Source organism: Rattus norvegicus, chromosome 2, assembly GCF_021556685.1.
Source record: "Rattus norvegicus strain SHRSP/BbbUtx chromosome 2, alternate assembly SHRSP_T2T, whole genome shotgun sequence".
Classification (NCBI taxonomy): Eukaryota; Metazoa; Chordata; class Mammalia; order Rodentia; family Muridae; genus Rattus; species Rattus norvegicus.
Window position 1 is genome coordinate 220,850,287 of NC_141535.1, and position 552,214 is coordinate 221,402,500.

Below are 552,214 nucleotides of genomic sequence, written 5' to 3' on the forward strand. Positions count from 1 at the left end.
ACATGCGCACACACACCTGCACACACATACACGCACACATAAACACACGCACATGTGCACATGAACACATGCACATGCAGACACACATATGCACATGTTCACACACACACGCACATATGCACACACACACGCACACACACATGCACACATGCACACACACGCACACATGCATGCATATACACACGCACACATGCGTGCATGTACACACACATATACACATGCGCAGGACACCCTAATACTACAATCAAACAACAATAATAAAGCAGAGTCTCTTGATTGAGAGCAAAATATGCAGTTTCAACTGGGGGTTTTCCTTAAGTAGAGCAGCGATAGATTCTGGATTTGTAATGGTCCTGTGTCAGAGCTCCTTCCCCGACTTGTAACTATGCTCTTGTTAGGAGGAAAGGAAAATCCTACATGCAGAACCCTCTCAGAGAAGGGGGGTGCAGAGGGTGGCTCACAGCCAGTGTGGCTTGACGCCAGCCAATCCCATACTCTCGGTTGTACTACTGCTCCTGTGAGTGAGAAGAAGCCCTTTTCTCTAACAACAATCTGGTGGAGGGCTGTTTGGCACCAAGCTAGTATAAACCAGTATTGGAAGGGTCCAGCCTGCTTCCTGACAAAGTTATGAAAGGAGGTGTTTTCAGTGCCACTTCATAAGTTCACTACAATGTTAGGGCTTTTTTTTTTTTAAGATTTGTTTTATTAACGTGTGTATGGATTGTGTGTGTGGATGCTCTCAGATGCCAGAGGCATAAGGTCCCCCTGCCTGGAGTCACTGGAAGTTGTGAGCTGCCTGACTTGGGTGCTGGGAACCAAACTGGAGTTCCCTGTAAGAATAGTGCATGTTCTTAAGCACTGAACCATGTCCCCCGCTCCCAAATCAGATTTAGTACATTACCAAGTCAGATTTAATACATTATAATCACTTTTCATTGGGTGGGCAGCTCTTAATTATTTATTCGTTTTGTTCTTGCTATGTGACCTAGGCTGGCGAGGAACTTACCGTGTAGCCCAGGCTGGCCTCAAACTCATAATCCACATCCCTCTATCTCCCGAGTGCTGGGACTACAGATGGACGAACACCTAGCTGACTTTGGTACAGCACGCATTCAATGAGTGCTTACTCTGCGCGGTGCTCAGTCTTTGCCAAGTGAACGACTGCAAGGACTATTAGTGCATCAGAATTTGAGAAAGGAAATGACAAAAAAAATACTCATTTCCATGACAAAACCATGATCATCAGAGTCTTGGGACCAAGAAAAGTGAGTGTTTATTCAGGTTTCTCAACACTGTACTTAGAAATATTTTAAACTTTATTATTTAAAAAGTTGCAAAAAAAATTAGGTCACACCTGAAATTAACCAGACTCTGCCCCTGCTGATCTCCATTCAGGTAGAGAACCTTTGGGGTAGACGATGTGGAGCTTCCCATTGGGTTTTATAATTTTGTTAATGAATATATTTTATGTACTTTTCAACTACCAACCCCCTCAAAATCTACGACAGTGGTAGAACTAGAGACACAGTTAGCTTATTTCTTCTTACATAACTTGTGTTCTTCGGGTACATCTGGTCCTTCTCCATCCCCTGGTATTCAGCCATTTAAAAAAATTTTTTTTTTTGGTTCTTTTTTTCGGAGCTGGGGACCGAACCCAGGGCCTTGAGCTTCCTAGGTAAGCGCTCTACCACTGAGCTAAATCCCCAGCCCCTAAAAAATTTTTTTAAAATCTATATGGGTGCTTTATAGGTCCTGGGTCCCTAACTTGGGTCCTCTGCAAGAGCAACAGCTCCAGAGTGACCATTTCAGTATTAAATCTAATCTTGTTATCTTTTTTTAAAAAAGATTTATTTATTTATTATATATAAGTACACTGTAGCTGTCTTCAGACACACCAGAAGAGGGCATCGGATCTCTTTACAGATGGTTGTGAGCCACCATGTGGTTACTGGGATTTGAACTCATGACCTCTGGAAGAGCAGTCGGGTGCTCTTAACCGCTGAGCCATCTCTCCAGCCCCCTAATCTTGTTATCCTTAACTTTAAAATAACATTTAGCTGAGCACATTGGCATAGGCTAGAGTAATTCCAGCCCTCAGAGGCAGAGGCAGGAATCAGAGGCCAGTCTGGGAGACACAGTGAACTCCAGGCCATCTTGAGCTACTGTTGAGCACCTGTTTTCTCTGAGATGAAGCACTCCTTCCTAAGGAGTGGAGGGCTTCCACAAGATTCAAGAAATAAAGGAAACTTACAAGGTTCAGGAAACTCCTAAAGTTACAAGATTCACAAGGACTCTCAAGGTTATATAAACAGTAGCAATGGCTGGGAAGAGGAGACCCTCCCACTGACCCACTAGCCATGTAGGTCATGCTGGGAGCACTGCTTACACTGGAGTGGGTTGTTCTGTAACAAAGCTGTATGGAATCACCCATGCATCTGTGAGGAATGTAAATAAACCAATGTGGTTCACTAAACTAGACTCGGCTGCAGTCATTTCTTTGGTTTGTCACCTGTGCCTAATCTTGGGTGAATAGATACATATTTACAGTGTTTCTCCAGTTCATAGATAAGGGGAAAGGAAAGCCTTTCCTACAGACGCGTTCAGTCTTCATTAATGGTCATTGGTGATGGCTACCTGGATAATGTGCCTTTCATAAAAGGCTGTGGCTTTTTGGTTCACAACTGTCCCCATTTCCAGAGGCAAATCTTTTTTTTTCTTTTTTCTTTTTTCTTTTTTCTTTTTCTTTTCTTTTCGGAGCTGGGGACTGAACCCAGGGCCTTGCACTTGCTAGGCAAGCGCTCTACCATTGAGCTAAATCCCTAACCCCACAAATCTTTATACATACAAGGAGGTCAACAATTGCTCATTAAATGAAATGATTGCTTTCTCTTTGTAAATTAGAAATATGTGCTGATTTTAATTTCCTTTGTAGCATTGGAAGGAAACATACTACCCACTCTTTTTCCCTACAAACTCGCAAAGCTTCCTGAGTCTTTTATCAAAATATTCCCCCTATTCTTTAAAAATTGTACTTCCCTTCTATTTATTTACTAATTCGCAGGGCTGAGAATTGAACCCAGGGCTTCATGCTTGCTGGTCAAACACTCTAGCCTGCCCTGGTCCCTCTGAAGTAGTGATTGAATAGATACACATGGCTTTAGCATCCGCCTTCTACTCCTCTTTTTCCTCTTCCTCTTTCTTCTCTTCCTTCCCTTTCTTCTATATGGAGCTCAAACCAGGGCCTCACACACGCCACCCAGTGCCCTGCTGCATAGCCACACACCTTACCTGTCTGCTTCTCTCTCTTCATGTCTGCTCAGCTGTGGCCTCTCGTCTCTCTCACTGTTATAGTCTTCCTGGAAACCCCCAACCCCTTCCCTTTGGGGGCTAGTTTCACGGTGTTTTCAACATCTGTTATGGTTTAGAGGAACCCTTGTCTGGAATAGAAGTTCCTTCCAGACCGCACTATAACATTCCAGTACAAGCAAATGAACGGATATACCAGCAAGGAAACACATTTCATAAGGACACTTCCCTGTAAGTGGGCCGCCGCAGCAAAAAGGAGGCATCTGCCTGTCGTTTAGTCCCGGCAGCCGGATGGATTGTTCCAGCCGGGTCAGGACCCTTTCCACCGCACTGTGTGGTTTGCTCTCCATGCTTGGCAGACTGTGGGTTCCAGTGTGTGTATTGGCACTGGCTACACAGCAAGTGCAAACAGCTGACTTTCTTGCTGTCCGTCCCGTGCCAAAAATATCCCTTGGCTGATGTTTTCAACTGCTTTTGCAGCTCATAACATCAGTGAGTGGGAAATCAAATATTTTATCTCGCGGTTCGTTTTAATGCTCTTTTCCAGATGTTTTCTGGCCTGTTCCTCAGATGTTGATTTGTGGTGGTGTTGATATTTTCTTTCTATAGTATCTTATTATTTTGGAACGGTGAGATTTAATTTAGTTGGGGGAAATGTTCTTCTTCTTCTTCTCTTTCTTTCTTCCAAACGCTTTGACTTCTGATGACACACAATTATTCTGTGTCTTGTGGTGATCCTACAAACTACAAACCTCGGGACTTGGCCGGATGATAGACTGGACTAGACAAAAGCAGCTTTAGAAGAGCTTTAGAAGGCTACCAGATACACCCTGATCACAGGCCCGTGGTAATGTTAGCATCTGAGATATGCCTTATCCAGCTTTCCTCTCTCTGCACAGCAAAATAAGGGACTCACAGACACAAAGTAACATGGCCACCCAGCTAGTTATCAATAAGATCAGAACCGCGATCAGGCCTAGTTTGGTGGAGAGGAAGTCTTTCTCTTCATGCTTCTTACCTGGATGGGTATGTGAAGTTACTTTCCCCAACTCCTAGGAGCCTATCATCAGTTGACAATGGTACCTTTGATGACAGCATTCTGAAGAAACAGGACAAGCTCTGTTGCTGTGTCAATGAGTCGCTGATCCATCTCTGTGGACAGTTCTGCCTGCTGCACACCGCTAGACATGCCTGCAGTCTTGTTCTGAGGATGTGTCCCTGGTGTGGAATGGCTCATTGTGAAGCTGCGTTGCAAGAAACCGATCCCAAATATCCACTCTCCAACCCATTCTTTTTTTTCGACCCAGAATATCTCCCCTAGAGAGCAAACCTACCCAGGGCCCCTTAGAGCTCTGTATGCGCATGACAGGGATGTGGTGGGGACTGAGTTCAGTATGGTAGGCAGGGATGTGGTGGGGACTGAGTTCAGTATGGTAGGCAGGGATGCGGTGGGGAGTAAGTACAGCATGGTGAGGCAGGTTGGTGTGAGCTCCACAGCAGCTTATAAATAAGTCAGGGTAGATGATGCTTGATGATGGGAAGCGTATGTGGGAAAGGCCAGCAGAACAAAAAATGTGCTCGCTGGGGATGAAGAATGATGGCACACAGGCAGAGCCCCCCCAAAAGCTGAAATTCTCATAAAACTGTAGGTAAGCTTACATTATGTCTTACAAATTTTAAACTCTGGACTGAGGCCGAAAACATCACCTGCCTTAGGTCTTTGCACAGATACTTATGAGCTACAGGCTAACAAAACAGACCAGCAAAGCACTTCAAAAATTTGGTTATAATCTATAGACTGTCAGCTTGGGGGTAACTGGTAAAGTAATTTGCAGTCTCTTTTTGTCTATTTTAATTGATGGCTTTTCTCTGCGGCTAGCTTTACAGGAGAAATCGAAACACAACTGCTGCATTATAAATCCACGGAAGCAAAATAAGTGGTGTTCAGAGAGTAATGGAGAAGGGTCCAGAAGGGTTCGTCTAACAGCCCTGCTTGCTTCCTTTACTGGAACATTCCGTGTGGGCTCGGTACTGTCTCCTGCCTTCAGGGCAGTGGGGTTTGGAACTCAGAGGCAATCTTGGGATAGAAAGGAGCCCATATACTATTGAAATTGGCCAGAACCAACAGTCAAGAAAGCCTGGAAGAAGAGCGTAGGAGTCTCCAGCAAGGCTCGCCCCGGTGGAAACTAGCCTGCCTCACTTTACTCGACTGGACAAACTCTTGTCATTTGTCATTCTTTCAGCACGGGGGCACTTAGATCTGTTGGCGTCCTTATTCTGTAACACCTACCAGTCTTGAACACATTCCTGATGGGTAGGCTGTGACTGTCTACCATCACGCTGAGGATGTCCCCTCCCCTGGCCCCAGGGCAGATCTACTGCTGGAGGAGCCTCTGCTGTTAGCGCCTGCCCTGCAGCTGCACCGGGCATGCGCCGGCCATTCCACGCCTACCTTCCCCACTGCCAGTGTGGATGCTTGTCTGTGGTTTGTGCCTACTCTGTTTCAGCCCTGTGCTCTTCCTTGGGTGTGAGCAGCCCTGCAGTATTTGTACACCGAGCGTGACAGCTCCATTGTATACTTGACTTTGATAACAGGTAGAAGATTTAGGTGATCTAAAAAGAAGGTAAAAGATTTAATCTGTGTTTATGTATCGTTCTGGAGCTTGGACCCAGGACCTTGTGCAAGATAGGCAAGCATTCGTCTATGGAGCCATGCCCTGTGTTCTGGCTTTGATATCTTGACTTAAAGATGACCTCAGCACCTGTCTGACCAGTGAGACACAGATTATGCTTAAGAGATAAAATACATATATATATTCATATATATGTATGCAAAATATATACATGTATATGAAAATGTCATAACAAACCCCATAATTTTGTGCACTAATTAGTAGTAATAATAATAACAACAATAATAAATACATAAAAATGATCACAGCAGATAGCATTTCTTTTTAGATAGAGTCCCATATAGCCCAAGTTAGCTTCAGATTCACTATGTAGCCCAGGCTGGCCTTGAACACCTGATCTTTCTTTGGCCACCTGAACATGGGATTAAAGATTTTAGCCACCAGGCTGAAAGGACTGTTTGTATAGTAGGCATGCTCTTTAGCACTGAAGTATATCCCCAGTTCATGAGTAGCACTAAAAATATTTTTATTAGTGTATTTATTGTATAAAGCAGTGGGTCCTATAGTGACACTATGGTGAAGTATGCATTTTGACTTACTCATTCCCCATTGCCCCTCTGCCCCCCCATTTGTCTCCTCTCTCTTCCTACATAGAACCTTCTGTTTGCATGTTACATCCAAACACATATGTAAAGATATATGACCCAGGTTCCATATATGAGAGAAAACACATGATGTTTGTCTTTCTGGTCTGGTTTATTCCACCTAATCTGGTCATCTTCAACTCTATCAATACTCCAGAAAATGACATAATTTCACTTTTCTCTATGGCTGAGTAAAACCTGAGTCATTTTTTGCTGAGTAAAACCTGAGTCATTTTTTCTAGAGAAGTTTCTACTCAGGAACGGGAGTTGGAATAAGGAGAGTTGGGTGTATAAAAGCTCACTTCTTCAGAATATTTAACCTTCACCATGGACTCCAAGAGTAGTTTTGCTTTGCCATTATATCATTTTATTAGCATTTCCTGTCATCACTTGATTCAATGATCTTATCTGCATCTTAAACTTTAAAGGTTTATTTATTATGTATATAGTGTTCTGCCTGAATATACTCCAGAAGAGGGCATCAGATCCCATTACAGATGGTCGTGAGCCACCATGTGGTTGCTGGGATTTGAACTCAGGACCTCTGGAAGAGCAGTCGGTGCTCTTAACCACTGAGCCATCTCTCCAGCCTCATCTTAAACTTTAAACAGGTGAAGGGGAAGCTGAATTCCATCACCTCTCTTATTTCCCTGTGAATGGACACTTGAGCCTTTGAAGCAACAAACCTACCAAGCTACCCAACGAAGACCTGCATGTTGGGACCTGAGAGCTGTTGGTTAGGCCACAGATCACAACTCCTAGGGGACTCTGCCTGTAATGTGAATTACACAGTGTGGCCCTGTCCCCTCTGCCTCCCCACTCAACCTCAAGGTCTTGGTATCTTACTTAGACGAAATCCTAAAATGACCTAGGTTCCATATATGAGAGAAAACACGTGGCGTCCCTAAAATAAATATTAAGTGATGATTTTCTCCAGAGCATCACCATGGGACTTCAAGTTAGTAAAACTCACGTATGCACATGTGCACACATATGTGCTCATGGTGCTGTCAGGGGTCAAAAGCCAGAGGGACAGAATGGGTATTGTCAGGCTAGTTACCTCTTTCCTTTTCTTCCAGCAGACGATTTTGCAGTTGGCATCTTGGTGACACACCGTTCTCTCCCCCTCCCCCTCCCCCTGCTCTATGGTACTTCCGGTTTCCATCGTCTCTGCTCCCCTGCTCTATAGTATTTCCGGTTTCCATGGTCTCCGTTCCCCTGCTCTATGGTACTTCCGGTTTTTATAGCCTCCTCTCTGGATTATTGCCAGCCACATTCTAAACTACTCAGGAGAGTAGTTCCCTGTTCATTCACTGTATCTTGTGAGGCTCATTTCCCCAGAGCACAGGGCTGGCTGTGACAACCGTCTAGTTGCAAATGTTCAGTCACTCTCATGTGTTCAATCTCTTTTTTTTTCTTAAATTCTTGTTGGAGCCATCTTTGTATTCGTCCCTATGTAGCCTCTTTGTGAACATTCGGTCCTATTTCCTGGGTCCACTCACTATTCTCACAAGGTGCTTGAAGGTTCTTTTTCGAGGCTGATCCCAGCTTGGCTGCTGTGCTCTTTAGGGTCAACCGTCGAGACTATTCCTATCTTTCAGGTTTCAGGGCCCAATTTGGTCCAAGGGTCTTTCCTGAATGTCCCTAAGAGACCCCTATTTTCCCTTAGCACATTGTGCTTGGGTTTCACTGTGTAATAGCCCTGGCTGTCCTGGGCTTGCTTTGTAGACCAGGCTGGCACTGGACTTACTGAGATCCACCTGCCTGTGTCTCCCAGTGCTGGGATTAACGTCGTTCACCACTACGCGCAGCATGTTGCCCTCTTTCATTTCTCAGGACACTTACCTCTCTCTGCCTTTCACATTCTCGGGCACGTGCCTGGACGGAGTGGGCCAGGCACCTGCTTTTCAACCACAGATCCGATTATTTGGATGATCTGGGTAGCCAGCTTTTTCAGTTGACAACGAACTGCTGACAACAAACTGCTGACAACAACTGTCTCCTGGGATTCTTTATTGTGGTCATTAAATGAGACAATATCATGTAATGTAACCCAGTTGCAGGCTGTCATTATGTGGTCAAAATGTAGGAATTGTTGTCATTCTTCCTATTCTTGCTTTAGTTCTTTTCTAGGCTATGACTTCATCGAGTGTTGGATCTTTTCCAACAGCGGGTGCAGCAAACACCTCTGATCAAGGACTAGATAGAATTTTAGACTTGGCCATTGACAAATCTGTCACATATTCTTCCTTTATGATTTTCTTTCTTTCTTCCTTTCTTTCTTCCTTCCTTCCTTTCTTTCTTTCTTTCTTTCTTTTTTTTTTTTTTTTGTCTTACAACTATAAATTTACCCTAGCTCACCAAACGGGGCCCGAGACCAGCTGCAGCTTGCTGATCTGTTATGTAGTCCAGACCAGTGTTTCACTGATCAATGTGTCTGATTAAGTGAGGGATTACTTGATTAGGCCCTATTAGACCTTTCCCATTGCTTCAAAGCTTTTACAAGTGACCTCTGTTGTAGTTCAAATATGAAACGTCTCCCGTAGGCTTGTATGTTTCAACACTTGGCCCCCACTGGTGGTGAAGTTTGGGAAGGTTGCAGAACCCTTTGGAGAGGGAGACTGTCTGGGATAAGTCACTGGGGAGGGCTGTGAGGTTTATTTTAATGCAATAATTAAATGTATTCTTTGAGAGTTTCATACATGCATACAATGTATTTTGAGTATATTCACTTCTCCCTAGTACTCCCTAATACTCCCTGGTACTCCCTAGTACTCCCTAGTACTCTCTAGTACCTCCCTAGCCTTCCCTGTGTCTACCAATTCCATGCCTCCTCTGCCTCCTCTCCTTCCTCCACCACCTCCTCCTCCTGAATGTCACCCACAGAATCTTAGTGGTGCTGCACAGACATGGGATGATCCACTGGAGCACAGGAAGCCTACCAGGGGCCACACACCCAGGGAAAATCATTCTCCTGCAGCAGCCTTTACATGTTGATAGCTCCTCGGCTAGGGGTAGGGCCTCTTCAGCTCCTCTCCCACCAATGCTGCACCATTGTTTGATGTGGTCTTGGGCAGGAGATCACAGCTACTGTGAGTCCACCTAGGCAATGGCTCTGTTACATTCAGGAGACATGGTTACACAGCAATCCTCCCTGAACTCTGGCTCTTACAGACTTTCTGTTATCTCTTCTGCACTGCTCTGTGAGGCTCATGGGAAGGGAGTATGATACCGCTGTTCCTTTTAGGGCTAATTCTAGCCACTTATTCTCTGCACCTTGAGCATGTGTGAGTCTTTGAATTAACTGCCGTGCCTTGCAAATAGAAGCTTCTCTACCGAGAGCTACATTAATCTGTGGATATAGAGGTAATCATTTAGAAGGTTGTTTGATAATATATGTCTGTTCATTGACATAATAGTAATAGGTTCTTCCTTAAGATTTATGACCTCCACCAACCTGGGTTCTTGGCCAGGTTTGCAGTACTAGGCATGGGTTCCCTCCAATGGAGCAGGCCTTAAATCCAACAGTGATTGGTTATCTCCGTCGCCATGATGCTATTGCACCACTGGACATATACTACACATGTTGCCAGGTCCGTTGCTAATGTAGCTCACAGGGTTCATAACTGTGTGAAACTGTTGATTGTGTTTCTCCCTCAGCAGCCTGCACAGCATCTTCTGGCACTACACTAATCAGCCCCAGAAAGATCACAAGGTTCATGTCCTGTGATCAAGTGTGTCATATCAGCAATAGGGTCTTACTTAAGCCAAGTTCTGGTGGGCAAGAGCAATGCCAGAGCTTGTATTGTTTTATTTTTTTGGGGGGGGTCCTTTGGGACCTTCTTTGACTGACACCTTGAAGGAAAGTAGCCTACCCCAGATTTTTTTACCCTAAATGGCTTTGAGAGGTGTCTTAGTTAGGGTTTTACTGCTATGAACAGACACCATGACCAAGGCAACTCTGATAAGGACATTTAATTGGTGCTGGCTTACAGGTTCAGAGGTTCAGTTCATTATCATCAAGGTGGGAGCATGGCAGCATCCAGGCAAGCATGGTGCAGGAGGAGCTGAGAGTTCCAGATCTTCATCTGAAGGCTGCTAGCAGAATACTGACTTCCAGGCAGCTAGGAAAAGAGTTTAAAGCCCATGCTCACAGTGATACACCTACTCCAACAAGGCCACTCCCACTCCAACAAGGCCACACCTTCTAATGCTGCCACTCCCTGGGCTAGGCAAATATAAACCCTCACAGGAAGGGTATTATCCTTGCCATGCAGAGTAACTTGATGTTAGCTCTTTTTATCTTTCAATGCAACTTTTGGAAAGATGATGACTTAGTAAATTTCCAGGCTAGAGAGATGGCTTAGCGGTTAAGAGCACTGGCTGCGTTTCCAGAGGTCCTGAGTTCAAATACCACATAGTGGCTCACAACCATCTGTAATGGGTTTGGTGTGTCTGAAGACAGCAACAGTATATATATATATATATATATATATATATATATATATATATATATATATATCTTTAAAAAATAGTAAATTTCCATACCTACTTAGTGTTTGCACTCTGCATCCTGGGTGCAGATGTGATATGGCCATCCAGCCTTGCTCCTGACCCTAGGAGCATCCTGTTTCACCAGGATGCACTGTATCCCTCTGCAACTGTAAATGGAAATAAGCCCTAGCTCTCCAATAAGTTGCTTTTTTGTGTGGGCCATGGTATTTTATCACATCAACTGGAAAAGAAATGAAGACAGCTTCTTTTTTTATTTTTTTTGAGATTTATTAATTTTATTTATATGAATACACTGTAGCTGTCTTCAGACACACCAGAAAAAGGCATTGGATTCCCATTACAGATGGTTGGGAGCCATCACGTGGTAGCTGGGATTTGAACTAATGACCTCTGGAAGAGTAGTCAGTGTCCTTAACCTCTGAGCCATTTCTCCAGAGCAGAAGACAGCCTTTTTTTTTTTTTTTTTTTTTTTCGGAGCTGGGGACCGAACCCAGGGCCTTGCGCTTCCTAGGCAAGCGCTCTACCACTGAGCTAAATCTCCAACCCCCAGAAGACAGCTTCTTAAGTTTATTTCCCACACCATTTTAAGTTCTGATGTCTGTAGCAGATTTGCATCTAGAAGTAACCAGCGCGAGTCCTTGAAGCGTGGAGCCATTTCTGCACAGTGGTGTCTTTTCACATTGCGGGCTTTTCTAGTCCAGTCAAGCAGGGGAGCCCTGTGTGGAGCTAGCAATTGCAAATTAGTTTGGGAGGAACAATTATGAGACTATTCAGACAACAACAAGCTGGTTCTACCCTGCACCTATGTGTGTCTTTCCTCTAATGTCTGAAGCCCTTGCTCCCATGCTGGTTTTAATCAAACATCTGGCAAACCCAGTGTCACTGTGGCAAAGGGGAAATGAGAACATTGGGATTAGCATAGCTTTTTAATTTCCTCTCTGCCTACCGCATTTGCATATAAACTCCCGGGGGGCCATATTATCTTTTCCACTGTGCTTTACCACAACAATTATTATTACTTCCATCGAGAACCTTTCATAGGATCAGGATCAGGAGGAGGAGTGTTGGCTTTCTCTGAGAATTTTCGTCTCTGGTGGTTCAAATATCCACTCTGCCTCCCTTATAAACTCTTATCAAAGCAAACAAGAGGAGCGGGAGCTACACCTGTGTCCCAACACACTTCCAAATGCTTGTCTGTTACCATTAATCCAAGATGGCGATACCGGGTATTGTTTTTCCCCGCCATTGTTAATTTAAAAAATATATTTATGTGTGTATGTGCACACCCTTACCAAAGTGTGCTTGGGGAGGTCAGAGGACAACTCGCAGGAGGAGAAGTTTCTATTGTTCTATTGTGTGGGTCCTAGAGATTGAACTCCAAGGGTCAGGCTTGGTGACAGGCACCTTTACCCGCTGAGCCATCTCGCCAGCCCCTCACTCTTTCTGTTCTGAGAACTCTGGTAAGTTCATTCATTTGCTTATCAGACAAACATTAAGCATCAGGGTAGTCAACAAGGTCCTCGCTCATTTCTTCTCTTTATACAGTTTAGCTGGGTGTGGTGGCCCATACCTGTAATCACAGGACTCCAGAAGGTAAGGCAGAAGGATCCAGCATTTGAAGCCAGCTTGAACTGAGTTCTATGTTAACCTGAGCTTCACAGTGAGACCTTTTCTCAACTAAACCAAACCAAACCAAGTCAAACCAACAAAACCCTAAATCAAATCCAACAAAACCCTAACCAAGCCAGACATCAAACCAAGCAAAGACTGTAGATTTCAGACTTTCATAGTGAACTGATTCTTTATGGAAAATTATCCAAATTTCCACTAGGTGTCACTGCTGTACCCCGAATTAGCTAAATATAGGCATAGACTAAGAGAAATCTACCCACAAATTCACTTTCATAATTGTTAAAACCATGAGTTTGTTATTGGGAAAACACAGAGGAAAAGGCTACTGACTTCTGTATAATTCTGTATAAGTTTTCGCTTGCAACTTTTGTTCAGATATGGCAAAATATCTTATTAGAGAAGTTAATACTAATGTTTATTTTTTAGAAAAACAACTGTGGTGGTTTGAGTATGCCTAGCCCAGGGAGTGGCACTATTGGGAGGTTTGGCCTTGTTGGAGTAGGTGTGTCACTGTGGGTGTGGGCTTTAAGACCCTCATTCTAGCTGCCTGGAAAATCAGTATCTGCTAGCAGCCTTCAGATGAAGATGTAGAGCTCTCAGCTCTTCCTGCACCATGCCTGCCTGAATGTTCCTGCCTTGATGATAATGGACTGAACCTCTGAACCAGCCCCAATTAATGCTGTCCTTACAAGAGTCGCCTTGGTCATGGTGTCTCTTCACAGCAGTAAAACCCAAACTAAGACAACAACCATAAAAATATACAATGATAAAAACTTAAAGAATGCAAAAAGTTTAAGGAAATGATATAGTCTTTAGGCAATGCAACATTTGACAATATTTTTTAAAACGAAGATAACTATTATTGATGGACGTGATGGTTCACTCCTATATTCCCAGCAATCTACAGACTCAGTCTGGGCTACATAACAAGTTCCCGGTTAACTTGGGCTATAGAATGAGATCCCCCCCCCCCATTTTTTTAAAAAGGTAATTACTTTAACAATAAGGCAAACTTCTGTCTTGAAAGAAAAGGAAGACTTTAATTTTGGTCATGACTCAAAATCCAAGCCTGGTCTACCTCATTGCCATGACGAGGGATGGAGGAGCTGCCGAAATCTCAAGGGCACAGCCCGTGCTTTGGGGAACTATTCACAAGAGTTCTATGATGTTGACAGAAAAAACATACACGATGTAAGCCGGAGAAGGCGCAGCGGCAGCGAGACCGTGACGGTATGTCGGTCTTCACGGGGATCAGATCAGTTAGGTGAAGGAAAGCGACGCCGAGTGTTCCTCCCTAAACACTGCGGTCCGTTGGTCCGTTTTAGGCAGCCGTGGGAGTCACACTGTGGGCAGCACACTTCGTCCCTGTGAGCGGGAAGCCACAAGCAGGGCCCTACGGAGCTGCAGGGTCCGAGGCGATGACTCATCGTCAGGAAGGACACACCTTCCAGAAGCGAGGATGAAGAAAGAAGGGTATTATATGTCCAGTCTACTATTTTTACCCTTCTGGTTTGCAGTTAAATGGTGACTTCAATCATTTGGTTATGGTAACAGAAGTTCCGTTGGAGTTAAAGACTCTTTAAAAAAAAACAAAAACCCACAAGATAAACAAGCCTATGCATTCTCGGATTTTCCCTGTAATTCTGCATTTTGCTAATCCAAATAGTCCATTAGGGCTGGATGAACTATAAATAGAACTCTAAAATTCCTCATGAGTAAGTAAAGAGTGGCTAGTATCTTCGTGAAAAATGAGTCAATGCAAAATTATGTTGAATTTTTTCTGCAGTTAGAGTATGCATTAAAAGCACTGCTGTACTCAAGTGCTTTCTAAAATTCTTATATTTTTAATTAGTGTGTGTGTGTGTGTGTGTGTGTGTGTGTGTGTGTGTGTGTGTGCGCGCGCGTGCGCCTATGTATGTATACAGGTGTGCATGCAGGCCAGAACAACCTTGGGTGTCATTCCTCAGTCACTAGCCACTATTTTTTTTGAAATGATAAGGTCTGTTGCTGACCCGGAACTCATCAAGAAGAGATCTGCCTGCCTTTGCTTTCCCAATGCTGGCATTACGAATTCGCCATATTGTGCTCAGATATGATTTTTTTTAATATGAACTTTGAGGATCGAGCTCTGGTCCTCATACTTGAGTGGCAAGGCCTTTACCAACAGAGCCACTTCCCAGTCAGTCCCCTTAGGAAGTGTTTTAAGAAGGAAGTTGAACTTAATAGTACTGAAACATTGACGTTACATAGTAGAGACCTCATGAATATATGAATATCATTTGCATATTTTATGTTTATGCATTACTTTAGTTTGGATCTCTAACACCACCAACGTGGCTTCACATTGACAGTGTCTGTACAAGGAGATGCTTAAATGTTTTGTCTTTTTGGATATGAACTACCAATGAACAAAGGAGTGTGAAGGTAAAGTCATTGCTAAATTTAATGAATGTAGTAATCTAATTACTTTATTTAATTACTAAGGATGATTTCAGTCTTAGTGATTGAATACAAAATAATTTGTGAACTCGACTCACTCAGAGTAAGGCTGAGTTCAAAAGTCCTTCAGTAGGAGAGATGCTCAGTTTAAGACACTGAGAACTTTGTCACCTTGACATTCCGCCATTTTCCTCTGTCGGTAATTTACCCCCCAAGATAGTTTCCAGCACCAGCTTCTCTTCTTTGAACAGCCTTAGTCGTTGATCCCCTCCTTGCACCGTGCTTGAGACAGAGCTCAAACAGCTGTTTGCTGTTACGTACACTGGTCTAAGAGCTTCTGGGGTTCCTCCCATCTCTGCCTCCCATCTCCCTATAGGAACACCGAGATAACACATGTCCGTTTCCACATCTGACTTCATGAATGTTCTTGTCACTCAAAGCTAGATCCTCATCCTCATGCAGAAAGCCGGCTTCCCAGCACCATATTTCTTTTCCTTTTTTAAAAAAATGAGTTTATTTTCATTTAATTTCTTTCATATAGTATATTTTGATCATGTTTCCTCTTCCTGAATATCTCTCGGATCTTATATACCTCTCTCCCTACCCACCCACCTTGATATTCTGTGTCTCTTTCTTTCTTTGTCTCTCCCTGAAAACAAATCACGCCCCCCAAACAAAAACCAAAAGAGAACACCAGTAAGACAAAAACAAACAAACAAACAAACAAACAAGCAAACACCCATGAAAGTGCATAGCATGCACTTGGTGTTATCAACCTCCCAGGTTGGGTCTGTCCTGGAGTGTGGTGTGCACACAGTGGCACGCCATTGGACCATTGGAGAAACTGACTTTCCTGTTGCCAGCACAGATCAACTGCAAATAGCTTCTTGGAAGCTTCATGCCCCCTTCCCCTTCTCAGTGCTGGGCTTGAACCTCTGTGGGGCCTATGTGTGCTGTCACAGTCTGTTAGGTCCCATGTGTGTCAGTCCTGTTGTGTCTGAAGGACTCTTTTTCCTTAGAGTGGTCCACCCTCTCTGGCTCTTATAAACTTTCTACATTCTCTTCTGCATAGATCCCTGAGCCTAGAGGGGAAGGATTTGATGAAGACATCACATTTAAGACTCAATGTTTCAAAGCCCTCACTTCCCTAGGACTGTATTTCTTGGCTGTGGTATTTTTGTCCCAACAATATTAACACTTGAATAAGAAATGGTTGTGTAATGACCATTCATTTAGACATGCCAGGCCTATGAGGACACCAGGTCATTTAAATAATGCCAACTTGCGTTGCTGTGTGGCCTTTGTGCTTGATTCTGGAGTGCTAGTGGAGAGTTAGTGTTCTCCACACACCATGCTGGTTTGTAGCAATCTTTGTAGTTTGGTAATATTGAGTTCTCTACCTCAAATTCATATTCCCTCTTTCTTCATTTGTGACACTGCTAATCACCTTTAAGAATTATTTTAGACACAAGGGGTTGGGGATTTAGCTCAGTGGTAGAGCGCTTGCCTAGGAAGCGCAAGGCCCTGGGTTCAGTCCCCAGATCCAGGGGGGGGGGGTTATTTTAGGCATCACAGGGCCTCCACAAATCCTAAGTCAAAACCAAAAGGATCTCACAGGCCACCACCCATGCTCCACTGGATGACGTTATAAGGGGTTTTGTTTGTTTTGTTTTTGGTGCACACCCATAGCATCTATGTAGCTACATTCCGTACTGAATTATGGACCCCCCACCCCCCAGAGGAAGCAGTAAAAGGAAGAGGAACTAGAGAGATGGTTCAGCTGCTAAGGGCTCTTGTTGCTTTTGCAGAAGACCCAGGTTTGATTTCCAGGACACGCATGACAGCTCACAACAACCTGTTACACCAGATGACATGTATGTTGGCACAATATTTACACATTTAAAAAGGAATAAATAGTATTTTAAAATAAAAAAAATATTTGAAGACCTCTGACTCCTGTTTCTCAGGCAAAAGTCCCCAAATACTCTGTCCCAGTCACCAGAATGGACAGCCATTGATTAACCAAGGTCATTCCTGTTTCCTCCATTGCTTGCCAAGGTACAGAACTCTGCTTTGGAAGCTACTGACTTTCAGAATCTGTGCACCATTTTGGAAAAATACCTTGCTTACCATGTTGCTGAGAAATCAAATCATTCCTAGAATCCTCTTTCTTCTAACACTTTCTATTACAGAGAAAATTAAAGATGTTCAAAGAAGGGCTAAGATGAGTCTCCATGAGTCCCTCATCCTGTCTCTACAGATACCCACTCAGCCTGCAACTTTCTGCACATTTTTCAGTTACTTCGAATCAAAATCCAGAACTGGTTGGTGGTAAATGTCCATTAGGAGTCATACTTCTGCTCTTCTGTTGGCTGTTTGTTGTAGTCTATAAATGTCTACATTTTAACAGTATGCCCTCTATCCCCATTTCTGTAGCTTTTCTATGTGCAAACTCATTTTCTCTGGTTCTAAAAAATACTCCTGAATGTTTGCATTGATGCTGTCTTTTCCTCATTGCTTAGACTCCCGACCTCTCCGGTGGGTTTCCATCTGCTTCTGAAGACATTGGTTTCCTTTTTTTTTTTTTTTCTTGGCTTAGAAAATCATTTAAAACTTTATGATGTGAGTGTGTGTGTGTGTGTGTGTGTGTGTGTGTGTGTGTGTCGTGTGTGTGTGTGTGGGGGGGGGGGTGGGGTGTGCAGTTAATCATGGGAGCCAGAAGAGGGCGTAAGAACTTCCTGAAATTGGAGTTAGAAAACTGCCTGAAGTGGGTGCTGGGAATTGAACTCAGATCTTCTGTCAGAGCCGTGCCTGTGTTTAATTTCTGAGCTGTCTTTCCAGCCACCCCAATCAATGTTTCTAAAGAACTTGCTCAGTTTTATTTCTTGACTCAAAGGCTTCCAATTATCTCTGTATAGTTTTGTTTTTCTTTTGATGCTTTAACTAAAACAACAACACCACAAAACCAAACCAACCCTTTGTCTCTATGAAAGCGTTGTCTGCTCCCGTGTGTCACCTTTGTGTGCGAGGAGCTGGTGAAGACTGGGAGGGGGCATCAGAGCCCTTGGAACTGAGTTACACATTGTCGTGAGCTGCCGCATGGCTGCCGGAAATTGAACCCAGCCCCTTTGTCTCTCCAGCTTGTTCGGTCTTTGGAAACAGTGTTTCAAAACTCAGCCAGCCTCAAACACTGTACATGCCTGCCTCCGCCTCAGTGGTGGAACAGCTATGCATCCCCAAATCCTTATTTTTCTTGCTTTCTTCCCCAGTTCTCTACTATATATATACTTTTAAAGTCTTAGCACTTTTTTTTTTTTTTTTTTGAGCTGAGGACCGAACCCAGGGCCTTGCGCTCGCTAGCCAAGCGCTCTACCACTGACTAAATCCCCAACTCTAGCACTTTTTACATTCTTTGAATGTTTCTTTTTCTTTCTTTTTTTTTTTTTTGGTATCTTGCTTTTGTTTCATGGTGGAATATGGCTTTTCTTTGTCATCTTGATCATATGATACTTTTTGAGGTTTTCCTCTCCTTCAAAATTGTCCTTTCTCAACTTGCTTGCTATTTGGGGGTTCTATCTTCTGTGATGGGGATGTCATGATTGGATTTCTAATTCCTCTACTGTCTCCTCGTGAATGAGAAAATGTGAAATTGAAAAGGGATTGGCCAGGCTGGAGAGATGGCTATCAGTTCGGAGCAATCTTTCCTCTTCCACAGGTCCGGAGCTCAGTTCCCAGCGCCCATGCCCAGCAGTTCTCTATCGCCTGTAACTCTAGCGCTGTGGGGACCCAACATCTCTAGTCTCGAAGGGCGCTTGCACTCACGTGCACATACCTATAATCAAAAATAAAACAGAAGAAACGAGGAAAAAAAGCGATTGCCCCACCCCCACCCCTGAGCTTCACGGAAGTGGGAGGCTCTTGCCCGGGACAGTCTGAGGGTTGGTGTTCTAGTTTCGCTCCTGGGCAGGTCAGAGGTTCGGAAAAGAGGTTTTCAATCTGCTGTTTGCAGGGCTAGCATCTGGCTGCCAGGTCCCTGTGGCTGTGCTGCCACGAGAGAAGGCTCAGAGCATTTGCATTAAACACTGGCCTTCTGATCAGTAGATGTCTGTCTGGTCTCACAGCACACCTCCCCTTGGCCCCACCCGTCTGTTTTATGTGGGTCATCATAAGGGATCTGAGACAGCTGTCTGCCCACACTTCCTTATTTGGAACCCTTTCACACTCAGTTTCGGATTTTCCTGGTGTTGCCGATGTCTGATTTTGAGTTTGGAGGACTGTGGTATAAATTACGCTGGTTGTGAATTCCCCTGCAGCCAACTAGGGATTTCAGGTTTTTGGGATGCTAAATCAGTGATCGGACATTCTTCTGCTTTCCGACTTCAAAAGGTGTCATCGCTGCTGTTTCCTCTCCTGTTTTCCTCACGATTATAGGCTTCCGGGACCACACAGAGGATTTATTTTACTGCTGCAGGGTTAGGAAGAGAGAACTAGGTTTATGTTCATTGTTTAACTTAACTAAGAAGAATGTCCCCTCCCTGCCTCCCCTGCCTCCCCTGCCTCCCCTGCCTCCCCTGCCTCCCCTGCCTCCCCTGCCTCCCCTGCCTCCCCTGCCTCCCCTGCCTCCCCTGCCTCCCCTGCCTCCCCTGCCTGTTTTTTTTTTTTTTTAATCAGGGTCTCACTATGTAACCCATGCTGGTCTCAAACCTAATATCCTCATGCCTTAGCTTCCTGAGAGGTGGGTTACAACTGTGCGTTATCACGAGCCTGGCTGGAGTGTGTGTTTGTCAGATGAACCAAACTCACACCTCTTTTGCAAGTAGAACGCAGCACCTTGGACTGCTGGGTTCTCCATTACCCTTTCGAGCCTTAGACCGCCACGGCCACAGTTTTATATAGACCTGACCTCTGCTCCTCCAGGTGAGTTTGATGGGAGGACTTCTGGTAACCAGCATGGCACCAGAGCCTCTGAACCTGTAGTAAGGAGTCAGCCATCAACAGGGTCTGGCCATGCATGGTGAGGATGTCATTGTTCTCCTTAGAAGGCTCAGGCACAGGTTTCCAGTCACCGAGCATCAAGCTGTGGAAATGGACTGGTTGATTTCTTTAATCTGGACCACATGAGCACCATGCTTTACAAAGGCGTAGCATCTATGCTAGGAATCCACCATTAGTATGGATTTAGCAGCTTGTGGTCCAGCTTGCCAGGTTCCATTACTTTTGGAAGGATCTGCTCCCCTTGTTGAAGCTGTGAGTTCGTGTGCAGTGCACCGATCTCCTCGTGCTCAGCACTTGCAGGGACTGTGGTGGGTGGACAACAGGGCTGTGGGCACTGACAAGAACTTCTCACTTTGTAGAACTGCGCCAGGAAGAGGAACAGCCCCAGTGTATATTTAATCATTCATTTCTTGAACTTTTTCTTGTTTCATTTCTGTTGCCATAATGAAACACTGACAAAAAGCAACGTAGAGAAGAAGGGGTTTACTTGGCTTTACAGTTCCAGGTTTGTTATTGTAGGGAAGTCAAGACAGAAACTTAAAGCATCACACCCATAGTCCAGAGCAGAGAGAGGATAAATTCATGGGTTCTTGCTTGCTTCTGCTTAGTTTGATTTCTTGATACTGTTCAAGATTGTTTAGGGAATGACGCTGCCCACAGTGAACCAGGCCTTTCTACATCAATTAACAAATAAGATAATTTCCACAGGCTTATTTCATCTAAACAGTTCCTTTTGATACACTCTTATGAAGTTTGGAGAGATGGCTCAGTGATTAAGTAGCAGCTCTTCCTTTATGGAAGGGTCAACACTGTCTTCTGCCCCCTGCCTGCCCTTAGAAACTGCATGCACATGCGCGCGCGCGCGCGCACACACACACACACACACACACACACACACTCAAAACTCCAAAAAAACACTCTTCCCTGTGGTGATTCTAGGTTGTGTTTGGAGGATGCAGATTTGAGTCCCAGCACAAGGTGGCTCACAACCATTTAGAACTCCAGTTCCAGGGCATCTGATGCTTTCTTCTGGTCTCTGAAGATACCAGATAGACACACACCTGGTGTACAGACATACATGCAGACAAAACACTCATATACATAAAATAAAAGTAAATAAATATAAAAGTGTGCAGAAAGATTGGAAAGATCTTATGCTTGTGGGTTGGATGATTCTGTATAGTAAGAATTCCAATATTACCTAAGACAAATTGTAGATTTTACCTACTAGTCATGATAATATCAATGGCATTCTTTTTTTTTCTTCTTTTTGAGACAGAGTCTCGTGTAGCCAAGGCCCACCTTGAACCTGAGTATATAGTAAGTACGATCTTGAGCTCCTGATCCTCCTGCTTCTACCTCCCAAGTTTGAAACCACACCCAGCTTCCCAGTATCAGTCCTTATAGAACTAGAATAAATGGCACTAGAAATCATATGGAGGTAAACGCACAAGGACAAAGTAATCTTGAACAAAAAGAACAAGAGGAGTTGATGAGATGACACCTAAACTCAAGATACACAGCAGGTACAAAGCACAGTACTGGGGGAAAAAGGTGACACGCAGACAAATGAAGGAGAATGAAGAGCCCATTCACAAATTCAGGCATATCCAACCAACTGATTCCTGAGAAAAGCAGTAAAATAAATTAAAGAAAGAGCAGAAGTTGGGGAGAGGGCTCATCAGTTAAGAGCACTCAATACCCTTGCAGAGACTTGATTCCCAGTACCACATCTCGCAACTGTAGGCGTAATTGCCTACAGTTCTAGCTCCAGGGAATCCAACCATTTCTGGTCTCCATAGGTATCTGCGTGTGCAGACACAGTACACAGAGACCCCCACAGGTACTGTTCTAGTTTGCTCTCTACTGGTGTACTACAGTCTGTGACCAACAGCACCTTGGAGAGGAAAGGGTTCATTTAGCCCACATACTTTGAGTCATAGTAGATTGGGGGAAGCCAAGGCAAGAACTCAAGCAGGGCAGGCACCTGGAGGCAGGAACTGATGTAGAAGCTATGCAGGAACACTGTAGATTGGATTGTTCTCCGTGGCGTGCCCAGTCTGCTTTCTTGTAGCATCCAGCATCATCTGCCCAGAGATGGCACTGCCCAAACTGGTCTTGTACCTCCCACATCAATCATTAACCAAGAAAATGTCCCATGGGCTTACTTACAGGATAATCTGATGAGAACATTTCTCTATTAAAGTTTCCTCTTCCCGGAAGGAGTCTAGTTAGTGTCAAGTTGAGAAAATACAGTAAACAAACAAACAAAAAGTAAACAGCCTGTATAGGCACACAGAAATAAAAACGATAAATACATCTTACAAAAAGGAGAGAAAAACTCTGATAAACAATGCTGGGAAAACTGGAAACCCACATGCAGAATGAAACTTGATTGTCTCTCTTCTCACACAAAAATCAATTGAAATAATTCAAAGATCTAAATGTTAAGTTCTGAAATGGAGAAATTCCTACAAAGAAACAGGAGACACTTGAAGACATTAATATAAGCAGAGATGATTTTCGAGTCTTTTGTTTTTGTATAACTCCCACTCCCGTCCCTGCTATAGCACAGGTGACACAATGGAGCTCTGATAGTCAGGATCATAGCAAGAAGCATCCACATAGCAAAAGGAAGCAGCCACGGAGGGAAGAGACAACTTACAAACAGGAGAAACTATCTGTAAATTATCTGACCAAAGACTAATATTCAGGATACACTAAGAACACAAGAAACCAGTTCCATCCGTAAGAAAAGCAAATAATCTGGTTGAAAAGTGCTTTGGAGACCTTGACATTTCTTCCCCATCAGAGTGGCTGTTATCAAAAAACAGATCATCAACAGACACCAGTGAGTACTGAAGAGTAGGGAGCCCTTCTGCAACTTTATGAAGAGCAGCTCCGAGGTTCCTTTAAGAAACTAAAATTAGATGCTGACTGCAGCCATCACATCTCACATGGGAGTTTATATCTAAAGGAAGGAAATTCAGAGACCAAAGCCAGGCTGCATCCCCCACGGTCTATGAAGCACCATTCACAGGAACCAAGATACAATATGGACCTTGGTGTCCATCGAGAGATGCAGGAATGAAAATGTGATATTTATACTTAATGGAGCATTTATCATTCCCTGTAAAAAGATGAAATCCTGTCATTTGCAGCAAGAGGAATGGAACTGGAGGATTTTAAGCAAATTAAGCCAGAACCTCGAAAACAAAATTCTGTGTGCTCTCTCTCATGTGGAGAACCGTAATATGTTGATATAAAAATAGGATGTTAATGACTCGTGGTTAGAAAGGCAAAGGCTGGAAGAGGAAAAAACCACATTAGTAGTTTCACTGTGTCTGGGACAAATATCAGAGAGGAACATTTTAAAATATGTTATAGAGATGTGAGCTGGGTGGTGATGGCACACACCTTTAATTCCCAGCACTTTGGAAGCAGAGGCCAGCCTGGTCTACTAAGTTCCCTAGTCTACAGAGTGAGTTACAGGATAGCCTGGGCTACCAGAGAAACCTTGTTTAAAAACCCAAAAGATTTATAGAAACATGTAAATAAAAATAATCATTCACTGAGGTTAACCAGACTCAAAGTCAGTCTATATATTTCAATGAACTTATATAGTTAGGATATAAGCATAGAATATTTTAAAAATACAGATTTATTGTAGTGTGTGTTTGTGTGTGTGTGACGATTCGTGTTGAGTGGAGGTCCGAGGACAACTTGTGGAAGTTGGTTCTCTTCTTCTATTGTATGGGTCTCAGGGATGCCTGTCAGGTTTGGTCCCAAACACCTTTATCCACCGAGCCATCTTACCAGTCTGATAAACCATTTAAAAAGAGGGAATATGTACATTGGCTCGTGATTCGGAGCTGTCAGTGCTGCTGGGCTGGCCCCATGACCATGGGCTATGAGGCTGTCATGGTGGGAGAGGGGTGGAAAGGCTGCTTCCCTTATGGCAGGAAGCAGAGAGCAGGACGGAGGATACTAAAGCAGGAGCCGTTCCACAAGGACTCACCCTAGCTCATGCTTCCCTGGCAGCAGGCTCCACCTTCTGAAGCTTTCAGAGCCTTTCAAGTAGCACTTCCAGCTGCAACCCAGTCAACACACCGGCACTCGGGGCCATTTCACATTCAGGCCATAAGGGAAGGTGAGCAGAAGGCTCAATGATACGCTCCCAAACGTGAATTCCAGTGTTCTGTAGTCCATTAGTGTGGCTGTTATCCCACGGACATAGCACACATTTTATTAAAAAGTAGAAGAGAGGAGATTAAGTTCAGACTTTCCAGACTTAATAAAAAGAGGGAGCCATCAGCCAAGCAGATTTCCTCACGACACACTGTACACACATATTGGAATGCCATCCTGCAGCCCATAGGTATATGGAGTTATTACTAGATTAAACATAAGGGGAGCAGGAGAGATGATTCAGTGGTTGAGAGCATTTGCTGCTCTTTCAGAGGACCTGGGTTAGGCTTCCAGCACTAACATGGTGGCTCACAAAAGTCTGTAACTCCAGCTCCAGGGAGCCTGTGCCTTCTTCCCACCTCTGTGGGCACCAGGCATGCAAGTGGTTCATATGCAAATACGTAAAACACTTACAAAATAAATAAAGAAAAAAGTGAAACAATAACCCACGGCCTGGGGGGAAATATGACAGACCGTGTATCTTACAAAGGACTTAGTCCAGAATATTTGTAAAGTGCTCTCACATCTCACTCACAAAAGGCAAATAGCATAATTTTGAAAAGATCAATAGATTTGAATGTAGATTATAACTGGCAGCTTCTAGGCCTTCTGAACGCATCCACACCCTAACTCCTGGGGCACGTGAGCAGGGAGTGTCACTACTGTGCACATTTGGATGGTGAGCTCTGTGGTGCAAGGGTTGAGTTTCAGAGAAGCTGACTTAAGAACAGTATAAGGCACTGCCTTCTGTTCCCCACCCACCCCGCAAGTTATTTTCACTTAACTCCCTTGCTTTTCAGCTCTCTCCTTGAATACAGGTTTCTATAGCCTTTGAACCCATGTAAAAATCATTTGGGAACATTGTAGACTACTGTTGACCAGTACTGACCCACGCCAGAAGGAACTATTGATACATAACAATTACATGTTGAAAAAAACCTCAAACATACACACACACACACACACACACAAACTAAATAAATGTAAAAAGATAAATAAATGTAAGAATCTAAGAGTTGAATTATAATTTTTCAAACAATATCTTGTAGACAAACACATTGATTGTTGACACTGTTTAAAGTTTCAATCAAACTTTATTGAACATGACAAGTTTTATTTATATATTTTTCCTCAAAAAATCCAAAAAACATTTGTCTGCATCTTTCTTACAACTGAAAAAGTACCCCAAACACCCATACTATTGATTGAAATGTAAATTAGCACATTTCTGTACTATATTATGTAGTATATCTGAAGTGGTATAAAAGTTCCTCGAAAAGTAAAAATATGAATTCTATATGACCCAGCAATCCCATTATTGGATCTACAGCCAATGAAACAAAGTCAATGTGCATTCACAGCGGCCAACGTGTGAAGCCAGGGGTCCATCGGTGGATGAGCAGAAGTGTCAAATATGTCACATGCTCACAACTGAGCTTTACTCAGCGAGCGAGCGAGCAAGCAAGAGAGAGAGAGAGACAGAGAGAGACAGAGAGACAGAGACAGAGAGACAGAGAGAGAGGAGAGAGAGAGACAGAGAGAGACACAGAAAGACAGAGAGAGACAGAGAGAGGACAGAAAGAAGAGAGAGATAGAGACAGAGAGAGGAGACAGAGAGACAGAGAGAGACAGAGACACAGAGAGACAGAGACAGAGAAAGGAGAGAGACAGAGAGAGACAGAGAGAGGAGAGAGAGAGACTTCGTTGCAGCAGCATGGATGAGCTATGAGAAACCCTTTTTTTTTTTTTTTTTTTTTTTTGGTTCTTTTTTTCAGAGCTGGGGACCGAACCCAGGGCCTTGCGCTTCCTAGGCAAGCGCTGAGAAACTCTTTTAAGTGAAGTGAGGCACAGAAGGAAGACTAACACATGTGATCACATGTATGTGAAACCAAAAATGGCTGATTCCAGACATTACGGCTGTCAGGAGCTGGAAAGGGTGTGGAGGAAGGAGGGAGGAAGAGGTTAGTTAACCACTATAGAGCATCCAGTTAGATCTGGAGTATCTTAATTCCATAGCACAACAGGGAAAACATGGTTTCTTATTTTCATATTAGCCATTAGAATGATTTAGGGGGGGTTGGGGATTTAGCTCAGTGGTAGAGCGCTTGCCTAGCAAGTTCAAGGCCCTGGGTTCGGTCCCCAGCTCCGGAAAAAAAAAAAAAGAATGATTTAGGGTAGTCCCAACATAAGAATCAGTTCATGTCTGAAGTGACAGGTACATCAGTGACATTCACTTATCTGATCCTAGACAGTGTTCACACACATTTGAAACATCGGACTGAACTTCATAATTGAGCGCAATTGCCATGGTAGCAAAAATTTTGAATGTATTTTTAAAAAGCTCCATGACTTAATTCCTCTCAGAAACATATTTTTTGTTTTCCAGTTTTCTTTCCCTTCCTTCCTCCTTCTTTCCCCAAGCATTAATTTTAATAGAACGTTTCCATGAATTTTGCAGAAGGAAGACTTCTAGGTTGCATAATTAAACTATTTCTGAATGTCAAAGTCTTTGTTATTACTTTTTTTCTTTCATTAGTTTTCCAGACTTCTGTACAATGTGGTTTGACTCTATTCGTCCTCTCTTCCATATCCATTTCCCTTCCCTACCCATTCAGCTTCCTGTCCTTCCCACACCTCCGTCAAGTCCAATTTGTGGAGTCCACATGCTCTGGTTGTGTGGCCTTCTCTACTGGAGCTTGGTCAACCTACGGAGGGACACACCCTGGAAACTGTTCCCAGCTGCTGCAGTTGCCAAGTGCAGCTCACCCCAGAGTAGGACTTTATGTCCGTACACGCCTCCTTGCTGAGATATTTTTTAAATAATAATCTTATGTATTTATTTATTTTTAATTTTACGTGTACCAGTGTTTGCTTGCATATATGCCTGTTCACCACCACAAGGGTGCAACACTCGAAGAACGTTGAAGGTGGCATTGGAGTTCCTGGAACTGGACTGACAGACGGTTGTGATCACCCACACTGTTGCTTGGAACTGAACCTGGCTCTCTGTAACAGCATCGTCTGCTGTTAACCGATGCGTCGTCTCTCCAGTCCATATGCTGGGGTTCTGACAGCGTGCACAAGACCTGCACACTCTCATGACTTCCTGAGCAGACTTCTAAAAGTACAAGGCTCTGAACTTTTGTGAGCATTTGGCTAATTGCTTGTTAGGCGATGACAGCATCCTGCACTCTCGCCTGCAGCTCCAGAAAGGCCTCTGGCCTTGACCTCTCACTGGCGTTTATGCTGCCGATTCTTAGAGCTAAAGTCATACTTCATTATCTTCATTTGCAATTTAAATGGGAATCATTTCAACATTCTCAAAGTTATGTTGGCTATTTGATTTCTTATCTTTAAAGATAACTTTGCCACCAAGCATGGCAGCTCACCCTTAGAATTCCAGCACTTATAACTGTAGCTGAGGCCAGTCAGTAGGGGCTAAATCTACCCTTTCTCTGTGGAGAAGAGAAGCAACCGGGGCGCTTGTGTCTTCTTATTGGTCTCTCTTCTTCCTACTCTGTGGAGAGTTTTGGGTGGCCTACTGTCAACCTAGAAGCTGGATTTATACAAGTCTTCTTCACTGGGCAGGGCTGCTAACAGGTTAGCAGCTAGCCCTTACACTAGCCTTTACACTAGCCTTTACAGTACCACTCCACAGGAAGAAGACCACTTGTGCATGGTCTCTGTTTGGACATGAGGTTTCAGGCACTTTCTCCCAGAGCTTGTCCCCATCCCAGGGTCCCTGAACGACCCGGAAAACAACCACGGTGTCATTCACTTTGAACCCAGACACTCACTCCTGTACTTATTAAATATCTATGTTATCAGAGAATAAAAGCCTGGTTTTCCCCGAAAATTTCAAATAGAAAGAAAAAAATAATACCTTTCTATTGAGACTCTGTACATCATAAGTGCATTTGTTTTTAAAGATAAAATATTTAGTTTCTTGACTTTCATTGTTGTAAAATGAATGTATACTTATACCCCTACTATTTTAAGTATTAATTTCAGGGAATGAAAGATGAAAAGATACTCATTAGACTGTTGATTCAAGGTGAGAAGCAGGCATTGATTTTTGCTACACGCCATCTTCAGTGAAGAGTGCAGCCAGAATTATGCTCATGGAGCTGGAGAGTGGCTCTGTGGTTGACAGTGCCAGTGCCTGCCGCTCTTCCAGAAGCCTGGGATTCAATTCCCAGCACCAACATTGGAGGGGTCATAACCAGTTACAGGTGTCTACATCCTTCTTCTGTCCTCTGTCTCTCTCTTTCACACACACACACACACACACACACACACACACACACACACCACCTTCTAAACAACAAGAATTAATTTATGCTTTCAAAAATAAAATTTACTCTGACAATCGCTTTGGTGTGGTCAGATGACAAGCCTATCTTATGTTTTCAAAATTCATCACAATCTGGATTTCCTGTTTGTTTGATTGCTATCAGAATAAGATGGGAGGAAAATGCAAACAGGAAATAGTGTGGTCCCGGAGAGCCTCGAGACAGACACGGGGCTCCTTGTCTAAACCATTTTATTACGTCACTCTTAAGATATTTCTTATACATGAAAACAGACTGTATAGTAGAAGTATTAGTCTAGGGAAGAAAAATGAGGCTGAACACTGGAGTCGCCACAGTTTAGCAGCCAGTGAGGGGTGAGGGACATGGGCGAAGGCCGTCACCCCGTGGTCGGCATTCCCGCACTGCATTGCCTTCGCTGTGTCTTAACTAGCATCTACTCCTATGCTTTTGCTGTACCTATCCCCAATTCTCTGGAGAAATGTAAAAAATGCATTCTGGGAACTGATTTTCAGTGGGTCATCTATGAAGTAAGTGTGCTGCATTTATCTTGACTTTTTTTTCTCATTTTTTTCCCAACTTACCTGGCACAGTGAAATCATCCATCTTCCTTCCGTCTCAGAACACGGCTGTGATTTTCAGAATCAGGAAAGAAATACATTTGTTTCTTGCCTTCCAAAATAAAAGTATTGGGATTGTTTCTCCTCAATTCTATCTTGCCTCCTTTTAGATTTTTTTTTTTACACACATTTTCTTTTTCTGTTAGTGCAAGATTTATACCCAACAAACGCATTTCATTCAAAACACGAATCATCGCTAGAAACAACAAGGCCAAGCCTGGTAAATGTTAAGTAGACAGATTCATTTAAATAATACACATTTAAAAAAAATCCTTGCCTTCTCCCAGAAATGGGTCCCTATCTGGCATCTGGGACCTATTGTGGTTTGGTAACAGCTTGGGCATCCCCACATCTATGGCTTTGGTAGGGTTAGTTAGCGTGACCTTTTCCTCTTGGCCGATCTCTGTTCACTGCCTGCAACTTATCTTGGCAGGCATTCCATGTTCCTCACATCTCTAACTCCTCGGGCATTCCCTTCTCACAGATTTGCACACAAGCACACATGTACACACACTCGGTTATAGAAAGGGATTTAGTAAGTTTCCTCATATAATTAGAGGCTAAATCCCACAGAAATCTAGGAAATCTCTTCTGCTTCAGGCTCTTAGGGTGGAGAATCTAGTAGTCATTCAATCCAAGAACCTGGATACCTCCAAACGAGGGATGTAGATGATTCCGTGTCAGCCCTAGGCTTAGATCCCAAAGCTTCCTGACAGCTATTTGAGTCTACAGAGAAAGCCAGAGTATGGAGAGTGACGTTCTCGGGTGCTGGTTGCAGCAGTATCCGTGCTGGCTTGGGGAAGAAGGGTGTGGCTCACCTGGATGACTCTCTTCTCCATCTACTGATATTTAGCCCAGACCCCAGCCTGCCAGACAGTACAGCACACACTGAGGGCAGGCCTCTCACCTCAGTTGTTCTTCCATTTGCCAACGGTCTCTAAAAACACCCTCGCAGACACACGGAAGTGTGCTTTACCATTTGTTTATATTTCCAAGCCAATTAAGTCCCCAATCAAAGTGAACCACCACGCTACTTCCTTGTGGTTTTTATTTGGATTCCCCTGATAAGATAATTAATGATACTGAACATTTTGTCACGTAGCTCTTGCCTATTTGCATATCTTCTTTGGTTCCATGTCTATTCAGAGCTTTTAAATTGAACTTTTAAAATGGAGGCATTTGAGCCTCCCATATACTCTGCATATTAGTCCATTTCCAGTCCATCTCATCTGCTGTCTCTTCACTCTGTTGCTTGTGTCCTATGCCAGGGAGAAGATTTTAATTTGAGACGATCTCGGTTGTCAGGGTTTTGCTTTCTCTGTCTGAGGTTTTAGAACCACAGGAGGCAAAAGACCCTTCCCTAGATCAATGGCTGACTGACTTTAGTATTTGATAAAAAGGAAGGATATCACTTCATTTGGTTTGCATAGAGATGACCTATCTTCCCAGAATGGCTTGTTGATGACCCTGTAATTTCTCTAGTCTATGTTCTTGGTGTTCTCATCAAAACTCAGTTGGCCGTGCACATGTGGATTACTCCTGGGCTCTTCATTGTGTAGCAGAAATTTAGATTTGGGTCCATTTTTATAACTTTCGTTTCTGCAGATTTGTTCCCATACACTGATGTCTCTATATTTATGTCCAAATCTGTATATACACATGGAATGCAAATATCTTCATGTATATGAATATAGATAAATGTTATATATCTATAGTTTTGGAATCTTTCTAAACTATGTTAGGGAAGCCATATGTCTTTGTTCCTAAATTCTTCAGTGTATATTTGCCAAGCACAAGGAATTCCCTTATATAAATTAAAGGCAGTAATACACTCAGAATGCCCATTGAGCTTTTGTATCATCATCATCATCATCATCATCATCATCATCATCATCATCATCATCATCTGTAATCCATATTTAAAAGTTATCATATCTCTCAATGAATGCTATCTATAGCCCATTGCTTCCAGTGCAGGACTCAACCTGGTAGCATTGCATTTGATCACCAAGTCTCTTTATTCTCCCTCAACGTGCAATAGTTCAACCAACCTTTCTTTGATAGTAGTATTTTTGAAGTGTGGAGGCCTGATATTTTACAAATGTTCTCCAGCTTTGAAACCAGTGTATTTTTGCAAATCATTATTTGCATGTGTTTGTTCATGTGTGTGGGTTGCATGTGCTTGTGTGTGTTGTGCATGTGTGTGCATGTATGTGTAGCTCTGAGATTAACATCGGAAGTCTCCTCAAGTGCTCCCACCTTGTTGAACCTGGAGCTGACCCGTACAGCCAGCCTTGCATTGCATGTTGGTTGTATTGGTTACCGACTTGCTCTGGGGAATTCCTTGTCTCTGCTCTCTGAGTGCTGGAATTGCTATCGGCCATCACACCATCATTTATGTGGGTCCTGGAGATCTGAACTCTGGTCCTCACGCTTGTGTGACAAGGACATTAACCCCTAAACCATTTCCCCAGCCCTTCTCCCAATATGTTTTGGGACAGTTAGTGGTCACGTGAGAAGTAGTAAGAGAGGTAGCAGTGAGCAGGGACCCACAGACAGTTCTGACCAGCAGTTCATTAACTTTGAGGTACTTTGTCTACTTTCTGTATTTTTGTCTAGTGCTGTGTGGACTGAAAGACAGGGAGGAAGTTTGCCGGTTTAAGTTAGACTGTGCGGTATTATTGGAACATGTTGGAACATGTGGATATAATCAAAGTGTCAGTGATGGATTCTCCAAATCATTACGGATTTTTAAAAAAACTATTCAATGGTGGTCTTGAACCAAAAGTTTGATACAGTAAGAAGCTATGATGTGTACATCATAGAAATTTATAGCTAAGCAGAGTTAGAGGTTACTTAGTGTTTCATGGAGTAGGAACTTTAGATTTATTGAGCTTAAGAAATTTGACTATGGTGGTCACTGGAAATCCAAGACTAAATCCCTTGCCAACCTGATTCTCTGTGCAGGGCTCTTTTCTACTATCCACCATGACTAAAAACTACATGATGGACTGCTGTTGTCATCGTGTGTGTGCGCGTGCGAGTGTGTGCAGGTGAGCATGTGATGTGTTCAAGTGTGTGTGTGTGTGTGTGTGTGTGTGTGTGTGTGTGTGCATGGCTGTACGTGAGGGCAGGAAGTTAAGTCAGATGTCTCCCTTAATCAGTCACCACCTTATTTTTTGAGACAGAGTCTCTCACTGAATTCAGAGCTCATCAATTAGCTAGACTGGCTAGCCAGCAAACCCCAGGGCTCTTCCGGTCTTTGCTTCCCTAGTGCTGGGATTACAGACATATATCACTGCACTCAGTTATTAAAAAAGTGTGGGTTCCAGAAAACCAAGCAGTCAAAATACAGATTTGTGGAGCCCACTTATAACGGATACATCTAGGAAACACTCCAGCACACAAGGCTCAGGGACCATTTCAAAGGAGGGGGTGGAATGATTGTAAGAGCCAGGGTCGGGGGCCTTGCTGTGAGAGTGTGTTTCCAAGTAACACCAGAAGCTACACATGTACAGTCTCACCAACATCACCACCCAAAGTGAGCTGAGCAATGAGGGGGCAAAGGTCACAGGCTTCAGCTCTACACAAAGGACCGCAGGTGACCAAGTGAAGCTGGGAGCTGGAGAGATGGCCCATCCCAGGGAAGAGCAAGCCAACTGGTTGGCTAGTACCAGAGCCAGCCCTGAAAACACACATGTAAGTAACACTGTATGGATGCAGTAGGTTATATTTAGGAATATATATATAAATACATGCGTGTATGTAATAACAATCAATGAAGAGGCCATGTATTTGAAGGGCGGGGAGGGGTATGTGAGAGGATTTTAGAGGGAGAAAAGGGAAAAGAGATTTTTGTAATTAAAATATAATCTCAAAATTAAACAACAAAAACTAAGGATAGGGTTGCGGAGTTAGATCCGTGGTTAAGAGCACTTGTTCCTGCAAAGGATCCAGGTTCAATTCTCAGGACTTATAGGGAGGCTCATCATGTCCTTAGGCACCACGCATGCCTGTGGTGCACACGTGTACATGCAGACACAAGTCTTATACACATAAAATAATAAAAACTAAAAACTAACAAAAATTAAGAATAGTCACCAAAATACATGTGTGTGATATAATTGAAATCATTGCAGTAAATGCACACCACACACATATGTACACACACCCACACACACATGCAAACACATGCACACACACATGCACACACACGGGTTCTGAGAGACTGACCTCAAGTCTTCATGTTGTACAGCAAAGTCGTTACCAACTGGCCTATCCCCCAGTCTCTGTGTATTTTTTTGAGATAAGGTCTTAGTATGAAGCCCATGTTGGCTTCAAGCCCATATCTTCTTGCTTCAGGCTCCCAAATCCTGGGATTACAGGCGGGTGTCACTATGCTTGGAAATTACTGTACTAGATTCTCCTTTGTAATGTGGTGACAGTGTTTTGATACATTGGATTGATATCATTATGAGTCAGGTTTCACAAGGAGAGTCCTTACTGGGATGGCTACTACAGAGGAGGAACGAATACAGCCATCCAGCAATTCTTTTCCTTGAGGCAGCCATCTTGCCGATGGAAACACACCTGTGGCCAAGGCAATAACTGCTTTAACACATTCATTTTGGACGCTTAAGATTTTACATTCTCGTTGTTGCTCTTAATTAAAGAAGGGGGGTCTAGTTTCTAACATTGTATTTATTTTGTGGGTGTATGCAGGTGAATGTGTGTGGGTGCCACACCTCCTGTGTGAGAGCCAGTTCTCTTCTTCCTCCAGGACAGTTCTCTTCTTCCACCAGTGGGTTCCAGGGATTGAACATGGGTTGTCAGGCTTGGTGGCCAGCGCCTTCACCTGATGAGCCCTCTTGATGACTCCTGTAATGAATTTGGAATAATGAGTTCCTATGGGCTGTGGTCCTTCTCGAGTTAACTGTGAAGTTTATACTGAGCTCTCCTTCTATGGGGCAAAGTGATTGACAGCTTGTGGGCAGCACAGGTACTTTGAAATATTTCCAATGGAGTTGAACGTTCTTTATGAGCCAGGGCTGAGGATGTGAATGGCTAGGGACAGCTAAGAGATCCTCCGGCAGATGCCTCCTCTGTGTAATAATAGCAGTAATCACCAGTTTCGCCAGTGACTTGTCTTCCAGTTCCTGGAGGCGCTTCTTTTTTAGGGTGAAGAAAAAGTCTACAATGTCTGTGAATGGTGCACACTCTGTCCTTTTAGGAGTCATGGTCAGCTGGGTGACTGTCCTACTCCTTGACTATGAGGAAGTAGAAAGAGGGATCACTGCAGGGCAAGGCAGCTGATCCCACCAACTCCTGCTAAAAATACCTCATGGCGATCATGAACACCCATGCAGCTAGCTTTGCATTCCTTTTGCTCCAGGTTTGGGGTCAGCAGCACACTGTCCCTCTTCACGGTCCTCTTCTATGGTTGACTAGCTGTATTTCTTACTTGTTTGACTTTAAACAGGACCAAATAGGACTTTAGCTTTATGAAGCTGCTCAAGATTTTGTTTTTCAAGACAGGGTTTCTCTGGTAGCCCTGGCTGTCATGGAACTCACTCTGTAGACCAGGCTGGCCTGGAACTCACAGAGATCCACCTGCCTCTGCCTCCTGAGCGCCGGCATTAAAGGCGTGCTCCAGATTTTTAATTCATAGGTTCCACCAGCATAAACACTATCGGGTTAGTGATCGCTGTAGGAGGACATACTCTAGAATTGCCTTGGATGGGCTCTGTTGTATTTATGGTTCTTTCTTAATTGAAAATGGGACCCCAGCATCCATGGAGCTGAAGAGTTAAGAGATTTCTTGAACTACAAAATCATCTCTAGGCTTTTCATTTTCCTACCAGTTTTCTCACCTGTAGAACACATTGGTAAGATACGTTTCATAGTCTTTTATGGGAGAGCAATATTTCTTCCTGAGTGGAAGTCAGTCATGTCGAGTTTGGCATAAGTTTACCAAAGTTTATAAGTCTATCTCTGAAAATGGGACTTCCAAGGGAAACTGTAACTCAAGCAGGCAGTGACAGTGTTGGAGAGGTGAAGTCAGTCCGGATACAGATGCCATAGCTACCGCTGGGAACCTTCTCACCATGGTCATAGCACTGTGGCCCACACGCTTGCTCTCCTCTTCGTGTTAGAACACAAAGGATGTCAATCACTTTGGTCCTACACATTAGGGGAGGGATCAGTTGCTTTGAGTGTGATGGGCTTGTTTGGAAGAACGTTTAAAAAGCAAGTTAGGGAGCATGAAAGGGTCACAGGACGGATAATCTTGGAGCAACAGGAGAAGGTTTGACTTCCCCAGTGCAGCAGGCATTCTCTGAGAGATGGCCAACTGGACTTCTTATCATCTGAAATGCTACCACTAGCCAGGTTTGGTGGCCCACATATATCTGTAATCTTAGCCATGAGAGATGGAAGTAGGGGGATTGCAAGTTTGAGGCCAGGGTGGTTTACATAGAAAAACACCATGCCAGACCAAAAAAAAAAATTGGGAAAAGATGATTTTCTGTAGTTTGGATTTAAAACCTCACTGCTTCATTTTAATCATGTCCTCTATAATCAAACAATATAGAATTAAAGCAAACTAGAATGACACCCCCACACCCATACCCACGCCACTTAAAATATTAGGTGGGTAACTATGAGGGTCTGAGCATGCCCAGCCTGGTGACAAGGCCTGGATATTTTATACAAATGATTGTGTACAAGCCGAAAGGACACTGGGGAGCCAGGTGGGGTTTGTGCACCTCAGCCGGATGCTCTCATCAGAAGCCGCACTGTGGTTTGTTCTGCTGGTGTCTTTATTTCCGAAAGAGCCCAGCGGGTGAAGGAAAAATGCTAACAGCTGAAAAGGGGACCCTCTATGATAAAAAGTACAAGCCAGTATTTTGGGGGGCTGGGATGGGGCAGTGTACAAATAAGTTGTGTTTCGTGGTAGTCCTACTGTAGCAGGGACTTTTCTTTTTTGGCCTGCATTTTTATCTGTCCCTTGGGAGAGCCTGGAATGATCAGTTCTGTCCCGACACTGAGTCTTCCAGTCACAGACTGCTGCTACTGCGGGCTACAGTCTCTGCTGTGCCTAATTTCACACCAAGGCGGTGGGTGTATGCAGTGTAGGAATGGCCGGGGAACATTCTGAGGGAACAGCTGTCTGTCACATAGTAAACAGCGCCGGCTGCAGATCAAGGCCAAGCCTGAACACATGGTGGGCTGCAGGGCCCCTGAAAATTAAATCCTTCCTCATAGCTCCCGGCATGATTAAGTTACATCGCAGGAGTTGCTAAGGACCTCTGGCCTCATCTTTATTTTACTTGGTGCATTTGCTCCTGATCTTAGTTGTGATAACCAAGGACAGAAAGCTTCAGGAGCAAGAATATGCATAGTTCATATACTCACTATTCATATAGTAAGTACAAATATTCAGATTTTAAGTACAAATATCTCCACTGAAACCTTGCTTAGGATAGACAGCCCCTGGGCTCCTGCAGGATTTAGTTTTTCGCCATAACTTGAGGCCCGTGATGCTCAGAATGAATGCTCTTACCCAGGCATTAATGAGCCCTGGGCCTCCCTTATGTCTCTTATATCCCCAATGGACTGAACAAATGAAGGATTAAGGCCGCTCCGTGTTTACTGGCTGGTGGAAATGACTGTACAAGAAAACAGACTCCATGCCCGTGGAAATGAAATGTTTAGTCATTCCCCAGCGCCAATGTGGCCAGAGCAGCCTGCGTACCAGGATTTTCACACTGGCTGCTTTCAGGACTAGGAATCCTGGCAATCAGTGCTAGCTTAGGGTTGGTCCACGCACTTAGCAGGGAGATCCTTTCCGTCAGCTACGGTGATTGACCATGGTTTTCGGGTCGAGCAGTCTCCTACGTTCTTTGGAGAGTTCTGAAGAAGTGGAAGCTCTCAATAAGCTGTCAGTTCACGGCAGCACGACGCAGTCGAGTGAGAGAAGCAACAATGAACCAGTGCACAGACCTGTAGGTGCCACAGTCAGAATGCAGAGCAGGTCCCCTCTCTAGAGCGCCTTATCCTTCTCGTCAGACACTCTCCCCCATCAGGGGGCCAGATGGCAGGATACTCAGGAGCTAAATCTTCTTAGTAATTTTAAAACTTTATTACTTCAGGTCCTAAAAAGTAGTCATGGTAGCTTCTAACTAGCATGGCAAACACCACAGCTATGACTGATGAATAGCAATGTTCTCAGACGTCTGAAATAAAACTCGGACCTGGCAAAGCAGCCATCCCAGTACACAGAGGAAAGGCTTGGCTTTGCAGCTAAGTGACCGGAATTGTATGTGTGGGGCTCTGGAGAGAGACTGTGATTCTATGACTCAACATTGCCCTATTAATCCATTTAAGAGCCACATATTCAGTATCTCATCTTGGCCCAAACGTTGGAGGTTGAAAGAGTGATTAGTAGGGGTTTGGGAGATGGCTCAGTGGGTAAAGTGCTGGTTATGGATGTGTGAGGATGTGAGTTCAAATCCACAGAACTCACAGTGCTGGACACTGTCTTGTGTGACTGTAATTTCAGAGGTGAGATGAGAGGCAGGAATAGGAGAGGCCCAGGAAGCTTGTGGGCCAGATAGCTTGGAGCACCCAGGGGTGAACAGCAAAGAGACCCTACTTCAAACAAGGTGGAAAGCAAGGACAGACACTCTAGGGTGTCTTTTGACTCCGCCAGTCTTTTACACACACGCACGCGTGCGCGCGCGCGCGCGCGCACACACACACACACACACACACACACGCACAGAGGTACTAAAAAAATGATTGGCAAAGAGGTATTTTAATGAGCGTATAGTGGGGGAGTGAAGCCTGATGGTCGGGAGCAGCACAATGACTTCGAACTCCAAACCCCTGAGTGCCGAGATTACAGCTGTGTAAGCTCACACACCCTGTATGTATGTGTGCTGTCAGGGCTTGAACTCAGGGCTCCTGTGTGCTTGTCAGGCACTCTCCCAACTGAGCTATGCAGTCAGTCCTGCACTTTTGGACTTTATAGCAGAGTATAAACCATTGACCCTTCTACTGCTCCTTAGACTTCTGGGGCATGTGGATTTTGAGGGGTCATTCTGCTGGAGATCTGAGTGTCGAGGGTCACAGAGCTGAGGAAAAGGCTGCTAGTCCCTGAAATTCTGGAATTTGAGGGAGATTCTCAGGCATGACCACAAGAGGGCGGAGCATCTGCCACAAACGGCGTTGCTGATGTATCTGGCTCACCTCCTGTTGCCCCTGGAAGCAGAAACGCGGGCGTTAAAGCATCACGGTTTGTTTCGATGGGCTCTCAGGGTCACTGCTGTAGGCTAAGAAATTATCTAGACCTATCTGCAACAAATATTTACGTTATTTCTGTAGATTGTCATGCCATTTTTAAAAACGTATGTGCATGGTTTGCCTGAGTGTAGTCTGTGAGCCGCTACAGCATTACATCATGCATCGTAAAGTGATTCGTGATGCGTGTAGCTTTGATCTGCAGGACGGCCACCCTGTCTACGAGCACACACCGCAGAGCGCATTTCTGGTGCTCGTACAGGTCAGAAGAGGGCATTTCAGCTCACCGAGACTAGAGTTAGGAGATAGTTGTGAGTCACCGAGTGGGTGCTGGGACTTGAACATGGGCCCCCTGCAAAAGCAGCCAGAGCTCTTAACTTCCGAGTCATCTCCCCAGTTGTACTTTCTTTTAAAGAAAAATAGGTATAGTAGTTTTAAAAAATTTTCCATTTAATGCTTACTGGGCTTAGGATTTTTTCCCCCTGTTACTATGTGCTTGTAGCTAAGCATTTTTTGATGTTAAGTTCACTATATCTTATGGCAAATGTGTAATAACTTGCTCTCCAGAAGAGTAAGTTTTTCCAGGTTTGCTCGTTTCTGTGGTATAAATAGCCTCACTATAGTTAACTTCATGTTACCAGCACAGCATCATTGAAGATGAAGCTGGGAAGAGATGTGGGTCCTCGAAGAGACAAGCATGATTTTCACCTAAGTCATTAACAGGCTCCTGTTCTTAATTTCCTTTCTACACATTTAAGCTCCGAGTCTTGTCATATTTCAAGGTTAGCTAAATGAATCGTAGAGTGAGATGGAGTGTTAACTTGGGGGTAAGAGAGAAGTTACCTTGAATGAAGGCTTTATTATCTCGGACCATCTTCCTAAATCTTAGGGACTTTGATAAAAGAAGAAAACCACATAGGGACGTTCCATTGAGTCTGCGTTTGCTCGTTATGCACGATCTCACCACGATCTCACCACGATCTCACCACGATCTCACCACGATCTCACCATCATCCTGCATCATACACCGTAACGGATCAGACTATTTAAAAACAGACCACCTCAACATAGCACTTTATAACAATAAAGCACATTGCAAATCAACGTTATTGCTCCTCTTTTAACCTCAAGAGGAAATAGACACGAATTCCTTGTTTTCGCAGACGAAGAAAATAAAGCACAAAGAGGTCTTGCAGCTTCCACGGAGCGTGTTAATGGAGAAACTGGGACCACACCTCGCGTCCTGGAATTTCCACCCACGGTTGATCAAGTTATGGTTTCTGAAACGTGAGTGATTTAAAGTGATTTATGATTTACGTGGCTTTGGTCTGCTGGATGGCTACACTGTCTATGAGCACACACTGCCAGGCCTGAGGATCACTGTGATGCTTACCGTGTCCCTTATTGTAGGCTCTGGTCTGCCCATAGTCTCTGCTGAAAACTCCCTTGGAGGGCGGTTGTCAGCTTTGTTCCTGAAGCAAACCATTCTTACAGAACATAGCTGACCGGGTTGGCAGGAGATGCCAGGTGCTGGCACGGCCTGTTACCTTAAACAAGGTGCTGCTCCCTAGGATTGGGAGTGATCAGAAAATTAGCGGAGGAGGGGAAAGCTAAAAGTCATATGACACAGCGGTGGAAAGGCATAGCGAACTGTGTACAAAATTACAAGCGCAGAAACTCCTAGCTAGCAGATCGCTTGGCTTGAAAACCAGGGATGGTAATTAGATAAGAAGGCACTGAAAGGGGAATAAATCAGTGTTCATGAAAAAAATAAACAAACACCGTGGGAGACAGGCCGAGGAGCAAGTGGGCCTGAAGAGAGCGGCAGTTTCTTCAGCCGCTCTGGGGACTGGCAGTTTTCCAGCTCCCACCCATGAATGCGTGGACCGGCTCAGCTGCAGGCGACAGGAACTCTGCATTAGTGGTTTTGCCCAAAGGGAGTCTGTAGTCTTTACATGAGAAGTCTGCAGGCAGCTGAGGCCCTCAGCAGAGATCCGCTGCTCCAAGAATTCATCCAGTGCCTCTTGCTTCCTCCTGCACCAGACTCGACAAGTAGCTTTTTGTCCCTGCATTTGTCCAGTCGTGGCCACCAATATCTTATTTGCTTTTATGCCAGGAGAAAAAAAAGAAAACGGCATAGAAAGAAGCAGTTTTTATGTATAAGAATTGGGAGTGCAGACATTTTTTTATTAGCCTAAATGATGACAGGGTCTCCAAGAGGCAAGAGGGTTAACAAATACTGTGTTCCCTTTTGTTTTTAGCTTAACTCTTTCCCCCTACAAGGCTGAGATTGGGCACTGGGTTAAGAAGTAAAGGGAGAGATTAGTTAGCAACTGGCAGTGGTTCCCTGTAGCCTGAGCCCTGCCCCTTTATTTTCTGGGTAACTTGAAGTCTTGGGCTAAATTCGAGCCAGCCTCAGGTGATCAGTACAGAGTTGCCCTAGGGAAAGTGATTTCAGTTACTGGCCATCTCAGTTGTCACGTGTCTTTGAGCAGATATAGCTGATCACTTAAATCAGTGCTGTCTTCCATAAATAAATAAATAAATAAATAAATAAATAAATAAATAAACCGACATCCATTTCTGATAGAAAAATATGGAAATCTAACTTAAGACAAATATTATTGTTTTGAACAAATAGGCTAAAATGTGACAGGGCCTTGTTTTAGTGGACGTTTATTTAATAAACTCTATTAATGTCCTTGTGAAAAGATTATGGAGTTCAAACTGGTGGGGGTTGGGGTAGGCAATATTCGTGGGTGGAGACTAGAAAGAAGGGTGATTCAATATCTTTAGCTGGTTCAATATGTTTACCGAGTGTACTGACAAATCGGTGAATGGTTACTCAGTGAAGGAAAGGACTTGAGAAGGGACCAGTGGGCTAACAGGCTAACTGCCCTTGGCTTTGTCCTGATCCGTGTTTCCGGGGGCGATTAGGAAGAAGATCCGGAAGTTCACTGGCACAAAGATGGCGGCTGGAGATGGACGATAGAATAAAATATTCAGGCAGAGTGGCCTTAGGTAGAAAAGAACCAACTGCACCACGTGATGCATGGCGGGAGAGCATCTGGCTACAGAGGAACTCAGAGGAGAAGACGCAGGAAGCGAGGTGTTCATCCAAGGAAGCTGCTATGGTGATGGCTGCTGGCCCCTCTCCGTTGCTTAGTAAACTCCTAACTTACACAGAAGCTAGCCTTTAAATGCTTAAACCTGTACAGGTATAGCTGCATGTGAATGGAGAAACATTACTAAAGGGGGAAACCTTACTTAAAACTCATGACCAAGTGGGCTGTCAAAGCTGACACTCCCAGAACCGTCTTAGAGCTCATGGTGGCCGGCACCTTTCCCTGTTACACCCCTGGATGCGTCTGTCCTACATCTTTCCCCCTCTCCAGGCCTCAGAATCTTCCCCTTTACTCTCCTCGACTGATGCTGTATGTTAAGTGATAAAATCTCAAGCGACCAGAAAAGGCCCTGTGCTGCCTCCTTCCATATTTCCCCACCTCCCACACCTCTTCCCACAAACGCCGGTCTCTTCCTTATTACAAGTTACCTCAGGCCCCTACATCTACCTGTGGCCCAGAATTCATCCATTTTTTTTCTGGTTGTTTGTTGAACAACCCTCCCCGCTTCTCCCATACTCGAAGTCGTTACCCCTCTGCATCTTTAGTATGTGGTTTCCATTTGCACAGAGACAAGCTTTTCGTATTTTGTGAGCTCATTCCAACCATGGAAGCGGTCTTCTTGTCTGTCGGCTGTGGTGTTTCCTCTGCACAGGTCTGTGTTCCTAGGTGCTCTGCAGAAGGCCCGCTATAGAACCTTGGCAGCTTTAGCCCTGGTGCTCCCTTCTTCCACTCTGGGGATCCCTCCCTTCATTGAGCTGTGGCCTGGGAGCTCTCCAGTGTGCTCCTGGCCACGGTAGGAGGCTCTCACTTGTTCCTCTCTCCTTGGGGCTCACATTGCCTGCTTTCTAGTGTCTGAACTCTCGTTCATGTACTCGTGTTAGGCATTGAAGCTGGAAGAGAAAACTGATCCTAATGCTTCATCATGGCCAAAAGTAGAGATGAGCACCTTGCCTAGCACATCATCTAGTCCTTCACCCCTGTCCTTAGGTCTTGAAGTTCAGTTCTTAGACTGCCATTGACTGGCTTCCCAGCAAGAGTGTCAGCGGTGCTTTTCACTAGGTGCCTTTGACTGCTTGCTGTGCAGGGGTTTGAAGACTAGTACGGTGCTTTCAATTAATTAGTTAATTAATTAATTAAGTCATTCACAAATACTATTTCCTTTTCATTACAATTTTTATTTGTCCTTTGACAGTTTCTTACATGTCTGTGATCCATTCTGGTCAATCTCACCCCCACCCCCTTTCTCTCCCTCCACCTCCGTCAGCCTCTGCTTTCCTACAAGTCACTTTCCCATGTTCTTGTCTTCTCATTTTGTGTCCTGGCTCTCTGAGTTGAGTCAGGGCCACCCATGGACCATGGATTTAGAACTATCTGTTTGAGTCTGTCTGGCTTGCCCATAGCACAGAACTGAAGACATTAGTTGTCAGCAGTTTTTACTTCCTCTGTCTCTCTGATTTCGTCCTCATCCACCAGAAAACCTTTGCGTTACCCACAGATGGGATCAGGATCAGGAGTGGTGATGCATGGCTTTGTTTTTTCTTTTTCCAGGACTGAGTTTCTCTGTGCAGCCCTGGCTGTCCTGGGACTTGCTTTGTAGACCAGGCTGGCCTCAAACTCAGAGATCTGCCCGTCTCTACCCAACAAGAGTTGGACCGTTGATGCATGCTTTTAACACCAGGACTCAGGAGGCATAAGAAGGTGTATACTGTGAGTTTGAGGCCAGACAGAGACCCTTTCTTAAAAGCAAAAGAAAAAAAAGAAAAGGAGATGAAAAAGAAATTACTTAGAGTCTGGCCTTCACGTCCCCATGACCGCCATGATTCTGCTCATCTTTCTTCTTTAGTATGGCAACATTTTCCCAACTTGCCCACTCAGCAGTCTGCAGGATTAACAAGAGGGAATCTTTTCTCAAAGCAGCACTCAGAACCAGCCTTTGAAGATTCAAATCAGGTCATTCGCTATGCTTCAAAAGTCAGCACAGGTGCTCCAGAGGATCTGGGTCTCCCTGAACTCTCTCACCTCTCCTCCACCTCACTCTGCTCTAGTCACATGCTCTAGTCACAGCCGGCTCTCTCTATTCCCAGACCTTGCCGTGCTAGGCCAGCCCTAGCATCTGCACATGGATGGGACATTCTTTTGAAGTACCCACTGTCAGCTCCTTTGTTTTAAAACCTTGCTTAAATATCACCTTCTCAGTGATTCCTACCCCGATGTGTTGTTTCTAGAGTTCAATCTCCTTCTTCTTTCACAAGTCTCTTCCCACCCCAGTCTCCGACAGGGACATGATAAACATTTGTGGAGTGAGAGGACGGATAATGTCTGGTAAGAAAGCTTATTGAATTTCGGATGGTGTTAGCAGAATCTCAAGTGACAAACAAGGGACGTGGAGTCACTGTGGACACGTAGTGACAGGATCTAAAATGTTTAACACTTACTGTGTACTTTATACATATTAAATAAAAAAATGTTTTTTCTTTTGAGACAAAGTCCTGCTCTTTGGCTATGGCTGGTCTGGTATTCACTGTGTCGAATAGGTTGGTCTTGAATTCTTGGCAATTCTCATGCCTTGGCTTTCCACACCCAGCTACATAAACATTTCATTGGCTCTTCCCAATGATATTATAAGGCAGGTACTCTGTTTTGCCAATGGGAAAAAAACCCAGGAAGGGTAAACACACATTCTCTGTTCATTTCCTAGTTAATAACTGTAGAACCAGGATTCAAACCAAGCATCAGATCACAAGACTCATAGCCATCTTGGCAGGGCTGGTGATCTGGAACAAAGTGAATGGTTCCAGAAGCCATTCTGCATGACCACGTACGTGCTGGAGGAAACAGCATTCTCCTCAGGGAGGAGAACACCCACAGTGACTGACAATTTTCCAGTGTGTTAAGGGAAGATGTGGAAGGTGGGTAAGATTTTACCACCACCATGCGTTGGTTTGGACCTAAGGATCCACAGAAGCTCCAGAGCAGTGATGTCCAGAGGTGGGCCCTCTGGGCAATATCTAGAATCTGAGGACTTGGACCACACATGTCCAACCTGTTTCCCACAGGCCCCATGTATCCCTATCAGCATGGCTCAAAACAAAATCTTAAATTTACTTAAGACATTAGAGATTCTCATTTTTATTTTTTGGCAACCCCTTTGGTAATTCTTGAGTGTGAACTTTTTAGATGAAAAAGTTATGTTTCAAGTATCAAAAGATTGATCACCTCTGCTGTGATGGATTCATAGTTTAGTGGGCTACGGCAACACTATCTCATACCACCATGAGGTTACCTCTCTCGTGCCACGAGGTAAAGGGCTTCTGCACTAATGTGCTACATTGTCATTGCCTCAAATACAACCCTGACTATGCACTGAAGACCCAGAAACAATGACGCAAAGTAAATGTTCCCTCAGATATTTTGTGATAGAACCAGAGAGCTGAAAACAGAGAGAGGATAAAAAGCCAGAGTTTATAGCACAAACAACACAGAGAAGTGAATTGCAGTCTAATATGGATAAGATATTTTAAAACTATTACAGATATACAAAATTAATATCATCTACTATTCACAGTGACACTTATTTTAGTCATGAATTTGCTACGTAGTTGGTCTGAACTGATCCTCCTGGCTATACCTCCTGAGTATTAGGATTATAGGCGGTACCACCATGCTGTATAGGGTCATGGGAATCAACACAAGAGCCCTGTGAATTTTAGGCAAGCATTCTACAAACTGAGCTACATCCCTAGTTTCCAAAGTGACCATTTCCCTATCAGTGAAAGTGTATATGAAATTCAGGTAGTTGTTTCTTGGGCATAGCATTCTTCAGGCAGAAGTTTATTCTTGACACACCACCTTGTAGATTTTGCAATTCATCTCTCCCATATCTGGTAGCTGCCTCAGGTGTTGAGGGCAGAGCCAAGATAGCACAGTGTGAGACCCAAGCTGCTCAGTCACTGGGAGAGAGAATCGGATTCTTCCTACTCATGCCCTCCATTCTATAGGTACAAAGGGATGGGAAGAAGGGCCATTTTTATTTCCCAAATACAAAGCTGTCTTGCCTAAGTGGACACAGTGAGATTAAACTGCACTGTGTATGTATTTTGCCTCGATCTAATAAAGACATAGATTAATTGTACTTACAGGAAAATGTTCCATTGTTCAGTTTGCTGGAAGTCTGGTTAGACAACTCATGTAGGTTAATTTGAAAAGAACTCAGAGATATATTTCATTTGAATCACCAGCATTGTAAATCTTTGGATGGTGACTGGATGAGAAAGAGGCAGAGGGGATCGGCCTTCTTCACCAATTTTCTGGAACTTGAGAACTGTTCTGTTTCTTGTCCTTAGTCCAGCCAGTGGGAGACAGCGTGATTATACAGCCTGCTGTCTGCTTGGGCACCAATCTGATCTCTGCTCCTCTTCTAAGTACCCCTCTTGCTAGATGTGAGGCTGGACCAGACATTCCCTTAACTGAAGAGTCCAGTTGGTCCAGTAGGTCTTACTAAAAGGGGTGGCTTTCAGGGTCCTGTGGGGATGATACTGACATAGGTGAGAATGATGTCATCCAGGAAAGTGTTAGTTCTCTTCCTTCTCCTGGATCTAGGGAAGATCTGCCACTCAAAGGGAGACTCACAAAAGGAGTGTGGCTCCTTGGTGAGCTGCTTGTTTTCCCACAAAGAAGAGATAGATGCTTGAGACAGAATGTAGATCAAGTAGAATCCTCTCTCCCTCCCTCCCTCTCTCCGTCCCTCCTTACCTCCCTCCCTCTCTCCGTCCCTCCTTACCTCTGTTCTTCCTTCCTTTCTGGTTTTATTGAGACAGAGTCTCGCTCTGTCACCAAGGTTGGCCTTAGATTCTGAGCTTTCTGCTTCCCCTGACCCAACCTCAAGTTCGGGGATTGTAGGCATGTGCCACCACGCCTAGTTCAGTGCACTCCTGTCATGTAGAAATCTGCTGGGACAGCAAGAGGCTAGCTACAGCCGACAGTATGTTTAATGACGTGGCTGTTACACTCTAGTGTAGGCACTTTGTATCACTGTGGATAAGTAACCCACATGAGCTGGTAGTTTGGGTGGCATTGTCTCCAAACTTATGATAAAATTTAAGGACCCAGCAATAGGGCTGCTATGATTATTAGCCATTCGTGGTGTTGCTGGGTTAGTAACATATATGAAACCTTTACGACAGAACTGGCACCAAGTGAGTGCCCTTAAGATTTTGCTATGACTTTTGGCTTGCAGACTCCATGACAGATCCCATGTTCTTTATGGAGGCTTAATTCTCTTATGTACTGCTTCTTTCCCCTCTCCATCTTTTCTCATCCTTTTCTTCTCCCTTCTCCCCTCTCATGGCATCGTGACCCTTCCTGCTGTTCTGCTAGGACTAACAAATTAAGTCCTTGGAGAATTCACTCATCAATGCTGAAACTTGAAACTCGACTAATGGTGGGCTGAGACTCAAAAGTCTAAGTCTTTAGAGGAACTTCACATTATTTTTTCTGAGGGAAGACAGAGATTCCATCAAAGAGGACACTCTGTGACACTCCCCCTTCCTCCCTAAATCCCTGTTGGCCAGGCAGCCCCTTCTGCTCACTTGGATGCTTACACGAGCTACCCACAAAGTGCCCACATCCTCTCTGAGCTGGTCCCCAGAGAGGGTAGCACATAGCCGCATCCGTAAAGCAGCATTTTGTGTCTGTATACATTTATAACAACTTGATTCTATATTATGTTCCTAAATTCAAAGTCAGCTTTGAGAACTATCTGTCCTTGTAATAGATTTCTTTAAAAAGCAGTCTCTTGATATCATTGCTTTTCTTTCTTCTTTTAAAAAACATTTATTTATTTATTTATTTATTTATTTATTTATTTATAAATGTATGAGTGCTCTGTCTGCATGTATGCCCATATGCCAGAAGAGGGCATCAGATCTCATTACAGATGGTTGTGAGCCACCATGTGGTTGCTGGGAATTGAACTTGGGACCTCTGGAAGACCAGTCATTGCTCTTAACCACTGAGCCATCTCTCCAGCTCTTTATTTTTTTCCATTTGTGAATTTTGCTCTCTGACATTTTCTTCCATGTATACAACAGATCCTAATTATTATCTTCACTCAGTATCTCTTATCTCCTTCCCATCCTCATAGAGTCCCTACTCCTTCATCTCTACAAGTTTCTCTCACAGACCTTTGGGCTTGTTTCGTGAACCGATTAGTTTAAACAGGGCTAGCTGTGTGAGTAGTGCAATGGAATTATTGATTAGAGCCTAGTAGGGTCATCGCTCTGTATCAACTGAAGGCACCCCGTCCATCTATCAGAAGGAAATTAGTTCATCACTGAGCAATGTAGGGCCTCCTGAGCCAATCTACTATCTACATCTGGCTACTGACAAACCTATCCTATGTAGACCAGTGCAGGCATCCCCAGCTGTTGTGAGTTTGTGGTTTCACTGGCTGTGTCTTGCTTTAGAGACTGTCTCTGTCGTTCTCCCTGTGTTCTCTCTTATGTTCCACCTACTCTTTCCACAATATTCCTTAGAGGGGAGCTATAAGTGTCTTCTTTGGGACAGAGCACCCAGCAGTCACGTATTCTCAGTCCCTAGTGAAGCCAAGAGCTTTTGTGTTCACCACCATTCACCGGAGAAAAGATAAAAGTTGAGAGTAGCATTTGTCTGTGGGAATGAACATAAATATTCATAGGGCAGTTTGATGCCACAACAGTTTATCTAAACAACAGTGTTCTATCCCTCGGGCCTCTGACCTCCCTTATGAGTTTTTAAGTAGGGTTATAGTTCTGGGACAAGGATTCCTGCCCATGAGATGGTCTTCAAATCCAACAGGAAGCATCTGGTTACCTAGGACAGTATTCGCAAGTGGCACAGCTTGCCTTGTCTCCATTCACAGAGCTCACAGCTGGGTAAGACAGTTGATACCTTTCCTTCCCTGCAGTTTGGGGACTATGGAATCTAGCTGACACACAGGATGCTTCCAGCTCAGTTACAATTGGAAGAAAATCCACTTTCTTTATGATATTTTTTAAAAGATGGGTTTCTCTATGTGATCCTGGCTGTCCTAGAACTCATTATATAGACCAGGTTAGACTCCAACTCATAGATATCTGTCTGCCTCTACCTCTCGAGTACTCAAATTAAAGGCTTGGGCCACTGTGCATGCAAGAAAATCTGTTTTTTTTCTTTTTTAGTATGTTTTCTTACAATAGCTTCTTACTTGGTTTGCTTGATTTGTGGGACATTTGGAAGATATCGCCCTGATTTTTTTATTATTATCTTTTATTGAATAAGTAACTCTAAATAGCATTGTCTGTGGGATTTATGTGTAGAATGAGGAATATGCCCGCTAGATGCCCTGAATTCACGTGCATCTTTTTCTCTAAAAGAAGGTAGGTAGATTTTGTTCTGGGAAGTCTCTACAAGTGACCAGGTTCATATAGCCATATAACATCATTAGAGTTGGTCATAGATGCTATCAGGCCTTTTTCACAGTTAATCTGTGTTTATCATTGGAGACATATAGTTGTCGGTACAGGGGCTACTATATGTCTCACCTCACCTATGGCTGATCTATAGGCTTAGATGATGTATAGAGGGTGTAAGCCATGCTCAACTCAGTCAGCGTTCTCATCTTAATAAGTGTGCTTGGTGGTGTCGGGTCTACTTTCCCCTTTCACACTGACCTCTACCCACTTCTGTAGGGTTAATATTTTGATACAGGCTCTGATGGCCTCTCGTTAATCTGAGCCTTATGATGTGCTGTTCAGGATCACTTAGCAACCAAAAGAATTTCTAGAGTCTGCTCTGCAGACTCTACAATCTCGTATTTCTTTGGCTCTTAGAAATAAATGCAAACCTACAGAATCCAGTAAGTCTCAGGAGCAAAACAAGACGATTTCAGTGATAGAGTAGCATGTTTACAAAGCATCATGTTCGTAGATTGGGTCTGAGTTTCTGTTCACTAGAAACAGAAAACGTCCAGATGATGTGAAGGAAAGAGGCACAAATAGGCGTTTCCTATCAACCGTGCTTCCTTCCATGCATGAAATGAAGACGGCTCTTGGTCACTGGCTGAAAACAGCTTAGATTCTTTCTGTGTCATCCTGATGGAGAGCTTGGCAGTGTCCCGGGAAGAGCCCCTCCCTGTGTGGCTGTCTTAGTTAAGGTTTTACTGCTGTAAACAGACACTGTGACCAAGGCAACTCTTATAAAGGATGACATTTAATTGGGGCTGGCTTACAGGTTCTGAGGTTCAGTCCAATATTATCAAGGCAGGAACATGGCAGCATCTAGGCAGGCATGGTGCAGGAGGAGCTGAGTTCTACATCTTCATCTGAAGGCTGCTTGGAGAAGACTGCCTTCCAGGCAACCAGGATGAGGGTCTTAAACATCCACACCCACAATGACAAGGACTCACCAACAAATATACACCTACGTCAACAGGGCCACACCCTCTAATAGTGCCACTCCCCGGGCCAGCATATACAGTGGCTGTGAGGACCTTCACCTTACAGACATTGCTGAGGCCTGGTTTCCTTCCTCTCCTATGTCACCTTACTTTCAGTCAAAGCTGAATCCTGATGTCAGCACCATATTCCCACCTTCTCTTTCTGTGTAACACTTACATACCTTGTGTCTGGGACAGCCAGAAGAGGGCATCAGGTCCTTTGAAACTGCAGTTACAGATGGCTGTGAGACACCATGTGGTGCTGGGAATTGAATTCAGAACCTCTGGGAGAGCTCTTAACCAATGAGCTCTCCAGCCCGATGGTTTTATTTTAAATTAATATTTTTGGTTAGCATAAGGAGAAATGAGTTAAGTTATGGTATGTCTACACATACACATCATTATGTTGTCTTCTCATCCATGTCCACTTCCCTGTGACTATGATGTGTGTGTGTGTGTATATATATATGTAAAATATGTGTGCATATAAATATACATATATATATAGTGCGTGTGTGTGAGTGTGTGTGTGTGTGTGTGTGTGTGTGCTACTAATGTCACTGGCCCCTTACCAATCATGTTAGAGGCTACCTAACCCTTCTAGAAGATTCCCCAGCCCTGCATGAAAGGGGGCCTGCGAACCCCTCCAGTCCTCACTGTTTTGACGAATGGCTGCCCCCTGCATGCCGATTCTCTCCGAGGAGTAAGGGCTCTTTGCTTTTGCAAGCTGTTGGAGTCTGGGATCTTCCTTCAGCAATTCTTGGGCCGTAACAACGTGTGTGTGTGCATATATATAAACACATATGCATACATATATATATATATTTACATGTAGATTATTAATCTGAGAGGAAAACATATTTGTTTTTCTGGGTCTAGCTTATTTCACTTAGCACAATGAGCTCTGGTTCTATCCATTTTCCTGTGAGTGCCATATTTGTACTCTTCTTTACAGATGAATCAATGTGTACATGCACTGGGTTAGTTTTTAACCACTCATCTGTTGATGGACTAGATTGTCTCTGTATCCTGACTACTGCAGTTGGCATGGTAGTAAACATTTTCCTGAAGACTCTGTTATTCTGCCCCCCCCCCCACTTTGTGACAAAATACTTCAAAATACTTAACTGGAAGAATTAGGGTTAATTTTGGTTTACGGGCTCAGCCCATCGATTGCCAGCTGGCTCGATTGTTAATGGGTCTATGGTGAGTTTGAGCATTGAGGCAGAGAAGGTGAGGGTGTGTGGAGATCTTAGAAACAAAATAAGTCCCTAGCAACTCGACTCCTTTTCCCGACATGCCCTATCGCCTCAGCTAATTCAGCTGCAGGCTGGTCAGTGTATTAGTCTCTTGAAGAAGTTACTGCTCTAGTGATCTAAGCAGTCTTCAACAGTGCCATAGCTAGGGAGACTCTAAAATGAGTCTCTGGGTAACATTCCAGGTCCAAATCACAGAAATCTCTATTTTTTTCCTCCCCATATCGGCACGTTAGAACAGATCATTACTTCTCCAGCCCAGTTTGGCTTGGGATTTGGTCTCTTATACCCAACGCTCATTTCAGACAGAAACAAGAATGGCCTCACGAAATGCAGTGCTGTCGCTGAGAACACGTTTGGGCTGTTTTGATTTCTGGATAGAATTTTAAGAAAATGTCTGTCTTCTGTCTGAGCTGGTACACTTCAAGAGGATAAGGTCCGCGCTTGCCTTTTTGACTCCTATATATCTAGTGCCCAGTCCAGTGCCTGACACACAGCAGTTGCAGTGTGACTTTTCCAGGGGAGAAGTGAACAGACATCTATTCTCCTCAGATAAGGCTCTGACGATAGATACAAGAAAGAGCTGGTTCTACTCAAGTTTAGTTTCGTGGACTGTCAGCTTATTGGGGTTAGTTACAGGCAGACGGGTGATTCAAAGGCAGTGTACCGCCTCAAGCTCCTCCCACTTCAGCGTGGTGGGCGAGGAAAGCTCCAACTTTGGAGCTTCCTGTTCAATCTAGAGTCAGCTCTCCCAAAGAGAGTCACCTCTCCCCCCAATAGCTGAGGCTTTTATGACTGTGGTGCGTGGGGGTGGGGTCCTCGTGACTCTTGTAACTTTCTGAGCCTTCCCAGCCTCCTTCGCTTTGGGAGCGTCCTGGGTCTTGGGAAACCTATTTTTATCCTTCCAGGAAGGAATGTTTCGACTTGGAGGAAGTAGCTGCATGAAACACAGGTGTCGAACATATTTCGTTGTTGTTGTTAAACAGATGAGTAGGGAGATTAATCCCATGGTCTGGTATACAGCAAGCGTTTAATGTCTGCAGTTACCTGCCTCTTATGTTCATATCTGTATGAATTTGCTCGTACGCAGACATGTGGCACAGTCAGCAGGAATGATGATGGCTTATCTGAATATAAAATGGTAATTAATAAGTAATACTATGAATTAAAGGAAGGGTACAGTCTAGCTATGTCTCGAAATTATTGAAAGTGTGTGAATTGGCTCTCCACCCAAGCTAGAAATTAATCTTATAAATAAACATGTTCTAGTGCACGGAGTCCTACGTTTGAATGAGCTTTCTGTTCAGTGGAGGTGGCAGAAAAGTAGACGTGTGCTGGTGTTTTAGTAGCCTGTATGATTTGAACACATCGAAAGGTTACGGTAAGCAAATGTATAAGCTGTTACTATATTAACGGTCCGTGTGGTCTGAGCGCTCCCAGCATACGTGGCTTGAATGTGGATGTTAAAAGGAAATCTGGTGTCTTGCCAGGTGGAGCCGCAGTTCTGATCTAGATAGGGCTGTGGGTGGTTTAGGTTTTGTTAAATCCAAGCTTTATTTCAGAGCCCTCCCCGGATCTCTGGCTCCCTGGCATGTGCGGGGGGGTGGGGTGGGGGGGGTGATTTTGGTGTTGATGGTGAAGGAGATGATGAAAAGTGGGGGAGGGGCTGAAAGGCACTGAGCTTCAGCCTCTGGCCTCCCTCTGCTGCCTCCTCTCCAAAGGAAACACGGGTGTGCCTGAAGGGAAACAAAGTTCAGGATCTAGAAAATCACAGCCTGTGACATTTGGGTCACACAACTGTGACTGAAAAGTTGAGAAGTGGCTCTCATAGGCACTCAGTGATCAATGCTGTCTCAGGATCTGCTTGGCTAGATTCAGATAAAGGAGTTGACTTGCCTTACTCCGTGCTGTGCTCACGGCAGAACAAAAGGTCCATGTTTGGAGACAATGCATCTACACTGTGATTTCCCTGAGGCACATTCTCCTCTAACTTCTTTTTTGTTGTTGTTGTTGTTATTATATTTTTATTGGATATTTTCTTTATTTACATTTCAAGTGTTATCTCCTTTCCCCATTTCTCTTTCAAAAACCCCAATCCCATCCCCACCCCCTCCCTCCATGAGGGTGCTCCTCAACCCACCCACCCACTCCCTCTCACCTCCCCACCCTGGTATTCCCCTACACTGGAGCATTTAACCTTCACAGGACCAAGGGCCTCTCCTCCCATTGATGCCTGACAAGACCATCCTCTGCTACATATGCAGCTGGAGCCATGGGTTCCTCCATGTGCACTCTTTGGATGGTGGTTTAGTCCCTGGGAGCTCTGGGGTGTCTGGTTGGTTGGTCGATATTGTTGTTCTTGGGCTGCAAGACAAGGTTTATGTGTTGCAAGCCCCCTCAGTTACCTCAGTCCTTTCTCTAACTCCTCCATTGGGTTCTCAGTCCAGTGGTTGGCTGCAAGCATCTGTCTCTGTATTTGTCAGGCTCTGGCAGAATCGCTCAGGAAACAGCTATAGCAGACTCCTGTCATCATGCACCTCTTGGCATCTGCAATAGTGACTGGGTTTGGTGACTGCATGTGGGGTGGATCCCCATGTGTGGCAGTCTCTGGAAGCCCTTTCCTTCAGTCACTGCTCCACATTTTGTCTCCATGTTTCCTCCTGTGAGTATTTTTGCTCCCCCTTCTAAGAAGGACTGAAGCATCCACACTTTTGTCTTCCTTCTTCTTGAGCTTCATGCACTCTGTGAACTCTATCTTGGGTATTCTGAGCTTTTGGGCTAAGATCCACTTATCAGTTATGTGATCATACCATGTGTGTTCTTGTGTTTGGGTTACCTCACTCAAGATAATATTTTCTAGTTCATTCCATTTGCCTATGAATTTCATGAAGTCATTGTTTTTAATAGCTGAGTAGTACTCCATTGTGTAGCTGTACCACATTTTCTGTATCCATTCCTCTGTTGAAGGACATCCAGGTTCTTTCCAGCTTCTGGCTATTATAAATAAGGCTGCTATGAACATAGTGGAGCATGTGTCTTTGTTGTATGTTGGAGCATCTTTTGGGTATATGCCCAGGAGGGGTATAGCTGGATCCTCAGGCAGTTCAATGTCTAATTTTCTGAGGAACCTCCAGACTGATTTCCAGAATGGTTGTAACAGTCTGCAATCCCACCAACAATGGAGGAGTGTTCCTCTTTCTCCACATCCTTGCTAGCATCTGCTGTCATCTGAGTTTTTGATCGTAACTTTTGACTGGTGTGAGGTAGAATCTCAGGGTTGTTTTGATTTGCATTTCCCTGATGACTAAGGATGTTGAACATTTCTTTAGGTACTTCCAGGCCATTCAATATTCCTCAGTTGAGAATTCTTTGTTTAGCTCTGTCTCACATTTTTAAATAGGGTTATTTGATTCTCTGGAGTCTAATTTCTTGAGTTCTTTATATATATTGGATATTATCCCTCTATCAGATATAGGATTGGTAAAGATCTTTTCCCAATCTGTTAGGTGCTGTTTTGTCCTAATGACAGTGTCCTTTGCTTTTTAGAAACTTTGCAGTTTTATGAGATCCCATTTGTTGATTCTTGACCTTAGAGCATACGCCATTGGTGTTCTGTTCAGGAAATTTTCTCCAGTGCCCATGTGCTTGAGATGCTTCCCCACTTTTTCTTCTTCTTCTAGTTTGAGTGTATCTGGTTTTATGTGGAGGTCCTTGATCCACTTGGACTTGAGCTTTGTATAGGGCACTAAGAATGGATTGATTTGCATTCTTCTACATGCTGACCTCCAGTTGAACCAGCACCTTAGACATAGACATACATGTTTTCTCAGCTTTAAAGCTAGTAAGGTATTTAAAGATGAATATATGAACAAAATGGGTAAATAGTTCTATCTGTCACTTTCTTTAGCTTAGTCAGACTCTGTCGGACGCCATCTTTGAAGTGTTCACTCTGAAGGGAGAGTCTGACTGTGCTAGGTGAGCTGTTTGCGCCTCATCACTGGGTAGCATCAGGTCCCTACTGGGGTGTAGCTCTGTCAAGCTGTCGGCACTTACTCTCTTCTCCTACAGTTTGATAATCCAACAGCTTGGTGCATAATACTGGCCAAGTGTGGATTAAATGTTGTTAATACCTGTACAAAGGATGTTTGTCAGGGAATCCATTTTTATAAAGTTAGAATCTATGATGCTAATCTCAATGCCTTTCTCTTCCTAAATAAGAGCCCTGTGGCCCAGAGAAGGAGAGAAGGCAGCGTCCTTCCTCATCTCGCTGGCTCCCCCTCATGTCTGTCTTTCTCACTGAAGACAATTGGGCAGAAATTGTTTTGAAAAGAAAGTTGTCAAAAACAGTCAAATAAGAAAGTTGCTTTTGTTTGTGAGGCAGGAAGATAAAGAACGGTGACCATGTGACTGATTCATGGCACCATCCCCTGACCTAGCTGAAAGTGGGGATCCCCTTTTCACACCTGTCTTAGTGTGCACTGTCTGCTCAGCCTTAGCTGGAACCACGTCAGTTTTCTGTGGGGTGAATTATGTGTGCACCTTAAGATTTCTTCTGAAGGTTTAAGGTTGTGTAGTGTCTTTATAATACATTTTCGCAGTTAAAGTGTTTTGTTTGATATATGTCATAACCATTTCTTCCTATTCATGATCTTGATGAAAAGACAGACAGTTTGTAGGTTTCAGAGTTGAAGCAAACCCAATAATATGTATATTTAAAAAACAGATATTGGAACCGTGATGCATATCACACAGCAGTGTTCGCTCTCCCTATATAAAAGGTTAGACACACGATGTATGAAAATACATGTAAATACACACATTAACTTTCATTTATGGGGAATAGACTTCATTTATTGGTATAATTTTGCATAAATTATAAGAATCTCTCTTTCTAAAAATCACTTTCTCTGTTTTATGTTTCATTGGAAAATAAAACCTAGGCCAGAAGGATGTTTCAGGAGTTAAGAGCACTGGCTGCTCTCACAAGGGATCTAGGTTAGGTACCCAGAACCTATATGGTGGCTCACAACTCTTATGGGAGTAACAGGGAATTTGATGTCTCCTCTGATCTCTGTGGCTCTTGAATTAATATGGTACGCGCGTGTGCTCATGCACACACACACACACACACACACACACACACACACACACAACACCCCCACATACCATAAAACAACACAAATAAAATAAAATAAGCAGATACTTAAAAAGAAAATTAGAATCTACATGCAATTTAACACGAGCACACAATTCCTGGGAATATTTGCAATGGCTGGTGATAGCTGTGTCCACCTGTTATTTCATTTAATCACAATTTTAAAGAGGCGGCGGCATCATCCCGAGATATACAATGCTCGGGTGTATCTAGCTCTTCTAGAAAGAGTAAAGGCAAATCCCATTTTTATGGCTTAAGTGCTTAAGTCCCGAGAAGATTTTTTTTGCAGAAGGAGACTGACAAGAGGGACAGGTGGATATTGGCTCCAACGTGGTGACAAGCTTTCAACCTCAGCTGCATTCTTACCGCAGGGGAGTGGGGAGCAGCTGGCAGCCCGGGAGCCACTGTTCTGCAGATGGAATTCTTGTGGCAAAGAGAAGAATGTCCTTTCCGGCTCCTTATGCCTTCTGAACAAAGGGCACAACTTAAGAGATTGAAGCTGTGGTTTGATCTTAATGGTAGAGCTCTGTCCCCACTCCCTGCCGCGTCTGCCGTGTTACAGCTCAAATGATTTATGTTTAGAGCAGAATATAAAGTTTCTCCACTCACCGTTAGTGGCTGATGTCCCTGGATTCGATGTTCTCTAATGTCTCACCCTTTGCGATCCTGAGATTGGGGGCCAAGTCTATGAATAGGGATCTGTCTAGGTAGGATGTACGTCAAGAGAACGAACTTTTCGATAAAACATGTTTTTCCTCTGAATGTGGAGCCTCCTGTGAGGCCACGGGGAGGTGTGTGTGTGTGTGTGTGTGTGTGTGTGTGTGTGTGTGTGTGTCCCATGGATATTTGTGAATACTCCAATCGCTGTACTCCTTGGTCATCCATAGCTCTAGAAACTCTAATCCGGGCAAAGGACTCTGATACTCAAGATTTAGAAAGTTGTCCAGAAGAGACCAGACAAGCTCACACGAGGAAGGGTCCCAGCCTTTAAACTGTGGGCCGTGTACCAGGACGCAGAGATTGCGAAGTGTAAACCACTAACAATAAACCCACAGTCAGTTGCACAGTGAACCCCAGTGTCTCCCCAGAGCTGGCCGATGCCGAGTCACCGGACTTCACTGTGGCCTTGGCTCTGGCACACAGCGTGCACACTCTTCGTGTGCCTTCGTGCCACACACCGACCAGCAAGTGCTCCTGGCACACCTCAACTCACACTCAAAAGTATCCCATGAGTTAGTGTTTTTGCTGTCCGTGCAGAGTTTTCTGCTCTTATAAAAATATGACAGGGCTTGCTCAGTGGTTCCGAGCTCTTGCTCTTGCAGGGAACCTAGGTCTGATTCCCAGCGCCCACGTGACTGCTTCCAAACATATATAACTACAGTTTCAGGGGACCTGACATACTTTTCTGGCACCCACCTAAGCACCAGACATGAACACTTGGTGCACAGGCAAAATACCCATACATACAAACTAAACTAAAATAAACACCAAAACAACATCAAACGTTTCATAATGGTTTAATTATGGAGAACTGTTTGGCAGGACCCTCTGCTCATCCCCAGCACAAGTTGAAAATCCCATTTGCTCCTCTTCCCCCAGAACCAAAAAACCCAAAAACAAGAACCAAAAACCAAAACTCAGCCAAACAAACCTCAAAACATATTGTGTTGCTGCATAACCAGATAGGGAGGAGGAATTTGTGGTGAGCTTACAGGCTGTCCATTTAATTAAGAATAACAAAAGCTGGTAATGACTTAACCTGGTGCCTGGAGCTCAGTTGCTCTCAAAGGAAACACAACATCCCTAAGGAACAGATGAATTCCTCACTGCCGCTTGTAACATGTAAAACCCAGCATTTCAACATGGAAGCCATCCCTCTGCAGCGTTTGGAAGGATAACTAAAACATGGAGTAACCTGTTAGGGACCAAACCACCAACCATAGTGTGCACATGCAGCGATGCATGGCTCCAGCCGCACATGTAGCGGAGGATGGCCTTGTTGCGCACCAATGGGAGGAGAGGCCCTTGGTCCTCTGAAGGCTCGATGCCCCAGTGTAGGGGAATGTCAGGGCGGGGAGGTGGGAGGGAGTGGGTGGGTTGGGGTGCTCCCTCATAGAAGCAGGGGAAGGGAGGATGGGATGGGGGGGTTTCTGGAGGGGAAACCAGGAAAGGGGATAGCATTTGAGATGTAAATAAATAAAATATCCAATAAAAAATGAGAAAGTTATATTTGGCAGAACTTTAGTCTGAAAAATCCCCCGAAAAAGAGTTCACTCCATGGTTACTTCACATACACAGGAAACCAGGAGAGGATGCTGCTGTAAGATGAGGTGAGGTGCCAGAGCTCTACCTGTGTCTGCAGAAGAAGCTCGCCTTGCTGTATCTGTCAGGAAGCCAAAAGAGAGAGCAGAGGCAAAGTCTCCATCTGTAGGACCACCCCTAAATTAGTGGCTTGCTGTAGTTGACCCCTAAAATGCTAGTAGGAAGGCTAATGTTGTGTAGACCTTTATTTTAAGGTCCAGGGGGACCTAACTGAGTAGAAACAGCTTAGTTATTGTGGCAACCAGTCACCTTATTACAACTGGATAACCAGGTGTTTAGGGAGAGAGTGGCCTGAGAGACCAGTTTCTCTTGCCCTGCTGAACTGTCACTCTCCATGAACTCACAGAGAAAGAATCTGGCACTGGGGAAGATAAGAACGCATGCATCTGAATATTTGAATACTAACCTGTATTGAGAATCCTACTGGGGATTCTTTGGAAGTATAACTGTGCTGTATTCTGTCGAGCGAATTATTTTTAATACAAATGCAATCAGTGAATTAAACAGGCAGCTGTATTTCTTTCCCTTCACTAGTCCCCAATAACCACACCGAGAAATCAAGATTTATTTCAAGCTGCGCCACAGTATCTGGGCAGTTAAATGATTCGCCTTAAGCCCCTATGCTAATCTGGCCACCTCCCAGCCCCATGGCTCTTGCAGTTTAAAATTGTTCTAGCTCTCTTTGCCTCAGATGTTACTTCCCACGGTGTCTTCTCAGACCTCCTCCTTGCTGGTCTGACTCTCCACCCCACCCCCACCCCCACCCCCAGTCCCTCTCCCTGGCTGGTGGAAGCTTCTGCCCCATTCTCTCTTCTGCCCAGCCATCTGGTGAAGATCTGGTGATCTCTTGCTCACAGATTGTTTCTCTGGGTGGTGTGGGTTCCCTGGTGTGAGTCCCCAGGGAGTCCTGCGTTCTCATTTGGTCTTAAGAATGTTTGTTTACTTCTGTTATTTTTTAAAATTTTTTTATTAGATATATTTCTTTACTTACATTTCAAAGGTTATTCCCCTTCCTGGTTTCCTGTCCATAAGCCCCCATTCCTTACCTCCCCCTCCCCCATATGGGTATTCCCCCTATACATCCCCCTTATTGTCCCCCCATTTCCCTGCATTGGGGGTCCAACCTTGGCAGGACCAAGGGCTTCCCCTTCCACTGGTGCCCTTACTAGGCTATTCTCTGCTACACATGCAGTTGGAGCCCTGGGTCAGTCCATGTACAGTCTTTCAGTAGTGGTTTAGTCCCTGGAAGCTCTGGTTGGTTGGCATTGTTGTTCTTATGGGGTTGCAAGCTCCTTCAACTCTTTCAATCCTTCCTCTAATTCCCCCCAAGGGGGTCCTGTTCTCAGTTCAGTGGTTTGCTGCTAGCATTGACCTCTGTATTGTACATGCTCTGGATGTGTCTCTCAGGAGAGATCTATATCCCATCCCTTTCAGCATGCATTTTCTACCTTCATCAATCTTATCTAGTTTTGGTAGCTGTATGTATATGTTCCACATGTGGGTCAGGCTCTGAATGGCCGTTCCTTGAGTCACTGCTCTAAACTTTGCTTCCATATCCCCTCCTATGGATATTTCCCCCCTTTTAATAAGGAGTGGGAGCAGCCACATTTTGGTCATCCTTTTTCTTGAACTTCCTGTGGTCTGTGGATTGCATCTTGGGTAATTTGAGCTTTTTGGCTAATATCCACTTATCAATGAGTACATACCATGTGTGTTTTTCTGTGATTGGGTTACCTCACTCAGGATGATATTTTCTAGTTCCATCCATTTGCCTACGAATTTCATAAAGTCATTGTTTTTGATAGCTGAGTAATATTCCATTGTGTAGATGTACCACATTTTCTGTATCCATTCCTCTGTTGAAGGGCATCTGGGTTCTTTCCAGCTTCTGGCTATTATAAATAAGGCTGATATGAACATAGTGGAGCACGTGTCTTTTTTATATGTTGGGGCATCTTTTGGGTATATGCCCAAGAGAGGTGTAGCTGGGTCCTCAGGTAGTGGAATGTCCAATTTTCTGAGGAACCTCCAGACTGATTTCCAGAGTGGTTGTAACAGTTTGCAATCCCACCAACAATGGAGGAGTGTTCCTCTTTCTCCATATCCTCGCCAGCATCTGCTGTCACCTGAGTTTTTTATCTTAGCCATTCTCACTGGTGTGAGGTGAAATCTCAGGGTTGTTTTGATTTGCATTTCCCTGATGACTAAGGATGTTGAACATTCCTTTAGGTGCTTTTTGACCATTTGATAATCCTCAGCTAAGAATGTTTTGTTTAGCTCTGTACTCCATTTTTTAATAGGGTTATTTGGTTATCTGGAGTCTAACTTCTTGAGTTCTTTGTATATTAGCTCTCTATCAGATGTATGATTGGTAAAGATCTTTTCCCAATCTGTTGGTTGCTGTTTTGTCCTAATGACAGTATCTTTTGCTTTACAAAAGCTTTGCAGTTTTGAGGTCCCATTTGTCAATTCTTGATCTTAGAACATAAGCCATTGGCATTTTGTTCAGGAAATTTTCCCCAGTGCCCATGTGTTTGAGACTCTTCCCCACTTTTTCTTCTATTAGTTTGAGTGTATCTGGTTTGATGTGAGGTCCTTGATCCGCTTGGACTTAAACTTTGTACGTGGTGATAAGAATGGATTGATTTGCATTCTTCTACATGCTAACTGCCAGTTGAACCAGCAACATTTATTGAAAATGCTATTTTTCTTCCACTGGATGGTTTTAGCTCCTTTGTCAAAGATTAAGTGGCTATAGGTGTGTGGGTTAATTTCTGGGTCTTCAATTCTGTTTCATTGATCTATCTGTCTGTCTCTGTACCAATACCATACAGTTTTTATCACTATTGCTCTTTAATACTGCTTGAAGTCAGGGATGGTGATTCCCCCAGAAGTTCTTTTATTGTTGAGTATAGTTTTCACTATTCTGGGTTTTTCATTATTCCAAATGAATTTGCAAATTGCTCTTTCTATCTCTATTAAGAATTGAGTAGGAATTTTGATGTGGATTGCATTGAATTTGTAGATTGCTTTTGGCAAAATGGCCATCTTTACTATATTAATCCTGCCAATCCATGAGCATGGGAGATCTTTCCATTTTCTGAGAACTTCCTCAATTTCCTCAGAAAATTGAAGTTCTTGTCATACAGATCTTTCACTTGCTTGGTTAAAGTCACACCAAGGTATTTTATATTATTTGGGACTATTGTGAAGGGTGTCATTTCCTTAATTTCTTTCTCAGCCTGTTTATCCTTTGAGTAGAGGAAGGCTACTGATTTGTTTTATACCCCGACACTTTGCTGAAGTTGTTTATCAGGTTAAGTAGTTCTCTGGTGGAACTTTTGGGGTCTCTTAAGTACACTATCATATCATTTGCAAATAGTGATATTTTGATTTCTTCCCTTTCAAATTGTATCCCTTTGACCTCCTTTCGCTGTCTGATTGCTCTGGCTAGGACTTCAAGTACTATATTGAATAAGAAGGAAGAGAGTGGGCAGCCTTGTTTAGTCCTTAATTTTAGTGGGATTGCTTCAAGTTTCTCTCCATTTAGTTTGAGTTAGCTACTGGTTTGCTGTATGTTGCTCTGTTATTTCTTTTATATCTCTGTTACACTTATTCATCATTCAATAAATAGGGTGTTGTTTAATCTCCATGGGTTTGTATGTTCTAGAAGCTTTCTTGTTGCTGACTTGAAGTCTTCTTGCACTGGGGTCAGATAGAATGAAAGGGATTATTGCAATTTGTTTTAGAGAACATTCCTTGAGCTGTTTGGAAAATATATCTATATTCTGCAGTGCTTAGAGGAGATGCTCTCTAGATATTTGTTAAGTCCATTTAGTCAATGAAATTTTTGAATTAACATGGCTCTTTATGCTTTGTCAGGATGAACCAACTGGAGAACATAGGATATTGAAGTCACTTACTACCCACTGTGTTAAGCTTACTCTGTGACTTTGTATCAAATATAAAATTTGATATTAAAAGTCCAATTTATGAAATCAGGTGCCCATGTCTGGGAAGTATATATTTAGAATCCTACTGTCTTTTTGATGAACTGTAGTAAGAAGAAACTTTATCTGTTCTCACTGGTTTTGGTCTTAAGTCTGTTTTGTCAAATATTAGAACTGGGACACCTGGGACTGGGCATTTAGCTCAGTGGTAGAGCACTTACCTAGGAAGCGCAAGGCCCTGGGTTCGGTCCCCAGCTCCGAAAAAAGAACCAAAAAAAAAAAAAAAAAAAAAAAAAAAGAACTGGGACACCTGCTTGTTTTCTAGGTCCATTTGCCTGAAATACTTTTTCTGTCTTTTTATTTCATCCTGTGTGTGCGTGTATAGTGATGCACATTTCTTGGAAACAGTAAACAGATGGTTCCTACTTTTTAATCCAGTCTACTAGTCTGTGTCTTTTGGTGAGGGAATTGGGACTATTAATATTCAGAGTTATAATGGAAAGATGCATATTAAGTTCTGTCATTTTGTTGATTTTATAATGTTTACATTTTCCCCCTCTCTTGCTCAGTATTATTCTACTATGGATTATTCTTTCCCATTAGATGAATTTGTTTGTCTTTCTTCAGTCTGGGGATCTCGTAAAGAATTTTCAGTAGAGGCAGCTTAGTGTGGTCATGAGTTCATTTAATGTTCAGGGGAAGATTTTATTTTTCTTTCAATTATGACAGATAGCTTTGCTTGGGTATAGTGGTCTGAGTTGACAGTTGTCTTTTGGAACTTGAGATCCAGCCATTGAAGCTCTCTGGCCTTGAAAGTTTCAGTCGAATAATCTGCTGTTACTTTGAATACGGATTGGTGTATTTCTATGGGACTTGACGTTTTTCTCCTGTTGATTTCGATGTACTTTATCTGCTCTGCATATTTAGGGTTTTATTTATACGTCGAGGACAATGGTTCTCTTTTGTTTGTTTGGGAATCCAATGCCTCCTATATCTGGGTTGGTATCTCTTTCCCTGTCTCTTGGGAAATTGCTGCTCTAAATCTTTTGAAAATATTTTATGCTGTTAGAATGGGATTCTTCTCTTCCTTTATGTCTATTGTCTGTAGATTTATGTCATTTTAAAGCATCAGGTATATCTTAGATTTCCAGCTAATATCTCCATACTTTTTCCCATGCTTGATGACTGCAGTTCCTCTGCCTTGTGATCAAGACAATAGTTTGCTTTTTCTCCTTAAGCCATTCTATTGGTGAGATTTCCTACAGATTCATTTGACTTATGTTTTTTGTTTCTAACATTCAGATTATTTATCTCTGTGTTGAATTTTTGTCATATTGTGTATTACCTTATTACATTTTACCATATTACATTTGGCTGTTACTCAGCTTGTTATATACAGGTTATTCAGCTGTCTCAGAAGGAGCTGATTTCCCTCTTTGATTTCTTTGGCTACACTGCTTTTTTGTCTTTAGTAACTTGAGTATTTCTTATTTACATTTCGATTGTTATTCCCTTTCCCAGTTTCCGGGCCAACATCCCCCTAACCACTTCCCCTCCCCTTCTATATGGGTGTTCCCTTCCCCATCTTCCCCCCACTACTGCCCTCCCCCCAAGAATCCTGTTCACTAGGGGTCCAGCCTAGGCAGGACCAAGGGCTTCCCCTTCCACTGGTGCCCTTACTAGGCTATTCATTGCTACCTATGAGGTCAGAGTCCAGGGTCAGTCCATGTATAGTCTTTGGGTAGTGGCTTAGTCCCTGGAAGCTCTGGTTGGTTGGCATTGTTGTTCATATGGGGTCTCAAGCCCCTTCAGCTCTTTCAGTCCTTTCTCTGATTCCTTCAACGGGGGTTCTGTTCTCAGTTCAGTGGTTTGCTGTTGGCATTCGCCTATGTATTTGCTGTATTCTGGCTGTGTCTCTCAGGAGACATCTACATCCGGTTCCTGTCGGCCTGCACTTCTTTGCTTCATCCATCTTATCTAATTGGGTGGCTGTATACGTATGGTTGGCTACATTGTTAACCATTAGTCTGAGCCCCTATCTGTGTTTGTGTTTAGTTCATCCACACTAGGTGCAGCTACTGCAGATTAGCAATTTCTGGAGGACTCATGACACTTTGGTTTTTCACATTCCTTACGTTACTGTATTGGGATTTATGAATCTGAAGTTTTTCCCCCATTGGTGATAGTTTTAAATCAGCTAGATTCTCTCAGTTGAAGTATTTTCAGTGATCAAGTGAAGCTTAGATGTGGTAGCTGGACCCAAGTCCAGCAGCTCAGGGGGCCTGGTGTTAACTCTACATCATCCCATGAGTGGAATCTTAACGGTAAGGACGACCTTGACTGCTGCATATTCCCACTATGCAAATGTTGTGCCAGGAAACTGACAGCGGTGACCTCCTTAACTTCAATAACTGTGGGAGATGACAACCATCAAGGAGAGTCCTCACCTCAGGTTTCAGTCCCTAAGATTAGGATTGAGGGGTAAGTAGGCTGGAGGAGGTTAGGGACAAGAGCAACTTCAAAAAGCAAAAAAATCAACGTGGATAAAAGCAGCTGGAATACTGCTAGGGTTCTCGGACTTTTAGAGATTGTTAAAGCTGTGGGAAATGATTTGAAGGGGAGGATGAGATGGGGAGAGACATGGCAATACAAGAGGAAGTATTATAAAAGATATGGGTAAATGTCTAGTAAAGAATGCCTCGTAGGGGCTACAGAGATGGCTCAGGGGTTAAAAGCACTGATTGATCTCGAGGACCTGGGTTCAGTTCCCATCATTCAACACAGCAACTCACAACATCTGCCAATGCAGTTCCAGGGCCTCTGCTTGCTTCCACGGCACTACACACACGTGGTGCAGATATATATGCAGACAGAACACACATGTTTAAATACAAGTCCGTAGCAAACAGTGCGAACAAATACAAACAATAGGACAGGCAAATGCAAAAATGATCGTGAGTCACAGTGAGGGTCACGTCCATGACCAAAAGCAAGCTGGGGAAGAAAGGGTTTATCTGGCTTACACTTCCTCTTCTTAGTCAGGGCAGGAACCTGGAGGCAGGAACCGATGCAGAGGCTACAGAGGAACGTGACTTAATGACTTGCTTGGCCTGCTTTCTTATAGAACTTGGAACCACCAGCCTGGGGTGGTGCTACCTGTAATGGGGTGGACCCTCCCCCATTGATTGGTAATTAAGAAAATGCTCCACAGACTTGTCTACAGCCCAATCTTGTTTAGATGGATCGTCTCAGTTGAGGCTCCCTCCTCTCAGTGTGGGAGGAAGAGCCTCCAGTTTCACTCTTTCTAGAATGTGGGGAAGAGGAGGTTTTAAGTCCTTTCCTGGTAGTTCTATTTGGCCCTGCATTCCACTATCGCCTCTCTGGTCCTCTGGGTCTGGGTCCCGTGTAGGTGAGTAGTGGTATTTCCCTTGCATTTTCTTTTACCCACACTCACACAACTTTAACAGCCTAGAAAGAAACCCATGGCTGAACTAGAGACCGTGAAACTCTACTTTTTCCCATTAGCCAAGGCTCGTGTTTCTGTTCATAGTTCTTGGTTTTCGTTTGGGATACAGGAGGAAACCAATGATAGATAATCTTGGACAGGCAAGTTTAATGCTTAGGATGGGGAAAACAATCATGCAGCCAGGCCAAGACGAGTTGGCAGCATGGCTGTCCTAGAGGGCTAGAAGAAGGAAGCATCAGTCGAGGGTTCTTGCACGTGTTATCAAACTTGCCTTACACAGCCCTCATCACTCAAAAGCACAGCAAGACAATAAAAACTCCTATCTCTTAAAAAAAGGGAGAGAGGTAGAGAGGTGGGAGAGGGAGGGGAAGAGGGAAGGAGGGGGATGGAAAGAGGGAGAGGGAGAGGGAGAGGGAGAGGGAGAGATAGAGGGAGAAGGAGAGAGAGAGAAACTCTGGCCCAAACTTACCAAGAAAAATGGCTTGGTGGGGCTAAGCCAAGACCAAGAAACAGTAGATTCCCCCTATAATTGCTGTGTGGCTTAGACTGGGTCACTTTTCCGTTCATGGATCATTTCCCTCTTGTGGTACAAAGGAGTTTTTGGAAAGTATACAGTGAAATGTTCTAGAACTCGCCCCCCCCTTTAAAATTTGCATAAAACACCTATCCAGCTTTCCAGTCCTTTGCCTTGAGATTCACCTGGTGCTTTTAAATTTTTTTCTTCAATGTAGGCAGAAGCAAGGAGAAAGACCAGAAGGATCTAGGAGAGAATGGTGAAGCAGACAATGGGGGCTTGAGCTTGGTGTTCGGACGCAGCCCCTCTCTCTGAAGAATGCCATTTCTTCCGATGCCTGGACCACATCTGTCGGGGTCCCCAGAAAACCAGTCAATAGAATATGCATAGATGCAGATGATTCTTACATCACAGTGACCTGTAGCCTGCTCAGCAGATCATAAATCAAAAATATAAAGCTGAAAATACATTCAGTACACACAGTGCATGGAGCATCATAGCTTAGCTGCATGTTGTACTGTACAGTCTTGGTTGTTACGCAATGAATGTGGGACTGACTGGGAGATGCTTTACCTCAGCATCATAACAGAGAGCGGAACCACATATTGCTAGCAGGGAAAAAGATCAAAGGTTCAAAATCTGGAATACAGCATCTGCTGAGTGTGAATTCTGCACCATCCTCAAGTTACAAAATTGTAAGTGGAGGCATCGTAAGTCAAGAAATATCTGTTGGGATATTAATAACTTTTAATCATAGCCCTTGGAAGGGAGAGGCAGACATATCTCTGTGAATTGGAGGCTAGCCTGGTCTTTACATAGTGAGTTCTGGGAATCAAGACCCTATCTCAAAACTCAAAGAAGAAAAGAAGAAAGATATAAATCAATCAATCATCCAATCACTGACTTAACTTTTTGAAATTGGCTTACAGAGATTAAGAATTCCCACAGCCTGCAGTAGATATCCAGGAAAGCCAGAGTGTAGAGTGGGCTGAGTGAGAACCAGAACAGCCAATAAAGTCACTTGCAGTCCGAGACCTGGAGTGGGTGCTGGTGTGAGTCCTCAAGAACCATAGCTGTGATGTGTGAGGCCACAAGACAGAGGTCTTAGCTCAGGAGGAGAAAGAAAATTCATCTACCTTCTATTCTATTGAATTGTTTAGGCTGCCAGTGGATTGGATGATGCCCAGGTCTACGTCCATGGGTAAGAAAGGGCCATCTTTTGTTCCCCTTTTAAAGAAGGAGTGAAGCATCCGCGTTTTGGTCATCCTTCTTGAGTTTCAGGTGGCCCTTGCATTGCATCTTGGGCAATTCAAGCATTTGGGCTAATATCCACTTATCAATGAGTGTATATATATGTGTTTTCCTGTGATTGGGTTACCTCAATCAGGATGGTATTTTCTAGTTCCATTCATTTGCCTATGAATTTCATGAAGTCATTGCTTTTTGATAGCTGAGTAGTACTCCATTGTATAGATGTACCACATTTTTTGAATCCATTCTTCTGTTGAAGGGCATCTGGGTTCTTTCCAGCTTCTGGCTATTATAAATAAGGCTGCTATGAACATAGTGGAACATGTGTCTTTGTTATATGTTGGGGCATCTTTTGGGTGTATGCCCAGGGGAGGTATAGCTGGGTCCTCAGGTAGTGCAATGTCCAATTTTCTGAGGAACTTCCAGACTGATTTCCAGAGTGGTTGTACCAGTCTGCATTCCCACCAACAATGGAGGAATGTTCCTCTTTCTCCACATCCTCGCCAGCATCTGTTGTTGCAGGAAAGCAGGAAAGGGAATAACTTTTGAAATGTAAATAAAAATACCCCCATTTAATAAAAATGGAAAAAAAAAGAAAGCACCATCTTTATTTAGTTTACTGACTCAAATGTTAATTTCTTACAGAAAACTTTACAAACTCATCTGGAAATACTTTGCCAGGTGTCTGGACCTTCTTCAGATTATTCAAGCTGAAATCAAATATTGTCCTTGTTTCATTTCTAGTGCTGTGTTGAAATGCTTTGACCAAAAGCAAAGTATGGGAGAAAAAGGTTTATTTCAGGTTACCCTCAACTGTCCATCACTGAAGGATAGACAGAGAAGGAACTTGAGGAAAGCTGCTTGCTACTCTTTTGTAAGATCCTGACTAGGAAGCCTTCTTATAAAGTCTAGGATTACCTTCCATGGGAATGGTGCTGCCCACAGTGGTCAATTCCAATCAGAACAATACCCCGAGACACGCCCACAAGCCAATCTGATCCCTCAACTAAGACTCCTTTTCAGGTGACTCTGGACTGTGTCCAGTTGACAGTTAATGCTGACTCGGATAAATGTTAAGCACCACACTTGGCTCTGTAAATGGGAAAACCAATTGGTTTGGTTTGTGTGGGATTAAGGAATCTCCCAGGATATAGACATCTTAATGGTAAGACAAGGAAAGCCGGGGGCAAACCAGAATGTGTTTGTTAACCTGTTTTCTTTTTACACTCTTCTGTTGTATAAGCTATTTCAATCGCCCAAGCTCTTTCTTAAAAAAAAAAAAATCAGTGTTTCTCCATTAGGAACTACGTGCACACTTGAACTTAAGGGCCATTTGCATCTAGGCCGCAGACGTGTAAATAATAGACTCATACTAAGTGAAGTGAGATCCACATAGTGTGAAAGCATACGTTAAAAACTAGAATATGACTACAGAATATGACTGCAGATCCTGGGCAGATCCTCAGGAGTGCCTGTGCCAGCCTGCAAGCATGATGGCCTGGGTTCAGTCTCTAGGACACACATGGTGGAAGAAGAGACGAGTCCTGCAAGTTGTCTTCTGAACTGCACACACACACACACACACACACACACACACACACACACACACACACGCGCACACACACACAGGGAGGGGAGGAGGGGAGAGGAGGAGGAGGGAGAGGAGGGAGAGGAGGAGGAGGGAGAGGAGGAGGAGGGAGAGGAGGAGGAGATTGTATATCAGTTAGAGACTATACACAGTTGTAATTCAGTAACAGGAATAATGATAGAATTGAAGCCCTTCTTCAAATTGGTAATTTTTCTTTTACTACCTACACCCTTTGTTCTACAGTTATGTATGATTAAATTTGTACAAATCTACTCACAGGAATAGACTTCCAGTAGAAGAAGACTGGTCTATCCATCAAGGACCCCAGTAAGTGTAAAGAGCAGCCTGGAAGTGAGTAATCATTAAAAATATGTGTCAGAAAGATAAGGAGGGACATGTTAGTGAGTTTTCTGTTACTGTAACAAAATACCAGTGGCGGTCAGCTTACACAGAGGAAAGGATATCTGGGTGTGGTGGCATATACCTGACATTCTTGGGAAGCAGAAGCAGGAAAGCTCTCAAGTTCCAGGGTAGCTTGGGTACTTAGAGAGACACTATCTCAAAAGACAACAAAAAACAAATCAAACAATGGAAGTGGTGTTGGTGGTGGTGGTAGTGGAGGAGGAAGAAGAGGAGGAGGAGGAGGATGCAGTGGAGAAGCAGTAACTATTTTAATCCATACTTTTGGAGATTTTGGTAGATGGTCAGTTTGCTCCTATGGTGAGGTGATACAACATGGTGTGAATACATAGAAGAAGAGGCAGGTCATCTAGTAACAGCCAGGAATACAAAGAAGAAGGGATCAGGTCTCCAACACAGTTCAAGGGCAGGCCCTGGAGTTCTAACTTCATCCTGCTAGACCTCACTTCTCTACCTTCCAGCAGTAACATGAGTATGGGGGAAAAAAAGTCTTCAACACAGCACTTAGACTATACCAACTTCTGATCATACTTCTGGTTGAATTGCCAAAATTGCTCATAAAACAATGCGTGGCAAATCACACCCCGTGCCACAGAAGGTGTTGTGTGTGCCTGTTTAGAGAATACTACAAGGAAGAGGTCAACGAGATCTGGAGAGAAGATCATTTGCGGAGACTCTTTCAGAGGATGCGTGTTTAGGTGGTGAACATTCACGCTGCATCGTGGTCACATGGGGGAGACTTCAGGGGGCCTTGTGGGAAGCTTGACACATGACCCTTGGAACTGAAGATGCATGAGTAAATATACCAGCCTCAGCAGAAAAAACTGACGAGGAGAGAGACGTGTTGTTCTTCCACAGGCTGCAAGGCAAGAACACAGGACTTACCAATCAGCGCTTAGGCTGAGGGAGCAGACTCACCATGGAGCCTCCTCAAAGTTATCCTGCCTAAAGCACTGTGAGGATGGTCACAGGCTCCAACCAAGAGAGTCTGGGACAAGTACCCACAAGATTAGAATTAAGATAATTTGCAAATAGCCTTTTACTTATAAAACACAAAAGAAGAAAGTCCATTACGATTTGATGAAAGTCCTAGCTTTAATCCACTACCAAGTCAGAGTAGTCCGCAACTGTACTAGCCATGGTCAACATTGTTGTGGATTTAGCATAACGGGTTATTTCCACAGATGGCCAAGGAACACTGACGGGGATGCTGGGAGAGAGTATGTAAAGGTAGGCAACAAACAGGCCCTTCATGTCCTACCCACTAACTCTCTTCTCAAAAACGCCAGGTCTTCAATCTGGGATAGATAAAGTTCTATGTTAGATAAAAGTTAGATATTCTGTTGACGTGTATGCTCAATATTTTAATGACTCAAATTAATTTCTTGGAACAGAGAGTAATGAGAATCACCAGGTGATTATGCAAATGCTATTAGGTTTGGTTTAAAATTTCATGCAAGGGTGGAAAAAGAAGTAACATTCTTAGATTGGATTTGAAGGCACTCTGTGTGTGTGTATGTGTGTGTATGAGAGGGATAGGGAGAAGGATAGGAAGAGGGATAGGGAGAGGGAGAGGAAAGGAGGGGGGAAGGGAGGAGAGAGAGAGAGAGAGAGAGAGAGAGAGAGAGAGAGAGAGAGAGCAGGTGTGTGCTTGGGGAGGGGCAGTGTGAGGAATTGAGCCCACTCAGTAAGAGCTGCACTTGCAAACTTCCTTCCACATGTCTGATACCTATTCTGTTACCCGGACTATGCCTGTTAGTGTCTACAGAAATATTATGAACTAGGTATTATTATTATTGTCATTTACCAGGTGAGGACACAGAAACTCAAAGAGGTTAAATAGTTGGCCAAGGTCGCACACCCAGTGGAGAAGGTGAATTGAAGGTCAGTAGTGTCACCGAGGAGTTCATGCTCCTATCCACACAAGGGCTGACATGTCAGCTGAGAGAGGCTTACAGAAAGATGTTTTGAGACTCCAGGAGAAGAGTTTTGACCAAGTAGATGAAGCTTCGTCAAGGTTCTAGAAGCTTCTCTAATTTGGAATGAGAGTACTAAGCCCAGCACGTTGGAATTCCCACTACACCGGAGGCAAGGTTTTATGGGACGGATCTAGGTTCTCACCCGAGGAGAATCTCATGTGAGGAGGGTAGTGGCCCACCACTTCTAACAGGAGATGCCAGGAGAGGGTCCACAGCTGGCACTCTGCTTCCACACTACCTAATCTTTCCTTTGCTCTACTGCAAGCTGTTGCTTCTGCTGTGGCTCCCGTTACCTGGGTGTTTTCTTTCCTGAGCCATCAAGAAGTTAATGTTGAAAGCCATTATTTCATTATCGCCCCTTTCAGCCCTAAGAGAAGACTGCACCGTCCAGCCTAAGGTGTCCTGACTGAGTGCTCAGCAAACATCAGACTTCACCCCTAACGCTCACTCCCGAGTGCTGGCACACTAGTTATTACAGCACCGCAATGTTCCCCTGCTTATTAGATCTGACTAATTATCCCAATAAAGGCTTATTTCCTAATAAATTAGACATAATGGAAAATACATTAATGAAAGAAGTGCATAAGTGCATTTTTTTTTGCAGAGTTAAAATTTTCCAACCTTGAAAGTCAGAGAACATAAAGTCAGTCTTCGTGAACTCTATTGCTCTCTGACTTTTCTTTTTCATATCACTGTAGTATATGGAGAGCCATTTTATTGCATTAGCTCAGAATTTAATGTCAAAATAATGGGGTTGCACAATAGCTTGACGTTAAAAAAAAAAACCCAACCAAACAAAAACCCAAAAACCAAAGAACCAAAGAGTATTTTGTCTTTTCTCGCTCACAGTGGCTATAAGGTACGCGTACTCATGCCTGCGAGCTGTAAGAAAAAGATGGCTGGAAAGAATGAGGAGTCAGAGAGGGGAAGGCAAGAGTGGGAAACTGAGTCAAGGTTACCCAGGAGGGGCTGGGTCTCTCCTTATTGCTGCCCTCACCTGCCAACTTGTATTCAAATGCAGACATATTCGACACAAATTCAGGTTTTTATAAGTTAATTTCTCCATATTATTATATGCACGCAGCTAAGTATAAATGTTGAAATTCCATTCGGGGATGGTTAGGTCCCATCCTGTACTGAGTAGAGCAACTCACCTCAGTGGAGTGTGGATTTGCAGGCTCCAGCGGTTGAAACACTCGGGGTGAGTGGAGGCCAGAGCAAGGGAACCCTTGAGCAATCCATTCAGTTACTCTGGAATCCACGCGATAGTGGGGTGTGTCATCCGGGTTCCCCCAAGTTCTAAACGTCCTAATCGAAAGCAGCCACCCAACTCTCGCCTCTCACGTTATGTCTCATGCCCTCAGCCTCAGAGCTGCACCTGCGGGTACAGCCGTTTACATGACATCTAAGTACGATTTGAGAGAGAGTAAGCGTTCTCTTACTGCGGAACTGGAAGATTGAGGTGGACCGTTAGATTCTGGGCAATGGTTCCCACATTGCATGATTTTTATAAAAAAGTGAAACTGGAGTTGCAGTGTTACTCATTTCTTTCCCTAGTCAGTTCTCTCATTCATCCTCCAGTCCATCAGAATGTCACAATGCAGCTGGACGCCTACCCTCAGAGGTGTAACTAATCAAGGCCGGATTGGCTATATTCTGTTATTTAATTATGGGGCTAAAACACTTGGCAGTTTAAGGTTTAAATTCCATTGACCAATTGGGAAAAATCCATTGCTTACTGTTATAGATTCATATTCTCTCTCTCTCTCTCTCTCTCTCTCTCTCTCTCTCTCTCTCTCTCTCTCTCTCTCTCTCTGAGTCCTAGTCTCACTACATAGCCCTGGCTGTCTGGAACTCACTACACAGGCCAGGTTGGTCCCAAACTCACAGAGATTCGCCTCTCCAGTGCTGGGATTAAAGGTTTGTGTGCCACCATTCCTGCTTAGAGTACTCTTTAAAAAGTTTTATAGTAGAATAAAAATTAAGTTATAGAATTGGATTTCATCGGTTTAATTTTCCCTCATGCCCTAATCATTCATTCTTAAGTAAATGTTTCCAACACCCATTCAGTGGTTATTGAAATTACCCGAAACAGTGACTTCATGTGACTGAAAATGCTAGAAAACATTGAGTACTCTGCTAGACACTTGGGCACAGACTCGGCAAGCCCCGCCCCCCTTACAAAGCAGAAAAGCAAACAAGACTGGATTGTGGCTCCATCCATCAAGCTGTAGCAAGAACAATAAAGGGTAATGCACTGCTGAGAGCTAAACAAAAATATGATTGTTCTCATGTGCACGGGGAGTCTACATGTCAGGGATTTATGGTTCCAAAGGTACTGTCTGCTCTACCGCTCTCCCGGTCTAAATTTGGACATTTCGCTGAAGTCCTGTGCAATAGGCACTTAAAATGAAAACAAAATACCCCCCTTAACATATAAACAAAAGCACTATAAAGTGAGGGTTTAAAAACATGCCTATTTATTCCCACGTTAATGTGAGGAAATAGAGATCTTAGCCTCTAAAGTAAGTATGTATTCATTACTTAATTAGTGTCTGGCTAGAAGGGCTTCAGGAGGATAAAAATTTGTCTGTGCATTAAACACACTTGTCGCAAAGTAAAGGACTGGGACAGAGGCAGCTTGGGCTTCACTCTGAGAGCCAGTAGTAATGACTTAGTCATGCTGCCTTTTCCAGGAATGGCCAATTAAAGAGGGGAAGCCGAGTCCACTTTCGGCACCAGCGTTTAATAAAGAATAAAGCGTAAGAGCTGAAAAAGAAATCAGAACGTCATTGTTTGGGAGCACAGGTCGGTAAGAAAAAGTCCAGCGTGAGGAATGTGAAAGGGGACAGAGAGACGAAACTGTTCCATTAAAAAGGTGTTTAAGGGGCTCCTGCTCCCCTAGTGCACACACACATAAACTCCATCAGTGTTAATAGGACCGAAATGTATGACTCAGGGGGGAGAATAGAGGGTCTCGTGTACGTATGGCTGAGGGAAGTCTAGGAAAAGTCAATTAAAGACCACAAAGGGCAGCTTAGGAGGTGGGCAGACATGTAGGTGTCTGCAAGAAAGGCATTTAATGTTAATGAAGTGGCACAGTGTGTTTTTCCTTTTTCAAAGGGCCAAATAAATTCATACTGACCCCTTTGTACAAGGTTTATAATTTGTATTTAAATTAGATATGAGGTGTATAAGGAATTCAATATGCCATTCAGGTAGTTTTCCTGTGGAGGAGGGAGAGAGAGAAGGGAGGATGGAAGGAGGGAAGGAAGGAAGGAGGGGAGGACAGAAGCACAGGATGAGGGAAGAGAGATACTCATGTAAACAGAAACACACACACATACATAAACACGTATATACACACATGTACATACACAAGTATACACACATGTACATACACATGTATTTACACACATATTTTTCAGATCTGGGGATTGAACTTAGGACCTTGCACACAGAGAATATGTTCTCCAATTCTGAGTGCTGTCTCTGGTCCATGATTTCTTTTGTGCATGGATAATCATGCAAAAAAAAGGGGGGGGATGGGAATCTCTCAACTGAGGTAGAAGTCTGTCTGGAAGAATATTTTAATATTTCATTGCTGCACTTTGAAAAGAACAATGAGGTTCTTTATCCAAGAGAGATATAAAATTAAGGACATTTTTCTTTATACAAGTTGGAAGTTACAAATGCGGGTTTACTTATGAGTCTGTATTACCCACTTCTCATAAGCCCTGGGTTATTTGGAGCAGACATGCTGTAATCCCCCACTTTCCTCCCCACAACTCCTCATGAATTAAATAGGGGCCCAAACATTTAAGTGAAGAAGATCATGTGATCACGGAGGTGGATTTGAAAAAGTGAAGTGTCTCATCCGTCCTCTACTTTTAGTTTTAAAAAAAAAGTGAATTTAGCACTGGGAAATGCTTTAGTAAGGGAATTGAATACCTAAGAATTTACGTGATCTCTTTTCTAGTAAAGGAGACTGCGTTTAGAAGGAGGCTGTGGGTGGGTTTCTGTCGGATGGATTTAATTAGAATCAGACCTTAGAAGGTCTTGGTATCATACACTGGCAATAAGCTTTAATCTTCGCTTCTCGATGTTTCCAATACTCTGGCGCTGAAGTCATAGTTCTTATTGAAAAGAAAAAAAAAGCCCCTAAAAAGCTGTATGATTCCCATTCGAGGAAGTTTGGATCATTTCAAAGGGTTTTTTAATATTTCAAAGTAGGATATGGCTAGTTTTGTTTTTCAAAATGGAAGGCTTATAAAATTTGCATGTACATTGAGTAGTACCGGGTACAGAGACCTGCATGCCGTGACTACATGCCTGTGCCAACCTTATCCACATTGTGCCAGGGAAAGGTTGGGATGGGAAGCCTAAGGGAAATTAATCATGTCAAGTGCAGTCCATCTCTTTATAGACTGTTTCTAGAAGGCAATATTCAATTTTCACATAAACACTTCTCAGTTTAGAAGGTGGAGGTGAGGGAGCTGCAGACTCTGATCGTGGCTGGGGACAAGTGAGCTGTGAATCCTGAACAAGGGAATTAAGGCTCCGTCTGACTTCATTTTGCTTTTCTTCTCTTTAAATTAATTTTCGGTTATTGTACAAAATATTTGGTTACGTTACATTTTCATGCATATGCTTGGCTCCTACATCCAGCTGTTTATTGCTCCTCTCGTCCTGTCCTGCCCTACTTGTGTGCCCTCCTCCTTTCCAAAGGCCCCTGCAATACTCGATGTGGGTGAGAATGTAGGGGGAACTCAACAGGCAGCAGTGAGCATGGTCGCCCATACAGTGTAACATTCTGTGGCGATACTACATTTGAATGCACATTCTGTCTCATGAAGATGAAAGGTTCTGTCAGTGTAGTGGGGTTTGGTGATGGGTCTTTCAAAAGAGATTGGATTGATTTTTCAAGGAACCGAGTTAGTTCTTGAGAGCAGGCTGCTTTAAAGCAGGTCATCTGGTCTTCCCCTTGGGCATTGTGTGCTCACTGCTCTTGTATGCACCCTCACCGTATGACGTCACCTGCCTCTACTGTGAGGTACCTAGGGGCCCTCATCAGATATATTGGTGCTGAGCTTCCCTGCATCAGAATTGTGAGCTCAGATAAGCCTACTCTCTTTAAAGCTAACCAGTCTCCATTATTCTGTTATAGTAACAGGAGATGGGCTAAAACAAGATGTATATGTTAAAAAACGAACACATTAAAGCAAGCCAGATGGGTCAGCTGTCTCATTCCTAGGTACCCTAGCCACAAAAATACATAGTTACTAAACGTCTAGAGCAAGCGTGCTATGGTAACAACATCTCTAATAGCCAAAAGAAACAAGCAAGCAAGCAAGCAAGCAAAAATCCTGAATCGAACTCACATGGCCAATAATAGCAAAACGAACAAACAAATTATGTTAGCGAGTAAATAACTGTGCATATTAATAATGCAAAGCACGAGTGAATCGTACAAATATTGTTTGAGCAGAGACATCAGAAACGAGACCTCAGTACGAGGAAGTACAAGACCAGACTAAACTCCCCAGTGGCAAAGGGTGAGAGGATGTGTTTCCTAGTCTTGGTATGGGTTGTGTGGATCTGTTCCTTGTGTCAAACTTACGGAATTGCACACTATGATCCTCCTTCCCCTTACACTGAATGTGGAACTCGAGCATCACACACTGGGCACACAGCCTACCACTGACCTACATCCTTAAACCAGTTCGCTGTGAAACAAAACTTACCCTCCTCCACAAACAGGTATAATCCCGAGGAATCAGGGAACCCAATCCATAGAGGAATAAGACTGGAAAAGAGTCTTAGGCAGAAGAGAAGGCAGGTGTGGGATGTGGGCAGTGCATCCGGTCTGAATCATTTGGGGATAGACGAAACCCTGGCTTATGATAAATAGCCACATAGGCCAATAGGAAGACCCGAGCCTGAATCATATAACAACCATTGACGCAAAGTCAAAATCAGAGGTGGAGGAGGCTGGGATGCCCACATGAGCTGGGGGGTCACAAAGTATCGAGATGGGTCTCCTAAGCTCTGCCTGAGTTTAGAGGACTCTGATCCGGGAGTAAAACCTTAGAGGCACGGTGAGCTCTTTATAAAAGGCTAAAGAAGAAAATGGTGCTCCTTGCCCTTATGTCCAGGTCATTTCCTGAGATGTAACCGTGCATTCATTCCCAGTGTTCTAATCCGGTCTGACTTCTACATGGAGAACAACTGTAACTGTGTCTGCCCACTCATTCTTTATGTCTCATTAATACAGGGATATAAAAAGCACGAACGAAATCTCAGTCTGAGATACTTAGTGATTTGTGGATTGTAAGCAGCAGAACTGACTTCCTTCTGTTCTAGAGGCTGTGAGCCCAAGGTTAAATTTCTGGAACATTCACTGCCTGGCTATGGCTGGCTCTATGGTCTTGGTGTGTTCTCTGTGGAGCAAGAGGGAAGGCTCAGAGGCTTCTTCTGGAGGCTCTATTCCCATTGCCCCTGTAAGACCCCAGCCCAATATCATCAAACTGAGGGTTGTGGTTTCCACAGATGAACTTTGAAGGAGTGCCGACACTCGGCCCATAGCACTACATAAAGTACAGTGGTAATACAAGCTAACCATTAGCAAGTACTGGATATAGATCAGGTGATAGTCTTGGAACTTCACATTTATTATCTGAATTGGTCTTCATATCTGCCTTGAAACTCAGAAGGAGAGGCACTGAGCGGTGAGCCATGGTCACAAGTCAAAGCCAGTTTAGTCTGACTTTTTTTTTTTTTTTTTTTTTTTTGAGACAGAATCTTACTATGTATATCCAGGCTAGTCTTGAACTCACAACCTTCTTGGCTCTGCCTCTGGAGTACAGGACTATAGACATCCGTACCACCATGGCCAGACGGATTATCATATTTTCTAACTGTCTGCTGTAAAGGCCATCTCCTAGAGATGGATCTAACCTTCCTGACGAGAGGCCTGTGGCAGAGAAAATGGTATTTTATCGCTAGAACTGAAGATGTCATGCTACCAACACGGAGTGGAGTTATTCTTAAACACGTCCATATATGCAATGCCTATCTTAACCATGATCGTAAATGACCAGTCTTGACTTCCATAGTTCCAGACGCTCTTCCTCCTGCGATCCGCTAGTTAACTGGAGTTCCAGGACCCTTCACAGCCCTATGATCCTAGTGGGAAGCTCCAGTCAAGCCAGTGTGTCTCGTATATCTTAGCTCTTACTCCTGTGCCTTGGGGCTGATCTGCGAAATTTCCTTTAAGATGATTGGTCAGATTCAGAGGACTGAATATACCCTGAGGGCTGGAGGAGCAATATGAGAATCCAGTACTCTAAACCCAGCGTATACCATCACAGCTGGGATGCGATGCCTGACCTAGAACTCTTGGTGATGGCTTCTCTCTAGAGTCTCTAGAAGGAAGACTGATGGGGAGGTGTTCTATGGGACAGCCCTCCTCATGGTCTCTTCTACAGGGACAGAGCAAATACACAGGGGCTGTAAGCTTGAATGGCCATAAGAAGGATTCTCAAATGAACGAAGGTGGTGGTGAGACCTCATGTGGGGGCTAACTGTGTATGTAAGGTTGTGCGCATGTCAAAGTCCGTACCTAATGCCCTGGTTCCAGGGAGAAGGGCTCAAAAGCTGCATTCACACAGTGCTTTTCATTAGGTTTGGAAAGCGATCCATGCTGGGTGTGAGGGGTGTGGGGAGGTTGAGGGAGGACTGATGGGAAATGTGGTGACTTGAAAAAAAAAAAGCCATCCCCGCGGAGACTGTTCAGCTCAGCTCCGTCTGAGGCTTGCCAGTCGGCAAGGAGGATGCTTGCCAGGACTTTTGACTTACAGAAGATGGAAATCCGGATTTTTTTTTTTTAAGTGGGAAATCTCCTATTTTTAAAAATGCCGTGTGGGCCAAACCAAACACGTTTGTGGGTTGAATCCAGTCTGTGGCCTGCCATTTTGAGACCTTTGATTTACAGTCCTCGCAAAACATGACATCTCTGTTTTCGGCTTGTAACTGCTCCAGGCTGGTTACTTACAGGCTCAGTTCATCGTCTGTCCTCCATCTCCCCTGGCACCTTTCTTCCTGTAGATTAGTTTTTCAGGACTGGGGTTCTCAATGAAGCACTGGCTGTCCTTGTACTCAGAGATTCGTCTCTCTCTGCCTCCTGAGTGCTGGGATTACAGGCATGTGCTACTACACCCGGCCCTTACCATTTTTAATTTACACTCATTACTTCATTCTTAGAATCAGATGGTCTTAATGGCGCAGCTTGGGTCTTTCTCCTGCTTGCACCCTCTCTGTGGCGTATTGACAATTGACAGGATGCAGCGTGCTAGAGAGATAATGTTTGTCAAAGAATGCGTTTTCAAAGCTCAACAAAGGAAACTCAATGCTTCACTGGGGGTCCATTCCCCAGACTTGATTTGCCAAACCCCACACATCTCCAGGCAAATTTTGAGATTTCTATGTTCAGTGAAGGCTGATTGCAATTCAGCCCAACTTTCTTGTTTTATAAGAAAAAGCCTGAAATGGCTGGGCAAAATATAGAAGATGCTTTGTTAATAACACTCAATCTAATAAGACGGTAAAGAATTGTCTTGAAAGACCACGGAGAGGATTCTAGCATCCACTGACATTATAGTAAGCTTCCTTTTGGAGGCCTTGGTCACCTCAGAGGTCAGGCAGGTGAGGACAGAAAGATCGTATGGCACAAGCCTTCCTCCACTGCAGCAAGCTGGTGACCTTTCTTGTTCAGCTCTCTTGTCTTCATGAATCATTCTTTTTTTTTTTTCTTTTCTTTTTTTTTCTTTTTCTTTTTTTTTTGGAGCTGGGGACCGAACCCAGGGCCTTGCGCTTGCTAGGCAAGCGCTCTACCACTGAGCTAAATCCCCAACCCCCTTCATGAATCATTCTAATAAAGGGGATTCCAAGTGACATGATTCTCCCACCATGGTTATTAGATCTATTTAAAGCTGTGGAAGGACCATTGGACATCAACCTGAGTGGATTAGACTTGCTTTGGGCCCGACCTTGCCAGGGTTCTGTTTGGATCCCTCCCTAGCTATTCTACTCCACTAGGCCAAGAACATAAACCCACCCAGTTCCTCTGCTGTGCTTCTCTATTTCAACCACACCAAGGATTCTGGGAACTGGAAATCCTACAAATGGAACCAAAGCCCATTTCCCAGGCAGGCCTTCATAGGCCTTTCCTCAGGCCTATTCTATAAAGGGCACATTTTACCACTGCTGTGCGCTTTTCTAGGTTTCAGAGAGGCACGTGTGTGTGTGCACGTGTGTGCGTGCATGTGTGTATGTGTGTGTGTTTGTGTGTGTGCATGTGTGTATGTGTGCGTGTGTGTGCATGTGTGTGCGTGCGTGTGTATGTGTGTGTGTTTGTGTGTGTGTGTGCATGTGTGTATGTGTGCGTGTGTGTGCATGTGTGTGCGTGTGTGCGTGTGTATGTGTGTGTGTTTGTGTGTGTTTGGCCTCGAGGTTGGTTGGGTTCTGTAAGACTCCACAGGATGCTTGGGCTTAGGCCTCTGAGGTTATTGAAAAGTAGCAAATATTAGTCATTTTAGAAACTTTGTGAAATCAACTGTGGGAAGCTCTCTAAATTGGATTTGTTACTATGACAACAGGAGAGTAGCCAGGTCATGATGACAAAATTGTACCTACCACAAGTCTTATACATCTTGGAATTTCCAAGTCAGAGAGAGATTCCTATACAGGTGCCAGACATGTGATACGTGTGTATAAGGTGGGTGGCCTGGAAGATGTAACACGAGGGGTCACAGTATATATAGTCTGCCTGGGTGTTTGTCTGCAGTCTACTGCCAGAGTCTGTCAGAGTGATGTTCCATCCATTTGCAAAGGTTTCTGTCCAACATTAACTTGCTTTGAGGAGCTTTTTTTTTTAATTGACTATTTTATGTATTCACATTTCAAATGTTATCCCCTTTCCCGGTTCCCCCCTTTCCGATTCCCCCTCCCCCTGCTTCTATGAGAACGCTCTCTCTCCCACCCACCCACTCTGACAGTCCCCTACACTGGAGCATCAAGCCTTCACAGGACTAAGGGCTTCTCCTCCTACCGATGCCAGACAAGGCCATCTTCTGCTACATATGCAAGGAGCCATGGGTTCCTCCATGTGTACTCTTTGGATGGTGTTAGTCCCTGGGAGCTCTAGGGTCTGGTTGGCTGGTATTGTTGTTCTTCCTATGTGGTTGCAAACCCCTTCAGCTCCTTCAGTTCTTTCTCTAACTCCTCCACTGGGGTCCCCATGCTCAGTCTGATGGGAGGAGTTTTCTTAATGATATTTTAGATCCAGACAAAAGGAGAAGAGTAAGAACATAGACAACACGGCAACAGTTAGCTAAAGACCCCAATAGTTATAGAAAAGAACTAAAGTGAAACCTCAGTCAACCCACATTAACATGCTCCAAAAAGGTTATATGCTCCTCACAGAAAACATTGCTGTATTTATTAATTGTTTTTGTCAAATTAGCACATTGGAAGAATTGAGTAAAATTTGTTCAAACAAAAAATCCCCTAAGAAGCTACATACTGGATGATGTATTATGTATCTAACAGAATGAAGGCAATTTTAAAGTCTCCATGACTTAGCCTCTTACCTTATGTCATTGGCTAACTAGTATAGAGAGTCTATTGTCTGAAATTTTGAATTGAGGCAGATTTCCACGACATACAATTAACAGGTATAAAGGATGTAATTCAGAGTTCTATATACTTTATATTGAGAGTGTGCTATCAACTTTGGACAATTGTCACCTCTTTCTAGTTTCAAAATTTTTCATCAACCCAGAGGAGTGGCCTTGTGCCCATAGATCACCATTCTGTTTGTCCTGCCTCTACACCTGGTAACCAATAATCTGATTTCTGTCTCTATAGATCTGTCCATTCTAAATACATGGAGAGACACAGTCCTATAACAGTGTGACCATTTGGGCTTGGGCTTTTCACTTGTCACTATGTTTTTTAGCTTCATCTAGCTTGTAACATTAGTCAGAATTTCTGTGCTTGAACAGTATTACACCATATGGAGATAGAGCATTTTCTTCATCCACCGATGGGCCTTTGGTTTAGTTTTTTATTTTTTACATGCGATAATGCTGAGATAAATGTTCATGGACACCTTTCTGTACAGAACCCATATATTTCCATGTCTCTTAAGAGTACGTCTAGGAGTAGAATTGCTGGGTTCTAGGAAAATTTAACATTTAACTTTTTAAGGAACTGACAAAATATATTCAAGTTTTGTTTACTCTAGTTAGCCTTGAATTATAAATAATATACTATATATTTTCTTGGAATAGTTTCACTGAGATATAACCCATATTCTATAAAATTATTAAATTGCACTACTCAATGTTTCCAGTATATTCATAGAGTTGTGCAACCATTACTATACTTAATTTTGAAATATTTGAAAAGTAAAAATTGCCCAAAGAAACATTATATTCCATATTAGCCATCTCACATTCTTTCTATGCCTCCACACCCAGGTGACGGCTGCTTGCTTGAAATATTTCATAGAGAATTCTTCCTCGTTGGCTTTTTGCAATTAGCATAGTATTTTCAAGGTTCACCCATGCCGTGCCATATATATAAAGTATTTCATTCCCTGTTATTGGCTTAATAATGCCCTATTAAATGAACATCCTATATCTTATTCATTTGTTACTTGATGGCTATTTGGGTTGTTTCCACTGATTGTTCACTATGCACATTGCTAGTGCTCGTATCTGTGTAGACATGAGTTTTGTATTCTTTTGGATATACATCTGGGAATGGGAATAGCAGTATATAGAGGAATTTTAATCCAGCAACATGACTGGATATGACTACTATATGTCTTCATTGGGGTAATGTCTGTTCAGATTATGTACCTATTAAAAATTAAAACAATATTTTATATGTATGAATGTTTTGTTTGCATGTATGACTGTAGACCACTGGCATGCCTGGGGCCAATAGAGCCCACAAAGGGACATCAGGTCCCCTGGAAGAAATTATAAACAGCCATAAGCTGCCAAGTCAGTGCTGGAAATCAAACTCTGGTTTTCTGGGAGAACAGCCAGTGCTGCTAACATTCTCTCTATATGTGAATATTCTGTTTGTCTCTGTACCACATAGATGCAGCTTCTCTAAAATCTAGAAGAGTGTGTCCGATCTTCCAGAACTTGGGTTGTAGATGATTGTAAGACCACACATGGGTGCTGGGAATTGAATCTTGGACCTCTGGTAGAACAGCATGTGCTCTTAACCTCTGATCCACCTAGTCCCTCTGTGCCCATTTTAAAGTTGGTTTGTGTTTCTGTGTTCTTCTAGATGCAAGTCCCTTACTAGACATGTGCTTTAAAAGCTCACCCACACTCTGTGGGTTATTTCAGATGATGGTCACTGAAACATAAAAGTTCTTGGTTTTGATAAAGGTCAACTTATCCATTTTTCCTTTCATTCTTGTTTGGTTGGTGTTGAATCTAAGAAACCGCTGGCTAAAATAAAGTTTTGAAAATATCCTGTTTCTTCCCCAGCCACCCTCATTTTCCAATTTCTTCCTAAATTTTTTTTTTTTTTGTGGTTCTTTTTTTCGGAGCTGGGGACCGAACCCAGGGCCTTGCGCTTCCTAGGTAAGCGCTCTACCACTGAGCTAAATCCCCAGCCCCCCTAAATTTTAATTCTTGATTATTTTGGGTTAAATTTTCATTTGGTGTGAAACAGGATCCAAGTTCATCCTTTTGTATATAAATATCTATCTGTCCCATCCATGGTCTCTTTATGTTATTTTCACTAAAATTCTGAAAGCTTCCTCACCGATATGTTCTTTTGCAATATTCCCATATATCTCCCCATTGGCTCTTGCACAAACCGGAAGCTTGGGGTTGGTCATCTCGGCTTTGAATCTTTGAGCTCTGTATTTGTGATTTCAGTGTTCATAGAGATGGTTATTGTAGTTTGGTGCATTTTTCGTTATTTCTGTTCTCAACAATTATGACTTCTTGCTCGTTTCAACCATTCATTTCACATGGCATTTATAAAGTAGTGGGTCTCACTTAACACTAGAATTAGCGCCCAATCAGAATTACCCAGGGAACTTTTAAGTATGGCCAATGACAGACCCCTTCCAGCCTCATTATGTGAAAATCTCAGAGACTGCGGAGTATGCGTCGAATATGCAAGGGGCTGAGGAGCACTCCCGTAGGTATTGCTGTCAGCAATCATTTGAGTCATATTTTACAAAGCATTCTGTTCTGTACCTGCAGCCTCCCATCTTGCATCCCACTGCCTCGACGGTCTTACCCACAGCGCATCTCCTGGGATCTACCATCCATTTGTCTGAGCATTGCTTTATTGTCTCGCATAGCTCTGACTATACTTCCTTTCTGTGGTTGTTTGTCATCTCGATGGTCCCCAGTGAACTCCAGCTCCGGCGTCTGTGTCGGTCTAGTCCTCTTCCTTTGAAATGGGGTAGCCATGTGACTTGCGTCCATCACTGGCATTTGCTGGAAACGGCACTGTTCCGTGACACGTGACAGAGAAACCGATGTGTGAAAAGGCTATCCGAAGGAGAGGCCCCAAAGCAGGAACCCAAATGAGCAAATGTTTTAAGTACTTTGGTTAGCACTGAGGTCTATTCTTCCCTGGGAATGGTTTTCTGTAGCTCTTGGCTCTGCCGTCTGACCTTCCCTTTCCCCTGTGTGCCAAGCTTTCTTTCTTCCCATGAAAGATAGCTTGTGTTTGCAGCGCCCCAGTTCTTTTTTTTTTTTTTTCCAGATGCTTCCTCGATGTAGAGGTTTAGCACTGGAAAAGTCTCTGCACCCCCACAGCCCCCATCAGACCTTTCAGCAGTAGAACTTTTGTTAATAGATTTTTCTTAGGGAGCTATGGCCTCACATGTCTTATTGGCATTTGCTTTCCTCAGATAAGCTGTATACGCTGGGCTTCGGCTGAGTTGGTGGGGGATCGTAGCTAAAGTGTTCGGAAGTTCTGGGAACTGTGCACTTTTCTGAAGCATCAAGTAAGACTTTTCTTGGGTCTTAAGAAGGGTTCCCCTACACCCATAAAGGAGGGGAGGGGGAGGGATTAGGGGAAACCGGGAAAGGGAATAACACTCGAAATGTAAATAAGAAATACTCAAGTTAATAAAAAAAAATTTAAAAAAAAGAAGGGTTCCCCTAATCCCGTTTTCTCAGTTTTTCTGATTTTAGAAGGATTCTGGATTTTTATTTTGTTCATAATTTTTTTTTCTGTGTTTTTCCTTTTTCATTTTAAGTCATGATCTCACCAAGTTGTCCATGCTAGTCTCAAATTTGCGATCTTTCTGCCTCAGCCTCTGGAGTAAATTCAGGCACCATGGCTAGCTTCAAAAGCCCAGATACATCACCTCCCGTGTGTGTGTGTGTGTGTGTGTGTGTGTGTGTGTGTGTGTTTGAGACATGGTTTCTTTATGTGTAGCCCTGGCTGTCTTAGAACTCACTGTATAGACCAGGGTGGCCAGGTCTACCTATGTCTGCCTCCAAATTATATGTCTGCTGGGATTAAAGACATGTACCACCACCTCCCAGCAAAAAGTCACTTTTTATTGTTAATACTAGTTGTCACCTGTAGAACCTGGGGACTTTAATCCCATCAATCCTTGGCTTCCTCCTGTTTATCAGCCATCGTTTTCCTCGTTGATTTCCGTATACATACACTGTACACAAGCCATAAAAACCTTTTGGCACCTCCAGTACTCTGGATGAACATCTTAGGTCTCATTTCCTTTCCTTGTTACTACGGACTGCAGAGTTACAGTGTCCACCTCTACACAGTGACATCTTCCTCACTAGCCCTCAACTAAGCTCTCAATTAAGACTTCGAGGCATCTGTTTCTTTTGTCGGATCTCAGACTTTTGCTACTCCTTCTAAACCTCCTCCCACAATGCTTTGCATGTTGGTCTTGGAGACTGAGTTGGATAGTTTTTTTTTTAAAAGGATCTGCAAATTCACATTTAACACAGGTGAGAGTTCTAGTTGCCCCAAACTGTCCCTGTGTCTCTTCGTTGTCAACTCGTCACGTCTGGGAAGAAGATGCCTCTCAGGTGAGGAGTTACTGCCATCAGATTGGCCTGCTGCTGGGTCTGTGGACAATTTCTTGCTGGCTGACTGATATAGAAGATCACAGCCCACTGTGAGGAGTGCCACCTCTGGGCTGGAGATTCTGAGGGAGCCAATAAACAGCATTCTGCAGTTGTATCTGCTTCCTTTCCTGGCCCTACTTTCCTGTCTTGACTTCTCTCAGTGAAGAACTGTTACATGTAACCTTTTTCTCCCCAAATTACTTTTGGTCATGTTTATCACAGTAACAGAGAGCAAACGGAACATTTTGGACATTGGTTAACTTCTTTTATTTTAAGCCATCTTGGGGCAAGAATAGTGGTATCCTGTTGTGAATTTTTCTGATTATTTCTGGGCTTGGGCATATTTTAATATGGTTACCGACTATTTTAGTTTCTGGGTTGTAAAAGTACTCTTTGAGCTCTATTTCACTTTTCTGGTTTGTTTTCTCTCTCAGGAATGTTCTGGATGAGAGGTATTTTTTCACTTCTACATTTTATAACTCACCTTCTCTAATGTCCTAGCCTATCTTTTCACTCATTTTTCTCTGCTTTTATAAAATCCCTAAAAGTAGGAGTCTTAAAATTAATGTATTTCAGTTTATCAGTCATTCCTTTAGTGGCTACCTGCTCATGTGTCTTGTTTAGGAACCCTGCTTTAAACAAGTTCACAGAGATATTTGTCTATTATTTTCCCAATGTTTTTATCATTTATGTTTATAAACTTTTCCTGCTTAATATTTGTATGTTCTTTGAAGAAAAGATTCAGTTTCATTTTCTTCCTGTATGAATATTCCACATAATGCACATAATGAATGGAAACCCCACCCCTACCCCAGCCAGTCTGTAGAGTACTTCCTTTGCCATTGCAAAGGCTGTTTGTGTGCAGGCCTGTCTTCAAGGTTTTTTGGTTTTTTTTTTTTTATTTCTGTTTTCTGGTTAATTTCTGACCCTGAGGAGTAGCAAACTGTGTTGATTAGTATGCACTGTAAAATATTTTGCTGTCTGAAAGAGCTATATTCCCAGTCTGTTCTTCACAAAGTCTTAATGAATGTGTCCTTTATAAATGAGATGATCCTTTATACTTTAAAAACATACACAATATATATATATATATTCATAGAATAACCACATAGCAAAATATTAGAAATAATCCAAGTGTTTACTGAAAAGTTAACAGGAAAGGTGTAAAAATAACAGTTGAAAAGAAAAAGGCTACAATGTATAATATACTATGGATAAATCCCAAAACCATATTGGGCAAAAGATGCCAGATATAGTAGAATATATAATGCATGATTTTATTTCTATGAGGTTCTAGAAGAGGTGAAACAAATAAAAAATGATATAAGATACAGCAAGAATTGTTTGGCATAGGGAATTTCTCATATCATCCAACAGCTGGAAGGTGGCCCTGAGACTACTCTGTTCATATACACTGACACAGGACTAAAATCATGGTATGTGAATGAAAACTCAGTGTGAAAATGGGTGTTGCTCTTACCTTTCAGTGTCTATGGTCAGTAAATGGACACTTTTAGAGTAATAATAGTAGTAGTAGTAGGATCAGTAATATTTACTCTTTCCCCGTACTTAATACTAACCGCCATGTATTGACTACATGCAATCCCAATTTCTCCAAGCAAAGTGTCCTAATGGTTAGCCACATATTACTATCCTCATTGTGTGGATGGGGAAAACCCAAGCACAGGAAAGCTGAGTCATTTATTCAAACTCTCCCGACTGGTAAGTGACAAAACTGAACAATGACCTTGGCATCTGGGTTCTTAACCGTGGGTTCTCAACCACGCAGAGATGTTCTCTCTATACATCATCACATGAAAAGGTCGATTTTCTGTTTGACAAGCCATGGCCCCTCGCTTCAGTCAGCAGGGCTTTGGAGAAAAATCTTTTGGTGGGTTTAATACTTTGCAATTTAAGCTTTGAGAAGAAAATTTCTTACTCCCTCCAAATATAACAGAACGACAGACTGACAGAACGACAGACAGACCACGGACTGCACAGAGGCCAGGGTGCTGGGAGGGTGTGCGATGTCCAGATTATTGGGTTCATTCAGCTGTAAGCCCCTGGCTTAACCAGGCTTGGGCGAATGGGATCAGTTCCTTGATCTGTCTGAAAGGGAATTTTTCAGCTGTCACTTGGAGCCAAATACTTCTTTTCTGCTCGTCTGCTCTGAAAGATATTTATAATTTGTTTGTGATTTATTAAAATTTGCCTGGCTGTAGAGGAACGGTGTCTTGTAAGCTTCAGTTCTCTCAACCCTCTCTAGCTTCCCTCGTTCTCTTTGTGGCGCTGCCTTCCTACGAGATGGTCCTACGAGCACTCGCGCTCTTCTCTGAAGTTTATTAAGTGACATGTGATGCTGCACCGTCTATACTATCATTTGCTTCATTAAGACACTCAGAGTTTACAACAGGTGGCGTGGGCGTACAAAGAAAGGCAGAAAGCCCTGCATATGTGGGCCTCTGTTGGATACATTTGCTGTGTTGGATACAGTGGCTGAAGCCAGGTCTCTAGAAATTTAGCTTCGAAAGTTAATGACATAGAACAGTATTTATAACCCAAATTGAAGTTTCTTTCTTTCTTTTTTTTAAAAAGGTGATTCACACCCTCATAAAACAATATGTAATTGTTGAAGCAACTCTCACCTGTCAGTAATCTTTCCTAATACATACGCACAGTCCAAATTTGAAATATGTGTAAAATTCTAACATCTACATGACATACCCATTATGGATCAGCTTCTAGAGGCATTAGGTTCATGCCTTCTTACATTTAAAAGTACCTCCCACCCATTCGGGCCCTTTTCCACCTCATTGGTTTTGTTCCTAGTCACCTCCTTTCTTACTTTATTTTTCTGCCACACCCGCCTGTCGAATGTTCTGTTTGTTCCTCATATTTGATGACCTAGAGATCGGTGGCAGTGGCGGTAATTTCATCAGTGAGGAGTCCTGGGTCAGAGCCTTGGCTCTGTCAGTAGGAGTAAGGAGGAGAATGCTGTCCACCTGCATGGTTAGCTGGTTGGTTGTTCTTGAGTTGCTAGGTTAGAAGGCAACAAGACCATAGAACACAGTTTTCAGTGTACTGTGCTTCTGTAAAGGGCATCTTGGCTTTGTGTGAAATGACAGATGTTCTTGCTCTCCAGTCTTTCCTAGGCAATAGACCAATGTGTAGACAATATACAAATCCCTGAGATGTAAGGCCTCAGTACTGCATGGCCTGCTTGTACCAGCTAAGATGAAACAAACTTAGTAATTACAGTTCTGGTGGTCAGGATTCCTAAATTCCTGGTGTTGATTGAGCGGGCTGCTTTTCTTCTGGACATTCTAGGGGAGAAGAACCCTTTGGACTCCTTCTTCCTGCTTCTAGAATAAAGGCTTTAGACACTCTTCTATCTTCCGAGACAGTATTTATGCCCAGCACTACTGCTTCCATTGACACAGCTCCTCTCCCTCTGAAATTCTGCTTCTGTTTTATAAGGATCCTTGGGCTTACATATAAAATCTTTCCATCTTAAGATCCTTAACTTCATCTACAAATGTGTTGCCACTTAGATGTTTTGGAGCTTGGGGCATGCATCTCTCTCTCTCTCTCTCTCTCTCTCTCTCTCTGTGTGTGTGTGTGTGTGTTGCATGTACACAGTATTATTCTTTCCTTCATGGTTCTGTTCATTGACCTGCTGTTTGCCTTTTACTACAATTGATACAAACCATAGGCAAATTGGAGTCAGCTGGAACATAGAATTTTTAGAACTATTTTAACTTTTTTTTTGCTATCTTGTCTCCATCTACAAATTAAAGTAATGATGTTCTGTTGACTATATAGAACAAAGTGGGTTCAGACCCCAAAGCCTTGCTAATCCATGCATTCTTTGAGCTTGATATGCAGAGAATTTTCTGGGTCTTGAAATCTTAGTGCTAGTGGCTGGCACATTTCTGAGATATCATGCCCCCTAAAGGCATAAAGCAAATCTAATCCTCTGGATAAAGGTCTCAAATCCATAAAATTCCAACTCTTATCTCTCCACTGAGCTCTGATCATTCTAAGAGCTTATGAGAGAAGCTGAAGGACCCTTTCATGGCCAACTCCCACAGAGCACGGCATCATGCACACGGTTTGTGTGCCCTATCGTTGGCACCAGAATGCAAAGTGGCTTTTGTGTTTGTGTGAACTGTTTAAAGGTCTTTGTTCTTTGTTCATATTTCTAGAAAATGGTATGTAGAGGGACACCATAAGTTAGGTGAGATGGCAGGTGTCTGGTGGGGACATCTGAGACATTAAGGTTTACAACCTGAGGATGACAGGGTGTGTTGAAGGAATTTAGGGGAACATGAAGAGGAGGGTGAGGAGAAGTCAGGGCAGCTCCATACTGAGAAGGAAAACAGGGAAGGAGCCCAGCTCGGAGGAACAATGTAAGTTAAGTTGTAACTGCTAGTGAGGAACGAATGTCAAATGATTCTGAGGCTCAGGGGCTTTGGGCTTGGTATTTGATTCATTGCTCAACAGCTAAAAGATGGTGATTAGGAATTCCACTGAGGAGAGTATGGTTAGACAAAAAGATGGCGTAAAGCAGGTGCCCAAGGAGCAAACACTGAGAGAACTGGCAAAGAGAAAATTTGCAACCTACACACACCATCACCACCATCTACCAAACACTCACACTAAGCAACTGAGGTTAAGTGGAGTGTGAAAAGAATTGACATATGAAAAAAATTTTGGCTTGAGGTATAGTTCAATGGTAGAGAGCATACTTAGCCTGGATCAATCCCGAACACACACACACACACACACACACACACACACACACACACACACCCTTCTTGAGTCCATTTAGTGTTTCCCATATGTATATGTATTTAGAGATGACAGTCGGTGGACTGGTCCGGGAAGAAAACAGAGTCTCCTCCAGCAGTATTGATTGTTGGTAGCTCTTTTTCTAGGCACGGGGTCTCATGCAAGCTCCCCGATCCAGGTTGGCATGTGAGGACTGTAGTTATTCAGGTCTTGAGGTCTTGTTTATGCAACCACTTGTTAAGATTTCATGGGTCCAAGCTTCCTGATATGTCTAGAAGACAGTCTTTCAACTAATGTCTCCCGTCTTTATTCCGTTTCTCCCTTGGCACTACAGTTTACACATGAGATGCAACTGCTCAGTGTGGTATTTTGTTCATTGATTTTTAGTAGTGAGTAACTGGTTGCCGTTAGCGGTTAAAGGGGGAAAGAAACATATGTGGCATTTCTTAAGAGAGAAGGCAAAAAGGAAGGTCTTTCGGAGGAAGAGTTAGGTTTTTTTTTTTCCCCCTCTAAAGTCAATTGCATGCAAAATGCTACTTGTTATCAATTTAGAAAAAAAAAAAAATCCCAGTAGAGACTTTGTAATTTGATCCGGAGGGGATAGCAAGCTGAGAGTCAAGGAAGAGGAAAAATTGACTTCATTCTTCAGTTCTTTCTCAAATCCTGAGAAATGTGTATGCCTCAAACACACAGAAAACAGCGAATCAGGAAAACACATTAGCACCCTAGTACAGAGTAGGAGCCCAGAGCTTGGGGGTGGGGGTGGGGGTGGGGGTGGAACAGCATCAAGACAAGAGGAAACGGGGGAGGGGCGAGAAAACTTCCCCAGTCGGTTGGAGAATCTGCTGCAAGGCGTGGGAAGGAAGGGAAGTAGGGAAGGTACCCTGCAGACGTCAGCCAGACACTTCGCCTCTGGGCATGTGGGAACGAACTGAGGGAGGAGGGAAACGTCGCACAAGGGAGAGACGGAGGAGCTTCTGCGGCTGCCTTTGAGAGAGGATCGGAGAGTTGGAGCATTCTGCTTCCGTTCTTCCCTTCAGGAGGCCATTTCTCCATTTTTTTTTTAACCCAAATAGAGAGGGGGCGCTGGGCTAAGCCAGTATAAGTCACTCCACACAGCAGACCTCAATTCGGCCCTTAGTAAGGCCAGAGAGGTGGCCTTAGGGGGACGCTGAAGTTACTCGGTGGTGGGAGGGAGAAGGGTCTCCAAGCTCCTCTCCAATCACAGCCGCTGCTGTAGCTATTTGCATATATTATGCTAATAAACCTCCCGCTCCGCTCCCACCCGCGCTCCCGCCCCTTCGTGGGTCCAGGCGGGCTGGGCGAAGGTGAATATATTATGCTAATAAGGAGGCTCCTGCGGGAGGGGGCGGTCCGCGCTTCAGGCGCGCGCGCACTGTCTCACTCGAGAGCATCCCGGGGTATTTAAGGCTCACACGCGCGGGTCTGCGGAGATACTTTCGGGGCCTCGCAGCTCGCGGTCGCTGCTTGGGTCACTCGGTTCCCCTCTTTTCTCTATTCCTTTACCACCTACGGGGGCCGCGCTCTCGCTGGGTCTCTGCTTTTCCTTTTCTTTTCGGCCTTGAACTGATCCAGGTGGGAGACAGGTCCGCGGGTGGAAAGAGGTAGAGATAGGCAGGCAGGCTCAACAGGTCGGAGCAGGGAGAGGGGCTCTCGGACCCTGCGCCTCCGCGCGGGGGACCACTAAGGAGGTGTCGGATTTTGGAAGGTTAGAAGAGCTGCCCTGGTGGGTTTCATTTCAGCTGTGACCCCCACACTCCCGGCGCCACACAGTCCCCTGCCGGAGGGTGCTTTTCACTCCTAGCTGGAAGGGGAGAAGGAATCTGGAGGACGGTCCACGCCGCTGATCCGGACGCCGAGCCACGCGCAGGTCCATCTCCAACCAACTAGTTGTGCAGCTGCAGGGACTGAACTTTGCAGGAACCAGCCCTTCCCCTCATTCTAAGATTATTGGAGGAGGTAGAGAGTGGAAGGCGTAGCGGAGGCCGGCGACTCTGCCACAATGTTGGTGAAGAAGCTTGCAGGGAAGGGAGGGGGACGAGAGTCTGGATCTGAAGATCCGCGCCCCTTGGGACAGCGTTGTGCCGGCACCATGCCCTCGTGCGCGGCCCTGGCGACCCTCCTGTCAGTGGTTGCTGTGGTTTTCTGTTTGTATCTTGGGGTGAAAACCAACGACCTCCAGGCGAGGATTGCTGCTCTTGAATCTGCTAAAGGGACCCCTTCCTTCCATCCGCTGCCTGACACCATGGATGAGCTGAAGGCAATGGTTCAGGAGAAAGTGGAGCGGCTCTTGGCTCAGGTGTGAAAGGCTGGTTATTTTGCACGTGAATTCTGTTTTGCACAGGTGTGGGTACTGTGTGCGGGGCTAGCTTCGACCCTTACTGCCTGCATTGGCTTGACTGTGTGTTAAATACCTTGGGTATGGATTAGTACCAAGTCGGTAGTCTTCCATAGTGCTCGCATGCTAAACTATATGGGGGTCTAAAAGAGGAAAAGGTGACCTGAATAACAGGAGTGTGTGGAGGAGAATTTTCTTTCTTTGTAGTTTTCTGGAGTCTCTTGTGATCTCTCACTTCAACAGAGGCTATCCATTGTTGATATAAGATCTCATATCTCCTTTCCCCGGTAAGGTTAGGAAAACAGGTGTTATTAATATACAAAGGTAATCACTTTCAAGTGAAACAATCCTATCGCGATTCAGAATCATAAATTCCACCCTTCGAATCTTTTTTTATGTTCAAACACTTTGAAAAAGTTTTATATTTGGTAAAGGACGCAGTGCAGATATTAAGGAAGGTAGGCCGAGAGTTATCTTCAAGGTTGCTTTCAATTCAGGTCAGGGGGCTTTAATTTAATTTTTTTTTTGGTTCTTTTTTTTTTTTTTTTTTTCGGAGCTGGGGACTGAACCCAGGGCCTTGCGCTTCCTAGGCAAGCGCTCTACCACCGAGCTAAATCCCCAACCCCTTAATTTAATTTTTTATTGACTTCCAATTGGAGAGGCTGTGTAGAGTTAACATTCACACTTGTGCTCTTGGCCAGTGTCTTCAGACCTGCCATGTATCACTGCTTGGCGTTTGCACTGACCGCCTATGCTTGGGCTGAAGGAGGGGGTGGTGATAATTGAGGACTGGAGAAAGATGTTAGCCAAAAGCCTGCAATCCTGCTACCATGTTAGTGGTCATTGTCTTATTTTAGGACTTGGATTCTGTTACTTTTTGACAAGAGTCCAAGTACGTATGTAAATACTCCTTATGCAAGCTATCAGATGCTGGCAAAGCAGGCATGTGGCCAGAGAGCCCCTGAGAGTCCAGTTCTCCTCAGAGCTACTGATACTGTGTCAATCCCTCTGCTTTCCCCACAGAAATCCTATGAACATATGGCTAAAATAAGAATCGCCAGGGAGGCACCTTCAGAGTGCAACTGCCCAGCAGGTAAAATGGACCTCATTTAACAATGTTTCCTTCACAGCAGAACACTGGAAAAAAGGAAAAAAAAAAGGGTGTGTGTGTGTGTGTCTTGTGCTGTCAAGTCTACTTGTAATAACAGTGAAGAAAGACTGCAGACCCAACCTGCTTTAATAGAACCAACATGTCTCAGTCCAAAAGATGGCAGAAAAGCCCTAAATATTGCTTTATGCAGCATGCTAAGGTCTGCTATGGGAAAGCGAGGATGTTAGGGATGATATAATATAATAGGCACGATGGTATATATAAAGAGAGTTCTTAGGATCTCACATTGAAAGCCTTTCACGGGCTTATTAAACACTGTCATTTTGTTGTTGTTGGTGGTGGTAAAAATGGCTGTTGAACTCTTGATTCTGAATTCCCCGGTGTCTAATGCTTTACCAGTACAGTTTGTCGTGTGCCTCTGGTAAACAGATGTGTGAATAACCTTTACCTCCTTGCCGGCTTGTATTCTCTCTCTCCAACGAGGCTCTCTCCCCTGTCCTGAAGCAGAAGATGAAGATTCTTCTTTATCTTGAACTCCCAATATGAACTACTACAATCCCAATGCAGGACAGGTTCTTATGTTTTTACCGGATTTCTGTGAAGTTTCAGGGAGCAGTTTTAATGACAATACCTAAGAGAATAGGAAAGAGAGACATTAATGAATATCACTCCTCCCCAACCCCCACCCAGCCAGGGTAATTGTAACTCTCCATTCACAGACCTCTGAGACTTGGTATTTATCTGTAGATTTAACAACTTGAAAGTTCTTGGATGATGGCCATTGGAAACATTGGGTGGATTCAAGATTGTACGTCATAAAACCCCACAAGTGTTAGTGTCTTTTTCAGATAAACACTGTAATTCATTTATTATGAACGTTTTAGTTTCACTTATCAGGCATGTAGAGTGATTCTTTTACACTTTATTTAATGTTTAAGAATATTATACTCTGGTGTTGCATAGTACAAGGACAGATCACGCTATGCAGGATGGAGATCTCACGAGATTCCATCATTTTTTGGTGATGTAGCCATTTCTTTTTTTTTTTTTTTTTTTTTTTTGGTTCTTTTTTTCGGAGCTGGGACCGAACCCAGGGCCTTGCGCTTCCTAGGTAAGCGCTCTACCACTGAGCTAAATCCCCAGCCCCGATGTAGCCATTTCAATATGGATAAGCACAGTGTCGGAAATTGTCAAACAACACAATTCTCTCTGTTAAGTGGTGAATGGTTGTATAAGGAAAGGCTAGTTCCTGTATTTTTAAAACATATCCTAGATTATTTTTTTGTCACAGCCAACACAGCTGCCACCTTACACAGTTTAAAATATGAACGTCAGGTTGTACAGCATATACACTTAGAAAGCTTTTCTAAGAATTCAATTTAGCGTGTCTGTCTGTGTTCACATTGTGCGTTCACAGTAGCACTTGTATGGAGATCAGAGAGCAACTTGCAGGAGTTCTCTTAGTAATTCCACCAAGTGGACCCCAGGGATTAAAGTCAGGCCCTGTGACAAGTGCCTTTATCCACTGGGCCACCTCACTGGCCCTGTGGCTCAATTATATATCCAGTTATATTCCTCACCATACTGGAAATATATACTTTTCAAATAAAGGCTTTTGACTGAGAAGACAGTGCTGGAATGATAGTTAAAAAAACAAAAACAAAAAACACCCCCCCAATAAAAAACCAAAATACCCTCTTATCCCAGCTATGCAGTAGGCTGAGGCAGGAGGATTGCAAGTTCATTGCCTGCCTAGGTTACAACTTAGTAAGATTCAGTCTTAAAATCAAAACGTTAAAAAAAAAAGTTTGGAGATCTTGACATAGCTCAGTTTTAGAGCACTAGTCCATCATGTATAAGACTCTGGGTTTAACCTCCAACACACAGGGGAAATTTTATATATATGTATATTACATATATAATACATATATGTATATACACATTCACATACAAAGTTATATGTGAACGTTTAAAATTTTAAGTTACCTCTTATGTTAGAAGAAAAATCAAGGAGTTAAGATTTGAAAATGCGGCTTTCGTCCCTAGTCATTTTAAGCTGGGGCAGACCTCAGGAGTCAGATATTTAAGGAAGTCACATTTCCAGCAGAGGATTAAATACATAATCACCTCATCGCTGCTTGGGATTATTTAAATTCTGCAGACACCTGGTGCGGAGAGTCAGCGACCACACCCTTTGGAGTCCGGGACTTTTGGTATATACTGTTTCCGCTAACTGTGTTTAAAGCGGTTCCTGTTTAATCTGCTGGATTCTTAACTGAGTTTGGTAAAAAGCTGGAAAGTGACCTCTGCCGCTCTGAGTTCTGTTCTCTGTAAAGATATGGTTCATGATGTTAAATGTAACCTAATTATCACCAGATCTGGAAGAAAGCTGGTATGTTTAGAGTTGGCCTTATGTTATCTTGGACAATTACTGTGGAGTGTTTCTCATCATGACAGGACAGTTTAAATGGGATTTCCTTGGCTGCTTTTTGGGGGGGAGAAGGGGTTGGCTCTAAGTAACAGATGCTTTACCTCCTCACCACCACTAGAGACCCACATCACATCAGAATTTACCTGGCTTCTTAAGCAGTAACTCTTGGAAGGAGTGTACCTGCCAGCTCATGAACCAAAATAATCACTGTTCTGGAAACACTTCCTTCTGCTTGCATAACAATCAGGCATTACACAAATAAAGGCACTGTATCCTGGAGAAAACCATTTTGAAATACAGTCAGTAGTGAAATATTGTCTTAGGGAATGAGCGGGCCAGCCAAGGATTAGAAAGGAGATACAACGCTTCCCACCTGGTTTGACTCTAGCTGTGGCCCACTGTGACTAAGAGTTGTCCCAAAGACATCTGTTTGTAGGACAGAGCTAGACAGGCCTGTGACCTCAGCTCAGTTCCTGTGGACAGATGCCCACCCCTTGAAGTTGACACTCTTGTTGACAGTCTCAGGAATAAAGCCAGAGGCCCATAGGGGGGAAAAATAAAAAAGGAACGCTATGTTGTTTGTGTTTGCTTTAATAGCTCTTGATAGACTCAAGTTCCTGAAGAGGATCTCCAGGTAGGATGTAAGGAAATAATAAAATTTGTAATTTGTTGTTGTTCCCCCCCCCCCACAGGAAGGAACTTCTGTGAGAGAAGGATGAGCTGTTTATTGAATAGTTTCTTAATGTAAGAGATGTCCTTTCTAATTTTCATAATAACCCGGAAAATTAACTTCTAGTGATCTAGGTGAGGAGACCAAGACTCAGGGAAAATAGAACACACTAAAGTCAAGGTGAGGAGTATTCACACCCACATCTGAGGGGAAGGAAGTCGAAGACTTAATGAGGAATGGAGAATGAACATTTAGAGCAGGTTACCCCCGGGGTGGGATTCTGGACCTGCTACTGATGATGTGTGACTTGGTTGAACCAGAGAACCAAAGTGTGTTCCTTTTACTCATCTGAAAAATAAAAAACCCACCAAAAAAAAAAATCAGAAAAGGCTTTCCTGGAGAGTGATGGTTCTTGTGAACACTCTGATGTTTTAGTGGGTGTGGGTTAAGTTATGTAGCTGCCTTTTATCTTTTTGCCTCTTCAACGTTCTTTCTGCATTTCACTGCAAAGCTACACGACTGAGCCCAACCCTTAAATCAGTTATTTTCCTTGCTACTTAACTCTAAGGCACAGAGTTACAGGTTATAGGTGAGAAAAGACTCCTTGAGACGCTTGCCCAGAACCGAGTGTCTAATTAACAAGCTTTGAACTAAAACCACGCTCAACTGAGCAGCTCTGCATGTATGTATCCACACACACAATCACACTAATGTTTCACTTTTTGCTGCATGTGTCATGTCTGGTTCTTTGCGGATATTGCTATCGGTCTCTTAAGTTATGCTATCAATGTTACAGGGAGGTCTTTTGACATTTCTGGTGAAGTCTGACTAAAGTTCATAGAACTTGGGCTACCTGAGCGTGGGGTAGCCAAAGGTATCTTTGTAGCTTTGAATCGGATATTTACAGACAGCTTAGCTATCGGACTCATGTTCAGACTTAGTTTTAGTAGCTTTCCTGAGGTATAATTTATATCTCACCCACTTTAAGGATTGTAATAAATTTGTAGTTGGGCAGTTATCCACTGCAGTCTAGTTTTAGATCATCTGGGTCTCCCTGACAACTTACATTTACTTCACTGGTGAACTCAAGAGGAGCTTTATTCTAGAAAGGTTTTGCTTTGGGGAAACTCCAGAAAAATGAACAACAACAAAAATGTTATCCATCAAAGCTCTGTTTAGCAGAGACTTTGAGGTAGCTGGACCTTGGAGGTACAATGGGCACTGGGGGCTTGACCTCTACAAAGTCTGACCCTTAGATGAGAGACTATGTTGGCTCATTGTGGATAGGATTCTGTCTTGGGCTTTCACTTGGTGTCTTACCTAAAAGCATATATAAATCAGGCGTGTTCATGGAAGAGCATCTATGTCGAAGCTGACGGAGAAGGTAGGAGCCATGCAGCCGAACAGAAGAGGTTTAGATCATTAGATCTTTCCTGAGGCTCCTGAACACCTTCCACATCTTTGAAAACGGTTATACATGAAGTGAGAGCAAGTGTAGGTAAATTGAAAAACCTCACATTCATAACTGGGAGTGACACAGGCACAGGTGTCTGGCTGGAGGACAAATTTTCCACGGTTTCAGAAGACCCCATAAATACCTTCCTTATATAAAGCGTAGAAAACTGTTTCTTACTATCTTTTCGTGTAGGCCACACCTTTTTGTCTTCCAAAGAGACTGAGCAGATTGAGTGCAGCAAGCAGTTGAGTCATAACGTGTAGATCTTAGTTGTATAACGGAGCATTGGAAGCAGCTTGTAGACCATGAATGCAATTGCTTGAATGTTATTTAGTGATAGTGTCAGGCATTCTCTTGTAAGACTAAACGACACAGTGTGACAAGCCAGGGCCGCCAAGCATTCGTGTTAAATTGTTTTGCTTCTAACGAGAACAACAGTTTGGGCGTGGCCCTTTCAGTTGGTCTTGTAGTGACAGCTGGCAAAGTGCCCTAGTCCAAGGGCCAAGGACAAATCGCGTCTTGAAGCAGCGTTCCGTGTTTAACTTGCTTGCTATGCTTGTCTGTAAACTAAGGAGCTGTTTCTTTAAACGTCCCTTTTGCTACTAATTTCATGTTTTGATGAGCTGGGAGTTATCGAACAGAGAGAGAGGATTAATCTTTCATGGACTTCAGTCCCCTCTTGCTCATTCTAACACGAATGTGTAGGAACAAGCCCTCCTGTAGGGCGGTGGTAGCCTACTTTGCTTCCCGTTGTTCTGTCATCGTGCAGAGCGAAGCACATGGTGTTGATGAGAGCATTGTCTGACTGGCAGGTTTAGGGAATGGAGAAGGAATGTTCAATCATCCCGGGGATTAGGTAGACGGGAGCAGGCGAGGAGACTTGCCAGAATCAGGACTATTCTGTAGCCGGGGGGCATTTTTCTGACATAAGGGGATCCCCAGTAGACACTTATCCAAATAGCATCAGTCTGTTATCTTGAGTGGAAGCCATCCAAGACCTATCAAGAAAAAGTGCTTTAGTTCCCTCCTACGCCTTGATAAACAATACTTGGTAGTTTAATGGAAGCTGAGAATGTGGAAACAAGGCATGAATCAGTCTGGGCTGCAGGCTGAAGCTCGGGATGGGCTAAACACAGAAGCATCCCCACCCTCCTTGTTCTGCCAAAATGGGTGAAATTTCATTCTGTGGTTTTTATGTAGCAGGATCCTTAACACTTTTCATTCGCCCCCACTCCCCCCCCCCCCCGTTTTTGGTTTGTTTTGCTTAAAAAAGACTGTGGTAGCCCAGATGCCTGATTTCCAAACATGGATATTTGTTGGTATCTTTTGGGATTTGTTCTACAAGTCTTTATAGGAAAAAAAAACCTACTTAAAACTCAATGATGTCAAGGAATAAATACATCTGAGTGGGATGCTGAAGTAAGTGGAGACTCACACTTACTTTTCACTGGTGTCCTGTATTCCTTCATGGCCATTCTATAGGTCCCTGGATGACAGAATTCCTTGAGGAGGAGGCACGAGGTGACCAGCACCTCCTCCTTGAGGCCACGAGGAGGAGGAACTGAGCTGAATCACAGGACGCCCCTCCCTCTTCTATAGTCTCCTTTCCAGTTATACCCACAGCTGACCTCATTCTTGACCTGTGTTTGCAATAGAAAAGATTGGTGGAGGAAGCAAGGGATTTCTTTAAGGTTTGAAGGCTACAGTCTCTTATATTCAAGATATCTAAAACCCATCACATTTTACATTATTTACACAAAGTCTTAAGTAGTTTCAGGCTGTCCTTGGAATGAAAATGAGGTAGGGGATGACCCTGAACTTGATCTGATCCTCCTGTCTCACTGTGTAGGGGCCATGGCAGCTGGTGTGCACCATTAAGCCTGGTTTTATGTAACTCGCTTTAGGAAGCCCTCTGTTAACTGGGCTTTAGCTCTAGCTCCCTGATTTCACATTTACGTTGGGCACATTTGCTGTTTGGCTGGTAAATAGATGGGTTCACGGCTCTCAATTTGGGGCTAGCATTCGGTATCTAGGAAAACAAAGAACTAAATGCAATTGAATTTGTGAAATGGGCAACTTTTTTTTTTTGCTTCAAATTTCAAATTTCATAGACTCCAGAATAATGTGAGGTTGTTGTCTTGCTTCTGATATCCAGAGACACATCCAGGTAAGTCTTTGGAGTGTCTACAACAACTTCAGTTGAACTCGTGAAAACTGAAACATTCCCGATTTTACCTCATACACACAGCACAGAACTCCTCTCCAGAATTCTACCCTAGGAACACTTCTAATTATATAGGGGCTGGAGAGATGGCTCTGCAAGTTAAGGGCCCAAGTTCAATTCCCAGCACCCACAGGGCAGTACACAACTGTCTGTAACTCTAGTTTCAGGGAACCTGACACCTTCACACATACACACATGCAGCAAAATGCCAATCATGAATGCATCATTAAGCGTGTTTATAGAGAAAGTGATGAAACAGATATGACTACTTATTTGAATTTGCGTATTAGCATGGGTTGCAGGTTCTAGCAGTTATAGAAAGAGTCTCCAGAAATTAACACTATTGTATACAATAATGGGTGAGGTATGCAGTGTGCTTTGCAGAGAAAGTATAAATCTGTTCCAGCCCCCACTGTAGAAAGCGCTGCAGAAGGGAAATTGAAAGACAATCCTCTCCATGCCACTGATGTCCACTGCCATCAGCACCGTTGGTTGCTGTATGAACAGCAGGCTGGGGACAGTTGTTTGAGTGATTACAGCACCTGCTGCCCTGGTCATCTTGAAGGATGTGCAGTAGAACACCCTGCAACTGTAAAAGTCAGTGGTGAGCAATTTTCTCTTGATTACAGAAGTCTCAATCTATGGACTTGAAGGACGTCTAGACGAAAAAGCATGTTTTATTTATTATTATTTTTTTTTTTAGCTAGCTGCTTTACTTTATGGGAGAAGTCAGTTATCTAGAAAGCAGCAAAGATAGGGCTGATCAAGTAAGGAAGGCAAGAAGGATCATATGCCAAATAAAGGCATTGTAACCTACGAGCAAAGAAATGTCACCGAAGCAACCCTGTCTCCTAATGCCGTTTCCTCCTGCTGCACTGCTGTGGATCCCCAGCCCACAGTTTCAACAGTAAAGCCTGGAAGCCTAACCCACTTCTCCTATTCATGATGCATCTGGAAGTTTTTAATAAAAGAAACCTCTAGCATTGAGAAATGGCATCCGTAAAGAAACTGAGGCTTTTATGTTCTTGTATTCAGTTTCCTTCTGTGCAGAGTTATTTAAGGCTCTAAATTCCAGCTACTTCTAGGGATGGTTTCCTGAATATCAGGCTTGTTCTTGCAATCAAGTTCTGAATGAGGAATGCAATGTATACTGGAAAAATTTATGCTGCCATTTTTTGAATATAAAAATGGCTAATTTACTTTTATAACAGAGGATATACTTGGATTGAGAGACCTGGGGTATATTTTGTAATTTTTATGTAAACCCACAATGCATCAGACTCAGAGTATGTTTTACTTTAAACCTTCATATTTTTTTTCCAGCAGAAAAAATCCCCCATGTTTTCATCATCAATCGTCAGGAAGAAAGCCTAGACAGAGGAATTTTATAATCAGCTGCATAGCGCCCTACATGTATCATATATCACTCCCTCATCATTTTCAATTTATTACCAGTCTGCACTTTTGTTTAACTGTACTCACGTGCTACTAGCATTTTAAGGAGTTATACTGGCTTCACGCTTAAAAGACGTGATGAATAATGTCAGTTGGATTTCTGAAATCTGAGTGAGCACAACAAACACGGGATGCTCCATCACAGTCAGTGGACCAGCCTTGTCCTAATAGGCTCTGCTGTAGGAACGGCCGTGTGTCCATGAAACTACAGACAGAGGACAGTACTCCCTTTCTGGTCAGGTCACTGCTGCTTCTCTCTCTTTCATTGATAGCGTGAAATAAACGTTCTTCTCCATTCTTTATTTTTTGAGAGAGAGAGAGAGAAGAGAAGAGAAGAGAAGAGGACAGAGACAGAGACAGAGAGAAAGAGACACAGAGAGAGTCTGTACCTGAGTACAAATGCCTGCAGAGACCAGAAGAGCATGTTGGGTCTCCCAGAGCTGGTATTGAAAGATGTGGGTGCTGGGAACTGAATCCTGGTCCTCTCTACAAGAGCACTGTGTACTCTTAACCATTAACCCATCTCTCCAGCTCCTTCCCTTCTATTCCTTGGCTGCCTTGGTCTCCCTCTGGTCCCAAGGCTTCTGGCTTTTCCTGGGAACATCTGTATTTATAATTCCATTCAACAGTGCTAACCAGGAACATCAACATCACATAGCAACATTGTCCCCAAATTTCAAAACAATTTTCCAGATGGTAGGAAATGATTCTTTTCACGCTGATATAAAGGGAACATGGGCTTAAGGACCCTAACTTGTTATAAGATGTTCTACCCAGTTCAAAGGAGAGCTTAAAGACGCTATAGCTTAGGAGTGGGAAGTGGATAAACAAACAGAGGCGAAATGGACTTGTCCACCATGAAAGCGGGAAGCCAATGGCGTTGGCTAATCACCTATCAATAGATGAGAGTTCATTTTACATTGGCATCATTAAGCTACAACTTACCAAGTTATACGATGCCTCCCAGAGAATCAGTGTCAGATAACTGGGAAGGGTGTGGTACAGACAGACTCTTCTGGAGGGCAGTTTTTCCCCTGCATTTCTAAAGCAACTGGAGAGGGAGTTGTACTTCAAAGTGGGTAGGCCAGTGAAGCAGAGCCAAATCCCACGGTACTGTTCACAGCAGCAAGGATTCTTTAGCCCACGTCCTTCTATGTTAGAAGCTTATTGACTTAGACGCTGGTCAACTTCCTCGTGGTTGCTAAAATCAGTTCCTCCTTTTAGCTTAGCTTACACACCAAGTCCTTGTAGGTGCTCAGTGCTGGGCCTGCACCAGTGGGCGTGGCTTACATAAGTGGCTCTTAAAATCCTAACAGTTTGTTTCAAGCAGAAACCATACTGGAAGACCAGCTTCTTGTGTTCGGGGACCAACAAGTGTTTCTAACAGCGTGACTGGAAGGGCTGCCTCTGCCCTGGGCTTTGGAGCTTATGGCTGAGCAATTCCCTTCTCCCTTCTCCATTTCCACACTTCCAGGGAATCAGCTGGACTCCTAACAATGGTCAGTGTGAATGTCTATTATAAAGTAACAAGAAAGGCAGAGTGTAATGACACAGTCCTCAGTCATAGTAGAGTCTGCACGGAACTACATTACGGTTTGCAGGGTGCTTGTCAGCGACTCAGGTCCATGCACCTGACGCATATTCTCCACTGATTACACTCGGCAACAGAGTCAAAGCAATGTGTTTTATTAACCCTGTTACTAAATTGAAATGTTGGCTCATTAATGGTATTTGTCCCATAATCTACAAAAAATTCTGTTTCTTCCTTTAGTCAGTGTTAATGGAGAAGGAAATTCCAGTTCTTCCTGCGTAAGGTTGGTGAGCGTCTTGCTGGTGGGTGATTCTGTCAGCGGTAGAGAGTATCCCTAATGGGAATGTCCCACTATTTTAGCAAATGCTGCTTAATCGTGTCCGCTGTACTTTATTTCGAATAAGTTTCTGGAGGCAGGGAGGGCATATAAAGAGAATTTTATTTTTCATCTGAAATTCCATTTATTTATAAAACCCAACTCTAGCCTTGTCAGGATATATTGGAATAATAATCATTCAGTAAACTTCTAGCTGCTTTAAGTTTCACACGACTTGAGAACTTGCTAAAAGTCCATCGAGTGCTTTTGTCTTATGCTGTGATAAAATGCCAGGGCAGTGGCTCTCAGTCTTCCTCATGCTGCAACCCTTTAACACAGTTCCTTGTATTGTGGTGACCCCAACCATAGAATTATTTTCATTGCTACGTCATAACTGTAATTTTGCTGCTTCTATGAATTGCAGCGTAAATACCTGACATGTAGGGTATCTGATATGTGACCCCTAAAGGGGTTTGTGACCTGCAAGTTGAGAGATGCTATGGTAGAGCCAGAGGTGGGAGGTGGAGGTGGGGGTAGGGGAGGAGGTGGGAAGGGGTGGGGGCGGGGGAGAGGGAGATAGACAGAACTCACTGGGTTTCTAATTGCCTTCTTATCATCACGAATCTATTCATTAGACCTCTGGGCTGGTCTGTATACCTATGATTTTTTTTTGCATGTTATCTCAACTCTTCTTCCAAGACCCTTAGTTTTTCATAGCAACCCATTTTTATGAAGAAAAAGTCCTTCAAGGCGATACAATTGTGTGGGGGCGGGGCACACGGAAATCAACAAGATGAACAATTCGTTTATCGTGAATCTGTAAAATGGGAAACACAGTGTCTTCGGGGCACATGCTTTCTTCCTTTCACATAAAATAACGTGGTTAAGGTTAAGGAGTTGCCTGGGCTGATAATGTTGTCTACCACTTAACTACACCAAGAGCCCATTAAGGGGAAGGGGGCGGCGTAGGACTTGGGTTGAAATTGTTGGAGGGTAGTCAGGTGTTCCCCAGATAGAGTACGACTTGAAGATGGAGACGGACACACACGGAGCGTAGAGTGGCTGGGGTTGCTCTTCCAGCTGAAATGAAGGCAACAGGCAGACCTGAAAGGCCAGGCTGTGCTGCGGGGAGTATTAGATTAGGGTGTCCTGCTGTCAGGGTAAGTGTAAAATCAACTCACATGCATTCAGGTAACTGGTCTAGGAACTCTGCCAAAGAAAGCAAGTCTTGATTCATATTTAGTCTGGTTTAGAGGCCGAACTTTAACCCTCAGTTCAGTGTGTAGCTTAGCCACAGAGGCTGCCCACACCAACTGTACACCTAGGGTGCACTTTTGAGGAACAACAAACTAACACACTTCATACAACTTTCCTTGGCTGCAACACGATTGCCCTCCTGAGTTAATGCATTTAATTTACCTTGAGATACATCAGAGAAGATGGCCTAGTATGTTAAGTATACTACATATTTTCTCCTTAAAATTGTACTCTTCATCCTGTCTCCTCAGTGCTGTCACGGGCGGAGCAACGGAGAGAGAATTTAAGTAGTAAGCAGAATCATTTGATAGAGTAAGTAGTTTACATGAAAGCCTTTTACATGGAGTCTGAATCAAGTAAAGTAAAGTGAATTTGCTTAGTGCTTCAAAGAAATACGTAGAACGCATCAAACAACATTTTTAATGGAAGCATAAAGGATGAGAATATACTTTCTTATAAAGGAAATTATACTTACTGCACAAACTTCACTGTATCTGTAAGATAAGAATATAATCATGGGAATTAAACAGTGTAATTATTTCTTTTTCTTTCTTTTTTAAAAACACGTTTATAGTTTTTTGTTTTTTGAGGGTTTCAGATATAGCCCAGATACAGCTTCTATGTAGCTTCAGATAGCCCAGAACTCACCTGATTGGTAAGAGTGGCCTGGATCTCATAGAGATCCTCATGCCTCTGCCTCCTGAGTGCTGGTTTTAAAGGCCTGAGCTACCTACCCCACACTTGACTATTTCATACTTCATAAGTAACTTTGCAATAATCATTAGATGCCTAGGTCTGTGGTGTTATGGCTATGGTTGTCTGTGAGTGCAACTACTGACTAAAAGCTGATATTTTCATTCCATAACATATGGGGATAAACCATACTTAGTGAGTGAATGAAAGTTCTAGGTTCACAGCACCCACCATGTAGTGAGCTCTCCAAGGATGAGAGTAAAAATAAAATGCCAGGCAGGGATGATGACCTGCATTTGACTTCTGGAAAGGGAGAACTGAATCTTGACTGTTGTCCTCTGGCCTCATGTACACTTATATTGTGACTCATACACACATGCAAGTACATGCACATGTGCAAGTACATGCACACATGTACCTGTGTGTGTGCATGTGTGCACACACTCTCGCACAAAATTCTAATAAAAATTTGAAAGAGTGCTGCGGCTACGATGGGAAAGACTCTATAAGTTACAAAGATACAAGTTTATTGCTGCACAATTTACATCAGAACTGGCCTAGAACCATTTTCCTTAACAGACAGAAATGTATACAGGCACAGTGGAGTAAAATTAAAGTAATTTGATACAAAGTGAATGGAACGGAGGGTCATGTGCTGAGTGAAGTAAGCCAAATTAGATAAATACTCATGTTGTCCCTTATGTACAGAGTCTAGATATAAACTACACACACACACACACACACACACACACACACACACACACACACACCATACTTACAGAATGGCGACTTTGGAAAAATGAAGGGGTCCTGCCTGAGTACATGCTGGGGGAGGAGAAACATGAGTAAAGTCCGTGATACACATATGTGATGGTGTCTTAGAATATGACGGTGTCTTAGTGAAACCCATAATTTTGAATAATGAGTATACATTAATACAATTCCCCATCAGCCCATTCCTGTGACCTTTACGTCAAGTCAGTAGTGTTTTGGTGGGAATAGTGTCTGTCCCTCTTCCTCCTTTATTTATAGCAATCTAAGGTATTTTCATCTCCTGCCTTCTGATTACTTGCTTTTTGTTCCCTAGGAGAAAACATAGCTGGTTATGTGCTAAAGTGCATGTTAATTTCGATAATCATTCTGGAGGTTTGGCCTTGAAGGCTTTGTAGGACCTTTGGTTCTGTCTTTTCCTTACGTTTAGGGAGTTGGACTTGAAACTGAGCATAAATCCATCAGCATCCTGCCGAGGGTTCTAGAGGAACTGAAGGGTTGCTCAGTGAGAACTTTATTGTTCACATTAAAAAAACGATGATTTCACTGAGGGGTGAACTCGCTTTCAAAACAAACTTGAAGCAAAAATACGGTTTGAATCATCATGTTCCCTGGAAAGTAGGCTTTTCTGCCGCTTCTGGGTTGGAGAGCCTGTGGTTTCAGTAACTGCTGTATATGTGACTGTGACCTAAGGGGACTGTTGCGTTCTCAGGGTATTTTAAAGGAAGAATGTCTAGCAGTAAACTATCAAAGTTCTACCCTACAGAGCCTTCAAGACTAAACCTCAGGAATGATCATTAAAATTAAAATGCAGTTTTGCACATAACCAGCTATATTTTCTCCTAGAGAACAAATAAAAGTCACAAAGTCACAGCCTCGAAACGTCCATGTGTAGGATCGTTCCTTAGTGTTGCTTCCTCCTAACTGGCTGCTTATGACCTCTAAATTGGTTTTCCCAGAAATAATTATTAAGTACACATTTAAGATAGTAAAGGGAATAACCACGTAATTGAAGGTTTAATATCACATTCAGCTTTTATAAACTTTATGTTTCAGAAATTTAAATTTTCTTCTGGTTAAGTGAAAGGCACATTAGAAAAAATTTAATGTGTCTTTTTTTAACTGCACAGATATGAAATCTCATGCACTTCCTGGTCCTTGGATCTAAGAATCTTACTCTAAGTTTGTATAAGTAAGGCCCATAGACACTGAGTTGGAATAGAACTGTAAATCAGTTATAACAAGAGTAGCATTTGCCTTACTTTCTGTTATGGTCTGAGTGCTTCTACCACGCTGCAATCATAGAGTTGACCCCCAGTCTCCAGGGCATTGGTATTAAGAGCTGGGGATCTTAGACGTGGCTGAGCAAGAAGGCAGAATTCTGACTGAGGCTCCGGGCCCTCATGGAAGAGGCCTGAGGGAGATACCTCAGACAAGAGCACTTACAAGGCAGGATGTAAGCGTCTGGAATCTTTGAAATTTTAATTCTATAAACAGCATAGTTTATGGTATTTTTGTTGTATCAGGAAAATGTACGATGCTTAATGTTTTTGTCAAGATTAGTTCTCATTTAATAATAAAATTATTGTCATGTTTGAGTCCTTAAATTCTTCATAAATTATAAGGGAAACTAGACAGCTCTATGGGAATAATATTCTTATTTTAAGTACATTCTTAATGGAAGGCAGTTTCTCCCAACTGGTCAGCCCTAAAATCTCAGTAGCATATTATACATTTTCAAAAGAAATATATTTCTCATATACTTAGCAGTGTTACTTAGTTCTTCGGACTAGGGTAGAGATTGGTAAAATGCGCCTGAACTCTAGGGATAAGCGTTTAACAGGAAAAAGCATAGAAGACATTTCCCTAGGAAATATAGGACTCCACTCAGTGAAATTAATAGCTTAGGGCTAGAAACTCCGAGGCCGCCAAGGTTACCTTATTTTGGTGTACGATTTCTTCCTATAGGAAATGCAGATGGTAGACAGGATGCAGTCATTGGGTGTTTTCAAAGTTGTGTGCGTGCTGGCAGTTTGGCTGGTAGTCAGACTGGGTCTGGAGTGATGGAGATCAGAGTCTGTGACTGGGCCACTGCATCGGGGTGGCCCAGACAGCTGTGTTCCTTTAGCTCATCTGTTAAAATAACAGTGCATACATAAAATGACTTCTAAAGGTGAAAAGTAGTGTTCACAGAAAGTCATAGTGTGACAGTAATGAGATGCCAGGCCAAAAAATTCACCTAGTGGGCTAGGAAGGCAGAGGCAGACAGATAGGAATGCTGTTCGTCCTGTCCTCTGAATGATTCCCAAGGTGTTACCTAGTGTGACATTTTTCTCATGGCCTTTACCAAAGAACATTGTTTGTTGAGGTGAATGGTAACACAAGTTTCCCTGGGGCCTTGTTGTGCCAGTTATGTAGCACAAATCCAAATGGGTCACTAGATGTTTTCAGAAGAGGACATTTAAAAAAACTGCTTTCATATCTAAAGATTTGGTAAAGGTCGTCACCGACTTCCACCCCTGCCTTGGTTTAGCCGGGCATTCTGTTCTTCAGCCAGATTATTTCCTTGAAGCGACTACTCATTAGTTTAGTCTTTTAAGACAATCTTGTTATGAATGCGGGCGATGATGCCCTTTACCGGTGAGTTCCTGTCTAGTTAAATACATTGTTCACTGAGAAAACAGATCGCCCACCCATCCCCTGTATCCTTTTCTGAAGCGCGGTTGGAAAGAGAAAAGTCTTAACGAATGCAGAGTGAGTACAGCATCATTCCTGGAACACAGTAGCTACTATTTCTATTGTGTTCCAAAAGTCTGAATCATAAATTTGGTATTTTGTTTGGTGTTAAAAGAGAGATTGGCAAACTAGAGTAGTGCTAGAGGAGGAATCAAGAGGATCATTTTTTTCCAGCCTTGTTTATAAAAACCAACCTGTGTTTTAGACCTAACCGAAGGGAAGTTCTCCAGCCAACACCGCTGGGCCTTATTTGTGAGAATTTATAACCGTGGTTTCGGCTGTGCTAACACATGCTGAAAATGTATTAGATCAGAAGAGTTTTCAGCACACAACTATGTTTTGGGCCAATCTATTTAAGTATTAATTATACTTAATTTATCATACTGAAGTTAGCAATTATTTTCAGGTTAGATATACATTGGTTTCCCATTAGTCTTTTCCAGAATGTTACATATATAGTTGAACTTTATTTTTTATAATTGTTTGCTCTTTGACTTTAACTGATATCTAAAACTACAGAATTATGTATATTAGTGGGATATCATACAATATTTAGGGAAATGCATATGTTGTAAGATTTTTAAATCAATTTAAATGTGGTTATCTCCTCTATTATTTTTGCAAGCTTTCCAAACATTTTCTCTTAGGTTTTTAAAAGTACAGCGATTTACTGTGGTCTGTAGTTACTCTACTATGCAACAACATAATTCTGACTTTGTATTCTAACAGTAATGATCTGTCTAGCTTCACCTATACTTTCCCTCATTGCCACTAGCCTCTGGCAACTAACATCCTGGTCTCAACTTCCTTTTTTCCACATGTATGTATGTATGTATGTATGTATGTATGTATGTATGTATGTATATATTTATTTTATACCCCAATCCCAGCCCCTCCCTCCTCTCCTTGTCCCACCCTCAGAAGCCCCTCCTCCTTTACTCCTTTCCCTTCTCCTCAGACAAAGGGACGCCCCTCATGGTTACCAATCCACCTTGGTACATGTAGCAGTAGGACTAAGCACATCCTCTTCCACCGAAGCCAGATCAGGCATCCCAGCTAGGGGAAGGAGATCCAGAGGCAGGCAACAGAGTCAGAGATGGTCCCCACTCCACTTGTTAGGAGACCCTCATGAAGACCAAGCTGCACATCTGCTACAAAGTTGTAGGGGGCCTAGGGTCCAGTTCCTGCATGTTCTGTGGTTGGTGGTTCAGTCTCTGTGAGCCCCCATCAACCCAGGTTAACTGACTCCGTAGGTCTTCTTGTAGTGTCCTTGACTCCCCCAGCTCCTGCTCTCAACTTCTATGGATAATTTCAATTTAACTTTAGAAAGAGTGTTGCTATATGTTTCTCTGAGTCCTTGTACTAGTTACCTTTTGGTATTGTTGTTATTTAGACAAGTGACAAGGTATTTAGCAGTTTTGAATGGATCTGTCCTTTCTCTTTGTCTTAGTATATTTTCTAGATAGTTAACAATATTAATATAAAATATTTGATGGAAGAGTATTGTGCATTCATTATACGAAAGGCAGCACTCTGGCTCCTGTAATGAAGTTAATTTGTAAAAATGCTTTTTCTTATTTTAACCAGTTTAAAGTTAAAATAGTAGCTGTTGACTTATTAGAATTATATTAGATCATGTGTTTTTATGCTCAGGTTAATGCATTTGGGTTGGACATTTGAGACCAAAGTAATCTGTGTACAGCAAAGTGTGGAACATTCCTAACCGAAGAGTTAGAAAATTAGATTTAGAACTTTTGAATAGGAGTATGTTTTAAATCAAAGATAAACAGAACATTTGGCAGGAAAGTAAAAGATACTGTGAAAAATTTAGGATGGTACAGATGAAGGAATACTCCGTGATACAGTCTTCAAGTGGGCGCTCCTGCCTTTATGTGCAATGAAGGTGGAGTCGTGTCGTGTAATTCTGCTTTGTGATGATTAAAAAGAAATGCCCCTTAAAGGGGTTGGGGATTTAGCTCAGCGGTAGAGCGCTTGCCTAGCAAGCGCAAGGCCCTGGGTTCGGTCCCCAGCTCCGGAAAAAAAAAAAAAAGAAAGAAAAAAGAAATGCCCCTTAAAACGTTTCCTTACCCTATATCTTTTAATGGTGCCTAATTGATCTCGCATGAATTATCCCATTTAAATCCCGTAGCAATCCAAGCCCCAGATCTGGCTTATATTGTTATAGACAGGCAAGAAATCAAGTCTTAGTGCTAACACAGTTTGACTAAGGTGTAGGTAATGGTTTCTTCTTTGTTCAACAATATAAGGATGGGTTTTCTGCTGATACATAACGATTATTAGCCTTAAAATAAACAGTTGATCGACTGAGATGGCTGGTCTTTGGCCCTTGGGTTACTGTTGGAAATGACACAGTCAAGTCCAGTTGCTTCTAAGCGATACAGTGTACATATTTCGACGTGATAACAATGGAGAAGACACCATTTTAATAACTTGTATCTTCTCTTGTGGCGGAGAAATGCTAAGGCTGCATAAATTATCCGCCTTTTATCGATGACTTGGCAACTCAATTTGCTCATAGTTTAGTGCCAGTCTGGTCCCTTACAGTAGGGCCATAGAAGTCTCTGTTTGCCCCTTTAGCTCATCTGAACTCAATTTAAATGTTCAATTATCAGGATCCAACTTAATAAAATTCAGGATGTGTTCATCGCACAATTGATTTTTAATTTAAAGGTCTCATTATCGCTTATTGGAAAACTTCTACTCAGTAACTCAGACAGTTATTTTAATTTTCTTTAAATGTAAATTGAGAGCTTAGCAAGCACAAGGTAGATCGGAGAGCCTGTAGCCCAGGGGATTACAAAGTAATACTGTATGCAGTTGTATGCAATAGACTGTCTTCATCCCCTTGGTCATGGACTTCTTGCAGACATGCGGTCTGCCCCTTCCCAGCCTTCTGTCCCCGATGAGCCTTTACAGGACATACACCAGGACATTTCTAACATGCAGATCTTGTGTTCTGCTTCCTATGCCTTTTGGAAGGAGGCCAAATGGACCCCAACCTGCTTTTTCTGTTCCGCTGGACACAGTGCTTAGCAGTGTTCCGCCACAGGAAGTCTTGATTTCCTGAGACTTGCCCCCTTCCTGCTTTTTATCTTTGTTTCCTCTGTCTGGAGCGTTCTGCACTCTCTTTCTCTGGCTTGCAGATGCCTCTCCATTCTTTATGACCTGCTCAAATGTCAAGTTCAAATGATAAGCTTTCTTTCCCTCTGATCTTTCAGGTGTAGCTAGAAGATCTGTGAGGACATGATATAGGGCTCTCCGTAGAAAGTACTATAGAAATAATTTATATCTCAATAGTTAATATTTATTTCTGGGAGTGTCTAGCTTCCAGAGTGTCTCATCTGTAGTATTGCTCAGAATTCACTTAATTAAAAACGCTGCTTTCAAAGGTCCTTGTGGAATGTTGGAGAACATAACCAGTGTTAATGACAACATTTTACCATGGAAAGTTTTGGGCTAACCCAGCTACTGTTCTTATAATAATTTCTCTTTTATGACCATTAAATAATAGAGTTGGGTCACATGATTTCTTAAGTATGTGCTAACCATAAAGTTTGTCCTTGTAAAGCCATTTGATCAATTTCAACAGTGGCTCCTAGCAAGTATGTACATTAGTTAATCTGAAAGTTGATGCCTTGATTCTTGTTTTGAGTTTTTGAGGCATATACCTCAGGTTGGTCCCTACCTTGCTATGTAGCTGAGGCTGGCTCTGAACTCTTGAATCTTCCTGCCTCCACCTCCCAAGACTAGTATGATGGGAGTGTGCTCCTATGCCTAATGTTTGTTTACAACTTACAAAAGTTCACAAAAAAAATTCCAAATGCCAAGTTGAAAAAAAAGAAGATGAAAACACATTTACAATAAAAGTACTGCCAGAAGTTTTGAAAGACTGGGGGGGGGGTGTTCTTCAACTTCTTTGAGAAAGTGAGAATGAATACTGTAAAAATCATTCTCTGTCCAGTTCTTAAGCTCCACATTAGAACTTGAAGTTAAGCGGAAATCATCAGGATGAAAAACAAGCGTGGTGTTGAAAGTGGAAGATTTTTATCTGAAGGACTCCATGAAGGATGCTGGTTTAATTTCTCTGACTAGTTCACCGCACATGACTGGCAGCAGTGATATTTAATGTAACAAATTACAGAGGCCTCAGAAACCCAAAGAGCAAATCAAAGACGGTAGATGGGGTTTTCACATTACTGTGTGGACAATAATAGACATAGAAGTCGACATAGTTGATCTCTTGGGGGTGAGTCATCCAGTGCTATATCCACCTAATTTATTTTAGTGAGGGAAAAAGCTTCTTTTTAATAAATGATAATATAGGTTGAAGAGAAAGAGGACCGAAGGAATTTGTATGATGTCGAACTTGGTAAAGTAGAATTTAGTGCATTATATAGTTGGGTGTTTTGGGCCAGCCTGGTTTTATCTGAAATTCACTCCATTTCCATTTTGGTATTTAAATGTTTTAAAAAAGTTTTCCCCTCCTCCAGCTGTTATCAGTTGCTTATAGATTCTTGCTCAGGGGGAGACTTTGTGCCTGATTCTCTCATCTCTGTACTGGGATTCTGGTGGGCTCGACCTTGGAGATGCTATAACAGTCTGTGGCTTCATATGTGCAGCGGCCCTATTGGGTGTGAAAAAAATGCAATCTCCTTGAGAGCTGCCTACTGCTTCTGGGTCTTAGTCTTCTCTTCCCCGGGGTCCCTAACCTTGGAAGGAGAAAGGTGTGATAAAGACATCTGTCCATTCAGGTCTGAGTATTCCAATCTCACCTCTGGGAACCGCTTCAGTGCGTTGTGTGCCTCTGTGGTAGTTTACATTCTACTTCAAGCAGCCTCTGTATTGAGGATTGAACGATGTGCTAATTTGCACAGGATATCCAAGTTAATTGAAAATGAGAAAAAAAAGTCAAAGAAGCCTTTTCCTTGCTCCACTCCCATCTGAACTGTTTTACCTACTCCGATGACAGCCCAGTCACTGATACCTAGAGTGACTTAGGGGAAGGTGCTCTATGCATGCTGTGTGACGTTGTTTGCAGGCAGGGATGAAAAACTTGGCCATGTGCTGGGATTTCCTGGTTCTTGAGTCTCGGAACAGGGATTGTTGACAGGGGTACATATGGATGGCAACAGAAGAGGGCTTAAGGGAGAAAGTGGCTTAAAGAATATAAGTAGGCCAGATCTGGGAAAAGGGCAAAAGCTCAAGGGCAATTCACTTTCATTTGGAATGTTTATATCCCAGACATGGGGCTATTGGGGGGGCGTCATTCTCAACGCACGTGATATTCTGAGCATGCGCTGTACTTGTCTGCACCGGAGAGGCAGACTCTCTAGTCTGTGCCAAATGAAGCTTTTCATATATAGATTTTGCCCTCTCCTGTTCTCTCCTGCAACACCAAGGTGTTTGATAAGATTGGATAATGATTGCCACTTTCCAACCACACAGTACAGTAATATACAACATAAACTACGTGTAAGAACTGTGATAAAGTGGCCATAAATACTTTCTCTAACAATATCCTGAAGGGAAAACAAAAAAGAAAAATGCTTAAATTATCACAGAATTATTGTAGTCAATCCACGTCTTTCCACTTAGGATGTTCCCTGCCGTGAAAATAACATTGCTCAGTACCATGTTCTGTCTTACACATTGCAGATATGCATAATTTTCTTCCAGAAGTAGATTTTCAAAAGTGATTTTATTGTAGTCTAAATTTTGTGGTAACCTAAATTCAATACTTTTAAGTTGTATATTTCCTCCCAAATAATTTCTCCTAAAGTGCAAATTTAACCCCTACTAGGAAAGTGATCTTGAGCATGGGGCCACCTCGCCACTCTACTTCTCTTGGTGTCAAGGGCACACTTATCCATGCAACAGTAACGTTGTCGTGTTACCCTGTAGCTATGCAATCCTGAGGCTCACTACTCCTGAAGAGAAGGCCCTGTTACAATCTATCTGAAAAAAGATGTTTGGAGGCCGTGTTGATGCTGGGCAGGCTGAGTGGCAATAGGCAGAGTGCTGGGGAGAGACTAGCATTATATCTGTGAGAGGAGCTGACCAAGGCTGTGTGGTAGGGCTGGGTGGCAGTGTCTGTTGTTTTAGAAGTATGTGCCAGAGCTTGCTGGTACAGGACTTGACTAACATGCATGATTACTTCCAGTAAAATTTGCTACATTCTTTTTTAGGTTGAATCTTTCCAGTGTGCACATTCTCTCATTTTTTTCTGCCTCCCTTTTCTTTTCTTCTTTTTCCTTCCTTCCTCCCTCCCTCCCTCCCTCCCTCCCTCCCTCCCTCCCTCCCTCCCTTCTTTCCTTCTTTCCTTTCTCTCTTTTTTGAGGCAGGGTCTCTCTCTTATGTAGGTCTGGTCATTCTGGAACTCACTAAATAGACCAGGCTGGCCTTGACCTCACAGATATCCACCTGCTTCTGCCTCCCTGCTGCTGGGATTAAGCACCATCAGGCCCTAACTTGCCTGTCTTAAGCATTCATTTAGCAGACAAATTAAGATAAAAAGCAAATTAACACTCTGAAAGTGAGATTAGGAAATTCTACAGATAATGTAGCATAGGGCAACACCAGCACCCCTTTCTCAGAATCTGGACTGTGTTCCAGAGTTGCTATGTATTTTAAATGTTCGATACAGTGCCAGTGATGTAAACACACAGACATGTTTGATGTCTATTGTTATCAAAGCAAAAGTACACGTAGAATAAGTATTTTCTTGTCTTAATTATACATTTATTTTAGAGGGAAAATTGCGAGGAAAATAGCACTGTTGGTTATCCAGTGTTAATGAGAACACACTGTTGACTCACTTGAAACCATCTGCTGTTGAGATTGTAGTTGTGCGCAGGATGACAGGCACAGAGCTTTAGCCTATGCCGAGCATTCTGCATTGCTTCAGTTCTGTTAGCAGAGGGGTTAATAGATTAGGTTGGGGAAGATGAACAGATACAGTGCACCTCGGCCCTGAGAACTTCAGCGCTCTCTAATTAAATGCTGAACGGTCAGCGAGCTTGGCTCAGCTTAGTAAATCACAATGCTCTCCGTCTTGGTGACATGCTTAAAATTGGAAATGTCAGCTCTGTCTGAACAAGAACATGAGCCATGGACTTGGACCTGAACTTCAGTTTTCTTTCTTGCAAGAGGACATTATGAGTAGATTAACTAGAAATGATGAGGTCTACGCCTTGACCCTTATTTAGCAAGACTGGGTGCACATTGGAAAATGTTTGCTTTCCAGGTGATCTTGGGCTCTATAAAAATCCAATAAAGTTTAATAATTATCCATGATCAGAAGTAGAACCATATGGTCCAAAAGAGCAGAAGCCAGGGCCCGTTAGTGTGAGTTGTGAACCTGTGGAAGAGGCTTGTGGACCTGGTAATGGTTATGTCACCGTTTGGCTTGAAGTCTGGTGAGAGATTTCTCGTCTCTGATCAGCAGCTCTGATGTCTTCTGATGGGCATCTCAAATTCAAATTCAAAAGGGCTCAGACTGAGAGTATTATTGCCCACCTAATCTTCTCTTCTCCCTTCTGTAAGCAAATGGTGGTCATGGCCCCAACAAGCTTCTTCAACTCTGTTCTTGACCCCTCCCATTTCATCTACCCATTCCTGTGCATTCTCTTCAACTAACCATTGTCCACTGTTCCTGGGTTAGCCTTCCAGCCCATGTAAGTGCCTTGGTTGCGGTAACACCCATGGCATTCTCCTTCCCATTGCTTTCCTTCAGTCCTCTCAGCACATCACAGCCAGAGTGTCCCTTCCAAAATGAAGTTGAGACTGGAGTGAAACCCAGACAGATGAGGGTGACTGTGAAGACCTTTGCCTCCAAGACTCTGCTGGCCCTTCAGGGGCTGACTTTCTCTCACTCCTTTTCTTTCTACCATGCCTTGGCCACGAGGCATGGCTTCGTTTCTTTTCTCATTGCTGTAAGAACATACCATGACAAAGCAACTTAAAAGAGAAAGGATAACAACATTTTATTTTCTGTAAACAACTCCCACATCAGACATCAGCTCACTATCCTTGTCTTTACCATGAGTTGTATAACTACCATCCATTTTATAAACCTGTCTCCCTTAAAATCAGACCTTTTAGCACCACACCAATCAACTGATCTAACTGGCCAGACAGTATAACCAAGACAAGACTTTCCATAGGAAGAGGAGAATAAGATTTATTGAAAGCAATGTTAGTTGTTCCTGTATGGATTATTTTCTTCCTAAGTTTCAAAACCTTTACTCCTTTCCCTCCATACCCAGTGACTAAAATTTGGCTCTTTGTTCCCTCTCTTCATTTTGCCACATAGCTTTCTCTAAATTAAGGAATTAACCGATGAAATCATTTTCCTCCTGCCTGCTTTTGTCTGCTACTCACAGAATCATGTCTTAAAAGCTTTAGCAGGCAGCAAGCAGTTTAAAGACTATGTCCACAAAAATGCTGGTGCAGAGAACAGAGGCACCTTTGACTAAGGAGCTCAGTTAAACACGAGAATGGATCTCTCACCTCTCCTACTTTGTACCTGATCAAAATGGGCCAGGGAGTGGGAATTCTGGCTTACTAAGTACAGTTTTGGGGAGAGTTTGTTCGTCTCCTCTTAGCCATTACGTCTTTATTTTTAGGACTCCGTGGCGTGTATGGTGAATGGATGAGGACACGGCCTCCGGCTGTCTTGCCCTTTCTTTTCCCATCTATTATTCTTTTGCTCCTTTAAAACTAAGCATTGTCTGAATGGGATTAAATGGAGAAAGATGCCCCAGGTAGCTATGAAAACTGGACATAGTGACTATTTGTCTTTGTGTATGTAAGTATTGTTTATGTACATATAAATACTTAGAAGTATAACATGAGCACATGTCACATGTCTGAGTTCATTCTTGGGGGAATCTGGACTCCAGCTTTGGAATCTGTGTGTGAGCCTCTTCTGTTGTAATGTAATGTGATCTACTTATTGCCCCAGAACTAAGGACTTGCCTTCTGCAATGAAAATGAATCAACCTGACCTTTGTGCTTTATTATTTAAATCAAACTAAAGCTATGAGAGAGGGAAAAGCCTCTAGTCACCATGATAGAATTCTAGCTCTCATGTACAGACTTGATTTGCTGCCATGGCAACGGAAACCCCATTTTTCTAGTAACGAAGAAGTATTGATAGTCTATTTGCAAGACACAGGTGTAGCTTTGCAGCCACAGACATTTAAAGTGAAATCTCCTGAAGTTTGTGACATGTATTTTAGGGAAGATGGCTTTGGCACTTGTAAACCTCTTACCTGAAAAGTAGTTTGGTTTCTTTTTTCATACACGAATGCCATGTGTGCACATGGGTAATCAATAACCTCTACTTCGAAATCTGCATCTGCACTGTGGAAGATCCTGCTAGAACAGGGAGAAGGTACATGGGGGTGGGGAGGAGTGAGTTCTTGACCACAAGGCATTATCCTGGAAAATGAAGCATAAGTAGCTTAGGCATTTGAAAGAGATTTGTAGAGGGTAGGGAGTGGGTCAGTCAGTAGAGTGCTGGCCATGCAAGCATTAGGACCTGAGTTTGATCCCTAAAATTTGTGTGAAAAGACAGGTATGGTGAGACCTGCACATGTAACCCTAATACAAGGGAGGTGGAGGCAGAAGGAACCTCGGGGCTCACTGACCAGCCAGCCAACCTAGTCTATCTGACTAGCCCTGTGCCATGGTCCAAAACTAGCTCAGAAAACAAAGCAGTGAGGCCTGAGGAGGAACGACACCTGAGGTTATCCTCTAGTCCTCATGATGCATGATGTGCACCTGTACATACAGACATAATTATACCTGCACACATATGAACATGCATCCCGTGTCCCCTAGGAGTGCGTAGACGTTAATATGATGTGAGAATACAGGGTGTTAAAGCTTTACTCACCATAAACCATAAGTACCGCATAAAAAGGGGAGATAAAAGTATAAACGGAGTCAGAACCAGGAGCCCATAATCAGTTTTGGCTGGACAGCTCAGAAGAGATACCTTGGAAAGGTTAGTAATTGGGCTGGGTTGTGAAGGAGCCTACTTAATAAGCCAGTGGCTGGAAAAATGAAAGGATCTTTGAAACAGAGGAAGGAGCAAATGTTTGATGTGCTCGAGAGGCAGAAATTGAGTCTGTGTTACGGTCATAGCGTAGTGGTTCAAAGGGTAGCTCTAGAGTGGTATCGATTGGATTCTAGTCTTGGTGCCGACACTGCTATTGTACTGTTTCTGCGAGCATTGCATTTAGAGCGTTGTACAGTAGTTGTCTGACAGGTCGTAACTAATGGTGCTTTTCTGTAAACTTGGTAACATGATAGCTGATGTTACTGGACACATGTTTAACAGTGCAGGCATTATTTTCTTCTAAAGTGTTTTACATATTTTCTTAAAATAATAGATTAGTACTATTTGTATCCTTTTTTTGGGGGGGGGATGGTAAGCTGAGGTTCAGATAGAATAACTACCTCCTGAAGTTGACCTTGGGCTACACTAGGGAAGAGGAGACTATAAAAAGACTGTGGTATGGCTAGCGAGAAACCACTTTCAATTTTGCCACTACAATAACATGGTCAGGGCTCTTTGGGAGGTTAAGATGTGAAGTGTGGTTTGTCTGGGGTACAAAGTAGAGACCGAAAGCTCAGCTACTGTCGCTGCTCAGCTGTGAAACATGAGCCCCCGGCAGGATGTGGGGAAGGAAGAGGGAACAGGAGGAAGAAAGGGAAAGGGACCGAGTTCTGTTGCTGATTGGTGGGGGGAGAATAATGCATTGGTGGTGATTTAAAGTTGTTTTCCGTGGTAAATGGTGAGCTCATAACAGGTGGTCAGTCTGTCCTCTTGGTAAACCCTTGACATCTCCCAGCATCCTTACTCTGAAATTCCTTTTCCTTTCTTACTGTCGCATCTTGGTTTTGTTCTTTTTAAGTTCCCCCTTCAGTGTTTTTAAACATATACTCTTCAACCACGGTTGCATTTTCTTCTTCTGCTACACAGTCCTATCTTTATTCCCCTGGCCCCCATTTTTGAGACAGGATCTCACTGTGTAGCCCAGGCTGGCTTTGAACACATGACAATCCTAATCCGACTGCCTTGGTCTCCCGAGTGCCTGAGATACAGGCATAGACTGTGGCCATGTACGAATCCCTCCATAGGCTGGCAAAACTATGCAAACCGCTTTAATCCAGAGGCTGCAAAGCCTCATGGAGGGAGACAGAGCTGTCCACTGACACCAGCGAGACTGCGATATATTGTGGAATAACAGTGTGTTTGATGTTATTTTGTGTATAATGAGAATAATACCTACTTAATGGAGTTATTAGGTCTACTGAATGAGTCTAAGGAAAAGCTCCAAACATAACTCCTGAGTAAATATTTCTCTTTCAGTTCAAGTTGCTTTCCTAACGGAGACGATCTTCCTTTATTAATAGACGTGGTTACCATTTTCTTTCCCTTACCAGATGTGAAATGGCACATTATCATCCTTCACAGATAACTTGCATAGTGGTTGTCTTTGATGTTTTAAATATGGGATGAATTAATACTCTACAAAATAAGGCATGAACCATAAAGAGATGAAACAATAAACTGGTTTTATGTGCAGTGATCTTCAGATTGGGGTTGACCATTTATCTTCAGGCTGGGTTCTAAAGTGCAGTGTGAAGACAAGTCATTGGGAACATGATCTATGAAATGTAAATCTTCCAACCCCTTTACATATCTAGGAATTTTATTTGTACAGATGTTAGGAATGATAGAGTGCTTCATCTTTTTATGTAGCAATTTGAGCAGGAACTTAATTTGATTACACAGATGCTATTGAGAGAAACAGTGTCAGCAAAACACTGACTCATACAGAATGACATGAGCTATTTGTGTGTGTGTGTGTGTGTGTGTGTGTGTATGTGTGTGTATGTGAGTGTGTGTGTGAATGTGTGTGTATATGTGTGTGTATGTGTGTATATGTATGTGTGTATGTGTATGTCTGTATGTGTGTGCATATGTATGTGTGTGTATGTATGTGTGTGTGTGAGTGTGTGTGTGGTGTGAGTGTGTGTGTGTGTGTGTGTGTGAGTGTGTGTGTGTGTGTGTGTGTGTGTGTGTGTTTGGTAAGTGAGGTAAGATTGCACTGTGTGGTAGATAGGTGAGACACATTAACTTGCTAAAGGAGACTTAGCCAGTGTGGTCAAGTTAGCTGTGTTCTCATACAGATTTGGCAATTACCCTGTAAAACTTCCTCCTCCTTCAGGTTAATTTGTTGAACTCTGGCCAGTATAATTTTTTCAAGTTCATTCATCTATTTTAAGACTGATAGGTAAATTTTACATATTTCTCATGTGCAGCATGATGTTTTGATGTGTATTCGTATATGTGTATGTATTTGTGTATGCGTAATATATATATCCCATAAATAAAATGATTTAAGCTGATTAGACATGTATTATTTCCCACAGTCATCATCTTTGTGGTGGGAACAGTTAACATTCATTTCTAGTATGATAATGTAGAGTGAGAGGAGAAACTGAGGCCTGGAGACTTACAGGCTTCTGGGTAACTGGAAAGGTAACAGAAATAGGACTAAACTCGACAGTATCCACAACTGCCCTTTCTACTCCATATTTCTTATAAAATAAATAGAAAATCATATAAGCTGACAAAAATTCAACTGTTGTTCAGATATCCCAGTGAAATGAATACTTCTGGAGTGTGCACTGTGTTGACATCCCATAAGCTGCCATCCTACTGGGGAGCATCTCCGTTGGTGTGCCTCCAATGAACATCTTACAGATACAATATCTCTGGGGTCATTTTTGACCAAGTCAGCTCCAATGGACATAGTCGCCCCAGGTAAATGCTATTTGACCATCTTATACATTTTCTAAATGGAGAAAAAAGAACCCTCACTGTTCAGTAACCAATCAAGTTTGATTTTGCAAACGATTGGAAATCTTCCTCTCTTCACCTTAGCATGGGTCCAGCTAGGCTTTCGAAAAGTTCACCTGAGATCTGAAAAATACTCATTTGACTTAACTCAGTCAGATAACAGAGCAGAAGAGATTTGAGACTATAGTGTGTTCCAGAACCAGAGGAAGTTGTTTCAGGGTGTATAACAGTGTGTTCATGATGAGGGAAACGTGACTGAGAAAGTATAACGCTTTCAACACCCTGAGCACTTTAAGGAGATGAACTTATTTGTTGCAATTTGTCAGTGTTCTCTTGCCTTGAAATGGCCACACCTCCTGATCCTTCTCAAGTGGTGCTACTCTCTGATGGCTAACCATCCAAATGTATGAGCCAGTGGAGGCCATTTTTTAAAATCAATCTCAATCTCTCTCTCTCTCTCTCTCTCTCTCTTTGGTGTGCATATTTTATGTATCTACATTTCAAATGTTATCCCCTTTCCCAGTTTCCCCTCTGGAACCCCCTTTCTCATCCCCCTTTCCTCTGCTTCTATGAGAGTGCTCCCCTTCCCACCTACCAACTCCTACCTCCCCGCCCTGACATTCCCCTATACTGGGGCTTCAAGCTTCTACAGGACCAAGGGCTTCCCCTCCCATTGATGTCAGACAAAGCCATTCCTCTGCTACACATGCAGCTGGAGCCATGGGTCCCTCCCTGTGTACTCTTTAGTTGGTGGTTTAGTCCCTGGGAGCTCTGGGGGATCTGGTTGGTTGATATAATTGATCTTCCTATGGGGTCGCAAACCCTTCAGCTGTGGAAGCCATTCTTACTCAGGCCTTCACAGCTTCTTTGACTTTTCATCAGATTCTTATCTTTTTTCTAATTTAAGGGAAAAAAAGCGTTATAAAAGAGTCTTGTAATGGATACTTGCCCATGGGGGAGCCATGGTTCTCTTCTGGGAGTTCTTGTGTAGAGAGGAGGGGTTGCACCTGAGAGTTCTCCATGTTCCTTCCAACCACCAAGGTTCATCCTTCTTCCTTCCAGGAGTTCCTCCACTTAGGGATGAGCCACAGCTTTGGGGCCACAGTTCATGCATTCAGAAAAATATCTAGCCAATAAGAACTGTGAGCTTTGCATCAAACTTTCAACTTCAGGAGTGTCTGGGTTTGCTTTAGTCATGTGACAGACTTCAAGATTTAAGCTTTATTTTAATGAGAAAAGTCAGGCAAAGTTATCCTCAAGGCATAGGCGTTTAAATATTCTAAGGGGATAATTTATGAACAGAATTATTTTTCATTGTGGTTAGGCCGAATTTTTGTGAAATCGTAGAAGATTTTTTTTTTCTTATTGTTCCCAGTGGCAAATTTCCTCAATTAAATGAAAATTCTGAGAAGAGACATTTTCCTACCCAAACAAGCTTTTATTTGTTATAAGTATTCAGCTGTCAGAGCCCACAGTACAATACTTTTCCCCCCCTCTTTTTCTTTGGTCTAGCATCTCCAGTTCGTTCACAATGGCTGACATCTTACTAACCTTGCATTTGCCGGTATGATTTATTTTTGAACCATAATAATTCTCCCTCAGCACAGCTCTCATGGTCCTTAGAATATGGAACATTCTTACACGCGCTATTGCTCCTGTTTTACTTTTCTTTGTCCTCGAGAGATATGGAAGCCCTCTGTTTCCAGTGCTGAGGAAACAGAAATGGAGAGCCCTGAGCATTCTAGACAAATGTTCTAGCCCAAACCTGTGTCTTCGGCCCTAGGGAGCTTTACATAATTATCAGCCGAAAGGCTTTGTCAGAACTGAAAGTGTATCTTTTCGTAAGGCACTGTAGCATTTTCAGTAAGATTGATAATGAATGGATAGTCTTATTAGACATATTTCATTGAATTTAGCTCAATTTAAGCAAAAAAATTATATAGACATTGAAAAGGATGTTGGAAAAGTGTTCCTGTATCCATGAAGTGTGTGTGTGTGTGTGTGTGTGTGTGTGTGTGTGTGTATATATATATATATATATGTATATATATATACTATATATATATTTCAGAGTTAGTGGGAATGAGGGACATGTGCAATATATGTGTGTACACACATGCATATAAACTCCGGCACATGCATCCAGAACACCCTGTTACTGCCGTGATGCCAAGGCAGACCTCGGGAGGCTTCTGAAGAGCTTTGCTGGCATTATAATTTTGCATGAGGTGTTTAATCCCCCTTCAGCTTTTCTTTTCAGCAAATGAAAGAGACAACAGTAACAACAAGGATGACATTCTACCTTCCTTATAGTGCGGTTTTGAGGACCAAGGTAAGAATTGAGAATGAAAGTGCATTTGAGCTGTCCTATCCCCTGTAACTATTAGACATGGGAATGAAGAAGTGTACCACTCAGTCCTCCTCAGCTCTGTCAGCCCCCAAATTCAGCACACACGACTTGCTGGTGAAATTCATCAGGAGCTTTCTTTAAACAAATTATATTTTAAAATATTCCCACAAATATAAATCTTTGTTGGGTATGGTAGTGCATGCCCATAATTCTGGTCCTCAGAAGAAGGCTGAGGTAAGAGAATTGGTGCAGTGCAAGGCCAGCTTGGGTTAGTCAGGACCACACAGTAAGACCCTGTCTCAGAAAACTTAGGAAATCGAAACCAATCCAAACCAAGGCCCCCAGCTGCCTTTTCTTCAGTGAAGTTATTTGGTGCTCTCCAAAGAGCACCTTCTCTCTTAGGAAAGAAGGGCCCAACTATTTTGAAGGGAAGTTGGTTTACACTATGATGTTCAGTGGTTACTTTTGTGTATTGGCTGGAGTGGGCCACGAGGTATTCAAGTAGTTAAAGATGGCTCTGGATGTGTCTCTAAGAATGCAGATGAGGATATTTTTAAGTTGACTGTGTAACATTTTAAGCTGACTATGTAAAACAGTTCACATTGCCCCATGCATCTGGGTCTCAACATCTCATTGAAAAGGATTGTCTCAGTTCAAACATCTAGAACGAGGAAGAAAGCATTCTTCCTGCCTGATCTCTTCAAGCTGGGACGAGAGTCTTCTGTCTTTAGGCTCAGCCTGTAATTTCTACCATTAGTTCTTCTGATTCAGTGTCCTTAGGGCAAATTCAAATGATGCTGCCACTCTCTTGGAGCTTCCTCTTGCTCTGGATCTTGGGAGTTCATTGACTCCAATCCTATGACTGTATCCTTGAATTATACGTTTTCTTGTGTCATATCCATTATACCTAATATTGCTTTGATATTAAGAGTGATCTGGAGAAACAGAATGTTAAGGAGGATGGTCTGTACTGGACTACTTTTGGGTTTGTAGAATTGTCTCATCTGACTATTCTTATCAACACTGTAGATTTATCTCTCAATATTAAAAAGACAGATTTGCAAGAGACATGAAGTGTTTCAGATGCCCCAACCCCTGCTACACTCCTCTTCCTCCTGCTTGGCACTCAAGACTTCAGAATGACTTTCTTGTGATCAGCTGAGAAAGGAAGAGAAGACTCTGGTATAGTTGACATTATCTGAAAGTGCAAGGCTGTATAGCATGGCAGACCTCTCTTGGGACATCCATGAAGAATATTGGTGAAGGGAGGTCGACTACTGGAAAAGTAGTCATGGGGAAATTGGGAGCCAGGTGCGCATGTGGATAGGCCTCTTAGAATGGGCAAAACATACCAAGATATTTGTTCCTGATGTGAATGTTTACAGAGTGGTCTTAGCAGAGGATGATTTATGTAAACAAGCGATGGGCGGTTTTGTTGTTGTGGAAACTAGTTGATCGGTTTTGCTAGCACACCTCTTCTTGCCTAGTGAGCTTATGAATGAAGTAGCTGTTGTGGCATGGGTGAGAGTTAAGCATGGGTCTCAGTAACAGACTTCTAACTAAACTATTGCATTTTTCCCAACCAGTTGACAGCAGAGATCAGTCCTGAGTCCCTGCAATAACTCCATTCCCCAGCTATTAGGTGGCAGAGTGCTTCCTTTGAATCCCTTCTGCCATGGAGGAACAGCATCATGTTCTGGAGTTGACATTTACCCTAGATAGAGGTTTTCTGTGCCTCAGTACATGCATCTGTCCTGATAAACTACTCTTCGCAGACCTACAGAATGCCTCATCTTCCACTGTGGTATTCAGACAGCATTGCTTTGGGTGAAGGGACTCACATCACACATGAAGCTGGGCAAATGGTCCATGCTCCTACTACTCTTTTTGCTATGTATTCCACTGCCTAGAAGCTACTGGTATGATAGAATGGGCTTTTGAAGACTCAGCTATAATGTGAGCTGGGTGGCAATATTTTGTAATGCTGGGCATTGTTTCCCAGAAGTCTGTGGTATGCTCAGTCATTCACTATATGGCTTCATCTCTCCTACAAACAGAATAAATGGATGGAAGCATGAAGGGTGGAGTGACAGCTAATGCTGCCCTCTGTCACTGCTGTGACTGCCAGGGACCCGCTAACAACATTTTTGCTTCCTTTTCTCATGCCCTTGTGTTCTGCTGACCTAGAGGCCATTGTGCTCTACCAAGAGACACAGCACAGCAGTGATTCTATTTAATGAGGTGGGGTTAGGGGATAGGTGAGGGAGGGAGTAGGGGGATAGGTTAGGGTGGAGGTGGGAGTGTTAACTGCTGCCTGCCTGCTTGGATTCGCCACATCACTGGATCAGTGGTCAAAGGCAGTTACTGTGATGCTTGTGGCGGCTGGATCATGGCTACCATGTGGAAATCAGATGGCTACTTTTCAATGTCTCAGGTGGAGGAGGTCTTCTGGGGTATCTTTTGATGTTAGCATGTCTTGTGATTAAGGACAGTGTAAAACTACTACGACCTGACTCAGCTGGGATTCCTTCCTTCCCTTCAGACGTGGAAGCTTGGCTCACCTTATTGGGTCAAATTCCTGCAGCTAGCTAACACAGCTATTGGAGTGTTGGGGTGAAGGGAACACAGAATGGACAGTGGAAGAAAAGAATGACCAATGCCCAGCTGTGAGAAACAGGGACTAGAGTTGCTATTAGCATTTTCTTTTTATTTCTTTAAAATATTTTTAAATCTACGATCATTTTACGTGGGTAGGTGTTTGGCCTGCATGTATGTCTATGCACCGTGTGTGTATAATGCCCGAGGAGGCCAGAAGAGAGAGAAGAGGCCCCTTAGAATTAGGGATAAAGACGGTAGTTATTCACTGTGTGGATGCTGGGAGTTGAACCCAAGTCCTTGGGAAGAACAGTCAGTGTTCTTCAGCCCTACCATTTTATTTATGAATATAATTTGCACAATATATTCAGTACTTTTAAACTCTCTGATCATATAACATGAAACATATTAATTTTGTTTTTACAGTATTAAATATTGTTAATTTTACATATAGCATTTGAATAATGAGATGTCAATAAGATGAAAACAATACTCAAGGACTGTATCCTCCCTTGAAGATACAGCTTTGCCTTTTGGCTTTTGTTTTGTCTGTAGCACAGATAGCATATTAGCTAGAATTTTCTTGCTGTTATCTGTCTTTGCAGACTAAGAATGGCTTCTTAGAGGGTGCAGGAGTTGATTGATGTTTAATTTGACACATCAGTTCGACTCAACTTGACTACAGGGTACCCTGATACTTGACTGAATATTATTTAAGGTATGTTTGTCAAGGTAGATGATTAACATTTGAATTGATAGACTGATTACAGATCACAGTTTGGATGAACCACTTCCTACCCATTACAAGATCCAAGCAATGCAAAATAGCAGAGAAAGGGAGGGTTCATTTTCCTTGCTTCTTTCAAGGGCCACATATTTTTTTTTTGTTTGTTTTTTGTTTTTTTCTGCTTTCAGGCTGAAACTCAGGCTACAATTTCTAGGATCAGTTGTTCTAGCTGTCAAGCCTTAGGACTCATAACTGGCGTCTTCGCTTCCCAAGTTTTCTGTGTATGGATCTAGAGATCCGAGGCTTCTTAACCTCCATAATTATATGTATTATTCCTTATACTGAATCCTTCTTTATTTTCACATTTGTGTGTATATGTACATATACATGTGTGTGTTTCTATGTGTATGCATAGCATACTTCCTTTGTTTTTCTTTGTCTGGTAAACCTTAAATAATACACGTGACAAGTCGTTTTACCTTCCCCCAAATAACTGTGTCTTGGGGATTTTATGTTGCTTCAACTATCCTGACTTTCTAAAATTCATACGGATGAATATTGTGACTATTGTTATCTCATTCTAGAGTAAAACTGTCAGAAGGCATTATGTGAATTTACAGAAGAGAGAGAAGTTTATATTATTTGCTCTGGGCACAGAGCAATATGTGCACAGGGCCCAGAATTGGGTCTCCAAGGCTTTTTGTTCATTATTCTTCACACTCCTCCTCCTCCTTCCTTTCTCTTCCTCACCCTCTTGCTCTCACTCCTTTCCCTCCCCCTTCCTTCTTCTACTTCTTTTTATTTTCTTCTTTTCTTCGTTATCATTGGTAATCATCATCATTAACAACAACAGCAAAGGGATTTAAAGCCTGACTTCCAATGTACCTAGTTCATGTAATCCAGATAGGTCCAGAGTATTTGCAAAGCCATCACATTTTAATGATTAAACCAGAGCAGCAAAGCGAGTAGAGGCAAATAAGCAAATTTCATGAATTATAGATTATAAGTAAGCATAACTTTAAATATTGTCAAAAGTACAATAACCCAGTTTCCCTGCTCAGAGCTGTTTTGTTGATACAGAAAAAGTTGAAATCTCACTGGGTCTGTTTTAATTAATGCATAAGACTTAGTAGTAATTAATGTTCTAAAGTATTTCAAAAACAGTTCACCTGGAAGTTTAAGTAGGTCAGGAATATTTACTGTAATAATTTTTTCTCTTAGAGGAGTCTTTAATACATGCAAGGATGGAGTTTTATCGAAACATGAAATATTCAGTACTACTGCTATAGGAGATGTAATCTTCACCAGGGTGCCCTCATATATGCCAGTGCTTATTTTCTTTGTCCTTTTATGTGCTTAAATAGGTTATAGCTGAGAGGCTGAGACAGTATGCTTGCCATCAAGGATCTGAGCTGGATTGGCCACCGTGCACGGGAGCTAGTCTGTTACTGTGCTCATTTTACAAGGAGCTTGTTAAACTCTGGGCAGTGTGCAGATAAGGGGGTGCTGTAACAGTATGAACCTTGGTTTTTAGTTACTCATCCTCTGTTACAAGTTAATTACAGTGTGTGATCGGTTTTGTTCTACAAAGGAACTAGGGACAGAGTGCCTGCCTTTTGAGAGAAAGGAGAGTTGTTACATTTACCTAGGGAGACTTGGGAAGCCTCGCCGGGGGGCTTGGCATTGGAGCTGGCCTCTCTCATAAAGGTCAGGCTCTATATGAAGAAAGATATACTATTAAGGTTTCTACCATGCCATAAGAATGAGTAAAGAAGGCTGGTCCTTATACAATGTCTGGCATTTAGTAGGTGTTTAGTAGATACACGCAGAATATCACATAGTGGTCTGTATGGCTCCTAGCTGACTCTGTTTCTTATGGATGATGTCCTAAAAGTACTAGAAGAAAATTTCTCCAGGTGCTAGCTTGACCAGCGATTGCCCACTTCTCGAGGCTTTAACTGCTAAGTCTCTTTGCCTGTGTCTTCTCATAAACACTGACTCGTCCCCGAGAGACGGTGCAGCTGCTGGTTGGCCGATTCACTCGCCTCTCACTTCTCAGCTGTCCACCAGACAGTGGGGGGCTGTTGCCTGTCTGGCAGATGATCCTTTGCAGGGAATGAGACGGGGGTCGCTTGGCAGCTGGAAGCAGGACCTTTACATTGGCTTGGTCTGGCTCTATTGCTTTGGTAGTGATGGAGAAATGCAGGATGCTGATAACTTGTGGGAGTGGGGTAGTTGTGAAATCCTTCACCCAGGGAGGCAAGCAGTACAGTACTACTGTGGATGAGTTACCTCACTGTTGCTAACTGAGTGATGGGTCAGAGACCTTGCCCGACACAACTGTCCATATAGGCGGTGAATATTTCAACCTTCACGGAGGACCAAGATGTGTTTTAGACACATTTGCTGTAGTGGAAGATACGTGTGTTTACTGGTGGAAATGATGAGGGAGTTTGAAAGAGGGAATCTTTATCCCGTGTGACTCCTAGCTTTCAACAGAGTTGGTGAAGGATTAAAAAGTTCCAAATTATTCTGATAAAGAAAGAATAATGTTAGTTACAACCAAGGTAGTACAAGAACATAGGGATGTGTTAGAAGGCAAAGAAACCCTGCCAATGTCATGACTCTGGGTTAATGTGACATTTTGTCAGACCCTTTTCATTTCCTCCAACTCTGTCAACTGTACCTTCTTTTGCAATATTTCTTTCTCTTTGATGACAGTCAACTTTCTTGGTTTTCTTTCTCTGATTTCTTCCCCTCAACCCCCTTTTTTCTTCTGCTTAATAAAATTCCCATAGTTTCCCCAATTCCTCTCTGTTCAGATGAGTTTTGAGTTGAGCCCTATATTCTCAGCCACCTGGTGCTTACCCCGCAGAGTGCCTTAGTGACACCTTCACACAGTAGCTTCAAGATCATCTCCTCTGCTCTGATCGGTCTGCTGGCTTTTGGTGTGAACATCACTAGGCCGTCTTTTCCTGTTCTCACATTCCTTGTCTGTAAAGCCCCCACAGTTGTGTCTGAGAGGATTTTATGTGCAGTAATGTAAGTGCTCAAATGGCTACGTAGAGACTGGTTTTCAGATGGCTTTAGGCGCTCTCTTTCATTGCTTTAAAATGCTGACGACTTTCATCTTTCTTTCCTTGGCATTCGGAGGCTTCTGTGTCGGGGGGCTGTTGTCTGCATTTCTACGCTTCCTTTCTTCAGTCCTCTTGTTCTTGACTCTTCTCTGTGTCCTATGCTCCGACTCTTCTGGAAAACACGAAGACCAGGATCTCCTTATTTCAGGATTTCAGTGATTTTCTTCACCTCTATTCTGCCACTTAGAATCAAGCTCTGATCTCGACACTCCTATCTAGAAATACTTTTCCAAGAGCTGAGCCTGTGTCTTCTAATATAGTCATCACACCCGCCCTGCGTCCCAGGGTTGGCTTACATATGTTTCCCAGGTGTCTTTCTTGAAGGTTTCCTCTAGTTTTTGTTTATTTGTTTGTTTCCTGTAGTTTTGATTTCTATTTTCTTTCCCTTGCAAATTGGATCTGCATTTTGATGATTTAATAAGTTTATAAGACAAATAACTAACAAGTGAAGATGTTGAGAAGAGAAAGAATACCTCAGCAGTGTCAATTCTGTGTAAGATTAATTTGGAATATAATCCAAAAACATGAGATTTTGAAGTTTAGTATTGAGAACTATTTTGATGCATTTATGAAATATAGATATGCTAACTGGCATAAACTCGGTAGGGAAGTCCACAAGTTCTAAATCATCCCCGAAAGACAGGAATACCGTGAGATCTATGGCATGGTAGTACCCATCGCTGACTACAGCAGTATTTGACCTTGCATGAATATCTAGCCACCAGAATCTCCCCAGGGAATGTGAAAACCGTTTCCTGTTTAGAGCTTACCTTTGCTTGGTTTGCCCAGTGCTGGCGTCTACTCTCTAGAGCTACCACAATCAACACTGTACAGATTACTGTTTGAGCTTCTTATCTGTTTAATTTTCCGTTTTGATATTGGCACATGCATATAGACCTTGAAAAGGTCTTTAGAACCATTGTTTTATTTTTAATATCTTTATTTTGTTTTTATGCTGTGAGAGTTTGTGTGTGTGTGTGTGTGCATGCCTGCGTACATACGCACATGTGTGTGTTGATGTGTATCGATAGTGAATTTTTGTTCTTTCATCCTGATTACCCTCCTTGATTTTCCCCAATCTCCTACTGAAATACTTCTTCCCAGCGAATCTCCACCCCACTTTCATGTAGTGTGGGGTTGCTTTGTCACTGTCACCTGTCAGTAGACCCTTAGGGAGGGGTAGGGTCTCTTTGTCCATCTGCCCTTTCATCATTGTTTGCAAATGTTAGTTAGGAACCTTATGGAATTTGAAACATATGCTATGATAGTGTCTGTTTTCATGTTTGGGTGTCGGTATTAGTTAATCTCTCCTTTGGGGGGGTATTGGTGCTTTTCTAGCAAAATAATTTCTATTTAATAAACATAAAAAGAGCACTAACAGATCAAATACTAACAAAATAAGAGCTGTCGGTTTTCCCTCGACTTCTGCATACCTTTCTTGGCCCTCTGACCCTCCCCTCAGCAAACCTAAACCCGCCCCTGACCCTCAGGATTAGCCTTGATCATTTCGTAGGAACATGTGCTTGTCTCTCGTCATCGTGCTAATCTAGTGGAAGCCAAAGCCATCTTAGCTGATGTTCTGTCTACTTCTGTGCCATGATTCTTATCATAATGCGCCTATCTTTTCTTTCTTTAAGAGTTTATCATACCACATGCTGGAGTTTAGGTAAATTATGGGCTTATCTGAGACTTTATAACTACCAACGTTCTTTTACATAAATGGAGGCTAGTTGACAATTCACTTCCTGTAGTAAGTTCATAAAATGGCCATGAGTTGGTCTCTGGCTATTCCAGCCCTTCCATCCAGTGAAAGCTCTCTGGCTAGTTGCATCTCCCATGCGTCTGAATCTGTTTCCCGTATCCCTTCTCCCGTGGCTGTGCTCCATGAATGTCATGGAGTGTTCTCGATTGTTACTTCAGGTTAGGTCTCCGCCACTGCTAGCTTTCTAGGTTGTTCCTCTCCGTAGACATTTGTACCTCTAAAGTAGACTGTCTGTTTGTACCTTCATCCCAGTTAATTAGCTTCTCAATCCTAAATCCTAACCTGGAGGCCCACCTTTCTGAAGACCTTGTAGAAGTCTGTGTTTAGCTGTAACCAAACTAACCATGCATACTTCCCGTTTTGGCTTGAAGAGTTCAGGTTTTCATCCTCAGTGTTGATGTCATTAATAATGGGGCAGCCTTCACTCTTAATACGACCTTGATTTGGGTAACAAATGTTATAATATGGTCCCCTGGCCTCTTCCTAAAATATGATAGCTGTTCAATAGCCGTTTTAAAAATATATATTGTATTATTATTATTATATATTATATTGTATGGGATATCATGCAATACAGAGAAAGTTGGGGTTTAGTGTTTTAAAATTCTGATCAAATAAAGTAATCAAACCTATTTAAGTGACTTTTGAGTTCCTGGCTCTTTAAATAGAGACAGCGCAGACATTGAGATCTGAAACTGGTAGATCAGGACTGAAGTATTTTTCTTAAGGCCCACAGGCTGGGTGTTACATTGTCACAGGCCTAAGGATTCCCGGGAAGCCCATTTTCAGGTTTGTTGTGGCCTTCATCGAATCCCACAGGGCAGCGCATGGCTTATACACTTAGCTTTGAGTGTCTGTGATTCACACACTCAGTTATAGAGGCCCTTCTAGTGACCACATTGCTAATGCAGCTATAATCGAATCATTCAAATAGAGAAAGACGACTGTTCTGAGACTAGTGCATCTCGGGATACCATGTAAGCAGGTGATCCGGTGTGGGCACATGCAGCAGAGCCAGAAGTGAACAGGTCTGGACAAGGACTTTTGGGGCTGATGTCTGTGAACCAGGGTGTAAATGATGTGCACTGTAGAAGCTACAATTCCTTTAATCTTCACTTTGCTGAGTTCCTTAAAATTGTCGGTTAACTGCGGTGGGAGAGGGAAGGGTGGACTTTTGTTAGTAACTGTGAACACAATCGGTCAGTGAAAGTGCCACCATGGGACTCAGACCCAGTAATCAGCTGATAACGTCCTGGGACTCGGTGCATATTATTATGTACCCATTGTGCTCCTGTGAATACCATTCAGTAATATTTAAAAAAAGGAAAAAAAAAGACAATCCACAGTGGAGAATCAGTGTTTTTCTAACGTGCATTTTCAATATACCTGTATCTATTTTGGGTCTGTTTTTCAGGATCAGGAAAGTTTTGTATTGTTTCTCTCTTCCTATAGCCCATGACTTATTCCCGAACAGGTGGACTGCGGTGCTAGTAAGGTACTGTGAGATCAACATGGTGTGGGGTGGTTAGTGGAGCCAAAGGTGGTTCTGTGTAAGGCCCAAGAATCCTTTATGTAGGAAAGCGACCCATTTGCCAGATCGTTTAAATTGTTGCTGTTTAATTTCATTGCCCCTGGTAATTTCTTACACATGGAAATAGAAGCCAACACAAAATGTTAGGTTTCCCTTTGCCTATTTTCATTTCTTAAACAATTTTCAACAATTGTAGGCTTTATAGGTAATAGATAATTGAGATGACTTATCCCCCTCCCCACTACCCTGTCTTTCTTCTAGACCAACTGCTCCAGTGACGGGAAGATGGTAATCTCTGTCAGATTTAAGGACTTTAGAGTGAATATTCCATTTCAGCATTAAACAGCTTCACTTTCAAAGAGGTCTTTTTTAGATCTAACTTAAGTTCTTCCTCTTGGAATTTAAGGCTACTTCCTTTGCTCCTGCCCCCGTCACAGACACCATATGGTCACTAGAACAACTGACCAAATACCTTAAGAATGCTAACTCCACCACCAGCCTTCCTCTACCAGGCAGAATAATCCCAGGTCCTTTCATCTTTCCTGGTAGCTATCACTTTCCAGTCCTTTAATCATCTTTGTGGCTCTCTGCTTTACTGGAGTAAAATCTGAGGTTTCTACATTGGCTTCGGGTTTCAAAACTGATCTCTTTAGGGTATGGCGCAGCGATCTGGGCCTACCTAAGCCCTTGTCATAGCTGTATGAGAAGCCCTTCTCATCCCAAGAGCTGAGCTGGCTGATATCCCGGCCTTTCCATGTTCACAGGGAAGTTTCTTCTAGACGTCCCGATGGCATGAAGAATCACGGACTCAGAGAGGAGGGTTCCACGTTTCAGAGCTAGCTGTTCTGCTAGCTTCTAGTTTCTCTTCTTATCATGTTGACCACGTTGACCCTTTTTGTTGAGTTTATCAGCAGGAGTGCTTTACATTTGATAGTTTTATCAGGAGAGATTTTGAGAAGTTTCTTTTTAGAATACAGTAAAAAGAAGTACAAGGAAGGTACAGGTTAGAGGGCCAAAAGCTGTGGATGTGTTAGAGCAGTGGTTCTCAACCTTCCTAACACTGTGACTCTTATATTTAGTTCATCATGTTGTCCTGATTCCCCCAATTATAAAATTATTTTGTTGCTACTGCATAAGTGTAGTTTTGCTACTGTGATGAGTTGTAATGTAAATGTCTTTCTGATGGGCATCGATTAGCCCTACAGGAATTAGACATAGGTGGACCTGATAAGTTACAGCAAATACTTATTATGCTGGGTGGTTTGTTCTCAACAAGCTTTGGGCCATCTGAACAGACGGAAATTCACCCAGGAGAACGCTTACATCACATTGGCCTGTAAGCATGCAAGCAAGCTTATGGACCGTTTGCTTGACTGGTGATTAATGGTGAAGGGTCCAGCCCATTGCACCTGGTTCTGAGGTGTATAAGAACGCAACTCTGGGAGGAGCAAGCCATTACGGTGCTCCTCCATGGCCTCTGCTTTAGTTTCTGTCTTTGGGTTCCCACCTTGAGCTCCTGCTCTGATTTCCCTTCATGATGATTAGAATGTGGAAGTAGAAGTTAACTCTTTCCTTCCCATGTTGGTTTTGGTCAGGGTTTTCTCATAGCAATAGAAAGCATCTTAGGAAACCCATTATGCAGGAAGGACCTCTAAGATTCTAGAAGTGAATTAACTTTTTTTTTTTTCTGATTTCATAGTTACTGCTGCTTGTCTTCATGAAAGGCATTGGTATCTAAATGCAAATTATAACTACATCAAGTTCCTTTTAACAAAGAATGTGAGGTTTATGTAAGAGAAGAGAGACATCTAAGGTAGTTTGTAGTGTCTGTCTACTGGAATTGTCCAGTTGAATCTCCATCATCATCAGAAAATTAACATTGGTTAGTCTCTCAGACCATAAAACCACCCTCATAACTTAACCTTCAAGCTCACCCACTAAGTTCTTGAAGGCATGCGTGTTTATTGGAAGGTGAGTGTGTATATGTTAAAATCATAATTCTAATGTCACTGTCTGAATGTTTGAAAAAACAAGGCTGGATACTTCCAAGCAGGCTAGGCTGCTAGAAGAATGGTTGGTGGCGCTGACTTCTTGTCAAAGCCATGGAGTACAGGAAGTGTGGCCGTGAAACACAGCGGGTTCTGGAGTGTTTGTCAAGATGCTGGATGACAAAGCGTGTACCAGGAAAGCAATCTTACAAGTTATGGAGATTGGGGATGCTGATGTCACAGCTAGACAATGTGGTGGATGTGAGAGCCAAAGCTCACCAGCTATTTATATCCCATTGTCAGAGCTCCCGACCTTTCCCTTCAGCTCTTACTACAAACCTGAGCAAACATAAGTTGAGAAAGGTGAAGCTGTGCTATGGTGCCTTGAGGTCAACCCTTGTGTCCCCATTTAAAATGCACAACAGAAGGGTATTATACTTGTAATAAAAAAGACGTATGAACACATCAGGAATCTGTATGGACGAATTAAAGTCACGGAGGTAGCTGACCGGGGTGAGATTGGGGTTACTGGGTTCCACTAACTTGACTTCAACAACATATTCTAAATGTTTCCTGCGCTATAAATTAGAAACCACTTGCTTTTAATTGAGACCATCTGTACTGCCAAGCATTCTTGGGGATGAAAAGAGTGTCACGGTGAGAACTGTGGTATCTACTTGACTCATTTATTTTCTTGTTTGGGGGTGGGGATAAGTGTTTCATAGATTTGAGCTAGTGCATGATTGGAGCCACCATGTCCATTGAGTAGCCAACACAGTGAAGGGTTGATGAAGTATTCAGTAGCCATCTAGAAAAGACTACCATCTTCCACATATATAAATGACTCACGAAATTTCACAGTCATTTTTGATTATTAAAGCGAGGTGTCCATTGTTAGTTTAGGAATTGGACAAAGAAGGTGACAGTAAGGGGTCACAGAACAATGCAGAATATAAGGCTTGTATGTGACACTTTGGAAAGAAAGGAAGGGTTTACAGGAGAAAGCAAGATGTATTGGCTGAGCTACAAAGGAGTTTCTTCACAGTCCCACAAGGATGGCATGAGTTTGCAGTGAGCTCAGTGTATGCGTTAGTATTGCAGTATTTAAGTTCTCAGGTAAAAATCAAAACAAAACAAATTATAGAAAACAATCCAAATGAACCAAAACCTTGGGTCCCAGAAAGGCCTTTTTTTCTTTTGTCTATTTTTGTTGTTGTTGTTGTTGTTGATAGGCCAGTGGGTGGGCCATCAAGGCAATGAGCTATCATTTGACAAGGTAAGAGGCACTGTGTAGTGTTCTGGAAGAATTAATCTTGACTCAAATGAATAAGCAGTAACAAGGTAACTTCAGGAAAAGGAGGGGAGAACTGACAAGGAGCTATTTGTTTGCGGTTCATTGCTTTAGACAGATTTTTGCTCTTACTAAAGAGACAAAGGGATGTTTAGCAGTGGTTGAGCTGAATGGATGCCCAACCCCTGAGAAGACAACTGGGCCATCTCATTCTATCCTTTCTGCGATCTGTCACATATTGGTATTGTCCTCTGTTTCACAGTTTTAAGGACTGAAGTAAAGAAAGATGAAATCACTAGGTTATGTGGCAACATCAGAGTTTGAAGGTAGAATTCAGTCACCTCCTGAACATCTTTGCCTGTGACCGTAGAAAGCAGCAACATGTTGATCTTGCTGACTAACAACTGTATGCAGACTCTGACGTAGAATCTGCAGAACTGGGAAAAAGCCCTGTCCAAAGAGAAGGGCAGCTTTGGAGGTCAATGTCCTTGAGACGAGGAGGGCACGTTTGATCAGGTATTAATGAGATGACTGCTCCTGAGAGTTGAAGAACGCTACATTGTTCTTTTAGCAACAGAACACCCTCCACATATGTAGGCATCCACATGTTCTCGTTCATGTGTGTATACCTGCCCTTGCCACGAGACAACGTAATCACTAGAGGCAAGACTGAATCGAAGAACTTTCTCAAAACCCTGTAAAATTATTTCAGTATATTGTAGGACAGCGAATAACAAGACTAGAGAAATTAGTAAACTAGGGGAGCCTTTGAACAAAATGCCTCTTTACAGACTTAAGTGACTCGAGTTCAAGCCGCCAGCTGCATTGTGCTAGGCTTGTCCGCTGGGCATGATTTATTCATTTCCGACGTACTCCATGGAGGATGTGACTACTTGTGGTTGTGCCCACAAGCTCTATGAGCGCTTTTAAGAATGAAGTGGAGAATTCACAAGTGTTTAGGGACTGCTTAAGGCAAACCCCAAGACTAACAAAACAAAACAAAACAGAAAACCAGTTTTCATTTAGAGAATATCAATCTTAGCTTCTTATAAATACTTCAGGGTTTATTCAGTGTATACAGTGCTGAACATTTCTATGTAGCATTAAGTTTTATGAATCTATAATGGCAGTTCTACTACATTGCTGAAATACTTTATTTTAAATTTATTTTTGTACAATGATGTTTTTGTAAAACTATAAAAAATCAAAAAAAGTATCGGTGTCTTTTATCCTGTTAGGTCCGCACCACAGTGCCCCAAGGTATCTGCAAGATATCCCCACACTTTCCTACACTCAAACCCTCACATAAAAGAACACACAATACAATAAATAATCTTTGACCCAATTGATAAGATATAATTGCCCACCTAAACATACAAAGCCCAGTACCATCCATCCCTTACGAACATTTGTAATAACCTGTAAAGGTACAATGTGGAATCTTAACATCACCCACCATATTGTCCTGCCACTGCTTCTCTCTCTCTCCTCTCTCTCCTCTCCTCCTTTCCGTTCCAGTCTCCTCCTCTTCCTTCAAACTTCTCTCCCACCCATCCTTCCTTCTCCTCCTAATGACAGGCCTCCTTCTATCCTGTACCTGCCCCTCACCTGTATTTTACAAATTCAATGGGGAGAAGGTTCTGGTGAAGTCACCTGATTCCTGAGTACCTGACTAGGCAGCTGTCCTTGGGGCAGTGGAATTAGCATCAAAATACAGATAATTCCAGGGCAAACCACAACACAATGAATTGATTCTCCCAAGTTCTATTGTAAAAAAAAATTCAAGTGATTTTGCTTTTAGGATTAGAACTGTTTTTTCTTTCTTTGTTTTGAATGTGTATGTGTGGGAATGATGCATGCATTCGAGTAGGCAGTGTGTGCTCTTGTGGGCCCATGCAGAGGGCAGGGAAAGATGTCTAATATTTTCCACTGTCACTCTCTGCCTTATTCCCTTGAGACAGGGCCTCTCACTGAACTGAAAGCTAGCCAGTGAGCTCCCAGGATCTACTTGTCTCCATCCTCCCATGCTGGGTGACAGGCCTCACTTTTTATGTGGGCACTGGGAACTTGAATTCAGATACTTAATGTATGAACCACCCAAGCTTTTAGTCACCGAGCCGTCTCTCCAGCCCCTGTCATGTAACTTTTGAGCTGTCGTTATTTCACAAGGCTGCAACTTCAGTGTTATGATTGGAAGTGGTCAAGTCATTTTAATTAAAAACCACACGCGATAGCTTCACCGTATAAACGACACACAGGCAGTCGATGTAACATGTTAACTAACTCGTTAACCCACCATTGTTTCTTGTCACTGGGGGATACAGGGCAGTATGAAGCACCCCCTATCATGAAATAGTTATACCTTGTGCTAAGTGCTAATACATACCATTACTGGTTATGCTTGGACATAACTTTGTATCCATAAGTAATAAATATCATCACTGTAGAAGATGTTATAACTGGACCCACCTACACAATCCGTGTCAGGCAGTTGCACTTGAACCTTGTTGCCCAATGTGCACCACAGATAGGTTTCACTATTGTTTTGCTGCGAGTTTGTGGTAACTGTGATAAGTTATGTGCTCTGTTATGTACTGCCTTGGAGGCTGATCATTTAGTTTAATGCTCAGCTAACGATTGGACAGATCTTCTTAAATGCCTTGAACCAATATGTCTCCCATTCTTGTTGATTGGCTTTGTGTATGAGCAGCTCTGTCAGGATGTGCCTTGAGTGCTCTGGGTCTATTCACTTCTATACTAGCTCTCACTTTTACCTCATGCATTAATTCACGAAAGTGAGAGAGTAGGCATCCTTAGGTCTTTTCCTGGATAGTTACACTGGCCTCCATACCCAGTCATCTATACCTGCAGAAATGTTTTTATAGGAAAAGATATTACATTAATCATAGTTTTCATTAACATTTTTCTGTAAGCCTCTTGTCGGCCACAACTGGCATCACTGCCCTCGGTGGCTGTGGCATTAAACAGTTGCTGCTGATTTGTTCCCAACAATTGTCCTTGGATGCGGCTTCTTACATAGTGGCTTCTGAGTCAAGTCAGAGAAAGATAGCCCAGTAAACAAAGTTCCTCAGGATGCCGCCAGGTCAGATAGGAACCGGATGGTGAACACTGGAGCTCGTCGGGATCTATCTGGTGACTGCCCTATTTCTGGGCTTCACGTCTTTGGTTCCAAGGCTGGAAACAACGCCATGACCGAGGTGGGAAGGAGATGAGCAAAAATGGAAATGAGATGAGCAGAAACTCGAAACTTCTTTTCCTCAAGCACTTACCGTTTCACTTGTTATGGCCTTTGACCGAGTATCAGATTTCTGAAGAAGTTAACTTGGACTAACTTTTCCAATTTTCTTATTTCCTATTGTGGAGGAGTGAAATTTATAGAGGTAATTTTGTAATTCATTATGAAGTCTCTGCTATGTTTATTTTAAAGTGAGGGTTTTTTTTTCCCTGCTGTAGTTAATGAGGTGGCTGCCAGAAGCAACTTTGGCGATGCTTCCTGGTTTCTTTCAAGATGGCAAGGGAGGGAGAGATATAAATGAGTAGGAGAATAAATGCGAGCGAATGATTTAGCTGCAAAGCCCCATGCAAACCAAACTGACCCCAGACTTACTCTTCCCGACATTCATATTAGTTAATCAACGGCAAAGAGTAGAAAATTCCATAGTTTAGTTTAAACATCTGGAGATAGATGAGGACTGGGGAGTAAAGCCCCTGCTGTCTTCCCTAGAGGAGGAGGGCTATCAGCCCTGAAGGAGAAAACCTGCTGAACAATGGAGGTAGCAATTGTGACTCTCACCCAAGGCGTGGCTTTTGTTCTCCCTCTCCTTTTTATTTACGTGAAGATGCTTTTCAGCGAGGGAAGAGTATTCCGGCGTCACACCATGAGATAATTCATAGCAGTTTCTTTCATCCCTTAGCGTAATGTAGTCATCTTAGAATGGGGTGCCTCAAAAAGTAGTGTGGGCGGCGGGTCGATGGCTGGGGGCAAGTGTGTAGGTAGGAAAGCAGTGTGCATCTGAGGATGAGAAGCCTTCTATTGTGTCTTTCTGTCCATGCTGGAGACCTTGTTGAGTTCGCTGTTGAATTTGGAAGCAGTGGCTGTGATCTGCAAAGCTTCAGTTATCCCATTGCTGGAAAACAGTGACAGGTATGTGCCTATCAAGTGCTATTAAGTACAGTATATCCCACACTCTGGCCCCTGGAAACCTACAGTGATTACTACCGACTGCAGGCTGTCCCTTTGTGAGCAGTTGAGCTTCACCAATGTCATTTCCTGTCAGGGGGCTCACCTGTCCCTTATTCTTCACCGGCTCTCCATGCAGTGAATCAGGCTTGTAGTCATGACCCCCTAGTTCTCATGATGAGTAAGTCTCAAGTCTCAGGGATATGAGTCATATGACAAGTGTTCCACACTTAGCCCATGTTAAGACTGGGCTTTGGGATTGATCCAGTGCTCTTGCAATGAGCTTTTCCAAGCAAGCAGACATAAGTACAGTTTTTCCCAGAGTCATGAACAAGAAAGAAGCCAGTTACTGTTGTCAGCGTTGCTGTTTCCTGATGCTCATTAGGTGAGACGGTTTTGCACCTCTCCTCTGGGAGATGATGAGACACAGAGACACCCAATCATAACTGATGTGGAAGGAGGAAGCAGCAGCAAGAAAGAGGAAGCATGCATATATTCACTTAGCAGCCTTGGAATAAGATGGGTACAGTGGCACACACTTTCTATCCCAGAACTCAGGAAGCAGAGACGGATGGATAGATCTCTATGAGGTCAGGGCCAGCCTGGTCTACTTTCCAGGCCAGCCAGAGTGAGATAGTGAGACCCTGTATCAAAAAGAAAAAAAATGGCCGCCGTAATCAGAGCATTTATTAGGTAATGGATTGTAAGATTGAGTGCATTTTCATTAGCAGCACATTCTTTGATCTTGCTAAGTGAATTGAAATGCTTTCTGGAACAGATTGTAGCCTGCCAATCAACTAAACCACGACCTCAGGTCCTTGAATCATAATGTGCAGGTAACAGTCATACGTGGGGAGCAGCAAGGCTCCCTGATGTGTTCAACATTTGGTCTCATTCCAGTATTCCAGACTTCCTCCTTTCCAGCACAGATAGCAATTATCACTTTTTGATGTGGCTTTGAAACTTTAGAGCAGAACCCTTGTGAAGTGCATCAGACATTCTTGGATTGTTCTCAGGACATTCTTCTCCTCGGTCTCTGGAGCCAGCTGCTCTTCTGCCTTCGTCAGTCAGTGTTTTGGGATGCTTGTAAGAATGAGAGCATAATAAAACACAATCTCAGACATTGATCCAGTTGCAGCTATTTTAAGGAGGCGATTATAGCAAAATGAGACACTGATTTATAACACATTGTTCCTTCTGGCCCAGGGCAAATTGCATGGTTTGCCCCAGAGGTGACTTCAGTGTGTCGCTGAGAGAAGAGCATGCTCTGATTATTGCTTCGGAACAGTCAATCGGGCATTCTCTCCACATGCGTATTAACAGAGAACGCCGACTTCTATCGCAAAGTAATTATCGCTTAAAGTTACTGATGTCTTTCTGGGAGCTGCCCAAGCACATTGAAAGGATGACACAGCTATTAGCACAGTCGATGTAAAAGTCCTCCCACCGAAGACAGCTTTATTGACACCACACAACCCAAGCTGCAATCAGAATTCCGGTCAGAACTCACCGGAAGCGTGGCTTGGCACGGACACTTTGTGATTCGCTATCTAACGCCATCTTGTAGTATTTAGCCCTGTAGCATATAACCCTGTCACTTAAAAATAAAAGCCTATCACATTAGAAAAATTGGCCTCTTCAATAAGTTGAGTGCACGGTACCACAGCTCCAAGGGAAAGTGTTAGCACAGGCCGGACTATGTTCTCCTGTTCATGGTGGATTTTGTTTCCTTGTACCGAGGAAGTCAGGGCACACTTTTCTTTGCATATCCACTCACTCTGCTTTTACCTAAAACTAGGTGACTTCTGAATTTAACAGAAATCACATTTAGATACTTCAATGATGTCTAGGTCACTGGAAGGAGTAAGACCATGACTGTGGAATTCCTTGACGTCCTCTACTGCCAAAGAAATATCATGCATTGAATATAAGTCAGGTTAGTGTCAGATAAAGTGAGCAGTTAGGTTTGCTTAGCTTTGGTAAATGACTTGACTTCACACAAAGGGAAACAAACTCAGCTACTTTCTGATCACATCTTCAGTGACCAGGAAAGCTAAGGTTTGACCACAAACCCTGGCTTTTCCATTATGCCCTGTCACCCGTCAGCAACCCAGAGTCGTTTATCCCAAGAAACACCAAGAAACCAGTGTAGAGCCTCCCCTGTGGTTTGGCTGATCCGACTGTTTGCAGGAGTTTCAGCTGAAACGTTTGTCCTGATAGGCTCCTTTCATTGTACCTCTGGCCACATGCTTCATGCCATGCAGAAAGCCGCTGTCTTACTGCAGTTGTCTTTCCTGGATTTCTCTGTGGACTTTGGTCTTCTTTGATATACAATAGCACACATGAGAAGCAGGAGTGTGGTGAAGATTAGTGTAAAGTGAGCTGGTGAGGGCTGAAAGTCTCACTTGCAAAAATGAGAAGACTAAGCTAAAGAATTAAAGGTAGGGCTTCTGTTTTATTCCCATTCTAAAGTACAGAGAACAGTTTCCCCACATAGGAGGGGGTTGAAGTGTGTACATGCCATGGTTTTAGAGTACTGGAAGGCTACTAATACTTATGAGCTACAGTTTAAGGACGGCTACCCAGGAGCCTCATCTTCAAAAGTCAGTGCTTTTAAGTTTGTATTTTAGATAACAGATTTTTAAATTTATTTTTTTTTAATTTAAAAATTTTATTTTATATGTGTGAGGATTCGGCTTGACCATCTGTGCACCATGTTTGTACATTTCCATGGGGGGCAGAAGAGAGTACCAGACCCTGTGGAACGGGAGTCACAGATGGTTGTGAGATATTCGTGTGTGCTGGGAATTGAACCTGGGTCCTTCAGGAGAGACACCGGTGCTCTTATTTGATGAAGCTTCTCTTCTGACCCACAGATACCCCCTTTTTAGAACTTCTACCGCAGTTTTTGGTGCTATACCTTGGAATGTACTTTTCTCATTGTTTAATTTTTCATTAATTTCATTAATTTCTCATTGTTTTCATTTTTTTGATTGAAGTCTTTTAATATAGGGTCGTTTGAAGAGATAAACCTTTATGTGGCCCACTGTCGTGTCATTGATGAATTTTATAGCATCTTTTCTGTACTTAAAACACTCCCGTTCCTAAACATACATGGGCGTTGCTATGGTGACATTAGAAACATCTGCTGAAATATGACAACTGGCGATTGTCATGAGACAGGAGAAATGGCTCCTCACTGGGGTGATACAGACTACACTACGTGTAGCACAGTCCTTAGTCTAGAGCAGCATCATTCGGATGCTTAGAGAGCGCAGGGGGCCTGTGGCAAACGTGTAAGGTAGGGATTTGTCCCTGTTGGCATAGCATTGTGGATCACCTCTGTACTCGTCGTTTACCTACTTAGAAGACTTTATCTCTAACCTCAAGTCAATACTTGAGACACTTCTACAGTGATGATCAGACATATAAAGTAGCAAAAAAAAAAAAAATCAAATTGTGTATTAACGCTTCAGCAAGACCACACTCTGCCTTCGAGGCTCAGGCTTATGTCAACAGTGTCCCTTCTCTAACCTAGTTAGTGCTGTGGCTTTCTAATGTTTTGTGCTTGTTGTCTGTGGTTGGGCTGCTGAAACAACTCCCAGACTCAGCGCTGGTAAGACGTGCCGTGTGTTTTAAGTGCGGGCAGTTTCACGGATTGCACCTTACAGAGACGATCCATATGTGAGATAAGCACTCTTGGGGCCTAGTTAAGCCATGTTGCTGGTGGTGAGTTTGACGTTAGCAAATCAAACCAAACATAGGAATGTGAGGTGTCTTTAAGTAAGAGAGACACACACAGGACAAAGTTATGTATGGAGCAGTTGATGACCAGGTGGCCAGAGGCCTATGGGAGGCTTCCCTTCAGCTTCCCCTTGGCACAGTGACTCCATCTGCAGTCTATTGAGATTGTGTTACTTTGAAAACTATTGTTCTGAAAATAACAACAGTAAATTTCCATAGGAGCCATAACTTACCTCCCAAATCAGGACTGTTCTAATCCAGCTATTTAGGGACTCATTTTTTTTCATGGGCAGGGAATGTGCCCCACAGGTTAAAGATCCTTTCCTTTTTCATTAGATGTCTTTTCTAGAATTTCTTTTGAGTACTTTGCTTCATCTGCACTTCCGAATCTCCGTATGTCTTTAGGCCTCTACAGTAAAGTACTGTGTAACTGCTCAGAAGTGAACACTGCAGTCTGCTGGGCCGTTGGGTTTCTACAGAAATGCTTGTTTCTGTATAAAGGATAACACAGCTAATGCAAGGGAAAAACAATTCATAAGCCGACACGACACAGATGAAAGACGTGTTTCTGCATCTTACCTACTGGTCTATCAAGAATTCCATAGCAGCACAGAGAACTTTTATGGACCTGTGAACAATGGTGGTCCTTGCATGTTTGGCCTCTGATGGAGGAGGGGCTCTGTGGAATGATTGGACAGTTCTCACACATAAGAAAGGCCTCTGTGAAGGTCATTTTCCCCTTGTTCCAGTGGCAGAAGAAGGAAGAGTATCTTTTCTGTTGATGTTGACAGAAGCCAAGACGTGATTAATAATTGAGCGTTGCTATTACATCTGGGGATCCAATGGCACACTGGTTACTTTTTGTCATTTTGGCACAGACCGAGGTCACACGGGCAGAGGGAGCTGCAGTTGAGGAATGGCCTCCATCAGCTTGACCTGTAGGCATGTCAGTGGGCCAATTTCCTGTTCAAAGATTGATGTAGGCGATTCTGGCCCATTGTAGGCAGTGCTACCACTAGGCAGGTGGCCCTGGGCTACATAACAAATCAAGCTGATTAAGTAAAGGAAAAGAAGCCAGAAAAGAGCCTTTTTCTTTGAGGTTTTTTGCCTCAACACCTGTTTAAGTTCTTACCCTGATTTCCTTCAGTTTTAAAATATTTTAAATCTGATCGTGTAGGCCAAATAACCCCCTTTCCTCACACATTGACTTTGCTCCGTGTTTTGTCACAGCAACAGAAAAGCAATCGAGCACAAATGGACCTTTTCATAAAGCAATACAAATGTAGCTTACCGAGAGCAGTTCTTTGTGGATTATTTTTAGTAGCAGTTGTCATGGTATGTACTGATGTGGATATTTAACTAGAGAGTCCATGCAAGCGGATCGTTCTGTCCCTCAGAGTGTGGTTCCAAGGCCGCTTGCCTCGTCATCAGCTGAGGCTGTGAGTATGGTGGACTCCACAGGGACGCAGTTCAGAATGACTCAGAGTTTGAGTGAGCTACCCAGGTGTCTGAGTTTTAAAAAGACACCCTCTGTATACTACAGATTGAGACTCGGTCTTCTGAATAAGTAGAACGAGAGCATCTATGGTTTAGTTAAGTAAATTATATTTTTTTAGACAAAGGAGATTTCATAGTTTTATCTGTGCACCTCATGTGTGCCTGGTGTCCTCAGAGGCCAGAAGATGGCACCAGATATCCCCTGGGACTGGAGTCACACATGGTTGTGAACTGCCATTTGGTGCTAGGAATTGAAGTTAGGTCCTCTGGGAGAACAGTTGGTGCTCTTAACCACTGAGCCATCTCTCTAGACTACTATAAATTTAAAACTTTTATTCATTAACATTTTATATGTTGCATGAAATATATATATATATATATATATATATACATATGTATGTATGTATGTATGTATGTATGTATGTATGTATATCATCCCACACTATCGCTGGCTACTCTCTGGCCCTGGCGGTCTCACTGCCCCATCTCATGGTTCTCTTGCTGTGGATTCTGCTCACATTCCCAGCCGTTCACCTCCTGCGTTTTGCTATCACAAATGCCCATAACGAGGTAAAATATCAAAACTCTAGAGGCTTGTTCTTTATCAGTCAGATTTATATCAGTAAATTCTCACCCCACAAAACTTCCACACAGTGAGCTCAGAGCCCGTTGATATTGATATAAACTGCCCACATAGAGAAGACAAATTGTACTGTAATTATCCATCCCTTATAAGATATTCATAGCTTCCTGTGACTATTTAAAGTTACATTGAATCTGGATCATCTTTCTCTTCCTTCATCCTCTTCGTTCTTGTCTTTCCTCTCTCCCTTCTCTAAAACCCCCGGCCTACCTTCTTCATCCACTGCTCATTGATTGGTCCCTTGAAATGCTGTTCATTAAGGGAAGGTTCTGCCACATTGATACATACAGACAACATGCCTTGATCAACTATACCTCCACCTTCCAATGCTCCTCTTCCTCCCTCCCTCCTTCTCTTCTTCCTTTCTTCCTTTATCCCTTCTTCCTCCTTCCTTCCTCCCTCCTTCCCTCCCTCCCTCCCTTCCTTCCTTCCTTCCTTCCAATAACCCACTGAGTTTGAACAGTGCTACATGCATGATCCTAGCCAACCTATCAGAGGTTTCACCAATAGAGAAAGATGACTTCCTCTTACCCAGAGGTTGCTAACTGCTGCTCAGTTGGGGCAGACCCTTATGACTCCCTGTCCCATCCATGCTGAAATTACTGACTGACTTACTCTTTTGCAGCTGTTGTGCAGGTAATGGAAGCCAGTCTGAGCTCATGAGTGCAGCGCTCACGTCATGTCCACAAGGTAGCATTTCACAGCACCTCTCCCCAACCTCTGTCTCTTACATAATTCCTCTTCCCTCCTTAAAGATAGTCCTTGAGCCGTGAAGGGGCTGAAGAAGATGTTAGGGTTACGGTTAAGCACTCAACAAATACTTTCTCCATGCACTTTAACTGGCCGTGAGTTTCTGCACTGATTGTCGCTCACTGCAAAAGGAAGATTCTCTGACAGACTGAGAACATCAGTAACCAGTGGGGATAAACATTAAATATTTAGAAGACATTTTGACAACATGTCTGATTGGCAAAAGAACAGTTAAATTATCCCTCTAGGGGCCAGGAACTGGTGAGCCAGGGTCTTTTGAGCGGGTTTGTAGTAATGGGCATGAATTCCTTCCTGTAGAACAAGCCGTGATTCCAACGGAAAGCAGTTGGTGGCCCCTCTAGCAGTCATGCCATCATTGCTTCTGTGGGTCTGTCTTTCCTGGCAGGTCAGCATTGCAGCATGCAGGCTCTACAACTGGATGTATCAGTTGGCTCTTCTCCCCCAGTGTTGTGCGTAATACCTTTCAGTATGACAAAAGTTAGCTAATGGAAAGTTTCCAGTTCTTTCCAGCTTGACTTCTTTATGTGCTTGCAACCAAAATGTATTGTATCTTTTGCAATGGGGCCTTTATGGTAAGCAGAAAGGAGCAATTCAGAATGCTATAAAACTTAAATAACTTCTCCGTTTCTTTGCATCGATTTACATATGATACAGCTGAAGACAAGATTAGCTTCATGATGCAGTCAGGTCTTTGAATACCTTTTTAACACGTGAAAACACTCACAGTTGTTGCTAGGAAGTCAATTTGATTCGAGTGATTGTTTAAAGCTAATGAAAGTAACTCCATTTCTTTCCAGATCCATACAGTACATCTATTGAAACCACAAGGTAGACTTGTAGCAAAGAGTTATTTAAAACAACACAGGTTTGCATTCAGCTCTGTAGATTTATTTAATCTTGAGCCTAGGACTGACAGCCTCCTTAGGGAATATGTCTGGTTTATAGCTGTGAAGACAACATGACCTTCTCAAACTCTTGGGTCACTGAGGAAATAGTTGACTAGGAATATGAAGCAAGGATTTTAAATCCCACCTTTAGCACTAAAGTGAAGAGAGATGACATTTTTAACTTGAGCAATTAAAATGTTCTATTAATGATTGAGTCAGTTATTAAATAGCAAAATAGTAATTTCAAACATAAATTCTTATAAATACCTTATAGGTGTCCAAAATATTTTGCAGATTTGAATATGTTGGTTGTTAAATTCCCTTAGAAATCAGCTTTTTATAAATAAAATTGTTTGGTTGGAGAGATGGCTCAGGAGTTGAGAACAGTTGTTGCTTTGTCAGAGATTCTGTGTTTGATTACTGTCACCCACAGTGTGGCTCACAATAATCTGTTCCAGGGGATCCCACCTCTTCTTCTGACCTCCAACGACATCAAGGTGTATATACAGAAATGCAGGCAAAGCATTCATGCATATAAAACATAAAAAAAAAAAACTAAAAAAGAAATACCTCTTTGCCGGGCAGTGGTGGTGCAGCCTTTAATCCTAGCACTTGGGAGGCAGGCACAGGCAGATCTCCAGGAGTTTGAGGCCAGCCTGGCCTACATGGTGAATTCCAGGACAGTTAAAAAAAAAGTTTAAATGTTACTATCAGAATTTAGGCTAAAGAATAACAGTCAGGCTAGGTGTGTTTGTGTGTGCCTTTAATGCCAGCTTTGGGAGGTAGAAGATGGCAAATTTCTGAATTTGAGGCCAACTTGAACTACAGTGAAAGTGCCAGGCTAGTCAAGACTACAGAGTTTCTTAATACCTCACCCCACCACAAAGGAAAAAAAAGGAATAAAGTTATTGGTAGCATTATGCATTGTATCTGAAAATAAATCATGGCAATAAATAGTAATTTAATGTTTGGTTATCTTTGAAGGTTGTGTTCGATTCTCTTGAAGTATTTGTGGCCATTATACAGAAAGTCACACCCACTTAAAGTTGACCACCTCTTTCATAGGTTAAAATCACCAACAACATTGGCATTATAACACCCAGGAAAACTAACATGACATAACATATTGAAGGATGAAGGATTTATATTTTCAATATGAATTGAGCTCATAGTAACTAGGAGAGGTGGGTTTTAGTAGCACTGGCTTCAATTCTTGAACAGGGAGAGTGAAAACTTGGTCCATTAATCACTCTGCACTCAGTACAGTGTTACAAGTAGCATTGGTTGATAATAGAGACATTAACAGAGTTAGTTTGTATCAATACCTCTTTATAACTCCCTTCTCTTGTTACAACATGAGTGAGCATTGCTCTTAAATAGTAAAGACAAAGCAATTCCACAGTGTATTTTAAAAGCCGCAAAGGCCTGCTAGGTTCATGCGTCTTTGAATGCCTTTGCAAGCATTCACTGTGATGGTACCCATTGCTGCATCCATTCTGTTTAAGCACATGAAGTGATTGCTAGAGGCATGGGTTTTCAAAGCCGAGCCAACATCAGTAGAATTCATTGGAGAAACTGAATGAACTTTCATTCTATTCAGACAGGTAGTTAGGCAGACTTGAAAAGTTTTGAAGCTGCCTCATTTTCAGTGAAAATTTGTTCCTACGAGGGCACTCAGGCTTTAAGTTTTGCCATCGAGTTTTCATCAACACACTCCAAATTATTTAGTGCTTGCTCTGCACGAGGCATTGGCTGGGCTGGGAGCCTACTTCCGGAGAAGTTTCTGCTCTGGTCATTTGCTCTCAGAGCTGAGTTACACAATACTCAGGCCTACATTGTGGCTGTAAAACCTTGAGGAAAATTGTCTCTATCCGCCAGGAAGATGTTAGTCTACTACACTCCCTTCAGAGGAATTATAAAGCAGAAACCTCATAAACAACCTGACTCTGAGGGCAGGAAAAGATCGATATTAGAGAGACTAAATCATGTTTTGCTTGATAACTAAAGAGAAGGAAAATGGCTTCCATCTGTTCCGAAGGAATTCAGATTTAGCTTCTAGAATTTAAATTTCAATAAAGTTTTGGAGCCTTGGTCTCTTATCTGGTTATAGTGAAGTTATCCTTTTGAGGTTGAGTTTGATTGCAATACTGAAACACATTTCTGTGTGTTCCTGGCATCCTACTCAGTGCAGAGAGCAAAGTGTCTGGTAGTAAGGATATTTCGGTATTTGATGCATGGTAGAATTAATGTAACCTTCAAATCTTCATTTAAAATGCCATTAAAATTCCTGGCATTCCGTAGGGTGAACCACAGAGTGTCTGTCGGAGAATCCTTTAGATCGTCGTCGTGTCTGCTCTGAACTGCATTTGTTCATAGGACTTGGCACCACAGGGCTGTTTCTGAATATCTCATCAGCTGAGATAAACCACAAGTACCTAAAGTGAACTGGATGTCTGCTTAATCTCAGGAAATCTTCAGGTTCAGAAATACGGGTTCACCAACAAGCAAAATCAGTTAATCTTTGAAATAAAATGTAATGAACCAATAAAAAGAGCCACAGTTCCCATGGCTGACATCATACTAAATGTCTTCCAGAAATCAGGGGTTTTTCTCATAGTGGGCCCTCTCTCTCTTTTGTTGTCCCTCTGTGTGGATTTTTTTTCCCTTATAGAATACACAAAGATCCAATTGATGAGAACTCAAAGCCATCAGTGGTGATAATATGGGCTCATTGCCTTTATTAGATTAAAAGTATGACTGTGACATTTTACATCTTCTATCCTGAAGTCATATTATTGAATCCAGATACAAATAAATGTAACAGTTTTTTAGATAATGGTAGGTAGAGAAACAAATATGCAACTGTTTTAGCAAAGTTCTTTTATTGTGTGTGTGTCTATCAGGGTACCCAAGACGTTGATTTATCGGATTCTAAATTGGCCTTTTATAACTGCGTACTGACGCACAGAATGTGATCTAGGAAGACATCACAATGACAGCTGTAGCTTGAACATCCATTTCTCCTTGGGCAATAGTTATAGGAGTGCTTGTCTGAGGAAGTCTGAGTTCCTCAGCTCATGAGAAATGTCAGAAGTCAATGAAAGTAAGAGTGTGGCTATGCCACACACAGGGAGTAAAACAGGCCATCAAGGCCTTACATTGACTTTGTGTTTCTTTTTGGTGGAGTGGCACAGAGAGCCTTGATCTGTGTGTGTGTGTGTGTGTGTGTGTGTGTGTGTGTGTGTGTGTGGAGGGGGGCTAATTAAGTTTGGAGGTGGGAGCTCAAACTTCAAGCAAGAAAGCTGATGTCATTTTCTCTCTACTCTTCTTTGTATCAAAACAAAAAAACCAACAAAACAAAACAAAAAAAAACCCTCCTTATTCCCTATGTGAATGCTGACAGTAACCACCTTCAAACACGGGCTCTTGAGAAGGAATTAACAATGAGAACTGTTGCTAAGAATACTTGAGGAGAAAGAAACCTAGCCATGTGTCACTACATGCCAGAGACTTCTGTGGTCTCTGTTTTATCACCCGTAAAACGGAGGATTTAGAGATTCTCTGGACTGTTTGCTTCTATTCTGCTCTGTTATGATTTGGTGATTCTACAAATCCTCCCAGCCTGGTGGACTTGTGTTCAGACTTACAGAATCCCAGGTGAGGCCCAGAGTAACGCTCCCAGGGAGTTTGTGTAACTCCTCTGAGTAACTCCTACAAGGTTGGTGATCTACGAATAACCAGGCCGACATCCTTGAAGCACACTAGATCACATGACTCTGGTACAGTAAACCAGGATTTTTATGAGACACTTGCCATTGGGTTTAGGCATTGTACCTAGGGCCTTCCTTTGTCAGAGAAGATAATGCAGGAGGAATTATCACTACGGTAGTAACCCAAAGATTATTTTAGGCTTGAAATACAGACTTCAATATGATCCTATTAAATTGTAAACTTTCATAGAAGTGGTGGACGTTGACTTAGCCATTTTCCCCCTATTAGAGGAGTATAGCACTTACATTTTAGTGAATACTTATTCAGAGGGACAGATTTTATATTTATTTATTTATTTGCAAAGAAATAAATGGAAGTTCAAAAGTAAGCAGATGTTTTCAGCACGTTCCTGAAGTTAGGATGTATATGTGGTTTCTGGTATGGGAACTGGGAAAATAGACTGCATTATTTGAACAAGGACATGGCAGGATGACAAATTATATCAGTGTCTAAACAGTGGTTGGATTGTCCTGACTCTGTATAGAACTGACAGCTTAAAATCTTCCTGGGGCGATTCTTTAACCGCTGTCTGAGTCAAGTTGGATCAGTTGAAAAGAAAAGAAAAAAAAAAACAAAAAAACAAAACAAACAAACAAACAAAAACCCCAAACCCCAACAACAACAAAACAACCCCCCAATAAAAACAACCCCCAAAAAACCAACCAAACCAAAAAAAGATCTAGGACAATTGACTGTGTAGATTTTTAATATTTAGTAATACTCTGTACCAGCAGTAAATACTCTATATTATCAGTAAAACATTTCTCTTAAATCAAAAACCTATTGAGGTGTCTCAAATGACTTCCTGTTAGACATAATAAACCAGATGACAGGATTGGTCCTAAATGTGAACGCCCATCTTCTGGTGACTGGCAGCAAAGCTTTCACTGTGCATTGTGTGTTGTGTAGTTGACACACAGACTGCTGACTGGAATAGTACATCCCTCCCAAGGAAGAGATGGATACAGGCTAGGCTAGGTGTGTAGGCTCTGAAGCCAAATGACTAATACAGAGCTGGCTCACCATGAATTAGCTATGGGAATTAGACGGTTCCTTGTGATCTGCATGTAACCAGAACCATGGAGTGTGGCAGCCACTTGATGTTACAGTGTCACTTGATGTTACAGTGTCACTTGATGTTACAGTCACTTGATGTTACAGTCACTTGATGTTACAGCCACTTGATGTTACAGCCACTTGATGTTACAGCCACTTGGTGTTACAGCCACTTGATGTTACAGTCACTTGATGCTACAGTCACTTGATGTTACAGCCACTTGATGTTACAGCCACTTGGTGTTACAGTCACTTGATGTTACAGTCACTTGGTGTTACAGCCACTTGGTGCTACAGTCACTTGATGTTACAGTCACTTGATGTTAAAGTCACTTGATGTTACAGCCACTTGATGTTACAGCCACTTGATGCTACAGCCACTTGTGCTACAGCCACTTGATGTTACAGTCACTTGATGTTACAGTCACTTGCTGCTTAATACCTTTCAAACCTGCAGTGCTTCTGGAAGGTAAATTAGCATATTAATAATATATTTTCCTTAGCCTTCTTTATACTTAAAAGACTAATCTACAAAACTGGATTTGCACACATCTATACACAGTCCTTAAAACACCTGTTGTTGTTATATTTCATGTTTCAAAAAACATTACTATAGAATCAAAGGAACGAATAAGATTAGCATTCAAATATGTCAAAATGAAATCCAAATCTTGTTTCAATGAGATATGAAGGAGACAGCTTACTACGATCTCTTTGTATGCACCCACCCTAGACACCGCATCTCATCATCACCATCATTGTTAATTCTGTGTCAGTGTAAGCAAGAAGGCTGTTTCCAGGAACAGGAGAGCATGTGGATCCTGCACCCAGCTAGCGTCCTTAGGGTACTAAGGTTTGAATGGTTTTTCAAATACTCACTGACCTGTTTACATAATTGTTAGAGAAATGTCTACTTGAACACTTTGCCCACAGTTCGTTGGGTTACTCATAATTTTAGTGTAGACCTTTAAGAGTTCTGTATAGTTCTATAGATTTTCTGGTAGTGCCCTTTGAAGCACCAGTGTTTTTAAGTTTTGGCAATGCATGGCTTCGTGCTTTGTACGATGTCCTTGTGGTTTTGCAGTCATGTCTAAGATGTTTCCTACTCCAGGTTTGCTCCTGGCTTCCATCCTTAGAGTGTTAATAGTTGTGGCTCTTTGGTCCTTTGCAACTGGTCCGCTGCTCTGTGAGCCATTTGCAAATCCGTCTGTATCTTTCAGGTATGGATTTGACTTCACTTCTTTCCCTGTAAATCTTTTTCTCAACACCATTTGATGCTCCTCATTTTAATGTTCTCCGTGTTCTTTCCTACATTTGTTGACTATAAATATAAGTTCAGTGTTTCCAAGCCTCGAGTTTATCTAACGCAACTCCATTTATACAAGAATGACTTTTCAGACATTTCATCACTTGTCTTTTTCTTTAACTAATGTCTCAGCTGAAACTAATTTTAAAAAATTTAAATTTATTTTTATTAATTTTAATTATGTATGTATGTGAGTCTGTTTGTGGGCATCGATGCAGCTGCCCTTGGGGGAAGTAGATTCACCTGTGAGCTGCCAGCATGGGTGCTGGGATTTGAACTCCAGTCCTTTTTAAGATCAGCACATGCTCTTGACTACCAAGTCATCTCTCCAGCCCCTGAAACTAATTGTCTATCATTTCAGTAAACCTTGTCCCCCTTCCAGAACATTCATAGATTAGCCATCTAGCGAGAGGTCAACTATTTACGTTCAGAGGGGAAATATTAATGTGAATCAGAGTTGTTCGTGGCTAGCGTAAAGTTTGTAGCCCTTTGTGTTTCTAGTAAAGCAGAGACCTAGTAGGAATATACATTTGATTTTACAGTGTAGGACTGACAGCTTTGAAGATGATTTTTTTGTTGTATTAATTTAAATAATACATACAGGTGTGATTCAATGTCCTAGGAGCTGTGCTTAGTCATATGATGCAATGTTGATCAAGAGAACGGCCACTTCTGCTCTTGTAGGACCACATTTTACAGGGCTGCTTTGAAAGTCCTGATGAGAAATAGAAACTCGGATAACAAAGCCAGTAGGTGACTCTAAGATACATGAGAATGGTTAAGTTAGGATATAACTTTATGTGGATCTTTCCTCTTGGTCTTAAGGTAGAGAATGAAATATAACTTACTAGTTGTTTAATTCTATATGCATATACTAATGGTCACTTATCAAAGTAATAGAGATGTTAAAAGTTTTTCCTCTAAGCAGGCACCATCCTGCATAGATACTGTCTTACTCTTGGGTTTAAGATGCTCCAAGGGGGGAAAAAAGATGCTCCAAGGTTTCTTCTGCAGAACTGTCTTTCTGGAAAACAGTATTGTGGTCGGCACAACCCAGATGTGAATTGAGAGAGTAAGTATAAACTCGACTTTGCTTGATGATTTGTTCATTAGTGTTGAGGATAAAATGTAAAAGAAATCATGTGCTTTAAGAAAACAAGTGTTTGTTTTGTAGAAGACAAATCGAGCTTGCTAAGTGGCTCCCTCAGTTGCCACCATGACTTCCCCTAGGCTGTATCTCCTAAGCCTTTGTTTGACTAAGGTGTATGAATCTCTCTCTGCTAAAGAATTTACAAGCTCGTCTAGAACTATAAAGTTCCTCAAAACTGTAAAGAATTTGCTGAGCTAAATGTTGATCGAAAAGCAGTGCACCAGGCTGAGGGAAGAGACTCCAGATGCAGGCAGATTATGGTGTAGTTAGGTTTTCTTGAGTATTGTATTAAAGCAAAAATTATAGACGGCATGTGTTTCTAATCTGAAAACCAGATTTAACCAGAAAGAGTGGCAAGGTCTTTCCTCTCTGATGTGCCAGCCATGGATGGAGGGTCCCAAGACACTCACTGAACACTTATTTAGTACCCTGTCTGCCATCTCTGACTCCAAAATCAAGTAGTTCTGATGGCCTCTGGCTTCCTGGAGGAAAAGATGGGGGACTTCTTGCTACCTTTGTATTGTTCATTCTTCTCTCTCTCTCTCTCTCTCTCTCTCTCCCTCCCTCCCTCCCTCCCTCCCTCCCTCCCTTCCTCTCTCTCTTCCTGCTTCCCTCCTTTAAGATACCACTTTTCAGTCAGATTTTATTTTACAATATTTTAAAATATTTTATTTTTATTATGTGTTTGTGTGTATCTGTGTTGTGGGTTTGTGCATTTGAGCACAGTACCTGTGGAGGCCAGAAGAAGGCTTTGGATTTCCTGAAACTGGAATTATAGTTGTGATAGATTTTATTTCAATATTCTATTGTTAGGTTTATATATATATATATATATATATATATATATATATATATAAACAGTTGTAAAATACTGTTTATAAGATTTCCTAAAAAGATATAATCTAGGATGTTGCTTAGTCTTATAAATTTTGCATAAAACAGTATAGATCGCTTTGGTCTCTATTTCTCATTTCCTATAATGATCATGCATATAACAATCCCGTTAGCTTCTCTTTTCTCTCTTCTCTATATAATCTCTTTCGTTCCTTTATGATTCCCTTTCTAGTTTGATGGCCTATCCCCCCAGACATACATGATTTTAATCTACATTCCACTTATGAGAGAAAACATTCAGTGCTTTCTCCCTGAGTCTGGCTCATTTCACTTAACACAGTGACTTCCAGCTCTACCTATTTTCCTGTAAATGCTATGCTTTTGTTGGCTTTATGCTGGAGTAAAATTCCAGTATGTGTATGTACCACATGTGGCTACATATTGCATACCTAGGCTGGCTCCATTTCCAGGTTACTGTGAATAGTGGTTCAATAAACATGGATGTGTAGATAGTTCTGTTGTATGTTGACTACATGTAAACTCTGTATGTAGCTGGCAGGATTTTCTGCCATTCTGTAGGCGGCCTCTTCAAGCTGAGGGTAATTTCCTTCCTTCCCTTCCTCCCTCCCTCCTTTCTTTTTTTCTTTCATTGTTTTATTTTGTTGTTTCTTTGTTTTTGAGACAGGATTTCTCTGTAAGCTTTTCTGCCCTGAAACTTGTTCTGTAAACTAGACTGGCCTGGAACTCAGAAACCCGCCTGCCTCTGTCTTCCAACTCTTGGGATTAAGGGTGTGTTCTCCTGCCACTCGGTTTATTTCTTCTTTACGGAAGCTTTTTGTCTTTCTGTATTCTCATCTGCCAAGTTTTGGAACTGTGTATTGTAACATTAGACTCATTTCCAAATACCCTTTGCCTGTGTCTCTATCTTAAGGTGTGTGTATCCTCACCCCTACCCCCTCTCCCCTAAGCAGCAGCGAAGTCCTTGGTCTTCAGTTAAGGTCTTTGTTTCATTTGGAACTAACTTTTGTGCAGGGTGGAAATATGGGTCTAGTTTCAGTCTTTTATGTATTTTCCATTTCCCAGCACCATTTGTTAAGGAGGCTTTTCCCCCCTCTAATTTTTTTTTTTGACTCTTGAATGATTTAGTGGCTGTAGTTGTATAGCTTTATTTGGGTCTTTTATTCTACTCCATTGTCTGGGTTTGCCATATATATTTTTGCACCGTAGAATAACAAAAATGACATATGTCATACCTCTACTATTGTTCCTTTTGCTCAGAGTTGCTTTGGCTATACAGGGTCTCTTGTACTTCTGTGTGAACTTTTTACATTACTTAAAAACCAACCCATTTATTTTTATTTTATGGGTATGGATGTTACCTGGTGTCCACAGAGGTGGGTGTCAGGTCCCCTGGAGATGTAGTTACAGATGGCTGGGATCCTGGACTTGGATCTGGGACCTTGACGAGAGCAGAAAGTGCTTTATAACTTTGAACCACCTCTCTAGCTCCAAGGATAACTTTTCCTAAATCTATAAAGAGTGTCATCAAGAGTTGAGGAGGGAGTATGTTAAAAATTAATTTTTACAGTGTTGGTTCTCCCTGTCCATGGGTATTAGATGTCTCACTATCATTTGTTGTTTTCTTCAACATATTGCAGTTTTCATTGTAAAGATTTTTCACCTCACTGGTTATATATATATATATATATATATATATATATATATATATATATATATATATACACACATACATATTTGAAGCTAATATGAATGAAACTTTCTCCCTGGCTTCTTTCTGAGCAAGTGTGTTATCTTTACATAGAGAAACTACTGACTCTATAATGTTGGTATCCTGTTTCTTTGCTGTGGTATTTATCAGGTCTAAAAGTTTTCTGGTGAAGGATATAGGGTCTTCAAGGTATAGGATTATGCTACCTGCAAATAAAAATAATTATACTCTCTTCATTGCTGTTTGTACCCTTTAATTTCTTTCTCTTACTGCTAGCATTTCTAGTACTATACTGAATAAGAGTGGAGAAGGTTAGCATTTTTGTTTCTTTCCCAAGTTTAAAGGAAATTAAAGTCAAAAATAAAGAGCTATAATATTTCAGTATTATATACCATGGTCTGCAGCTCTCTAAGAGAACGCTAGAGTATTGCTTTTTTTCCTCCAATCTTCCAGCTTTCTTCTCTGTGCATTCTGTGGTCTATAAACAATTCATTCTCTTCTGACAGGGACATATGTAGTGGTTTGAATGAGGAATGTCCCCCATAGGCTCACGGATTTGAACACTGGCTCTCCAGTAGGTGGCGCTGTTTGGGAAATTTACAGAACTTTAGGAGGTATAGCCTTTCTGGAGGAAGTCCATCCCTGGAGTAGGGTGGGAGCAGACTTTGAGGTTTTATAGTCTCATACCACTTCTTCCTTTCTCCTTGCCTTCTGTGTGTGAATACAAATGTAACCATCCAGCTTAGTGTTTCTGCCAGGCTGTCCCTGCCAGGATGGGCTTGATAGTGCTCTGGTAATGTAAGCCAAACAAGACAAAATAAAACAAAACAAACAAACAAACAAACAACAATAAAAAACCTTCTGTTGCTTTTGTCATGGTGTTTTAGCACAACAGAAGATTAACTGTTACATGCCATTCTTCATATCAAAAAATGAAATCTATTTTCTTCCTTTACTCTGGCCTGTCCTGTCCTTGATTTCTCATACCTCAGAGGATGTGGCTGACTTGATCTTATTGTATTTTTGAGGCTATTTTCTGTTAACACTGTACGCTTCCCCTTACAAATGTTTGATTATTGGGGGTGCTTAATTCTGAAACTCAGCATGTGTGTTTTGAGACTGTCACCCTCGTTGAGAGTTAGGAAGCAGTTGATAGTGCTGGGGAACACTCAGCAGATAGTCACCATCTGCGGGGAACCAAGAGAGCGAGCCTCCTTGGACGTCCAGCCAAAGCAAGCCTTCAAATGCTGAGGTCTACCGTCGTTTGTCACTGTGTAGAAGAATAGCCAGGTAAGGCTGCAGTGTCGTTAGAGAGAGCAATGCATCGTCCTCCTAAACCACTCACCAACTTGACAGGTGGTTTGTGAGAGCCACAACACATCCTGGTTATTACTCCTCTTTATTCTAATACGGCTCCCTGATAGTAATGTCTCTTTGTATGAAATGACTAGAAATTTCCCATTAAAATATTAAAACAGCTGATACTTTCTAGATGAGGAAACCAAGGCCCAGGATGACTCTCTCCAAGGGCAAGTCAGCAGCAAGTAAACGATCCATATGAAAACCTATGCTTTTCTGCCTGTTCATTTTTTTGTTTTGTTTTGTTTTTTAAGACAGGGTTTCTCTGTGTAGCCCTAGCTGCCCTGGAACTAGCTCTGTAGATCAGGCTGGCCTTGAACTCATAGAGAGCCCCCTTCCTCCGCCTCCCCAGTCCTGGGATTAAAGGCATGTGTCCTACTGCCCAGCGACCTATGTTCTTTTTACCTCTATGGTATTCTTCATGTTCAGCCATGGCAAAAGAGAACCACTTATCTTTAGTGTTACCTGAACTGCTGAAGAGACCACAGCATGTGGAAGCCTGCTGGATGCTCTGGAACCAGGAGGAGATTCAAAAAGTCCACACTGAAGTGATTGGCATAATCAGAAGATCTGCATCAATGGGCATGTCTCTAGAAGTCAGCACTATAAAAAAAGAGCCGTTTTTGTTATTCTTAATATCTTTTAAGTTGTATTATATAGATTTTTGGATCTGGCTTATTTTTGTACATGGTATTTTTATTTCTCTGCAAGGGTTTTTAAATCATAAAGGTTACACAAGTTTAAAAAAGTCTTTTAAAATTAAATATCTAAAATATTTTTAAAAAACGTTATCGCAAGTTCATAGAATGGGATGCCCATGACAGCAGTGCTGGCTTAGGCAGAACGTCCATACGTCCTATCAATCCTCCGCACTAATTACCACCTCTTACTGTAAGCACCAGTCCAGTGATCCTGAATGAACATGCGGTAGATAGAACAGGAGGTGATTTGAAAGGAATTTCCTTCCCCCACGGTGGGCTTTGCCCAGGGCTGGTTGAAATAGTTGGAGCCAGCCGTGGCACTGATAGCCTTGAGTGCAATAGGACAACCATCTCACTAGGTATAGAGTTAGGGGCAGTACATGCATTTTTATTACCAATGGGCGATGAGGAAGTTTGATTCATCTAGGGCAGTGGAAGAACTCGCTAGGTCTACTGTGTAAAATGTAGAGATAGCGGAAATTTGCATTAGTTGAGGCTGGCCAGAAGGAAGAGTGTGGCGGAGGGAGGGCGATAGAATCTAGTTTACTATGGAAGGGAAGGAGGCTGCGGGATGGTGGGGAGGATCAGGAGAGCCTGATGCTGTGTATGCTGCTACAATTAGAAATATAAACAGGAAGAGAGATGTGCAGAGTGATGTCACTACCATATTAAAGTCTGACCATGGTCTCTTTTGGAATAGAAGTAAAATTTTGAGAACTGGGGCATAAAGAAAGAGCATGTCAAGACTTTTAGAGGTTCTAGAGCATTTCACACAATTGTGAGCATCTTGGTGCAAATTATTACAGTTTGTCGACACAAGGTAGAACTTTAAATCTCTCACCTGTAAATTGCATTTTGTTCCTTTAGTTGTGCCGTTAGCAGAAACTTAGCTTTTAAGATGCCTTCTTTCCTTTATGCTGGAATTCATTTTTTCTGCTAAATTGGCTCACCACTGAGCTGTAACAAAACTGAAATTAATGTCAGAAAAGCGCCATACATTGTCTCCCAGGATATTCACGAGAACAAGAGTTTCTATTGAGAGCACAGCACGCTTTGAGCCCGGTATTCAGTACATTGTGTGGGAATTCTGCAGTTTTCACTGTAAGGATAATGATTTTCCTTTATAAAGACTTCTGAAAGAAAACAAAAGTGACTTAATGATGTCATTCCCAATAACACTTTGAATTTCATCAACCCTGCATTTTTTCTGAAAGACAGTAAATCCCATTGACAGGTATCAGAGGGAGACAGAGAGAGAGAGAGAGAGAGAGAGAGAGAGAGAGAGAGAGAGAGAGAGAGAGAATACATATTGGTAGGTAAGCTTTTTGTTTTATTTTACATTTTAATGTCTTTATTTTTTGAAAAAGACAGTATGCCTTGGATGAGATAGTCCTCCTTCCGCCATGGTTTTACTAGCTACAATCAAACCCAGCATGTCAGGAACTCTCATTACCTTCTGGGATGCTCTCCTATCAGCTGTTCGGTACAATAAAAATAAAGCCTTTGCCATGCACCATTGTTATATGATTAGTCTCACCTGCTTTTGGAAACCGAAATAGACGCCCGCATATTCTGAGTATGTGCAGGGCGGTATGCACCCGTTGCTTTGGAACTGTCCCTTGTCACATCGGATCATCATTTAGGTAGTTAAACACAGTTGTCAGTGTTCATTCAAAGTCATCTTGCCTTTAACAACAGGTACCTGCTGGAAGACCTGTGCAGAGCTCTGTCCACAAAGTTCTTTCAGAGAAGCGGGAGGAAGGGTGGGTGCTGACAGCCGCTGTAATGAAGTATAATGTCTGCTTCTCAGGGCATTGCTGGAGGTCCCTATTTTCTCAGCCCAGTGCTCACAGCGCTGTATACCATCCTAAGCAGTAGCCTGGTTTATGTTTGTCAGTGAAAATGGAGAAAACAGAGGAGGAAGCAGTGTGCTTGAGTCACTTCTGTTCTCTGTGTGATATCTCTTGTTTTCTGCCTCTTAGTCTTCAGGTAATCCAGTTTGGTGTGACAGAGAAGGCTGTGAGGACACGGGCGCCTTTTTTCCCTGCAAGGAAAATGAAGTATTTACTGCTGTTCTTTGTATCTTGGGAGGGCTTATTTTTACTTTATGTGGAAATGATACTGGATAATTTGGGGAAAGTGCCAAGTTTCCAGTTATCTAGATGACATCAAAATACACATAACATTTTCCTGTCTGTGAAAAAGATAGATTTTTGGTTTTCTTGGGAAAACTGTCTTTCTTCCTGGGTCTTGGGGTTTTGATGGAGAAACTCAGAGTGATGGCTGTAACCTGTAGCACACGGTCTAGCATCTCCTGAGAGGATACATCTCAGTTTGTGTTTGGTGAATGACTGCATGTAAGCAGAAATGGCAGAGTGCGTGACGTGGCTTTATTGGTTGTGGTGTCCTGGGTTTCCTGTATTTGAAAGCATAAGTGTTAGCCACACTGTGAGACCTGCTCTTCTTGTGGGTGCAGTGTTTTGCCTGGACTGATATGGGAGATGAGGTGCAGGTCCCACAGCAGTTGACTGTTCCCCTGGACGAGTTCTCCCAGCAATGTGCAGTATAGTCTAATCGGCAGAGGGGGCACAGAATGAATCCATGTGTGTCACCTTCTGTACTGGTGTTAAACTACAGGACTGTACATTTCCCGTCGCTAGGAAAGTGCGGTTCGCTCAGGTAGACAGGCTTTCCAGTGGTTTTGGGTGGGATGTAGATAAAGGAGTTCACTAGCAAACCCACTTAATCCCAACACTTGTGAGGAAAGAGTGCTGGTGGCCACTGTGACCATGTCACTTGAACAGTTCTGCAACAAGGTATGCTTCAGTACAGTTATGGTAGCATATGTGGCTCAGAATGACTTCCAGCATAACTCTAGATGCATGTTTAGATGTATCATAAAGTGTGCAAACATTCCTGGGGGTTTATGACTTCTCCTAAAATGTCCTGGTGATTTCTCAATGAACAATAACAAGGATTGTCACGAGTCACTGACTTCACAGAAATAGGATTAGCAAAGATTTTAGAGTTGTGGCAAAATGATTAATGATCACATTGGCACAGTGGTTCACTCGTCAGTTCTATTTCCTTCAACATTAGCTAAACAAATAATTAGCTGTCTCCAAATCCTTGCGATCAAAATTCCATTTCGAGAAATTCCATTGAAAGCTGACCTTCAACACCTGAACCACATAAGCATTTGGTCAAGGAGAAGAGCCTTGGGGACAAGCCATATGGAGTTTCAAATGACTCTACAGCAGACCCAAAATGATCTCTTACAGTTCAAGCAGGCTGTGTTCTTACCTTGCATCACTACATCTCTGTTCCAAGAGTGCTGCCAAGAGAGGGACGCATCTCCCACCCAGCCACCCCCACAGTTAATTGATGGTCGGATACAGAGCGCCTGACTTCGGTTTGTAGCAAATGTACACCCAGCAGGCTACAGAGGCAGCTCCTGTTCCAACTGCCAATTCTTTTGCTTGGCAACCTTGTCAGGAGGTACGGCAGAGAATGCAGCAACCCTCAGTGCTTTACCAAAGAGCAGAGAATCTGATAGCTAACCCCAGCCTGAGGATAGATAAACAGGGCTTCTCAGGGTGTCCAAAGTGTAGATGTCAACTTAAAGGCTGCAGATAACAGACTAGATTGATAACATTTTGTGCGTTTTTTTGTTTTGTTTACAACTATTAATTCTTGTGTCTACAAGCTCTTCCAACGTGAGATGCCAAAAGCAGGTTTCTGCACATGACTTAGGAATACCAAGTAGAAGAACCTCGTGGTGGAGTTCAAGGCCAGGCTCGGCTGGTTGGGTCGTCCTCTGGAGTCACTGATGTATTACCGCAGACGGTAGACATGAGGGAGCTGTCTGCTGGTCACAGGGGCTTTTCTTCTCCCACTTTATCCCCTCCCTGGTTCTTGCCAAATCTGGTTTACATTTGAAGCTGATTGAAATGGGTCTCACAGTTAACCTGTCAAGCGAAACCCCATGATTTAGAGAACTTTTCTCTTTATTCAGTTGCAGCAAGAAATGGAAAGTTTTCTTTTGTTGTTGTTTTTTGTTTTTGTTTTTAAATCTGGATCCTTTTAGCAGACTGGAGATGACCAAATCAGCATCTGATTTACCCCCCAATTAATGGAAAAGTGTTGTCGGGTGCACGAGATGAAATGCGTGTCAGAAAGGTGGCCCTTCGGTGCCAAAAGTTTGTTGTAGGTAATGACCCTCTCGGGTGCTCAGACAGTCCTTGGGAAACATGACGCCACGTCGTGCCAGCTTAGATTTGGCTAGCCTTGCTTCTTCTAAAAGCACAGGCTGCTCTGGCGTGCAGGTTGTCTCATTTATCTTCCTAACATCAGGGAGAAGTGTTTTGTGGCCGGTGTAATTATCTCCTTTTTTATGGGGAGAGAAGATAGGGAGCCAGAAAAAAGCAGAAAGCCTGTTAATGCTGGTGTTTTATTGTTGGTTTTTTCCCTAGATAGTGATGGTGCCTTATAGATACCTGAACTTTACTGGTACACAAGAGCTCGACTATGGAGGCCTTGTATGCCGTAGGAGGGTGGTAACCGTTTTATATCATGGTAACCGTAGTGAAAGCCACGTTTTTATTGTATCCTATGTATTATATTTGTGTGTTTTTGTATGTGTGTGAATTGAAATGACTGTGAGGGAAAAGGAATTTGTTCTGAAAAATGAGTTAAAATCATCTTAATCCCTATAAACCACGATTTAGCTTACCTAGCAGCATGAAGCAGAACCAGATGTTGTTTTCTAGGGGGAAAGTGGCCTGACTGAGCACTTTGGTCATGGAGTCTGGGATTGTGCCAGACTTAAAGCACTGTCATATCAGAGACGGTGTGGAGAAAAATGATGTAAAATTACGGGGAAAAGAATGGGCTCTTTAAAGAAAAAGGTGTTTGGTAAATTAACTCTACTGTCAAGAGGCTCTAGGTTATATTTGAAGTACGTGTTAGATGGAACTTTATTAGCTAGAATACAGGTTTTTCTGAGGCAACAGGGACTCTGACTACAATGACAGTCAATATAGAAGTCAATATATTCTGTCAGGGGTCGAGGAGAGTGGTCAGAGTGGCTGGCAGTTTGACAGTAAAAAGAACGGGAGAGCTTTCTGCTATTTTTTTTTAATTCAGTATTTAGAGTCTAGGCTTCCATTTTATGGTCTCAGACGACTATTCTTATTTTCCAGTCAGTGGGGATAGCAGGAGGATGTGGAAAATATCTCCAATTCAAAGTGAACAGACCCAGAATCTAACATTTCAAGCTGTGTCGACAAGACACAGTTGTGTGACCAGACCTAACTTCTGAAGAGGCTTGGAAACGAGCTATGCGCAGACAGTCCTTGCCCAGGTAAAATGTGAAGGACTGGGCACTAAACCAAGGGGAAAATGGATGCCGAGACACCACCAGTTGACAGTACAGAAAGGCAGTGGAAATCCAGCCATCTACTTTGAGTTATAAACCCTGTGATTGTCTTTGAGCAGTGGCTCCCAGGCTTCCCGGTGCGGCGATCCTTTAACACGGTTCCTCATGTTGTGGGGACCCCCAACCATTAATTATTTCTGTTGCCACTTCATAACTGTAATTTTGCTGCTGTTATAATGATAATATAAAATCTGTGTTTTCTGACGGTGACCCCTATGAACGTGGCTGCAACCCATAGATTGAGCATCACTGTTTTGAACTAAGTACCCATTGTGTTAATTATTAAGAAATCATCCCGCGCCATTGCTGGCTACTCTCTGGCAGTCTCCCTCCCCCATGGCTAACCCCATGTGGCATCTACCTAACTTCTTGCAGTTCGCTTGCCTTGGAACCTCTTCACATTCCCAGTCATCTGACCCATGCAGCTAGCTGCACTAAACCCCCGCAGCAAACCCAAGTTTCCACGGCTAGCTGGGGGCGCGCTCTCACAAACCCTCTCTCTGCTGCAGTTACCTTTCGCTGGAGCTCAGTTGAATCTCCACAAAATGGAAAACACCAGACAATCTTGGTTTAGAATCAACGGATAGCTAGCACAATCGTTGGGCGCAGAATCTACTATCCTAAACTCACCAGCTATTCTATGTTAGAAATCTTCTGGTGGTAGATCCTGGTGGGTTCCACCACCGGGCTACATCTTGTTCACTTTGCTCCTGCTGTCCCAAAGGAAGCGCCCTCCTGCCTTCCCTCTTCCTTTCTCAGACCAGGAAGGCCCGTCTCCTCCTCGCCCAGGGATTGGCTTCTTGTTGTCTTTATTATTTGATCAATTAGGGGAAAATTCTGTCCCAATCTTTTTTCTGGATATTATTTCTGGTGAATGTGTGCTCTAATGATCCGGTTGAGTCTCATGCTATAGCCAAATTATCAGGATAATGAATTTTATGTCTGACAAGGACAAATGCACATAAGTCTGTTTTTCCCTTCGTGCCCCTCAATACTTTGCATTGGGGAGCACTCATACTGTTTGAAGGGAACGAAATCTTAAAACACACAGTGAGTACACATTCCAGTTGAAAAATGGTAAAACTTGGAGATAGTATCTGCACTGTGTTATTAAATCAAAGGTATCAGCCATGATGAAATAAGATGTATCATTAATTACGAAAGAGAGTGCTGAGAAGAAAAGGTTCACTGAGCCAGAGGACTAAGAATGCAGTGGTATGCTTGCCTCAGAGGGTTTGCCTTTTTATTTTGTATGGATTGAAACAACTTCTAGAAAAGTAAAATTTCTTCAACATACCTCAAATACATTTTCAATAGCCTATACTTTTGGAAAATATTTTCTGGATGACTTTTTCAGTCTGTTCTATGGTAATTTAGCTAATGGAAGTAGATTTCAACAAAACATGGGCGTTCCCTTCCCCTCCCCCTCCCCCTCTACCTCCTCCCTTTCCCCCTCTACCTTCCCCTTCCTCCTCCACCCTCCCCCTTCCCTTCTCCTTCCCCCTCTTCCTCTCTCTCTCCTTTTGTTGGATCCTTATGTTATGTTAGCCCTGAGTATAGCTAGGGTTTGGGAATGGAGTCAATGGGCTAAGTGCAGAAGGAGACTGAGACTTGCAATCTCTTCAGACTATGAATGAAAGACTACAGAGCTGGAAGGAAGTAAATGTCCAAGACATACATTTCCTTTTGTAGTTCTTGTGCTGTGGCCAGGAGATCAAGTAACTGAATAATCAGGAAACACATTGAGGAAGGTGGTTTGGGAACCAGGCATTTAGCAGTGATGCTGGGAAGTGGGTGACATTGTTAGGGTGAGGTGAAGAAGAGCAGACCCAAGCAAATTCTGAGGCGAGCCTGGAGGGGGAAGGGCCTGGTGAGGACGCTGAGATCACGTGTGAGGAGAGGACCTTGCTTACACGAGTTCATAGTAATCACAAGGGTCAGGGCTTGTCATGAATATCAGATTGGAAAGAGGAAAAATTAAGATGCTAAAGAAGGCAGAGAGTCATGGAATTGGCAGGGCTTATGGGTAGAACTTACCCCTTGAAGTCATATGGATTAGAAACCAGAAGTCCTATAGAAGTGTTGGCAAGTTTCCTCAGAGGTATGTAGCAAGATTGAAGGTCTAGCACCAGCCAGTCCATGCGTGGGTGCCTGTGTGTGTGTGTGTGTGTGTGTGTGTGTGTGTGTGTGTGTGTTTATGGCATGAGAGGAAGCAGTATAGGATGATGACAGGGATGTGGGAGGGGTGTAAGAGCGAGGAGAGCCATTTCAGAAGTTCTGCCCCAGAATAAGCCAGCAATTGTAAGCCATTACTGTGAATGACATCTGCCCTCAGGAAGCTTTGTCCTTTACTGTATGAAGGTATATATCAGTCTGGTTAAATTATTACCCACAGTCCATAGAGCCCAGATCTCAACAGCTTAAAGTTACTAAAGTATGCATGGTGATATTTCAGGCCTGCTCTCTCTGTAAGGTCAGCAGGAGGCTTTCCTCTGCTCCCTCTTACTCTGGGGTGTGGACCTGGGAACGTCTCTCACCCTGAGCATTTTTCAGAGACCATGGCAAAGGAAGAGCCTCACAATGCATTATGGACCAGCGTTCGGAGCTTCCGGCTCCATGTGATTTCAGTCGCCTTAATGTCCATTTCACAGGCCAACTCAAGTCACCTGACTGCTCTACCCTGTAAGGATTCAGGAAGTATAGTCAGACTATTGCTGGAAGGAGAGCTGGCCAGAGTGGACGTCCACCCGCAAGGCTTCTGTTGGAAGTGCCCTCGTTTTCACTGTTACACCGATTGAAAGTTTTCAGAGCAGTGCTGCTCATTCCTATGAAAACTAATAGGCATTAGTTTTTTCTTTTTCCTCTAGGAAAATAATCCTGTATTCCAACTTTGCCTTTGAGGGAAAAATTGGGTCAAATGCAGCTCATTTCCATCTATAAAACTATTTTCAGACACACAGTTCTATTTCCTAACCAGAAATACACATAATGGTAGGCAAGGCGCACACGGAGTGCATTAAGTTTTGCCGATTAGCATTAAAAAAAAATTAAAGTTAGCAACGGTGGCGTTTTGTTAGAACATCTTTATTAGAATCAATTCACCAAAGACTTTCATGCTCCTCAAAAGTCCCGGGTAGTTCTCCTTTACAACGGCAAGGGTAAAACTGGCTCTAAAAGAGAGAACAGTAAGAGATGAAGCAGAGACCGGAACTCCCCTCCGTGGCTTGCATTCTCGGCCACCCCATCGTTTTGTCAAGTGTCTCCTTCTGTCCCTTCAGGGCACAGTTTCTTAGAGCAAATTCGGTTCACACTTGCAGTTTAGTGCAGGGGCGTGTTTGGTGCACAGAGTCGGAGCTGTCCTTTATTAGCCAGGTTTACGTTCCAGACTAAGCCCAGGGATCTGATGGAGTCTTCACAAATGTACATATTAGGAGCCTTTAGGGGAGCACCCAGACATCTGCAGCATTATTAGGGATTTAAACTGTAAACCATTTTAAGTGTGGGCATGACAGGAGCAGTAGTTTAATGGATTTCGAAATATTTCTCATTGCAGCTGAAACAGATGTATCCACAACACATTTGCTATCTCCGTGAGGGGGCAGGGCTCCAGTGTGGGCACAGAAGAAAGTCAAGGTGCCATCGTGCGTGACATCCCTTTCCCCGATGGCCTCGGCACACTCCATGAGCCGCCGTATGAGATTTGATTGTTCAGTGAGGTTTTTTTTAGCCTGGTGATCAGTAAATTAGAGGGAAGAAAAGGAGTGCCTCTCTCTACGCTCCTCTTAAGTGTTCCCAGGGAACACTTAAAGAGAATTAAAATCAAATGTCAAGAAGGCTGCCAGTGAGGTGAACTGGAGTGTTCTGAACACGGTATTAATAGCTGTACATTAGTGTGTCGCAGTGTTAATAGCCGAGCCTCAGTGTTGTGAGGCTGTGAATAGGTAGCGTGGTGCTAACCAAGTACTGCAGGGAGCTAAGAGACGAGTCATTTCTGAAGAGAGCCTTCCCAGTCGGTCACGCACCGGGGCTCAGAAGTCCAAAGAAGGTAGCACTGGTAGAGCCTGTGTCCAGCTTCAAAACAAAACAGGGTAAGATAAAACAGAAAAGGCTCAAGATGAAAGGGAAGTGTTGATGTGGGAAAAGCACAAGGAACCATTGCTTCGAAGCCATGCACGACCCAAGGCAAACAAAGCCTTGTCATTGAGGAGCTTGTTTGAGAGACTGTAGCGGGTGGGGGGAAGGTTCCATCTCGACAGTTGCAGGTCCGTATGCGCTATGCATGATCTTGGTGTGCACTGGTATGACATGCCTTGATACTTGGGAGTTCCTTGACTTTGGAGTGTGCAAAACACTCTGGCAGGATGCATAACGCCCCTACCTGTTAAATTACTCTCACTTAGCTCATTCAGTCTGCGACAGTAACTACAGGTTGTTAGGCATTCAATCTGTTATTGTTAGCTGACTTCAAAGACCCTGGGCTCATCTGTTGGCCTCCTGGAATGGGCCATAGAGAAACAGCCTGCATAGCATTCCTTTATGAGAACAAAACATAAAATTTTGAATGTATATCTTGTCCATGTATATGTATCTGTTTTTTAAAGAATTATTTATTTTATGTATATATTTTATGTATATGAGTAGCACACTGTAGCTATCCTCAGACACACCAGAAGAAGGTATAGGATCCCATTATAGATGGTTGTGAGCCATCCTGTGGTTGCTGAGAATTGAACTCGGGTCCTCTGGAAGAGCAGTCAGTGCTCTTAACCGCTGAGCCATCTCTCTGGCCCTTATGTGCAGATTTTAGTGTGAAGCTTAAAATGATCGTGCTGTGACCTGGTAGAGATTGGGTAGCCATGCAGAGATTGCCTGGTAGAGATTGGCTGCATCCCTGAAGCAAACTGGCTCGCCTGCTCTCAGTAGCCTCCAGTTGCTAAGAGCTCCTCATTTGGAGTGCGATTCCATGATCTCCTCTCCAAGCCATGCTCATATTTTGGATAGCCTGGCCTTGTGTGTGCAGTCACCGCTGTGTGTTCAAGTTTATGTATGTGACAGCCCTGCTGTGTCCAGGAGAATCTTTAACTGGCTCATGAGCTTTCTGCTCTCTCTTCCACGATGATTCCTGAGCCTGAGGGCACGGGAGTATGGTATAGATGTCCCATTTAGAGCTGAATACCATTCCTTATTATCTGCCAATTGATCAGTTGTCTATTAATACTGTATATTAATCACCACCCACTGCAAGAAGAAGCTTATCTGATGAAGGATATGAGATACAATGCTTATTGATATAAAGACAGGAAGTTCGGGGGCAGTTTAGTAATGTTGCCATTAGTCGTATTGGTTTTCTTTCTTTAGATCTATGACTTAGCCAGTCACAGGTTTGTGGCCCAGTTAACAGTACCGGGCATGAGTTCTATGTTATGAATTGGGTCTTAAATCCAATTTAAAAGTTGTTGGATAGTGCACTATTGCACATGTGGGCATGCCATGCTGACTCAGAGGCTGTTCTAGCTCAGAGGGGTCATAGCTGGATACGATTGTTGAATGCTTTTGTCCTCTAGTAGCATAACAGAGTCTTCTAGCACCGAGAAAGCTAGCCTGTCTGGAGGAAGCGCCCAGGTTGATAGCAGCTTCGTTTCTCCATGGCCCATCACTCAGTCTGTGGCGTCCTCAGCACCAAGGATCTTACCACCAAGAGCAAAGACCATGGCTGGTAGTATTTGCTGGAGGAGAGTCCTTGCAACCTCACTGAGCCACATCTTAAAAAGAGGTAAACTATACCTGTAAATGGGCCTTTGGTTGGATAGTTTATAGTGTCTGCTAGGGGCATTGTCCCATTGTTACAGAATAACTGCATTGAGTCTGCCTGTCTGGCTGTCCCTTTGTCTGCCTGCCTGTGTACCTGTTTGTATTTTAGGAAGCTTCTACAGTAGTGAGTTTCCATAGAGCATTTTCAAAGGCCTTTAGTTTTATCCTTTGCTATCTCCTCTCTGCTCTCTTCCCATCTCCTATACTATTTTACACTTACTGTTCCGTTATCCCCCCAACCCCTGCTCCTTCATAACCCCTGCCTTCAGTAGGCCTCCTTTTGAGCTCCCCATCAATACTCCCTTACTGATTCCCAATTTCTGTTGGTACTCCAGTGAAAAAGTATGTAGGATGTACATGTTCTTCACACTATTGAAGCCTTTTCATGAGTTCCCATTTATTAATTGCATGTCATAATGATTGCACTGTTGGGTTCTTGTCAGAAGTCCTTTCCTGTGCCCATACATTAAACTATATTCCATGCTTTGTCCTCTAACACAGAAGTTTCCAACCTCTTAACAGGCCTCTCAACAGGCAAGCCACAACCCCTTTGGGGTCAAATGACCCTTTTGCAGGTGTCACCCAAGTCCATTTGGAACCATAGATATTTACATTATGATTCATAACAGCAGCAAAATTACAGTTATGAAGTAGCAACAAAAATAATTCATGGTTGGGACTTACCATAACGTGAGGAGCTGTATTAAAGGGTTGCAGCATTAGGAAGGTTGAGAATCAATGCTTTAATGGAGCCAGGAGATTGGATCTTATGTTGAAGTCCTGACTCATGTGTAGTTGAGTTTTGTGCTGATCTAATTTAACTCTCCTCATATAGCTTATCACTTTTGACCAAAAGCACTTATTAAAGATGTTTTCTGTTATACACTATATCCGTGACAGAGTCAGGTGCATGTAACAAATATAATTTGGATTCGTGCATGTTAATATATTTTTATACACATAGGTATATATCCATTCGTGATATAGCACATGCAATAGTTTTATGCTTGCATATGCTACAAACTAGTAGAGAAATTTCACTTTGCCTAGATAGCATACTTCAGAACCTCCCTAACATACTTACTATGGATTTAACAAGGACAGGAAGGGCAGCTGGTTCAGCTTCCTTAGTTGCCAGACCTCTCAGATCTCCGTAACGGAAGTACAGTAACCTCAGCTCGCTGACCCTGGAATACCGTGTACAGTCCACCAAAGACCTCTCTGACAAAGAAGCAAGAGCCCACATGCACTGCTGGAGGACAGTCACCACTGACTGAGGAGATTACCTCCTTCAGTTTTGTCGCCATTTCAGAGGCAGAAGCTAGCGCTGGGCGGTGTGAATGAAATGAAACAGGAGAGCTGGAAGCCCTCTTGCTGAGAGCCAGGCCTCCTACACTACACTCACTTCCTTTGTAGAATACAGAAAAATGAGAACCATATGGGGTAACTTGTTGAGTTGAGTTTTCTTCGGTACTCGGTTCTTGTTATGAGTTTGTTTTCAGAAGCAAATATTCTTAGTGCTTCTTGGTGGATGCTTGTGGGTTTGCAAACATCACAGCATGTGGGCGGCAATAAGATGCAAATTTTATTTGTTTTCCCTGGCTTCTGAGTGTCATGGTTTGCTCAATGTGACAGTCTGGAAAACTGTAAATTTTAGCAAGGTCTTAGGGCTAAGTCATGAACCTCGCTTTGGTGAAGTATGGTAGTGGGAAGGGACTTGGCTCTTAATGCAGCTCGTGTTAGTGGGCATGACTTTTGTAGGCTGTTGTGTTTGGAAGTTGTTATAATCTGTTCAGGCATTTGCTAATGCATTAGTTGTTACTGTATCTGAAAGGCCTATTCTACCAGAGAAGCACGTTAAGGTTTACTAAGACGAGTATATGTATATAATTGGTCTTTGTGTCAGTCTCGGTATTTACTCTAAGATGTGGTATAACAAGCAACTACATTTCAGTGACAAAATAAAAAGCATTTAACCAAGCTCATGTGTCCTTGGAACAATTGAAATACACATCTAGACTGTATTTGTCTAGGGCAAATGGCTGGTGTTACCCTGCTCCACATACCTCTCGGGGACTCTCTCTGGGATCAGCCTGGAATGTTCTCATGATGAGAGAGGCGGGGGCGGGGGGGGAGGGAAGGGAAAGAGAAGAGGAGAGGAGAAGAGAGGAGGGGATAGAGGAGGGGAGAGGGGAGGGGAGAGGAGAGGTGAGGAGAGGAGAGGAGAGGGGAGGGGAGGGGAGGGGAGGGGAGGAGAGGAGAGGAGAGGAGAGAGGGAAAGGAAAAAGGAAGCCAGCTGTCCTGGGCATACATGTGCACAGCAATGTTTTGACAGAGGTGTGTGTCACATTACAATCACACCTACTAGTATTGTATCCATGACCCGTGGATACTTATAAACAAGATGCAGAGAAAGACTCATTCTCTTCACTGGGAGGAGTCAGAAAGCCACCTGGCATAAAGTGTCATGGGAGCCATGGAGAACTAGGTCCATTGTCACAACAGGAGGATTGTCACATGGTTTCATACTTTTCAAAAGAACACAATATATAGGTCAGGTGCTCTGATGAAGCCAAAAGAAGCTGTTTATAAAGTAGTGCATCTCAAGCCTGCCATTGTGGTTGGGCATATAATCCCCGATGTGTGTCTTCCTCCTCTCATGCTGTATGTACTGTGTGGGTTAGATCGCCTCTCTGTATTCCTCATGTTCTTCCCAGGCTCTGGAAGACATGGAATCTCAAGAAATATTTTTGCAGTGAGTTAGGGAACTTTATCTTAACTCAGACTTTTCCTCAAATCAACTGGATGATTTGATTGATACAATAATTCTCATGAACACTTTTGATGTGTGTGGTAATGTCCCTAGAAGTGAGTGGAAGGAAAAATCTCTCCCTAAAGAAATGAAATATGTATACAAGCATCCATTTTAAATTTTTCCTTTGTCATTACACTTTTCTGTTTACAGTCTGTTGACATTTCCAGTAGGATGAGTCGATTTATTCTAGCTTTGTCATTCCTTCTAATCCACAAAACATGATGAGATGCCATAATAGAGGAATGCAAATCAGATGTAGCAGAAGTCTTTGATAAGTTTACATAGTCACAAAGTGCACATTCTCAAAATCGGAACTGGTTTGAGTGTTAAACATTGTTCATAGACAGTGTCTTGGTTTCTCAACGATCCTTTCTCCTTTCTAGTGAGTCCCTTCAGTCCCCAGTGTCAAAAAGGCCCGAAGTGATCATATCCAAAGACACCCATCTTTGACCCCTTGAAGGAGGGTTTATAGCAGGGCTCATTCTAGAGCCCCTGAAATAAGACTCAAGTCAAAGCTGTAGTCTTCAATTTTTGGGAACACGGTTATAGTTAGCACCTGCTGGATCTCAAATGTGGGCGTTCTCCAGGAGCAGCAGGGAGGTCATGGTTAGCATCCTTACTTTGGGAGGTGAACACAGGCTCTGAGAGGGTGGAGATCTCTGACTGAAGTTGGTACAAGAGGAGAACACAGTGTAAAGGAGAGCTGCTGCTGGAGTCCCCTCTGTGGTTTGCTTCTGTAGGGGTGAGCCCTTTGCCCACGCTTTCTGAGGGCCTGGTCCATGCTAAGGAGTGAAAGTATAGTGCATTGCTTTTGCCTCTCATGGTCTGCAAACTCCCATAAACAGATACCTGCCCTTGGGGAAGAGGCATTCTGGTTTTAAGATTTTCTTCATGAAGATAAAGGGGCTAGAGACAGAAAGGCAGAGGGAAGGGAGATCTTCTGAAGTCTTCTAGTTGGGAGGACCCAGATGCCTGACACTATAGGTTAGATATTGTGCTCCAAGCCTTGGCCAGGCCTTAATGCCAGATAAAATCAGTGAGTCCTGAGTTCCTATTTCACACAACCCTGCCTCTCCATTTACCTTAGGAGATGATACTCTCCCAAATGTGATCCTAATGTTTAGTCTATTCCCCAACAACAGATTCTCTACAGTAAGACTTATAAATTTGTACATATGTCCCGTTAAAACTCAAATCAATCTCTCTCTCTCTGTGTGTGTGTGTGTGTATGTGTCTCTGTCTCTCTGTCTCTGTGTCTCTCTCTGTCTCTCTGTCTCTGTCTCTGTGTCTGTCTCTGTCTCTGTCTCTCTCTCTCTCTCTCTCACACACACACACACACACACACACACACACACACACACGGTTAATTTTCCTCAAGTAAGCTTTTTCATGTTTTCTAAATGTGCACCCCCCCAAAGATTTCACAGCAGTAAAAACCCAATCTTGATGGCTTCTACTTCCTGTTTTCACTGCTGTCAGTTGGCATTCCCTGACCCTCACAGATCCATCTCTACTCCTCTTCATGTGCAAGGACTTCAGAACAAAGTGTCACACACATGGTAACTGAAAACACCAGAAGTGTGTTTTCTCGTGGACCTGGAGTACGGGGTGGGGTTTAAGCATGACATGGTATCATGTGTTTGGTTCCTTTAAGGTTCTTGCCTTGTAGATAGATGGGTGGCTGTTTGCTCTTTCTGTCTTCTCATGGTCGGTTTCTATGTTCCTGTCCAAGCTCCATTTTCTTAGAAGGATGCAAGTCAAATCAGATTAAGGTCTACCCCAGTGATCTCATTTAAAGTTAATTAGCCTTAAAAACTAAAGCAAAAACAAAGACCAATCTCTGCCTACCCTCACACAGACAGATACAGACACATTCTCTGATACTCAGAACTTAAAATTCAATGTACGAGTCTGAGAGATGAGACAATAACCATTCGGCAACACTGCCTGTTCCCACTGGGTAAGCTCAAGTCAAACTTTCTACTTGTTGCCTGAATCCCCCCTTCTCCCTGCTTTCTTCTTTGTTCTCCTACCAATAGATTTTGTACAATTACATAAAGAAAGATTTATGCTCATCACTGGCATCCTGACAGCTGTTAGCTAACACAGCAGCTAGAACGTTGATAATTCTGAGCATCCCTCAGAGGCTGCTCTGTCCCAGCCAGGTTTGCCGTCTTGACTCCTCCTCATGGGATCGCCTCTAGGCAGGTTCTGTGCTGGTTGTGGCCTTTCCCATCTCTTTCTCACCCCATCTGCCCTTTAAGATGCAGCTCAAGTAGTTATTTAACTTTGGAGGCTCTTGGATTCTTCTTGCTAGAATTAATTTCCCTCTGACCATCACTCCCATTTCGTTTAATTTTCTCTTGAGAAGTAGTCCCATTCTCCCATGATTATAGTAATTTAGATGACTCTCGTTTCTGGTTTCAGTGCATACATTCCTTTAGCATAGAGATTGAATCTTGTGTCTCCCACGGTGCTTCTAGATAGTTGGTAGAATAGCGGCTCAGGCCCCGGGGGGAGTTAGGCGGCGTTCCTCTGCTGCCCTGTTTGGCTTTGATATATTTTTGGTATGATTTTAAAAATGTAGGCTAACACTGCGTTCACCAGTGCTTCTCACAGTTCTTGCTGCTATGAGCATTCAGTGATAGCTTCAAGTTGTAATCTTTCTGTTTTGGAACTGAATATTCGATCTATATATTCCACACGGCTAGGGACCAGAAGGCTGAATGTGGCCCTTATGAAAAAAATGGGCGTGGCTTCAAAGCCAAAGGTGATTGGCTGAAGTGAGAGGCTTTGCGGGAATGTAGCTGAATGCAGTGGTCGCTAAGCCCTCGGTTGTCTACAGACGCTGCTGAGCTCTCTGTGTTTTGTGCTCTCCTTTCTTGTGGGTGACAAGTGCCAAATCTCCGTGGCACTCAAGGGAGTGAAAATGAGAGTTTGGGGATCGTGGCCTCAGCCATTTGAATTTGTCACCACAGTCAAACAGCACACATTCTCCCCCACCCTCCCTTTTGTATTGTTCCTCTTGGTTTCCCACAAGAAATGTGGTTTTTTTCCAACCTAATGGGCAAATGCATAATTTATTTCATCACTGAATTACTGTGAAAGTAATTGTTTTCCTAATGCCTGGAACCAATGTAAACAAAACCAAGAAGCGTGGGTTATGGGCTTATTGAAAACACCGTTTTCTGTGTGCTGCACCAGCAACTGCCTGCTCTGCTCTGGGAGAATGATCTGGTGTGTGTTAGCAACCCTGTAGGAGAAGGCTGAAGAGATTGCCATCTTTAGAGCGGTAGGCTGCGTGCCTTTCTACAACTGTGATTTCCGATTATCACTGGGCCTCCTTGTGGTAGGGAAGATGAAAAGACACCACTCTGAGCTCTAAATGCCAGGTTTCTTGAAGGTACCCTAACTGCCTTCAAAACCTGCAGCTCTGTAAAAGGGAAAGGATTTAGAAATTGTGAGGTAACGATGGAATGATGAGGTCACCATGCCTCCTGCATCACCTTTCCCCAACATCTAACGATCACACTCAAAGATTGACCTGCACGATCTGGGTCTGATATTCACAGAATGGTGAAGCCTTCTAAGGATGCATTTCTCAGCACATACCCCTGTTAAGCATATGCAGCCATCCTTCCATTGCTCTAAGTTCCATGTCTACAGATTCAACTATGGATTGAAAATGTTAGAAACAAATTGCATCCACATTGAGTATGTCCAGAACTTTTAGAATACGGTAAGTCAATTATATATAATATTTACATTGCATTAGATGTTATCATTGAGAGATAGTTCATTGCTTATGTGATGACATTCAGTCTGCCATTTTGTACCAGAGACTGACTTGAGCTGAGCATGTGTGTATTTTGGTATCTGTGGGACATGCTGGAACCAATCTCCTCAGGAACTATTGTAAGAGAAATAATGATTTCTTTAAATGTCCCCCCCCCTGTGTGTGTGTGTGTGTGTGTGTGTGTGTGTAGGAGGGGGAACATAGGACCTATTTATTTTTTAATAATGATAGTATCCTATTACAGTAATAATACTTCTTTTCTTTCAAGTACTTTGAAAGCGATTGAACTAGTACTACATTTTTATATATAGTAACACCAGTGATTGCCCAATGTTGTAAGTTAAGGGATTTTTCTGTAATGATGATCAAATTACATCGCTTCATTCTTTATGGTTGGTACCCCTCTCTGTAGACCATCATAGTTTCATTTTGTAAGCCGGATGAGCACAGTTTGAGTCTAGTTTTGGCTACAGAAGACAGGGAAGTATTTAGCGATGTTAGTTCATGACCTTGGCCTTTCTCAGAAACATTCTCTAATCAGATGAGCTCCTGGGAACAGATTCTGTAGGTCTGGACCACAAACATTATGTAAATGTTTCTTCTCCCCACATGTTGGAGGGACCCAGGATCATCTCCATGTGGGAAGGGCTGTATTTTACCCATGTAGCTGTCATGTCCTATTTTCAGAGGGTGGATTGGACTACTGTCCTGGAGTGTGGAATGCTTGAAAGGGGCAATCATTGAAGGGCTCTCATGTATTTGGTGATGTGTGTGTGTGTGTGTGTGTGTGTGTGCTTTATTTCTAAGAATTATCAGAACTTTCTTGGATCCTTGAGATTTCATTTTTTTCCCCTATGAATTGTGTTAGGATGCTTTCATAGGCAATACAGAATACTAAAAAAAAGGGATTAAATCTGGTAACTGGTATGATGGCTCAATGGTTAAAATGATTGCACTGCCATCAAGAGGGTCAGAGTTGAGATTCTTAGAACCTAGTAAGTGCCGAGTGGGTATACCTCACCTGTAACTCTAAAGAGAGGCAGGGGATCTAGAGCAAGACAGAAGGGGATTCCTGCTAGGGCCTGCACACAAGCACATCAACACACATACACACACAACACATACACACATGTTCACACACACACAACACATACACACATGTTCACACACATACACACAACACATACACACATGTTCACACACATACACACAACATATGGACACATGTTCACACACAACACATACACACATGTTCACACACATACATACAACACATACACACATGTTCACACACATACACACAACATATGGACACATGTTCACACACAACACATACACACATGTTCACATGTGTACAAGCCCACACATATGTGAACATTTGTTCATATACCACATACACACATAAAACATACACATAAAGCACATACACACATGTTCACATACATACACACACAACACATACACACATGTTCACACTCATACACACAACACATACACACATGTTCACATACATACATACACACACAACACATACACACATGTTCACACACATACACACAACATATGGACACATGTTCACACACAACACATACACACATGTTCACACACAACACATACACACATGTTCACACACATACATACAACACATACACACATGTTCACACACATACACACAACATATGGACACATGTTCACACACAACACATACACACATGTTCACATGTGTACAAGCCCACACATATGTGAACATTAGTTCATATACCACATACACACATAAAACATACATACACATAAAGCACATACACACATGTTCACATACATACACATACAACACATACACACATGTTCACACACATACACACAACACATACACACATGTTCACACACATACACACAACACATACACACATGTTCACACACATACACACACAACACATACACACATGTTCACATACATACACACACAACACATACACACATGTTTACACACACACCTCATATACACATGTTCACATACATACAAGCCCACACACATGTGAACATTTGTTCATATACCACATACACACACTATACATACACATACAGACAACACACACACACACATTCCCACACATACAAGCCCACAAATATGTGAACATTTATCCATACACCACACACACATACAAATGAAAAGGAAGAAAGTCTCTTTTTTTCTGGAATTTTCTACCATTTAGAAAAATTTCTACCATTTCCTTTAAAATTTTCATTTATTTTATGTGTGTGGGTGTCTGTGCACAACATGTATTCCTTGTGTTAATGGAGGTCAGATCTCCAAGAATTGGAGTTAATGACTGTGAGGCTTCATGTGGGTACTTGGAACCAAACCCAGGTCCTCTGCAAGAGCAGCAAGGATTCTTAACCACTAAGCCGTACTACCCTACCCCCATTTTTTAAATGAAAAAAAAAAATAACAAAAATCTGAGAAAAGGAAGCAACTCAACATAATTAGGAAGCAAAATATAGCAAAGGTTTTGTTCTTGATGCTGCTAGCTCCAGTTTCAATGCTGCCTGATCCTTCTGTGTTGCAGAGACGTCCACTCAAGCAATGGAAGCAGACAGCCGGGGAACTGGCTGGGAGGAGGAGACCTGTGTGTCTCTCCTCGGTTCCACCAGAAGCTGGAGGATCAGGAGAGCCAGGGCAGGTCTTGGCTCCACTGATGGTCTCTCATACATTTGGTAGATCCTGGCAAATGCTGGGAAGACCCTATGTTGAGTCAGGCTGTTGATGTGAGCTGAGTGGCTTACACGGCACACATTTATCCTGCTCCATCCCAGAAGCTGGAACTGTCCAGATGGAGGTCCACTGGGTTTGGTTGCAAGAGGTATCTCTCCCTGGCGTGCGGTTGACTCCCTCTCATGCTCGGATGATGGGAAAAGGGCAGGCTGGTTGGTGTCTCTCCCTCCAATTAACCTCTGTCCTTCTGAGAGGCCTGTCGCCAAAAACATCCGGGAGAGAGGAGTTAGGGCTGCAGTGTATGACTTTTAGGGGGAAACAGACCTACAGATATGTCTCGTTATCAGGACTTGGGGGATATCTAAATTCTTTACTATATAGAGATTTGGTTTTGTATAGTTGATGGATTTTAGGTTGGAAATTGGATAGGCTCGGTTTGAAATTTGTTGTCACCTCCTGCTTCTGTGGTCATGAGGAAGGTATTTAATCTTTCTGAGCGTGTTCTTATTTATAGAATGGGCATGCTATGCCTCAGGACCATTCCATAAAGCACCCCACACAATGTTTATAGGTTAAGGACTTGGCGCATGACAGTGGTCATAATTAACCTAAGGACTCTGGCAACTTAGCGCAAGTAAAACTATCATAAGCAAATATTTTTCAGTCCTTGGTTACAAGAAGAAAAAATCTTAGAGGAAGTAAAACTTATCTTTAGTTGTATACTCAGAGTAAACAAAAATATGAATTTTTTTTTAAAAGAAATGGCTTTCCTTAACCTTAACAAGATTCTGTTCTGCTCACAGAGCTTTCTTTCTACGACACTTTGCCTTGTGGGACAACACATCAGTTTACGCCAGGGAAATTTTCCCACCGAGTCATCTTTTTCTGAGGCCCCAGAGGGCAGAGTCAGGATCAAGTACACAGGGTTTGCCCAGAGAAAGACTTAATCTCCACCAAGAAAGGAATTTTGGACTTGCTTGAGCTGTTGAATTAGGAATGAGCTTCCTGCTGAAGTGGCAGGTCCCCTCATCTCTGCACAGGGACGATTGGCAGAAATACCGTGGCTAAGTTTGCTGCAGTGGAAGTGAGGCTGTGGCCTTAAAGATCTTTGAGGAAGTCACTCTCTGTAGGAAAGAATTCACAAATGGAAATTACCTCAGTGACTGGCTTATGGTGACTTAGTAAATAGAACTCTGAGTGGCTTCTTCAGACAGCCTCGGAATTTGGAAGGTCTTTCAGATTGTGCCTTAAATCGGGGCCACTGCCTCTGACTTTGGATCTAAATATAGGATAGAAAGTACCATTGTGCGCCCTGCTAGGAGCCAGCGCGGCCAGCGGGCCAGCTTCTCTTCTTACCTTGGTGTCTCGCACTTCATTACGCTCTGGACAGGCTCCTTTCTTTTGATGCCAGCACAAGCTTTTCAGTGCGGATTCAGGAAACGATGAAGAGATAAATGAGTGTTTCCAAGGAAGATATTAATGGAGTGTTAATGCATCTCGCTCTCTTCCCAGAGTGGAATTCTCCGGAGGGAGTTCAGATTTATTGGAGTGGGAGTCCATCTTTGCCAGTAGACCCCTTAGCCTCAGTTAGCATCAAAGTAAACATGAATATTAATTAAAGCACCTGGTTTAGCGCTTCCTTGTAAGCAAAATTCCTTGAAAATGTCTATCTGGAACAAAGCCACACGCTTGCTCAGCCATGAGACCTAGAGCCAGGAAGAATAACGTTGCTCTCCTAGCTCTAAAGCACCAGACAATAATAACATTGTGTTCCCCGGGGCTGAAGAGCCTTAGACTGCAGCATTTTCGTCACGAGACTGGCTTCCAAAGAGGTTTGTGAAAAGGACCTTTGAAGGAGTTTCCGGAGCTCAATCTGATTTTAAAGTCTGGGTTCTGTTTTAAAGGTATTAGTAAGATGGGCTTCACGAATATCTTAAGGTTAAAACCCAGGCTATCCCAAACCATTTCAACTGGAAATCCCAACGCTGTTTGGGATGTTTTAGCTGTCACTAAAGCCTATCCAGGGAAACAGACAAAGCAACATGCATGTTATACCTTCCTCGAACATTTTTACTTTTAACTTTAAGTACTTATTTCCAGGGGCAAAGGCTGCTTTAGTGTGTGCTGTATGCTTTTTTCTTTTTTTGCATTGGCTTCTATTGTTTCTAAGGCCCAGAGAATCTGAGGCCTTCATTTCAGTTCTGGTTTCCACAGAGTTGAAAAGTGAAAATCTGCGTGTCTTCCGTGAAGCCTTTTCAGGAAGGGTTTTATATTTGAACTCGTTAGGAGTAAGAGGATGAAGAGAGAGAAAGCCCAGGTAGGCAGGCATGCACGGGAGATGCAGCCTTAACGTTGCTTCTGTGCCAATCACGGCTGTTCACTCTCTGCTTCCAGGGCCAGCGCTGTGGGGAATAGAAAGGTAGCTCTAGCGTTACTGCTGTTATTTTCTACGGGTACACAGTTATTGACATCTTTTGTTTCTTTCTCTTGTTTTTCATTGTTTGTCATTGTGTATGCTCACCCCCGCCCCCAAACTAGATTTGTGGGAGGAAGAGTGGGAGTAATGTATCAGGTCCTTAGTGTCCTGTGACCGGGATTCTGGTAGAAACCAAACAGTGTGTCTATGGTTCTGGATGGGGTGGGTGGTTTTTCTCTTGTCATTGTGTGATTGAGGTAGGTGTTCCTACAGGTTTGATATATGATGATATTAATGGTTGGAGATTGTGACACCAAATAGGACAGTCTTTTCTTTAAGTTCCCAAAGCATGGGCAAAAAGACGTTTTGGAACGATCAGCCCTTAAGTAGGACAAAGGAAGGCTTGGCAAAAAGTAGAGGCCGATGCCAGCGTTTTGTGCTGTGACCTTTATAGTTCTCAGGAAAGCAGCATGAAGCTGGAGAGGTTAATAGGAAGTCTTTCCTCTTAGAACATGAAGAGTTTCCTGGCTACAAGTCTGCAATTTGTCCTGGCACCCGCTGGGGTGGACACCAGGGCTCTAAATCTGTTTCTCATTCTCATAGTTTTGGGCTGTGACCTAAGTCACTTGCTCAGAAAGGCGCTCTATAAAAAATGTCTGTCATTCCAGTCTTATTTAATTGGGGGGATTTTTATACATTTCCAAAAAATACTGTGTATTAAGTCAGGGCATTTGTGAGATGGAAAACTGACCAGACTTGGATCATATTTATCAGATGTTTACTTTAAAACAGTAATAGTAACTTTTTAAAACAGATGATATTGGTGTTACTTGTTTATTTGGGTTTTTGTTTTTTTGGTTTTTTTTTTTTTGTTTTGGTCCTGGGGATAGAAATTAGGGCCCCTAAACATACTCTACCACTAACATGTAGCCCAGCTTGCATATGAAGGCTGTTCCACTCAATAATTATTACACATCTAATGGGTTCAGTATAATCATATCATTAGTTTAGTGCTTGGGTTCTTGTATTTAGTGCTGAGGAATAATGCCTATTCTGCTGTGCACATCTCTTCCCTCCCCTCCCCTCCCCTCCCCTCCCTTCTCCTCTCCTCTCCTCTCCTCTCCTCTCCTCTCCTCTCCTCTCCTCTCCTCTCCTCCACTCTCCTCTCCTCCACTCTCCTCTCCTCCCCTCTCCTCCACTCTCCTTCCCTCTCCCTCCTCTCCCCTCTCCTTCTCTCTTCTCCTATCCTCTCCCCTCCCTTCTCTTCTCTCCACTAACAGTTGAAGACAACAAGGAGCCTTGAAAATAATACAGTCTTAGTTGGAATGTAAATTACCACTGCCAGTTACAGGAAATGGAATAAAGTTTCTTCAGAAAATTGAAACTGGAGCAACCATACAATTACCCATCCCACTCGCATCTGTGTCCCAACGAAATGAAACCACTATTGTCATATTTGCATGCAGTGTGTCCCTCACAGGCTCTTGTGTTGGAACACTCGGTCCCATACTGGTGGTACCATTTTGGGAGGTTGTAGAATGTCTGGGGCATGAGACCATAACAGGGTGATGGGGGCCTATGTCTGCAGTCCTAATAATATGGCTGAATTTGGGGGATGCTATGTTGGGTGAAATGAGGCAGACCCAAGAACCTAAATGATATTCATGATCTTGATTTTATGTGGAAGTTAAGTGACCAGAGTAAAATGGTAATTCAGAGGCTGGGATGGGGAGAGGGTCATTCAGGAGGCAATTCCCAAAATATAAATTTCAGTTAGGAGGACCAGGTTCATGAGATCGGTTTCACACCATTGTGACTGCAGTTAATAGCAGTGAACTGTGCACTTGAAACCTGCTAAAAGAATAATGTTCAAGGGTTCTTCCACAAAAATATGAGGTAATATGTATATTAGATTAATTTAGCTAAGGTATATGTGTTGTAGAATATATTGTAGATGATGAATATATATATATTTATTTACACACACACACACACACACATATATATATAATTTTTGTCAATTTCAAAAATTTTAAAAACAGTGCAGTTTATCCCTTTCAGACACTTAGCTATTTGTCTTCAATCTGGAAATATAATACCAATATTTTAATAGATGATCTATCTTTTTATAGAAATCAGCATTTCAACATTAGATTCCTTAGGCGCTCTTGTGGACAAATAGTGTTTTACTAAACTGCTGTATTTCACTTCTTATGAAAACCAAATAGTGGCTGTTAGTCTAGGGGCTGGAATCCCACCTTGGAAGTGCCTGAAATTGAGTATAAAGAGCCACACGTGTGCACGTTTTCAGACGAGAAGGTCTGTAGGTTGTTTTGTCTTCTAACAGGGCGCCTGGCCACAACACCGTCCCCAAACACGTGCACAATTCAAGAAAACCTGAGCAAATGTTGCTGGAGGCGAGCAGCTCCAGGCTGGTATTGCTCACATGCTGTGACTTAATGACTTGATAAGGAGGTATTTCCTGGAGAACAACTCAGAGCAGACCTTTCTCAAGAGCCACTGGCTCTGTTCAGGCCTCTTTGTGTTGGGATACCAGCAAGGTGCCACCTCTCTCTATACCACCACTGTGCAGCTGCGCGCCTCAGAACAGTGCTGTACTTTACAAATAGAAGGCAAGCTTTCGGCTGTTCACTGAAACTCTAACTTGAGAGAGTGCTCTTATATTTGACAAGCATTGACTCTTCTATATTGTCTGTGTGTATACACACAAGTGTACACTTACACGAAGGTGTATGCATGGTGACACACGTGTGGAGGTCAGAAGACAACTTTGGGTGTTGGTCCTCGGGCGTATTTCACTTGAGCTTGAATCAGGCCTCTCGTTGGTGTGGGTCTTTTTCAAGTAGACCAGGCTAGCTAGCCTGCCAGCTTCCAAGGATCTGCCCTTTCCACTTGCCCTGTTTCCATTGCTGGGCTGGCAGTTGTATGGCCCTGTGGGGTGGTTTTTAATGTAGGTTCTAAGGATGCAAACTCAGGCCTTGGCACTTGTAATGAGCTCTAGCCTGAAGCTGATTTTTAAAAAATCACAGTAAGAACCTTTTTAACAGAAAGTGTGACTTTGAATTTTTGACTGCTCAGAGTTCTATAATATAAAACCTTCATCACCCTAAGTCCTTGGCATGAGCAAACTTCCCAATTATTTAATTCTGCATTGTGGGTCCCATTAAATGGCCTTATTTTACAGATAATAAAAACTGAAACAGAGGTGGGGGGTGGTGGTTAAACGAGTAGCCTAGCGTGAGCTACCTAGAACATTCTACTGAATAAATAAATAAATGAGCTGGAGAATTTAAACCCTATGAAAAAGGGCTTTGACTTCTCACTTGGCTTTCAAACCAAAATCAGTTGAGCAATCAAGAATCTACTTTACTTTGGACAAGGTTGCCAAAAGTCTGATATTGGGATCCTTGGTGTCTACTTTCTAATTAACCTTTAAAGCAGTTTGCTTGCATTTTAATCATCTTGAGGTTCTTGTCCTCCAGATAATTTCAAGGCACATTAAGATGAAGGTCTTACTCCAGAAAAGCCCCATGCCTATCTGGATATGTTTATGCCTCTGACCTTTGTCTATACTTAGAGGAGCGTGAATATTTTATCCAGGCAGCAGGGTGCTGCTCCCTGCAGTGTGGCTTTACTTGATAAAAGCCCTAGAAACAATGATTAAGATATGCAAATCTCTTCATAATAGGCTGCCTTGCAGTCTCTGCTCATGGAAAACCCTATTGATTTTAGGTGCGAAGCATTTGCCATTACATTTTAATTCTTGACCAACCGAATTTTCTAAATAGCCACTTAAAAATGAGACAATTTGGACTTTTCTAGTAAATTCCCAGATTTCCTAAATCCTACAGAAGTCCTGACATTAACAGAAACACAGCTGAAAGAATTTTAGACTTGGTTTGGGTGGAGATGTGAGAAAACAGAGAGATTTTACAACCCGAAACATACAGGTTGTCAATACAGCAGATGTTGGAACGTTTCCGTGGCTGCTTGTTTCTAATAACCCGTGTAAGAGAAATTGGGATAAATGATTACATACTCACGTGGAAACTACCTTCTCTTACCCAGGAATGCCAGGGTCCTAAGCAGGGGTTTGATTTCTGAACTCTAGAGAAATCCAATGAGGAACAAATGTTTGGGATCTCCCATGTGTAGCAGGAGTCCGGATGATCGCGGTGCAGGATGTGGTGGGCATGCATCCCTGAACTGCACAGGGCTTTGGACCCCTCATCTCTGCCCACCAGTTGTCCTGTCAGGTACAAAGGGGCCAGGGGAATGCTCCCACAGTTTGCAAGAAGGGCTGTCTGTGACTGGGTAGAGGATGTTTCTCTTGCCAGCTGGGAGGAATCCGAGAGATGCTGACTTATGGGAATGAGTGGGGACTTGTTTGAAGCTCTTCCTGTCATCGGTGCCTTCAGACAGGAAGTCGATCTGCATTCTTGTGCCCGATAGCAGATAAATCTGCTAAATGTTTTAGACGATTCTTTTCCCTTTCAAATTTACCACTTTGGCTCTTCAGAATGTCGGGACTCGAACCCAGGCCCTGGCATGATCTAGGCCATTGCTCTAGTTCTGAGCTACAGTCAGAGCCTTTTCGTGTCCTTCTAAAAAGCGCAAGAACAGCATCGCTCAAAAAGAGGCCATTGCTTTCAATGGTGCTGTTTGAGGGATCAGCATTGTGCATTCCTATTAAGTCTTGCTGCGTGTATGTGTGTGTATATATATGCGCATATATAAAATGTTTATTTGACTTCAGTCTGAAGACTCATGGGAGATAAGTCGTGTAGGTCTTTTGAAATCCATTGTTTAGATGAAAAGATGGAGACTTGGAGAGATCCACTTGCCCTTTGCCGTCGTCACAGCTAACAAATGCAAGGTCACATTTCAGTCAGGATTCTTTGGCTCCACGTTTAATTCGTTGTCCTCTCCATGCAAGGCTATACATGAAAAGTTCTGGCCATCATTTTTTCCCTTACCTTTCCCCACTGAAGCTAAAGGACCATGTTTTATAAAACACAAAACCTTTGAACCACATGTTATAATAAGGCTTTACCTAACAACATTGAGAAGTTTCTGAGGTTTGAATCCTTAGGGGAAAGTCGCCTGGCAGTTCCTCCTCGTAAGAATGTCTCAGATGTTTGTGTTTGCGCTACTCCATTTGAATAATTGGCATGAGGCTGATTCTAGGACAGGATGGAAACTACCAGAATGGTGAGAAGAAAGAAACTTAGAGAACCGGATTACAGCAAGACATTACAATTCAGACCTCCGCAATGTAAGTGTCTACCTTTACTTATCAAAGATGGAAAGGTCGGTATTTTTACCTGTGTTTCACTCACTCTCTTATTCATACGTGCTACCCTTAAAGCACTATCCAGAGTGTGCCAGCTTAGGCCAGCCTGGTCTTCAGTGCCTCTGACCCCTGGAAGGTTAACATGTCCCCCAGCTCCTTTGTCATAATTTATTTGGTTAATTTAGAGAGCAGGAGGTTTGTAGTCCCTGATGTTTGCTGTAGAGGGACCCACAGAAGCAGATCCAACCAGGGCCATAATTACACAGTGTATCAAATTACCTGGCAAATCATGATCTCGAGTTTTAAATTATTCAAAAATGTTTTGTCGGGAGCTCTGGCACACCCTTGTTAGCATAGAGCTGGTTAGCCAGGCTGAATCAATCAGGCAGGGAGAATTCTTGCTCTACCAGGCTTGTCACCTCCTGTTAACTCACAAGATAAACTTGGCCCGGGACCGTCCTGGCTGGGAAGTGTGCAAACAGTATTGATAGCAGATGGTGCCCACTGCCTTCGGCTGAAACGGTCCTCATCAGATGGAGAGGAAGTGGCCCAGGGATGGAGGTTGCTCCAAGGAGAAGAGCAGTCCATAGAAACACGGTGGTTTACTTTGGTTGTTGGGAGTAGCAAGGCCTCTCTTATAATGTTGTTGAGTGGTCCTCTTTTTATTTATCTGAGGTCCCTGAATGCACAGGTGGGGGAGACGGTGCTGTAGGATGTTGTTTAGGGTTTGTGGTGGTCTCCTTTTAAACCCTCAGCATTTTCTCCCTCAGCTTGTCACTCCACAGACACTGAGAACAAGGTTTTGAGGAGGGTGTGCCCACTTAGCACAGATGGGACTTCCTATTGAAGCTAGTAAACTTGGACATTTCATCCGCAGTGTGCGCAGGGGAAAGATGGCTTCCCAGTTTGGAGCTTGATCTTGCTCATTTGTCTGGATCAGGAAGCTTGTCTACAGGTGGCATATCTGTTAGCTTCCTTGGGCTTTTGTGAAGAATTATCAGAGTGTCAGTGGTTTAAAACAGACATCTATTTCTCATAGTACTACAGGTTACTTCCTCCCTGACTTGAACATGAGGAGGCTGCACGGTGTTTCCCAGCCTCTTGGGGCTTCTGGAGGTTCCTGGAACTCTAGTCTCTGTGTCTCTGTCCACTGTATGTCTCCTCTTCACATCCTTTACTTACATCTGTCTGCAAAGACCCTCTTCCTAAGTGAGACTAATGGTTCGGGCTTCATACGGGACACCCACTGAGTCATGTAAGTTTATTCTCAGGCCCCAGTTTTCAAGTGAAAAGACACTAGGTCTATAAAAATCATAGTTCTGGATTTGATACAAACTATTTACTTTGTAATCTTAGAAATCTGGTGTCATTTTCTTTATGAGCTTGCTTGCTCTGAATAGCAACTTCTAGAATCTTCTAGAATCTTCCATAGGCTTTCCTGGCACTAGAACTGCATACCTAAGTTTGAGATGATGGTCTTTGTAAAGGATAGGCAATCTGGCAGCCCTGGATTTAAGTTGTTTCCTCTCGACTCTGATGCAAAGGAGAGAGGCTTGCTACCAGAGTGGCTACACATAGGACTCCATCACCAGGTAGATAAGGGGGTCTGGCATTTGCTAGCCATCTGTCCTCACAGCTGGAGACAGGAGACACTCCCTGCCATGCAAGACCATAGAGGAAGCACTGAGAGGTGAGCTGCTGCTCAGCTGGCTTCCCCTTCTTCCCCACCTGACTGACTCTGGTACTGAGTCAGAGACAGTGCCACCCTCCGTCAGACTTTAGCCTCCTGATGGCACGATAGTGTCTCTCAGCTTTTGATATTTACATCACTAAAAACTATGATGATGAACATGTAACCATCATGGCTGGCAGTAATTAAGTGCTTGAGTTTATAAAAGATTTAAGCAGAGCGAACATACGTTTGACATGTTTTGCAACCTACTGAATTCTTACTTGGGTAAGGTCTCTAGCTCTCTAGAGTTAGAACTTTTATACTGGTGGGTTTTTTGTTTGGTTGGTTTTGTTTTTGTTTTTGTTTTTGTTTTTTTTTTTTTTTTTTTTTGCCAATTTAGGTTTGCAATTGGTGGGCTCAGAGAGAACTCACAGGGAAGCCATCACTAATTTTCTTGTTTTTAAAAAAAGTATTTTTTTTTTAAAAAAATGGCACCTTTGTATCATCTCAAACATAACAAAATTATCCTCAGGTTTAATGTAAGTTAATGCACCCCAAACAATATTTGTCATATGAAACTGACTATATGAAATTTAAGTTCTTAAAAAAATACCTCACATCTCACTGCATGGCATTTACTATGTCCCCTTTTACGACCTTTTAGTGGTACCTTTATATGCAAGGAGCTTTTGAAAACTCCTTTGTATATGGTGAGGCCTCTAGGGCAGCTTATGAGCTAACTGCTTATTCCACACTTTGAATTTTGGCCTTGTTTATTTCACCTTTTGGAAACATCCCATGCCTGTAGACCATTGCCCATTGAACTGTGGTAACCATTGAGCCCAAAATGGGGTTTCCACGATGCAGATTTGAATTTCCCCCACCCCACCTTACTTTAGGTTTAGTGGTTGCCTAGCAGAGGAAGGGCTTGAAACACTGCGACTCTCAGTGCTGGGACATCTAGGCTGCTCCTTATCCAATTTAACCGCATTAAAGAAAATTAGTAATTTTTTTATTCTACAGAGAATAGGACTCTGGGTTTTGGTATGCCAATGGGTCAAACAGGAATATGGTCATTAATTGGAAAGTCAAGATGGCTTGCGCCAAAGTGGTATAATCAAGGTGGATTCAAATCAGGATGAATTATAGTCTGTGTGCAGGATACGTAGACGCATGGGAGGCATGAGGGATCAGATTATGGTAAGGCCGTGGATTTGTAGAATGGCTTAAATTGATGGAATTCATCTTCAGGGCCCAGCTTAGACATGGTTCAGGCATGTTTCCTTGCCCTAACTCATACTCCTGCCAAGTGCTTTAACCTCATCCTATTTGATCACATTTTAATGCATTCGCTTGTTGAAGTATCTGGTTCTTCTCTTACGCTGGGAGCTCTGTGGGGATACAACTGTAACTCTATTGTTTGTCGTTTGTATCACCACCCGTCAGCACAATACTTGGTACAACAGATGCTTATTGTATGGTAAGTGGATAGAGGAAGTGAGCTTGCAGCCCATGCTGGGTTTGAAAATGCCTCTAACTAGACTGTCATGTTCTAATCTCTTGAAGAGAAATGAGTTTTTAAGCCCCCTCTTTTATATTCTCCCCTCAAGATTCCCCTGGCTTTATAAAGCCACCAGTCCTTCTCTTCTGGAGAAACTCGTTTATTGGCCTGCTTATGTATTTAATCATTTATTTTTTATTATAATTGTAACAACCCACATGAGGCCAGATAGCTTATGGAGAAGAGAGTTTTAGTTAGCTTGTAGTTTCAGAGGCTGAGCATCCAGACAACACAGTGCTAGCCCTGGCAGAGGCCCTCCTGGCTACACCCTCTCGTGGCAAGCAATATCATGGCAAAAGCATGTGGATGAGAGGAAACCACATGGCGTGATAGGAGTCCAGCCACTGACTTAGGGCCCCAACAGCCAGAACTGTGTTAACTCCCTCTGAGGGCTCATCCCTAATGGCCTATTAACCTGCTACGAGGCTGCATGTGTGAAGGATCCTGATGTTCCTTAACATCAGCACTTGTAGGAGTGAACATCCAGCCCGTAAACACAATGAGGGACTTCCTGACCATGCCCAGACCATAAGAGACCTTACTAACGGAGTGAATATGGCCACGGGACTGTGACTCATTCTGTTCTTATGCTCCTCCTCCTTTCCAGAGAGGGTTCATGGGGCAGATCAGATGACCGAGCATGAGCAGACGGCAGAACCTTCTCCAGCAGAGGCAAGGCCAACTTGAAGCCTTGTCTCTCTCCATACATTGCTTCTGTGTAGTGTGAAAGTGGTGGCCTTATCATAGCAGTGTCCTGGGTGTTCCTCATGTGCAGGAAATGGATTCTCTTCACTGTGTATATTGTTTTCAAGTTGTGGGGCCGTCATTGATTTTATAAGCATATGGAATATCAGTCGTATTTTAGATATTTATCAGAAGAACTGGATTTTAAAGGGAGAAGAAGACATAGTACTAGAAAGGCTTGGGACAAGGTTGTAAATGAAGAACGTGGATCTAGGCCCTTTTAATGTTCCCTGCTCCTTTTCCTCCATGCAGTGCTGGCTTTTGTGTGTGCCAGGCAGGGGATCTGCCATTAAGCTGAAGGTCTTGACCTTTGATCATTGTTTCTTATTCCACATGGTTCTCTTTTCGTTCTAACGAGGGAAAAGTGGTCTAAACTGTAGCTTAGGTTGCCATAGCTAAATGCAGCCAATTGAGTTTGTAAGGCAGTGGGGATTTGTTTCAGAGAACCCAGGGCCTGTTAATGTGAGGTCAGAAAGTGACTAGGGCCGGATTCTTGGTGGAAGCTGTTGACTTTTTGGTTCATTCATAGTTGCCTTCTCATGTCTGTGCCCAGCAGATCTTAAGAAGTCACCAGTCCATTCATAAGAACTCCACCCTCATGACCTAATGGACTGTCATGGGGCCCACCTCAAATATCTTTACATGGGAATTAGGGTGACAGCATATAAAATTGCGGAAGACGGCGACACAAGCATTCAGTCTATTGTATTATGTTTGCTTTCATTGGTATTTATTATTCTCAGTTTAATTTATTAATTAATTTATTCATTCATTATAATTAATGTTTATTATTACATGGATTTAATGTTTAGAAGTCAGTGAAGTTAGGTGAGAGTCAGGCAAGAGCCTGGAGGTGACAGGGTAAACAAGCTGTCTAATTGGCTTTACTCCTGAAGGTGCCTGTGTGGTGATGCTTTTGACCTCCTGGTCAGCCTGCTGGTGCTGGCTGCATGGCCTCTTGCTGGAGAGAATGGCAGAGATGCAGTGTACAGTGTGTGGTCCACCTTGGTAGGATTCACAGTCTCTTATTAAATATAGAGTGAGCAGTCTGGAACAGAGCAAAAAGCGCACGGCCAGTAATAACTTACTGGACATGGACCACGGCACCTAGGACACATTAATGAGAAGAGAAACTGTGATTTTCCTCATGGAACTCTCACGTAGGACATGTCAGTGTATGTTTGTGATACATACAGCAACTAGAGAGCAGTAGCTGGCCTCCGAGGATCTGTTCTCACACAGCTGTCATAGAGGAATAATGTTGGGTCAGTTAGGTCTACAGGAGTTACCATAAAGTACATTTGGACACTGTTGATAAGAGAGCATTTTCTCACTCAGTATTGAAAAACTTCCTACCTTCTCTAGGCAGTTCTGCAAAGGTCATTTGCAAGTAAATAAACCATTGTGTTGTATTCCTTTTAATGAACATTGTCTAGTCTAGTTAAAATCTTGAGTTAAGTTTTCCTTCTGTTCATTCCTTTACACTTATCCACTCCATGGTATTTTTATCCATCTATATAAAAAGGGTCATGCCATCAGGCTGGGTGGTTGAGGAGTTTCCTAGCATATGCCAGGCCCTGGGCTTGATGGCTAGTGTTGGAAATAAAAGGTGTGTCCATTGACAAGAGGTGGAAATGAGTTCAAATCCCTTCGCTACTCAGAAGGCAGTGTTACTTTTGTATCAATGGACAGCTTATGCATGAATAAGCAGCAAGGAAGGCGTCAGTCATCCCTGAAATGCTCTGGGAGTTGTACAGCCTGCACTGGGTGTAATAAACTCAGTTCTCTCCCTGTGTTTAAGGGAAAGAAGTGTAAGCACTGCCCATCACAGAATACGTTCAGAAAGATCTGGAATCCATTTTCTACTTGAAGAATTACACATAATATTGTATAAGTAAAAATGTATCTGCAATTTTAATAATTTAATCATACTAGTCTCATTTCTTGAGTTTAATTTCCTCCTTGCTTACATTTTTCTCCTATGGGAGATAAAACATTATTGACCCAAGTTTTATGTATGATCTTTGCAGGTCAATCCATTCTATTAAGATGATAGATTTTTTTTTCTGCTCTGAATTAATGCTCATAGGTGAAACACTAAATCCTCTAATGTTCATCTTATTGACCTCTCTAATGAGCATAGAGGTGAATGTGTCTATCATAAATAATCCACCTTCACAAAAATGAGGGCTCCAAGTAACATGGTTTTCAGATAGCTCATGAAATTATAAATAGTATAGTTTGTAACTCTTGTGGCTACACAATACCAAAGAGACACAGGATGTAACAAAAATGAAAATATTTTGATTTGTCTGTTTTATTCTTTTACATTTAAGGGAAATATTAATATATATATCTAAGATATAACAGCAAACAAATAAAGGAAGACAGGCACACTTTATATATAATATCACGGTGGTTTCAGTTGCCATATAGTTTTATCTGTTGATTCAGTTTAACTAACTCTCCAAGGTTATAAAAACAATAGTCTGATCAACTTAGTCAAAGGCTGCAACTCGGTCTGAATACGTATTTAGAAAATTCACTTATTCAGCTGTCACTGGGCATTATACAGTTGATCAGAGAGGGGGAAGGAGGAGGGAAGGGAGGGAGAGAGGGAAGGAGGGGAGAAGATAGACAGAGATAGAAATATACAGACACACAAAGATAATCAAGGTGTAGTCTTTGCCCTCGGAGATTAGACAGGCTATAACAAGTAAAGGAGACAGCGGTATAGGCAAATATATGTCATATTGTATTAATGTTTGGGTCATAACACAGAGCACACAAACAAACGATGCTGAACAAATCACCCTGACAGCATCGCCGGCCAATCTTCACTAAATTGGAGAAGGCTGGCTCGGGAAAGTTGCCAGAGAGAGAATACAGGCAAGGAAATTTTAAGCAATGTAAAAACGATGTCAGGGCAAGACTTACTAAGGAGCACATCTGGGTAGAAGTGAGGTGTTGCGTGTATCAGGAAGCACCCAGTAAGGGAATGGAACAGTAGATGACGTTGGTGACGCAGCTTGGGAATAAATCCACACGAGGGAACTTGTTCCAAGTGAGACAATTAAAAGGGCCCTGTAAAGAGAGAGAAAGGGATGTTTATGCAGAGTTTTATATAAGAGGATGCCAACATCAGACTTTTAGTAAAGTGATTCTCAGCATGGCACCGGCAAGAAAGAAGATGTTAGAGAGTGGCTGGGAACCGTGCCCAAGAGAGGGGTCAAGAGACAGGCTAAGCCTCTGCACGTGAGTGTGGATAGTGCTGTGCATAGACACTCCAGTGAGTGCAACAGACATGGTAGGGAGAACGTTAAAAGTCCGTTAAAATGGTGGATACTACAGTATATAATCTCATGATGCTTTCTGAGCCAAAATTTAGATGAGCTTGAGTCACAACTTGGTTTCGTTTTGTCTTCTTCCATATGGAAAGTTTGGCACGGGGCTGAAATAACATCTCCTTCATAGAAACTTAAATGTGACACACGGCAACTCCTGAGAGTCATCTATGTCCACAGGAGCGGGAATTTCATAGCCATATTTTAAGCTAGCAAAGGATGAACCATAAATAATCACGTGGGTTCGTGAATCTTTTAGACTAAGTGTACCGTTGACGTGTGTGCCTGAGTGCACTATGCAGGCTCTAAAATCAGCTGGTATAGTCTGATTATCTCTTCCTACTCATAGGTCAGAGAAAGAACCACAACTTAAAACCCACGAAGCAAAAGAAAGATACGGGGTTTTCAAAGGGAACTCATAAATACTCCCACTCTCTCACCAGTACTTGCTTTTGATTGCTGTATTTATTCGGTAGTATTTCTTGAGCCCATGACGGTGAGCGAGCCGTAGTAAATCCACTCAAAATTGTCACTCCTTACAAGGGAGGATTTACAAGGAAGAGTGTAGGCGGAAGAGGCATTGACAGCGCCATTGCTGGAATATCACGCAACCCTGAGTGCTGAGGTGTCACCCAACTCCGAAGGCAGCCATTGCCAAGGGTTGCCACAGCGCATTCAGTCTCTCACGGAAATGTTGGGTTGTCTTGAGAAGAAACACCAATTCATTGAAGAACTGGATCTCTTTAACTTGTCATCCCTCATTAGAGTCCTCAGAAATGGCTGTCCCAAAGCATAAATAATGGCTGCTTACTTTACATCTTACTAAATTGAGAAGTTAAGCCTATTTTTGGATAGAGACCTTGGTGGAAAATTTTGCCCAAATCGTTTATCTAGTTCCATGAAACATCGGTCCACTTTTTCTCCTCCCTCCATCATAGTGCCAACCCAGGTTACTGCCATGCTTCATTGCCCCCACAGTATCTGTTGCTTTTTGTTTATTTTTCTTAGCTCCACGGGGCTCCTTCCCACTAATATATAGCATGTTAACACTATATAGCTTGTCTTTTCCGAGAGTGAACCCCAAACATACTCCCAACTGAGGTACATTACAGACGGCCCAAGAGAAAAGTGGAAGGAAGTTGAAAGGAGAAACAAGGGAAGCAGGTTTCTGAAAACAGGGAATGGGGCAAACACCTTCCTGCTTCCATTATGTCACGAAGGGAGTTGCATCGACAATCGGGAATCACAGTGATGCATTTTTAGTACAGTGTGTGGTGCACTACATTTCTATCGTTCTCAGATATCCCCAGATTTGTTCACCACCCACTCAAGAAGCCATAGAGGAAAACACCTGATTTCTTCATCTTGTGCTACAGAGGTAGAAACAGTCAAAATAGAGAAGTTACAGGGCATAACTCAGAACGAACTTGGCTAAACCTTTGATGGGCCCCTCGCCTCACTTGGCAGCCATATATTGCCTAGGATTTGCACACATGCTCTCCTGAATGGGACTCTTGAGAGAGAAAGATGAGTTTTATAAAATGTACCTTTGCTTCAATTTCAAGGATTATTTAAACCTACTTAAGATGTTACAAAAATTCCTACAGGGTTTTCTTCCCCCGACCCCCGCAAACTCTTGTCTAGTAAGGCAAACTTCTCATTTTCTTCCACTTTGTAAAATCTAAGAAGAGCGTATATGTTAAAACGTCATGAATAATGTTCTCACTGGGCATATCCAGACTCTAGACCCTTGATTAAAATGAATGTCTCAGTTTTGGAGGCAAATAATTCACCCAGCGCTTCCCTGCTCTCTGTGGTTGGCCCTGTATGTCTGTGGGCTCCACGTCCTCAGATAACCACAGATTATGGAGTGAAAACATTTGAAAAAAATTGCATATGTACTGAATATATAAAGGCCATTTTTTCTATTCATGGTTTTCATTTTAATCTTTTTTTAATTTTAAAAAATTAACATGGGATTGGGGCCATCTCATGCCTGTGTGTAGAGGTCAGAGGATAATTTATGGGGGTTGGTTTTCTCCTTCTACTGGGTCCCAGGAATATAGCTGTGGTAGTTATGCTTGGTGGCAGACACTTTTAGCTTCTGAACCTTCTCACTGACCCCTGTTCACTGTTTTTAAACAATACTGTAAACCCCTATTTCCATAGAGTTGTATTATATCAGGTAATATAAGTAATCTCGAGATGTCTGAGGATATGGGAGGATGTGTGGAACGTCTCCATAATCACTGCATTGCTTTATACAAGGTCCTGTATTTCTGTGGAGTGTTGGTACCCAACGGAAGACCTGGAAGCAATCTCTGACCAAGCACAAGAGTTGGCTATTATTTCTTTCGCAGTCATTCCAACCACTTACCCAGAGTCAAATAAAATTGCCATAGACATATTGAATTCAGTGGAGATATCCAATGTCACTCACCACCAATTCAGAACAGAATTTATACTTCTTGAAAAAGCCATTAGTCATAAGTAGTAATTCGTATTTTGGGTTCATAGTCAGTGACAGCCAAGAAGCAACAGAACCCAATGTTGGACGTTTAGTGGAACTTTGATCTTGTGGTGCCAGGAGCTCTTTCCCTTATAAATATGATTTATTGTAGCTAAGATCCCACTCTGGAGTAGTGAAACAGAAAGCCCTCTGAACAAATATTTGGACTTCTTGTCTGCAGGAGGAAATGTCACCTGCCTGAGGTCCAAGTATAGAATTTGAGCAAATCGCAGAGTCCCCATACTACGTAAAGGTGGCCTGCTTCCATTTGTGAGCCTAAACCAAAGGGGTGGGGGCGCGGCGGCGGCGGCGGCAGGGGCAGCAGCGGTGGTCGCAGTGATGGTGGCGGTGGTGGTGATGGTGATGGTAGTTATGAGATGTGTATGCACCAGATTTGTTAGGAAGTCGACTCCACTGAATTCCCAGCTAACACCAAAGCAGGAAAATGATTATTACTTGTTGGTGGATGTGAAGAAAAGTAACAGGGTGATCGTTAGATTGTCAGAGAGGAGCTGCGGGGCCCCAGGTGTATTTAAAACAAAAGCCTTAAGGTTTTAAAAGCATGGGTTGTAATGGAAGGAGGTTGGCAAGTGATGTCACAGATGTGCCAAACGAGAGGCGGTCGTTCGTGGGGGTGGCGCTATCGGATATGCCGCTGGACACCTTCAGGGCGTCTTGTCACTGTGATGGACAGTGCACCATCATCATCATCATCATCACAGACAACTCAACCTGTGCTCACTTCAACGTCAAGGGCCATGTATTCGATTCAGAGGCAGAGAGTCAGGGCTAATTTAGGTTGTTGTGCACGGCGTTAAAGTTACAACAGCAACCTAAACCATGTCTGTTAACAAGCAACAGCTACAAAAGTTGGGTTTAAATTTTTTACGTGTTTATCATATATGAGGGGGCAGGGTGGAGGTTGTTTGTGACATTGGCTTGGGCCGAAGTGTATACATGTGTGTGGAGTCTGCTCTCTCCTTCCCAGGGCAAAGGTCATCAGTCTTGGTGACAAGCCATCTGAATGACCCATGTGTTACAGTTACAGGGACTTTAGATGTTTGGCTCAAGAGATATGTCTGACGACATCACACTTTGCTCTACTTATAATCTATTTATAGTCAATTCTATTATCTTTATATTGTTTTAAAATACAGTAAAGTCATGGAGGCAGCTCAATTTTTTGTGAATTATAACTTTTCTCACATCTCTATATGCTCAAGACTAATAATTCGTGGTTATTTTCAAACAATTACAAAGTGCCCAGAGTGCCATTAAGGATTTAAAATACTTATGTGCAAGCACTAATTTTACTTTTTCTCATTTGTTTTTTTTCTAGTCTGACTGGAAGGGAATGACAAGGCTGACCCTGATAAATGATTTTTAGGTCTTGGCTCTTGGTAGAATTAGGACCCCAACTTTATTAATACACAGGACTGTTGTAGCCTCTTGATTCTTCTGGAAACTTCCAACTAAGATTTCTTTGTAAAAATTCATCTTAGATGATATTAATTAATGGAGTTAAAAAAATATCTAAACACGTAGTGGATACTTTTGAACTCTTATTTCCTGTAACTCGCAAATGTTCAGTGTTCGTCTGTGTGCAGATAATTTTCTGCGCCCACTTGGAGGTAACAGTTTTTGCTGATAACATTTAAAGGATGCCTCTGAGCTCAGCTGTGAAGTGTGAAGCCATACAGTAATAGTTCAGGTATTGTGTATCCCTCAAGGTATCTAACCAACCAGTGAATTACTGGGAAGCACGGAGCTACTGACACATTAAACAACACACATCGTTATAATTACTCAGATAGAGGCTGGGACGAAGCTGCTTGTTGCCCATTACCGTCATCGGCCAAAGTGCTTTCCACATGCTGAAAATATTTAAGAACCAAAAGCAGCTTTGCATAACAGGACCATATAGAAACGTGAATCTCCATGGTTTTAGCCGGCCTTCTCCACTCATTAAGATGCTCCTCGGGCAGCATTTGAATAAACAGACAAACAGGATGATGGGTGTCCCCAAGTCAGTGGATGAGTGATGTTGTCCGTATGCTCTGAATTAGGAATTTTAGAATTGACTATGTCGTTGTAGGCCTGGTATTGTAGCCAGCAATCATTTCCCTCTGATCCACGATCTTAGCATAAAGAAGTCGATCTCGCTTAGATGCTGTTCTGGTGGGGGGCATGGTGCAGGGCAGCTGAGGAGAATCCTCTGTACTCCTTGGGTTCTCTCAAGGATCCCAGATCCTGTCATTGTCTGTGCTGGCTTCCCTGTGAGGTGGTGTCTTTTTTGTCAACGGAGTAGGGAAAAACAAAAATAGGGGGCGGGGGGAGTATTGCCCAAATTTCCCAAAACTTTTTACATATGCCAGACCAGTCCTGCTTACATTCCATAGCCTAATAGCAAAAGAATACCTCTTGCTAAACGTGTAGCATTCTCTTCCACCAGAGTGTCTGCAGGAGACATGTTGTAGTTTACAATTTTCACTAATTAAAACGGAGCCGCACCACCCGGTTCTCCATACCCCTCAGGCTTCCCTTCTTGGATTAAGTAATTACTTAGCAGAAGTGTTGAAGCAATTTGCAGTTCTGTGATCAGCAGCATGGACCTCTCTCGCACCGGCTCTCAAACCCAAGGGTCAGGAGATCTCGAGGAATTATTTATTTTACTTGTGTAATTAGAAGTGACTCTTGGGTGCACTGTGACAGATCCGAGGCAGAAGCCAGCAGACACACAGGTGGCGTCTCGTAATGAAGCCGAGCTGAGGAATGTGGAGCGCTTGTGAGCTGAACCGACTTCCAGGTGCGCCGAGTCCCAGAGTCTGCCTTCAGTTACCTGCCAGAGAAGCGAAAGCCCCATCCATCAGCGAACACCTTTACTCGTTTATGCTGTTTAGGCTTCCAGAGCTGCTGGACAGCATTAGCAGTAGGATTTCCTGCTGCGGGGGACAGGGCTGATTTGCCATTAGCCTCCTTCATAAGTTTCTCCACTGCTCCTTCCTCCTCACATCCTGTTCCCCATCCTCCCTAGTTATAAAGAACAAATCCTGGAGGCTGACTGGCACCAGGCCTTGGCCAAGGCCGTGGTGCCAGCTAGAAGTTAACTGTGAGCTGAACTATCAAGACCAATCCCACACTGTACACTTGGGAGGCAACTTTGCACATTGTCGCACATCCAGAGATGCACCGAAAGTTAGCGTTCTAAGAGTTTGAGTTTAGCCTCTTGTACTAGGTAGGGCACTTTTGTCTTAGCTTGGTACAGCCAGAGAGACCAAGGCCCAAGTCAGAATCTTATGTCCTGTGTATATGTGATATATATATATATATATATACACATATATATATATACACACACACACATATATATGATGTATATGTAGTATATGATATATATGCATATATGTATATGTATATGTACATGATATATATGTATACATGTATGTTGTATGTGTATGTGTATATGTATGGCTACATGTTCATGCTCATACATATGTGTACACAGCAGGCTACATTGTGTATGCACATACTTATGTATGTAAATATATACATGTGTGTAGATACTATAGATACATATATGTATGTAGAGGTCAGAGAACATTGAATGTTATTTATTAAGCTTTGAGTCATTCCCCCTTTTTGATTCAAGACAAGGTCTCTCACTGGCTAGGGACTCGTCAAATAGGCTTAATGGCCTGGGGTCCTGGGGATCTATCATCTGTTTCTGCCTCACCAACACTAGGATTCCAAGCATGTGCCACCACACCCAGCTTTTTTCATGAATGTTCTGAGCTATCTCCCTGGTCCCAGAAGCTTACACTGTAGGGCCTTCTGGAGAGTACAGACGCCGAAGTAACAAGCAAGGCAGGAGAAGTGGGAGTTGTGACAAAGCAGAGGACCTTCATGTACAGTGTCACAGCAAACTTCCCAAAGATGTGGGGTTTCACAGGAGAGAACATACAAAGGAAACCGTGCAGTTCTCTCTTAGGCAGGGAGAGAGAATTCTCCCACCCTTTGATTACATTAGGTGAATTCACTTCCCTGAAAGGGCAGTGGTCAACTCTGCACTTCTGGGTTGCATGACTTACATTATCTGGCAGCAGTCAGAATGCCAGTTTCCCACATGCCTCACGCTGCTAGTCTAGTCAGACAGTGCATTGCATCTGTAGTTACATCAGGGGGCTGGCTCTGGGGCTAGAGGGGCTGCTGTTACTGTAGGGGTTTTCCATGAGATAATTCTGGGCTTTGAATGACTGTCTCATGGACCATTGTGCTTGGCTTTAAGCCACTGGACACACTTTTGCTCTCTATTTGCAGGAATCAGTGTCTCCCCAAACTGCCTCTGGTTGACAACCACCAACTTAGAACACGCTGTAGTATTACAATCTGTCAGACTTGTAACATGCAACTTGTTAAAACCAGTTCAAAAGTAATTACGTAAAATATCTAGGACTTAACAATATTCAGATTTATAAAACAAAATTTTTGGGGGGAAAAATTGAGCTAAGCATGTGGTCCATTCATGCCTCCATATCATGGGAAGTTGATGCTAAGACCTACCTATAAATATCAAGACCTCTGGGTGCTTTTTATATAAGTGGTCAATATTTACATACAGCCTGTATATATCTTCAATATATGAAATCATCTCTAAGTTACTTGCAGTAATATAATATTATTGCTTTCTAGATAGCTTTATTGAATAGGGGATAATGACAAGAGCAGATGCTTGTTTTTCTTCGGTGTGTTTGTTGGGAGTTTAGTTGAGACCATGTAACACAGAGCTCAAGAAAACGGAGGACCAGCTGTGTGTAGTCAGGAAAGGGATTTGGAGTATGCCAATCTGGAAGCTTTATTCTCTCAATTCAGAACCTGTCAATCAGAGTGAGAATCTTTAGCTCTTTCCTCACTCATAGGTCAGACACTAGGTCACCGGCCATGGCTTGGGGTCAGTGACTGGGGCGGGCCTCTCTTCCTGTTGACCTTGGGCTCAGTGATTATGGCTGAGACCAACAACAGGCCACTCTGTGGTGAGGAGAGCAAATGCTCTAAGCAGTGCAGATGGACAGAGCCTGCTCACAAAGAGGACTTTTGAGCTGCTGGGAGCTCATTCATGACCAAGATTGAAGCAGGGCAAACTGAGAAGTCACACCCAAGACAAGCTAATGTCTCTCCTGCATTTTTCTTGGGCTTTTACCTTTAGCGTGAAGACAATCTGACTTTGATATAGCTGCAATAATATTTACAATTTTGGGTTAATTGTGGTCAATATTCCAAGATGATTTTTATTTCTTCCAATTATTTTCTGTTTATAATGATAGCAATGTGACAGTATTTTGTTGATTCAAGCATTTCTTTTTTTTTTTTTTTTTTTTTTTTTTTTTTTTTGGTTCTTTTTTTCCGGAGCTGGGGACCGAACCCAGGGCCTTGCGCTTCCTAGGTAAGCGCTCTACCACTGAGCTAAATCCCCAGCCCCGATTCAAGCATTTCTAATGAGGAACAAAAGAGATATTTTTGCTTCAACTTTATACATGTGCTCTATATTTAAAGAAGCCCTGTTGTGACACTGGGATTTTATTTTTCTTAGACCTTTCTTTACTTACTGATAACTCATGTCTCCGAAGTAAGAAAGGGGACAGCGATGTCTACTGTAGAGGGCAAGTTAGAAGCACAGCACAGATTTGGCAGTGGAATGTAACTGTTTTTCACGGTTCACCCATACCATTCTTTTCCAAATGTGATGTCTTGTCTTTCATGGTTTCACTATTTACATGTTCTAAGACAAACTGCTTGTGTCACAATTACAAGTTTTTGTTGTTTTACGCTTTGACCTCTTTGGAAGTCCAGGTTGCAAACATTTCTCTTTTGCTGTGTGTGCTTTGGGGGCTGGTTTTCCCTGCTTCTTGACCAATCTTCTTGCTATGCCTGACTTGGTTTGTTTGGTTTGGTTTGGTTTGTTATGCCAGTTTTCCTGGTTGTTTTCTGATGTCCACAGGGCTACCTGTTTTCATGCTCTTTACTGTCCTAGTGATCTCATGAATACTTGGCTGCTGTTCCTGAGGAGAGCATAGACTGTATCCCAAATGCTAGAAACAGTCCCTAGTGTCAACGCACCTCAGCGGTGTCAACACACCTCAGCGGTGTCAACACACCTCAGCGGTTCTCTTTAGGAGCACCTCAGCTGCACACTCAGAGCCCTTTTTATGCAGTGTGTGTGTGTGTGTGTGTGTGTGTGTGTGTGTATGTTTGTGTTTGTGTGTGTGTGTGTGTTTGTGTTTGTGTTTGTGTGTGTGTGTGTGTGTATGTTTGTGTGTGTGTGTGTGTGTGTGTGTGTGTGTGCTCGAGCACGCACTAAGTTCCTCAGGGTCAGTGCTCTGCACCACAGCTCCTCCTATTCTTCCCCTTCCTCCTGCTCCTCCATTTCTTCTCCCCTTCCTCCTTTTTCTTTTATCATCCACTCTGTACTACAAGCCCTGCCTCCTACTCTCTGGTTACCTGTAGCTGTAACTGTAGTTGTTTGGAAGAAATTCTGAGCAAGCTAGCACAGCAGAGGCCAAGACTTCAGGAAGAATGGTGGATGTCTTAGTTAGGGTTCCATTGCTCTGAAGAGACACCATGACCTGGCAGTTCTTACAAAGGGAAACATTTAATGGGGACTGACTTACAGTTCCATGGTTTAGTTTATTTTCTTCACAGCTGGAAGCATGGTGGCATGCAGTCAGATGTGGGACAGGAGAAGTCGCTGAGAGTTCTACATCTGGATCCATAGGCAGCAGGTTGAGACTGCTACTAGGCCTGACTTGAGTTTCTGAGACATCAAAGCTGGTTTCCAGTGACCCACTTCCTCCAACAAAGCCAAGAAGACCACCAGCTATGAGCCCATGGAGGCCATTTTCATTCAAACCACCACAGTGGGTTTGGAGTGAAGCTAACAGTGGAGGCAGAGGTATTCATTCCTACCATGTGTTCTCCCCACCAATTAGCCTCTGAGTTAACAGAAAACTTATATAAAAGCTGTTGATCTATTTCCTTTCTATAAACTTGTCACCAGAGTTCCCATTCCCAGTATTGAGGTCATCGAATTTTCCAGATGAGAAATATAGTCAATTCTGTGATAATAACTCTAAATTTAATCAAAATTACTGCTTATAGTATTCTAAAGACTTTCTTGCCATTTTCTATTCGCATTTAGGAAGCATCTTGTACTTTGTTACCGCTTACTGTCTTCTCTACTGTGACTATTTACCATAAACATTTTGGTGCTTAATTTTTTTTTCAATTAAAAGAGTTCAACGGTTTTATGTATTTCATGATTATCACCACCTCCCCTCACTCATCACTTTCCATATCCTATAGGAACCATCTTCTCAACGAGTCTTTCTGATACTTTCATGTCCTCTTTTATTGCGAAGCTCATAGACTAACTCCAGTTTCCTTGCTAAGCATTCATGGGAGTCTTGTAGTTGAGCAAATATAACTTCTCAGTGGCTACACCACAGAAAAGAAATTCATCCCTTCTCCTAACAACCTCCCCAATGCCAGTAGTTCCTTGGGGAGAGGTGGGACTCTTTCCCCACCCATGATGAAATGTGGATGGGCCCAATCTTGTGTAGGTCTTGTGCAGATAACCACAACTGAACCAAGTTTGTGAAGGCACTAGTTATGCCTGTTCTAGGCTATCTTGTGGTACATTACCCCATCCTCTGACTCTACCATTCTTCCTGCCCTCACTTCTGGGATGTTTCCTTAGTCTTAGAGGAGGTGATGTAGTTGTTTTGTTTAGGGCCAATCATTCCATTATCGATTATTGTCAGCACTTTGGCCAGTTACAGATTTCTACATTAACTGCAGTAAAAACTGTCCCAGACGAAGGCTGAACATGCCATGAATCTGTGTTATAAACGTGAACATTTAGAAGGCAATTCGACAACATGACTATTTAGCAGAATAACAGTAGGAGATTCTTCCCTGGATCCCATGACCTCTCTGGCCAGTGGTTCTTAACTAGGTTGATAGAACCAGGCATGAGCTCCCTCCTTTGGAGCATGCCTTACATTCAATCAAAAAGCAGTTAGTTGCTCCCATGATAGCCATACTGCTATCACACTAGAGAGCACGTTTTCCTTGTTGTCATGGTAGCTTGAAGGATTCATAGGTAGGTAAGACTACTAATGTCTTTTCTCCTCCAGATCCTTGGATAGTATCTCCTGGCACATGAAGGTAAGTCAGGTGAGGAAAAGTCAACAGTTCCTTTCCAGCTTAATCTTTATGTCCTATAGCCATAGTCTATAGAAGACTCTTTATAAATGGTTCACCTTACTAGAGAGGGGCTTTTAGTAGTGATAAAATATTTCCTACCTAAATATATATAAAATTCAATAGTCATATGAGAGAATCATTGGCAAGCTATGTTTTATTAATCAGGTAAGCAATATTCAGAAACTCCTGGGCTAATATTGGATGCTTATAGAGTAGGTAATTAGGGAGATGTGTGATATGGCAAATTTCAACATCATTTAGTTCTTTTAACATGTGTCTTAAAAAAAGTAATGCTAAAGTTTTAACTGATTGTATTTGCTTTAAAAAAGTTAACTTAGTCTCTGTAAAATCTTTATAAATCAGTGAAGCATGGGGAGAAGGGCACATTGCTTTTAACGCACTGATCTCATGTAACCCCAGTGTCCCATCACTAGCTCTTTCTAGACAGTCTCAAGGATAGGACCATGATCCACGGCTCATTAATTTGTTTGTTTATTTTTCAATCTCTGAAGCCCAGGTTTGTTTCTTAGTATGTTATACTTAATAGACATTTATTTAGTGAGTAAATACAAATCTTAATTTTCTGTTTATTCCAACCTTTCCTTTTAAATGATAAAAGTAGCAAATATTCAATATGTCCTGAACAAATGTCTATATTATATGGAAAATGGATGTCTGTAATAGCATCAAAGCTGGTGAGTGAGAGATTGGAGGCATTACTGAGAAAATGCGTAATCAGTTTTATCTTCCCCCCCAACCTTCATTGGCTATAAAATGGTGCCATTTGTAGGAAGGTATGTGGATTGGTAAATATTATAAGAAAATTAGTTCATCCTTCATCCTTCTCCTCATTCTCAAACATTCTAATAAGCTAAAGCTTTAATTGATCTCCCCTCTTTTGTGTATGTATATGTGTATGTGCGTGCGCGCTCGCACACACACACACACACACACACACACACACACCGAGAGAGAGAGAGAGAGAGAGAGAGAGAGAGAGAGAGACAGACAGACAGACAGACAGGCAGGAAGGCATAGTGAAACATTGAAGTAGTAGAGATGAAGACAAAGTCTATTTGTAGCAGTGTACAGGGGGAGGTGATCTTGTAGGTTTACTATTTAATTTTCAAATTTAAAAAATTTTCTTTAGCCTACCAGATGGCTATTAACATCCTTGTGATTTTAGAGAAGTACTGGGAGGCTTTGCACTGAGGGAAGTGGCCCACCTCTGATGTTCATGTCTTTAATCCTGCATGTACCTCATGGCTGGGGACAGTGCAGTGATGTAAGCTTTGCTCTGCAGTGGCTATCTGATGGTTCTGGGTTCTCACACTGATAATTGCTTCTCCTGGACACACACAGGCCCCTCTACTTATAAAAGATTTAGTTTTTAATATGTTAGGTGATGTACTCACTACCAATAGTCGATCAAATATTTAAAATATGGAGTCGTTAGTTAATTTTATTAAAATAGAATTGGCCACAAATTTTCAAATCTTCTCCAACTGATTATAACTACAATAGCATATCAAGAGCAGCAAGAATATTAAAATGGTTTTGAATTTATTGTCATCTCTTCAAGGGGATTTATTACTGTCTCTTTATGTGCACATTGTATATACTGTCTTCAGTGTTCCCTCGAGGCGTTATTGACATAGTACAGGTGAATATCATGGGGGAAACCCCACAGGAAGCCCCAGAAGTTATTTTGCCGACTAAATTATGGAGCAGCTTGACTCTCTGCTGTACTCTGGAGGTCATCTGCCGAGGATTGTTTCCTAAGCAGAGTTAATTGAAAATTGTTATGATCTTACTCAAGTATGCTCTCTGGATTTTAGCTGTCTTAACTCATATTTTCCAATGGGCCCTGATTTCGAAAATATGATATTTAAATCCCAGTAATTTTTGTTGAGTCAAATTTTATTGTTATGGGCTTTCATCTCAGTTTCTTCGTCTGTTGAGATTATCCATGCCACACAGACCTTGTCCCTCGGTCACATTGTCCTTCCTGGGAATGGGTCTTAACCGCTTAGGCGGCTTAAACCTAAGGAAGTATTGACTACGAGTTTTATTCCTTCACATGTGCGTGACTTCACACGTAGCCTTGTGCACTAGCCTTTTGTGTCTGGGGCTATTTTATCAAGTTTAGGTTGAAAATGAAAGAAGTGTCCTACTATTATCATAGGCAGCTAGCATCTGTCTGTTCGTCCACATCAATGTGTCCCTTGAGTTCTGTGGGGGTCAAAAGACTCCTTGGATTATCTCATGAAAGCTATAATAGTCATTACATGCAGAAGACTGTTCTTAGGCAAACCCTCCTGCATGCTAGTTCATGGGGCTGGAGCACTTCCTAGAGCAGAAGTTAAGAAAGCTTGATCTTTGGTTCACTGGTTACAAGAAACGCGTGCAAGTGAGTGGATTCTTACGTTATTTTCTTGATTTGGGTGACTTAAAGTTGAAATCTAAATTCTTCTTTTCCATTCCTTTTACCTCCACATCCTCTCAAACTGGCCCTACTTGTACCTCTGCAGGCCAGCTGCTTTGTACTTATTTATACCTACATGGGACAGACTCAAGAGAATTCCAAAAGAGTTGTTGGTGACTATGAACTTAGATGGGGAGACAGACTTGAAATCATAAACAGATGAATACTTTTTATAGCTTGCTCTTTGACTATTAAGAATTAAACATTTTTAAGTTGCTAGTTTTTCTTGAATATGACAATGCTTGCTTTGCTAGGGTATGCCTCTGTTTGCGAAAAGTTCACTGTCAGGCCTGGGGAAAAAAAATAACAAGTCAGCTCTCAGTATTTTGAGAGTTGTCCTCATTTTTGGTCCAGGGAGGCCTGCTTCAAAAGCTCTGTCTAAAAGGTCCTTGGCTTTTATCTAAAACAGACAAGATGCTTGAGAAAGTCCCTTTCATTTTCTGTTTGAGTTGACACTGACACACTGGGTCAGGCTTGTCCCAAAGCACCATGTCTAACTTGCTTCCTTTATGTGGTTCTAATTGGGACTGGCTCTCGGGAGAGTCAAATTAGAGCTCCTGCAGTCACAGCTACAGTCCTGGCAGTTGACAGCAGCAGCCGGCACTGCCTCTTGAGACACGTAAGACAGCCACTTAGTGTTTGTTCCTACAGACTTTTGACAAACGGCCCTACCCCGACCACGGACCTAACAGACAGCTTTTGTTTGGGGTCTGGAGTCATGCCCGAAATCTGTGGCTTTTCTTAAAGCACCTTGCTCTCCTTTGTTCTTTTTGCCTCTTGTGCGTCATGCTTCGGTTTGCTCGGAAGCGCTCGCTAATTTTTTTATGCGTGCCTCTTGTCCAGCATCCTTACTTAATGGCCCCCGGCTAAACCAAATCAGTTCTGTGTGAGTGCACGCAACTGAACTCTGAACACGTGAGTGTTCTGCTGATGAAGGCACTGCGTGATGGATTAGACTGTTCTCATTTACATTGAACATTATAATAGCAAAAAATTGACTAGCAACGAGAGGATATGATCTAAGACTCCTTTGAAGGGCTCATTCGTTGATTGATTACCTCCCAGGCTCTAGGACCTTTGAAGAGATGGGTTTAGCATGTTAAGTTTAGCCATATTCCTATAGCATTGCTGTTATTATTAATTTTTTTCTATTCAGATTTCTGAAGGTTCTATTTTGGATAGCGATGGGAAAGGAAGCTTTTATAATGGTTTTAAATTGCCTCATACATCTGAATTTAGTTACTGGAATATAAGTGCCTTCCAGTGCCTTTTAAAAATCCTGTAGTTTTAAAGTCTGTGAAGTAAGTTATGACTGTGAAAATTGGAGTGATAAATTAGAGACCAAGATATGTATTGCTTTTCCCTACAACCTCTAAAGGATTGGTGTGGGCTTGGGGTGCGGGTGTCAGAGAACCGTCTGTCCCCCTCATGGGTTCTGTGATGTACTGGTAAAAGGGGAGGGCTTGCTTCTAAACAGTGTGCAAGAGTGCCAAACAACGTTCAACTTGAAGTATGGTGAAGTTTGACCAGCTTTATGCGTCCTTGACCAGGGCCGCTTTAAAAAAGAAAGCTGTGTTTGACATGATAAATACACTTACCACCACAGACGTCCTCCTTGTCTCTCTTTGAAATGCTTTGAGTGATATCAGAGCTTCCTCTGCGGTCAGAATGATCCAAGGCTATGGGACGAGAAACAATGGAGGCTAAGAGAGCGTATAGTAGGACCATTTCCCCCTTTTCTCGCTTACGATAGGTTTCCCAGGCCCGTCTCAGTTGTCCAGCATTGAAAGAAGACAGAGCACCTAAATGTTAGAGAGGATTCTTCCTGATTAAAATCTCAGGAGTCGGTAAGTTAACTTAGAAAGATAGGTTTCTGGATGCTTTGTTTCATTTGGAAAGCAATGGATCTTAATTCCTCGGGGAAGATACTTATAGTTTTCCGCTGATGGCTTCCGTTTCTTGTTTGCGTGTGTGCACTGATGGCTATCTTCAAAGCTCTCTCTCCCACTTCTTTTCTGTGATTTCTTGACACTCTTGGTGAGGAGGAAATGGCCTCAGGGGTAGAGCTGAACAGCTGTCATGCCAGGGTCTCCATTAAATCTCTGTGTCTCATAGTCAGACTACACAGCCCAACCACACAGTCAGACCACACAGTCCCCCTTACTCAATTCCTGAGCTTTGGAAATAACTGAAGTATATTTGTGTGTGTGTGTGTGTGTGTGTGTGTGTGTGTGTGTGTGTGTGTCAGAGGGAAGGGAGAAATGGGGAGAGGGAGAAATTCTAAGAGTTCGCAAGTGGCAAAGGACTATGAAATAGAACTTCTGGTGCCACTCTACTTAAAATGTAAAAGACTAGATGTTATTAGATATGCTGTATTTGTCAAGATTCTCATACCCAGGAAATATTTCACTAGGTAATGTTTAATTGCTATTGACTAATATGTGTATTATATATAATACATAATCTATAGAGCATAATATATCTTAATCGATATAGAGAGATGCATATATATTTGCTAGGTTTGAGTTCTCTCAGTGGGGACAGTGAATATTTTTTGTAATATTTTTAGTTTTAAGATAGTATTATTAAAAATGTTCTTGCTACTTTATTGAATTCCCATCCGTTGACGTACATCGGTGCGCTCAGGGAAGGGGTCAATGTTGGCGGTACAGAGTGAGGCAGTGCTTCCTCAAGTCCTGTGTGCCATTCGGCCACTTGATGCATTTCTGCTGTTTTATCTGCAAATGGGGTATTAGAGCCCTTGTCATAGAGGGCTGTAGGAGAGACTAACTGAGCAAAGGTGAGTGTGATGTTTGCACAGTAGGGGACTTGGTAACCATTGCTTTGTCTTAGCAGTAAGAAAACACACACTAACTGCTTCCGAGTGAGGAGTTCTGCTTCCTAGTCGTTGGCATCCCTGATGTGTCCCTGACAAGCCACTGTTATGGATGTTGGTAATTTTGTGTAATATGAACCCATTAAAATTCAAGGATAGATTCTGAGCTCCACATTACTGTTCAGGCTTAAATTTGCTCTCGCTAGACTTGTATTGCAACAAACATTATGAATTCTTTATTATTTTTGTTTGTGTTTTCAGTTAAAGCAGATACATGAGTGTGAGTAGGCTGCTTAATGTAGGGGAAATGCTTCCTCTTTTGGGTGAAAATAATCCTTTCTCTTGAAAACCACCCCTGAAAGAACTGGCAGGCATGGAATTGCTGTTCTAAACATATGGATTTTATCTAGGAACCGTGCTTGGGAACATCAGATCATTAAGCTGCCAGTGAAGTGAAGGTTGCAACCCTAACGGGGTTCTTCAGATCTCAGCATAAGAATTTATTGTAATGAGGACATCTCTAGGTAGACTAGGCTCTAGCTTCGTTCACCAGATAGAAGCAGTGTAGCAAGACTGCATCCATTTCTGTAGTCACAGCTTCTTTGTATGATATAATCTAGTCATGTGTTCAAGCATCATCTGAAAGCTATGTCTTTGGATTAATAATTCATTAGCTTGCTCTGGAGTAATTAAAAGAGAATTAAGAGACTCTCCTAGCAAGATAAAGTTGTAGTTTCTGCATCAGCGTAGTTGCTAGGGACCCTTTACAGAGATTCTCAGAATTGGTTGATACTAAGAGGTTTTATTGTTTGGTTTTGTTTTTTAAATGTGATTGCTAGTTTTAACTTTTGACTTTCAAGAAAGTTGAGAAGTCTTTGGAGAATAAAGTTGTTATATTGTCTCATATGACGGTGATATTTTATCAAATGACCCCTGTGTCTAGCAATGCCACCAGTTTGAATAGGCTCAAAAAATATCCATTTTTTAAGGGCTGTAAAGGAATGTCGTTTCCTGTGTGTCACTTAGGTAATACATATTTCCAACTTTTCTTTAATGATCGTCAGGAAACTGTTTTTGGAACAGTTCTCCACCAGTGCCTATTGTAAGCTAGAGGGTTGTTGCTATGTGGTTCAATTCCAGAAACACTTGAGAGTACTTCTGATGGATACGAATTTTGATGAAAAGTAAAGCCATCAAAGTAGGCAGCGTACCCTTTAGGGGGATGTTTGGATGCTGAAGCCGAGCACACCACAGAGAGGCAAGCAGTACAATGCAGATGCAGCGTGGGCGATGATGACCTCGTGAGGTAGCGCCCTGCAGGTCATCATGTATGTTTCTGAAGAAAGGCTTCTCAAAAGTGGTCAGTGAAGATGTGTACAATCATGCAAGGTAGAGAAGAGGGGAAGAGGAGTGGGCTACGTTCTCCAGCATAAGGAGAAGCATAGTGTTTGGGGAGTAATAGGATGCCACTGTCGCAATAGTGCAGAGCGTGGAGTGCAACTGAGGAGACAGACGGGAGACAGTGATCACCCATGGATTGCAGTGGAGCAGAACAAGGTATACATGAGCCATTGGACCTGACAGGGATGCTGTACCTGAGGAGAAGGGGTGTTCTTAAGACTCACTCTTTCTAACGCGGACCTGGTGGAGTGGATATTGCGGTGCCGAAGTTGGTGGTGAACATTTTTTGTAGTGATAAGAAAAATCTATCCCTATTGCATGTTAGTTAATATTCAGAATTAATTGCAGTATGTGCATATATTAAAAACCTGACCTCTATTACTGCTTAATATTATTATTAATTTCTATTAGGCTGATTTTTCTGACCCCTTATGACTTGAGATTTGAGGGATCACGTATTTGGGGAAATTGTCGAGCATCTGGATTCAGAGGGTATACGTTATCATTGACTGGTTTTATTTGAACTGCAATGTCGCCACGAGTGTCTCATACAGTGTAGGGGGGCGGGGGCGAGGTTTGTCATCCTGCCTGCAGAAAGCTTTCTCTGCATGTTCATGCAGTTGGATTTGCACGCTCTGGGCTTCTTTAAAACCACCTGCCCCCAAGAACCAGCATAAAAGGGAGGAGGCCCACCTGAGCGCTTCATGCAGGAACAGATCTCCAAGCTCTTCTGTGCCAAGCCTTTTCTCTTGTCAGCATGGCCATATGGATCATCCATCCATTAGGCGATGGGTCTAAGGTTAGGATTTGAGGTTTTTTTTTTTTTTTTTTTTTTTTTTTTTTTTCCGGAGCTGGGGACCAAACCCAGGGCTCTGTGCTTGCTAGGCAAGCACTCTACCACTGAGCTAAATCCCCAACCCCAGGATTTGAGTTTTAAATATGCAAAAGATACTCCACCACATTTTCTTTGGAGTATCAAAGCAGACCTAGAATAAGATAATTTCTATAAAGAAGACTAGAGATACTTTTCGAAAATGAATACTTAAAAAGCAAGAAGTCTGGCTCAGCTTGAGACGCACACCCTTCAGAGTCAGAAGTAGATTGGGGGTAAGCATGGCGAAGCCTTCTCATGCTTGTGGGTCTCTGGTGGAGGGATCCTGGTTACTGTCTGCCCTCTTTCCTTAACGTAAGAGAAGAGGGCCGGATCCCATTGGTTCAGCATTAACCAGTAAATGTGTTTTCAATTTAGACGTCTGAAACTCTATTATGGTAATCATTGGAAGTTTTAAATTGAGTAACAAGCTATGGTGCAAACTCAGGTTACAAAATAGGACAACGCAGGTGAGAAGCACATGTTGCCATCGGTCCTCCCCTCAGGTTATCCCACCCTTCCCTTGCTGGCACCTCAGCAGAGGGATGCTGTGAGTCTCTCAAATCCTCAGTTTGGGGTTCTGCATATTTGGGGAAGTGGCTGTCCTGGTCTCTGTGTTTTGCACCTATGGAATACTTATCTGTAGTGTGCACGTGTACCAGGCTTCGTCTGAAGACGTGTGCAGATCCCATGGGACACATAGATATAAGACTCTGAAGTCCAGGAGTCATGGAAGTGTAAAGTTTGGACGTCAGTAACTGATTAAAATCATGGAAGATGAGGGAAGGGAATCTCTGTATCCGGCCAGGGTGGAAATCTGTCCTGCTCTGCTGCCGGGGAAACATGCAACCCATCACCCTGCCTCTTGACAGCCTCGCCTTGGAGAGAAGCAAATTCAGTCCTTCCAGTTGCTGTTTTGAAGCTAAAAGTGTTTGACCAGTTCAGCCCCTGAATGGTGTTTAAGGAATAAAGAAAAAGGGGCAGGAAGTACTAATTGGCAAATTACTCCTCGTTATTTAGTTTGGCTTCCAAGTTAGAACGTTCAAGAATGAGGAGCTTTTGTGAAAGTTGCCAGGAAGCAGGAGCAGGGAGCTTTTTCTTCAATTACTATTTGATGTGAGGCTATTCCTGACACATTTAGGCCATCACTTTCTATTAAACAAATATTGTCCTATAATGATTTTTAAGCCTCTCACCATGGATGTGTTTATGATTCCGAACCATCTAAATGAAGCACAACTTGCAGAGCGGAGATGAATGGACTTTTCACGTTACATGGTACTTCAAGGGGTGCTATCACTTCACAGTTTCTCAGTGTTCAAAAACATACATTTACTAACCGCTTCTTCATGGTTGTCCTGACCCCAATTAGGGAAAGCGGAGTATTTAAAAGAAATAATTCCAAACAGTGATTACCACAGAGAGAATATAGCCTCTCGATTCTAGTGCCTCAGAATGTTAACAGAGAATTTATTTCTTTATTTAGCAAGTGACAAAATGTTTTTGACCCCAAAAAATAAAAAAGAACTTCAAATTCTAAACCCTGAGTAGATGGCTGTCACTATGGGATGGCTCCTGTTCAGACATGAGTCAAAGTGGCTCAGGGCTTGTGCCTCCTCGTTTTGTTGGTACCACTGAAGTTTAATGTTACTTCTCAAATGCCATGCACAGAATGAGGAATTCGGATTTACTCAAGGAAAGGAGAATTCCAGAATAAATAACTATATCGAATTGTCATTACCTGTCCCAAAGAATGGCTCCATCCTTTAAAAAAGAGCTAGGGTTTTAGCTGAGACCTTCTGTTCCCCTTCATTCTGCAGATGGGGTCAGTGGAGTTGAGAGGACAAAGGGGCTTTTCCTCTCCTGACTGACAGAACTTTCCACACTCCGTTACTTGGCAGGGGGGTTTCGTCAGTCAGCCTTTCTTGAAGCGGTGGGCGCCGCTGAAATAACTGTGAATTAATGGGCAGTTTCCTCTCCACAATTAAATGTCTCACAGAGGAACAATTTGTATATGCTTTTGGAAATGCTAATAGCTCCTAAGGTAGCAGTCTTGCCTCGTCTCTTCATCCTTACAAAATCCCATCTCCCAGAGTGGGACTTAGCTGTGCCGGGAGGTGCTATGCAGTGGGGTTACCCTGCTACATGGAATACTTTTCTGATGAAATGTGAGTCTGGAATATTTTTTTTTCTAAAATACATTTGACTTCCCTGATTAAAAAGCACAAAATTGGTTTTTTTCTCCTAGTTTTAATTTCTTTAAATTAGAGCCTGTATCTGAGAGCAATAGAAATAATTAAGAGCAGAGCATGTTGGCATGGAGTCTCCCAGTGAGTGAATGCAGGATTCCCTCACTGACTGGTCAGGGGCCCAGGTTTGGTTTATCCGTCTAAGTGCTCTACACATCTTCCTTTTCCTTCTTGAAAACATATTTAATTTGTGCCAGGAAGAAATTGCTTTTGGGAGATGATATGGACTGTGGAGAGCCATGCCACTGCAACATGCCTACCCACACACGCACATTTGCATGTGCATATGCACAGACAGCACAAGTGAGAGTTCAAATTGCTTGCCGTTAACGGATACAGTGCACTTACCTTTCTCTGTTGGGAAGATGATTTTGTTAACAAGGTTGGGGGATTAGGGGTTGATTGGAATAACACCATAGTTTAGACGGGGAAATGATCATGAAGTTTTTGTTAGTAGTTCAGGTAGGCAACCAGAGAGGTCTAGGTTACAGCAATCCTCCCCCACCCCCACCCCAACCCCCCATGGGTTTGGATAGGAGAGGGAAGAGTTAAACTTTTAATAAATGAATCCAAATTCAAGATCCTTTTTCCCTAATTTTTGAAGTATATTACTTCTATAATTCAATAAATTACATAACCTTACAATATGTTCTTGTTATCTGCAGTCCGCTGGGCAGGAATTTCATGTCTCTGTCTCACTGCAGTTCTCTCCCCATCTGGCCTTTGGCGGTCACCAGTCGACTCTCCGTTCCACTGATAAAGACTTTTTCAGACTTCACGCAGATGTGAGATCATGTGGTATTTGCTTTTCTGTGCTTGGCTTTCTGTAACACAATGATAGTTCCATCCATATTGCTATTCTCGATAGCGGAATGCTATTCTGCTGTAAATGTCCACCATATTTTACTCAGCTAGCCATTGATTGACAGTGAGATGTGTATATGTCTTTATTACTGTGGACAGTGCTTCAGCGAATATAGAGGTGCAAGGGTCTCCTGCATGTGACTTCATTCTCCTAGTACTTAGCCCAATGGCTAACCGTTTCCTTTCTCTACCGAGAACCTTCCCTACTGTTTTCTGCAGTAACGTTACCATTTTATATCCCCAGGAGCTGTTTGTTTCTCTTCATCACTTCTCTTGAGTCTTTTTACAACCTCCAGTTTTAGTAGGGCAAGGGATGGTGAAATGTCATTAACCTTCTGGTTTGCATTTCTTTGAGGCTATAGAGTGATCATTGCTGTTGACTGCTTATGTCATCTCCTAAAAAGCTATCTCTACAAGTCCATCACCCATTTTTCTATTGGGTTATTTGGGTATGTTTTTGCTATTGTGTTTTGGGGTTTCTTACATAACCTGCTATCAGCGCTTTGGTCAGATGAGTAGTTGGTCAGCCCTCTGGTCAGATGGGTAGTTGGTCAGCCCTCTGGTCAGGTGATTAGTTGGTTAGCCCTCTGGTCAGATGGGTAGTTGGTCAGCCCTCTGGTCAGATGGGTAGTTGGTTAGCCCTTTGGTCAGATGGGTAGTTGGTCAGCCCTTTGGTCAGATGGGTAGTTGGTCAGCCCTTTGGTCAGATGGGTAGTTGGTTAGCTCTTAGGTCAGATGGGTAGTTGGTTAGCCCTTTGGTCAGATGGGTAGTTGGTTAGCTCTTAGGTCAGATGGGTAGTTGGTTAGCCCTTTGGTCAGGTGGGTAGTTGGTTAGCCCTTTGGTCAAGTGGGTAGTTGGTTAGCCCTTTGGTCAGGTGGGTAGTTGGTCAGTCCTTTGGTCAGGTGGGTAGTTGGCAAACATGTGGTCCCATTGTGGAATTTGTCTCTGTGCTTGACAAATATTTTTATTATTTTTATTTTTTTATTTTTTTATTATTTTTATTTTTATTTTTATTGTTTAGAACCTTTCAAATTGTATGTAATTGTGTTTGTATACTTTGAGTTTTGTTTTCTGGGTTTCTCTAGAGTCTTCCCCAGGCAGTTTATGCCCAGTCAGCATCCTGAAGCATCCCCTCTAGGTTTTCTTCTAGTATGTTGTTTAATGATATCACACCTTAGGTAAGTGTTTTATCTGTTCTGAGAAGATTTTTGTGAACCAAGAAATAGGAGCCTTGTGATATTCATGTGTACAGATTTTCCCAGCATAACTATGGAAACATTGATCATTCTTAGCTATTTCTTTTTTTTTTTTTTTCCCGGAGCTGGGGACTGAACCCAGGGCCTTGCGCTTGCTAGTCAAGTGCTCTGCCACTGATCTAAATCCCCAACCCCGATCATTCTTTATTCATGTTCTTAGCATGACTGTTGAGTCAGCTGGCCACAGGCATGTTGGCATTCTGTTCTCTTCAAACATTCTCTATTTCCATGATGTTTGATGGCAATGACATTTTATCCATTTTGAAATTATGAAATATAATTCAGTGTGCTTTGTTCTTTTTTGTTCAAGGCACCCATGGATATTTGACAATTTTTGTGGCCACTTAAACATTTTAGAAGTTTTTAGTAGTTCATTGATGAATATCATTGGTATTTGGATAGGGATCACATGGATCTGAAGATTGTTTTGGCTATTTTGGGCTTTGCATCGATATCAATTCTTCTAATCCATGAACATGGAATGTCTCTCTAGCTTTGTATTGTCTACAATTTCTTTAAAAAATTTTTATCATAAGGTAATGGATCTAGATATATTTAATCTGATTAACCATAGCATGGTGCATGCATGTAATAAAATCTGTACAGATTAACTTTATCAGTATTTTCAAGTTCCATGATTTTAATCTAACAGTTTAAAATGAAAGGAAAACCGGTTGTGCTGGCATACACCCTTTATCCTGGGACTTGATGATCAAAGGCAGGCAGATCTCTATGAGTTTGAGGCCAATTTGGTCTACATAGCAAGATCCTGGCCAGCCAGGCTACCTGCTGAGTCTCTGTTATAAAAATAAGATAAAACACCAGGTGGTCCTGCCACACACCTTCAGTCTCTGCACAAGGAAGCTAGAAGCAGACAGATCTCTGTGATTTTGAGGCCAGCCTGGTCTACAGAGATAGTACACACAGAAACCCTGTCTCTAAACAAACAAATAAAAGATAAAATAAGATAAAAATTAAAGTAAGAGGTCATTAAGATGGTTGGTTGTTGATATGTGATTTGTTGAATTTGAAGTGTGAGGTGTAAGTTTGCATGGTATGTTGAGATTTAGGAGTATGATGTTATGAGGTCACTATACTACTTGAATATATTAGACACTTTCAGATTGGTCCTGCATTCTTTTTTGTCAATTTCACGGTTTCTAAAATTGCAAATAGAAGCCAAAACCATCTTTAGATTCGGTGCAGTCTCTATCTGAACACCAACAATATTCATCAACGAGCTACTGAAAACTTCTAAAATGTGTAAGCAGCCACAAAAATTGACAAATATTCATGGATATCTTGGGCAAGAAAGAAAAAAGTACATCGAATCACACTTCATAGTTTGATTTCTCTTCATATTTGACTTTTTCTTGCTTAAACCCCTTCCAATTTGTCCTTCCATTAGGCTAATATATTAATAATAATAGGCTAATAACACAGTACTATAAAGCAATGACAGAAGCAACATGCTCTTAGTGCACACTTGAACGTGTGAGCTAGGCCTGGGTCATTTTGACTGACACTGAACAAAACTGCACTCAAGGTGTCAATCATGGCTGCAGGATACAGTGTGTGTGTGTGTGGGGGGGGTATCTGCCGACGAGCTCACTTAGATTGTATCAGAGACCACGTGGGCCTATCTGAAGGTCTGCTAGTGCTGTGTCAGTTTTGGTTCCCCAGAGCGAGATCTGTGGATGAGTGAGAGCACCCCAGACAGAATCATAAATCTTGGACCTTACATCTTGTTACTATCCTTACAAAGTACTTGTTAGAAGAGAGGCAGTGGTCTTCGGCCTTCAGAGTGTAGAGGCCTGTGGAGGCTGGGTTCCTGCGGCCTTCTCAGAGGCTGCTCACTATGCATGGCTGACATCTTCTGGACCCTGTTTCCCGTCTCTCCAGTTTCATGGCCTGCCAGTCTTCCATTCATATTAGAGATGGTATACTATTTATATTTGAAATAGATCAGATTCTCAGGTTTCTAACATGTTCCTGCTATCTTTCGCCTCCAGACACAAAGTAAGATGTTTGTCTTCACCTGGCTAACCTACAGGGGTACTTTAGATTTCAGCAGGAGCAGCCCTTCTGGGGAAGCATTCTTTACTGTTCTTTCTCGGCTCCCCAGATGAGAGTAAGAACCCCTTTCTCCTTCAGTTACAGCACACAGCCCAAATGACAGACCTTAAGAATACTCTGTTTCAATGTATGCACTTTTTATGATTTACGCTTTAACATAACGTTAGGTACTTATTACATCTGGAATGAATGAATGAATGAATGAATGAATGAATGAATGAATGAATGTGTGACTACCCCAAACAGAAGGCAGGCAGCATGTCAGTTAACAATGTGGTTAATCTGGTTAATCTTGGCTGTCAACCTGAAACACCTGGGAAGAAGGAACCTCCACAGAGGAATTGCCTTTATCTTCATGGTCCTGGGAGAGATTTTCTTGACCGTTGGTTGATACAGGAGAGGCCAGTCCTACTGCACGTCCCTGGGCAGGTGGTCCCAGACAAATAAGAAAGCCCATAAGCAGTGTTCCTCCATGGTCTCTGCTTCAGTTCCTGCCTCCAGGTTCCTGACCTGAGCTCCTGTCCTGACTTCCCTTCACGATGGACTGTAAGCTGTGAGCTGAAGTCAGCCCTCTCCTCCACAAGGTGTTTTTAGTCTGTGTTCTGTCTCAGAGGCAGGAAACAAACTAAGATAGGCAGTTAGGCTGAGACTCTCAAGCGTGGGTTAGTCAGGGAGTTGTCCTCTTATTCCTGGACACATCTTCCCAGAGCGAGGTCTTTTAAGTCTGTTGGTTTAGGGCAAAGAGAAAGTCTGATTTCCGTTCTGTGTAACTTAATTTGATTTACTTACTTCTGAATACATTTAATAGAGTCGGGTCTTAAGCATGGGTTTAAGGGGGAAACGAAGGCCTGACTTCTGTTTCATGTACCTTTATTTTTTTACTCATTTGTATTTAATATATCATGCTGAGCTGCAGCTTTAAGCGAAGTCCTGTGTTTAGCAGAAGTTGGTTCAGCATGATACACTCGCTGTCAGGGCTGGTAAAGGCTTTGGTTTATTAAATTTTTGCTTTTGACTCTTCGTTTCTTCAAACCAATATGAGCAACCGCGTGCAGAAAAAAAATAGTTTATAAATTACTTCATAAAGGGCATGAAGTTGTACTTGCAATTTCTTTCTTATTTATTTTTAATGAATTATTTCAGTGTTTTCTTGAGACTGAGTTTCTCTGTGTAGCCGTGGCTGTCTTGGAACTCAGTCTTTAGACCAGGCTGACCTTGAACTCAGAGATCCAGCTGCCTCTGCCCTACCAGAGTGCTAAGATTAAAGGCATGAATCACCACACCTGACCTACTTGTACCTTCTCATGAACAGAGAATATTGATTCCATTTCCCAAAGAACTAACCCCTTCAGTAGAAAAATCCAGATGGTGATGAGCTACCCCTTCACTGGCCTGAGTCAACTAGCAGAAAAGTTATCCAGTCTAGACCCTGTCCCTCCATGTGGGAGGTTAGATTCTGAAGGTCAGGGAAAGCCTTCAGAATGGCCGTCCTTCATGTCTGAAGTGGGTGCACTTATGCCGTGATGTAGTCATCCTCCGTGAAATAAGTAAAGTGATTGAGACAAAATGATATTTCATCAGACTACTTTTATTTAGTTTGAGGTCGTGTCCTTTCAGCATGTGTCTTTTGAACCTTTTTATATTAAAAATGTTTGTGAACAGATAAAGATGCTTTGAAAATGGGGAAAGCATCTCTTTCCCAGTTTCACAATTGGTGGAGAGTTGTGGGACTGCGTTTCCTCTTTAGTTAAGGCACAGCATGCTACCTTTAGCGAGGAGATGAATGTGGCAGCAAGGCAGTAAGAAGAAATACTTCACAGCATTAAGGACTGGCTCTTCTCACCCTGGCAAGTCCCTTGGTTTCTACTGAGCCTTGTCTCCTGTCTCGAAACTCAGCAGCCATGCTCAAAACAGGTTGTATCTGACTATTCCTTCCTTTCATCTTTGACTACCATGTCCTCTGTGAAGTTCATCCTCCTTAGAGGATGTCATAATAACTCCTCCTTTCTCTCTACCACCTTCTCCCTGCCTTCCCTCCACAGCTGGGCCATTCTCCTCAGCCATCCTCTAGTTTCTTTCTCCAGCTCCGTGAAAATCACGTTTTGATACTATTTCATCTTTGTCTACCACAGACTCTGTTTCCTGCATTTTATAAGCGATCTGTATTCCGACAACTTCAGATTTCTAGCTTACATCTTTTATTCTCACTCATTTGATTCTCCCTCCCGCCTCTCTGTCTTCTTCTGTCCTTCACTTCCTTCTTTCCCCCTCCTCTCTCCCTCCCTCTTTCCCTCTCCCTCTTCCCTTTTCTCCCTTCCTCAGCTCTCTTAAGACAGGACCTCACTAAGTAGCCCTGGTTACTTGCTGTGTGAATGAGTCCGTCCTTGAACTTGTGGCAGTTCTCCTGCCCCTGCCTTACGAGTGGCGGGCGTCTTAGGTGTGTCACACACTTGGCTTACTTCAGATTTTTGTACCCAGTTTTCGTTCTGTTACTCCCACTCCACCAGCGCTTCTTCTCCTCTGCCACCTTCTCCCCATCACTTGGTTCTGCCCGAGATCCTGTCTTTCCCATGATTGATTCATTTCTTGTCACCAAGTCCAGGTGATTGTACTTTCTAAGTATGGGGTTCTTATCCTTACTCCCAACCCCAGGCAGCCAACGGCTGTGACATGCTTACAAGCATCATTGTAGGAGTGTTAGGGAATCTATCTGGAGAAAAGGGTGTGTGTTCCCTAAGGCAGACTCCTCAGAGGGAAGGTGGGGTTATGCATAGTCTAGAACAGGTCTCTGTGTGGTTCTAATGGACTCCAGAAGGGAGCATTTCTGTTGTAAACATCGTATAAGTCAGTTGTTTCCACCCTTGGTGTATACTGCTTCCTGTAGGCCTGTAGTGTTTTTCTCTGTCACTACTGGGACACCCTCTGGCCTTCAGTCCTTCTATCTTCAGATCATTATCTAATATAAAAACCTACTGTTTTTTATATTAAACTCTTAAGCGCACCTCATTACCCGTCAGAAAAATCAAAGCATTTCTACAATCTGGCCCCTTCCCCTTCTCCGGTTCTCTGCCCTTCATTTACTCTGTAGCCATGTGGGATTTGTCATGTCTGAGCACCCCTTGCTTCCCTCTCTTCATGCTTTCCCATGTCTTATGTCTTCCTTGTTTCCTTTTCACCTGGCTTACCTTTGTTTATTATTGTATACCCAGCCCCTATACCATGACCCCAACCCCGACCCCAGGAAGCATTCCATATGTTCATGGACAATTCTGTGAAAACCTCATTCACTCTTTCTACTGGGTTTTACTACTGTAACATTTTCTTCTCTAGTTTTCCTAAGTGAGGATAACTTTGAGGTTGAGGAGCATATCCTGTTGTCTTTGCTCCACTCGTTGAAGGTTTCAGTCAGAAAAACCGAGCCAGTAAAAATATATCCAGCCATTCACAAAAGTATTTATTGAGGGACTAAAGAGATAGCTCCGGGGTGGTTGCTCTTCCAGAGGACCCAGCATCTACATGGTGGCTTAAAATCATCTGGAACTCTTGTTTCAAAGGATCAGAGATACCCTCTTTGGGTCTCCATGGGTACCAGGCTTGCACATGGTGCAAATACATATGTACAGTCAAAACAACCCATCCATATAAAAAAATTTAAAATAGCATTTATTGAGTGCATGCTGAGCATCTGATTTATCATGTACATGATGTTACATCAATAACTTTTTAAAGGTGTTTCTTGTGTCTACAGATATTCTGTTCTATTGCTATAGAAGGGCTAGCATTAGGAAAAAAGCGGCAAGTGCTGTGGAGAGACTTCGAGACAAAGAGACCCTTTATTTTCAGTGGGGTTATGAACAGGTGAAGCAATATGGAAATCAGTGTGGCTGCTGCCGCCGCCGCCGCCGCCGCCGCCGCTGCTGCTGCTGCTGCTTCTGCTGCTTCTGCTGCTTCTGCTGCTTCTGCTGCTTCTGCTGCTTCTCTTCTTCTTCTTCTTCTTCTTCTTCTTCTTCTTCTTCTTCTTCTTCTTCTTCTTCTTCTTCTTCTTCTCCTCCTCCTCCTCCTCCTCCTCCTCCTCCTCTTCCTCCTCCTCCTCTTCTTCCTCCTCCTCCTCTTCCTCCTCCTCCTCTTCCTCCTCCTCCTCCTCCTCCTCCTCTTCTTCCTCCTCCTCCTCTTCCTCCTCCTCCTCCTCCTTCTCCTCCTCCTCCTCCTCCTCTTCCTCCTCCTCCTCCTCCTCCTCCTCCTCTTCTTCCTCCTCCTCCTCTTCCTCCTCCTCCTCCTCCTTCTCCTCCTCCTCCTCCTCCTCTTCCTCCTCCTCCTCCTCCTCCTCCTCCTCCTCCTCCTCCTCCTCCTCCTCCTCCTGTTTGTATTCAAACAACCACAACTTTGTGGACCAAACAGACCCATAAAGGAAGCCAATAATACTCTTTAGACAAGAGCAGGCCAAGCTGAATAGCAACAGCCTCTGCCCACCAGGCATGGGTGTGGGCTTAGGTATTTTCAAAACCTACTTTTATAAGAGTTCTTAAACACTTTAACCTCCTTTGTAGCCCACGACCCACCAGAGGTAGTGGGGAAAACGGTTATTAGGACACAGGGGAAGTGGACCTATATAGAAATAATTCTTAGGGGGTGACGCCAATCTTCATTGTCAGGATATCAGTTGTCCAGTCCACTAGCAAAGCACCACACATGAATCAGCAGCTTCAGTCTGGTCCACTCGGCAGACACCGCACAGGAATCAGCTGGTGCAGTCCAGTGGTGGCAGCTTATTAGTAACTTAGAGTTAGCAAGTGGCCTAGCTTTGGTGCTCTGGGCATATGAGAAGGGCATCTCTGTCCTACCACAAAGATGCTTCCACAGCAATGTTCACTGCTGCTCTACTCCTGAGAGCGAGCAAATGGAATCAGTTGAAGGGGAATCGACTCCCATCAACTGATGAATGGATAATGAAAATCCGGTCCATATGCACAGTGGAATTTTATTCAGCTGTAAGGAGTAATGGAATTATAGGATTTGCAGGAAAATGGATGGTTCTGGAAAGTGTCAAGCGAGGTAATTCGGACCGTGAGGGGCAAATCCTTGTGTTCCCTCTCATGTGTAGATCCGTAGGTCGTCCTTTACACATAGGCGATATGGGTGTAGCTGTTGGTTATTAACTACAAATGGGGAGAGGAGGGAAAAGGAAGTTTTGAAAGTGAGGGAGCAGTGAGTTCTCCTGACTTGAAAGCAGGAAGGAGGTTAGAGATAAAGGAGAGAGGGAAGGAAGGAGAAAGGGTGTGAAAGGGAGACGCTGTGGGGGATGGGCAGGTAACTCCGTTGAAAACCTGCTACACCAGTCTGTGGAGCTGAGGCTGATCACCAGAAACCATGGGAAAAAGCTGAGCTTGTGCTTATAAGGATAGTGCCAGCGACACAGAGACAGGGCGCTGGGACTCGCTGGCCAGTCCAACCTAATGGGTGAGCCACAGGTCCGCTAATCAAGGTGGAAAGCTCCTGTGGAACAACCTGAGACACAACACAGTCACACAGGTGTACACATTCACACACACATACATATGCACACACACATTCACTCACACACATATGTACACACCCAGAGACGCATGCATTCACATGTATACATATGTACATACAGGGATATGTACACACAGAGAGACACATTCACACACCCATGTGGACGCACAGACGCAGAGAAGCACATACATAAGTTCACACACAGACACACAGAGAAACACGTATACATAGACACATACACACTTACACATATATGGAGACACGTGCACACAGACACATGTATGGAGGCATCGGCTTCTCTCATCTCTTTTCAGCTTTGAGCTTTAATGTAGTCCCCATGGCTCCCTGCCCAATGCAGGTGTTACTGCCCAAGTACCAAGGCCCCCTGGCACCAAGCTGTTGCTGGGCTTTTTCATTGTTGCCTTTCTGTGCTGTTGTTGGTTTCCAGCCTTACGTGCTTGTCTAAAATGTATTATTTTAAAATCATCTTTAATTTTCAGCGTGTCTATTATTTCCTCAACTGAGTTTTCAGTGTTTTAAGTGTATTTTGAATATCTTTTCTGTGACCTTTAGCACTCATTAGGGAGCTGTCTGTAATTATGCAAATGAACACTAGCAGAAACCTTAATGAGACCTGAATCCTTCTGTTGATTCGGTTCACTCTTCCTCCCCATCAGCATGGTCTGTCTTATTCTCCATGGTCTAGAGGGATTTTATTAATGTGCGCCTGTTCTATGGAATGACAGGTAATAAATAATTAATAGTCTTTTGCGACAAAGAATTTTTCATGTTACTTTCCCTCAGAACTTCCAAATGCTTTGATTCTGAACCAGAGTTGCTCTTGCAAATTGGAAGGACAATAGGCAGACCTTTTCCCAGCGGCTTTTAGACTTGACCAGCATCTACAATCTCCTGGGGTTTGATTGCTTCATATGCTAATACAGCAGGAAAGACAAGAGGTGGCTTACTGACAGAGCTCTAACAAGAAGGTATTAGCAAAAGCAGGCCTGAGAAGGCCTGGGATAGACCACAAGGCCAAGCCACTGGGCCTGGGCTTTGGAGTAATCATAGCTCATAACCAATGTTGTTGTGTATTTTGCCTATAGTAATCATAACTGATCCTTTCTGAAAGCTTTTGTGGTATCTCACAGGGTTCTTTTTGTTGTTTTTGTTTTATTTTGTTTTATAGAAAACTACAGAACATATAAATTTGAGTACCATAAGTAGGATTTGAATGAGAAATTACAGAAAGAAGTAATTACTTGAAAAAATGAGGCAGAACTAACTTAGGTAAAGAAAAATATATACACTGTGTTTTCTGGACTCCTGAGCCTGGCTGTACATCAGAGTTAGGGGGAAGAGTTTTTGTGAACTGCTCCACCTAAGGCCGCTTCAGTTATGTTACAGTGGAGTCTGTTGTAAGGTCACCATGGAAATTCCCAGCATCCTCTGCTCTGCCTCACAATATTGTCCTAGCACAGCATGCTCTTACCAAGGCTTCCACATTCTGAAAGTAGCACAGGCTCCATGCTGAGAACCAGGGGGAGCTCAGACACCAGTATCTCTAATTCTCTCATTCCAGGATGGGTTAACAGTCAGGGATCCCCCATGCCAGCATTGGGGGGTTTCTTCCTAATGTTAACTCTGTGCCTGGTGCCTAGTGCCAAGTTACCATCCTCCTACCTTGGTATGCCCATCAAGATGGCAGCCTAGCCATGGCTGGGTCCCTTAACATGCCCTCAGCTCACAAGCTAGGGTGGATGGTTCCAAGGAGGGCTAACCTCATAACCACCGGGATTCAAGTCTTTCTTAGTTACCGAGAAGCCAAACTCCATTTGGAGTAGAGCTAATTGATCTTTGGGGTGGGGGCTTGAGGGAGGGGAGTAGATAAAAAATTTGAAGGAGTAAGGACTAGTTGCTAAAATAAAATAGAGCGTTTGTTAGGGTTCCAGAGGAAGCGCACCAGGGAACAATTCTGCCATTTCTCATCACTTTTTGACAATTTTGATTCTATTTCAGGTTCTTTATACAAGATTTAAAAATAACTCCAGAGAACGACATGTGAACTGCGTGTTCTGCCTTGCTTCCCTTTCATTTACCGTGTGTCGGGAACCTTTCTATTTAAGTTGGCTGTGTATACAGAAGCTGCATTCTATACCGTTCCCCACTCAGATGCCAGCTATGACCACAACTCCACCCCGTCTCTATGCTAACTGCAAACACATAGCACAGGGATACATGATGCAAGCTGGCAGGCAAGGAATAAGAGCTACTAAGTAATTTTCAGACCATTGAGACCTCACACCAGCCCCTGAGATTGGTCATAATCCCCCCCCCCCCCTTTTCTTTTACTCCTCAGACCTTCCTTTGAGCTGATTTGTCTGGGGCCAGCCAACTAACAAAACAAGAAACTGGGTCTATGTATCTCACAAAAACAAACGTCTTTCTGACTTCTGCTCCAAATGGAGGTTGCCTCCGTATATTAACTTCCCTTCCCTATGAATATCAGGAAATGTCAACAGAGGTCCCTCTTCTCAGGCGACTTCAGCTTGTGTCAAGTTAACAGGAAAATAGCCAGGACAAGGATTCAGTGACATGGCCATGACACGTTCTTGTGTTTTCACCTTAAAGAAGCACATGGTGACATTTTACTATACCTTCTTGTCTTCAGATAAGAATTTAAGATTTGAATCACAAGGTCAGCAAAAGGAAAAAACTCATTCTTTGGCTTTCTGGCTAGTAGTAGGTAAAAATGAATTAATCTGCCTGTTAACAGCTGATCTTGTTGAGAGAGAAGGTCAACTTTTAGCAATAATCGCACCTCGGATAAACCTCATTGGCTATGATACTGCCACTGTGCAAAGCTGAGAAGGTCAACTTTTATCAACCAAGAATGTTCTTCATCCTGGATTAAGAAATAGTAAAATGATAAAAAGTTTCCAAGTGTTATGTCCCTTTAGAAAAATATTACAGGACAAGCCCCTAGGAAACAATCACGAAGCCTATGAATGAGTCACTTTAGTGGAGGTTGTCCTGAGCTCAGAAGTGAATCGCCTATATTCACTTCTACTGTTTATTGTCTTATTGGTCTTCCAACTTTCAAAATAAGGCATGTGTCACCCGTGGTCTACAAGAACTGCTCTAATGCCTGGAGTTATTGTCATAGGGTAGTACACATGGATTCCAAGTACTGAAATTGATAATGGTTTGATAACGAGGTGATCTGGCAGCATCTGTCCTGTCAACAACAGCTGGTCTTTCTTAGCCAGCCACTGTGGCCATATAAGCTTTACCATTCAAGGAACTTAGAAAAATGAAGTGATTGCTTACAGTTTTAGAATCTAGAAATATTTTATATACAAAGATTTCTTGGAGTTGGCAAGGTCATGTAAGTGGTGAAGTGCTTAGACAGCAGTTTCTGAAGTCCTGATTTTGACTGACACCACTCTTTAAATGGTGGGTGTGGTGGGGGGGAGGGAGAGATAGAGACAGAGACAGACACATGCACACACACACACAGAGAGAGAGAGAGAGAGAGAGAGAGAGAGAGAGAGAGAGAGAGAGAGAGAGCAGGGAAAAATATTTCCAGCCCAGGTTCAATGAGAGACTTTGACTTAAAAGATAAGGTTGATACCTTTGAGGAACAATATGAGTTTAACCTGTGGTGTGCACATGCGTGTGTGTGTGTGTGTGTGTGTGTGTGTGTGTGTGTGTGTGTGTGTGTGTGTGTTGAAAGAAGACAGGATGTATTAACATTGCGTATTTTAATTCCAAGTGTTGAAGATGCATTCTGAGCTAATTTAGACAGACTATGAATATATACTCATTGAAAGAAATTCCATGTTCAGCATTTTGCCAGCTGTCCTTGCTACCCGGTTCTTGTGATTTGGAAGCATTGTTTCCTGAGAAGGCTTTTTCCCCTAAGTCTATGGGTAACTCTGTGTATTAAGCAGACTGTTGACGTTAATAGCAATTGCCTTGGAAAAAGGCCTCACAGTCAAGTGATACCATCTAAGGTGTTTCCCTGAGGAGTGGCAATTTGTTATTCCACCAATGCACAGTATAGGGACAGAGTTTAAACTTACATGCCTTTATGATAATTCTTAGCAAGAGACTCTCCCATATAGACACAGATTGTATTAGAAAGGGAAATGCCCCTGACTGGGGTTGTATCTTGCTTACATTCCTGTTCCCTTTGTGGTTAGATCAGAAGAGAAGTGTTGGCAATGTTCCTCTGTTGTCTTCTAAATTCTGAGAGTTGTGAGACAAGTAGGCTTAAAATACTACGGATAGTATTAAAACAGCTAAATGTATCCAGAGCTAGCCGACTAAAGCCAAAGGGGAGACACTGGATACACACGAGTGTACTATGATACTTTGCTGTTTTTTTTTTTACCCAAACAAGAAAGGCAAATGCGTGATCATTTTTGAATAGCAATAACAGTGATAAAACTGTGATTGGTTACTTAATTTGGGGCAGGAATCTTTCTTTTCCTCAAGTAAAGTAACTCAGTCAGAGAGACAGGACATGTGTATTTGCTGTGGGTACCTGCTGTAGAATGAAACTTTGTTGTAAGGTCTGAGAACTATTCATTCTCTAACAGCCATGAAAGCTCAAAAGATGGGAGAAGAAAAATAAAAAGAGCCAACATTTCAGTGTTTCCTTGCGAGCTCATGTTTTTTACATATGACATTCTTTTCTTGTTGTTCTGAGACCAAAAAAATAAAATGTTTATCATTAAGGAGAGGTTTCAGTCATCATGGAAAATTTCACAAGCTCATGTACTTCAAACTTCTCCTTCAGAGGGTGATTAGAGCTAATGGTGTCCAGCAGTCCGAGGATGCCGTCCACAGAATTGCATGGTACGACTGAACATTACATTGTAGGCATTCATTAAAACCTTGAATTTAAACAAGGGTGGAATGTAAAAACCACATGGGAGAAGGGGCTAAATAACTATCTTAGGATGCAAAATTGAAGTCAACAATTAAATAGGGAGTAAAAATGATGAATACCACCATCTCAAGCAAAGTAAAATGCTGACTTCACAAATTGTGAACTCAACGTTTGTAACATAGTAAAAAGAAGCACTGAGAGCGTGGGAGGCCTTGCATAGTTGTACTTTGTATTTCAAAGTTTCTTTTTTGTGAACGGAACTGCAGTGGAAGGTTCTTAGTGTGAAAGGGAAGGCTTGGGGGAGATGGGTTGAAATGGATGCAGGCTTTGTCCCTGGACCTGAAGTCATGGACTCAGCCGTTGGCACGTGTATGTCATAGGCTAATCAGGATCAGTAAACATGGGGGCTTTCAAAGTGGGCAAGAAGTCTTAGGGAGACTGAGGCAGTCGGTAATGGCTGTGGTACCCTGGATTATGTCCAAGGACAACAGCTGGCCTCATCAAATGCCTTAGAATTACAAACATATCGCGGTTCTTTACAGAAGCTTGGGAATAATTTCATTGCCAGTGCCAGTATCACCAAGAGGATTTGCGCTGTAATTGTGAAATGCCTTATCTCTTGATCTGGAGTCCAAATATAAACGTGTTGTGACATTCCTTTTATTGAATGGAAGTTAAAGAGAATTTCTAGTTTGATTGCATCATCTAACCTCTATTTTTGGAAAAATTTAATCATATCAACCCAATCATTTATTTATCCCTCTAACAAGCATTACTAGTGTGATCCAGGACTTATTTCCTGGTTTAATATAGATCATATTGTTTGATTTATATCACAATTAAGAGTCCTTTAAAAATATATATTTAAAGGCACGTGATACCAGATAATGGCCAATTGGAGAGGTAAAAACAGTTCTATGTGACGGAGTGACACTGAGTATATCAGCCATGCTCAGGAGTAGTTGGCCAGTACAAATCAAAATCCATGCTTTTTAGTGGCTTTTTGTTTTTATTTTTGTTCTTGCTTTTGCTTTTTGTTTTTAAGAGAAAAAAAGAACATGAAGTTGATTGGGCAGGGATGAAGGGGAGAATCTGGGAATAGTTGGGGGTGGGAAAGACCAGGATAAAAATCTACTGTATGCAATTCTCCAATAACAACTTTCCAAATGGAAAGAATACTTTAAAAAAAACAGTCATTTCTAATAAAATGATATGATCTCATTTATGAAAGTTCTATAGATTAACATTTAAAGTAAACACTTTTAGGCAGTAACTTACATATCAGCAACACTGGCGTATTTTTATAGGCGGTGGTTGGCTTTTAAGGAGGGATGACATCATTAGAATTCTCATAGACGGAAGTTGTATGTTTGAATACACTTGTGCCTTAACCCTAAAATAAGTATGTCTGGGGGAGAAATTCATAGCCCTTACAGTGAGCTTAACTGAAAATATTGATTTATCATGTGACTTCTAAGGGACTGGTATATGGTCACCAAGCTTTAGCTCTTACCAAATAAGGCACTTGCAAAGAAAGCCTGCTCGTCCACATGGCCCATGCTGGCTCTAGATCAGCTGATCTAGTTCTGTGAACGTGTGTACATTCCTGTTCACTTCTCTAAGTTCATGGGTCGCCATTGTTTCTTGTTTGCCTAGTTGACTTTGTTTTGGAGTAAAAATACTATTTGGTTTATATAAAGTTATTCACATTTGACTTTTTGGCCCTATCCTTGATACATTGGCAGCCCTAAATCTAATTCAGGTAGAGCTGTGATTGATTTCCCATACAAAGTTCTCTGGGCTTCCCTCACAGTGCCCAACTCAAAGTTATCACAGGCGGTAATTTCCATCCAGGAATGTATCCTCTTGTCCTTCTTTCCTGTTTCTGTAGGAATGTGTTCGGCATCTTGGGCATATGCCACATTGTATCTACTTGTGATGTCAAATTTGTTTCCCTTTCTAAGAAACTTAATTTTTAGGGCCAGTTTAGGTTCCTAGCAAAGGTACTTGGAAAGTATGTGAAGTTTTCATACCACCCTCACTGGAAACTACTCCTGTTCTCAGTGTCTTCAAAGTTTGACATTTCCAGAGTGCCACGTCCGGGAAGTGATACAGCATGGCTTTTCATTGGTGTGGTAGTCTGCATCGGAGTCTTCTGTGCATCTTCTGGATTGACAGCTCATTTTTTCTGTGATTGGATACTACTTCATTGCCCAAATGGATCACAGTTTGCTTGTTTCTTCATGGACACTGTTTCTTAACAGACACTGTAGTTACTGGCAGCTGTTTTAATTGTAAAAAAAAAAAAAAAAAAAAGCTGCTATAAATATCCAGAATTGTTGTGTCGTGCTAACATCTTAATGCCACTGGAAATCTTTTTGTATGTTGTCTTGCTGTTTTCTTTGAAGAGGTATCTTTTTGGTCTTTTGTTCCTCAATTTTTGGGGGGTGTATATCTATGTGCCCATGAGCATGTGTTCATGAGGATCTGTGTGCCCATGTGTACATATGTAGACAGATGCCAGAGGTCAATCTTGAGTGTCATTCCGTAGGATGCTGGCTCTCACTTTTGAGTCTCTCTCTCTCACTGGTCAAGCTCCAGGCATCAGCCCGTCTCCATTTCTCCAGTATGGAGCTTGCAAGTGCATGCTCCCAAGGCCAGTTCTTCTGAGTTCTGGATTGAGGTCAGGCCCCTGTGCGTGTGTGGTAAGTACTTATGGACTGAGCTATCTTCCCAGCCTCTTTTATTAATTTTTAATCAGGTCGCTTATCTTTCAATAGTAGAGTTTTGAGGTTCTCTGCCTATTTTGGACAGCTGACTTTTATCAGATACCTTTTGCAAATGTTTGCTGCCCATATATGCCTTGTTTTTTTCCTCCTAATGTTGCCTTTCATATAGAAAAAAAAAGTATGTTATTTCTTTCATGAATTTTAAGTTTGGTGTTGAGTCTCAAAAGTTATTGTCAAACCCAAACTGTCAGTGTTGACAATATTAAAGATTTCCTATCTATGAACATTGAATATTTTTCTACTTAATTAATTATTGCATATTTTACTAAAGTTTCAGTGATTTCCTTATATAGATATTAAATTTATAAAAATGTTATGTATACGAGTGTTTTCGATGCCTGTGTGTGTGTGAACCACCTGCTTGCCTGATGCCTGTGGAGGTTAGAAGAGGCTGTAGGATCATGGAGGATTGGTAGTGTGGATAGTTATGAGACACCAAGTGGGTGCTGGGAACCGAACCTGGGACTTCTACAAGAGCAACCCATTCCCTTGAGCTCTGATCTATGCCTCTAACCCCACCTTACAAACAAACAAACAACCACATATCTATTCGGGGGCCAATAACTAAATATTTTATTTTTAAGGATATAACCGTTTTAACTTTAAATTCCTCCTTTTTTGTTTCTTGTCAATGTGTAAGAAGTAACTGACTTTTAGATTCTACCTTTCTATCTGCTAAATGTTCAAGTCATTTGTTTTGTGTTTTTTGTCTATTCTTTGAGAATTCTGTATAATCTCTCTCTCTCTCTCTCTCTCTCTCTCTCTCTCTCTCACACACACACACACACACACACACACACACACACACACACACACAGAGAGAGAGAGAAGTGGAGAGGGTATTGTTCTCTTCTCTGTCTTTGTTTTCAGGTAACTGCATTAGCCAGGGCTTAGGTTCCAACACCAGTGATGAATGGTGAGAGAGGATGCTTTGTTTGTCCATATCTAAAAGCTTTGGGGCAACATAGTTATTTTCCATACTGAGTACCGGGAGCATTTGTTTCAGTGACACGAGTGAGCTTTATGAAGTTAGTTTTTTGGGTCATTTCCTTAGGGATGTTGGATCCCACCAGGTACCTATTCTGAATCTACAGATATACTTGTACGTTCTTTCTTCTTTAGCTGTATGCTGCGATGGAGTATAATGTGTGTTTTAAGCAACTAATGTAGTTTTAGACAATTTCATATATGTATATGCTACCCCTTCTTATCTGTTCCAGTCTCCCCCTTTTCTCTGCTTGCTGATTGTGTTCCTTGTCTTGCTAATTCTTTTTATGCTATACAGTCCATCACAGCTTAAGTTCAGAATGAACTTAGCCTCTCTGTCTCCATATTTAGTTGTTACCCGACATGCACATGTCTCAGATCAAGAAAATGGTGTTTTCTCTGAGGTTGGCAACCTCACACTCTGATTACCTGCCAATCCGGAATTCCTGTGTGTCATCATGATATTCTTGGTAAAATGTGTTTGAGCATGGCTGACATGTTTGGATTTCCAAGGATACAGATGTGTTCTGATAGCCTTGTGGCCTTCCCACACTGTCCCTTTGTTTAGGTGGCACATTCTACTCACCACTACTGCTCTGTCACCTCTCCACCTGGGTGACTCCTGATTTCTTAAAGCTCAGCTTGACACCAGATCCTCTGGGATGCTTTCTTTCAATTCTGCCCTCTCCTTTAAACTGATTGAATGTTCGTCCTAAATCCATACCTCACAGTTACCTGGCTTTACACGCACGTGGTTTAATAAACCCCTATCCTGAATTAGGAGTTTATTGATCTCGGGAATAATGCCATTTATCCACATACTGCCTGGAGATGGTTCATTAGTTTTTAATGAACTCATAGAATTACCACACACACACACACACGCTCACACACGCTCACACACACACACACACACACACACGCGCGCGCGCGTGCGCATGCTCACACGTGTGTAAGCATTCACTTTGTTTTTCTTATTATACCTGGTGAGAAATGCAGTTCTTATTGTCCTCTCAAACTCTCAGGAATCCTATAACAGGAGACTTCTTTGATTTAGTATATTTGGGTCTTCGTCTTGCCTTACTTTTGTCATGGTTACTTTAAATTTTCTTACTAAAGAGTAGATGTTGGTAATTACTGGTCACCTATTATGCCTGTCCTTTAGAGAGCGTCTTCATATATTTTCTCATTTCATGTTTATGCTGCCCTCGAAAGGTTGACTTCCCACAGTCACTGTGTAATTGACGAGACTTACGCAGTTGACTTAATGCCTTACTTGCTCAGTGGTAGAGCCAAGAGTCGGACTCTAGGTCCGTCTATTATTTAGAGCTCACTCTTCTCCCTCCATATGTTGTCTCTCTTCAGATACATATGGAAACGCTTATGCAATGTGTAGTGCTTGTGAAGGGTTAGCATAAGGACATCTTTTATGGAAATTACTTCGAAGGAGTGATTCATAGAACGGTGGACACAGTCACCAAGCCCTTTTATTGTCCGGTTTGCCATAAATAGCTCTGTACTTTTAAATATGTTTGATGTCAAGAGTGTCCATCAAACAATAACAGAATCAGCCATTTCACAAACCACGTCGGTATAAAAATAAACGCACCCCGGATGAGCTGAGAATTACAGCAGATACCGTAACAACACTGAAAGCTATGTTTGCGAGCACACACACAAACCCAGCATGCTAAGCCATCAAGACTGAGCTTTGCATCCAAAAAAAAAATCGCTTGTGTTATTAGGGGATCACTTTCAAATTCCGTAAAAATGTGATGCTGTGGGCCTGCACAATGTCCAGGCTACAGGGTCTGGTTTGCACATTTGTGACAAATCTCTTCCCTGAGCTGCAAAACAATTTGTTTCTGTCATCAGAGGGTTAAAGAAGTGGTTTTCTTCCTGTGCTGTTGAGAGACTTTTTTCTTCCCTAGGAGATCAGGGAAATACATCAGAAGTGGAGGTTATTCACATTTGGCCAGTGGTACTAAAACAGTTGCTTGGTTTTTTCCTCTCTCTCCTGATTTTGCTCTTTGCCACTTATGAAAGAAAAGCAGAAGTGCCCCTAAGTACCCGTCACGGCAGCAGCACGCAGGCTCTAACTCAAGGGCAGGGGTCTCTGGCTCAGAGCAGCGCTGAGTTCCGTGGTCCGTCTTGGAGGCTTTGTGGACAGTTGCCAGTTTTATAACAACTGCTGCAGAGTTCAACAGGCTTTTGCATTCTTGGCAGAGTTCCACCTCTGAGAGACGTGGGAGGAGAAAAGAAGAGGTAATACGTAGGCTGATGGGAGGGCCTCTGCCGGGTGTGATGGAGCGCCTTCTGTCATGCGCGGCTCCGTGCTCCGTGTTGTAATGTTTTTCGAGTTGTATCCGTCAACCATTTTGCAATGGAGGCCCTCTCTCGTGTTCCCTTGCTTTTTGTTCTTAGAGGGTTTCCTCCATAAGGAAATATTTCTCTATTAGTTTACTATAAATTTACAAGATGCAATTGGGAGATAAAGAATGAACTCCAGTTTTTTTAACTAGATATAACAAACAATATGGAGGGGATACCTTTCTCTAGCAACATATAAAATGACATCATGAAAATCCGAAGAATAACTACCAAGAGGATGGGATAGGACAGTTCATTCTGTAGTTTAGTGTGTTTATTGTGGAGGGCAAGTGTTAGCTTGGTGAAGAGACAAATTCTTTGGTGCATGTTAAGAAAGACAGACTGTGATCTGTGTCCTTAATACCATCCATTTGTGTGGCGAGGCAGTGGACCACTTAGGGATGGTGTGTTGGAGAGAGGATGATGGATCAGGCTGTCTATGAAAGTGAGGTTTACCACCCGTGTTCACTGATGGGCAGACACACCGAGGAACTTAGTAGTACAAAGTCAAGAAATCTGAATCAGGTCAGTCACTTATGGTTGCTTTAAGCAACCCATTAGGTACTTTGCGAGAGTAAAAATGAGATTAAGCAAAAGAGGCAAACAGAATCGGAAGAACTAAAAGCCCCGAGGCACACCATCTGGCTCATAGGGGTTAAATGAAGGGCCAGTTGTGGATTTCTGTAATAAGTAAATATGAACGGAAAACAAACAAACATACAAACTGGCTTTGTCCAAGCAGTTTGTCCTCAGCCATCTCTTATCTTCCAGGACACTATTTGGTACTGGAGATAAAAAATAAATACTACATCTTTTCGTTAAAGGACTTATAGGCTAATGAGAAAGCAAAATAAACATTTAGTTTGTGAATAGTGTACAATGAAAATGTGTTCAAAGTCTAGAGGTGTTGACTACAGGGTAAGGAGAAGGTGGAATGTTTGAGCTGAGGCGTACAGGACCAGGAGGATTTTACCAGGACGCCATTACCCAGCTAACTAGGCTAAAGTTTGGGCCAGGAGCACAGTGTCTTTGAGAAGAGCTGCAAGAGAAGAGGCACACAGAGGGCACACCGCTAATTTATATTCTCTAGAAGAATGTGAACAAGCTATGGTATAAGAGGCAGGGTGACAGGTCAGGGTCTGATGACTTTGTAAAGTGAGAGCCAGTACTTGCCCAAAACAAGGAAGCTAGGAGGCTTTCTAAGCACTTCTGGTCTTGAGAAGAAGGGGAGGTGAGATGCAGTTGGTCCTGGTGCCCTGGCCTAGACCGTGGCTCTCACGCTTGCTGTAAATATTCATGAGTCTTGCTGGATAGAGAGAGACTGAAGAGAAGACATTCAACAGAGAAGGGAGTGGCTACACAGTGGCTGAGGAAATGTAGCCCATGCTTGAGCAAGGCCTTACGTGTAAGCATACACAGAGAGGGTGGAGAAAACCAGCTCCAAGGCCCTGATAGGCCACCTTTGGTTTTAGAGCGATTTTAGAAATGAAGTAGAAAGAACCCTTGAACGCGCTGACATTTTGAAAGATCATTCTGGAGCTCATGTGGAGGTCAGTTTCAGGGAGGTGGAATTGAAGTCATGGGAGTCTAAGAAGGATGCTGTTGCCATGGTACAGATGAGACTGGAGGAAAACTTGGACCAACACACATGGACACATAGGAAACTGTATACAAAGCTTTGGGGGCTAGTACCACGTATGAGGTAAGGTTAAAGATCTCTGCCAGTATGACCATACATATGAACAGAAGCAGGATGAACTGGTAGAGGAGTTTAAGGCAGGAGATGAGGTAGACTTACACAGAAATCTGAAAACTTCAGTTTTGGGGGTGAGGATGGGGGTTGGGGGGATTACATTGATGGGTTTGGGAAATGTGTTCACGTGAGTCACTGTTGGCATAGGATGGAATATGTGTGTTAACACTGCAGGTTGGCTTTAGCCTTAGGTAAGCTCCTACAAGATAGGCAGTTTATAGGCACAGGTCAAGTGCAGGAATTTGGGGGAAATAATAATATTTAGGGACAGAAGAAATGGGGTCAAAAATAGAATGCATGTGGGGACAAATGGTGATGTTTTCAGGAGTTTATAAAAACGTTACAGAGCAATGCTTTCTGGGAGTCTATCAGAAAGCATCACCCTGGGAAAAGATCAGAGATCGTGATCTTGATACCTCTTCGGCCCTACACTGACATCTTCAGTTTTGTGATTTGAAAAGTTTGGGGAATGTGGCTAAGAGTTAGCATAAGGAGAAGCAAGAGTAATTACCATTTTAATTACTGTAAAACTTGCCTTCATGACATATTAGAGGGGAGAGAGACATTTCATATAGTGAAGCAGAACAACCAATGTATAGTGGTGTTAACAGCTTTTGATCAACAGAAATTAGAAGGGAGGTTGACAGGAGTGGAGAAGTGGGGTGTGGGGTAGGGGTTCACCTGAATAGCTCCTAAGCAGACCCACAGCAGTTGGATAAGCTTTGTGGTGGATCCCAACATTCCTTATGAGCAAGTGTTCATGAGTGGCACCAGATCCAGGGCCTTTCTTCTAAACTGTTCCTTAAAGGAAGTGATGTCATGTGGAGAGGAGGATAAGAAATATAGAGAACATGGAGCTAGCCCAGGTCTTGAAATGATCGATACCTACTACTGTCTTCTCTCAGAATGATAGATCCATGTAGAACTTTAGAAGAACTTTCCCCAGCATTAGTTACATTTATTTGAGTGTGTGCATTTCTCTCTCTCTCTCTCTCTCTCTCTCTCTCTCTCTCTCTGTGTGTGTGTGTGTGTGTGTGTGTGTGTGTGTGTGTGTGTGTAAAAGGAAAGCCAGTTCTTTCCTTGTGCCATATGCTTCTAGGGATTGGATCAAACGTCAGGAGTCAGGCTTGGTGGCAAACTCTTTTACTTGATAATTAACGGTTTTTTCTTTTGAGTTTATGACTCATACTCTATCTCCCTGTAGCTCCTTATGTTACTTCAGAGTATGTGTAGGTTTTAGTTAGAGCTACAATGGCTGTGACAAAACTCTATGACTAAAAATAAAATGTGGGAGGAAAGGGTTTACTGCACTTATGCTTCCACATCCACAGACCATCACTGAGGGTGGTCAGACAGGAACTCAGAAAGGACAGGAACCTAGAGGCAGGAGCTGATTCAGCGCACATGAAGGGGTGCTGCTGCTGACTTGTTCCTCCTGATTTGCTTGGCCTGATTTCTTATGGAACCCAGGACTACTAGGCCAGGGATGACCTCACTCAATGGACTAGGGCTTCCTCAATCAATTACTAATTAAGAAAATGCCCAACAGGCTTGCCCATAGGCCCATTTTATGGAGGCATTTTGTCAGTTGAGATTCCCTCCTTTCAGATGACTCTGCCTTGTGTCAAGTTGATACTAACCTATCCAAAACAGTCTGTATGAGAAATAATCATTTAGGTCTTTACTATATATTTATATTTTAATTTAATATATATATATATATATATGTGTGTGTGTGTGTGTGTGTTTTATGGGTTTAGTCATACAGTGAAATTAATATAACCTAAACACAGTATTTGATTTCTCTATCCACAAATAAATATTGGCATTTGTAACCTACAGTGCGAGATTATTACACACACACACACACACACACACACACACACACACACACATCCCTCATCCCTCTACTATATGATATAAATATCTTCTCACTTAAATAAATATATTCTTTGTTAAAGCACAGATTAAACAGCTGGCCCATTATACACGTAAGCTTTGGTGTAAAGAGGTAGTAGGTGCTTAACCTTTTTGGGTTTTTATTTAAACAAAAGGGAAGACATGCTCCCATGGAATTCAAGGCTAATCGAGTTTACTAAATGACGCTGCTAGGCACTGATCTCTTTCTTCTTATTGTTCCGGTGTGAGCGCGTGAGATGCCGTGCTGAGAAAAAGAACAAAGATCTTGGTTTCCTGTTCAAGTGTGTTTTGTATTAGCAGCCTGCCATTGGTGGTGCCTTCGGATCATTTTCAGAAATGATGCCTAAGCCTGGTGTCGCAGGTCAGGGCTCTTGGGATCTATTCATTGAGATTGTTTGATGGGAATGCAAAGCAAGAGAAAATAATGACTTGAGTTAATCTTTCCTTGACACAAATTTATGTCGTCATGTGAGATTCACAATATTCTTCCTCCTGTGTTACTATTCTGATCTGTGCTACCATTCTGATCTGATCCTGTGTTACCACTCTAAGCGCTAGCAAGCACGCTTAGTTCACGCATTGAATGTAATACAGGTTGATGGATTGGGGGCAGCTCAGGGGTAGAGCATTTCCTGGGCATTCCCGGAGCCCAGGGTTCAACTTAAACATGCATATACACACAAAGTTATTAATAGAGTGTTCTGTCTGACAGCTTTGATAAGCAAGAAACCAGAGGGCCTAAAAAACATACCCAACACCCTAATTTAATCATAATAGACATTTATTATAATTATATGATAATTTACACATTTAATATGTTATAATATCATTTATATTATAATGAAATATCTTATCATAATAGACATTTTACCTAACCAGGATGGTTTGGCTTAAAGGCAGTATACTTGGTTGGAACCCTTAGACTGAGCTTGGGGATCCCAGTAGGGGAGCTGGCAGAAGGACTAGAGGAACAGAGGGGGATTGCAACCCCATAGGAAGAACAGTGTCTGCTGGCCAGACCACCAGTGCTCCCAGGGACTGGACCACCAACCAAGGAGAGTAAAGGAGGGATCCATGGCTCTAGATGCATAGGTAGCAGAGGATGGCCTTGCCTGACATCAGTGGGAGGGGAGGCCCTTGGTCCTGTGGCGGTTTGATGCCCTGGTGTAAGGGGGATGCTAGAGAGGTGGGGTGGGAGTGGGTGGGTGGGGGGAGCACCCTCATAGAGGCAAAGGGGAAGGGGAGAGGGCAGATGTGAGCTGGAGGTTGGGGAGGGGTAACTGGGAAGGGGCATATCATTTGATATATCAACAAATGGAATGATTAATAAAAATCATAATTATGCTTTTAGTTACGAGGTAGTATGGTGACACTATGTCATTTGGTTTTGCGAACTCTCAGATTTTTGTTGTTAATATTATAAAAGTTCCATGCTCGATTAGGCTAGGGCGTCAGCTGTCTTGCTTCTTACTTTCCTGATGTGTCCTGTGTGATCGGCCGGCCTTCTGTGTGTCGCAGGGGCTGAGCCACAAGAGAGCACATGTTTTAGAAACTAGGCATCAGCTTAAGGAGCTTGGCAGTTCTCTCGGCCTAAGGAGAAGTCTGCGCTATAAACTGAGAAACCATACAGTGGGGTGAAGGGTTACAGAAGGGCTTTCCGAGCGGTAAAAAGCCTTCTAAGACATGCATTCGCAGAGCATAAAAGCGTTTGCTGCTGCAGAGGCCTTTGTAAATGGATGGCCATCTGTCCCAGTGGACGCCCTTGATCCTTTCCAACCATTTACCTTCATCTTAAAAAGCAGAATTTGTGATTTACATGGAATCCTTCAGTTAATGTGACTTCACTTGTCAGTGTCAAATAAGAATCATGGGAGAATATTGTTTGGGACTGAGTTTACTGTGCGTAGGCTGTAGCTGAGTAGACCAGACCAGACTAATGTAGACCAAAATGGACTCACTGATGTTAAAGGCTGTAAATGTTACTTTTATTTCCTCAGATGAAGTTATGGCATGAGAACTGTACCCAAACTGTGTATTTGAGTACACGGACGGCTTGGCTGAGCTCAGAGCTATCCCTAAGCCTAGGCCTGGAAGCTTCTAGCCTCCATATAATCTAATCTTCCAAGCTGACTAATTTAAACCAGCTTCTTTCGGCTTTTGACTTAATTGCTCTTCCTGGCCTTATACTAATCTAATCTTCTGGCTCCTTCTCATTTTCTGGATTAGCCTGTCTTCACCTGTGTCTAGCTTGTTTTCTCTGTAACCTGTCTTTGTAAAAACTGTCCCTGTAAAACTGTCACACACATACACACACACACACACACACACACACACACACACACACACACCACCCACTGCATACCATACCACCGTACTATTTCTTTCTTTCTTGCTGCTCTTAAGTAGCCTCTCTTCTGCTGTTCTCATGTGAGGTGGGCATATTCCAGCTCTGATTCATCCTGTCAAATCTTTTTCTGATTCATCACTTTGTCTGCCCCTCAATTAGATATCACTTTCAAACATGCCTGCTTTTAAAAGATCGGTTTTTAAATGTGCGTATAATGTAACAGATGACTTGAAGAAAGGCTTACTTTGATTTTTTTGGGGTAATGATTTACAAATTAACTGTCTCCATGCCCACGAACGAATGTCTCAAATCCCAGTTTTCAGACACGTAGTGTGATGCCTTTTGCTAAAATGTGTCTCAATACTGAGTGATAGATAGACATGGTTGTGTTAAAGTTGATAGTCAGGTAACAAATGTAAGAAGCTATGTTGTTCTAGGTATGATTAAGATTCAGGCTGCGTCCAAAAGGACAGTCCAATGGCAAGCAAAGGAAGGAAAGATTCCCACCGAACAAATAGAAAATAACACTCCCTTTGAGCAATCACCTGTAACACTTTATATTTCTTTAAAGAGGGAACATTAAAAAGAGAAGCAAGGTACAAATGAGTAACGGTATTTAATTAGGATGGCGGCGCTGTGCTTCGTGGTTCTTATTTGACAGAACTCAGCAAATGGGATGAAAACAAGGAGAATTAAATTCAAGGGCCCTCCCCCTTGAATCTCAGTAGTTCTGGCAGGGCCTGAATGAGGACTTGTTTCCAGTGAGGCCTGGAAACCTCTTCCCCATCACGAGTCTGTGGTTTGGATGTCTTTTCTGTGCGGCTATCAGTGGGGAAAGGAAGAGCCCACCGTCCCCCTTGGGAGGGCTATTTTACATATGCAGGAAGCCTTACAAAACCCTTCAAGATAAACCTGAGGCCCCATTCACTTGTCTCCTACCTTTGGCACACATTGAGGCAGCCCTACTGTTCTTATGGACAGTGCTCCCCTCGAGTACGCAAATGCTAAAAGCACGCAGTCTGTCAACTTAGTTTGCTCGATTCCTCAAGAATCCTTTCTGTCTAAAGTTCTAAGTTAGAAACTTCGTTTCTTGAGGTGTGGGGTAGTGAAAGAAACCAGTGCAGATCACTTTGAATCTGAAAGAAGTTTAAAACACTTTCAAGGATAATTTTGAAGTGACAGAAACGTTATTACTCAGGGTGCATGGGCAGTTCATTCAAAACGTGCTTTGAATGTTTTTTCCATCACCGGGCTGGGGCATGGCTTTGTTGGCGTAGCGCCTGCATCACGAGCAGGAAGATCTGAGTTCAGATCCCTGCACCCATGGTCTTTTTAAGTTTTATTTTAAAAGGTCAGTCACTTCACAGGAACTGGAGAAACCGAGAAAGGTGGACCTTTGGGACTTGCGTAGGACCTCGCATTCCAGGGTACCCTTCTCAGTGAAGACAAGCCAGTGGCTGTGGTTTTACTTTGCTAAGGTGGTTGGTGGAGTTAATACATCCGTGCTTAGCAATAGCTCATTTAACTCATAGATCTGTTAACTGTGACAGTGGTCTGTAAATAGAAGTCACTGTCACCCTGTTCTGAAGAGGTAGAATTGGAGACAGCTGCTTGGTTCTCAAATTCAAGTCAGACATTCTTAATGTCAAGTGCTATTGTTCTTTTCCTTTTTAATGTGTATGGCTGTCTCGCCTCTGTATATGTCTGTGAACCACACGCATGCCTGATGTCCGTGTAGAATTCTACACTGTAGAATTACAGATGCTGTTGCTTTACTTATCAAATTCATACTTTTAAAAACCGGAAAAGGGAAGAACAAGTTTTAGCGCTTTTTGCTGAGTCCATGGTTAAGTGTGAGCATTTTAAATTTCATCCCGGCCTGTGTGAGAGGAGGGAGTAGGTAGAGTCTCCGTAGTTGTCCGGAAGGAGAAGTCCGTTCTTTGAGGAATTATGTGTGCTTCCCCTTATTTTTAGGTTATGTGGCTGTCTCAGACCTCACTGTGCACCAGTGTAGGAAGCCCGAGCCTTACGCTCACTTTTTCGGGGTCACAAACAGCTTGCTTTATTGCGCTGGAGGGCGATATATTTTCGGTGGCTCCCAAGCTGAGTTTTAACCAGTCACCTCGAGGTGGAAAAGCTCAGGATCATGTTCCCACTTCCTTGGGCTGCCATCCATTGCTCCTGACTGGCATGTCATAAATGTTTCAAGAGCTCCAGCCTCCTGGCCCTTGTGGGCTTAGTTCTAATCTGAGCGTACAACACTGGCTCCCATCTCAATGACACTTGGAAACCTCATTCCAGCACTTGTAGCTTCAGGCTGAGCAGTCAGGCTCTTCCAAGTAAGCAGTGATGTGTCCTGGGCTATTTTAGATTAAAATGGATTCCCCTGAGCAGAGTGGTAAGGACAACAGCCTTGGACCCCACCGAAAGACGTAATAGATGTGTGGGCTGCTGCTTTACTATAGAGGAGGGTAGGGACGCTGTGCTCTGCAAACGCATTCATTGACTCTGAAAGAGCTATTGGGAAGTGGCATGCACTTTTAAGCTCCCTATTACTCTGTGTGCTAAGTGTTGTGGGTCTGCCCGACAGTATTAGGTGGACACACACAGATGACTTCGGCAGAGATGACAGGGCAGCAGCAGGGGACATCTCAGAAGACAGGCACGGCCGCTGGGAATACCATTGTGTAGACACTTGGGGTGGCTTTGAGGGCAGAGGAAGTTCTACTTCCCAATGCGAAAGGAAGGCTTGGTGAGCAGGTTAACTTACGTCTTGAATAGGATGGGCCAAGAGATCAGGAACACAAATTCAAAGAGAAACAAGCACCAGGGGAGCAAAGAGGCCATCGTTGCTAAAGCAGAGGTGTAAGAGGAGGGAGACTTGGGATCTCCTCATCAAAGCCCTTGGATGCCAGGCCAACAGCTGCACTCTAACAGAAGCCATTTTCAAATATTTTACGATACGCTTCTGTTCAACCACTTACATGACTCCTTTTCTCCTGTTTTTGCCAAGTTTGTGTTTTGCCATTCTTGGTGCAGGAAAGACAGGAGAAAGTCAGCAGACTTCAATCCTGTTTGAGTGCATAAAGACTAAGCTATGCTACTCTGGGGCTGGGAGAGGGGTGTTAGGACGTGCTTCCTGGGAACGTTGGACATATATCTGGATGTACCTTGCAGGCCATAAACATTTAACAGCCTTGACTTAACTTTGGAAATGTACCTATTTACACCTTAAATATCTCGGTCCCTCGAGTGGAGTCCAAGAGCCAGTTCCCTCGGCTGCTGTACCAGATGGTATCCCTTCCCACAGTTCCTTACGGTAATTCAGGAAATAAACATTCAAGTATAGCATCCGACTGATATGCCCTGTTTGGCATTCTGATCAGAATCTGAGGCACCCAAAAGGTTTTATTCCTTCTTATAGCAATGAAACTTACAAGTCCATTATCCCTAATGAGATGAGTAGACCTCACATAGAGGATCCTCACGGCTCCAAGCAATGAACTTGGTTCAGGATGGATATTTTAAATGTAATCTCTGGAAACCTTTCCACAAGTTCCCAACAGGTTCTTGAATTTTTGAGAGACCCAATAAAACGATGCACGACAGGTAGCTTCCTCTAACTGTTATAATAAAGGAAAAAATTATCACATGAAGGTTGGCTGTGGAGGAGACAGAGACACTCTGTTAGCTAGGAAGCAGAACCCAGTTGGGTGAACATGTCGTGTGAGAGTTATCACAGGCTCGCTACGGGAGGCGTTAGACAAGGCTGCTACCAGGTCGAGGGGGCTGTGAGCATTTAATGAACCGCTTTGAACTTGAACTATTTGCAGGAAACATGCTTCTGCATCAGAGGCTGCTCGTGAAGCAGCCCCTTTACGTTTGCGTAGGCATTGCGTGTGAAGTGGGAACGTGTTGCATCTCCACATAATTCATTCTGCAAGCTACGCTCCCGCAGACTTCATGGTGCTGTGTATTTGTCTCACAGAACTTGAATCTTTGAAAATAACACATCTAGTCATAAAATCCACTTCTAAAATAGAAAAACCTCTCACCACAAGTTACACAGATTTTAATTGTTCTAGGTACCTCAACTCTGTCTTCTTAATCATTCAAATGGAAACCAAGGTGAATTAGATTGTTGTATGTATGTATGTATGTATGTATGTATGTATGTATGTATGCATGCATGCATGCATGTATGTATGTATGTATGTATGTATGGTGAGAAGAGAGCAAATGAAGTCAGCAGATATAAAAATTTATTTTTGAGAATCTTTAACTTCTCTGCTGTGTAGGAGGGGCGTCAGGCATAGCCTTGAACATAGGTCTTGTCGTGTGCCTGCCTCCTGTCCATCCAGGTATAGGTGAAGCATTTCAAGGTGAGAGGTGCAACCGATCTGCCCAAGATAGACTGTAGTCTCTTTTTACTTAGATACATTTCTACCATCGCCATCACTGATTCAGTGGGGGATGGTGAGGTTGGTCTGGTTGTTTTCCTCTCTCTCAGAAGTAGGCAGCTCATTGTACCCAGGTTATTCGAGTGTTCATTCTCTGTAATGCTATGAGGTTTAAATTGTCCCATGTCACTGTGTTCTGTAAGTCTCTGTCCAGACGTGCCCTGTTGTCTGGTCTTCTCTTCAGGTCTCATCATGTGCGGGTGCACCTGCTGCCCAGCGCTCTTTAGATAGATGCGGGAGTCGGGCTGACATCTGTACTTTTGTGCTTGCTTCTTGTTGTATGTGATTGCCCTCGAAGGGCAGAAAAGAGGAGGACCTGCTGTACTGAACCTCAGATTCATCCAAAGAGAAAGTGCTTTAGAGATCCCAGTGCTCTGTTGTCTGTGCCAGTACATTAAAGTTCCTGCTAGTTACCTTCCCCCAGGGAGCTCATCCTGACAACCTGAATGGTTTGCTTGCCCATCAACCCCCAACATACACACCGTCCATCCATCCATCCTTCCATCTGTCTCTAGGACCACATACAACACCACTTTCTCCTGCTTTTCTATAGTGACTCTCTTTCAAATTCGAGTGCTAATTTCTTTTCCTTGTATTTAAGTTCAGGATCTATTCTGGGCTCCTCTAACAGAATAGGACCGAGTACCAAGTTAGCTTCAAGGTAAGTAAGTAGGTGTGTAGGTGTGTGTGTGTGTGTGTGTGTGTGTGTGTGTGTGTAAAAATGTATGTCTATATGTATGTACATTATGTGTATATGTTTATATGCATGCACACATGTATGTATGCATTCATAAATCTCCATGATTTCAGATAGAATGTATCAATCTTAAAATTCTTATATTGAGCATCTCTCTTGTCACAGCTGGATGCGTCCTCTTATTCATCCTTGTAACACACACACACACACACACACACACACTCACACAAGAGATAGATAGATACATGATAGATAGGAGGTAGATAGATAAGATAGATAGATAGAAGATAGATGGTAGATGATAGATAAGATAGATAGATAGATAGATAGATAGATAGATAGATAGATAGATAATAGATAGATTGATAGAATAGGAGTGTGTGTACTGAGCATGAGCCAGATGCTCTTTCAGAAGCCAAAGCCACAGTGGAAAGGGGACAATTCCTTTTCCCCTGGAATGAGCAAGCATCCTGAGAACAGAACAGTGCATGGTCTGATTTGGTTAGGATAAGCACTCTGGAGGAAATTAAGAGAAATTATGGAACAATAGGGGTGATGGGATGAAGGAATGACTGGGAATGGACTGTTTGGAGGGATGATTGACCCTGACTAGATGACACAGTCATTCTGTTTAATGACCCCATTCTAGGGCTGGTTCTCTCTCCCCAGTGCCTGGCTGGCTGAAGGCTTCTTGTAGACTCGTGACGTGCATCTCAGCCTCAATTAGCATTGTTTCAGAAGAACTTTTATTGACCGCACAATTTAAGTATTACTCTCTCTCTCCCCACTTTAAATCTCTGAGAAGTATTTCTTTTGGGCTATGGAGCATTTTTCTTACTTGTCCGTTCCCATTTCTTTTCTCTGAATGCACAACCCATGAGAGAGGAAAATTGCCTCCTCACTCCCATATCAGGGCCTGGAGAAGCTCCTTTGCATTTTGTTGTTGTTTGTGACAAGGTCTGTCTTTGTAGTGCAAGTTGGCCTTGAATTCATGACTCTTCTGCCTCAAGAGTGCTTGGATAAGAGACATATGTGGGAGCAAAACCCTGTTCTTAACAGGATTGCTAAATATATGATGTGCAGTTGCCCATTGATGCGTTTGCTGACATCAACTGGATATTGACTTTTTAGTTATTATGTTACATTTCAAGAAACAGAGTGGAGTGGAATATGGTCCCTGTCTCTTTGGAGTCTACACAGAGGGATGAATGAGGCATATGAAATACAGAGTGAGCTTGTTACCATGGTGAAAGTTTTCAGTGGCTCATTGAAATAGTGAACATGACATAGATGATCCTTGACTACTCTAAGAGAGGTTGGCTTTTCTTATTTAATTACATCCTCCCCTCTCCCCCTCTCTCCCTTCCTGCCTCCATTTCCCCTTCCTAGTCTTCCTTCCCTTTTCTCCCCCTGCCTCTGACTCCATCCTCCTCTCCCCCGCTTCCTCGTTCCCCTTCTTCCTCATCTTCTAAGGATAAAAATCCAGGTTCTTGCGCATTCTAGGCAATCACTCTACCATTGACCTATATCATATGTGTGTGCATGTGTGTGTGTAGATATCGATATCTGTATCTATGTGTGTGTAGGTATGTCTTAATTTTCATGTTTTCTACATAATTTAAATGACAGGAAAGTAGGTTTGCCCTGATGCCTATTCCTAGATTAGATGACTCTATCTGGGGTATTACTTACCTTTAGGGTGGAGCCAAGAGATTGGTAAAATCTTAGTTTTAAAATAAGGGATTATGGTTGTTAAAATAAAGTATATTAAAGCGAAATTTGTACCATAAGAATGCATCATGGTATCATCATTACGTTCATCATTACTGAGTTGGCACACGCCGCATGGCCTCTGTAAGTGATAAACATGATGCTTTGCACAGTGTAGGACCAGTGGGGATGGTAGGTGTGAGCTGTCAGAGAAGAGGCTAAAAGGAATAGAGCTTCATGAAATAGCAAAATTGAACAGTGCCCTGGCCTCTCATCTCTGTCTTCCCCATGGAGTCTACCCTGTGAAGTTTGCTCATTTATGTAGCTCAGAGGCTGCCTTGTTGGACCAATAAAATTAGAAATGTGAAATTTGGTCTCGTTTAATAATGCCTGTGTTTTAGAATACAGGGCTGTTAAGAAATATAACACCATGTATTCATTATGAACCATATTCAAAGTGAAATTTTTATGAGCGGACTGGGAGTTGTTTTATATATGTGGATTGAAAACAATCCAGCTCTCTCTAGAAATTCTTTCTGCTAGAAACCCCTAAGAATTTATCATTTCTTGTGTCCTTTTAAAATCTGAGCTGGTTCTCGCAACTTCTATGGAATGACGATCTCAGAGCCACTGACTTGAGCATCATTCAGTCCAGCTTCGCCCCAATGGGTGTAGCATCCCCGCTTTTCCCCTGCACCCACTGAGCCACAGTTGCTCTACCTAATACACTCCATCAAAATTGAGAAAATGAAGGGTGCTTTACTTTCATTTATATTCAGTTATCATTTGAGACCTTCAAAGTTTGGGGAGTCCACACAGCAACGTATGCCTGTTGCTGGTTTTGAAAGTTAAGGGAACGAACGGTAAAGCTACCGGAGGTAGGAACAAAACCGAAGCTGTTTTGACAGTGATCGCTCACACAGAATATCTGTGGGAGCCAAAGCGAAATTTCAGGATATGTAGGTATGCACTTAGCCTCAGGTGCTTTGCGGTGGGTGTTTCTGAGTTTGTCTCTCCCCTGGTTTGTAACCATCTCTCCAGCGAGCCTTGCAGGGTCCTCTTCTGGACACAGGTCACTAGAGATGCTTTCGAAGAGTAAACTCGGCACAGCTCCTAAGGGCAAAAAGCCCACACTCCCAAATATCAGATGAGAGCAATAAGATTAAGACCTACAAAGCATTTCTCTAACACATAAATATCAAATATACCTTTCCACGGCGTCAGTCATTCCTGAAACGCTAGTCCCAGTTTCAAGTATGTGTGTGTGCATGCGCGCATTTTTCAAAGGATGGATTTTCAAATAACAAAGGCAATGTAGGACCTATTCATTGCCACAGAAGTTTCAGAGCATTAAATGACTCCTTTGCTAACTTTTTGGATCCCAGTCAAGTTATATGGTATTTTCAAATACAATGCTATGAATGGTGAATAGAATGAGACTTAAATAATAATCCGAGAACAGCATATGCCTCCATCCACAGTGGCTACTCGACTTACTTTGTAACTATTAGGGGAAGCATAATTCTTCTAGAAAAAAAATACAGGCGAAGTATAATATTTAGAAAGCAAAAGAAGTTTTGAGACATCTGAATTGACATCGTCACAGTAAGGGCAGCTGAGCCAGGGCGACAGGGTCGGTTGCACAGTGTTAGACGTTTGTCAGTAGATTGGTCAGGTACGGTGGAGGAGCCCTGAGCCTGGAGCACACACACGCACGGGACATCTGTTTCCTGGTGTTTGCGTATAAACTGGAGTTCCCTTTTGTGTCAGGCAAGAGCAATACACGGATGAAGACAGAAAGCAGCTGGATTTCAACACATGGTTTCGTGTCTGGCGTACTTTTGGTAGTGTAGTAGAGGGATCTTGGGGAAAGGAATTGAGGATGGAAATACAGTTAAATTTCTGTTTTAGAAGTGGGGCCCCTTATCATTCTGTTCATTCAAAGGGGTTTACATAATCCTAGGGATTCCTGTAGATGCTATGTTCCTCAAACAGAGTCACTTTGTGACTTTCCTATTGAGGAACCCAGCCGGATGACTTGAATGCTGTTTCCCTACTGGTTTCTTGGAACATTTTCCCCAAGGTGAATGATAGGCAGGTCCATGTTAAACCCTCTTACATCACATTTACAATCCAAGTAGGAGGGATTCTACTTAGACTGACGATCATGTCCTATTAGTCACTGTGCAATCTTCCCCTGTTCCTCTTCTGCCCCAGCCTGGAGCACAGCATGTAACACCTGCTGTCAGAAGCCTTGTCACTGAACCCATTTGTGATGTTTTGATAATTCTTTGGGTACCATAGAGAGGTGTTAAACTTACTTCTCCGAAGGTGTAGAAAGAGCCTGGTGGAATGATAAATCTGCCTTCCTGGGCTTCTGGGAGCATGAGCGAGACCCTTCCAGCAACAGTGCGGCCGAGTATTCTTTGAATCTCCCAAGAGTTGATGGGTAATTATCAATAGTCAAAGAGAAGTTCTAAGAGTCAAGCATGAAACAGGATATAGCATTGATTTACTGTTGAGTTGACTGAGCCCCCCCAATAATGGGAGCGCCAATGGGCAACACCCTACAGAACTTTGTTATTTATTTTTAAAATATCTTTAGCATTATATGGTTTAAATTTTGCAAAAAATTTCCCCATAAACCATATCTAAAGCACAGATAGGAGAGAGATTATCTGGAACATACTCTGGTAGGGGCTGATTTTCCCCACTGTTCTTCCAACTTTATCATCATTACTAGACAAATTGGCATCTCTCCCTTCGGTTTTATGGATGTTGAGAGTCAAACATGCAACATGTGTTTTAATTTACCAAGTAAGATTCCTTTTTCTCTTTTGGTACCAGAACTTTTGAGCGGAATACTCAGCATCTTTTGGCTGGAATGTTAATGATGCATTATTCATAATGAAAGGTTCAAATTTGTTATGCTGCAACTGTTCAGCCCTTGACAAATGACTCCGATAGGTGACACCCATTTTTTAAGTAAATAAAGAAAAGCAGGAAGTGAATTTCTTCTAAACAACCAAAGGCTGTGTAGCCCTGGAGCTGCCTTGGCAAGTTGCCATTTCTCTTTTAGTTTGAGTCTAGAAAACGCACTGTGTTCCAACAAACTATTAACTTTCTTCTAGGGAGAAAGCTCTCCAGGGCCTTCTCTAGTAGTGTCCACTCCCATTACTTCATTGGCTTACTTGACTTGTTTCTCTAGATGCAGTAAACTCTACAGTATACCCCCACCTCATCCTTAGAAAATAGGCTCAACGTACCTTTAGGGTAACGGATTCTTGTATGCTGTCATGCATCCTGTTAACAAATGTCTATGGAGCACTTTCACGTGATAGTCAGTGCTCTCATGGTGCTAGCAGTGAACCATCAACAAAGTCAGCTGGACTATGCACACAGAAGACTAAGTCAGTGTTGCCAAAATGCCAGACCCTCAAAGAAATGGAGGGACAAGGTTAGAAGAGTGGTAGATCTTGCAGAAACCCCAGAATGCTGGTATGGAGGGGGTTTGGTTTGGTTTTGATTGTTGCATTTTAATCTTTGGCTTTTTGGACAGTGAAAAAATTATGATTGGAGAGGACCTTAAGGGAGATTTATTTATGAGCAATGTATTGCTGTACCAGAGAGGGGAAAGCTTAGAATTTCATAGTTCACTTAGGATTCTAAGTGTCCTGGATGGATGGAGTTTAGACTTAAATTAATTAAGGTGGATGTTTTCAGTGGAAAGGATGAGACCCGGTTTATAGCAGAATACACAAGGGCAAAAGGCAGTGATCAGAGCTTATAGACTACAACCCAAGAGCCTGGAAGAATGTGGGGCATCTGAAGGTCTGATCCATTCTGTGTGTTTACTTGTGAAGATAATTGGAAATATAGAATGGCATCTTGTGTAGGGCACAAGACTGATGGTTAATTATCCATTATTTATTGATCTCTTTCTTTCTCTTTCTCTCTCCCTCCCTCCCCCCCACACAAAGAGATAGACAAATATAGAGATAGAGACAGACAGACAGACAGATACACAGACATGCATTCATGGACTACAGTGCATGTATGGAGGTCAGAGCACACCTTTTGGGAATAAGCTCTTGCCTGCCACCTTGCTAATGCAGTACCTCTCTTGGCCACTGTCCTGCGCATTGCTGGATTGCTGGCTCATGAGCTCTTGGGTGATTTTCCTGTGTCTGTCTCCCATCTCCTCGCAGGAGTGCTGGGATCATGGTGTTCATCTCCACACCCCATCCTTAACGTGGGCTCTACATCAGGCTGTCAAGCTTGCGTGGTAAGGCTCAACACTGGATACAGAGTTCAGGAAAAATAGATGTGAGCGAACTGCAGAATCTGTGAGAGAGGCAATGTTCCCTTCTCAAGCCCTTAGGGAGGGAACAAAGGACAAAGATGAGATCAGAGAAGCATGGATTGGGACCTAGGATTATCTGATACCACAGAAGCCAGAAGGGCCCTTTTCTTTTCTCTCCATTCTGGTGCCTTCTGAGAACCTGTCACTGAACGTATTTGTAATTGTTTCACAAAGTGTTTTAGGAGGAGGAATAACAACATGGTAGGAACCAACAGTAGCGTTGTTGAAGGCTGGGATTCAGCCCAGGCTCTCGGATTACTTGAATGTGGCTTCTTGAAACATTTGCTATTTTCTCAAGTGCTATTATGAATTCTGAAAAGGGAAACTGAAAGAAGAAAAAAATGCCATTGAATTTGGAAAGTTACTTGAGACTCTTGACAAAGATTGTATTATGATAGGGGGAGAAGCAAAACTCGGAAAAGCAAAACTCGGAAAAGAATAAGGCTCCTATAAAGACATGCTATCGGCTTTTACCTGACAGAACCGAAGAGCCCCAAAAAGTGTATCCCCAGAAAAAAAACTACAAAATGAAATAACTTCCAAATCAACCAAGCAGCTCTAGGATGTGGAAACCAGTTACATAAAGTTGGAGGGATTGGTCTTGCATTCTGAGTGAGTCATGCTGGGCCCACAGTGTGTGGTGGGTATGGGATAGATGGTGGGCGTAAGAACCCAGTGTGTGGTTCTTGTTATATCCCTGCTGCTATAATAACACAGCAGAATGAAGTCTCAGAAAATCAAGGTACTGTAAAAGTAGCATAGGCTCCCCCGTAGCGTCGGGGAGATTGAATGTGTGATGGGAAAATAAACATGTTTAGACCATCTGGGGCACGGCCACTGTCTTGAGCTTGTGTTGTTGTTTGTCTTCCAGACTCTGCCGTCTTGAAAGCTAACTTGTTACCTTCATGAGCACTTGAGTCTTCGGATCTCAGCTTTCTAAGAACACCGTTAGTGCCACTGCCTTAATGAAAAGTATACCCGAAATTTGTATTTCTCTTTTGCTAACTTTTTTCTTGCAACACACGCTAGTTAAATTTTTAAATTCAGTGAGAGGCATCAAAGAAGATGCTATGTCCCTTGTTCCCCAGGAAGCTTCAGTCCCAGGAAGGAAACTGACCATGGCTATGCTATTGGCAAACCACATGTGATTGGAGAGAACATGAACTTGGGGAACTCTAAGCTCTCCCTGGTGATTGGGTTAGCAGAGGACGTCAGGAGAGTTTCTCACACAAGATGAGAGTAGTAATGTGGAGGGTTAAAATTTCTAAAAAAAACTCATGTACTGTCTGTTATTTTCTTTGAATTGCTTTCTACTGCATGATCAAACAAACAAATATTAGAAGAGAAAATGTGGCTGAACCGTATGAGAAGCCAGGAAGAAGACGCTACTCTCTTTTGTTCTCCCCTACATCCTATTTTCGGTGAAGAATCTTTCGAAGCCTACTGGCTGGCTGCCTTATGTGTGGGAAAGTATTTTAGTGTTGAAACAACTAGTGTTCTGTCACCTTGGTTACACCCAAGTGTAAGTAAGAACCAACAGAATGAGCCCAGGACTAAGAACTGCCCTGCTTCCCTTAGGACTCACTCCTTACTATGGAGGCTTTTTAAACTTCCCAAATACCACTTTTTTTCATATAGATGTATGACACCTAAATGAGCTAATGTGTATCAGTAAATAGCGTGGATGGCTGTTGTGAGGTTAATGGTGTTGGGAAGTTTTAGAGCAGACACCATGGGCAGAACACTTAGGTTCGGCTCTCACAAGGCCCCAGGATAGAAGAATGCTTCTTTGTTTGTGAGACTTGTGAAACTTTCGTCACAGTATCAGAATGTTGAAAGCTGTGTTGCGTACTTTGGAATACTATTTTTTTTAGAAATGTCTGCGTCTGACTCATTTTGTATACTGGGTTTTCATAGCTATTCTTCTCTTGTTATGTTATATGCTGATTCATTAATATTCCACAAGAGATTTGCTTTTAGGAAAGAAAACATTATCGTGTTCAAAATATTCTCTGAAAATAGCAGCAGAGCCTGTTTGGGTGTATTCCTAATGTTTATTAGCTATTAATTCTGAGAAATGAAAGTAAATGCAACTTATTTCTTCTATACCTTTCAAATTTAAACAGAGTCTCCCTAAAGCTGTTACGGTATCTTCTGGAGTAGATTAGAAGATCATATATGTTTTTCTTATCAGGTGCAAAGCATGTGCTACTCTATTCATGCAAGTGTGGGAGAGGGGCAACATGGTAAACTAAGATGGCGTCTTGGGCTAAGTGTTAACCATGTGTGAAATGCTTCTGACCCCACCCCCCATGTTCCTCAACATCAGTGTGACCTTGGGGACTTAGCTGAAACGTCCTCACTCCGTTCTACCAGAACACCACTGCTTAGCTCAGAGAGCTCATGAGAAACCCGTGAGATGACAGATGACGTGTGTTTCACACCCAATGCTTATCATAACACAAACTCAGGGTGAGGGAAACTGGTTGCCATAGTTCCAAGTGAGAGAGAAGATGGCTCAATTTCACTAAGGATGCAAATGAAGGGATATTTGGTAGCTGTCACAGGTTTTGGGGTGGTAAAATCTAGACTTAATTGTGAGGGAACGGGACAGAAAGAACATAAAACGTAGACAACCCTCTCCCCGCAAAGTCCTCAGGAACCCTATGTTCACTATCTTCATAGTGACATAAACATCACAGTTGATCATTGTCCTTAAGCTAAGTTCAAGGAATCCTATTTAAGAAGTCTTACAGGCTCGGTGTATTTAAGTGAGAAAAATAGGGGAATATTTAACTGGTGGCTGTTGGCTGTCGTAGGCATGAGGTGCCTTGAGCACTTGCTCTAGCATACAAGCTGAGGGCTTTGAAATTGGGGCTAATTAACTCTGTTCAGGAAATGTATTCATGGATTCATTTATTTACTTGGTTTGTATATGTATTTGCACACACACTTGCATGTGTGCATGCACACACACACGGACACACACAGATGCACATATGCATGTGTAAAGGCCAGAGATCAAGGTCTGGTATCTTTATCCCCCTCCACCATATTTTTCCAGACAAGGTCTCTTGCTGAACCGGGAGTTCACAGATCTCTAGATAGGATGACCAGGGATCATCCCTAGAATACTTGGGCTCCCTGGACTGGTATAGGAGATGCTTGCTATACCTGACTTTGTATACAGATGTTGATTTGAACGTAAATCCTTTGCTCGCCCAGCAAGCACTTTATCCGCTGAGCTCCAGCACTCATGGGCCAGCTCACAATCTTCTGTAACCCCAGTACCAAGGGATCTTATATCTTCTTCTGGCCTCTCTGGACAACCTGTTGTATGTAGGCATAACACCCATACATAAAATAAAAGTTAAGAAATAATGTATTTAGCTTTTTTAAGTCCCACCATGCTCATCTATAAAATGGAAATACCAGCACTACCTGTCACTAAGGCTTACACACGGGCACTGATTGGCCTACAGCATTGGCGACATATGTGTGAGTTGTTGATATAGTGTTGATGCTTACAATCGACAAGAGCAGTTTTGTGAAGACAATGTATAGAAGCTGTATCACGTTCAAAACTCTGGGAAACTTCAGCTCTAAGCAAAGAGCTTAGAGAGAACTTTGTTCTTTTGTTTGTCCCCAATGAAGAGACAGCATTTACCTAGTTGCTGTCCCGTAAGCCGGGGTTTAACTGTAGACACAGGTACTTTTCAGCTCCCTGGGCTTGAACTGGTTGTATCCTCTGACATACGTGTTTATGTATTTCTGTCTGCATCGTGGCTAGGATGCCATATTAACCTTTGCCTTCCTGTCCTCAGTGCCGGCATATTCCTCTCCCAGAAAGTGAACTTTTATGTTGTAAAACGAATAATGGGTGAATGTATGAATCAGTTCAAAAAGATCGACCACGGAAGCTTAAGGAAAGTTTTCAGCTATTGAACACTATCCTATGCGGCCAGAGTGGTTGATGTTAAGTGGGGGGAATGAGTTCTTCAACAGAACAATGGTAGCATTCAGCCATCCTTCTGGGAAATGCCGTCTGGACACCAAGAACTAATGAAAACATTTGAGTGGAAGAAAATCCACCTAAGAGCTTGCAAGGCTTTGCTCTGGTTCAGTCTGAGTCTCAGGATTATTGTAAAATTGTATTTCAGGATGAGCTATTCTGTCTAACACCAGCCTCCCCTTGTTCCCACGAGAAAGCACTGTAACCTACGTCATCAGTCTGTTGTTTCCATGCATCTCGGCTTGAAAATGCTAGGATTCTTCTAGACCACAAGACTCGGTCAGCGAGCCAAGAAAGCATGCACCTACTTCTCCTCGCTCTTAGCATTTAGGTGCTGCGTAAGAAGCTCCCAGGGGTGCTGTGGGCCCAGTCTAGCTCTAGTCTGCAGGCAGTGGCTTAGGCATAGAGCTGACGAGCTCTCTCGGGATTTCCAGGACAGCAGAAAAAGAGGCATTGCCTGCCATTGCAGACCTGTATGCTGTCTTGCTGTAATCCCTCTGCCCCTAATCCTGCCATTGCGGTTTAGCCCACTCTGTGACTCCTCCCTTCTGATTCTCCTTCCCTCCTTGGACTTTGCTATTATGTAGAGACAACTTTCCCCCTTTTAAAGTTTCCACTGAAGCTGAACTGTTTTAGTGAACTTAGAGCACATGATGACTTTTGCCCTGTATCTACTGGAATCTTAATCTTCCTCTGTACCTTACTTAGTTTTTGAGGTAACATCTTTCACTATACCAACTGCTCACAGATCAGCTAAACTGGCTTGCCCCTGAGCCCAGCGATCACCTTGTCCCTGAACGAGGGTGACTGAATCTTTCTACCACAGCTGGCTTTCATGGGTGTGGGGGATCTGAACTCACATCTTTGGCCCTAGCTTTCTTAGTTTCGAAGTCAACGCATAGTGTGCATCTTTATTGGGTACCATGTATTGTTATAACACACCGTTGGTACACAACGATGATATTAAGCAGTGTTCAAATCAGGACATTGATCATCATGGTGAAAACATTTAAACTCCCCCTGTCTTCAGCCCTTCTGAGAACTGAAGTAAGAGTATCTTACCCTTCTGAGTAAGAGTGTATCGCCCTTATCTACCTTCAGCCTTCCATGGATGGAGCCTGAGAACATCTCACTCTTACAACTGACTCTTACGACTCAATAGCTGACCTCTCCCTGTCTTTCTTCTCCCGTCCACAGTAACCACCCTTCTACTGTCTGCTCTATGAAGCTCAGCCTTTTTAGAGTCTGCAGATGTGAGAACACATAGTGCTTATTTCTGTGCCCACATTAATTCTTTGAGCACAAATCCTCAATTTCCACCCATGGTATTGCAAATGACAATAATTTATTCTTTTTGAAGCACTAAGCAGTCCTTCATTTATTATAAACAAGTTGATTGTATATTTTTAATCTGATACCAGGAAGCAGCAAAATGTAGCTTTAGGTTACATATTTTTTAAAAAATGCTCTGTAACAGAACTTTCAGGGCATTCTCCATGACTATTATGATTGCATACATTTTTTTGTCTTTAATTTCATTTAGTTAAAGAAAATACAGATTTGAGCACATCTGACAAAATATTAACTTTCAAAATGACATTACATTATGTTAAAATCCCCCCAAATGAGCTTGGCTGATAAAAACCGCACTGTGGTGACAGGAAAGAGGAGCGTAATTATTAGAAGCTACGTTTAATTAGTTCCAAACTCTCATTCTTCTTTGAAAACACAAAGCAAAACTAAGGACCTCCCAACCCCAACGCAGTATCTGAAATGAATTGTGAGGGATGTTATCACATTGTGAGGAGGGGGTCCCCCTTTTTTAAAGATGTTTTAGGAAAATTATGAGAAAGTTGATAGATGAGCTAAAAATTGTAGAAATTTAAGAGATGAATTAGCCAAGACGTCGAATGGCGGACATCCCAGCATCAGCCAGGAAGAGGAGAAACCACCCACACTGCTGTGAACAGACCACCCCCATTCTCCAGGATCGGTCTTCCCAGGCGATGACCGAACGGTTGGATATACATCCATTCGGCTCCTCTCGATGTGAACAATTTTTTGTCACCTACAGTACATTGGAAGCGGGAGACTGCCCCAGTAGGGTTCGTGAAAGTCCTCTCACGTTGCAGGCTTTGCTTTTTCTTCCCAGTCATCCTTCAGCACTTGCTCTTCAGCTTTCAACAGGATAGACTGTGACCTAGTTTGAAAGTGCTTGAGGGAGTTTGCCTTTTTTGTCCATTTCCGTTGTAAAATGGTTACATTCTTGCCCTTCATACAGTTACCGTTGACATTGTGTGTCAAGGCTGTCCTTTGTTCAGGCTGGGAAGTGGTGGAGGCTGGTGGGCATCTGGGGGTCTAACACAGACCTACCGCTATTTAAAACTCCCAGGCTGCCTCAGGGCACAGAGACTGGTCAACACAGTAGTCTTCTCAGCTGAGGGATTGGTGGTAATCTTGTTTCTTTTGTTTCAAAATAAGGAGAGGGAGGGGTGTTTGTTCCCCAGATAGGGGATATTTTGCTTTTCTTAGCATTATAGAAATACAGGCCAGGAAAGGAATTACCACAGGCTGGTAGTTTATCCCGGGGTTCACTAGAGCAACTGCTTGGCATTCTCTGTCTCTGTCTGTCTCTGTCTCTATCTCTGTCTCTGTCTCTCTCTCTGTCTGTCTCTCTCGCTGTGTATCTCTCTGTCTCTCTCTCTGTCTCCCTCTCTCTGTCTCTCTCTGTCTCTCTCTCTCTCTCTCTCTCTCTCTCTCTCGTGTGTGTGTGTGTGTGTGTGTGTTTACATATTGAACAATATCTCTTTACTACTGTTAGGGTTTAAATTCTTGGCCCATGCCCAGGCAGAACAAACCAAGCCAGCATGGTTCCACGTGGAGCAGTTTAATGAAAGAAGAGTAAGGGGTGGGGGACGGGGAGAGAAGGGAAAGGGGCAGAGAGGGTATAAGAGCAGAGAAGAACAACAAAGAGCAAGAGGGAGAGGAGGGGTCAAGCAACCCCCTTTATAGTCAGGCATAGCGGGCTGTTGCCAGGCAACTGTGGGGCGGAGCATACCTGGCTGCTGCCAGGTAGCTGTGGGGGTGGAGCTTAGGCAGAATACCAACACCTCGTTTACTCTTTTCTTCTAAAATGTAGTTTTCTTCTGATACATGGTTTCAGTTGGTAGACCAGGCTAGCCTCAAAGTCAGAGCTCTGCCTTCCTGCCTCTGCCTCCTGAGTGCTAGGATTTGGAGGCTTGTGCTGCCAGTTTAACTGTTTTCTTTAATGTTTCCCTTTCTAAGATTTTAATGCTTTCTACTTCATTTTCGTCTAGCTCGTGAGCATTTATTTATGGTAAGCATACCTAGTTTATTTAATGGCCTACCTGCTCTAGACCCAGCCATCACTGCTCTGCTTATTAACATAACTGACATCTTTAATGGAATGATATAATATTGTTGTCGCTCTTGTGGCTTTCTGGCGCCAGGGTGAGGTACATAATAACCACTCAATAAATGTCAAATTAACTAATGAATAAATAAATAGCCAAGGTGCGCTGTGCCAGAAGCACAGGGAAACTCATTTGTCTTTCTGTGATGCTAGAATTAGTTGAATAACAAATACAGTCACAAGGTACAGTTTGAAGTTAGCTGGCAGCACTCGGCCAAGTAGTAATCTCCGGTGGTCCATCAAGCCAAATATAGGGACTTTTATTCCAATCTTAATTAATTACTAATATTAATGCTCGATCACATTTTACCCATCACATCATAAATGTATCTATATATGTGTGGTTGTGTCTCTACGTGTGTTACGAAATGGCCACAAAGAGTTAAAGAGGCCACCACCGTGGAGTTCAAGAAGATCCAAAGAGGAGAGAGAGGTAGAAGCTAAGGAAATAGATAGTGATGCAAGGATCTTTGTGGGAATAAATCAAACAATGAATGCAAGATGGCGGTCTTCTGGAGACACTGCCGCCGCTGCCACTTCTGTAAAGTCAGGCTTCAGGGTCAGAGCTGAGGAAAGTAGCAAGGTACAGTGGGGGCTGGGGAGGCTGGGGCAGGACCAGGTTGAACCTGTCAGCCAGTCAGATTCCTTGACCTACACATTTGGTCACATGACAGGTAGGCGGGCCCGTTGCCATAGCAACGCTAGACTCCTGCCTCTTCTTTTGGTCTAGGTAAAGGAGGGATTCCTTTTTGTTATGCTAGTGGGTCTCTAAGTTCTTAGACTCAGTTTGCCTTTTATGGTTTTTCTATGTCCAAGCGCTGGGACAGTCTCAGTTCACTGTGATGAATTTGCAGGGTGGCACCCTTCCTACTTTTAGCGATGTTTTATTTATGCCTTGTGGGTGTGTGAACACATGATGGTGTCCACATGTCCACCATCTTGTATATCCTGAATGGAGTCAATGCCATTATTGAATGGAGCCTCTCAGGAACGAGCAAAGTGTAAAACATCACCAGTTTACACCATATGGAGTAACTTAGGGCAGGACACAGCCTGATCTTAACAATAGCTAACAATGCTTAATAAAAACGGACACTGCAGTAAGAAGAGAGCACGTTCTATTCCTCTTACGGATAGTTAGAATTGTGCTATAAAGTACAAAACAGACACTGTTTACATAGTTTCAAACACCTGAAAAATCAAATCCATGCGACCCTTGGCAATTCCGATAGATGTTTAGAGTAGAGATATGTTTATTATGAATGCTTAAATATTTAAGTTTTACATTGTCAGTCAAAACACAATGTTTTGGCAGTTGTCTGGGCTTCAAGTGAATATATAAGCAGACCTTTATTTTACTGACTTGGTCTGAACGGATTATGTAGAGGGTAAAAAATATACATGGAAAATGAAATATACAGTCAAATTCTTAATGCATTTTATTGCCCGTTTTCTTCCCTCTTCCTTTGGAGTTACATTTTATTAATGTTAATGGAAGTCTTGATGGGAAGTACAACCTAAAAGTTTGTTGCTTTTCTGTGACTGTACGAAATTTTAGCAGCTGAAAACTGAAGTTTTAACATAGTTTTCTTTCATGTATTTTATCATTCTTTTTAGATTACATAATGCCCATCTTACCTTTTCTTTCAAACACCATTCTGGCCACATCTTTACTATCATCCTAAATGTATGAGGTCATTTTCCTTCTTTCATTTGTTTGCAGGGATACCTGAGCCTAAATTGTTTCCCAGTTTTAATTATATCCAGGCAACTAACTTAGTAGGCATTTTATTCTAGTCACTCAGAAAAGGTGTCAGTGGATCACTTTAAAAAAATGACCCTGTGAAGAACCAAGTACTGAGACTAGCAGCAATACTCTGTGCTAGGTGTTGGGGCCTTCTCATTAGATGGTGAGTGTAGCTGATGTGGGGTGGCAATCCTGTCCTGATACTGTGGAGTGCCGATGACATCTAAGCAATCCCATGACTCCTTAGAAGGTCATAGTAGAAGGTCCATCTCTATCACTTAGATTTTCAATCATCTATCCTCATGGCATTATATATCCTGTATTCCGGGTATTGTTGTCATGGATACAAATGTGCAAAAGCTCCTGAGACATTACCATCTTACCAGATTGCTTCAAAGGGTGGTTTTGTGTAACAGTGAATGAGGAGACACTCAACTCATATCAGGAGGGTTTTTTTTTTTTTATGCATCCCATGTAGTCTTTTAATCCTACTATAAAAGTTTCTGCTTTCTTAGGGCCTTGGATGTATCAGTGACCATGCAGTAACTTCATAAACGTATGCTAAAAATAAGCCTGTCTTCTTGACATGCATCTGTGACTTTCCTAACGCTAAGATCCTCCAAATGCCTAAATAAAGGCACTATTACAATGGAGGTGTTCAATTAAGTGTCCATAACTAGATTAATACATAGCACTCCCATTTGGATAGTATGTTAATTTCAGTTCTTTTATTAAGTCACATCAGAAACCCAGCTGTCTATAAATCATAGAAGAATCCAGTTAATGCTGGGAGATGCTTTGTATTTTATGGGCTGGCTAACCTGGGTTAGCATTTTGTATCATAGGCAGGACTGTTGCAAGCTTCACATTTTGCAGCCTTGGGGATTTTTAAAAATAGTTGCTTATTCCTCGTTCAAATAAAATATTGTGGTGAAAGTTACAATGGGTTGCATTTTCTAAAACTACATGGTTTCATCCCTTAATTAGTGCAGCCACACAAGTATTAATGGTTGACCTTTCCATTATACAGTCAACATTTTTTTAAATGGGTTGAATAGCGTCTCAGCAAAAGGATATCTTTCGGTTTTGTTTCTATTTATTAACTACAATTTTCATTGGTGGCTATTGATGTCATGGGAATGACACTGGAAAACGAGTAGATCTAAAAGTGAACAGCAAAATAACAGAGACCCTTGAAGATACCATCTGTGAGCAGACACTGAAGAATTGAGTGTTCCCAGCCTCTATGGGAAGCAACCAGGGAAGTCGAGATAGCATCTTAACCTATGTGAGTTACTGCTAAAAGGAGCCGAGGCACAGGGACCATCCAGGGACCACACACACAGAAAGCACTGTGACATTCTGAAGGATGCTTTGTTGCAACCGAGTGTTCAACCCTCTCTCTCTGGCAATCCGCACGCAAGCTGGACTCTGAGCCAGCACTAGATGAAGAGTATCCGAGGAACTAAGTGTTGTTCTTTTTGCACAAATACACACCAAGTGGGGCAGCTTGCTTAAAGCATGACCTTAGATTCCTCCCTGTGGTTCTAATAGTGCAATATTCCTCTTGATGCACTGTACAGAGCTTGTTTCTGGCCTTTCAAAAATCCTTTGGTGATTTCAAGAGAGAAGTCACCCTGGAAGAGACAGAGAGGAGTTAGATAGTATTAAAGGATTTATTTCCTCAGAAATAAGAGGAAGAGGTCTTGGTAGATCCATCTGTTTCTCCCTCCCGCCACCCATCCCAGACCCAGTCATTCTTCTTTCCTTTCTCCTCTCTGCTCTTCTCCCCCAACCCCTGTCCCTCTCCCCACCCCACCCCCAGCCCCTCAGTCTGTCTTCAGGGAAAACTTCCAGCTGATTGAGCCTGTTTGCAGGTACCAGGCTGGAACCTAGGGTAGATGGAGAATCCACCATCAAATCTCACCCTGTGTCGCTGCTGCCTTAGGGCAGCTTGTGGTGGGGTAGTGCTGAGCAGGCTGAAGCTTTATGTGGGCCCCCTATAGAGTTTATGCAACCGCAAGAGCACATCTGGCCAAGGAAGAGCTTGGCAGCTGTAGGGCTGATTGCAACATCAAGTATTGAGAAATAAGACATCTTGGTGAGGTTGGGGATGTGCAGTGGTCATGGTGTTTGTCATTTCAGAGTCTTCAAAGGTTTTAGAAAGAAGAAGGGGGGGGGGACAAAGCAGCACGCTGAAGGCCCGGCAAGCTGAGAATGTGAATCTGTGTTACAGACTTCAGACAGGACAGGCATGTCAGACCCATATTGATCCTGGAATGGACAAGAACACAATTTCCCACCCTCTGGGATTTCTAGGATCTGTCTAGTCTGTATTCCACTTGGGACAGAAAACATTAGTGATAAGAATAACCTCAAAATCCAGCTTATAAGGAGAGAAAGACTACTCATCACCCCAGAACTCACCCTCCTGAGGCTGCAGGCAAGGAAGTGAGCTCTAAAGGCTAAGCCCAGTGTGCAGAAGATGTTGCTAGAGTGAGGTAACAGTTCTCATCTGGCAAGTTGAAGTTTGAAAGTTATAAGATAACTACGTGCCAGCGTACGTGTATGCAGACTTGAAATCTTAGCACTCCGAACAGCAAGATTAGATAGTATACGTGTCTTGGACCTCTGTAAGTACAGGGATGTTTTTATGTTGTTAGCCATAGTCAAATGTGGGTCAACACGATATTCAAGGGTGAAATCTGTGAGGACTGTATAATTTACTGTAGGTAGAAGCATCATCAGGTGGTGGCGGTGGTGCAAGCCTTTCATCCCAGTCCTCGGGAGGGAGAAGTAGGAGGATCTCTGTGAGTTTGAGGCCAGCTTGTTCTACAGATTGATCGAGTTCTAAGACAAACCCTGTCTCAAAATAAATTATTTACCTATATATGGTTATGGATAGAAAGTGAGTGAGAGTAGAGGTAACAACGGAAGAACGTGGATGATGCTGAAGGGTGCAAGAAGTGAGAAGATTAGAATGTCACACACGGGAAACAAGCACATCAAATACGTGGCTGTGAAAATATGCTGACGTCAGCAATGCCCATGTTAGGGAAGCGAAGCATTCACATATAATGACTTCTTTTAATTTACCTAGTTTTTCTATGACATCGTTACCTTGCTTTTGTTGAAGCATGGAACCTGTAGGAACACATGGAAGTGTGTTTTCACATGTTTAGAAGCCAACTGGGTCCCATGTGTCCTGTCTGTCTCCTAGAAAGGATAGGGAGCTGCACGTGTCTTGAGTCACGGAGGTCAGACTGTTCTTCCTGAGATCGCAGCGAAGGTTCTGCTGCCCCCCCCCCCATCTTCCTTGCCATTCTTGCCACCCTCCCGCTCTGACATTCATCTTTGCACTTTAGCTCAGTTCCTGGGAAGTCCTTCAGTGAGTAAGTCCCAGATGCTCTGACTTGAAGAAGTCTTCTAAAGTTGGCATGAGGGACAACCACATTTTAAAAGCAATTAAGTACTCTTGGCTTTAAATAGCCCCCCCTTTTTTTGTGGATGTCTGTCGTTACCCTGGTGAGTAAAAAAAAAATATCGAAATTTTAATATTTATATATTCTTAGAGCAGTTGAGTATCAAGTACAGGGATTGCTATTTCCCGGCTGTTAGCCACAGCCCATGCTTCTCCAATATAATCTCACTGTCTACTGTGACTGGTTTGCTAATGCTTTCCTGTACTGGGAGCCAGTTATGTCACAACACCCCCCCCCCTTTGTTTGGTTCATTCTTCCTTTACATCCTATGCTCGAGTAAGATCAATTAGAGAGATCTGGTCCCCCCCCTCGCTCGCTCGCTCTGATAAGTCACATGTAGAGGGAATCACCCCTCGCCGCTGGAGACAACTCCCGAACCTCATTGAGCTCAGGCTGAATTGTTTGTTTGTTCTTTAAATCTTCAGTCAGTGTGTAGAAACGTAGAAACGTATCTGATTCACCACAGCACAGTTACAAGGAAACTTGCTTCTGACAGCTTGACAACTCTTAAAACCTTGGGTGTGCGCTTTCACCCCTTTCTCTTTCCTCCTCTTCTCTCCCTCCCCGCCTTTGGTTTGCCTGTCACCAATGATAAATCTGCTGCTAGTGCTGCTTGCCTAGACTAAATATCCTGCTCACTCATTACCGGCGGGCGCTCCGTTGTTGCGTTTATCGTTTTCTTTCTGATCCAAGCGCTCTGTTGAGTTTGGGAGGCCTTTAATATGTCGTCAGGCTTTGGTCAAAGGACAGGGCAGGTGTCCACCTGTGAAAAAGCAATAATAGGGGGGATTACTTCCCCAAATCCAGCATGGGGCTTGCTTCGCTGGCCGGCATCCAAGCTACTGAAGTCCTCCACAGCTGGCCTCCGGGAGCCCTGAAAGCAGCGGGGACAGACCCCGTGTGCTTCTGGGTGTTGAGTAGAAGAGTGGGACGTGGACTTGGAAGCTCAGGTCTTGGGTTTGGCATCCCTTTTGTGAATCCAGCTAAAGCATGCGCAGTGGTGGTTCCTTTGGTTTTGCGATTGGCTGCTCCACTCAGTTTTCCAAGACGTACTTTCTGTTGAGCTGGCTGGGGAAAGTTTTCACCTCCTTAATCCTCTTTCTTCCACCTCTTCCTTCCATCCCCCTCTGCTTCTTTTCCTTCTTAAATCATTACCATGATCTTGGCTTCAAAACAATCAGCATCCGCCAAAGGCCGTCTCACGGGGCAAGATTACTTTCATGTGTGGCCTAAACATAGTGCACAAACTACTCCCTGGAAAGGAAAACAAAAACTTTGCCCTAGAGCATGAAGAATACATTCCCCTGTAAAGAAGCTATTCAACTGTGCTTCCCCATGTCCTAAATGGCCGTCAGTGAAACCAAATAGATGTTCCTGTCTGGCATGAAAACTGGCCATTTGGGAGAAGGAACCTACGCTGTGGTTCTAATTTTAGACCGCTGTAGAGATCAAAATATTTCCACCATTTTTTTTAAAATTGTAAAACCCAAAGACTTGAACTATGTTTGAATTGAAATATTCCCAATTAAAGCTGGTATGGTAGGCCACCGGGTGGGGGTAGTGGACTCCCCTCTCATTGAAAGCATGTGTTCAGAAGGTGTGGACATTTGCAAAATGCACATTCTAAAAATGTCTACTGGGCCTGGAGAGATGGCTCAGCGGTTAGGAGCACTGGCTGCTCTTCCAGAGGTCCTGGGTTCGATTCCCAGCAACCACATGGTTGCTCACAGCCATCTGTAATGGGATCCGATGCCCTCTTCCAGTGTGTCACACAAAATACTTATATAAAAAGAGTTAAAAATGTCTACTGTTATGAAATATAATACAGCAGGGGGAACCCGGTAGGCCCATGTGACAGATCTGGTATAAGGGGGTTTATTTGGGGGGAAGGAAGGGAGTAAGGACCTGGAGAAGGGGTAGAGACAGACGAGTGGGCATGCAGACAGGCAGACAGGAGCTGAGTCATGAGGGCAGAGAAGCTGATGGGGCACAGGGAGGGCCAGCTGGGAATATGTGGGAACAGAGAGTGCTGGAACAGTGGTGAGCCATCCTTTTATACACAGCCACACCTGGGGCGCCTGACAGCAGCAGCAGGTGACGTAGGCCGTCGTCGAGGAGCCTGGTGGACCACCTGTAAGCTAACAGCTACTGTAGTGAGTCAGGTGAAAAGGTTTTCTTTCTTTCTTTCTCTCTCTCTCTCTCTCTTTCTCCCTCCCTCCCTCCCTCCCTCCCTCTTCCCTCCCTCCCTCCTTTCTTTCTTCCTTTCTTCCTTCCTTTCATTTCTTTCTTTCTTTCTTTCTTTCTTTCTTTCTTTCTTTCTTTCTTTCTTTCTCTTTCTTTTGGACAAGGTCTTACAATGTAGCCTGACTATTATGGGACTCCCCATGTAGACCAGACTGGCCTCCTATATGTAGGGTCCCACCTGTTTCTCCTTCCTGAGTGCCAGGATTAAAGGTGTACAGAACCACACCTGAGACCCTGAAGCTTCTTTTCCCATTGCTCTTTGTGTGCTCATAGGATGGTCTCATGCAAATATTATCACTCTACAGGTGAGGAGCAGGAGGAGGAGCTCAGATGCTCAGAGCTCTCTTAGGATTGGTGGTTCAGGGTTACTGTGTTTCTGTGTGAAAGCCAAAGAAGTCCTAAAGGCCACACCTGTGTGTAAGGAAATTCTTAGAAGGAACCATAAATTGCGCGTAAGAATAAACACAACTTTGTTTGAAAAAACATCAAAACGGCAGGATGCACTCAGATTTGCTTTAAATCCATCCTTTCATAGATAGGGATTCACAAACTAGCAATGTGTTTTCATTTTCCTTGACGGTAGGGCTCAGAGGTGAATCAGTCGGCTCCTTGCCCTCAGTTGTATGAGAACAGTAGCTAGAAGCAGGCTGGTCAATAAACAATCACAGTGTGGCATCTCAAGAACTCCAGTAACGAGTGATGGAAAACCGCAGTGTGGTGAACTATTGCCACATAGCACGTTACGGTCACCAGTCAACCATGTACATCACAGGTCACAGGACAGGCTGAAGGGTGGGAGTTCGACAGATGCTTTGAGGTGCTAAATATTCCTTTTAGTGCATGTTTTGTGTAGAGATCCAGTGTCTTCAGGAAAGTGGCAAGATGGTCAACATCTGAGAGAAGAGTAGAGACTACTAGGTGATGGCGTGTTCTCAAACTGCCTTAGAACCAGTGCTTTATTAGTGCGGGCTTGTGGCACATCTGGGTTTGGTATTCATTTACTTCATTTAAAAAGGAGTGTTCAGGGGCTGGGGAAATAGTTCAGTGAGTGAAGTGTTTGCTGTGCATGCATGAAGATTAGAACCCATCTGAAAGAGGGTGTGGGTGGTTTGCACCTGTAATTCCAGAGCTGGAAGGAGGACACAGGCAAGACTGTGCCCTAGTCTAGCCTGTGTGGAGGACTCCAGGTGAATGAGAGACCTGGTGGATGACTTTTGAGAAGGGACATTACTGTTGACCTTTGGCCTCCACATTTACACACACACACACACACACACACACACACACACACACACACACACACTTGTCATATAATTCTAGGTTACTGCTTATTTTAACTGCACCGAGTAAGACGCTGCAGCTGTCGCTGAGCCTAGCTTCAGATGATGTGAGCTTCACCCCAGGGCAGGTGGAACGTGTAAAGGGGGCTTTGACAGGGATTCTGCCCAGCTTCAGGCTCTGGGTTCACATGACTGACAGCATATGGGGGCTCCACACCTCTTCCAGCCCTCCAAAGGGTAGTTAGGGGCTGCTTTTGATCTGAGCAAAGTGCAGTTCATCGGTGATTGCTGCTGTGAAATTAAAATAGGACATCCTGCCAACCTGAATTCTTCTAATCTGTCATCTTAAAGAATTCCTTGTCAGGTAAAGCTCAGCCCCGGTGACCAAACTGGAGTCTTTAAATAAAAATGAAAGTTATTTAACAGCTATCTGGACATGGTTGCTTCTACATTAGCGGTGTTTGGTTATTCTGTCTTCTAGGAAATGGAGTAGAATTAATGGAATTTGTTTTGTAAACAGACACATGTGTTGATAAAATATGTAAAGGACTTTATCAGCCCTTGGGTGTTATTCGGGTTACTGCAGTGATATTTCATAGCACAAGACACACAGCAGAATACACACGGATGACAGTTCATTCCACTGTCCGAGAACATGAAGTCGCCCTGTCGGATTATACTGATGACCAGAGGCTGGCTGTTGCTTATCACAACTCGTGATACAACTGAATACAGGCCTCCCCGCCTCCTCAGAGCCTCCCATTTCTCTATGAGGGAGCAGAAGGAGTAGCAAGATCAAACAACTGGGCTTCACGGTTGCATGTGCCCAGGGAGAATGACTGGGGCTCCAGAGGGATTTGTGTTCCTGCAATCACAGCCTGAGCACTTCCCCTCCTCAATCCCTTTGGAATTTCTCAGCTGCAGCCATCAGTCCAAGGGGTCGGAAGAGCCCACAGGAAGCACGGAGAATTGCTCCCGTTCATTACCACCCCCTACTTCTTGCTACAGTTTTGTCAACCCAATGGAATTGTGAGCTCTGGCCGGCTTTCTTACCACTCACTGCATTGGACACTCCGCTGTCCCACTCGTACCCTCTTCTTGCTCAGACACTGGCTACCACTATAATACTCGTAGAATTAACTGCTCGCTCACTTGCTGGCAACTCCTCAGACTTAACTGGCGTTTTTGGTGGTTATACTTGTTGGACCTTGGGTTACTACTGTGAGCTCTAGAGAGCAAAAGGGTGGTTGTTTAGTAAGGAAATGTGTTTTGTCTCTCAAAGAATCATGGCATTTGAAGGCCACACGAAGTTCTGGGCAGTCCTTTCATGTTGCAGATGACATATTTAAGAGTCTGTAAGACTTAACAATAGCAAGGGGCATGGGTCCCTCATTTCAAAGATGGCTCGGATCAATATTCTTGGTGGGAATTCTGAAAGGAGGCACCACGTGTCAGTGGAAATAGCTGAAAAGATTTCATGGCTGAAATTTGTCAGTAGAAAGGCATAAGTAACCCCAGCAGATTTGGACTCCGTTTTAGGGTTTGTTGCTACAGGCTGGCTATAATATTATCACCACATTATTATCTGCTCTCTGGGTAGAACTTCATAACCACATTCGTGAAACTGGTTTCCAGCTGCTCTATGTTCCAAACACAAAAACTAGTGCTCTCTAACAGATGCATTTTTAACTCTAAAGGCCGGTGCATCTCGTCTTACACAGAGGAACCCGCTCTGCAGGGGGTTACCTGGTATTAGCATGCCGGTATTCTCACTGCTTCCAAGGCTAACACCTGATGATTGTGACCATAACGGAAGGACGCTTTGTTGAACTTACCAGCGCATCCATCATCATTTAGTCTACGAGGCTCTAATGTAGAGACTGCCCTCGCCTTTTTACTGCCTATTTGCTCCTCACATCCATCCAGGTGTGTGAGTTTGATTCGCCACATGAAGTATTACTTATTTTGGTATTCCTACCTCTTATCACCATGAACCTTGGCTTCTGTGGGAGACCTATAATTGCCCTTCCTGTCCAGTTAGTTTTTCCACCACATGGCTTTCTTGAGGTCATCGTCTGGCTAGTCAATATTTAGCTCCTTCCTGTTACTTCCTGGAGAATCTCCGAACGTCTTCAACTTGAATGGAGGCTTCAGGACCTCTGCCAGCTGTCCTGGTCCAGTCCTATTTCAAATGGAAAGCCTCAGTCAGTGACTGCATGGTTAGCTGTAGTGGGCATGGTTACGTGTGCTTGGCTTTGCCTTACTCCATTGTGTCTCAAGTCTTTCCATACTGCTTTTGGGTCAATGAGGCTGTCTCCTCTCTGCCGGGCTGCTGCTTCCCTGTCTGGGAGTGACTAGCATACAACATGGCAGTGTGACATCGTTAGAGATGGGTTAATGTTATTCCCTCTGTCCTCCTAGGAAGGAACTAAATATCTACATGCAAAGGAACTAAATATTCCCGTGCAGCGCTAATAGCATGAGCACTCAGATGTTTTAATAGTCAAGAATTGCTTTAGACATGCCCACGTCTATCTTCCCCTAACACACTCAGAGAACAGTCGCTTTCACTCATGCGGCCAGAGGATTTAATATCTTCATAGTAATCCGTCCTCATTCTAATATTAGCAACTGACTTCAAAGTGAGCCAGTAGAACCTAACGATTCCTTAATAGCGATTGCGTAATGAGGTGGCTCTCACGGGAGATGACTGAGCCCGATTAGGTCAGACATACGCACAAATAGGCATGCGGGTAGAATATAGGTCATGTCAAATGGATTAAAATCCCAGTTTCTTCATTTTCATTGCCACTCAAATAGAGATAAGGATAAAAGAAAAGTATATGTGAAATGTAGTCTATTGAACAGACGTTACACAATAACTCTTTGTTTAGGAAATTTACTTCATATCCCCTAATCAGCTTAATTGGGGTGGTTTCTTTCATGGTTTAAAAGACCTCCATGTTTACTGATCTAGTAGGCAGTGTGAACCTAAAATAGGGCCTAAAAGTTAGATGGACTAAAGTCTCAGGCAATAGCCAACTTTATTCTGAGCATCAGACAATTTATACTGTGAGAGTTAAGAAGTGTCACCTGATTTAAGTGTACAGTCACAGGGACAGGCTGTACATGGCAAAAACATGTTTTTGCATGGAGGCACATGGATATCAACAGCCTGAAGTAAGTTCATTCCTGTCCACTACACCTGGGAGGAGCACAAAAATCATCCCAAGAACAGCTCTGTGTTTGAAGAACCTGTGGTCACAAGACTCTTGTCTTCTTACAAGCAGTCAGAATTCTCACATGACTCCATTCTTGGACTTCCAATACCTACCTATTGTTAAATTAAAAACAAACAAACAGAAAACCAGGAGAGATAAAGCAGATACAATTACAGTTGCTACTGTATTTACTGTAATAACATTTACTGTTTTTTTTTCCCTCAAATGCCACAGGGCATCATAGTACAATGACCTACCTAGTTAAAACCACTTCATTACATCAAAGTGTTTCATGATAATCAAGTTATAAAATAAAGGAATTCAAATCACCATTTATCTTCATTGTGTATCTGGTTCCTTCTTTCTGTTTATAAATCCTTTAAAAGATTTGCCAGCCATCACAGATTCCACTAAAAACATGTAATCTAAAAGGTTTATTTAATTATTTCTCCTGTGAACTTGGTAACTAACCTTTTGTAGACATGTGACCACCCTTGTTAGTAGGTACACAATCTTACAAAGATGCATGCCTCGTTTCTGCCCCTATGCCCTGATGTCTTGCAGCTCTCTCCCCTGCAAATACAAGCTTTAAAAAAAAGCTGTCATGATAAATCCCCTAAAAGATCATGGAGCAAAACACTCTAATGAAACACGTTGTGTGTTGGTACAGAATACTAGAAATAACAATTGTGTTCCGACAGCCCCCGTTCTGGTCATAGAACTTCAGGATCACATGGTTTACAGTGGAGAAGATTCCAGTGGAGGCTCCATATTTATTATTCTCGATATTAAAAACAGCAACAATTTACTGGAATTCCACGTCTAGATGGGAAGAATCTATGTTGAAGCCTTAATAGTTTGCTTGCCCTGGGTTTAGAAATACCTTTCTTTTATTGTTTGTACAGTAGTTTCTAGTACGTTCTTCTGAGTCTCCAGTTGGAGTGTGTGTGTGTGTGTGTGTGTGTGTGTGTGTGTGTGTGTGTGTGTGTGTTTGTGCTCCTAGCTATAAGTAGCTATGGGAGTAGCTGATAGGGAGCCTAGGAGATTGGGACCTGAGAAATAGATCAGAAATCAAAGTCAGCCTCTCATAGGGAAGCTGGGAGAGCTATACTTGCTACAGTTCTGATGTGCCCCCTGTGTTTATTTAAAACATTATAAATGATTTTTATTAGATCCCTACTTTCTTGAAAATGAACAGGTAAAGCAAGAGACATTCTTCTGATAGTTTCTGTGAATAGAATAAAAAATTTTCCTTTGCCAGAAAGGCATAGTTGCTGTTTAAGAATTCACCCAGTAAGTGTTTTCTGAAATAACTGCTCCATTTCCTTCTAGACCAGTGAGTTTTAAACTGTTTTTGGATTCTCTCCCAGGAATGTATTGTATTTTAAGTTTAAAGGCTAAATATGTATTTAACCTCTCTGTTGACTTTAGACAGTCCACTGTTAGTGAGTCTACATTTATCTGGCACTTAAGAGAGTTCTTTTCCTCTCTTAATGCCTTCCAGTGATCACATTTGTTTGATGAAGATGGGGTGGGGTCAGGTGGGGAGTGGAGTACAAGCAATCAAACCCAGGGTTTAGCACACATAGAGCAAACACTCTGCCACTGAACTAGACTCCCATGTGTTAAAAAAGCAAAAACAAACAAAACCAACAAAACAAATAAATCAAAATAAATTTTCGTTCAGTGCGCATAATTTTTTAATTTTTTTAGGTTTTACAAGTTTTATATGGAGTTATCAAATTTTCCCATAAAAGTTTGAAAATAACACTTTTTAAAAAAAAACCTGCAAAATTAAATATTGGTATATCTTACTTTAAAAAGTTCTCAAAGAACTTTGAAGGAACAACTTTTATAGTTGTAAAGGCCATGACTGTAGCTGTTCACAGCTTATTAAAAACATATGATCTTCTTAGGACATAAAAATAGCAGCTTCACGGCGTCCTGTTTGTTGTTTACAACTGAAGGACAGCCTGCGTCTGTGAATCATGCTCTAATCCTAGTATTTTGAAGGTTGAGGTAAGAGGATGGGTGCCTGTGACTAGCCTAGGTTCTGTAGCAAATTCCAGGCCAGCCTGTGCAGTCAGATACTATCTCAAATAAAAATTAAGCAAAACTACCATATAATACAGTGAACAATTTTACTGGCAGGTTATTGACTTATATATTTTTATTAGTCTAACCGTGTATAAGAATGGAGCCCGTGAAACATTTGTGAGGTTATCTCTTGCATTTTAAGAGAAAAGATACTTCTCTATCTTTTAAAATGGACTCTTAATATACACTGGCATTGAGGGTCTAGCGTAATGGCAGAGTACTTGCCTGTCGTGTACAAGGCAAGGATTAATCCTTGACATTCAACCCCAACTGTTTTGTCCGGATGAATTAACAAGTAAGTATTGCATGTCTGAATACTTGAGTTGTGGGACCCCACTGTAACTTTAAATTGTGTATTATTTATCACAGATACCTTTCTTTCATGGATTGTTGTCTCGTAAAGGTTAGAAACTTGAGGGAATTTGAAACAAAACAACACACATGTAAGGTAAACAAGCCTGTATCACATAAGGCAGAACACACGCTGGTAGGGACAAATAGCGGGAAACACGTCTCATGAGTCATACAAAAGAACTGTTTGTTTACAAATTTTACCTGCCCAGAAGGGACACGTACCAAACAGACCCTGTAGTATTCTTTCCAACCATAATGAGAGGTAAGAAGCTCTGGGCCAGTTGCTAGAGATGACCTTAGACTGCGTATCCACAGTGCTGGGGACTAAGAGTAAAGCTCAAAGGTCAGCCTCCACAAGGCTGGAGAGCCGCACCGTGAAGCATCCTGGGAAGTTTCTGCTCGCTGGTCCAACCTCTCAGTCTGCAGCGTGTGGGCCTATCAATGAGCCGCAGCAGGACAAGTCACAGCACCAAGTGTGGAATGAGGGGTCCTTGTCTGCTGTGGGGGAATTTGTCCAGAACACAGACTGAAGGGCGGACCTTTATAAACCCGCTTTAGCTGATTAAGTTGCAGCCAGGGTGCCCTGGTTGTCGCTCATGGTGTGGAACTGTTCAGGTTGTGTGTGAGCTCCTGGGTGCGCTGTGACAGAGACATTCTACGATCCTAGAGGGAATACATTTTAGTCAGCATTCTTCCTTCAGTCATTTGCTGTGTAAACCTCTTGATTCTAACAGTGGAACGAAAAGTTTTGGGATGCCATGAAGGAATTTGAGGCGCCAGGTGAGCAAGCGAGGCCTGTGGGAAAGATTCTGAAACTGCTTTGTGACTACTTGTCAGGTCAATCCAAAGATCTGAAGGGAGCCCTGATTTAGCCTGCTGAGGATGAAGAGGGTGCTCCAGGAAGGATAACCCTCTGCGGACAGAGAGGTGCTTCCCGACAGCCAGCTTCAGCTGCTAGAGTCCTAGTCCAGGGGTCTGGCCTGGAGGAGCGTCCTGGCTCGCACTCACGTCTCCTGCAGGCCTCCCTGCTCCCACGTGACTGTGCCAAGAGGCCTTCTGCGTCTGTGAGGCCCTCCTTACTTGTCTTCCCTATGACCTGTGGCTCTGTCTCTAGCTCTTTGCTTTCACATCTCTATTTTTCTGCCTGCAGAAGTTTAAGCAAGAGTGTATTCGTGGGTTGTTTGCCCACAGACATTGTTGAGGGGTCCCCCCCCCCCCCCGTTTCCCTTAATGTACTTCAGGACTACCCAAGCTTCTGGAAATTACCCTTCTAAGATGTACATGTTTATAAGAAGTAAAAAAAAAGTATGAGGTACAAACAAAGCTATGTGAAAATGTCTTCTTAGAGTACCAAGAGAGCTTTCTTAAGCTTCATTTTGAAACACTGACAGGAGAGGAGTTAACAGATGCAAGGCATGGGGGTCAGATTAGACGAGTTTGGTAAGTTCATGAGACAGGAGTGTTCGGTTGCCTCCAGCAGTCTTCTACCCTCAAAGGCACACGAAGACACAGAGACACGTCTAGACTCACATCTAGCGGCACCCTCCCAGTGCCCATTAGAAGTGTTCAAATAGAGTTAGTCTTGTGGGCCAGTGTCTTAGTTAAGGTTTCTGTTGCTCTGATGAAACACGGTGACCAAAAGCAGCAGGGGGAGGAAAGGGTTGATTTGGCTTAGACTTCCTTTGCTGTTGATTGTAGAAGGAAGTCGGGACAGGAACTCAAACAGGTACAGGGAGGCAGGAGCTGATGCAGAGGCCATGGAGGGGGACTGCTTACTGGCTGGCTCATAATCCCTTGCTCAGCCTGCTTTCTTCTCAAACACCAGCCTAGTGATGCCACCATTAACAATGGGCTGGGCCCTCCCACGTCAAACACTATTTTTTTAAAAAAGATTTATTTGTTTATATGTGTGAGTATATTATCACTCTCTTCAGACACACCAGAAGAGGGCATCAGATCCCATCACAGATGGTTGTGAGCCACCATGTGGTTGCCTAGAGTTTGAACTCAGGACCTCTGGAAGGAAGATCAGGTGGTGGTGCTCTTAACCGCTGAGCCATCTCTCCAGCCTCTTCAATCACTATTTAAGAAGATGCCTTACAGGCTTGCCCACAGCCAGACCTTACGGAGGCATTTTCTCCACTGAGGTTCCCTCCTTTCAGATGACTCTAGCTCGTGTCAAGTTGTCACAAAAACTAGCCAGGTCAGTCAGAAAAGCTGACTTTTTCTAAGAGGCGTTACTGTGAAAGTGACAAGCCGGGTCTGCCCACAGCTGAGTTTCTACCAACCAGCTTAAAGAGCATTAGCATTACGGCTGTCTTTAACAACCACTTTCTGCCTTGTCTCAGTCTGTCTATTACAGTTTTGCAAAGACTGTAAGATCCTCTCCCTCTCCCCCCCCCGAGGCCTGAGTTCATTGTCCTGAATCTACTAGCCCTGAAGAATGATCGGTCCTGGTTGTCCCCGTCTGTTTATATGTTTCCTTCCTCATTTCGTGAAGTCCCTGCTTGGAGATTTCCCTGGCGTTGTCTCTGTCTCTTCCCACTTTTATTCTTGAAACCAGTTCCTTTCGCAGAGACTTGTCTTTCTGTTGATAGAAGACACTGAACGTTCTCTTGCAAGGCCCTTGCCAAACTCAGTGAATAAGCATCCTTTTCCGGTGTCTGTCTTTGTTCTTCCGTTTCCTGCTTGGCTGGCTTGTCATCCCTCAGTTTGGAATGGAAAAGCCTACTAGTTTTTAAAGAGTACACATGGAGGGACCCATGGCTCCATCCCTGTATGTAGCAGAGGATGGCCTTGTCAGGCATCAATGGGACAGGAGGTTCTTGGTCCTGTGAAGGCTGGATGTCCCAGTGTGGGGGAATGCCAGGGCAGAGAGACAGGAGGGAGTGGGTGGGTGGGGAAACACTCTCATAGAAGCTGGGGGAGGGGAAGGGGATAGGGGATTCTAGAGGGGAAACCAGGAAAGGGGATAACATCTGAAATGTAAATAAAGAAAATATTCAATAAAAGAAAAGGAAAAAACCTATTTCAATCAAGACAATTTAATGAGAGTCAACTTCTTGAAAATGTCTTGTTGATTAAAATGAGAATCACAGTATGAGTTAATTTAGTAATTCAAGAATTCCCCAGGACTGTCACTTTCCAGGCTTTAAAATTCCTTATTTAAGAATCTCATACCTTCCTACAATGAAACATGATCATATCTAACCCCCATCTTTACTCCAACTCCCCTGAGTATCCCCCATGATGTCTCCTTCATGGGGCACTTAAGACAAATAGCCCAATGAGTCCAGTCAGATCTGCCCATAAGTGCATGGGTGTAGGCCACCTGCTGGAGCCTGGGAAACATCAGTTGCCTCATCTCTGATAAAGAATGACTCTCTCTCCTAGAAGCCATCCATAGCCTGTAGCTCCTCAGTAAAGGGGCGGGGGGGGGGGCTCATCCGCCCCATCTGTGTCCTCTCTGTGATGGATTTGGGCTGGCTTGGGCTTGTGTAGGTCTTGTGCTGGCAACTGCAGCTGCTGAGGGTTCATTATTACAGCATCTGTCAGGCCTAGAAAACAGCATTATTATCCCACCCCACCCTCTGGTTCTTAAAGTCCTTTCCGAGTCTTCTTTCACAGTGTTCCTCAAGCATTGGTGGTGGTAGAGTTCATATAAACTTCCACCTCCTGTTATTAGGTCCGAACAGTCAGTCATCAGTCTCTTATTGACTTCTGTCCACTGCAAAAGGAAGCTTACCTGACCCAATGAGAGCAGGCAATGACTATGGTTATAAACATAAATATTTAGAAAGTATTTTGGTGGCGTGGGGATTCAGCAAAAATAACAATCCTAGGTCCTACGCTCGTGACTAAGGCTTAGTCTCTAAGAGTTCCTTAGCCATGGACTTTTGGTGAGAATTACAGTACTGGGAACAGACCTCCTTTCTTGTGCAGCAAGTTGCAGATCCAGTCAGAAAATGGTTAATTAACTCAGAGCTGCTGTATCACTATTGTAAGAGTTGGCACAGTAAATATTGTAGTATGCAAGGTCCAGTGCTGGGTAAGACCGTTGATGCCGTCTTCCCTCCAACAGCCTGCCTAGCACCTCCCAGTTGGCCCAGCATGGAGCAAGTTTCCTTGGCAGTTTAAGATTGGAATCTCTGAATCCAAAGCATGTGTTGTCTCCAGCAGCGTGGTCTTACTTTGTAGTTCTGGTGGGTCATCAACAGCAATGTCTACAGCCTGGGCTGTTTTGGAGACTTCTGGGGCTTCCTGACAAATTATCTGTAGAGAGGAATCCCACACCCAGATTCTGACCTCTCACCGCATCAAAACCAAACACCAAATCGATAAAGGACCTTACCATGAGGTGTGATCTTTTTATCAACTTACTCTCTCCTCTCTCTCTCTCTCTCTCTCTCTCTCTCTCTCTCTCTCTCTCTCTCTCTCTCTCTCTCTCATGTGTGTGTGTGTCTGTTTCTCTGTCTGTTTCTTTCTCGCTCTCAAACAGGGTTTCCCTATGTAGCCCTGGCTATCCTGGAACTGGATCTGTAGACTAGGCTAACTTTGAACTCACAGAGAATGCTGGCTCTGTCGGCTGGCTTCCCAGCCTTACAAGTTTTGAGGAGAAGAGAGGTTTCTCATTGGCTCGTCTCTTCCATTTTGTTTTTCGCTTTTGGTTTCGATCCTAAATTCAGAGGCAAGGCCCCATGTACTTGTCTGTCACACTTTGGTTTGCTCTGTCAGCAAGATACTTAGACGTTGCAGCTCATTAGTTCCTGAACGTTAGGGTAGGAGTCGCCCACTGTAGGCGCCTGCTGCCAGTTGTCATTATAACATACTCCTCCTCAACCGTGTGTGTTTTATGGGCTCAGGATATTTTACACTCTCATCTTAAAATGTAGTTTGGCCTCACCGTCTCTTAAATATTATGATAGTCTTCAAAAGCCCTGTTACCTTCAATGGATGCCATCTTGCAGATGTCTCCTGCTCCATTATCTTCCGTTACGTTCCACAGTTTCTGTGGCATTTGATTGGTTCTGGATTGGTGGTTGACTATTCAAGGAAGACCTGTTCAGAAATAGTGTCACTCTGCCTTTGGGGTTTCTCCAGAAGATGCCATTGCTTCATGGAATACGTTCTTAGTTCTTAGCTTTTAAGGATATATTTTTTAGTTCAGTTTAGACTCTCTTTAAAATACTTAGAAAAAGTATCATTTTTAAATTCATGTATTTTAGTGTTTTAAGGGAGCATCTTCATGGAGAAAAAGAGAATAAGTTAATTCCCAGTGGATAAGTAATAGTTATTTATTAGTAAGCGAGCAGTCTGTCAGGATGCCTCTGGTGTTTCTGATGGTGTCTCCTTTCCTGTAAATATTCATAAGTTTCTTCTGTGAATTTAAATGCATGTTTTTCTTGGTTGTCAGTCGAAGCTTAGATCAGTTTCTAGGGCTACTGTATTCCCTGCTTTAAAAAAAAAAGTCTCTTCTTTCCAAAGGTGGCTTCTAATGTTAACCATGTCGATCACAAGTGGGCCTCCTGAGTTTCCTTGGCTTAGTGATTTTATAGTACAAAGGTCTGATTTCTAATCTTAAAGGAGAGTTACAAATATTGGAGTCTGTGTATGTATAATGTTTGGGCAAGTATATAAATTTATATGTTTTATATAGTAAGGCCCTACTGTGAGTATTTACTTACTTAATTTTTCTGTCCCAATCTTTGAGAATGCCTCGAGTGTGCATGGAATTCCTCTTTATTCCAAGATACAGAAAGAAATCCAAAAGTCTACTGATATTTTGGGTTTTGCTTATAAAGCCGGGTCTCCTAACATCTTCAACTGATACTATTGCTTATTGATTTTTTTTTTTTACTTTGCTATTAACACAGATGGCCATACCTCTGCTGTGTGAGGCTCAGGGCACAGGGAAGCTGGGTGGCCCACTAGTGTTTCCACTGCTCCTGGTTGTGTCTATTTGGAGCCGATAAGTCAGACTCATGATGACAGTCGGCTGTGTATCTGGAACTTTCCGGAGTTTAGAAGTCATCGACCCCACTCAGCAGTTCAGACTTTAGCAGCAGGCCGTGCTGTGTTTTCCTTGGCTTTTTCTCCCAGTGAGTATTCTAAGCCCTCAGTCCTCATTGTGGGTTGATTACGCTTTTCTGTTCACTGGAGCCATAATTCACTAGAAGCTATTTTAACCCAAGGAAATGCAGACAGAAGCTGTGTAATTGGGAACAATGTCCTCAAGCGCAAATGGCTAGCATGTGATTCAGTAAGTCTGATGTATTCTAGATTGACTGTCTTTATAGGCAACTCACTGAAGTAACAAGGTGTTTGTTTTCTACTTTTTGAATGACATCATCATTATAGCTAACTGTTCATTAAGCGAGAATGAGCTTGTCTCCCTAGAAGAAAACAGACTTAAAGTTATAACCTACAGGTAACGTACTTAATGGGGGTCATAAATTTATCTGCGTGATACTCATTGAATTCCATTATATCCACATTTAACAGAGGTATTTTCAGCTGTCTTCCTGTTTGTGTATGTGTTTAATTGCCATCCTAATACTTTCAGAAGAATCACATTGAACCTGACTGAAGACAAACAAAAAGTTATATAGATTTGGCTCTTATACTTTGAGACCTTCGGAAAATAAACATGACATTTCAACTGCTTGTTTAGCAAATCTTTTCTGTATTGATAGAATGTAAATGGGATGAAAGAAATTCTGACTCTTAAGTATGTTTCAGTAGATAGTTGAGTAGACGTTGTTTAGACCAGCTTTGGGGATGAAATAGAGCTTAGCTTTGCTGAAACAGAAGAGTAATGGCCTTCTTCACCCTCTGGTCCCTTTCTTGAAGCTGGTTGGGAAAAACAGTGAACAAAGACATAGGAATTATGTAGCAACCCTTATAAAATCAGGAAAAGAAATGAAACTATGCTACAAAGTATCCTTTATGTTTTAGGTCCTCCAGGGAAACGAGGGAAGAGAGGCCGAAGAGGAGAATCTGGTGAGTGTCTGCCCTGTGTGACTCAAGTTCTGGTGCAGTAGCTATATTTGTTCCCATTAATTAATAGTGATAGTGCCTTGTTGGAAGGTGTGTATATGCTTGACAGTTGATAGAGCTTGAATTTAAGGAAAAATCCTTATTATAGAGAACTCTTAAGAAAGAAGCATTGGAAACATTGTCCATTAGGGTTTAATAACTAAGCCCCCTCAGTTTTAGCTTGCTTGTTGCTCAAGGTCAACCGTTCTGTCCTGCATTCCTTAGTGGGGTTCTCACCCATATGTGGTATAGCAGCACTACCATGTGTCCTCTCTGGGGTGGCCAGTGTGGGGTTATTTATTTGTGTCAGCACTCTTGGAAAGCTCTATTAAGGAACTGGCACAGTGTATCAAACTGCTGTGCTGTTCTTACAGACTGTGGGAGTGACTCCAGATACAGCCGCAGAGCTTCAGTGGTAAGAGCAGCATCACTGATCTGTCTGGAGTTTCCATGTTGCCATTGAGGAAATGATAGATCAGCCAACTTAGCTAGCCAGGGCTATTGCAATCGTTTGTCTGACTCCCACTCTAATAGTTTGTGGGATGAATTCCTACAGCTAAAATGAAACAGCAAAGGCCAATGAAGATATTTTTGGAACTAAGAGGGAGCAGTTAGAGAGGTCAGTTACTGTTCTAGCTGGAGGAAGTCTGAGATCCCAGGAGGGCTGATATCCAGATGGCTTCTTTTTTTTTTTTTTTTTTTTGGTTCTTTTTTTCGGAGCTGGGGACCGAACCTAGGGCCTTGCGCTTCCTAGGTAAGCGCTCTACCACTGAGCTAAATCCCCAGCCCCTCCAGATGGCTTCTTAAGAGAGCATCAGCTCTTCTTTATGTGGGACTCCAGCATGCTCTTAAATGGGATCTCCCACTACCTAATGGGAGAGCCTACCAATATTTAAGACAATCACTGGCCGAGTGTTGAAATAGTAGAACCCTAGCTTGTCATACAATGGGCTGAATTTGGGACATCTTATTTACCCTGTCCCTTTCACAAAAGACGGCAAAGTGAAAGGAATTATGAAAATTCCCCAACTGGGGAGGAGGGCCGCTGAGTTCTGAGTATTCTCAAGAGCTGTCCATAAGCCTCTCTGAATCTTGATGGCTGGAAACTTGGGTGGGTATCCCTTCACAAAGGACAGAGTCCACAGTAGAGGCTTTATCATGTCCTTTAAAAACGGAATGTTTAGGTTAGCATGTGGAGTCACAGGGTTCATTACCACTTCTTCATGTGTATGTGCTTAGGATCGTTTGTTCTCATTTGTCCCCTACCACCCCGCCCTGTGCTTCCTCCCCCAACTGGTCCTCTCTCTCCCCGTCCCCAGGTAGTTTTGAGGGAAAAGAAATGACAAAACATTGTTGTCAGACAGTCACCAGAATGATCTTTTTTCAAAAGAAAGAGGAGGAAGGAAGAGGAAGGCAATTGTGTGCATATGTGAAGTCCTGTGAGGAGATAAAGCCACCTTCCTACTGCCGAGTTACTTAGAGAGGTGGTGTTTGGAGCAAATAGTGCGCAAAATACAGGAATGTTCTCAGTTCCTGCCTGTGTTCTGCTTTAAAGACACCCATAGAGGCGCTGGGACTGAGCTTTTATTCATTGGCAGAAACAGTGAAGAAAGGATGTTCTTCCAGGAAGCCTTCAACAAACGCTGGGCCCTGCTGATTTCAGTGTGTTTATCGAGCTTGGTCCTCTGCAGCAGTCAAGATTCTCCTGACTCGAATGTTACGTAGGCTCTCATGTGTTACACAGTTTTATTTCAGGGTCATGGACCTCTCAGCTTCACATGAACAGGCCTTGGAGAGCCTGAAAGTTTGTTCAAATTCTGTGCACAATTTGGCTATCAATTCATTTTATTTCTGTCATCTCAAAGGTCTATGATATAAAGAAATCTGTTTTCCGAGTCTCCTTTGTGTTCTTAGAATTGTGGAGGTGGTGGTGGTGGTGGTGGTGATGGTGGTGGTGGTGGTGGTGATGGTGGTGGTGGTGAATGATGGTGGTGGTGATGGTGGTGATGATGGTGGTGGTGATGGTGGAGGTGATGGTGGAGGTGGTGGTGGTGGTGATGGTGGTGGTGGTGATGGTGGTGGTGATGGTGGTGGTGGTGATGGTGATGGTGGTGATGGTGATGATGATGGGATGATGGTGGTGATGGTGGTGGTGGTGGTGGTGATGGTGGTGGTGGTGGTGATGATGGTGGTGGAGGTGGTGGTGGTGATGGTGGTGGTGGTGGTGATGATGGTGGAGGAGGAGGAGGAGGAGGTGGTGGTGGTTTGTTATCTATTAGTTAATTTTAACATTCATAGTCACTAATTTCTCTTTCTCTCTTTTTCATCTCTCCCCCGGCTCCTGCCCCCCAGGTCCTCCTGTAAGTATTATCTGATAATTTTGACTCTTACACTAATCAGGATTCATGTATGTTAAAACCTTATGGAAACAAAAATACGGTTGGAAGTTCATTTAGGAAAATGCGGCTAACCTTTGATGAATGTTTAAATGTGGAAAACGATTCCTTTATTGCACAATTTAGGTGCCGTGTGCTATACCAGAATGCCGTGTTGGCTTTATTTTTTATGCCGTCACACACTGATTCCTCTCCTGAGACTTTGGGATAACAGATGAAGATTCTGGTTTTGAGACATTTTCCTGGAATTCTGAGGTTTCGTTTGCAAGCAGGTCTCCAATGTCTCTCACACTTCTCTCTCTGTGCATTTAAACTTGTATCCGAGCTATTTGGATTTGCTGGTCCAGGTCCGCCAAATGTTAATGGCAACGTGACCACAGAACTGATACCCCCTGTGCGCCGAGGCCAGCCCTCTCTCCTTAGGCAGAACTCCCTTTGAAGTCTGTTGGAGCCTTGCCTGCACAAGGAGCCCGAGACAGGGCCCTTGGAGAGTTCGTGCTCCTGTCTTTCCTTGAGTAGGTCAAAGCCACAGCATTCCAGTCTGCTTTGCACTCCCAGGAATAGATTATCTTGTCAGCTTTGAGCTCGATGCGTTTTTGAGTAATGTCCTGGATCTCTGCTGTGTGACCCCAGTGTTTACAGTGTGCACCGGGCCTTTTCAGTAGCAGCGGTCATTAGCCTTGAGCTAGTGCCTTATCCTGGACAGCCAGTTTGCTGCGGGTTTTACACATTCTACACTGCCAGTTTCTCTGAGGCCAGCATAGTCCAGGGAGAGGGATTAGCACAGGCTTGTTGACTTGATCAGAGGAAGTATTGGCTTCAGAAGACCTTCCGCAGTCTTCCTGCCATGTTCAAGGGTGGGTCATGAATCACGTTTACGGTGACCTCACTTCTGTGACTGCCTTGTCTGCTCTTGCCTAACAGTGGCAGGCAGCATGCCCTGGATCTAGAAGCCTCTTCTCTCTGCCTTTGTATTTAAGCCTTTCATCTTTAAAACTCAAAACAAAACATGACTGCCCAGAGGAAACTCTCAAGGTCACAAGGGCTGTACCATGTTCAAGGCATCTTTCTGTGGAATTTGTATCGGCCATACAGACTAAGAAATTAATTCTCGTCTATGCATGACGGTGACCTTCACCATGCCAGGATTTCCTCTTTGAGTCATTAAAACAACATAGAGGCATATTCCTATGTTCTTAGGCTATCTCTTAGCCCAGATTTTCTGCTAAGAGATTGTGTGTGCCTTACCGTATGTAAAAGAAAAAAAGACCATATTAAGTCACAATTATTTAGTGTATAATAGTCTAGGCACTTTGTCCACCAAATTTCATCTTCGTTCATGGCAGCCCTATGCTATTACAAGCTCCATTTCCAAGGATGAAAGTTCATAGAGGTTAATTCCATAAGGCCGCACTGCTAAGGGCTTGTGACGTTAAAATTCAGCTAGATGCAGCTGATTTTAGGTTAATTTCAGCTTTCTACTTTATTCTTTATGAATTCTAAGTGTGTTACAGCACACACCATTGTTACACAGGTTAGGCAGACCCTGGTAAAATTGCATTCTCTGGCATAAACAATTATACGCAATCAAAGCTTGATCGGCCCATGTACAATGGCCACCTTGTGTAAAGCACGTTGTTCCTCAGCCTCGACTGCGTCTCAAATGCTTCCTGATGGGGGTAGCAGGCTACATCGAAGAACTGCTGTGGTAACGTGTTTTTTACCATGAGCAGAGGATAATGCAGATTGTTTACATGAAGAGCAGGTAACAAACCAGTTATGAGAGTTCAAATGAGAAATGTTCTCCCCTAGGTTCAGGCCTTTAAATACTGTTCCCCTACTTGGTGGCACTCCTTGAGGGGTTAGGAGGTACAGCCTTGCTGGAGGGAGTCGGTATGGTGTTGCATATATATACATATACATAAACATACACACACACACACACACACACACACACACACACACACACACATGAGTTTAGGCTGTGCCTGGGGCTCTTTTGGGTAAAATTATCTCATAATGAAAGCCTGTTGAGCTTCCCATTTCTTAACCCCCATGCAGCATTTGTAAGAGGTGTCTGACTTCTAATTTTGTTTTAGAATGGGTAGCTTTATATGCAGTTTTTAATGGCATGGCTTATAGCTTAATAAATACAAATGAACGGTGCTTTGCTATGATTAGATAACCTTACTAACAATGTATTTATCTGTAGACAGTATCTAATTATTGGCAAATTTAATGTCTGGTGGTCTTATTTTTTTCTATTTTAAGCATCATTTTTTATTTCATATGTAGTTTTTCCTTTTCATTCTTTTTCATCAACTGAAGTGTGACAGTTCACGCAGACCTATTTTTAGGTTTTGTTCCCTATGTTGTGCCGTTAAAATAGGCTTCGCTATCATCTCCACAACTGAGAAATTAGTTCCTCTGTAGATATCAAGGTGTGCTTCTATTTTAGCCACCAGTGCCTTTGTTTTCATTCTGTGTTTGTCAGTTGAAGCCCACAGGCTGTGTGATAAGTCGATAACCTTGTTTCTGATGGACAACCATTGGCATGAAGCCTATAGCAAGGTAGTTTTCCAGGAGTCTTCCTTGCGGGCCTCCTGGAGTGCTGTGCCTCTTATGAACAGGGTGCTGTGGTATAGCCTGGCACCCCGCTAGGCATCTTCTCCTTCTTTTTCATTTTGTTCTCAGAAGTCCTCAGTATAAAGGGCAGCAATGGGCACACTGCAGAGATCCACAGACGTTGACTGGCCCAGGGGAGATGGCATAGCTCACTGTCTCTTGTTCCTGCTAAAACTCACCTGTTTCTTGCTACCGTCTTGCAGAAATATTCTCAGGACTAAAAGAACAAAGTTTAAAAATGAACATACTTAATGATAAAATTCATCAACTTTCCACTTAAGTCTTTATTTAATATATCTTGGGAAACTGGGATGTTATCACACCAGAATGTGTGGATGTACATAATTACAGGCTTTAGAGACGTTTCTATATTTTTGTATGTTGAGGTCATTTATAGTTTAAAACTTGAAATGCAGCTCGAATTAGATCTCGCATACCAATTTACTGTAAGCTGTTAAAGCCTTAAACCATTTTGACAAAAATATTTATAAACAGCTGAAATGGAGCAATCTGTGATGGTAAGTGTTTGATTTAATGATTATGAATCTGTCAATTTCTCTATCTACTTTTATTCTCACGAAGGTAACATGCTTTAGAATCCAGCTCTGGTGATCTCATGCAGATGGTTTAGGCATTGAGTCCTGATATTACAACTGTATTCACTCAAGTGCTGTGCCTGACCATCATCTTTACTATGAAATTATACTTTGTTTTGGCTAGCTTGTGTCTCTGTGTGTGTTTACTATGCAAGCAGATAGCCTACATGTTCATGAATGGAAGTCAGAGGGTGACATGAGGTATCTTCTTCAATTGAAATCCACCTTGGATTTTGTGACAGAGTTGCTCGCTGCACCTGGTGCATATAAATTTGACTCCGTTAGCTGCCCATTGAGCTACCTCTCTGTCCCCTGCTCCCTGCCAAGTGTGATGGTTATCCCACCCTCAGGCCTAACTGTTATGTGTGCATTGGAGAATCTAAACTCTGATACTTGCAGCTGACCCATCTCTTTAGGCCCTGCTTTGTGTGTTTAAAATGCAAATACACACACACACACACACACACACACACACACACACACACAGACATGAATTTGGAAAATAACTTCAGAATTTTAAAAGGAGCAAACATCCCCCTCTTGCCTTACAGTCTATCCTTCTGTCCAAAAGGAAGTTCATTTCAAATCTTCACAGAATCAAGCAGACCTATTAACTGTAGCCAGAGGAACAGCCAGGAGACCCTTCATGACTATGTTTTACTTGTATGAGTCCACCAAGCCCTGTAATTACTCCTGACTGACAGAGATATGATGTTTTTGTTGGTAGCTCGAACCCTCAGAGGTGTGAAATCTGATGCTGTTGCATAGTCTGTCTTGTTCCATCCACCTTCAGCCATCATCAACTCAGTTCGAACATTAGAATCTTGTTGACAGACAGAGCAAAGCAGACTGAGCCAAGCTAAGCTCGCCGTGCTGGTTCTGTGCTGGATGAATGAGGGCAGGAAACCTCTGCAGAACTTTAAGATGCTAAACTCTGACATCTTTACTTCATAATGAAGAAACAAGTTGGGATTCTTCATCCAAAAGTAATTGTCCTCCAGACGCAAGTTCATGTGATAGCACCTACTCATGTTTGGTATTTAGTGTATCAATTCCCCTGTTGCCTCTGTGACCAAGGCTGACCACACCCATATTACAAAGGAAGAAACTGGGGGATGGGCCCAGCAGATAATTGTCCTAGAGTGTATATCAATCAAGAGGCAGAAGTAGAACTTAAACCCAGGCATATGTCTCTTTAAAGAGATATTTTCCTCCATGTTTCCCAAAGATGGTTTTGGGTGAGTTGGGTTTCAGTGTCCCTGCCTTGTCTGTAGGAAGCACCAGCATTGTGCCTCTCTGTCTTTGTGCGTGTGTCAAGCACAGTAAGTTCTTTCTAGTTATCTGTGAGCCTTGACACTTGTGTATCCTTTTCTACCACCTTTGGTCAATGTAAACTTACATGGGATGTAATAGCCTCAGGTGAAAGCAAGTTCCCGTATGAAAGGGTAAGCTTGACCTCTTGCATCAAGGAAATTAGGAAGATACATTTATCAAGTTTTCCAGAAAATGTTCTTCTATGTCTTTGCAACCATCCTGCTTAGTTTTAAAAACTCTCTTAAGACTTTGAATGTGCATTAGAATTGGTGGGACATTAGTTTCTTTTCCTGTGGCTGTGAGACAAGAGTCTGACAAAAGTAACTCACCAGTGTGGTGGCTTTTTTCAGTGCTTGGTCGATGGGTGTAGTCCATCATTGCAGGCAAAGTCACAGCAGCGGGAGCTTGGGCTGTATTGCATCTGCAGTAAAGAAGCAGAGACAATGGTGTGTCTTTCCACTTCAACTTATGCAATCCAGGTAATCCCTGTGTGCACGCTCTGCAGCCCTCTTTAAAGAGACATATGCCTGGGTTTAAGTTCTACTTCTGCTTCTTGATTGATATACACTCTAGGACAAATTATCTGCTGGGCCTATCCCCCAGTTTTTTCCTTTGTAACATGGGTGTGGTCAGCCATGGTCACAGAGGCAATTGACAGTGACCTAACCATCACCTTGAGTGACTGTTCTTCTAATACTCTTGTTGATTGAGGGTAAAACCATTGTCCTGTAGGAGGTGGTGTCAGCACAAAATATCTAGATAGCTAGATAACCATAGCATTCATTGTAGCAATCTGAAGGACCATGACAGTTTGTGTTTAAAAGCTTCCTATGGGTAGAGTTAGAAGAACGGCAGCAGGCTGACACGCTAGGTGGCTTATTTTGTGTGCCAGGTATGGTTTCTGTTGCTGCTATTAAAACACTATGACCCAAATCAACTTGGGAAGGAAAGGCCTTCTTTTATCATATAACATGTAGTCTACAATCCAAGAAAATCAGGGCAGGAACTCAAGCTTGAAACCTGGAGGCAGGAGCTGATACAGAGGCCATGGAGGGATGCTGCTTACTGGCTTGCTCCCCATGGCTTACCAACCCTGCTTTCTTGTGCAATCCAGGATCATCTGCCCACAGTGGGCTAGGCCCTCTTAAGTCAATCATTAGTCAAAAAGTAACCCACAGATTTCCCCACAGGCTAATCTTATAGAGGCGTTTTCTCAATTAATATTCTTTTTCCCCAGATGACCCTAACTTATGTCAAATTGATAGAAAAATTAGCCTGTCACTTTTGGGATCTTTTGGGTTTGCCTCCTGAGACATAAGATAAAAAGGTCTATAAATATGAACACTCAAGGGAGGCCCCTTGAGTGGTACAGGGTTGCAGATGGCAAAGTTGAGCCCCAATATATTTAAATGCTTTCTGCTCTTTTTATTATGCTGGCTATAGTGCAGAACTTTGGAATTGTGGGAGTGGCATAAAGACTGCAAATTCACCTCCAAACTGGGATAAATTAGGGTGGTTTGTTTGTCTTAATGAGGAAGTACAAATATAAGCATTGGTAGTCTATTTCTTTGCAACATTATGCTTCCTGTGTAATATTTATGCATACTATCTGTTTGAGAATGGCCGTAGGCTTTATATCAGATAAGCACTGAGATCTTATGGTTTGCCACAGTTGACATTTGTTTCTTATATATGGTATAGGCCTGTGGTTTTTACAGGAACCCAGACTGATGGAGACTCTGGTACCTTCACATAGTGTCCTGAGGCTCCTCTGGGCTTGGATAGACAGATGAAGAAAGAGAGCTGAGGCTCGAGGGGGTGGGGTGCTCCAGGCACATGCTAGAAATACAGGATGCTCTATGTAGTACACCACTTCTACCTAGAGACAGGACAAGAGTCAAGTTAGTTGCTCACACAACTGCCAGGGATGTAGAGAAAGATAAGGAGGCTCAGAAGAAAAGCTAAACAAATCAGAGAAGAGAAGGGGGGGGGCAGATAGAGCGATCCTTCTAAGTTAGGACGTGAATGGGAGAGCAGGCCAGTCACACTTTTGCCTCCTCTCAGTTGTGGAGATCAACCCCAGGGCCCTGCCACACACTCGACCAGTGCTCTGGTGCAGAGCGTCACACCCCAAGCTCCATTCAGAATTCCTAAATCCTTTTTAAAAGGAGCCTTGATGGATCTGCGGATGCCCACACATCATTCTGATAGCAAGCCCACTAACAGAGGAGGTGCCCTTTCCATTTGGCTCTCTTGTCACCAAGGTCTCGGCCACGTGGCTGAGACCCTAGGACTGTTTTCCTAAGAAGACCTGTAGATACCTCGTGGGACAAATTAGGGAAGTGACTTCGTGACTTGTGAAGCAATGACTGTCAATATCAAGAAAGCTGCTTTAGAATTAAGTGTACTTGCAAGGCAGCTCAGACACATTTTGAATGTAATATTTAAATTTGGGGATCTGGAACCTGAAGAGGCCACCTCCTATAGCCAGGCAGGAACCCCAGTGGAGCACTAGAGATACCAACCCACCCACAAAACTTTCAACCCAGAATTTATCCTGTCTAGGAGAAATGGATGTGGAACATTTTTTAAAAGGCCGAATGGGTGGTTTGCGTGATTGCCATTCCCCACAAGTGGTTGAGCATTAGTAGTACCCAGAAGCACGTGCACACTAAGGGGATCTCGGTGCCTTCCTTCTCCCAAGCAGCTCCTAAGAACTGCTGCACTTGCCCTGCACAAAGACTGACACAGGCCTTATTTCTGATTCCATGAACCCAGTGAAGCACCTACCACCCCGAGCACGCACATTAACCAAAGTTAACTAAAAGCAATGTTAATCTGGGTATTCTCCATGGGGCGCTAATCTCAAACACGCTTCTTTTATTATTATTATTAAATTAACTTCAATTTTCTCTCTGGTAGAATTAAGAAAAAACATTCAGAGTATGCAATCTGGTGTTATGGGTTTCTTAAGTGTTCATTGCAAAATTATTAATGATTTTTAATTCACACGTATTTTTCACAAATCTCCCTGCTTGTTTTGTACTCGCTCACGCCTCAAGGCTACTCACTGTGTATGCGCTTCTGACTTTTGTTTCTGAGCAAGTATTGTTAAAAATGCTTCCTTCGTGGTCAGAGATAGAAACAAAAGGATGTAGGATTCAGAGGCAAGCTGTCCTGAGCATCCAGGCTCTGTGTTCCCTTCTGGTGTGTAATGGGGGTAAAATGGCCTCGTCTTCAGGAATCCGAGAATCCAGTAGAGAACAAAACTCAGACAGCGGTGTGATGGGGAAAGAGTTTGCTCACAGCATACCCTGGTGCACTGAAAGAATAGCAGGGGAGAAAGCGGCCCAGTTTTTTGAGCACAGAGGGGAGCCAGTGAGTCTCTGGATCTGGTCAAGGTGAATGCTTTCTGAATGGCTGCCTTTAAAGAATTTAACTTTTAAAAGTCTTTGAGAGACAAGGAAGAATGGCTGACGTCTTTGGAAAAAGAAAAGCCCCAAGTGTATTAACTCACTTCTCCTGAAGCCCAAAGAGAAGATGAGAAAGACTAAGGACACAGATCCGAGGATGGAGAGACAGAGGGCCTGGCATGCCAACCCAAGTCAGTTTCTAAAACGTGTGCGGCCGGCCTCTGGGGGACTTCGGCTGAGGAGGCACACCTGGGGGAACGTTTTAGAAGAGCGCTCTTGCAGAGGACCTAAGAAAGGAGAAATGGGAAGAAAGGGATGATTAGGATGGTTATTTCTGTGAGAAATAACACAGTACAAGCAAAGGGCTGGGGAGCAGTAGAGAACGCGGCAGGTTTAGGCTATAACCAGGGCACGCATGCTTGACTGTGAGCTGGGATGAGTAACGAAGAGGAGGGAGAAGCAATGTAGACCTTCCGGTGTGACTCTGGGGGATACTGTGCAGGCTTCTGGGGTAGAATATGGAAGAAAAGGCCTGAATCGGGGCATGTGTCAGGCTTTGTTGCTGCGACAGATGTGACCGGCACTAATTCGGAATTCTTGATTTTGGCAAGTTTTCAGACGGTCAACTTCCATAGCAGGAAAGGTGTGGCAGATATGATGGCTTCTCTTCATTATCAACCTGATTTAACTTAGAATCACCATAGAAGACATGGGTGTGTCCGTGAAGATCTTTCCAAGGATATTGCAGCGAGTGAGAAGAATACTGCCATCGTGGGTGGCACCATTCCTTGGGCTCTGGTCCCAGCCTGAATAAAATGTAGAGCGTGAGCTAAGCGCCAGTGTCCCTTTCTCTCTGCTTCCTGGCTGTGGGTGTGGTGTGACACCTTCAAGGAAGACTGCAGCCTCCAACAGCGAACCAGATTAAACCTGCCTGTTGCTTTTTATACAGCACTGCCACAGCAGTAAGAATACTGTGGTTAGGAAAGCAGCCCACAGCATGCTAGCCAGGAGGCGAGCTTGCCTGTGCTAGGACATTTTCTCCTTTTTCTCCTTCTGTTCCATTTGGGCTCCCAGCCATGGGGTGGGTGGCCCACGTTCAGGGAAGGACTTCACCCTCTGGTTAATCCTCTCTGAAGAACCTGCTTAGACCCACCCAAAGCTGTCTGTCCTTGACTAATGTAGGTAGGTCACTTTCCTCAACCCAGTCAAGTTGACATCAAGATGATCCACCCCAGAGGTGATGCAGGACTCCACCTGAAATAAGGTACCTGGAAGATTTGTGGATTTATGGAGTGGAGGCGGAGGGCGGTTCACCAAGATTTATGGTTTCATAGAGTGAAGGTGAAGGGCAGAACCTTAAAGATCACTCAACAGAGAGAGTAGAGGTGGACATGACAATAATACCTCAGGAAAAATAGCCTTCTGTGGAGAGACATATTTTCACTGAACTGATTTTGAGACTGAATGTTCAAGATATCAGAGTGCAGATACTTACCAAGTTTAAGAGGTACTAAGCTCTTGTTGTTTTAACCAAAAATGATGGTTTACGTAGGCATTTTTCTCTGCACCGGAATTCTGGCATGCTCATAGTGTTTGTAGCCCTGGAAATTAAATAATAAATAAGTAAATAAATAAATAAATTTTTAATAAGTAAAAGATAGATAATGAAATTAGAAACAGAAAATGAATGTGGTGCTAATAGAAAGGGGCTTGGTGATTCAGGATTCTCCAGAGGAAAAGATCCAGCAGGACATCTAGCTATTTAGAGAGCTGTTGTGCAGAAGTGGCTTGGAAAGCTGTGGGTGTTAGTCTAAGGTCTGTGGCTGCGTCAATGGGCTAGGCTGCTTGCTGTTTGGGGAAATGCAAATGTAGGTCTTCCAGTGCCCAGCCAGCACTTTATGGAATTCACCTTCCCAGACCCCTCACATAGGGTTTCTGCATTACTTAAGGTAGAGTTGCTTATGCAAGGAACCTTGGCCTTTGCTCTTCAGGCCTCTAACCGATTGGAAGCCTGCCCTACCTATTGAAACTAATAGACTTTACTTAAGAGTCACCCACAGAAAATATAACCACAATTAATAAATGTCTTCATAGTAACGTTTAGCCTTGTGTCTGACCAAATGCCTGAACTCCATAGTCCTGCCAATACAACACACAAAAAATTAACCATCACTGATCAACACTGATGCCTCCAAACAGACACGATTTAACCGAACCCGACCCCAACTGAGTACTCTTGTCTTGTGTTGCCTTCTTCTGTCTCTGCAAACCCTTCCCCCTCCTTCCTTGGTGCCTTGCCTTAATTCATCTTTCATATTCTATGTGAATAGCCTTCATTTATGACTAGGAAGTGCCATATACATCTATGACTTGGCAAACATTCTTGCCCAATAAAGCGATAGATTCTGTTGGACATTAGATACTAAACGCCTTCTACACAAAGGACGTTCTCTGCCTCAGAGTGAGCATAGAACTGCTCTGCGGGTATAAAATTAAATATTTAGAAAAAAGTTTGACAACATAGGTATTCAACCATAGTATGCTCTTCCACTTGGCCTATGATCTCCCCAAGTGTATGTTTTTGATACATATAAGATAGGTAGCATCAGATGTGTATTCTCTCCAGACCAGTAGTAAAACCGTTGGTTACCCCCGATATAGTTTCATGACTCCACTCATGAGTATATCTTGCTTGGCAGGTTAGTATCCTTGCAAGAATAATCGTAACTAGGTGACACTGTTGGTGAGCCTTCTTCCCCAGCAGCCTCCACAGCATCCGTTAGCCTGGAAACACTTGACATTGATTGCTCTACTTCATTCATACTTCCCAAAGGGGCGTGGCAGACATAGAACACGCAGCTCCCAAGCGACACGTGATAAACAATGACCAGAATGCCCACATCTTATCTCTTCACCGCAAATAAACCAGACGCACGCTTTTTAGAACAGTGGCAGGGTGGCCTCTCCCACTTGTCCCATGTCAAGATGAAACTGACATGAGGAAGCCTGTGTTTAAGAAGTGACACAGGGTGACCGACATTCTGCTGTGCAGAGCCCACATCAGGGAGGAGGATGAAGATATCTCTGAACTGGCAGGGACTGACCAGGGAAGGAAGGCATCATCGGGAGGTAGCAGGAGAGGCTGCCTTTTCCCCATCCCTACCTCATCTGTGTACTCTGTTCCCTTCGTCCTGGCTCAGGACCCGTTCCAGCTCCCTACGCTCTGCGGGTGGAGGGCTGGAGGGGAAACCTAGAAGCATACCCACAAAGTGGCTGAATCACCACTTCCTCCTATGAATACACAAATGAAATCCATATTGTGTAACAAGCCCACAGGAAAAAAAAAGGGGGGGGAGGTTTGGCAGGCACGGTAGAAACCCAATCTGGAAACTACAAATTTAAAAACAATTATTTTAAATTTCATATCACAGACTTCCTTTGGAGGCTTCCGTTCACTGCATCTATATTAGGCTATCCTCCTGGGAGTAGGAACAGAAGCATTTCAGAGCTTCGTGCTGCCCGGGGCCCGTGGATTTTATAGGCTACATAAAAGCATACTTGAGTCCTGTACTACAGATACAGTCTTTTATTCTGATATATAATTTCATTCAACAGTAGTAGACATATATACGTGGTCTGTTGATTTGCAGTTTGGGAACAATTTCAACTTGCTTCCTTCCAGAGAGCATTATTAACAGCCAATGGCATACGGCCTCAGGCTCTTTCACAGGTGAGAGGGGAGGTTGAAAGAGAGGGCTGCAGAGCGCTCTGCAGGCCCCCCTGCCCCCAGATAATTTACTGCCTGTCTGTGGTAATGGCTGAATGTATATATCTTCCACCGTATGTAGCCTTCCATTTAGACTTCTAATCCATGCTACAGAATAAGAACTGGTTTGTGAAAAAGAAACCCTCCCTTGGAGTGGAACTAATTAACTTGCTGGTTCCTTTCAGACCCTTTGACTATAACCCAGTGGGCCCTAGGAATATCCCTGGGTAGGAAATGACCTACACTTCCACTTCCAGTTGTGGGGATCATTTATTCTGATGCTGCTCCACCCCTAACCAACCCTCTACTTTGCATATTAAAGTTAGGCTTCTAGTCATTGAGTCTCCTCAGTGCCTGGACAGCGTGAGTTGAAAAAGAACTGTTTCCCAGTTCATGCATGCATTGTTCACTGGTTTGAAAGTTGTGTGAAAGACAAGGATTCACTCACTTTGCTGACCAAGACTCCCGGGTTTTATTTGTTTAAAATGTTGTTTTCCAAAGGCATTGGCATCCCCTTTAGTGGGAATGGTGGAATGCCTCCTGCCTTTAGAACTTAAATTTAGTGACGTTAACAGAATTCAGAAGGAAGCTTGATCTTTTGCCAGCTGATGGCGATTTCAGATCACTGGAAATCTTGAACAAAATGAAAAATTGCTTGAGCTCATATCAAATATCAGAGTTTATAAGAGCCTCATTATAGAAACTGCACAGTTCCTATAATAGGAAGTTTCCTATGTGAAGATATTTAATCAAAAACACAAGGCAAATGAACTAGGACCCGAATCAATGTGGGGGTGGGTAAAGCTTTTATTTTGTCATTTAAAAATACACTTAAAGAGCAGGAAATTCATTCCTCTTCATTTCCAGAACGTCTAGTGCTTTCTAAAAGTCCAACAAGGCATTTAAATACTAAAGCACATAATTTTCTAGCCTTCAATTCTGTTAAAAAACTAACAAGCTTTGGTCCACATGTTACTGGAAATTCACTCACTCTATATTTCTTTATTCGATACATATCCTTTGTTTCCAGAAAGGATAGTGGTAACTTAGAGGTAGCCCACCGTAGGACCTTCAGTAAAGTATAATGTATTTACTGTAATGTCAGCAATGAGGGGTTCACGGACAGGGTAAGCACTGATTTTGGTAAAGTGTTGGTCTCCGTCAAGGGGTGGTTTACACTAGCGTTTGTCCTTCAGAGGCTGGAAGTCAGCATCCTTTCAGGACTAAGGTGTTCCTCTGATACACCATGTTTTTATTGGCTGGCAGACCATAAAAGGTGTCAAGTCTATAAAATCATTGTGCTAAGTCTCTCATAAGAAGATACCTATCATGCATTTTTAATCTGTCCCATTCCATGAATGGTATCTACACAGCGTCTTAAATTATGAACGTCTAAACTACTCACTTCAAATTGCAACTAAAACCAGGTAAAGATTTGACCTCACCTACTACAATTATCATCTGGAGCTCAATGATATAGTTATTTATATTTACGTGAAAGTTTAGCTTTCTGCTGTAACATCCAAATATGTGTATGCACGTGGGCCATGTCTGTTCATGCACATAACGGAATGCTATAAACCTCATAACAGAGAATTAAATTTTAACATTCGACACAAAATCTTTTATGTTTAAAACATTTTAAAATATTTAAATATAAAATATTTAAAATAAAATACCTAGATACAAAGCTCAGGTGATGCTTTCAATTTTTTTAAAGTTAGGAAATTGGATTGCATCTCACACGGGAGCTTGTGGAGAGGCAGTAACCCTGACCCAGGAGCACTCTGGTGAGGAGGAAAGACAAGGGACATAACAGCACACAGTACATTGAATCTGAATTTATTCGCTTCCAGGGAATAGCTGTCAAGTGTCCAACAGTCTGCCCAAGTCCTTTTGCCACACAGCTTTGTCTCTTACTGAAGTGTGGCCATTCGATTTTCCAGAAATTTCCTTTTCAGTTTTCCAAGCTCCTACCCTCTAGGCCATTGTGCAGTGCCACTCGGATGCTGCTGACTGTGCGTTCTGTTTCCTAGGGAGGAGGGCTCAGTTCCGTAAGAGACAATTTGTAGGTAGAGATGTTTTTGAGGTTTCAATCAGCTATCAGCTAGTACGTTGCAATGAAGAAAAAGTCTTACTTAGTTAAGGACCAGATCAGCACTGTGAAGAAACATGGTGTTCTTTAAGTATTATTATCCTTTAATTACATGATTGTTGCTTAACTACTTGAGTTTAAATCTCCACATTTTATTAATTCCATTTTACTTTAAATAATAGAATTTGGAGAAAATTTGGGAATTTATTTGCGATTGAACCGAGTTTAAGTTGTTGGGTCATTTGGTATTACGTTTCTTTGGTTGACTGTTCTTTTTCAATTCAGATATACTTTAGACAAGGTTAATTTTTGTGTAAGAGTGAAAATGTATTCCACAGTGACGTAAGATTTGAGGAGGGGTGTTTAGTATCAGGATATTGCTATAATATACTTTTACCAAGGTTAGAGGAAAAATAATTCTATAGGATTATTTAAAACTGGGTTTAATATCTATCATTATTCTCTACCTGTCTGTTCCGTATAAAAAGGGGATTACTAAAAATAATTGAGGAAATTTTCATTTTTCTAAAAAATAAACAGGTTAAAATTCCATTCTCTAACATTATACACACGCATTTTTTTTTTTAAAAAGAGGTTCCAAATTGATCCTTTCCTTAATGTTTTTGAAAATCTGAATCATGGTTTGGGTTAAGTGTCTGTCCTCAGTCTTCAGACTGGGACATTCCCTCGTTGTTCCTGCCTGCAACATGAACCCAAAGGGGACCAGATTCCAGCTAGTGATAGATGGTTCTTGTGAGAGCACACACAGGAGCCGAGGGAGCCTGGAACTGTACTGTAGCCGCCCTCTGACACTGGTGACAAACCCTCCCTCTGCTTAATGGCACAGCCAGATTCCTTGGATGCCTTTGTGCCTAAAGGCTCCCATACCTCTTGTGTCTTAGTTCGAGCTCGGTGCCGTAGCCACTCTTTGTGTGTGTGCACACGCATGTGTACGTGTACATGTGTTGTGTGTGAACTAGACCGGCACTCTCCTCTGAGTCCCTTTCAATGGAAAACCAACTGACTGAGATTTGCAGTGTGTCAAAAGCTTTGAAAAGATAGCTTTACCGGACTTTATTTCTAAAGCTTTTTACTACCTCTCAAGAAAGACCTGGTGGGGTCTCCTAATTTAGTTGGTGCACGCCAACTATTAATACAAATGTCTATTTCAACCTGGCTCCTTTCATTTGTACAAGTTTAGGGCTGTCCAGTCAGCCATGCCTAGGCGGGTCGCGATGCCATTCAGGCCTGGAAACCTGCGCTTAATTCTCTCCGGGGCAGCCTCAGAGCATGCTGTGGCCTCAGCTCACCAAACACTGTCTTTTATCCCTTCGCAGTTACTTAGCCTCCTTTCTGTAAGAACCTGTGGTGTCTCATCAATGGAGGCGATTATCCAATGGCTATGAAAATGCTAAACCACTTTCCCTGTCTCCATGGAGGTTACTACAGAAGAAAAGAAACGCGTTGCGGCTGCTCTTGCGGTGATATTACAGTATCTGGTTTAATCAGCATCACTAATTGCACATTGTGTTTTCTTCAGAAAGAGATTAAGGTAGCTCAATTTTCAGTACCAACAAAATAAAGCCTTTTTATTGAGAAGAGAGAATTTTAATTACTGTTCACTACCTGACCCTCTCTCTACAAGGTGCACCAATGGCTTTGAATATATAGAAATCCGAAGCAGTGTAGCCCCCTGCATTGTCTCTGATACTAATCTCCCAGATGAAGTGTGTCCAAGCTTTGTTTCTCCTGGTTTCTCTATCATAATTCTTGCCTGGAATTTAATAGGCATTTAATAAAGATCATGTAAGGGTGGACTTTTAAAATACACGCATTTGGGGTTGGGGATTTAGCTCAGTGGTAGAGCGCTTACCTAGGAAGCGCAAGGCCCTGGGTTCGGTCCCCAGCTCCGAAAAAAAAAGAACCAAAAAAAAAAAAATACACGCATTTATGATGACAAACCCTTCCACTGTCCAAGAACTGTGGAGTCTAAGGTCAAAATGTGGGCTTTGGAAAGTGGCCGACCTTTGGGTAAAACCCTGCATCCATGGTACTCGTGGTAGAGGTCATAGCTGGTACATGCCATTTCCAGGTAGTTCTTTCTACCAAAGGGATTCTCCTCCCTCAAGCAATTGTTTACTATCTGTATAGCCTTGGGGAGGTGCCCTGTAAACCTTTCTGAGTCATGTAAGTTTTGTCATCTCAACGAGGGATGCTCAAGTTTCCTGGAAATAGCTACACAAAAGCTGCTTGTGTCCAGAAAAGCAACAGCAAAGACCTGGAAAAGAGTTTGCAGTTCCAAGAGTGTACAATTTCTGAGGAGCCACAAGTAGGCAATGCTTGTGGCCTAGGGCTGAACGCAGTCAACAAGAGTGAAGTGACAGTCTGAGCCATCCTGGTGATGTCAAGTTCTGTGCTGCAGGACCACAGGGGAGGCTTCGTGAAAGCAATATAAGTCCTTCATCTTTGATGGATGCTGTCACTAGAGGGGTACCAAGGGCGGCCATCTCAGAACCTGTAGTGAGGGAGGAGAGGGAGGTAAGGGAGGTGACAGAGCGAAGAACCTGGAAACATGGTGGACAAAACAACGTGGTGTCTGCATCTGTGATGGCATAAAGGGAGACTGGTACAGCATGAGCGGTCCTCAATGACACTCATTCTGTGAACACTGCCTTTCTATACCTCCTGCACAAAGGAGAGGCTTTCTCCTGGTTGCAAGTCTATTTGACCATGCTATAGGGAAGACAGGAGTATGTGTTTATGCAAATTCCCTCATAACTCATCATAAACAATATTTAAGCGGCAACATGTAAGGTAATATGGAAATTCTGAGTGACTTAAGCAGACAGGTTTGTTTGTTTATAGTGATGACTTTGTGAAAATGTTATGTTACTTAAGTTAAACAGAGTTTTGGGAGGTTTTGTTTATGTGTTTTGTTTTATGGTTTTGGGTTTGGTGCAGTGTGTAGGGTGGAACCTAGAGCCTTGCCCACTCTAGTTCTGTACACTCCACTGGGTCACCGCCTCAGCCCTTACCTTGTAAGAGTCTCCTCAGCCAGAAAAGGACATGTCCACTTCTTTATCTTTCAACCTGCAGATCTTTGCAGCAACTCACAAACCTTATATCAGAACGTGACTACTACTTTTTTACCTTCTCCCCCACACAAACACACGCACGCACACACACACACACACTCACACACACACACACACACGCACACACACACACACAGACACACACTCACGCACGCACACACACACAGAGACACACACACAGACACACACACAGACACACACACATTCACACACACAAAACACACATTCACACATATACACATTCACACACACATTCATACACACAGACACACACACATTCACATACACAAAACACACACATACACATTCACACACACATTCATACACACAGACACACACACACATTCACACACACAAAACACACACATATTCACACACAGACACACACAACGCACACATATTCACACAAACACTCTCTCTCTCTCTCTCTCTCTCTCTCTCTCTCTCTCTCTCTCTCTCTCTCTCTCTCTCTCTCTCTCTCCTGGCACAGCTTGTCTTATCTGTCTCTTAGAATGCTCCAGAGGCCTCCTGACTTCTCTCTGTGTGTATACACCATTGTCTTTGCAGCTCTTTCCTCACAATGTCCACCACACTTTGCAAACTGAACTCAGAACCTCTGCCTTGTGGTGTTTTGTGTCGTGACTAAAAGCCATATTCTTACCATGACTCATGTGTCCTTGTTTCCTCCCCACTTTGCTTCTGTGCTCAGCCTTTCCCTCCACTTACTGCAGTTCAGAGAGCCGATAAATTGCTTCCTTGACCCTCTAAAAGTATCTTCCTCCACTCATGGGCATCTCCCCTTGCTGTTCCCTTTGCCTTTTCTCTGACAGAGCCCTCCCACGAACACCTTATTAATTAGCCCTCTCCCACTTACTTGTTCCTAGGCCTGCTTTTCCTCCTACAGTATTTTTTGCTTGGTTTTTATCAACCATCTGCCATATTATTTATAAACATTCTCTTAAAGCCTTCCTCCCTCCTAAGAGTGATAGCAGGGACTCAACTGGATTTGCTGTGCGTCCGCTGTCTCTACAATGTGCAGAACGCCTGGCACACTGTAGGTGTTTAGCAGTTACTAAGAGAATGGGCAGATAAAGGGCCAGCCTCATTCTTCCCACTCCCAACAGACAACCAACCCCCAGAGCTCTGAGGTCTGGCGCACGAGGGATTTCTGTTCTGTGTCTCTGAGTTTGTGACTCTGTTTGGTGCCCCTGCCCACTTGGAGATGTCCGTGTCTCCTTCCGTGATCTTTATTCTGCAGTGTTTTGTCCTCTTGTGTTCTCATACATACTAATTTTGGTCCCTAAGCCATTTCTCCCCCTCCCCCAAATGTCTATTTGTAAAAATTTTCAAGAACTGTTGTAGGTGTCCTGGGCAAACTTTAGGGGATTGCTAAGCTCATTCCCTGGGATACACGGCTTCAGAGAAAGGTTGAGTAGCAGCCTTAGTCCCACACGATGGTGGGGGATGGGGGCCGGCTAAAGCGAGGCTGGTTGGGTATTTCATAGAGGACCTGGGTTCCTCCCCTTTCCCTTACTGGTCCAGTGTATATACCCACCTCCATGGCTTCCTGCCATTCCTCCTCCCAGTGTCCTCCAGGAACGAGAAGCCACCACAGGTGGCCCACTTTTGCTTTCCCCGTCTACCAACATCCCTCCAGTTCTCCTTCAGCACCTTGCACCAGACTGCAGAGACAAGGACACCATTTCCTCCAGATCTATATTCTTTTTGGTTCTCTACTTTTTCCCTTCCCTTATACGCAGTTACTAAAACTCTCTACTGCCATCGGCACACGGTTGGTACTTCATGCTTTCTGCTCCGCCTTCTGCACACGTGCTGATTCATCCCAGCATGCTTTTCCCAAGCTCATAATCTTTAAAACACATTGTCCCAGGTTACAGTCAGCCACAGGTGACATTCGAGGGGACACTCACTTGAGATCTCCAGAACTTACTTCTGCCTTCATTTTCTCACATAACTGTTTGGCCACTGATGGTTAAAATGCTGGTCATCCTGACAGGACCTAGAATCACCAAAGAGAGAAACTTACAGGCATGCCTGTGGAGGAGCTAAGGGAGATTCTAGAATAAGTTAATTGAGGCGGGAAAGCACACCTGGAATATGGGCAGCACCGAGCTGTAGGCTGGGGTCCCAGACCAAAGAAATTGGGAAAGTTTGCAGGGTAGTCACATCCATCACCCCCTGCTTCCTGGCTGTGGACAAAGTGTCTCTTGCTCCTGCCTGTGAGCCTTACCTGCTGTGGGGGGGGTCTGTGCCCTCAAATTGTGACACACACTTCTCTCTAAGGATTTTTGGTTTTAGGCATTTGTCATATCTATAAGAAAAAAATGTAAGCAAGAGTACAGTGAAACCATTCAATTGGACAACTCCATGGATAGAAAGAAAGGTTTGTTGGGGATTAAACTGCCTAGGCTCTCTCTTGTTGGGCGGGGCACAGGGGAACAGAGAGAAGAACAAAATGGTGGAAAATCAAACAGATTGTATTTGACAGTCAACAGTGTGGGCATCTTTGAGCTGATAACGGGCTGTTCTTGATTGGCAGCTAGATGCCCTTGCCCAAGGTAGCTGACCTTGGTGGGTGGATTAAGGGATGCTCCTGGAAGATTAAGAGAGGTTTCTGGAATACACATAAACCTGCCTTAAGGCAGATTTATTCCCCTACTGAGGGATTCTTAACCTGAGGTGGAGGATTTCCTAGGGAATCCATGGGGGACTTCAGAGTATGTTGTGTATACAACACTGAAAAGATTAAAAACAAAAAGATAGTGATTGAAGCCACAGTAGCCTATATCCACTTTGAAAGGTTGCTGACTGCTCAGGCTCCTCTGTCTCTGCCTAAGCCCCTGGCTTCAGCTGTTGCCAGGATACAGATGAGAATGAAGGAGTTCCGGTCACCCATATTCACAGCCCAGTTTTTTTGTTTTGTTTTGTTTTGTTTTTAGGAGTTATGTCACTTACTGCTGGACATTGCCTAACGTCTTTGTAACTCATTCTCTGTATGACTCTAATACAAAGAGTTACTATTTATAAAGCTCTTAATAACTTTTGGTAGTGTGGAAGTGGTAGACATTGACACAGCCCCAAACATGAAGGACATTGAGTGAATATTTACACTTGATGAACCTCTTCTCAGTTTTGAAGTAGATTTCCATTTTCAGGGCCCTGACTTTTACTGGAATAGTCATTTGGGAACTCATATACTATGAGTCAATCAGCTCTCTCTCTCTCTCTCTCTCTCTCTCTCTTTTTCTCTCTCTGTCCCCCTCCCCCTCCCCCTCCCTCTTCCCCTCTTTCCCTGGGTGTTAGGAATCTGCTAGCATACATTTACTGGTGAAAAACTTTCAGGACAGTAAAGAGTATTACCACGTCCACTTTTAGCAGTGTCCCTGGAACTGGAGTTGAGAATGCATGTAAGTTGAATCAGTGTGAGATGAGTATAAATGGACTTTTAAGTACTTACCTGGAGCAATCAAAATGGCACACGTTAAAAGTTCTTAAACTTAGCAGAAAGAGATCCATTCAATACGTACAATGTAATGGAAATTGGTGAGGCAGTAGGAACTGCTTTCGAGCTCTATTAAAAAGGAATGCCTTTTTGAAGCTATAGAAGCTAGGGAAGTTCTCTCTCCTGTGTTCCTCATGTTTGTTGTGTCGTACCAAGCCACTAACTGTTATGCTGGTCATCTATTTCCATGTAAGTTAGCAGTTCTGATTCTGTACCAGCAGGAGAAAGGCTCAGGTAAGGATAAAGCCACAGAGCTAAGTTACATCCCAGTACCGTGAACACAGTGGAGGTTCCCAAGGTTCTCCCTGCACTGACCCTTGACCTGCCGAGTGATGGAGGGAGGCATCACTGGTGCTGACTGTAAACCTCTCCTGCCCCTCACGCTACCATCCACTCCTAAAAGTCATGGCAATGGCGCAGATACAAAGGCAAACTTATAATCCTTACTCTCTGAGTTTTGCAGACTGTATTTTAATAATTGTGCAGTTTTTCTTTTTTTTTTTTAAGTGGTTGAAACACCCTGAATTGGGAGAAAGCTAGAAATTCAAAATTACTGACTTGGACCTTTTCTGTAAATAGATATGGGGGGAGGGGAGATAGCAACTTAATTAAGGTCCCATTTAAAAGTTCCCACAGTGAAGTGATATCAAGTGGTAATATATTTTTTATAATCCAGAAGTAGATTTTTGAGAAGTACAGAAAATTCCAGGCAATTGCATGTGATCTATGCTCAAGGTCCTTACTTGATAGATGTTCACTATCTCTGCTCTCCCTTCCTTCCTTCCTTTCTCACCTTTTACCTTTTCTCTCCTCCTTTCTTCTCTTCTTCTCTTCCCTTTAAAAAGATAACATTTGAAATGTAAATACATAAAATATCCAAGAAAAAAAGGAAAAATTTTTAAAAAGATAAAGAAGGTTATTATAATATCTGAGTAAATGCATATTATCCTGGAAAATACATAACCTGTACTCGGTGTGCTATAATGTAAATATATCTGATTTTTTTTTTGGTTCTTTTTTTTTTTGGAGCTGGGGACCGAACCCAGGGCCTTGCGCTTCCTAGGCAAGCGCTCTACCACTGAGCTAAATCCCCAACCCCAATATATCTGATTTAAAATTATAGTGACACTGCATTTTCATGTTGTATCATAAGGAAATAATTGGGAATACAGCCACATAAGTATACTGGAATATATGGACATTTATAAGCCCTAAATCTGAATAAACGTCAGTGGACAACGAGGCAATACATTTAAGTGGGATAAATGAATGGATAAAGATCCTCTAATGCTCCCTTATGTGGAAATTTTGGTGGCAAAAATGTATGTGTCTATTCCACATATAAAAACATTTATTCATAAAAGGTAGAAAATGTGTTTTTATTATGGCGATGGCTGGTCCATCTGTTTAGGTATGACTAGTTTTCTAAATACAGTTGCTGTTTGTCTATAAAAGGCAAACGTTACATGAGAAGTTTGTTTTTAAGAGTTGAATCTGTTTTTATGATCTTTACAACAAGCCAGATAGAACCCATTACTCTTCCTCCCTCCCTCCCTCCCTCCCTCCCTCCCTCCCTCCTTTCTGAAAATGGTTTATTTTTTCTTACACTTCAAGTGTCAGTCTATCATCAAAGGGAGTGCAGGCAGAAACTGAAGCAGAGGCCATGGGGAAGCACTGCTTCCTAGGCTTGCTCAGCCTACGTTCTTATACAACCCAGGACCATTTGCTGGGGGATGGCACCACCTACGGTGGACTGAGTCTCCTCATTAATCACAAATGGAGAAAACGCCCCAGAGACAGGCTCACAGTTAGCCTTCCTGGCTCCTTTCTCTCTTGAACTTAAAAGAGCAGCACTATAGGCTTGAGAGAGTATTTTCCTATAATTTTCCTTCCTAGTGTAGAAACCACTAAAAAAACAACAACAACAACAACAAAAACTAAATTGAGAGACTCTGATACTCTCCGTAGGTAATATTATGTATTTGTAGCAAAGGTAATATCTACCTAAGGGTGACCCTGTGTGGCAGCAAATAGATGCTCTAAATGACGACTAATGTTTATTTCAGCTAAGTGACTAAGCACTTTTATTACGCAAAATCAGTTCAGATACTGAAGGATTATACAGCCTTTGCAAACATACTTTTAATACATATATTCTATGATGGTATCTTTTCAGTTGCTTCTCTCTGATGTATTATTTGCATATTAGTAGTTTCAAATGTTATCTACAGTTTACTATAAATTTGAATTGGGCCAGTTGTTCATATTGACCATTTGACTAACTGAAGTCACCAGACTGTATTTTAGAACACAGTTTACGAAATAGTTTGAAAGACCATTCTCTTATTAAGCGGATGTGGTCTTCAGTAGGGAGATTTTTTTGTTGTTGTTTAGGTCAGAACTCCTATTCCTTTTGGGTATTTTCCCATAGGGACTCTTGCTTACCTTGAAACCTCTGAAATTTGTGTTTATCTGAGTACCATCCTTACTACCTAGGTAACATCCCATTGAGGGGCAGATGCATTTATTCTGCAATGAAGAGAAACCCAAAGGGCCGTTTCTGGAATGTGAGACTTAAAGTTACACTCGAAAATACAACACTTAAAAGTATAACGGTAGTCCTTTAAAAGCTTATTTTAAAGTGTCACTCCCAATGCCTCGGGCCAGCATGAATGTTTCCAACTCATACTTATCAGCAGCCATTTTGAAAGCACCTTCAGGTGAGGTCTTGATACAGTGGAGACTGAAATGTGATCAGTCTCTGTGCGTGGATGAGATTTCTGCTTGTAGACTGGCAACTCTGGAAAGGTACAGACTCCTCGGCCAGATTCCACTGGATCAGATGGAGAGATCTACCACTCTGCACCTTTATCTGAGCGTCTACTACACATGATGCATAGTCACCTGAGAAAGAAGTGTGTGTGCATTGGAGGCTTGCAGCTAGCAATACTGATCTCCCCATAGCTCTTGTACGTTGCTTTTGTTTTGCATTGACCAAAGGTGTATGTGAGTTTGATGCGCTAGTCCATATCCAAAATAATACCAACTTGTTTTAAATACCAGTCGTTTGAAAACAACTTTCATATCCCTATCTGTGCATGTGTGAAATGGGAAAACAGCTTTTGTCCCATCTAAAAGGAATGGCAGAATTCCTACCCAGTTTAAAAAAAAAAAAAAGTGTCATGTAGTGAAACTAATTTACTTCAGCCAGAAATTCAAATGAGTTGTCGATTTGAGAAGAGCGTTAGCACTCTCTGCCAACCATAGTTGTGACAGTGGCCAAACAAAGAACGGCCAATATCGCTTTCTAATTGCCTCGAGTAACAATGCAGACTCCTGTGATGGGCCAGCTCATTTATCAAGCTCATCGTGGCTTACTTTCTCTCCCAGAATGCTAAGCTTCCTTGGAACACTGTCCATCAAGCCTCGGCTACTGGCTGATTGCTTCCCACCACACTGTTCTGATTAGCTTTTTAGAGTCTGCTCCCCCTGCAGGCTCCCTTCCTCCCCTCCTGCTGGGGCCGGAGGCCTGAGCATTGCCCTTCCTGCTGCCAGACCATAAATCAGGCAGCTCAGTGCCTGGGCATTCTCTAGTTCTACACTCAGGGCCCTGACTTCGAGAGTTCTGTGATTTAACTGTTTCGCTTGGCATGGCTCTTGGTTTTTCTTGATCCAAACTTTGATTTGTAGAAACATTTTGATGATTTGCATGGGCAGAAAGGGTCTTTTCAGTAATTTCATTTTAGAAAAATCAACATGTCGGGTTTTGTGAATGTTAGTCATAATTTAGAAGTATGCATTTGGAGTATATTTTAGAAAACCGAATTAAAAATTTGGCTTTTATGGTTAGTTGTTAGGAATCTTCAGTACGAGGGATGCACTAGAAAACTATCCACCACTGAGGAAAAAAACACTCCTGTCTCTCAGGGAACCCAGAAGAAGCAATAAGGAGACTCTGAAGAGCCTTACTGGTGGTTAGTCCCAGACAAAGCACTTATCACTCAGGTCTCTGAGGAGAGTATCCACTGTAGATCCCCAAGAGCAGTCGGGTAAGTTGAGTCACTTCACACAGAGAAAATCGACCAGAGTCAGTGCTAGAGACTTGCAGATATCTGTGAGCCTAGATTTCCAGAGCAAGGGGCAGGGGAGATGGTTCAGCAGATGAGAGCAATTGTTATTCCAGGGAGTCCAGGGTAGATCCTCAATATAATTTACGGTAGATCACAACCATCTGTGGCCAGTTCCCGGGGATCTGACTCTTCCTCCGGGTCTTCTTAGGCACAGTGTACCCACATAGTACCCATACATACATTCAGGCAAACAGTCATTCACATAAAATAAACATTAAAAGTCTTAAGACCTGTTCCAGAGGCAGAGGCAAAAGGGCTGGAGGAAATGCTTTAGCTGGGAGTAAATTCTGGCTTTTCATCCTATAGACTTTGTGATGTCTAGCTTTCTTCTCTGAGCTTCAGTTCCTCTACTTGGCAATTCAAGGACATTTAAAGCTATGAGTAGTATACCGTATACCCCAGAGTTCCTAGTCCTCAGGAAGAATCAATAGAAGACGGGCTGTTCTTCTCTTTCTTCCTCCTACGAGAGTGAGAGTGGAATAACATCTACTGGAAACAGATTTAGTTCTTCTGTCTCACAGGGCTAAGTAAAGCTTACCCCACCATATTTCAAACAAAGCTCTTGAAAGATTACCTGGTTTATCCCCGGTAAGTTTTTGAAAGAGTTTTGTAGAAACTGCAAGAATGGAGCCAGGGGAGGCCACACAGAATCTGGAGCAAGGTACCTCTGCCATATGACATGGCTGATAGAACGAGACTGCATATTGCTTGTTTGTTTCACTGCTTTAAAATTATTAAAGGTGATGTTTCTTAGTTTCCTATGTATCACTGTACCTTGATTGTGTTCTCTCCTGCCAATCAACCCCACTGTTTATGTCCTTCACTATTTGCCTTATGAAAGAAGGAGAAAAGAACAGGAGCCCCAACACTTAGTGTATATACATTTACTGTTTTCATATTTCTTGATGAATTGGTCTTTTACTACTATAAATTTTCATCTTTATCATATGGCTAATATTTACTTGAAGCCTACTGTATCAGATATTTGAATATGGTATCTTCACATCTTTTGTTTGCCTGGTACACTGACTACCAGCCTTTAAGTCTTTGTCTTATGCCTCCACCACATAGGTCTCTTTCTTGGGGACAACAGATGGTTGGTTGTTGTTTCATAATCTATGCCATTCGACTGGAGAGCTAAGAGGACACTTATATTTGGAGTCATTATAGAGAGAAGGTTGATGACTCCTGTGATTTGGTCGTTTGTTTGATGACTCCCTAGTTGATTTGATTGATGTTTTATTCTTTGCTTTCAACCTTCTTACAATCAGAACTTGCTACTTTATTGTGTTGGACTTGATTTCTTCCTAATTTTCCTTCGGTCATCTGTACTTCTCATAAAGCTTACTCTTTCCCATTTGCTTAGGTTTAATCATATCCCAGAGTTGGGGGAGGGTGTGGTCATGCTTATTTACTTTTCTTCATGAAACTATGAATGTTGTATTCACTCTACTTTATGCCAGAAATCCCTGATATACTTTGTCATGCTTGGTCTAGTCTATTGGTGATGTTTTGCCTGAGGTTTATTTAATTCATTGAGTTCACTACTTTATCTATCTATCTATCTATCTATCTATCTATCTATCTATCTATCTACCTATCTACCTTCTTATCTACCTATCTGCTTTAGTAGTTACTGTTTGCTTTATCAGCGTCTCAATTTCTTTGCTGATATAAATATACTTTAAATTTATTCAAGTTTACTTAGGAAAGTAGAAATGACTGAGAGAAAAGAAAAAGGACTGAAAGAAAAGAAAATGGAAGATCGCTGAACCTTGAGAAACAAAGGTGCAATCTAGAAGTTCCATTTAGAGTTTCACATTCTTCAGTTTCTTATTCTCTTCACCTTGACCAGTTGTGAGTCTCTGTAATACTATCCACTTCAAATAGAAGGCTCTTCTATGATGAGGCTTGAGAGATGCATTAATCTATCGGTATAGTAATACGTCACTGAAAGTCAATTTGAGAATATGTCCATTTACCACAATATTAGTAATAGATTGTCCCCTGTGGCCTATGACCTATCTGGCCACAGGTTCTTAGTCCAACACTGGGACCACATATGGGTCTCATCATGCAGATTGAGACTTAAATTCTCTAAGAGAGTGTTGGCTATTTCCATACTATTCATGGCAGTGCTGTACTGTAGGCCAACTCTGTCATTATTGTTCCATCCAGCGTTCACATCTGGGCAACACCGATACGTGTTTATATTGGGGTTTGTACACATGAGTGTATTGTCTATTCATGGAGGCTGGACACGGAGGGTATCAGATCCTTTGTAGCTGGAGTTACAGGCAATTGTGAGCTGCTGGAAATGGGACTTGAGTCTTCTGTGAGAGTATTCCTTGCTCTTAACACCTGAGCTGTCTCTCCAGCACCATACTTGATATTTTTTTTAAATACTTGTATGTCTAGTATTTATTATGAGACTTGGTCTTATGAATCCAACTTAATTTTAAACATATACTTACTATTGCATCTTAAATATATTGTGTTTATTAAAATAAGAGGAATACTGTTAAAAATTAACTAAAATGGAATTAAGATTTGTGATTCCCCTATTGAGTTTATATACAAATGAAATAAAATTGTTTCTTCAAGAACAAAAGAGTGAAAGAAAAAGTTCACAATAAAACACTGTGTGAGCAGATTTACTTTAACATAAAAATTTAAACCTACACTTTGCCCCTAAAAATAGAATAAAAAAACAAATCAAAACAAAACAATGTATAAAATCAACATATCCCAGCCTGAGCAGCCACTTTCTGCAGTCCAAGTGGAAGGATGGTCGGTTGAAGGCGGAGGCTCATTTTTGATCGTGCTCAACTTGGAGCTGCCCCTGAAGTGGTCTGAGCCTCTCGACACTGAGGCTTCCTGTCTCTGCAGACCAGGAGTACTTCTTCACATTCCTAGCCTTGCAGTTGTCACTCACATGAGACTGCACAGTGTGTCCATCTGTGTGACTATGGTCTTAAGTCAAGGGTGCTTCCCAAGTGTGCTGTGTGTGAGCAGAAGCAGGTAGAGCACCGAGCTATTGCGGTTGCTCTCATGCTACGTCTTTCCAATTCTGCTCAGTAGTAAAAGCCCTGCAGGCAGGACAAGGTTGCAAGGGGTGTCCCTGGAGTCTTGGGCTATATCATAGATAGTTAGCTCATTAACAAAGAAGGCAAAGCCATCACAAAAGGCCAAACCACCAAACCCAGAATCCTTCACCACTGAGCCTCCTGCTCTCTGAGCCCCTCAGGATGTTCGTGTCTAGCCCTCTCCTAATCCGTTATGGTCACTCCCCACCCAATTTACCTAGAGGCTTTAGCAGGTTAATTACCAAGTCCTTGACTTCTCAGGCTCCCACGAAGCTGTCGTTGATAGAGGACGCCTTCTCAAAAAGGCACCAGGACACAAGCTTTTCGAACATAGCCCACCCACACCTGAAGCTACAGTTTCAGCAGGTCCTCCAGATGCATTCGGCATCCTGAGAACTGTGGGTTAGACTGCCAGCATGAATGCCTTTTCAGGGATGCCTGAGAGCCGTGGGGTGTGTGCTCTGTGCTCTAACTCAGATCACCCGTGAGTCTCTTTTCAGTTAGCTGCTCTGGCCCACTCTGTGACTTCTGATGGTCTTCCTCTCTCTGGGATAAGAGTTCATTTTCTTTCTTCTTTACTGTTTTACAGGGAGACAGTTTCTAGTCTGCTATCTCACCCCAGGAGTCTATTTAGTTATTCTGGAAGATTCTGTAACTTAGTGGAAACCATCCTTTTAGTATCATTTGACTGAAAACTCATTTGGAGATTTTATGAATGTGGTGTGTCATCAATGCTTTTGTTCACAGTTGATTTTCTTTGGAAGCATTCGCACTTGCATGGCTTGGAGATTTCTGTCTACTTTAAAAAAAAAAAGAAGTGACATTCGCAATGAATTAGATTGACCAGAGGTCACATTGTCTACTGACTGCTGGAGGAATGGGGTGCATTCTAATCCCCCAAAGATCCCTTACACACCTTATTTTAAAATGTTTAATTATGCAAGGTAAAAAGATGTTATTTAAAAACAAACCAATCAAACAACCCTCAAAACGTTGGAACAATGAGAAAGCCAAGGACTCCTTTCTGTAACGGTAGCACTGCCATGTTAGAGCATGCAGGGTTGCGATTAGCTGGGCTGGAAGACTCACTCGTTACTGTAGTACGAGGGACAATGTTATCTGTGACTCCCCTTTCCCCAGTTCAGTGTGGGAGCTGAGTCACTCAAGAGTGCATTAGCCATGAGCCCAATACATTCAATTCACAGGATAGAAATACAGAAGAGCCAATAAAAGTTATGCATATTATTTTTAGAAATACTTTTTAAAGATGTTTAGTAGCTTTAGATTTCGATATATTGAATTCATTTTCATTTAATTTAAATTGAAAATATCCATCATTGACATCAATTTTAGACTCGTTTTTCTTCCTTTCAATTTTAGGGTCAGTCTGGTCCTCAGGTAAGTGATCTCTCTTCTGATGAATTTATTCCAATTTTGGATTTTCCTAATGGGAACTCCTAAAGGCAGTTCTTTCAATCTTTTTCAAAGACTCAAAGAAAGCTAATCCTGACACTACCTAGTAGGCCAGCCATTTTCCAGGAATGAAGCTTGGGGTCTCCTCAGGGTTGAGTGAATCACTTCACCTGTTGGACCAGACGGCAAATTAACCACGTGCCCTCGCACAAAGTGACCCAAGCCGGTGCCCGAGCACTTCAGAGGCTTGGTGACTTGTTCATACAGACGAGGGCTGGTTTGCCTTAGATGATTAACCACACCCTAATGCGGCTGTGAAGCCATAGGCCCACCATTTACACCGTGATCCTGCTGGCTGCTTCTGAGTCAGTGTAGATGGATACAGACTTTGTTCCCCATTTTCAATACCAAGCAACTGCCGCGGACATGATTTATAAGTAGACACAAATGCAACCGACAGGCAATCTTTTGAACTCTAAATCACACTGAAGAAAATGGACCATTTTTAAGAGCTGGAGGAACAAGGATCAAAGATAGAAGTGTAGAAACAAAGCAAGTTCTCACAAATTCTGTAGCAAATTCAAACTCCAAAGACTCAATATGCCATGGTCTGTAGGGTGCTGTCTAGAGGAGCTGGCCTTACAGATGCTCCTGCTTAAGCACTGTAACCCCCGTAAACGATGCAATTGCTTCCGTCAACCCTTCTTCCTGTGATGGGCTGAATCCCACCGCCGCCCTGAATCACTTCCTGATCCATTTCACAGTGGCTTTGTAGTCAGTGTCAAAAATTATTTATTATATGTTAATCTTCATTCAGTGTGACACAGGCATTACTTATAGTTGTTCTGAGCCCCATTTATAAGGTTGAGTAACAATACAAACAGGAAACCACATTTGTTGCAGGACAGCACTCCTTTTCACAGCTTCTGAGAAGAAGGTAGACTTTTCTGCTGATGCAGAGAGTGACCTGGTTATTTGTAGCCTTCCCCCATGTGTCCAGGTTAGTTCCCGTTAACAGAACACATTTATAGAAGAGAGTTTTGACTTTTTAGAATTTGAAATTACTATGCTACATTGGGAAGACTACAGAGTAAATGGTGGTTTACAACTTTTCATACTTTGTTTATTCAGTGCTACGAAGCCCTGAAAAGTGTGTGTGTGTGTGTGTGTGTGTGTGTGTGTGTGCTTCTGAGTGTATGTGTGTGTGTCTCTAAGTGTGTACGTGTATGTATTGGCGTTTATGGTAAATTCCTTATCTGGGTAACACAGTAGAATGACTGGAGTGGAAATCAAGACAATATCTAAATCTGGAAGGCCTGTATCACTCACCTCTTTCCAGAAAGACAACATAATGAAGTGAGCATTGGCTTGGAGAGAGAATGATATTTTAACTCTTAATAGAACCTCTGTTTTAGTGTGTGTGTGTGTGTGTGTGTGTGTGTGTGTGTGTGTGTGTGTAATCCAAAAGCACTTCTTAAGATAATTTATGGACATAAACATCTAAGAAATGACCCCAGAATAAAGCATGAGGGAGTGGAGTAAGACTCTTCCATGGTAGAAAAGCCAGGAAATAGATGTGCTTGTGAACCGATTACTTGTGTGTGTAACTGAGGCAGTTTCCTACTGAGTACCTGTAGAGGAACAAGGCTGAAGGTTCCTGAGAACACGCATACAGAGGGACCGGAAGTTGATGTGATTATCCATTAATTTATATTTCTTCATGCTTGAGTCATGTCTAGGTACGGATGCCGATTCCTCTGATCGACTTCAGAAGGTCTAGAATATGGAATGGGTGGGTCCCATATTCTACCGCTAGGGCTGTGAAAGTGTAGTGAATAAGTCAGACACAGTCTCTGTTTGTGATTGTTTAAAATTATATATACCTATTACTTTAGAATATAAGAACATATTAATATGAAATATTAGTATGTTAATGATAATGTTGACTACATACAAGGAAAATAACTTGAGTCCATATACATATACCCTGTCCAATTATTAGCGCAGCGGACATACATACCTCTCCCCAAGCTGTGCAGTATTACAGCCTCAGAACGTGTCATTCGACCACCAGTTGTGCCTTTTCCCAGCATGCATCTGTCTCTACCATCGCTGTCTTACGTTTCTATTCTGCTTGACTTTTCAGCATTCTAGAAAGCATTCACCATACATTATATGCCTTTCTGTGTCTGGTTCATTTCACTTAGCACAGTATCCTTCAGATTCATCCATGCTATTACAATGGCAAAAAAGCTTCCCTTTTTCAGGCTGATAATATTCTATCATATGTTTGTACTGTGTTCTTCTATGTATCCATTAAGACATGCAGACTGATTCCATGTTGTCTGTTGTAAGTGGATTCTACATCCGTGCGGTCACAAATATCTCCCTCTGTGCATGGCTTGTGTCACAGAGCATATTGTCCTCTGCTCCATTCATATTTTGTTGCAAATGGAAAGGTTTCATTTCTGTGGCTAAGTGGTAGTCTTTGTGTGTATATATACCCCATTTCTTTATGTGTCCATTCAGTGATGAACACTTTGGCTGATCTAAGATATCAGTTACTACAATGAACACTGGAGTACAGATATCTTCAACATCTAGGACCGCATGGTAATTCTATTTTTACATTCGAAGGAATTACCGCTAATGTGTCCAAACAGGTGGAGACATGATATCTTATTGTAATTTCCTTTGCATTTCCCCGATTATTAATGATACTGAGGGCTTTTTCCTGGACCCGTTTCCCATTTCTATGTCTTCTTTGTAAAACTGGTGGGCAAAGTGTGGAGGTTCTTAAATGCTCCGGACCCAGCACCTCTGAGGCTGCCCTTGCCCCATCCATGAGGATTCTCTGGATCTGTACACCTGGGCAGCCCCAATTTCCACCTGGAGCTCAGACGTGTGACGTTTGAGGAGATTTCATGCCACCCTGCGGATAACTTGGGATCTGTGCCTTCTTCTGCGTGTGGTCCTGGTGCGTTGGCTTCACTCTGAACTGGGTTTGTGTCCAGACCCTGGCTTCTCTGTTCTTCTTGCTCATTTGCTGATTCCCATCCCTGATTCCCTTTCTGTGTGGCTCTCTTCCTCCCTGGCCTCCCTCTCCTTCTTCCCCCGGGTTCTGTCAAAGTCAGGGCTAAACCCTGCGATATGTTAGCACTGTTAACTGCCAGCGGGAGGATTGAAGGCGTAGCTCACAGCACACTAGGACAATTTTAGATTTCTCCTGCATCTGCCCCAACGTCCCCATTGCCACCCCTCACACTGGTGCTGTGGGGAGGGAAGGCAGCAGGGAGAGACATTGTCTTCCCCTGACAAGAAGCATTGAGGATGGCAGTGAGAGAAACCAATGGATATTCCTATCACCTGTGTTGACCAGATAACATTTTCCAGGTTTGATAATGCCAAACCTTTCCTGGTGCCAAACCTTCGAGTCTTGATTATGTTATCTGTCTAGAGTATGACAAAAATCCCCTAATTTTGTGTCTCACCGTCCATTGATTTTCATTAACATTCTTCGTGGAGCCTATGCTTTATCAAAACCAAAGTGAAACTTTTATATTTTCTCTTCGTTTTTTTTTTTTTTATCTCCTTTCCTTGGGACTCCTTCCTCATAAACCTCATGTGTACATATCCAAACAAAATCACCTGTCACATTGTAGTATGGCTTCTTCAGGAAGATATTTTTCTTCTTTACTGAAGGGATTTTCTTCCTTCCCCAGATTTCTATGGAAAGTTAACTCTGTGGCTTGTTATATTTCGTTATTCTTGAAAGAGAGAATGGAGACTCCTAGTCAAAGGGACTGAAAGTCAGGTCCAGGTTATCCACCTCAGCCTCAGGGATGAATTACTCCTTCATTCTGGGTAGCACCGTCCACATTCGTAAGGCAATGTCCTTCCTTAATACATGTTGTAAAAGTTAAAGTATTGTGTATAAAATGTTTCACACGATGCCTGAACATGGTAAAAACTCAGGAAAAATCAATCTGTTATTCTCTTTTGGATCATTGTAGTTATTTCTAAGTTTTTCTCTCTCTTTTAAATATGCCTTTATATTATGTGTAACATTTTGATTGCTTATGTATCTATGTAACACTTGTATTCTTGGTGCCCATAGAGGACAACATGAGAGGGAATCAAATTCCCTAGAGAAAGAGAGAGAGAGAGAGAGAGAGAGAGAGAGAGAGAGAGAGAGATTGATTTGATTATAGTGCCTTTTTAATAAATATGTTTTACAGTTTTTCTCTTACCCAGCTAGCTCCCAAATAATCAAAAATGTACTATTATATTTGTTTATCAAGCTTTAAGGGTACAATAACTGAGCAGTTTTACTCTATTTTAATCCTCTAAACTAATATGGCTACCTTCCAGCCAAACCCCCAAGATACTTTCATGTTATGGCTTTCTTTCCTTCAGATGTTTTCTCATTTTCTCTCCTGAACTCTCTCCCCACGGTTTATCTTACTTTCTCTCTTTCTCTCCTCATCCCCTGGCCGGGAGGAAGTCCAGCCCTATTCTCTCCCTGCTCAGTAATTGGCTGATCACTTTCTTGACCACTTAGGGAGTAATTGGGGACACTGTTTACACCACATTGGGACAGGAGATTCTTGGAATAAGGGTTGCAACCAGATATAGGGACACAGCAATCAGCATTTGAATAACACAAGGACAATCTTTATACAATGCACAGTAACATAATGCCTATAGACACAAGAGTCTGTTAAAATTGAATCCTGGTCCACTGGAAGAACAGCCAGTGCTCTTAACTGTCAAGCCATCGGTCCAGCCCCTTTTTCCTTTCCTTAACCGATTTTGTGATCTTTAATGTGGGATCTGTACTTTCCTTCATCTTTACTTTCCTCTCTATCTGACTTAATTCATTACAGAGAGCAACTTATTTGTGGGTTTGTAAGCTTTGGTGTTAATTTTCATAATCAGACCTATTATAGAAAGCATTACAAAAATAACACACTGCCTAAATGTTAGCATTCTTCCACAAATAAATAATTGAAGACACGTTACATACACCAGTCGCTTCAAAAAATATTTTCATCTTGTCCTCTTTATAAAATACATCGAACTTTTTTTTCTACTTAGCTCAAATGTCCCGCCTTGTCTTAAAGTAAATAGATACTCATTTCATACTAAGGCCGTTTTTCCAGCATACTGTTTTTTGGAGTCTGAGCCCTCCTCATAACTCTTCCTTGGAGTTGCATGTGAACATAAAGTAGCAGTAATTCCCTTAGGGATTTTGAGCACTAAAGTGGTGTGCATGCTGTAATTCTGTATTACCCAGTGAGAAAAAAATGTCAGCAAAAACCACAAGCAAATGCCGTCAGACAAGTGTGTGTGGAGGAGGGTAGCTTCCAGTTGCGTGTGCAGATACACTTGGAAAGAAGTCGAAGATGTCACTATGCCCTCTTCCCCTAAGTCCACATTTGCTTTTCTTCTTTATTCAGATATCATCGTTGCCATTTCACAAGGTTTTATTAAACTTTACAGAACTCGAGTCGTATAAGCATTGTAAAGAATTCTTTCGGGGTAAGATATTGTACTGTGGGGGCAGTATTTAGCTTTCTATTCATGTGTTTTAAATTATGTACGAAGCCGCTTCTAACCTAACACTTTAGCAATTCCCATATTTCATATTTGTGCTTCAATCCAGCTTTTTCCAGATTCGCATAGTCTGATTTGGGGGCAGAAGGAGGGCACGTGCATTCTCTAGAAATTTGAAAAATGTGTGCATGCCTTGGTGCACATGGATGCGTAGAGAGCCCAAATTTCACTCACTACCATGTAAACCCAGTAATGTATTATCACCCAGATAAGGCAGTACTCTCGCAAAGTATATTTTACTGTTATTATGTAACCTCAAGGATGATAATACAAGTCTGCATGCTTTAGAGCTCAGGAGTTTTAATTAAGTGTCATTGGTATTGTGGCCTTGAGGACTTCACTGTACTCCAGATGGGTTATATTATTAAGACTATACATGGTATAACTATTTCTTTATTTTATTGTAATACATATGTCTTTATTTCACATGCTCATTCGAATTTTTAAATAGTGTAGAAGATGGAATTATTTCCAACTAAATTAATTAAAGAACTTGTATTGCCAACTTTATGCTGGATTTCCTAAGGACTGCACTGCCTTTAATTTCAACTGAATGAATGTGGATGACCTGTAGAATAATTAAGCTGATTATTATGTCTTGCTGTGCACCATGGAAGCTGTTACCCTTCTCAGGGCCCCTTGGTTTCATATCCCAGTCTCTCCATACAGTTTTTGTTTCGTACTGAGAACTGAACCCAAAAGCATTGCTGGTGCTAGACAAATGCCCTGCCACTGAGCTCCTCCCCAAACCCCTCAGTAAACGCTGGTCATAGACACACATTTAGTAATTCTTCTCGAATGGTCACTTTATAGGCATGCGATAAGGTATCTGCCTTCTGCACTCTGCTTTTAGAGCAGCATATGAAACACATGCAGAGGGTTGAGGGAGTGGGCCCCGGGCTCTGCAGGCAGACACCTGGGCTGACGCTCTTCTCTTCCACTCACGAGCTGTGAGACTTTGCGCAATTTATCCAACTTGATGTTTCAGCTCCTCGGTATAAAGGGAGCATGATTTTGATTCAATGCATAGCTTAATGAAGCTCGTAACGCAGCTAAGGCTCGCACAGGTGTTAGCATTAAAAGCCTTTGTAAATTCCTTCTCTCGTGAACACTAACAGGAGCTCAGCCAGAAAGACCTGATGTCCTTGTGCTGCTACATATTGTCCCCGCAGGTGGCACTTCACCTACTGGAAAAACAGAAGAAAATAATAGACTCAATATGTGTAGGTGCTGTGGATAAATAAAAGTTAGGAGATTTGTGAAGACTGATTGGTTATTGTTGGATCTGGCTATCATATTATCCAGCCTCTCTATAAAGCAAAACATTATTACTCAGTTGTTACAAGTGTTCAAAATAGTCTTCAGTGATATAATGTGCTTTAAACTGTTTCAGGCTTTTTTTTTTTTTAATCTATCTTTGGTTAGCATAGAGAGAGTTCAGCAACAACAACAAAAATCATGATTTATTTTGCTCTGTGGAAGCTTTGAATGTATGAATTCACGTTGAAAGCTCACGTGGATCCTCAGAAGCAGCCGATGGACATATATTGGACACAGAGGTATCGGTGGCTGTTCAATTGCTAACAAGGTGTTTGTGAAATACTATTTTTGGCCCTAATAAGGTTGAACTTCTGTTCCATGAAACCTGTTAACCTATCCATTTTTGTATCTGGCACGTTCAGAGTCCATAGGCAGTAATTGTCATTTATCCATTTTACAGAAACTCAAGCTCTGTGGTGTCAGCTGACTGGCCAGTGTTCACATGCTAATAGTGAGTGGAAAGGTCTCCAGAATCAGTCCCAGTTAGGTTTTCCATGCCTCTCCTGCATCGAGAGTCCTGTTAGTTCAGTGAGACACAAGCCCTAGTCCTGGCAGAGCTAGTCAGCTGTCATAAAAGAGATGCACAGGCTTCAGGGGTTAGAAACTAGTTAAAGAACATTTCCAAAGGAGAGTTGGATAAACTTAGGGAAGCAGGCACTCTGAGGTAAAACATGAGAGTAGGTGAGTGCCCGCATGCATGTGTGAGTACACACATATTGCATTGCATGGGACTTTACTGCAAGGGAAAGAACTCGCTTTCAGAAACTCAAGATTATACATTTAACTTTTCCCAGTCAGCTTCATAGCTCAGGTTGCCAAGTGGGCGCTTTTAACAAAGGTGGGTTGTAGTAACAAAATAATAATGGCCAATTCCACAGACGTAGTGGCATGCACAAAGAGGCCAAGATTCAGAGAGGGGTTCATTCAAGGATGGATTGGGAAGGATCCTTATGGGAAACTGGGGCAGGTGAAACAGGTTACAGGGAGAATTAGCAGCAGGTTATAAAGTATGTGTCTTAAGAGTCCCAGACAGGAGGTCACATTTCTTTTGGTAGGGGTATGAAGGGTCTTTTGAAAGGAATTTTTAGCCTACTGTCATGGTGTATATCTGTGTGGGAGGCAGAAGCAGGAGAGACACAAGTTTCAAGTGAGAATAGGATATACATCATCTCCAAAGACACAAAAATTTATATTTAAATTATACATGTAGAATGTTTCAGCTGGTCTCAGAAGTATGGGTAAAGCCCATAAACTCATCACTCAGATTTAGAAATATCAATTGCTAATCATTTTTTAAATGAATCCCTTCCTCTTAGTTCTTGTCATGGTTTTGTGTCAGGATTTGAACCCAGAGCCTCCAACATGCTAAATACATGGTATACTGTTATATTTACTAGCATGATTTATAGTTAAGCCTATATCATGTGATTTCATCTGCATGTCCTAAAATGTGAGTCTGTGGTGGAGCGTTTAAAATCATGATGTCATCTCAATAATAGATTTTTAATAAAATCAATACCCAGTGCAAATTCAGATTTCCTCAGTTAATATAAAATTGTCTGCACTTGGGGCTTAATTACTGTTTTTCAGTGTTAGTGCCTCTGATTCTTTAGTAGCTCCCCTTGTCTTTTTCTTTTCCACACAGCATCCCTCGTTCTAGAATGTCTGTGGTATATATGGAACGGCTCACATTTTGAATTGTTCTAATTACTGCCTGTGATGTTACTTAACTCATAGCCCTACCTTCCGTAGCAAGGTTGGCTCATTTTTAGAAAAGGCCATTTTTAAAGAGTAGTGTGTATTCCCTGGTTCCCACCAGGAATCACGAGATGTTTGATCAGTTGGTTGGTCTCGAGGAGTTGGCCTGTTGTTCATTAGACATTTGCCTGATGGCTTTTGCAAACTCCAAGGGTTCTTTCTTAGAGTTTGCCATAGTGGGCTGGAAAAGAGCCCTCTGAAATCTTTTGAGCTGAGGACAATCTGAGCAGGAGAATGTATTTATCTCACTATGTTGCCCAGGCTGGCCTCAAATTTCTAGGCTCAACTAAATCTCTCTGTCTTACCTTCCCAAGTACCTGGGCTTATCAGTGTGAACTATAAGATCTGAGTAGAAAAACCAATTTGACGATAACATGCAGGATGGGGTGGGTGAGAGTCACAGGAAGCTGTGTAATAGGTTAGTCTGGCGATGCAAGAATGGGATACAAGCAGCTCACACAGGGAGATGGGCAGATGCAAGAGAAACTGTACAGGTTAAATCTTTAGGGCTAAGCGCTGGGTTCTATTTGTATAAACAGATATAAACACAGGTTTTGGGGCTCGGAGTTGGAATAGTGTGCCTGACAAAAATAGGAAATTCAGGGATCGTGATGGTCTCATAGCAGACACTGAGAAATTGGTTTGAGAAAGTGGAATCTGAGCCCGTGATGGTCTGTTTTGGCTCAGACGTCTGGTGAGCAGTTGAAGATGTAGGATTGCAGCTTGGAAAAAAACTCGGAGGGCGGAAGGCAGGTAATGGCTGGAGCCTTGAGAGTATATTTGATAGCCGGCAAAGGGAGTGCAGTGAGAAGAAAAGGTTTAAGAACAGATTTTGGTGATGTGAACACTGATGGGTTTTGTCAACCCTTCCTCCCCAGGGCTTCCGTTTATTTAGATTAGTTTAGCCCAGGATATCTCCCTCCCAGAACACAGCGACTTCCCTTCCATGGGTTAGCTTTCTTCTCCTAATGGAATGAAATGCCCTCTCCACAAGGAACAACATGCACTTTGCCTCATGTTCCTTTATTTTTCCTGGATCCAGACTGTAAAACCATGACTTCCTGCTACCTTTCCTTTGTCCTTCAATCTAATTTCCTGTCTTCGTGCGACTAGTCTGTTCTTTAGGGAAGCTAATGGAGACGGTAAGGAAGAAGACAGGACATGAACAGGAGACAGTAGTGGGCCAAGGCAATGTCTTCTCCCCTTGCGTTAGGAAAGGGTACATTTGTTCTCTTGAGATGGTAGAGGAGGTGCAAGAGAATGGGATGGTCCCACTGGTAGGAGCGACAAATGAGAAAAAAGGGACTGGAGTGGGGAGGAGGGAAGCACGTTGTAGGTGTGATGTCTTCCAGCCTGTCTCTCGAGGGCAGAGTGATGAGAATAAAGAATCTAAATGTGAAGTTCTGGGAGTTGACACTCCTGTGGAAAGCTCTGTGGTCATGTTGGCCATCGGCCAGCCTGAGGGAGATTCTACTTACATTGGAAGTCACTCAGGAAGCATAGCCAAGACCTGAGAGTCGGGCTCCCAGCCACCTGACACTTGCTATTTTTTAAAATATTTTAAAATTATTTTTAATTTTGGGGGGCGTCTTGTCTTTCATTCTTGTGACTATCTGCTTGATTCCCCTCCTCAAGTTATGCTCAGTTGCATTTCATGAAGTCTGAATCGCTTTATATGAGATGACAAATGAAGCAAAAAACGTCAAGTGGCCTTCAAGCAAGGCTTAAATCACTTGAACAAAAAAGATGTTTGGGCAGAATGTTAGGAAACGCGCCGAACTAGGTGGTTGTAAATTAAACCCAAGGCTTAGAGGAAAATGTACTGAACAGAATCCAGATTTAACCATGCACGGACATATACGCACGCACCGCACACAGAGATGGGGTTGGGGAGGGAGAAGGAGAGGGAGAGACAGAGAGACAGAGAGAGTGTGAAAGTAGAGAGGGAGGCAGTAGAGCGACAGAGATGGGTGTCTGGAGAGAACGATGGGCGCCGGACTAATGAGTAAGGCTCAGAGATGTATATGTATTATGTGAAATGCTATGTAAGGAAACCCATTATTTTGTATGCTGACTAAAAAGAAGAGACCAACTGTATCTGAATCCATCTGAGTCCTACTGAACGTAGGAGAGCTTACTCTAGGAGTGAAGTAGTGAGAGCTCCTAGGGCAACTGGCACGAGAGTCTACTTTCTTTCCACAAAGTCAGTATTCAGAATTCCAAATCTTTCACCACGGGGTTCATTTTGTTTGACCTTTTAGAAATAAGGTGTAAGGGCGAGGGGGAGCCACATTAAAAGTCGGAGTCATTTGCACAGTCTTAAAGCATTTAGAGACACAGACCAGCGTTGAATTGATTTCAGTCTCATGTTTGATTACCTCCTTCTCCTCCTCCCAACATTGATAAAGGACAGTAATGACCATGAAGAGAGTAAGAAAAGCAAGCCAGAGAAAATGGTCCCCCGTCCCACTGTCTCACAAGCCCCTAACTCCACTGAGCTACACCAGTCTTACTTTCACAATGTTTGAATTTTCCCAAATTTGCTTTTTGGGGGTTGGAGCCCATTAATTGCTTCCTTACAGCAGCTGTTTATGATTTCAGACCGATCGTGGGCACACACGGTCTGCTGTTCAGGACCCAAACAGACATCATAAAAGACCTTGGAGTTACAGTCTCACCGCAGAAAAATGCCCAAGAAATAATAGCTGTAAAAATTAGTTTTCAACCAAGTAGGGCTGGTTTTTATATTTTACATTGTGGGTTGTGTCCACCCTCCCCCACCCCTCCTGCTTGGTTTTAATCTTCAATGCAAAATGAAAGGTGTGAGGTCCAAAGCTGCAAATCCTCTTATTGCTACAGTTCCTCTCCCAGGCTGTGGAGTTGGACAGTACCACAAGACCACAGTTCTGCCAGGGCCGGCTTCTCTTTTACTTCATCCTTCGACGTCGCTGCTTTGAGCCCCAAGACTTTTAGTGTATTTTCTCTCACACATATATCTGTTTCAGTTTGGCAAGATTTAATTGAGAACCTAATCTGTGCCCAGATTGACTGAGGGGTTCTAAGGCCTAACATTCAGTATCGTTTGATTTATTAAAGGGACGAGGCTACAGATTTGGTTTGGTTTTGATTGGGAAATAGCCCTCAAAGGTAAATTTTACTCAATCTGCATTGTCTTCAGACGTTCCCACCATCTACCAGGAATGTTTCCCATGGTTCATTTTGCTTTAGGGAGTTCTGCATGTTTGGCTTCTTCCTGAAGTCTTTACAAAATCTTATTTTTTTTTTGTTTGTTTCTTTTCAAACATAACGTTCAAGTTGGTTGTTAGTAATCACCAGCATTGGAAGTCTACTCATTTGTAAGCCATTTGGTTTTAGTCAAGGAGGGGTAATATTTTCCCCCATTTAACAAGTGAGAGCCAGGTCAACAAGACAAGTTAGCCTGCCCAAGATGATACCGAGTCTCGTTTTCAGTCTAGATCTGTGACTTCAGAGCTCTGGCTCCTGAGAACCACAATACTTTTAGTTTACCTTCTTCCTTCTTAAAATAACACCTCCGAGGTGCTCTAATGTTTCCCTTTGACTTTTGCTGAGATAATTAAAAAGAGAAATTGTAAATTAATCTTATAAATTATAGATCACACATTTTATCTATGCTTTTAGGAAGCAAAATTCTATGTCAGGAAAAATTAAGATGTATATATTACCAGCTCAGTGGATTTGTAACGTTAAAAGTCTGTAAGTCAAAAAAATGTTATTTTAAACTTTATGAAACATTTCAAGATATTCCCAAAATTATGTGCCTGTGCCTGTGCCTGTGCCTATACTAACCAAACAAAGCTTATGCATGAATTAAAGGTTGGCATACACATGGACGAAAAGAGATTCTCATTTTTATTACAGAGAAATTGGTGTGAAGAGAATTAAGCGTTGTTACTCAGAAATACACACACACACACACACACACACACACACACACACACACACATGCACAGAGATTTACAGAGATATTGCCATCTAATTATCTAGGGCTCCCATTTTTCAAGAGAGCACTAGATTCTCAAATGTCAATGTTATTTGCAATATCATTTTCCTGAGGATTCAGAGTCAAGCTAAAACTTGTGAATGTGCAACTTGGTTATGTATCTCCCTTCCTAAGAGGCCAATTAAATACACGTGTGGGGAAACAGATGTCAACAATCAGTACAGTTGAGGCACCATCGTAACTCTACAAGAGAAAAGCTGTTTCTCCCGTTTCCTTCCTCCCTGGGAAGCTGTAAGCATCAGTAACACACTGTTACAAGAACTCTGGAGCCCGCAGAGAGACATAGAGCAGCCACCCACAGCTCTGGGGCTGGCTGTCCTCATGAGAGAACCACTGGTATCAAAAGTTGCCATCTCCTCCCTCAAAGGGTGGGAAATGGACATTTAAAATACAGGAACCTATATGCAGTTTTCTCCTTAATAACGAGAGGACTAGGAATGTAATGAAGACATACTCTAACATAGAAGATGGGCAACATTTTAATGGTAGCGCCATAATGTGGTTGCCATGTGCTGAAGATTCCAGAACCTGTACAGAGAGTATCACACCATGACCGCGACCATGGGTTCTCGGGTGGACCTTTTACTTAGTACTGATAATAGATCTCTCTCCTCTCCTCTCTTCCTGCTTCTCCCTCCTCCTCTCTCCTCTCCTCTCTTCCTCTGTCCTTCTACTTTCTCTGTGCCCCTTCTACACTCCCATTTCCAATTATGCCAGTTGAAGCAGTCACTATGAGAGATTTCAAATACAACCCTAAATCCAGATTTCAACTACGTATGAGTCACTTGTCCTTGCTACAGCTCTTCACATGGGTTCAACTAGCTTGGGCCAATGCTTTTCTACAACTTTACTGAACTTTAAGCCTTCAAATAAGTAGGACTTCTTCAAGCCCTGGGAGTCTGTCAGTGGCCCATCATATCCAGTCACTCATCCCCTCCCCGTTGGTTCAGTTTCAGAAATGTCTTTTGAATCTTGAACTTTGCTTATAGCCTTACTGCTTCATGTAATTCCCAAATGCCGTACTCCTTACCAGGACTAAGACAACAGCACTCTAAGAACTGCTAACATCCCACACTCTGTGAGTCCTACAGAGCAGACACACCCCATCTTCTCACCACACTGAAGCTGATGACAGGATCTGGCCCAGACACCAGAGTGTGGCTAACCAGCCTTCTGCGATTCCTCTTTTCTGCTCTTCCCTATTTCCACTCCCAACTCCACATCTTCCTGTGATAGCATGGTGTCCCCTCACCCGTACACATGTTCTTCCCTTCTGTCTGAACCCCTTCACACGCCCCGCCTCCCCCTTTATCCCTAGCCAACTTCGAGGAGCCCAGTTGCAACACTGCCTTTCAACTCCAGTTTTCTCGCTTTCTCTCTGAGAAATGAGCTCTGCCAGGCTCATTCCATCAATCGTAGTCATCCTAACTTACCCCTCCTCCAGATGGCAGAGAGCACTGACCAACTGGCGGCCAGAAAGGTTCTGTTCATTCTCCTGAGTCTACGGCAGTGAGAGGAATAGTCAGAAAGAGTCGAGCTAACTTGCAAGGCTGAAAAATCAGCTTAAGTATGAATATTGGGCACAGCGGTCACCAGCCCCTCTTCCTGTGGTGACTGGGAGTCCTCGGACATGCTTTTCCCCCTCCAACAGACTTCCATTTTTTTTTCATGATTATTTGATTGTTCCCATTTCTAGTAAGTAAAGCTACAGTAAAGCTACAGTTCGAATGAGTAAAGGGGCCACTGCTGGCTGGGACACTCGGCTCCCATAGTGCCTGCCCCTCTCTCTCTCTCTCTCTCTCTCTCTCTCTCTCTCTCTCTCTCTCTCTCTGCCTCATTCACTGTAATGTGAATTGAAATGTCACCAGGTGTTTTCTAAAGATCTTCCATTGGTCCTTTCTTTGTTTTCTGTGTGGTCTTTATGGAAATAGACAATCCTGGACCTGCATCCAGGAGTTGGAACAAACAAAAGGTTGGTGACTACAAATCATTAGTTTAAAGCTATTTGAACAGGAGCTAGTTTGCCTTTAAGCTTTATCAGTCCTTTGGTAATGAGTCAGTTACATTCCAACAGTGTGCTAAAGCAACCTGTGGGTCCCAACCTCTTTGGGGGTCACATATCAGATATCCTGTGTATCGGAGGTTCACATCACAATTCATAACAAAATTAATAAAGGTATGAAGTAGGGACAAAACATCTTTATAGCTGGGGTCACCACAACATGCAGGACTGTGTTAAAGGGCTGCAGCATTAGGGAAGCTGAGGACCACTGCTCTAAAGAGTATCCCCACTGGATTGCAAAATGCTAGACACAAACTTTATTAGTGTCTTTCGGTGTTTACGTAATTAAAATTCATTATACAAAAATATTTAGAAGCAATAGTCGTAGTAATCCTTAAGCCTTTACACAAGTGGGCCTTACACAGCGTTCCAGAGGTGACAGACATGCCCCCAAAGCCCGACACAGAGCTGTGACCCACAGATAATCTTACACATTTTCCTTCCATTGATTCCGGCTTTGTTTTAGCAACAAAGGTGACTTTCGAAGAGTTACTGAATAGCCATGGATACTGTACTAAAATGTGTTAAAGGCAGTATAGTTGCAGCAGCACGGTGCCACTTCCAAAGATCTCAAGTTGGCACTGAAGAGATATTTTAGCAGTTAGGCTCATTGGCTGTTCCGGTAAGGGGCCCTTGTTCCATTCCCAGCACTACATGGCCGATCAGAATGGGGCACCAAGGACACTTATAGCACGTCTGTCTAGTACAGAGAAACACACACATAGAGTAAAAACCCTTTCAACAAATGCTCCTAAGTGAAACAATCTGAACCATTAAATTGTGTTACTGTCCATCCTTTAGTCCTAAGGAAGGTTTATAAAAAAACATTGTAAGATGAAGGAAAAATGAGCTCCTGACCAACCTGAACTTTAAAGGTTCGCTATCCGAGAAACCTCTTGTATTGTAGGACTTTGACTTAGAAAAGCACCGTGTCTCCCAAAGTCAGAAACACTGCCCTCTGTAATAGCCACTTAGTTCTTCGGATTGAAGCCATATTTTCAGTGAAGAGGCCCAATTCAAAAGGAGCTGGAGTTTAGCTCCAGTAGACAAACCCCTCCACGCCACCCCCAGCTGCCAGCCCTGAGCACAGGCGTGGGGATGGTAGGAACCAAACAGCCACCGCAGCTGTGAGGAGGAGAGCTTGGCAGGCACTGGGCGCCATGCTTTCTGCTCAGAAACTCCGCTTTTGAGCAGCAGAACTTGCTTTCGATTCTTATTGCAGATTTTCATGTGCTCACGAACTCGGCACCCTACCTGGGACATTCTGGAGCTAGTCAACATGTGTGGGTTTGAAATTTGACATTGGATCTCCAGAAGATTCATTTCTGCTCCATTGTAAAGGGATTACAGAAAAGCTTTGATATCGATTATGCCACAAACCCAAAGCCCTTTTAGGTCGGAGCCTCTGAGATCTCACTAGAAAACCATGCAGAAGTGTCAAGAGGGAAAACTTTGAGAGGCTGGAGACCGGTCCACAGCAACAGCTGACTTAAAGTCCCTGGGGTTTCTAGGAGTCCGTCTTGCCAAACCTTGGTGAAGTGTTTACCTTTAGAAATACACGATTTAGCTTTGTTAGAGGTAGGTATCACGCCTTTCTAAATCGGCCTTTTCTACAGTATCCTTTAACTGCGGGGTTAAAACAGTGCTAAAATTTAGACATTCACCAAATGTATGTTCAAAATACAGTTTGTTAGTACGCTGCTTCAATCGGGGCTGCACTCTCTGCCCCCTTGCTCAGACTTCTGATAGTAAATTCCTCATTTCTCTTTCCCCTCGCTCCTCTGTGCTCTTCCAAAAATAATACCCAACGTCTACAACTTTAGCATCTGTATTTAAAATATACAGATATTCTTAGTCTTAGTGTTTCTCGTTTTTCACTGCTTTATTTACTGAAAATATTAATGGGTGCAGTAAATAGTCACTGTAAACATTAAAACATAAGTTTCTTAGCTTCCCTCTACTTACTGACAAGATTATCTGGAGGATAAAGGGAAAAGGATCTGCTGGAGGTAACTGTGTGATCTTAGCCCTATTTCTTGCTTCCCTCTCTGCCTGCCATTTTCTTTCTCCTCAGTCAGAGCCCACAACTTCAGGGCCCGTGTCTGTGATGTGGGATATGCAGCCGAGGCCATTTTAGAAGTCACATGTTGAGGGCAGGCACCAGACACGTGGGTGATGCTGAGAATCAAGTTCCGTGTCTACGCTACACGGTCTTGGTATTTAAAGTCATGCAGAATGAATTAAAATCCTGGACAGCTCACTTCCAAGAGGCCTCACACTGAAAAGATCTGAGTTTTGGGGTTTTTTTTGTTTTTTTTTTTGTTTTTTTTTGGCATCTCTAAAAGGATTATCATAATACATCACTGCATTTGGGGGAAGATGAAATGTAACAGCAGCTTACAGTTCCTTGTTGATGAGAAAATATGCATAATGAGAGACCTGATGTTGTTGTTGTTGTTGTTGTTGGTGGTGGTGGTGGTGGTGGTTTCAGGGCAACTTCACAGGTCTCACTGGAAAGGCAATGCTACCTAAACAACAGAGAGCCAACCACACGGTATATAAAATCAGTTCCAGTGATTTCGGATGCTAATATGAAACAGAGAGTGATAAGGCTGTTGTTTTAGAATAGGCAGAGGGGCCTCTCTGTGATGTGGGAATGCTGAAGGTTTCTGAAGTGGAACACAAGGAAAACCATGAAGAGAAAAGGACTCGGTGCCATCCTGCTGCGGCCAACACTTAGCAGAAAGTGGCATTTTTATCAGAGCAGGAGTCCCACGTTCCGACCTGCTGTGATGCAGCACCCTTCTGAGAGACCCTTGGCCTTACTTCCTGCCTGCGTTTGTTCTTATGTCCTAGCCCCACTGGAAACAGAGACTGTGGACATAATTATGAGACACTCCCAATTCCTCAGGCTGTGCCGAACCACAAAATATGACTTCATTATTAAGAACCAGGATAGGCAGCATGATCGATGCCTTTAGAAATAGTTTTCCTAACTAGAAGAATAGACAGACTCTCCACAATGAGAAATTCCCACAAGGAAACGTTATGTACACATGTGGTCACCTGATTTATGAGAAAGGTAACCCATAACCACAATGGGGGAAAGACGCCATTTTCAGTTAACGGTGTTCAGTTAACTCGATAACCACCCGGGGACAAAAAACATCCTGACTTTCACCTCCCATAAAATCAGCTCTCAGTGAATTCTCACTCACATGTGAAAGATGCGACAATAAGACTTTTCATTTGTAGAATAAACAGACGGGTTTCTTCCTGGTGCAAAGTAGCCGTAGATTTCTTAAGTTGATGACAATGTAACAATAAAGAGAAAAATGTTATACTGACTTTTATTAAATTAACAATATCTATTCATTGAAAGCAGCCCTAGGGACTGAGGACGTAGCTCATTTACATAGATTCTCAAGGGCCTGGGCTCAAGCCCTAGGATCCCACCACCCAAAAACAAACAAACAAACAAACAAACAACAAAAAAGCAATAATAACAAAGAAAACCTGAGCAGAATGTAAAAGCAGAACATAGGATGGGAAAGTATATTTCTAATGATACATTCAGAATACATAAAGATTTCTAAATCTCTACCAGCATATGTGTGGCATTTGGTATGTAATATATTCTAACATATCAAAGGATAATTTACTGAGACAAAGACAAAACCTTGTAATTCTTTATGAAAAGAATGCCAAATATTGACTAGGTATTTTACGAGTACACTCAGTTGCTGAGTGATGATTATATTAGTATAGATTCATGAAATTAATATGATAGTAGTTATTTCCTAACCAGACAATTCCCCAATAACCACACAGAGGGACTAAGATTTATTAAAATTGCCTTGAGCCAAATACCAAGCAATCATTACTCTGTTCTAAACCTCTAGGCTAATCAGGCTTCCTCCCAGACATATCCCCATATTACGTGTAGATCTTCGTCCCTTCTTGTTCCAGGTCTCCTGATGTTTGCTCCACCTCCCCCCCCCCCCACCCCACCCCCCGTGCCTCCCCTCCTTCACTTCCTGTCTCTTTCTCCACCCCTCCTAGAATCGGAAGTTCCACCTATCCTCTCGAAAGCCCGGTATTGGCTTGTTGGCTTTTATTGGCAAGGCAGAGAATGAATGTGGAGCAATGTTTATACAAACTTGAGGCAGGCGCTTCTAAGAATAACCATAACAAAGCCCTGTCCAGACTGAAACCAGAGAGTGGGATAGAGAAATCTGCATTTGAAATAACACAAGGGCACACTTTACACAGCATACCAAAATATTTTGCCAACATTCTGTGTATCACCAGAGAGTCATAAAATAAAGAAGACAAATTACTATGCCCTACAGGAACAAGTAAGACAAAGAGGAGAAAATATCAAGCATTAGAGACGATCTGGAAAGACTGAACCTGGGCAAACAAACTCTAGGTACCACATGTTGAAACCGCCTGGAAATATCTATGGAAATGAACATGCGTGTACCCCTTACCTTACTTAGAGACACGACAGAAACACTGTCGGGTATTTTCATCAAAGCACTAACAGTAGGGTATGCATACAGCAGTTTCCAATAGCCTTACAGGTCCCCTGGAACCAAGTATTGATCAACAACAGGATAAGCAACCAAGTCATATATAGAATATTATAAAGCAGTAAGAGCATGACTAAAGTTATGCACAAAATTATAGATGAATTTCACAAGGATTGACCAAAACATACTAGATATATGCTGTTTGGCTTGCTTTAGACAAAGCACAGAGGCAGGCAAATTCTGCTCTCAGAGATGGATGAGAGGCTGTTGGTGCAGGCTGGCGACAAGCACAGGTCACAGTACATCTTGCCTTGCTACTAGGGTCTTCTTTAGCTCAGGTCTATTAAGTTGGAGACAATTATTAGCACATTTGAGATATATATATATATAACATAATGTATGTATATACTCAACATATTCCTATTGGTATTTTCCTATTCTAATTATATTATGATTATGACTTAGAAAGCAAGGTTCTTTGAGAAGCGTGCTGCCCACTACGGCTCTCTGCAGCTCACAGAAGTCTTTTGATTGACAGGGTAGATTTATTCTGGATCTCATTAAAAGCTAATATTTTCTTTCTCCTTTTATTTTTCAGGGCCCTCCTGGTCCGAAAGGTGATAAGGTGAGAAAATGCATTGATTAGACTAATTAATTTACTGGAAACCCGTATTGGCATGACCTGTGGTGCGTTTGGACCCTTTTAATAAGCATCGCATTCTGGTTGTAGATAACGCTCTCATCTTGTTTTGCTTTTCTCCAGGGAGAACAAGGTGACCAGGGGCCTCGGGTAAGCTATTTACTTCTTGTCCTGGGTGGGAAAGGAATTTCCAGATCAAAACATACTGAGTGCCATCGCCATTCGTGCTGCATGATCTCATAACAGCTGACAAAACTGATAAATCACCCATAAGCAAAAAAACATAGCTCACTAACGTGTATGTGTGCCTTGTGTGTTGTCACAACTTGATGACTACAATTGAATATTCTACATGTAATGGACCTACTGAAGCCATCCAGCAGCCATATTCCTAGTGACCACTGGGTTTCTTTTAGATGCGTACACACTGTTTTGCAACATGGAGGCCATGTGGTGTTCTCTGGAATTTGGCATTTCCCTCTGATGAAACTTCACGTGTTATTGCATAAAAATGTTCCAGCGCAGATAAAAATATCAATGCACCCTACATATTTATTCCTCCTCGTAAGTCTGAATAACACTTGTTCGAGTTTCTTGGTTTTTCTTTCCAGATTTGTGAGGCAGATAAAAGGTGTACCACACTGAGCGCTGTGGGAGGAGGGCCATTTCTTCTCTGCTCAGATGTGGCCCCTTTGACCATCGTAAGCGATGGCGGATGCTCTGTTGTCGCCTTGGTAGTGCCAAGTCTCTGCTCCGCATCTGTGGCTCATTACTCAGACGCTCAGACATACATACTGTTCCAATGATGTAGTGGCTCTGTTCAGACATACCTCTCAATTTTCTCATGTCACTACGCACAAAAGCGAGTGTTTGGTTCAAGAGATTTTTTTTTTTTTTTTTTTTTTTTTTACCAGTGGAAACACACATTTAAACTGTTCAGGTTGAAAGGAGAAACTGTGGAGGTCTTTCTGTAAAATATCCTGCGTCTGGTTAATTATTTAATTTATGAATACTATGGGCAGATTTTTATTTCAAACTATACAGTGGATGCAGCTGGGGGAAAGGTTTGCGCGTCCATTGCACCTCATGCTCTTTACAGCCAGCTCTGTTCGGATTTGCCTTCCTTCCTGTCCTTCAGCTCCTTCCCGTTGGAGTAGTTGCGCCTCAGAGTAGGCAGGCTTCTCTTGACAGCTATCCTAGTTGACGACTGCCTCCAAGCTAAATGCTCATCACTGGGACAGGAGATTGAGCATCGTGATTATCGACTGTCATGGGTGGGAATGGAATGGAGGAGCCGAGAACCCCTTGATCTGTGGGTGGTGGTGACACTTCGCATGGCGGGTCTCCCTGCATTGAGTATCATGTCTTTCTACACCCGGTCTCACAACCCCTCAGCTCGGCCTCTCCAGGTAAGAGGGGTAGAGTCTCCACTCTGAGGAGCCTTCTTTTGGCCGCAGAAGCTCGGGGGCGGTTCCCAGCCTAGCTTGTCATCAGCCAGTCCTCAGTGTTCTTTCCCAGGAAGGTGTGTTGGCTTTCATCGTTACGAGTGGCGATGATTGATTAGAAAGCTAGGCCAAATTTCCAAGGTGAAACCTGACACCAGCTGAAATCCACGTGGTTTCACGTTGCATTGCAAACTAAGACTTGGACCAGGAGCCCAGAAAGTTTGGCCAAAGTTCGAGAACTACTTTGACAAACCCAGACAGCCTTTCAGACAGATTTCAGCCAGTTTTCACACGGACTGGGGCCAAGTTTCACACAATTCGGGGGCCAGTTAGCATTTTTTTTGGGTGGAAAGTGACAAGAGCTGGTCTAGTTTTCTCTTGGATATCTCTTTCTATTGAATGAGTTTAGGTGGAATTCCTCACGTGGGGGTGGGGTGCGGGGGGGGCGGGGGGTCACATTGTGAATGTACATGGGTATCCCAGGAGGCACATGCAAAGACAATGGGAACGTGTGCTTGGTTCATCTCCTCTCAGAGACCTCCCTTAAAATCAGAAAGTCATTTGCATAGAGAGATTTAGGACTGTGTGATCATTCCTTCCTAGTCAGATAGTATTAGCTCGCCAATCAAGAAACTTATCATCTGGGGCTGGGGATTTAGCTCAGTGGTAGAGCGCTTGCCTAGCAAGCGCAAGGCCCTGGGTTCGGTCCCCAGCTCCGAAAAAAAGAAAAAAAAAAAGAAACTTATCATCTAAAACGGGGCAAAGGAAGAGTTCACACTTTAGAGAAGAGTAAGTCAAAACTGGAGAAATCTTTAATTGTAATGAAAATTAATTCCCATGTCTTCTATGTAGGCATAGAACTCCAGCCAATATTTATTGAAGACTTATTTAATTAATTATGTATTTACTTACTTACTTACTTACATAGTGTTACCTAAAGTAAGTATTTTACACTACGTTGGCTCAAACTCCTGGTGACTATTGTTTTAAATAATCCGGTCTTCTGCGTTTGAAGTCTCTGTCCGTTTCGTTGTATCCCAGACTTAGAATCCCATACTGTTCCGTGTGTTTAAAATTCCCCAGCACTTGTCTTCGTTATTAGCTGGCTGTACATTATAGGATCAACAGTGTTTCCTCAGGGTGAAGCCCCTCCACCCCTGCCTCGTCTCTCCAAACATCAAAGCAGAAGAGTGAGCCTCCCTGTGTGTGAGTCAAAGCAGGAAGGAATGACAGTATAGAGACTGAGAAGGCAGAACTGGCTTTGACGTCTTGAACGTTCATCAGGGCACTCACACCAAGCATTGCTGTGTCCGAAGCACTCTTGCTTAATGTGATGGAGACGGTAAACGGATCCACCTTTCTCCCTCCCTGCCTCCCTGTGCCAGAATCAAGCTACTGTTATTTCACGCAGTCTTCCAATTCATCTTGTTGCTCGGCCCTAACCCATTTTCTGTCAAGCAGCAAGAGAGGTCCTTTTCCCTTGTCGATTAGAGCACGCTGCTCCTGGTCTAAGACTTTTGAGTGAAGTGCGTGCACGCTGTTGTGCTTGGCCCCTTTGGACCTTCAAGGTTAGTCTTTGCCACCTCGCCTCTCACACTTCTCTGCCCACCACCTTCTAGCCATAGCTTCCCCAGTGTTCCCAGCCCTCACACCTCCTCCTCCTCTGTGCACAGCTCATGACATTTCTGATCGCCCTTTCTTCTCTGAGCTTTTGGTCAGGGACTCTCCTTTAGCTGAGACCTCATCTCAGGTAGCACCACCAGAGGAAAACTTCCCTCACTGCCTATTCGGAGGGTGAGATGGTCCTGGGCTTTTTGCATTTTACTTGCTTGTTTGATGTCCTTAAAGTTTGTCCTTTACCCCCATGGAATATGAGAATCAGAACTTGATGGTCATAGAATAGTAAGGACTTGATAACTTTTGCTGGTTGTTGTATAAGCTGTCCTATCACTGTCCTGCCGCCCTGGCCTTCAAGAAGCATGCATTCTCAGGGGTCTCATTAAGAGAGCTTTATCACTGGGCAGCCATAGCTATAGAAGGTTCAAGACCACCCGAGGACACATGAGAAACTGCCTCAAACAAACACTAGACACTTCAATGAGGTAATTTGAGCTCTGGCTTGGTGAGTGACTTCTCTTTTGAAAACACACTAAGAGGAAAATATTACACCTTCCAGGGAATAAAATACTATAAAAGTTATACACAAGGAAAATTAAAGGATTGATTTCAAGAACAGCAACATTTCATTTGCTAAGAGCATGGTAAAGTTTAAAAAGTATCAGACTGATATATTTTTTTTAACTGAAGCTCCATTATGGGATATGTTGAATGTCTAGCATGCTTGATGACAGGAAGCCACTGAAGGTTTCTGAATCCCTCAGATGATATGTGTCATCACTGGAGCGTTGAGTGTTAATACCAAATACCCTTCATAAGCATCTGATGGGTAGTAGTGTCCTCCCATGGGGTGGATTCGAAAGAAGCTGACAATTGAGAAAGCAAATGGGAAAATTCTGTCTGTCGTCTGTGGCAAGACCAGTAGAGTCTCAGTGCCAAAGATGTCTTTTCTTGATGAAGAGAGAGGTCAGCATAGAAACACACCACACACACCACACACACACACACACACACACACACACACACACACACACACACACACACACACACACACCCCGCAGGCACACACATTGCTAAGTACATTAAGTCCAGACTTTTATGTTCCAAAAGCAGTCTGAGATTAAACTAAAAGACAGGGTTATAAAAGTTCAACACAGGTATTGGAGCTGATTGTATCTAGAAGCTGAAAAAAAAAAAGGCCGAACTTTCTGATTTGAGACTTTAGTCCATTTAAGTGAGGGTTAAGTTTACTTGTGTTGGATTTATGATCTTGGTGAGAGAGTTCACTGGATTAGTGCAGCAAAGAGAACGTGAGGTCAGACTTGTGAGGTGGGGCCACAGCTGGAGATGATAGCCTGACCCCTGAGCCATCTAGGCAGGAAATAAGACCATGGGGTCAGGAAATTTGCTAAATAAATAAATAAATGGATGCAAGGAAAGATGGATGGATGGAAGGAAGGATGGATGCCATCTCTCAGGCCGATCCTTTAGAAACAACCATACTGAAGGGATGGGAGTGAGTGCTAGAGAGTTCAAAGGGAGAGCTAGGTTACTGCAGTCCGTGGTCACTTACCAAGGGTGGACTATATAAAAACAGCAAAGAAAGCAAGGCCAACACTGTGTTGTTAATGAAAAGAAACCACAAGGACAGCGGCTGTCAAAAGCTTCCAAAGTTGCCGTTTTTAATTCATGGACACGAAGGGGGGATGCTTGTTGTTAAGCAGTAGAAATAGAAGGCAGATTTCAAGAAGTTACAGGAGAAATGGGAGGACAACGGGCTGGTTTTGAATCCTGTTGATTGCATATGATTTAAAGGTGGGCTGCTTGGCAGTGTTTTATCTCAGTATGCGTTGAGCCAAATCCAAGCTTACAGTGTGAGGTGTAATAGAGCAGCCATCGATGTCAGCCAACTTTATTCTGGAAGCATCAAGCTCACTGCTTGATGGATGCTCCTCACCCACCAGGAGATAGCCTACCGGTTGCTGTCACTCTTCAATCGCGCTTTTGCAGGTAGGGCTCTAGGCTGACTGGGACAGGTAGGAACCGTATCTTATTGTCAGTTGGCAGGCATCGCCTTAATTTCTCTGCAGTCTTTCTCCCAGCTTTGTAGCACAAAGTGGGGCACCCGTGGCTTTGCTCTCGTGCTGTAAAGGAACTCTGGGAAAGGGAATGACTTGCAAATTAGGCACAACATGATGACCGTGGATGGCTCCACCTTAGCACTGCTGAGCTGTATTTCTTTTCAACTCGTCTGGACTTAAAATTACTTAGGAGAGAAGGGGAAAGGGAAGGGAGGGGACTTGTATGAGGGAGGCAGTGGGAGGAGGGCTGGGTCTGACATTGGGTTGTAAAGTGACTAAATACATCAATTTTGAAAATAATAACAACTGGGGGACACGGGCGAGAAGCCCGTGGGTTTTCGTTGTAACAGTCCCTCTAATTATCTACACGTTTGACTGGTTTTCAGAATAAAAGATAAACAAGAAAGACATATTTTGCAAAAACTAATGAAGGTGCATTGTTATTAGTTACTTTTGCATTGCTATAACCAAAATGCCTGGGGTGAACAAGCTAAGAGAAGGTATCAGGTGCTTTGCTGTTACTTCAATGAAACGACAAGACAAAAATATAATAAAATTCCTTAGGAGATGCAGTAATTAGGTGGGTGTTGATGAGGAAAACTCACCCTAAATGTTGATGGCATTGTCCCATGGGCTGAGAGCCCAGACTGAATAGTGGCAGCCACAGTTAAACACCAGTATTCTCCTCTGTGTTTCCTGAGTGTGGACACGGTAGGGCCAGCCACCTCCCTTCCCAGCCATGATGAAATGAATCCCCTCGGGTGAGATTCCTTTCTACCCTGAGGTGTTTCTTGTATGGGTATTTGGTTATAGCAATACAAACAGGAACTCCTGTGCCGCCTAAGAGGTACACATCACCTCTAAGCTGTATCCAGTTCAGTGAAATGGGTAATTCGGGAAGAAAACCAGGAGGAGTGGATGACGTAGTTGAACCACTGCCCACTCCAGCTAGGGCCAAGTTGGGCAGATCAAATTTTAACTGAACCACACTCTCTCTTTCTCTCACTCTAATTGTGATATGGATTAATAAGATAACATGAAAATATAATAAGCCCTTGTCTAGCTGGTTATTATTATTACTTATGTTATGTGAGGCATCTGCAGTGAGGCATCATGCCCCCATTGGCATCATCTAAGTCTGGTTAAGATTCAAAGATGTTCTCTAGTCTGGGTTGTGCTAAGCAAGCAGACACTTTCTCCACACATACACAGGTATCATACAGTCAAGAAGCAATCCTCTGACTAGCTACTTGTATCATTCTCATTTTATAAACAGAGTAAAACAAGACTTAGAAAACAAATATTTTTGCGCAGGGTAACAGTGGCAGAACATAGTGTGAACTTGGGTCCTTACAGGCTGCAGTTTTTAGACATTCCCTCCTGTACCCTGAGGAGCAGCTCTCTGAGCGAACACCGACATAATTGAGATGACCATTGGTTCCAAGTCTTTCATACAAATCTCCCAAGACAATGCTTGCACCTAAACTCAAATGAATGTACCTGCTCTTTCTGTGCCCTCTGTGCACACACACACACACACACACACACACACACACACACACACACACACACATACACACACACCAGGCCGTGAGAATCCTTTTAAAATTTGAGGTCCCACATGTCTGTGATTTATATGCAAAAACCAGAACACAAGCACAATTAAAGGGTTGGTTTCCTTTTGCAATCATGATCAACAAATATGTCAACTCCCACCCAGCCCCCAAATGAATGGAAATGTGTCACAGTTATACATGAGTTCCTAGAACCTTTATGTCGTGTGTACGGGAACCTCTCTGAATATAAAGAGGCAGGGCAGCCTAACCTATATGTCGAAGACTATAAACCTTCCAAAATGTAGGACTACATCGTTTACCCTTCTCCTCCCGCTGCCTTCTCCCGCCCCCTGGGTGCTGCGGATACAGCCCAGGGCCTTACCCGAGCCAGGCATGCTCTGCCGTGGGACTGTGCCGAGCTCCCAGTCACCTTCATCTCACTGTTCTTACGTTTTATTCAGTGCTTCCATGTGCTGTGTGTGCCCCAAGGCCCGGCTTCCGCTTCCCACCAGTAGTTCTTCTCCTTCAGGATAACCAGACGAGCAGAGACTGCGCACTCCTTTTCCTGAAGCTGCTTATGTTCTACGAGCTGATGCGATGATTCTGCACTTATCCTGAGCCCCCCTCACACTAAACATTGGATGATGCTTCCTGGCCAGTAAGGTGATTCCATTGTTACACAGAAAAGACTCAGGACTCTGGGCTCACCTCACCATTACCTGTACCCACCACCCCTGCCACGGTTTGCCCTCGTTAGCAATATGCACTTCCTCCCACCTCTGTTTCCAAGGTCAAGGGCCCTCACCATGAACTATGGCAACGGAAACTACAATACCCAAGGCTTTTAGCTTATCATGCACATTTCTTCCTCTTTATCAGTGACTTAAATAAATATAACCTTAAACATCCAGGCAAAGCCATTTCAATATTTGGGTCTTTTAGATCAAGACAGCATACCCATCTGCAAAAGATAACAGCTTCGTTAATCAAAGTTAGGCAATAAAAATTACCCAACAGCACACAGTTATCTTTGGGCCATATATTAATCTAGTCAGCTGGGTACTGTAAGCTTGCCAAGTAACACAGAGCCCCACAAATGAGAGATTTAGTGGATGTTGGCCTCAACATGATCAGCCAGCAGCTGCTTTGAAATGAGTCTTAAGCTTTTCAAATTTCAATAAGCCACCCAGGAGCCCGGCTTAAGTATTTTCATAAAGTTCATCTCTCTCGTCCTGGTATATTCAGAGTAAATTTTCAACACAGCTGGGCCAAGGCAAAACTGATAGCATCTTTAAAAAAAATCTTCCGAAAGACAGATTAGGCGCTAGAAAAGGGGAGCATTTAGCAGTTTATTTTATTACCTTAACCTGTATTGACTTGAGTGATTAAACAGGTTCCTTGCTTCTGCTAAAACATTCAGGCTTGGATATTAATTTGATTTCTTATTTATTTAACCCTTGCCTTCCTCTATAGCCTTAATGAATAGACTACTTACCCGCTCCCACACATATCGCTGATGCAGGGGAATGACTAGAACAGAATGAAATGAAATAATTTGAGATTAAAATTACAGTAATACTCTGTAGATCTCGTGGAAGTTGGCATGGAAACCACAAGCATTTATCATTTGTAAATGTTTTCTTCTATGTTTTCTAATCAGAGGTATTTTAAGTGTTTTGTGCCCTACATTAGACCCCTAAGAGTAGTATAATGAATTAAGCTCAGGAAGGTTCATCATTTTGACCCAATATAGACACATTTTTTAAAAAAATCATTATTTCTGCATGCAGTAGGGTTCACTGAACAGACAAGATAGCCCTTGGAATTCAGTGTTGTAAATTATGCTTCAGGGCTATTGTATGAATTACTAAACTTATCAGATAAGAAAAATTACAGATACTAGGAAAGACTTAAGTGGTTTTTCACCTGTTCTATCAGTGTAAATTCTGTACTTTGGGGGCTAGGGAGATGGCTCAGTGGGTAAGAATACTTACTGTACAAACAAGAGGACATGAGTTCGAATCCACAGGATGCACATAAAAGCAAGCACACACAGTCATACAGGTCCCATGGCCTCCAAGCCTAGCTCAAATCATGAGCTCCAGTGCAGTAAGGGACTCCGTCTCGAACAATAAGAGGTGGGACATGACAGAGGGAGACCTCTAACATCCTCCTCTGCCTCTACACGAACACCATCCCCACACACAGCTGTGCACACATACACATGCGTGCAGACACACATGAATTAAGTCTTGTCCCGTTTTTTAGTGTAACACATCTATGTAAGTATTTCTATCCCCACAAAATATAGGAAGTAATCCTAACAAGCAAATTTTGTTTAAACTGTTTGAAGGCAGAGGAGAGCGATTGAGAAAATCCCCACATTAGCAAAACAGCGCAGCGCAGCAGTAGGGTGTGGAGCCCTCCTGGGAAGCTCTGCTGAGGACCACAGAGGCAGGGAACTGAAATCCAACCCCAGCACGTCCCCTGGCAGAAGCTTCTGAGCGAGCGCTGCTGCTGAACACTTCAAGTAGCCACTGAGTTTTCTTTGTGCCTTTTATGTGCGGTGGCTTTCCTGTCCCGCCACTTGACGGGATTTGCTGTCCAAACTGTCCTCACTCACACCCAATGCAGGGGTTTCCCTCTCACATCTTCTTGTGTCAAATCATCTGAAGGTTTCAGGCTGACACCCAGAACCTCACGCTCTTCTTAAGACAGACTGTGGTAAAAGGTTTTAGATCAAAGAGCATGTAAATGTGTACTTAATATTATCCCATTTGGGTTTCATTCACTAGGCCTCTTCCAAATGCTATATCGTGTGAAATACATGCTAAATAAATTAAGAACTTCCCCAGTAAGCAATGTTAAAAGATCCTTCTTCAACCACAGAACTCTCCAGAAGATTTTACTAAGCAACTTTATTAATTTTCATTTGAATTTAAATGTAAGATTTTTTTTAGCTTCGTTAACGCACACAAATTGAAGTTAACATCTATAATCATATTGACACTTACATCACTGCCTACAAGCAAAGATAGAAATAAAAGCAGAATATTTGGAGTTGGTGGCTTTTAGTATTAGAAAGAGAAAGTGACCCTTAGTAAATATATTAAATTTGAATTGGAAATGGGCAAAATACGAAACTCAAATTATAACTAGTAATGTCTGTGAATAATGACCGCATTGCAGGTAGAAAATGGAGCAATTTATTCTAATATGGTTACTACCACTTTTTACCCATAAACCCCAGTGCAGAATCCTATCGCAACTGGAAATGCTGGAAGTGAATTAACCGAACAGAAGTCACCAAAGTATGAAACGGAAACTTCTAGTTTCTGTTTACAAAAGTAGCTCGCAGAGTGGCCTGTGCTCTGCATCCTTCCTTTCGGGATGGGTCGAATGATGGCTTTCTGCGCTGGCGGCTGCTGTTGTGGGGAGAGTGGGTGGTTCCTGTAGGTCTGGCTGAGATGGGCCTCTGGAAAGTCATTTAGTGCCAGACAGCCGCATCCTTTCATAAGCATACCTGCACTAATGTGTCCAGCAGCCCCGGTAGCAGACACAGTCCGTAAATCACCACCAGCAAACAAGACCAGCTTTGTAGGGAAGGATGTCAGTTGCCTGATCCCACTTCAAACACAGTTGTGGGGCGACTAGAGGGAGTGAGGAGACAAGGCTCTTTATCTCTTAGACGCCAAGTCAACTCTGCTGCCTGGAAGCCAGTATTGGGGAAACCTTCACCCCAAATGGGTTCATTGTGGCTTCTCATTAGCATAAATGATAATAATCAAATAACACGAATAGGAAGTGTTGGTGCCACCATTAAAATGCTGCTGTTCCCATCACTCTGTAAGCCAAGAAAGTTCCTGGACATTTTTCTCATTCTTTATCGACATGTAGATGTGGCATGATTCTGTCGATAAAAGTCAGATGAAAAGGTGAAGTCGAATGCCTCAAAACTGAAGCAGCATGTGGCAGCGCTGGTCTGTATCCACATATGAAGGAGGCTGAGGTGAGAAGGTTGACATTTTTGAGGCCGGCCTGAGCTAAGGAGACTCTGCCTCAGAAACAAAGACGACAAACTTTAATACTAGCATCCAAAGTGTGGAAAGCCTGATAAAGTAGGTCACTCTCCAGGAAAGCCAACATATTCGCCTCGCGCCTGAGGACTTCCTTAGAATAAGAATTTAACTAGGGGAATTATAGAGAAGGAGCAAGAAGGGGGCGGTCCCCGTGCAAAGAGGTGGCACGGTTCTAGCCGGAAGCCACCGGGGAAGCAAGCGGTATGGAACATTAAGAAGAAACCGATCTTCTGAAGTACAATGGTAGTGATTAGCCCTGTTCACAACCTTCAGTAAAGCAGTCAGCCTGATCAATCTCTGGCCATTGGCAATGGAGAAAAAAAGGGCCAAGGAAAATGCAATTGAAGTTTAATTAAGAAAAAAAATGCATTCAGTTTTGCCTGATGTGCTTTTATTCTTTGGACCTTTTGCCAGGATTATTATTTTTAGAAGCTGGCTCAGTCTGTTTATCTAGGCTTTTACAATTATGGCCTAGCCTTCAACTACCTCGCCAGAACCTTGACCTCATCATCACTGTCAGGGGGCCGTCACTCTGCGAGATTTCCGGGATTGTCCAGGGGAAATTCTCACCATAGTGGAGCAGGAAGTGAGCAATGAAGGGCGTGACTGAGGAGCTGTGGCTAACCAGAATAGCCAGGGAGCCTTAGCAAACCTGTCTTCATTCTAAGTGACAGACCACATTGGCTGTGTTATTTTTTTCTTTTGAAACTTTCCCAAGTTGCCTCTCATGTTACGAATAATTAAACGCCATTATCACAGGTCAGGGTTTACTTAAACAGTATGCCATGGATCGGGGTGTGTGTGTGTGTGTGTGTGTGAGAGAGAGAGAGAGAGAGAGAGAGATAACAGAAAACGGTCTGAGCATACATGTATGTTACATGTACATGTATGAGAAGTTCTTTGCTTCTGACTACTTTCTATGGTGCCTCTGTGAAATAGTTGTTTCAACTATTATTCACATGCACGTACTCTATGCCTGTACACAAGTGAAGCTAAATGGTTCTAAATGGTTGAGGAAATTAGAGAAGTCTGATAGGTCACAATAAAATATGTTCCTTTAAGGAACATCAGCTCTTTGTTACTGAAAAGGCTCTGTAATACCCCTTGGAGCTAACATACATCCCAGTAGCACTGGGTCATTTTTCTTACTTGGTTCAGCCCCTCCTGTCAAGCTCTTTTGGCTCTACTGTTCTTTTGAATCGGTAAAGTTGTAAACTGTGGGCACGGTTCTACCAGGCGTTTCTTTAGCGTGATTGATCTTCATCATCAGGCACAGAGACGCTTGTCCACTTCTCTGTTGTGTCTTTATTGCTTAAGAAAATTCATAGTTCATCTTGACAGTCACCAGAATTTAGAGGTAGAAAACAGTATTTAAAAACATACGAACCTCCCGTGTTCGCTCTTCTTACCGTGGCAGTCCATGTGCGGGAGTCAGAGGACAAGTCTTGGGAGTTGATTTTCTTTGGGGTTCAAGTTCAGACAGCCTCGTCCGTGGACACCCTTACCTGGCAGGCCATCCCACCAGTCCGTGGTGCTCTCCGTATTTGGAGGTTCACCCTACTGTGCATGCCTGTTTCACCTTCCGTTCTGACAAGTGAAGCAGCAAATGGAGGGTCAGCGTTGGGAAAGGGTGGAGTGCCTCCTTCTGAAGCTATTCCTACCCCCTTTCTCCCTTCTGTTTTCTTGGCTTAGTACACCTTGCTTTCTAGTCTTACACTCTTGTGTAGTGGCCACTTGTAATTTTTCAGTGCTGTTGTGGAAGGAAGTTAGCTTGGAGGCGTCTCGGGGAGAGTGACTGTCTTGAGATCTGGGAAATGCCTTGAATGTGTTCAGAAAGTTCACGCGGGGATTTACTACTTTGCTCCCCATTTTACACTTTTCAGCAGAAAAGTCAAACAAAACAGAAATGGAGACAGCCTGTCATGTCCCCTAGTACCATGGTGACCGCTAATGCTGTAACTCTACACTGGCCTGAGGTATCACTTCCAGTTTAGAGCCATGTAGCTCTAATAAAATGTGTCAGGGAAGAAAGCAAAGTTGGAGTCACACTGTCCACCCAGAATTTTACATGGTAACTGTATAACAACTCAAGATGTTTAGAATGTGTCAAATAGAATGTCATGTGCCCACTGGGCTGTACTTTGAGAAACTGTCACAGCTTACATGGTGTTTCCGTTCGGGCCGTACAGAAGGAAAGGAATCGAATGTCTTCTTTCTACCTTGTTACTGGAATCTTTGCACTTACAACTTCCTCTGCCAAGTAGATAGTGGTTTTTGCATTTGGAGGTTTGCCCTCCTGCATGCCGGTTTCATTTGCATGTGCAGACAAATACCGAGCTTCAGGCCACATACTATCTATTTGGCAAAGGAACGTACAACTCCCATTGTAAACATTCCTAACAAAATTTTTCATGCAGTCATCTCTGTTTTGAGTTGGTAATTCTTGGGGAGAAGATTAGAAGCTACAGGACTGGGGAACCTGTGGACTAGATTCTGCAAATAGATAAATTTTATTTGGTTAACCCAAACGAATTGCTAGCGTTTCAGTCCTTTGGATTTTTCTTACAAAACAGGAAGATCCAGTGCGAGTGGCTTTGTGTATTTTCATACTTTGAGTTGCAGAAACTGAATGGAGTCCGTCTGCTTCCTGGGAAGAGGGGCTCTGCATGGCATACAGTCGTATTTCAGAGTACACGCCTGTGCTGGCCGCGGGGTTTGAAATATTGTGGTTATTTTGCTTCTGAAGTTATGATGACAACATGCATCATAGTATTCAGACTTTTAGGTCACAAAATAATTGGTGTTCTAAGTCATGTATTTCCTAGGGAAAGGTGCTACATGCACCTTTGGTATAAAGTCACATAATCATCTGGCACTACTGATAGACTGTTATAGCACAGAATTTGCTTCATTAGAACACCTAGTCTGTTAATATAAAAGGTTGAAAGTCATGCTACCTCAACTCAGTAGTTCTTTTTCAAGATTCCAAATAATTTGTGCTGTCGTTAAGATTTTTTTTTTTGTTTGTTTAAATTGTGAGTTCCAGATCAACCAAATTAAAAAAATTATCTCGGGCCATGTGCAGTATAGACCTGCAGTTAAATGATGAAAAAATAACATTAGCATGATCATTTCAGTCCTTAGGATGTTTAAAATTAATGTAATTATAATCACTGAAAAGCAGGCCAGGGTCAGGGGAAATGGCCATAAATTTCAATTTCTTCAAGTATTTTTGTTTAACAATATGTTAGTTTACTGCTCGGGATGATCTAATTTAAATATCTCTGTTGGTCCCTGCTGGAGTTTATGGGTATTTAGAGAAATAATATAAAATTAGTTGCATGAGCTTATTGGAACCAAATCATTTCCCTAACAATGCTAGTCAGTATATGTCTTGCAAAGTCATGCTTTCATGAGTCGTACATGTTTTCTGGGTCTTCTTTTTGTTGTTGTTGTTCTGGTTGTATAGTCGGATTAATGGAAACATCTCCTGTTAAAAACATTCCTAACAGAATCGCCCTTTGGGGGCACTAATGAAAAACAAGTTCATAAGTTGTTTGGACTTGTCCCTTACAGCTCTACTGACAAATATTAAGAGGAAGGGCTAATTTAGGTTGGTGTTATTTGACTCCGTTTTCTGTGTCCTCCTTGATATAAAATAAATTGAAACCCGATTTCCTTGAGAGCAACAAGTTCAGATTTGGAGAAGGTGATCCGCAAAGTTAAGAAAAAAACATGGCAAACCAACCAAGAGTTGTGTGTGCATGAAGTATGTCTCCCCTGCCTATTCTTAGGTTAACACGGGAGTGGCAATTAGGCCTCTACTAGAATTAAAAAGTCACTGGTCAATGCCAGCAATTTTTTTTTTGATGAGTCTTGATCATCCTATTTAGAAAGATGGTGAAATACTGTAATCCCCACACTTGGGAGGCTGAAGCAGGAGGCTCATGGGTTCAAGGCCAGCTTGTGTTACATGGCAAGACCCTGTCTTAAAAATAAATAACTCAACAAAGTCTGTACATGCTTGTTGCCAGCGTATTTGGAGAGCACTGCTGTGGGTGACAATAGGCTGAGAGACAGTCACTTACTGCTCCGTGGTACTCATACTACAACACAAATCCATTTCACAGCTGAGCAGTTACAAACCCTGTCCAATACCATAAAACTACAGCCCCTGTGTTCTGTTTAGATATCTCCAAGGCCAAAAAGCTCGCTGTCTTAGAGAGTAGTCAACACTGATTATAGACAGTCTTAAATACCATGAAATAATTCAGCTATCTATTCATTCAACAAGTACAACGTCCACATTGAACTGATGTCTGTGGGTCTCAACTGCTGACATAGCTAGTTTTAGTTCTGCCTTTGGTGCTAAGTCATCTTCCGTTAGACGATGAAACAGTGGAGTTTTAGAAGGGCTATTGTTCAAGATTAGAAGAAACCCTTGGGTACTGTCAGTCTAGCCCCTCCAGGTTATATTTCTCAGCACGTGGTGCCGTGGCATACACTGAATACACCTTCTGTAACTATCGTCTCGGATCTCCACTCCAGAGTCCGGTCTGCTTCAAATGCCTCTCATATCACATCTCTTCCCAGCCTGTTCTCACCCATCATCTGTTCATCCGTGTGACCATTCCGTGGTTGTTCTTCATAGATGTTACTAGATAAATATACCCTCCTGAAAGGAAAATGCCCCCCCCCCAAGTTAAATGCCCAGAAACTAAGTTCATCAATTCAGGCAGGAAAAAGTAGAATTGGCTTGTTGTGGTAACACAGGCCAGGATTGTATGATTTTTAAACAATAGTAGGAGCCGCGAATAGAGTCGAATATGCTTATTCCCACCCTAAACTGCAAAACCTTAGCTTCTCGGCTGCATTTATTTATGCAGCCTCTTCCCAGCACTCATGCTATTCTGTGCTTTTATTTATTCGTGATTGGCATGCTCCAAGCTGCTCACCTTGTTATGGTTCCCTTTGCATCCTAGCTCCAAAACCCAGCAAAGATTCTGCTCTTCTTTGTTCCCATCTTCTGGAAATGTGAGATATAGAAACAAATCTACCAATGAAGATGGCAGTCATCTCAGCCCTCATGTTTAAGAGGCCAGCCCCTTCCGTTGAAACAAATGCGGGACGGGTCAGGACCAACGTCATAAAAGTATGGCCACTTATTAACTGTTACCCGAGCGGGTAGTTGAGCCAGTTACAAATCCAATTCTCATTTGTTTTCAGTTTCAGTCTCGTAATTCAGCAGTAATAGAATTTTTAACAGTCTCCCTGCTCAAATCAAATTACATATGTACTCTGTCTACTTAATGTAGCAGGAAATGTCTTTAGTATTTTAAAACTGTGCTTCGCTTTTAAATTTTCACTTTAATCATCAAGTCTAGCCCTGAGTTGGGTCAATATGAATTTTTCCAGCCTGCCAAATTCCTCAGGAACTGCCTTCTCTGTTTTACTGAGATAGAATCTCACTCTATAGCCCGGACTGGCCTAGAACTCCAGGCCAGCCTCCTGCCTCAGTCTCCCAAGCGCTGAGATTACAAATGTAAGCGGCCACAGTCACACTCTGTTTACTCGTCTTCTGCTTTTCCTACTGTCCACAAAAGTGGGACATGTTCTACTTTTCCTAGGACATGTTGATTCCTAGTCTTTTTGCTTTCTTTAGTGTTAAATACACCTACTGTTCCTAGAAGTTTACCATATATAAGCTATACTTGTTTCTTACAATAGAGAATTAGACACTAATTATGAAAGGGTTACTAACATATACCCTTCAGTTGACCAAGATAAAAATCAAATCCTTTTTTTTTTTAATCACTAATTTTTTTCTGGTTCTAAATGAAAACTTCTTTCCAGCTGTCATCAGGATTTTCCCTTAAATCCTGAAGCCTATACCCTCACCTAGTTCAACTTTTACTTTCTCTTCCTCCCCTGCCTTCTATCTGATCCAGTGGTCTTCCTTCAGGGGATAAGTGTGAAGGAGGGGGACTGTCTCCTGCACAACTTTCACCAACATTTCGCAAGTCAAGAAACTAGACAGCCAGACAGTTGGTGTTTGGGAAGTTCCTCTCAGCTGAATGTGACATTCTGAAGCTTCATCCCAGAGCTGTAAAACAATTGATTCTTCCTGTTCCTTTCATGACCCATAATTGCTAGCGTTCCACCAGTGAGAACACTCAGCAAAGCCTCATGCAAAACAAGCGTCCCTTTCAGTCGTGACATGATAGACAGACATCTTGCTTTTTGTTTTTCCTTAGGCACATATGGGAACCATAAAGGTTGTAGCTGATGGGGAGGTAGAGCTGGTGCCCTATCTGCAGAGCCCAGATGCCACCTGGCTCTTAACATGTAAATGTAGAGACTTTGAGGTCCTGAAATCAGAGACCCATTGGAGGAAAACAGAACATCCATGAAAAGCCATCTGCACTTTGTAAGTCGGGCATTGCTTCTCTACATCTTAAGACATTAGAGAATGTTTCTAGTTTTCATCACCATGGATGCATTCAAGTAGAAACACTGTCATTTGCTTTGTTTTTATTATTATTATTATTATTATTTATTGGCAAATAAAGCAAATACATCCTTCAATATTTACTAAAAATTCATGATTTTTATGGGAAGAAAATCAGAGTAGCTTCTGGCATGTTCCTATGATTAGAGGAACAAGTGAATTTGAATGGAGAATTGACTTTAACAAAAATTCTCATAAAGATTACTGTGGCTCTCATTTCCAATAACTTCCTAGGTGATTTAATCGTCAGCATTCACACTTTTGTAAGGACCGTTGCCACTTACATATTGGAAGTTTGAAAGTATCTGAAGGGAATTTGAGGCAAAATTTTGAATATTATCAGAATAGTTATTTCAAGTAAATTACCTATACAAATAAATGCCACTTTTAAAAATTAGGTGCATGACAGGCAACTTGGCTAAGAGTAAAGGTGTTTGCTGCCAAGCCTGACAATCCCCAGAATCCAAGTGGTAAAAGAGATTAGACTCCAGAAACACACTACTGTGGCATGTGCCACCCACCCCTTAATACACAATAAATAAGTGCAAAAAGTTTAAGTATTGAATGAATAAATACTATAGTACGTGATATATTGCTTAATGTAAATAAAACCTGTGCTTCTTTTCACTGAATATCATCATCATCAGATGCAACCAGGAAATGAAAACAGAAAGTCAAAATTACATTGTATTGTGATTTTTTTTTTTTTTAGACTATGTAATTTGGTCGTATTCTTTCCCCTCCCCCAATTCCCTTAGAGTCTCCCCATATTACTACCCATGCAACTTCAAGTTTTTTCCCCCTCTGTCAAAAAAAAATAGACAAATAAAATAAAATAAAACAAAAGGAGAAAAAAGTGCACACACACAAACATGGAGTTGATTTTTTACTGTCAGCTACTCCTTAGCACATGGCCTGCCCTGAATATGTTCCATATACACTCTTGTGTGTTACTGAAACACCATGACCAAAAGCAGCGTAGGAAGGGAAGGGTTTATTTTGCTCATGGTTCCATGTAACAGTTTGTTATCAAAAGCAGTGAGGGCAAAAACTCATGCAGAGCAGGACCCTGGAGGCAAGAGCTGACATAGAGTCGGTGGAAGGGTGCTGCTTACTGGCTTGCTCCCCATGGCTTGCTCAGCCTGCCTTCTTATAGTACCCAGGACCACCAACCTAGGGATGGCACCACCCACAATGGACTAGGCCCTCCCCCATCAATCACAAATTAAGACAATCCCATACAGGTTGGCCTACAGCCAGATCCTATAGAGGCATTTTCTCAATTGAGGTTCCCTCCTTTCAAATAACTCTAGGTTGTGTCAAGTTAACATTAAAACCATCTAGCACATCCTCTATGGAAGAAACTGGTTTTCCCTTTCCCAGCAGGAATTAATGGCAAATAGCTTTCTTGCTGAAGAGTGCACTGATCGGTGGGTATGACAGAATGCTATTGGGAGTCATTTTATTTTTCTGTTGTTTTAGCATAATAATAGCAGCAGGTTTTCCTAATGTAGTCCCAGGTTCTTGACCACTTTGAGTATCAGGCTGGGTACCATCTGATGGAGTGGACCTTAAATCTAATCTTTTTAAAAGTGATTGGTCACATCCGTAACATTTGTGCCACTATCACCATTGATGGCAGGTCACTGGGATTTTCCAAGGAAGGGGAAATACAATATAGTTATAAAGAGATAAAACAAACTAGAATAGGAGAATGGAATGAGGAGGGAAATGGAGGTAGAGTAAAGGAGGGAATGTGGGAAGGGACGGTATATTGTATAATGATAAGATTTAGACATAATTTCCCCAAATTTAAAACATTCTTTTCAGGAAAGTCTTAAGCTATGGTTTTTCTGTAGATATTAATGGACTCTTTCACCTAGAGTTCACCTCATAGGAATGATTTCATTAGTTAGGAATGTCATTCTCTTCATAAAGAAATTGTACTCTGACCTGTGTCTCCCAAAGATATTATGTAACAATCATGTTTTGAAATGTTTTTACTTGAGAATAACTCTTTCAAATTACAGCATAGAATGGATAGATACCATGAGAGTTGGTAACCTTTCTCCAAGCATCAGTGCAACAAAACAAAGTCATCCTTGGTAATAAGAATTTCCTTTGGCAACAAAGTCCTTGTTCTGATTTAGCTTTCAAAGGTACTGTGTTAGAGATCATTAACTGTTCCTCTGTGGCCCAAAGCCTACCCTCAAATGTATTTACATTTGAATGACAAAAAACGTTTTGCTAAAATTGATTTGGTAACATGCATTTGCAACCTGAAGCAATCATTAAAAATAGAACATTGAACTTGGAGTCCTTAAGAAGCAGGGGACAAGGTAACGGCTGGTTTGCCTTCCACAGGAAAGGCCACTGGGCAATTGTTGCTTGAGTCTGTCCTTGGCTTCACTCCAGACTTTGTGTTGTGTTGAGAGCGAAGGGGAGGGAAGGAGAGGGGAGAGGGACCACAGAATATTCAACCCAGGAGCTTTGGAGATGCTGCGTTAGTGTTCTGTCGCCGAGCCACCATTCTAGTCTCAGCATCCTTTACTCTGCTGTCTGCCAAGTCTTTGTCTGTTGCGTTGGGTCTGTTCCATATGTACAGGGTACAGGTGACATGAGGTAAAAAGGTAACTGCAGAGTGTCTCAACAGTGTCCTTACAGTCCGTAGCTTAGCCGCCTTTTAGAACGATGCAAATTTCTAGTATGTTTTCGATCTCCAGATCCTGTTTTAATCTTGCCCAACTAACCAAACCTTGGGAAATCACCATAACATTAAAATATGGACTAATGGGGGAAATTAGGATACAGGACCAGATAGACCTGTGAAAAAGTTACTATACTACTGTCAGTCCGAGTAACAGACTCCAGTGAACTTCCCAAGGATATCATCATCTTTTTTTGTTGCTAAAAGCACTTTTGAGGGGTTTAGTTGTCCCGAGGGCTACCTGGCTTTCACTGTAGACTGCACTTCTTCCACAGGGCCTGGCAAAGCTCAGAGGTAGAGTAGGAAGTACATTATCCCCCATGTACTGAAGCTCGTGGGACTCTCCCAGCTTTGCTGTGGAGAGGCTGCCAGTCAGAGGGCATGCCCAAGAGATATAGTGTCAAGGTTCAGTTGAACATTACACAGAGAATTTGAACAAATAGTCACCAAGCCAAAGCAGTAAACGGAGCTTGTAGGCAACAGCAGGATGTGCCGGACTTCTCCCTCACGGCATCTGGATAGACGCCCACTTTCCCTTCCATGTCAGATGGCCTGTTAGCTAACGATTCCTGCTTCGTGCGAGCTGTTCTTTGTCGGTCTGTGCCATGCCACCAGAAAATGGACAGGGTGTATTTAAGTCAAGGTGAGCCCTTGGCTTCAGAGTCTCAAGTAGAGGGTAACCTGGGTTGTTTAGAGGTACATTTCACACTGTTGTGATTCTGTACTGTCTTACCATGGAGAACCCCTGAGAACTAGAGATTTGTTAACTCAAAATTTGTATTTCAAATGAATACTGCATGAGTTTAGTCAGATCTTGTTCAGCTTAAGCAAATTGCGGTGCAGCGAGTGTGTGGCAATTGATGTTCCAGACTTTAGGAGATACTTTTTCTCCCTTCTTTGTAATGGTTGCTGGGAGTTAAACCTGGGTTCTTTGGAAGAGCAGCCAGTGCTCTTAACTGGTGAGACACCTCTCCAGCTCCTTGTAGCTTCTTTACTTCATTAAAAAACAAAATTTCTACAGAATTGCTTTTGCGATACTATGAAACGTATTTGCTTAATATAAATGTGATTATAGATTTATTAAAGAAATTATGTAAAAGATGTATGCCGTGTAACTGTTGATCAGGCCAACCCTGATTAACATGTAAAAAGCAAATACATTTTTAGTTGCTACAAACTGGCACAAATTGTAACATGTAATTCATGTCATGAATTTAAGCTGGGCATTTCCCAGAGTAGTCTTTTTCACAAGTTTTGTTCAGATGCAAATCCATTGCCTTAATTCTAAAGCTCACTCCTTTCCTCACTTACACTGTTAAAGGGTCATTTTATGTTGTCAGTGTTGAACTAAGCTCACAATTTTTCCTTGAAAGTCTCCAAGTCAAATGTGTTTCAGAGTTTTGAGTTTTGAGGAAATAAGACATTGGTAATATTCATACAGTGTATATTATATGAGGGGCGTCCCATGGAATCCAACCATCTGGTTCTTCAGTGGAAGGCAAGCCTGTTCACACTAGCAAGGATTTTAGGGACCAGACATAGCCTCATATCTGTTTAAGTAAGTTTTTGTTCCTGGACACAATTGCTACAATCTTAGAAAAAAATTGAACGTATGGAGATAATCTCGTCTTCAACCATTTTGAATTTTGGAATTGCAGATAAGAAATTACAGGGTATTTCCAACCTTGCTTTTTAATCTCTTTTTCCTAACTCTACTAGGGTTACCTTCCTTAACCCGACTTATCACTGCCTCCACATCATGGTCTATCAAAATTTTCTAGGTTTTTCCCTGAGAAGGGTGTGCCTGATCTCTATCTTTATCTCAAATTCTGCCCTTGAGAGCCTGCCTCCTTGCCCCAGACTGAATGCGCTTAAGTTGGGCATGCTGCCCTAATGAGTAAGGCAGTTTAGTACATTTTCCATGTCAGCTGCTGTCTGTATCAATGCTCTCTCTCCCCTATGTGTTAACCACCACACTTTTTTACGTTGTACTTCACATTAATTATTAAAAGACACTGCTTTATGAAGGGATGCATTCCTCATTGGTCTAAATTCCCTCAGGAACCCTACAGCTCTGGTGGTTGACGCGGTATCTTGACCAAGCTCAAGTAAAGTCCCTAGAACTCCCAAGAATTAGTCCAGTGTATCTCTAGAAGAGGAACATGGATCTTCTCTTGCTACCAGAGTTAATCTTGACCGTAATAGCCACCATGGGTCTCAAAGGCTTTCATTTACAAGTCTTCAGTTGACTAGTCCTTGGCAAAGTCTTCCTCGCCATGTGAGCTAACTCCCTTCTCTTCCTGTGTACTTGGATATCTTAGTGAAATCATTATCTTCCCCTTTGAAGTACGAATATCATTTTTAAGTGCAACGAGAAAGAAACCTAGTATGGCTTCTAAGACTGAGTCTCCACTTCTCTGAGTTGACCACATCTTCCTCTTCCCCCTGGTCTATTTCATAATCCCTGGGGTGTGTGTGTGTGTGTGTGTGTGTGTGTGTGTGTGTGTGTGTGTGAGAGAGAGAGAGAGAGAGAGAGAGAGAGAGAGAGAGAGATCGTTCTCTACAGTATGCTTTTGAAGAGGTGACATGATGTCATCCATTTGCAGAGCCTCTTAGGCACAGTGTCATTGATGACCTGTGGACTTGGGTTGTCCATTGCTGTTTCTCTGCTCTCTTTCTCCCAGAAGACTCCCATGTAAGGCTGTCCTGCCATGCAAGGCTGTCCTGACATGCCTGTCCAGTGTCACACAGTTGTTTAGTCGCTGAGCATTACCGCCTCTCTGAAGTGATGCCAGTAGTCAAGCTTTCATCCGCGCTGAGGGACCACTAATGACTTCTTTCAGTTTACAAGTACCTTTAAGATATTTTTATATCTCTAAAAGCATTAGTATAGAAGTCTTATTTTCAGCCATGCCTCCTTACTGAGGAAGTCAGCAGGAGGCCAACATAGCTGAGGGGTGATAGGTGAGGGTAAAGATAACAGAAAACTGCAAGTGAAGGAGAGCATAGACAAACATTCCAAAGACCTCCCAGCTGAGGCCAGGAAGAAGGCTGCCTTGTGGCTGTAATTTCAATGTCAAAAGCCTTCACTCGCTTATAGTGGAATATTCTTCTCAAATGAATGAGTGAATGAGTGAGTGAGTGAGTGAATGAGTGAATGAATGAGTGATTGAGTGAGTGAATGAATGAATGAGTGAATGAATGAATGAGTGAATGAATGAATGAGTGAATGAATGAATGAGTGAATGAATGATGGGAGGGAAACATAGAGGCTCTGAAGAATTATGGAAAACTTCATGGTTGAAAAGGTATCTTGAACCAGATGCAGATCTGATACAGTGAGGTGGGTGAAACCCTTAACTTCTCTGTCACTCAGTCTACCGTATCTGGCAAGTAGTTGGTATGGGATTCAAAGAGCATTTTCTTGGACTAACACCTGGCACGTACCTGAGACTCGTTGTGAGTGTCAGCCAACCCTCCCCCTCTTAGCATCACTGCAGGTTTTTAATTACTGTTTTAAACCCTGACACAGAGTCCTCTCCGGATATTGATATGGAGAGAATAAGCTCTTTGTAAATGGAGATTTCGTCTCTGTCTCTTTCCAGTAACACACGTTTAGTTTCCTCTCTGACATCCTATGTCTATACCTCTCGGCTCCCCGCAGGCCAAGACAACCTTTCTGTAGTGCTGCACGTTCTTACAAGGTTTCTTGACATCAGGTCTTGAGGGAATACTTTTCAAAAACCCCCGGCCTCTCTTTAAAGATTATATTTATATATATATATATGTAATGCTCCTACCATCATACTGCACATTGAGAGACATTTTGCATTTTGCCGTTACTTGACATTTTAATAGCTATGGAATTTAAAGAGGTTTCTCAGTGTAAAGATTATTACATTGTTCTCTCCCTTATGTATTTAAAATTCACACTTATCATTCACATTCACGTACTTGAGGTATAGTTACTGGGGTTGCTGAACTTAACCATTCTTTATGATGAAACAATAAAATTGGAGCATCCATGGAAAGCAAAATTTGTTTCTCGAGCGACTGAAAATATCTGATAGAAGAAAACTTAACTTTCCGGAACTGATGCTTGTTAAGTCTGTCTTTTCCATAAATTATAGGTTGTGGTCCTCTCAGGTTCCTGCTGGGATATTGTGTGGGCATTCATAGGACCTTTTAGCCTTTTCTCTTCATCCAGTTGGGTTTCCTCTTTGGATAGAGAGAACATCCGTCAATGACAGTAAGCGATTTAATACCAGATAGTTACACCAAAGTCATTCCGGGGCCTCAGTATTTTTGCATTCTATGCAAACATTTCCCCAAGTGGCCTCCCTTAACTAGATGCTGTTTTATCTGCTTATAATAAAATTCAACTTTTCTTATGCGCATGCATGCCCCTTGTAATGATTATTTGTGTAATGCTAAATCTATTTTGGGCAAACAAAGTCACTCTGGTGTATGTTATGGAAAAACTCAAGAGATTTTTCTTTTTCATAACACATGTGCTTTACAGTGCTTCTCACATAATATGGTTTGTTTCTGAGGCCTCTTGACTCTTTATAGTTAAAATAATTATTTATCTTCCCTCCCTATATCTGTGCAGACAGGTCTCAGCTACACTTCCACGTGCTGGCCTTAGCCTGCTCTCTTTATGGGTCATTTATGCGCATTTTAAAAACAAATTAAGAATGCAGTACAAAAGTACACACATCTCTCATTTTGAGTCATTTACCTATGTAGACTCTTTGTGAAGAAAGACAGCCTCTCCCCGCAGGTGCAGCCACTCATTGTGAAATCTCTTCTTGGTTGCTTCCACCTCTGCTCATCCCAGAAGTTTTACCTCCTTCCCTGTATCTCTGTTCTCTCTGCAGTCTCTGTTGATAACTTTATGCAGCCACGTGACTCCAGATTCCTAGCTCTGTCTTCATTTATTCATTGCGTATTTATGTTTTAATCAGCACGAATATATTTCATCATGACATTTTAATACATATATCTCATTGCATTTCGATCTTTCATCAGCGATTGTCCTCTCTTGCCTCCTCACCCTGAGCTAGTCTGCTTTTCTTCCTAACGAATCTCACTTCTGCCCTCACGCCTTGCTTGTCCACACAAACCTCTCTCTTCTTTTAGGGACATATCTGATTACCATTCCATCCCTCAGTTTAAGTTTAGCAGAGCCATGAGTCAGTTCAACATCTGTGACAACATCTGCCCCAAACCCCCCACTCTCCCTCTGGATCCCCTCCACCACCCTGTGTTATTCAAGCAAAGACCTGAGAGCATTCACTAATCCCCATTCTCACTCTTGTCTTTAAGGAAGTAACACATTCTGAGAATCCTCTTTACTAGCACTGGAAGCTACTGACTGGTCCCTTGCCCTGGTCCTAGGATGTGGTTGTGCAGCTGAGCGCCAGTGGCATTTCCTACTGTCTCTGTCTCCAGCTTCACCCTCGTACTAACCTCATTTGGGCAATAGATGGACTTTCACCCTGTCTACTGCACCTCCAGGCCTTTTTAATATTGATTTGCTTGTTTGCTTATTTTTGAGGTAAGGTCTTGCCAAATAGCTCAACCCGGCTAGTCTTAAACTCTTTGGATTCTCCTCCCTCAGACTCCCAAGTGCTGGAAGGACAGATGTTTCTGCAGTACCCGGCTCTGACCTCTCTGTTGTTCCACCAGCGCACTTATCAACCCATCTGTTTCCCGCCTACCTATTTTCCTCCACTTTCTTAGGTGTTAAATGCTGTTAGCTTGGAATCCTACGTGGCATTAACTCATCATGACATAGCGCAGTGTGAATGCTACATAGCTGCGACCAACAAGGGCCACTTAAATATCTTTGTCAGTTTCTAGGCTCTTTAGTATTAAACAATCAAACAAGTAGAAATCAATGACCATAAACACAAACTAGAAAAATTGCAAAATCTGAAGTTCAACATCTGGGATTACATATCTGACTCTACTGATGCTCTCTTGACTGTGTTTGACAAAACACAATTCTCACTAAAATGTAATGATGTCATTACTGAATATAATAATAAAAATATATAATAAAATATATACAATAAAACCTTGAATTTGAGCCTACTAAGGAGTTAGAGGCATTTCTCATGCCCTAAATTATTTGTGCAGGCCGAGTGAGGTGGCCTGTGTTACACATTTGTACATCTTGTTTCTTAAGAATTCAAAATATTCAGGGGTGAAATATGTTTGAGTTATTCTGGTATTTCAGCTTGTTTCTGGATCCTTTCACCATGTTTTTCTGGGACACACTTCTTTTTTCCCATGCCTGCCTGGACCATCTGTGTACCAGGCATATTGTCTGAGATATAAAGTCTCTCCACCTCACTTCTTCAGAGAAGATTCTGACTAGTGATGGAGAAATGGCCTGCTTATTGAGAACTGTACCTCTGCATGGAAAGCTGGGGGGTCCGACCCAAAAGTCGCTGTCATAGTAAGCCGGGTCCTCAAGCCGAGTGTTTACCACCAATGCTTTGGCAGTACACAGACCGCCTGTGAAGTATATACAGCCCTCTGGAAGACGGGGTTTATTATCACCACCAGATGGTAATATATCTTAAAACTTACCCATTTTACTAAAAGTGTAACAAGATTTGTTTTACATTAAAAAAAAAACCCACCTTGGACAAATTTTACCTCAGGATTTATAGTAAAAACATATTTACCTCATGACTTAAAGTAAAAAAATTAATTTTTTGTCATTATTGAACGCTTTAATGTCTTAAAGCAACTGTGAACAAACCAATATTTCAACACAAACTAAAATTTCCAACCCCATCTGACTAAAAATTTCATAATTTCAGCCTTCATGTTAACTACATTCAAGGCAGATATGCCTAATCTTTCTTCTTTAAGAAAAGAAAGAATGTTGGGGAACCAAAGCCAGAGCCAAAGGGGAGCAGGGATGGGATGAAGGACCTGGATGGGGGACTGGGAAGGGGGCAACATTTGGAATAAAAATAAATAAAGCTATTTAATTTTAAAAAGAAGAGAAATATTAAATTGGCCTTGGTATAAGAAAATCATGAGTGTCTAGAAAATACTTCCTGAAACTCAGAGGGTGACAATAAAAAAGGCTTACTGGAATCCCTGGGGTAATTAACATTCTTTCTTCTCTTAATATTAAATATTTTACTTTAAAGTTTTCTTACAATAAAACTTTAATGTAAAAAATTAATTGTTTAATATTAGTTAATACTAACAAATTTTAGGGTCACTTTCTCCTCGTATATAAAAGCTTAGAATCTTAGAATTCTTGTTAGAATCTAAGAGGGTCCTTTTACACACCCTAATACCCTTCTGAGGTCATTTCTGAAGTCTGGAGATTTTATCTCTGAGCCCATGTGGTAACATTTCACAGTTAGCATGACTAAGACGTTATCTAACAAGACAAGACGAAGTTCTTAAAATACAGATTTCCAGTGTGGGGCCTAGGAACTGTCCAGGTCAGAATTACCTGGCCACCTCCCTCTGTAGATTTCATAATAAAACGAGAGCCAGACCGAGAAGTAACACAAGTTGGCGCTTTTGTGTGACCTCCGCTGCAAATTTGATCAAGCAACAATCTGGTCCTGCTCAAATATGAATACAAGAAGTGAGTTATTTATATGTTGAAATCTCAGACCGTTTGAAAGGTATACCATGTGTGCTGTTAAAAGGTTTTTAATTTAAAATTATTTTGTTAGATAATCATGTTCCAAGTGACAGTATGATTTATCACCACCAATCAAGATTCTGATTCCTTCTTAACTTTCTGTTTGTATCTGTTTTTGTTCTCTGTTACATAAATATGAGGTTTATATATAAAATTCTGACTGTGTCATATAGGACTAATGAGTCACAGATGGGAGCATCCTGGCACATTACCATCTAATAACACTTTAAACTCATATTCCATAGTAAAAACAAAAGCAAACTGTACACATCTGTTTTCCAACTTGGGGCATTGCTGGGTTTGTGCAGAGTCGATGCTTAAAGGACTTTCACTTAGGGGGAGTTTAAAAGGGACACAGGTCACCGCAAACCTGCCCAACCACTTAATACCCTTATCAGAGTCGATTTGGCACGAGGGGTAAGGTTTCCTTTGCTTGGCTTCCTGAGAACTCAGAGCTAAACCGTGAGAGTCAGGACCTGAACCAGTAGCACTGAGACACATCTTCAGCCTCAAACCTAATTTTGTTGGTTGTCTTAACAAGACAAACATATCCCCAACATCAGGAAAATGAGAAGATTCCCACTAATAAACAAATACAGTTAAAAACCTAGGAACTCTCAGGCCTTTGCTGAAAATCAGTCCTCAAACAGGAAGGTGGACAGACAAGGAGGAAATGGAAGCTATTCATCCATTGATGTGGGTTGGCGTTAACCTATATGGTAAACAGTTTGATAGCTTTAAGAAGGGTTAAAAGACTCTAATTTCCAATGTGTTTTTAAAAAAGAAATGGGACAAAGGCAGAGATTTCCCCAGTTGATAACACTGTGTAGATAACTTTATGCACGTTGCCACACGCTGGGCTCCTCGAGCAATCCCCCCATTCTCCTTGGCTAAGGAATCCAAAACCACTTTTCTGCTTGAAGGGGTTGTGCATACTGTCAAATTCTCTTGAAAAAGTTACGTGACAGAAGCAATTGCCGTTGAGTGTGACTGTAAATCACCCTGACAGGAAGCACACATGCTGTAAGAGACAGATTTCCATCCACCACCCTCACGAGAGAGCCTAAAACCAGGGCAGACCTGAGAGCTGTCACCTCATCAGAGAGAAAAATTTGATTTGTTGGGTGGTAACACGTGTGTGGAGAACTGTGTTTGTCCTGGGGAGTCCTTCCAATCTGACAATAAAAGTTTGTCTGCCGTTGTTGTTGATAAAAGAAACAATATGTATTTTATATGTATTACACGTCTTAATTTGTAAACAGAATACCAGTAGGCAGAATGTTCTCATAACAATGTCTGCAGTTAGCTCCATCTTGGACTAACCTTTTAAAAAGAAGTTTCCAGAAATATTTAAGAGTTGCGAGCTGTACACACCAATGGGCACACATTCCACTGTACCTACCACGATGAGTTTGCAGCCTGGCCATTCCAGGCTTTGTGGGATGCCTGTTTTACCGTGGGGCCTCTTGGGTCTAACATGTCACCGTGAGCTCAGAACCTGAGCGGGAAGGGGAGGCTGTCGGCACGTTCTTGTTTTGTTGGTCTGCCAGTGAAATGTCTGTGTGACGTTTTGTGTCGTGTTGTTTTGGTGTTGTGCCTCGTCCGTAGGGCCTGCCAGGCTTCCCCACAGTTGCTGCCCTTCACAGCAATCAGATCCTCACCGTCAAGGTTTGTAAATGAAGCTCACGCCAACTCAGTCAGAGCCACAATCAGCATAAGGGTGAACGAGAACCGTCCATGGCCTTTCCCGGCTTCTGCTGGTAACGGCAGGTGGCTGTGTTGAGCACCGAGGACCTCGTGTGTTTAAGCGAGGTCAGGTAGGGTCTAAGGGAGAGCCTCCTGAGCCTTCATGAGGAGGAGAGTGAAGTTAACCATGTTCGGCGACAGCCAAAGGCTGCCTAGAAGGCTGCCTCCTATTTGTGGCTGGGTTCACACACATTCCAATGCTCTGCGATCCCAGCCAATCAAGTCCTTCTAAGTACTCAAGGTTGGGTGTCCGGTTCGTGGCACATTATGCTGGTTGGCAGATCTGACCGAGTTGGAACTGGTGCTTTGTCGATAGACTTTCTACTCGGGGTGCTGAAGACGGGGTCATTCCGGTTCACTAGGTTTTGTAAACGGGTGCCCTAAAAGACCGTCCCCCAACATCCAAATGGTGGGCTACAAACGGGACTCACTTCTAATCAAAAGGGGTCTAGGCTCCTTCCATGGCAAGGCTGTCTTTCTTCCTGAGGCCGAAGGTCTGTCAGACGTGAGCACCAGTTCTGTTTTATTTAACGGTTATTATGAATCTAATGCATATATCTTTATTTCTTCCTCGGGGCCTTCTGATGCTTATCCTTCAACTCTCTGATCTCTGAACTTCAACCTCTGACCTCACCTGCCTGATCAGATGGTGTTTCCTAAAATCAATCATGGCTTTCTGTCTGCTGATCAGCAGCTCATTAAACGCCGGCTGATTAAGGTAGTGCTGCTTGCTGCTGGAGTCTCATTCTCCTTCGCATTCAGTTGTCGCTCAGGGCGCTGTAGCCTCTGCATTTACCTCTCCTGCATGGCGCATAAGCGGTGGGCGGGCCTTTGTCAATATTCTAGAAGAGAATTACGTTTGGTGGCTGACAGTCTAGAAAGCCCACCTGTTTTGGGGAGGGGGTTGTTTTGTTTTGTTTCTTAATCAAACAGCTTCAATCGTCACCAGCCCTAGGCACACATTTCTTCAGCCCTCCGGCTCTGATAAATTATCCGTATTATACAACAGAGCAGAAGCCTGTTAATGCTTAGTCATAGATTCTGCGAGTATATGTATTTTCAAACTGAAAATGAAGCCGCCCATCGATTGGGGTATTGGACCCAGTAGAATAAACAAGGGCTTTTACAGCTCTGAATACGTTAATAAACAGTGCACTCTGATAAGCGGGCTGCCGGAACGAGAGCTGCTTCAGTTTCATAGCACCTGTCTGGCTCTCTCACAATAAATATTTGCTCCTTGCTGGCAGATAGATTGCAAGCAGGTTATATATTTATGGTGGGCTCATTCTTTAAACATAAATGTAAATTGGAGACTATGAATTTAAAGTGCTGAAATAGAACCTGGTTATTAACCGCTCATGATTGTTGTTGGTTCATTTCCTTCCTCCATTCCAGGGTGACCAAGGACAGGCAGGGCCTCCAGGACCCCCAGGCCCTCCTGGTCCAAGAGGTCCCCCTGGGGACACAGGAAAAGACGGGCCCCGAGGAATGCCAGGAGTACCCGTGAGTTTCTTCCTGGATTGTTGTTGTCCTTGTTAAGGGGTAAGAAGTGGGGTGGAACAGGTGGTAAGGAAGGATAGGCCAAGAGTTCCAGTGACTAGAGGGAGCTGGGTGGAATGCAACAGTGTTTCACCTAACTGCTCAGCCCACAGGGGCCCACAGACAGCACCCTCGTGCATCTTAGGTAAGCTTTGGGAAGCTCATAGTGAGAGGTGCCCAGTCCTGCTCTATCCTGCCTACCACTGGATACAGCACTGCCTCTTTGGATGAAGTGAGATAGTGGGGAAAGAAATAAAGCAACACTGATAACGTTTGCTTAAAGGCCAATAGCACACGCAATAAAGCCACACACCACTGAGGGAAAGCAAGTGCAACTTGCTAATATTTGGTCCCTTCCAAAAGACCTGGCTAAGAGTGCAGATAAAAACAATTAAAAAGTAATGACTTTAACATCAGAGGGTATGGCCATATTATTACTTTGTATTTGTGTCTGAGGCTTATCTATCAGAAATCAGTTTAAAATGATCTCAATACTAAAATTAGCCATATCACTATTAAAAACCTGGGACACTGATAAATGATAGGACTTGTTACACGAAGCACAACAATTGAAAGGAATGAATATATGAATGAGAAAAATGATCTGGATGATGTTGTGCCTCCAGGGTTAGGAATTAAGGTTTATTGCTGAGTTAAATTTTATTTAATGTGTTGCTTAAATTGTTCTCATGTGTGATTTTTCCAGTTCGAAAGTAATGATGGAAATATTTTCTAACAAAGTAGAAATGCCTGAAAACCAAGGGTAAAAATTAAAACCAGCCATATTTGGTAATGTTATTGTATGTTGTCTTTGCATCTTACTTAATGTATACATTTTTGTGTTGTTGTTTTTTTTTAAAGAATTTTTTTAAAGAATTATTACACAGGGCACTGTATCCCTTTTTGCTGCCGTCATCTCTAGAGTCCCATTTCCCTTCATGAAGACCCTGTGCTTGCTCACACGAGGGAGGAACTGACTCAGCCACTTGCTGGGACTGCTTTCCCTCAACAGTGAGAAGTGGTGAATTCACCCTAACCCTGTCTTCTTAATGTCCACCATTTTCTCAAATTGGTATGCCGAAGAGAGCCTTCCAGAGCTTTGAGGGTATCAACAGCTTTCTTTGACAGCTAGTCATAAAGTGGCTGTCTTCAAATAACCAGTTGAAAGCTAGCAGACATTGTGGCTCCTTCCTGTGATGCCAGCTCTCAGGAGGCAGAGCCAGGAAGACAGCTGTGACCGACATGAACAGGTTGTAGCCATGGCCCAGCAGGTATGAGCACTGGCTGCTCTTCTGACCTCAGTTTGATTCCCAGCACCCACATGAAAGCTCACAAACGTCTGTAGCTCTGGTTCCAGGCATCCAACACTGCCTTTTGGCTTCTGAGGGCATTGCACACAGAGATAGTGCACAGACATACATGCAGACAAAAAAAACCACATGTACACATAAAATAAATATTTTCTAAAAAGGTGTATTTTAAAAAAAAAACAGCCTGGACTACCCAGTGAGTTCTACCAGTTGAGAGAACAATATATAAACCTGTTTTTAAAACAAAGAAATGATAATCTAACATATTATATATTATATAATGAATATTGCATATTATAGCAGAAACAAATTTATGGAAGAAGTTACTGTCAGGAAACAAAAATAATAGAGCTGGGGTGTTGGCCAGTCAATAGGTGCCCCACAAGCATGAAGACCAGAGTTCACATCCCAGCGAGCATGTCCAGGCTGAGCACAGCAGGCTAAGTTTGTAACCCCATCACAGGGAAGGCAGAGGCTCCCTGGTGATTGCTGGCCAGGCAAATCAGTGACATCCAGGTTCAGTGAAAGGCCCTGCCTCCAAAGTCAGGCAGGACAATAATCGAGAAGATATAGGATGTCAGTCTCTAGCAGTGGTGCCTTTACACAAAGGGCAAAGAAACTAAAGATTTCCACAAATAGATTTGACTTTTATAATGATCTTAGGTAATTTGCGTATACTAGAAAAGGAGATTCTGTAAAAGCGAACTGGGCTCTGGAGAGATGGCTCAGCAGGCAAGAGAGCTCACTGCTCTGGTTTCCAGCACACGGTGGCTCACAGCTACCCTTTTAACTTCAGTTCTGGGGAGGGCAGTGTACTCATCTGGTCTCTGTGGGGCACCATGGTGCACATAGACATAAACGAGGGCAAAACACTCACACCGAATAAAAATAAATACATCTATTTTTAGTATGATCTGGAAATTAATCATTTCTGAAAGACCAGTAACATCTACTTGTATTAGAATTATAGACACACATCTCTGTAAACCAGTAGCCAGAGGCTGTCATTACGGTGTGGCTATAGAACACAGTAGTAAGTTCCATATGACCCTGATCACTGTGAAACGAAGCCATATGAAATAGCAGGATATTCTGTCAGTTTTAATAAACATGTTACTTCAGCTCTGACTAATGCAAAAGCACAAACTTCAAACTCAGCCCCTGCTCACTTTGCCACGTAATGCTGTGGCGAGAGTGCCTCTCTGGCCTGCATGGGTTCTTTGTGTCAGCATCTGAAACACACAAGGATCTAGATAATTTTATCAAACCCTAAAACACATGATTACAGTCAAAGAAAGGCTCTCAGCTCTTTGTGGAATGTTTATATTCCATTTAATCTTTAAAAAGCAAAGCAAACAAACATGGTACTGGACATTCACATGACCAGCAATATTGGAAAGAAAAGATAACTGAAAAAAATTTTAAATGCTTTCTAATTACTTGTTATTATTAATTTTTTTAAGGGTGAACCAGGAAAACCAGGAGAACAAGGCTTGATGGTACGTAACTTGGTTTATTTTCATAATAAAAACAATAGAAAGATCATTAAAAACTATGGTTTATGAGTGAGTAATTGGTCTTTTTGTGTGACCCATAACAGAAAGAGTAATTTATGAAAGAAAGTTACATGTCCTGCTTACTACATGCTAAGGACCTCAAGACTACCCTAACATCAGGACTCTATGGCTATGAAGGGACAGCAGGACTATGGCAACTCTTGTAAAGGAAAACATTCAACTGGGGCTTTCTTGCAATTTCAGATGTTCAGTCTATGTCATCATGGCTGGGAGCATGGTGTCATTCACACAGTCATGGTATAGGAGAAGTAGCTGAGAGTTCTGTATCTTGATCCACAAGCAGGAGAGAGAGAGAGAGAGAGAGAGAGAGAGAGAGAGAGAGAGAGAGAGAGAGAGAGAGAGAGAGACAGAGAGAGACAGAGAGAGACAGAGAGACAGAGAGACAGAGAGACAGAGAGACAGAGAGACAGAGAGACAGAGAGAGACAGAGAGAGACAGAGAGACAGAGAGACAGAGAGACAGAGAGACAGAGAGACAGAGACAGAGACTGGGCTTGGCCTAAGGTTTCAAAGCCCCAATGACACACTCTAACAAGGCTTTACCTCCAAATCCTTCTAATCCTTTCAAAGAGCAGTCAAACACATTAGCCTATGGGGGCCATTCCCATTAGACCCACCACAGCTACATATCCATACAAATAACGTGGGGATGGGGATCTGTGATGGGGTGGATGAGGGGTTCTACCATTCTGCAAAAACAGAATCCCATAGTGAGGTCATGTTGCATGGATTGTGTGAACACCAAAGTCCCAGTTCCTTGTGTTTGTTGGTCCTTTGCCAGTGTATAAAGGTCACAAAGAGAACATCTTCAACTGACTATCTCCTCCTCTTTTTCTCAAGTTGCCATTCTAACCCTCTGTGTGATTTTTTTAACATCACCAGAGAGAATGAGATGATCCTTCTGATACCCAAACATCAGAGATGGCCCAGGCTCCCCTGGGATGTAGAATGAGAGGTACAGTCAAGTTTGAGTGTCCATGCTCACATCAGGCAGATAGCTCGGGCATAAAATGTATTCTAATAATTCTTACTGCATGCCTAGGCAGGCTAATGCACAGACACATAACAGCTGACTAAAAACTAAGCATGCAAATGCAGAAAGGAGTAAAGGCTTCCTCCTGCAGGAACTGCCTTCCATGGTGCCATACTGGGGCGACCAGCCGCTCTGCAGGTGGAGCTGAGCACTTGTGAGGTGAATGCACCCCGGGGCCAAGCCTTACCCACCACATGGAAACCACCTATCCATGGCCTGGATGATCAAGATAGATCATTCAGTACAGATTCTCTTTGTCATATAAGTTCTAAAAAAGAAAATTATAAAACAGTTATCATCGGGAACACCTGCATGGAGGGACAGACAGCCTTACTTCACGGTGTACAGGTCCAGAGCAAAGGAATTCTTGGAAAAGTAAGAAATACATTTTTGAAATTGTTTTAAGCACCTATAATTTCTGTACTGGGAAATGATCAAATCTACTTGCCATTCTTGGGAGCCCTTGTGTACCCCAAGTCTGCTTCAGCTTCCTGGCACCTAGTGCCATGTCTTGAACATATCTAGTGTTTTCCAGTTAAACAGGTGTTTTAGCAAAGTATGTTCCCTGGCTCCCTGAGGGTATCTATCTATTCTCCAAGACAGATTATATGAACAGTTCATAATCTCACTTTCCTGCAGTTTCTTGTTATAGGTTTGTCTGTGTTCTTAGAGTACCAGAGATAGACCCAGGGCCTTACGCAGGCTAAGTACTTTCTTTACTAAGCTATTTCCACTCCTAATTTAAATCATGACAAACAAATGCTTTGCATAGCCCTAAATGAATTATAGTGCTATCTTAGTATGCTTCCGTTTCCCATCTCCTATAAAGAAAACTTTCTCAAATGCAGATAAACATTGACCATATTTTCCATAAACCTTTTCGTCTCTCTCTACAGTCTTCAGATGAGTTCATGGCTCATTTTCTACATGCAGCCAAGAAATTTAAATGAAATCACAAATGGCTCAAGGCTTAATGATCTTCTAAAGTGCATTTATAGATTTTTCCCCCCGAAGGTGTAAAATTACTGGTTTATATGAACATTCCTTTATTTATACGCCAAGTGGTCAAGTCCTAATGTACATCTCAGTGACCATTCAGAAATGACTGTAGGTAATATACAATTCAGACCAAAAGCTAGAAAGTTCTGTGCCCGCCCCCTCGCCCCAATCCCAAAGATGGCCGCCATTCTGCCTTGTGTCGCCAGGAGTTAGCTTTGTCTGCATTTGAATTTTATGCTGATTGACTCGTACAACATGTCCACATTTGTGTCTGGATTCTTTCATTCAGCATTGTATCTGTGAGATCATCTACTCCTGTTTTAATAGCCTTCACAGCTGTTCAAAAAAAAAAAATGGGAGGAGGGACATTACTTCCTCTGTTATCCCGTTAAAACTCCATCACTCAGAGCAGTGAATGAATGAGTGTCTGTCTGACCTTGGGCAAGTCACTTAACCTCTCGATTTCTCATCCGTGCAGGAAAAATAACAGCCTTTGCCTGCCTTAAAAGCTGGCCAGAGACAAATGCAATAAATTAGCGTAAATCTCTTTCAAATCTGCAATGAGAACTATATGAGTATGTTATCATTCTTTGTTCTCTACACAGTACAGGTGAGCATGGATTTACATAACAGATGTATTCATGAAGGCTTTTTTTTATGTTTTAGATGAGTCAGGTTTTCATGAATCAACCTATTTTTAAGTTGCGGCAGAATTCGGTTCTTTCAAACTGTCCTTCTCAGGGCCTTTGTGTAAAACAGCCTAACTCCTTAGCTCCTTTCCTCAGAAAACTGACTTTGTATGTTTTATGCATGTCTGTTAACCTGAATGATTCCTGTTCATTTTAAAGCATCTCAGAAAGAGTATACTACATATATGTTTGAATATTTGTTTGCTTTCATTTAGTTTAGTCTGAATTTATTTTTGAAAATCAGCTTGCATTTACCAGGCTGGCCTGGAAATCACTTTTTAACTCAGGCCGGCTTCAAACTCATGATCTTCCTGCCTGGCCTCCTGAATTCTGCTATGATAAGAATGTGGTTCTATATCTACCATTTAGAGTGGTTTTTCTGTGAGGCAAGACCTTTTGTGGAGGGTGTGTGTGTGTGTGTGTGTGTGTGTGTTCACACATGCATGCACACACAGTGCTTTAATCTAGAAGTCGGATAGGGAGAGAGGCGCACTGCCTCCCTCGGTGGTGCCGGCCTTGAAAGCACTCACTGCGTGACGTGGTCCGTATTCTCCGTATAGATGCATGTACTCTTGATATCGAATGCTGTTCCACGTGTCTTGTTGCATTACGAGCAGCAAGTGCCGACATGAAGTGTTCCGTGAGCCACAAAGGCTTCCATAGATGAGTAGTATCCCTCTCGAGACGAAGCGTCAAGCAATGTAAGCAGCCACACAGATGGGCCCTGGAAAGGCTGTAGAAGGAAGGTTGGGTAGCCAGTGACATCAGAGCATGCCAGCACTGCAGGTAGTGGTCCTGTCCCTGTCCTCTCTGTCACCGAGCCTTCTGTATGTCGCATCCTGTTGCCCCTCTGCCATGATGTCACTTCTCATTCACTAGTTGAAGCAGAGCACAGTGACCAGCGCCGCTCTTTCCCGTCTGGCTCTATCCCCTGTTGGTCTGAGTAGCTCAGTAGTGCTTGTTTAGAGGAGGGTTCTAACCGTGCTCTGGGGGGGTCTTTATGAATTTCAAATGTCTCTGACGATGACGTGAGGAAGCTAAAACGAACCGACCAAACCGTTTACGAGTTCGTCAGGTAGGGATTTCGTTTTCACAGTCCAGGGTGGATCGTTACACCGTCTAGTAACCATCTGAAGAGGAGCGGCGAGCATGACGCAGTAAGAGAGAAAGCCTGGAGCTCACGCAGGCCTATTTCCCTCGAATCCTGCTCAGCATCTATTCTGTAAATGTGACCTTCCGGCTTTCTGAGAAGTTCAGGGGAGATTGTAAAAGACAGAATCCGTCACTTGGCAAAAAGTTCGTGATACCTGAGTAAGAGCAGACCCCTCCCCCAACACACAGTATCCTGTAAAACCAGAGACAAGAACATGGCTGACGGCTGGCCACGGCTGGCAGTGCTTAGGGTTAGAGTCTAACACAGGCTATATCTAGATCCACACCCCCCCCCAGGTCTTCCGAGCCTGCAGCATTCCAAACAGTTGTTAGAATCGTATATAAAGACATCTTTCCTATATACACATGCCCTTACTGGTTTTGTTTCTTCTAAAAGTGAAGAAGTTCTTGACAATACAAAAAACAGATGGCATTTTCGTAGTATTTTTTGATCCCTGCCTGTCCCCTGACAGACTGCTTCCCTTTGGCCAACCTGACACAGCTGGGAGGAGGGAGCCTGGATGGAGAAAATGCTTCTATCCGCCTATGAACAAGTCTATGGGCGTTTTCATTAATGTGGAGGACCCAGCCTGCTCCACCCGCACAGGGGTCCTTGGTCTTATAAAACGCAAGCTGAACAAGCCAGCAAGGAGCACTCCTCCATGGTCAATGCTTCAGTTGCTGCCTTCAGGGTCCTGCCTTGAGTTCCCACCTAAGAGGAACTACGATAGACTGTTTATTAGCTGCGAGCCTTCTCTCCCCGGCTTGCTGTTGGCCCTGGTGTTTTATCACAGCAATGGAAGGTAAACGTAGACACCCGGATGCTCTGCTTCAGTCTAACATGACTGTACCTGAGGTTTCTTAGGCGCTTTCCCACCCCCATTCTGAAACTGTTCCTTCCTGTTTTCACCCAGTTGGGGTGCAAACTCCTCGTCTCAGTCACTCTTCACCCTCTTTATTATAAAAAGACTTACATGTCACTCATTGCGCTCTACGGCCTCTAAGAACTCAGAAGAAGTCGTTCTCCACTAGAAGGAAACTTGGACATGTAGGTCTGAGCAGTGTGTGGATACTCTGAGTTTGTCTTAGTTTCACTTATTAACACATCATTACATCTGAGTCCAGAGTCGTTGAAAATGGCTATTAACAGCATAAGCTTCAATAGTGTTTCTGCCTCATTTGCAATGAAGCTGTAAGGAGCGATTGGTGAAGGCTCGCTTCACGTTAGCTTCAGCTACAGTGGTTCGCTAGGCTACAGTTGAAAAACTCAGGGTTCCCAAACCGAACTTTGATCTGCCTGCCCTCTTGGTCACCGGATGATAGACACTGAAGACTACAGCAGACTCCCCGGCCCTTCACTCCCCACCCCCCACCCCATTCATTTGGTTCTGAGAAACTGAGACCTGCCCCAACCCACGTCCACCCCACCCCCATTCCACAGAGCCCTTCCCACCTCCCTGGGTTTGTTCCTAGCCAGTGAGGCATTGTTTTCCAAACAGGCAAGAGAAAATAGACAAGTGATACCTTCTTATCTCTAGGTACACCAGCGACCCTTCCTGCAGCTCAGCCTAAGGGGCTCCCTGTTAATTCCGCTGTGAACAGACTTCTAGAAGTATCCTAGGGTGCATTAGTGTAGGGGGAAACAGAAAGACCCCTTAACTGTCATTAGAAGAACAAACAATCTAAAAGGCAGACAGATGACAGGAGTCATTTGATTTTGATTTTCTTGAATGACTCCTAGACTGTGACTATGATAATTCACTATGGTGAATATCTTTATGCCATTTCTAGCTTAAGTTTAGCCAAAAGCCCTGTATTATATTGAAGAGATTAAAATATCTAGAACTTAGAGTCGCCATTCAGAGAACATGCTATTGAAAGATACAAATGCCCTTCCAAATCTATATCCTGTTCATTTCCCATTAAATGTACAGATGTGCCTCATGTTTCTTCATTATGTATTAATACATTATAAATAAATTCAAAGGCAATTTTCAGACAAAAGAAAAATTCTTAGGAAAAATGTACAAGGCACTAACAAGTTACAAACCAAGATGATGAACCTTTAAACATGTTCTACCTTCTACCTTTCACAAAATTATTCTCAAAGTGATTTATAAAGCTGGAATTCAGAAATGTGTGCTCCTAAAAGTCTAGACACAGAATGTGCCAGCGAGAGGAAATCTGCAGCAAGCCCCACCCCTAGTCCCCAGGCTACTCCCTGTCTCTTCTATGCCTTCACCCATGTTCTCCGCTGATCACAGGACCTGACTCCAGGCACATCCCACAGAATAACTCCACTGAGTCGAGCCACAATTAAAGCATTTGTGCAGTTACCTTTGGGAGATGTCTGTGAGGCCATTAACCAAGCTTTCACTGAGTAGGAAAGACCTCTGCTGAAGATGGCTGCCACCATCTCTTGAGCCCAAGAAGAAAACCAGCAGACTATCTTGATAATATTCCTCATTACTCTGCTTCCTGCTCTGCAGAGAGGTGATGCTGTGATACACACACACACACACACACACACACACAGCCCTTATCACTATGATGAACTCCATACTCCCAACCTTGAGAAAATAAGTCTGCCCATGCTTAAACTGCTTCTTGTCATATATGGGCCCACAGCAACAAAGAAAGCAACCAACACACCATGGCATCATCCTATGTTCTGGTTTGGTCTTGTGGACATCAGTGGTGTGGCTCCCCTTCCAAATAGAACCAGGGAGAGGGGATCCACTGTCTTCAAAATGAGCTGATGCCAACGGGCAGAAAGGCTCAGGGCTAGCATCTCAGCCATGGTCTAGGTCTGGACAGTTGAGGTGACAGGATTGCTTGTTCCTTTAAACTCACAGATTTCTAACTGTGGGGCCTATAGTCAAGGAAGAGAGATTTAAAATGCAAAGGAGTACCCGTGTTTTTAAAAGTAATCTGCTTTTATCAACTCCCTCTAAAAAACGCCACACGTGAGCTTCCACATTGCCTCACGCTGTCAGGACTGTCTACTCCTTTGTCCCATACTGCTTATCCCAGCTTACAGGTGTAGTTAGAATGCTGACAAAATGGAATGACTCAAGGGTATGAATAATATTATTACTAATGGTATCTCTACTAATAACATACTGATACCTAAGGTCCAGACTGATTTCTTTTTCCCTCTCAGACAATGTCATGTCTCACCGGGGCAGGAATGAAATAGGATAAACCCAACTGATTTTCCGCAGAGTATCCTCTCTCTCCCATAGCTTCTTCTTTCATTTGTGTTCTGTACATTCTTGAGAGCATATATGTGCTCGTGAACAGGCATGATTAAAGGATCAATTTTTATGAGGACAGTGGGAAAGTAATCACATCTATTTCTAGTCGCAGTCGCAATGTGTGGCTATCTTAAAGCTGGGTATATTAGAAGATGTCTTAGAAATCATCTAGCCTATCACTTCACAGATTTAAAAAAGGAAAAAGCAGCATAAGCAATGTGGCCCCGGGTGGCAGAGAAGGCACTGCAGAGGCTTGCCAGACCCTGCCTCATTTGATTAGCCTTATAGCCTAAATCCATTTCACAGCCTAAAGCCACGGTGTCCAATGCAGTGTCTGCTAACTACATATGATGACTTCAAAATCCGTTTCGGTGGGTCAAAATTAAAGCTTTATTTCTGAGAACCACACTAGGAACATTTCCGGTGCTCGATAGCTATGTGTAGCTAGTGGCTCCCCTGTCTGATTAAACAATACAGAAGGTTCCCCTCACCACAGAGTCCTCCATTATGCAACCCTCCCTGCCCTTCCTAGACAGAAAGCAGGCCTGAACACACGAGTGCATATTATGCTCTCAAATTTAAGACATCTGTCACAGGATATATAGATTCTAGGGGTAGCGTTTCTCGGCGTTGTTGATTTTAAGTAGGGAAAGTGCTCAGACTCCCCTGCATGTAAACATCTCTTTACTGAATGTCCTGTGGCATGACAGGCCATCACAAACCATGAATCTTCTCCTTTTATGGCATTCAGGGGGACGCATGTGTAATCATTGCAGGGCAGAGAAGCCTGGTAATGTTTCTTTTTTTGGAGGACCATTTCCCCTTTGGGTTCAGCACTAAGAAACAATTTATTAAATGTTTAGAAGGGATAGAGTGAACTAATTTAGCTGTGGGTATCTGGTGACCATAGAGCCTCTGTTTTGGAACCTGATAGTATAGATGTTTAAATGTCTAAATCTGTCTTTAATCCATTTGCGCTATTTAATGCTCCATTTTTTTGTCTCATGGTCTGCTTTTGTCAAGTGATGAGAAAAATGTATCACCCAATTAATTTCCTGAGCTGTAGGAAACCTCCCTTCCAAAGGTCACAGCCTCATGATTTTGAGAAATACCAGTAGATGAGTTGCCCTGGTTTAATATTCTCCCATAAGTCAGTGCATGAGATGGGCAGTCAAAAAAAAAAACATTTGTTCCTATTAAAAATGGCTTCTCTTTAGACCTTTTCCATAAATCACTTACGAAATAAGTGTGATACCCAGCCATCTCATTGACAAGGTGTAAGTTTTAGAGGAATTTTTTTTCAAATAATAGGAGTTAATGGGAAGAGATGTTACCAAAACAAAAATCCTAGATAAATAGAAACAACTGCTTTCAAAATGGGGTCTCGTTCCAGTTGGTCGTGTTATATTTGAGTGCTAAAATAACGATATCTAGTAAATAGAATTTTTTTTGTATTTCAACTTGTTCTATAACTATTTATGATAAACACTACTTCAAGTACCGAAGATGTAAAATCTGAGGGTACTCTTTCTGAGTTGAGAGGACTTTAATATGTAAGTATCTTAAAGTATAATCAGTCAAAAGGAAAACAAGATAGAAAACAAAATTTGTCTAGGCATCTTGTAGAAGTGAGTCATGACCCTGAGTCCTGGAAGAGTGATTAAGAAATCCAAACAAAGGCTAATGGGAGAAGGAAATGAACTTCATGGGGATATAAATAAAGGTGGCGGAAGATGGGGCCCACGAAAGGTTTGGTAGATGTAGCACTGAAGTCCAGGATTCTCCCATAGCCACTGCAGAACAACTGCTGACCACCGGTCCGTGCATGGAGGGTACCACAGCCATGATGCCTTGCCTCCTTTTCACAACACTCTCTGTCTTGGAGTTTCCCCATGTTTAAGCAGTGAACTCCATATCTTGAATATTATCAGTTGAGTTCTACACTAGACATCCAAGGTAGATACAATTTCTATCTCTTGCCTTCAAGTCGGAGATTGAGGACCATAAACGTGAATCTTAAAATGATAGCTTCTCAAGTGAGTGAGGCAAGCTGCCCTCGTGTGTTTTGTCTTGATAAACCAACATTAGGAATGCTGTGGCCCTGTGATGCAGTCAGCCAGGTTAATTAATATCTTTCAAAAAGTCATGATAAAAATCCTGTGACACCAAACCACTGAGAAAGCCCAGTGCTTATGTTTTACATGATCACATATGCTACATGCCTTATCATTTTTCCACTGGAATCAACTTTGAAAAATATTCCCTTTATTTTGGCTGACTTTTATTAAACCGAGGAAAAATATTTTTAAGTCAAAAGGAAGTCCTTTTAAATGGCTTTAATACTTTGGGCTTCTGTCCTCTCTCCTCCACACTTTTTTTTTTTTTTTTTTTTTTTTTTTTTTTTTTTTTTTGCTACAGAAGCCGATTGTATATTCTTGTGTGCGGCAATGACCAGCAGCTTCCAGAGCATCAGGTTTTACTGTTGGCCATCAGGGACAGAACAGGAACTGTGTCCACCCCCTACATCATTTCCTAATAGCAGGCAACCAGAACTTACTTTAAAACATCTCCCAAGAGGCACCCTAAAGCACATCGTCTAGCAACTCAGCATCCTGTTTAAGCAATTAATGCCTTAGTCAAATCTGTGTTCATGTTGGTAGGGTCAGAAAAGTTCACTTTTTCCCAAACTGTGATCTACCAGAAAATGCTTCTTGAAATGCGTGTAAACTAGGGACTATGGCCAATGTACGATGCTCAGAGAATCATTTGTCTCTTGGCTGCTTACGTTGAAGATTATTTTGGATTGATAATTCCATCCACTGCCCGTGTGACTTCCAGAACTGTGTTAGAGACTGCATTCCGCTCCTATATGTACACCATACACGGTACAGTGTAGCTTAGATGATTTTTATTTCATTGTTCTATAGAAACTATGGATTGAAATCATGTGGGGGGGGACTTTAATAGCTCCATGAGTTTGGGGGCTACTGTAATAAACCAGTAGCATCGACATGACTCAAGGGAGCAACAGAGTCAAACAAATTCCGCCATTCCTATCCTGAGACACTACCATTTAAGGTTTATGAAAAAAAGAATTGACTCTATGCATTCCATTAGTAATTCCTATAGTTTTTATCATAAAGGAGGCAGATTGTGCTTCTAAGCCATGACAAGGCCATGTGATTTCAACCTACCTTCTCTGTTCATTTCCCTCTCTCCTTCTACCACCTGCCGACCATCCTCAAGTGTTCTTTGAAGTTCTCCATGGTCCTCACTTCACCTGTCCCCTTCCCACTTCCACCCTTCTCACTCAGCAGCCGTACGCTCTGTCTGATGACTCTCCATGTAAGAGCTGTTTGCCACAGAGTCGTCACAAAGCCCTAGTTTAAGCCATCAACTCCCTCTCCTTCTCCCACTCTCTGGCCCCTTCTTTGTATTAGCGCTCATTCCCTGGCATAGTTCATTGGCTATCTTTCTACATTCACTCAATGTGAAGTCCAGGAGGGCATGTGGTCATGTCCTATTTTATTAACTGTTGTCTCCCCAGCACCTATACCATTGCCTGGTACTCAGTGTGCAGTTAATTATTAAGTGGATAAATGAATGGATGAAAACAGGATTCACTGAATGCTTTACTATGGGCCAGTTGTCCTGAATGATGAAAAACATCAGAGTGAAAAAGGGAATAACTTTTACAATAACACATAACATGATAATAATGTTCATAAATTCTATGAAAAAGTCCTATTATGGTGGTGCTTTAGAGAACAATGAAGCAGCCTACCCCCAAAGGCAGGGACACTGATCTGGGATTTACAGAGTTCGTGCAGGAGGGAGAGCCCGATAAAATCCCCAGTTCTGAGAACCTTCATGAGATGCTTATGTGGTGAGCTACAACACTTATCCAAGTCTGTCCTCTCAGTAGCTACTAAGGTGTCAACAGCTGTTCAAACAGCATTTTTAGGAAGTGCATTCAGGCAACAGTGTGCAGAAAGACCTGGGAGACGAGACGAAGGCAGAACGACCATTGGATAGATGTCACATTAACTAGGGAGGGAGCAAAGGACTTTGAAATGGGCACACCTGTGCAGCACAAGGGGAGAGACCGGAGAGACACCTGAAAAGCCAGATGGACCCAGGCAGGCGGAGTCAAGGGGCTCACAACCCTGACATGCTCCCGGTTTAAGACAGCCACTCCTTGGGAACTGTCATAGTTGTTGTTGACTTGTCCAGTCTAAACTGAATCCTGAGTGTAACCATTAGAGTGGAATTTAACAGAGTGGGTGGAAACAAGAACAATCAAGTATATTGTTCAATTCTCGCTTATAAGCTTCTCTCTAAATTTTGTTTTGCATAATTCTCTGTGATATTTTCTAGCAGATCATGAAAATGACAAGTTCTGTATATATTAATGATAATAGTACTACTCCACACTTAAAATTTTCAGTGACTTTTAATTCTCTAAATAAAGCTATTCCTACTGCACGGAATTCTTCAATTAAAACCACATATTCTATAGCACTCAGAGTATATATTGCCATGAAGATGTCTCAAGGTTCAAATCATACTTGATGTTTCAAGTTAAACTTAAAAAGAAATGTGCCTTAATGTGTCGACAATCTACACATCGCATAATTTATAATTTTAAAACATTATTTTGAAAAATCAACTTTCCATTTTGGATGTGTAGTGAAAAAAATACTCAAAGTATAAATGAGCCTGCCAAGAAAAGTGTCTAAGAAGAAACACTATACTGAGGAAAATGGACCAAATGGATTATAACTCTACTGTTTAATCTGAATTGTATGATTTATTAAAATAACACTAGCTAGAACTACTTTAGAAGTCTTGAACTACTGAAATCCTGACTTAGTACTGCAAGGTGACATCACATTGACTAGTGAACGATGCACTGATGACATCCTTCAACTAAGCCATTAGTCAGGCTGAAAGTATAAATTTAAGACTAGACAAGCTGGGTCAGCAGATAAAAGCACTTCGTACACAAACCTATCAGCCATAGTTCAATTCCCAGAACCCATGTAGTAGGACAGAAATGAATCCTGCAAGCTTTCCTCACTTCCAGACAGGCATCATAGAATACATGCATCCACATTCATACATACATATGCACTCACACATGTACACACACACTACAAACAACGGTTTTTTTAAAAAAGATTAGCTAAGTTAATGAATGATTCTATACTATTGCCTATTATTTCATAAATTTACATTTGTGCCAGAAACAAGGGCTAATCAGATGCACATGTCTTAACTAGCTGGTAACAACATGCCTTAATTCAAAAATTGATTTTGAACAGGAAATCTTAAGTTATGTTTATATTTAATTACTGCATTGTTGCAGATACATAACGGTGTCATCAGTTTAAATGTATTTAAAACAGACGCAGGAAAGAATTGTTTAGTGCAATTAAACCGAAAGTGTGTGTATGTGTATGTGTGCACAAATATTGGTATATTTACTCAAAAATATATCTGCACCTTGTATTCAACTTTACTCCTGATTGCCTTCTGGTAATGGGTAACACTTGGCTCCCTGCCATTTCTCCTGCAGTGAGATTGAAGAATTATATGTACATTTTTGGAAACTGAAAATGTATCTTGGCAGTGGACTTGCAAATAATATATAAGACATGTATTCATAATTCAAAATTAATGGTAAATCTTTTTTTTACAAAAAGAAACTGTTTTTATGAATTTATAAAAGTAACACTGGTTTTCTAAACCGAGAGGAAAATATACTCAATTTCTTTGGTTATTTGGTTTTTCTTAAATATTGCATTAAAATACACTAGTGTAATTTTTTATGTGATTAGTTGTTCTAAGTCTGTTTTAATATGATCATGCAACAAAGACCAATTGGAAACACCACGGATGTTAGTCTCCACTCAAAACATGATGTAAAATTCTCTTACTTTCTTTATAAATATCCCCCTGAAACAAAATACATTCATTGTTTAATGAACAATGTTTAGCAAAGTTACATTTGCAGTGAGAGTGCAACCTTCATGAATTGAGCACATACATTCTCCGTCTGAACACTGAATGAATTCACCCCTCAGCACAGAGTTTCCTTTCCAGCTCCACTCGTCAGGAAGGGAAACACTAAGGAGACACTTGAGAAGCTGGGGTCCTGGATGACGATAAACTCAAGGCTTGTCTTCTGAGATCCCTGTCACAGCCTGTAACTTCTGTCCTTGCTTCAGCACTGACATTCATTTCCCAAACAATTTAAATACGTGAGGAAATGATTACGCGTGTTTATGTGTTAACCGGAAAGAACTGGTGGAGAAGGGCAGGCTGATATAGATGCAGGGGTGATTGATTGGGAAACACCCCCCCCCCAGACAGAGGCAAGGATGGATTCCAGAGTCTACCTCACGAATTGGCCTTACAAGGGGGAGGGGCTCCTCTTCCTCTGAGGTCCGTGTGGCCTTGGGTTGATGACAGATTTAATCTGGAGGCGGGTTATACCTGATGGTCTATTTTTCTTCCCAGAATCTAAAATGGAGAAATTTCAAACAGAGGGAGGAAAGATGTGTGGGGAGGATGCCCACCGTTGCAGATAACACGCCTATTAAAAACACAGCCGGTGGGTGGTTTGTCATCGGGGAATAAAAGTTGGTCTGACCCAACACATCCAGTAACCTGAGGCTGATCATAGAGGAAGAGTCTTTCTGGGATGGCTGTTCAGAACAGCAGTGCGGAACAGGTTCTCGGGGTGGTTCTAAACACTGTGTCTATTTAAGTCCTTTGGACTTCATGACCCATTGTCCCCCTAACAATGATGCTCCTGTTATATGTCATGTTATGGGTTATGACTGTCAGATGCTGACTAACGGAAATGTCCCACAATGAAAATAAGCCATTAGGGTAGCGTGATGGACCAAAGAGCTTTGGTGGGAAATAGTAGCATCTGTAGATTCACCAAACACAAACCAAGTACAGTTTTTAAGGGGCTAAAAAGGATGCCCCTATCTTTATTTAAAAAAAAATAGCATAAGGAGTCAGAAATGAGGTTGTAGCTCTGTGGGTTTTCTTTTTCCCACTGTCGGAAAGCCATGCCTTAATCTAAATTAAGCCAACAGATCCTCACACCGACTTTGTGGCTGGAGGACTGCTTAATTTCATAACTGTCACATTTACATTTTCTAAGTAAATATCCCCCTTCATCTCATTAAGTTCTGTATTCTGCCTGCCTCTCAGCCTGCAGCCTGACAACTGCTGGCAATGGCCCTGTTCCCGCTTCAGGTGCACACCAGGTGCTGCCCTTAACCTTGGCCTCCCCCAGTTTGTAAACAAGACTTTGTGCGGGTCAATTGACTGTGTTTCCTAAGAGTGAAACATAGCAAGCTTCTCTGCAGTGCCTTCCTTGCAAAGCTGCTTCTCAGGGGTTTACAAATGGAGGCACCGTGTAACGGGCCTGTTTTCGTGGGAATGGTATTGCATTCTAACCGCCTCTAGCGACAATGTCCTTGGCCCTCCAAAGAGACCAATTTGATAGACTCATAGGTCATGAAACAAACACACCGGGACCCCAAGCATTCTCCTCCCAAAAGAGGAATCAGATCGCTCTTGTATGTAACTAATTGTTTTCAAAAATTAATGTGTATTTTAAAAAACAAAAAATATTTTGTATTCCCAACTGAGAAGTTTTCTTCTCAGCATATTTTAGCACAGTGAAGGGAAACTCAAGAGTAGGATGGCTTGTGAGATGTTAATAGGATTGTTGGTTAGTTGGTCTTCTAAGCCTAAATGGCAGTATTATTAATTGAATTGGTTTTTTTTTCCCTCTTTTAGGGACCTCTGGGGCCTCCAGGACAAAAGGTAGGTAGGCTAGGCTGTGCACATCAGTGCTGAGAAAGGACTTAGGCTCCATTGTCTAATGAGAGCAAGAGAAGTGGGTGGGCTTAGCAGCCATTAGCCATGCTGAGAGGGTCAGTCCCCTTCGTACGTTCTGCTCTCTAAAAATGTTTTCTTAGTACATATTAGAATATGCCTTAGATTCCCACTTTACCTCGTTGGAGACTATTCAGTAAGCCTAGGTAGGCCTTCTGAGCTGTCTCACTGAACTTGTAGGTTATGGAATATTTAATGCAAATATTGGTAACACGTTCTGACAGCATTTACAACATGGAGGATCATGTGACACTGCGAATTGATTGTTGGCCTTGGTCAAATCCGTGACTGCCAAGTGGCCACGGAACTGACCCTAAAAGAGGATGTGCTTGTGGCTCGCTTCGCTGCACTGCTTGGCTCACTCAGTGTCCCCTTGGCTGGAGGTAAACTGAAAAGTGACTTCCTGATTATAATGTCAGCCTTAGCCACAATCAACAAAATGTAAAGGGGAGGATCTAGGATTCTGTGATGCACCAATGCTATTGCAGTAAACACCAGGAAGTCCCATCCCCTCCTAACCTCTCACCCCCAATGGGGAGGGAGAAGGATGTTCAACTTGCAGAAAACTCTAGAAACCAATTGTGTTTGTAACAGGTGGGGAAGTGATTGCTCTTTATCTTTGGGCTCCATCAAAGATACTTTTTTCATCCCCCAGTGCCAGGCATGTGGCATCTGATGAAACACAATCCTTCAAGCCAAGTCCAAGCCCCTGCACTGTGAGGCATCTTGCCTGCCGGAACAGTTTGTCCCTCGCAATTATGTCTCTATTAAGCTCAGTGTGAAATCGTAAAGCTAGCCTGATCCACATACAACCAGGCTAAGAGGCCGGCTCCAGGCTTCGAGACCTCCTTCAGTTCCCACACCGCAGGATCCCAGGCTGAACTAAGGGACTTGCCAACTCAATTTGTTTGGCATATGCTTTTTTCCAGTGAGCTATTTTTAGAGCGGTTTCATGATTATCATGGCTATTTAATAAAATCCCTGTCCTGCTATTATGTAAGAAATTTAATATAGAACTAAGAAAATTCTGTTTTCTTATTTTATGTCAAGAATAAGCAAGACATAAAGCAAATATACATACATATATACACACACATATTATTCACATACACACACATATATTCCCATACATACACACACACACACACACACACACATACACACACACACACACACACCCCAGGGCCTAAAAAGAGAAGGGGCAAGGAGTAAACGACATATTTATTAATGCACCCTGTATTCATCGAAGCGTCATGGATTGCACTAGGTAGTGAGCTCTCCTACCCTCAGCTGAGCCAGCTCTATGGAGCCATTGATTCTCAGCCAGTGGATATATATGCTCATGTTTACGTATTCAGGGACTTTCGTATTCAACATACAAGAATCGTGCTGTTCCGGGTCAGTGCACAACCTTTGTGATGCTTTCTCTGAGTCCACTTCAGTAGCCATATTAATACATAGGTGACTTAAGCATGCTTCCTGCAAGTCAAGACCTGATCCAAATATAATAAATCTGAGTCTCCAGCATGGGGGTCTCCCGCAGTAGTATAAGCCGTTACTTTTTAATTACCTTCTGCTTGTGTTCTATAAATTAGCAAGTTCAAGAGTTGCTACTACTGCTCAGCCCTTTCCAAGTAGAACTAAATTGTCTATGTCTTTAAAACAAAATTGGAGCCCTGTGGCCTCCTGAAAGTTATGGCTTTCAATTTATATGAGATCCTATAAACTGTGTCAGACAGAGCTAAGTGAATATTTGGAAAGAGCATTAAAGTTTGTCTCTAATTTCTAGGAAAGTATGAGGCTCTGCCTAGATTACTAAAGGTTAGAACACAGTGGGTAACGTTCAGAGAACACAACCTTAAAGCCTTTATATGGGAGCTGCAGTATGTCTTAGCCATGCTAAATTGTGGCTGAATAATAAATGCCATGCAGAGTTGGAACTGAAATATCACATAATCATAATAGAAACTTAATTTAATCATGTGCGTCTTTAGGGTTCCATTGGAGCACCTGGGACCCCAGGCATGGATGGGCAAAAGGTAAGTTCTGCTTATTGTAGCATTTATCACATAATTTGGAGACTAGAAGAGTCACAGAACCATTCTAGAAAGTTCTGTTATCAATATGTTTATATGCCAATACAGGAAAGCCATGGAGCAAATGTCCAAATGAGTTGACTTTAAAGAAGCTGTGATCCCAAACTAAAACTTTTCCATTGTAAGAGTTTCGGACGTGTTCGGTTTTGTTAAATTACTGTAGATGATGTAAGGGAGATGCTCTAGTAATCTTCAAACTAGACACGCTAGTAAATTCTGGTCATTGACACCATGTGCTACTTCTTTGATTTAAAAAAGTTATTTATATAAATATATAAGCATATAGATATATAGATATATGGATATATGGACATAGTAAAACCTTCTGAGCAAGAACAAACTCTTCAGTGTTAAGCAAACTTGGGAACAAACTGGACTGTCCAATTCTCTTATTAACTTCTGTTGTGCTATTAATAATGAAAGGATCAGAAATAAAGAAAAGTGTGTGTGTGTGTGTGTGTGTGTGCGCGCGCGCGCGCGTGCGTGTGCAGTATTTCTATGTGTATACATACACGTGTATATCCCTCTTCATACACACATCTCTTTGCATGTGTATATTTATTTCCATAACATTTTTATTATTTGGAGAAAGTACCTAACATTAACCCATAGGTAAGCCTGGTGTCTGTGCACTTAACTGCCTACCTGCCAGCACTCTGGTCTGGAACCTCTACAGAGATGAACAAAGCCACCGTGGAAGCTAACAAAACCCAGAGCTGGCCCAGGCCTCCCAGGGGACTGGAAGCTGAGCTTGGGACTTTCCTGTGTCCCTCTGAGGTCTGGATCCAGCCCTTAGAAATCTCATGACTCATGTACTCATCTTCCAGAATATTGTAAAGCCCTGTACCCTGGACTGAGTTCTGAAATGACACATGGATCCCAGCTCTGACCAAGAGAACAGAGTTACACGTGGTGTTTCAACTCACCCACCTTCCTGTCTCTTAGGACCTCTTAAACCTACAGAGTGGCTAAGAATGAGTCCACCAACTGCATGCTGTGTAGTTTCTGTCAACGTCTTTGACTTCTCTGGCCTCCTTTTCTGCCTCTGTATGAGAGAGATTATGACAATTCCTCCAAATTGTCCAGGCAGGGATTAAATATATTGATAAGCCTTTATAATAGTGTTTTCCATTACTATTAAACTTTTCCTGTGTTTCATTTTAGTGAAATACTGAAGGTTTGATTGGTCCATATTCTAAAGAGGCAACTCAGAATTACTCAGATTCTAAGGAAAATAAATACTCCCAGTCAATGTTTATAGCACCCTTATTTCATAAGTCAGAAAGCCATGCCAGGGCCCCATTTACACTTCAGGTAAATGTACAATCCCCCATCCCCAATCCTGTTAAAGACAGAAAATGAACTTTCTTTTTAAACATTGCAGATCATGGAGGGAAAATGTAGTTTTTAAAACACACTGACGGGGTTGGGGATTTAGCTCAGTGGTAGAGCGCTTGCCTAGGAAGCTCAAGGCCCTGGGTTCGGTCCCCAGCTCTGAAAAAAAGAACCAAGAAAAAAAAAACACTGAAAATTGCTTGCTATGAGGGAGATTTTTTTAATTTATATTTCAAATGTTATCCCCTTTACTGGATTTCCATCCATAGCCCCCCTGTCCAATTCTCCCTCCCCCTTCTTCTATGAGGGTGTTCCCCCACCCACCCACCTACTCCATCCCACCTCCCTGCCTGGAAATTCCTCTACACTGGGGCATCGAGTCTTGGCAGGACCAAGGGCTTCGCCTCCCATTGGCGTCCAACAAGGCCATCCTCTGCTACATATGCAGCTGGAGCCATGGCTCTGTCCATGTGTACTCTTTGGATGGTAGTTAAGTCCCTGGGAGCTCTGGTTCGTTGGCATTGTTGTTCTTATGGGGTTGCAAACCCCTTCAGCTCCTTCAGTCCTTTCTCTAACTCTTCCATTGGGGACACTGTTCTCAGTTCAGTGGTTGGCTGTGAGCATCTGCCTCTGTATTTGTATAAGGGAGATTTGAAGATCTCGAAGATTGGAATAGTTGTAGCGTTGATGAAGGCCACACTTGTCTGCACTCCTAATGATTTGCTTTGTCTTCTCTGTTGTTGTTTCATCCTTTGTTCAACCTTGAGAAGCATCTTGAAATTTCATAGAAACCTTTAACCCGAGAGAAAACTATCTTTTGAAGACTTCATTTTTTTTTCTATTTTTACAAGGAAATAAGCAATTTCCTCAGAAAGAACAAGGAATGGACATTTTCTTGTCCTAGTCACCGAGTTTAAATTATGTATCAAGCAAACAGCAGTGGGCAGTCACCCTTTATGTACTGCAGTGTATCTTTGTAGTGTTTTCAATGTGTTTTTTTTCCTGAAACAGAGGGAAGCCAGCATCCCACTTTTATGAAGGCAAGAAGCACAAGGCAATGAGCTCATTTTTCCTACTTCCTAGACCTGGAACTAAAACACAGTGGGTGGAACGTCTCTTAATCCTGGCTAGTACTTAGGACTGTCATGGCAGCTAGATCCCCTTTAGGAAGATAAGTACACAGGAATCTCCTTCACCGGCCTCTGTGACAGTAAAAGCGAAGTTGGCGACAGTAACTAATTCTACAGTCTGAGTGCTGAGGCACATCTTAAGCTTCTAGACTGTCTTTTTCTAGGAAGAGGGTTTACGGTGACATCATAATTTTTTTTTGAAAGAACTTCAGTGTCCTACAGCTATCTTCAGACAATGTTTTCTTTCATGTTACAATTTCACATTTCCCATCATATTTGATGCCTAGAAAGTCATTATCTGGCTACAGTTAAGGGGCAGGGGGTAACTTCTAAGCTGCTGAAAATTTGATAAAAAAAAAAACTACACAGGAAGAAAATGTCTTTTTTATTGCACTGGACAAAAGAAACTGAAGAGAACATTTTCTTTCCTACCACACTTTCAAGCCACTGAGGTTGACAAAATTAGTGATTGGTTTTAGACAGTAAAATGATGATGAAGACAGCTTTCCATTTACTTTATTTTAGATGCTAGCCGCTTTGGTTAGCACCCTTACCTATTCTGAATCGTACCCGTGAGTTATTTTCGATAATACTGACGATAATCTCAGTATGTTCACACGGACAAAGGTCACAACGTTGAAAGCCTCAATGTGGTGTGGGAAGAAAAATGTGCGTAGTACCCACGAGGTGACTCTTCAGTGCCAGGTTTACTCTCTACAAGTGGTGTGGCCCATAAAATAAGATTTGTAAAGCCCAGCTACGCAGGACGATGAATACTGAGTAACATGTATCTATGCCACGGTCTTCCAATTGTTTATATTGTACTGCGTAAAGACATCCACAGCAGAGGCGCAGTATGAAAGTCTAACCTAGACTAGTCTGAGCCTTCTGGCATCAGCCTGTAGAGGACTCTTAGGTGACCGTCTATGAGAGTGAGAGTGAGAGTGCATTGTAGTGCAGTGAAAAGAGCAGGATCTCTTAGCCTGAGGGAGAATGCCCCATAGCTTTGTCTGGGCATACGATGCAACCTCGATATGACTCTGGTAGAAGACAAGAGTGCGAACTGCACAAGGCAGCTAAAGTCACTGTTATCGATAGGGGCTCAGTAGCTACAGTTGTACTAACAGGCTTTAGGAGTCTTAGCACTTCAACTCAAGCTAAACCCCTTGAAGTCAACCTAGGATAAAAATTAATACGCAGCGTGACAAAGTGAAGCTAGAACCTCCCTCTGTCCCATGGCCTTTCCAGCCAACCCTCCGCCCAGTAGAGTGCGAGTGGTCAAAATGGTCCCTGTGTACAGGAAGACGGACACATCACATATTACGTCAGAAGTGTGGTCACTATTGTCAGCGTTTCCAACCCTGGAGTGGTATCCTGTGCTCTTCGAAGATGCTTTCTTTCTATCACTAAACTAAAAGAAAGGACTGTCCCCTAACGACACTGACCCCAAAACGTCACGTGTCATATTGCCTAGTCAACAAGTTTCTAGCATCTTTTGTTCCCAACTCTGAAAGCCGGTTTTCTATAATTGGTTTCCAGGAGCCAAAACGGGGTAAGATGCCATGCAAACCTTTACCTAAAATATGAACGGTGGCTGCTGCTTGTATGAAACACAGAAATACGTTTTGTAATTCTCACATGTAGGCCTCGTTTGTAATGCACACTTTACTTGTGTGCTCTGATGACCTGCGTGCAGGCAGATGTAACACATGGACTCCGTTAAACTCCGTCCCTGGAGAAGGACTCTCTGGAGAAGTGTAGGCTCCTTAAAATATCATTATTAAACTGGAGAATCATTCACCAGAATTTATGGGGCTTTCTACAGTTTAGTTAGAATATTTGGATGTTAGTTCTTTCAAAATCTACACTCAGGTTAGATGTAGGTTCTTATTTTCTTTTATCATGTTTACCTTTCTTGGCTCAAGCACAGTAAACCATTGCCAGAATAATTTATTCGAGTAGCAATGAGTGCAGATGCTATGAAAAAAGAAAGCTATAATAGCTAAGCAGAACATGAAAGACCCAGCATGTGTGTATGTGTGTGAATGTGTGTGTGTGTGTGTGTGTGTATAAAATTGTCCACATATACCCTCATATAAGAATATATACCCTTATCTATTTATCACTAAAAAATCTTTTTATTTAAAAGCAAATTATTTTTGCTGCGAAAGCAAGATGTTTTTTTCAGAGTCCTGGGTCATAAGGATCCCAAATCAAGAAGAATGTCAGGTGATCTTGGCCACTATAATTTTCAAAGGCTTTTCTAGATCATATTTTTTAAAGTTTAAAACATAACGTAAAAAAAACTGAGACTAGTGTGTCATCTGCGAATCTACCCTAGATAGCTGTGTGGTTTTTAAGTGACATTAAATTTTCATTAGCTCGTAGCCATGGTATTTGGAATGCCGTTTCATCTCTTACCCAGGAGCCTCATAGTTCTTAGCTGGCATTCGTCCTCACAAAATACTTCTAATGGCATTTTTTATTATAAGTGTATTTAGAGAGCAGATAAATTGAAGCTTCCAGACTCGCAAAGGTCAAGCCATTGACTCAAGTCTACACAATTAAACCACACAGCGAACCTGATATTTTGTACTTGATTCAGTCAGTGTAGCCATTAAACACAAGGTCGTTCTTGTTTAAATCATTTTAAAAGTCTGAATTAAGGCCTGGAGATGTAGGTCAGCAATAAGTGTGTGTTCAGCGTGTGTGTGGCTGAGATTCACTCTCTAGCACACTCCCAAGCTCTGGATTGAGTTCTTGAAGGATTTCAATATATTGTAGGTCTCTTTGTTGTAGCCTAAAAGTTTCCTCTAGCAGAACTTGAAATAGCTAGGGAGCTATTTCATTGTGATTTTGTGTTGTTGTCCATTAAAGTAAAAATAGTGAGGAAAAGAAATGGCTGGTTTCTGATTCCAGATTAGTTAATGGTTCAGGGAAATTATCTTACAATAATTTACCCCTTGCCTTGGTTAACGGTGGGAATTGAATTATTTTTATTACATTTCCTATCTTCTTAAATTAAAGATTATGTAAATTAGAGTTCCTAGAACCTAAGACCACTGTTTCTATAGTAACCATGATAACACTCATCCTTTCTCGTTAGCATCTTCATTTTCCCATTACTCATTCTTCTGTAAGATTACCGCATCCTCCAGTGTGCTTGACACAGCCTCAAACATTCCATATACTGCTCACTCTACTCTAGAATTGACTTCTTATTCAGTTCAACTTGTCAAACGAAACTAAAGATATACCCGTCTTTCATGTGATTGATTTTAAGTCTCCTGGAGGAAAACATAAGCTGAGGGGAGCCTACGTCTTTGCTGCAAACAAAACCACTGCTCCCTCTCGACTTCACATAGGCATGTTACTCCAAAACCGAATGCTAGCTGTCAGTCCCTTAGATGAAAACATCAGAACAAAGGAGAATGAACCGTTGAGGGAAGCCCCTCACAGGATGTTTTGCAAAACAGAGTAACCGGGCTGCTGTAGCTGAATGAATGGAGCCATCATGAAGCCTGCTTTCTTGACATTTCCATTTAAAAGAGTGCATTTATAGAAGAGAACACAGACAATCTGACTCACTGGATCTGATTAAACTGCATATATAATTTGGAAGAGCCCTTTTCAGAACTCCCCTGAAATGTGCCTATTGGTTCATTCCCTCTTTCCCTCAACTGTTCAGTTACTCAGCACTTAACAAGTGCCAGGTGCCATTGAGCTCTGAGATTAAAGCTATGTCTGCCATCGTGGATGCCATGCCAGGATGATGGGACACAGAGACTTACAGAAACAGTGTATTAAACGTCTATTAAATTGCTATGCTGTTAAGTACTATGGCAGAGAAGCACAGGGCAGTCAAGCCCAGTAGGAAGGGATAGAGGGTACTACCCTGAACGGGTAGGGATAGGCATTAATTGACGTCTCACACCATTTGACGAAGGAAAGAGAAAATTTTACTATTATTCCTTCAGCACAATCAGGGTAAGCTATGGACAAAGTGGGTCTTAAAATCCTGTGTCTAAAAAATATTTTTAACCACTGCGGGTTTCATCTTTTCATAGGCAATTTTCCTCCAAATTCTTTGCCACTAAATCAATCACAGAACTTATTCTCATATCATTAGTTCTCACTTCTGAATGATACAATTCCTTTTGAAACTGGTATTAAAAAATAAAAATTGTGAAATCATTTACTGTGAAAATCCTAGCAGGGTAGCATCCACCCGGCTTCTTTTTACCCCAGGCCAGTTGCCAATGGGCCGGGCCCCGTCACCCAGATGTGAAAACAACATTGCTGCTGTTACTTAATGAGAAACTTCATCTCTTTTCAGCACTTCCTTCTCTGTCCGTAGAGAGAACAGAAATTGTATAATTACTAAAATTAATCATCACCTAAGGTTTGAAGTGTTATATGCACACTAGCTCAGAGTCCTTTAGCAATCCTATAAAGTAGGTACGGTGATCAGCTAAGTTATAAATGAGGACACCAAGATCAGAAAGAGTAAATATTCTTGCCAGTGCCCTCGGGTGCTACTAGCAGAATGTAGCTTCAAAACCAGGCGGTGTGCTCTTACCACAGAATAGAGGCTAAGTGTTGACTCAGACCATGTACTCAGCATCTATGAGACTGTGGACTTTGACTTTCTGGAAACTTCAGTGTCCTAATTTGCCCAATAGAAATTGTAATATGGGCTTGAAAATTCAGTCAAGGAACAGTAGAAGAAGTGGCTGTAATTTTCTGTTTAAAAGCCCGTGGTCCTCAAGTTAGAGACGTTAATGCCTCAATGATTCTGCAACCTCTTACTGCTCCCAATGCATGTGAACAAGAAGTAGTTCTCATTCTGTCTTCCTTCACGGACCTTTAGAATATTTTTCCAGTGAAACATATCATTTAAATTTTCCACTAATAATATTAAATACAGTCTCTTTCAAAGAGAAAAATATATATCATTCAAATTATATGCAGAATACACTTTAAGAAAGATCTTAGATAGATATTTTAAGAAGAAAAAGGTTTTCAAGAGCACATTCTGTTGCAAGATCTACGGCAGTGGTTTGCAACACTTCCTTAACACTGCGACCCGTTAATGTTCCTCATGTTTTGGTGACCCCCAACCATAAATTTTATTTTGTTGCTACTTCATAACTATAATTTTGCTGCTGTTATGTTTGAATCTCAATTAAACATCTTGTATACAAGATAACCGATATGTAATCCCCAAAGGGGTCATGACCCACAAGTTGACAACCCCTGGTCTAAGGGCTAGCAGAACCCTTTCTAGAAATACCAGCTTCTTTTTTAAAGCCATGTAAACTTGAAACCCCCGCATGATGCAACGGAGCAGGCTTTGGCTCTGCCGGCTTTGGCATCTGAAGATGCCCTCTTTTTGCTGAGACCCGCTCTCATCCCTCATCTGTCTCTTCCTGTGGCTTCGCTTTCCTTCCTGCTCTGGGGCATAAGGAAGCTGGACTTTCCTCTTTGTTCTGCCAGTCCACATCTATGGCCATGAGACATACATGCCCACACATGCAACAATAAACCAGAGCGCCTGCATAGGTCAAGGCCTCTCTCTTCCCATCCCAAGATGGATACTGATTGCCTTTGATTGGTGCTGCTCTTCCTCTGATGGTGCGAGTCCAGTCAAAAGTTTCACTGAACATGAATGGTCTAATTTAGAGAAGAAGACTTATGGAACACGGGGAAGCAGAAACCTGTGTTCTAGATGACTTCGAGTGGTTCTAAGAAACTGCGTGGTGGCACGCAGGCAGACATGGTGCTAGAGAGGTAGCTTACAGTTCTATACAGCCCATTTAATAATCTAGTTTGCTGTTCTGTCTTCCCAAGCCCTCTTCCATAAAAGCATGTGTTGAGGACAGCTTTTTCACATACCGGAAAGAAAGCCCTTCAGCAGTGTGCTCTCTGGGTGGTCTGGGCTCCCATTTGTACCTTTCTATGTTGCTTTAAGAAGGAAATTCTGGGTTAGTGCTCCTGTCAGCTACAGGTCAGTAACACCCTTCTTGTAAGCCATCTAGGTGTAGGCAGCTCATAGAGCCCAGAGGACCCTTCTACTTAGAATCTACTCTCCCCACTGTAAGATCATTCCCCGGAGACCAAGATTCTTGCCTCCTATGTCCTGACTTCTGCACTGGTCACTTCACTAGCTCACTCTCCCAAGTGTGAAGATCCATGAATGGGGGAAGCAGTGGAGTAGCTCTTAGGGAACACCAGTCTGCAGAGCTTGTGGACTGAGAATCGCCATGTGTCTTAGGGTTTTATTGCTGTGAAGAGACACCATGACCATGAGAACTCTTATAAAGGCAAACATTTACTTGGGGTTTAGTCCATTGTCATCATAGTGGGAGGCATGGTGGCACGCAGGCAGACATGGTGCTGGAGAGGTAGCTTACAGTTCTACATCTGGACCCACAGGCAATGGGAAGCCACAAGGCCTGGCTTGGGCTTCTGAAACCTCAAGCCCACCCCCAGTAACAGACTTCCTACAACAAGGCCACACCTACTCCAACAAGGCCACACCTACTCCAACAAGGCCACACCTACTCCAACAAGGCCACACCTACTCTAACAAGGCCACGCCTCCAATAATGCCATTTCCTGTGAGGAGGGGTGCACCTTTCTTCAAACCACCACAGTACATAACCACCAAGGCTCCTCCCAGTGAGAACTAAGGCTGTGTAGAGATAAAATAGGAAAGAGGAAGAGGGAAGGATCGTGTGAGAGAGTAAATAAGGGATGTAGTCCCAACTGAATCTTCATATTGTAGTACTGTGTTCAGTGCAAACAGTGCCTCTCTTGTATGAAGTTGTACCCAGATAAACTTAGTCCAGCGTTTTTGGTGATTTGAACTCGTATCTCTTTGCTTTCTAGTACTGTTTTCCAAATGGTTTTGCATGCATGGCTCTTTGAATTAGCAGCACAGGAATCTCAGCTATTGATGAGCAGACTTCTTCTAAAACCAGCTTATGCTGAGATTTATTGTGGCCTATTATATACATTTTTGGATATTTGTAATTTTAGAGACTTTTCCCCCTGAAGGTTGGTAGGTTTACTTTAGTTATTATTTCAATCTGCTTAAGGTCCGTGTCAACAAATGCCCTGAAGCAGCTTACTGGTATTAAATTCTTGGCTGGCATACCTGTCTGCTTTTCTACTAATTAATATCATATTGCCAAAGACGACTGACTGAGATCCTAATTTGATGGAAGAAGTGTGCTGATGGGATAAACAAGACAAACCTCCCCTAAGGGATGCCGGGTCCTCTGATGCATAACAAAATCTAATTGTCTGGGAGGACGTTGCTGGTTTTCCTTTCACTGTGCTCTCTAAAGCCTTCTCTGCCCCCCAGAAAAGGAGAACGGAAAGGACAGGTGTTGGGTGTCAAGTAGAAGCTAAAAATGTTCTGGGCTGGTCCACACTGACACTGAATTCCCAGGATGCTCCGGGAGAGGGGAAGAAGGTGAAATGGGAGAGGGAGAATGGAGAAGCCAGTGAGTCAGAGACAGGCTGTGCCTGTGATGAGCCCTCCCTCCCCCATACCTCAGTCCTCAGTTCAGACCTCATCAGTGCATGAAAGAGGTGGCTGATGGGGACCGAGAGAGAAGAACTAGTCCACACATCTGAATTTGGGAAAACCAAAGGAAAACATGTAAACAACTAAAATAGCCAGGCTTGGTCTCCAGAGAATAGGAATTTGGGTCTAAAAGTAAAATTTAATCCAGTCTCTGAGGAGTACAGATATACTACTAACATCTATGGTCCAACAATAAATGGTAATACTCTTACAAGGAACTAGCAATGAATCCAGCCCCACACTTCATAGCAGATATGTTGAACCCTGTGGAAGTACAAGAGATCTGCCCTGTCTTAGACCTAGAGTAGAAATATTGGGAGCCAACAGGATACTTCTCTAATCCATTCCAGTGTTTGATGCTGGAAAGAACCATGGTAAATTGAATGAGGTTTTAGATACAAGTTGCTCAGGTACAAGAAAGCAAGACCGGGAATGTGATGACTTGGAGTCTGACCTCACAGCTGCCGCTCCGCTCTTCTTTGTCTCTCAGACTCTTAACTTGGCCGCTCTGAGCATGTCTGGTTTTAGCCTTACACTCCCCAGCTACCATGTGCAGTCAGAGGCCAAGGCCACATTGGACCCACCGTCCTTTGCAACCAATACCTGATCCTTGTTCCTTGAACTTAACTTCCTCTCCTTTTGGGTGAAGACAACACAGTCCTGACAAGGAACAACTCCGTTATAACACGATGAAAGCGAAGTTATGTCATACTGAAAATGTAAAGCTAAGACTCACATTCAGTTCTCACTGACAGGATGGAGAACCATTGTGACTGGCTGTGACTGGAGCAGTAAGGAGCGCTGTTCTGGCTAAATGGCCAGCTCGCCCTCAGCACTCATCTGTAGGAGAAACTGTGTCCCTTTCTATCCTTCAGGATTCATCCGTGGTACTGTTGAGTAAGGAGTACCTGACACGGTTTGTAAGAGCCTTGAGTAGTCTGTTACGTTGGAATTCTAAAGAGAATTTGCTATAAACCAAAGTGAAAGGAGCCAGCAATTCCAAAATTGCAGTCCAACTTAGTTGCAGTTTAATTATGGGGGGTGAATGATATTCCAGGTCCAGGGACCACCCTAAAATTTCCACTGTAGTAGAGAAAGCCTTTCCAGTTAAGATTTCCTCTGCTGTTTGACTTTACAACCATCTATAGAATGTTCATGATGTTTAGAAATATAAAATAGATGGGCAACCAACAACATTGAGAATAGTGTATACACACACACACACACACACACACACACAAATTAATAAATAAATAGAAGAAATAGCCACAAAAATATTAAAGTTTAATGCTTAATACTGATAAAGCTGTGAAGAATTAAAAATGGATGCCTATTTAAAAAAAAAATCAGGCTCAGCAGCTAAGAACATTTGATGCTCTTGAAGTTTGCTTCCCAACACCTACGTGGTTTCTGGGGAGGTAGTGTTACCCACCCACGTGCAACTCCAATCCAGGGCATGGAGTACCCTCTTCTAACCTCTGTGGGCACAGGTACTCACATGGTAAACATGCTCACAAACAATCATACACACAGAGTAAAAATTTTAAAATCAAAGGAAATTTAGAACCCCGCTTTGAAAGCAATTTAGAAGCACACAGTTGGTGCCTTAAAATGTTCCCAGTGGCTTCAAATAAATACTGGGGTTTTTTTTTTCAGAAGTAGAGAACTTGCTAGGAAAACATGATCATATTTCCAGAGGTAGTTATTTTAAACAACCCTAGTATTCAGCAATGCAGAATTAATTAAAGGATTGGCCACATCTGACTCTGATAGAGACTAATCAAACCACCCATAAGACAATCAGGAGTATCCTGTAGAAACAAGTCTGGGGCATGGTAATAAAAACTCGATACCCTAGGCTATGGAACATGCTGATTGTTACTTAGAAATATGTCACTGTGAGTGACAAAGACTATGAGAACAGGACAGAAAGAAAGTCACTCCCACGGAGAGAGCTTATGAGTCCCGTTTCTTAGTTTCCTTTTATGTTGGATGTTCCTTTAGCAACATGAACCATGAGAAAGACCAAGCCCAGCCTTTAGTCCCTTGGGGTTCATATATTGAGGGGAACAATATGCAGTTACCTAAGCAGTATTTTTCCTCTCCACTTCATATCTCAGCGTGAGCTTTTCCCGGATCCAGGGCTTTAAGCATGTTTTGTTAGACTCTGGCTACCATGGTTATTTGAAGGTCTGAATAGAGTTTGCAGTGTTCCCTGGCCCTCACCTCTCTGCACATCACACCGTGAGTTATGACATTGGAGCATCCTGTGGCCGGATCTTTAAAGGCAGACTTGGTAGCTCTTTTCTGTTTGCACGGTAAATGATGGTCGTCCTTCAGGCTGGATTCTGTTTCCAAGCTCTTGCCCTTTGTAAGGTCCAGGTAACATATCAGAACTTTCCCAGAATGACCTTTGTTATTGTAAGTCAACAATGTTGTCACCTTAACAAAGAAAGCACAAGACTCACAGTTCTAATGTGACTTTATGTAGGATGCAGAGTTTCTTCCAGTAGGTCAAGACTTTCCCACTTAAACTCCAGAACAAGAGTGAAATACTTCACAGGCCTAGGCTGTCTGGTACACACATATCTCTGTGTAGGTTGCATTTACCTCAGGTTCTGTACCTTTTGGAAAGTCACTTGTAGATGGGACGTGTGACTCCAATGATAAAGAAGATATCACTCGAATTGTGTGTGTGTGTGTGTGTGTGTGTGTGTGTGTGTGTGTGTACTCACACATGACACATGTCTTTCTGTCTGTCTCCACACGGCCAGGCTAGTACAAATCTTGAATATTTTCCATGAATCTACAGGGTGCGAATTTCCCTGTGCCCTAATTTCAATCCCTAGAAAATAGATATAAATAAAACTGCCTCCTGCAAGTTGTAATAACTGACTTGATGAATGTAAAGATTGTGGCAAGTAAGAAATAATACTTGACGGCCAGGCAGAGGTTCAACAGGTAAGGATGATTGCCACCAAACCTGATGACCTGAGTCTGACACCTGGAACTCACGGGATAGAGGGAGAGATCCAATTCCCTCAAGTTGTTCTCTGACTTCCATACACATGCTGTGGCTTGTGTGTGTATGCATTTGCACACACACAAGAGATAAATAGATAAAATGTGAAAAATATTTGTTATTAATCTACATGTTTTTAATATGAAAAAACACAAAAAATGACACCAGGTTATTTGTGGGGAATAGTCTTCAAAATGAATTAAGTTCGTGGTGAACCTAAAACTGCTCTTAAAGTTAAAATAGGCACTGTCTTAAGAAGCAACTTTACTTTTGTCTACGGCAAGAGGAAAGCTGTCTAGAAGTCAGTCACATAGTAAGGACCCGGGAATTAAATTAAACGGACGGATATGAGACACATAGGAACGTAAGGGGCATGGTGTCTTTTTTTTTTTTCTTGGACATTTCAAGGGACTTAGACTTTTTTGTTGTTGCTGCTTTGTTCCCCCACACACACACCTTTGGAAAACAATCACTGGTTCAGAACGCATGGTACAGACCACCATCCTCTGCATACAGCGAGTTTTCTAGCTGAACAGCCATGACCTTTCTCTTTATAGCTGATCATTCAGTTCAACCACGAGGAGTAAGTCTAGTTATCATAGTTATTTTACTTATTTTCACAACACTGTTGTAAAACCATTTTTACAAAGCCTTTTTCATATTTTGCTTTGCCACCAAATGTGTCTTTAGCCAATCAGGTACCTGTATAAAGATAATGCATTTTCAAAATATACATCTGTCTTACCTAAGTTTAATAAGAAAAAATCTTAACTAAGCTGATAGATCATTCACGAGTTCTCCCCCAAGAGAGTTTATCATTGCCAAATGAGCTTTATTTGTCCAACAAATACTAATTGGCTGGTACCCAGAGCCATGCTAACTACTAGCATCACTGAATAAGCTCCTCACACAGCCTTCTTACTGATGGAAAGACTACACAAAGGGAACTGACCCAGGTAAATACTTCGCTCTCAAGCATGTAAGTACTTGGGCCACACCGGGACTAATTATTCTCATAATTACTTATTCTGTCTTTCTAGCTCATTCTAAGAGGGCCAACTCCTCTCATCATGTCTATTACATGCTAGGTTGGCTTATTTTGCTTAGTGATGTTTACTTTCTGTTTGGAGGGTGAGCCTGGATTACCTGGAGCGGCCGGTCAGAGTGGACTACCAGGACCCAAGGTGGGTAGAGATACAGTCAAACAGGGTCATCCTCTGCAGGTCGCCTACACAGTACACTGTCACAGTTTGTAAACTGTTCTTCTGGTTAAGGTTAGAAAGAATGTTCTGTCAGTGGTCATACATTATGCTGTCATAGAACTTTTGTCACTAATGACCAAATTATGTTTACGACTGTCATTAGCATTAGACATGCAGAGAAAAGAAATAGGATACACATCTGTCTAAAGCCTTCCCTCTGGGGCTGGGGGTGAGGGCGGGGGGACAGGGGATGGCTCAGCAGTTAGGAGCATTTGGTGCTTTTGCAGAGGACCTGAGTTCAATACTCCGTACCCACGTAACATCTCACAACCGTCCATAAGTAACTGCACAGACATATATGCAAGTGAAACACCCATAAAACAGCTCTAAAGAAATGCTTCTTGTGCCATAATTAACTAGTAAAGCCCTCAAAATGACTACTGTCATTTTACCCCTTAATTAGATGAGAAAATATAGGTCATGTTCACGCTGCCTAAAATGTACATATTAGCATAACCCCACTGCAGATGATGTTCACAGAGCCCCAATGGCCTTTGCTCAAGATTTGGCCACCTTCCGCTTTTACACAACATGGCCAGTTAATCAGACAAAGAACAGAGTAAAGATGTGGTGTGTTTAGAATTTAAAAATGGATATAGTTTGAATTACTAAGTAGGGAAAAAATGTAATGAGGATATTTTTTTGGATTGCCTGTTTGCTTGGTTTCTTGAAGAACAAATGAATCCGTTAAATCAAAAGAGATTGGTGACAGTTTAGTTTAAGCCACGCAGACAGACAAATCCCAAATCCTTTGATGAGGGAACACCCCTTGAAGTACAAAACTGAGGTCTAATCCCATCAGCTGTGCTGGTGTGGGTCTGTACCCACAGATGCCTGTCAGCTGATCTTACACAGCCCGCTGCTATTTAGGTGCTGTGGGCAGACTTAAGACTCATAAACTCGCCCTTTCTTTTGTCCTGGAGGGGAAGAAAGAATATATTCCTTCTGGACCCCAGCGCCCTTCTGTCTTCTTCACTCTCCCGTACTTTACTAAACAGCCCGAGGGTGGGAGTTAATGTGTGAGGCATATTCCCGGTGCGGTTCCTGTGTTGCCTGGCAATGTAGCTCTCGGAATTGATGTTCATTGGTGTAGGTCACCAGAAATGCAGAAAGCCAGGGGGCCAGGATGAGTTCCAGGGAATGAAAAGAGTTTCGTCTCCAAGTGTACCTCTAGAGGGGTTTTCTTTCAATTTGGTTTTCTTTTTTCCCACAATCATCTCGTTATACCGTTTTTTAAAGTGGTCTGATCTCATGACGACACTTATTCAGGCTTCCCATCAGGAAATATCATCACAATGTGCAGGTACCTTAGGACGTTTCCCATCTGTCCCCTGCCCTTTCCTAGAGAAAGGGGAAAATGTAGTTCTCTTCAGAGAACAGTTTCGTATTTTAGGCCTCGTGTGTATTCCCGGTCTCCATTTCTAGTAGGAACTGCGGAGACTAAAGCTGTGTCCCATTCTGCTATCTTGAGCTGCAATGTGTTGCTTGCTACCACTTATGAAATTAATGATGTTGTCAAGGGAAGCAAGTGTTACATGGAGGGTTTAGGATCATGTCCAAGAATATAGATGGCAGAACTGTACCAGAGGTCAGCCCTGAAGTAGTCCATGCAGCAAGACGTTCTTCAATAGACAGCTTTACGGAAGGACATGCTAAGCCCTCTTATTCATTTAGAGTTTGGAGAGACAGCAAGTTGCCACACTGTTGCTCCCCCTTAGTGTCCTAGCCCACTCCTGGTTAACTAAGGACTCAAGATTTAAGGTGGTGCTGGTTTCTGGACCTAGTTCTTCTGGGTACTTCTGTGATGTGTTTTTATATAGAAATTAAAGCCCCAATAGACAATGCCCTGTGTAATCCATCTAGTACACTCAGCGTCAGTTCTGTATCTGCCTTGTCTGGTATTGCTTTTACTATCTAACTCTTCACTAAAACCTCACAATCTCTGTTTTTGTGCTCAGGGGGAACCTGGAAACGAAGGAGAAAAGGTAAAAATGCTTCTGCTTTTGTTCATCACCCCACTTCTCCAAAGCTACATCCAAACTGAACTAGGTGGGTGAGAGGATGGATGGGTGGAGAGACAGACAGATAGATGGACAGATAGTTACAGGTGAAGATGTGGGAGGAGGTAATAAGGGTTCATTGGCTTGTCTTTCAGACTGCAAAATAGTGTGTGTATGTGGGGAAACATGTTTTTCTCTTTCTTACAACGTTTGAGTTTGGAGTTGAAAGGAAGGGTAGAAGGGACAAACGCTGCATACTAGGCTTTCCAGCACCTTTCAGAAGCCCCTAGCCCTGTAAAAACCCATTCTGCATACTCGCTAATGCCATTCTGTTACCTCCCTAAACATCTGCGGCTCTCTCTGCTGCTTCTGAAGACTCGAGGTAAAGGTTAGCAGGATGCAGATGTTTCCCTGCAAATGTTTATCTAAACGTGACCCCCAAAAATCCCCACCCAGACCAGGAAAGCGGACAAATGGAGACGGAGATGCTGTGGGTTTAGCCCCGTTAGCTGCCTTCCGTGCTCCTTGCAGGCCTGTCTTGAGTTTTCAGACTCCTACTGTATGTGGTGCTGTTCACAGCACAGGCTCCTCCCCGCTGCCAGCTGCCAGCAGTGTTCGGGTGTGTCTGAGTGGACAGAAACCTGGATACCACGACACACTGTGCTCTTCTTAAGTGACAGTCTTTCTGTCAAATCCCAGAGCCCTGGCTGCAAAAGGAGTTCATCAAAAGATCAAGAAAAGGGCCCTCGATTGAACTGTGTTTCTCAGCCTTGTAGAGCAGAGGGAAGGCAATATTAAATTGGAAGAACAGCGGAATAGGGGTGTACAAGTCCGCACAGGAAGGGGTAGTCAAGCTCTTTATTTCACAACTGCTCTGAACCCTTTCCACCAGGTTCCCCGATAAGGAGATTGGTGTTTTAAAAGGGTTTCAAGACAATTTCTAAAATGCTTGTGTGTAAGCCACCCACTAACACTGCCTGAAGTCCATGTCCAGTATGCTTTTTGACATCAAGTGATGTCAAATTAAAATCAATTAGTCATCAAATAACTCTTTCTTGTGGAAACTGGTGAGAGAGCCATGCCAGCACCCACTTGGGTTCACAGATAGGGACCTCCCCTCCCGTAGAGTAGCTGTCCCTGCAGGTGCCTGAGCAGGTTGAGTTCTTCTTTATTTGAAATGGAAAGAGGAACTTTGGAGGGAAGAAGTGAGTATCTCTCTCTTCTACTATTTTCTCATTCTTGAAAAACTACAACTGCTGGTTTCCCTCTTATTTCATCGACATATTTAAATGGTAGAAAAATGACCTCCCCAGAAGCTAGAGAAAAGAGCAGCCCAGCATAGAAACACCACAAACACCCAGGGACCGATGCCTCCAACAGCGGGGACTGTTGTTTCGGGGGTGCCAGCAAACTCTGAGATGCTCAACACAGCCCAGGACTTGGTTCTGCAGTTGCATGGTATCTCTTAGCCTTACATTACCCAGGAGAAGCTCGGCACAAAGAGCAATGCATTTGCCTACTGAGGTCAGCGCCGGACTCTGACTGAATCTAAAGTCCATGACATTTCTTCTCTAGTAAGCTATAAGCCTTAAATTACAGCATTCACAGTTCAGCAGGGCAAAGCCCAGAGATCAAATGAAAACTTCTCCCACTTCCCTGCCTGTGGGAGGGAAGAAGATGCCACTGAAAGAATGGGGAATTAATCAAAGAAGCACATACCCCCTGTGGGGGCTTGAAAATGCTTGACCCAGGGAATGGCACTAATTGGAGGCCTTTTTGGAGGAAGTGCGTCACTGGGGAGGGCTTTGAGGATCCTATGCTCACACTTTGCCCAATGTGGAATGAGACCTCCCTCGTGGCTGCTTACGGATCACGGTATAGAACCCTTGTCTCCTCCAGCATCAAGTCAGTCTGCCTGATACTGTGCTTCCCACCATGATGATAATGGACTGAATGTCTGACTGTAAGCCAGCCCCAATTAAATGTTGGCCTTGGTCATGGTGTCTCTTCACAGCAGGAAAACCCAAACTAACACATCTTCCTAACTTAGTTTACTATGATGTTGGAGAAAAGTTATCTAACAAAAATATAAAAATTCCCTTTTATGAATGCCATCTATGGAGCCCCAAGTAAATCCTCAGTCTTTAGGGGTTTGGAGGCCACAGCATTCACTTCACTCTGGAGCCTTCATGGGTTTGACAACAAATAGAATTTATATGACTAGTAGGGGAAAGAGTTGGCATGGCCTGAAGGAGGGCACAGAAGTAGCAAACAGAAGGGCCATGGCACAGTGTGGGAAGAATCAGGAGAACATTGCCATGGGGAGCTTTGGACAGAGGAAATAGTGAGACTGAGGGAGGGGGAACTTGATGTCCAAGTCAACTATGAGAAAGCTGACAGGTAAGTTACTGCTTTGTGTTTATACTGTGATGACTCAAAGGACTCAGCCATGCTCACTATAATAAAATTAATTGTATTGGCATCAATGATCCGGTCAAGTCGAAGTCCATGGGCTCTGTGAACAATCACAGTAGACTGTAACAGGGTGTCTGAAGGAGCATACAATGGAGAATGCTCTATCCTTCAAGTCTCCAATATACTTAAGTGTGTCACTTTGTCCTCTTCTCAGGGAGATGCTGGAGAAAATGGTCCCAAAGGTGACACAGGAGAAAAGGTACAGTCTTGTGAATACAGAAGGGTGTGTGCAGGAGCCAGAATATTATTGAGTGTGTGTGGAGTGGGGAGGTGTGAAGGACAGGGTCCGAGAGAGGCCTCCCCATCAGAAAACAGTTCAATATATAAAGTGATTGTCCCATAGCCTGTCCACAGATTTAAATATCCCCGAAGCAAAATGGTTTGCCGAAATTTCTAGAAAATAAGTAAATTTCCAACAGTAAGTCTTTCAAGCCGCAAACACACCCGTGCGCCCGTGTGTCTTCCCAGAGACCAGGAACGAACGTCCCTGAAGTGATTCGGTTCATTCTAGTTTGAGAAGTTTAGCCTTAAGTTAATAGCACTTGACTGCAGTGTTTATGTCAGGAAGTCTGGATACCATTCATGCTCTGCAGTCTTCCCCCTCCTTGGTCTTTGAAACACTGGTTAGCCTTTACAGTGCATGCTCTCCCAGGCCGTCTCTGTTTCCGCTCCTCTTGCCCACCAGTCTGTCATTGCAGTGTTTGCTCAAGTTTGTGTTTGGACATCCATGACATCATGACGCTGTGACATCAAAAGGATATTTTCCTTTTGGTTCCGTATAGTGCGTTCAGGTCCAGGAAGACAACCCTTTAGGAGGCCGAGTATAGAACGAAAGCAGATGGACTTTAGTGGGAAACAAGTGAGGTAACTGACAAAAGACAAGATGGGATTAGTCATTCAGGGTTACAGTGGAGAGTGAGGCTGCTCCATTTTGAAAATTATGACTGTACAGATGGATAATGGTTAGTCATAAAAGCAAGCTCGTAAAATACATAGAAAGTTATCTCTCTCCATCTCATAAATATTAATACAAATATGGCATCGGGGCGGAAACAAATTAATGTCACTGAGTAGCAACTGTTTGTGTTCAAGAAACTGTTTGAGTTTAGGGTCGATTTCCAGTTTCTTGGATACCGGGGTGCCTTGGCCTCCGCACTGTTGTCAGTACTGACTGGATAATTCTTCGCTGTGGAGCTGGCAGCCGAATCTTGGCCTCCATGCTCTATGAACTACCCTCAGAATCCCGTGTTAGAGCCGCATCTTTCTGCTGCCAAATGTGAATCTCGAGCTTCAGTCAACAGAACGTGGAAATGTTTAGTGCAAATAAGACCTGTGGATGCTCCTGGCTACTCTTGGAGCAGGGTTTGAAACCCTGGATGTGTAAACTCGGACGATGGTTTATTTAGCTTTCATCTTGTTGTCTGAAAGCAGAGATCACCAGCTTGCTCTATAAATTAATATTTTAGGCTCCGTGGGCCACATGGTCCCCGATGCAACTCCCTGGTTCTACTGTTGTAGCAAAATTCAGCCACGGAAAACGTGCAAAACAAGCGAGTGTAGCCACAGACAAAGTAAATTCTATTTCTGGGCTCGGTGATTTTGATATTACATAATTTGCATGTATTTTGTAATATTGTTGTTATTTTGTTTTTTGTTTAATCATTTTAAAATGGAAAAGTCATGTCTAGCCCAATCTTGTAAGTATTCATCAGGATTTGGCTACAGTAGGAAGCCTCTGCTTAAGGCCAAGGAAATACTGTACACAGAAGGCAGCTTCTTCAAACAACAAAATAACATATAAAAATTTGAACTGTACCTATGTGAATTTCAATAGAGTGTTTTATGCTTTAGAAGAAGTATTTTGAAAACTTCATTTTTGGAACACAGGCCAGTAATTGCTTCTTTACTCACATAGGTTTTGAAATTTAATTTTGCAACAGTAAAACAATGTTTTTTCTTGAAAGGGCCCAAGTGGTCTCAAAGGAATGTTGTTCCGACTTTATACATTAATGCAGATCAGTGGCCACACTGACACACACATCATAAACTCTCAATAAATACTGACTTTCCCCTACCATGTGGAAATTAAAATCAACGACATGGTTGGTTTTCTTTTTCTTCTCTTTTCTTTTTTTCTTCCTTTTTTTTTTTCCAAAAATTTTACTGCTCTACTGAAATTAAGCACAAGAAATGCCTCGGTTAAAGCGGAAATCGTTTCTATAAACTTTCAATGGCTCTAAGCAGGGGGCTGTAAATAGCAACCCGTAACGTGTATAATATGTAATCTGACCTGCAGCGTTCGTCCCAAGAATGTAGTGATTGGAATATAATTTTTGATGTGTTTTTTAAACATTTCCTGCTCCTGTCATATAATTTGTTTCCAGCATGTTGGAAACACGCTTCTCGTGGCCTTTGTCTTCAGTATGTGAAATTCATTCATCGCTTTCCAACTCGCAGGGGTTAAAAAACAAGCTCCTTTTTAGGCTATTGATGTAGTAAATTACGTCATTGACTGATTCGCTTTAATGGATTTTTTTCCCCCCTTTTGATCCAACTCAGTGCATTCGGATGGTAAAGCGATCTGAGCTTTTCCAGACTGGTCATCTGGAAATGCTGGGGACTATAAAACCACTGGCTGGGCCCGGGCTTCTATGTGGCCAGCAACCCAGTACACAGCTTAAGAATAGTTCACAAAAGACTGATTTCGATCACATGTAAAGTTACTCTGGAAGCTTCCTACTCTACTCTTTTGGAGGGTTGATTCTGCCCACAAGTGTTGAAATGGACTTCTTATCCACTGCAAGCAGGTGCCATACCGCGCACTGCGGGGAAGGACCACACTGCCGGAGCCTGTGACGCGTTAGTTCCATCTACTCTCTATTGGCCTATAAGCAGAAAGGGCCTGCTACGCCCTTTCCTTTGCTCTGCTCCCGTGGCATCCAGTCCAGCGCATGCACTACCTCCTTCTTTAGCATCTTGAATTCAAGCTTCTGCCTTTTCAGGAGGCATATCTGATTTGCACTTACCCTCCGCTGGAGGCCTGTTTCAGGGGAACCTCCCAGGCCGTCAGTCCCTGGTCCTCTCTAACCGGCTCAGGCCGCTCTCCGTTTAGATGCTTGCTTTCTGCCTTCCTCTTCCCAGGCCTCATCGCCACAACTCCATCTTCTAGCTTTGTTCAGTCTTCAATCCTCTGAAGCTTGGATTTACAAGTCGTTTCCTGCGAAAGCGCTTTACTCTCCCAAACTGCTTAGGTCATCCCCTGTATACTTGAATGGTGCTCTGTAATTCTACTCATGACAAGACAAGGACTGTACTTCAGAGTAGTTTCCTTATTACCTGGACGCTGAGCTCACTAGAAAAGGAACAGACAAACCCAAACCCACAGGATGCTGTGGTAGCACATAGTTTTTAAAAGCCACGCTATCGCCTTCTCCGGGCAGGCCACACTCGGGGGGGGGGGGGGCCTCCACCAATCGCCAACTGGGTCTCTGACTCCTGGGAGCTGCGATCATTCCTCCAACCCCTCACAGTTAGCGCCACCAGACCTCTAATCACCGCCCACCTGAGTCACCGAGGACGGAAAACACCAGACAGCCTTCCTATTTTAAAGCTAACCAGATAACTCAATGGCTGGGCGAAGAATAGCCTCCCGCATCCTCCTTAGCCTCTGCTGCCTGCAAACTATCAGTGCCTGGAGACCAAAAGGTCTCATGCTCCTCTCTCCAAAGCCTGGCCGAAAAGCCGCTTCTCTGTATCTTTCCTTCCTCTTCCTCCTGGGACCTGGAAATCCCACCTCTACATCTTCACCCAGCGATTGAATTCTGCCATCTTTATAGACATAATCAAGAAAGAAATAGAGAACCAGATTTTAGTTGTCAGCCCCTCCCACTACATACTGTCTAGTTTAATTGTTTTGTTAGTCTGATAGAATCCCCTGACACAAAAATTAAGGGGAAAGGGTCTGTTTGGCTCCAAATTTGAAATTATAGTTCATCATTGTGGGGAGGTCAAGCCTTGAGGCAGCAGGCCACATCCATGTGCAGTCAGGAGCAGAGAGCAGTGGATGAGCGTGTGTATGCCCACACTTACTCTTGTCTTCCCTTCCCATTCCTTCCAAGGCTAGCCCGTGAAATGGCACTACCCACATTCAGATGGGCCACTGTCCCTAAATTAACCCATTTAGGGCAATCTTACCTAATCTAAACAATTCTTATTTGAAACTCCTTTCCCAAGTGCTTTTGTCTTGTCAAACTGAGAAAACTAACCATCACAACTTGACACCCAAGTGCGTCGTTTTTTAAACCATAGTCTTCCAACCTTTGTCCCCAAAGTCAACCCAAAAACCTTAAGATGTCAGCCTGTTCTAGTCCCAGGGCTAGTCAAGATTCCTGGAACATTGTTATAAGATAATAAATGCTGCGTGAAAACTATTTTTTCTTTTACCTTGAATGAGTTCATATTTTCATTGAATGGCAGAAAGGTTCTGTAGCCTACATTTGTTTATTCAGTCTTTATTAACATAGACATATTTAATTACATATACATTACATAGATATGTTTAATTACATATACATTACATAGACAGATTTAATTACTTGCCTAGCACTTACTATGTTTGAAAGTAATCACGTACAAAACCTGTTCTTTGCTGAAAGTGAAATACAGTAAAATCGCTGGGTGTAGCAGCATTTGCCTTTAATCCCATCGCTTGGAAGACAGAGGCAGGTGGATCTCTGTGAGTTCAAGACCAGCCTGGTCTACATAGTGAGACCCTGCCTCCATGGTGGGGGTAGCAAAATAAACCAAAAACATCAGTAAAGTCAAGTTCACTTATCTCATCAAACCCTTCCGTCTGTTGCTTACCCCATGGACTAGTGACATTTCTATAAACCAGAAAATGGAGGACCGGTTCCTTCTTTCACTTGGGGATGGGATTGTAACCGTTCCCAGCTTTACTTCAGCTAATTAAAAACATTATCCCGTCCAGCAGTTGCCTGACTCTTAAAAGTTACAGAAATTCCTGGAGATGTTGCTGTTCTGAAACTTTAAAAGAGGAGTGAACTCAGACTATGACTTGTCTATCAAATGAAGCCGCTCAGATTTCCACAGGTAAACCAGCCTTTCACAGGCTGGACCTCTCCTTCCCATCGGATTGCTGTGAGAACGAAATATAGACTTTATCCTCATAGAGTGGGTTAGCCAAACACTTTGCATTAAAATGCTGAGGGGCCCAAGACCAAAGTTAATACAAGCGGCTACCTTTCTTTCATTTATACATTTTCTCTAACCTGGATGGTCCATTGTCAAAATGATAGAAACCAATAGTCCTTTTCTTCTTCTAGTAAAAGGGACAAATATGGAAGGACAGCAGAGGGAGCTCAGAAATGCACGCCACTAGTAGCTGCTATAATTTCCTCATCCACAGAGTGGAAGTGACCTCGCCTGCCCAACTGCATGAGAGCTTAATGTAAAAATAAGACAGAAGGAGCTTTGCAAAGGCCAAATTGTTTTTATTAGTACAAAGGTCATATTGTGCAAAATATTGCAAACCGGTTCGTTAATGTTGATAGGTCCCAGACTTAGTGCAGTAGAAATAGAAGCGAGTATTACTTTCTTCGCCACATTTATTACACCCCCCATTTGGAACTCATTTGAATGTTAATGGCTGGGAAGAGGAGACTCGTTCATTCAATATTTAGAGTCCGAGTCTTTGTTTAGCCACATTTTAATTTTTTTCCTTGGGTAATGGCAATTACAGATGTCAAAGAAATTCACATGTGTACTTTCTTCTCAACAAACTAAATTTATTGTTTCCTTCTCCTTCCTAAGTCCCCCCCCCCTTTTTTTCTTTCCTAAAGACCCTTTTTCATTTCCATCCTTGACTGCTGACCCGACTTTTAAAAAACCGGTTTTTAGACAGTCGTTCACTCATTCCCCATCTGTGCGTTGAGCATATACCATAGTCAGACACAGGATGCAAGCAGAGGCTGTCTGCTGACAGCCAGGACGATGGATGAGCAGGCAACGTCAACAGATAATCACAGCACGAGCTGTGACAGACCCAAACTAAGCATGAAGCCACACACCGGGGTGTGCTCACAGCGGGTCACATGTGGGGTGAATCCGCGAAGGGTTCCTTGAGGGAAAGCCACGCAAGCCAAGACCTAAAGCAGGAGTAGTGCCATTGTGGGAAAATGTGAGCAGAAATGAGGAAAGGGGCCATGTGCCAGTCAGCACACAGGGGCCTGAGATGTCCGTCCATCTGTCCGTCCATCTGTCTGTCTGTCTGTCTGTCTGTCTGCCTGACAGACAAAGAAATCGGTGAGCAGCTTCTGGACTCTAGAATAAGCGAATAGACCCTCGGGGCTGCTTGAGTATCTGTGCAGAAGAGAAAACTGAGGGACACTCAGTTTTCCCTCAGATCTCCTCTTCTTTTCATTTTCTTGATAGTCATGAGTCACGAATGGCCAAGTCCCCTCCTTTTCTTTTCCTTCTTGCATATTCATAGGATGGAGAGGACTAGAAGGAGGTTGAGAATCGAGACCCGTTGCTGCCTCACTCACAAACAAGTAGCAGTCTCACCTCTTTCCCGTCTGCATTGGTGCTATCCTTACGATAGTGTGCTTCCCAGAGTGGAGCCATCCTGCATGGAATCTGGACAAACTCGGTCTCATTTTTAAAACCAGACTCCTCTCTATTAGCCATTCCTTTATCCACCTCTGTGTCAGAACTAACAACTAACTAAAAACCTTAAAGGTTTTTTTTTTTAAGTTAAAAACCTTTTGGAACCTATTACCTTAGCAAACCACTGCCTTCCACCAACCCAGAAGCTTAGAATGGCATCAGACAGCATCTGAGGCCTTTAGAAAAGCTTCCCCCACCTGGTTGTAACCACCTCTCTGATGTACCCATCAATGTATTTTAAACTTGCCTTGATTTATGACTTTCTTTGTTCTGAAAAAGACATAAAGCTTCATGAAACTGCTTCCATATTGGATCATGAAGTTTGGGGTGCCCTAAATCTGTATTCCTGGGCACAGTCACTCAGAATGGCCCCAGAATAGACTATCTCTTAACCTTTTCAAAATTAAAAGTCAGATTCCCCCTCAAGACTCTCTTAGCCCCTCCACACAAACCATCCATCACCCTGCGTCTTCCCAGTGACCGAGCTACAGTGCCAGGACCGGAAATCAGGAAAAGGCATGTTGATGCTTCACGGTGGAAATAAACTCATCTGCAGCATGGCTTTTGCAACTCAACCCCATTAACCCTTCGACTTCATCTGTTGAACCTTGACCTTCCAAAGACCAAGAAGGGCAGCAGCTCCCTATAAATGATAGCCAGTGACATTAATAAATCCCAGAAGCTGAGAAAACAAAGTTTCAAGTCCCTAAATTCATTGCCTCAGAATATACTTTTTAGCATCCTATTAAGGGGATAGCTCACTGTTTGTATAGTTTAATTGATCTCAAGGAATGTAGTCTTTTCGTGGTTTGCATTCAAAGCAAACCCATGATTTTAAGCAGGTCATGGCTTCTCTTACATGCCAAGACCATATGATGGCTGGGCCCATTAGTCCTAGAGTTTCTCTGAGCATCCAAGTGGGTAACTGCTGCCTATGCATTTGTGTTGTTTCTCAGTACTCACGGCTTAATCTCTCATGGGTTTCATTTTAGGGTGACCCTGGATCGTCCGCTGCAGGAATTAAGGTAACTATAGCCTGCATACATTCGTACCATGGCAATCATGGTTTTGACTTAATGAGTCTCTTTTCTCGTCACTTTACCGCCATTAGTGGTAATGGTTCTGGTCCAATTCTCTGACAACAGCTTCCAGACACAACAGGGAAATCCCAGGCAGCCTTCCTAGAAGGGCTTACCGTCTCTGCTATGTTTCCTTGGTTTCCAAGAGATATAGATTTATGTGTGAGTGCAAGACAAGCCCACAGCAATTTCCATATATGTAGTGCAGTGGAGAGTAGGAAAACAATGTTCACAAAATACACATAATCGAGTAGGAGGTCGGATCATTACTGCAGAACTACCCAAAGGCCTAGTGGTTTTCGACTTCTCTTCTAAGAGTGCATGTTTCATATTTGGTTTTCTTTGGCCAGGGAGAACCTGGAGAATCTGGTCGTCCGGGGCAGAAGGTAATGTCTCCCTATCTTTGGCATGTGCTTTGCATCTGTCTGTGACCAGTGTTTCACGTTGTTGCCATCTGATAATGAAGTGTTTAATGCACAATGGTACAGTTTTCATGCTTTGCACCCTGTCACTGGTTTCTCTCCATTTCAAACGGTCTCGATGCCAAGCATAGCAAGGTCTGAAAACCAACTCTGTAAGTGCTCAGCTGTCCGGAACTCACAAATCTCAACTGAGTTAGGAAGCCAGGAGTGGCCTTGCATGCTTAAACGTCATCTGCACGTCCCTACCTCTTCACAAGAAGAGATGGTGAGTGTGCACCAAACCGTCTCAGTGGAGAATGATGGACAGTTCTTTCTGAATGTTCCTCCTCCTCCTTTCATTGCTGATGCTTTTCCTGCTGACTCGTGTATGACTCTAACCTGTGCCATGAATGTTGCCTTATGGAAACTAAACTCACCTAAGGAACTAATGACCCTAGCCACATCAGTTTCACTAACGGAGCTGCGGATACAGTAAAGTCGCCATTTGTGCTTCTGCACTGAAGATGTTCACACACTCGTTTTTTCCATCTGAGTCTGGGGCAGGAAACAAATGTTAGCAGCATCTCAGTGGAGCATCTGCATCTCAAGTCCCAGTGTGGCCAAACCCTCACATAACAGGCAAAAGGAGATGTGACTCCCATGAGATTAGTGTCCTAAAACCATGACCCTTCCTCTGTGTAGTGGTAGCTGATGTTACAGACAGACTATGAATCAGGACATAGAGTGTGCACCTCGTTAGCAGAGAGATAACAAACGAGTCCTGTCGAGAGTCTGCCGTATCAGTTGATGTTCTCGAAGCCATCGAGAGAGCTTTGATTTAAACACTACGGATGGAAGTAATTTTTAAGGTTTTCGTATTTCTTAAACATTTCTCTCATTTAATAATTTTTTTTCTCTTAAAACTGAGAGTCTCGGAGTTTTGATTCATCAGCTCAACTCCAGGTGCGACCGAGCGCCTAGCACAACTCTGCAGCTCTTACTATCCTGGTCTGCGTCTTGATCGCCAGTTTCCATGTTTAAGAATCCACAGAAAATAGTTTAAATGAGTGAGCTGTAATAACACCCATCTCCTTCCTGGCTAATCTAGAGCGACATAACCTAGCTCTCCTTGCTAGTACAAGCCACACAGCCAATCACACAGACTCCTCTTCAATGTGCTTTGGTGAAATGTTTCAGATACCTTTTGGAGATGAGCCTTGGGTGCCACAGTGTTCTTTCCGTGGCTGATTTTTCTCTTTGAGAAACTGCTCAAACTTTTCAGTACATGTGACTTTCTTTCCCTTCTCCTCCTCTTCCTCATCCACCTCTCCCCCTCCCCCTCCCCCTCCTTCTCCTCCTCTTCCTCCCGTAGTCCTTAGAGATTAACAATTTGACCTAAATTGTTCTTCAAACGTGTGATTTGCTTAAAATATATATATATCAGCAGGAGCCAGGCTTGGTGGGATATGCCTCTGACCCAGCCCTTGCAGCAGGAAGACCTGACATTCAATACCCACCTACCCTACTTAACAACAGCCTTAGTCCAAGGCAGGAAGGGGTTGGTGAGATGGCTCAGTGGGTAAAGGGGCTTGCTGCCAACCCTGATGACCTGAATTTGATCCCAGAATCCACATGGTGGAAGAAGAGAAATGAATTGTGAAAGAGTTGTCCTCTGGCTTACACACACACACACACACACACACACACACACACACACAAATAAAGAGGCAATATTTTTATAAGTAAAGGAGAAGAGTGCACCTACAAAGGATCTCTAAAACACAGGCCAACACATGCCTCATTACCCTCGTGTCAGCTCCACTGTGGAGACAGTACGAGAACCAGACTGACTGTCAGTTGCTTGGCAAAATATTGCATTATTATAATTATTTATAAAGATAACTTAGATTTCTTCTGGACATTTACAGCTGGCAGGTAGAAATGCTGGGTTCTCTTTGCATGCTATCAAAAAAAAATAGATTTAAATTACATTTAAATGAGCTTTCATCTGGGTTGATAGTGACCTGAAAGAAAACTATACTTTTATTAATGTGTAGTTCAGATTCTGCTCTCCCTCACACACTCCACCTTCCCACCATTGTATGGCTGCCTCTGTCTAGTATTGGATTTGTGATAATTCCCTGAACATTGAAAACAGAGGATTCCCATGTTTGCTGCCTAGAGCCAAAAGCAGCAAAGGGACCCAGGTGTACTGTCAGCCCTGGACATTACCCATGGCATTTTCACACCATTGCAGGGCTGGCCTGTGGTGTTCAAGGGAACACTAGTTCCCACATTTCAGGGTGTTCCCAGAAAAAGTGCAAAATAGAACACGGCCCAAGCTGAGGGATGAGCTTTCCACTGAGATCCTGCCCGGTGTCCATCTTGAATACTATCATTGCAGAAGATGCATTTCCTCCCGTTTTTTTCCCTCGCAGCTTCAGCAGCAGCCTGTGTGGTTGACATGTGAGGTAGGGCTACATGTTGGCTTCTCAGGTCTCTGTAGATCTGTAAGGAATGAATTGTGCTTCACCACACAGCTCTTCCTAGCCTTTCTTAAAAGTAAGCATTGATTTTCCATCAGTACCAATGAGCTGCATAGGTACTCAGGACAGCTCTGACAGAGTCCCAGATGTAAGAAGCTCTCAGGCTGGAGAACAGAGAGTTAAAGAGGAAAAAAATAATAGAATCAGAAATATAAATAAAACAACAATCTGACTCTTAATTAAGACTCACATCTAACAAAATTTGAGCTATGGCAAAGGCATAGAAGGCAGAGTTAACTAAGACCCTCTCTCTTAGTTGGTAGGTTAAACTTTCCAGGATGTGAAGATGAAGAATTCTTTAGAAAGAAATGTCTTACTAAAATTGTGAGCTGCTCCATAAGGCAACATTAATGATACCATACACTTAATTACCACAGCAGGAATTAAATACAAACAAGCATGGAAAGATAAAAGTCTCCAACATTCAACACTTATGAATATCTGAAGTATTTAATAACATAGTTATGAATGACCACATGCATACACACACATGTAATGTAGTCCAAGGCTAAATATCCATCATTGCACATCTCATTACCTTATTGTTAGCCTTCAAAATGTATACATTTTTTCTCATTAGAACAGATTTTGTGTGTTAAGCATGTATATGTGTGAATATAAATAATTTAAGGTGGCTATGTGGTCCTTTTAAGTTGGTAGAGAAAGGGGTGGTAGAGATTCTTCTTAGAAAATAATATTGTAACCTATTTATCTCCACACATACTTCAGACGAGATGTCGTCATAAGGGTTTGGGAAGACTTAAAACTCCCAAATGTTATTGGTTGTAAGTCTTCATTGCAGTTTACTATTTTCAAAAACCTCAGGCTTTTTTAAAGCAAAAGATAACTTGCAGTAAAATATGCACACAAGCCCTTTCTGTTAGATCCTGTTAATGTGACTGGATAAAGGGTAAAAGAGAAAAGCCGTGCATTGGGTTGTGTCTATGTGGAGTTTAATATTCCTAGACACGTGGTCTTAGGATGGAATGATAAGGAAGTTCGTATTCCTTTCATCTCTAGCTTAATTTCATTGAAATCATTCGTTTACAAGACACACTTCTGCGGAGTGCTTTTTCTCTTACATCCCTGAAATACCATTAAGAAGTGCCAAGAGAGCCACCACCCTCTCATTTTGTCTCATCGCTTAGCTTCGGAAAATATCTAAAGGCTTAATATTATAATACCAGCACGAATTCTAGTTCCTCGTAATCTGGAAGGGCTGACAGTAGAGGAAGAGCCAATTGTTCTTAGTGGGTTCTCCTGGGTTAAGGATTGTGCAAGGGCCAGCAAAAAGGCGCAGCAATGAAAGCACTTGGCTAGCCAAGCCTTATTACCAGAAGTGGACACACAAACATGGCATGGACACACAAACCCTCAAAAGTGTCCTATGACCCTCACACATGAACTACTGCAGGCAAGCACCCAAGCACAATGATAAAAACATAATTAATTAAAAATTAGAGATTATGGAAGCACTTGGGCTACAAAACATGCCTCCTCCATCCACCCTCCTGGATCCTCTCCCTCAGCAGGAATGGCTGCCATCCCTCTGACCGACCATTACAAAACTGTCTAGTTCCCTTCAGCGGCACTTCCACAGATAGTAGATAACATTTCGTAGCAAATGTAATTTTTTTTCCTGATTCCTTTATCCTCCCATCGTTCACTTCAAGAGAACTTTTAAGCACTATAACCTCTTGTGCTTAAAATAACATAGAGGATTCTGTGAAAATGAGAAGGTTTAGCCTGTCTCCAGTGTGCCTACCCAGGGCGTACCACTTAATCTCTGACCTGTATTTGGGAACAGCTGCGTGGTACCATTAGCCCCACCCTGCTAAGCAGGGTCACAGTAGCCCAGCAATTGTCAGGAATCTAGGCTGGAGCCAACTATATTCTTAACCATGTATTTGTCTTCCGATCCTTCAGGAATGAAAAGGAAGTCTTACCATGCTTTTAAGTGAGCAGTATGTTTAATGTATACTGTTTTCCTGTGGCCATCTGTTCATCCAACGGTCTCTCCGTTCTCCAAGTGGGGAGAGCCCTGGAAGAGCATGCAGTATGGAAGCAAGCAGCTCCAAAAAATCCTTGGCCAAAGGAATAGTAAATGGGTCTTACCTCCTTCCACTCCCCTCCCATACCGTCTGATAGAGATGCCACGGGACAGGGAACTACAAGAAGAGGCAGGGGCCTGAGAAGTCGGCCAAGTGCCCGGAATGGAGAGTTGACTGAGCTGAGCAGTCTCGTCAGAGTAATTACTCCAGTTCACCAGTACAGCCCTTGTATATATTTCCTTTTGCAGAAGCTTGTCAGCGGGGCCATTTGCCATGTTGTTCTCTGATATTGTGACTGAGTAAATGTCGCTCTATAATGCTATGTGATTTTCCTGTGTAGGGTGAACCAGGGCTGCCTGGGCTGCCTGGACTTCCGGGGATAAAGGTAAATACTCCACTGACAGACTTCACAGAACTATAATCGAGAGTTCCCTATCCTGGAGGAAAGTAGAGGAAAAAGTAAATACAGGTTGTGAACGATTCTGAAGTTGCTTCAGTTGGTGGACTTTCTAATTGAAAATTGGACATGGGTAAAGTCGGCCTTTGCCCCCTAGACCGTACAGGTCCCGGCTGGCTCTATCATACATGTCCCTGGGATGAAAGTAAATTGCATTTCACGTGAAATCATGCAAGGTTTGTAACGTCCATGGAGAATAGGTCTTTATCTTTCACTGTAACTTTAATTTCTAGGAACCTATCAAATTTTGGTCAGAATTCATCTCAGCATCCCTATAAATCAGACACTCAGGCAACCATGCATCTGCTTCTCCATTAGGGAAACGCCTCTAAGAGGCCATGCCTCCACCTCCTGTCAGTCACTCTCACTGAGAAACAGAAACCACACTGCTAAAGTGTTTTAACACAACACCTGTACCTTCAACGGAAACTCTGTATGTCTGTTCAAATAAGTGCTTGAAGTTTAGGATTAAAACACTGTTTCCAGATTTAAAATTCTTTCCATTAATTAATTAATTAATTAATTAATACCCCAATATAAGTCCCCTCTCTCCTCCCCGGGCTCCCTCTTACAGCTCTTCCCTCCATGCCCCCCTGCCTTCTCCTCTGAGAAGGAGAAGTCTCCCCCGACATCACCCCCACATCACCCACCCCAGCACATCAAGTCCCTTCAGGACTAAGCCACTTAAAATGTTAAGTAATTTATTTTAATTTTTTTGAGACTTCTCCCAGGTCAACTACGAAACTTAATGTTCTATTACCCTAGCTGTAATTATTTCCTTGGAGTCAGTTTCATATAAATATCACTCAGAAGTGACAGGAAAACAATACGAGTGCGTCTTCCACTCTTCCGTTCTGTGTGCTGTTATAGTGTGCTAAATGAAGCTAGTCTGATTGGAAGTCCTATGGCGTTTATAATATTTGTAGGTGATAAAAACACAGAAGAAAATAGATCTTCTTGGTTGGCACTCAGAAACTCTGGTTCCAGTATTTTCTCAGCTTTTTCTCGATTACTATGAAAAGTTCAGATCATTTTAAATAGATGCTTTAGTCTGACTCTTGGATAGAAAATGCACTCTAAGAAAGTCAAAGTCACTTACCTATCATTTACTGCTCAGCAAGAATAATATCCTAAGTCGATATGAAAGTTCACTGTACAGAACTAATTTATGACAGTTCTTTAGTAACTTCCATGCATAAAAAATGACAGCTTGTTATAAGTGACAAGATCATCAATTCTTTATAATGATTTAAGGGCGTGTTTCTGGGTGTTAATTAGAACCTGGTGGCATTACAAATCATAATGAAGACATTTGAGGAAAAGGACATTATAAGGACAGAGATGTCCCTACAGCAAGAGCGCTGGCTAGTCAGGGTGCAGCCACTTGTCCCATCTCCTGGGCTTTAGACACTTTCTTGGTAAAAAAACAAAACAAAACAAAAAAACCCAAAAAACAAAACATTATTTTTCCAAAGTGCAATGCAGATGATACACACAGAGGCATGAAGGCTTTCAGTGTTATCCTTGCAAATGTCTACACTGACACTCGGCCTGTCCCTAGTCACCCATGAACTATTCCGAAGGTCATGAACACTCGGAATGGGAGGGTTCGTGGTAACTTGCCACCTGCAGTTAAGTGCTTCAGTTCCCACAGCCTGAGAAAGTGCTGGAAATACTTTGTTGAGGTGGTGTGGCTCTGACACTGCCATCCTGTTCCTGTCAAGTGACAGCTCTGAAAAGAACCTGTCAGTTGACAGAAACCATTATTCACTGGAGATGTTTCTCTGTGTAATGGTAATGCCACGCTTGGGCCACTGTCTGGTGTATGAGAGCAACCGTGAGCTCTATCGTTTGCTTTAATAAGATATCTCTTTGCAGCGTCATTCAAGTGAAAGATAAGCTTTTATGATAACGTAGCAAGCGCTAAATGTAAGAAGTGAATAATTTTGGAGAAAAAGTCGATGTTAGAGCACATTAACGTAGTCCGTATTCACCGTACACCCCTCAAAGTAGACTTAAAATTTTATGATGTCACTTCATTAACTAGGGACGCTCCTTATCGATTGATTTTTTTTTCATCATTCTGCAATAGTGGCAAACCACAAGACAGTTCATTCCCATTTCATAGTTTAAGTTAACAGGATTTAAAATTAAAACCCTGTCGCATCACTACGGAACATGAGGTGACTAAAACATTAGTCTCCATCTTAGGCCTGCGTGTTTGTTTTATGCTTCGGAAATATCCCTGTCCTCCATGTCTGCCACTACCAGAAAGGACACGCACATGCCATCCATTATGTCTAGGACACTGAGGAAACCGTCCATTACATACCAGGAGAGCTTTGGTTCAACACCTGTTGCTCTCCGGGAATTAGCTGGAAACTTAATGAGCACCCACATGCCTTCCACAGCCCTCAGGGACGTGAACCAAGTGCCTAAATACAGGCACCAGACTCGTCTCGCGCTCACCTCAGTGTCCGGCTCTGAGAAAAGTGCTAATACCGTAGGCATACGTAAAGGAAGTCACTAAGACCAGGCATGACTTCATTTCAAACTGCTCTTGAGCTTCCTGCAGTTGAAAGTCCTCTTGCATGTGGAAGGCATTTGGAATTCCTATTTCATGCATTCATGGTTCATATAGTGTCAAGATGTTCAACTGGGAAAATTAAATTATGTACAATGTACCATGCAGAAATTGATCTTCTGGAATGAGATTTGAGCTTAGAAAATTAGTTTTGTGAGCAAGCTTTCAAAAATGTTGGATGTTTCTTTTTTTTTCCCCCCTCAAGTATCTTGTTGGATAAAAATGATTGGGCCTACCTTTTCTGATATCAGATAAAAAGGCAATAGTCCAAGTTGTTATTTTTGAAAATCTTATTCCTGAAACTTATCTTGAAAAATATATCATTGACACATTCTCATGGTGCCACATCCTTCATAAATAGGCAGTGTTGACCAGCAATCCCAGGGCAAAGCGAATCAAAGCCTTCACTGATGGTATGACTTAGGGCAAGCTTTGTAATCTCTCTGTGCTTCAGTTTCCTCACGAGAACAGACAGTGACCATAGCACAGAGGTCTGCTGTGAGAATTCAGTGAATGAATGAATGAATGAATGAATGAATGAATGAATGTGTGCATAGCTCCTGAAATGTCTCCCAGCATAGAGCAAGTGGCTGTTGTTGCTCCTTCTCTTGGGACAGCTCAGAATATTGGAAATGTTGCTCACACACCAGTTCAATATAGTCTTTCCTCATGTAAATAATCTTAACCTGTAGAAAATACATCTAGTTATACTCTATATAGATAAAAATTATGGATCCTCCTTAGATGGATGAAGTAAAGGAACCATTAAAAACAATAAGACCGCCCATCCTCCCTGCCACCTGAGTGTATTCTGGGAGCAAAAGGCGAGTGTGTACAATGTCTGAGGATGCGGGATGTCCCTGTGAATATCCTCCTTCCTGGTCGTTCACAGGAAAAGCAAAAGGACAGCATAACACACCCCAGAGTGATGTTTGTCTTCCCGGGTCTGTGTTCCCTCGCTCAGAATGCTTGTTTTCAGCTCCCTCCATTTACCTGAGAACCTCACAAATTTGTTTTTTTCTTGATGGCTGAATAATTTCACATTATTTTCATTACCTGCTATTTGTATGGACAGCTAGACTGTTTCCAGTCTATTGTGAATAGAGCAGCAGTGAACATAGCTGAGCAAGTGTCCCTCTAGTGAAACAGAAAGTCTTTTGGCTGAATGCCTAAGGGTGGTACAGCTGGAGCATGTAGTAAATTGATTTCCAGCTTTTCGAACACTCCACACTGACTTCCACAGCGGCTGCACCAGTTTGCACTCCCGCCAGCAGTGAAGAAGTGTTCCCCGTTCCCATGACAACATTTGTTATCACTTGCCTTTTGTTTTCTTTTCATCTTGACCGTTCTGACTAGGTTGGGCAAGAAAAAAATCTCAAAGTAGGTTTCATTTCCATTTCCATTACAAAGCTGAGAATGTTGATCAGCTTCAAAACTAAGTCTAGGCCATTTGTGACTCTTCTTTTGAGAACTCTTTTTAGCTCCATGCCCCAGTTTTAATTGGGTTGTTTGTTTTCTTAATGGTTAGGGGTTTCGTTTTGCGTTAGTTCTTTTTATGTTCTAGATATTAACTCTCTGACAGATGTATTGGTGGTCAGGATTTTTCCTCCCTCTGTAGGCTGCCTCGTTCAAATAATGGTTTGCCATGGAGACTCACCTTTTAATTTAGGTGGTCCCTTGTCAGTGGTTGGTCTTCACGTCTTCCCCATCGAGGGCAGATTTTCCTTTTCTGTGCCTCCACACGTATTCCCTACTCTGTCAGACTCAGGGTATCAGGCCCTCGATCCATTTGGAGTTGAGTTTTATGAGCATAAAAGAACGAAGAATCGAGTTTCATTCTTCTACATGTAGGTATCCGTTTGGGTGTCAGTAATTATCTATTTGTTGAAGATGCTGTCTCTTGTGCAGTGTGTATCATTCGCCTCTTTGTCAACAATAATCAGGTGACTGTAGGGGCCTGGGTTTATATGAGGATCCTCAGTTCTGTTCTATTAACCAGTATGTTTGTTTCATGATAATACCAAACTGTTTTTATTCCTGTAGCTCGGTAGTAAAATGGAAACTCTGGAGCACTGATACCTCAGAAGGGTGGTTGTTGTTATTGTTCAAGATTATTTTGACTATCTTGGGGTTTTTTTCTATTTCCATATGAAATATTTTTCTAGTACCTATGAGAAATTGAATTGAAATTATGATGCACGTTCTATTGAATCTGTAGGTTGCTTTTTGCAGGATGGCCAATTTGATAAGTAATATTAATCTTACCAACCCATGAGTGTAGGAGGTCTTTCTTTTTTTTTTTTTTTTTTTGGTCATGAAGTTTTCGATGTACAAGCCTTCATTTTCCTTGATTAGACACATTCCAAGGTATTTGGGGGTCTCTTGTGGATCATGTCCTTTCTCTAATTTCCTCTTCAGTGCGTCTATCACTTGTATGATTTTTATCCCAGGTTTTCAATGCTTGCTTTTATCTTGCAGAAGATAAAAGTATTTTGCTTTACCACATAAAGAAGTGAAGTTTAACCTATTACTGAGGTATAAGGCAGCAGCACACATGTACAAAATGGATTTTAAATAAGTGAATAAACAAAGCTTTTATATATAAGAAACAAAGTCAGGTTTTCAGTAGACAGGAAGACCTGTTACAACAGCTATTACATCAAACCAGAAGAAGCTAGTTAGGTAGCAACACCATTTTCAAGGTTCCCCTTTCCTTGAAGCTTAATGGTTTTGCTCTGGCCTCCACATTAGTGGAAATCTGACAGTCAGATCAAGAACTTAAAAGAGGGGGTTGGGGATTTGGCTCAGTGGTAGAGCGCTTGCCTAGCAAGCGCAAGGCCCTGGGTTCGGTCCCCAGCTCCGGAAAAAAAGAAAAGAAAAAAAAAAAAAGAACTTAAAAGAGGCAGAGGGGTCTAAGGTGTCATGAAACTCTCTTACATCATAGGAAGTCCCCCCCCCCGACCTCGACACAGTTTTCAGGGGGCAGAGGCATTGGTTTGGTATTTTCAGGGTTAAGTGCCAGCCTGGTGCTCTGTGAGCACCAAAGGTTTCTTCAGAAGTTGGTGGAGGGGAATGCAGTCCGCCCCCTCAGAAACATCAGCACATCTCAAACCTGGCGGAGATAAATGTAGGGATGTAAAATTAATTCAGAGAGGAAAGGAAATAAGACACCCTGTCCTCAGTGGATGGGTGACACTGCGTTATTTGTTGCTTGTGACTACCTCCTGCCTACACGAACCCCACTAAAGACTTGAGTAACTTGAAGCCCATCAAGGAAACCCATGCAACCAAAAATCGGAGATTTTTAGCAGCCATAATGAAGCTTCCAACCACGTCCTTCATGATGCAATTCTGCTAAGACCAAAAGAAAACATACACACACACACACACACACACACACAGAGAGAGAGAGAGAGAGAGAGAGAGAGGGAGAGGGAGAGGGAGAGGGAGAGGGAGAGGGAGAGGGAGAGGGAGAGGGAGAGGGAGAGAGAATCAAAAGGACAGGTTAGTTGGCTTTAAATAAATCTGCTATTAAGTTCATTTTCACCAGAACAACTAAGATGTTTTAATTTATACTAAGATTTGATCTTTATGAGGAATAAGTGTTTTATTCTCTCATTCTCAAACTCTGCTTTACCTTTATAATTTCAGAAATCAGTCATTACCAAAACTGGCTTCCTAGCAGTTCTTAGCATAACAAATGTTATTGCTATAATTCTCAAAAGCAGGTATCATGCTGACTTGAATTCTAATTATCCTTTAAGCAAGAAGAGCACTGTATGGCTAATGCATCCTGTGTCAAGACATATTAATCAACATTATTGGGAATGCTTTTAGCACCCAGGCAAATCAGCACATATTTTTCAAACCCCGTTGTACTATTTTGGGGGACAATGAAAATCAGATCTGTCCAGGAATTATAAATATCAGGGAAACCTGACTTGGTCTAGAGAGAGTTTTTAGACAGGTTAAGAAAATGATATATTTTATTTCTCTAATTGATAGTGACTTATAAAAATAAAGTAAATAGTAGTAAATGAAAAACCAGATATTTTTCTGGGAGTGAGAACTAATCAGTTAGGACTTTCTGGCCACCATTCTGCCTAACAGATGGTATGTTCTGGAAGTCTACATAGAAACATCTGGCAAGCCATTTCTGTGTAAATGAAACTGCCCCCTCTCTCTATCTCTCATCCTTCCTTTGTTCATTGGACTAACAACCCCTGCTAAGGACTTGTTGACTCCTCTCACCTCTCTGAAGACGATCCTAGTGACCATTTAGAAGGTAGGGTGAACCCATCAGAGATACACATGCCCCTGCCACTCCTGAAAGGTCAGTTAAGATTTTATTATGGAATTCTAAGGCTTCGTGAAATCTTTAGCAATCATTAGATTTCAGAAGAGCCATGTTCCTAAAAATCTCCCAGCTTTGTGTTTTTGTAATATAGATGGGCAGTGGTTGCTGGACATGGTTGTTGTCATGGGTGACAGACAAGACTGTAGTGGTCATTGCTCTTGTGGTATTGGGCGTGGCTGTATTGGCTACTGTGGCTCCTTCCTCTGTTTCCCTTTAGCTTCTGTGCAGGAGACTTCACGTTTAAGTTGCTATTACAGTGAGATGTTCGGGGTGGTTGGTTTTTGTAGGAAATGGATAGTAGTTGAAGAAACTTACTACAAACAAAAATGCATCTTACCCCAAATTAAACTGGTGACATTCTACTCATTGTTAATTAAATTGCATGTTGTATGAAATAAAACCCAAATTTGTCAAATAAGACCAGAAAAAAAGTAGTAAAAGTAACATCGATATGTAGAAGTCCCCCCCCACCAAAATCTCTTTAATGTCTGGCTTAAAAGACTACAGCCATATCTCATCAACATTTCAACATTCTATCTCTAAATCTGTTGTTTGCCGTGATGTATTTTCTATACCTCAGATAGGCAATTGGACAGAGAATGGTTGTAGTCGTTTATTCATATAGAATTGTTGATATTCTTTGATATAACTTCCAAGCTCCATACGTGTCTATGTCTAAAAGGTTAACCCCATATAGAACCTGGAACCGTGTCACTCGTATGCTGAAGGACGAACGCAGTCTTTGCATGCTCTGGAACAGTCCAATCTTTAAGCCCTCTCCAGCAATCTAAGGCCAGGGTTTCCCCCATCACATTTTCTGAACCACTACTGTAAGCCTGGGAGATAAGAAAGGTTAAGAACCCAAGATCTCAGTGGGAATCTTCATGCCCCAGCTCTATAAGTAATAGTTTCTCAAGTCTGAGAGAAAAGAGGCCAGTAAGTACCTCCTCCCCAGCCCATCATGAGACGGGCAAGATAGAGCCATGGCCCTCAGGTCACAGAGTACTCTTAGAGGAGATAGGCACAAACCTGCAATCCCATAGCTAGATATAGTGAGATTTACATTGAACACGGGAATATGAAATGTGTCAAGATGTGTGTGTTCATAACTGGTGCTTTTTTTTTTTTTTTGGCATGGTGATTGTGAGCAACTAATGATACTAAAATCCTTCCAAACCATGTCAGATCAATAGTACTAAGATTACTGAGACCATCAGATCTGTTGCTGGTTATATCTCTTGAAATTAAGTAATTTTACCCTGAACATTCCATTTAAGATTTTTAATATGTTTTTAAAGGAAGGAAAATGCCTTGATCCAGCTACTGAGATAGCAGTGCCTTTCATATTTGAATGATGCAGTTGCATGCCTGGCTATTTTGTAAACTAAACACTAACTCAAATAAGGAATGAGTTTCTGCAACTTTTGCCCATTCTTCTTTTAATTCATGTGCTTTAATGGAGCTTCCATTTAATTGGCTAAAGAGATCATTTTAGGTTTTGCTTAAAAATGGGTTAAGACTTAAAGTGTGCAAGCAAACATCCAACCTCTGCATTACAATTTCAGAAGATCATAAACATCAGAACACGACCAATGACGCTAATAGTCATCCCAGAATTGCTCTTGAAAGTGCGAGAAGACACACATTCAGATATACTGTAGCATAACATATCAGAATCAGTAAGACACTATTACTTTATTAAAAGGAGTATTTTACTTAATAAATAAATGTATCCCTTATAGTATTTTGCTAAAGGTTGACTTACTCATCAACGATTTCTCTGAAATGAATTCATTTTTTGTTTTGAAATATTAAGAGGTGTGTCAAAATATTTGCCCAGGATTTCCCTTCCAGTAGGTAAAAGATGATGGGACCAGGTAGAAGAGGAGCTGTAGGGATAGCCTTAGACCAACCCCAACCAGTAGGTCTAAATCTTACCTCCCTATTCTCTGGGTACCCAAGTCAGAGAAGATCTGTGAGTGGTGTGTCACCCAAAATGCTTTAGCAAGATGATACCCTTCTGTCTCCAACGACTTACTATATATATAGTAAATGTATATCTATATATACATACTATATATAGTATGTGTGAAAAATTCAGTTGTTTGAAACACAGATTCAGACATTTTAACATATCCATCAGACACACTCTCTTTGCCTCCAAGCACCATGAAACAAGGTTTAGTGACAGCTATCTTAGAGGGAAATCAGTATCAGTAATTCTTCCTGAAATCATACAAACATAAATAAATCAGGAAATATGGAAATAGAACCATTATGAGTTTTGCTTTAAATTTTGGTTATGTATTTTATATTTTAAGCAGTTTTGTTTTCCTTGACTAGTTAAAAAGAAAATAAATTAAATGGCTAATCAAGACAACGTGAACAATTCAAGTTTGGGTTGGGTTTGTTTGTTTGTTTTGTTTTTAATACCAAATATATAGATAGTTTCTTTTCTGACACCATATCTCCAGCTTTCTGGTTCAGACACCAACTAGATGTCTTCAATACAGTTCTATTCTAACTGCCCTTATTAGCCTCAGATATCACAGATTTTAGGACCAATCCCACAAGATTAACTTCATTTCAGTTGCAAGTGGGAAATGTCTGGGTTACTTAGATTATCTGCACTTTTTCTGGCATGGCTATAAATTTAGGGCAGTGGTTCTCAACCTTCCTAATTCTGTAACCCTTTAACCCTCATGTTGTGAAACTCTCTAACCTCAAAATTATTTTTATTGCTACTTCATAACTATAGTTTTGCCACTGTTATGAATTGTAATGTACATATCTGATATGCAGACTAACTGATAAGTGACCCCTGTAAAGGGGGTTGTAGAACTCCCAAAGGGGTCACAACCCACATGTTGAGAACTAGTAATTTAGGAATTGGCTTGAATGAGTCCTGGTTCCAGAAAACACTGTTCTATGCTTGCTATTATAGTTATAAGGGCTGAAAAAGAATATCCGGTGAATAGGGCACTATCTAGAAGACCCACTAGTCACAAAAGCCTCTGTCCTTGTGGATCTAAATGCCCTACCCTTCTTGCATATAACTATGTCTGCTGACTTGGAAAGTCTATGCTAGCCCTGTCAGTTAAGGTTTCCTGCATGACTGATGTAATCACTACCCTCTAGTGACTGAATCCCACCTCCAGCCATTCCCACCTCTCCTAGGTTAAGAAATGAACCGATTCAGGTGTGGTTAGAAGGGACTAGTTACAAGCAACAGAGGACATCTTTTACCATTCCTGTGACCCAGAGGGATCTAAGGCTTAGAAGTTCTGTTCCAGGACATGGGCACCATTTATTATGCCATGGGATTTCCTCCGGGTAACAGAGATAGCGTTTGAGAGGTATAGCAAGAAGAGGGATTTTTTCTCTCATACCGAACATTACAAAATTGCTCCCCTGCCTATATCCATTGTTTCAGTTATGTAACATTGCCTACCGCCTTATCCTAAAAAGGAAAACAGTTGGCTTCTAGACTGCGAAAGACAAGAATTTCAAGTCAAGCATAGCAGCTGCCTCTGGCTCTGAGTCCCTGAGGAGACTGCAGTTGATCCAGGGCTGTGCTCTCTTCGTAAGGCTTGAAGAGGACGGAGTATCTACTACAAGCTTCCTCACAGGGCTCTTGGCAGGCCTCAGTCCTTAGACTGTGGTAGCTCCATCGGGCTACTCAAAGCAGAGCAGTTTGCTTCCCTCAAAACAAGTGACCCAAGTACTACAGGGAAGACCCACCCCAAATAGAAGCCACTTGTCACAGCTTAGACTCAGATGTGATGTCCCTTACTCCCACCATATTTTATTCAGTAGATCTTCATAGTGAATCTACTCTTAAGAGGAAAAGATTTCACAAGGCTATGAATACATGAGTGGGGTCTTGTAAGCCCTTCTATACCCACCTAAACATGGTATGTCTTGATGTGATAAGTGTCAGGAAAGACCAGAGCACAGATTAGAGAAGAAACTATCATAAACACATGCATCCAGTGGCCTTGTCACTCTCTAAAGTGACAAGTGTCTTTGGAGCTTTGCTCAGAATTTTCACTGATGATTATCTGATAGCAAGTAGTTTGATCTCAGCCAGAACAGCTATACATAGTCAAGGAAACGACATCGCAATAGGAAGAACCGTGCGAACCATCTGATGAGTAACGCCTTTGTGTGCTATCTTTTTTAAAGGGAGAACCAGGTTTCATTGGTCCTCAAGGAGAACCAGGCTTACCAGGGTTACCAGGAACAAAAGTAAGTAGACCTTTATTCCCCCTTACTTTCCTGTGAAAATTGTGTGATGTCTGTCAAAAGAAAAGGGCGATGACTCTACTATTTAGGTGACTGGATGTTTCTGCCTTGGAACCGAGGCAGCCTGACCCACCCAGGCATGCAACTGGAACTTATATCTAAGACTTCAGCCTTTGCTGCTGGTGAGTGGAAAATAGCAGTTGTCAAAGATTGCCCTCTAGATTCCTCAGGAAGTGTTGAGATGCTTCCCAGCTACCTGGAGAGGTGACTAAGCAGAAAGGAGGGCTGGAGGTCGCCATCCCCTGCTCTGTCACATCTATCTTAGGATACATTCGTAAATTGGACGCTAATCCCATGCCCACGGATGTCACAGAGATTTCTAAATACTCCACTCCACAAGGATCTACCCTGAATAGTGTTTTCAGAAGTGTTCTATAATGAAAACCATCTCTTAGTGTTCTATTTGGCAACTATAAAGAAGACCCTAAAACAGAAACTGTATGCTGCCTCTCAAAAAGAACACAGTGCTGCAGATATTGTCAGACCTGGCGGTCTTGCTTTATCTACCCATTAGACATAAAAAGAGAGGACTCTGATGATGGCGCTGCACTCGTGACAGACTCATGAATCAAAGAGACAAAGTGACATCAGCATACAGTCATTTGTTTTTAAACCATGGCAGACTCTGGTTCGGTGAGTTCTGCGTTCACCAGAAATGAGCCAAGGGTGATTTCCAATAGTTAAAGGACTATGTCATGGTCTATTCAGACAGACTAGTCCTCATTTCTGCCTTGGTCAAGTGAAAATGACTCTAATCCTAGTGAGTAGAAACTATCCATTGCCTAAGGGGACTGGAACTCGGTAGGGTTATGCAATGGTTGTTTTCCAAGGAAATCTCATTTTCGCATAATGAGCTATCAGGCCCGTTAGCAAAATATGGAAAATTTCTGCTTAAGCCTGAACAGATTCACACGAGATAAACCTTTCTGAGAGAAAAAATACATTGTCTGTTGATATGAAAACTGTTGCATCTATTGGAGCTTGGAGCTTTAAAGCCAGGGGAGGAGAGGAGGGGTCCAGGCAGAGAAGACTCTCCACCACCACAGGAGGAGAGAGTCTCAGAGGAGGAAGCCATCGGGATCTCCTGTAGATTTTTGCTATACAGAGGAAGGTAGACAAACCCAGCTGGCACAGATTCTTATCCGTAAATACCCTGTTTATAGATAATGGCTATACCATTCCACAGTTTCCGAGAGAGGGAGATCCAGACATCGAAGTGGGAAGTTGGCAGTAATTGCCCTTAGGAAGGAACTCGGCATGATTGTGAAGAACAGAGACTTTCTCTACACCCCTAGGAGAGGAAAGGGATGTGATGTGCCTGTGTGGTGTTTCTACAAGCCAGTGTATGCGAAGAAAGCCATTGTTAGCAGTATTCCCAATGTACTTGCCTCTCTTAACAAGAGTTGTATCCTAAGGGGAAATTCCCAATTTGAAAATCTATTCTGACCCAGCAATGGTCTTTTACAATTTTTGTACATGGTCTGGATTTGTATTCCTAATAGTAGATCTAAAAATAAACAAATATGGGCAGTGAAAATAGATCTAGATATCTGTAGAATGGATGGCAGGTCCCCAAGCACTGTCCCTGTGCCTTTGTCTAAGCCACATCCGCCTAGAAGACTTAAGTTTCTGTCAGAGTAGAAGAAAACAGGGCATCACAGTACAAAGTGTGGAACTTCACCACTGTGCTGTATACATTTTTGCTAGAATTACTTAAAATTTGTTATAGAATGTGAATGGATGTCCATTGTACAACAACAACAACAACAATAGTAATAAAGTTAGTAATAGACCATATTGATACCTTCAAAGGTTCTTACATTTCTTCACACAGCTGCATAATAGACATTTAACAAACCATTTCCGTGTTTATAAAGTGGAGAGTAGAAGGAAGAGTCGCATTAGTACTTGGAGTGTTCTAGAGACACAGAAGGAACAGCAGTGAGTGAATGGGTAGGAGGGTCAGTGGCTAGGTAGGTAAACATGTATGTATATACATGAATGCATACATAAATAGACATGGCTAAGGAGAGGGTTTGTTAGGAGAATTGACTCGTGTGGTTATGGAGGCAAAGATGTCCCACGTAAGCCAGTTACCCACAGACTGGAAGGATGCTAGTAATGTGGTTCTACCCGGGCCTGAGGGTTTCAGAATCCTGGAAGCTGATACTGAATCTCCCAGGCAGCAGTTAAAGGTCTGAGATGTGGTGCGCGGTGCTAGTCTTGCCATCCAGGCACAAGACTAGAGTTGTGGTGTCATGGAGCTCCGAGGGAGAGACGGCGTGTCTGTCCTCTGCCTTTTGTTCTATCCATCCCAGGCCAAATGGGTATTTTAAGGGTGAGCCTTCCCCACTCAGCCCACTGACCGAGGTGCAGTCCCCTCATAGAAACAATAAGAGTGTTTTAGCCGTTCCATAGGAACTCACTGACCCAGTCAAGATGGCACTAGAAATTAACAACCTCGGATTGGTTTGTGCATGAAATGGGATCAGTCGTGTCCAGAGATTAACACAGTGCTGGCACACTGTGCATAGCAGTGACCTTCTGTTAACCTTGGTTTTATTGAACTCCTGTATTCCTCGCCAGAGAACAACCATGGGGAGGCTACTATTCTATCTGTTTTGCAATTTATGACAGGGCGAACGTGGGGAGGCAGGGCCTCCTGGAAGAGGTGAACGAGGGGATCCTGGAGCCCCGGGGCCAAAGGTCAGTTATTCTTATATTGGAAGATATCACTCTTTGGTCTGGGAATGTTAGACCACACAACTGACTAACTCTTCAACAGATACAAAAACAACCCAAATCACAAACACCTCATTGAAATGCACACTGGTGGCTAGCGATTTTGAAGTTTCTTGTTTACTCTGTGCAGCTCAGTGAAGAAATTTAACAACATCTCTGGATGTAAATGGACAGGTGCCATCATGTTACACATTATCGCTCAATGCATGTTACAACCAGCTGAGGAAAAAAACCTTGTTGCCGAGTGCTGTGTCCGTTTCCATGGTAACTGGTGGCATGTAACACCTTGAAAATAGTAGAGCTAAGGTTTTATTTGCCATGCAATCTTTATTTATGTAAACATTATGCAAACTAAGGTGGTCAAACTGTAGTCAAATAGCCAGCCCCTCTTGGAGACAGAGGGACTGATGTAGTCTCTGAAGGAAAAGAAATCTGTGCACATAAGCCCTGTGGAGACCCTTAAGAGTCATTCACACGGCTCTCTCCAGCCACTGAGGGAAAACTGTCTCCAAAGTCATAACGAATAGAAGTCGGTGGAGACCAGGGGGCGAGTACCTGCTCCTGTGATATGTGTGTTGTTCCAATGACCAACATTACCCAGCACCGTGTTGGACAGGGCAGATAAAGTGTGTCCATGATTCCTCGTGACTCTGAGCCACTGTTCTTACCTTCCCTGTCCTTCTCTTTCTCATCTTCATGCTCTCTTACAATAGGGGAAGCAAGGTGAATCAGGAGCTAGAGGCCCCAAGGGGTCAAAGGTCAGTAACCGCTACCCATTTTGATGTGACTTCAGGCCTTCGAGATCCACGTCTTTTGCCTTTTCCACAAAGAATCCTGTTGTAGATTTAAAAAAAAAAGAACTTTTTTTTTAATTTGGGGGTTTACATTCAGTTTGTCCCTGTGATTGCATCACAAGACACCTGGCTTCTTTTCCTTTGTTTTTGTCTGATCTCATCCTTTAGACTATTCTTTTGTAACGTGTGTGTGTGTGTGTGTGTGTGTGTGTGTGTGTGTGTGTGTGTGTGTACTACCAGACACATGACACATGTGGAGGTCAGAGGATAATCTGCAGGAATCAGTTCTCCCCCTCCACTGCCTGGGATCCAGGATGGAACTCAGGTTGTCAGGCTTGGTGACAATGGTGACAAGTGTCTTTACCTGCTGAGCCATTTGCTAGCCCCCTTCAGACTATTCTTTAAGAGGGGGTGTATTTCATGTTTTTTGAGAATAGCTTATTTGGGGAAACAAGTGATTTATATAATGTATGCCCTTCATTCTCATTTCCTATCTTGGTGACAGATATTCATGGTATACTTTAGTTTGTTACCTAACGCCATTCAGAGAGGTAAAGTGTCACGCTAGGAGTCGGAAAATGGCTCTGTCAGTTAGACTTCTTCCTGTACGTATGAGGCTCTGAGTTCGAATCCCCAGAACCCACAAAACAACGGTAGCATCTGTAATTCCTGCACTCCTGCGAGAAGATAGGAGGAAAGGCAGGGCTAGCCTGACTCACGCCGTGGAAAAATACCAAAGAGACCCTGTTTCAAATTAGGTGGAAGACGGGCATGGACTCCAAGGTTGTGCTCTGACCTGCATACACTCACTGTAGCTCAATGCAGGCACATGTACACCCATTAAATAATGATAAAACTAAAATAGCAATGGTCCCTTCGTCAGGATCCCTATACTCTCTGAAATCGTGTTCACTGTCACTTAAAATTAACTAATACCCAGGAAAAATATAAAAATGGGACTAGAGATTAGAGCCTGCTAATTCCTTATTGATGAAGTTAATTATTATGGCCTGTGTTAGTAGTAAAGCCTGCATGGGAAAAATTATAACTGCACATTCTCCTTCCCTTAATTGGTCCTTGTCTACAGACCGGAAGATGCTCTGAGTCTCATATACAAAAGGGCTCTGATTTTAAAATATTTTTTAAAACCTTTAAATAAACCCAGATTTAAATGTTTTCTACTACTTGGCTGTATAGACTTCGGATGATTTGAAGAGTTTAGGCTATTCTTGGTATCTCTGTAGGTGGGGTTATGACACTGTAAATAAAACCCCAGAGATTATTTCTTACTGCTTTGAAAGAGAAAAGGGGAGAAGGTAGAAAGGGGAGGGGGGTCAAAGAGAAAAAGAAGGGGAGATAGGGCATAAAGGAAGCCTGGTCAACCTGGTCTCCCTGGCTACCCTCAGCTTCAGCGCTGAGTGTTAAAATAGCTACAGGTCGATCTGTCATCAGAGGGAGGTCTAGCCTCTGACCTTACACTCCTACTCTGGTCCTTCCTGTCCCTGGTATCTCTACTTTTCTTCTCTTGGGACAGGTGACATGGTGGCTTGGCCCTTTTCCCTTTCCTCAAACTCCTTCAGAGGAACGCAGCCCTGCTCAGTTTGAAGATAAAGGTCACTTTGGGTGTCGTGGGCATCAGTCATTTTCTTTTGCAAATCCCACCTGGGCAGAGAGTACATGGCCAGTCTGATGCTCCAAGACACCCCGTTTTCTGAGAAGGATTGACGTGAATGCTGGTGGTTGCTCCATATGTGTGCAGTCCACATTTAAAGTGCTGCTGTGTGGTAACAAATGACTCTTTGTATGTGAGCGACTTGTCCATCAGTGGTCCTCCAGCTAATTTATGGTTTTGGGTTTTTGGTTTTGTTTTGTGGCCAAAGGGTGATCGTGGAGACAAAGGAGACTCTGGAGCTCTGGGACCACGGGTGAGTGTTTTCTTGTCTAAACTCAGATTCGAAGGCCTGTTGGTGTGATTTTGTGACAAGTACCTGAACAGACAGTGCACAATAAAAACATTAGCGGTAGACCCCGATTGTTCCCAGCCTGCCTGCATCCTTCCTATTTGTTTTTAAGGAGCAGGCACTGTAGAGATTCTTAGCATACAATCACTTTATTCTGAAACAAAAGGTAAAAACCCTACAGCTTCCCAGCTACTGAGGCGTCTGTTTTTCAGTTAAGCCAATATTCCATATATTTGTATGGAATTAGGATATGGGTCATGGAAACTCTGCAGAAGATGTAACAGGCAGAATAGAAGTCTAGATGTGCAGAGAGACGAGTGTGCTCTAGTAGTCTTGAGGGGGGTTGTGTATTTGTGGATATATATTCTTTTGTTTTCTATTTCCTCTAATTTTGGATAAATTGGGACATATGAAATAACAGTCCTATGGGAAGCCAATCATTTCCTACAGAGCATTGTTTGGCATTTCTCTCTTTTTAAGGAATGAGGAAGCAACTTCTGACATAGGGATGAGTAGAAGGAGGTTAGGTGTTATCTTAATAAATACAGACAGCCAATAATTTCCAAGATGCACAGTTTAACTTGTGCTTTGGCATCAGTATCATACCTACCACAGACAGGAAGCTAGAACTGGCCCCTCTCCTTTACAATCTGAATGAACTGAAGTGCAATTATTATTCTGAAATGCACCCGTGTCTTAGTAAGGAAATAACAGTCGGGAGAGGGAGCCTCAAGCTACTCCACTTTTGCCACGGTCTTCTAGACTAGTCTAACACCCATGACTTGTTCTTGGTTTGTTTTTCGTTGCAGGGTCCTCCTGGGCAAAAGGGAGATCCAGGAGCCACTGAGATCATAGACTACAATGGCAACCTCCATGAGGCCTTACAGGCAAGTGACTGTTCTCTACCCTAAGACACACGGAGAATGACACACAGAGATAAGTGTGTGTGATAAGCGGTGATAAAATACCAGGCCCAACCACAACTTATGAAGGAGGTTATTTTAGCTGATGGTTCCAGAAGGCTAGAGTTTATTATGGCATGAAGGCTTGGCATCAGGCGCAGGAAGCTGTGAGCTCACATCTTTATCTGGCCTTCTGCTCTAAGTTCTTTCCTTCTGTTCCTCTAGTGAAGCTGTTCTCTTTCAGTAGTTCACAGCTTTACCCATCCTAACTTTTGCTAGCCTAAAGTCTCCAGTCTTCCCTTCGGTCAAACAGTTATTCCTCTGTGTCATAGCGAGCTCTTCCCGGTCGGTTCTGCCGTTTCTGGGATCTGTGTACTACTGCTCCAGTGTTTGGAAGAGTTTCTCCATGTTTTCCTTACTGGCTTGCACAAATGCGCCATGTTCTGCTGGGTACTTTTCCCACCCAGTGCATGGCTCGTCTTATCAACAAACCACTAGAGATTAGTGACACCATGTGCCTTCCCTTTGCTCCACACAGAAGGTTTAGAAGCATCTTACGGCTGTTCTTGAAGTCTGTCCTAGCAGGAGCTATCTCAAGGCACATCCCAGAATACTCATTCCCAAATATTGTCCATTCTGTCCAAATACTGTACATTCCCAAATATTGGTCCACAAGCTATTTACTTCATATCTAACAGCAGACCAATCCTGTGACCAATTCTGCCTCCCTGGTGTCTGCTTGCCCTTCTAATCTAAGCTGTGAATGCCTCTCAGGCTGGTTTTTTTCCATAAGCCACCATTACTTTCATTACTATAATTTGCTAAAATCTCTTCATGAGTCCTTATTGCCTCCTGGCCCAAGACCACACTCCTCCATCTGACATCATTTAAGGCTCTACACTGCTGTATTTTCTTCCAGGATATTTTTTCCCACAATGTGGTCATTTTTCTCATATCTCCACAGATCTCTTTTGCCTAAGTTCATCCATTATTTTTCCTTTCTTTTATCCACTGAATCTGATTTCATAAATTCACTGCTGTCACCAGCTGGGCTCTTCCTCTAAGTCCATCCAGTAAGTCAGGGTCCAGCGTTGTGACATAGGATTACTCTCTAATCACGTAATTGGCTTTGGTTTTTAAATACCACGGTCTCCATTTCTTGGTGACAGAAAATGTGTCCTGTGTTTATGTTGCCTGGGCTTGTAAGTGTGCAATGAGCAGTTGGTGTTCAGTGATTGGTTGAATGATTATATTTTTTTGCGTACAAGCCATTTCTTAGCTCAGAAACAAACAAGGATTCCTTAACTAAGTTTCTCTATTTTAGACCTATTTTAATGTTTCTGTCCACATGATTTTGCCGATGTCATCTAATTTTCATAGTTTTAGGTGGGCTTCACTACTACTGCTGGCCTTTTTATTTCCGAGGTTCCTATTTGGACAAATGTGGATTGGATAATACATTCGGCCAACAGACTGATTTAGCATTCCTCATTACAATTGGCTAAACATAAACAGTAACCTTGGGGTTATTGTCAAATTCTTGAGCCAATTTTCTAAATGTTTCCCTTTCCTACTACAAGTTGATAATTTTAAATGGAGAGACAAAGAACAGGAAGGTTTATGTTTAGTTTTTTTGTTTTTTGGTTTTTTGTTTTTTGGTTTTTGGTTTTTGGTTTTTGTTTTTTTTTTGTTTTGTTTTGTTTTTTGTTTTTTGTTTTTTTTGACCTACAATGTTTTCGAAATTTGTACTTAGTATAAAATAGGGACGGCGCTTAAACTTTATTAACAATATTATACATTTCTCTTAAACTACTTCCAACTGCCCCACAGGCCTCATCTCCACCTTTAAGTGACACTCCAGTTACTTTCTGTGCTCCGACCCTCCCCCCAACACCAAAAAGAAAATCTTAGAGGGAAACTTTTAGATTATAGTTCCCATCATGGTAGAACAGACATGGTGAAAGACATAGCTGTTCACATTGTGTTCACACTCAGGACACAGAGTGTGAGGGAGGGTTGCGGGTGTGGAGTGAGGCTATAAACCCTCAAAGCCACCTCCAGTGTCACACTTCCAGGAAGGTTCTACCTTCTAAAAGTCCTATAAACTTCCCAAGCCGCACCACAAACTTGGGACCAAGCATTCAAATACATGAGCCCATGAGGAGCACTTCTCCTCCCAAGTGTCCTGAGAGGCATCCACATCTCTACTCTTCCAAGAAATCCTCCCGTTTTACTGGCATTTTCTGCAGCATATTGAAGTGTTTTTAAAGTGTTCTTTGCATGAGCGGGCGTATGGGCTACACTTATACTGAAGTGGACATGTCTATATCATTCTTCCCTCTGCCACGTATGAGCTGGGTCATTTTAGGGAAATCACTGTATCTATGCTTCACTGACCTTGTCTGCAGAATGGAGTTGATGTTTTTGTAAGAGCTCGGGAAATACAGAGTTGTCCTGAGGGTAGTTTTTAAGAACTCCTGAACAGTTTTGACTCAAGTTCCTAAAAGCACTGTGCTTTTTGGAAAATAAATCTGACAGCTGCTTCTTGAAATGCTTCTTGATACACACTCCCAGCGTCCCTGTCTCATCTCAAGTTCTGTATGACTATAAAGCAGATCCAGTCTGTATCCATCCTGGTCACTAATTTCATACTGTCTCCAGACCCAATGATATATTATTGTTGGGGAAACCAAACGCTGTGTTTATAAAGAGCTTAGAGTCATTTTCGGTTGAAGGCTTATTTGTTTATCTTCCTAACAAAGTACCCGAGTGGATTAAGTGTCTCTAATAAAAATCAATCAAGTCAGGGGCATTAGAGGAAGAGGGAGCTGGTAAACATTTATTCTCCTCAATCTCTAACCAATGATGGATGACGCTTGTTTCATGATTGTATCCTTTAAAAAAAAAAAAAAAACACTTTGTCCAAAACTCTAGAATAACTACATGGATATGAGTGTATTACAGTTACAGGATCTCATTAGAACCATAAATTTTCACATTGCTTTGATTAAAAACTGCTATTCTAGGACATAGTTCAGATTATTAAAAAAAAAAAAGAATATTGAGCCTTGTTTAAGTAACTTTTCTGGGTCCAGTATCTGATGTAGGAGATAAAATAGTTGAAGCAGTATGCATATTATGTGCCTGAGTTACTTGGCATTCTGAATTTGGTATTTATAATTTCCATCCGTTCATTTGTAGTTAAATGAGAAACAAAATTAAACTCATGTAACTGCTGATTATATGCTTTTGACTGGAGCTGAGGTTGTGGAAGAAAATAAAAACATAATGTGGCTGATTATTTTTCTTTTTGACACCAAGCGACGTTAAAAAAAAAAAAAGAGTTTCTCTCAACCGCTGGGACCCATCTTCCCTCCCTGCCCCGTCCTACCCCAGATTCCCTAGTCTTGTCTTCTCCATGGAATGTCCACATTCCCCAAACTCACATGTGCTGTGTTCTGGTTCTGCAAGTTACTCTCCTGTGTCTGTTCTGTTGGAGAGAGGATCAAATTAAACAATTAAATTAAACAGAAGATATTGTGGTTTATGTGAACATTGCCTTAGCCTTTTTGTTTTGATTCAAGATGGTTAAAGATTCACAGTTCACAATAAAACACTCTGTTTCCTAGGTTTCTTTTTAAAAAAAAAATCACTATCATTGTTTGTACCGTAACTGAAGATTATTTTTATGTACTTAAAATACAGTTGCATCACTTCCCTTTTCTTCTCTTCGCTCTAACCTCTCCCACACCCCAAAACAGGCTCCCAAATTCACAGCCTCCTCTTTTTAACCGTTTTTGTTTCATATAAATACAGCCTGATCCCCTGGTATTGGATAATCATTAAGGGGCTCATTCCTGGGGAAGACTAATTCTCCTCTCAGAATTTAATTGCTCGCTCCATCTAGGAATGGAAGGTCCTGGGAGCTGTCTCCGTCCTACATTGGGATATCAGCTGCTAGATTTGCTCAGGTCTTGTTTAGACAGCCATGATGTTGATATCTTACAGGTGTCCCTTCCTTGTCATAGCTAGAAGGAAGAGTCTAACAGAAGAGTGCCTGGTTCTTTGCCTCTTAGAATCTTTCTGTCCCCTCTTTCTAGATGTTTGCTGAGCCTTAAGGTTCAAGAGTTGCAGTGTACATATATCAGCTAGGACTGGGCCCCCTCAGGCCCATATTGGTTTATGCAGTTTAACGAGTCATGGTTTCCAGTAGTGGTCTCCTGCTTCAGCAAAATGGAGGTCAAGTTTGCATCATTATAAAAAGTGAAGAAATAGCCTATTCTTTGGGCAGGATTTTCATACAAACATTTCAGATCAAGTCACAAAGCATCAGAGTGATGTTTACATGAGCTTCCCCTCCCAGCTCAGATCACGTCCCACTGGAATATCATGTCTTTCTCTACCACTCCCAATAATTCTGGCTTTCAAATCATAATCAGAGTCCATGAGGGAGTCCTACAGGGCATACATAGCTTGAACTGGAAGAGGCAACGTCTTAGGACCACTCTGTGATCTGCACATGGCTGCTTCCAGGTGCAGAACAAGATGCTATGTCTGAGAGCTCAGCTGATTTCTGTCACCACTTGTCCTCTAGGTTACAATAGAACCCTCACAGTTTTGAAGTGTGTATAATGGTTATCAAGTGTCATTTAAACTTCTGTTAGTTCATTTACCATTAGTGATATTCTTTCATTATGCATCTCATTAATTTTTTTAAAAAATGTTATTAGCATTAATAGTTTGAAGAGAAGGGATAAGCAATCACAGATTTGCATTTATTGATGAGAGGATGTGAATTTATGCATGACCTTGTTAGAAAACCTGAGAGAATTCAAATTGTAAGAGACCTTACCCTCATAAAATTTTGTAATTTTGTTCTGCTCCCTACTTAAAAATGATGGGAGGACAGTGGTGAAGACATTCTCTTTACTCTATAATTTGTGTTGGTAAATGACTCATTTACATCCTAGGAGCAGAGCAGCTTTTTTTTAATCACTATAAATCCAATTTTTGTGTCTAGATAAACCCCCCTAAAATAGCATTAGTGTTGCCTTGTACTGTGCCTATCTGATGACATAAAATTCTTCGATACATACAAAACTTGCTCTTGGTTTATTAACATTTTGCCTTTGTCTCAGAAGCGTCAAACTCTTTTTTTGCTGCATTACCTGAAACAGTAGTTACACTGACTGCTTTTATCCTGCAGTGTGAACTTTAGTCATCTAACACGTGTAGATTTGAAGCCCAATAGATCATGTCAGCATCCATTTTTACAACAATAATAAACGAACATGACAGTTGGAATCAGATTGGAACGGAGATATGGAGCACAACTGGGCAGGGTTTAAAACGGGACCCTCAGGCTTCCACGTGATCAGACAGTGCCTCTCTGTAACCAAAAGTCCTCAATGGGAAACGACACCTTTCTGTTGTTCCAATAAACCTTGTAGAGATCTTAGCACAAGATATAAACTATAAATTATTAAATGTACAGAGCAGAAGTCATGTTTTAGAAGTCCATGCTTTGAGACGATACAGCTTGTTAAAATCTTTAGAATTTCAACAAACGAGATTGGTTCAATGTCAGTTTCTTTGGCTATAGCACGTGGGGAGTCAGTTATGAGGAAAAATATGCTACAGAGTAAGAGAAGAAACATATTTAACTCTTTCCTCATCAAAGTCCTGTCTAGAATGGAACTTTTACCAATAGCAAATTTCATGATTCAAACCTTTAGCATATAGCTACTCGACTACATAGTTTTTCATTATAATAATTTTAAAACCAGGCAGACAAAAAATTTATAGTTTGCTTTCTTATAATTTTTAAAATAAAATTCTAAAAATGTTTTCAAACCCTTTACAAGTATGATAAGATAGTGTGTTTGTCGTAGTTTCTCTGTTACTTACAAGACATTTGACTTGCCAAAATATATTTTGGAAGTAGTTTTCTTTTTTTCAGAAATCTGTACTTTATTAGGTAACTATTGTCTTTATTGATCCATTTTCCCAACAGAGGATTACCACCTTAACTGTCACGGTAACGCCTTTTGCATGATCTCTGTGGTTCGTGACTTTGAGTTGATGCATGCAGGTCGGAGTAGCACTAACGTAGCAACTGGTCTGTGTGGTGTTCACACTTCTGTCTGTGTCATTAACCCTTTCAAACATTCAACCCAGTTAAACCACTGTCCTGTGGGAAAGTACAGAGGAAATTGTGGGGGGTTTTTTAAGACGTTAGCCTCCTGTTAATAAGATAGTTTTATCCTTTTGTAGATTAGAAATCAAAACCTTGTCAGAGTGTGACAGTGCACACCTCTGATTCCAGTCCTCTCAAGGCAGAGGCAGATGGATCGCAGTAAGTTTGAGGCCAGTCTAATCTATGTAGCAAGTTCCAGGATAGCCAGGACTGCATAGAGAGAACATGTTTTTCTTCCTTCCTTCCTTCCTTCCTTCCTTCCTTCCTTCCTTCCTTCCTTCCTTCCTTTCTATCTTTCTTTTCTTCCTTCCTTCCTTCCTTCTTTCCTTCTTCCCTCCCTCCCTTCCTTCCTTCCTTCCTTCTTTCTTTCTTTCAAGAGAGAGGGAGAGGTGCATCAGTCTTTGAGGTCAAGGGCATGGGAAGAAAGGTTACTTACAGACATTATTGGTATCACTCAATTTATCATCACAGAAGTGTGCAGAAGAACACAGGGCAACAACTGTCGCCTGTCTTATCGAATCCAAAGCTTCATCTGTAGTGTAGTGACCTAGTGTTTTGATAGTTCGGAACTCAGGTTGGCAGTTTCTATCACTATGTAACTGATAAAATGTTGCATCATTGAAAACTAGGATCTAGACATATCTAATCTATGATAAAAAATAATGGAGCTGGGTGATATGTTGGATATTTTTAAAGCCTGAAATTGTAACATGTGTTCTTGGCAAATACACATGACACATTTTACAACTATGTCTTCTCTTGCCACAGGGCCCGCCTGGACCTCCTGGACCTCAAGGACTGCAAGGACCAAAGGTTATGCTTCCTCCCTTCCTTTCTTCCTTCCTTCTTTCTTCCTTGTTTCCACTTACCACACACGGTGCAGAGATGCCATGTTAAGAATGAATGTCTTTATGAAATATGTCTTACAAAATACCAGAGAAGCAAGGCCAGAAATGCTGGTTTCAGAGGGCGAGGAAACCGTATCGGAGTCTCAGCCAAAGGAAGGAAGAGAACTACAGGGGATGAAAGGAAAAACGAGGACAGAGAGGGGCAAAACAGAGATGGCATGAAGTTAGGAAAGGACATTGAGAAAAGTACAGGACAGGAAACGAGAAATTATAAATGTGAAGAAACCCTAAACATGACTCATGGGGAAAGGTAACTATCCAAGCGGAAGTGTGTTGAAGGGAGTTACTCTTGCCACTAAGAGAGAACCTGCCTTCCAGTTCTTTTGTAAGAGAAAGACAAGGAGACCCTTCCCATGATGCATTCATAAATGACTCATGGGTTTAGGAGCCACTAATGAGACATTAGCGTTTTCCACTCTGTGTCACATGTATTCAGACCTTCTTCCGCCATACATTTCATCAATGGAGCTTACTCACCACAAACAGCACCAGCCAAGACTTTCTCCGTTAAACATAGGTTTTGTTGGTGGTGTTCGCTTTACCCCTCCAAACCAAAGCTCAGTCATTCAACCATGTTTGATCAATTAACACACGTCCGGGGATTCTGGCTTTTCAGAGCTGAGCTACATGTGTTGAAATATGACTTTCGTCATTGGATTCTTGTAGGAGATTCAAGTGGTTTCAAAATTCAGCCTTTATTTATGCTCCTTAAGTCCGTTTATTTGCTGTGCCTATTACACATCCGCACACATTCATGCACACACCAGCTTTGTACTGTCTCTGGATACTTAAAAGCAAATGTTCAGTATATAGATTTATTTCTCTATTAAAAGACTACAAAATAGAGTATCAGTGAGATTCTTCTCCATGTGAGATGCGTAGAATCTATCTGAGCACAGATCCTAATTCCCAAAGTATTTTCTGTGTATTGTAAACATGTTCCACATGTAACTTTAGTATATGATACAGAACTTTTTCACTAGTTCTCTACATAGCCTTATCCCTGAGAACATAACAACAGATATGCAAAGGTCACACAAGCAAGTCTGCCTGGATCCCTGTCCTTAATGGTTTTATGAGCCGGGCTTGACACTGGGGAAGGAACTCTGAAGATTCTCTTTTTGTGAAATATCTCGCTGCATCTCCTCTCATAACTAAATCTCAAGAACCAGAATTTCCTTCAAAACTCAATATGTACCTCATTTCTCACAAAGCTCAAAGGCTTCTCTGATTTCTCCACAGCTCGGAGGCCAAGAGAAGACAGCCATGCCTTAATCTAAAGAAATAAAAGGGACTAGCCAACTCAAAAGACAATCTCACTAAAACCTCCAACTGCTTTATCACTTGTTAACTATGAGCCTTCGCTATGTAATATAGGTTTGAATCTGCAAAGAGACCAGCAAGTGGTTTGACTATGCACTTAGAGCCCAAGGTAGGAAACAAACAAGTAAAAGCAGGAACACTTATAGATCACGTGCTTTAGTTAAGACCATTGATGAGGACTAGGGTATGGTGGCTCAGTGGTTAAGAGCATTGGCTGCTCCTCCAGAGAACCCAGGTTCAATTCCAAGCACCAATATGGTGACTCAACAACCAGCTCTAACTCCTGTCTTAGAGGATCCAATGCTTTCTTTTGGTCTCTGAGGGCACAAGGCACACACAGTGTCGAGACATACATGCAGGGAAAACACCCATACACATAAAAATAAATATTTCTAAAAGGGAGTGTGGGGATGTATATGCGTGGGAATGCCTCTCCAAAGTCTAGGAATCCAAGATGGGTTTGAGCTGAAATTGAAAGAAGAGGGACGATAGCCATACGGAAAGCTGCATGTGTGATAACAGAGAGGTGTAAAACTCCTCCTCACTACTCGCCACCTCACCATCCTGTCCACCCTCCTGTCATCTTGAACCATGGTATCTTAGCACTAATATCATGTTACACGATGAGCCTCTCCACTTCCCATGATCCCTTCTTGGAAAGGTTGGCATGACTAAGGTGGGCGTGGCTGTACTCTGAGACAGCACAGCAGAGCCTGAGCCAAGTGTAGGACACATTCCACTTCTGGACTCCCCATCTCTGACGGATGGTAGCCTATGCATGCGGCCTTTCCCCTTCCACTGGCAAAGAAGAGGTATTATAATCTTTTACACATCAAAACACTCTGACAAGCCACATTTGAGTGATGGAGGCTCTATAAATCTTGTTCTTTTAGCCTCCCTGCTCCACATCTATTAAGGTAACAGCTGAGCAAGCTATGGTGATTGGACTCGAGTGTTGACAGGTATCCCGACTCGGAATGAAGCTGGGGCTCAACCGTGTGCATCCAACCTCGCAGACTTGTTTGTGGCAAAATAAACTTTGCTACTGCCACAAAGAACCGGAAATCCAAAATGATGAGAGGCCTTTTTTTTATTTCATTCATTTCAAACCACAAGATCCGGCCTTCCTTAAACACTGGGAAAGCTCAGGTTTCGTGCTGTGACCTAAAAGCTCTCAACATTTTTACCAGGAAAACACAGCTCTATCCAATGGAATATTATGGTTTATAAGATCACCAGACAACCCTTCCTAGAAAACAGAGCCTTGGGGTTACACCCGGGAATCCCCCACCCCACATGAGAGGCTCACACCCCAGAGGATTGTTAACACTTTACACGGGGTAGGAATTGAGGGCTTATAGCCTCATCCACAGGCACGGCTCAGTGACATTAGACAATGCCTTACCTTTCAAGGGACTTTGTTCCGTTTTCTTTCAAAACTGAGAGATGGCTAAACATGTGCTGTTCAAATAATCTCCAGCATGTTGTTTAGATTGGTTCTTAATTAAACATCTTCCATTTAAAAATAAATCTCTGTATGCTGAGTCTGTCCAGCATTCTAATAAATCATGCTATCAAAAAGCCATTTATTTCATTTCTAGCATGGTATAGGAAATAGAATGGGCCTGAGAGTCACTTCATATGGATCGAGATATCTGATTTATTAGGTCCGCCCATGAGGCTTTCCTGGGCAGGGCACATCACAGCCATTGTGAAGGATTCACATTTGGCCAGTTAAACTATTGCTTTGAATTTACCAAACTTAGCATTTCATTCTTTCGTAGTCTGACTGTTATGTGTAGATTGTTACTGAAAATTAGAGAATACATAATGATTCCTTATCGGAAAAAATAATTGAGAGAGTCCTAGAAGCGCTATAGAGTATGGCCAGCCATTAAATCATATATGATCGGGGCTGGGGATTTAGCTCAGTGGTAGAGCGCTTACCTAGGAAGCGCAAGGCCCTGGGTTTGGTCCCCAGCTCCGAAAAAAAAAAATCATATATGATCAATGGAAGAAAAGAAAACCCATGGATATTTGCTACATAGGAGTAGTATTGTACACAATCCTCAAGAGAGGTTTTCCCTTCACTTAGCTTAGATATATGTGTGTACGCTGCCAGCATAGTCATAGGTTAAAACGCACTTGCTAAAAGTCAAACTGTACGTGTATCAACTAACATAGCTTCTTTAGCTATGATACATGCAAACAACTTCTTGCCTTTTATTTTATTTTATCAGGGTGAGCAAGGCTCTCCAGGAATCCCCGGAGTTGATGGAGAACAGGTAATTTTCAAAGATCTATGCCATTATTTAAAGTGCCATTATTGATCAGTACTTTTATTGTAAGTTTAAAGCCAAAAGTCATGTCTTTTGACATGATGCATCGTCTCTTTTTTCCACATTTGTCCCACATGAACAAGTGTGATTTGGTGTTAAATTAGATATACATTTGGTTGGCAGAAATGTAAAGCTATGTGTCACTTTGGAGTTGTTCTTAATACTACTGACCTCTCAGTCTACCTCAACCAAGTCTAATAGACTCTAAAATCATTGCCGCTTCAGTAAGAACAGCTTTGGGTTGGCTTGTTGGTTGGTTGGTTGGTTGGTTGGTTGGCTGGTTGGTTGGTTGGCTGGCTGGCTGGCTGGCTGGTTGGTTGGTTAGTTGGTTGGTTGGTTGGTTGACTGACTGGCTATTTGGTTGGTTGGTTGGTGGGTTGGTTGGTTGGTTTGTTGGTTGATTGGTTGGTTGGATGATTGGTTTGTTGGTTGTGGTTTTGTTTTTGTTGTGTTTTGTTTTTTCAGTGACTATAAAGCAATTCAAAATCAAAAGTCAATGGCCATAGTTTTCACAAATAAGAATGTTGCTTAACTCCAGGCATTTGATGTCTCCTTTTCCTGAATAATGAATTTCCCCCTAATTTTCTAGATTTAGTAAGGCATTGTAGCTCTTCACAGTACAGCAGGGTCTTTGAGAGTGTCCCCAATGCAGACATTGACAAAGGTTCTGTACAGTTCGGACAGTAAATACTTCAGGTTTCGTGGGGACACATTGTTTCTGTCATGTATTCTTTTCTTTAAATACATCTTACTTTTTTGTTTTAATTCAGCATAAATATAAAGCAGTCCCTAGGCTGGATTTGGCCTGTCAGCTGTGGCTTGGCAAGTCCGCCTTTTAAGAATTTTACTAAGAGAATGCAGACAGCACTCAGAACCAAACCACAAGGATTAGTTTCAAAATCTTTGAGGTTCTATGGACTGCTATTATTTTCTCAAGAAATGGCTCATGGAATGGAAAGAGGGCACGGTGGCCGAAAGCACTTGTTGTACTTGCAAAGGACCTAGGTTTGGTTTCCAGCACCCCCCTTAGGCAGCTCACAACTAGCTAGCACCCCAACGCCAAGATGTCAGGCACCCTCCCGGGGGCACCAGTACATATTCAGGCCCACACACAGAATAAGAAAGAATACAATTGAATAGACTTAAGAAATAGCTTGAATTAATGAATAAGAAATCAAAGGAATCCTTGATATACTAAATCAACAATACACTCTTCAGGAGCAAGTATTCTACAAAAACAAAGCAAGAAAACTTTAAAAAAAAGAGTTATTTTTAATAACAGAGTTGGATATTAAAGTCATATACTGTCACATTAAACAAATATTATAGGGAGGTAATTTAGTCAATTTTCTATGACTAAGGTTACATGTGAGGTTACCTTTAGTCATTCTTAGTAATTAAAGATAATAAATTAGAAATTCATAATGATGTACGGAATATTCCAACACATACAACATATGCAGTAACTGGATGTTTCTTCTGTAGTCTTTTCAAGGTTCTGTTCTCCCACTAAACTTATTGAATTGATCGTATTGCTTTTCCCAGTTGCAAAATCCCCAAACCTTAACCAGCAAGATAACATTTATCTTTCCTGGTACTTTTCCTCACACTCCCCCAGTATGTGATTCTGAACTCAGTATAAAGATAGTTAGCACAACTACCATGTGGTCTTGTCCCTACAACGAGCAGGTTTTTGCAGCCTGTGAATCCCTACCATAGTAACCATGGCCATGTGGTTGCTAGGATGAAAATGATTAAAAATATTAATTAATTTTAGTGTTAGAGTTCCATAACTCACATTTGTTAGCACTCAAAACCCACACATCTATTTTCTCATTGTAAAAGAATAGTAATCACATTCTGGCTTACCATGCAGAGAGCTCATGAGAACCGAACAGGAACACTGGGCAAGCTAAGTGCTTTAAAGCTCTGATTGAACATTGGTGCTGGAAACTGATGACAGCTAGAACTTATACACACATGACGAGGCGGGGACGACTATGTAGACATGGGAACGTGTACTTGGACCTTTGCTATTATAACACTGAGTCCTGGTTCAAATGTTTGCTGCACTGCTGAGAATTACAGTCATTACATTGTCTTCTGGACTGGTAGGATACAGATAGTTGCCAAGCTAATTTATGAACCCAGGAGAAATAATGCCAAAACCTGAGTTCACGTTTTTCATATTTAAATGGTTATATAGAATTTAATCCTATTACGTGGGGGAAATACTATTGATCCGATGTAGAAGGCTGGAAAAAGAAAATGCCTAAAAACGAAAGTCAACGACCATCTCAGCCTGTTCCCACCTCTTGGCAGAATTATCTGGAATCCTTTTGTCCCCAGGGTGTGCCTATCATGTTGTCACTATGCTTCTCACATGCAATCTCTGTGACTCACAGGGACTCAAAGGCTCAAAGGGAGACATGGGGGACCCAGGTATGCCAGGTGAAAAAGGAGGAATCGGACTTCCTGGATTGCCGGTACGCGTGCACCCTGTGATGTGCTCTCGCTAAAGTCAGGGGCTAGGAAAGACTTATCATCTCAACTGTACTCAGCCAGTAATTTCCAAGCTATTTTTAATTTTGCAAATACTTGAAATGTTGCTGCTTAGTTTTTCCAAGCAGGAAGTTAGAACTTTAAAGTATAGTTAGATCACTTTAAAAGTGCATGTTTGTGTCTCTCTTTTTTTTTTCTGAATTATCTTATTTAGAAGATTCAATGGTACTTAGATTCAATGGTATTGGCCATTTGAATCTGATATGTAGGTCAAGTAATTATTATAAAATAAGCCACAATAAAGAAATAAACAAGGACAAAACAGCAAAACTTTAGCGCTGTTAAAGAACAGATTAGTCTTATGTGTCTATACTTTGGGGTGGTGTTTCTTCCTCATGGCTTACTGCTTTTCTGAAACTTGAGAAGGCAAACTTTAGAAATTATAAGAAAAGGCATAGAAACTTTCCTGCCCCCCACCCCTCCCACCCTGGCCCCAGTACGAGGGATTGATCCTAGAGCCCCGTACATGCCCATTCACTATACTAAATCTCCAATCCGTTCTGTGTTAAAACCTTGCGTAGGCTGGCTTGAGCACACTGGGAAACACGAGCTAAGCCTCCCATGTTTGATCACTCTGCCTCAACGTCTCAAGTAGCCAAGATCTCAGGCCTGTGCTCCCTAGCTCTTCCACTGGTTTTCAAACAAAATTCTATAAATAAATGTCAATGGAACCAAAGTCTCACCTTTGCTATTTAAAGTGAGCACGGCATAAAAAAATAACATTATTCATGATCCAGCATATCTAATGCTATGAAATCAAGCTGAGCACAGTTTCTATTTACTTTGTATCTTGCTCTCTATAGCACCTATAATCCGTGGGATTTTTTTTTTGTAAATGTTACTGCTTTGAACTAAAATGTGGGGAGATAAAACTTCTTATGAATTATGTGCATAATATAAAGATTCAAGGGACTCATGGGTTCCGTTGTCTTTTAGACCCTGGAATTAGCTCTCACTCTAACCTCTGCTTCCTGGTTATTCATAGGGCGCCAATGGAGTAAAAGGAGAGAAAGGAGACTCCGGGTTGCCGGGTCCTCAGGGGCCTTCTGTAAGTCCACGGGGTGACCTTTCACCTTTACATGGGATTATCATTTGCCTAGATCTCCCTGTGCCAGATGGCTAATCCTTAGTAGAAATATAATGACCCATGTGGTGGATCAAACTGTACTCAATATAGGTTGGTCTTACACTTCTGAGATACACAGTCTCCCCCTGTATGGGTTAGAAACAGTTTTTGCAGGGCCCTGGGGAGAAAAATCAATGGATTTCTCATAATGCTCATAGGAAGGCCTGGCGAAATAGGAACTCACATTCTCTTGTTCTCCAGAGCCCTATTTGTACTTGGAGAAATAACCGAGGGTTTAACCATGGTTGCAGATTGTAGAATTTCTCAATAATCAGTTGCTTCCTTCCCTTTTAATATAGTTTTGATTTATTCTGGTTTCGGAGCACGGCTGCAGTGTCTGAAGTTATTTGATTCTCATAGAGGAATTTCTAAAGCCAGAGAGTCGAACATATCACTTCTGACTGTGTCTTTTCTCCTCTGTGACGACTGATGGCATTAGCAGAACCCTAGACCAAGACCCACACTGTACTGCCTTATCTAAATGAAGTAACCACATCCATGTTTGTTTGTTTGTTTGTTTGTTTTTTGACATGCAGATCATAGGCCCACCAGGCCCTCCAGGTCCCCATGGCCCACCTGGTCCCATGGTAAGTTTCCCTTGTCTCCGGAATGTAATTGTTTACCTAGGAGTGTTTGTCTGTGAGCGCTACAGGAGAACAGATGAACAGAGTCAGTTTGCATTTTGTTCTGCACTCTGTGGAATGGACAGAGGCACTTTGGCTACTTTGCTGTGCTGTCTTTCATTCCCCTGAACACGTGTGTTAGAGAGAGAGAGAGAGACAGAGCTGAGAGAGACAGATCTGACAAGCTTTAACTCCAACACTGTATGAACACTGGCAAAGCATTCTAACAGCTTACTGCTGTGGTCCGTTAGTAGCGAGTTAAAGCAATAATCAAGCCAGTGAAGGAAGAATGGTTCTAACCAGCTCTGAAGCTTAAGACCCTTCCCTGAACTACCTGACGTTTGTAAAGCAGCGTGATAAAGTCTGAAGCTGGCTTCCACGGAGAACGCAGACTGCTGGATCTTTTCCTTTCCTTCTGTGTTTAATGACACTTCTGGTGATTCATTGAGGCAGGCCATGTTTGCTGCCGTTGTCTCCCAGTGAGCAATGCAAAGAGCGGCCCTGACCTTGTAGAACTTCCAGTGGGAAGAGCAGCTATGAAACAAGTGTGACTCTCTAAATGTTGGAGTACTGACAGTTGTGTTTAGGCTAGAGTATGGACGGCGGAGTGTTTTCAAGGGCTTTTGACACAGCAAGGAACACAGCACACAGGCTATAGTGTTACACTCATCTCTCGGGCGTCTTCCTACACCGGAAGACATCAATAATGTAGATTAAGTCAATTGTGGCCACACTCTGCTCCAACTGCACTCTAGAGAGGGCCTTGTGGGTATGATCCCAGTCACACAGTAGGTAGCCTGGTCACCCAGGTCTCACTAATTGCCTTCCTTTCTTTGGTAAACAACTTCAGTTAACCTTGATCTCTTAACACCAAACAGTTCGTTAAGGATTAATTAAATGGCATGTTCTGGGATTTCTGTACCCTTTTTACTTTAAGTTAGAAGGTTAAGTTAGGAAAAATGCTACATCGTGTTCAAATGATAAAGTTAATTAAAACCTAAAGGAAGTTTAAACCATTATTAACAAGAGCTAAGAATAATCAATAATGAATACTTTCCCCCCAAAAAATGTTTATCCACAGCTTATCAAAAGGGAAAACGTGAATGTAAACTTATGTAACAAATACCTCGGCCTGCGTGGTCAGTTACTTTCCGCTCCTTTTATTTCACTGATGCATAGATATGTAAATATGCACCTCCCAGAATGGCTTATTAGAATCTCTCTGAAAGTTCAAAGCAATCCACAATAACCTTCCGTTGATTTAAATTGATAATTAGCTTCTATATTTGTATTTTCTGCAAAACAACTTTCTTTTTATCCTGATTCATGCATTTATTATGACCCCCTTTCTTTGGTAAACAGCTATTAGAAGAGCCTTAAAGGAAGCAATTTTCTGTAACAATAAATGCAATGCGAATCATACTCTGCTTAGCCCTCACTGAAGAGCGACCCCCAGAATGGGGGACAGCGTGGCTGTCATCTTCTTTCTCCTTGAGATTCTTCAACACATTGGCCATGAAGAGTTACAGACAAAGTCCTTCCTCCCCCCTTTTTTTTTTAATTCTCCCCTTTCTTCCTACTCAAGCTGTGGGGATACTGTTTTTTCCCCTACATTTCTGTCTTTTAGGTTCTACCTCTAGTCCATAAAAATTCATAAATTATCTCAAATATTCTCCATCAGGTTATAAAATGGAAATCTGAGAAGTGCCTGTAATATCAATACAAAACAGGGGGGTTCTCTTTTTGCCTAATTTTTCTTCCATGAAAACCCCAGCAGCTTTCTCCCTCTCGCAGGCATTTAGCAGACAGAATGACTCTTAATGAATTTCCTATTACAGAGCAATCCAAGAGCTGGAAGGAACATTTGGTAGGTAATAAATAATGTCCCACTGCCCTGCCTCTGGCTGTAGCTCAAACAAGAAGATTCCTGTTTTACATCTCACTTTATACTTGATATACTCACCTCTTCGAGGAGGCAATGAGTCAGTTTTTAATTAAAGCTCTACTTTTCTATTCCTAGGGACCCCATGGACTTCCTGGACCAAAGGTACCAGCAAATCCCGTGATTATTTGATTTCTGTTCCCTTGATGATTGCGGGCAAGCATGATGGAAGCATGTCTGTCCTGTCTTATTTGTTTGTCAAGTAATGTTGACAGTCATTAAGCCTTTAAGCATCCAGATGTTTAATGCTCGCAACGTGACTCACACTGAGTCTAAGTGCTCTCACCTGGCAATAAATCATTCTTCATTTTGCTTTTGCCTTGTCACTATATAAGTTAAATATATATATATATATGATGTATTAAAATCTGCCATCTAGGGGGTCATCTAATGAAAATATCAGACTAATCCCAGAGCTCCCCTCTCTTACGGTAGCACTAGCTCTCTGTTTGCTGTCCTGCCGTATACACCACCATATCTTCATGCTCCAGCTACCTAGCATGTCTGTTCTGTGCCGCCCACAGTCACCATGTAGAATAGGACGGGGTCCATCAGCTGTGATGTCCCGGAATTCATGTGAGTGCAGAAGAGAGCGATAGAGAATTCATCCTCCTTGACAGAACTTCTACAGCTCACACTGGGAAGATGGTCTCTGCCTGCTCTTTCACAGAGACCCAGGGGGTACCTTGGAATGCAGTGTGGTCAGCACCGGACAGTCCCAAGATCCAGAGCCCTCTCTAGGGGATTGGCAAGGACCCCATCTGGCTCTCCCAGATGTACCTGGTTGCCAACAATACTGGCTTAACACAGGAATCATTGAATTTCTTTTTCAGGGTCAGGCAGGTAATACAAGAAGGGGAGGATATGACACCTCATTCTTCTTAGAATGCCTTAACTTCACACTAAGCCGGTGGATCATGTATCCGTTATTATAAAGCCACCAAAGCTGTTTTGTTTCTGTGGTGTCTGAGGCACACCGTAACCATTCAATTAGATGATGCCCATGATCGTTTTGATACAGAAAATGAAATTAGGTATTTTGTCCACAAAACATTATTGATGTCAACAAAGTATAAAATTGAAAAGACCCCAGATGACCTGTTGGTCCCTTGACTTTGCAATTGATAAGCTACATAGACACAGAGCATTTTACCTATTTAATGCAAATTACAGGATTAGATGATGACCAATCAATAGAATGGGATGCAGATTTGAAATTTGGTCTCCTTACTACTGGATTTGACTGTTTTTTTTTTTTTTTTTTTTTTTGGTTCTTTTTTTCGGAGCTGGGGACCGAACCCAGGGCCTTGCGCTTCCTAGGTAAGCGCTCCACCACTGAGCTAAATCCCCAGCCCCGATTTGACTGTTTTTAAATTGACCTTTGCAATGCTCACCCATCAGGGCATGACTCCCCACCCAAAAAATTTCATGGCCTGCTAAGACTGCCTTCCAGTTCATTATCTTGAAACCACACACTGGAAATGTGCTCACATGCAAAGCCATGAGCCTCAAGTGAGGAACAACGGCTACCAAGCCATGCATTGTTGACTGTGGCACTGTGGCCTCAGGATTAGACCTGATCAATTATAACATATTTGGGGCTTCAACTGTGGCTACAGCACAGACTCCTGTCCCCAAACTCTGCAAAGTCCACTATGCTATGACAATGTGTGGACCCTATGAAGATTTAAATACATAGTGTGTTTTCGGGGGTGCACCCACCTCCGTGTTTCTCACAATTTTATGATGAGCATTTTCTTCTAGGTAAATGTTAATGATTCCTACCCCTGCACTCATGTTGACTATGTTTGACAAGCAGCACACTGATTCTCACCATCAGGCAGACCGGCTGGTCCTTTTGCAGGTTAAGAGTCCCTTCAGCCAGTGTGACCATGACCTCCATGCTGAGCGGTCACCTTCCTTTTAAGAGTCCTCGGGTGTTTTCTTGATAAATTAATGTCTGTACTTCAAAGCTGAAAAGTGTACGTGTCCAAGCTTTCTCTCTCCGGGGCATGCTATTCCTGATAGGCAGTAGGCATGTTATATCCCTGGATTTTTCCTAAACTGAGTTAAGAGGATTTATCACCCGTCGGGACTCTTGTAACGTACTCCATGTTAAACTGTATTTCCTCCATTCTAACATGCCACAGACAGTTAGGAGAACTATCTTCACGTTCATTGGTCTTCATAGTCTCTTCTGGGACTGTCGATTTGTGGTTTATTCTATTGATTGATCCATGTAGGAACCCGACTTGGCAAGGTCAGGAAGGAGAACTTGCAGAATGGCATTGCTTCAGACATCAGCATCTATCTGTTCAGTCCTGTTCTCCTGGGCTAAATGCTTAAAGGCTTAAAATGTCTGTCTGTAACACTGTCCTGCATATTCCAGTTTTCAATCCCAGCAGAGTGGGGTTTTCCTCCTGATCCCCCTCCGCATCCTCCACTCTGATTGCCTTGGATTTGCTTAGTCAAAACATCAGAATGGTAACTTCGTTGATGTAGAACTCCAAAATCTGTGAGGTCACTGTACATCTTTTAGTGACGCTCAAGACATGGAGCCTTCTGCTTTCTCCACAAGTATTTGTCAAAGTTTTAGAAGTTAGGTGATTAACTGATGCGAAGCCAATGTCGCCTCACTCTGCTGTCACCTAAAACTGGAATCTGCAAGTGTTTTGGAGACTGGGTCTCTTCTCTCACAGTCTAAACACCCATGATAGCAACCAAAATTGGCATTTGCTTTTGCATTTAGGGTGAACCAGGGTTAAATGGTGTTAAAGGATTGAAGGGTGAACCAGGTCAAAAGGGTGACAGAGGACCCCTTGGTCTTCCAGTAAGTAAAGAAAACTTTCCATTTCAGTGCAAATCTCCAGATTTTTTTTCTTTCTACCCAAAGTACCAGCTCTGGTTTGCTCAGTAGCTGTCTCACAGTTGAGAGTGCTGTCAGTAGAACACATGGTTATGTCAGAGCAGAGCACAGCCCAGTTTTGTTTTCCCCAATGTCTCGACCTTGTGCCTGAGGGTCACCGTAACAAATGTTGCATCACACGATTCAATTACATACATGCCAACCTCGCACTCGTGGGGCTGATGGACAAGTCCTGCCATCATCTCTCTCTAAAAAGTGATGTTTATTGTTTCATAACTTGTCCCAAACATGGCCTAATAGAGGTTAAGACCCTCTCTCCATTGCTTGGATCTGCTTGGATTCTAAAAGCTGTCGCCCCCCTGTTGGTGGCAGGTATGCAATTGGCCATTGTTGAGGTCAGTACTGTGGCTCCTTACGTTAACCGACCACGTTGTGTTCTATATGTTTTATGTTGTTCGTTTTGAAGATTCCCTGCAGTGAGGTTCATGGGACAACAGAGGGTAGTTACAGAAGTATTCATAACAAAAAAAGTGGCTTTCATCTATTCATATACTTTATGCCCAAAGTCTTCCCAGAACAACTTTAAAGATTTTTTAAAAATCATTATTATGTAATGGCTTAATTTAGGGCTTTTGATATGTCGTTTATTCAGTAAATGCAGACAAGAGTCAGTCAAGAATACTGTAGGTTACATTTGTAAGCTCTGACATAAGAACAGTAATGGAAAATAGTTCTATATTTGAGACGTGAGATAAAGTGTGTTGGTGATGACCTATCTCATTTTTCCCATGGGTACTGTGCTTTCATGATTCCCAAAATAGCCCATGGTTTATCAATGAGACACAGCAGGTCTCTCGTACACACACACTTGTTGAGTGAATTATGTAAGCTCTATATTAGATTTTAAGTTAAATTATGCCAATTGGATCAATGGATTATAGACACAAAATCTCCCAAAACATGTGTTAGCCGCTAGTTCTGCACTCCAGTGAGGTAGGGAATCTTGGGATCAATATAAAATTATCGCTTTAACATTTACCTTCAAGTTTTAAAATAGTGACTAAGGAAAAATGCCAAAAAAAAACCCAAAAAAACAAAAAAACAAAAAACAAAAAAGGCTTAGGGAACGTTGCATTTCCCAAACTTTTAGTCTAGTTTATCTAAACTAAACTTCCCCCTACTGCCAAATTTTGGGCTGCTACTGATTTTTACAGACCATTTAGCCAAAAGTTATCATCAAACAAGAAATAGCAACACCCACTGTTTAGAGTCATTGCTGGCTAAGACTGTGTTTTATACACGTATAGCATTGATCATAACAAAATCATACTGAAGGAATTTTTAAGTAAAAATAAACAAAATCCCTCAAGCCTGTGTTGCCATCACCGGCAACTGGAATTTTTTTTTCATTTTTTGTAATTAACTGCACCTGAAGCATGAAGCTGAGAGAGCCCTCTCCAGCCTGGCCAAGAGACTGTAAAGTGCTAACACTATGTCTTCTTAAATATTCCTGGATCTAATCCATTGTCTTTAAAGTAGCATTAGGGGTTTGCTATATAGAGCTTAACCAAGAAGAGTTATAGTTACTCTTGCCACATAGAAAGTGAAATGTATTTAATGTCTCAATTAGATAACCCTCAATTCAAAATACAGGCATGCATTAATATAAGAAGAGATGGTTTTCAAGGCATTTCTCATGCAAACATCTATATAAAGATTATTTGAACTCAACTGAGAGGCAGACTGGGAATTATTTTAACTTGAGCCCTCATATTCATATTCTCATTCTCTCTCTCTCTCTCTCTCTCTCTCTCTCTCTCTCTCTCTCTCTCTCTCTCTCTCTCTCTCTCTCTCTCTACCTTGTTCCTCGAAGTCCCTCTAGTGGCAGCTAATGTGAACTTTAGGTCCAACACATAATGTCTGTATAAAGGAAAGCCATCCCAGTATATTGAAGCATACCATTTTTGTTCATAAAAATTGTTTTAACAAATGTAGCCAGAGATCTAGAGCTCTTTACTAGGAGATTGCCTGCTATTGCTTTCTCTTGAGAATCTAAAGAAATATATCCTGAGTAATAATAGTCTCTAGAAAATGAATTTCATGTGGACGTACAGCTAGGAGCCCCTTACTGCATATTGTCAGCAAGTCCACTGAGAAAACCTCATTCACCAGCTTTTTAGATTAGAATTTCCTGGTAGAAATGTCACTAAGTGCCATCATTAGTGGGGTGTGTATTGTCACGTGACTTTTTAAAGACTAACTATTTGTAGCAATGTGATATTCACCCCAGAATCCTGTGAGTGTGTATTATGTTGCTTGAAGTGTTGCATTTGCTCATCAGTGCCTCATACTAATCTCTGTTCTTGTCATTCGTGTTACACCCACCAACCCTGACACCAACCCGATCCCAGGGAGCATCTGGCTTAGACGGAAAGCCAGGATCCCGGGTGAGTCGGCCCCGCGTCCTGCTCTGATGTGCTTCCTGGATGTGAATCACGTGCTCGTGGGAAGACCCCATCATTCTTTGCGGTCTTTCCAGATGATGAGGCATCACTTAGGGCCAGAATCAGAGGGGAAGGTAGATGAGGACCGTGGAAAGGGAGAGAGAAGGACAGAGGAGGGGTCGCAACTCCAAAGTTTAGCCTGAGCTGCCAGGACATTTTCAGAAGCCGAAGTTTGAGTCTACATAATTTACTCAGTGAGAAAATGACCCGTCCAGTTGTGTCTCAGTAACCTACAACAATTCATAAAAGCCTTCCCGGAATCCCCTGAGGCCCTGAAGTGGCAGAAAGAAGAAATTTATTTTAACTTACTTTTCCTTTTCATTTATGTCTGGCTTAGAAATGTAATTTCTTCTATAAAACTGACTTCCACGTCTCTATTTGTGGAAATGAATCGTGTGTCTTCTGTCATTTTTATCACTTTTGTTTTTTGGCAGTTCCACATCTTAAATTTTAGCCATGGTCACTCTTGTATTTAGAAGCCCTGTAGAGGTGAACCTTGAATTGGGGCAGTAAGAGCATGGCTAAGATTATCACCCACATGAGGATGAGTTTGAAACTCTGAACTCTTCCCTATCCTGAGATTTTAACAGACTCCCCCAAACAGCTAGACTAGCAATGGGGAGTCCATAGACAAGCTGAAATAACAGTATATCCGCAAATACGACTTTGCACTCTTTGCTTCTTTAAGCAAAGTCTTCCTGACAATTGAGTGACTATATTTGAAATCCTCACCTTGTTTTTAAGAATCTAAATCTGAAATTTTTCAACTCTAAGGACCATCAAGTAGTTTTTTTCCCCACCAGACCCCAGAGTTCTTACATTCTTTCATGTATTACCTTATCTGCCACAGAAAACAATAAGGTATGCGCGCTGTAGGCAGAGCCTAGAAGAGCAGTCCCGCCATCATGTGAACCCTACTGTCATAATAGAGCTACAAAAAGTTGTTCTAAAAGTCAGCACTATTCTTTTTCACATATCTTCCATTTAAATGGCTAAAAAAACAAAGTTTGAGGACTTTGACCATAATTGTCAATGGCTATGGTGATAGGATCTGGGGAAAGGGTGATAGAAAGAAAGGACAGTTACTTTCCTTGTTAAGATTATGGAGACAAGGGGACAGAGAGAGAGAGATGGCTCTGCAGTTAAGAGCACTGGCTGTTCTTGCAGATCACGGAGGTTCAGTTCCCAGAACCCATGTGGTAGCTCGCTAGGAGCTCCAACTCCACTTCAAGGGGATCTGGCGCCCTCTTCTGGCATCTATGTGCACTGCACACACATTATATCCATACATACGTGCAAAGCACTCACGCATACATATAAAACAAAAATAAATCTGGAAGGAACAAAAAGGGATGAGGATGAAATGAAGATGCTTCATCTGAAAAGAATCAGTAAATATGAAGTATAGCTTTTGTGTAGACGCTTCACCCCCTTGCATGAATTTCTCAGAAACAAGTGGCATGAAAAACTGTTAAGAATAAAGTGCTTTAGAATCGGATGATGCTAAGACATCAGCAGGCATCGTTCTCCCAGGCAAGTCAGAGTAAATCACAGAGTAAACCTCTTCTTGCCACCCCAGTCTCTCGCCTGTCTCAGTATTTTATTTTTGTCTTTTTTTTTTTTTTAGGGTGCAGATGGTCCTATAGGACCCCATGGCCCTGCAGGTCCCAAAGGAGAAAGAGTAAGTCCCTCTTTGGGTTGTCACACTTAAGCTGAGGACTGGAGGAATCGAAGCATGGCTTCTCTGTATACGATGATCTCAACCTATTCATTTTCCTGGAGATAAAACATTGCCCATTTGAAGTCCTATTCAGAGTCCTAAGACTAAGAGTAGAAAAGTCCTCGGAATTGGTCTGCCTTAATGCAAACAACGCATACATTTACATAGCTAAACTAAATAGCTCCCATTATTCCTTCTTAACCCATAAGGAAGATATTTTCCTTGGGCCTTCATCCAGGAAGTTGAAGTCAATGGGGCTAAAATTTCCAGAACTACATATTCTGGTTGATAATCTTAGTACAAAGCTACTGTGTTCATTCCGAGTAAATTATGTTTTTCCAAAGGAAATGACAAAATCTACATAGTCCTTCTCCACACAGTTACCCATGTTCTCATTTTTCTTTCGAGGGTTAAAGAATGACCTGTTTTCCTGGAGCCATAAGGAAGTGATTTTGGTGTGTTATAAAGCAAAGCCCTTTCACCAACCCTCGCTATCCTAGGCTGGGTTTCCATATCCTTGGGAGCAGAAAGAGATAGGCATTCAGGGAAGATAAATGTCTGACACACAAAAATGTGCTACGGCCCCACAGCTGCTCGTGTGTCTGGGACTTCTTCCCTCTCTGTTTCTCGCCCACTTTTTCTTCTCCTCACCTTGGAAAACTCCAAGTGTGTGTGTGCACGCATGTGAGTGTGTGTGAGAGTGTGTGAGTGTGTGGAGAGTGTGTATGCATGTGTGTGAGTGTGTGTGAGAGTGTGTATGCATGTGTGTGAGTGTGTGTGAGAGTGTGTGGGTGCATATGTGTGAGTGTGTGTGAGAGTGTGTGTGCATGTGTGTGAGTGTGTGAGTGTGAGTGTGTGTGCATGTGTGTGAGTGTGTGAGTGTGTGGGTGCATGTGTGTGAGTGTGTGTGTGAGAGTATGTGTGTGCATGTGTGTGAGTGTGTGTGAGAGTGTGTGTGCATGTGTGTGAGTGTGTGTGAGTGTGAGTGTGTGTGCATGTGTGTGAGTGTGTGGGTACGTGTGGGTGTGAGAGTATGTGTGTGCATGTGTGTGAGTGTGTAAGAGTATGTGGGTGCATGTGTGTGAGTGTGTGAGAGTGTGTGGGTGCATGTGTGTGAGTGTGTGAGAGTATGTGGGTGCATGTGTGTGAGTGTGTGTGTGTGAGAGTATGTGTGTGCATGTGTGTGAGTGTGTGAGAGTATGTGGGTGCATGTGTGTGAGTGTGTGTGTGAGAGTATGTGGGTGCATGTGTGTGAGTGTGTGAGAGTATGTGGGTGCATGTGTGTGAGTGTGTGAGAGTGTGTGGGTGTACGTGTGTGTGTGTGTGTGTGTGTGTGTGTGTGTGTGTGTGTAGAAATGTGTCATCCACTTCCCCGCCATACACTGTGCAAGATATAATATGCGGAACGTGAGCATTTCACAATGTTGGCACGGTTCACTGTGCAAGTTTGTGGTCTTTTTAAAATAAAAGTTTTCATCAGAATAGGCTAATTTGATTTTAAAGAGAGGACAGGGTAGTAATGTCTCTGACGTGCCTTCTAATTTCCTAGTCCTGTGTAATGTAAGTTCATGCATGCAGTAACTGCTTATCAGATACAACTGTGTATAATGCAATCCATTGGGGGTGAAAGAAACACTCCTCCTACTTGAAGACACCCTTCTTTGCTAGTTACTCTGGTACACTGACTCATACACTTATTTTCATCATCACATAGACTTTTATTAATGCTCATGAATATATACCCACATATAACGCTTCAGGTAAAGCATCTGTTGTCTTTTTTATTTTTTTTTCCTTTTATTAAAAATAGATTCTTTTCTCACATGATATATCCTGATTATGGTCTCTGCTTCCTGTACCCCTCCCAGTTCCTCCTGACCTCCCCTCCACTCCAGATTCCTTCCCTTTCTGCCTCTCGTTAGGAAAAACAAAATAGACTTCTAAGAGAAAATATTAAAATATAACAAAATAAAATACAAGATGAAAAAGCCACACTGAAGTTGGACAAAGCAAACCAACAGAAGGAAAAGAGACCAAGAGAGGACACAAGAATCAGAGACCCAGTCCTCAGCTCACTCAGGAGTCCCATTAAAACACTCAACTAGAAGCCATGGCATACACACAGAGGACCTGGTGCAGACCTGTGCGGGCCCTGTGTGTGCTGCTTCAGGCCCTGTGAGTTCGTATGAGCTTTGCTCCTGCTGACTGAGAAGGCCTTGTTTTCTTGATGCCCTTCATCTCCTCTGGCCTATACACTTTTCCACCTCCTCTTCCACGGGTTCCCTGTGAACCAAGGGCAGGGATTTGATGGCGCCTTCCCATCTAGGGCTGAGTAAGGAAGCATCTATTTCCATTCATCTAAGTGAGTTTATATTGCAAAGAAGAAATCTTTGCAAAACAGAAAGATGAAAGGAAGGAAGGAAGGAAGGAAGGAAGGAAGAAAGAAAGAAAGAAAGAAAGAAAGAAAGAAAGAAAGAAAGAGAAAGAAATTAATTCAGAGAATAAGACCAAAATTAATACAAATACCATGGACTAGACCCTAGTGAAGTCTGGCTTTACCCAAGAAGAATTCGAGAGATGAATCCTTGAGAATGTATTATCTATATCTACTGTTATTATTTTTAAGAGCAAACCAACACGTTCCAATAATTAGGTTCATTAAAAAATACTTCAAAGCTAAGAGCGTCTGCTGATATTCATTTTCAAGCCCTGGATGAAGAAACTCAGCCCATCCTGAAATTGGAGCAGCAAGGCTCAGGAGGTCTATTGGCAAAGTGCCCTGGGGGCTCAAGAGGGTTTGCTGTTTGGTAAATCAGCTGCTACTTCCGATAGCTCAACCGTGTCTCAAGGGTATCAGGTGTCGGCGCTGGTGCTGAATTAACCAGAAGAGCAAATGAAGTCGCTAAGAATTTTCGAGTGCATAGTTGGAAGGCAGGTGCGTGCAGTGTGAAGTGCTACACTTGTGTCCCCTCAAACCGGATCGTGTGTCAGCGCGCTCCAAGCGCCCTCGAACCAAGTGCCGGAGCAGAAGGGTGAGCCTAGGGAGGTGCCATCTGGAGTCTCCTTGCAGATGTTTCTGATGTAAAGCGGAAAGGATGGGCGAAGACAGGGCGTTCTAGAACCCGCCCTTGTTTGCCGATACACAAATTAAGGAGCCTGGATAAAATTCGGCCAGCCTACAAAGAAATGAAGCATTTCCCGTGCAGGGTTTCTCAGATACATGACTGCCTCATCAGCTCTCCATGCTCCCTGTCCCCCACTGATGCCTTCATCTGCATAGAGGATCGGGCAATTGAAGCCATGCCTGGAGTTAGTTCTCCTCTGATGTTACATCAAACAACACACTTTGTCCTTCAAGCTGCTTTGAATCTTTGGATCTGTGTCCCCAGAGCTGAAAGCATGGTAGTGGCGTTCCGGGGAAGATGGATATCCGACACAAAACCGTGCTGCTGCCCATTTTTTGTTTCAAATACTGATTTCTTCCTCTGGCCTTCGACCCCTGTAGTGTTTTAAGTTTAAGAGGGACAATGATTCTTTTGCAACCCCTTAACCCAGGTGGGGGAACACTATGCATTCAAGTCCCTGGGTTACTATTTTATTTCTGAGGTTATCGAAGATGCAGTCAGTGGGATTGATGCTTTGGTGCTGAGGACGAGATCCAATTCCCATGTGGCTTGAGCAAGAAAGTAATGTCTGATTCCTATAACCAAAAAAGCCAAAGGAGTCTAGGCCTTGCTTCTATCCAGGCAAAATCCTAGCTGCAGGCCCAGGGGGTCACCCAGGGGGACTTGTACCAAGGAAAGGGCTCTCCCCAAGGGAGGGAGACCCGCCATAGCATGAGAATCACCTTCCTGGGAGCTTCCAGCTGAGTGTCCCCAGTGCCTCCTTGGCCAGCACTGGCTCATGGGTCCACACTTCATGGTGCCCTGCTGTGAGAGGCAGGCTAATCTAGAGGAGAAACCCTGCAGACAAGCTCTGCAGTGAGCAGTAACCATATTTAGATACACCCCAGTGTGTGTCTCTTAAAAACAAAGTAGGCCAAGGTTCTCAGGGAGGCAGGAGAAGGGAGGGAGGTGGGAAGCTCCACGGTGATATTTAGACTAGACCCAGGCTGCTTCTGGCCAGTTAGTTTGCTTCTGTGAACACTGCCTCTGACTGTTACTCTCAACATACAAGCAAAACACACACACACACACACACACACACACACACACACACACCACCACCACCACCACCACCACCACCACCACCACCACCATTTTAAAACTCACAAATATCACTGCTAAATGCATCTGAAAGAAATTGATTTTAAATCAGCATGCTTTAAAGCTTCCATTAAAAACATGACCCCTAACTGTACAGCAGGCCGCCCTTGTGACATTAATTATTTAGCACCACATAATGTCATATATTGCTATCATATATAGTCTTCGGGACAATTTTCACAGAACATTTATCACTGTTTTATTTTATGACTAATGTACTCCAAGCACAGAAGGTTTGAGAAAGTTCCTAGAGTTCTGGAGGCCTCGCCTCCAGAAAGAGCCAGAAATATAATTAAAATGTAAACCTTATTTCATCGGCAGCCTGGCCACTGCCCTGCGTACCACTGCTGTTACGTTATTAGGAAATATAAAGTGTTAAGAGCTCAGACTCTTAAAGAGATCCATCTCCAGTGATCTCACTGTGCGCCGAGCGTCCATTAGCTGACGGTATTAAGTAGCTTGGCCAACCCTCTATCCATTGAGATGGAAACCCTGAGACGAGAGAGGTGAGCCCTGCCCCACACCTCTACAGGTAGAATCCTCAGGGAAACCTGGCTTCACACACACACATGCACACACACCATACATACCACACACACACACCATACACACACACACACCATACACACACACATACACACCACACACACATACACACCATACACACCACACACACACACACACACCATACACACCACACACACACACCATACACACACACACACATATACACCATACACACCACACACACACACACCATACACACCACACACACATATACACCATACACACCACACACACCATACACACCACACACACACACCATACACACCACACACACACACACCATACATACCACACACACACCATACACACCACACACACACCATACACACACACATACACACCACACACACACACCATACACACCACACACACACACCATACACACACACATATACACCATACACACACACACACCATACACACACACACACACACCATACACACCACACACACACACCATACACACCACACACACCATACACACCACACACACACACCATCACACCACACACACACCATACACACACACATACACACCACACACACACCATACACACCACACACACACCATACACACACACATACACACCATACACACCACACACACACCATACACACACACATACACACCACACACACACCATACACACCACACACACACACACCATCACACCACACACACACACATACACACACACGCACGCACGCACACAGATGGTCTAAACTTTAACCCCCTCTGATATAAGGCAAGTAAAGTAAAGAAGGTGTAATTGGAACTTCATGCTACATAATAATACACATTTTAGTCTGGAGAGAGCAACACAAAAACACTTTATCATCATCATCATCATCATCATCATCATCATCATCATCATCATCCTTTTTTATAGTGCAGACTTCCCAGTCTTCCCTCCCAGTCTACCTCCCGACTGATCCCCATCCCATACTCCCCACCCCCTATCCCCACCTCACTAGACACCCTCACCTCACTAGACCTCTCCACCCCCTACCCCCACCTCAACAGACCTCCCCACCCCCTACCCCCACCTCACTAGACCTCCCCACCCCCTACCCCCACCTCACTAGACACCCTCACCTCACTAGACCTCCCCACCCCCTACCCCCACCTCAACAGACCTCCCCACTCCCTAGGGCCCCAAGTCTCTCCAGGGTTAGGTGCATCTTCTCTCACTGAGGCCAAACCACCAGGCAGTCCTCTGCTGTATTTGTGTCTGGGCCTCATCTCAGCTGGTGTATGCTGCCTGGTTGGGTGGCTCAGTGTCTGAGAGATCTCAGGGGTGCAGGGTAATTGAGACTGCTGGTCTTCCTATGGGGTCTTCCTCCTCCTCAGTTTCTTCTAGCTTTTCCCTAATTCAACCACGGGGAACCCTGGCTTCCGTCCATTGGTCGGGTGCTAGTATCTGCATCTGACTAGGTTAATTATTTCTGTCCATTGACCACCTCCAATAACTCTGATTCTTCGCAAGCCTTCTAGATTAAACCTATTGCCAACCCTATGAAACAGACACTGAGAGTAGATAAAGGGTTATGCTACACATCATACATTCACTGAAGCCAGAAACCTGTTTAAATCTTCCTTTTCAAAAAGAAAACAAGATGTGTATAACAATGCATGGCCCAATGGGATTAATGTATCTAACATTTGCTAATATTTACTGGGCACTACTCTAAAAAACATGGTGGACAGGATGAGACTGAAGCTGGGGGCCCTGGAGCTCCAGTGTGCCCACTCTAGTGAGAGCCACAGACAGAAAATAACCGTAACACCAGTGTGTCTCACAGACCACGAGGACCGGAAGAGGAGGAGAGGTGGAGAAATGGAGAGTGGTCAGAAAAGGGCTTTTCCAAAGAGGGCCTGACTTTTAAAAGATATTACATTTTTTTTAAAAAAAGGGCAGTTCAGGCCAAATATTCCCGATCCAAAACGTCAAACTGTAAATTACTCAAAAGCCTTTGAGTGCTAACACAGCACCAAAGCTGGGAATTCTACTCCTGGCCTCATATGTGCGCGCGCGCGCGCACACACACACACACACACACACACACACACACACACACACACACACACTTGTAAGGTACCTACATAAAACAAATGTATTTTGTAGTTTATATTGTGCCTCAAGATACCAAATCCAAAGTCAGCTCCACTCCGAAGTATTTCAGGTAAGGGATAGTAAACTACATATGACAACAAACAGCAATGCTCTATACAAAGGCCGGAGGAAGCCAAGCAGTGTCCTTCCTCTACACGGCGATCCTTCAACACAGCCAGGCAGTGGCAGCTCTGTCTTTTCAACAGCCATCTGGTCGTCTGCCATGATGATGGGTGACTTTCACGTCTTCACCACTACAATCTAGGAGTTGGCATTCCGATAGGACATTTAAGTGGCGGCCTTGCTCTGTGAGCCGTATGGGCCTGTGAGGGTCCATGTATGATTGGAACTTTCTGCTTTTTCATTTTAGGGAGAGAAAGGAGCTGTGGGAGAGCCTGGACCCCGAGGGCCCTATGGGCTACCTGTGAGTTCCCTGTCACGTGATCGCCACCATCCGCATGTTCCTGTGACCCGCCACTGACATTGTTAACCCTTCCCTAGTGGACAGACTAATCTCATTACAGGAGCAAAGACAGTCCAATACATAGTCTCAATACAGAGTTCTGTGTTAGACAGGTTATACTCGGTCTCAAATGGTCTCTGTACATAGAGACACACCCAAGCATGTCATGTGACTGGAGATCAGAGATTAGGGAATAAACAGCACTAATTAGAAAGCAAGATTCTGCCTAACAGATGGCAACCTTCCCATGCCATCAGAATGGACATTCATAACTGGCACTGCCTTGAATTGGCCCATGCCAATTGGATGTGAAAGCTTCATTTATACCAACCTATATTCTATTCTTATAGATTATTAGCAAAAAAAATTCTCTCACTGGTGAAAATTATGATCCAAATGAAATTGATGTTCATGATGACAGTGATCCGGGTCACTTCAGTAGGGTAGGACTCAAAGTAGCATGTGCTGCATTTAGGCTTTTAACCCACCTGGGCTTTCCACGTGCTTTTTATGAACTCCGATAATAAACTTGATCTACAATCACTTCAGTGCCTAAAGGGATGCTAACTTTGAAACAGTGTCCAAGTGTACTTAATGGAAACAGAGTAGCTCTTGGGGACTTTGGATAGAGCAGAATGCAATACAGCGTTACTGGCATGCTGACCCGCACCATTGGGGCAAAGTTACCATCTTGCATCTTGGACCAACCCTCCTTGGAAATTCTTCTACAAAGCTCACTGCAAAGCAGCTTCTGAAGTTATGATGTTCACGCTCTGAGCATCTGGTTAGATTCAAACTATGTTTGATGATAAGCAGTTTCTGCATTAACTTAAAGGCTAACTGAGCTATCAGACTAAATGTGCGTCAATGTATCTTCCATCAGCGTTGCTGTGGTTTTTTTTTTTTTAACTTTAAACATCTTGCCTTGTTTCATACTTCCCTCCTGAGCTACTGAGCCAAAGGGCAAGCCTAGAGCCTGAGCAAAATTATCTCTTTACCCTGATAAAGAATTTAAATTCCTCATGCCCTATAACTTTAACTAACAGTCCCCTCACTTGCTTAAAGAGATTTCACTAATCAAGAAGCCTTTCCAGACTTCTAGCATAGTCATTTGAATACTAACAGTGCATGCCCAGATCTGCCTTAAACAAGAACCTACCGGTGACGCTCAGGAACACTAATGTAGCTGCTATGGTTCTTTGGCAGGGCAAAGATGGAGAGCCTGGTCTTGATGTAAGTAATTGTACAGCAAGCATCCTTTAATTATAATGAATACAGTCAGAGGTCTCCATCACCAGGGACACCAAGAACATATGATGTTTTGTCTATGTATGCATGTGCACACACAAACACATATATAATTACCATGCACACATCAGCAATATAAAAATACACTAGTATTTGCATAAGATAAATGAAGGAAAAATAATTCATATAAAATTAGTAACTGATATTGGATAGAGGTGCTTTCAAAATACTTTCCTAAATTAATGGCACTCCACATCAGCATGACTTAGTTCTTTTTCTGTAAAGTAAATATGTCTCAAATCTGTCTGCCTCTCACTCTGCCCTTGGGGAAGAGTGTTTTGTCAAAGCTGTTATGTAGTGGGTTTTAATTTTTTGTTAAGTCTCTATGTATATTTTCTCTCAAGCTAAAAAAAATTATATAAGAATACACTGTCCAAAATAATGCCTCCAGGAGCAATCATTGCTTGTCAGTGTTATGTGAGTAATTATGTTACCAGAGTTGCTGTTTATTGAGCACCTGTTATGTCCAAGCATCATTCTGGCACTTTGTATCCACCGTCTCATTTAACATCCACAACAGCTGTGTGACAGATAGTCATTAACCTTATCCTATAGTCAGGGGACTGAAGGGCAGATTAAGTGATTTGCCTAGACTCATACAAGTCAGTAAGCATGCCAGGATTCAAATTAATATCCTATGTTCTTTCTCCTACATTTCTTAAGAGAAAAAAACAAAGCAAGAAACCTGTTGTGCATAGCTCATTGAAATGGTAGAAAGTACTATTTCTAAGTATTACTGTTCTTTGTAAGTTTAAAGGTTATTTGACATGTCCGTATTTATATCTGAGTTCAGACCAATGAAATGTTGTTATGTTAGTGGTGTTCATTGATTTCAGTATGATTTTGCTGCTGTTATGCCAGTAGATATGTTGAGTTTGCTTTTTATCCCCTAGGGCTTCCCTGGTCCTCGAGGCGAGAAGGGTGACCTGGGAGAAAAGGGAGAAAAGGTGACTTCTCCCAACATGCATCTCGTGTGTTTCTGCTATAGTAGAGCTCCCAGCATGCATCTCATGTGTTTCTTCTAGCAAAGCTCCCAGCATACATCTCGTGTGTTTCTCCTAGTAGAGCTCCCAGCATGCATCTCGTGTGTTTCTGCTACCAGAGCTCCCATCTCGTGTGTTTCTGCTACCAGAGCTCCCAGCATGCATCTCATGTGTTTCTAGCACTGCCTGCTCTGCTCCTGAACCTTCAGGATTCCATCAGGCGCTTTTCCTGTGTCTGTCCTGTGTTCCAAAAACATACAGATGGCTGATCTAAGGAATCAGTTCTTCAAAGAGGACTAAAGATGGCTACACAGCTAGAAACAAAGGCACCTTCCAGCATAGGAGGAAGATTCTAACTCCTGGCTATCAAAGCTAGTTTTTCAACTTCCTGACACTGATTTTTTTTTAATACAGTGTCCAAGAGGATTGAATTCCCTTTTTCACAGAAGTTAGATCACATTGCACAAACCTCAGTGGTATTTTGGCAAAGCCAGTCTTACCGCAGGCCAGGATCTCCTTTATCTTGCTGAAGTCCTAAGAGAGATAATGATGCATGATACATTTTGATATTTTTAAATTCAGAAGGAGAAAACAGGCTCTATCACAGACCACAGTATGCCCACTGTGCAGAAGCTACTCTGTTAGCTGTAAAGCCAACAGCTGTAGACTATTTAATGAAGACATTATTTTATGACTTGGTGTTAAGGATTTCTTGGGATCATCAACACCATAGGTTTTAGGGATCAAAATCACGCAATGGTTTTATGACTAAAAGAAAAGTTTCAGTTGTGAATTTTAAACATCACCTTTTCTATTTCTCTCTCTCCCTCTCCCTCTTCCCCCTCTCTCTCCCCCACCCCTCTCTCCCTCCCTCTTTCTGTCTTCCCTTCCTTCCTCCCCTCCCTCCCTCTCTCACTATAGTAGCTGAATTCCCATCCACTTCATGACTCCAATGTAAACCAGTTCTCCTTAGATTACTTTGTGCCCTGATATACTTAACAACTCAATGTTTTTAAAAGTCCAGTAAAGTCTCTTGAACAGTGAAACTCATTCCTATTGTGATGCAAAACCAAAAGAGATGTGTCAAAGGAAGGCTACAAAGCCTACTGCATCTGTTTTAAGAGTTAAGAGTTTCTCAGCCTCCCATTGGTAAGAGCCCATACCATGGTCATCCCAAGTTCCACCTTCACATCATCACAGAGCACCTGCGCATTCCATTCCCCAAGAGTCTTATACGTGATAAACCTTGAAATTTTCACACTGCCATCCTGAGGTGGGTGCTGTTACATCCCTACTTCACAAACAAGAAGACTATACCATAAGAAGTTCTTTTCCATGTTATAAACCCTGACTACAAATTGTAATGGGGTTTGAGACAAGCTCTGTGTGAGACCATTGAACACAAAGCAAATTGTCTTAAAAGCTCTCTTTACTTATTATATATTACCTAGTGGATTATAGGAGTCTAAAATGTTACCCCAAAAAATATATCATGTGGTACTCAATTTTATTATCTTTAAAGAAGTTAGAAAAATACCACCATTGGCTCAGTGGTACAGTCCTTCGTGAGCATGTGCAAAGCCTTGAGTTCGTTCTTCCAGCGTGGCAAAGAATAAAAGAACGAAGGGTCTAGGGGAAGGGAGAAATTTTCATTTTTGTAGCTTATAATAGCATAAACCCACAAACCCTCCCTCAGATATATGTTAATCACTCGTACAAAAATATTTCCACAATTAGTGCAAATTTTATATTTAGGAAAGTTAGATTGTAAATGTTGAACACTTTGTTTATCTTTTCCATTGATATAAGAAATAAAAATTGACAACTGTCACATTTCGACTGCTCATACGCACGATGGCACATAACTTTGAGGAATATAGATAATCACTTCATTTTACAACATGATGTTGATGTAACAGCGTTAACATACCATTCCTCATAGTGGCTCTTTTCTGTAAAGTTTGCTGTCCACTTAAATTTCAACACAAAATCACTGCCTGTCGCAGTAATTCAAGTAAACCCATTTAAGCCCATTTGCCAATAAAGCAATGAATGCCACTTAACCAACACACTTGGTCTTGGTTAGACCTGCTCCAAGATAGGTCTACTGACCTCAGGGAGGGCAGAGCACAAGTGAAAAGGATCAGTTCATGGCACGGCATTGAAGCTACCTGCTGAGGGGGCTGCTGATTCTTCATGAGTGAGTGCTTGCTTCTAAAGGCATCGTCCACTTCATTTCCTGTCTCACCTGCTCCTCCTTCACTCTCCCTGCTACAACTTTGCCTTCAAATGCTCATGTTCATGCTCAAGCAAACCACAGCAGTTTTCTACGTCCTGTATTCAAGAAGCCCCAGTGGTTCTGATTCCAAGCCTTCTGCCACAGTGTTCTTGGCACACAGGAGGTGAACAAGATGGAGCTTCCGCCCATGCTGTCAGAGTGAACGTATTAATTTGAATGAGTGTCTCCTACGTTTCCTGAGTGTATGTTGTTCTGTCTTTTCCCTTTGAATATTCATGTTGTTTGGTTCAGTTTTATTGTAACCGCCATCCAGATTGCAGGATGAATGCTCCCGTTTATGCATGTATCTATGTATGGTCTTTTGCATTCTGTACAGCACCAACTCCCTGTCTATACGTTTGCAGATGTCTATGTTAATGTGGACCAGCTGGGGTGCATTCCTGCCTTCCTCTCCTTTTGCCTCCTTTCCTTAATTCCTCCGTCCCTAGGATCCACGCAGACGTCCCACAAACCTTGACCTTGATCCCCAAATACTAATTTCCACGGCTACATTCCCACTACGTAATTATCCTGCCTACCTCATTTTAATGAGCCCAGACTGCTTTTCCTAGCTGCAGCGTTGCAAGCTGGAAACTCATTTACCATTGTGAACAGCAAAGATGGAGGAAGACTGCCTAGGCTTATCCAACTGTCCCTCCAGTTGGCATTGCCACCGAGTGTTAGTTAGCACCTGAAATGTGTGTTTAACTCAATAAGTCAAGGGTTCGTTTTTATATTTGCTGGCGAGGAAAAGTTAAACACAGCAGAAGCACATTTTAATTCTGGAATGTTTTTACTGGGAGCTGCAAGATAGAATATGACTGGACAGCCTTGGGAGAGAGCAAAGTTGCTGCCTTTTCCTCTGAGTCTGTACAGCTATCATGTGTTAAAGAAAAAGGAGTGGAAAGGCAAAGTTAAAGTAATCAAAATCGGACGGAGTCTCCGTTACCCAAAGCCAAGCTCCCCCTGATACTGACTGGCTTCAGTGTAACTTGTCCGCCATCTTTGCCTGGTCCAAAGAACAAAACCCAATTCACTGTTGACTCCAATATTTTGGCAGTCGGCACTGATCTGCCTTTCTAATGCATCAGCCCCTTTGGTATCCTTCTTTCTTCTTGTCTATTGTCATAAGTAAATAAATAAATCCTGCTTCCAGAATCCACTGTCAACATGGCAGTCTAAGTTATTTTTTATAGCATCGCCGCGTCTTATGTGCATCGTCAGTAAACAATGGTAAATGCCTTCCAGACTATTTTTAGCTAAGCCATATTTTGGATCATTTTTTATTCTACACCCCCTCAAAATAAAACCTGTCTTCTATTTAAACCCTTGTATCCACAGGGGGAAAAGGGAAAGAAAGGCAAAAAAGGGCCTAAAGGGGAGAAAGGAGAACAGGGCGCTCCTGGATTAGATGCACCCTGCCCGTTGGTATGTCTAACTGATGCAACCGTCTCCAGATGTCTTGTGTTGGGATGAGGATGAGATGGGAGAGGAGCAGACCAGAGGGACCAGTAACAGCAGGTTCCTGAGAGGATCATTTAGCACAGACCTTCAGACAGGTGTTCAGAAGTACAAGGTTGCACTTGCTGTCCTTGACATCTCGTTGCCAGCCACTCAACTCCACTCAGTTTCTAAACTCCCAAGCGGTGCTGGCTGATTGGAACCTAGCTGTAGGATGTGAAGAAGGGCCAACAACATCCCATATCCCTCCAAAGAGGAGGCCATGGTTTCCTGACAAAGGCCTTGTCATGAGAATGTGAAGCTTCTCTATGTGTTACTGTCCCTTCTAAGTTGTTCCTCTCCCAGCTCTTTTCTTCTAGTTGTTTCTTTAGCACATTTTTGCTTTCAATGAATTCTTGGATTAGTAACATTATGAGTTAATCTTTACAAACAGGGATTCCGTGGCGTTAAGGGGGAAAAGGGGGAGCCGGGCCAGCCTGGCCTGGATGGGCTGGATGCTCCTTGCCAATTGGTACAGTATTTCTCTTTCCTTCCATCCTGCATGCCATTCCTCTGTTTACTGTGTATTCGTCTGTATCAGTGTAAAGTGCTTCCTTCAGGAGCAAGCTTTACATGATAAGCATACTACATGTGTGTGCATGAACGGGCTCCTCCCCGGGCTCTGCATCGGGGACAGAGCAAGCATGTATTATCAACGAATGTATATTAATCTTCTAACATTGTTCTCACTACCGGTGTGTCCATTTTATGTTCTTTGGAATATTAACTTACCCAATAAATATTCAGAGATTACATCACACAATGGCTCTGCTAGGCCAGAACGTGGGGCTTTTACCCTACTTGTTTTTCCCCCTGTCCTCTAAAAGAAAGAAAAGTAATTTTGTCTCTTCCATGATAGTTTTCTCAGAGCATAAATAAGGCCAGTTGAACCTTAAGACTTCTATGGTCAAGAGTTAACCAATTTGAAGCCGCACTGTTAAGAGACCACAGGAAGGAAAACCAAACCCCCCTGTACATCTAAAGATGATAATTGTCTGCAGCCCAAACCCTCTTCCTTGTCACATAACCTTTTGCCATAATGGTCTCTCCTTTGAAAACTCACTTTCCTAAAGTAGATGGGACTCCTTCCTCCATTGGCATGACCTCAAAATCCTCCTTATACTAAAATCTAAAATTCTACTGGTTGATCCTTCTCCTTGTACCAATCTGGCATTACCGGTTTCTCCCAAATATTCATAAGGCTAGATTTTTTTTTACAATTAAAAAGGTAGCGTGACTATATTCTGTTGAGTACAAAGAAAGATTTATATCATCCCATTCCACTTGGTCTGCATGGCCTTACACCTGACTCTTCAGTTGTAAGCATGATTCTTTAAAGGTAAATGTATATCTTGTGAGTGTCTTATGAGGTTGTGTTTATAGAAAAACATCCAGTCAATTGTTACAGTTAGAAAATATTAATGTGGAGTACTCTGTCTTTTGTTGGCTTGGTGTTCATAAGTCATATTTCAGAAACCTCTTACTTGGAGGAAAACGCATGCCTGCAACTGTGTCACGTCTTCCGGTCTCATTTGTATCTGAAGATGCCTACACCTCAAACGACAATAAGCACTGTAGCATTTAGAAACCTTCGTTCACAATATTAACCGGCTTCTGAAGATTTAACCAGAAGCACTAATGAACGCTGTGAACGGTATCTACTATAACGCCTAGCTAGACTGCCTGTGTTTCAAATGAGTATATTTTTGTAGTATCTATGTGCAGTCTAGTCGAGGGAAAAGCCCTGGAACATGGAGACCTATAAACTTCAGATAGAAATGGCCTGCCATTGATTACCCTCACCACATACCACAGTCCATTGTGACACAGGGAAATGTTGCTCTGACTCGTTTAGTAAAAACAAGTATGGTATGTTTTATGCTGTCAAGAGGCACCGTGCAGGTGTGTTATTTAAAGATTTGGCTGTGGGGCTGAAGAGATGGCTCAGTGGTTAAGAGCACTGACTGTTCTTCCAAAGGTCCTGAGTTCAAATCCCAGCAACCACATGGTGGCTCACAACCATCTGTAATGGGATCTGATGCCCTCTTCTGATGTATTTGAAGACAGCTACAGTATATATATAATCTTTAAAAAAAAAAAAAAAGATGTGGTTGTGAGCAAAACGCTGGGGCAACTGTGCCCCGTTCCTTTCCAAAATTAGGCATAGTGTTCTCTGTATTCGTGGTATCTTCTAGGTGTGTGCTCAGTCTGATAATCAGTTTCATTTTAACCAAGAGTGGGTAAAATATTGTGAGCCACTAATTAACACGAGATGCCTATGACTGGAGCCACCTAATAGAAATCATTTCTGAAGTCTCTTAGCCTGTGAATGTGACATCATATTACTTGTCTAAGCCTAAGGAATTTTATTTCTTCTCTTCAAAACCAGGGACCGGATGGATTACCTATGCCTGGATGCTGGCAAAAGGTAACTAGACCTTATGGTTTGTTTGTTTGCTTTCTGGAAAAGAAATCCTAATCTTGACCCTGCCCCTTTCCATGCAGAACAAACCTTTCATATTTGACATTCTTGAAAACTGTTTGGGTGTTCCAAAGCAAATTCTGCCAGCTCTGAACCATCTTTAGATGGCTTGTGTTTATTACTGATTTCTTTCTAAACCAGTGAGCAAAAACAGTTCTTGACAAATATTATAATCTGGAACATCAAATTCTTTGTGATGGAAAGGGGCAATATATCTGAGCAAGATTGTTTCTCTCTCTCTCTCTCTCTCTCTCTCTCTCTCTCTCTCTCTCTCTTTCTCTCTCTCCATCTCTTTGACTGAATTCTTTCTGCCTACTGTTTAAGGTGGTTTTTAATTCTGGTTGTCTTTTGTATATCAGTTGCTTTGACAAATATGCCCAGATACGGTAGAGCCCTGTCAATATCTGTCACACAACTGAGAAAGCAGAAAATATAAACATAACATTTATCAGGGATAGGTTGATTTCTGTCCCGTCACACAAGGCTATTACTTTGGTTAATTCATGCGGTAGCCCACAGGTGAGTAATAGACCTTTGAAAAACAAAGAAACTTGCAAGAGCAGCAAGCTGGTGGCTGACACGGCTAGGAAGGAGAAACAGCGAGAAGTAATGGCATCATTTCCAGCAGGAAGGCAGAGCCCAGGGAACACTGAGTCTTGGCACATAATGCTGTAAACCCAGTGTGCAGGTTACCAGAAGGAAAAAAATGCCTGGAAATAACAATGCAATAAGGGAAGCATCCAAACTGCTTTTGCAGTTTTGAAATTTTATCTCTGATACTTTGTAGCTTGTCCAGTAATTGTAGACGGCCACACTTGATTGGCAAAATTAGAACAAACTATGTCAGAGTGTGGAAACGTGAGGAGACGCTGGGCTCTTGGTTGCTTCTCAAGTCAGCAACTCAACCATCAGGCCATCTTATGTAATGTGCTTTCTCAACTAGCCTCGCAGATGTAGCCGGGGGCAGAGGAGCCTTCTCTCTTAACGGCATCATTTATTTACAAGCTCCCTATGCTCCCCCCCCCCCCAGCCTATCAAATAATGAACTTGGTTGCATCTGAGGTCAAGAGGGGCTCTGGATACCGACCCCTCAACAGATTCATCCTATCTGGTAAAACTATCCTCTCGCCAGCTTACCTGCCGTTCCCAGACATCGTAATACCACCCCACGCCAGAATGGCCCTTCGCTCTCCAACCTCTCCCCTGTAATTCAGTGAGACGAGGAGTCTTTAAAACTAGTCATTAGCACACTGCATCTTCAGATACAGTTCACTTCTCCCCCACCCTGTGACACCACTCAGAACTTGGAGTCACCGTGGGTCTGCGGCATTTCCATTTCACAAGGGCATAAATGTTAGAGCCACAACACCATACCCGTCTTGCTAGCTCTTGAAATGAAAAGCCTGGGGAAATATGAGTAGTGCGGTGGACTCGGAAATTGTCCTTGTAAATATTCATCTTTCTATGAAACAGATGGTATATTCTACATAAGGCTATGAATCTCATGGATCTAGCATCTTCTACAAAGGAAAATAACTCAGTGATAGAACACTGGCGTTGCTTAAAACCTCCCCACACAGCACATATGAACTCCAGTCACCATACTGTGGAGTTCCCCTTCCCCAGTTAGAAAAATGAAATGTTCTCAGGTTTCTTAAATGGCCAATTTAGATAGCTCAAATATTCAAGTAATTTATAATTGATATGTTATAAATGAAGCCAGTAGGTGGCTTCTTGTTAGTCCTATTTTATTCAGGCTACCAGTATGAACATTTTTGTGGAATTTTAATGTTTTATTAGCATTACTAGTTATACATAATGACTCCATTATGACATTTTCGTACATGTATATAATACATTTTGGTCATATTACCCTATCTTGTATCTCCCTACTCCCCCTGATCTATGTTCCAACAGTCAGTCCCCTGCTATTTTGATGGTCTAATGAATTTCATTAGGTTGCTTAGAGAAGCACAGATACAAGATTATTCGAAGTAGTATGGTCACCTTAACGGTGGCTAAACTGCTAAGAAATCATACATATAGATCCTCCATGATGGGTATTGATAGGTTCATTCTGTTTGTTTGTTTGTTTGTTTGTTTGTTTGTTTTGGTTTCTTTGTATATTCCTAGCTGTCCTGGAATTAGCTCTATAGATCAGGCTGGCTCCAACTCACAGAGATCAACTTGCCTCTGCCAACCAAGTGCTGGGATTAAAGGTGTACACCACCATCTGCTGGCTGACAGGTTCATTCTCACCAAGTTTTTCTTGGAGAAAGAAAGACACAGTGTTATTAGTGAAAGCACTGAACGGGGACTCTGGACTAGTTGCCTGTGGGGGAAAGGCCAAGACACAACCACTGTCTCACTCTCCTCTGCGTTTTCCTTTTCTTGTTGATTCTCCTTTGAGTAAAACTAAAGACATACCCCGGACATGGTGGCACATGCCTTCAGTCCCAATACACAGACGGCAGGCCGAGCTCTGAGAGTTTGAGGCCAGCCAGGGCTACACAGTGAAACACAGTCTCAAACAAACAAACAAATCATAAAGAAACCTTTGAAGATCTGCTCTACAAACTAATAGCACAACGCAATCTGCCTCTTGATCTCAGAGCCAATGGCAGTTCTACAAAGACCTTCACAGAGTGGTTCTTCAAAATGAGGAACCAGAGGCTTGGGGAATTTTTTTTTTTCCTATCCCAGCAGAACTGTCACAAAGCATGAGAACTATAGTAGGCAGGTTCACCTTATCAGCCTGCTAGCAAGGCAAGGCTAGACTTAGGAGGAACCATCAACAGGAAATGCATGCACATGTTATGCAGGAAGGTGTCGGTCAATAGTGCCTTTGAGCTTAGACCCTTTGGCCATTAGGTTGATCGTGGCTTTCTGCTTTCTCAGATCAGTGACTTAGACAGTCCCTTACCATGAAGTTCTTAGTTGGCAATGGAAAAAATGTGGGTGGGAACTAAAAAGAATTAAGGTAAACTGGAGTTTTTAAACTTTAATATGGGAGAGATCGAATGATCAAATCAGCTTGGTGACTTAAAAAAGAAACATTACAAGGTTCTTCCAGTGTCTGTAAAATAAATGTTAAGTTGGACTTGTTAACAAAGAACTACTAACACCACGTGTGTCTATTTTGTTGTCTGTTTTTCTGCAGTGATGAATCTGACCTTCCAAGCATGAAGTTGTGTATATAATGGTCCACCTTTTATATTTATAGTTGAAAAGCTGAAGTGCAGATTTTGCAAGTGTGAGGTCTGCTCACCCAACACACTGCTTCTCCCTGTCCACAGTAGCACACTTGTCCATCTTTCCTCACCCCCGAAGTAAGGCAGTTCCCGGAAGTGAGGAACCTGCAGGAAATATAGTGTCTCTATTTTATGTGAACATATGTGTTTATACGGACATCAGTGATAGAGAACAATTGATTGCTTTTGCTATTTTCCTATTTGGGGCTTGTTCATTGCATGGACAGAGAGCACCATGAAATAGTTTACATGAAATCGTGACCAAATATGGACTCAAAGCTATGAACATGCATCACACATTCCCTGGTAGCATTCATTCATTCATGCCTACACCACCTACTGAAACTGACTAAAAGCAGCATGACCGTGTGCCAAACCTGCTTGCGCTAGTGCAGATGCTTGCATGCTGCCCAGTGAGTTCTCTGACTACATCTGAGCTCTTGTTCCTTTTGTCGTCTCAAGGGGGTTACACCGTGGCTTATTGCCAAAAAGAGATAAGTTGGCGGAGAGCACACACACACAGTTGGTCTTGTATTTTGAGGGAGTTGCAGTCCCGACTGCAGATCCACAGCTCCTGATCTTGTGGGCTCCTGTGAACACCTTGGTTGAAATACCAAAGGGTTAGGCTGATGGCGGCCACTAGTTTTCCTCGGGCTGCGCTTGGCAGCGAAGACGTGGGAAGAGGACCGGTTCAGCATCCTGCACTTTGACGTGACCGAGTTGGGAGGAGCTTTACAAACGCGAACACCCAGAGCAGCAGAAATTGGTTTTCTACATGATCTGATCAGACTTCCCACGGTTGTTGATGCTTTGGGAGAATGTCAGAGGTATGCAGCCGTGTTTTGGAGACAGCAGAGTCTTGAAACGGAGGCCCCTGTTTGTGCAGATTGAAAGGTGCGGACCTATCAGAGCTGCTGAAGAGAGAGAGAGACTGCGTCCCAAGATGGGATCAGACAGAATAAGCCGTGCTACGAATGCGGACTTTACCAAAAGTGGTCGGAAAGTGTCCCTTCCTTCCTTTCTTCCCAGGTTGATCCATACCAAACGTTTTTTTCTACAAGTTTGAGAAACAAAACGTAGTTTCCAGTTTCTCTCATACTTTCTATTTTCTTAGTCCAGGAACAAAAACCATTTATTTCAGTTTGGGCCTCATGGGTTTTTAAACAATATTTTTAGAAAAGTTTTCAGATCACAATTTGAATCCAACCGCAAAAAATAAGCTCTTCGCATCTCTTTTTTGTTGGTTGTTTGTTTGAGATAATTGAAGAAATTAGAGGGAGATTCCATTTTTGGCTTAACTGTTGTAAAGTATGAAGGTTAAGAATTGTTTCACTACATTTTTTATTTACATTGACAATGTACCTGTCAGTTATTGTAAAGTCAAATTTTTATTACGCTTGGTAGCATGAACTTGCTTCTTCTAAGCTTTTTTTTTTCTATATCGAAGTTTATTTCTCACTTTTGTTTTTACATTTCTAAGTGTCGTATACACAGACCAAATCTGAGACCTCAGAAAGCTCTGAAGTACAGTTGCCAAAAAAACGAGTCTTTGTTTTTATTGACTTGCTCAAAACTCACCCGAGTCTTAGCCTGGGCATTTCTTTGCATGGTGAAGACTTCACGACATGTTTTGAAATAACTTATCCTAAGTGGAAGGGTTGCCTCAAAGAAGAAGCACCCTCAGTGGGAACCGCCATTCTGGTAGCCCATAAGAGAATTTCATTTCCCTCAGTGATTAAATGCCATTTTTATGGGAATGTTTCTGGTTCTGGGCTTAGATATTTACCACTAGAGGGGAAATCAGTTCATGCTTGGGATAACAGCAATGAAGCTACAGCTTCGACACAGACCCTAAGATATCGTTCATGTTGTGTAACCAAATGCTTGATCATGCAAAATGGTGTCTTCTTTTTCTTCTTTATGTCATTTCTGAGATTAGAATTTAATATTTCTGATAACATTCCACACTCCTAAGCCAATTTAGTATTTTTTTTAATGGAGACTATTTTCTAACAATTTCTTGTATGGTGTAGTTAGGGTAAGGTATTTCTCAATATATGAAACAATTCGTCTTAAATCTTTTGAGGGGCAAAAGTGAGCCCAAGACTACACATTATCTCCAGGAAAGAAAACCAGAACAACTATAGAGTCTTGAGGCCATATATCCTCTTATCCTCCTTTCTGTTTCTCCACTTGAAAGAGGTTTATTTAAAACGTAAAGAGATTCGAATGAGACTAGCTCAACAAAAGAAGCAGGAAAGCACTGGACAGAGCCCTGGAAAGATACCGCCTAGACTGTGTGTGCATCTGGGGTCTGGCTTGTAAGACACATTTAAAGGAATATGTAAACGTCCATTTCACGTACAGACTGAAGGGACGATGGTGGTCCTCTGTGCTTAGTGGATTGCTAGGTTAACCACCATGAGTTAGCCTTAAACTTCGGGCTCTTAAGACATCATTAATCATCCATTTTATCATCAAGCTGAAAAATTTCCAAATGAGTGAATAATAAGTCATCATTGCTAGTACATAGGTTAATAGATAGCATTCTTTCTTATAAAGACTTCTTTAGGAGAATTAAGAAAAAAATTGAAGCACCCATGGGAAATACATCAAGGTCAGGTTTTTGGGTTTTTTTTTTTTCTTCAGAGACAGCCAACCTCTCTAAAGGATGGCATTGTTGTGTCCTTTGCAGTGTTTTCCATTAGTATTGTTGGTGCTGATAAGTCTTCTTTCTTTTTATCTTTATGGGCCGTGGACCTCAACTGTGGATAATTTCATTTCTCTGTTTAATGGCGTTCCCGAGCTATTAGTGCACAGTTTCATTTTGGGAGTTCATGAATTTGTTGTAAATGTAGTTCAGTGGCCAGCCTTTCCTGATGTGAACCAGCCTTCTGAGGCTCCCCGTGTTCTTTGCTCACGTTATACGCCACATGCCTTTATCAGTTCGCATTGATTGCCTCCCCTTTTGAGTCACTCGCCTTTCAGCTTCCATAGCCGGTGTTCAAGAAGTCTGCATGACACATAGGTCACCTGGTAAATGGCTGTCCTTTCCCGCCATCAAAGGCAGCCTTGGAGGATTCTTCCTTGCCCTGTTATTTTATGGAGAGCATTGGAATGCCTCCCCTTCCTACCAGTACAAAGCTCTGTGTCTTTGTATCTACACTCTGTGCATATGATGCGTTAGTGGGGCAGTTTACATGTATGACATGTACTTTGTGTATATATCTGCTAGCTTAAGAAAATGGTCAGATCACCATTCTGCACCTATGGGTAAGCTGTCCTTGGTGTCTTACATGTTTGGCACTCAGGAAACACGCCTAAATTATTTCCAAGTATGCTTTTAAAATATTGCTAGCAAAGCATTAAAAAAAAAAATAACGTTTTTAATCCCCGCCACCTGCTATACCTGTCTTACTGTAGTTTGGCATCTTCTCATAAGGGGTTGTGAGAAACTTGGATGCTGACATTTGAGACCTTTATTTTCTTCCTTTCTTGATGTTCAAATTATTTAATGCTACTAAGACAAAGAAAACAAAAGCTTTGCTATCTTACGAGGTTCATGGGAGGTTTATTATCCCAGAAATCATGAGGAGGTCAGATCTGGTGCTGGCGATTGACAGTTATAATTCTGCCAAGCTCCCTTAGCTGTAAAAGTCTTTTGTCTTTTACAGAAAGGAAACAGGTCTGTTTTCCTAACCTATCTTCCCTTTCATCTTCTTTTTGCCCCTTGTTTTATGCCCAGAGACACTCCTCTCACTTAGATTGCTGGTGAATTTATTTAGGGTTTTCCTTACTTTTATACTAATAAACATTTTAATGACTTTTTTTTCCACTAAAATGTATGAGCTGCCTCCCCTGCTTATTGGCAGAGTGATTTGGAGACAGGAGGATGGACCCCGTTGTGCTTGATTTCTTAACAAGAGAAAAATACCAACATTTTTCAAAATGAGTTGACATTCTGACCCATCTCAGAAATACTAATGAGTCGGATTCAAGGAGGAACGTCTCCCATATTGCTGACATCTGGGTGGATATTCTTTACAATGTTGTAAATGTTTCATTAAGCTGGACATTTTAAAAAAGATGTATGTATCTGATTTATCTTTTGGAAATATTATATTTTTATTTGTATTTTTTACATTTTAAAGTTCATCTCTATGTGCAGCTATTTTTATATTGCCAAAAACTCACATAAATACATAGAAAGAGGGGAATGGGGGGTGGCACATGTAACCTTGTGTGTAGGGTTTTATTTTAATGTTTTATGGGTCAGTCTCGTGTTACTTGGTTATTCTAAGAATGCGTTGTATCTTTTCACTGTACATATGGCACAAACTTGATTATCTCAGTAGTGTAAATATTTAAAAGATTGATTTTTTCCCGTTTGATTTTTTATTTCAGTTGTAATTTTTCCAACTGTCATTACCGAATCAAAGGCCTGTGAAGGTTTTGATTTGCAATCTGGAGATGATTGTTTTGTGTTCACTTTCTGATTTGTTGGGTTTTTTTAATTACTTTCAAAACTTGTTTTCAGGGTTCCTAGTTTGTGAGAAGTTGACCTTCGGAATTATTTTTACACTATTTATGACTTATTTTCATAATGTAAAAAGTGTGTAATTATTACATTAACCCAAACAATGATAATTGTATTGTTATAAAGTTTTAATGATATTCCTGAGAACTTTGTCCTGTTTTCTTTTATTTAGCAATAGTTGCCCAAGAATTTTATTCTACATTTCTTCAGTATTATAACCATACCACCCACACAACACCATAGTGTGATGGGTTTTTTGTTTTTTGGTTTTTTTTAATTAGTGTTTCCTGGGTCGTGTAATAATGCGTCCAAACTCAGCTTCCTCTTCAAAGTCACTTTCTGCTGGAATTCCCTATGTGGATGGTGTGAGTTACCTTACACTGAGTTTCCTGCTCCTCTTCCCATCCCATCAAAGCGTAGTACAATTTTTCACTCCACACTGATACAGTGTACGATCTGTGACTGTATGCTTGCCCAGGGCAGCAGCGATCTGCAAATGCCAAAGCCCTTCCAATGTGCCATTTTAGTCGCCGCCCCTTTCTGCACTCATGCCCCGCCTCCTCCACCTGTTTTTCTTTCTCCTCACCCCCTGCTAGGTCTTCCTCTCACTAACCACCCGCCTCCTATCTGCTACTTTTGTGGTGCTGCCCTGCCTGGAACTTGTTCTCCCAGGAGGCACTCTTTCACTTCCAGGATGAAGAGTGAGTGACTCAGGTCTTCCGACCGTCACTCTTACTTCCTGACTGGCTGCTGTAGCCATGTCTACCTAAATGCCCAACAAGTGCTCATTAGATTCGCTTTCGCCCCTGATCCTAGGCAATGGAGCCACCTAACCCTGCTATCCAGGCAAACTCGATGGAAGCCTCGGTCACTTTGGACACACCCACTTCTCTTCTCATCGCCCGCCCATTCTGCTATGGTACAGAACCTATCCCATCACTACACCACACGTCTCTCCATTCCCACCCACAGCGATTCAGTCTAGACTGCACTCCACCCTCTCCCATACTTTAGAAGAAGAGCCTTGGAAACAGACCTCCCATAACTAATGACCGCTTTCCCTCCTCTTCCTACTCTCATCCTGAGGGCAGTGATTCAAAGAGAGTTAAGAAAAAAAAAACTAGAAAGATTTTCTTTCATGTGCTATTTCTCACGAAGAACATTGCCTTTCCGAGGACCCCTATCTAAATGTAACTCCAGGGCGGGGAGAGATGGGTCAACAGGTAAGGTTCTCGCCATCAAGCCTGAAGCTGAGTTCAATCCACGTGGTGGAAAGACAGAACCAATCCCAATGCATTGCCCTCTGACCTTCACGTGCACACGATGGCACCCACACACACAATAAATGGATGTGAAAAGGAAATCATAAACGTTCTGTAGCTTTAACACCCGAGAGCACACGTTAAAGCAGCTTTACTGAAGACAGCGCTGCGGGGAACTTTAACTGTTCTCCTTCTGTCTCTTGCTCCACATCTTCCAGTAGTCGCCCCCTCTTCATGAAGACCCTTTGGCGTGGAATCTAGAGCCCAAGTAGGCACGCATAACTAGCTTTATGTAGCATCCTATCTTGCAGACCAGAAACTCCTACCCAAAAGCTTTCCCATGGCAAATCACTCAACAAATCTTCAAGCCTGGAAGAGCTCCTATCCCCATGCTGAGGACCCAGCTGAAGAACTCATGCTGTTCTCCTAAGACTCGACATATACATCAACTTACTAAACGAGCCTTGCTACCAAGATGGCATCCCCTATGCTCCAGCCATGTCTTGTGCTTAGCACCGCTTAGCACGTAGCAGGTTTTTAAAATGAGTAGAGCCTTGTCTCCTCTACTAGATGGGTGGGGGGAGCATGAACCCAAATCAATGAATGAGGTTCAAAGTAACGAAATCACTGGGGTTTATGAATCGAATGTGCATAAAAGCTAACCAACATGGCTAATGGACAGCACGCCTGGGTGTGGCTCCTAAAGGGATCTTCCTATGGGGTTGGAAGTGAAATCACCAATTTGGTGGTATGCGTACTGTCACCTACTAAGTAGATAGGGGAGTAAAAGTTTGCAGTTAACAGAGGGAGTTGAATTCTCTACTCCCTGAGCCACACCAACGGCCCCCTATCCTCTTTAGAAGAAACTCACTGTACACAGTGAGGATAAAATCTAGTAAGTGACTTGAAAAGCTTTTGCTTCTGATAGCTTGAGTTCAAAGATGATGTTACCACCTCCCAAAACACTTGATAAAGCTTCATTATGCAAACCTGGTAAGCCACTGATAGGAGCCAGAAAGAGGACTCTCGGGAATGAGTGATTCAGGGGAAAGCCATCAAAGACAGCTGTGCTAAGAACCGCTGCAGCAGATGTGTTTCACCCAGATGTTTGCACAGCATCAATCCCAGTGTTTACTCCGCTGGAATACTCTGAGAACCCTCCATTTCACAGTCCCAGCACGGCGATGTGCTGCTGTGTTATGACATCCACAAAGACAAAGAGATTCTCAACACTTAGTTTGAGAAAATGAACTCGTCTTAATCAATAGAGCAGAATTTTATCAACACACAAAGCATGTCAACTCTTAAAATGGTTTCACAGAGGACAACAAGACTCTCCTTAACTTCCCAGCAGTCCAGGGTATGGTTGACATCTTATAAATACATGTGCAGGGGGGCTGGAGGGATGGCTCAGTGGTTAAGAGCACTGACTGCTCTTCCAGAGGTCCTGAGTTCAAATCCCAGAAACAACATGGTGGCTCACAACCATCTTGTAATGGGGTCTGATGCCCTCTTCTGATATTTCCAAAGCCATTCATGACAGTGCACTCACATATATAAAAATATGTTAATTAAAAAATCTTAAATGAATGAATAAATATATGTGCAATTTGACCAAAGCATAGCTAGCAGGGTTGTGTAAGATATAAGTAGTCACTAAGTAACCCACGGGCACTTCCTCTACAAATGTAATGGCTCGGGTTCATTCTCATCTAACTTGTTTTGCCTTCCCAACGAACCAAGGAAACGTGCTTGCTCTTTGAGACCGGTGGTGTGAATTTAAGCGATCCAGCAAATGAGCCAGGTTTAACTGACTTGACTCTATACACTGTGCGTACCGCATGCCCCAAATCTCCCCAGGGTGTGCAGTTCATAGTCAGGGAAGGCTGCTACCACACTTCATGCACATATGATACGAAGAAATTCACGTGTGGTTGGGGAAAGGTCTCCATGGTTAAGATCCCTTGCTTCTCTTAATTTTGGGTTCACAGCACCCAAATCAAGTGGCTCACAGCCACCTGTATCTCCAGTCTCAGGAGATCTAATGCTCTCTGGCATATGTACACACATGTCGAACCTACCTACACTCAGGTTCACACTCACATGCAGAATGTAAAGACCTTCAGCGGAGTCCGTGAGCTACACAAGTAAAGAGCTGAGTAGTGGTTGCCACTCACTGAGGGCTTGGTGAGCTACAGGGACAAGGTTACAGCTAAAGCAGTACGATGGCGCTCAGCTTAGATGACCTCAGTTAATGCTGACGACACATTCACAGTCTAAACGTCGGAAGGGGAAACACATCCAAGCTCACACAGTAACACAGTAAGAGTCAGAATCTGAAGCCAAGTGCTATGTTCTGACTTAGAAGGACAGCCTCACAAGGAGGATCATGGATTGATTCCATTACCCTTCTCAGGAATGCTTGAGCGGAAGAGGTAGCTAGGGAAGACTCCATTCGCGATTGGCGGTTCCAAGTCTATGCAGGACCTAAATACTGTTGCAGAGGGCGGGAAAGAGCTGAACCCTCTTATTTTAAGACTAAAATGAACACCAGAAGCCATGATAATTACTAAAGATTTTTTTTTGTTTCTTCTTCATATATATCAAACCCCAAAAAGAACAAGCCACTGTTTCTTAATGAACTTCCCATTTCAAAAGGCCCAATGCATTCCTCTTTGTCAAGTAAATCTGATAGCAGGAAAACAATTAAAAGTAGTTAAACAGACAGCAAACTTCAAATACAACATTGAGCCCAGGTGTCAAATGTAAATATCTTGTGGCTAGATCATGGCTTGGTGGTTTAGAGCACTTGCTGCTCTTGTAGAGAACTAAAGTTCTGTTGTCAGCTCCTAGATCAAGTAAATAGCTCAAAACCACCTTGTCTTAGGGTTTTACCACCATGAACAGACACCATGACTATGGCAAGTCTTATAAGAACAACAGTTAATTGGGGCTGGCTTAGTTTAGTCCATTATCATCAAGGTAGAGTCATGACAGGCATGGTACAGGAGGAGCTGAGAGTTCTATATCTTCACCTGAAGGCCACTAGGAAGACTGACTTCCAGGCAGCTCGGAGGAGGGTCCTAAAGCCCACAATGACAATGACAAACTTCCTTCAACAAAACCACACCTACTCCAGCAAAGCCACACCTACTCCAACAAAGCCATACCTCCTAGCAGAACTACTCCCTGGGTCAAGCATATTCAAACCACCACACACCTGTAACCCTAATTCTCAGGGACCCAATGCCTTCTTTTAGCCTCTGTAAACACTGGCATACACACACACACACACACACACACACACACACACACACACACAATCATAACCTTTAAATATGAATATCTAAGGAAATATATACACTTGTAAATATTGTGGGATAAGATATAAAGATATAAATAGTATGTGGAAAAAAAACCACATATATGCCTTTGTGACTTGAGGCAGAAAGAGCTGTGGTATAGACGTGTGTGATCGACATTCTACACTATACCAGGAGAACTAGTACACCTGCAATCCTAGGACCTGGGAGGTGGAAACAGGAAGATCAGGAGTTTAATGCCATCCTCAGCTACATAGTGAGTCCTGGGCCAACCTTCTCTAAATGAGAAACCCTTTGTGTGGTGTGTGTGTGTGTGTGTGTGTGTGCATAAAATTAAGAAAATTTTTATATTTGTTATGCTTTTATGATACTATCATCAAATGATTTGATCAAAAACCCTTCACAGGCTGATTGGAATTTAGTTACTGCTAAAAGTAGTCACGTTAACAACAAAAATTAACATTACAAACATCATTGAAGAAGAGGGGCCACAATTTAACTCATAACGAGAAGGCAGAGAGAGAGAGAGAGAGAGAGAGAGAGAGAGAGAGACAGAGACAGAGACAGAGACAGAGACAGAGAGAGAGAGAGAAGAATAGAACACAGAAGTTTGGGAACGATTAGGAGGTGTGGTCTTGGTAAAGGAGGTGTGGTCTTGGTAAAGGAGGTGTGTCACTTGCATCACTCTTTGGGGTTCCAAAAGGCCAAACCATTCCCAGGTAGTTCTCTGCCTCCTTCTCGTGGATTGAGATGTACACTCTCAGCTACCATGCCTGCCTGCCGTCATGCTCCTCACCATGGTGGCCATGGACTCTAATCCTCTGGAACCATGAGCCCCAAATTAAATGCTTTCATTTACAAGTCACCTTGTTCATGGCTTCACCAGCTCTTCTCACAGTAATTTCAAAGTAACTGAAGACAAGAGGCATTACAAGACTCACCTGGGGTAGTTTAATTTCCTATCCCCCATAAATCGTGAGACCCAGTCTACTGCTGTGAAACATGGACTGATAGACCCGGAATTATGACACGCTTGAAAAACAAAAGGCTTAGCCTCTGACATGTGTTTCCACAAAGCTGGGCTTGGACAACTCACATGTGTAGGGTAGGTCGATGGTAATGACACGATTGTGTGGCGTTTGTCAACCCCTAGGTTTGACCCCTCATACTGAAAATAAGAATACAATGGAGATTCATAATAAAAGAAATTATATCCCCGCTTGAATTAGGTAGCAATTTTATACAGCTGATACATGAATTTCCTTCAGGCTGTGCTAAGGCCTGCCTGCCAATTAACTAAAACAGGTAAGTAGGTAGCTCACAACTTTAAACTATAATCACTGAAGACAGTTATTAAAGGATGAAAATATCCACACAGGAACTGCAACCCACTCTTGAACCTTTTACTTCATGGAGAGAAAGACATTAAAATTTGATTTTCTTCTGAATAGGAAGAAATAGATAAAAAGGTTTGTTCCTCCCTAAGACTTTTCACGTAAATTAATTTTAAGTGAAAAGATCATGTAACAAATAAAAAGCTAAGTACGAAATTACAATTTTATGTATTAACTTTACAGATTTCACCTAGATTTAATTTTTCAAGGAACTCACAGCCTAGTTATAAAGTTATGACTAAATTAGAAATTAATGAATTGGTACACCTACAATGAACTCAAAATGTTTAGAGACTCGGTCTGAGCATGTAGCTCGGTGGTAGAATTCAGACTCAGAGTATGAAAGACCCTGTGTGTGAGATCCAAGAGCCTCCCCTCCTCTGTCCAAAAGACAACAAACAAACAAAATCAATATCACTAATAGCTAATAACAGTACTCGCTCTCAGAGAGTCACCAGCATAGAAAGGGGAGGAAAAATAAACCCTCATAAAATTAGGATACTCGATACATGAGGAAAACAGGATGGACTTTATTCCTCCTTTAATTAAAACTCCCATTCCAATGTTTGAGATTTCTAAAGTAGCCATGTGCACTCATTTGAGTGCGACTTGTCCCCAGCAGAAACCCATGTTTGGATGTTTGCTTCCCAGGCTGGTGGTACTATCTTGAGAATGTCTGCAGGCTGTGGGAGATGGGGTCACTGGAGACATATCCTGTGGTATCCTGTCTGTGGACTCTTCCTCAGCCCTCACTCTATTCTCTATAACCAAGAAGGGAAAGCAGCTTTTCCTGCCCATTGACTCCTGCCACAGTGACCCTTTGCTCAGAAGCAGGGGTCAAGCAGCCTTAGTCTGAGCCCCTGAGACAGTGAGTCCAAAGAAACGCTCTCTCCTTTAGTTGCTATAGAATACTATTTTGGTTACAGAGTTATTGGGTTTTTTTTCAAATATGTGACTTAATATAATATTCTCTTAACTGTGAAACCGAAAACACCCCACAATTGGTCTATTTGGCTTAGCTTTACTTGAGCCCCTCCTGTGATAACTGCAAATCTCACAGTAGAGCCATCACTGTGATCTTTAGGTTGTAAAACGGTATTCTTGACTTACCGTAAATTCTAAGCCTAGTCCATAAAATTTATTTCAATTTGGTACAGAATAATTTTCTAAACATGGTACTGTGTGTGTGTGTGTGTCTGCGTGAGCGCGCGTGCACACATGCATGCATGTAGAGCCAGCAGTCAATCTTGGGTGCCGTTCTCCTGAACACCATCCACTTTGATCTTTGAGACAGGATCCCTCCCTGGTTGGAACTTGCCAATCTGGTGGGGTAGGCTGGCCAGTGATCCCCAGGGATTCCCCTGTCTCCTCCTCCTCAGTGCTGAGACCACAAGCACACAGTACCATGGGTAGTATTTTTACATAGGTTCTAAGATCCAACTCTGGCCCTCAGGCTTGCCTAGCTAGTACTTGACTGGCTAAGCTAGCTCCCCACACCCAAAGCAGCATTTTTATGCTCATCTCACCAATAAAGGGCAGACCCTGCATGCCTTGAAGAGCTGTGCCTTCCTGGAAGACAGCCTTTGAGCCCAAGTTTCTAAGCACACATATAATGAATAATTAGTGTATGAGTTGAGACATCTTCAAGTCCTTCTGCTAAAGTTAGTGAACTCGAGTATGATTCATTCATTTGCAACGTGTTTCCCCTACATATACATCTTAGCTCATAAATGATGTCCTCTGTTTTAAAATATATATATATGTATTTTTAAATGTTTTTGCAGCCAGGTACAAGTAAAAAAAGGTTCAAATACAACCTAATATGTACATGGCTCCAGAGAGGGGAAAGTGCTCATGATAAAATCCAGAAATCTGGGCAGTAAGCAAGATGAAGACTTATGTTTTAATTTAAAGATTTTTAAACTGAACAAACTGCAAACAAACGTTTATCCTTGTCAAGCTGTCAAGAAGGACTTGCTGCGGATTGCTGAAGCCTTAATGTTTCAAAACTGAATTAATCAGGTATGCATTTTAAAATAATACTGTCTGCGAAGTCATTATTAACAAACTGACAGCAAGATCTAAAAATTCACCTGATATAAATTATCTCATTATGTTCAAAAGGTGAGATTCGTTTCATGTTTTTTCTATTTTCCCCACCTATTTGTCAACTCCTACTCTTTATATTGCAGACAACTTCAGCTCAGAGCACACACAGTGCATCAGAGTAGGATGGATGACACAGGGCCGCTGCCTTTAAGGTACATGCAATCTGCATAGCCATAAAATCAACCCCAGGAGTGCTCAGTAGGGCACCTTTCTAAGTCTGAATTAGGGACACAACGAAAATGTTATTGGAAGATCCAGGAGGGATATTAAGCCATTCTCAAGCTGAAGAAAAGGTGCTGTCATATAGTCCTCATGGTCTATCATATAATTCTCATGGTCTATCATATAATTCTCATGGTCTATCATTCAATCCTCATGGTCTATCATATGATCATCATAGGTCTATCATATCACTCTCATGGTCTATCATACAATCCTCATGGTCTATCATAGAATCCTCATGGTATTTCCATCCTGGATTGAGGTTTTCTTAACAAGTAAATCCTCTCTGGCAGAGTTTAACAGACACTACGGTGTACTTACAAGTGGGTTTGTCCACGTAAATGGGTAATTTATATTTAAATCTTCCATGCAACAGTAAAGGGATAAAGACACATTAGTGATGTACAATGGTCAGAACATTATCTATTCAGGAGTTAATAAACACAAGGCTCCCCTTGAGCCTAAAGTCAAAGACAGGCTCTGGATCATGGTGACCCCCGAGGTTAGAGAGATCTTAAGGGGAGGTTTCCTCGTACCTGAGAGATGGCCTGAAATGCACAGATAACCAAGACAGGCATTGCTAGACTCTGGAGAACAGCTCACACCTTCCCCTTCAGTCTCTCAAACCCTAAGTGATTACTTAAATACAAAATAAAGTAGTTTGAAGATTCTAGAATGAATGGGCATTGGGAAATGAAGAAAGGGAGATTTTCATTCATTTCTAAGCTTTAAGGGTCTAGGAATATTGCCTTACACCTCTCTCATATATTTAGAAAGTTGCCCCATTAAAATGCCTTGATAATTTGAATCTGCATAATCTTGCAGAAGGGCTATTTAGCAACACTTTGACACAAACTGATTCCACTACCTTCCCTGTATACAGGTCCACTTGCCATGTTTGTAGTCTAGTACAGTCAAAGAAGTTGTTCCCCTAAATCATGCTTTATGGGCTGAAATTAAATCCCCACTGTGAGGTTAGGATAGAAGAACTCTGATTGTGCACTTGGGTTTTAGATATGAGAGCTTTGGAAGGAGATAAGGATGAGACGGGATAATCAGAGTAGAGTCCCCAGGATTAAATGACAGTGACTTTATAAAGACAGAGACACCTGAAAGATACGTCCATGACATTTCTTGACAGGTGAGGCCCTGTGCTGACCTGGGACTCTAATAATGCATTTGTTACTTTTCTGTGGCTGTAACCAAAAGTGACCAAGGCTAGATGGAGAAGGATGGGTTTATTTGGGCTTACGGTTTCAAAGAGATAATAGTCTGTCACCATCAATGTCAGAGAAAGGCAGCAGTGAAGGGCATGGGACTGAAACAGCAAGCTGGTAGCTCTCACCTTCAAGGGTAAGCAGGAATCAGAGACAGTGAATCAGGAATGGGGCATGGCTTTGAAATCTCAGAGCACATCCCCAGTGACATATTTCCTCCAGCAAGGCCACACCTCCTAAACCTATCCAAACAGGGCCACCAACTGTGGACCAAATATTCTAATGTCTGAGATTATGGGGGGGGGTAATTCTCATTCAAACCACAATCATAAATAAGGCCAGCACAAAATGTGGTCTTTCAACCTTCAGAACTGTTAGCCAAAATGAAATTTTGTCTATAGAGTATCCATACTCTAGTATTTGAGTAAGCAGAGAAGAGATTTAGAGGGTATTCTAGAGAAATGCTACTACTACTGAAAACAAAAAAAAATCAGATTCCCAAGAGCCTCTGTATTATAACTAAAACAAAAATCAAGCTCTAGGTAAACCCAGAGGACACACAAATAAAAGAAGGGAATTCATTATGTGTTCAAGGCCAGCCTGGACCATACAGGAAGTTCCAAGTCAGCCTGAGCCACATACTAAGTCCCAAGTCATCTGGGTTACATAATGGGACCCTACGTCAGAAAGAGAATAGTCTGGAACCAGAAGGAAAAATATAATGGCCACTATGACACCGACACTCAAATTTAGACTTCTCCAGGAAAATAAGCTGATGTCAGACCCTCAAACCTACAAAGAGCTGTGTCCTATGTGTTAGCAGACCCGCTGGGCAGTGCGAAAGGCTAAAGGAAAGACAATAAGCAATAAGAAAATGGAGTTTGCTGCTTAGTTCCAATGACTGTGAAACACTATGACCAATGGTAACTTGGGCAGGAAAGGGTTTATCTGGCTTATAAATCCTTAATCACAGTTTTCTGGTGGAAGCCAAGGCAGGAACACAAACTGAGCAGGAACCTGGAGGCAGGAACCAATGCAATGGCCATGGAGGAGTACTGCCCCCTGGCTAGTTCCTTGGGACTTGCTCAGCCTGCTTTCTTATGGAACATAGGACCACGAACACAGGAGTATCCCCACCCACAATGGTCTGGGCCATCCCTCATCAGTCACAAGTTAAGGAAATGTTCTACAGGCTTATTTCTCTATAGCCTGGTCTTATGAAAGCATTTTATTAATTGAGGTTCCTCCTCTCTAATGACTATAGCTTACATTGGCATAAAACTGGCCAGTCACTCAAAGCAATCAGGCAGATGACACAACAGGGCCCCAGGTCTTAGTCCATCCCCATACCTTAGTCAACTAACTCCGTGATGTAAGTGCCATTACACAGTATCCCCTGACAAAATGAAAACAAAGACCTAATCCATCAAAGTCCATAGTTCCGGGAGAGTCACTAAGAGTGCATTTTGGCTTCTGTAGTTCTGCTGCTGGCTAACTGTCCTTGTTAACCGAACTGTGTCAACCTAGACCGTGGGTTTTATGCTTAACACGCACCCTGAGAAGGGTTCAGTGGTAAACCGACAAACCCCCAATGTAGTCACCAACAAATACTTTCTAATTGGTTAAAACCCATGTCTGAGCAGTCTTCTCTGGCGGGTACCCCGCAGGAATGGAAGGTAATGAAATGTAGAGCAAAGCTGACCTAAGATTTTTGTCCAGGTTCTGCCTCGGAGCAGCCTTGCAGTCTGGGTCAAATCTCACAACCTTCCGAACCCCCAGCTCCCTCTGAAAATACAACTGCCTGGCTTTCAAGAGTCATGAAAAGATCTGTCAGAGTGCCCAGGGTAGTCCAGCCACGTGATAGAGGGAGGCAGTGACTAGCAACTGTGACTGCTTCTACACCAACCGTTAAATCCCATACTTACTTTCAAAAGGTTTATTTACTAAGCATCTGTTGTGTGACAGACACTGGACCAGCATCGCAGACACAGTGGGAAAAATTCAGACCCAGTCCTTGGCCTGTAGAACTTCAACGATAGGAAGAAAAAAAGATGCTGGAGATTTATCTGTGTCAGTTATGGAAAGTGCTACAAGGGAAGGTGTGGGAGGCTATGAAAACACTAAATACAGGGGCCAGGAACTTTTTCCCTTTTTTTGGGGGGTGGAAAGGAGTACCCATGGTTGCAAAGCCACTAGGAGCAATCCTCATTCAAGCTGATGCCTGAGACCGGGGATTTAAATGGTGTCAGAGATTGAGGTACCTAGAGCACTTCATAGCTGTGGGCTGATGTGGCTGAAGTGAAAGAGAGAAAGAGATGAGAGTAGGGGAATGAAGTTCACAAAGATCATGCACAATCGTGGATTTTAGTACTAAGGAGAAAGCATTACCAAGTACCAGAGTAGGGCTGGCAAGGTGGTTCGGGGTAAAGCACCGGCCACCGAGCTTGAATTCAGTCCTAGGATCTGCATAGTGGAAGGAGATATACAACTCCAGCAGGCTGTCCTCTGACCTCCACATGCACCTCTCTGAATAAATATTTAAAATTTTGAAGTACAGCATTACGTATGACATGAAAGCAAGGAGACTATTTGTAGGAGGAAAGGAGAGGGCGTAGGAAGATGAAGAGGATAGATAACAAGGAGACATTAATAAGAACAAAATACATTAGAATGTATGACTTGTGAAAATTGCACAGTGAAACAACACTTCTTATGCTGACTTTAAAAATACATAACAAATAAAACTTAAGGCAGATTCTGCCATAGATTTCATTGGGATATGAAGACTGGGAATCTTACTCATTCTGCAGGGAGAAGGAAGCTTGTATATCTACTCGTATCTCTACTCAGGGATCCTCCCAACTACTCCTCAGAGGCAACATGGTACAGTGGTTTTAAGAAACAGGAGGTGACGCCCAGTGTTTAAGTTCTAGCTCTGTGCATGAACAACTGTAGGATGTTCTGGGCATTAACTATAGGTTGTACATCATCATGAACCCCAAGCACGCCAGCCTTCTCATCTGAAAGAGAAACGAACAGCAGTATATTTGTGTGCTGGCCCAACATAAGAAAGTGCTCTGGGCTGAGTGACTTAAATTATAGAAGTTCTTTTTCACTGTGGCATCTTGAAATCTGAGATCGTCGAGGTGTGGTCACATTGATTTTTGTCTAATCTGGCCTGAAGGTGGCCATCCTCCTGGGTGTTTACAGGGTGTTTCCTCTGCCTTCTCATTGTCAAGTGTTCTAGATCTGTAAGAACCCCAAACAGATGAGAGGGCTACAATTCCCTTTAAAGGCTCTGACTCCAAACACACTCATCTCTGAGCCATTGTGGCCCAAAGTAAACATTTTCAACTTGACAACAGTGTCCAATTAATATGCACTTAATAGAAATTATATGTTGATTGCTTTATTTTTCCAAGCTAGCAATATGTGACTTGATTCTCTCTCATAGAGCAGACAGCAACAATTAGCCAAAACCTCCATACAGCCTCAAGATCAGGCAGGGGACTAGCCCACACACCACAGCACACTGCTTTGTTAGGTATGCTGTTGACAGATTAAGGGTACTACACCCATAGTTGACTGACAGTATTTTCAACTTAAGATTGGCACATAACCCCATCATGAGTCAAACAGCATCTGCACTGTCGCATTCTGACTTATTGAGGGTTAGGATTGCAACACGTGAATGGGCGAGGGGCAAACTAAAGCACAGAACAAATGAAAAGATCCAACCGAGTTATTGCCATGGTGGAAAGTCTTGACATAGGTGACTGACACACAGTAAGCGCTTAATAAACAGCTAATGTTAGCCACACAGTCATACCGGGCAGCTCTTCCCTGTGGCATGATGGGAGTTGTAGGACACAGATTTGGTATACGACAAGCCGTAAGTCCTCTGCCCTCTGGAAGCTTAGTTCTAATGGGCACAGACGAAGCAACTAAGTGAAAATCAAGACAGCAGAAATTGCTAGGGAGACTGAAAGAACGATGTGCTGGAGAGGAAGTGGATGTACTTAGATTTTCAGCTTGGCGGGCTGCAGCCACTCAAATATGCCGCTCTCCAAAGAAAGGACAGTCAGAGGCGCTCCACAAGCCATCAAGCACAGTTATTGTCCAATAAAACTTTATTCGGATTTTATGTCATTTTATTTCTCTGACCATCTAAGAAGGTAAAAATCATTCTGGGTTCATAGGCCGTAGAAAAATAGGTCTTAGTCTAGGAGCCTTTGCTCTAGAAAGTTAATGCTGTCACGGATGAAAACCTCCCTCTGCCCATTTAGACTTAACTTAGTGCTTGGAGCCATGAATTAAATTGACAAAAGAAATTTTAACAAGAAAGCAGATACAATGTTCATTCGTATATGTACATTGGAGCATAGAAAGAAACATGATGGATATATTGTAGATTGAGGATTTAACATATAAATCTAATTGCTAAATTACCAAAACCAAAAATAAAAAAGGAAGAAAGAGAAGAGAACGGGATGTAACTGTGGGGACGATGATGTCATCCTCAGCATAGATGGGGCAGGGGATGGAATGTGACAGTGTCTCTCCATGATTTCTTGTTCTCAGTGCCTGGGACAAGAGTCAATCTTCTCTATTCCTGAAGCTCCTAAAGAAGTGGGTAGTGATGGAGCTCCTTCTGAAGGCTCTACTTTTAGACAATGAAGGAAGTCCTGGCCTCTGTAGATTCTCAAATAAACCTTCGCCAAAGCACTACATCCTGTACCCCTTCTGAACTAAAAACAAACTGATGCCATCCTCCGGATCCCAAACTCATCCAGAGCATCGCAAAGTGTGGGTAACCAATAATCTCTTGTGTTCGAGTGTGACTTCTAGGTAGGCTACTTGCTCCATAGGGAACCATGGTATGCTTTCGGTGTTTAAAATACAACCCTTCCCGATTGTGGGCTCGAAAGCGGGTAAGAACTCCACAGGAAAACCAACAGAGTCAGCTAATCCGAACCCTTGGGGCTCTCAGAGACTGAGCCACCAACCCAAGAACATACATGGGCTGGACCTAGGCCTCCCTGCTCATATGTAGCAGATGTGCAGTGTGGCCATCATGTGGGTCCCAAACAGCTGCAGCAGGGGCTATCTCAAAAGCTATTGCCTGTCTGTGGGATATGTTCTTCTAGCTGGGCTGCTTTGTCTAGCTTCAGTGAGAGAGGAAGTGCCTAGCCTTGAAGAGACTTGATATGCCAGCATGGGGAAATACCCAGGGGGCCCCCACCCATTCAGGAGAGAAGGGGAGGCAGGATGGAGTGAAGGATTGTGGGAGAGGGTGACCAGGAGAAGGGCAGTAAAGGGTATGTAAAGTGAATGAATGAATGGATGGATGGATGAATGGATAGATAGATAGATAGATAGATAGATAGATAGATAGATAGATAGATAGATAGATAGATAGATAGATAGATGGATAGGACCCTTCCAAGGACTTACACCTCACCAACTACATACAAGAAGTCCGGGAGGCTCCTGTAGTTTAGAGAGTGAGAGGTGTGTTACATTTTGAATGTAGACTATACCCACCACAGATTACAGTCTGGAACATTTGTTCCCCAGATGGTGGTGCTACTTTGAAGGTTGCGAAGTCCTTAGCTGGCAGAAATGGTTCACTAGGGGCAAGCCTTCGAAACTTATCTTACACCCAAGCCCCCAGTGAGTTTCCCCCAGAGTTCATCAACCATGAACATCGTCCGGCCTCCCCCACCACTATGAACAGAAACGCTGAACTAGAACAAACCTTTCTCCCATTGTCTCTGTCAAGTATTTTGGTCCTGAGAGGACCAATACGCGCTACTGATGCTACAGTCTTCTTCACAGCAGCTTTGACTCCCAGGGGTGGGACACACAGCTGTGATCTGTCAAACTCCTCCTCATCCGGAACACGCATGCAGTGTGATCATAAGGCGACCTCCATGTACACGCTGGGTAGAGCTTGGATGTGTGACCCACATATCTCAATGTGCTACCAGGACAATAAAGACCCTCTAGATAAGCGTGTCATGACAGAAAGGTGCCACACCCAGCATCTGTTAAAGATGATGGACAGTTTTCAAAAAGCCACATCCTTGTGCAAGTGAGGGAGGTTAGGGCCAAGCAGGTGAAAGGAAAGGAAGGGACAAGGAATTACTGGACGCCCACATTCCACCCGGAGGCTCCCATCACAAGGCGGGGAATCCACTGCTCTGCACACACGGTTCACCCACCTTTGCATATTTTTACCAAGAAGAAAATTTAAACCGGTCACCAGATTACTGAGTGGAATTTTGATTGTCTCCAGCTTGTGTGGACTATCTCTCCTTTTCAGTCATGCACATGGACCATTGATTTAGCCAAGCCTAGACTATTGAGAAATTTGTGACCTTCAGGTCAGGACTCACTCAAAAATAGGGAGAGTCAATCAACACAGTCAGGACCCAAATAAAGCGAACATTAGCCTCTAGGGAGGAAGAGCACAACTACATAGATTCCTGACAGAAACAGTGGAAAATAAGCACCAAAAAATAAATCATGTTTTGGTAAAGTTTTGTAGAGTCTCCTGTCCTTTATCCACCATAATTTTGATGTCATTCTGTGATAGCTCTTGATTTAAAGACTGGCCTTTGCACCTAGTTAATATTATATATTACACATTGTGAAATAAGTTACACAATGGAGAAATGGTCTGTTAAAGCAACAGTTGCTCCCTTTGTAAAAGATAATAAATCTAAATATCAAGAATTGGTCAATATATAAATAGAGGCTCAGACAGCTTTCGTAAGTATTGAAATGTACGTCCATTTCAGTCAGTCAGTCAGTACACAGTTACCAAAGCCTTTTGTGTCATGAGCATCGTGCTAGTGGGGTGCGTTGGTAAACAATACCCATCAAGAGGAGAGAGCCTGGGTTACCTTAGGGAAAGAGGAGAGGGACTCCTCAGTTTCGTCTTTTAATTAGTTGAGAGTGGGCTTTGATAATCAAGAATAACCTAGCTGAGGCTGTCTGTGACATTTAAACTGAAACCTGAAACAGTTAACCTGGATGAGCAGAACCAGTGTGAAAAGTTCCAAGAGCAGCCTGCAGAAGCAAACTGGCAGCCACTGGGTGTTTAAGACAGGAGGCATCACCAGCGTGATGCAGAGGAAGAAGCAGAAGCCTGGACAGACACACAGACATCCTTTGCGTGTGGCAGCAAGCAGAGTATTTTGAAATGGAGTTAATGGGGTTTGCAAGTAATTTGATATAAGAATGGGATTGAGGGGGGTATGGAATTTTCTAGTACCCTTATGCCTTTTTTGGTCTATTTCCTTCGGAGCATTTATCATAATTGAAGCTATTTAAGCTACTACATTGTTAAATTTATTTCTCACTCGATCGCTCTACAACACTAGTGTTGGTTAATAGAAAAGCAAGCCGAGTTTATATTTATAATTTTAAATATGCTAATAGTCACACTAAAGAGGAAAATTAGTAGAATGTAAATGTGAATTGTACGCTGGCAGCAAATCTCAGCGCGGACTGACCACACATCAATCCATAACCACATGTGATTGGTGCCTGTCTCCTGACCAAGGGCCAGAACCCGTGAACTTCTGGGAGGGAGAGCGCCTCTGGGGACAGGGGAGCTGCGAAGGTAGTAAAGCTTTCGAGGGTGGGGCTAATCATTCAGGTTCACTGCCTTATCTCCAGAATATCAGTTCTGGGTGAGGGTGAGCGCCTGCTATATGGTGAATGAGCCACTAAATGCACAGTGAAGGAAGACATTGTAAAGCGATGGTTCCGGGCGTCAAAACAAGCCTGATGAGGTGAATCCAACCTTTCACTTTGAACCAGCTAAGAACTTGGGTGTCTAAGAAACATCTAAATGATCATGAAAGGAAGTGGGTGAGCCTGGGACTTAGAAGGTCAGGAAGGAGAGACAGGGAAATGTAAACCTGGTGCACTGCTGACATTAAAACCCAAGTGTATTGTTGGATCTCTGAGGAAAAAATGCAAAGTAACTGAAAAGGAAGACATTTTGGACTCTCCTTCAGAGGCACCAAGTTATGACTTCATTTAAGATTTATTCACATTACTTTTTAAAGTCCACAGAGATGGGGTTTTGTTTGTTTGTTTGTTTGTTTTGTTTGTCTGCTTTTTTGTTTTTCGGAGCTGAGGACCGAACCCAGGGCCTTTGACTGCTAGGCAAGCGCCCCAACCCCAAGAGATGGTTTTTAATACCAAGAAATATGATCTCCAAACAGGAAGAAGCCCAGTGAGCATGTGGATGAACTGGATTTAGAACCCAAAACTCTCAGCGGTTATGTAAAGAACATGCTTTAAGGTGTGGAGACTACGAAGGAACATGGAAGAAGTTTGACCATTGGTGATTTCTCCCAGCTGAGGGGAATGAGGGTATGCCTACAGTTGGCCAGAGTCCATGTGGGATGTCATCCAATACCCTGTGTTCTTTGCCTTTCCTTCGTGAGGTAGGACTCCATTTCTCCACAATAAAATAAAAAGTTCTAGAAGTACCTTAGCATAAACTAATATATTTATCCAAATAATTATTAGATGGATTGATACAACCAAACTAGGCTTTCGCTCCTGACCTTCCAAAACACAGATTTAACTGAAATTGTAGACTCTGGCTAAGTAGCTGTGTGACCTTGATTAAGCTTGTTCCTTCCCTAAAGCCTCTCAGTTCTTATCAACAGAACCTACAAGGTGACCCTCTAGCTCTGAGAGCAATTTATCACTCAATAGTAGTCATTAAATAAGGTCCAAGTTGGCTGGGGATTTAGCTCAGTGGTAGAGCGCTTGCCTAGGAAGCACAAGGCCCTGGGTTCGGTCCCCAGCTCCGAAAAAAAAGACCAAAAAAAAAAAAAAAAAAAAAAAAAAAAAAGGTCCAAGTCATCTCGTATTTAATTTCAAATTCAAAGAGAAAGCCAGGAGGTTTAAATACACACACACACACACACACACACACACACACACACACACACACACACACACGAGTTTCATGTTTGCTACTGGGAGGCTAGGGAATGTGGGATAAGAAATAGCCTAGCTTGCTTTAGAGATTGGAGGTGTCTACCTGGACCTATTAAGAGTAGATGTTTGGGGGGTTGGGGATTTAGCTCAGCGGTAGAGGTAGAGCGCTTGCCTAGTGAGCGCAAGGCCCTGGGTTCGGTCCCCAGCTCCGGGGAAAAAAAAAAAAGAGTAGATGTTTGGAATACCAAATCTACCACTCCCCATCTGAAACACAGGTTGGATCCCAGTCCTGTGACATGGGCGTATATGGCTTTTTGCTTGTGTGCAGTAAATGGCAGGTTTGATTAACAAGAAGATATAGAAATGAAGTAAAAAAGAAAGGAGAAAGTGGGACGGAAGGAATTTACAGGGAGGTGGAAGCGAGGCAGAACCCAGGCAAAGTTAGGAAATCAAAAGACTGAGTTAAATGCAATTACAAGATGGGGAGGGGCAGAGGACATCTGCAGAAGGGACAGGAGCCAGTCAGACTGGGGGCGGAGGTGGCCTGGCTGCTGACTTGCTAAGCAGGCACCAGGTGGAGGAGGGGAGCAGGAGGGAGGGGTTTGGTGAAGGGCAAAGGCAGGCAACACTTAAAAAGGGAATGACCCAAGATGGTTAATGCTACCAGTGACCTGTGACGCCCAGGGCAGGAGGTTTCAGGAGGGGATAAATCCTTTGCAGTGTCCTAGGCTATAGAGCGAGACTACAGAGGGAGGAACATTCATTGACCACCATGCGCGAGCTCTATAGCAAGCAGGACACCCTGGCGCTGCGGGAGAAACATATCGGGTAAGTGCTCGCAGAAAGGGGGCGGGCGGAGGGCAAACAGCTGGAGCTGGATGGGACAGATGGAGCACCACACCCACCCTCGGGGTCTGGAAGCTGCTGCCTATAGGGACCGACAAGCGCCCTGAAGCTCCCCGCCAAGAGGACTTCTGCAGCTCAGGGAGATAGGGCAGCAGGTAGCTGGAGGAGATGGCTCTCAATGAGCACTGAGAGCAAGATGGGGAGCTTGCCCCCATGCCCACCAACTAACTATACAGCTGAAGCCAGAAATCATTTGATTGGTGGCTCCTAAAACAAACTCATTCTGACAACTTTTGTTTAAAGTGAACTTTTTTCCCCCTGTATGCTTGGTGAGGTGACAGAGGGTTTCAGCAGCTAATGGAAAAACATCTCTCTCTCTCTCTCTCTCTCTCTCTCTCTCTCTCTCTCTCTCTCTCTCTCTCTCTCTCTCACACACACACACACACACACACACACACACACACACACACACACACACAAAGGGCTTTCAGGGAGGGCTTCACAGCTTCCTCTCCATGGTCTCTTCCTCTCGTATCCTCATGTTGATTTGTGTTCTCGTGGTGTTTGTTTCGTCCGTGTTTATGGGTTAGTAGTATAACAGTGTGTATAAAAGACTGGCCTGAACTCTGTTTCTAGTTAGGTATCATGTTACCTATGTCACGCCTGCCAAATCCTATTAATGACATCCTAGGAGCGAATGAGAAAGTGTGAGTTAATATTTTGTGTCTGGGTTTTTTAAAGACAAAGCAAACACGGTATCTTTCATGTGCCCTGGCTTTGAAGAAGCAGCCGTGTACAGTGTATATATGTTGTATACCTCGTGCTGCCAAGGAATGTCCAGACCAAGGTCCACAGTGTGTATATACATGGTTAGCAAAAGGAAATTCAGACCAAGGCATGCGAGGAAGAAGCAGTGTAGTGATCAGGCAGGGTGATCAGGCTCCAGTACTGAAGGTCCTCACTTCCACCAGGAAGGTTCTAGAACGTTTAGAAGACCAAGACCCTAATTCGCAGATTGCCACCTTTACTAACTAGATTCCTTCAGAAACATCATCTCTGAGGGAAAACGGCAATATCTGTGAAAGGAAGAATGTAGTTTGGACTGTGGGGCAGGCTAAGCTAGAACTTTACATAAAGTCTGATGGCCACAGTGGGAGGGATGTTTAAAAGGCAAGGAGCGCTCTGCAGCCTGCCAGTCAGACTCAAGGCTTTCTGTGTGGCTCTTGTAGCTACAAACTGACTGTTGCGCTCCAGACAACAAGCTGTTCTCATGTATATTCTTTTTTAAATTTTAGCTGATGCTTTAAAAAACTACCTAAGCTAGGAAGTGGAGTATAGCTCCCTGGCGGACTGCTTGTCTAACAAGGCATGGGATCCAATCCTCAGTAGGTCACATAAAACTGCATCGACCTATACCACAGCCGGTACAGGACCACACTTTAAAATTTGAGGTTACCCACTACTGTCAATAATCAAAACATTTTCTAAACAGTTGCATATCACCTTAATAAATAACTATTATGAAATCTCCACAACGCCCCTAGGGCAATAGTTCTCAATTTCCTAAAGCCAAACCATTTAATATGGTTCTTTATGTTGTGGTGATCAGGCATAAAATTATTTTATGGCCACTTCATAACTGTAATTTTGTTGTGTTGTGAATTTTAATGTGACTATCTGACATGCGACCTCTGTGAAAGGGCTGTTTGACACCTGAAGGGCTCACGACTCACAGGTTGAGAACGCCGTTCTAGAATGTATGCAGCATTCTTTAGTAGGCAAACACACCAAAAGAAAAACATAGTTTTAGCAACTCAGTGGTGGTGTATGCCTTTAATCCTTTTTTTATTGGATTTTTTAAAATTTACATTTCAAACCCTTTCCCAGTTCCCCCATCCATAAACCCTCAATCCCAATCCCCCTACCCCTTCTTCTATGAGGGTGTTCCCCCTCCCCAACCACCCACCCCTTCCAGCCTCCCCACCCTGACATTCCCCTACACTGGGAGTGTCCAATCTTGACTGGATCAAAGGCTTCTCCTTCCACTGGTGCCCAACAAGGCCACCCTCTGCTACATATGCAGCCGGAACCACAGGTCTGTCCATGTGTACCCTTTGGATAGTGGTTTAGTCACTGGGAGCTCTGGTTGTTGGTATTGTTGTTCTTTTTTTTTTTTTCTTTTCTTTTTTTCGGGGCTGGGAATTGAACCCAGGACCTTGCGCTTCCTAGGCAAGCGCTCTACCACTGAGCCAAATCCCCAACCCCGGTATTGTTGTTCTTATGGGGTTGCAAGCCCCTTCAGCTCCTTCAATCCTTTCTCTAACTCCTCCATTGGGGACCTAATTCTCAGTCTAATGGTTGGCTGTGAGCATTGTCCTCTGTATTTGTCATGCTGTGGTAGAGCCTCTCAGGAAACAGCTATATCAAGCTCCTGCCAGCTTGCACATCTTGGCATCAGTAATATTGTCTGGGTTTGGTGGCTGTATGTATATGGGCTGGATCCCTAGGTGGGGCAGTCTCTGGATGGCCATTCCTTCAGTCTCTGCTCCAAACTTTGTCTCCATATTTCCTCCTGTGAATAGTTTTGTTCCCCCTTCTAAGAAGGAGTGAAGCATCAGCGCTTTGGTCGTCCTTCTTCTTGGGCTTCATGTGGTCTGTGGATCGTATCTTGGGTAATCCAAGCTTTTGGCCTAATATCCACTTTTAATCCCAGTACAGAAGTAGGCATAGCTCTGTAAATCCCGGGCCAGCCTGGTCTACAGAGCAAAGTCCAGGACAGGCTAGGCTACACAGAAAGCTAGTCTGGGGGTGGGGGGACCAGGGGGAGGAGCAAGCAAAAATTCACATAGTTTTAGGTCTTAAAAGTCAGTTGAGCCAAGATTAAAAACCTCAGTAATATTTGTGTGTTCCTAATTTTTATGCCATAAATGTTCATAGAAATAACCAAGACTAACGGGAACATATTTTGCTCGCAGTAGCATTCCAGAACAGATTAATTTAAATATTTAAGGTGGGAAAGCCATTTATTTGATACAGGACAAGAGATACCCAAAATACATGAAAATCCCCTTTGGAGTACTTAAGTTTAAGTTATTTATTGTTACCTATTAATTTTCTTATAAAGTAATTTGGAAAGAGAGAGGGGAGACGTGGTTATAGGTATTCCATGAGATAATATTTATTAAGCTATACAGCAGCTTCTGACATAACAGAAATCCTGTGTGGGGTTGGTCATTTTTATTCCAGTAGAATAAAATTTCCCAAAGGAAAAATGAGTTTTAAGCGAGCTGATTCATGAGACTCTAACATAGAAATGTGACCAGTGACAGCCACAGCGGATTAGGATGAAGGATTCCAAGCTAATATAAAATGAAAAAATAATGTGGTCACATGGCCTACGTTTTCCCTTTCCTTTATGTAATTGTAATTTTCCACAGACAGTTGACCTCCACTGAGAAGGAAAAATACTGAGTTGTCTGACCAAACTAAAAGTATTTTCTTTGCCTATTCCTAGGCCCTCGTGCAAAATTTTCTTTGCAGCGGATCCCATCAAAATAATGCGAGCCCGGGGGCAGTACATGTTTGATGAGAAAGGCGAACGGTACTTAGACTGCATCAACAACGTGGCGCACGGTAAGCATCCGGTGCACAGCGCCCTGGAGGAAATTACTGTGGAGCCTGGTTCATCTCAGAAATTTCAAGACAAATGATCCTCTCCTCTGCTGAGTCACCCTAAAAGGGGAAAGCCCAAACTCTTTTCTTTCCCTTCAGAATTTCCCTCTCCTCCAAAGCCCTTAGAATTGTAACTTAACTCCTTTACGTCCTGCATTTTAGTGGGACACTGTCACCCAGAAGTGGTCAAAGCTGCGGCGAAACAGATGGAATTACTAAATACAAATTCTCGTTTCCTCCACGACAACATCATCGAGTTTGCCAAGCGCCTCACAGCCACCCTGCCTCAGACGCTCTCGGTTTGCTACTTCACAAACTCCGGGTATGTGTCTGGCTTCTGGCTTCCCCCCAGCCCCCTTTTCATTGGCGCGCCTTTTCCATTCGATGCATCTAGAAAGATGTAAGGAAGCCCTTGCCACTCACTAAGGGACCTTCACTAGCAGTGGACCTTTCTGAGTCTTTTACTTTATTTCACGACTCTAATGGGATCTGGTGACAACACCTTGTCAAACAGTAAAATGTGTAATGAAAACAGGGAGCCCACATAACCATTAAATGCAGATTTCAGCAAATAAATGAACCCACTAAAGAAGCTGTAATTTCACGAGGTTTTTTTTTTTTTTACTAACTTGCTGTTCTACAAAAACTGAGCATATTTTCCCAACGCAAACGCAAGAAAATCCAAGCGAAGAATCGTTCCAGCGTTTAAGTTCTGTAAGCATAAATGGTAACGTATCCATTCTGTGGACGGCTATACGGATATCAAAAGGTGTGATTTGCAAATGTGTGCCCAAGAATGTGTGAAGCTGAAAGTGTAATGTGATGTTTGGGAGAAACTGCGGTGCCCACTCTCCTATTTTTAAAGTGGTACGTAGTTGATATTTAGAAAGCTTACAATGTCTGCTTGTTATGATTTTCTGTGACTCTCTTTCCCACGAGGTATTTTGTAACAAGAGCATCATTATTTTGGTTTATAATGAACTCAGGAGGTATTTAAGGGTGCCCTGTGTTGCTCCGAATCATTCCTGCCTCATAAATGGGATATAATATCTAACTTTCATTTCTGGAGAAATTTCATCCTAGACTACCAGAGAGGGATGAATTCCAAACAGCGCTGTCCTTAGAGAATATACGTGATGTCGCGTACCCATTGCAAAAAATAATAGCGCTAAAGTCATTTGGGTGTCTTGACTAAATCCTGGTTATTCCTCCAATTGAGAAATCTCCTGGTTATTTGACCTCTCTGAGGCTGTTGCCCCACCCACAGAGATGCCCTTTTCTTACATCATTATCATGAGAGTAAATAGAAGCAAACACACCTTTAAGTGACTCTTTCCTTTCTCCACTTAAGGAGAGCTTAATTAGACTCTGAACTGGGTAGAAAACATCTGATCTTAATCTTACAGATAAGGAACCTAATCAAACACACAGTCAATGCTCCCTGGTTCGCTGTCTGGCCTGGAGGGTGGACCATCCCTCTTGAGATAGGGCTTAAGGCGGGATTCTTAGTGTACTGAAGGCTAGTCATCCCTCATGCGGCTGGGCAAAGTGGGGAGCGTAGCTGTCATTCTTTGGGTTTCTTCTATGTAGCTTATTCCTTAATGGCTGTGACACATGTGTTACAAAGTTCCAGTGAGAACTTAGGTGGGACAGGATGGGATGGGAAGGAAGGCCTCCGTGCCACATTATGCATTTCTGGAGAATGTCATCTTCAATTTTCTGCAACTCGCACTGAGCCACTTTAAAAAGAGGTTGTCACTTTGTCCCCCTCTCTGTGTTATCTCCATAGATCCGAAGCCAACGACTTAGCCTTACGCCTGGCACGGCAGTTCCGAGGCCACCAGGATGTGATCACTCTTGAGCAGTAAGTCCTAGGCACAGGCTTCTGAAAGGAAGAAGCCCTTCAGAGCCAGAAGTATCAATCTATACCAAAACCAACTCTACTAAGAACACAGGCACTGATGGAGGAGGGCGGATACCTGGAACAATGTTTCAAAATTACACAATAAGGTGTTGAGTCTAGCTTGAATCCACTCTTCGTAGGCTGATTCTGTAGGCTGATTCGTTCTTTCTAAGCACCTGAAAATGGGGGCGACTTTCCTCAGCGTCTTGATGACTGCAGCCTTGTAGCCCTGATGGGAATCCGGGCTGACAGTGTACTCAATAACTAACCACATATTGCCCGTAATGCTACCTCTACATAACTCAAGAGTTTCCAAAATAAAAACATAGTTTCTTTAAAATCCAAACAATTGCTTCACTGCGGTGATTGTCCACTGTACTTGACATTAAATACAGCAACTTATAGTGAATTAATACTTTAGTTCTTTTTCATTTGATCACAACTACCAATGGTCACATTGAATCTTACTTCCCAAACATGAATTTATTGATTTTAAACGAGAAACTTAACATCCATATTTACTAATGCTTTTAAAATGATTTTGTCTACTCCCTCACCCCATAAACCCACAGAGTAGAATTAAGCATTCAACCTTACTCTGTGCCCTCCCGTAGACTCCCTTTAATGTGATAATTTACTTCCTATCGCTGCTATTCATTTGTTATTATAAGATTATGGGTTCAGAACAACACAAACTATTGCCATAGATTTCATCAGAAAGCTAAAATAACTCACTGACCTAACCTCAGGGCCCTCTGTGGGGGACCTCTTGGCTCCTCCAGGTTATATGTCTGTCCCTCGTGGCCGACAGTGCCAGACTGTATCATCGAAGTCAGCCAGCACCTTACTAAGCCTTTGCTTCTCTCCTCACACCGCCATCTTTGTTTACCATGCTCCTGTCTCCCATTTCACTTATAAGACATTTCTGACCACGTTGGATCCACCCAAATAATCCTGAATAAGCCCATCATTGGGTGGTCCTTAATTACTATCCCTGAAAAATCATCTTTGCTAGGAAACATATTCTTGGGTTCTGAATATTAGGGAATATACATGGAGTAGGGCATTTCTTTTTTTTTTAATTCTCATTCTCTATCACTTACAAACAACTATAATTATGAATTTACTATATATTTTTATTTAATAATATTTTTTATTTTATTTTATTTTATTTTTTAACTTCAGTATTTCTTATTTACATTTCGAGTGTTATTCCCTTTCCCGGTTTACGGGCAAACATCCCCCTAATCCCTCCCCCTCCCCTTCCTTATGGGTGTTCCCCTCCCCATCCTCCCCCCATTGCCGCCCTCCCCCCAACAATCACATTCAGTCTTGGCAGGACCCAGGGCTTCCCCTTCCACTGGTGCTCTTACTAGGCTATTCATTGCTACCTATGAGGTCAGAGTCCAGGGTCAGTCCATGTATAGTCTTTGGGTAGTGGCTTAGTCCCTGGAAGCTCTGGTTGCTTGGCATTGTTGTACATATGGGGTCTTGAGCCCCTTCAAGCTCTTCCAGTTCTTTCTCTGATTCCTTTAATAATATTTTTAATGTATCTATTTTATGCTATTTGAAATGTTTTATTTGTATATATTAGTTGTATATGATAATTGATTTTTATGACATTTCATAAATATTCATGTTTTCTGGTCATAGTTATTGCTGTTAGACTCTCCCTCCCACTTCTCCTAACCCCTTTCTTCCTGCCGACTAACTCTGTTGACTTTCACATTGTTGAACTTTTTACGTCATATAAATTGTGCTTTGACTTACATGTGTCTGCTTCACCAACATACTGTAGGTCTCTGTTTTCATAATTCATCCCGTGTAGAATTCTTGACATTTGTTCTTCCTCTAACTGAGGTCGGACCAATAGAAACATAATGTGAGCCGTCTATGGGATTTTAAATGATCTAGTACTTTGGAGTAGCCTGCAGGCGTGTTGTCATTTCCATATTTAGACAATATAAGGTACGAGGTATGTTGGCATAGCTTACGTTCCTTTTTCACTCACTGAGTATCAGACGTCCAATGTCTGCTTGGGCATTCTCAGGTCAGACTAAAAATGATCAAATGCCCATAGCTCTGAGTGGGGAGTTGCTGCCATATTGGATTACAGTATTGTTCTCACGCTACCGCATCCCTCCCCCCCCCCCCCCCGTGATGGGCACTGACTACATCATTCCCTGCACAAGCAGAGATCCTCCTGCATGGTCTTCCACAGGACATTCTGAGAATGCCTCAAGGATAAATTCCAGAAACAAGATGGCTGGGCAGCAAGGTGCTGCTAATTTAAGTGAATTTTGCAATTTTGCCATATTTGTCTCCAGTGTGATGGTGACACCAGACACACACAGGAAAGGCCCCCTCTCCCTAGTCTAACCAACCTCAGTACTAACCAGCTTTCTGCTTTGTTCTGATTGCTGTTAATCTATTGGGTATAACAGATCTTGATTTGCATTGTTTAATTGGCAATGTTGATGTGAGAATCTTCTCATAAATTTAGGCTTTCCTCATCTCTTGGGGATACCTTTTCATATTCTTTATCATTTTTTTCAGTTAGGATTCTTACCCTTCTGTTGCTGGTTTGTGGTTTCCTGTACAATCAATGCCAGAGATGACTGTCTATGTGGAGTCATCTGTGGATGGGCCTTTTAGACTTTTCTCTCCACATCTGTTGATTACACATCTGGGAAAGAAACAGAGGAATATCTTCACCACTTGTGTGCTCAGTGAGAGAGAAGAACTTTGCCGCTACTCAGTCATCTCTCAGTCCCAGTCTTTCTTCTGCAATCTCTCAGTTTTTGTCTAATGTCTCCAACCGAGCATCCTTTAGATAGCACTCCAATCAGAAACCCATGTCTATAAAATTGTCTTTCAGACTTACTAACCAGGCATGGTGGCACATGCCTATAGTCCCGGCTGAGGCCCAGAAGAATCACTTGAGGCCTGGAGTTTAAGGCCAGACTGAACAGTCTGTGAGGCCTATTTTTAAAAATTTAGGCTGGTAAGGAGACTGAGCAGGTACAAGCCTGACAACCTATGTCTGATCCCCTGGATCCAAATTAATTAATTAGTTAATTAATTAATGTAAAAAGAATATTAAAGCATATAGAAAATTCAACTCACAAGATTGCGTGAAGATATAAAAAGTCCACATTTAGAGAACCGAATTTAGCAATATAATTCAAAGAAATAATGTTTGTTTTTCCTGCTGTAATAAAAACAATTGCCTATGAGGAGATATACCAGACTTTCCAAGTACTTCCTTACATGTATGAGGGGCAATAGACAAGTCAAATGCCAGTGCTATCATGAAGACTAGAGCTAGCTTTGCAGTTAAATGTGGCTGAGTACTGAACTCCCCCCAGATGACCGACACTGAGTGGTAGGCAACACTGGTGTTCCCACGCTGCCTTTCTTAGAACTCTCTGTGTGACTTCTCTTTTTCTTTTCAGTGCTTACCACGGCCACCTCTCGTCATTAATTGAGATCAGTCCTTATAAGTTTCAGGAGGGCAAAGATGTCAAGAAGGAATCTGTACATGTGGTAAATATCCCTGAGTCCTGGGATCGGAACACGGGGGCTAGACGAACATCTAGTGCCATCCAGCCCAACCTTCCAGGCAGAGGGGAACCATGGGACAGAGACTGAGATGGAGAGCGGTTGTGTGATGTGCTGAAGGCAAAGGGCCACATACTGGCTTCGCGTGACTCAGAGTGAGAATCTCGGTAGGAGAGTTCAGCGGTAGAACCGCTAGATCAGATTTTTAACAGCTGTCATGCCATTCGTGTGTCCACTTGTCCTTCAGACACTTTTCCGATCACTAGTATAAGGTCAACACTCAGGGATAAACGAGTCTCTCTGGCTGTTATAAAGACAATTTACATAGAGCGTAGTTATGGAAATAATGAATGTGAGTTGTGAAAAGGGTATGTCACATCAAACAGAGAGGCCAGCCAAGTCATCCAAACAGTGAAACTCACTTCATACCAGTGTGTTAACTGAGGGTCAGTGAGGGTCACACTGCTTTATTGCAAGACTTTAAGCACTAAGAGCCTTGCGTTTCCTAAATGATCATGGTTTACGACGTAATCAACCGTGTGAGTTTGTTTTACATGCCGTCATCGGTACAGTCTCCACTTTGTATCATTTTTATATAGAGTAATTGCACTCGCCAATCTGAATTTGCTTCCCATGTGAATACGAATAAAGCTTTGATTTATAGGGGCTGGCACTTCTCAGCTCCAGCTCACAAGTCAGAGGTCACTTCTTCACAGCGTTCAGAGATGCGCAGAGAGGTGAAGGCACTGGGAGTTTTTGGTTCGACAGGACCGCCCTCCAATGCTCGCTGTAGGGAAATAGAGGGTCCTTTGATCCTTGAGTTTGGTCAAGATGAAAATAATGAGAAACTGCATTATCTGATGTTTTAGGCACCAGCACCAGATATGTACAGGGGGAAATACAGAGAGGACCATGAAGACCCATCCACCGCATATGCAGACGAGGTGAAGAAAATCATTGAAGAAGCTCAGAGCAGAGGAAGGAAGGTTGGCATTATGGGAACACTTTTAAAGTCTTCTGTAGAAATAGTTACCACAGTTGGAATTCTCTGTGGAGAAGAAAAAGGATTAAATCTAAAAATCCCTTTGTTGTTTGCTGAGGACATTTTCACTTGGTTTTTGTTTCAAAAGTACTTTGTCATAGCACATTTTATTTATCATAGAAATATGATTACTACACTTCTCCAGGGCTGACGGCCGATGCTGATCTCTTGCGTACTATATGGGGTCTGGTCCGAAGGGTCAGATTCTTCCAACTTTGGGGATCATGGGAGAAGCAAAGAGGCAGAGAGGCTCCAGTGTCAGGATCCAAGCTCTCAGATCCTCAAGGGGGCTGGAACCTGCAGGAACCGCAGACCTGAGGCTCAGCTCCTCACTAAGCCAGGGCAGAAGCGCAGCCTTTCTACCTGGGCCTAGGCTTCCAGGACAGCACCAGAGTCCTCAAGAACAGGAAAGGGGTTGATGCGTTCAGTCTTCACCCTACTGTCCTCAGATTCGTGGTCATTCCCCACCCATCGTGGGGTTACTTAGGGGCAGATTAAATGCAACTTAACAACACTTGGCCTTTAACCTGGCTTACGGCACAGACATGACAAATGCTTCATTGAATAAAAAATGATTTGCCTTTCCCAGGGACTTGCAGTATTTTCATCTTCGTGACAGAAGAGCCAGTCTTCTTTCTGGAGTCTCTCTCCCGCCCACGGCCCTAGCTCCACTCCTAACCCCACCCCTGCTTTGCTTCCGTGACCTCTGTAACATCTCTGGGCAGATGAGCCTAAAGCGCTACCTACTCAGAGAGCTTTGGCGTTTCAGCTGGGAAATAACGCTTTCAGAAAATATGTTTAACCTAACAAGATCATATGCACTCCGCCGCTAACAGAGGGCCCAAGTGATTCTCTTTTTAATAATTAACATTTTGGGAGTTGATGCAACCATGTTACCAATGCTGAAAGCTATGGAGAAATAAATACGGGGCATGTGCTTCTAAATGTCAGCTGTGCTTACAAAGTCATTGAAGGTTAACGCAGAAATCTCTGGAGTCCAACAGCCCCATTTTATAGCTAAGACCCTAAATAACTATGAGGCGAAGAACTTAACCCAAGTTAATGCTGCTAGTAAGGAGTCTGGGCACAGACTTGATTCTCTTGATCTCCTTCCTCAAGCCTTTCTTGAGCTTTCTCTTCTTCCTTCAGTAACTGCCATCTTTTGCCTCTTCCCCCATGGCCTCTGACATGCTTCCCCTCTACTTACTGTTGAGATGCCTAGCTACTGAGGGAAGCTTAGTGTAATCCCAAACCCAGAAGTTTAGCAATGCAGCCACAGGCCACCCACCTACTTCCTTGGTGCTGACTCTAGACTCAAGCAGTCCGATTTTGCTAACTTGGGAATGGGCACCAAGGTTAGGCCTTTTGAACCTACATCAGTTTCCCAGTATCACAGACACCCATATGTTAGTTTTACTCAACACAACCTGACAAAAATATTGCCCTTTAACTATGAAGTCCTCTTCTCGTGACCTCCATTTCTTTTGGTGGCTTTACTGGTGTCCTAGGACATCATCTAGATGGGTGCTCCTCTGGCACAGATAACCTTGATTTATAATTAACAGCCTATTTAATACATATGCTGGGTCTGTTTCCAGACTGTTTAAACCTTCCCTAAGGGCAGGAAAGATGGTTCAGCAGTCAAGAGCACAATACTGCTCTCGCAGAGGGCAAGAGGATGGTTCCCAGCACCAATGGCAGGTGGCTCACCACCACTTATAACTCCAGCTCCAGGGGATTCATGCCTTCTGACCTCCTTGAACACCAGCACACAAGTGTACATATACACAGAGGGAGGTGTGCACCCTCGCAAAATTAAAAATAAAGACAAATGTCCTTTTAAGCTGTTACAGAGCACAGATTCCCTCAGGGTTTGGTTCCCAGCACTTACATGGCAGCTAAGAACTGTATGTGAGTCCAGATGCAGAGGATCCAATGCCCTCTCTGGCCTCTTTGGACATTGCATATACTGGTGCACAGACATCCATGCATGCAAAACACCCATACAAATAAAAATAAATCTTTAAAATAAAAACCTGCTGCATAGGAAGTTCTCCATTTTTAGGGGTAGGAGGGGAGCCTATCGTGTATAGATTGTTTGACCCCATCTTTTCTTGTATAGATTGCTGCCTTTATTGCTGAATCCATGCAGAGTTGTGGTGGACAAATTATTCCTCCAGCAGGCTACTTCCAGAAAGTGGCTGAGTATGTACTTGACTTGGGCATCCTTGGTCAAGCGAGGGCTCTAGGACAAGTCTACATAAGGTCCATACTTCCAGATTAGCTGGTAAAAAATCTGCTCCTGACTACCTGCTACTTCAAGACTCTAAGATGTCCCCCAGTCTTTCCAGGGATACAAAAAAATAAGGAATTTAACATGGTCCAACCTATAGAACTATGCTCTGGCTCCTCCTGGGCATCCTGTCTCATTGGTTTCTCCCTATAATCGGTAAACACATGAAGATTAATTGACCTTGGTAAGACCCACTTGCTCGGCTTTCTTCCCAAGAGAAACGTTATGATACAATGTACTTTAAGCAGCATATGGGGTAGAGCTCATCTAGAAACCATGTGATTACCCTGTAACATCTCTACAAGGTTTTGATTCCTAGACTATTTTTAACACAGACGGATGCTTCAGGTTAACATCTCTCTGACTTCAATAGTCTTTTCGGGTAGTTCTGGGGACACTGAGTGGCCCAAGGGCATCAACATATATACCGTTACTTTTCAGACATGTTCGCCAAGCAGGGGGCGTGTTCATTGCCGATGAAGTTCAAGTAGGCTTTGGCAGAGTCGGGAAGCATTTCTGGAGCTTCCAGATGTCTGGTGAAGACTTCGTTCCAGACATCGTCACCATGGGGAAACCTATGGGCAACGGTCACCCGATATCCTGTGTGGTGACAACCAAAGAAATTGCAGAAGCTTTCAGCAGCTCGGGCATGGAATATTTCAATACGGTAAATTTTGGTTCACACATTTAATTCTAAGGGGGAAAACAATGCATGTTCTTAGACTCTTTTCCAAAAGTGTTAGCAGTAAACCACACTAATATTCTTCTCAAACTTCTATTAAACCAGACTTAATCCTCTTTGTGTTTTTTTTCCTTCTGCTTTCTTTCTTCCCAAAACATTAGGTTTTCTAATAACAGACAGCTATTCTGCTAAACTTTAGTAGTTAGTTCCCTAGCAGACAATGTGACCTTATTTGTCTGGAATCAGATTGAAATTCCCCAAACAATTTTAAAGCATTGAGAGGATTTGGTACCATGAGTGTTAGTCAACTTTCCTAACAGATACTAAATGTTTCCCCTTTGGAAAGCTTTATTTCCTCACAGTAATATGTGCTGAGCTTAGAAGAGTCACCGTGATGTGCATTGCAGCAGCTCTGTTACAGACAAAAGCAAAAGTCAACTCTCAGAAGGGTTTTTTTTTCCCCAGAAAAAATATGGCTTAGCTGTTTTTACCCAACTATGTAAGGACAGAAACACTATTTTCCCTTCCTGAACCACACCTCCAAATGTTTAACTTACAATACAACACTTTGTTAGAATGAATCAGTAAGTACCTCATAGCCACTCACACTGGTTACACATCCTGGAGAATATAACCAGGAGTGGATTTTCACTCAATCCCAATAAATAAGATCATCCGTCATCTAAGTCTAAAGGATTTACATTACAGAGAAGTTCAGTTAAAATTATATTTTTACATATATGTTAAGCATGTGTGTGTTTGACAATGTATACCTTTGTGGGGACTGTTGAAGGCTTAAAATATGTTTTTGTTTTTCAGACATAATGCTGAGTGCCCAATTCCTCGTGAATGAGGCAATACAGTAACTCTGTCGTTTTCCTGTCTCTTGTCTGTAGTATGGAGGAAATCCAGTGTCTTGTGCCGTTGGCTTGGCTGTGCTGGATGTAATTGAAAAGGAAAACCTTCAAGGAAATGCTGTGCGAGTGGGGAAGCATCTCATAGAGTTACTGAAGGAACAGAAGGCCAAGCATCCATTGATAGGGGACATCAGGTGTGTTGACCAAGGGTCACGGACTCACTTGTTAGTCCATAGCAGTATTGCTTATATTTTTACCTTGCAATGTTTAACAAAACATATATAAAACACTGAGAAACAAAGAGAGCAAAGATCACTGTTAATCCAATACTCAGGAATCACCGTGGTAACATTCGTGTATACATGTTCAGTCACATTTATAGGTTTTTCTTTCTCTGTAGTTAGGATGATTTTTAAGTCCAGGGGATGAAAGGAAGGAAGATAAGATGATTCTAAATGACCCGTGGATAACGTGGAAAATGATATCTCAATTGCTGGGTACTTTTCATAGTTATAAAAATTTGCAATCATGAATACCCTGAGAAAGTAAAGGTATCAAGTGCTGTTCAGAGAGCTGGGGAAATTGCTCAGCGGGGAAAGAGTTTGCTGTATAAGGACAGGGACCTGCATTATAAAACCAGGAGTGATAGAGCTCACTTGTGATCCTACCACTGGCCGGGTATCCTAACCAGCAAGTTTCAGGCCAGGGAGAGGGCCTGTGTTTACAACAGGATCGTACCTGTCTAACACCACTGAAGTTGGCTTCTGGCCACCATAGTACACGCACACGTGTGCCTACGCACACATATGTTTCCTATGCACACATACATGCATACAAACACAAACTCTTTTGAAAGTACTATTCTCCTATAAAATTAAGTGGTGGGAAGTCCTTGACGACAAAGCTGCTTCAAAGACTGAAGGCAAATGGCTTGGTCTCTTGTGTTAGTTAAAAATCAGTAGCATTTCCACTTAAGCGATACCACACTCAACCTCACAATAAACGTCACTTGGTGACAGTGCCAGGCTCTGTGAGTATCCGTGGACTCTTTTCCCTCTTCCTCAGAGGTATCGGCCTTTTCATTGGCATTGATTTGGTGAAGGACCATGAGGAAAGGACGCCTGCGACAGCCGAGGCACAGCACGTTATCTATGAGTAAGCTCACCCCCATCCCTTCGCTGTCTTAGCCCCTCGAGCACTTGATTCGCTTCCTCTCGTCTCTCTGAAAAGGGGAATCTAAGATACACAGTTAAACCTGGGCTATTCCAGTGTAGACACGTGAGCACACTGTGTGCCCATGACCCTCAATCCCCCATTGTATGTACCCATGACCCTCTATGTCCCACTGCATGTGCCCCTGACCCTTCATTTCCTGCTCGGATCAGGATGAAAGGCAAAGGGATACTTCTCAGTGCCGATGGCCCTCACAGGAATGTGCTGAAAATAAAACCACCCATGTGCTTCACAAAGGAAGATGCAAAGTTCCTGGTGGACCACCTTGATGACGTTTTAACAGGTTGGTCCACGTTCTCACCCTTTTCTTCCAAGCTCCCCAATGCACTTTTCAGGCCTTCTATTCATGAGTGACATGGAGAAAGGAAAAAAAATAAATGGATAGCTTTCCCTTCAAACTAGAATCAGATAGCTGCAAAAATAAATGACATGGACTCTTAGTTAAATCAGATTTTTTTATTTCTAATCATACAACACTAAATATAGGTTTTTAGTAAATTAACATATTTCTGATATTGCTCAGTTAGTTGGGGAGAGGTAATTTGTTTATTTTGGTTTTTAGACAAGGTCTTGATGTGTAGCCCAGGCTTGCCTTAGATTCATGATCTCCTGCTCAGCCTCATGAATGCTGAGATGACAGGCGTACCCCATCACGTCTAGTCCATACTGTTTTGCTTATCACTCCTCGTTCTTTTAGACAATAACTGGTGTTTTTTAAGCTGCACTGTGCCTCTCACCACTAATCGTGCATAGTTCCGGCATTGAGCCATTCAGATAATGTACCAGCCTTCTCTGGCAGTGCACACCCACAAGCCTAGCTATTGTTCAGGTGAAAAGGCCTAAGAACAATGACTAGATCCAATGTGCTGCCCAGCAAGACCCCAACTCAAACAGAACCAAGGAGGCAAAAGCTATCTGAAACATTTTTTAATAAAAAGTACAAGGCCCAGAAGAACAGTTGTTGATCACCTGCTGAGTCATCTCACTTTGGGTGTTTTTTTTTCTTCATTTTCAAGAATGCTTCAAATATTAAAATGTTTTTTATCTGTTTATGTTTATTTTGAGAACTTTCATTTGTCCTTCAGAGCTCTAGTCCCTTGTAGGTATTTTTATCTTCTGTTCATTCAAATTATACAACTGAATTATTTTATTTTTGTTATGAACAAAAATTGCATTGGAAAGTAAATAAACACTGTAAAATGATATTGAAATCATGCAACTATTGAAATATTAGTCCCTTTTTATTGCAATTTGGTTTTATTCACATTATATAGGAATGTATTTAACGTCTCTTCTTGGTGCTCTCAACTATTGTTAAGATACAATGAGAAGCCACAAGTCAACACATTATAGATCATTAATGTTTGGAAACTTGTACATCAACCTGTTGTTCACAGTAGGGTCTCTCTCTGGACTTAGAGATCATGCTCACACCCAAACCTGTCAAACATCCTCCCAAGCTGGTGTGCCCTGTAATTCTGCAACACCAAGTAGAAGGGTGGATTGCTGTCACCCAGGCTGATTGCACTCAGATTAAACTGAATAATATTACTAATAGCCAAAAGAACTGGACTATGTGAACTAGACACAGGCAAAACAGACTCAGTACCGTGAACAGATTGACAGTGAAAAACAAAAATCAAAACATAAACTAGAGCTGGAGAGATGGCTCAGCAGTAAAGAGCACCAACTGCTCTTCCGAAGGACCAGGGTTGAATTCCCAGAATCCATACAGTAGTTTACAATCTTCTGGGACTCCAGGTCCAAAGGATTTACCATCACCCCCTGGTTTCCTAGGAACAAGGCATGCACATGGTGCACAGACATATGTGTAAAAGAAAAAGTCCGTAGACATAAATAGTAATAAAATAATTTTTAAAAATGAAAGCCAGCAATTTTAATAGTAATATTTTTACAGACATTACATGTCTCTTCTCTAGTCCTTATAGTCCTTATATTCCTAGATACTTTTTTTAATTATATTGGTCTAAGTTCTCTACATCTTCTTTGGTTTAGTTCTAGAAGAAGTCATGGACTCCAGGAGTGGAAGTGTGGTCTCTGAGAACACAGCTTGCAGAACCAAGGTAAGAGGTGGCTGCTTTGTGTTTGGGCGGGGGGAGCTTAAAGCATTTAGGAATTGCTTTTTTGAATGTACAGTGACCAGAGAACAAAAGCAGCTTGTTCTAAGGTCCAATCTTCATGGCAATTTTGAGTGTATAATTAAATTCCCAGGGCCAATGTCATATCATTTGCAAAGAAATGAAACCAAATCACCATGCTCAAAGGTTTATTCTCATATAAAAATGTAAATAAAAACAAAGGGCCTCTCTCTTCTGGCCTCTAAAGACAGCTTTCAAATATGGGGAGACACTAATAAATGGCTAGAGCTTTCTCATATTGGCTCAGAAAGCCACCTGAAGTCACCTCTGGTTCCCACAAGGCCCTTCACCATCTACAGGAGCCTTGGCAGAATGGCTCTGAAACACCAAAAATTGCCTCTGAAGTGAAATGACGTGGAAGCCTCCACAGCAGCCAGTAGCCTGTGGGACCACAGACAGTGAGTGGCCTAGTTTCCACTCTTGACGCGCTTCCAACAGAGGGCTTTTCCATTCTCTTCCTGAACAGCCTGTGGTGTGAGAAAGAGCACCCAGGGCCTGGAAACAGAAAAGCAAAACCTTGAGAGGCTTCGTTGCATAATTTGTTATTTGTTTGCAGCTTCGATGGTAAGGGAACATTCAGTGCCCAGAACCTGCCTGTGCACCCAGCAGTCAGCAAAGTTCTTTTCATGGTTAAAAAACAAAAATTGGGGTGTTTGACTGGAAACAAACGATTTCTAACAAGACACCCTCTGTCTCTTCACACAACACAAAGCAGTCATAGAGATCCGTTATTATCAAAACGGCAGGAAGAGTTTATCAAATCTAGGTCAGAACCCCAGCTACAAAATGGCTTTGCCCAGCCCTGACCAGGATCTTGCAAAACCAAGAGTTGGCTGCAGGACCTCATACTCTGAGGTTAATTGAGTCATTACACACATATAAAAGGTTGTCCTGGAGTCTCAGAATTGCTGTTGACATCACCTTTCAAATGTCTGGTATCTAAGAGGTTGGGTGTTTGAAGAGGTGCACATCCATGGGGGTTTTGTGGCCCTGTCTTTGCAGACGCCTAAGGAAGAACATGTGGAATTGCCCAACCTTAGTGCCACCGATGCCAGAGAAATCCACAGCAGGAAGAGAAACGGTGCATGCTCAGACCAGCATGTCCTGCTCAGCAAAAGACTCAAGACCTGAGAGCTGAACATTAGACAGTGGGTAAATGTCCCTGGATACAGCGAGCAAGTGACTGCATCTCACCTCTTAGTCATCCTTTGAATTACAGCTTTCAACCTGGCTAGCTTGTACAGTAAAGGATAGATTAATAATATCAATAATCAAAGCGATAAACTACGTCAACATTATTAATGGAACCTCTTGCCTGGTGATTCATTGCCTGCAAGTCTGAAGTTACTTATTCTACTAAAACTGAGTTTTCTATTGCAAGATTAAGCTGGGCACCTTGCTTCTCACGTTGTAATGTTGGAAATTAGAGGAGCAAGTGAAGTCTATCCCTTCACTTCAAGGAGTTAGTGTGATAAAGTATTTTTAATCGTGAGACATACTCTAAAATGGTTAATATATAAACGTTATAGGTTTTAATAAAAAATGATATAAACAAAAATGAAGACTGTAAAATGCAGAGGGCATTGTGGGTTATGGTGGTGAGATCTAAATCGTTCTAAAAGGAAATCCCAGAGCAGAGAGAAAAAATGGCAAAGAACTGTGGTTGAAGTGGTAGGAAGCCTGATTGCTTGCTGTCCTGTGGGAACTGAAAGGGAACACGCGTACACAGGAACACTTGCATGAAAGATGGTTCTCGAGTGGCAGAAGCAGCCAAAGCCCAGCATTCAGAGTTGGGAACTGTGGTTCTGGCTACTCGCAGGCCATGCCATCTTGACCACATTGCTTACTTATCAAGTAAGAATGGTCCCTTCTCTGACCATCTCATCTTCCCCAAGTTCCTTGTCACCTGCATCCCACATATCCTAAATTACCTTCATCCAACCTGAATCTCTCCATTGCTTTCCTACTAGTTATTGAACTCGCTGGTTTGTTTGTATTCTGCAAAGAAGAGACTAACTTTTCTATGTCTGTTTACTGTTAACTGAGTGGGATGTCTTGGGAGTATGAGCCTGTTCTTTGGATAATGGTATTTTATATAGGACTCCTTGTCTGTGGGTAGCACATGTGGAAAGCCTTGATTTTGGTGCTGGGAGTCTGTTTAAAAGCAAAAACAAGGCAACGTGACCAACCATGAGGTGTCAATTCCTAACAGAACAAACCACTGATCCTTGTGGAAAAGGGGGGAGGGGTTCTCTGTAATCAGCTTTCCACAGGTGGTTGGTTGTCTCTTTGAGGAGTAGTATCATCTCAGGGTTCAACACCGTATTCTGCTTCAATCAACCTGGGTATTAATAAGGGCATTGTGAAATTGGTCCTAACAAGGAGGAGCCTAGGCTGCTGGCCCACTCTACCACTTTCCTCTCTACCACCATGTGTTTGCTGCTCGACCCCATTATCATTTACTTCCATGAATGGCCAGTGTTATTTCTGTAGTGGATGCTTCTGGAAGGCATTAAAAGATGATATTAAAAAAAGCCATAGCATGATGGAGTATTCGTGCGATATAGCCATTTCCATGTCTGTGGCCCATATATCTTTTGTTCTATTACTTTAGTGTTCCTGGACAACTAACTAGACCATTCTCGGCTACTTACGCACACCCATCGTTTCTTCCATGCAAGGTAGATGCCCACACAAAGCACTCAGAGCTCTGCCTCCAGAAAATTTTTCCACAGCCACTCTTTCAAGACCCCATTGAGGAGAGCTATAAAGCAGCCAGCAGGGAGTGTACGGAAATGGCGGATCTCTGAACCATCATGGAGTTTATTTCCTGTTCTCTTAACCAATATGCCTTCCCAGTGCCACCAGCATACTGCTATCTCCTGTGAGGGAGCATCTCTGTCACATCCAGCTGCATCAGCTTAGGGTTATCAGTGCAGTGGATCACCAAGATGTTCTGCAAGGTACCCAGATGGTCTGACCCTAAGTTATAACAGCCTGAGTTATACCAAAGGGCATGAAGGCTAACAAGGTTTTAGATCACAACTATAAAGAACTCTGTGATCAAGAGCTAGGGGAAGAGAGCGCTCTCCATTCCAGTGCACACTGTAATCCTTGAGATGAAGAAGTAGACCCAGAAGAAATCCTGGGGCTCAGTGGTTGGCCAGTCTAGCTGAATTGGTGAACTCCAGGTTCAGTGAGAGACTCACTTTGGTTCCTAGTACCCACATAGTAGCTCACAACAACTCCAGTTCCAGAGATCCAATGCCTTCTTCTGGCTTCCACAGGTACTGCATACATGTGGTATGTGATATATATATATATATATATATATATATATATGTATATATATATATGCAAGTACTTACACATGCACATAAAAATAAGCAAATCTCTGAGAAAACTAAGGTGAAGAACAAATGGAAAAGATACTTGATATCCAGTTCTGGCCTCCACACACACGCGCGCGCGCGCAGACACACACACACACACACACACACACACACACACACACACACCCTTGGATTTTTAAGAGGGACATTAATCTCTGCCAAAATACCCTAGAATAAACATACCTTTTATTTTTGTCACGTAGGATGAGTAAAGAAAAAAATGTGTGTGGAGGGAAAGCTTCAGGGGCTCCCAACTAGCCCTCTGAACTTTAGAAACTTGTATTCCACATGCCAAGGAAACTGTGGTCAACACAAACCCCTCACAGTATTTATTCCTTAAATGTCAAGTATAATTTACTGCGTGTTCACTTGTACTTCCTCTGTAGCAAGGTCTTATGTTAGAAACTCAGCTGATTTCTCACTGTAGTGTGCTCTGCGCAGTATCACTCTTGGCCCATGATCAGTTTTGTTTTTAAAAATACTATATACAATTTAAAACAATGTAAATTCTGTGACGCTCTAAATGTGACACAGAAGTCAACTTTTAGAGTCAAGTTTGTAGTGTGTCAAGTGTGAAATGAATATTTTGATCACGATATTGAGAGATGTGAATAAAATTCTCCCACAATGCATGTGAGTTTTCTTCTATTTCTTTATAATTCTATCGATGTTGACTTTCCATAAATCAAAGTACCTGGTGAAATGTGAACAAATTTATAACTATAAAATATTCCTGGAAAATAGTCTCTATCTTATTTTCAGCTTATATGTTTTAGAAATCCCTCTTGTAAACTCGGAGAGCTGTGCATTTTATTCAGTTTGGAAGTCTTTGCCTTTTCGTTAGAGCATTTATAGTTAATGTAGCTCTAATGTGTGCTTTTAAATATAAGTTGTTGTATTAATGACCATTTTTCTTCTTTTCTCCATTCTTGCTGTCTTTCAAATACATTTGAGTGGTGTTTTATTATGCTATATGCTTACTCCAAACACACAAACTTACAAGTCACATGACATCTGATCCTTTTTCGCTAAACTGTAGCATCTTTTTCCTGGTCAGAGCAAGAACTTCAGAAGAGTTTTGTTGCCTTTCTCACACCACATTTAGCATGCCATTGCTGCATGCATCTATATCTGATAGCTATTTTATATCATCACTGTTACATTATAACTGCATGTATTATAATTATTTTTTGTTTGCCTTCATATTCTTCATTTCTTCTTTCCACCTGGAATTACTTTCATTTGATCTTGATCTTGAAGAATGTTCTTTAGTATTTCTTCAGTATAGATCCCTGCCTAACCTTTTGTTAGACAGATGGGTACGCTGGAAAATATAGATATTAAAAGGCTAAATGTAGTACCCCACATCCTCAAAATCAAGGCAAGGACTAGTAGCTAGTAACTGAGACTTCTGGCCAATGCCTTTCATTCAAAAACGTAAAAATGTCAGAAATAGAAGCATCGAAGAATGACCAATTAAGATGGGTCATCAAAACTACTCATGAAATAGTGTAAACCCAGTTACTTTGATTAATTGACTTTTAACCACAAACACGCAAAACACAAAATCAGCAACAGACACTAAGGTATTAATTAAAAAATTGAAATGAACTAGTAGCAAGCACACAACAATTCCATTAGGTAATGTTGACCTGATCATATGAAGCATGGTCACCAACTTCTGACTTAGGCCTCCTTGATTCTTTTTCTGTCAACAGAATTATCAGCTATGACCTGGAATAAATAGCTACAAAAGTAGAAATTCAGAACTCTTTTTTCATACTTGAAAAAAAATAACAATAACAGCACAGGTTTGAGGCAGAAAGCAAGAATGGTTTATAGATAGCTATAGTCCTCCAATCCTGAAGGGACTCTTAATGCCTCACCAAAATGTCATATGGTTCTAGTATGTTAGAAGTTTTTTAAAGGAATAGAGAGGAGATTGAGGAGTAAAAGTAATCCAGATGTTCCTTTCAAGAACACGATCTCTTGTTTCCTTTCTTTCATGGCCCCTTGGTATTTTGCGATGTTCCTGAGATTCTTAACCTAATATTTCTTGAAATTCCGAATATTTCTTCCCTATTTGTCACTGTCTGAGCCACTATCTTACTCAACTTCTTTTTAAAAATAGTTCTTTCCAAGCAGTGAAGTTGCATGCTTTTAATTCCAGCACTAAGGAGGCTGAGGCAGGCAAATGTCTTATGAGTTCAAGGCCAGCCTGGTGTACAGCATATATTCCATGACAGCCAGGGCTACACAGAGAAACCCTGTCTTGAAAAACAAAAGATTTCCCAATCTAATGCTCAATACTTTACTCAACCCACATCAGAGAAGCTTCTTCTTGTAGTAGATGGGAATTAACACAGAGACCCACAACTCAACAATAGACAGAAAGTGAGAGACTTTGAAGCACTCGGTCCTAAATAGATATCTTCATCAAATTATCCCCCTAAAGGCTCAGGATCTGTTCGGAAGAGGCAATAGAAAGACTTAAAGGCAAGAGGCAGTGGATGACTCTAAGGAAATGACGTCTTCCAGATACAACAGAATGATGCACACATGAGCTCATAAAGATTGTGGCAGCTTCTACAAGACCTGTAAGTTTCATGGCAGACAGGGTCCACTAACCAGACAGGGAAATGGATGCAGGACCACATCCCTAACCAAGAAGCTATCTACAACTGATAGCCACTGGCAAAGTGAACATCAGTTTTCTCCTGTAGAGTATCATTGGGTATATTAATCACAGTACCCCAATGCAGGGTAAGCCCAAGCCCAGGAGTAGTCCATCACCACAAAATGAACTTAGTGATATTTCAGGCCCTTTCTTTCATTTTGCTTTGTTTTGAACCCCCCCTCCCCGAATTGGTCTTTTGCTTGTTTGTTTGTTTGTTTCATTTTTGTGGGAAGGGGTTGTGTTTATTCTTTGGTTTTGTTTGTTATTTTGTGAAAGAGAACGAAAACATAAAGTTGTGTGGGTAAGGGAGGTAAGAAGGATCTCGGGAGCAGTTGGAAGAGGGGGGGAAAAACACCAACAAAATACATTGTAAAATAATTTTACTTAAAACAGACTTTAAAAGAATTTCCACCATACAGATTGCCTTTCTAGACACACCAACCTTCCAGTGTTCCAAACCAATTGTTTGTCCACTCTCACCGTTGCCCAATAGGTTCATGAACAGTAACAGCAGGGTTGGAAGGTAGGTGTCGACTGAGCATTATGGCTTTCCACTCTCTAACATCAATCTGGCTCTAGCTAGCAATGCTAAGCATTTAAAGTTAAGACCCCGTGTGATCTAGTTCCCCAGAGCACCAGACAGACCCCTAGTAGCAGATTGATTTAGTGGGTTCACTCCTCCAATCGTACCAAGAGTAGTGCTTTGCTTTATTGAAGGAGACAGTTGCTCTGGTTATGACCTTCTTTTCCTGCCTGCAATTCTTTCACTGAAACGACCGTTTGTGGATACCATTAGCATGATATATCTGCACTATTTATTCCTAAGGAGTTACTTGGTCACGAGTGAAAGCATAGAAAAGGCCTGTGCTCATGAAATTTGCTTGTTCTTCTCTTACTCTCCATCACCTAGAAAAAACCAGCCTGCCGGTGCAGTGAGATGGACATTCAAAGACTCCTTTATGGTGTCATCTAGAGGGCAACGACTTTCAAAGCAGGGAAAGCACCGTCTAGGATGGAGGCTGTGACTACTGTAGTCAGTAATCAGTGTATGATGATATTGGTTTCTCCCATCACCATGATTCATGGGAGTTGGATATCAGGAGGGGAGCCATTGTATAAGGGCTCTTCTCACTATTAACCCCAGAGATCGTCTAGAAAAACATCTGCGTTCTATCACTACAACTTTGGACTCTACTAATATAGAAGTCTTGGTCCTAAGGTAATAACTCTTACTGCTGGGGTGGGGGCGTTGGGGGGCACAACAATGGTTCTAATGAACTCAACTCAAAGTTGAAACTGCTAGGTAGCCACCGAGGGCTCTTTTAACCGCTGCATCAACAGATAAAGAATTGTTAATTTCCTTGCTATTCCCATACCCCTCCCTTTCAGAACTAGAATGTTTTCTTTGTGCTACTTACTGCACATCAATAAGAGGTAACTAATTGATTTGATTTTACTAGGGCTCATAGCTAAGAGACTGTTTTGAAGCTCAGAAGAGACTTTTGTCCTATGCTTTGAAACAGTATTGGAACTACTAAGGATTGAAGTGTTTTTAGAGATGAGATAAATGTATATTGCTTTATAAGATGAGTGGATATGAGGTTTTAGGGTCCAGGTGTGGAATACTATCATTTAAAGTGATACCTTTGGGTGCTGAATCTTCATTTTCAACTTGACTGTGTTTAGAATCACCTAGGAGACATATTAGTTGGTATGTCTAGAAAGGTATTTCTAGAGAGGTTTAGCTGGGGAGAAAGATCTACCCTGACTGTAGGCAGAACAATCCCATGAGTTGAGCTTACAGACTGAATTAAAAAGAAGAGACAGGGGAGAGTCAACTGTAGGCCAGAAATCATCACTTTCTGCTGCCATGACTTTACCAGCATGACAGAATGTGTCTCTTTAAACCATGAGCCAATTAAATGCTTACTTTTTCTGTGAGTAGCTTTCGTTGAGCATTTTATTATAGTTGCTGGAAAAACAACTAACATATCAGGTATCTGGAACAAGAAAAGTAACTAATCCATCAAGATTCTTACTCAGCATTTCAGAAATAAAGAAAAATGAGAGAAAATACCTGAGTAGAAACTGAGACTTAGCTCTAGTCACTAACAGATTTTGCCCTAGCACAGGGTAGATCAGTTCACCAGTGAGATGGGATAAAGACTTCAGAAGTAGATCCAGGTACATGTCAGTCGTTGGTCCTGTGAGAAATGAGGAATTATTTGGTGAGTAGAGATGGCATCTTTTTCAAGAGCAGTAATGAAAACAAGTATTCTTCATATCTGAATTCCTGGGCATCTCTTAGGTTCCCTTAAGACATTCATTTCAAGCATCTGGATCCTTAACCATCATCCTTTCTCGATGTTTTTATAAATGCCAGGTTAAAGACTTGGAGAAAGAAGATTATGTATCAAAGGAAGCTGCCAGTAACAGGTAGTGGCTTGACAAAGGAAAAAATCAAATCCTAAGAGTAAACCTTAAAATTATGAGTCATTTGGAAGGTTACTCTTTTTATATATTACTTCCAGGAATTTATATTTATCCTTAGGAAGTGGATATAAGTGTGTTTAGAACTGTGTGCTTATTCTGCAGTGTGTGTATACTACACACTTAAAAGAATAAACGCATATTACTGCAAAAGTCAGTCTGGTGGTGGTTTTGAAAAGGGCTAGGTTTGGACCAATCAACAACATTAGGGAATTATGCCAAAGCCCATTGCTCACCAATCCACACCCAAATAAATGCCTCAATGTTGAGACTTTTCTTTTTCTCTTTTTACCAAATATAAGCATATAAAATGTGAAGGTGAGGTAAGAAATAGGGACAGTTGGATTTAAAATATTAAAGCTACTTTGAAATTTGCCACTTCTAAATTAGATAAGCCCAACAATTCCAGGCTTTTCTCATGAATCATTTCTCCCAATCATTTTCCCCCAATCTCTGATTTTTTCTTTTATTCAGGCTTATTGAAGTATAAATTATATAAAAGAAAATCCACTGTCTCTAGGGTTTTTACAGATTGATAATATAGTTCATAACCAACACATATATATAAAACTTTGGGAAGCAACCCAAACCTTTTCATTCTGGTCTGCTGTCCCTATATGTTTGATTCCAGGAACTATAGCTGTCAGAAGAACTGTAAGTCAAAAAGCTCCAAGGGAAAAGTAAAGACTCCTTTGCCTACTCTGGTGGTGTGTTGTTGGTTTGGGTTGCCAAGAAGACACCGTAGTCTGTGACCCCGATTAGCAGCAGTTCTGGATGACCAAGTATAAGATTGGTGTGCCTGCAAGATGTGGTTCTGAGAGAGGCCCTCTCCTTTGCTTACTGGTGACTGTGCTCTTGCTCTGTGCTCACTGTGTGACAGCAAGCTCTTCTATGAGGGCACTAATCCCTTCATAGGGGCCTCACATCCCTGAGTCTACTTAGACTGGCTTATTTTCTAGAGTCCTCACAAATAACATCACTCTAGAAACCAGGGCTCTATAGAAAATGAAAAGCGATGATTAATTCAGTCCGTATTATATTCATGAAGTATATTCTTCCTCAAAGCTTCAGGACTCTGTGTGGGTTATGAAGAGTTGAAGCAGTGGATCACCCCATTTGTACAGAAGCATTCGGGAGCTCTGTTCATAATCAGTCCTCACTGGAGTCGCTCTGGGTAAGGCGGAATCGGGTGTTTTCTTACATCCTGTCCAGATCAAAGACAGCCATTGTCGGTTCCAAGCTCTCCAGGCTCATCCTTCATGAGTCACAAGTCAAAGTTCTATCGTCTAAGGAAGACAGGTCTTCCCAGCATTTGAAGTTCGTAGTCTGCCTGATAACTCAAGGTCGATTTAACCTCTCTACTCCATCCAGTGAGGTGTTGACAAAACTAGTTTGAATGGAGAGTCGAGTTAATGAATTTTCTCTGACATTCAAAGATACAAACATCAGCAACAACAACAAAAAAAGACAAGACCATGTTGGTAGATTTAAAAAGAGGAGAAAGCCTTAGTAGTGGGTGATGTACTTCAAGGCTGTCTTGACATGAAAATGTGAAAACTTACCATTGTTAACAAGAACTGCTATGGAGATCCTTGGACAAATGAATTAATCTGTGTTTTCAGTAGGAAAAAATGTCCTGTGAAAAGTACAAAATTCTAACTGAAACCCCAAGCTAGGTCGTTCTGTTTCTGTCCAAAACTATACAATATAAGAAATCTATAGCTTTGAAAATGAAACCCAAGATTTTTTTCCCCTAAAAATCCTCTATCATAACGGTATCCAACTATAATTTGAATAAATATGCATTGCTCCAAAAAGACATAAAGTCTTTCTCTTTTCGATTGCTTCCATGTGTCTTTCGAAAGCTTCACTAGTCGATCCAAAAGTGAAATAAAATAATACTCCCCCCCCACCCCCCGCAACAGCATGCTTGCCTTACATGGCCCCATAACCGTTCTGTCTGATCTCGAGTCTCCAGGCTATAGCTGGAGAGTGGAGACAATGGAAATGATCCCTGGAGAGGGAGAGGCTGCCAGTCAGGAGGGGGAGAAGCAAGAACATCCAGGTAATTAAGGCAGACTGTGAGGCTCCAAGTGATGGTAAAGCAGAAACCTTTCTTCTCTCTGTCCCATAATCAAGTTGCGAAGGTATTGATTTTCCTTAATGAGAAGTTTTAAACTGTCTAGGCTAACCTAGAAACAGATTGCAAGTCCAAGACCTGGGGCAGAGGGTTTGCTTTGGATGTAATCCCAGGAAACAGAAGTATGGAAGGAAAGAGAGGAGGGGGGAAGGAAGGGGTCCACAGTGGGGAGGAGAGTGTGACGGAGGCACTGAGGCTGTCTAACTAATTTTGTACAGTTGAGCTGCTGTGGGAAAGGGAACCTAGAGAACTTGTCTACTCTCCAACCGCCCCCCATTGTCTACTCTCCACCCCAATTCCCTCACTCCCCTCACTGGTTGAAAGTTGCCTTGAGGATGTCAAGATCCCTGCACCTCCTCACTGGATCTGCTTGCACTGGAGCAGGCCCCCACGGTCCAAATGTGCAGTCCTGGGGGACTCAGAGGATCAAAGGGATGGATTGTCCAGTGTCTTGACACACTGAAGACATGGGGATTTCACCCAGAATCCTGTCTAAGTAGACATACGTAATTGCCAACAGGCTAAAAGAAACGTCTTTGATGAAACCAAGTCTGCTTCTGTAGGTGAGGCTAGTGCTGTTGTCACAGCCATGCTGCTCAGAGTCCTGAAAATCAGTCAAATTTGTAACGTTTATAGAACACAAGGTTTTGCAGGGTCCTTAAACGCCAAGATCCCGAGAGCATCTCAGACCCTATCCATAGAAGAAACCCATTCAAGCTCCTCCTCTGGGGCTAGGGCTAAAGAAAGGGGGAAGGTAGAAAGAGCTACGTGTGGCCATTCTGGACTGTGCACAGATGTACTGTGATGTCAAGCTGGAGCCTTGAAACTTGTTGTTCAAGCCAGGCTCACTGGGTCATTTGTTTCTGTAAAATTAGCAAGTCTTTTAGAAATTTTTTCCTTGAAGACTGTGTAAGTTAAGGTTCATAAACCTAAAAATGGAACTAGGTACCTGCTTGTCTGCCTTGGCACTAGATCTCGATACTGATTCAATCTTTCAGTTAATAATATTCCCTTTGGTTGTTAGACAAGTTCTCTGGTCCAGGACTTCCTCAACTCCCTCTTCAGGTAAGAATGACCTTAAACTTCTGATCCTCCTGGCTCCGTCCCCTACTCTTGAAATTAGACATGCTCCCCACACACACCTAGTTTCTTGTGGTGCCAGTGATCAAACCCAGGACCTCACACAGGCTAGGCAAGAGTTCTACCAGCTGAGCTGTATCTCAGAGCAGACTTCTCCCCTGTGGTGACCTGCTGGAGCTAAAGAAGGCTGAGACACACACACACAAAAAAAAAAAAATGAGTGTTAACAAAAACAACCTGTGACCAGACTAAAGAAAAAAGGGGGTGAAGTCAGTCAATTACCAACTAACAAGGTATCAGGGGACAAATCAAATACCTTTCCCTCCATCATTTCTATGTCTTACTTTGAAAAGTACTCTGAGATTATTACTTAGAAGCTAAATGTTCATGGACGTAGTGACACACAGCTTTCATCCCAGCACTCAGGAGGTAAAAGCAGAAGGATCTCTGAGTTCAAAGCCAGCCTGGACTACAGAATGAGTTCCAAGACAGCCAGGGCTACACAGAAAAATCCTGTCTTGAAAAACCAAAGGAAGGATGGTGATGGTGGTGGTGGTGGTGGTGGTGGTGGTGGTGGTGGTGGTGGTGGTGGTGGTGGTGATGGTGATGGTGGTGATGATGATGATGATGATGATGCTAAATGTTCTCTTCTACTTTTCATACTTCGAAATGCTTGTATCTTCGTGGTTGAAACTATCACCGAGTAAGCCACCTGTTGCTTGCTACTGCTGCTGCTGACAATGACAATGACGATGATGATAACAGCAATGATGATTATGACAATGATGCTGTGCTTGTATACAGAAGGAAGAAGGTTGTGCTCAAACTAGCCATCTACTTTCCCATGTCTCCTATGAGAGACCCCTGGAGCATATTCTCTGGGTGGAAAGTGAGACGGAGCCAAAGGCCTGTTTAGGGAAAGGAAACCTTGAGAAACCGTTTCAAAGCCCATCTCCATGATGTCAGAGAAATGGAGAAAGAATGGTGTGGCTTAACTAGAAACCTGGAGACAAGATGGGGTGACATGGGATGATCATCCAAGCCTTCGGCAAATACTGATTGGACCCTTGCAGAGTCTCAGCTCCTGCCAGGAGGAACAGATGGGAACAGCATGCTGGCGGCACAAAGTGGCACATGCTATGCGCCATCAAGATGTTGTAGGAACTTAGAGAAAAGAACAGATAACTCCACCCAGGACAGTCAGCAAGCCTGTAGGGTTCAGAAGATGCCGGGGAAAATGAGAATTTACCAATCAGAGAGGAATAGGCATCCCTTCTAGACAGGAATAGTGGGTGCAGAAAGTCAGGGCCTCAAAAGTGAATCAGAAAGGAAGAAAATGGGAGCAGGGTAAGAGTTATAGAAAGACGACCGCTTCTGATGGCCTTTGGACAGGCTAGGGGCTCGTGCGAAGCCTTGAGTAGAGCGATTTGCATTTTGTAGATGTCTCTGCTGCAGCTGCAAAGAGCAAAAACCTGAGAATTGAAATGGCTCCGTGATTCTGTTCGTTTCCTTTGCTCCTGTCACAAATGATCATAAACTCAGTAGCTTAAAAACAACACTAACTCACTCTCCGAGCATTCAGGGGGTCAGAAGGCTGCCGTGAATCCTAAGGGGTTAAGAAAGAAAGGAATCGCCAGGCTGCTGACTTGTGCAGGCCCCAAGGGAGAATTGGTTTCCTGGTCTTTCCCAGCATTGAGAGACCACCTGAGGAGCTTGGCTCATGGTCCACTCCCCCATCTCCAAAGGCCACTGCTCCGGTTTCCCTGTCCCTTATTCTGGTTCCTCCTCTTCGGCTTTCCTGCCTGACCTTATAGGACGTCCATGACTACACCAGACCCAGGTGGCTAATCCAAGATAATCTCAAGATCCTTGATTGAGTCACATCTGCAAAGTACCTTTGCCTTATAATGTAATATTCACAGTTTAGGGGATTCCAAATGAGGCTATCTCTGGGGAACCATTACTCAGCCTCCCACAGTGATAGCATCCAACTAACAGACGAGTCAAATGAATGCCCTCCCTTCCCCCAAGTAAAAACCAGAAATAACTAACTTGAAATGAGAGAACCCTAGGAAAGGAGAATATAATATTTTTCTTTTTCTACTCGCAGAATGAGAAGCTCGTTGGGAATGAAGCTAGCCAATACACTCCGGTGAAAGGCAATAGTATCCTGGACGCCTTTGGGTTCTGTCTGCTTACCCAAAGCTTTGGTACATTTATTGTGTTCTCTTTCTTTACCTTATGTAAGTGCTGTCATCGCAAGGCTGAAGTGGCAGTGGAGTCCTGAAGAGAACCACAATGCTCTCTTTCATGAGGTTTTGATTACAGCATCAAAGTTAGATAATGCGGAGGGAAGAGTGCTGGTGCCCAGGGACCCGGGGAATCCCACACTTTCTGTCTGAGGCTTTCGAAACACTAGGTCCCCGAGTCACACAGTGGAAGACACATTCCACAGCAGCCATTTGCTGTCTGCTGACCCCATATGCCTTCCTCCTTCCCACATCCTAAAAGTATTAGATCTCTCTCTCTCTCTCTATCATGATCTATGATCTCCCACCCCTTTCTCTCTATCCCTTCCCTTCCCCACTGGGCACCTGCCATTCCCTCCAACATAGTGCATAGGTCACAGACCTGGTTCAAGCCAACAGAGGAAGACATAATGAGAGCGTCCGTGACAGGAGGGGATGTACGCATCTGCAGCTTCGGCAGACAGAACAAAAGAACAAAGCTAACGTTTCTGGGAAGAAATGTACATTGCTGAACCCCTGAAAAACTTCAACCCTAAAACCCGCCCTTTGCCTCTTCTCTCTAGTTAAATGAGCCAATAAATTCCGTATTTGCTAAACCAGTAGGAAGTGGACTCTCTACTGTTGCAAAGCATTATTTTCCTAATAGGTGCCCGCTCACCTTTCACTGTGTGAGTGTACGTGATACATTATAACATTTTTCTAATGCTACTTGGAACATTTTTTAAAATTTCTTATTAGATATATTTCTTTACTTATATTTCAAATGTTATTCCCTTTCCCAGTTTCCTGTCCATAAGCCCCTATTCCCTCCCCTCCCCCTCTTCCTCCCCCATACGGTATTTCCCCCATACATCCCCCTTACTTCCCCCCCCCATATTCCCCTGCACTGGGAGTCCAAATCTTGGCGGGACCAAGGGCTTTCCCTTCCACTGGTGCCCAACAAGGCTATTCTCTGCTACACATGCAGTTGGAGGCCTGGGTCAGTCCGTGTATAGTCTTTCGGTAGTGGTTTAGTCACTGGAAGCTCTGGTTGGTTGGCCTTGTTGTTTTTATGGGGTCACAAACTCCTTCAACTCTTTCAATACTTCCTCTAATTCCCCCCAAGGGGGTCCTATTCTCAGTTCAGTGATTTGCTGCTAGCATTGACCTCTGTATTGGACATGCTCTGGATGTGTCTCTCAGGAGAGATCTATATCCGGTCCCTTTCAGCATGCACTTTCTAGCTTCATCAATCTTATCTAGTTTTGGTGGCTGTATATATATGGGCCATTGGAACATTCTTTTTTTTTTTTTTTTTTTTGGTTCTTTTTTTCGGAGCTGGGGACTGAACCCAGGGCCTTGTGCTTCCTAGGTAAGCGCTCTACCACTGAGCTAAATCCCCAGCCCCAGGAACATTCTTGAACTAACATTTCTTAAGTGAACCTCACTAAAGTGTCTGCTTTCCTTCGCTAAGCTTTGGCATGAGTCAGGACAATCTTAGTTAAGGTTACCAGTATCACATAGAGATACGAGGGAGGGATGTGCTTTCTGACATGGAAGGCTTACAGGACAGGACTCTCCCTATCAGACTGTGAGACTAGGCTCTTGGGCTCCCACACTTTTAGAAAAGTAAGCCTCTTATTTTAATTTAGCTTTTGTTTGTTGGAGAATTGGTTTTTGGGGGTACTGATAAAGAGGAAGCGAGGGCCGCTCTCAATGTCTTTTCCTTGGTTCACAAACTGACTCAAACCTACTCGGTATAAGTAAGTGGAGAGGGTTAAGACCAACTGCGGAATCAAAAAGTCCCTGTTTCACTTAATAATTCTGTTAGTAGTCAATGGGAGGTATCTTTAAGGAAAGAAAATGTCAAGGTAGACTGCCCATTGCTTACCCAACATCCCTCACAGCACCAACCCAGTGAGAGTTCATCTCTACCAACTTTAAGGGCAGAGTTCACCGAGCACTTTTGATCCCTGCAAAATAACAGCCATGGACTAAGCCACCTGCGGAATGACCTAAGAAAAGTCCCCAGGAAATTACTCCTTTCAGAACAAATGTTTTTCTCCAGAATAACCTGTCAATCTGTGTCACTCCACTGGCTTCACAAGAAAGTGCAATCACGGCTTTTTATTAACATTTCTTTGGCCTTTTCATGTAAGTCCTGAATATTTAAATTATATGCTAATTTTAGTCTTAGTCCTCCCTCTGCTTTTCCTCATCAGAGGCATAATTTTATAACTATAAATATACCAAGCATATTAGAGAGCTTCTTCCCAAATAGTTCATACACTATGCATACAAACCTGACTCTGATGCTCATTGGGATAATTCAAAATAGAGCTGGCATCCAAAATCCCCAGCATGGCTGAAGTCCCACCCTTAGCTGAAGCTTTTAGCAACTGATGGTTTCTGGGAAGGGGAGAGTCTGTCTTCTACAGAGATGTGACGAGTAAAAGACTACCCATGATGGGGAGGACAGTCCTACACCTTTGTACATGTATGCATCGTGAAGTGAAGTCAGTGGGTTTAAAAAAGAAACATAAATTTGGGATGGAAAGGTGGGGAGGGTTCCTGGTGGGGTGGATCTGATCAAAGCACATTGTATGCTTGTATGAGTTTCTTAATAAAAAGAGAACAGACTTGGGGGCTGGAGGGATGGGAGGTAAAGGGATGGCCCAGCAGTTAAGAGCACTGAGTGCTCATCCAGAGGACCTGGGGTTCATTCCCAGCACCCAGATGGCAGCTCACAACCATCTAATTCTGTTTCCTGGGGATCTCATGCTCTCTTCTCATCCCACAGGTACCAAGCATGCGTGTGGTGCACAGACATACATGAAGGCAAATATACTTATACCCATAAAATAGAATAAATATAAAATAGAGCTGGCAAAACATATGCAAAAAATACAAATAGAACTTCATCATCTAGCTTTTAAACTGCTCAGAATTGTATTGCTTCCTAATGGTGTTGGGAGAATTTCAAAAATCTCCTGAAAAAAAAAATAAAGTAGGATATGTAGGCTACGACTTCTACCTGGTTAAATTCTCTTATGTTAAAAAAAAATTCAATGTTTAGGGGAGACAAAAGAAGAAAAGAGGAAGGATAAAAAGAAAGGAATAAACAAATAAATGATAGATAGATAGATAGATAGATAGATAGATAGATAGACAGACAGACAGACAGACAGATAGATAGACAGACAGATAGATGTGTTTATGTGTTCTCAGTGCTAGAGATTGAACCTTGGGTCTTGTGTGTAATAGGCAGGCACTCTGACACTAAGCTACACTCCATCAGAAAGTTCTTCCCAAATATGATGATTTAGAAACCAAAAAGGGAAAGTTTGAGAAATCTACAATTAGAATATTCATTTATGAAAACCCTTTTAGAATCTCTTCTGAATAGGTGCTAAATAATTATGAGTCAGCTATGATTATTGTGACACCATTTACATATTAAATAGTTTATGTATTCATATATGCATCAGGGTGTGGAAGGTCAGGTCATTAGAACAACGCTTGTGTTTTTGCAGCCATGCCCTGGTGTGCATCCTCACCTTCTGAAAAATCTCTCTCCCCTCCTCTACAACAGGAGAAAGCTGAGCAGAGAAGCATCTAAGGGGCTGACCCACAATGATAGAGTAAGGTGTAAGTGAAAGCTCTCTGGCTTGGGAAGCTAGAGAGCTGACAGCCTGTCTGTAGCCTAAACATTCTTCATGAGACCTCAGATAAAGGTCTTCATGCACAAAAGCCCACACCGCATCTGATAGCTAGAGAAGATGGGAAGAAACTGTTGTAAAAATAGGAAGTGCCCTGAAAGTCTGGTGTTTTTAATAACAATTATTATCACATGGGGCTTGTAAAATGGGTGTTTGGCCATTCATGTCAAGATTGATTCCCTGTCTGTCTCCCAGGGGATCTTGGGATAATACTGGGATACTGCAATGCTTGACTTCCCGATGTCAAGGCCAATAGCAGTTTGTCCTGTTGAAAACATTCCTTTGGCAGTAGTGGGAGATGCTGGGAGTGGCCCCAGAGCCCTGAGAAGTTGGAGCCACCTAGACTGAGGGGTTCATCTTCAATGTGCTCTCATTCCTTGGACAAAGCTAAGGTGTATGAGCTGTCCTAGACAGAATGTGACCTTGACCAGTGACCAACAATTTAAGGCACACTAGGACATGAAAGTGGGATATGGGTGGAGCTCAGAAGACTGTGACTGATTTTTAAAGAGGTTCTTTATTCATCCTCTGCCTGTTTCTATTGTCAAGGGTGAAGTTCATCACTAAAGGAAATGTGCCATCTACTGCTGCTTGACTGGAAGGAAAATCGTGTACTTAGCCAGGGAGGGAAAAGAGTCTGTTCTCAGGCTGTGTGCCTCCCCATTGTAGGACTTCTACAATTTCCCCTGTGTGTGGAGATTGAAAGAGGTACAGTGGCTTAAACTGAGATCCCTGCATGGCTTCTGTGCCACCTCTCTGGCTTCCTAGACAGTACCTGTTTTTCAGAATTGATGTAAGTCAAGTCAACTGGAGAGGGGAGAGCCCTAAAAACATGTAGATAAAAGATATACCCATTCCCCAGTACTGACCAGAGATGGTGCTGGGCTCTACAAATGTCATAGAATGTAAAAGGGAAGGCCACTGGGTTCAGAAATGTTCAAATTGCAGCTATAATTTGTCACAGAAGGAAGCATTTAGTCCTAAATTTGTTGAGACAGGAAAAAAATAGAGACTCAAGGCAATAGGCTCGCCTCAGAAGGTTGCATCATTTGGTGAATCCCCAACACACTGACAGCCTCTCCTTAGCCTTCTGTGAACTCTTTCGTTGTCTCAGCTGTACCTGAATTTTGAGACATTATCAAAGATAATAATAAGTAAGATAGTCAAAGGACAGATAACACACAGGGCCCCAGAGCCCTGCATCCAACCGTGGCAAGCTCTAGATCTGTGACAAAGGTTGAACACATCTGCCTAGCTTCAGTGGGCAGAACTGAATGTTCCTCATGATTTCACAGTCAGAAAATAGGACTTTGTGTTCATAGTGCTGAGGGCACTTGTTTTTAAGAAATAGACGGGGGTTGGGGATTTAGCTCAGTGGTAGAGTGCTTGCCTAGGAAGCGCAAGGCCCTGGGTTCGGTCCCCAGCTCCGAAAAAAAGAACCAAAAAAAAAAAAAAAAAAAAAAAGAAAGAAATAGATGACCTACACCTATACCAGTGGCAGATAAGTATGCCCACTTCCTCACCCCACAGCCCTGCCTGTCTCCCAGGAGGTCTGCTCTAACCAGGGACACAGCACTGCCTGCCTCCTAGAAGGCCTGCTCCAATCTGGGACATCCAGGCCAGAGACAACCAGATGGCTAGAGGCTGAACATAATCAACAGAAGCCAATGTACTTTGGCACCAACAGAACCCAGCTCTCCTACTACAGCAAGCCCCGGATATTCTAAAACACCTGAAGAGCAAGATTATGACCTTAAATCCCACCTTACAAAGACGATAGAAACCCTTAAAGAGGAAACAAATAAATCCACTGAAGAAATACAGAAAAATACAATCAAACAAGTGAAGAAAATGAACAAAACACTCCAAGACCTAAAAATGGAAATAGAAACAATAAAGAAATCACAAATGGGGGCAACCCTGGAGATGGACAACTTAGGAAAGAGAACAGGGACTACAAATACAAGCATCACCAACAGAATACAAGAGATAGAAGAGAGAATCTTGGGCATAGGAGATGCCATAGAAGATATTGATACATCAGTCAAATAAAATGATAAGTAAAAAGGTTCCTAACCCAAAACATCCAGGAAATTTGGGACACAATGAAAACACCAAACCTAAGAGTAATAGGAATAGAAGAAGATAGTGAGGATTCCCAGTTGAAAGGGCCAGAAGACATTTTCATCAAACCATAGGAGAAAACTTCTCTAACCTAAAGAAAGAAATAGCCATAAACATACAAGAAATCTACAGAACACCAAATAGATTGGGCCAGAAAAGAAAGTTCTCCTGTCACATAATGACCAAAACACTAAATGTACAGAACAAAGAAATAATATTAAAAGTCGTAAGGGAAAAAGGCTACATCACATATAAAGGCAGACATGTGAGAATTACATGTGAATTTTCAAAAGAGACTTTAAAAGCCAGAAGATCCTGGACAGATGTCTTGCAGACCCCAAGAAACCACAGATGCCAGCCCAGACTACAATACCCAGCAAAACTCTCAATCACCATAAATGGAAAAACCAAGATATTGTATGACAAAACCAAATTTAAACAATATCTTTCTACTAATCTGGCCCTATAGAGGATACAAGTAGGAAAACTCCAACACAAGGAGGGTAACTATACCCAAGAAAATGTAAGACATTAATCATCTCTAGTCTGGAGATTCCTCAGAAAATTGGACATTCTACTACCTGAGGATCCAGCTATACCTCTCCTGGGTGTATACTCAAAAGATGTTCCAACATACAACAAAGACACATGCTCCACTATGTTCATAGCAGCCTTATTTATAATAGCCAGAAGCTGGAAAGAACTCAGATGCCCTTCAACAGAGAAATGGATACAGAAAATGTGGTACATCTACACAATGGAGTACTAGTCAGCTATCAAAAACAATGACTTCATGAAATTCATAGGCAAATGGATAGAACTAGAAAATATCTTCCTGAGTGAGGTAACCCAATCACAGAAAAACACACATGGTATGCACTCATTGATAAGTGGCTATTAGCCCAAATGCTCAAACTACCCAAGATGCAATGCACAGACCACATGAAACTCAAGAAGGATGACCAAAATGTGGGTGCTTCACTCCTTTAAAAGGGGAACAAAAATATCCATAGGAGGGGATGGGGAGGCAAAGTTTAAAGCAGAGACTGAAGGAACTGCCATTCAGAGCCTGCCCCACATGTGGCCCATATATATATATCAACCCAAATTACATAAGATGGATGAAGCTAAGAAGTGTATGCTGACAGGAAATGGATATAGATCTCTCCTGACAGACACAGTCAGAGCATGTCAAATACAGAGGTGAATGCTAGCAGCAAACCTCTGAACTGAGAATGCGATCCCCATTGGAGAAATTAGAGAAAGGACTGAAAGAACTTGAAGGGGCTTGAGACCCCATATGAACAACAATGCCAACCAACCAGAGTTTCCAGGGACTAAGCCACTATCCAAAGACTATACATGGACAGACCCTGGGCTCCAACCTCATAGGTAGCAGTGAATACCCTTGTTGGGGCACCAGTAGATGGGGAAGCCCTTGGTCCTGCCAAGGTTGGAGCCCCAGTGTAGGGGATTGTTGGGGAGGTGGAAATGGGGGTTGGATGGGGAGGGGAACACCCATATAGAAGGGAGGGGCAGGGGCTAGGGGCTGATGGACAGGAAACTGGGAAAGGGAATAACACTTGAAATGTAGATAAGAAATACCCAATTTAATAAAAGTTGGGGGGGGGAGAAGTTAATCATCTCACAATAAACTCCAAAAAAAGAGAACCACACAAACATAGTACCACCTCCAACAACAAAATAAAAGGAACTAATAATCATTGGTCATTAATATCTCTCAACATCAATGAACTCAAGTCCCCAATAAAAAGACAGAGGCTAACATACTGGATACGTAAAAGGGATCCATTATTCTGCTGCTTATAAGAAACACACCTCAAAAACAAAGATAGGCACTACCTCAGAGCAAAGGACTAGTAAAAAAGTTTTCCAAGCAAAGGGTCCCGAGATACAAGCTGGAGTGACCATTCTAATATCCAGTAAGATAGACTTTCAATCAAAATTAACCAAAAAAGATGAGGAAGGATACTTTATACTCATCAAAAGAAAAAAATCAAACAAGATGAAATCTCAATTATGAATATCTATGCACCAAATGCAAGGAAACCCACATTCATAAAAGAAACTTTACAAAAGTTCAAAGCACACTTTGAACCCACACAATAATAGTGGGAGACTTTAACACCCCACTCTCATCAATGGCCAGATCATTGAAACAGAAACTAAGCAAAGACACAATGAAACGAACAGAAGTTATGAGCCAAGTGGATTTAACAGATATCTATAGAACATTTTATCCCCAAATAAGAGAATATACCTTGTTCTCAGCATCTTGTGGAACCTTCTCCAAAACTGACCATATAATTGGACATAAAACAAGCTTCAACAGATACAAGATTTAAATAACTCCTTTTATTCTATCAGATCACCATGGACTAAGGCTGGAATTCAACAACAACAGAAACAACAGAAAGCCCACATACTTAGAAAAAACTGAACAACTATCTGTTCAATGATAACTTGGTCAAGGAAGAAATGAAGAAATCAAATATTTTCTAGAATTCAATGAAAATGAAGGCACAACATACCAAACTTATTAGACACAATGAAAGCAGTATTAAGAAGAAAATTCATGGGGCTGGGGATTTAGCTCAGTGGTAGAGCGCTTACCTAGGAAGCGCAAGGCCCTGGGTTCGGTCCCCAGCTCCGAAAAAAAGAACCAAAAAAAAAAAAGAAGAAGAAGAAAATTCATAGCACTAAGTGCCTTCATACAGAAATTGGAGAGATCCTATACTAGTAACTTAACAGCACACCTGAAAGTTCTAGAACAAAAAAAAAAGCAAACACACCTAAGAGGAGTAGATGACAGGAAATAGTCAAACTCTGGGCTTAAATCAAGCAATTAGAAACAAAGAATAATACAAAGAACCAACAAAACCAAGAGCAGATTCTCTGAGAAAATCAACAAGATAGCCAAACTAACTAAAGGGCACAGAAACAGTATCTAACTAACAAAATCAGAAATGAAAAGAGAGACATAACAACAGAAACTAAAGAAATTAAAAATATCATCAGATCCTACTACAAAAGCTTATACGGGACAAAACTGGAAAATCTAGACAAAATGGATAATTTTCTAGACAGATACCACATACCAAAGATAAATCAAAATCACGTAAACTAAACAATCCCATAACCCCTAAAGAAATAGAAGCAGTCATTAAAAGTCTCCCAACCCAAAACAAAAAAAAAGGCCAGGGCCAGATGGTTTTAGTGTAGAATTTTGCCAGACCATCAATGAGGAGTTAACACCAATACTCCTCAAACTATTCCACAAAATAGAAACAGAAGGAACGTTATCTAAATCATTCTATGAGGCCACAATTGTCCTGATACCTAACCAAAGACCCAACAAAGAAAGAGAACTTCAGACTAATTTCGCTTATGAAGTCGGACCACCTGTACATACATACCTAGAGCCAAGGAACTCTTGAGTGAATGTGTATTGTTTGACATGGGCACAGCCATGTTAAGGAACCTCAGTGCCTTAGACCCATGGGAAATGGCAAGGCCTCTCTGGTCCACGTGCAAATATTGATAGTGTATGCAAAAACAATGTCCACTGAAGCTTTCTTCCCCCAGATGTTTTTGGCCTGAAGACCACCCACCCCTTCAGAGACTGTTCCTACAGATATTAGCTAAATCTGACTCCTTGTTTATCTTTATACAATAACCCTGGCTCCTTGTTTATCTGCATGTCATAACCCCACCTCCTTGTCCAGCTATAGGGAATAATCCCATCTCCCTGTTCATGAAAAGCATGCTAAGCTTCCAGAGTGTTATGGCTTCTCCATCAAAGAGACCACTGATCCCAGTTCTAAGGTGTGTGCATACCGGAGGGTGGGGGTTGGGTGGGGGGGGGAGGAGGTCTGGTACTCAAGGTACAAGGACACAGCACCTAGATGTATGAACACATACACACAAATATATCTGTATTTTGGTGTCTGAGATCAAACCAAAAGACTTACGTGTGCTAGGCAAGTGTCCTATCACAAAGCTACACCCCCAGCCTTTTTGGTATATTTTCTAAAAACTTTACAACATTTTACGTTTAGACACGTATTACATTTAAAACTGACGTTTGTATGTTGGGTTTTTTTTCCCATGTGGGCTATCCATACAACATTTATAACAAAGCCCATTCCCTCTGGTGGCCTGCAGTGTCACATCAAATATGAATATGAGTATTCTGATTCGTACTCTATCCTGTCGCACTAGGCTATTTGCACAGCCCTAAGGTAATGCCACACCGTCTTAGTAAGGCTGGTAATTTTCTACACCATCTCGCCAATTCTCTGCCCTTGGCATTTCTGTAAACATTTTACAATTACCTTGTCACAGTACCCATCATCAGGATATTTTTCCTTTGTATAAATCTGCTCTCAGGAAAACTGCAAGCCCGTGTGCATGTGTCTTATATACTGTACGAGTCTATTTACATAAAGTAACAGAGACTAACCTATGAATATGTAGGGTTCACTGCAGCCAGTATGGCTTAAGCCTGAGAGCCTGACTTGTGTGGCAGGGGAATAAATCCCAGACAGACACATTGACACAGAAAAGCTCCCTCGGACAGAGTGGTACCTACTACTGGGTAACAACTCAGAACTGCCATGTGTTTACTAAGGCAACCCAGAAGGAGTAAGCTAGTCTTGGTAGGAGGTCTCAGTAGGGAACTGCATCCCTGTCTCTTTTTTTCATGTGTATATGTGCATGAGTGTTTACGTGTGTATGTGTGTGTGTGTGTTAGTACGTGCATGTGTGTGTGCACGCACTCGCACATGTGGAGGCCCCAAATGCACATTGGGTGTCTTAGTCAAATCACTCGCCACTTAAGTCATTGAGTTGAACCTAGAGTTCAGCCGTCAGCAATTCTAGCTGGCTACCTTGTTTTAGGAACCCCCGTTTCTGTCTTTTGACTGCTGGAAGGACAGGTGTTGTCACCCTGCCTTCCCAGTTGCCACTGTGCCTACCTGGCTCTTGAGTTGGTTCTGTGGATCTGAACTGTAGTCACTGGCTTTGCATGGTAAGCACTTTATCTGCTGAGCTATTTTCCGAGCCCCTTATCTAATGTTTGCATGTACTGGTTACATTAGTCTCTCTCTCCCTGAGCCAGACTTCAACTCTTTCCCACGTGTAACTGACACGAATATCTACATTAAAGACACAGAGCTGTCTCCCACACAACTTGGCAAACCACACATAATTCAGTGTTTGCCTATGATAGACAATCAGAAAATACCGATTTCTTTCCCGCTCTCCCAGAACTGGGGAGAGAGAGAGAGAGAGAGAGAGAGAGAGAGAGAGAGAGAGAGAGAGAGAGAGAGAGAACGTCTAGGACAGTTGGTTGTGTGCTTACACTCTGTCCTGTACGAAAGCAGTATTGACCACCAGAGAGGTCATGTTGTGTCACCTGTTAGTTTCATCACCTTAGGTGTAGGGCAAAGTGAAGTTTTTCCAAGGTTTATCTCTTACCAGCCCGCTGCCATAGTTACACATTGGGGAATGACTTTCTCTCTTTTCCTGTCCTGAGTCTAAAGAAGGTGAACCTCCTAGGCTGTGGCTCTGGTGTGCCCTGCAAGAAATCAAGAAAGGGTTTTTTGAAAAAAAGAATTTATCCTCAATTGAGATCCATTTGTAATACAGCCATTTGAAAAAGAGCCTTTGTAGATGCTAACGTTGGGGACCAAGTCAGGTCCCTTAGTGACAAAACTAAAACAGAAGAGTGAGGATGTCTTGAGTGTTTATGAAATCTCCCCAGCATCTTTCTGAGTGAATCAGATCTGATTCTCTGTAGTACTCACCTGATAAGATTTATTGTTTTATCCCCTTTTGTTAAGACACTCCTTACCATGATTAGTAAACCACGAAAACATTCACTAAGTATCTAATCTTGTATCGGCCCACAGTATGGATTCAAAATGTGAATAGATGCGGTGGTGGCTCATGCCTTTAACCCCAGCACTCAGGAAGCGAAGGCAGGCAGATCTCTTGAGTTCAATGCCAGCCTGGCCTACAGACTGAGTTCCAGGACAGCCAGGGCTACCTAACAAAACCCTGTCTTGAAAAACAAAACCAACAAACAAAGACTGTGACTAGACATGTGTTCATGCATACACAAGTTTGTATGCCCTATGCCACACCTTATAGCTCTGTCATGAATGGCTGTCATGAAAGCAATGAGCCATCCAGTCTGTGTGATCTATCTATAGCTGAAGGGCACCTGTCAGAATGGACAAATAAGGATTCTCCCAAGTGACGAGTGCCAATCTCACCACAGAAGTGAGATGTTGGAATTGGAGAAATAGCTCAGCAGTTAAGAGCACTTGTTCTGGGGCTGGGGATTTAGCTCAGTGGTAGAGCGCTTACCTAGGAAGCGCAAGGCCCTGGGTTCGGTCCCCAGCTCCGAAAAAAAAAGAACCAAAAAAAAAAAAAAGAGCACTTGTTCTTGCAGAGGACCCAGATTTGATTCCCAACAGCCATTTTGACAGCTCACACCTGCTATAACTTTAGTCCCAGGGGATCTGACACTTTCTTCTGACATCAGTGGGTACCAGGCATAAACCAGGTGCACAGACATACATGCAGGCAAAACACCCATGCACATAAAATTAAAATTAATAAAAAAAATAAGGTGGTTGAAAGAAGGAAAGCACATAACGTATAACACAGGCTACCACATGAACATTTTATAACCCAATCATTTTACCACCTGAAGGAAATCAAATGACACACTTAAAATGTGCCATTAGGAGCTGGTGGTGTGGCAAAAGCTCAGAGGGAGTTACTGCATGGCCTCAAGAGATGCCTGATCCAAGGGTATTAAGGCCTCTGTTGAGATGCAGAGACCCACAGCCAATCATCAGGTTGAGTTTGAGGAATCTTGTGCAAGAGTCAGGAATAGAATTGAGGGAGCCAGGCTCCTCCAGAGACGATGCATGAGCCCTGCCCTGCGTAGGCCTCCCCTGACCCTCCATCTTTACCAAATACTGCTCAATATTAGGTCTTACCAGGCCCCTCAGCGGCCTCGTGTGCAGGTGCACTAGTGTCTGTTTTACAGTCAAGAGGATGGACTACTGAGTGTGGTGGTATAATTCCAGCACTCAGGAGGCCGAGGTAGGAGGATTATTATGAGTTCAACAGAGGCCTGGGATTCACATGGAGTAGCAGACCAGCGAGAGCTACACTAAAAGACCCTGTCTTAACAACAACAACAACAACACAAACAAGAGCAAAGACAACATTTGGACTGACTAAAGCAGCTGCATGCTCTCTTTTCCTGAGAGAAAAAACATTGATGCTTAACAATGCTATTAAATACACACAGACAGAGAAATAGAAAATGAGTGTTCAGGGTAGGACTTTCCTCCTCAGCTAATCTCCCCCTGGAAACTCTCTCAGACATACTCAAAGGGTATGTCTCCTAGAGGATGTGTCTGTGACACATTCATGATGAAGATTAACTATCACCTATACAAAACTCACAGAGGGTCAAGCCTACAGTTAGCTAACATTTCAGTGGAGGTTAATGATGGTCCAATCCAACGAGAAGGGTCCACACCCCAGAGCAAGGCTGTAGGTGGTGTGGCAAAAGCAACTGAGTTCTGAAGATTCGATGAGTCTCCCCACACAAGCAGGCAAGCACCAGAAATCAGACATTCCTTCTGGTGCACACCTTCGAGTCACTGGGACAACACCAGAGAGATCAGACTAAAGAGAGGAGCCCTGCTTCGGGGGTTTCAACTGTTCATTGGCCGGGTTACTCTTGGGTTATGTAGTGGCTGGGAAGCAAAAGGAGAGCGTGATGAAAACACTCTCAAAACAGCCTTCAAAGGCATGGGTCTCTAACAATGATGGCCCCACTTCAAGTTCCTACCACTTCCCAGTAGTACAAGAGCTGGTGAGATATGCCTTTGATATGTGATCATGGGGGGAAACACAAACTAACACTCCATCACTGCCTCTCCCAACTTCCCTGCCACCCATCCCCCAACAAAAAGAAGAAGAGGAAGAGGAAGAAGAGGAGGAAGAAGAGGAAGAGGAGGAGGAGGAGGAAGAGGAGGAAGAGGAGGAGGAGGAGGAGGAGGAGAGGAAGAAGAAGAAGGAGGAGGAGAGGAAGAAGAAGAAGCAGCAAAGAAAGAAGCAAAGAAAGAGAGAAAGGCATGCACGAAAGATCAGTAGACTCTAAGTCCCAGTATAGGGCACCACACTTTATCCAGCTGCATTTATGGCCAGTAATGAATCTGGACAGTCCCTCAGAATTTGTTCACTGCCAAGAGTGGAGTGGTATCCTCCAAGGGGCCAAGGCTCACCTCTTCCTGCTTCTCCTTCCTCCCCAGTTTTCCAACATCAGCATAAATCGCTTGTCATGCTGAGTGAAAACAGCTGACCCCCAGTCCAGAGCTATAACTGCAGGGAAAGTTCCCTCAGACAGCCAAAACCCTACCTAGATCGACTGGCCCATCATAAATGTTTAATAGGTGTTTGTTGAGTGGATGAGCAAACAAATAAATTCGTAAATGAAAGACGCATTAACCCAGAGGTTGTCTGGAAACAATATAAGCGATCTTATACAGAGGGCTGCGGGACAGATAATCGCTTGGCATCAACTCAGATATACTTCAGTAGTTGCTCAATAAAAGACTGTCGACCAGCGGGAGGATGTACTGAAGCGGATTCGTTCCAATCTCCAGGGTCTCGTTTCCAAGATCTCCCTCCTACTATAAACGTCTGGAGTTCTTTTGGCCATGAAACACAGCTCTCATGCTGTGATTGACAGCTCGGGCAATTGGCACCTCAGCACAGTCCCCTCCCCGCCTGCCTCGGTTGAATACCTCTCAGCTAAATCTGCGACAGCGCACTTCCCCGGTTGATACTGGATTTTCTGTAATTGTAATAGAGCTACAGAGAAAATGGGAGTCTTTCCCCAGTTTTGGTGAAAACTTGAGAGTAAAGCCTTTTCTCTTTACCAACTCCTGCCTCCTGGTTTCCCTTTGACAAGATGGTGAGCTCCAAAAGATTCCGTTCCTTCGAGTTCCACTGACATTAAGAATAACTCGCCCTCTCCGAGGCAGGAATACTATTGCTGTGATGAACTACTGCGACCAAGAGTAAGCTGGAGAGGAAAGGGTTTATTTGTCTTATGTTCCCATCACTCTTTGTCACTGAAGAAAGTCAGGCCAGGAACTCAAACAGGGTGGGAACCTTGGTGATGCAGAGACCATGGAGGGGTGCTTCTAGTTTGCTCCCCATGGCTTGCTCAGCCTGCTTTCACACAGAACCCAGGACTGCCAGCCCAGGGATGGCACCACTCACCATAGGCAGGGCCTTTCTCCAAGGATCACTAAAAAGTACCCTACATGCTAGCCTATGGCACTGTCTCACCGAGGTATCTTCTCAACTGAGGCTCCCTTCTCTTGGCTGCTTCCAGCTTGTGTCAGGTTAACATAAAAGTAGCCAGTACAACTTATCCCTCTTCAACTTGACACACAAACACATCACTGTTAGGCCACAGCTTTTCCCTTCTTGTTCGTCCCCAAGATC

General features: G+C 42.6%; 2 protein-coding genes, 2 long non-coding RNA genes and 1 pseudogene across 11 annotated transcripts; 3 read left to right on the forward strand and 2 right to left on the reverse strand.

Moving 5' to 3' along the window:
* The first annotated feature begins 38,505 nt into the window (after positions 1-38,505).
* On the forward strand, positions 38,506-44,186 carry LOC147996543 (uncharacterized). The gene is made up of 3 exons (XR_015678323.1): positions 38,506-38,577; positions 39,746-39,869; positions 41,520-44,186. It is a non-coding gene; the product is annotated as an uncharacterized LOC147996543 (long non-coding RNA).
* Positions 44,187-93,460: 49,274 nt separating this feature from the next.
* Positions 93,461-486,196, forward strand: Col25a1 (collagen type XXV alpha 1 chain). 4 transcript variants are annotated; one of them, NM_001447416.1, is given in 38 exon segments: positions 93,461-94,329; positions 95,392-95,461; positions 286,009-286,053; positions 288,442-288,449; positions 317,509-317,526; positions 337,473-337,499; positions 337,638-337,664; positions 367,587-367,658; positions 368,336-368,443; positions 371,253-371,288; positions 386,320-386,346; positions 388,413-388,457; positions 402,726-402,779; positions 404,816-404,842; positions 407,487-407,531; positions 415,009-415,041; positions 415,446-415,481; positions 420,434-420,478; positions 431,677-431,739; positions 434,434-434,502; positions 435,252-435,296; positions 437,213-437,257; positions 438,103-438,180; positions 444,209-444,232; positions 445,160-445,204; positions 448,863-448,907; positions 451,367-451,447; positions 452,509-452,571; positions 453,186-453,236; positions 455,293-455,319; positions 460,492-460,527; positions 462,212-462,265; positions 469,621-469,674; positions 470,920-470,946; positions 471,915-471,968; positions 476,177-476,254; positions 478,172-478,210; positions 481,425-486,196. In NM_001447416.1, coding segments are annotated over 38 exon segments (2,001 nt in total). In that variant the 5' UTR covers positions 93,461-94,032; the 3' UTR covers positions 481,428-486,196.
* Positions 231,627-231,757, reverse strand: LOC120101132 (U4 spliceosomal RNA; annotated as a pseudogene).
* LOC103691705 (uncharacterized) lies at positions 289,947-299,664 on the reverse strand. Its single transcript, XR_015672559.1, has 5 exons — positions 299,597-299,664; positions 297,929-298,034; positions 294,767-294,899; positions 293,350-293,441; positions 289,947-291,327 (listed from the first exon to the last, which is right to left on the reverse strand). It is a non-coding gene; the product is annotated as an uncharacterized LOC103691705 (long non-coding RNA).
* An 18,935-nt stretch (positions 486,197-505,131) lies between the features above and the next one.
* On the forward strand, positions 505,132-526,821 carry Etnppl (ethanolamine-phosphate phospho-lyase). 5 transcript variants are annotated; one of them, NR_197345.1, is given in 14 exon segments: positions 505,207-505,377; positions 508,910-509,028; positions 509,230-509,794; positions 510,857-510,931; positions 514,426-514,516; positions 515,401-515,517; positions 517,696-517,778; positions 518,308-518,533; positions 519,445-519,599; positions 520,471-520,560; positions 520,791-520,921; positions 522,655-522,722; positions 523,800-526,117; positions 526,144-526,821. NR_197345.1 is itself a non-coding variant. In NM_001433244.1 (14 exon segments), coding segments are annotated over 13 exon segments (1,500 nt in total). In that variant the 5' UTR covers positions 505,207-505,321; the 3' UTR covers positions 523,929-526,117; positions 526,144-526,821.
* Positions 526,822-552,214: the final 25,393 nt, after the last annotated feature.

Bases quoted from the DNA above. Each gene is read 5' to 3' on its own strand.
- Col25a1 (XM_087634152.1), top strand. From the start codon at position 94,033: ATGTTGGTGAAGAAGCTTGCAGGGAAGGGAGGGGGACGAGAGTCTGGA. The intron at 431,740-434,433 runs GTAAGTAGACCT...AATTTATGACAG, and splicing joins CAGGGTTACCAGGAACAAAA to GGCGAACGTGGGGAGGCAGG. The intron at 444,233-445,159 runs GTAACGCCTTTT...CTCTTGCCACAG, and splicing joins TTACCACCTTAACTGTCACG to GGCCCGCCTGGACCTCCTGG.
- Etnppl (XM_087634160.1), top strand. From the start codon at position 505,322: ATGCGCGAGCTCTATAGCAAGCAGGACACCCTGGCGCTGCGGGAGAAA. The intron at 509,029-509,229 runs GTAAGCATCCGG...CCTGCATTTTAG, and splicing joins CATCAACAACGTGGCGCACG to TGGGACACTGTCACCCAGAA. The intron at 514,517-515,400 runs GTAAATATCCCT...CTGATGTTTTAG, and splicing joins AGAAGGAATCTGTACATGTG to GCACCAGCACCAGATATGTA.